Genomic DNA, 576,716 nt, shown 5'->3' on the forward strand with positions numbered 1-576,716 from the left:
GGTCGCAACATGGCGACGCCCAGGATGGGCAGAGCATCGCCCCCTGGTGGGCAGAGCATCGCCCCTGGTGGGCGTGCCGGGTGGATCCCGGTCGGGCGCATGCGGGAGTCTGACTGTCTCTCCCTGTTTCTAGCTTCAGAAAAATGAAAAAAAAAAAAAAAAAAAAAAAAAGAACCAGATGTCTGAAGAGGACAGACATCTCAAAAGTAAAATGACAGACTGGGAATCATGTGCCAATCACACTAGAAATCCTAACTGTTAAACAAGGATTTTAAATAAACACGGAAGGACTTCTCCTTCTATTTAATAAATAGAAAGTTGGAAGACTGCCCTACTCACCCTCCCAGGTGATTCTGAAGTAACTGCCCATTGAAAACTATTTCAATAATCAGCGGTATAGCAGCAAATGTGTGGGTGTATGTCCACAGGCTAAGTGTGACAAGAATCATGACCTGTGGTGATACTGTTTACATGCTTCTGCTTACTTAATTTTTTTTTTTTACTTATTGATTTTAGAGAGAGAGGAAGGGAGAGAGACAGACAGAAACATAGATCTGCTCCTGTATGAGTCCTGACCGCCAGTGTGTGGCTATCAGGACGATGCTCTAACCAACTGAGCTATCTAGTCAGGGCCTTATGCTTACATTTTATTCAGTGCCATGTAATTTCATTTTGAAAAACTGTTTGGTTAATTAGGGGTTAGTTGGGGGAGACATAAAGGTGAATACACCATTGACAGAATGATTTATTACTGTGTGGTTCATTGGAAGACCAAAGATTGTTCAAACAAACAGTTGTGAAATTTTCCCCAATTAGAAACAGTGTGCCAGTGTTGTGGTACTACAACCAGCTTTTAAGAAGAGCTAGCTAAATTTTAATTTCTTTAGCACTACTTCATTTGTTGATTTAAAAAATATATATAAATTGCATTTGTCTATTGAGCCCTTTAGTATTGAAATATTACAAATGGGAGCGCATCCTGGCCCTGATGCCCGGAACTACCTTCAGAGGCTCTGTGGAAACCCATGTTAATTAGAAAGAAGAGTTGTCCAGCACCGGATCCTAGATAAAAGCAAGATGAGCTAGGGAAATATGAACAGTGCTATCTAGCCACTGTCCTGGAGAAAGGGTCCCCGTGAATCTCAATAAATACCCCAAATGCCTGATACTTCAAACCCTGAGATTATGTCGGGCTAAGAAAACCTGATTCTCTTTAAACATCTACACCCTCTCTTTCTTTGCTCTAATTTGATGTACCTCAAGCCACCTTTGAGTCACCTTCAGATAATTAGATATTCTATGTAGCTTGATGAAAGAAAAAAAATGTACTGGGTAGGCAGATAAGAATACCAAAGTTTACACAATAGTTGTATTTCTCAAGTGAAATAAATCCTGCAGCATACTGGTGTTTAATATTTACTCTCCTGTAGGTTAGTGGGAATCAGGACCTCTCAGAACAAGCTCATTGATGGTCATAACTGAGGGGCACACTTAGACCAGGATGAGTCAACTAAAGTAAATGCCATTAAGATAGTTTCCATACTGCTAGTCCTTCTTGGCTGGGCACTGTCCTTCCCATATCTCCAGTGCTGTGGGAATATTCTAGTTCCCACTGATAGAGAACCTAAAACCAAGAGAAGCAGGACGAGGAAGTTTGTGTTGGCAGTGTGGTTTGGTACCCCAGCACTCTACTGAATATCTGCCCACAAAAGTCAGTAGCAACCTACTTAGGTGGCCCGACGCAATGTCTTCTCAGTCTCCATCCTACTCTCTCTTTGTGACTTGAAACTATTGGCCATCATCTCAGTTCAAGGGAATCCTACCCGAGGCAGTCCAGACCACAAAGAGAGAGAAGGCTGAATCTGAGCCAAAGTTAAAAAAAATTAAGCACATAAAACCAGATAGTTATTATGCATCTACTAATAATTGGTGCTAAATATTTTCTTTTGGGTCCCTGAAATATAATCAGTGAATAAAACAAAGATTCCTGTCCACAGGAATGAATAGAAATGTCTCCAGGGACATTAATAAAGACCATATTCTCCTTTATGTTCCTGTAGGGTTTACTTTCACTTTTATTAGAGCACTTCCAACATATTATTGCAATTATCTGTTTACATATCTGTCTTTCTTTCCGGGACTATGGGTTTTGGGATGGCAGGGATGTCATATCTTCTTATTTTGACACATGCCAAGCATTTAAGATTTTTTTTTAGATTTTTTACTTATTCATTTTAGAGAGAGGAGAGACAGATGGAGAGAGAGAGAGAAGGGGGAAAGAGCAAGAAGCATCAACTCTCATATATGCCTTGACTAGGCAAGCTCAGGGTTTCAAACCAGTGACCTCAGCATTCCAGGTCGATGCTTTTACCCACTGCACCACCGCAGGTCAGGCAAAACATGGCAAGCATTTCAATAATGGCAGTAGACTGAACAGGTGAGGCTGGACTGCTAAACAGGCTGTTGATTTCTGATTTCTTAGAGAGATTGTGCTTATCTTGGTCTTAGAGGAAAATATGTAGGTTTTATATTTAAAAAAAACCAAACAAACAAAACCCCCCACAAAATAAGAATACTGTTCTGAAGTACTAAACAGAATTAGTGCTTCTTTCTGTCCCCTACTGCTGACATCTGAGGCAAGGCCACCGTTATTTCTCTCTAGGTTAACAAAGCCATCTCCCAACTGGTCTCTACACCTCTTCCATCTGGTCTCTCCCGCAGTCTGTTTTCCACGACGGAGCCAGGGAGCATTCTAAAGTACAACTCCGACTGTGTCACTCCACTCTGGACAAGTCTGCCATGGGTCTGCATTTTAGCCAGTTGTTGCTGTAAACAGCCCCCAAATCTCAGTGGTTTATTGAAATAAGTCTTTGTTTTCCTGCTGTCAGGTGTGTGGTAGCTGAGCTGGGGCAGGGCCTCGGGTTTCGGGTTGGGTTTAGGTCTAGTTCATGGACTAGACTTAGGGACTGCACTGAAGGGGCAGCCACTACCCTTTCACAGATGATCGCAGTTGCAAGGGGGCAAGGAGGCAGAGCTTCTGGCCTTTTCTGCTAGCATTCCATTGGCCCCAGCAAGTCACATCGCTAAACCCAAAGTCAAGGGACAGAGATGTACACTCTGCCCACCAAGAAGCCAGACCAGCTCTGTAACATGGAGGGAGTGAAGAACTGGGAACAAGGGAGTCAACCCCACTTTTCTCTGACTTTAGGGTCAAGTCCAAAACCCTTCACAATATGTTATTTTCTCTTACTTTCTCCACATCCTTGCAACTTCTTTGCCTCACTCACTGCATTCTCCTCACTCTACTCTCCTGCTCACCTTTCAGGTCCAACGATAAGGCATGCCATCTCTCAATTTCAAGGCTTCACCCTTGCTGTTACCTTCACCTGACACAGCCTTCCTTCTCCCTTCTCCACCTCTATCTTCCAGCTTCTACTGAGACTGCATTAATGTAGTTGCTCTTTCTCTGCATTACCAAAGCTCCAGTACTTGATTTTATCAGAATCTTTAGCACAAGGTATTTTCTCTTATTAAATTGACTATCTCCCTTCATGAGGTTGGAAACTGTGACTCTATTTCATCATCCTGTCCCCAGTACCTAACAAAGTTAATGCTTTGCCTTTAGGAAATACTCATTTTTTGGGGGGGTGAGAGGAGGGGACATAGTGAGGCAGACTCCCTCATGTACCCCAGCTGGGGTCTACTGGCAACCCATGTCTTGGGTTCATGCTTGAATCAACTGAACTATTTTTAGTACCTGAGGCTGACGCTCAGACCTACTGAGCTATCTTCAGCACCAAGGGCTGATGCTTGAACCAATCGAGCCACTGGCTGCAGGAGGGGAAGAGGGAGAGAAGGTGGAGAAGGAGAGGGGGTAGAGAAGCAGATGGTCACTTCTCCTATGTGCCTTGACTGGGAATCGAACCTGGGATATCCATACCATTTTGTTTTTATTTAAGGAATGTATGCATGAGTGAGAACAAACAAGTAAGAATACAATTTGGTTTAAGGATATGGTCACAGTACTTTATTTTGAAAAGTCTGTTATATAGACATGTCCAAAAGATACATAGCAATGAAACACATGTGTTTAGCCTTTGCATTTCTCAAAATTGTCTCTGTTCTCTGCTGTTTTTGTTATACAACCTCCCTTTGTTAGACTTTTGTCATGCACATAGTACATTACATGACAGCCAACAGGTGACCCTAGTAGTTCGAACACAGACCCTGTGGCTATAGTTAGAAAGACAGAACTGGGCTGATAATGCTTGCAACAATTCAAAGGATGCACCAGAATAAAGATCAACTCTTATGTGTGTCCCCCCTGCAAAGGAGTGGTAGAATCTGCCTGTTAAGCCAGTAGGCACAGCCACCATCACAGCGGCCTGGCCCATGCAGGTTCGCATTGGATTCGGACAGATGGTAATGAAACAACGGAGCCAATAACTGGTGAACCATTACGTTTAATCCTAGCTTGCACCTGGCGGGCAAGTAAAAACACACACTGGGCTTCAAAACCCACTCATTCAGTGCTCACAAAGCTACTGACTTATCCAAGTTTCCTAGAATCAAAGGTTTTTAGCTCCCCAGCCTTATTCACCTCTGTTCCCCATCTCCTTCTTTCTGCACAAACTCTGCACAAACTGGCTTTTCCTTCAGCACTCCGCCATCTTGGCTGCTTCTCCTCTCCTCCACGTGGCCTCTCTCTGCTCTCCTCTCTGCTCTCTCCTCTAATGCTAATCTCAGGAACCGAGAGAGCAAGCTCCAGGTCTGCCCCCATTTTATAGTGTAGAAATCAAAACCTTTAATCCAATATACAAAATAGGGAAGTCTGTAATACAAAGTCACTTATCTGAGGCATGATGGGATTGCACCACCCCACATCAAAAAGGGTGGGAAAGGCTTAGTCCTAAAACCAAGCCCCAGGCTACAAGGATCCAGCCTGCCCACAGTCCACCCCCAACCCACATTAATATCACCTGGGCAATGGACTTCTACGTGGGCAGTGCCATCTTTAACAAAGTAAGCATAATATATTTTATCTGCCCAATACTGCCTTTGTAAGATACACTGCCCCAAGTTAATCTGTTTATAGCCAGAAGACTAATTCTTTTTTTAATTGTATAAATTGATTGGAGAGAGAGAAATTCTGTTTTGTTGTTCCACTTATTTATGCATCCTTGGTTGATTTTTGTCTGTGCCCTGACCAGGGATCGAACCCACAATCTTGACACATTGGGACAATGCTCTAACCAACTGAGCTACCTCGGCAGGGCCCTCAGAAGACTAATTCTTAGTGGATACATTTCTGAGTGAAGAGACCCAGATGTTCCATGCTAATTTTCTTTTTTAAAAAAGAAATGTATGCAGTTCTGGCTTGAGCACTGGGAGAGATCAGTCACACCTGACTATCAGCTCTGCAGAAAAATGCAAGCCATAATGTTTTGTCTCTGGAATTTGAGGAAGAAAATTCCATTAAGTGCTGGAGTCATTCCCAGTCCCCAGTAAAGGGCAGACAAGAAGGGGGATTAAGAATTTAAAAGTGATAGGCTGGTGGGTGTTGTGAGGTGGGAGGCGGGGAGGGTGTGGGATGGGAGGTTGGGATGGGAAAAGTCAGAGAAGAACTCCAAATCTTCCAGGTTCCAGCATATGGATTTGTTGAGTCTGAGAGGTCACTGCCAGCTGAGGCCCAGGTTCCTGCAGCTCACTTTGAATTCTAGTGATAGAGAAATGATTCCTTTTTCTGATGATCAGAAATCTGATCCAAGTTGCATCGGGTTAGAGATGTTGTTGGTAAAATAAGTTTGTAAATATGATATATATGTTTGCTCGCTTGTGACTTATATTGGGTGTGGGGGACAGGCTATAAGCAGGCCAGGTTGTTGTAGCCTAAGGTTTGGTTTTAGGACTAAGCTTTTCCCCACACCCTTGACTGATTGTATGATCTGGGTGGTGCACTCTCATGAGGAATCCAATTATGCCTTGGATAAGTGACTTTGTATCAGAGACTTCCTTGTTTGTATATTGGATTAAAGGATTTTGGTTTTCTACACTATAAAGTGGGACAGACCAGGAGCTGGCTCACTCAGTTCCTGCTATCACGATTGCAGGGGCTTCCCTGATCCCTTGCCCTTCATGGGAAAAGCTGGTTTTCTGCTTTTCCCTTGTCTTCTTTTGTGGTTTGCCTGTCTTGGTGAGACACCAATAAATAGGATGGCCCACCATCCTCCGACTCCGCCGTTTCTTTACCATCTGCCCGAATCCAATGGGAACCTGCATGGGCCAGGCGGCTGCTTTGATAGTGACAGCCATGGCTCCTGGCCTTACAGATATCTATGTTCATAATCTGCTAGATTTTAGTATATAGGCTTTCATAATTAGATTCTTTTTTTTTTCTTTTATGGGCGCTTTATTCAGATGACCAGAGATCTGAGGAGATGGAGGTTATGTTTTTCATAATTAGATTCTCATTTAAGAAAAGCCATCTTGGTTATTTAGAGACATAGTCTTTTATTAGTCAAAATGGATTTGCTTCTGAGGCTTAAACTACTTGGACTCATTTCAGGCAATGTTTCTTAAAATGAAAGAGAAACATAAGCCAACATAATAACACATTTAATGAACTGCACGAATGCCTTGGAGAATTCCATCCTGGCCAAAGAGGCGAACAAAAATCACTATGAAAGGTGCCAAACAGCTTCCATTTCCCCAAAGGCCCAAATCATCGTGCATTTATTGTTTTTTTACCCCCGGAATTCAACTTGTGCATTTATTGTTTTTTTACCCCCGGAATTCTTATATAAAGCCTGATCCTTTTAAAATGTGGCTTATTTCTCAGATGAGATCCTGATCCTTTGGGATGAGGGCGCGCATTCATCTATGTGTGTTGGGAAACAGTCGGAGATAGTTATGAAGAGATTTTGAAAATAATACTTTACATGCCCAAGCAGAGATGTGGAGAACTCGAGGTTGTATAATTAGCCTCTTTTAAACGTATAAAAGCTCCCATCCTTTTTCCTGTGACCTTTCATCCCACAATTATTTCAAAAGGTGCCATTGTGGTAAGGTGCCAAAGAACTGTAAAACTTAGAATTGGCAATGCCATTTTAAAGAGGAAAAGTCAGGCTTTCTGTCCCATCTTTTCTTTGGAAAATGGAGGGAAAGGGATATAAAAATCTCCTGACTAAAATAAATAAATAAATAAATAAATAAATAAATAAATAAATAAAATCTCCTGACTTACAAGGACAACTGGGTCATTTGGTTTTAGTTCTCTGAAAGCATTAAGGTTATCTGAAGAATTTCCTTTCTCTTTCAATAAGAGACAAAATTTACATACCACCCTATGCTGATTTTAGCTCTTCCTCCCTTCCTGGAATCCTGAAATTAATGTGTACCTCTAGGCAAAGGAGGGAAGATAGACACTAAAAGATTTATGAATGTATTTTGATATGTAAAATGACATCACCATTGTGTTACCTTGAAAGTTTTAACTTTTTTAAAAATATTTTTATTATTTTTTATTTATTTATTCATTTTTTAGAGAGGAAAGGGAGAGACAGAGAGAAAAAGAGAGGAGAGACAGAGAGAGAGAAGGGAAGGAGGAGCTGGAAGCATCAACTCCCATATGTGCCTTGACCAGGCAAGCCCAGGGTTTCGAACTGGCGAACTCAGCATTTCCAGGTCGACGCTTTATCCACTGCGCCACCACTGGTCAGGCTTAACGTTTTTTGTTTGTTTGTTTGTTTGTTTACAGAGAGAGAAAGTCAGAGAGAGGGATAGATAGGGACAGACAGACAGGAATGGAGAGAGATGAGAAGCATCAATTATCAGTTTTTTGTTTCAACACCTTAGTTGCTCATTGATTGCTTTCTCATATGTGCCTTGACCGTGGACCTTCAACAGGCTGAGTAACCCCTTGCTCAAGTCAGCGACCTTGGGTCCAAGCTTTTGCTCAAACCAGATGAGCCCGTGTTCAAGCTGGAAAACTTGAGGTCTCAAACCTGGGTCCTCCGTATCCAGTCTGACGTTCTATCCACTGCGCCACCGCCTGGTCAGGCAGTTTTAACGTTTTTTATAAATCCCCTAGACAAATGTTATAAGCTTGTTAATAATTGTGTCATGCTGTCATGCCCCCCCCCCAACCTGTATGTGGTCAAAGGGTATATAACTAGCCTCTGAGATACATTTGGTGCTGGATGATTTGGGTCAGATATGCCCCGTGTTAGTCATATGCAGCCAGCATATTAATAAATCTCCTTTTTAATAAAACCCTTCAAAATTCATCTGGACTTGGTGTCTCTACGTAAACCTGCGGAAGTGAGGTATGGTACTTTACAACATTTGGGGGCTCATCTGGGATCTGGTGTTCTCTGTCACCGGGTAGAGACACCCCAAATCTGCTGGTCTCTCTGGGGGACTGCCCAACCCCGCTGTAATCTTAAGGAGAGGCGCCACCTGAGACATTTTCAGGACTCCCCATTTTCCTGTATGAAGGTCGGTGGATAATGGGGGAAGGTCATGTGGGTAACTCAGGTCCGGGAACTTTGGCTGGAACCACCCACAACCAAGAGCGCCAAAAGAAACTTCACAGGAACCCTTTGGAAAAGAGTGACACCTCTGTCAGCCAGTGAGATTTTACGTCGTATTGGCTCGACCACCATAGGGACCATTTAAATATCTCTCACGCGGGTCACCCCTGGTGACTTCCCTGGCCTCCATCTTTCCTTGGGGCCAGGGAACCTCATTGGGCGGGAAGCGCTCTGTGACTCAATAAAGCCTTTTACTATTCCACACTTTGTGGCTCTGGCCCCTTCCTTCCTTCTCGGTGGGGAACAATACCTTGCACTGTAGGGTTCAGACAGTTCTTCAGTAGATACCTCCTGATTCCCAAATTCGACAATTTGGAGAATTCAGCAGAGAAATCAAGGAGGTAGGCAAAGCAACTCTTTTGCTTTACTGAATTCTAGCTTTCCTCTGAATTCTTGCTTTTCTGTTTGGGACTAGTCAATTCAGACTACCGAATGAGGATTGGGTGCAATCTTACTCATGCAGTAGGATCTCCAAGACCGAGACATCAGTGGGGAGTTTTTAGGTCCTGCCTTGGGCTTTGCTGGGAGATGTCTGGTTGTACTCTAGAAGGATGATTAATGGGGATTAGGTCATGTCTTGGACTCCCAGGGACATCTGTTCATACCCTAAGAGGACATTAGTGGGGACTGAGTTAACCAGGTTGGTCAGTCCTGCCTCAGACCTCTAGGAAAGTCTGTTTGTGCTCTAGGAAGACATTAGTGAGGACCAGGTCCTGCCTCGGACTTCCAGAGGCATCTAGTTGTGCTCTCAGTAAAAGACATTAGTGAGGACTTTGTGCTCTAGGAAGGCATAGTGGGGACTGAATTAACCAGAATAATTAATTAGGTTGATCGATCTCACCTCAGACTTCCAGAGACATCTCTGTGTTTGTCAAGTGTTTGTCAGATCTCATTCTTTGCTTTTAATGTTTCTGTTTAAACCCCCTGAGTGATTGATGTATGAGTGGGAATCTCTGGTGCCTGAGCCTAAGTTCCAGAAACATGGCTAGGAGGGCATCTGATGAGTGATTGGTGTGTGAATGGGAATCCTTAGTGCCTGAGCCTAAGTTCCAGGAACATGGCTAGGAAAGCACCTAATGAGTGGTTAGTGTGTGAGTGGGAATCTCTGGTGCCTGAACCTTTGCCCAACCCTGGGGTGCAGCTGAGCAGGTACCTGAGAGGCCCCTAATGGGGGAACCCCTTCCTTTGTCTATTGAGCTGTGTGTGTAAATAGTAAGTGATCTGTTTTCTCTCTTTGTCAGGAAAATCTCTAGTATAATTTTAATTGGAATAAGAGAAGCACACTCATTTAAATTTCTTAATTTTTGTTTTGTGTATGTGAAGTCCTTGTTAAATGTCTAAATGTGTCTGTTTTTAAGGCCTGACTTAAGTTCTTGCATGCAAAAAATCGGAAATTTCTGGCTTAAAACCAGAGGGCAAAAGTGAAAGGAAATTCGTAAACTTCATATTGGGTTAGTGGCTGTCCACTGGAACCCAAAAAATTATAAAACAGAGGTCCCCAAACTTTTTACACAGGGGGCTAGTTCACTGTCCCTCAGACTGTTGGAGGGCTGGACTATAAAAAAAAACTATGAACAAATCCCTATGCACACTGCACATATCTTATTTTAAAGTAAAAAAAAAAACGGGAACAAATACAATATTTAAAATAAAGAACAAGTAAATTTAAATCAACAAACTGACCAGTATTTCAATGGGAACTATGCTCCTCTCACTGACCACCAATGAAAGAAGTGCTCCTTCTGGAAGTGCGGCGGGGGCTGGATAAATGGCCTCAGGGGGCCGAATGCAGCCCGCGGGCCGTAGTTTGGGGACTCCTGTATAAAACTAGAAAATTCACAGAAGTATTAAAATTCTTAAATGGTGAATTGTACTGTAGATTCTCTTTGTTTGTCTGAGAAATCTCTTGTGACATTTCATGGTTTGGGCCTCTTCTCAGAGCCACTACATCTCTTTTCTTGGATCCAAGACCTCTGGCTTCAGGGCACTGTATTTGACTTCTCCCCTGAAGAAATTATTCTCTTCCATTGGCTCCTACCTCTTTTCTTGTGTGATGATTGACACCTCTATAGTCAAACATCCTTTATTCTGAGTGCTAGTTATCTTTCTTGCCTATTATTGGTGTGCTAAAAGGCCGGGACGTGCTGTGAGCAGAATGGTGGGGGAAGGGTGCTAGAGTAAGGTGGCAGGGACAACTAAGTTTGGGGTGACTGGAGGAAGTATAAAATAGAAACTAGTTTCAGATATTCAGATATCCACCTACTGACCAGAAGAGGTTTTGCCCATTTGGAAAATACAGGATAGGAATACTATTAAAATTAAAACTTTGCTTTAGAAAAAAATCTTAGAAAAAGAAAAGAAAACAGGGCCAGGTAAAAATGTTTAGGAATTAACAAACCATGAGGGTGGACCTTGCTGGTTATCAGTTCCTTGAAATGAATTGTAGCTCCAGAATGAGTAATGGAATCATGAGTAACAGGATTCTAGGGGATGGGATTATCAGACAGGACCCCGGCTGCCTCTCCCCTTCCCCTCCCTAGGACATGGGGGTCACGTGGGCCCTCCATGTGTTGGGGCAGAGGTCGGGAACTTATGGCTTGTGAGCCAGATGTGGCTCTTTTGATGGCTGCACCTGGCTCTCAGACAAATCTTTAATAAAAAAAATAATGTTAAAAATATAAAACATTTTCATGTATTACAATCCATTCATTTCCTACCGCTCATGTTCATGGTTGTGGGTGGCTGGAGGCAATCACAGCTGTCCTCCGGGACAGCACCAAATTTTTATTGGATAATGTGTAATGTACACAGGTCGTTGTATGGCTCTCATGGAATTACATTTTAAAATATGTGGCGTTCATGGCTGTCTCAGCCAAAAAGGTTCCCGACCCCTGGGTTGGCGGTTGGGGCTTGTTGTCCTCCACTGGTGTGTAGGAAGTTATGGAATGGAAAATAAGTGTAAAGTGAACAAGACTAGCACTGGGAGAAGAGATCCAACTATCTCCTGTGGGGCCGAGGCAGGTGTTGGGTCCCCTCCAAGTTTCCCCTACCCTTCCCCAGTTCCTTCATGTAGTATGGTTGTTGTCTGATGTGGGAGGCATGGAATTCACGGGCGAGACCCACTGCTCTAGCTATAATAGTGAAAAATTGTAAAAGAGGGTTCTCAGGGAATTGCTGGGAAATTGAAAACCTCATATGGGCTAAAGCAGCCCACTGTTGGGAAGATGAATTTATGAAATTTGTATTTTTTTGATTTGCTTCTTTTGTTATGGGAAATAGCACTGGGAAGCTGCTCAGAGCAAGGTAGTTGATTGCAGGTGGCTAATTGCATTAAGTTCCTTCTTGGGATGGGCCATTGTTTTGCTAATGACTGCATGAAAAAACGGTAGGATCCGGCCCTGGCCGGTTGGCTCAGCGGTAGAGCGTCGGCCTAGCGTGCGGAGGACCCGGGTTCGATTCCTGGCCAGGGCACACAGGAGAAGCGCCCATTTGCTTCTCCACCCCTCCGCCACGCTTTCCTCTCTGTCTCTCTCTTCCCCTCCCGCAGCCAAGGCTCCATTGGAGCAAAGATGGGCCGGGCGCTGGGGATGGCTCTGTGGCCTCTGCCCCAGGCGCTAGAGTGGCTCTGGTCACAACATGGCGACGCCCAGGATGGGCAGATTATCGCCCCCTGGTGGGCAGAGCGTCGCCCCTGGTGGGCGTGCCGGGTGGATCCCGGTCGGGCGCATGCGGGAGTCTGTCTGACTGTCTCTCCCCGTTTCCAGCTTAAAAAAAAGAAAAAAAAAACAACAAAAAAAAACGGTAGGATCCACCTGACCAGGCAGTGGTGCAGTGGATAGAGCGTCTGACTGGGATGCGGAAGGACCAAGGTTCAAGACCCTGAGGTCGCCAGCTTGAGCACGGGCTCATCTGGTTTGAGCAAAACTCACCAGCTTGGACCCAAAGTTGCTGGCTTGAGCAAGGGGTTACTTGGTCTGCTGAAGGCCCACGGTCAAGGCACATATAAGAAAGCAATCAATGAACAACTAAGGTGTCGCAACGAAAAACTAATGATTGATGCTTCTCATCTCTCTGTTCCTGTCTGTCTGTCCCTGTCTATCCCTCTCTCTTTCTCTGTCTCTGTAAAAACAAACAAACAAAACGGCAGGCTCCTCTCACAGCTCCTAGAGCCTGCTCCCCCTCTGGCACCTAAAATCCCAGGCACCCTGACCGATTCCTTTATATTGACTTGATGGTATAAAACACTGTAGGTCATAAAGAGGGTCAGTATCTCTTTGCCAGCTGGGTAGTTATGAAATAGTGAGTTCATTTTTATCATTCCTTATTTTTCTCAGTAAATCAATAGCTCATTGGGATAGTCATTTACAATCCTCTTATTGTAAACTGTACTAAAATTGTACTAATAATAAGGCATATAGAAATGTATAGCTTGACAAATCCAGACTTCCTTTTTGTACCAAGGATTTCTTGTTGTGTGAAAAGTATTTTCCATGTTAGAAATGTAAATGTTATTTCAAAACCTTTTTGTTAATTCTCCTTTTTTGTAAGGTTGGTGGATAATGAAGGATGGTCATGTGAGGAAATCAGACCCGGAAACTTTAGCTAGGATCGCCCACAACCAAGCACGCCAAAAGAAACTTCCCAAGAGCCCTTTGGAAAAGAGTGATACCTCCATCAGCCAGTGAGATTTCACCACGTCATATTAACTTGACCAACCTAGGGACCCTTTAAATATCTCTCACATGGGTCAGCCCTTGTGACTTGCCTAGCCTCTGTCCCCAGGGCTAGGGAACCTCGTCGGCGGGAAGTGCTCTGTACTCAATAAAGACTTTTATTATTCCACATTTCATGGCTCCAATCCCCTTTCTTCTTTCTTGGTGGGGAAAAATACCTTACATTTTGGTGCCGAAAACCTGGGAGGAGTTGAAGTTTGCAAGGACTACTCCTCTCCCCCTCCCCTCCGAGAAAGAACCAGGATCTCCCACCTTCCATCCACTTTGGTGCACAGTGCGGTAAGTCCCCTGCCTCCAGCCACCCTTGGGTTCTTTCTGCCGAGACTCCCTGTCTGAAACCGTAGTGACATCAGGGAGCTCTTTCCATTCTGAGTGCATGTGTGCCTGTGGAAATGTACTCTGCCCATCTGGGGCGTTGCTCTGTTGCAACCAGAGCCATTCTAGCACCTGAGGCAGAGGCCACAGAGCCATCCTCAGTGCCCGGGCCAACTATGCTGCAATGGAGCCTTGGCTGCGGGAGGGAAAGAGACAGACAGAGAGGAAGGAGAGGGGGAGGGGTGGAGGAGCAGATGGGCACTTCTCCTGTGTGCCCTGGCCGGGAATCGAACCCGAGACTCCTGCACGCGAGGCCGACGCTCTACCACTGAGCCAAGCAGCCAGGGTCAGGACACCCCTTCTTTTCCTCTTTGCACACCACTCCTGACATGCAGTTTCCCCCCCTTCATACGCCACTCCTGGCATACAGTTTTTCCTCAAGCTTGCTTCATACAGGACTACTGGCAATTGGAACCACTGGACTCTACCCATCTCCATCTCACCAAAAGACTGGACTCTACAAATCTCCCTATTACTCTTCTTCTTTTATTTTTTTAAAATCCTTACAGGACCACATCTGCAAAGTTTCTCAACTCACGGCCAAACAGATGTTCCTTCTGACACCCCTCAAAGCCACCACCTTCCAATCTCCCCCTTCCCACAATGCCCCTAATCAGCAGGAAGTAGCCAGATGAATAAACGGTGCTCCTATTCTATTTAACACAACAGGTCAGAATGTAAGGTCGTTGGATAATGGGGGATGGTCAAGTGAAGAACTCAGACCCGGAAACTTTGGCTAGGATCGCCCACAACCAAGCACACCAAAAGAAACTTCCCAAGAACCCTTTGGAAAAGAGCGACACCTCCATCAGCCAGTGAGATTTCACCACGTCATATTAACTTGACCACCCTAGGGACCCTTTAAATATCTCTCACATGGGTCACCCCTTGAGACTTGCCTAGCCTCTGTCCCCGGGACTAGGGAACCTTGTCGGGCGGGAAGCACTCTGTACTCAATGAAGCCTTTTATTATTCCACACTTCATGGCTCCAGTCCCCTTCCTTCTTCTCGATGGGGAAAAATACCTTACATTTTTATTTACTGTTTCATAGCCCTGTGATGTTGAAATCTTGGTTGGGTATTAGGGAATATGTATTGGTTATTAATAATATCTTTTTTAATGTAATATTTAGTTTATTATCATTTTTGGAGCAGTATGTTAGGTCACCAAACCTAGAGTAAAAAATACTACTATTGATTAGCCTAGACAGTAAAATTATAGCATAAATAAGGTATGTTTTCTTAAAATGTAAAATGAATTTGTGATTAAGTAAAATATAAAATTTATTGGTCATTCCAATTGGTGCTTGTAACTAAATTGTTAGAATGTAAGACGTAAATGTAATAGAAAATAAGTTAAAATTCTTTTTTCCAGGTGACCTCTAAAATTAGAAAACTCAGAATTCCCTTTACCAGGGAAGCCTCAAGCCCTAGCAGGACTGTTAGAATCTGTAAAACAATCAAGACCACCTCAAGAAAATGTTTCTAATTGCCTAGCTTAAGTAAGATTTTAACTCCCAAGCAAGTGAGGAAGATTTAGACATTTTCCCTCAGTTTCTGTTAGCCAGCATCAGAAAAAATACTGAGGCAGTCAACTTAGCCTTTTACATAGCAATTGGCTCTAAAAATTAAAAAAATGTATTATAAAAAAAATTATTATAAGTTTTAAAAAGTGACATCATCAGCTGCTAAAAATAAATAAGTGAATAAAACTAAGCATTTCGGAAGGGACATTGCTCTTCTCTCAATCACATAACTCTACCTGGCTCCTAAGATGACTGGTCAGTCAATGACAGGTAAGATTCCTGAAAGAAGGAACGACCTAAGACAGGCACAGTCGAAAAAGGGGTCATAAAGAGAATACTTAAAAACTAGCAAAGGTGAGGCTCAAACCCTCACCCCAACAATGCAGGAGCCTGCTCCCCTGAGATAGTGGCTTTCATCCACCTACCAGAACACCAAAAGAAGGGAGACTCCCTAAAAACTTAAGGAAAACCAAACAGCTGAAGATTCTACCTAAAACCAGTGGGGCTTCTAGAAAGTTTTAGTAACTTTACTAAAACCCTTATTGCTAAAGGTTTATTTGCAACCAATTAGAAAAAGATTTTGCCAGCAGGAAATAAATAATTAAAAAAGGCCAGACTTAGAATCTATACAGAAGGCATAATATCTGAGTGTTTAGTTTATATCCAAGTAAATACTAAGCAAAGTAAGGAAATTGTGAGAAAAAAAAAAAAAACAGGGAAAGAGGAACTTTCCCAAGTAAACATTTAAAAATAGCCTGACCTCTGGTGGTGCAGTGGATAAAGCATCAACCTGGAATGCTGAGGTTGCCGGTTCTAAACCCTGGGCTTGCCTGGTCAAGGCACATATGGGAGTTGATACTTCCTGCTCCTCTCCCCTTCCTGTCTCTCTCTCTCTCTCTCTCTCTCTCTCTCTCTCCTCTCTCGCTAAAAATGAAATAATAAAAAAATTAAAAAAATAAAGATATACTTTTTTTTTTTAAATAATTTTATTTTTTTAATGGGGTGACATCAATAAATCAGGATACATATATTCAAAGATAACAAGACCAGGGTATCTTGTCGTTCAATTATGATGCATACCCGTCACCCAAAGTCAGATTGTCCTCTGTCACCTTCTATCTTGTTTTCTTTGTGCCCCTCCCCCTCCCCCTTTCCCTCTCCCATTCCCCCCTCCCCCCCGTAACCACCACACTCTTATCAATGTCTCTTAGTTTCACTTTTATGTCCCACCTACGTATGGAATAATGCAGTTCCTGGTTTTTTCTGATTTACTTATTTCGCTTCGTATCATGTTATCTAGATCCCACCATTTTGCTGTAAATGTTCCGATGTCATCATTTCTTATGGCTGAGTAGTATTCCATAGTGTATATGTGCCACATCTTCTTTATCCAGTCATCTATTGACGGGCTTTTTGGTTGTTTCCATGTCCTGGCCACTGTGAACAATGCTGCAATAAACATGGGGCTGCATGTGTCTTTACGTATCAATGTTTCTGAGTTTTTGGGGTATATACCCAGTAGAGGGATTGTTGGGTCATAAGGTAGTTCTATTTTCAGTTTTTTGAGGAACCACCATACTTTCTTCCATAATGGTTGTACTACTTTACATTCCCACCAACAGTGTATGAGGGTTCCTTTTTCTCCACAGCCTCTCCAACATTTGCTATTACCTGTCTTGCTAATAATAGCTAATCGAACAGGTGTGAGGTGGTATCTCATTGCTGTTTTGATTTGCATTTCTCTAATAGCTAACGAAGATGAGCATCTTTTCATATATCTGTTGGCCATTTGTATTTCTTCCTGGGAGAAGTGTCTGTTCATATCCTCTTCCCATTTTTTTATGGGATTGTTTGTTTGTTTGTTGTTGAGTTTTATGAGTTCTTTGTATATTTTGGATATTAGGCCCTTATCTGAGCTGTTGTTTGAAAATATCATTTCCCATTTAGTTGGCTTTCTGTTTATTTTGTTATCAGTTTCTCTTGCTGAGCAAAAACTTCTTAGTCTGATGTAGTCCCATTCATTAATTTTTGCCTTCACTTCTCTTGCCATTGGAGTCAAATTCATAAAATGCTCTTTAAAACCCAGGTCCATGAGTTGAGTACCTATGTCTTCTTCTATGTACTTAATTGTTTCAGGTCTTATGTTTAGATCTTTGATCCATTTTGAGTTAATTTTAGTACAGGGGGACAAACTGTAGTCCAGTTTCATTCTTTTGCATGTGGCTTTCCAGTTTTCCCAGCACCATTTATTGAAGAGGCTTTCTTTTCTCCATTGTGTGTTGTTGGCCCCTTTATCAAAAATTATTTGACTATATATATGTGGTTTTATTTCTGGACTTTCTATTCTGTTCCATTGGTCTGAGTGTCTATTTTTCTGCCAATACCATGCTGTTTTGATTGTCGTGGCCCTATAATAGAGTTTGAAGTCAGGTATTGTAATGCCCCCAGCTTCATTCTTTTTCTTTAGGATTGCTTTGGCTATTCGGGGTTTTTTATAGTTCCATATAAATCTGATGATAATTTGCTCTATTTCTTTAAAAAACGTCATTGGAAGTTTGATGGGAATTGCATTGAATTTGTATATTGCTTTGGGTAATATAGCCATCTTGATTATATTTATTCTTCCTAGCCAAGAACAAGGTATATTCTTCCATCTCATTATATCTTTTTCAATTTCCCTTAACAATGGTTTATAGTTTTCATTATATAAGTCCTTTACATTCTTTGTTATGTTTATTCCTAAGTATTTTATTTTTTTTGTTGCAATCATGAAGGGGATTATTCTTTTGAGTTCCTTCTCAGTTGTTTCATTGTTGGCATATAGAAAGGCTATTGACTTCTGAATGTTAATTTTGTATCCTGCGACCTTACTGTATTGGCTTATTGTTTCTAGTAGTCTTTTTGTGGATTCTTTGGGGTTTTCGATGTATAGGATCATATCATCTGCAAAAAGTGATACCTTTACTTCTTCTTTTCCGATATGGATGCCTTTTATTTCTTTGTCTTGTCTGATTGCTGTGGCGAGAACCTCTAGTACCACATTAAATAAGAGTGGAGAGAGTGGACAACCCTGTCTTGTTCCTGATTTAAGGGGGAAAGCCTTCAGTTTACTGCCATTTAATATGATGTTAGCTGATGGTTTATCATATATGGCCTTTATCATGTTGAGATATTTTCCTTCTATACCCATTTTGTTGAGAGTCTTAAACATAAAATTGTGTTGTATTTTATCGAAAGCCTTTTCTGCATCTATTGATAAGATCATGTGGTTTTTGTTCTTTGTTTTGTTGATATGGTGTATTACGTTAACCGTTTTACGTATGTTGAACCATCCTTGAGATTCTGGGATGAATCCCACTTGATCATGATGTATTATTTTTTTAATATGTTGTTGTATTCGATTTGCTAGTATTTTGTTTAGTATTTTAGCATCTGTATTCATTAGAGATATTGGTCTGTAGTTTTCTTTTTTTGTGCCATCCTTGCCTGGTTTTGGTATGAGGGTTATGTTGGCCTCATAAAATGTGTTTGGAAGTATTGCTTCTTCTTCAATTTTTTGGAAGACTTTGAGTAGAATAGGAACCAAGTCTTCTTTGAATGTTTGATAAAATTCGCTGGTATAGCTGTCAGGGCCTGGACTTTTATTTTTGGGGAGGTTTTTAATGGTTTTTTCTATTTCTTCTCTACTGATAGGTCTGTTTAGGCTTTCTGCTTCTTCTTGACTCAGTCTAGGAAGGTTGTATTGTTCTAGGAATTAATAAAGATATACTTTAATGAAATAATTGACAAATGAATAGAAGCTTTTCCTACTGGAAGTGGGGCCACAGTGACAATTATTAGAAAGTTGCTGTGTGAAACTCTTTCCAAATTTAGCTTGCCCATTCTAATGTTTGGCCTGCATTTGTGTCCAAAATCTCACAGTTAGTAGGATGGGAACCCACTATTAATTAGAAACTAATTTGAAGTTACATTATGCCCACAGGCCCCAAAGGTTCAGGGCAAATAGAACACATAAATCAAATCATAAAGGAAGCTTTTACCGGTGAGAAGTGGCTCTTGTTTTTGAGAAATTTGTTTTTGATACCGGTGAGAAGTGGCTCTCCTTAAGGCAAAGTGTATCCCCTATGGAGAAGAATTTACGCCTTTAGAAATAATGTTTGGAAAACCCCCTCCCTTACTACCAAAACTCAGAGAAGTGATAAAAGCTGAGTTAGGTAACCACTCCTTCCTCAAGTACTTGCAGGGTCTACAGATTACTCAGCAGGTTTTTCAAAAGACTGTCCAAGGTGCTTCCAGCACTGCCAAGAGATCCAGTACATCCTCTTCAGCCTGGAGACCCAGTCCGAGTAAAGAAGTACATCATCCAAGGACTGACTCACACGTGGACAGGTGCACACACAGTGATCCTGACCATTCCCACTGCTGCCAAGGTAGAAGGCATGCCTTCCTGGGTCCACCATAGCCAGTTGAAACCTGCAGTCCCAGCAGAGACACCCTCGTGGATAGTGGAGACTGACCCCGCCAATCCTTGTAAGTTAACCCTGAGAGGGATGGCATGCCCTGCTCCAGCCACAAACTGGAAGCTGGTTGGTCTACGCATGGTTAATGCATGAAGAAACTCACTGAGGACTTCTTTTAATTAGACTTCGAGGAAAAAGGAAAACTAGGGTAAAAGAAAAGCCAGTTAGATTGTCAATAAAAGTTAAGTTCTTTTTTAAGAGTTCTTTTTTTTTCTTCTGCATTTTGCCGAAGCTGGAAATGGGGAGAGACAGTCAGACAGATTCCCGCATGTGCCCGACCGGGATCCACCCGGCACGCCCACCAGGGGGCGATGCTCTGCCCCTCTGGGGCGTCACTCTGTTGCAACCAGAGCCACTCCAGCGCCTGGGGCAGAGGCCAAGGAACCATCCCCAGCATCCGGGCCATCCTTGCTCCAATGAAGCCTCGGCTGCGGGAGGGGAAGAGAGAGACAGAGGGAAGGAGAGGGGGAGGGGCGGAGAAGCAGATGGGCGCCTCTCCTGTGTGCCCTGGCCGGGAATCAAACCCGGGACTTCTGCACGCCAGGCCAACACTCCACCACTGAGCCAACCGGCCAGGGCCTTTTAAAAGAGTTCTTACTAAAAGGAATTGTATAGTAACAAAAGGTATAGGGTATAGCAATACTTTTTTTTTTTAAAGGAAGAAACTATTTTTTTAAGATTTTATTTATTCATTATAGAGAGGAGAGAGGAGAGAGAGAGAGAGAGAGAGAGAGAGAGAGAGAGAAGGGGGGAGGAGCAGGAAGCATCAACTCCCATATGTGCCTTGACCAGGCAGGCCCAGGGTTTTGAACCGGCAACCTCAGCGTTTCCAGGTTGACGCTTTATCCACTGCGCCACCACAGGTCAGGTATAGCAATACTTTTTGAAAGAGAAAGGAAGAAAGTAAATTGTTATAAAAGCCAGTTATTTCTGAATAATTAAGAAAATTTATAAAAATTAAGGATTGCCTCATTGTAAAGCCAGAAGGCAGGGCCAGGGCCACCATCACAGCAGCCTCCTGGCCCATGCAGGTTCGCATTGGATTCGGACAGTTGGTAAAGAAACAGCGGAGCCAAAAACTGGTGGGCCTTCATCTTTAATCCTAGCTTGCACCCAGCGGGCAAGTAAAAATACACACTGGGCTCCAAAACCCAATCACATTCAGTGCTCACAAAGCTACTGACTTATCCGAGTTTCCTAGAATCAAAGGTTTCTAGCTCACCAGCCTTATTCTCCTGCGTTCCCCATCTCCTTCCTTATCCCAGATACAAACTCTACACAAACTGGCATCTCACTCAGCACTCCGCCATCTTGGCTGCTTCTCCTGGCCTCCTCCACGTGGCCTTTCTCTGCTCTCCTCTGCTCTCTCCTCTAATGATGATCTCAGGAACCAAGAGAACAAACTCCCGCTTCGTCCCCATTTTATAGTGTAGAAATCCAAACCCTTAATCCAATATACAAAATAGGGAAGTCTCTAATACAAAGTCACTTTCTGAGGCATGATTGGATTGTACCACCCCACATCAAAAAGGGTAGGAAAGGCTTAATCCCAAAACCAAGCCCCAGGCTACAAGGATTTTGCCTGCCTTTAGCCCACCCCAACACACATTAATATCACCTGGGTGCCAGCCTCCTCGTGTTATCTTTAACAAAGTGAGCATAATACATTTTATCTGCCCAACACTCATACACCTCGTTAAAATGAGTCAAGGATTTGACTCAGGATATAAAACCAGTGGGGAATGTGGTAAGGTGCCAGAGAACTGTAAAACTTAGTATTGGCAATGCCATTTTAAAGAGAAAAAGTAATACTTTCTGTCCCGTCTTGGAAAATGGAGGGAAAAGAATATAGAAGTCCCCTGACTTACAAGGACAACTGGGTCATTTAGTTTTAGTTCTCTGAAAGGATTAAGGTTATCTGAAGAACTTCTTTCCCTTTCAATAAGAGACAAAATTTACATACCACCCTACACTGATTTTGGCTCTCCCTTCCTGGAATCCTGAGATTAATGTGTACCTCTAGGCAAAGGAGGAGAGATAGACACTAAAACAGGGGTCAGGAAACTTTTTGGCTGAGAGAGCCATCAATGCCACATATTTTAAAATGTAATTCTGTGAGAGCCATACAATGACCCGTGTACTTTACGCATTATCCAATAAAAATTTGGTGTTGTCCCGGAGGACAGCTGTGATTGGCTCCAGCCACCCACAACCATGAACATTAGCGGTAGGAAATGAATGGATTGTAATACATGAGAATATTTTATATTTTTAACATTATTTTTTTTTATTAAAGATTTGTCTGCGTGGCCTGACCTGTGGTGGCGCAGTGGATAAAGCGTCGACCTGGAAATGCTGAAGTTGCCGGTTCGAAACCCTGGGCTTGCCTGGTCAAGGCACATATGGGAGTTGATGCTTCCAGCTCCTCCTCACCTTCTCTCTCTGTCTCTCTCCTCTCTCTCTCCCTCTCTCTGTCTCTCCCCCTTTCTCTCTCCTCTCTAAAATGAAAAAAAAAAGATTTGTCTGCAAGCCAGATGTAGCCATCAAAAGAGCCACATCTAGCTTGCGAGCCATAGGTTCCCAACCTCTGCACTAAAAGGTTTATGAATGTATTTTGAGATGTAAAATGACATCACCATTCTGTTACCTTGAAAGTTTTAATGTTTTTTATAAATCCCCTAGACAAATGTTACAAGCTTGTTAATAATTGTGTCATGCTGTCATGCCCCCCCCAAACCTGTATGTGGTCAAAGGGTATATAACCAGCCTCTGAGATACATTTGGTGCTGCAAAGAGGCCACGTGGAGGAGGCCAGGGGAAGCAGCCAAGATGGTGGAGTGTTGAGTGAGAAGCCAGTTTGTGCAGTGTTTGTGCAAGGAGAAGGAAGGAGATGGCGAACAGAGGTGAATAAAGTCTGGTGAGCTAGAAACCTTTGATTCTAGGAAACTTGGATAAGTCAGTAGCTTTGTGAGCACTGAATGTGAGTGGGTTTTGGAGCCCAGTGTGTATTTTTATTTGCCCGCTGGGTGCAAGCTAGGATTAAATATGATGGCCCACCAGCTTTTGGCTCCATTGTTTCTTTACCGACTGTCCGAATCCAATGGGAACCTGCATGGGCCAGGCTGCTGTGATGGCGGCCCTGGCTACTGGCTTTACAGTCAGATATGCCCCGTGTTATACATATGCAGCCAGCATATTAATAAGTTTCCTCCTTTTAATAAAACCCTTCAAAATTCATTTGGACTTGGTGTCTCTACGTAAACCCGCAAAAGTGAGGTACAGTACTTTACAACACCATGAAATTCTCAGCATAGCTGCTTGAATTTACCAACAGCTTTAAGGACTTCCTTTCTGCCCAGTGCAGGTGCGGACTGCCCCAATGGCCAAAGAGAGTGGCCCAGCAGGCAGCGCTGGGTGAGGGGTGGTGGTGAGGAAGACAGGGTTGAGGGCTGGAGGGTGTGCGCTGTTCCGGTAGCTGGGATACCGGAAGATTGTGAACTGTGGGGTGAGGAAACGGCTTCTCAACACAAGTTTCCAAAGTTCCAGAAGGAGGATTTTCATGGATGGGTGATATGCTGACATGTTCTTCTAACTAAATATGACCTTGGGCCGTGGGGTTCGCTCTTGGGTGCCGCTGCCACCAGCAGCAGCACTTAGAGCTCTTGTAAATGAAGTCAGTGTGCCTGCTCAGTCATCACCAGGTTCTTTGGTTAATACAGGGAAAATCTTAACGATCAGAGACAGATGAGACTTGTGGACTCCTTCCCCATAACCAGGTGTGACAGCACTGCAAAAGCAGGTCGCAGACCAAACTCTGCCCAATGCACAGTGCTCAGGGAGAGCAGTCACCAAACAGGCAATCTGTTCCTTGTTCAGTGACCTTGCTGTCAGCTTCTTAAGCATTCCAACGAGCACCTGGCCCCAAAGGTTCAGTCCACAGGGAGCCTGCACTACTCCGACCACAGCGCGAACAGGCCTTTTAGTCAGACCTGGCCCCATTGTCCTTTACCAAGGGCGTGGGACACCACATCAAACGGAGCGCTGTGCCTACCTGGTAGGCTGCTGGGTGTGAGGGATTCTTCTGTTCTCACTGAGGGAAGAGCAGACAGACTTGCGCAGTCTCTCTGGCCCATCACATACCTCAAACGCCACTCACTTCACCAATGAGGATTCATTTCTAAGGCCCCTTAAATTAATATAAAAGCCCCAGGGCAGATGGAAATGGCTGTTTGCATAATCCGCCGGCTGGGGATTACTGATTAGAGCCCTTCGGTGCTCACAACTGTCCGGGGGAGGGGGGACATTCTCACAGAGTTAGCATTCCTGTGCTCCTCTACCCCATTAATCCCCGTGAATGATACTATAAGCATCATTCATGGAAATAAAACAACTCAATAAAATCCCTGCCACTCCGAGTACAGCAGTGGCAGGTTATTAAGCCGTGGTTCTCAGTTCCAAACTCTGCTGCTGGGCGGGGACTCTGCAAACGTCTGCTTTGCCAGCTGTTCCCGTTAGGCTCCACCTGGAGGGGCACTGGGGACAGACCACTCCTTCCCGGGTCAGCATCGATTGCTCACCTCATTTTATCGGCAGCAAAGGGTTTCATCACCAACTGGTTTCACTTTCTAGATTGTTTTTAGCACTCCCGGAAACAGCCTCATCATGTTCTCAAAAGTGTGGGTCCCACTGCTACGTGGCCATAACCTCACGCTTCTAAGGCACCAACACCAGCCAAGCAACTCCCCACTCAGAGGTCTGGGTCCCAGCGCTAGCAGCTCTGACTTCTTTCTTTTGTTTCCTGAGCTCCAGGGTTGGTAGCTGCTTCTTACAGTTACTGCTTTTGGGTTACCCCTGTGTTCCTCTTTTTTTTTCCTGATCCTCTAACACTTGATTTATTAAATCCCTATATTAAAATTTCTCTGTTAAAATAACTGGTCTGGGTTCTATTTTCCGGATTGGATGCTGAATGATATAGTGATGGTCTAAGAATAAGAACAAAAACAGAAAAAAAAATCTTAGGAGCTATACAAAGAAAATTTCAAACCAGAAGTTTCATTTATAAAGAAAGGACTAGTAGACTGTGATTATACTTGGATAGCCCAAGATCTAAACTATCAGTATGGCAGGGCTGTATCAGATAATTAGAAGATTTTCCAAAATCTAGCTACCACAGTGATCTGACAGCAGGTATTGCAGAAACAGGCACTGAGTGCCTAGGAGTTTATACGTGTGCTAGCAAGTCTCCAGAGATAGCCTCAGTAGTGCTTTCCTTCTCTCTATGCATACGCTGCTCTTCACATCAGCGGTAGAATTTGTCTCCTCCCTGTGAATCTGGGCTGGCCTTCTGGCTGGCTTTAGGCTGACATTCTGGGAATTCTGAGTCCAGTCATTAAGAGGATGGCAGCTTATGCTTCTTGTCCTTGGGTTGCTCCTCCTTTTCTTTTTTATTATTTAGAAAATTAATTTTAACAGGGTGACATTGATCAATAAGTGTACATAGATTTCAGGCAAACATCATTCCATCATTTGATTAGTCAATTATGCTGTATATCCATCACCTAAAGCCAAATAATTTTCTGTCATCTTATATTTGTCTCTCTTTACACCTTTCCCCCAGCTTCCCTCCCCTTCCCCGACATCTCCCTTCCCCTGGTAACAACTACACTCTTATCTATGTCCATGGGGTTGCTCATTCTTGAAACGTTCTCATAACGCAATCACCATGCTGTGAGAAGCCCTAGCCACATGGAGATGTCATATAAAAGGTAATTGCGGTATGCTGGTCAACAGCCCCATTGAGATTCCTGTGGATAGCCAGTATTTATTGTCAGCCCCCTGAGCGAGCCATCTTGAGTGTTCCAGACCAGTCGAGCCCCCAGTTGACCACAGTCCCAGTTGATATCATGTGGAACAGGAGAACCACCCAGCTGAGCTTAGTCAACCAAGGGACTGGTGAAAGAGAGTGAAATGGTTGTTTAAGCCCCTCAGTTTTAGAGTGTATTGTGTGTAACAAGGAAGAACCAAAACAGATAGGAAGCCCAGTTCCCAGATACAGGGAGGCTAAGATCACTGGTAGGAAAGAAACATGGTGACTAAGGTTGCTAAGGTTGGTCAAACCTCTACCAAATGATTCCTTTTAATCTAGCACAGTAAGGTGAAACTTTGATTACATCAGCTGCTAGCACAGTGTAGGGGCAGGTCTAAAATCCTTTGGTAGGTTGCTTGGGAGATGGAAGATGAAGCACTTGGACATAGAATGGAAGGAGACAATAGAGACAGAGGCCAAACTGCCTACATAGAAATGGCTAGGAATTGCTGGAGCAAGTGAAGGCGGAGGAAAGAGGAGAAGGAGAAGTAGACGCTGAGAAAGCAAGTGAGCAAGTGAGCAAAGCCTAGAGAGAGAGGGAGGCTGAGAATGAGAGCAGGAAGGAACAGGCCACAGGGCAGCAGGCCAGGTTCCGGAAAAGTTCTCAGTAGCGGGAAGGTGGAGGAAGTCTAGAACAAGAGCATCCAGTACTTAGTATTGACAATAATCTATGCCTTTTTGGAAGGTTTTCTGTTGAAATTGATGTGGAAATGAGACCACAGACTTAAGAGTTTTTCAAAGGAGAGACATTTGACATTTATTAAAAAATATTCATGTGAGAAGAAAGGAGGAGAGCAGCATAAGATCAAGCCAACTGTCAACTGGCCTCAGTTCTCAGCACGTCACTTTCACTGTTTCTCTTCTGCAGGAGTGCAATCCAAGACGTCCCGCCCTGCTCCTTATACTCTCTTTCAGAAGTTGTGTCAGGATCCATGTGGAGTGGAGACTTGTATTCATGAACACATTCATAGCTTTAAAAAGCAATTCAAGTACCCGTTTTGAAAAGAAAGAGAGTCCAAGTAAACAGAATGAATGCTCACCAGAAAAAATATCCATGTGACTATTTAAATAGAATGAGTATGACACTGTTCACGCAGAAGAACAGAGGGATTAAATGTTGGGGGAATAAAGCATTCAGGATCTATTTTGGTTGTTGGATACATATTTTTTTACAGAGACAGAGAGAGAGTCAGAGAGAGGGATAGACAGACAGGAACGGAGAGAGATGAGAAGCATCAATCATTAGTTTTTTGTTGTGACACCTTAGTTGTTCATTGATTGCTTTATCATATGTGCCTTGACCATGGGGCTACAGCAGACTGAGTAACTCCTTGCTCAAGCCAGTGATCTTGGGTCCAAGCTGGTGAGCTTTGCTCAAGCCAGATGAACCTGTGCTCATTCGGGGTCTCGAACCTGGGTCCTCCGCATCCCAGTCCGACACTCTATCCACTGCGCCACTGCCTGGTCAGGCGGTTGTTGGATTTTTAATTTCTGGGATGCATGAGTTCTGGGACATACAGTTCTTTTGCTTTTGGGAATAGCTGCTCTCCCTCAACCTGATGCAGGATGAGGGGATGCATTGCCCACCTGGACAGAGAAAGGGTAACAGAATAGGAAGAAATGTGTCAGTGAGATTCAGCAAGATCCGGAAATCTTCTCAAGAAAAGGTCAGGTGGCTCTGGCCAGTTGGCTCAGTGGTAGAGCATCAGCCCGGCGTGTGGAAGTCCCAGGTTTGATTCCTGGCCAGGGCACCCAGGAGAGGTGCCCATCTGCTTCTTTAGTCCTCCCCCTCTCACTTCTCTCTCTCTCTCTCTTCTCCTGCCCTCCTGCAGCCTTGGCTCAATGGAATGAGTTAGCCCCAGGCACTAAGGATGGCTCTGCAGTCTCTGCCTCAGGCACTAAAAAAAAAAAAATGGCTCCAGTTGCAAAGCAGCAAGGGCCCCAAATGGGCAGAGCATTGTCCCCTAGGGGGCTTGCTGGGTGGACCCCCGGTCGGGCACATGCCCGAATCTGTCTCTGCTTTTCCTCCTCTCACTGAGAAAAAAAAAAAAAAAAGAGGTCAGGAAATCATGAGCTGCTAGGAATTCTCAGACATTTGGGGACAGCACTGAATTTCCCAGAAGGTTTGGGGAGGTTTGAGCTGAGTTCCTCCAAATCCAAAGGACAGATGCAGGTGACAATTACTAAGGTGACCAATTGTCCTCCTTTAGGAAGGACAGTCCTTCTTTTTTAAGTTCCATCCTCCCTCAAAAAGTGTCCTACACGTCCTCCTTTTTTATATTGGAAGACTAATCTGTAAATGTCCATATTCGATCAATGCAGAGTCGATCCATGCATGTGATGTGACATATCTGTATCTAAATGAGTGCTTTTTTTCTTATAATTATTATTAAAAATTAATAGGCATGTAAGCATAATTACAATATAAAATATTACAAATATTTTATTATGCATTTATCATATCATAGTGTATTATTGTTGCAATGAATAAAATGTTTATTTTATTTACGATATTGTTTTCTTCCATTTATTTTTGTCCTTTTTATTGTAAAAAAGTTGGTCACCTTACAATTACGAGAGTTCCAAGAGAGAATTAGATCCTTGTGTGCTATGAGCATCCACTGTATGTAACAAATTAACTTCTTTCCTGTGCATCCAGAGTGTTACTTGTCATTAACTCTCCTTGTGAGAACTGAAAACAGTCACTTGAATTACCTTCTGTGTTCTGGGGTTCAGACATAGAACCCCAGTTGAGACATCAGTCTTTTTATAGCCCAAATAAAATACTTTCTGATAAAGTCAGAAGAGTTCTAGCCTGACCAGGCGGTCAGTCAGTGGATAAGAGTGTCGTACTGGGACGCTGAGGACCCAGGTTCGAAACCTCGAGGTCGCCAGTTTGAGCGTAGGCTCACCTGGTTTTAGCAAGGCTCACCAGCCAAGGTCGCTGATGTGAGCAAGGGGTCACTCACTCTGCTGTAGTCCCCTAGTCAAGGCACATATGAGAAAGCAATCAATGAACAGCTAAGGTGCCACAACGAAGAATTGATGCTTCTCATCTTTCTCCCTTCCTGTCTCTCTCTCTGTCTTTCTCTGTCTGTCACACACACACACACACACACACACACACACACAGAGAATTCTAGAGTTTTTAGAGAAAAAACTTTGATGGTGTACTCCAGGCCCTGGCTGGTAAGAGTCCCTAGTTTGGCCCTGAGGACCCTTTGGTCTCCAAGGTGGAAGGTACCTTGAGAGTCCTGGAATCCAGTTCCCTTATGTTCTTAATTTTATTTATTTATTTATTTTTACAGTGACAGAGAGAGAGACTGATAGGGACAGACAGGAACGGAGAGAGATGAGAAGCATCAATCATCAGTTTTTCGTTGTGACACCTTAGTTGTTCACTGATTGCTCTCTCATATGTGCCTTGACTATGGGCCTTCAAACCAGATGAGCCCGCGCTCAAGCTGGCAACCTCGGGTCTTGAATCTGGGTCCACCGCATCCCAGTCCATCGCTCTATCCACTGCGGCACCTCCTGGTCAGGCCAGTTCCCTTATGTTCTTGATTGTGAAAGTGAAGCTCATGGAGGTGAAGTGACTTGTTCAAGGTCAAGTGACTTGTTCAAGGTCAAGTGTTGGTTAGGCAGCAGAGTGGGAAGGGCAAGCCTTCTTTTTCACTCTAAGCCTAGAGCTCTTTTTTTTTTTTCTTTTCCTGAAGTTGGAAACCGGGAGGCAGTCAGACAGACTGCCGCATGTGCCCCACCGGGATCCACCCAGCACGCCCACCAGGGGGTGATGCTCTGCCCATCTTGGGGCATCGCTCTGCCGCAATCAGAGCCATTCTAGCGCCTGAGGCAGAGGCCACAGAGCCATCCTCAGTGCCCGGGCAAACTTTGCTCCAATGGAGCCTTGGCTGCAGGAGGGGAAGAAAGAGAGGGAGAGGGGGAGGGGTGGAGAAGCAGATGGGCGCTTCTCCTGTGTGCCCTGGCCAGGAATCGAACTCGGGATTCCCGCACGCCAGGCTGACATTCTACCACTGAGCCAACCGGCCAGGGCCTAGAGCTCTTCTGAGAAATAATTCTGTGAATGAATATGACATGGAGCAGAGCTGTGCTAGACATGCAGTGTGAGTGAGAAATACTCTTTGCTGTTGTAAACCACTGAAGATTTGGAGTTGTTTTGTTACCACAGTTTAACTTTGCCTGTCCTGACTATCACAGTTTTCTTCTGCCTCATAGGCAGACTGTCTCACAAGTGGGGGGATTTATTATCCATTGGTCTACCCGGAAGCTACATTTCTTTTCTAAGTTATTAAATTGGAATGCTGCTCCAATACATCTCCTACAAGTCTGGTCACCTGAGCAGTGCCTGAATGGACCGTAGCTACCTAGAAAACTGGGACATCAGAGCCAGGAGTTTAAAAAGAGACACTGACCTTGAGACCCTCCTGGCCACCCCTTTCTCCACTAAAAGGTAACTAAGGGAACGAGGTTGGGGAGTGAGGGGAAGTGATCCAGTCAAGAACAGGATATTTGGGAATACAGGGAGGCAAAATTTTCTGACTGCATATTTTTGTGTAGGGCCAATCCCACGAATCAGCTCTGTACCCGAGCCTTAGAAGGCTCTCCCTTACTTGTTACCATTCCATGTGGCCCACTCTCTCACAGGAGGCCATTCCTTATTGTTAATCAGAAGCAGAAAAAACTTTTAAGATGGTGGCTTTTGGACCAGATCCTAAATACTGAATTTCAGTTTCCATCTCTGCACTAGAAAATAAAGTCTTCATTCTATGCCTTTTTTTCTTTATGATCAAATTTTCAACGTTCAAAGGGTTTTAATTACAGTAATCATTGGCGGTTATTTATCACATTATGTCATTAATGTCACCCATTGTGTGTCATTGAAGTGAATTAGCTTAAAATGAGGTAATGGAGGCCCCAGAATTGGATTATGTCATTAGAGAGTCATCTTTTGGATGAAATTATTGTATACCTGCCCTGTGATTCACATGTCACCTAGAAGCAAATCCCAAATACCCAACTTAGGTACTTAGGTGAAATATTATTTTAAACTTTTAGAATTTTGGCATTCTCCTTGAAAGAGGCCAAGTTACCTCAAGGTGTTTGCTAAAGTCAGAGGGTAATTTATTACAACTTCAAAACACCAGGTCATTTAACATCCCCTATATTTTAATCTCAATTTTATGCATGTTGTGAATAACCTTTAAAGGGAGCCCTAAAGGAAACCTATGTGCATAATATCCTTCTTAAAATGAATTTTATATTTGTTACTTCACAGACAAAAAAAGGCACAAAGCAAGTAAAACAGAGAGGAGAAAGCTTTGAGTTTCAGGTATTGGTACTTCATGACTGCGTCAGTTAAGGCAAACGTGACTTTCTGTCAGCATTGGGGAGGTAGCTGTAAAGTGTCTCTGAAGTAACTGCATGAGAAACAAGATGTTGTGTTTATATACTTATTGTAAAAAGTTCACAAAGGCTCCACTAAGTAGGAACGTAAAGTATAGCCCGTGACAACTCCATCCTAACATACGACTATCTCATCTTGCCTGTCCGAGAGCAGTCCAGCTATGGGAACTGCTTTTTGCACAAATATTTGGATGACACAGTCTTCATTTAGGCTTCATATCAACACAGTGTGCCACTATCCAGATGGAGTGGTCTGCACTGCCTGATGGGGACCTCTAAGACCTACTGTCACAGTACTGGGTGAAGGCACCAGACCCTGGGGGCCAACAAATGAAGGAATGACAGTGCCCTGCATGCCTTCTTCAGCTGGCATATCTTGATGTTCAAAGCCCTGCAAAGTTTACTTGGATAAGAGGCAGTGTAGTGGTTAAGAACATGGATTCTGGGGCAGGCTGCCCACCTTCCTGGCTCTGCCATTTACTTCTGTGTGACCTTGAGCAAGTTCCTTAACCTCTCCAAGCCTCAGTTTCCTCACCTATAAAATGGGTTGTTGCCTGACCAGGCGGTGGTGCAGTGTATAGAGCATCAGACCGGGACACGGAGGACCCAGGTTTGAAACCTCGAGGTTGCTGGCTTGAGTGCTGGCTCATCCTGCTTGAGCGTGGGGTCACTGGCTTGAGCGTGGGATCACAGACATGACCCCATGGTCTCTGGCTTGAGCTCAAAGGTCGCTGGCTTGAAGCCCAAGGTCGTTGATTTGGACCCAAGGTCTCTGGCTTGAGCAAAAGGTCATTGGCTTGGCTGTAGCCCCCTGATCAAGGCACATATGAGAAAGCAATTAATGAAAAACTAAGGTGCTTCAACAAAGAATTGATGCTTCTCATCTCTCTCCTTCCTGTCTGGCCCTATCTGTCCCTCTCTCTGTCTTTATTTGAAAAAAAGGGTGTTGTGAGGGTTAAATGAGTACAGACATATAAAAGGTATAAAACATGTTCTTGGTGCATAGTAAGTGCTACATAAGTGTTAGCTGTCACTACTGCCTCTGGGAACAGTTGCTGTGATTTAGAATTGCATGTGTCAGGAGAGGGTCCAGTTTATTGGGACACTCAGTTGCTAAGACACCTAGAAAGCTTATCATAGGAACTAACTTGAGGCCCTGGATTCCTAGGAGCACCTGAGGAGGTCAGGGTTCTTAGGGGGTAGTTTCACTAAACTTTGTCTCTGGGTGGGACTCAGGCAGCCCCAGAATGGTAATGACTCATCTCACCTGAGCAGGGTCAGGGAAGGCCTGCCAGTTTCTGACGTGCATGCAAAGGTGGACACTGAACTGGTGGAAGCCACCAAGCTCCTGGGAAGGCATAATAATGGACTTCACCATTACTGTTCCTGTGAAGAAAGGACTTCATGCATGCAGTTTTAGGTTAAGAAGATTGTTCCAAGAACATGTCTGTGCTAAAGGCCTTGAACGGAAGGTTTAGTCTCATACAGGTCCTGAGCCATCTGAATAAGAGTATCAGAAGTCCATCCTCACCAGGAAATGGGGGTCTCGACTTGGTCTGGCTGCCCAAGCCTGGTGTCTGAAATGCTTGGTGGGGGGGCTTCCTGGGGCCCAGAATATCCCATTAAGCTGCTGTGTCAGATGCTGTTGGCTGGTTATCCTATAACCACTCCTCTTTTTCCTTTGCTGTCTCTACCTGTAGATATTCAAAGTCAAATACTACATGTTCTTGTGGGCAGTCATGTGACACAGCTCTGTCCAATGAGACACAAGTAAAACTTATCTGAGAAATGTTTTCCCCTACTTCTGACTTGGGGGGTAGTTATGTGAGGAAACAACGCTGATAGCTGTGGCAACCATTTTGTGACTGCTAGATAGCAAGTCCAAGAGCAAAGAAGCCAATATGCTGAAAAATGGTAGAAGGGAAGAATGGGGACAAAACACCTCAGTGTCCTTGTTGAGCTGCTGAACAAATCCTGGGACTGCTTATCTCTGGGCTCTTTATTAAGTAAGCAACAAATGCTCGGGAGGGTTAAGACACTGTTAGCTGTTTTCCTGTTACAGCTGGAAGTATTCCCAAATGATGCCCTAATTCTCACCAGTGGGTCTAGCATGTGTGCCTGAACTGCTGTCTTTCTCCCTCTCTGCACGCCCTTTGACTGGGAGTCAGGCCCTTGTTTGACCAGGCTTTGAGAGCCTTTCCAGCACCTGCATTTCTCTCTACCCAAGGTGGTGGATTTGACTATGTTCAGCCACTGGCCAAGACCCAAGGACTGCCCAAGTGCAGTCACCTGTACTCAGATGCGGAACCTGGCCAGCCATTCTTACCATGGTGTCCCACTCTCTGAAGTGCACCCCTTCTGTGTTGAAGTCTTTCCAGACTCAAGGCTTCCCTATTATTTGGAACACTGTGATTTAAACTATAGGCCACCCAGGCAAGGTCAGCAATAGGCAGTCTAGTCCCAGGCCTGCCCAGTTCTGCCTTATGCACGCTTCTATGATAGGTCTTCTGCTGAGGCAATTTCCCAGCATGGCTGCCTGCTGGGCCCATGCTGGCTGGGACCCATAACAGCCCGGAAGTTTAAGGCCCAGAAACAAATCCTCTTGGTTCTGGAGATTTTGAGTTTGAGGTGCTTTATCCCTCACTCCTCAGGTGTTCTTGTGTTTGTCATTCTGAACTTGGACATGAAAACTGATCTTAAGGCCAGCATTGCACCTCGTCAGAACGGTATTTCGGAAAAGAGGCCTGGTGTTAAGAGTTGGGAGGTTTTGGTTCTAGTCCCTTCTCTCCCGCAAACAAACCAAAGAAGGCTGCTATGGCTCCTTTCGGGCTTCTGTCTTCCATGCACAAAAGCAACAAGCCTTTGCCTGACACTAACATTTACATACTTTACTAAGTAAATTTTAAACTTAGAGACGCAAGAAAAATAATAGAGTATACCTCACAGAAATTATTTACACTGAGAGATATTTCATCTGATGTCTTTTTAATTTTGAGGTTTGGGGAGTATAACGGAAATTGCATTGGAGCCAGTCTTAATTTTTTTTAAAAATCACATTAATTTTCCCCTAGGGTTGTCTAACACGCCAGAAATAAATTACAGAAAGGAGAAAATAAAGCACTAAATGGTAATTCTGCCCAGCTATAAACCTTGCTTTTCGTATGAATTAAGTCTTTGATCCCTAAAAATCCATTTTGCCCTTGGATGAATTCCAGAGACACATTCTCTTGGGGAAGCAATGATGCCAAGGATAGAATGGCTGTTCAGAGAAGTTTCTCCCAATTTTGCTGATCCAAGAAAGAAGTTTAAAGAACAGGGGTCAGCTGGGGGTGTGGGCTCAGTGATCCCATTTCTTCTTTTTTCTGTGATAGAGACAGAGAGAGACTGACAGAGAAAGGGACAGATAGGGACAGAGAGACAGGAAGGGAGAGAGATGAGAAGCATCAATTCTTTGTTGTGGCATCTTAGTTGTTCATTGATTGCTTTCTCATATGTGCCTTGATTGGGGGGCTACAGCAGAGGGAGTGACCCCTTGCTCAAGCCATTGACCTTGGTCCCAAGCCAGAGACCTTGGGCTACAAGTCAGTGACCTTTGGGCTCAAGTCAGCGACTATAGGTTCATGTCTATGATCCCATACTCAAACCAGCAACCCACAATCAAGCTGGTGAGCCTGCGCTCAAGCCGATGACCTTGGAGTTTCAAACTTGGGTCCTCTGCATCCCAGTTTGAAGCTCTATCCATTGTGCTACCACCTGGTCAGGCCCATTTCTTAGAGCATTTACGGTGTCTGCCCCCTCTACAATCTAGTACTCTGCTGCTTCTCTCTGACACCTCAACAAACAGTCCCTGCTTTCCCTCAGGAGTCTATCTGTCATTGTAACCTTTCAAGGCTGGGGTAGTCCTGATGATTAAACTCTGCTGGAAATGGTGAGGCCTTTTGTATATAGTCAATTCTGTCCTTATGTAAGTGCATCTGCTTTTCACATCTGAGCACTTCTGTGTGCTAACGACTGCTCACAGGTGCCCTGAGAGTCAAAGTGGGTGCAAGGCACCAGAAGAAGAAAGCCCATTTGGGGTAACTCTTACTGCGCTGGTAATAGAAACATTTTTTAAACTTTAAAAAATTGTAGCAAAACATACATAACAAAATATTTGTCATATTAAGCATTTGGAAGTGTACATACAATTCAGTGACATTCATTGTATCTGCAACGCTGTGTATCCCCTCACTGCTCTCTCTACCCAAACGCTTTTCTTTTTTTTTGTATTTTTCTGAAGCTGGAAACAGGGAGGCAGTCAGACAGACTCCTGCATGCGCCTGACCGGGATCCACCCGGCATGCCCACCAGGGGGCGATGCTCTGCCCATTTGGGGCATTGCTCTGCCGCAATCAAGAGCCATTCTAGTGCTTGAGGCAGAGGCCATAGAGCCATCCTCAGTGCCCGGGCAAACCTTGCTCCAATGGAGCCTTGGCTGCGGGAGGGGAAGAGAGAGACAGAGAGGAAGGAGAGGGGGAGGGGTGGAGAAGCAGATGGGTGCTTCTCCTGTGTGCCCTGGCTGGGAATCGAACCCAGGACTCCTGCACGCCAGGCCGATGCTCTACCACTGAGCCAACCAGCCAGGGCCTCTACCCAAACCCTTTTCATCTTCCCCATTAAGCAACAGCTCCTTGTGCTTCCCTCTCTCCACCTCAGCCCCTGGCAACCTCTGTTCTGCTTTGTATCTCTGTGAATTTATTCTGGATATTTCATATAGGTGAAATCATCTAATATTTTTCATTTTGTGTCTGCCATTTTTCACTTAGCATGTTTTCAAGGTTTATCCCTGCTGTAGCGTCTGTCAGTCTTTCATTCCCTTTTATGGCTGAATAGTATTCCAACATATGGATAGAGCACATTTTGTTTATTCATTCATCTGTCGATGGGCACCTGGGTTTTTCTCACCTTTTGGCTATTGCAAACAGTGCTGCTGTGAAGATTCGTGTATGGAAATCAGTTCATGGCCCTGTTTTCAGTTCTTCTGGATATATACCTAGGGGTGGGACTGCTGAGTCCTTTGGTTTTCACTGTGTTCATGATGACAGTTGTACCAACACAGGAAATGAGTTTGCAAAGTGGGGACATGCCCAGAGGGCTGAGGCAAGGCTCAGAGCAAAGAGCAAGGAGAAGAATGGGCTGGAAGAGATGGATCATGCAGTTGATCTCCTATAAGATGATGCAATTGGGCAGAACCGGGGTCAGGGGCCAGGAGCCAGGGAACTGTCTCCTTGTAGAAGGGCTGCAGGTGTTCTAAGGGAGGAGCTGTGCCTGACCAGGCCGTGATGCAGTGGATAGAGCCTTTGGGATGCAGAGGACCAAGGTTTGAAAACCTGAGGTCACCACCTTGAGCATAGGCTCACCAGCTTGAGCGTGGGATCATAGACATGACCCCATGGTCGCTGGCTTGAAGCCCAAGGTTGCTGGCATGAGCCCAAGGTCACTGGCTTGACCAAGGGGTCACTTGCTTTGCTGTGGCCTCCCGGTTAAGGCACATATGAGAAAGCAATCAGTGAACAACTAAGGTGCCGCAATGAAGAATTGATGTTTCACATTTCTCTCCCTTCCTGTCTGTCTGTCCCTGTCTGTCCCTCTCTCTGTCTCTCTCTTGCTAAAAAAGGGAGGAGCTGTGCAGACGGACAGGGATACTGAGCAGCCAGGAAGGGAAGAGGCAGAGGGTCAAGTGGGAGCCACGCAGTAAAGAAGTTGAGTCCACAGGAACTGAGTAGCAGGGAGAGGAGAGGAGAGGGGCCAAACTAGCCATCCAGGAAGCAATAGGGCCCTGGCAACTAACAAGCCTTGATCCTTTGGGCATTCCTCCCAAGCTAGAAAGCCTCTTTTATCCTTCCTGCTGATACAGGGAGAAAACCCAATGGCTCTTGGTTTGTGAGGGAGAGCATATAGATAAGGGCTGATCCTGACCCAAGTCTCCCTGTGGAAAAGGATCCCTGAAGCAATTTCCTTTGGAAGACCAAAATTAGCAGCTAGAGAACCAAAGTGATCTGTCACCGTGGACTACGATAGGAGCATTCATTACAAAACAGCACAGTTTTATTGTATGTGGCACACATGAGTAAGTACATTGCATGTGTACCGAGAAAAGTGTTCTATTAGGAGGCCAAGAAACACACATATTCAATTCAAGGCGATGACTGATTTACAACTACTTGGCTTAAAAATGACAGCAGAGGCCAGTCCAGGCCAGTGCAGTCAGTAATTCCATGAAGGCACAAAGCAGGTGCCGTCCTTATCCCCCCATGCTACAGCATGCTGGGAAGTGGAGTTTGGACCTCCTCTCCAGGTTTATCCCTCCATCAGGGGAGACAATAGAAAAGGTCATCTAGCAGAGCCAGCAAGGAGAACAGCCGCCTGGGCAAAGCCAGAGTAGGTGAGCTCAGCCAGAACTGTAAGCTAGCCACGTCTGGGCTCACCAAACAAAGCTGTGCAGATCTTGGATGGTGCAAAATCTGCTTGGTTAGAAGGTTCTCCCCCTCTGCCAGCCACAAAGGACTGCACCTGCACCAGGGCTAGCAAAAAGCACACAGATGCTGCTGTGATTTTGCACAATGCATAGACAAAGAGGGGAGAATCCATATTATGAGACAATCAAGTTCATGTCCCTTTCCTCAAACATTTTAAAACAGGCCTCTATAATCACAGGCCCAACTGTAGCCATTCTGAAAGCTGTGTGCTTTCTGGGTTCTGATGTGCTGACGTGTGCCAGCCCCTTTTTCTGGGGGGAGGGTCAGGTGCCCTTTCTGTTTTTGCCGTTCTGAGCTCCCGTAGGCTCAGAGGTGCCATTCATTAAACCTTGGGGGGGGGGGCGCTTCCTTCTCCCAAGGGCCTCTTTCTCCTCTGCAAACCTCAAGTCACTTTCCTTATTCTGTTTTGTGTATCTTAAAATCCCCTCTACTAAATGGTAAGCTTCCTAAGATCACAGGCTTTTTCCTCATTTTTTCCATTTCTCCAAGGTCTTGCACCAAAGAGGCATGAAATAGATATTTACAGAGATAATTAATGAGTAACTTAATGAATATAGAAGTGAACGATTTTAGCACCACTTTTGGGAATCTCAAGTCCATACAGTGGTGCCAGTATATTAGAGGGACGTGTTCCTAAGGGTCTGACTTAAGTTCCCAGCATGTCAGTGTATCTATTCTTTCCTGTCTGTTCTTAGTAGAAAAAGCACTATCTGCTACATAGCATTACTTAACTAATGAAGTGATTAATTAGGTCCTAAGTGCCTCTGCAGCTCTGTCTTTTTCAGGCTGGCTAACTCCATTCCTTTTGTCCTCCATTTTCTACAGCCTGTGCCTTAGTTTTCTCAGTGGTAAAATAGGCCAGTATGCTAGTAACAGGATTATTGGTGTGAGGACGAACTCATACAGTGACGTGGAAATGCTAGGAAAAGCGATTGGTGTCAGACAAAGTAATACTAGACTAGAAACTTTTTAAACCACTGTGGAGGATGGCACACGTGACCATATGGGAGAAGAGGGCACTGCAGAACAAATTATTAGTCATAACAAGCTCTGGGGACACCGTGTACCATACTTCTACAGAGGAACAGGCAAAGAACAGGACTAAGGACATATCCTTCATTAATCTTGGTGCCCAGAACAGAGCTCTCCTGTGTACCCAGGAGAGCTGGGTACCTTTATCAAAACTGTGCACCTTCCCTCCGAAGCAGCCAGCACCTAAAACATACAGCATGTTATTTCAAAGTCACACGAGTTACCTTCCAGAGCAAGATAGTCTATTAAAAAATGAATAATATGCATTTCTTCCTGGAAAGAACAAACCAATAGCCATCAGGGGGGCCAGAGCCACATACCAGCCTCCCATGATGGCTTGCTGCTTGTCTTTATCCAAAGGAGGAGATGGAAAAGACAGCTTTTCCTTTCCCTCCCTCTGGCTTACTCCACTGTGCCCCAGTGGAAGCAACTCACATCTTTTCTCCCCTAGAGTCTGAGTCTGAAGGAAAAGGTGTTTACTTCGTCAAACAGTAAACATTTCAGGTATGATGGGTCCTCTGGGGGCAAATATTTTCTTCTAAATCCCGTGCAGACTCTGGGTTCAGATTACTCAGAGAAGGACATTGTCCATTTTCTAGATTCACCTAAACCCCTTGACAGTTCAATTCACTTGACGGTTCAATTCAGTTAAACAGATATTTATTTTTAGGTTAATATTTTTTAGCTTTTCTACTATGCATTAGATACTGTGATAAGCACTTTCTGTGAATTATGTCATCTAAACCTTTCAATAAAAATTTTTAAAATTTGCCTGAACAGGCAGTGGTGCAGTAGATAGAGCATTGGACTGGGATGCAGAGGATCCAAGTTTGAAACTCCAAGGTCGCCAGCTTGAGTGCGGGCTCATCTGGTTTGAGCAAGGCTCACCAGCTTGAGCCCAAAGTCAGTGGCTTGAGCAAGGGGTCAAGACACATATGAGAAAGCAATCAATGAACAACTAAGGTGTTGCAATGAAAAACTGATGATTGATGCTTCTTATCTCTCTCTGTTCCTATCTGTCTGTCCCTATCTATCCTTCTCTATGACTCTGTAAAATGTAAATAAATAAATAAATAAATCTTAAAAAAAAAGAAAAAAGAGGCCCTGGCTGGTTGGCTCAGCGGTAGAGCGTCGGCCTAGCGTGCGGAGGACCCGGGTTCGATTCCCGGCCAGGGCACACAGGAGAAGCGCCCATTTGCTTCTCCACCCCTCCGCCGCGCCTTCCTCTCTGTCTCTCTCTTCCCCTCCCGCAGCCAAGGCTCCATTGGAGCAAAGATGGCCCGGGCGCTGGGGATGGCTCCTTGGCCTCTGCCCCAGGTGCTAAAGTGGCTCTGGTCGCAACATGGCGACGCCCAGGATGGGCAGAGCATCGCCCCCTGGTGGGCAGAGCATCGCCCCTGGTGGGCGTGCTGGGTGGATCCCGGTCGGGCGCATGTGGGAGTCTGTCTGACTGTCTCTCCCTGTTTCCAGCTTCAGAAAATGCAAAAAAAAAAAAAAAAAAAAGAAAAAAGAAATATTCAAAGTAATGCATAACAAGAGCCTACAACCAAGACTACTTTATCCAGCAAGGCTATCATTTAAAATTGAAGGAGAAATAAAAAGATTTCCAGACAAAAAAACCCTCAGGGAATTCACTACAATCAAACCAAGGCTGCAAGAAATGCAAAGAAGCCTGTTGTAAACAGATCAAAGGAGAAAAAGAATATAGCAAAAGAGGAATACAGTTTTAAAGAATAAAATGGCAATAAACAACTACATATCAATAATAACCTTAAATGTAAATGGATTAAATGATCCGATCAAAAGACATAGGGTAGCTGCGTGGATAAGAAAACAGGACCCATACATATGCTGTCTACAAGAGACACACCTTAAAACAAAAGATGCACATACACTAAAGATAAAAGGATGGAAAAAAAATTTTACACAAATGGAAATGAAAATAAACTGGGGTAGCAATACTTATATCAGACAAAATGGACTTTAAAACAAAGGCTATAGTAAGAGATAAAGAAGGTCACTACATAATGATAAAGGGAGTAATGCAACAGGAAGATATAACTGTTATAAATATCTATGCACCTAATATAGGAGCACTTAAATATATAAAACAGACTTTGATGGGTTTAAAGGGCGAAATCAACAGCAATACAATAATAGTATGGGATTTCAATACCCCTCTAACATCACTAGATAGATCCTCAAGAAAGAAAATTAACAAAGAAACAGCAGACTTAAGGACATACTAGATCAACTCGATTTAATAGATATCTTTAGAACCTTTCACACTAAAGCAGCAGAATATACATTCTTTTCAAGTGCTCATGGTACATTCTCTAGGGTAGACCACATGTTAGGACACAAAAACGGTCTCAACAAATTTAAGAAGATTGAAATCATCTCGAGCACTTTCTCTGACCACAATGGCATGAAACTAGAAATCAACCACAACAGAAAAACTGAAAAATACTCAAACACTTGGAAACTAAATAGCATGTTATTAAATAACAAATGGGTTAACAATGAGATCAAAGAAGAAATAAAAAAATTCTTAGAAATGAACGATAATGAGCATACATCAAATCAAAATTTATGGGGCACAGCAAAAGCAGTCCTGAGAGGGAAGTTCATAGCACTACAGGCATACCTTAAGAAGCTAGAAAAAGCTCAAATAAACAACTTGACCCTGCATCTAAAAGAACTAGAAAAAGAACAGCAAGTAAAGCCCAGAGGTAGTAGAAGGATGGAAATAATAAAGATCAGAGCAGAAATAAATGATATAGAGGCTTAAGAAAAAATACAGAGGATCAATGAAACCAAGAGCTGGTTCTTTTAAAGGGTAAACAAGATCAATGAACCTTTAACCAGACTCACCAAGAAAAAAAGAGAGAGGACTCAAATAAATAAAATTAGAAATGAGAGTGGAGAAATAACAACTGACACAACAGAAATACAAAATATTGCAAGAAAATACTATGAAGAACTGTATGCCAAAACACTAGACAACCTAGATGAAATGGACAAATTCCTTGAAACATATAATCTTCCCAAAATTAATCTGGAAGAATCAGAAAACCTAAATAGACCAATTGCAACAAATGAGACCGAAACAGTTATAAAAAAACTCCCAACAAACAAAAGCCCTGGGCCTGATGGCTTCACAAGTGAATTCTACCAAATATTCAAAGAAGAACTAACTCTTATCTTTCTCAAGCTATTTCAAAAAATTCAAGAGGAAGGAAGACTTCCAAGCTCCTTTTATGAGGTGAGCATAATTCTGATTCCAAAACCAGGCAAAGAAAACACAAAGAAAATTATAGGCCAATATCACTGATGAATTTAGATGCTAAAATCCTCAACAAAATATTAGCAAACCGGATCCAGCAATATATGAAAAAAATCATACACCACGATCAAGTGGGATTTATTCTGGGGAGGCAAGGCTGGAACAATATTCACAAATCAATCAATGTGATTCATCACATAAACAAAAGGAAGGAGAAAAACCACATGATAATTCCAATAGATGCAGAAAAAGCATTTGATAAAATCCAGCACCCATTCATGATCAAAACTCTCAGCAAAGTTGGGAATACAGGGAACATACTTCAACATGATAAAGGCCATCTATGACAAACCCACAGCCAACATCATATTCAATGGGCAAAAATTAAAAGCAATTGCCTTAAGATCAGGAACAAGGCAGGGGTACCCCCTTTCACCACTCTTATTCAACATAGTCCTGGAAGTCCTAGCCACAGCAATGAGACAAGAAAAAGAAATAAAAGGCATCCAAATTGGAAAAGAAGAAGTAAAACTATCATTATTTGCAGATGATATGAAGTGTACATAGATTACTCTAAAGTCTCAGTCAAAAAACTACTGGACCTGATAATAAATGAATTCAGCAAGGTGGCAGGATATTAAATTAATACTCAGAAATCAGAGGCATTTTTATACACTAACAATGAACTGTCAGAAAGAGAAATTAAGGAAGCAATCCCCTTCAGCATTGCAACCAAAAAAATAAAGTTCCTAGGGATAAATTTAACCTGGGAAATGAAATACTTGTACTCAGAAAATTATAAAACATTGATAATAGAAATCACGGAAGATACAAACAAGTGGAAGCATATACCATGGTCATAGTTAGGAAGAATAAACATCATTAAAATGTTTATATTACCCAAAGCAATTTATAAATTCAATGCAATACCGATTAAGATACCAATGACTTACTTCAAAGATATAAAACACATATTCCAAAAATTTATATGGAACCAAAAGAGAACACGAATAGCCTCAGCAATCTTGAAAAGGAAGAATAAAGTGGGAGGTATCACACTTCCGGATATCAAGTTATACTGCAAGGCCACTGTACTCGAAACAGCCTTGTACTGGCATAAGAACAGGCATATAGATCAGTGGAACAGAATAGAGAACCCAGAAATAAACCCACACCTTTATGGACAACTGATATTTGACAAAGGAGGTAAGAGCGTACATTGGAGTAAAGACAGCCTCTTCAACAAATAGTGTTGGGAAAATTGGACAGCTACCTGCAAAAAAATGAAACTAGACCACCAACTTACACCATTCACAAAAATAAACTCAAAATGGATAAAAGACTTAAATGTAAGCCGTAAAACCATAAGCATCTTAGAAGAAAACATAGGCAGTTAGCTCTCTGACATCTCTCGCAGCAGTGTATTTGCCAATTTATCTCCACGGGCAAGTGAAATAAAAGGCAGGATAAACAAATGGGACTATATCAAACTAAAAAGCTTTTGTGCAGTTAAAGACAATAAGAACAGAATAAAGAGACAAACTGCACAATGGGACAACATATTTGACAGTACGTCTGATAAGGGGTTAATAACCAAAATTTATAAAAAAAACTTGTAAAACTCAATACCAGGAATACAAACAACCCAATCAAAAAATGGGCAGAAGATATGAATAGACACTTCTGCAAAGAGGAAATACAGATGGCCAATAGGCATATGAAAAGATGCTCAACATCACTAATTATTAGAGAAATGCAAATTAAAACCACAGTGAGATATCACCTCACAGCAGTCAGAATGGCGCTTATCAACAAAACAACACAGAATAAGTGCAGGCGAGGATGTGGAGAAAAGGGAACCCTCCTGCACTGCTGGCGGGAATGCAGACTGGTGCAGCCACTGTGGAAAACAGTACGGAGATTCCTCAACAAATTAAAAATCGAACTGCCTTTTGACCCAGCTATCCCACTTTTAGGAATATACCCCAAGAACATACCCCATAGCACTGTTTCAAAAGGAGAAATACACCCATATGTATATGGCAGCATTGTTCACAACAGCAAAGATCTGGAAACAGCCCAAGTGTCCGTCAGTGGATGAGTGGATTAAAAAGCTTTGGTACATATATACTATGGAATACTACTCAGCCATAAGAAATGATGACATCGGATCATTTACAACAATTGATCTTGATAACATTATACTGAGCGCAATAAGTAAATCAGAAAAAACTAAAAACTGTATGATTCCATACATAGGTCAGACATAAAAATGAGACTCAAGAGACATGGACAAGAGTGTGGGGGTTACGGGGTTGGGGGGAGGAGAGAGAGGCCGTTGGGTGAGGGGAGGGGCACAAAGAAAACCAGTTAGAAGGTGATGGAAGACAACTGGACTTTGGGTGATGGGAATGCAGCATAATCAAATGTCAAAATAACTTAGAGGTGTTTTCTCTGAACATATGTACCCTGATTTATCATTAAAATTAAAATTAATTAAAAAACGAATTGATGCTTCTCATCTCTCTCCCTTCCTGTCTCTCTGTTCCTCTCTCTGTCTCTGTTACAATTTTTTAAAAAATTTATTTATAGATTTTAGAGATAGAGGGAAAGAGATACAGAAACATTAATCTGTTCCTGTGTGTGCCCTGACCAGTGATTGAACCTACAACCTTTGTGCATTGTGGTGGCACTCTAAGCAACCGAGCAGTCTGGCCAGGGCTAATTTTCTCATTTTATTAACAATGAGATTGCTATCAGCAGGGTTAAACCATATGCCCAAAGCCATATAGCTGGTAAATGGTGGAGCTGGGTTTTGAACCCAAGTCCGTGTGGCTCCAAAGTCCATTGTAATATTGGTCATTTGTTGTATGGTAAGCATGGTGTTAAGTGCTAGGAACACAGGAATGCATCAGATTTGCTTCTTGCTCCCAAGTATGAGAACTGGTGTATTATCATGCCTATCTTACTCAACTTTAATTTTAGGTTTATTGGATATTATAACACACTGTGAGGTGGAAATTGTAGAGCTACAGAGTTTAAGGTCTTGCCCAAAGTTGGATTAGCAGGTGACAGAGCAGGGCTTCACCCCAAGCAATCTGACTTCACAGCCCATACACTTAAGCACTGTGTCACATTTCCCCTGAAAGTATTTGTAAGCAGATATTCCCCCAAGGTATAACATTTTTAACAGAAGTGAGTAAAGGTATAGTGTAGCACAGGGGTCCCCAAACTACGGCCCGCGGGCCACATGCGGCCCCCTGAGGCCATTTATCTGTCCCCGCCGCACTTCCGGAAGGGGCACCTCTTTCATTGGTGGTCAGTGAGTGGAGCACATTGACCATCTCATTAGCCAAAAGCAGGCCCATAGTTCCCATTGAAATACTGGTCAGATGCAAATCAAAACTGCAATGAGATACCACCTCACACCTGTTAGATTAGCTATTATTAACAAGACAGGTAATAGCAAATGTTGGAGAGGCTGTGGAAAAAAAGGAACCCTCATACACTGTTGGTGGGAATGTAAAGTAGTACAACCATTATGGAAGAAAGTATGGTGGTTCCTCAAAAAACTGAAAATAGAACTACCTTATGACCCAGCAATCCCTCTACTGAGTATATACCCCCAAAACTCAGAAACATTGATACGTAAAGACACATGCAGCCCCATGTTCATTGCAGCATTGTTCACAGTGGCCAGGACATGGAAACAACCAAAAAGCCCGTCAATAGATGACTGGATAAAGAAGATGTGGCACATATACACTATGGAATACTACTCAGCCATAAGAAATGATGACATCGGATCATTTACAGCAAAATGGTGGGATCTTGATAACATTATATGAAGTGAAATAAGTAAATCAGAAAAAAACCAGGAACTGCATTATTCCATACATAGGTGGGACATAAAAGTGAGACTAAGAGACATTGATAAGAGTGTGGTGGTTATGGGGGAGGGGGGAGAGGGAGAGGGAGAGGGAAAGGGGGAGGCGGAGGGGCACAAAGAAAACTAGATAGAAGGTGACAGAGGACAATCTGACTTTGGGTGATGGGTATGCAACATGGGTGAACGACAAGATAACCTGGACTTGTCTTTGAATATATGTATCCTGATTTATTGATGTCGCCCCATTAAAAAAATAAAATTAAAAAAAAAGAAATACTGGTCAGTTTGTTGATTTAAATTTACTTGTTCTTTATTTTAAATATTGTATTTGTTCCCGTTTTGTTTTTTTACTTTAAAATAAGATACGTGCAGTGTGCATAGGGATTTGTTCATAGTTTTTTTTAAAGTCCGGCCCTCCAATGGTCTGAGGGACAGTGAACTGGCCCCCTGTGTAAAAAGTTGGGGACCCCTGTTGTAGCATGACCACTGCTTGGGGCGAGGAGTCAGGGACACCAGATTTGGGGATGCCACCAAGGGAGGTGGCAACAGTGGGATGTGCATTCCATGCAGGAGGCCCCTAAGAGCACAAAGGTGCATCTGTGTCCATCACAGACAGACCTCACTTCTGTGTCCCATTCAAAGTGGTTCAACAGCCCAGACACTGCAGAGCAGTTCCTCAAGACTGGTGGTTTAGTTTATCATTTGTTTTCTTTTTGTTTTTTGTTGTTGTTTCTTACTTTTTATTGAGGTTTTACTTATGTACAGTAAAGTGCTCTAATCTTAAGTGCTACAGCCTGATGGATTTTTACATAGGTATTCACCCATGTAGACACAGGCCAGAGTAAGATACAGATCATTTCCATAGCCCCAGAAGGTTTTTCATGCTTTTCACCAGCAATAACTGTGTCTCTTGCCTGAGATAATTAGCATTCTGACCTGTATCACCTCTATCAGTTGGTTCTGCCAGTTCTTGAATTTCACATAAATAGAATCACATAATATGTGTTCTTTTGCATCCAGGTTTTTGGCTCAACAAAATGCCTCTAACGTTCCCATGTGTGGCTGTGTGTAGCAGTAGTCAGTCACTGTCACAGCTGTCTCATTTCCACTGAATGAACATACTTAGATTTACTTGTCCATTTTAATGTGCATAGATATCTGAGTTGTTCCTAGTTTTGGGATTTTATAAATAGAAGTATTATGAACATTCTTATACACATCTTTCACAGACATATGCTCTCATTTCTCTTGAGTATATACCAAGGAATGGAGTTGTCCAACCAAGAGGTACACATGTGCACACACACATATTTAGCTTGGTAGGGATGGCCAAACTATTTTCCAAAGTGATTGCACCAATCTACCCTCCTACCAGTAATGTATGAAAGTTCCAGTTACTCCACATTCTAACTGATACTCGATATGGTTCAATCTGACCATTTTATTTAACTTTTTAATTTTAAAATAATGGTAGATTGAACGAACCACAATCAGGATATGGAACAGTTCTGTTATCACAAAGATTTCTCTCATGCTGCCCCTTTATAGTTCTACCCACCACTCTCCCCACATCATCCATACCCTTGGCAATTACTAATTTGTTCTCTATCTCTATACTTTTGTCAATTTGAGAATTTTACATAAATCTTTTGAGATTGCCTTATTTTTCTCAGCATAGTGCTCTTGAGATCCATCCAAGTTGTTATGTGTATCAGTACTGTAGTTTCTTCCTTTTTATTGCTAACATTCCATAATATGGGTGTGCCACAGTTTAACCATTCACCTATTAGAGAACATTTTGGTCATTTCCAGTTTTCGGCTATTACAAATACAGCTGTTATAAACATATCATGTATAGGTTTTTGTGTGGTCATACATCATTCTCAGTTCTCTGTGAGAAATGCCCAGAAGTGAGACTGTTGGGACTATAAGTATATGTCTAGTTTATAAAGAAACTGGAGACCTATTTTCTATTGGGGATGTACCATTTTATATCCCCAATGGCAGTGTATGGGATGTGCGGTTACTCCAAATACTTGAGAGAAGTTGGCGCTGTCACTATATTTTGTTTCCTGTTTTTTCTCTGTTGTTTTTCCCCCTGGCCTTCCTGTGAGTTGAAGTTTCCTTAGTATTCCACATTGATTTATTTGTTTTTGTGATTTATTTGTGTTTATTTATTATGTTTCTGAATGGATCTTTGCATAACTTTTTCAATGATTTCTCTAGTTACTATATTATATATAAAGAGCTTCTCACAGTCTACTATTATCAACATTTTATCAGTCTGAGTGAAGCGTAGAAATCTTACCTCTCATTACATCCCTTAATCCTCTCCCATTTAGAGTATAATCATCTTAAATATTTCCTTTACATACATTGATAACATCAAGTCAGTATTAAACATTTTGCTTCAATTATCAGGCATAATTTAGAAAACTCAACAAAAGAAGGAAGGTCTATTGTAGTTACCTATATTTTGATAATTTCCATTCTTCTTCTTTCCAGATGTTCCAAGATTTCCTTCTTTTATCATTTCCTTTGTTTATAGAATTTCCTTTAGTCATTATCTTAGTCATAGGTCTGCTAGTGGCAGATTCCCTTATTTTTTCTTCATCTGAGAATGTCTTCATTTCTTCCTTTATTCTTAAAGGTTATTTTCACTGGGGTTTGCTCAGCTTCCTGAATCTATTTTGTGTCTCTTGCCAAATTTGAAAATGTTTTAGCCATTACTTCTTCAAATAGTTTTTGAATCTGACCCTCCTCCTCTCATGTTGGGACTCTGATGACACAGATATTAGATATGTTTTTCAGTCCCACAGGTCCCCGAGGCTCTGTTCATTCATTTATTTATTTATTTTAGTCTACTTTCTCTCTGGTGTTCAGATTGCATAATTCTTACTGTTCTATCTTCCAGTTCACTAGTTCTCTCGTCCATTCTTTACATTTGGCTGCTGAACTCATCTGCTGAATTTTTTATTTTGTTTATTATATTTTCATTTCATATGTATATCACTTCATACGAAGCGATAACATATCCCCTAATTTTTGTGAGCCGTATATTATGTCCAGGGTTTTCAGCTATATTTAGTGGGTAAAATAGGGAAAAGTACATGTTCTCCATCTTTCTGAAAGCAGAATTTCTTTCTGTACAGGGGTCCTTAAATGCTGTTTCATGGGGTTGTAGGTTTCTGGGGTGTTACTCCAGGGCTGCTATGGTAAGGGCGGGAGGAGGCAGAGGGGTGTGCAGTGGACATTAAGTGTTCAGAGTCCTCACTCTGATGTGATAAGACAGCTTCACTTTTGTTGATTTCATATATTGGGGTTATTTCTAAGATCTCAGGAACAAAAAGTTTTTGCTGCTTAAAAAAATTGGAAGCCACTGCCATACACTATTAAAATTTCCTCAAACTTCAACATTTTGGTTTCCAAATAATGTCTCATTGTCTTTCACACCTGAAGAAGTGCAAAAATCTTTTGTCAAAACCATGTGTCTATGTTTTTAATTTGGGCAACATGGTAGCCATAACCATATGCCATGAAAGCACAGTGTCTAGGAAAGTCCCAGCTGTTCCATTTTGTTTTTTGTTTTTTTTCAGCTAGTGGGACAGGAGAAAGGATTCATCTTCTGGAGTTTAAATGTCTGGACTGAGCCTTAACTAATTCCTAGCTGTGTGATCTTATATATGTGATAACTTCTAGGGCTGCCATGTCCTCATATGAAATTAGGAATAATGAGGCCTAATTTATGTGATAACTTGTTAAATGAGAATGGGCCACACCAAAGATACTCAGTATAAGGGCTGGCTGCTGCAACACTGTCCAATACAGCAGTCACTAGCCACATGCGGCTATTGAACATCTGAAGTATGAATACTGTAGTGTAACCCAGGAATTGAATTTTATTTTATTTGAGTTCAAATTTAAGAAGTGATACTTGACTCAGGTATTGGAAAACTCTGTAGTATATTTGGAACTAGTATGAGTATTTGGAACATTTTGAGTATGGAACAACTATAAATGTTATGAATGCTAAACACAGGTCAAGAATTTCTGATGAAAATTTAATATTTGACTTGCAATATGTTCTAAGTGTAAAATGCACTGAGTTTTAAAGACAGTATGAAAAAAAAGAATCTAACCTATTAAGTTTTTATATTTTACTACATGTTGAAGTGATAATATTTTAGATATATTAAATAAAATATATTTCACTCAGTTCTTTTTATTTTTTATTGTGGCTACATAATTTAAAATTATATGAGTGGCTCACATCATATTTTTATTGGACAGTGCTGCTCTAGAGTAACACATACAAAGTAGGTAAATTAACATCACATGCTTTTAACTTTGGTGAGACTGAGTGACTCCTTTAGTGTCCTCTACTTAAGCTATTAAAATATATTTTCTTAAACAATTGTGCACTGGAAGAATATGTAGAAATATTGCCTAAAAGTTAGCCGACTAAGGTTATGAGATATATCAGTAAGCTCCTCTCACTATTGGTGGGAATGCAAATTGATGTGATCCCTACTAGCTGACTTTTACTTAATTAATTCAAGAAGTAGTTTTTGAGCTTCTGTTATATGCTAGATGCTACGTTGTGTTTTCAGACACAAAGGTAAGCAGATATGAGATGGTTGCCCTTGTAGAAGTTACTAGTTATAAGAAACATCTGGGCCCTGGCGAGTGGCTCAGTGGATAAAGCATCAGCCCAGCATATGGACATCCCAGGATTGATTCCCAGTCTGGGCACACAGAAGAAGTGGCCATTTGCTCCCCCCACCCACTTTCTCCCCCTTCTCTTGACTGGTTCAAGTGTGGGCCTCGGCACTGAGGATAGCTCAGTTGGTCTGAGCGCATCAGCCTCAGGCACTAAAAATAGCTCAGTACTGGAGCATTGGCCCCAGACAGGGGCTGCCATGTATTGATAGATCTGGGTTGGGGCGCATGCAGTAATTTGTCTTTCTATCTTCTCTCCTCTCTTAAAAAAAAAGAGAAAAAGAAATGTCTGTATTAGGTGTGCCATATATTGGACTTTACTGAACATTTTGCTTTCATGGCATATGGTATGTATACTGTGTTTCCTAAACTAAAAACATAGATACATGTTCTTGACTAAAGATTTTTACACTTCTTTAAGACATGAAAGTCAGTGAGAGAGATATAGACTGGAAGCCAAAATGTTGCTACTTACTGACTACTTGAAAATCAGTGATTTAAAAAAATAATTATAAGAAAAGTCATTAAGCTCTACTTGTGGCAGGTTCTACAAAATAAAAAATCCTTTATGAAGCCCTTTTAAAACAAACATGCAATTTGCACAGAAACTTCCCTCCTAGGAATTTATCCTGGAGAAATAATCATAGATGTGCCCAAATGTATGTACAGGAATATTCCTTGAAGTGCTAAAATAGCAAAAATACCAAGAAACAATCCAAATTGTCAATAATTTGAGTTTGGCTATCTAAATTAACCATTTGATAGACTACTATGCAGCAGAAGAATCACGTTGAGAAAGACACTGAATGACTTTGAAATGTGATCACAAAAGCAGTATGTGTACTATGACCCTGATGAAATAAAACATACAAATACACTGAAAAGTACAGGAGCAATCTTCACCAACATGTTAATAGTTTTTATTTCTCTGGTGGGGCTATGAGTGATTTTTCTTTCCTTCTTGGCCTTTGTGAATTTTTTACATTTCTTTTACAATAAACATCTATTAATTTACTATCCAGAAGAAAAGATAATTTTTTTTTGTATTTTTCTGAAGCTGGAAACGGGGATAGACAGTCAGACAGACTCCTGCATGCGCCCAACCGGGATCCACCCGGCACGCCCACCAGGGGGCGACGCTCTGCCCACCAGGGGGCAATGCTCTGCCCCTCCGGGGCGTCGCTCTGTTGCGACCAGAGCCACTCCAGTGCCTGGGGCAGAGGCCAAGGAGCCATCCCCAGCGCCCGGGCCATCTTTGCTCCAATGGAGCCTCGGCTGTGGGAGGGGAAGAGAGAAACAGAGAGGAAGGAGAAGGGGAGGGGTGGAGAAGCAGATGGGCGTTTCTCCTGTGTGCCCTGGCCGAGAATCGAAACCGGGACCTCTGCACGCCAGGCCGACGCTCTACCACTGAGCCAACCGGCCAGGGCGAAAAGATAATTTTTTAAAAAGTGAGCTGAGCCCTGAATGTTTGGCTCAGTGGCAGAGCGTCTGCCCAGCATGTGGATGTTCTGGGTTAGATTTCTGGTCAGGGCACACAGGATAAGTGACCATCTATTTCTCCACACCTCCCCCTTCTTTTTCCCTCCCTCAGCCTTGGCTAGATTGGTTCGAGTGCATCACCCCAGGCACTGAGGATGGCTCCCTGGAGCCTCCCCCTCAGGTCCTAAAAATAGCTAGGTTGCTAGCACGGCCACAAAGGGATAGAGTATCAGCCCCAGACGGGGGTTGCTGGGTGGATCCCAGTTGGGGTGCATGCAGGAGTCTGTCTCTCTATCTACCTTCCTCTCTCTTGGAAAAGAAGAAAAAAAAAAGAATAAATAAATAAAAAATGAGCTGACTGATTTAAACTATGTATTATTTCATAATTGTGTCTAGTTGGGATAACACACAAGAAATGGAAAATGGGAGTCCTATAGGATTTAATAGTTAATTAAAAAAGTTAGGCCATATTTATTTTATATTCATTGCTAGTTTGGATTAATTAACATTAAAGCAAGAAGAAATTTAAGATAAATTTTAAAACATAGCAACGTCAGCAACCTGAGTGGAACAGGAAATGATTATTGCTTCTGTGCTTGGGGCTGTTGTTATGAGTTAGATTTCTCTATGCAACTTGCTTTCTCAGGAGCCACATCTTGTAAAGTCAGGTGTGTCACAAAAAGTGTTTAATCAAAGCTGAGATTTGTTTTGTTTCAAAGAGTAAAGGTCCCCACCAACAAAACGAAGACTGTTTCAGGTTTATTAATAGATTACAACACAAGAAGCAGTCTTCATCTTTTACCACTCCCCTGATACCATTTAGGTCATCCTGTGGAACCAGGATTTTGATTGTTCTCCATTTTACCTGGTCCTTGGACTGCTCCTTCCATTGTCCAAGCAGATGACTGCACAGTCCTGTCTAGAAGAGAGATTATACCATACCACAATCTCTGAATGCAACTACCTGAGGACTTTGTCTTAAGCAATAATCCTGCTTGTTTCCCTTAAATAAAAATACTTGCATTTAAGCAGTGACTTAAAGGAGGTTGGAAACAGTTAAAGAGTGGCAATAAATTCAATTAAAAAAAAAAAAGAGTGTCAGTGGCGGGAAAGAGTGCCAAAGGGATCAGGGAAAGAACTCAGAATGAGCACCAAACCAAACCAGCTGTTATAACTGCTGTTTCATGAGCATGATATACATATTTTAGTAGCAAGTAAGAGACAGAGATGGAGACAAAGACAGGAAGGGTGAGAGATGAGAAGCATCAACTCGTAGTTATGGTGCCTTAGTTGTTCACTGATTGCTTTCTCATATGTGCTTTGACCAAGGGGCTCCAGCAGAGTAAGTGACCCCTTACTCAAGCCAGTGACCTTGGGCTCAGGCCAGTGACCCTTGGCTTCAAGCCAGGGACTTTTGGGCTCAAGCCAGTGACCTTGGGAACATATTGATGATTCCACACTTAAGCTGATGACCTCAGGGTTTTGAACCTAGGACCTCAGCATCCAGGTCAGGCCACCACCGGTCAGGCCATGATATACATTTCTAATTGTAGGTCACATGCCCTGGGGTAAAGCATTAACTATGGTCCAGAGAACCAAGCCAAGTAGTCAACCTCCAGAAATTTTGAGGCCATGTCCAGTGAATGGGGATGGGATCAGTGAGGGAAGACCATGATGTCCTAGGCAAACAAAAGCACACCAATAACAATAATTTCTACATTAATTGAATGCAATGAATTGGATCCACCCAGCAACCTCCGTCTGGGGCTAATACTGTACCTCTCTGTGGCCATGCTAGAAACCTAGCTATTTTTAGCACCTGAGGGGGAGGCTCCAGGGAGCCATCCTCAGTGCCCGGGGTGATGCACTCGAACCAATCTAGCCATGGCTGAGGGAAGGAAAAAGAGGGGGGAGGTGTGGAGAAATAGATGGTCACTTCTCCTGTGTGCCCTGACCAGAAATCTAAGCCGGAACATACACACGCTGGGCAGATACTTTGCCACTGAGCCACCATTGGCTTAGGTATTTTAAATAAGTTATTTCATTTGTAAATTTATTCTCAAAACCCTGACAAAGTGGGTCTTATTTTTCTCATTTACAGATGAAAAAAGCGAGACTCAGAAAGGTTAGTAATTAATATTAATACTATTCCTACTATAGTGACTATTAGTTAATTTTATTGAGCAATTTCTATGCACCAGGCGCATGCTATGTATTTCTTTATCACATTTAATTTTGACAATAACTCAATGAAGTAGGCACCAGAGCACACACCTAGTAACCTGAGATTCATATCCAGGTGTGTTTGACTCGAAAGTCCAATTCTTTCCATTGTACCATACAGTGTCATTCAACACCAATTATCTCTGAAATGGTAACTTAATGATGCAAATAACGAATAACTGAAGAATGAAAGTTAACTTGATTTCCCTTCCAGTTCTAAATCTGATGTGTATTTCTTTTAGGGGTACTAACATGTTATACTAATTTTTGTCCTCCTCTGTGAAGAGGATAATTTTTCAGCACTTGCATTTGTTTCAATGTTTATTTCCATTCCACTCATTAAAGAAAGAATCATTTGCTTCTCACTCAATGATGATCCTTGGAGCTGATCCTCAATCTATTCCCATCCTGAGTCTCCCTGCCAAACCAGTCCTCAACAACCACTGACCAATGTTATTATTTTCCTTAAAAGCTTGTCCAAAATCGAACTGGAAATTATTTTCCACACTAAACCAGGACAATAGAAATCATGATGAATAATTGTCATCTAGTCTACTGGATTTGTCCTCAGTGAGGTACAAGGAACTCTCCAACCCAGCCATGTGTTCTCTTAGGCACGTTACTTTATTAATTTCTCTTGCAGATCTTGTAGATCAAATTCTTATAAAAATTATTCTTTTGAATCTGGAAAATACTAAATCATGCTGAGGTCATACTTGAAAGAAAAACCTAGTCTGACTCTAAAGACTTCAAGAGTAATGCAGAACTTTAATACTCAGCTAGCTTTCTTTTTGTTTCTCCCTCCTTTCCCATTCATTTTCAGCTACTTGCTCTTACAAGTATGCATTTCTACCTAATCCCCAGTCACGATACCAAAGATCAAAGCAGCACAAAGCAGGGCTCGGAGGGGCAGAAGAGTCAAGAGACAGACTCTGTATGTTTATACTGTTCTGTCCTGCCACCTCTTGAACAGTGTCTTTGTTCCTTCTGGGCAATGGTTCTCAACCCAGTTGTATGTTTGAATCACAAGGGGAATTATTATAAAATACAAGGTGCTCCCAAACTGCATTCAGATCAGAATTAAATTAAATCAGAATTGCTATGTGGGACCTAGGGGCTGGTTTGTTTTTAATCTCAGGTGATTTGAACGTGCAGGCAAATTTAAAAACCTCTGCTTTAAGGGATCTATGTTTAGATTCCTCTGTTTCACCTCTTCCAGGACTTGGTGAGTTTCCTCTTCATCTTTCCTGCCTCTTGTTTTAGTTTTCATACTCATTTTGCAACCTTTTACTTCTTTTTTTTCCTATTCAGTGAGAGAAGAGGCAGAGACAGACTCTCACATGGGTCACAATTGGGATCCACCTGGCAAGCCCACTAGGGGGCGATTCTCTGCCCATGTGGGGCCCTTGCCCCATTGCAACGGGAGAAATTTTTTAGCCCCTGAGGTGGAGGCCATGGAGCCATCATCAATGCATGGGGCCAACTCATTACAGTCGAGCCACGGCTGTAGGAGGGGAGGAGGAGGAGGAGGAGGAGGAGGAGGAGGAGGAGGAGGAGGAGAAGGAGGAGAGAGAGAGAGAGAGAGAGAGAGAGAGAGAGAGAGAGAGAGAGAAATGAGAGGAGGAGAGGTGGAAAAGCAGATGGGCACTTCTCCTGTGTGCCCTGACTGGGAATCGAACCCGGTACATACAAATGCCAGGCCAACACTCTACCACTGAGCCAACAAGCCAGGGCCACAACCTTTCACTTTTTCATTCTCATTTGTTCCCTCACACCTACTTTCTTTCTAATCAACATATGGGATGAGGTTTCAAGTACAAGTAATTTATTTGGGAAGTGATCCTTTGAAATTCCGGTTGCAGAGTGGGAAAGTAAGACAGAGAAGGGAAGGTAGCCATTAAAGGATGCATTATCTAGGGTGCCCGCTCTGGGTAACTAGAGCTTAATTTGTTTGGGGATGTAAAACACATATCTCAAAGTTATCCCATTCTAGTGGAAAGGGAGTTGGAGTATTGATCTACCAATTCCTGCTCATCATTAGTTGAGGGCTGCTTCTGGGGGCTTTTTTTTTTTTTTACAGTGACAAAAAGAGAGTCAGAGAGAGAGGGATAGATAGGAACAGACAGCAACGGAGAGAGATGAGAAACATCAATCATTAGTTTTTCGTTTCGACACCTTGGTTGTTCATGGATTGCTTTCTCATATGTGCCTTGGGCGTGGGGCTACAGCAGACCGAGTAACCCCTTGCTCGAGCCAGCGACCTTGGTTCCAAGCTCGTGAGCTTTTGCTCAAACCAGATGAGCCCGTGCTCAAGCTGGCGACCTCGGGGTCTTGAACCTGGGTCCTCCACATCCCAGTCCGACGCTCTATCCACTGCGCCACCGCCCAGTCAGGCCTGGGGGCTTTTAATTCTCTGCCACATCTAGCCTGCAGGCAGAGTGGGCTATTGCTTCCAAAGAAAGCCTTCATGCAAAAGGCTACAGGTGCTGGCCATTGGAAGTCTGGCCGGTACACAGCAGAGCTAAACTACACCATACTCTTAACTACTGGTTGTCTGCATCTACTCTGTTCTCCTGAAGCTTTTTCTGTTTCTCATCATGTGATTTCATGCCACGATGCCTCACACATACTGTTTCCTCTTTGGCACTCTCCTTTGGTATTTAAGACTAGATCTTCCTCCTCCTGGGAAAGTGTATGTGCACCCTGGTGGTTAGTGTTACTGTAAAGAATGAGAGAATGGGCATGACTCACACTGCTACCAGAGCTAAACACTGATGAGTTTCCAAAACACATATTCGTTATGTCACTTTCCCTACTCTTTGTCCTCAAGATCTAGCCTTTTTGCCCTTCATGCTCTTACCACATTTTGCATGTGACTAACTCATCCTTCAATAACCAGCTCAAATATCACCTCCTCGGTAAAACCACCCTGCAAGGTCATATTAATCCCTTTTTCCTCAGTGTTGTCATAACACTGAGTGCAAGCCTTGGTTACAGTACTAGCTCATCACAAAACATATTAAGTATTCATTTATATGCTGTTTTCCTCAAACAGAAGATAAATTTAAGGAAGATAGAAGTTATTTCTCTTCGTATTCCTTCCCCAAGTGAAGTGTTCTATAAAAGTGTGTGTTCTGAAAATATCTGTAGGGTTACATGAAATTCATATTGAGTTGAAGCTGGTTTTGAAATATGAAAATTGTTTTACAGGTGTGCTAACAAACATTATGGAAGACACATCATGTCAGATAAGTTTTCATCAGAAATGAGTTTTGGGGATTGTCCTTGACACCCAAGGAGTGACAATAAAAGTTAGGAAGCGAGCCCTGGCCGGTTAGCTCTGCGGTAGAGCGTCGGCCTGGCGCGCGGGGGACCCGGGTTCGATTCCTGGCCAGGGCACATAGGAGAAGCGCCCATTTGCTTCTCCACCCCCCCTCCTTCCTCTCTGTCTCTCTCTTCCCCTCCTGCAGCCAAGGCTCCATTGGAGCAAAGATGGCCCGGGCACTGGGTATGGCTCCTTGGCCTCTGCCCCAGGCGCTAGAGTGGCTCTGGTTGCAACAGAGCGACGCCCCGGAGGGGCAGAGCATCGCCCCCTGGTGGGCAGAGCGTGGCCCCTGGTGGGCGTGCCGGGTGGATCTCGGTCGGGCGCATGCGGGAGTCTGTCTGACTGTCTCTCCCCGTTTCCAGCTTCAGAAAAATACAAAAAAAAAAAAAAGTTAGGAAGTGACTGAAATTTGAGGAACAATTATATGCAGCCAAACTACACCTTGGACAGCAAATAATGAGAACATTCTGCATCTACTAATAATGAGAACATTCATTATGTTAGAATCACTGTCACAGTGAACAACTTGTTTATTATATGTATGATAAAAATAGACTATAAATAAAAAGAACATAAGGTACGTGAGTCATAATAGCTTTCCACACAACAAGGTGAAGGCCATATAGAGAGAGAGAGGTACTGGAGGGTCTTTGACTGAAGGAATGATGTAAAAGGACAACACTAGAAAATAATTTGAGTCAGATTCTCCATTGAAATGAAGTTATTTTCATTTCAGTCTTGTCCTATATTTTCCTGTAGAATTTGACCTCCTTGACTTACTCATCAACTCATTAGTAATTTAATATGAGACTTTTCCTCCCTGAGATGTCATTTTACTTAAGTTGGTCTCCATTTTTTTTTCTTTTGTATTTTTCCAAAGCTGGAAACGGGGAAGCAGACTCCCGCATGTGCCCGACTGGGATCGACCCGGCACGCCCACCAGGAGGCGATGCTCTGCCCATCTTGGGGCATCACTCTGCCACAATCAGAGCCATTCTAGTGCCCGAGGCAGAGGCCACAGAGCCATCCTCAGAGCCCGGGCAAACTTTGCTCCAGTGGAGCCTTGGCTGCGGGAGGGGAAGAGAGAGACAGAGAGGAAGGAGATGGGGAGGGGTGGAGAAACAGATGGGCGCTTTTCCTGTGTGCCCTGGCCGGGAATCGAACCCGGGACTCCTGCATGCCAGGCCAACGCTCTACCATTGAGCCAACTGGCCAGGGCCAGCCTCCTTTATTTTATACATTTTATTTCTAACATTCTTGATTCAGGAGGTGGGGGTGGGGGTTCATAGAGGGAAGGCATTATGTTGGCAAATGGTTGGGAGGTAAACCAAGTAAAATTTCAAGATGTCCTGGTAGACTTACAATTTGTGAGTTGGGGAACTCTTTCATATAAAAAATAAAGGATAATCTCTGTCTTTTAATTGAATTTATTAGCTAACTTAACTTTCTCCACTTTAGATTACTATAACATAAATTGTCTTATTATTTTGGTGTTATTTATTTATGTTTTTTTAATCTTGAAAAAAATAGAAAAATACAGAGACTAATCTAATAAATACCTTTGTACCCATAAGCCATAATTGCAAATCATTAACATAACATTTTTTAATATATAGAAGTAATCATTATAGATAAACTTGAAATTTCTTTTCCCATTTTTTCCTCCCCTTCCTACAGGCAGTGAGGTTCATGTATTTTATATGTATTATCCTTATTCAATTTTTTGACTAAAACATTTAGGTTTACATTTCAAATGTTTAATTAATTCTGTTTTCTATCATCTCAAAGCTGGAGTTTCTTCTGCCAGGCTTCTCCACTTGGAAATCTCCTACTCATTCTTCAGGACCCAATTCAAAAATTATTATTTCTTTGAAGTCTTTGCTTCATCCCTTAAACATATTAATGGTATGCTCCTCAGTGCTCCCGCAGTATTCCATTCCTGCCGCTATCACGCCACCCATCTGGTGAAGTTTGTCTGACCTTCTCAGTGTGAGACCCTTAGATATCAGACACTATTTATCATTGCATCTCCAGGTCTAGTTCATTGCTCATTATAAAGGAGGGTATCAGTAAATCTTCATTGAAAAAAAACACATGGGCCTGACCTGTGGGGTCACAGTGGGTAAAGCGTTGACCTGGAATGCTGAGGTTACCGGTTCAAACTCCCGGGCTTGCCTGGTCAAGGTACATATCGGAGTTGATGCTTCCTGTTCTTCCTCCCCCCCCCCTCTCTCTGTTTTCTCTCCCTAAAATAAATAAAATCTAAAAAAAAAGAAAAAATACATGGAAATTTAGAACATTTGAACAGTTAAGGACTGAATAAATAATGCTTTTACTAGAGGGAGAGAGACCTTACGGAGTGGGAAGAAAGAACTGCTGTGTTAGGAAGTCTTCAAGGATCGGGACTCATTTGGCTTAAATTTTATTCGAGAATCAAATATGTTTACACAGAAATCAATGAAGAAAATTAATCCAAGTTTGGTAAAGATTTACATTACCTGTTTGAAATTTACTATACCTATTTCTCCCATGACAAAATGGAAAATTAAGAATAAAACTAGACTCTAGTTTGTCCCTATCTACAAAAATTAATTCAAAATGAATCAAAGACCTAAATATAAGATTTTAAACAATAATAGAGAAGAAAACATACCGTACCTCCCCATGTATAAGACAACCCCATGTATAAGATGCGCCTTAATTTTGGGACCTGAAATTTGAAAAAAAAAGTATTACATAAAATTATTGAACTCAAGTTTTATTCATAAAATTCATACAACTTCTCAACAAGCGCAAATAAGTGGGAAATGCAAATAAAAAAAATCTACCACCACTATATAAGATGCACCCACTTTTTAGACCCCAAAGTTTTTGAAAAAAGGTTCATATTATACATGGGGAAATATGGTAGGTACTAAACTTATGGACCTTGGCCATAGAGAACATTTTATGAATTTGATCCCAAAGGCTAGGGAAATAAAGGTAAAAATAAATGAATGTGATTATATTAAACTAAAAAGCTTCTCCACAGCAAAAGAAACTGACAACAAAACAAAAAAACAACCAACCAAATGGGAGATGATATTTGCAAATAAGAGCTTTTTCTTTTTAGTGAGAGGAGGAGAGATTGTGAGACAGACTCCTGCATGCACCCCAACCAGGATCCACCTGGCAACCCCCATCTGGGGCCAATGCTCAAATCAACCCAGCAATCATCAGCGCCTGGGGCCAACAGTTGAACCAATTGAGCCACTGGCTGTAAGAGGGGAAAAGGGAGAGAAGAAGGAGAGGGAGGGGAAGAGAAGCAGATGGTCACTTCTTTTGTGTGCCCTGACCAGGGATTGAACCGAGGACATCCATATGGCAGACAAATGCTCTATCCACTGAGCCAAGCATCCAGGGCAACAGTTCTGATAAGGGGTTAATATGCTAAATATATAAAGAACTCATAAAAAACTCAACACCAGACAATCCAATTAAAAATTGGGCAGAGGATCTGTGTAAATACTTTTCCCATGAAGACATATGGATGGCCAACAGATATAAGAAAGATGCTCAACTTCACTAGCTATTACAGAATCAGAAGTCAAAACTACAATGAGATACAACCTCACACCTGTTTGAATGGCTATTACCAACAACAGAGGTAACAACAAGTGTTGAAGAGGTTGTGGAGAAAAAGGAACCCTCATTCACTGCTGGTGGAAATAAAAATTGGTACAGCTACTGTGGAAAACAGTCTGGCAGTTATTCAAAAAATTAAGAATACAGTTACCATATGATCCAGCATTCCCTCTACTGGGCATCTAACTGAAAAACTTAAAAGCATTTGTTCACAAAGACATGCACACCCCATGTTCACTGTGGTATCATTCATGGTGGCCAAGACATGAAAACAACCAAAGTGTCCCTCGATGGAGGATTGGATAAAGAAGCTATGGTAAATACAGTGTGTCCGTAAAGTCATGGTGCACTTTTGACTGGTCACAGGAAAGCAACAAAAGACGACAGAAATGTGAAATCTGCACCAAATAAAAGGAAAACTCTCCCAGTTTCATACCTATTCAGTGCAGTTCGATGTGGGCTCATGCACAGATTGATGTGGGCTCACGCACAGATTTTTTAGGGCTCCTTAGGTAGCTATCCCATATAGCCTCTACAGACTCGTCACTGACTGATGGCCTACGGGGTTTCTCCACCAAACTGCCGGTTTCCTTCAACTGCTTATCCCACCGAGTAGTGTTATTCCTATATGGTGGTGCTTCGTTATAAATGCGCCAATATTCACATTGCACTTTGGTCACAGATTCGAATTTAGCGAGCCACAGAACACACTGAACTTTCTTCTGTACCATCCACATCTCGACTGGCATGGCCGTAGGCTGCTCCGCTGTATACACGGTGTTACGTTATCATCTGCACATGCGCACATGCTGCCACATCATCCTACAGAAACTGGGAGGTTTTTTGTTTTATTTGGTGCAGATTTCACATTTCTATCATGTTTTGTTGCTTTCCTGTGACCGGTCAAAAGTGCACCATGACTTTACGGACACACTGTATTTACAATGGAATACTACTCAGCCATAAGAAAAGATGACATACTGCCATTTGTGACAACACGGATGGGCCTTGAGAATATTGTGCTAAACAAAATAAGTCAGTCAGAAAAAGCTAAGAACTATATGATTACACACATATATGTGGGATATAAAACTGAGACTCATAGACATAGATAATAGAATGGTGGTTACCAAGGGGAAGGGTGTGGGGAGTTGGTGGGTAGTAAAGGGGTTAAACATGGTGACAGAAGATGATCTGACTTTGGGCACATAAGGTAATATGCAGGTCATATATCAGAGAAGTACACCTGAAACCTAAAAGGTTCTATTAACCCATGTCATCCCATTAAATTGAATAAAAAGTGGAAATTTTAAGATGTTTCCATCTAAGGGAGATGTGTAAAAACAGCAAGAATGAAGAGATTAGGGATACTCAAGAGGGATTATTACTATATTAATAGAAAAATGAGTCAGGTCCAAATTTTGTTCAGTCTAGGTCAAAATAGCTCACTGATATAGTGTGAGCTCTAAAGAAAACTGCTCTTAAAATTTTCACGAAAGCACATTATTCTTCAAAACATTTTAATTAAAACTACTTAGGTAAATACTTAGAACAAATTCAAAGTTTTTTTCTTTTTCTCTGCTGGGGTGGTCAGGAAAAAAGCAGGTCAGCAACAGCTAGGAGATGCAGGGCAGCACATCTCACACCAGCCTCAGAAGTGCCAATTGCAATTACATCTTGCAAACCACATGGCTCTCACTGCGCTGGCAAATGATTTTCTACAGCTAAAACGCTCGTACTCCAAATTGTTCCCTAAAATGCTTTATTATTGCTTTTCAGTGAGATTCTTCCTTTCTTCTTTCTATTTTTAATTCTTAAGGGTGGTTTTATTAAAGATAGGAGCACAAAAAAATAGGCATCAAGACACAGAATCTGAGTTTGGCTGGCTTCACATGTCAGCCTTGGATTTGGGACAGGGATTAATTTATTTTGTGCAATCAGTGCCTTTTCCTACAAGTTTGTCAGCTGTCTTGAAAAGCAGTGAGTCTCTCCTGCTTATGTCACTGATTTCCTTTGTATGTGATTTTATTAAAATTAAGTACATACAGAATCTTTCTTTATGGAGTCCTTGTCTTTAAAAAGCAAGTTATGCCTACCTCTCAGAATTATAGCAAGAATTTCAAAATTGCTAAATTATTTGTACCTACAAATAATTGAGTTCTTCTAAGCATTAAAATAAATTTTTTTGTTTTTTCTTTAGCAAGAGAGAGAGAGAGATAGACAGACATTAAGGGAGAGAGATGAGAAGCATCAAGTCGTAGTTGCATAATTTTAGTTGTTCATTGATTGCTTTCTCGTATGTGCCTTGACTGGGAGCTCCAGCTGAGCCAGTGATCCCTTGCTCAAGCCAGCTACCTTGGGCTGAAGCCAGTGACCATGAGGTCATGTCCATTATCCCACATGCAAGCTGGCAATCCCGCATTGAAGCTAGATGAGCCCGCGCTCAAACCGGAGACCTTGTGGTTTCAATCCTGGGTCCTCAGCTTGACGCTCTATCCACTGTGCCACTGCCTGGTCCGACTTCTTAACTCTTGACCCTCAATGTTTTGACCCTCCTACCTTCCACACACAGAAGGAGAGAAATAAAATATCAACATGTATGAAGGGGACAGTGTGTGGACTGTGGAGGCAGGTTGCTTGAGCATTGCTCCTGCTCCATCAGGACTAGCTTTTGACCTTGGGCAATTAATTTATTGGTGTCTCAGTTTCTACATTTATATAATGGGTAAAATAATACAACTACCTAGCTTATGAGATTGTCCGGTTGAATAATTGATATCACTAAATCACTTACCACACTTAATATAGAAAATATTACATATGTTTTAGCCTTATTATGTATACATTCTTTCCATTTTATTCACATATTTTGAATTGGGTAATAGCCAAAGTCTCCAAACTCTTTTCTCTCACAAAGTTGACTATTAAACTTTTGTTAGGACTCTTATTGTCTTAAGTTTACTTTTTTTAAATTTTTTTATTTTTTATTTTATTTTATTTTTTTTAAGTTTACTTTTTGACAGAGAATTTAAATAACTCATATTTGAGACCTCTTTGGCTCGGTGAAATAAAGTTCTGTAAATTTAGAAATTTGGTGGGTTCTTGTATATTTACTGTTCATCAGGAGAAAAATAATGAAATAAAAATAAAAATAATAAACTAGAGGCAATTATACAAATCCTGATTTAGAAAAGTATTATGAGTATTCTGGTAATTTGTATTTTGAAACTAGTGTCTCTTTCCCCCCAGATATTATATTCATTCTAATCCAACGAGGGAATGAATGAATGCATTATTTCTTATTTACCAAACGACTTTAGTATGGAAGCCAGAAGCGAAAAATTAATAAGCTGAGAAATAACCACTTTAGGAGAGGAATAGAGAAGTGAACTCCCCATTGCTCTGTACAGAAACCCTAACTTAATGCAGTTGATCTGCGCTTTTGCAGAGAGGTCTGCAGAAGGAATGAACCAAGCAGGATGTCCTGTGACCTAGAGAGGTGCTGTTACAGACATGCAGATGCTGACTGAGAATCTGGTGGGGACTCTGTGAATTTGCTAGGGTTGCCGTAAATTGTGAGGCGTACACAAACACAATTTCTTATCTCACAGTCCTGGAAGCTAGAAGTTTAATTTTAAGGTTTCAGCAGGGTTGGTTCTTTCTGAGGGCGGTAAGGGTGAGTGTTTCATGCCTCTCCTCTACCCTTGGGTGGTTTGCTGGCAGCTGTTGGCTTTGCTTGGCTTATAGATATATTACTCGGGTCTCTGCCTTTACCTTCACATGACATTCTCCCTGTGCATGTGTCTGTGTCCACATTTCCCCTTTAAATGAGGACACCAGCCTGACCAGGCAGTGGCGCAGTGGATAGAGCGTCGGACTGGGATGCAGAGGACCAGGGTTCGAGACCCTGAGGTCGCCAGCTTGAGCGCGGGCTCATCTGGTTTGAGGAAAAGCCCACCAGCTTGAACCCAAGGTCGCTGACTCCAGCAAGGGGTTACTAGGTCTACTGAAGGCCCGCGGTCAAGGCACGTATGAGAGAGCAATCAATGAACAACTAAGGTGTTGCAATGAGCAATGAAAAACTAATGATTGATGCTTCTCATCTCTCTCCATTCCTGTCTGTCTGTCCCTGTCTGTCCCTCTCTCTGACTCTCTCTCTGTCTCTGAAATAAATAAATAAATAAATAAATAAATAAATAAATAAAAAATCATAAATGAGGACACCAGCCATATTGTATTAGAGACCCACCAGACTCCAGGATGACCACATCTTAACTGATTACATTTGCAATGATCCTATTCCCAAATAAGTTTCACTGTTTAGGGTTTCAACATATGAATTTTGGGGGACAGAATTCAGTTCATAATATCTACTACGAGGAAAAGTACCAAGTATGGTTTTAAGTCTTGGCTGCGCCCTAGGAGTAGATTGCTGATGGGGAAACCCTTCAGATAAAGTGTGGACATAAAATATATTCACAATTAGCAAGAATATTTTTAGCACCTTCTCTAAACAGGACTCTTCCTTCTTTGGCCTGCAAATATTCTCTCATCTACTTTCCAAATTCTTCTCCTGTTAATGCATATGTCTCTCAAAGGCCTTTCTTAGCCCAGGCTGCTTCTTTGCTTCTTTTTTGGGACAATATCAGGTGACCTAATACTCCCCAAAACACTCAATGGATAGTGACTAGAAGAAAGTATCAGAAGAAAAGTCAGGGACTTGGGGAGTGATGTGTCCAAATGGCAAGAATGAGAACTTTGAATATTCAAGTATGACAACCATTGGGATTTTCAAAACTGACATTCACCTAGTCATTATTTCTGTAGGCCTTTGAAATGGTATCCTAAGGTCTAGTTTAAAAATAAGCCAAAAGCTCCCCCCCCCAAAAAAAAAACCTAATTCAAATGTCAAAGGAGAGCAACCCTGTTGGTTCTAGGTGAAGGGGTGATTTTTAGAGTACATCTGAAGTACGACTTGGCTGGGAAGGAGAAAGTCCATATGGTCATTGCGATTAAGCCACATGCCTGCAGCCACAGGTTTCTGATGATCATAAAGGTGTATGCGGCATCAATCCAATACCAACTAATATTTTAGTTTCTCAAAGGGGTTTTCACTGCTGGGTATTTGTGATATTCAAAGACTAAATGGTAACTAAAACCAACCTTGGGCCAATGCAGCTGTCCCAGGGTTATATTTCAGTGTTTGTGTGGGCTACATTCATAATACACTTTGTAAGAGCTTAATATAAATTCCTGGAACTCAGATAATATCTCTATGTCTATTAAAAGAAGTTAGAACTTTGGGGTTTAAGATGAGGTTGCTTGGCAATAATAAAACAGAATAAAGCAAGTCACTTTAACACAAAGCAATCATTTCTTCCACAAGCCAGATTGTCAGAATTTAAGAAAAAAAAGCTTCATCCAGAAAAAAGCAAGTTACTACATGTAGAATACATTTCTTCATTTATAAAAGGAAAAAAACCCCATCTCCAATAATTCAGTAAAATATCAAGTAATAAAAATAGCTATATTCTGTGTTAATTATATTAATATATAACCATAATTACATACATTGTTCGAATAGTTAAGGACATGCCATCCCATATTTTTGATGATTATAGAGAATTTGTCTGAATGAGGGTGGTCGTTTTCATACATGAAAACAGTTTTTCCCCACAGGAAAAAGAAAGGAGATTCAGAATTGAGTGACCCAGGAAACATCTGAATGACACTATAAATCAGAAGTTGCCAACCTTCTGCTATAAAAGGCAGGTAGTAAATATTTTAGGCTTTGCAGGCTGTGCCATTTCTATTACTACTACACTCTGCCTTTGTAGGGGGAAAGCAGCCATAGACAGTATGTGAATGAATGGGCCTGGCTGTGTCCCAATAAAACTTTATTTACAAACATAGGCAACAGGCCATAGTTTGCCAATCTGTGCCGTAGATCATTAGGAAGACCATTATGATCAAGTAAGAGTGAAAATAATATTATAGAATTTGGTGCTTTATAACCTTTCAAATAATTCCATATAATTTTTCTCAAGGACTCGCTCCATTTTTCAACTCTTCCCACCACTGGGGGAGAGCTATATTGAATGCTGTATGAGAGCCCCTATCAGCTCTGAGTTCCTTGAAGACACATTTCATGTCTTATTTTTTCCATCGCCTGGTGGTGTGTATTGAATCGACTTATTTCCTATGAATTCAATGCACACATTTTATTTCCCTGCCTACTTCACATTCCTTCCCTCAGTGATGCATTTTACCCTTCTAAGCACCTGTTCCAGTAACCCCAGTACACATTTGGATCTTCCATATGTATGCCGAGAATTTATACATGTCCCTAAAGATATTTCAGTTGCCGTACAGAATTCGGGTGGAGTCAAAGGCTTTTCCTTCTCGTATCTGACCTGCCTGTGTGTAACTGAGCATCCATCACCAGACACTTCAAAAGGAAACAAGGACTATTCGAGTGGGCACAGTGGACAAAGAAGAAAAAGACAGTCAGTCTCCAGTTCTGCTGTTCCCTTGACCTTGGAAGCAAGGCAGGATGCTTGCTTGTTCCGGCCCCATCCTTGAGATGCCAGAGGCTTGACAGGATGAGATGTTAGTGATCATTTTGGGATGAAGTTGTGACTGCTGCTGACCTCCCTTTGAGTCAGTTATTCCTGAAAGTAATTGAACTTGCTAAATTGAATCTAAAAAGCTTCATCGAAATGAGAAGGTACACACCGTGGCAGTTTCCTAGTTACCTCACCAAGCATCCCTATTTTCCACCTTTGTAGTCGATTGAAAAGCATGGCCTCACTGTTTTGCAGCTTTTTCCATCAAGAGGTGGAAACTTAGGGCTATTAATTTCCTTTTGAGTGTGCACTGTTTTCACTATGGTCAATTTATAAAGGGTTGGAATTGGAATTTTATTTTTTTATCTTTGATCCCCAAGTTAGAAGAGCATTTTAGCATCTTCTTAATAGTTCTGGTTTTAAAAAAGATTTTATTTATTCATTTTAGAGAGAAGAGATAGAAAGAGAAACAGAAGGGGTGAGGAACAGGAAGCATCAACTCTCACATGTGCCTTGACCAGGCAAGTCCAGAGTTTTGAACCGGGGACCTCTGTGTTCCAAGTTGATGCTCTATCTACTGTGCTACCACAGTTCAGGCTAATAGTTCTCTTTGTTCTTAATTTCTCTTTGTTCTTAATTTCTAGTTTGTTAGCATCCTGGTCAGAGATTGTGGAATGTGAAATTTCTGAAGAATATGAAATTTCTGAAGTTGGGGAGTTTAAGTTTTCTTGGTCTCATACCACCTTAAAACACTTCTGTAAATATTTTGTGGCAATAAGAAATGAATATTAAACCAAAAATTTGTGTATGATTATGTGTGCATATATATATATGTATATAGATCTATATTATATATAATGTATTATGTATTACACATACATATATAATCATGTATGTGTATACATCTATATTCAATTATGTTAATAACTAATATTATGGTCTTTTATATCAGTTTTTAACTACATGGTTTTCCAAATTCTGAAGAGCTGTTTGTCAAAAAAAGTTTTTGTATTTAGTCCCTTCTTTCTATATATTAACAAAATGTTTTCAGTATTTAGAGATTCGTGACCAATATATTTTAGGAGTATGTATTAAAAAATACTCTTAACTTACAAATATTAAAAAAAAACCCTCTTGTATATAATAAATGAATGAAAGAGGAAGTAAAAACTAAAATGACATACTATAAGGAAATATTAACAATAAAAATAAGATATATTCAGATGAAAATTGTTCTTAGTCTCACTTGAAATGTATGACCACAAACCTTAATTAGGCCTTAAGAGCTGCGTCACGGTCTTACTATATTTTGGGAGCAATTCCCTCTCTCTCTGAGAAAGCAGTTTGAAACCTTCTCAAGACTCCCCAACTTCTTCCTCACATCTCACTCTCAACTGCCAACCCTGCTTCTCGTTTCACTGAAAAACTAGTCTCGATCAGAAGAGCACGTCCTTCCCCTCTCCTGGCAAGCAGACCAACGTGCTGGCCCCCACATCCACACTCCTCCCCTCCCGCCTCACCCGGCTGAGGTCAGCCCGCTGTCTCTGTAAATCCCCACCGCTGGCGGCCGCTCCAAATTACAATCATGGTGGCGTAGTTTGAAATATGGCCAGAAACTCTGTGACACTGCTCCCACAGAAGGAGAGGTCTATGTCCCCTTCCCTTGTATCTGTGAAAGTCCGTGACTGCTTTGGCAAACAGAACACAGCAGGAGCGATGCTATGTGCCTCCCAAGGCTAGGCATTAAAGACCATGCAGTTTCTGTTCTTTTCCCTGGATCACTTGCTCTTGTAAGTGATCTCCATGTAAAAAGCCAAGTGATTTACATGGATCTGAATCTCAATGCAAAAAGCCAACTACCCTGAGGCCATGGTTCTGGACAGGTCTCACACAGGCATCCTGGTGGACAGTCCCAGCAGAGCCAGCCTTCTAGCCAGCCCTGACGAAGGCCACCAGGCATGGGAGTGAAGCAGCCACCACAGAGGTGGGTCCTCCAGCCCCAGCGGGCCCAATTTCAAAAATGAGAGCTATAATACCTGTATAAGTCAAACAAGCCTAGGCAAGGCCACATTTCTGTAGCTTTACAGAGTAAATCTTTATTTCTCACCTCAGAGTCTGATGTGGGTCTGGTGATCCTGTTCCATTTTGCAGCTGTGCCATCTAGGACCAATGTCTTCGAAGGCTGCTACAGCAAGAGAGAAAAATCTGGGTAGCACAAGAAGTTTTTAGTCTGACCAGGCAGTGGTGCAGTGGATAGAGTGTTGGCCTGGAATGCAGAGGATCCAGGTTTGAAACACTGATGTTGTTGGCTTGAGTGCAGGCTCACCAGCTTGAACATGGCATCATAGACGTAACCCCATGGTCGCTGGCTTGAACAGGGGTGTCACTGGCTCAAGCAAGGGGTCACTGGCTCTGCTGTAGCCCCCCATCAAGGTACACATGAGAAAGCAATCAATGAACAACTCAGGTGCCACAACAACGAGTTGATGCTTCTCATCTCTTTCCCTTCCTGTCTGTCCCTGTCCCTAAAAAACAAAACAAAACAAAAAAATGGTGTTTTTAAAGGCCAACCCTGGAATGGCTTACAGTAGTGCTTCTCAAACTTTCTGTATTAACTCATTGCAAATTGGCAACAGAGTTTGCAAATGGGTGCTGGTGTATGGACCACACTTTGTATATCACTGACCTACAGTAACAGGATCCACATCCCATAGGCCAGAACTCAGTCACATGACCCCTGTCTAACTGGGAGGGAGCCTGGAGAAGACAGTGTCAGGAAGTGGAGACGGGGTACTGAACTCACAGCACGATCTCTGTAACATGCTTTAGCTTAGGGTTTTATTTCTTCTTTCTTCTAGGTGGACCCAGTTGTTTACAAGTTTATTGTCTCAGTTATATTCACAGATCTAGTTCAGTTAAAAACAAACAAACAAACTAAAAAACACCAGTCCTGGCCAGTTGGCTCAGCGGTAGAGTGTTGGGCCAGTGTGTGGAAGTCTCAGGTTTGATTCCTGGTCAGGGCACACAGGAGAAGCACCCATCTGCTTTTCCACCCCTCCTCCTCTCCTTCCTCTCTGTCTCTTTCTTCCCCTCCTGAAGCCAAGGCTCCACTGGAGCAAGGTTGGCCCAGGTGCTGAGGATGGCTCTGTGGCCTCTGCCTCAGGTGCTAGAATGGCTCTGGTTGCAATAGAGTGATGCCCCAGATGGGCAGAGCATTGCCCCTTGGTGGGCGTGCCGGGTGGATCCTGGTCGGGCACATGCAGGAGTCTGTCTCTCTGCCTCCCCGTTTCTCACTTCAGAAAAATACAAAAACAAACAAACAAAAAACCCAAAACACTTTATAGGGCAGGAGAGAAAGAAAACTGGGGAAATCATATTTCCCTGTATGCATATTGTGTGGTGCAATTACAATTTTCCCTGGTTTTACAGATCTTGACCTTGGGTAAAATTCTAGTTGGGGAAAATTTTGTTCAAAGGCACACAGGCCAAAGTCATATTTCCATCAGTTCCAGCCCTCCTGTGCACATGTCAGGTGCTCACTGTTGCTGTTTCAGACCCTCCCCCACCTACCATGCGTCACCAAAGGGTTACCTCAGTTTTGAAAAAGATCTACGTGACAATGCAGGAACATGTAATTTTAAATACACTATAGGCCATCAAAACCCTGCAAAAATAGTTCATTTTAACACTCATTAGAAAATGATTAATAAGATGGGTGGTTAAGATAGCGGTGTAGGTAAATATGGTACTTGGAAGGTCACACAACCACATCAAAATTACAGTGAAACTAAGAACAACCATCATTCAGAACCACCTGAAACCTAGCTGAATGGAAATCTTATAATATGGATATAAAGAAAAACCTTGCTGAGACTGGTAGGAGGGGTGGAGACATGTACTGCATTGGTCCCACACTCATGTGTGGCAGTTTAAAATAGGAAGGATATCTATTAGCTGCAGAGGTCCCACCTGAGAAGTGAGGGGTCCCAGCCCCACATCAGGCTCCCCCCAGCCTAGAACTCTAGTGCCAGAAGAGAAGTTCCCATATCTTGTAGCTGTGGAAACCATCAGGGACTGTGGCAGAGTGAGACAGGGGGCTTATGGAATCCCAGCATTCCTCTTAAAGGGCCCACACATGGACTCACTCAGACTCACCCTTCTGAGCTCCAGCAATGGCGGAGTAGTTTGAAAGGCACCAGGGACTTATGGGGAAGAAATGAGTAGTTTAGCATCTGGAGAAGAGCCAGAGGGGAGGGCAGCTTTCTCCAAGATAGAGGTGTGGGCAGAGGCCACTGTTCCTTTTGCTAAGCTCTCCCCCCACAGAGCTGACAGGCAGGCACCATATCTGAGACTCTATCAACCTGGCTCACACTGTTTGCCCTGCCCAGATGATTCCCTGAGAGCCCACCCTATCCAACCTGTGGGCTCATCCAAGCTGTTTCCAGTGGTTTTCCCATACAAAGGGCCTCCCTTGGCTCATGCTTTGGACTTTCCTAAATTATCTCAAACAAGTAGCATTTGGCCTCTGTGTGCCCCGATCCTCCTGCTAGGTGGCCGCAGGCCTGGCACTTGTGGCAGCCGGCCTTGGTTTGCAGCTTGGCTCCCCTGGGCACCTCCTAGCCCAGCATAAGCAGCAGCCATCTGCAGACTGCTGTGTAGCTCATGCCAGGTGACCCTGGGCAGAACACAGGCAGTGGTTGACTTTGGACTGCACCTCCCAGGAGGCTCCATAGCCAGCACAGCTGGAGAACAGCTTCAGACCATGTCGAAGCACCACCCAACTCCTCCACAAGGGACACACTCAAAGGGCAGACTCAGTGGGTACCAAAGCCCCACTGAAGCAAATCCTACTCTGTGCGGTGGGCTCCTGCATAGCCGCTCCTCCACTGTAGTCACAGCTGGTTCTCGGGAGCTTATGGGCCTGGAGGGGAGAGGTCAATGCCTCCCAGTGGCGCCAACAGCAATTAAGACTCAACTACAACAGGACTGTGCACAAAGCCCACACAGGGGGGATACCTGAAGCACCCAGCTTGGGTGATGGGGAGGCAGTCCCACTGGGCCCTACAGGGCACCTACTACACAAGGCTACTCTACCAAGTCTGGGGGACACAGCAGCTCTACCTAATACTTAGAAACAAACATAAGGAATCAGCCAAAATGAGGAGGCAAAGAAACATGTCCCAAATGAAAGAACAAGAGAAATCTCCACAAAAAGAACTAAATGAAATGGAAGCAAGCAAACTTCCAGATACAGAATTCAAAGCAATGGTTATAAAGATGCTTGAGAAACTTAGAACTTCAATAGAATAAAAAAGGGCATGAAAAGCAAGAAAAAGTACCAGTCAGAAATGAACTCACTGAATATACAAACTGAAATGAGGGATAAATTACAGGGAATCAACAGTAGAACAGATGAAGCTGAGAATCAAACCAGCAATTTGGAAGACAAGGTAGCAGAAAACACCCAATCAGAATAGCAAAAAGAAAAAGAATTCAAAAGATGAGGATAGTGGATAGTTTTAGGAGCCTATGGGATAACTTCAAGGGTACCAACATGTGCATCATGGGGGGGGGGTGGAAGAGGAAGACAAGATAGTAAGAAATTGAAAAAATAATGACAGAAAATTTCCCTAACCTTGTGAAGGAAATAGACATACAAGTTCAGGATACAAAGCAAGTCCCAAGCAAGATGAACCCAGAGAGGTCTATACCAAGGAACATCATAATGAATATGTCCAAGGTTAAAGACAGAAAATATTACAAGTAGCCAGAGAAAAGCTATTAGTTACCTACAAGGGTGCTCAAAAAAGACCGCCAGGTGATTTCTCAACAGCAACTTTGCATACCAGAAGGGAGTGGCAAAAAATATTCAAAGTGATGAAAAGCAAAGATCTGAAACCAAGATTACTCTACCCAGCAAAGCTATCATTTAGAATCGAAGGGCAGATAAAGAGCTTCCCAGATAAGAAAAGGCTATTAGACTTGATCATCATCAAACTACTATAACAAGAAATGTTAAAGGGTCTTCTTTAAGAAGAAGAAGAAGAAAAAAGGTAAAAAATATGAATAATAAAATGGCAATAAATATACATCTATCAACAATTACCTTAGATGTAAATGAATTAAATGTTCCTATCAAAAGATATATGGTGGCCTGACCTGTGGTGGCGCAGTGGGATAAAGCGTCGACCTGGAACACTGAGGTCGCCGGTTCGAAACCTTGGGCTTGCCTGGTCAAGGCACATATGGGAGTTGATGCTTCCTGCTCCTCCCCCTTCTCTCTCTCTCTGTCTCTCTCTCTCACTCCTCTCTCTCTAAAAAAAAATCAATAAATAAAATATTAAAAAAAAAAGATTTAAAAAAAATTAAATTAAAAAAAAAAAGATATATGGTGACTGAATAGATAACAAAACAAAACCCTAAAATATGCTGTCTACAAGAGACTCACTTCAGATAAAAAACCCCACACAGATTGAAAGTAAAGGGATGGATAAAGATATCTCATGAAAATAGAAACAAAACAGAACAAGAAAAGCTAGGGTAGCTATAATACTTCTACCAGACAAAGTAGAATTCAAAACAAAGGCTGTAACAAGAGACAACAAAGGACCAAACAACTCTACTTCTGGGTATTTATTCAAAGAAACCCAAAATACTTAATCAAAAAGACATGTACATCCATATGTTTATTGCAGCATTATTTACAATAGCCAAGATAGGGAAGCAAATTAAGTGTCCATAAATAGATGAGTGGAAGAAGAAGAAGTGGTGTGTGTGTGTGTGTGTGTGTGTGTGTGTGTGTATATATATTCTATTATATATATATATATATAATGGAATAGACTCAATCATAAAAAAGAATGAAATCTTGCCATCTGCAATGACATAGATAGACTAAAGGGCACTGTGCTGAGTGAAATAAGTCAGACAGAGAAAGACAAATGCCTATATAATTTTACTTTTTTGAGGAATTAAAAACAAACAAAGAAGCAGAACAGAATCAGAATCATTGCCAGATGGGTTGCCATCTCTGGCTGCCAGATAGGAGGATGTTGGGGGACTGGGTGAAAAGGTGAAGGGATTAAGAACTACAAATTGGTAGTTATAGATTAGTCACGGAGATGTAGAGTACAGCATAGGGAATATAGTCAATAATATTATAGCTGACCAGGCAGTGGCACAGTGGATAGAGCATTGGACTGGGACGCAGAGGACCCAGGTTCAAAATCCCAAAGTCGCCAGCTTGAGTATGGGCTCACCAGCTTGAGCGCGTAGTCTCTGACTTGAGCGTGGGATCATAGACATGACCCCATGGTTGCTGGCTTGAAGCCCAAGGTCGTTGGCATAAGCCCAAGATCACTGGCTTGAGCAAGGGGTCACTTGCTGTGCTGTAGCCCCCTGGTTAAGGTACATACAAGAAAGCAATCAGTGAACAACTAAGGTGCCGCAACTATGAGTTGATGCTTCTCATCTCTCTCCCTTCCTGTCTTTCTTGATCACTAAAAAAAAAAAAAAAAAAGAAAAAAAAGAGGGTATTAACTATTATATGGTGACACATGGGTACTAGATTTATCAGGGTGATCACTCTGTAAGTTATATAAATGTCTAATCACAGTGTTATATACCTGAAACTAATATAATGTTGTACATTAAGTATAATTTTAAAATAAAAAATTGTCTAATTAGAAACAGACATGCTCAACATTGCAGTAATATAACTTTGTAAGATATTTCAAATAAATTAGCCTTTTTAGAAACAAGATGCCAAATGTAGTTCAGCACAACTTTTCTGAGGCCTATGTGCCATACTGGATAGCTGTGTTGGGCAGATAATGACCGTGTTCAGCCCAGAACCGCTCCTATCACCTTCCTGGTTGCTGTCTGCTCCTGGCTTCAGTAGGCCTTGACTTCTAACACCTTTGCTCTCTTTTGGAGGCCTGCCCTAGCACTTTGGGAGCACACCTTTCCAGCTGGCAAGGAGAGCCAGAAGCCCTGGGATTTGTTCCCCTGGGCAGCCCTTAACCAATGACAGATGGGTACTGGAGTATGACAGCCTACTCCTCTGCCTGGATTGGGATGACTCTGTGGTGTCATTTATACTCCAGAGCTACCTTGTGGGATCAGACAGAAGATACCTTCTGTGGGACTTGACATTGCACTTTATTCCCCAGGTTTTCCTGGAAAAAACCTTCTTTTTTTCTTTTTCCCTTCTTTTCCAAATGAGAGGAGGGGAGATAGAGAGAAAGACTCCTGCATGTGCCCTAACCAGGAACAACCTGGCAACCTCATCTGGGGCCATGCTTACAACTGGCTATTTCTAGCACCTGAGGTGGAGGCTTCATAGAGTCATCTCCAGTGTCCAGGGCTGATGCACTCGAACCAACTGAGCCATGGCTGTGTGTGGGGAAGAGAGAGGGAAAGAGAGAGGGGGGAGAGTGGAGGGGTGGAGAAGCAGATGGTCACTTCTCCTGTGTGCCCTGACTGGGAATCAAACCCAGGACATCCACATGGCAGGCTGATGTTCTCACTGAGCCAACTGGCCAGTGCTGTAAACACTTTCTTAATAAATAAATTACTTGTACACAAATTCTCATTTCAAGATCTGCTTCTAGGGGAACCCAACTGATGACATGTGTTCTTTAGAACCAACACCCTACCATCTCTGAGGCAGGCGATTCCAGCCTCAGGTGGATCCTCAAAATGGTTGGGTGGGCAGCACTTTCTGCTCTTTCCTGTTCCCTATACCTGATATTCCCCTCAAGACCCTCGGAAAGTGAGGCAAGCCGTCAGGTGACCCCTGTTCTCCCCGTTCCTCCTCCCTCAGCCCTATAGACCTTCTTATAAACTCAGTTCTTCTTGGGCAGGTGCTTTTCTTGCCCCCCCCCCGTTATTCTCTTCCTCAGCCTTCTATTTGTGTGTGCTCATATTGCTTAATAGGATTTATATAATTATCTTGTTTATTTGTTCACTTTGCTTTGTCTGTTACCTGCAACTAAATGCATCCTAACTGATACCATACATACAGTGCTCGTGTAGGGATGTTCATGTGGATGTGCTTCCTTGAGGTCACTGTGCTATAATAGGAGAGAGCACTAAATATGAGAGTTAAATCTTCAGAACCTTTCACCCTAAAGAAGCAGAATATACAGTGTGTCCGTAATGTCATGGTGCACTTTTGACCGGTCAGAGGAAAGCAACAAAAGACTATAGAAATGTGAAATCTGCACCAAATAAAAGGAAAACTCCCTCCCAGTTTCTGTAGGATGATGTGGCAGCATGTGCGCATGTGCAGATGATGACCTAACACGGTGTATACAGTGGAACAGCCCACAGCCATGCCAGTCGAGATGTGGATGGTACAGAGGAAAGTTCAGTGTGTTCTGTGGCTCGCTAAATTCGAATCTGTGACCAAAGTGCAACGTGAATATCAGTGTGTTTATAATGAAGTGACACCACATAGGAATAACATTAATCGGTGGGATAAGCAGTTGAAGGAAACCGGCAGTTTGGTGGAGAAACCCCATTCTGGTAGGCCATCAGTCAGTAACGAGTCTGTAGACGCTATATGGGATAGCTACCTAAGGAGCCCTAAAAAAATCTGTGCGTGAGCCCACATCGAATTGCACTGAATAGGTATGAAACTGGGAGAGTTTTCTTTTTATTTGGTGCAGATTTCACATTTCTATCGTCTTTTGTTGCTTTCCTGTGACCAGTCAAAAGTGCACCATGACATTATGGACACACTATACATTCTTTTCAAGTGCTCATGGTACATTCTCTAGGATAGACTACATGTTAGGGCACAAAAGCGGTCTCAACAAATTTAAGAAGATTGAAATCATATCAAGCATTTTCTCTGATCACAATGGCATGAAACTAGAAATCAACCACAACAGAAAAACTGAAAAATACTCAAACACATGGAAACTAAATAGCATGTTATTAAATAACAAATGGGTTAACAATGAGATCAAAGAAAAAATAAAAAAATTCCTAGAAATGAATGATAGCGAGCATACAACATCTCAAAATTTATGGGACACAGCAAAAACAGTACTGAGAGGGAAGTTCATAGCACTACAGGCATACCTTTAAAAGCTAGAAAAAGCTCAAATAAACAACCTAACCCTGCATCTAAAAAAACTAGGAAAAGAACAGCAAGTAAAGCCAAGAGGTAGTAGAAGGAAGGAAATAATAAAGATCAGAGTGGAAATAAATGACATAGAGGCTCAAGAAACAATACAGAGGATCAATGAAACCAGGAGCTGGTTCTTTGAAAGGATAAACAAGATCAATGAACCTTTAACTAGACTCACCAAGAAAAAAAGGAGGACTCAAATAAATAAAATTAGAAAGGAGAGTGGAGAAATAACAACAGAAATACAAAATATTGTAAGAAAATACTATGAAGAACTGTATGCCAAAAAATTAAACAACCTAGGTGAAATGGACAAATTCCTTCAAACATATAATCTTTCAAAAATCAATCTGGAAGAATCAGAAAACCAAAACAGACCGATTACAACAAATGAGATAGAAACAGTTATCAAAAAACTCCCAACAAACAAAAGCCCTGGGCCAGATGGTTTCACTGGTGAATTCTACCAAAGATTCAAAGAACTAACTCCTATCCTTCTCAAACTATTTCAAAAAATTCAAGAGGAAGGAAGACTTCCAAGCCTTTTATGAGGTGAGCATAATTCTGATTCCAAAACCAGGCAAAGACAACACAAAGAAAGAAAATTATAGGCTAATTTCCCTGATGAATTTAGATGCTAAAATCCTCAACAAAATATTAGCAAACCGGATCTAGCAATACATGAAAAAAATCATACATCACGATCAAGTGTGATTTATTCTGGGGAGGCAAGGATGATACAATATTTGTAAATCAATCAATGTGATTTACCACATAAACAAAAGGAAGGAGAAAAACCACATGATAATTTCAATAGATGCAGAAAAAGCATTTGATAAAATCCAGCACCCATTTATGATCAAAACTCTCAGCATAGTGGGAATACAGAGAACATATCTCAACATGATAAAGGCCATCTATGAAAAACCCACAGCCAACATCATAATTAGTGGGCAAAAATTAAAAGCAATCCCCCTAAGATCAGGAACAAGACAGGGGTGCTCCCTTTCACCACTCTTATTCAACATAATGCTGGAAGTCCTAACCACAGCAATCAGACAAGAAGAAGAAATAAATAAAAGGCATCCAAATTGGAAAAGAAGTAAAACTATCATTATTTGCATATGATATGATACTGTATATAGAAAACCCTAAAGCAGGTGTCCCCAAACTGTGGCCTCCTGAGGCCATTTATCTGGCCCCCCATCGCACTTCCGGAAGGGGCACCTCTTTCATTGGTGGTCAGTGAGAGGAGCACTGTATGTGGCGCCCCTCCAACGGTCTGAGAAACAGTGAACTGGCCCCCTGTGTAAAAAGTTTGGGGACCCCTGCTAATGTCTCAGTCAAAAAACTACTGGACCTGATAAATGAATTCAGCAAGGTGGCAGGGTATAAAATTAATACACAGAAATCAGAGGCATTTTTATACACCAACAATGAACTGTCAGAAAGAGAAATTAAGGAAAGAATTCCCTTCACTATTGCAACAACAACAAAAAAATAAAGTACCTATGAGTAAATTTAATCAAAGAGATGCAAGATTTGTACTCGGAAAATTACAAAACATTGGTAAAAGAAATCAAGTATGATACAAACAAGTGGAAGCATATACTGTTCTCATGGTTAGGAAGAATAAACATCATCAAAATGTCTATACTACCCAAAGCAACTTATAAATTCAATTCAATAACAATTAAAATACCAATGACATACTTCAAAGATATAAAACACATATTCCAAAAATTTATATGGAACCAAAAAGAACACAAATAGCCTCAGCAATCTTGAAAAATAAGAATAAAGTGGGAGGTATCACGCTTCCTGATATCAAGTTATACTACAAGGCCATTATACTAAAAACAGCTTGTTACTGGCATAAGAACAGGCATATAGATCAATGGAACAGAACAGAGAACCCAGAAATAAACCCACACCTTTATGGACAACTGATATTTGACAAAGAAGGTAAGAGCATACAATGGAGTAAAGAGAGTCTCTTTAACAAATGATGTTGGGAAAATTGGACAGCTACCTGCAAAAAATTGAAACTAGACCACCATCTTACACCAGTCATAAAAATAAACTCAAAATGGATAAAAGACTTAAATGTAAGTCGTGAAACCATAAGCATCTTAGAAGAAAACTTAGGCAGTAAGCTCTCTAATATCTCTCACAGCAATATATTTGCTGATTTATCTCCACAGGCAAGTGAAATAAGACAAAATAAACAAATGGGACTATATCAAACTAAAAAGCTTTTGTACAGCTAAAGACAATATGAACAGAATAAAAAGACAAACTACACAATGGGAGAACATATTTGACAATACATCTGATAAGGGGTTAATAACCAAAATTAATAAAGAACTTGTAAAACTCAACACCAGGAAGATAAACAATCCAATCAAAAAATGGGCCAAAGAAATGAATAGACACTTCTCCAAAGAGGACATACAGATGGCCAATAGACAGATGAAAAAAATGTTCAACATCACTATTCATTAGAGAAATGCAAATTAAAACCACAGTGAGATACCACCTCACACCAGTCAGAATGGTGCTCATCAACAAAACAACACAGAATAAGTGCTGGCGAGGATGTGGAGAAAAGGGATCCCTCCTGCACTGCTGGTGGGAATGCAGACTGGTGCAATCACTGTGGAAAACAGCATGGAGATTCCTCAAAAAATTAAAAATGGAAATGCTTTTTGACTCAGCCATCCCACTTTTAAAAATACATCCCAAGAACACCATATCACTGATTCAAAAAAGAGAAATGCACCCCCATGTTTATGGCAGCATTGTTCACAATAGCGGAGATCTGGAAACAGACCAAGTGTCCGTCAGTGGGTGAGTGGATTAAAAAGCAGTGGTACATATATACAATGGAATACTATGGGGCCATGAAAAAGAAGGAAACATGGATGAACCTGGAACATGGATGGACCTTTTGCAACAACATGGATGGACCTTGGAAACTATTATGTTAAGTAAAATAAGCCAGGCAGAGAAAGAAAAATATCATATGACCTCACTCATTTGAGGAATACAAGGAACAATGTGAACTGAAGAACAAAATTAAACCTGAAGAGAAGGGGGAAGGGAGCTGTTAGGAGGGGGGCAAGGGATATGTTGAGTGGAACACAGGGGAGGGAGTATGCAATCAGGGCAACACTAGAATCTTTGTAAACACTATAAATTAAATAAAAATAAATAAATATGAGAGTCAAAAGCCAGGGATAATTGGCTCTGAATGAACACTCTGAGCCTTGACTTACTGATCTCTACAATGGGAATAATGCCACTTAATCTTCAGAATTGTTGGGAGGACTAAATAAAATAATATGAACAAACATGCTTTGCAACTCAACAAAGACTATATAGAGAGACATAAGGTGTTACTATATATCCTTCTGCTGTTTGACTATAGTGGCAGAGGGAAAAGGCACGCAGGTAGAAATGACTTCAGTGAATTTTATTTTTGCCAGCAACCCCCTACCCTGTCCCTCTTTTGTGATCTCCCCTGAAATATTCCCAAAGCTCTCAAGCTGCCCCCTCAGTGCCCGAACCATCTAGCTCTCCATTTCTCATAGTTAAAGATTTTGTTTCTTTTTCTTTCTCCTCCCATTTCGAATCTCCCAATAAGAAATGGACTGATGTTGAACCCATCCCTTTAAGCCCAGCTGTTACCCACCAATCTGGCTATGTGTTGGTTTGTACCTGGGCCTTCCTCTGTTATATGAGGGCCTTACACTGATGGAGTGACCACAGCAGTGGAAATTTCAGGGGGCTATGGCTGGGGTCAAAGAAAAGCACTTGACTTGTTGCTGCTTCTGGGAGACCCCAGTTGGGAGGGCTGCTCAGCTCACAATTATTCCTGTCGCTGGGAAGGACCTCATGCACAGGTGTGTACCCCAGTGGCCTCCTCTCTGCTATATGACCTTGTCCCTGCCCAGGAGCTGGGTGACTAAATGAGGCTGGGGCAAGGACAACCTCATTTTTAATTTTTTTTTAGAACTTTGGGATTTTTAGAGTTGGGGAAATCAATTTGCCATTCTCTAGTGAGGTCGGAGTTCTTGGTTCTAGTTCTTTCTGAGGCCTGCCTGCACCCCTGCCTTTCTTTCCACAATATGAAACTTTCCCAATGAATCCATCTGTCTTGGTTTGCACAGCCTCAAACCCAGACACCGAGACAAGGACTTGGTTGCAGGTGGTCTATCTGGGTGCTAATACCAGAGAACACAGTGAGAGAGTGAGGAAGTGACACAGGGAAAGGAGAAAGCCAAGAAGGTATAACAACATACAGGTTCCCGCTGCAGGTGACCTGGCTCCGTGCCGAGAGGGACCTCTGGGATGCTGTAGGCTACATTACGAATCATTGCCCCAGAGAACTGTCATAACTTACTTTCGTCCCCACAGACTGAGGTTTGTCCCTAGGGGTGTCTGTTCCCTGGCACATAAGGGTCATGCCTGCAACACAACCAGGCCTTGGAGATGGAGGGGACACCAGTGCAGAGAAGCAGAGATATACAGGCTTTTGAATTGTGAAGCTGGCTGTGTTATGGGAACTGCCTACTGTTGCAGGGAAACTCAGGTGGGCAGAGGGGATTTTTTTTTCTTCTTTTACAAGTGAGTGGAGGGGAGATAGAGAGACAGACTCCCACATGCGTCCTGACTGGGATCTACCCAACAACCCCCATCTTGGGCTGATGCTCTGCCCATCTGGGGCCATGCTCGCAATTGAGCTACTTTTAGAACCTAAGGTAAAGGCTCCATGTAGCCATCCTAAGCACACAGGGACAATGTTCTTGAAGCCATCAAGCCATGGCTGTGGGAGGAAAAGGAAGACAGAGAGAGAAGGGGAAGAGGGAGGGGTGGAGAAGCAGATGGTTGCTTCTCCTGTGAGCCCTGACTGGGAATTGAACCTGGGACATCCATGTGCCAGGCTGATCAATGTTCTACTGCTGAGCCAACTGGCCAGGGTTGATGGGATTTTGATAAAGGAATGAACAGTCTGCCACACTGCCCCTTGACTGAAACTGATTTCTGTCACTTCGGCCCAAAGAAGTCCCAGTGATTGCAGCTCACCTTAGTTCTTCCCACAGAGGCAGCCATGCCCACGCTATGCCACCACTGCATATACGGTGTGGTTGCCAGGAGCACTTTCCTTGACAATGTACAACACCAGTAGCTATTGAGGGATGGTCGGGGACAAAAGGAATGTGGTAAAATTAATCAACTGACTGTAGGGCAAGGGATCAGAAATGGCTCATTATTATTCTTCATCCACAGAGTAATGTCACTTATTGTTTGAGGAAGAGCTCTGAACATATAGGAGTAGCCAACCATCTGGGGACATATTACAGTGCCCACTACATTTTCTTCCTTAGTGTGTAAATAACTTACTTTTGCTCCAATATGATCTCGACACATGCTGTCTAAACTAAATTTTAAAGACACAATTCTTTTAAATAGCACATGCATAGAACTTAATGGTGAACCCCAAACTGAAATGAACTACAATTATCCGCTGACCCCCCTAAGCTACCGCGAAGCTGGTATACTTTTACCCACCTGAACACAAGCCAATTGCTTCCACTTAAAATGCATTCAGGTTTGGGGAACAGGAACCTGATTTCCAGGGGCTCATTCAAATCAGAGCTTCTTTTCTTCCCATAACGAGAGGACTGGTGGGAGGTGGCTGCCAGGGAGAGTCCGGGGCTGACCACGCAGCCGGGGGCTCAGACATGGAGCCCCTTTCATCCAGTGGATGAATTATAATTATGTCCATTCTGTTTCATCCTTCTACTGAAGGGAAGTTCTATGTAACAGAAAATTCAGAGACTGCAGAATAAAACAAACAAACCAAAAAGTAGCGTTAAAAATAATGAGCACGAGAACTCCTACAAAACAAAAAAACCAAAACACAAATAATGAGCATGTCCTTAGGATTTGGCAGTGTTCTGTTTAAAAAGTGTTTGGCCTCAGACCTGGAACTGGCTGGCCTTTGTTGTACTTAAAATCGATATTTCCTCTTTGTTTTTGTTTTGCCTGTTATCTCCTGTGCTCTGAGGTCAAAGTCATTATCACCAGTAGAGGCGGTAGAGCAGAGAGAACAAGGACTCTGGCCCCTAAGACCACGTTAGTCACTTGATCTGTGACCATCTTTGACCTACAAAAAGGGTGAGGTCTTATAGTTCACCATAATATTATAATTATCATGATTTGGTGATCATTTATTGAGTGCTGATTATGAAATAATTTTAACAGGTCCTAAATGACCACGCTAGGACTCCAATACTCTTTGATGTCTGCGCCCCTGCTGAGAAGCTTGGGGGGCCAGCCTGCCTCTCCCCTATTTTTATTGAACATTCTTCATCTTCTGACCTCCAGGTAATAAAGCTAAAGATAGGAACTTTTCCTACTTTTCAACCTTCACTCTGCTCCCTCAGAATACGTGAGAAAATGCAGCCAGCATCTTCTGGAAGATTAGGAGGGCAGTAAGATTCCGTAGGCACCTTCCGGCTGACATCTGAGCCTGGCTTTCAGCACGGTCAAGCCTTTCGGAGACAGCCAGCGTATGGCTTGTATCAAACTCTATATTTAGGAAGAACAACTGGGAGCTATGACAGGAATTCTCTTTAACACTTAGCCCTAAACCAAGTTCCCCTCCAGCCCAAGCCGGGAGCAGTTCTCGAGCCCGGCTGAGGCACGGAGCACTTGAGCTATTTCAGCCGCATGCAAAGCATTGGAACTGAGACTGCAGCTCAGAGCACACCGGGCATCCCTTTCGCCTGCCTTCTAAGGAGACTTGTTCTCTTGCGCCTGGCTGCCTGGGACTTTCCTCAGGCAGGACACAATACACAAAGCAGGTAAGCAGAAGGGCCCAGCTCGGGCAACTGGGCTTTCTGAAGGAAATTTCCTTGATACCTAACTTGCAGTGACTACTTATAACTTTGTAGGCTTATAACCAAGTGGGTGTAGTTTCTTGCTAATTCACTGTTTCATGGGTGATGTTTCTGCTTTGGTTTCATGAACTGTATGTGTGTGGTTGAAAGAATATTGAATTTAAAGTACTTTGTATTTTTTTAAAAGTAGTTTGTATTGATAGAAACAGTAAGAAAATTTCCACAATCCAGGTATGATGACTGTGACCCAGAATGTTATGTCATTTTGATTCTTATGGCCCAGGGTTATAGTCGTCCAGGCGCATACTAATTTGAATTGTAAGCCTAGAAATTATCAGGAGAATATGGGACAGAGAAGAGCTATAATGCAAATGATTGCCAGAGCTGTTACACAGTTCAACTTTAAAATGCTTTTCTCCTGTCCCTAAGTATCAGGCTTGGCCTCAATGACAAAGATCTACCAACATATAAATATGGATTAATACTCTAGATCTATCTTTTGGAAAGCCCCACTTCAGTCCCAGGGTTCCCTGTACCCAGCCGGCAGGAGGGCACCAGGTTCTGAAACGTGGGAATGCTAAGTGTCTCTTCCCTCTCGGCATATTTCAGGCGAAGTGAACAAGGAGTTACTCCAGTCAGCTGACCATATTTCTACACCCTTCCCAGAATTATTTTTAGCTGCAGGACAGAAGATAATCCCCTTTGCGATTTCACTTTAGCCTCTTAATTGGCCTTTTAAAAGAACAAATAAAGCCCCATTCTCTGCAAATATCGATTTACTTTCCTCTGAATCCACTCTTATTAAATTAGTGATATTAATGTTGACAGAATTTTAGCAAGTGAAAGAGTCTTGTTCAGAAGTCAGATATTAGGTGCTGCCCAATGACAAACCCAGCAGAGGTATTGCACATGACTCAGCATACAGACCATCACCCCCACCCCCGCCAGTGACTTGCAGAACTGCCAGGAAAAGTCAACTGTGCTAAACTGGCAAGTATTTCCATTATAGTATAGGCTTTGTAAAAGTCAATACACCCCTCATCAAACTTTCCGTGGTTCCAAATTTTAGCCAGAACGAGGAGACACAGTAACAGAGTGCGGTAAAGAGTACCTCTTTGTATGAAAAGCAGTGTCTCCAGAGTGAGAGGACTTTGCATCTAAGTCATAGCTTTCGGTTTTGGTCCGGGATGAGGCACGCAGATGAAGAAGGAAGGCGCCTTCTCTACTCTGCATCCCTCATGGAGGTGAGCGCAGGGCCAGGGAAACAGCCAGGGAACACTGTCTATTTTTATTCATCAGTGTGCTTTGCCCTGATTTCTCTGCGAATAATGAGGACAGCAGGAGCGGCTACAGAACTGATTCACACAAATGTTATCTAGCCTGTTTGCAAGGAATGAGAGCTGGGATCTGACCAACTTTCCAGAGCTGTCTCTATCACAGATTGACATATATGTTAAGAAGAAATTTACATGCAAATGAGGTTATGCCGAAGCTATACAGGAGACAAGGCCCAAGGAATACACATCTGTTAAGCTTAAAGGTCCACAAAATACCAAGCAATGCAGTTTAGTGGGGGAAAAAAATCAGCCTAACTTAAAAAAAAATCAATGTAGTATAAATAGCACAATCCTTCATTAACTAATTTTAAAATTTATTAAAACCTGTGATTGTAATAATACATATAAAGAAACTCCCAATTCCCATGTTTCAAACTGATGTACAAGAAATGTTTTAAAGATCCCAATTGACAACAGTTAAAGTTTAGTTGCACATGTATAAAGTATACTGTATGCTGAGATATTTAAAGTACTGTGCAGATTATTGTTTTGTATGACTTCTAATAGCTTTTGAGGAACAGAAACATTAAAAATTAAACTACCAAGCTTTTCCATTTGAAATTGAGTTGTGTGTCCTAGATCCAAAAATTAAAAATCCTTCTTTGATTCTTTGACACTGCAGAAAAGACAGCAACCTGTTTGAAATAAATCAGAGAAAAATGCATTCCTGGTTGTTCAATTTTTTAAAAAAAATTTAACCATACTGAAAATTATTCTATGCAGACCTTATAAATGGAAGCTATATCTCTATATATCAAAACATTCCGGTGACACTTTTTCAAAGACCTCATTGTTTTTATGCATGTGACCCCAAAGACTATATAGTTGGCCCGACTAGTTATAGAGATTGGAAACATTTTATAATTATCTAATTGCATATAATAGACCCTAAGGCTTTGAAGAGCTCAAAGAAAGCGCTAATTTTCACAGAATTCTTAAGATCTTTTATCTTTAAAATATTGAAGGGCATTACTATATCAATTCTTACTCTGTGTTGCTGTAGATCAGTATAAATAGTCCTAAAAAGTCACAAGCTATGGACAATGGCAACAAAAAAATAAATATTAGTATCATGCTTCATAGTTCACAAGGCATTTCCAGGAACATTATGCCATTCTAATTGTTACCACAACCTGTGAAGCAGGTAAAATTTAAGGAAGTGAAAAAGGGCCCAGAGATTCTGAGTGACGTCGTCCAGGTCATACAGGACTTGTGGCCAATGGCAACACTACTCCTCGTGTTTATTTCCTCACCAGTTAGCATACACACTTACACCAATCCATAGAGGAAAGTCAGTCAACCCATTTTATAGTCGGGTTTAAAAAGCAGCATGTTTTCAATTCACTGAATTTGAAACTTCTTTACTTGGTTCCGTTGACATTTAATAGACCAAGCTATAATACTGGAACAAGCTGGTCTGTTCCCAGCCCCCTGGCCCCAGTAAACCCCAGTGGCCGTGCTCCAAGTCACGTCTCATGAGCCGAACCAAAGCAAAAATCCTCTGGTAAGAAAGCACTACTACGTCTTGGGGATGTGACATGGTCATGTAAGTCCCATTTGCCTTCTGGGACGGTTTTGTTACAAGAAAGGGAGGTGCGGCTTGCCAGCTGCCTGTTACAGAGCCTGGGCTCCGGACACGCAGGGGCAGCTGCGGCCTACTTCCCCACAGCGCGCTCAGGACAGTGGGCAGAACAGACACGTGCACAGCAAGCAGAGAGCGTCACAGTAGTAAGGACGACGGACAGGCCATTTCTTTTTGGATGTTCAACGGAGGGGAGGGGCTCTCAATTGACTGACGGTGCAGCCCTGGCAACAGCTAATTCAGATCAAAAGTTCAGTTTCAAGCGGAAAGCTTCCGAGGCCCCAAACAAAGGTGTTTTATTCCCACAGCCTCTTTGCTTTGCTGCTCTTGGCAGGGGGGCAGGAGGGCAGGGAAGGAGATGATAGCGCCTTTCAAGTTTCTGATGGCCTATCATTAGCATCAGGGGCGAGGCGTCTCAGCATTTCTGCTCCTGAATGATTTATCCGGGGCTCTCGTGTTCCCTCTCCCTGAGGCTTTAGGAAGGAGAGTCACTAAGTAACTTCGGAAACTGAGACTGAAAGAATATATGGCCAGTGAAAGGGGTGACTGCCCAGTTGAATCATGAGTTAAGTTCTAATTTATCAAGACCGAGAATCTGAGCGCTGCCACCTCTAACAGTTTCTTTCTTGTATTTTTAGGGATAAGACTGCGTGAACATGTCAAAACAGCCAGTTTCCAATGTCAGAGCCATCCAGGTAAGTAGGCATATTTGTGGTTTAACATCCGCTCTGTAACTTCCAGCCTGTTTGCTTAATAAATCACTTTTTGCAGTTGTTCGACTCTAACTGATGATTACCTTCAAGAAGAAAACAAAGACTCATTTAAGGTACAACTGAGAAAGGATATAAGGCTGGTAAGATATCACGGAGAAGGGAGAAGCTATTTTTGTTTACTTGTGCTGACTTGTAAGACAATCAAAGCTTATGAATGCGAATTAAATGATCTACAAAAATGTAGTGTGTATGTCTTTTGGTGTGTAACTTTTTGACATGCTTATTGATAGGAATGAAGAAACTCAATTTCTACTGTTATATCCAATTGAGTTTGTTGAGCCATCTATTTAAAATGCATCTTTTTGTAAATAACATCCCTTTTTTTGTCGAGGGTTCTTTCCCAGGGCTTGGGTATTTATCTTTTAAAGTCCGTCTGCTAGTATGTCTTACCAAGCCCTCCCGGCAAACAAAATCCTTGGTTGTTCCAACTGACTTACGTATCACTCACACAAAGGGGAGAGGGAAGTAGGCATTTGGGGACACAAATACAATGTATCTTTCAATATTTGTTTTGAGCAATTCGTTATTTCTCTTAAGGGCTCTGTTTAACTCTCAAATGCCTCCCACACTGGGAAGCTGGCCACACACTTTATTATAAAGTACCATCTCTCCTTTCCGTAAGCACAGAGCCATCTGTGCTTCCTCTAAAGGAACTTTCAGACATTTTCCCTGGGAGATTTCTGAATACTGCAGAACATGTGGCAGTTGCTGAATATTTTGGGTCTGATGTGCCATCATAGCATAAACATGCTCGTAAGCGAGTGACACTATTTTGGATGGGTGCCCATGTGGCCAGGTTGTGGGGTTTGGTTCGAAATTCTAGTGCGCACCCCGGTGGTAGAGGCGTATGAAGGGACAGTCTTTTCCTGTGATGACTAATGCATAGCCTTAAACAGATGGGCTTCTTAAGTGGCAAAGTCTACACACCCTCTGGAAACGTGTCTTAGAACAAACCACCGAGGAAGGGCCTGTTGGCAAGAATTCAACTTCACACTGCCACCTTTGGCTCTCTGGTGTCCATGTAGCGAGTCTGTGACATCCCCTGACCTTGATAGTGGCATTTATTTTGCTTCCCAGGCCTCTGGGCTTCCTTGAGCCATTGAAGCTTCTTTTTACCCAGAGTGCATAGCTGTTAATGTCATGGGCTCTGAAACCATATTACTGGAATTTGGATCCCTAACCCATTTTGTACTGCTGTAGGACCATGGGAAAACGACTTTACCTAGTATTTTACGTCTCTGCTCCACTTCCACATCTGTAAAATGGGATGCTAATAGTACTTACCTTCTAGGGATACTCGTACAAGATGCTTCATACAGCATAGCCAGCCCTCATTAAGGGTCCATCATGATTATTTATAATGCTTATCATTCAGGAATGTTCTATGTCAAAGTGATGAGAAGTAATACAATTTAATCACTGCACTTGAAGCCCCCAGGGTGCTGTACATGAACTTCCTTTTCATTTTGCAGGACACCGCAACCTAGTCCTCTCAGGCTGCCATTGTTCCTCTTTTAAAGCTGAAAGTGTGTTGATTTTTCCTCCTTAGTGCTTCCCTCGAATCTACACTGAAACTTCACCAGTGTTTTATTTCTTAATTTTGACCTTGATATATTTTTAGACCTGTAATATTTAAAACGTTGCTATTGATTGTTCTCAATAGCTGTTATTAGACTGCCTTTTTAAAAAATCCATCCACTCTATTGACAAAGGCAATGCGGTGGTTCTGTATGGATGTGGTTTCGCCTCTTTCAATATATTTAACACCACACAAAAGACACAATTTAATGTGCCTTCAAATGAAATATTATTTCTTGTGGTTAAATAGAATCTCTACACTAGCTGATATTTTCCTATTACCTCTGCATTAACCTAAAGTAGGGTCCATTAAATAAAATGTGAAAATGGTTACACTTTACAAATGGCTTATAGTAGAAACTTTATCTAGGGTATAGTCTTGTCTGGAACCAATAGAAACCCCAGTGGGTGAGGGAGGGCCCTGGTTGTGTAAATACTGCTAAAGATCTTGAATGTTCTCTTCAATGCACTCTAGTTGCTTCTCCTTTTTATTAGGACCTTATTTCCAGTTGAGTACAACTGTCTTTTCTTGGTGCATTTGTGCCAGGCACTGTGCTAAGGGGAGACCATGCAAGGATGGATTGATAGCTGAACCCTGTGCTTGAAGAGCTCATAGGCTCCAGGACTTAACAGCTCTGTGATTTTGAGCAAGTTGTTTATCCTCTTTGTGTGTCAGTTTCCTCATCTGTCAAGTAGGGAATTAATAACAGGACTGATCTCATAGGTTTGCTGTGAGGGTTAAATGAATTAATATATATAAATGCTTAGGCCAGTGTCTGGCTCATTGTAATTCCTTAATAATAATTAGCTGTTATTATCCATCATCATCATCACGTAGTTCAACAAAGTGTGTCTCTTGGAATACTAGTTTTATGAGATGTTGTTACTTAAAGAGTTCCAGGATAAAATGTTTGGGAAACATCATGCTGAGCAAAGTTGAACTGGATCTTTACTGCGAAATTTCTCAGAGGGCACAGTTTGCTAATGGCTTCATAGATTCCCAAGAAGGTAGTAATGTGCACAATGTTTTCTAAATATATTGGACCTTTTTCATGAGAACTTGCAGGTTAGTATTTTGCAGTGCAAACTTCTGGAGTGACTTCAATCTCTATTTTTTCTGGATTGAATGAACCGTAGCCACTGTCAACCATACGTCTAACAGTTAGGCATTTAGGTAGCTGAATTACTTCACCTATGTGCATCAGACAACATGGAGCCAAACTGTGACAAATCTCTGCTGGGCCACTCACTCACTCTGTGATCTTAGTTCACCCTTAGTTTACCCTTCTGTAAAATGGGGATAATCATACTACTTAATGAGGTTGTTAGAATGAATAAACAAAATAATGTGGGGCAAGTGCCTGGTTTAAAACACACAGAGTCCTTAAGAGATAGCTTTTGTAACTATCCAGGCAATGCATGGAATTGCCTTGCTTTCTAACTTCAACCAGTTTCATCTCCATGCCCCAGAATTAGAGAGAGGCCAGAACTAGACCCATCCTTAGAGGAGATGGACAGCTGTCTTTTAGATCCACATGAAGAAGAGATGGCCTTTGAATTATAAGGGGAGCCTATGTAAGTCTGCATTTCTTTTCAGCTATACTAATGAAATCTCATTTGTGCCAGGGACATAAATATACCCCTAAGAAGTCAGTTGATCGTTTCATAGCCTGGAGAGGCCTTGGTCTCCAAAGCAGCTGATAAGGGTTTATACCAGATGTGAGTAAATCTTTTCTGTAAAGGACAAGGAAGTAAATATTTTGGGAATTTCAGATTATTGGGTCTCCGTTTCAATTACTCAAGTCTGCCATTGTAGCACAAAAGCAGCCATAGGCAACACATAAATGTATGAGTATGGCTGTGCGCCAATGGAATTTTATTTATAAAACAGGTGGCAGGTTGGATATGGCCCATGGGCTGTAGTTTGCTGACCCTGGTTTTATGCTCTCTGGGCTGACTGTTAAACTCTATTGATGGGAATGGAGTTGCAACCAAGGCAACGTCAGCACACTAGGCATAGTGGGTGTGATCCATTCAGATGAAAGAATTTGACATGACAGGTGGTGGGGAAAGCTTGAGCTGCTGAGAAATCTAATGCCATCAGCGATCTGCTCTGTGAGTCTCTCTAATGAGAACAAGTGACACTGGCCACTGGCAGCACCTGCCTGTCTTTCCCTTTCCTCCTGAACATACTCTATTTGAAAAACCACCATGGGCCTCCCCAGGGCCTCAGTCTACCCAGATCCAATGTTTTCTTAGTCATCACTGGTCCTTTCTCTCCACTACTGATCAAAGTGAGCTGAATATTATTTGCCCTCTCCCATGAGGTCTGAGAGCTTTGTGGTTAAATAGGAGAGTCCTATGCCCTAGTCATAGCTCTGCTCTTCACTCCCCTAGTCCTCGTGATCTGCAAAGGGAGGGTGTTTCATTAAATGATCTGTAAGCTTCTGTCCAGCTTCTAATAATCTATGAACTTCTTGAGAAGAACTTCTACTATATTATTAAAATGATAACAGTAACAGCTTTTTCAGGGTTTACTATGTACTTGGCACAGTGCAAATGGGATTTCTGTGAGTAATAATAAAAGGTTTAGAGAGGTCAAAGAACTCTCCCAGGATCACACAACTTGAAAGTAGAAGAGTCAGGACCCAAATTCAAGTTGTGTGCTCCGAAGCCCAAATTCGGATCCACCATGCAACACTGTTTAGCCTCATTACTTACCATCCTTGCCTTGTTACAGAGTGAGGCCAGAGGAGCTGGTGCAGACCATCCGAAGGATAATCATAAGTACTAAGGCTATCTGAGGGATAATTACCATTTTATAAATGCCGGGCCCTTCATTTTAAAGAGCTCAACTGATGTTCAGAAAGTATCAGCATTTCAGTGAAGAAGCAAACAGCCTATACTGATTAAAGCCATCTTAAATGTAAATTACTTAGGAGTGACACATACAAAGTAAAGCGACTCAGCGACAGTCTCGAAATACAAACAACCATGGCCACGGAATTCCCATCTCTTTGCTTAACTGAATCAGTCTGCTTATAAAACTAAACCTAGCTCCTTTATCATACATTTTAAAAGAATGATTACATGAGTCTTGCATCATTACACGTGTGTGGTTTCCTTACCACTGGACATTTTCCATTGTTACTCAATCCACAAATAGAATAGAATATCTTGACATCCTGACCTTTAGTACTTCTTTCCCTTCCCCACCTGTTATCATTGCTTTCTAATCTCCGTTGCCCAGGGCATAAAGGCTCCCTGGCAGAATGAAATAGCCTGACAAAAAATTTACAGACAGGTGTTAGGGATTCTAAGTGTTTCCAGTCTAGGATTTCTAGTTTAAAAAAAGTCTAGGGGTATGACAACCCTTAGTACAAAGGAACAGGCGTTTACTACCCATAGTTGGTCAGTTAATCCAATACACTGATTAAACTAGAAGGATAACGATGGTACATACCTCTTCTTTACTATTTTATTTACATTTAAACATAAAAATAAACCTCCCTTTGCCACGTGTTTTAATATAGAGCTAAGGCTTTTTCTTTTTGATAGAAAACAGTATCTACTGTTTCTTTCTTAGGTAAATTACCATAATGCATTATGGTTTCTTTCCTTTTTTATCTTCCCATTAATGAGTGTGTGTGTGTGTGTGTGTGTGTGTGTGTGAGAGAGAGAGAGAGAGAGAGAGAGAAGCATCAACTTGTTCACTTTAGTTCCATTAGTTGTGCACTCATAGACTGCTTCTCATATGTGCCCTGACCAGGGATCAAATGTGTGACCTTGGTGCTCCAGGACAATGCTCTATCCGCTAAGCAAGCACCTGACCAGGGCTGTTTATGATTTCTGATGCTGTACTCTTTAAAGTGCAGCCAGAACTTGAATGTAGCAATCTGATTCTAGGGGTTCATTGCTACTTCCAGTTGGTAATCTTTGCTTCTCTAACCAGGGTTCCATATTGGTAGTATGAGGTCAACAGTCATATACTGGCTAAAAGATGTCATTTTTTGAGGCTGACATTCACATGTACTTTAGAAATATAACCTGTCCCCAAACAATTATACACGTTATCTTAATAGCTGTATAAAGCATTTTTTTTACAGAGACAGAGAGAGAGAGTCAGAGAGAGGGATAGATAGGGACAGACAGACAGGAACGGAGAGAGATGAGAAGCATCAATCATCAGTTTTTCGTTGTGGCACCTTAGTTGTTCAGTAATTGCTTTCTCATATTTGCCTTGACTGTGGGGCTACAGCAGACTGAGTAACCCCTTGCTCAAGCCAGCGACCTTGGGTCCAAGCTGGTGAGCTTTTTGCTCAAACCAGATGAGCCCACGCTCAAGCTGGTGACCTCAGGGTCTCGAACCTGGGTCCTCTGCATCCCAGTCTAATGCTCTATCCACTGCGCCACTGCCTGGTCAGGCTAAAACATTCTTGAAGTCTGCTTTTTCTTGGATGATGAGACTACAGTTGAGTCATTCAGAAAATTATTGAGGAAAACAAAAACAGTTGAGAATGGGGGAGGGGGGAGAAAGAAAACCTTCCAGTGTGAAACATCATGGGTGAAGAACAGTGTCTAAGTGGGAGCTTCCCAAGATGAGTCAGAAAGTTTTGCATATTCTGGATCTGTTCTATCCTTCAAAAATCCCTAAAGAGGCCCTGGCCGGTTGGCTCAGTGGTAGAGCGTCGGCCTGGCGTGCAGAAGTTCCAGGTTCGATTCCCGGCCAGGGCACAGAGGAGAAGCGCCCATCTGCTTCTCCACCCTTCCCCCTTTCCTTCCTCTATGTCTCTCTCTTCCCCTCCCGCAGCCCAGCCGAGGCTCCATTGGAGCAAAGATGGCCCGGGCGCTGGGGATGGCTCCTCGGCCTCTGCCCCAGGCGCTAGAGTGGCTCTGGTCGCAACAGAGCGATGCCCCGAAGGGGCAGAGCATCGCCCCCTGGTGGGCAGAGCATCACCCCCTGGTGGGCGTGCCGGGTGGATCCTGGTCGGGCACATGCGGGAGTCTGTTTGATTGTCTCTCCCCGTTTCCAGCTTCAGAAAGATACAAAAAAAAAAATCACTAAAGACAAAGAAGCTATGCATTCTACTAATATAGAATGTTATTTTAAAATATGTTGGACTATATTTTAGCTGGTACGTGTGTTTATTTCTCTTCATTTAGGCTAAAATATCAAATAATAATCTCATTTTCTAGTTCATTATTGAGGAAACACACTTCTTTCTGCAAGTCTTCTGTGAAAGACTCTAGACATCTCAAAAGGCTATACCCTGCTCCATTCAGAGAATGACCAGGACTGTAAGACTAGGAAAGCCCAGAAAGAAATACTGCAAAATGCGGCTTTATATGGTTCCTCTGCCCACCCATGGGAGAACAGCAAGTGGGAGGCTATAGATTTTAGCAGGAGCTTTTGGGAAGCTTTGAAAACTAAAGATAGAATCAGTTGGGGGGGTCATCTGAAACAAATGTGCAAATGGAGGAAACTCCAAAAGCCTCAGCACTAAAAGGAGAGACGGAGTGGGACCAAAAGGAGGGGAGATCAGAGAACAATGGCAGTGGAAAGAAAAGTGGGCTGGGATTGTCAGTACCTAGTGGCTGGCAGCTATCAGAATCCAACCCACTAGGGAAAGAAGATGTCATTCCATTGTAAGTCACACAGGAGTGGCTGTGGAGGGAATATTGTTTCCAGAATCCTTGGGCTCGAAGCCTGGAGCCAAGCAGGAGAACAATACAAATAATTAAGGGAGTAGTGGAATTAACTTACAGGGAATTCTTTCTGCTTTTCTTCCCCTGGTGAGATCAAGTGTAGTATTCATTTCACATCAGATAGGTCTATTATCAGGGAACTGTATCCTGTTCTGGCAAAAGATGATCTAGTAGATTTTTTTTCCATTCCCAACTTCGAGGATGTATAAAATTATGTATAGCTTGGGAAAGTGATGCATTGGTCTGCTGCGTCAGGGGCAGATTTAAAAATATCTAAGACAAATAAACCTCAAGGAGGGAAACGAAATGTAAGGAGATGTGCCACAAAAGCAAATAAGCAAACAAACAAAAAAAACAAAAAGCAAAAACAAAAAACAAAACAAAACAAAAACCAAACCCCAAAACAAACAAAACCTACTTCCTTTACATTTTTACAGATTCTATATAAGTCCAACCTTAAATCCACCCCAGGTCATTGATGTTAGACTTTTTCTGTGTTTGTTAATTTTTTCCTAAAAACGTAGCTCATATACAAAACTCATTTTGAGTAGCAAATACCATACCCAATTTGCAGATGGAAAAATTGAATCATTGAGAAGGTATTTTATTTGCATTCAAACAGAACGAGTCAGTGAAAGAGACCAGAACATGATGCAATTGTCTGGGCGATGGAATAAAAACAGAGCTGCAAGCCTATGTATGTCTATCAAATTTAAGTTATGAGGAACTTTCCTTATGGATATAATTTAGTCTCTAATTTGTCCCTCAAATGTCACCGCCCTGCAAGTCTATTCATGAATCATCCCTACCTATTCACAAGCACGACTTTGACACTCCCTTCAGTTGTACATCAACTATTGGGCACGTGACATGTTCTTAGGCTGCTTTGGATCCTGTCAATATTTGCTGTCAAAAACGCCACTTAGGTTCTTGGTATGTTTAGTGATGCCTTAAAGATGAAAAAACACCAAATTGGTGAGTTCATGGCTTTTCCCAATGTTTTTAAAATTTCTTTGACACCTCTTCTGGAATTATCCATGTGGATGCCCCTCTCCGAGGCCATTCTCAAAGTGTAAGCCTGCAATTTTAGAGCAAATTTAGGGAATTTTAGAGTGGCCAGAGCTTTGGGCTAGTGCAAAGTGCTCTTCGGAGAAGGGTTTGATAGAGTGAAAGTTCTGTCCCTAGGGGTCAGGCAGTGTCACTTTGGAATCCTGGCTTTTCCTCGAACCATTCATGTGACCTTGAGAAAATCATCTCTTCTCTTGGAGGCTCCGTTTCTGCTTCATCAGCAAAATGAAGGTGACTGTCCAAACCTCAGAAATTTGTTGTGAGGATGTAGGTGTTGTGATGGCTAGGTTAAATTTTGGGGTTTGGGGGTGAATAAGGTAGTTTGTGGGAGATGGCTGTGGGGGGAGTAGTTACTGTCCCACAACCTCGTCATCTGGTTAAACCCAGCTGTGCCACAACACTGCCATTTTTTAAATACACATTCATTAGCAAGCAAGCAAGCAAGCATAAAACCATTTATACAATCTGTCTGTGAACTCAGTGAACCCTTAGCTGTTGTCCCTTTAAATGTTCTGAATGACTGCCACCTTGCATAAAGGTTCACATAAGGCAGGCGGGAACTCTGTTGCCCTTAGTGGGCAGCAGCTGGCTAGAAATCCTCATTATCGAGGGCTGGGGACAGGACTGTTTGGGAATCGGTCCTCAAGCTCTGTCTCTGAAGACGCAAGCTACAGGCATCAGATTCTTACACTCTGTTCAGCAGAGTGGGGACTGTCTCCAAAAGATTTTAACCAATCTCCATATCTTAAGCTCCTCTCATTTTTAAAAAAATAAAAGCAATTTCTAATACACATTCCATCATTTCACCTGTTTTTTTTTTTTTACATTTCTTCAAGCTTCGAGGTCTCAGGTGTTGGTGGAGATATTGCTAACAGAAGTACTTGAAATAGCAAGCCTGGGAATGTGACCTTAGTGATATTTTATCACCAAACCACCCCAGGAGGATGAATTCCCAATGAGAGCAATAGATATCCCCAGAGTTGCAGTTTAAATCAAACTGTGCAGATATGAAATATCACATTGTCTATGCTAGAGTAGTTGAAAATAAATTACAGACATCTTATCAATAGGCAGAGCAAATATTTTAAGTATATTTCAATAGTCATCCACTCAGGGATGACCACTTTCAATGGTTGTCAGATTGGCTCCCCAAATTCCAAGGAGTTGCTCATGGCCAAGGGCTTGGGGGGAGCAGGTAGGGTTCTGGGCCCCCTGGTACCTCGGCCAGAGCAGCTCTGCCTCCAGCTAGTTTGTATTTTAGATGTTCTCACAGTTGTTTACTTGAAGGAAGTGTGCCATGGCTAAAGGACTGAAAACCACTGATAAAGCCTAACATTCACATTACAAATGGGAAGAATGAGACTCGGAGCCGTTGTCACTGTTTTTTTTTTGTTTTTTTTTTTTGGTATTTTTCTGAAGCTGGAAACGGGGAGAGACAGTCAGACAGACTCCTGCATGCGCCCGACCGGGATCCACCCGGCATGCCCACCAGGGGCGACACTCTGCCCACCAGGGGGCGATGCTCTGCCCCTCCAGGGCATCACTCTGCCGCGACCAGAGCCACTCTAGCGCCTGGGGCAGAGGCCAAGGAGCCATCCCCAGCGTCCGGGCCATCTTTGCTCCAATGGAGCCTCGGCTGCGGGAGGGGAAGAGAGAGACAGAGAGGAAGGAGGGGGGGTAGAGAAGCAAATGGGCGCTTCTCCTATGTGCCCTGGCCAGGAATCGAACCCGGGTCCCCCGCACGTCAGGCCCACGCTCTACCGCTGAGCCAACCGGCCAGGGCCTCGTTGTCACTGTTTTAAAGCACAGATTATTGGTAGCAACTCCTAGCATTGGGCTCTTTTCAGTACCATAAGCCACCCATGTGGAGAGGCTACATGCATGAGTAAATCAATCTCTGGCAAGAAAAGGTGGAGTTCTCATAGCATGTCTGTTACTTATACATTATCCAGGATGACTTTCACATGTTCCTTTATTGAAAACTACAACCTCCTATAGAGCATACACACTTGATTAAATGGGTTAGGTTAGCAATCAAATCTTTCAGAAACAATGTTAACTTGAACTCATCATTGGGAAGATACCCTCTGTAGAAACTTAATCAATGGATCAGGGTAATGGTGATCTAGCCAGTCAACTTTTTCCCAAATGGTCCCTATTTTGACTTTTCCTCTTTCATCCGAACCATCTATAGCAGTGGTGGGCAAACTCATTAGTCAACAGAGCCAAATATCAACAGTACAATGATTGAAATTTCTTTTGAGAGCCAAATTTTTTAAACTTAAACTATACAGGTAGGTACATTCCTTATCGAGGCAGTGCCCGTACATGATATTTTGTGGAAGAGCCACACTCAGGGGCCCAAAGAGCCACATGTGGCTTGCGAGCCACAGTTTGCTGACCAGGGGTCTATAGTAATGAAAAGTTATTGGTTCAATAAAAATCATCTTCTGTGGGTCTTATTTACATAGTTTTGATCTTATTTCAGGACTCTAATGCCATTTCATCTCATCTGAGAGACTCAATTATAAAATACTATTATTTCATGTCCTGCTAAGGAATAAAACACACATGCCAATTAAAGAAATTTTAATTAGCCTGACCAGGTGGTGGCACAGTGGATAGAACATTGGACTGGGATGCAGAGGATTCAGGTTCGAAACCCCGAAGTTGTCGGCTTGAGCGTGGGCTCATCTGGTTTGAGCAAGCCTCACCAGCTTGAGCCCAAGGTCGCTGGCTTAAGCAAGGGGTTACTCGGTTTGCTGTAGCCCCCTGGTCAAGGCACATATAAGAAGGCAATCAATGAACAACTAAGGAGCCACATCAAAGAATTGATGCTTCTCATTTCTCTCCCTTCCTGTTTGTCTGTCCCTCTCTGTCCTCTCTTTCTTTCTCTCTCTCTGTCACACACACACAAATTTAATTAAGTGAGAGGCGGGGAGGCAGAGACAGACTCCTGTTAGTGCCCTGAACCAGGACCCACCCAGCAAGCCCCTTACAGGGAGATGCTCTGCCCATCTGGGCACTGCTCTGTTGCTCAGGAACTGAGCTTTTCTTAGCACCTGAGGCAGAGGCCATGGAGCTATCCTCAGCGCCTATGGCTAATTCACTCCAATCAAGCCATGGCTTCAGGAGGGGGAGGGAGAGAGAGAGAAGTGAAATGGGGAGGGGTAGACAAGCAGACGGGCACTTCTCCTGTGTGCCCTGACTGGGAATTGAACTCAGGACACCCACATGCTAGGCTGGCACTCTACCACTGAGCCAACTGCCCAGGGCCTAAAATTTTAAGGCACCATTGTTGTAAAGACATATTGTGACTTTAGAGTTATTAAAAGAGGTACATCTTGAAATTCATGAAGTGTGTTACCATATTTGCCACAATATAAGATATAGTTTCTCTCTCATCTTGTATTTTCTCCTCTTCCTACTCTAGGCCACCTGGTATTTCCATTAAGCAGTGGAAATGCACAGAAGGATCAGCCTTCGGTTTTCCAAAATTATGCTGTCCTTGTATTTTAGCATATATGGTACATACTGATCAAATATACTTTTTGGCTTCTTGGCCCTAGGAATGGTGAGGTCTCTCTCTTTATACCCATCACAAACACTTTGGATTTGTTTCCTTTCTGTAGGATCAGCATTATTCTGTCAGGGAGAGGAGCTTGAAAGCCCCTAGGTGGAAAAAGTCACTTCCTGCTCTCAGGAGTAGAATGGATCCACCATGTTGCCTGAACATAGACACCGGATAATGTCTGTTTCTTGAGTTAAAAACATTTCCCTAGCAACAATGTTCATATCAGGCAGTTCCAAATGGACCTTACCACACCTTCTAATAATTCTGTTTGGGGTGGTACCAAAATCATCCAAATGGTATCATAAAATAAAATATTTCACTCTTTGCTCAGGCATCATTTTGATGCCTAACATCAGAGTCCAATTTCAAAGTTTTAAGCCCACATATCCAATTACTCATAAGGCCATGAACGCTTTATCTTAACTGGAAAAAAATATGTTCTACCTTAAAAAATGTTTCAATGCTTGTTTTATGTGAGTGGTACTCCTGGTGGAAGATGTTTTTGGCTTGTATTAAACATTCTTGCCTTTTTAAAATTTTATTTATTTATTTATTTATTTATTTATTTTTGTATTTTTCTGAAGCTAGAAACGGGGAGAGACAGTCAGACAGACTCCCGCATGCGCCCGACCGGGATCCACCCGGCACGCCCACCAGGGATGATGCTCTGCCCCTCCGGGGCGTCGCTCTGTTGCAACCAGAGCCACTCTAGCACCTGGGGCAGAGGTCAAGGAGCCATCCCCAGTGCCCAGGCCATCTTTGCTCCAATGGAGCCTTGACTGCGGGAGGGGAAGAGAGGGACAAAAGAGGAAGGAGAGGGGAAGGGTGGAGAAGCAGATGGGCGCTTCTCCTGTGTGCCCTGGCCGGGAATCGAACCCGGGACTTCTGCACGCCAGGCCGATGCTCTACCGCTGAGCCAACCGGCCAGGGCTAACATTCTTGCCTTTTAATATCAGATAAAACAGGGACAAAATTAAAATGTACATATTCTCTTCCCCAAGTTCAAATTACGTCAGTATATTTCTTGCATAATTTAGTATGTAGCATATTTCATGTTTACTAGCAGATAGTTTTCATTAACTGCAGATAGAAATCAGTATGTTGTTTTAATGGACTGTGATACCAATAAAACTGGCTTTCTAGCCCTCTTTTTACACAATGGTGTGTTGGGAAGAAGGTGGAAAAGTGACATCATAGAAACTTAAGGAGTGCCGGCACAGCCCTAGGACAGTATGGAAAGGGGGAGGCACTTCAGTGGTTGTGACTGCCTCCTTTCACGGTGAATCTGAAGGGACCCGAAGGAGGGCTAAGATGGGGACAGCTTCTGTGGATGCTGCTTCCTCCTCTCCTATCATTACATGTTCCTTCCTTATCCCAGGAAGAGGAAAATATTAAGTACCGCAGGAGGGCAACACCCAACCAAATTGTCTTCAAATTCTTCCATTGAACAGAGAATTATGAAATTACTGCACACAGACCTAAGGATGAGTACCAGAAATTTGTAATAAATGGAAGTCAAATTTTCCTTTGCATAACTTTTACTGTCATTATAGCAATTTTCTTTAGGTAAAATGCTTTAAAGACGTACTTTTCAGATGCGTTTTTCCTCACAACGATTATCACCGCAGTGTCATTATAGCTTCTTACTTTTCTTGTGCTAAATCTTCCCTATTTTTTCTTTTAGGCAAATATCAATATCCCCATGGGAGCCTTTCGGCCAGGAGCTGGGCAACCCCCCAGAAGAAAAGAATGTACTCCAGAAACAGAGGAGGTGAGGAAAACTCAGCTGGCAGAGCTTAGTATTGCCTTTTTTCTCCAAAATCCCCACTAGCATGGCAGAGGCACGTTGGAGGCCCGCTCGCCAGAGTAAGGGAGAGCATGGGTGGATGCGAGTCAAGGAGTCATCACGAAGTATATACATTACTTAGAGGTCTTGCTCAGTCAGCCATGGAATACACTGTACCTTGTTTCCTTTCAGCCAAATTATGTGTCTGGCGCAGTTACTTGAAGATGATGAGATTAACATGCAGTTTGCTGATTGATTGATTGTGTGTGTGTGTATGTGTGTGTGTGTGTGTTTGTGTGTAGCACAGCCTCTCAGATGGTCTTGATCCACAACAGTCACTAGTTTGGTTAGTTTTCACTCCGGAGCTCTTTCTGAACCAAGCAGGATGCATTTAGCACAGTTTCTGATGAGTGATGAGCCCTGGTGGGAGCACAGGTAATAAGTATGTTCACTTACTTGTGGATTCAAACAAAAAGCTCCAATCTCTGGGTATTTACTTTGGAGGACCTTGCAAGGGAGTCTGTCAATTGTATTTTTTCCTCCCTCTAAACCTTTGCCTCTCCTCCAAATGCAAATATCTGGTCTTCTAAAATGGAGGCTAAAATTAATAATGAGCACAGTGAATGCAGAAAAGTCCCTTACCCAAATGTTTCTATTTCATCCCTACTTGTGACTTTTCTGATAAAATCTGGAAGGTCTGACTCTGAAAATAAAAGTAATAAGGTTTCGAAGCCTGTCATTAGCACAGAACAAGAAAAATGGAATTAAATAAAGCCAGAGGGCATAGCAAACTGTATTTTATCTTTTTTAAAAGGTGAAAAGGCTGTTTAAAATTTTGTAGGAAACATTTTTGGGAATTGCCCCAAAAGAACACCTGTCATCATTTCAAAGTTTCCGAATGAAACTTTAGTTGTCCCTCACCTAACTTTTTTCTCCATAAATAATCCTGACATGGTCCTAAGTTAGTGATTCCAGCCTCCTACAAATAGCAAGAGATTTTTGAAAAGAGGAGATAGTGTATTTGAGTGATATCACCAAGTTATGGAATTTCAGCTACTAAGTCACCTTTCGTGAGTAAAAATTTTGAATATACAAGATGAAAGGATCGACTCTACTCCTTTTATTATGGTGCAAAATCTCCACCTCTGATGCTGATCACTGGACCATGCATGCAGTTAATGGTCCAGTAAGCTCTCCCTCTGAGATTTTGGCATATATATAATAATAATATATATATTATTTAGTGAGAAGAGGGGAGGCAAAGAGACAGAGTCCCACATGCACCTTGATTGGGATCCACCTGGCAAGCCCACTAGAGGGCAATGCTCTGCCCATCTGGGGCGTTGCTCACTTGCTCAGCAACCAAGCTCTTCTTAGCGCCTGAGGCAGAGGCCATGGAGCCATCCTCAGTGCCTGGGCCAACTTGCTTCAAATGAGTCATGGCTGTGGGAGGGGCAGGGAGGGAGAGGGGGGAGAGAGACAGACAGACAGACAGACAGACAAGAAGGGGAGTGGTAGAGAAGCAGATGAGCACTTTTCCTGTGTGTCCTGACCAGAATCTGGGACATCCACATGCTGGGCTGATGCTCTACCACTGACCCAACCAGTCAGGGCCAATTTTGGTCAATATTTGAGTCTATGTCTGAAAAATATGATCCCCTTCATTCCTCAGAGGGTCACTGTGTGAGGGAGTTGACAATATAACAGACATGGCATAGCCTAGCAGGTATTCAATAAATAATTGTTCGATTGATATGTTTGTGCAATTTTTATGAAGGACTCCTGGGCCTATTATTTTGCATGCTGTAATAAAAAGGCATGAGGTGGTAGAAGGGTGGGCAGTGGAAGTCTACCTGTAATTAGATGTTCTTCCTGTGCTTCCTCTTAAGCTGTGTCTGTCACTGCCATGGCAATCAGTTGGAAGGTAGCTTGACCCCCTTTTCTCATTAAATTGACTGATATAACAGTTGTTTTGGAGGCCTGCATTTTAGCTTCACCCTGTGGTATGTGCCCCTCCACGTGTCCCAGTTAGGGATTGGGGAAGCACTGTGCTCTCACTCTTTCCATGTCCCCAATCTGATGGTTCTAGCACATTCTAAAAGAACCGAGAGCTGATACCACCTGGATTGTGAACTTCTTTATGACCAGCCACATATACAAGTGGCCAATGAATGTTCTTTGTGGAACGGAGAGGAGTGAGGTACCCACAGAGACCCCAGGAGCATTTCTTGAATGAACTGAGCATCACCTTTCTCCTAGGACTTATGGGTTGGGAGGGTGGAGTTAGGGATTGTATTTCCTTATTGTATGAGCAGAAGTGATCTCTTGAGACTTGTGGGGTCTTAGGGAAGGGTGGGATCTAAAGTCTCAAGTTCTTGGCTGGATCTTAGAGTAAGTGTATCATGGAAACAACGCTGTAAGGGGAGCAGTAAGGAAGCTTGGCTTGGCTACAAGGTGGGTTAAGTAGGATTTTGTGAGCTTGCTTTAGGCCCCAGCCACCTTTTGTGACATAGTTTGAATGGGAAAATGGAATTTGAATTCCTAAAAACATACAGCCACATTTTTATTATTATCTAGTTTGCAAATTTGGAATCTCCTACCCTCTTAGATTTGGGATTCCTTGCTTAGCCTTGCATTATGATAATACCTGGTTAAAGTGGAGATCATAACACACCATCCCTGAGTGAACAGGCGACCTCTGTCACAGCCAGTAGTTTCCCCATCTCAATCCTGACACCATCTCAGATGTAAAGAAGGGAATGTACCCCAGCAGGAAGCTACACCCAGCCTTGGGCTGTCTGACAAGACCTGTGAGCACTTGCTGGGTCTCCATCCCCTGGAAGGGTCTCTGTGAGCCCTCTGCTCTGCTCACAGAACTAGAGTGCACCCTCCATTTGCTTGGCCCTGCCAGAGTTGGGCATGTGCCCAACTCAAAGACCTAACAGCCAAATCCCAATAAGCACAATCAGATCGGTCTTTTGCATAAAACAAAGTGGCTGCTCGTTTGAAATGATTTGAAAAGTATTGACAAACCCCTATTCTGCCTCCCACATCTCTCTTTTTCTGAAATTCCATCATTTTTAAGCCACAAGATAGCATGCTGGGATTTTCTGTTAACTATTTCTCTCTTTATCTGGTCCCTACAGGATACAAACACACTACCCGACTCTCACCACATCCTAGTGGTGTGGCCATTGTGCCTCAGTTTCCTCAACTGTAAAATAAGGATAACAATGGTACCACATTTATAGGTTGATGTGAGGATTAAATGAGTTAGTACGTGTAACTTAGAACATATACTGTTGCTGTAATCATTAGGTCTTCATTGAGCACAAAGGAGCTCACCAGACTGCACTGCCCCACACAGGAGAGTTTAGGGGGAAGCCCACGAGGGCATCTGGTCGAGGAGGCGAGACAGCTGGAAAATGGTTCACCATTGTGTCAAATCTTACAAATACATCATCAGTCCACATGGGAATATCTCCCTTGACAGCAGACATTCCTGAAACTGGAAATGGTCAGGGGCTGATGAGTCTTTCTCTCCAGCTCTTTTTCTCTAAAGCAAACAGTGTCTTCCATGTCCCTCTCCTCAATTCAAATACCTCTTACAGAGAGAGAGAGAGAGAGAGAGAGAGAGAGAGAGAGAGAGAGAGAGAGAGAATGTATTTATTAATCAAATGGAATCAACTGACTCAAATGGAGTCAACTGAGACCCTGTCTGTTCATGCCTTACTATAATTCCTATAATAACAAATTCATAGGTTGCCATTTGAAAGATGAAAGAAGATTCAGTTAAGAATGTACACCATCACTGACCACCTTCCTGAGTAAATGCCCTAATATGTACTTATTAAATATATCCACTCAGAATTTTCCATTACATGTGACCTTGCCAAATCAAGTCCTAAGAGTCTGACCTTGACCAAGGAAAAGCACGGCACGCTGAGGTTTTAATAAATTGAGAGGAAAGTGACTAGTATTAAATATTATCATCCTGTGCCTGTGCATATTCATACCCTCTGCACACAAACACATAAGTACACACACTGGCTTTAGGTACTAAATGTGTCAACACAGCACGTTTTGGTCTTACAAAGACAGTGAATGTGACTTACCTGGGAACTTAATGGAGGAATTGGAAACATTTTTCTTCTTCATGCTTCTTTATTAAGATCTATCCACCTAACAACCAAGGGAACATTTATAAATAAGAAAACATTTTTCATTCCACTGCCACAGATATTTAAAAAAAAAACCCAAACACTTTATAGCTTTGTTTAATATTTCTTCCCAAAAGCCTAGCAAAGAACATTTTGGAATATCTTATCCTCCAAGTAGAGGTCTAGCAGTTTTAATTATTGCTTCTAAACCTGCATTTATAAATGATGAATGTGTGTGCATGCAAGGAAGCCGAGCCTACGGCTCTGTACATGGACCTGGGGAAACAATATTTTCCAGATATTTATAAGAGCTACAGTCTACACCGGATCACTTTATCATTTCATGTGGCTGACATATTATCTAGTTCTTCAGCACTGTGCCAAAGTCAAAGAAAATGACTGTAGGAAAAAAACCATTAGCCCTTAGTAGAAGAACAGCACCTCAATATTTTACATTTCTACTCAACCGCTCAAATAAGCAATTTAAAAACATTTCTATAAAGGACATGTATAGCAAGTAATTGGTTAGAGTTCGGGGAGGTTGAATGCTTTTTTCTATTTCCTGTTAGGGTCTAGACAATTTGAGCACTAGGTGTAGGAGCCAGATGGAGGCACAGCATTATTAGATTTAATACCCAAGTTCAGGAATGCCTAGTTATGCTGGCAACAAATGTGTGCTTTCCCCAGAATGGGACTGGTTCATTCCGTTGTTGGCCAAGCAGATGGAGCTCTGCCAGTCTCACACTGGGACCGTGTTAGTTTGGGCCCTGCAAGAAGCAGACCCAAAGACGTGATTAGATATGCAAAATATTTGTTGGGGAAAACACACAAGGAAAATGGGAGGGGCGTCAGACAGTGAAGCGGGTGAAGGAGAGTGAGTGGATCAGAGGGTTGGGGGGAAGCATCTTAGACCTAGTGCTGTTCAAAGGAAAATTCTTCAGCTGAAGAACCTCCCAGGGAAGTCTGAAGTCTCCCAGGAATGAGCCCGCCTTAGGATCCTGTGGCACTCAGTCATTGGCCAAGAGCAGCCGTGGGAAGCCTGACCTCAGCCTGGTGATGGGCAGGTCTCAGGGCAAAGCAGCTGGGGCCATCATTCAATTACCCTCCCAGCAGGAAACTGATCCGAGAGGCGAGAGGCGTGTTCTCAGGGCTGCCACAGTGATCAAATGTCCCTCCAAAGGCTCCCTTCCAGGGCCGCAGAGAATATGCCCCTGACCTCCAGCAAATTGGAGAAATAAGCTCAGAGGCAAGTTTCTTCTGTAGTAATGAGCTGGAGTTTTAGGAGCCACACAGAGCAACTAATTTTATTGTTTATAGCCACTGTTAATATGTGTGTTTGGAGTATGTACATACAGGCGTAGATTTGTCACTATGGTATATTTTCAGGGTCAGGCAGCTAAAAAACAACCAACAAGGATGCGCGTGCACTTCTGTACCAAGTGTTGGAGGAGTCGCTAAAAGAGTATAGAAGGTGGTCCTGCCTTAAAGCTGCAACAAAATAAAAAAAACAATATAATAGGAAAGTCCAAGCGGGGCGTAGAGCTGGGCCTCCTCTGTCGCTCCATCTTAGCCCACCCATATTCAAAGAGGTTTTGCTTGTGTCAGTTTCAGTTTATGTTTCCCAGAGATGTCATTGGAACGAAGACTGGCAGGCACTGCACCCCAAAACAAAAAAGTGGAAAACTCCTAGACCAAGTCATTGTTAGAGCCAGCTGCGCACGAACGTTCTGCAGATCTCTGCTGCTCAGAAATGTTATGATCCTATGATACCAAATTAAATTTGATCTTATAAGATGCTTGTCTTGCAAACACGAATCCTTCCAAATAGTGGTCATTTTTATTAGTAATCAGATGTAGAACAGTACACTAGTGTTTGGAAAGCCACGTGGAAATGACTTGTTTTCTTCTTCCAACATGATTCCACATTCCTCTACAAACTTCAGGAGATGCTCTTGACACTCTGTTGTTGTGTCTCAACAGCACAAGAAAAAGACACTCTGCTAGAATTACACTCTGACATTATTCTTGCTTTAATTTTTTTTTTCATGCCCATGACCCAAAGAGACAAAATGTCGTTTTTAGTGAACTTCTCTTCTCTTCTCTCTTTTCTTTCTCTTCAGGGTGCTCCTCCCACCTCGGATGAGGAGAAGAAGCCAATTCCAGGAGCGAAGAAACTTCCAGGGCCTGCGGTCAACCTATCGGAGATCCAGAATATTAAAAGTGAACTGAAATATGTCCCCAAAGCTGAACAGTAGTTAGAAGGGAAAAGGTGAGTGGAAAAACTAGTTCCTTTGTCTCAAAAACATCACTATAAAATGGTTTAAGGAAACCTTCCACAGAAGAAGTCTGGAATTCTTAGAAGTTTTTAAGAATCAGAGCCTTCAATTTAGATCAGTATTTCTGGAGCAAAGGTTTTCTGGTGTGGAAAACTGAGCTCTTGGGCCTGTCTTACTCTGTAACCAGTCAGAGAACCATTGAGGATGTCTGCCTGCCAGTCCTTTTCTGGTCCCCTTCTTAGCTAGTGAAAGATAGGGTTGGGAGAGGAAAAATGCTTGGGATGGGGGGGGTTGTGACGAGCTTCCAATCTTGGGGTCCAGGGAGCCCTCCCTCACTTCATAGCTCAGTTTCCTCACCTAGATGCCATCAAGAGCAATGAGTCGTTTCTGGGTGGAGGATTAGAGGAGCAAGGAGCTGAAGAGGTTTAGAAGTGTAAAGAGGGTACAGACCAGGAGTTCAGGCTTTGGAACCAGTAACCCTGTGTGTGTAAGGCAGACACGAGGACCCGGTAATGACTCTGGATGTGGCTGAGGGAAGGGTAGGCTCAAAATTGTATCTTCTGCCCAGTGAGGCATTATAAACAGGGTCTGTGACCTTGTTTTAATTTTAATTGGATCTGGTCAATAATGACCCCTTAGTGAGGGTTCAGCCTCATCCTCCATCTGCAGACTGACACCTGCCAACTGGTTTGGGAATTCTGCCAGCAGGGGGCATGTGGAACCAGCCTGTCATTGCTCTTTCTCCTGTGAGACAGTGACAGCAAATCCACTTTATCTAACATTACTTGATCCCACCAGACACAGTCTATTTTTATGCAGGAGTGTAAGTTTAGAGGAGAGGAATAAATACCGGGAATATAAAACAGGTATATATCTGGTAGATTGTCCATTTGTTCACTTGTTTTTTCACCCACTCACGCATTTATTCAAACAATATTAATTGATCATCCGCTATGTGCTGAACACTGAAACATTTATTAATCATACACTATATGCCAGATAATATGGGAATAGTATTATAACCAGTTTCCATTAAGCCTCACGATACCCAATTACTGTTCCCGTTCTTGAGATGAGTCTTACAGAGAGACTTTTTGTCATCTATCATCCATCCTAAAAAGGGAGTCTGCCTTCAAAGTTAGTGCTGCCACCTACTTGTTATCCTCCTTCACTCCCCCTCCACTGCACCTTACAGAAGGACTGCACACTTCCTGTGGACGTATGGTGGGATCTTCTGTCCACGTGGGTGGTGGAGGCACGCATAGCAATGGGCCCTGCTGTGTCTTCTGCGTGGACATAATGAAAAGCAGAATATTCGGTGGGACAGCCCTGCGAATAAGGGCAGTATTTCTTGTGCTGCGCTTATGGAGACTTCCTAGGATATCTGGAATTTATTTTACATATAGTGTAGAGCAGTGGTCCCCAACCCCCGGGCCGTGGACCGGTACCAGTCTGTGGGCCATTTGGTACTGGTCCGCAGAGAAAGAATAAATAACTTACATTATTTCCGTTTTATTTATATTTAAGTCTGAACGATGTTTTATTTTTAAAAAATGACCAGATTCCCTCTGTTAGATCCGTCTAAGACTCACTCTTGACGCTTGTCTCGGTCACATGGTACATTTATCTGTCCCACCTTAAAGGCCGGTCCGTGAAAATATTTTCTGATATTAAACCAGTCCGTGGCCCAAAAAAGGTTGGGGACCACTGGTGTAGAGAAAGACAGGAGCCATTTTGAGTTAAAATAATAAAACAGTATCTAGTATTTTCAAAAAAGTTGCATAAAAGAACAAAGGGGTGAGACTAAAACAAGAGTGGATTTTATGACCATAGAACGAATCCCAGGAACCTGGACAAGGACAGAGTGACATCAGCAGGGACCAACCTGAAGTGTGGCTATACACATTTGTTGTTATTTATGACAGAATGCAACCAACTGATGACTGAGCATAGTCCTGCTCATATAGCCAAGCTGAGCTGAAATATTCCAATATACTTGGGATGAAGCTGTAGAACTTCCTCACGAGAAAGACCGAGGAAGGGAAATAAACTTTTTTGTAATATCTATAGTATTATCATCACCCAACAAAGGCTGTGCGTTTAGACACATGAATTTTAATGCAGAATTTAAAGGGTTTTGCTTTTGTGAAATCTATGTTGACCTAAATTTAACTACACTCTCAGTGTCAGAAGAACTTGGTTTTGAAGATTCAAAGGAATGCCATTTTAAAATGAGCTCCGAGATGATCTTGCAGGGTAACCAGCAGCAAGGCTCATCTTGTAGCCTTGGATCTGTGGTTATAGTAACAGAGAGCAGTATCAACTCAGTAAAACATCGAAAATGTACCACAGTCACCAGAACAATTTTTTTTTTTTGTTATTTGATTTTCTCAGAGAGGAATTTAATGATTCTTCTTTCCTAAACTGATTCTAATAATGTAAAACCACTTAGAGAGGCTGATTTGTTCTTATCCTACAGGAATGTGAAAACCTAAGTTGTCAGATAACTGATCTGAATGCCAAGTGAGTACAGCATTGTTTTAAGCCAAGGAATGGTTTTTATTTCTTGTAGAGGTATTAAGCTGGTTTGCCTTTGGCTCATCAATTCTCCTACAAATAAGTCAGATTTTGATACTTCCATGGTCATGGTTTGTGGTCAGAGATGGGAGAGCATTTCTTAATGTTGACTGGTTTCAGTGGACTCATAAGCAAATACATACCTTGGACCAGACATCATTTAGTCCTTTACTGGTTGGGTTGATTTTCCTATTCTTGGGCTACCACTTTGTCACCTATCCTTTCCATGTAGTGCTCAATAATTTGATCAAACAGACCACTCATTGTTTGAAGATTGAGTAAATAAGTCCAAAGTGCCAAACACTGTGACAACCACAAGACCCAAGTCTCGAAGTCCAGATTTGCTAATTACAGTACTTTAGACATCTAAGATGGAGCAACACCTCCTTCCAACCAAGATCAGTGCCTTTTTTAAGTGAGATTTTCGATTATTTCCATGCTCTGTGTCATGGCTAGAATTGTTTGTGGAACTCAGTTAAAAACATTATGGGTCAAGAACTGAGAAACATCAATGACTAGCTAGTTAGGGATCATGGTTTGTGGTTTGTAGCAAAATCTTAGCACCTGGACCCAATCAGGAACCAAAGCCAGGCAACATGGAGACAGCACATACTGAGCCAAGATCAAGGGACACCAGAGTATCCCAAACGGGGTCCCAATTCAGACTGGAACAGGCACAGGGCAGTAAAGGGAGGGTGTTCAGCCACGTATCTCTCAGGATTCTCTTGGCTGTGATTTAAGGTGGCCAGATGATTTAAGCACGTGCAGGAGCCAAATGGAGAGACAGGACCAGCAGCGATGTTGGAAAACCATGAGCCCTCCAACACTCCCATGCTTGCTGTTTGCTGCATGATCACAAATCCCTCACATCTACCGTCAGAAGCCACTGTCAGCTTGTTTGCTTGTAGCTGCAGTAGATGCTACTCCCAACTTCATAGACAAGGGTCTGGGGAACATGGAGAACTCCTAAGGGCTGGTGTTCAATAGACTCTGTGTCCATTTCTGCTCCTTCCCAACCTTCAGATCAGACCACAGGTGGCCAGTAAAAAACCTTTATAACTAGCTGCTGTACCATGGGCCCTTTCTTCATTCTGTGCTACGATTTATAGATGTCAAACTTGGTCCCTGCTCTTAGGATACTTAAGTATTGGTGGAAAGATAAAATACAGTATTTCAAAATGTAGATAACAAGTCAAGAATTAAATAGCAGCTCAGCAATTCAAGATATCCTACAGCTGTTTATGACCCACTAATACTCAGGCAGTTGAGACAAACAATGTAATGACTTGATAGAGGCAGAACTCATGATTTGGGGTCAGGGATAATTTCCAGGAGGTGGTGAGAATTGAGTGGTTTAAATACAGGCTCAGCGAGAGCCTGTGGGTACACAGAATGTTCAGGGCAGCAGTAATGCATCAGCCAGGTGAGACCGAATAGTATCTAGGGCAGCACTTAACCTTTTGGGGAAGAGCAAAACAAGATGCCTCAGCCCGCCCTCACTATCTCCTCTCTATTTCCAGTGGTACAAGAACCCAGTGATAATAAATTGGATGGGAACAAAATAAATATCAAAGTGGCAGCACTGCTGTAATTACAGGCAAAATTATTAGCAAAGATAAACTCTAAGAACGCTTCTACAACTACGCTAATGAACAACACAAAGATAGCTCTTGAAAGCCGTGGGCGGGGCTGATGAAGCACTAGAAAGAAACTGGCATTCTGAAGTTGTGGTACTCCCTCCCTCCTTTTCATGTTGGGCAGCACAGCACGGCCAAATGTGTGGTGGCCACACTTCATGATTAAGTACCAAACTAGGGTTTCAGAAAAATGCAAAATTTTAGTGATTCTTAATAAATCACTTTGTAGCTTTCAGCCATGTATAAAAGTAAAAATCTATGGAACTAATTCCCATTTGCCTTTAAGAACTAAGGAAAACTTGCATTTTTGTATTAGGAAGTCTTTTGAGGCTACCCAGTGGGTATTAGACTATACTTTGAGAAATATGCTGTAGGTCAATAAATGAGAGTAAGTGGGAATGATCTGCAACTTGTGTGTACCCACACACACCCTATGAACCCAAGTTAATCTCTATCCCTTACCTAACATTGGCCAACCAGCCTTGAATCTGGATTCTGTAGATCTGCAAAGAACCATTATAATGTCTTATTGGGGAAGGTGTGCTTTCTCCTTCAAGCACTCTGCTGTTTCCCTGGAATCTCCTGTTATGTTCTCACAATACTTATCAAAGTGATGTATTGTTGTTTTTGTTCATGATGCCAAAATATAGCTCCTGAATGGTTGGGACACATCTTGGGCATACAAGGCATGCTTGTAGAATGTTACTAGTACTATACTATGACCATAGCAAGTCTGATGTCCCTTAGGAATATATTCTTGTAGACTTCCCAAGTCTTTGTATTCTCAGGGAGATTACTTCTTAAAAGCCAGACTAGCTTTTCTTTCAAGGGCTGAAGTTCAATTTGTTGACCATGACAAGCAAAGGGCTCAAAAATCTGACTTTAATTCATTGATGATAATTTTATTCTTTTGGGAAACTGAAAAATTAGGGAAAATGTCCAATTTGGCATATATCCTCAAAAGGGGAGAAAACCATGTAAAAGCATTTAATCATTTAATCTTCAAAAATTCTTTGACTGTATTTCTCAAAGAACATTTATTTCCAGATAAGACATATTTACCAACCAGTCATCGACAGAGATGCCATCTCTGATCGAGGAGAACTTACTCTTAAATGTTAAGCTTTAAACATCACCATCATTCCTGAGTAAGGGCCTAATTTGGAAAGTGTTGGCAGGAGGGCAAATTGACATAGCCCTTGATGCACCCTGATGAAAGGTACATTTATTACCTGACAATAGGCTCCCCAAATACATTAAGCAAACTAAGAGAACTGAAGGGAAAAACAAGACAGTTTAAAGATAATAATAGCAGGAGACTTCAGTACCCCACTTTCAACAATGGATAGAACAACTAGACAGAAGATCAACAAGGAAGTTTTCTTAGTCTGTTTGGGTTTCTGTAAGAGAAAACAATGAACTAGGTAACTTATAAAGAACAGAAATTCATTTCTTACAATTCCAGAGTTTGGAAAGTCTGAGATCAAGGCTCTGGCCTATTCGGTGTCTGATGAGAACTTGCTTCCTGGTTCCTAGATGGCCACCTTCTCATTGTGTCCTCACATGGTATAAGGGGCAAGGGAGCTTTCTGGGATCTCTTTTATAAAGATACCTCATGATGCATACAATTAATTTCCAAAGGCCCCATATCCAAGTATCATCCCATTGGGGGTTAGGTTTCAAGATATAAACATTGAGTCTAGCAGAAATAGAAGAATTGAACAGCCACCCAACAACAGTGGAGTACACATTTTTCTCAAGTGCACATGGCACACTGTCCAGGACAGACCATATGTTAGGCCATAAGGCAAGTCTCAATAAATTTAAAAGGACTAAAGTCATGCAAAGTATGTTCTTGGACTACAATAGAATGGATTTAGAAGTCAATAACAGAAGGAAGTTTAGGAAATTCCCAAGTTCTGGAACTTAACACACTTCTGGATAACCAGTGATGAAAGAAGAAATCACAGGGTGATTAGAAAATCCTATACTTTGCGATAAATGTAAATGAAACCACAACATACCAAAATTTGTGGGATGAGGCAAAAGCAGTTCTTAGATGCAAATTTATAAGTGTAAATGTCTCCATTAAAAAAGAAGAGTCTGACCAGGTGGTGATGCAGTAGAGTGTCAACCTGGGATGCTGAGGGCCCAGTTTCGAAACCCTGAGGTCACCGGCTTGAGCGTGGGATCATAGATATGACCCCATGGTCACTGGTTTGAGCCCAAATGTTGCTGGCTTGAACCCAGGGTTACTGTCTCAGCTGATGCTCTCCCCCTCCCCCTGGTCAAGGCACATATGAGACAGCAATCAATGCACAACTATGGTACTGGAACTATGAGTTGATGTTTTTCATATTTTTCCCTTCCTGTCTGTCCCTGTCTGGTAAGTTTAAAAATCTACTCATATAAACACTATAACAATGTAATAGATGCTGGGAAATTAAGTAATTGCCCATAAGATCAGCATTTTAGCATCCTACTCACTTAAAAAGCTTCCCTCCAGTCTTTTCCTCTGGGTTTACATGTGGGAAGCAATACAACAAAGCTGCTGGATGTGGGGTCATGATGACTCAGTCTCATTACCTTCTATCTTTGCAGCTTCCAGCTCAACATCTCCATTTCCTTGTTTCACTAAGAGCAGAAAATAGCATTTCCCTCATTTCCCTCCTAGGGTACTTGTGAAGGGTTAGGGAGATGTATTTTAACATTATAGCTAGGCACAGCTCCTGGGATGGGGACATTTAAATACTCAGTAAATGCGAACTGGTTCCCCCTTTACTTTTTTCTTACTTAGCATCATTCATAGCACTTATACGGTTTCCTATCTTTTCCACTTTATATTTGCTATAAAGGTATTTTTTGTTTTGCAGCCTTTGATATTAAGATGATTTATTTCTCAGTCTTTGACTTATGATTTCATAACCCTTTCCTGCTGCCAGAAGACGGAGGACATATTTATTGTTTTCCATAGAACTAAAAAAATAACACACCAACCCCCCCCCAACAACTTCTCCAAATATCTTCTCTGTGGCTTGCTGAATTTTTTGTCTTCAAGTTTGAAATGTTCCTTGCTTTGACCCAATTACAGTACGATTCACTTTCTTCAAAAAAAAAAAATGTTTTTATGCTGAGATTTTCCACTCTCTAATGAAGCCACATTTCTTTCATTTGTGATGATCTTTCCCCTTGCTCCCCTCTTGGTTAGGATAAAGATGGGTTCTGCAGTGGTTCTGAACTGCCTCAAGGCTTTATTCATTGTTTTTCTGCCTGGCAAAGTTGGTCTAGGCCTTGGTTACAGACTGTGTGGGCATAAAGTACTCTTGAGGGTGACCGTGAGAAGCTTTTAAGCTGATTGTGGTCGTTGCTTTAAGAGCTTCTCCACAGCAAATGCACAGAAGCTACATGGACTTGGAATTGGTGAGAGAGCTCACAGGGCGTGTGCTCCCAAGATCAGAGAAGCACATCTGTTGCAACTCACTTTTTTTTTTTTTTGAGTGAGAGGAGGGGAAATGGAGAGATAGACTCCCGCATGCACAGCAACCAGGATCCACCCAGCAACCCCTGTCTGGACTGATGCTCAAATCACCTGATCTATCTCAGCACCTGAGGTGATGCTTAGACCAATCAAGCTATCCTCAGTGCCTGGGGCAACACTTGAACCAATTGAGTCACTGGCTGTAGGAGGGCAAGAAGGAGAGAAGGGGGACAGGGAGGGGGAGTGAAGCAGATGGTCACTTTTCATGTGTGCCCTTACTGGGGATTGATCCTGAGATGTCCACATGCTGGGCCAATGCTCTATCAACTGAGCCAACTGGCCAGGGCCGTGTTCTAGCTCACTTTGTAGACAGCTCAGGTGATTTAGGAGCTAATTCTGTAGAATCTTGTACACATAGATTTCCATGGGCTAAAGGACACTTACGGCTGGCACTTGTCCTGATCCCAATGCAATGGAACTCATTACCCTATCTCAGTGGTTGGCAGGAGTAGGGGAGGCAATGTCTGGAGACAGTTTGAGGTGTGAGTTGTCACAAGTGGGGGGAGGTATGAAATGTTACTGTCGTCTAGTGGGGAGACACCGAGAATGCTAGTAAATGACCCACAATTCCTAGGATAGCCCCTCCCATAACAGAATTATCTAGTCCCAAATGTTAGTAGTGCTGAGTAGGTAACCCTGATTTACCCACTTGAAAGGTTTAAGTCAGGACCAACTTGTTATAAACTTTCCTTTCCAACTAATCAATGCATTGCATTTCAGAGAAACTAAAACATTAATAAAAAATAGTAATTCATTGCCCAATATTTATAATTTCTTCACAATAATCAGAGACTTAGGAATAAAGCACTCTTATACATGATTCTTTTGTCAACTGGTAAACTAAATATATTTATTGTATAGGTATATATGGAATATTTCTGAGTTACAGTATGATGCCTTAAATGCAACTATTTTTTGTAGGTAATTTTTTTTTCATCTCAAATGTTGTAGAAAGTAGGTTATCTCAGCAGCTCATCTTAAAATATTAATGGTAAGCATTAGTAATCTCAGCACCAACATCAGTGACATATTTACTGTCATCATTAGCATTACCATTTCGTACTTGCTCACAGTATGCCCGACACCTTGTCTGTGTTTCACATACGTTATTTCATTTGCTGCTCATGCTGACTGCATGGGGTATATGCTATGATGTCCATTTCATTTATGGGGCAAAGAAGGCTAAGAGAGTTCACATAGCTTGACCAAGGTCTATCTGCTTGTGAGTCAGAGATGGGATGCAGGCAATCACCTGTCACACTCCACAGCCAGCTCTTTCAATCACTATCACCCACTGTAGTGTTAAAAATGTCCTTTTCGTTGTAGTCATCCAGGCTTCGCAAATATTTTACTGTGGGAGGTCAGAGTAAAACAAGCAAAGGCTAAAGAGACTACAGAACTGTCACCTTCACAAAGAGGTGACACCACGACTGACATGTTGGTTTATTCGTTGTTTGTTCATTCATGCATCATGCATGCAGATGTGCATTCATTCATTCAATGAACATTTATTACGCATAAAGCATGCACCAGGTGTTGAGGATGCCAATTTTGGGGATGCATATATGAATCAGACAGAGTTCCTACAGGGTTCAGATAAATGGGCAGCAACAGCATGGGAACACAAATAATTTGCTCTTTTAAGAATCCTTATAGCCTGACTAGGCAGTGGTACAGTGGATAGAGTGCCAGCCTGGGACGTGGAGGACCCAGGTTCGAAAACTGAGGTTGCCAGCTTGAGCACAGGCTCACCAGCTTGAGCGTGGGGTCGATAACTTGAGTGTGGGATCATAGACATGACCCCATGGTCACTGGTTTGAGCCCAAGGTCGCTGGCTTGAGCAAGGGGTCACTTAGTCTGCTGTAGTCCGTCCCCCCATCAAGGCACATATGAGAAAGCAGTCAATGAACAACTAAGGTGCCGCGATGAAGAATTGATGCTTCTCATCTCTCTCCCTTCCTGTCTGTCTGTCCCCATCTCTGTCTTTTTCGCAAAAAAAAAAGAGAAAAAAAAAGAAGAATCTTGATTAAAAAAAAGGAAGGGTTAATGTCCATAAAAGCCAGAGAAAGCATGAAAGGGGAAGACTGAGAAAGGTAAAACAGAGAAGGAAGAAAAGAGAGGAGAAGAGGGGAGAAGAGGGGAGCAGACAGAACAGCAGTGCCTGTGGCAGTGCTGGGGGTGACAGGAACCTGGCCCAGAGCTGACAACACTGAAGCAGAGGAGCACCAGGCCTCTGTGGAGCCCACCTTCACTCTCAGGAGGAGCAGGAGGAGCCAGGGCTTGGCAGGTGGCTCTGTGTCATCATGAGACAGCCGTCTCCTACCCATGAAGCCTTCTCTCTCATTCCTGCTCATGCTGTGTGCAGCCCACGCAGCTCACCAAAGGAGTGAATTCCAGGCTGTCTAATCAGGCTTGACGGCATCATGACAACACTGCTTGTTGAACCCCATCCACACGTTGTGGCATTTGAGAAGGAGGAGGAATCAGGAGGAGCAAATCGAGACTTGCACATTTCACTTGTAGTCCCCTGCCGCATTTCCCCGCCTGTGAGCTGATCATCCCACACCCTCTGGTGCAGGGCTTTATGCAGATGGCGAGGTGGTGGCTGCTTTAATCCCAGGCAGGCTTGGTCAATTGGCTTCTCACAGAAGGAAATTTCTATTAAGCAGTCGACAGATTGAAGTTGCTTTCATCCAGGCAGGAGGCACAAAGCCTGCTCAGAACCACGCATCTTGACTGCAGAAAAAGCAGCAGAAAGCACACATGTCCTACTGCCCAAAAGTCACTGGATGCCTTTTGTAGAGAGGATGTTGGCACTCTTTTCCACCCCAGAAGACCTGCCCTGACATAGAGCAGGCACAACCAAATCCCTAACTGGTAATACACATTTTACTGCCTTCTGTTGCCTGATTCCCAATTTTAAGTACAAATGACAGCAATCATTGCTGCCCTTTAGTTCCAGATGCAACAATTAATTTCTGAAAACCTACCAAGCTTGTTTATTAAACTGTGAGCGTTCAAACATATATTTAGCCAGCCTGAATTGATTTTCATTTCCTAGTCATTTTTGTACATGAGCTACCTGGAATTTACACCTTGGTTGAATTAACCTTTTTCTTCATAAGGCAAGTTCACAGCATGAACTACATTTGAATGGGAAAGATTAAAGTACTGGAATGAATTCACTCATCTAGTAAGTGAACATCTGTGCTCTCACTACATGCCAGGCACTGTGACGTTAGGTGATACCAGACAACCCCCTGAAGGGCCTCGCAGTCTAGCTGAGTGAGGATATGGGAGGGGCATTAGCACGAAATGGCTGTAGCAGGAATGAAGAACAAGACACAGCTTTGGACATAGGGGATGAAGATTCCAGACAGGGTGTTGGAAACCAGATGTTCAACTAAAAGAAGGTTCAAGAGCATACACTTCAGAGGTGATTCAGGTTCATGTCCTTGCTTTGCTATTCCCTTCGTCTGTGACATCGCATAATCACTCTGTTTCTTCTTAAAAATGATAAAAATACCCACCTTATGGGGATGATTTTTTTCCTCATCCTAAGTGACATTTAGCAATGTTTGGAGACATTTTTGGTTGCCACATCTTAGAGTGGGTACTATTGGCATTTAGTGAGTACAAAGCAGAGATACCACTAAAGATCCCATAATGCACAGGACAGTGCCCACAACAGGTGCTCACATTTCTGAGGTAGAGAAACACCAAATTACACAATGTGTATTAAGTTCTCAGCACAGTGGTAGCTGTGATTATTACTAGCGATAGCATGTTACCATCGGAAGGAGCTTCATTTACAATGATGGGCACTGGATGTGCTGGATAGTGCAGGACATGCCTGTGATTCGCTTCCAGCTATGTCTGTGACCTTGGACAAGTTCCCGATCACGCTGAGCCACATCTATAAATATGAATGATAATACTAATCGTGACAGGGAGCCAGAAAGAGAGTTGACTCAGATGGGGCACCTGGCATGAACTGGCATCCAGAAAGTGTTCATTTCCTTTGTTGTCACCACAACTTACTGATGCCCTCTGCCCCTTCTTCCAAGGGCAAGGGTGGGTTGGTTGGTTTTTGAAGGAAATACTCTCTGAAGAGTAGCTCTGCGTTGCCCAGGGAATATGAAAACGCTCACTGAAAATGAAAACCCACTAAATGTAACTAATATGAGCTCACTGAAGCATTTGTAAGCCTCCGGAAGAATATCTTTCTCAGTCGCCACCTACCATGAATCCTTTGAGCTTAAGCCAGTTCGTGAGATCATTTCTAACCTGCACGTATCCTTTTTGTCCTGGAGGAGGCACTGCACTCCCATTTTTCAAAACCTGAAGCAGATAACTGTTTCCAAAGAAAACCAGTTTAAGAAATATTTGGAGAGTCAAACTGCCATTCTCTCCCAATCAAGGAAAAGTGAAGTGAGGCATTTCAGTCACCATTTTACTGAGCACTTTGAAAGCGCTTGATGGTTGAAAAGAGGCATGTTTTTAGCAATCTTTTTTTAATGTTTATTGTACTGATTTTAGAGAGGGAGGGAGGGAGGGAGAGAGAGAGAGAGAGAGAGAGAGAGAGAGAGAGAGAGGAATATGGATCTGCTCCTGTATGTGCCCTGACCAGGGATCGAACCAGAAATCTCTAACCAATGCTCTAACCAATTAAGCTATCTGGCCAAGGCTTCAGCAATCTTTTGTACACAGACTATGTACTCTTAAAGTCTGGTCCATGTCAATTGAAACATTCAGAAGTGCCCTAGATGTCTTCTCTATGTCATCCTGTCTTGACCCGTGTCCCCTTCACTTCCAATTTTCACCTACTATTACTCTCCAGAAGCGTCTTCTCTCTCCTTCTGATGTCACTTAATTGGAAAATTAAGTAATGCGTACTTTGCAGTAAGAGTGAAATAAGTAGGTAGTCAGTAATAAATGCAGGTGCCAAAGAAGACGGTGGCTCGGAGATTTAGAGAAATGGCCACTTACGGGGGCATCATGAGTCAGGCACTGAGGGAACAGAGGCTTATTTGGAGTTTGGTGGCAAAACGAAATCACACGTTCTAATAGAGGATTATCATAGCAAGAATATTAATAGGCACTTGTGGTTGATTTTAAGAATTCCAAAGTATCGCTGTGTCCATTCTCTTTCCAGGCTCACAACAGTTGCCTGAGACAGGTAGGGCAGGAATTGAATTTGTAGTTTATTCTTATATGACTTCCAACTTCACAGAGGGTAGGAGATGGTGGGATGTATCCTTATCTCCCACTAGAGAAGTTCATTTTAAGACTAATTATTAATTAAACTTAGTTACATACATCTGTAGAAAATGGGTGTGTTTCCTTTTAATCAGAAAAGTGACATCACTGAGCAGTCTACAGCGGCACCGAGGTGGGGTTAGTTATACCTGTGTCAGGGGTCATAGCCGAACAGCTAATGGCTCTGCTTCTACCCAGAAACTCTCCTCACTGACACAGAAAGATAGCTAGGATTAATCTATCCACTTCTATCCTTAGATATATATATTTCAAAGGAAGTGTGCTATCTCGATTTTCATCTCTATTTACTATTTTGTTGCCACTGAATTAAAAAAATCATAGTGTGTCCTTTATACACATATAAACATAAAACCAACCAATACACACACACACACACACACACACACACACACACACACACACTGATTTGATTTTCATTTGAAAATCAGGTTGAAATATCTTAATTTCAGAAAGACCAGGGGCCTGGGTCAAACTTCACTTAAAGATATCCACAAATTATCACCCTAAAGGTCAGCTCTTCTGGAAAGCTCTCCAGTATCACCAACAGCTAAAAAATGGAGTCCCAGACTCCCTGCAGAATCACATATGAAGGTGACTGCTGGTTATATGTCAGGAGAGAAGGAGCTTGAGAGTAATTCTGAGCCAAATCCCATCCAACTATGGGCCAATTACAGACCTGCTTCCACTGCCAGGAACAGGTCACACCACCAACTGAGCTGGTCCCAGAGCCCCTGGCTAGCAGGGACTCTCAGTGCACGGGAAGACAAGCCTGTGGCCCACATAAGACAAAAACAGCCGATAATGCTGGAGACCAGCACAGTTGGAGAATGCAACTGCAGTAGAATGAGCCCCGAACCTCTTCACCATCTCACTGCCACCCCTCCATAACTGACTCCAGATTCAGCCTTCCTCTGGGGTGGCATTCTTTCTCACTGGGTGACATTATAAAATTGCTCCTGGAATTGAAGTCAATATGCTGCAATCTTGTAGTCTTGGCCACAGTGCTACCAACGAACACAGTGCCTGGATTCCCACATCACCACTGACAACTGCACTAAACATGAAGGAGTCCAAATGCCAAGAAACTTGAACTAGAAACTTGTATTCAGTAAAAATAAAGTTATCGCTATTAAAAATCAAAACAACTTTGTGAATATTGGCAGGTACTTCTAACTGACAGATCATCATTTCAGGCCCGCATTCTAGCATCCAAGAGTGTAGGTAGTTATTCTTCCAGGCTGGCTTTGCAAGTCTGATCTGCCAATTTGAGAAGCAAGCTTCTCTCTATCTTTAACTGAGATTTTGATGGGAGTGGGGACAAAGCAGCACCAAGGACAGCATCCCATGGGTGCAGAGCAGTGGAAACTCTTTAGTTTGCTCAATGGTTCTTGAACTTTCTTGTGCATCAGCATCATCGAAGGGGCTTCCTAAAACAGATTGCTGGGCCCCACTTCCAGAATCAGAGTTTCTGATTCAGTAGTCTGGACGGGGCTTGAGAATTTGCATTTTTGACAAGTTCCCGGGGGCTGCTGCTGCTGGTTTGGGGACCACACTTTGAGGCCTACTGACCTAGAGCCATCAATATAGATTGTTTAGGTCTGGACATGCAAAATCCCCTAACTACCCTATCACCTGGTCCACAGTTTTCTAGCTAGTATCCAAAGGTATAGTGATCAACTTGGTCAAATTACCTTGCTGAAATTCTGATATAGAATGCATCAATGAAACGACAATCATTAATGCTTATTATAATAGTGCTTCCAAGGGTCAGGCACTGTCCTAAACACTTTACTTTATGATACTTAATTGAGTTAGTATACAGAAGAGTTCCATTTTATAGGTGAGATAACTGAGGCATAGAGAGGTTATCTGATTTCCCCCAAGGTGTCACAACTAGACAGTGGGCTAGCTAAGATTCTAATTCAGGCTGTCCACCTCTTAACCCCTTTCCCAAGCTGAGTCTTCATGTAGCAGGTAGGAAAGGCTCCATGGGGTGACATGTGCTGTGTAAATTATGGGGACCATCCTCATAATGGCTGAGGAATTCTGCCAGTGATATAAACTTCCCCACCAATGAGTATGCTGTGCCTTGTCAGTGTTATGATATATATCTAGCCACTGATAATGTAGAGTCATATTCTCATAGGTCAGAGTTCATCAATGTCACTTAGTCCAACCAAGATACAGGCTAGTAGCTCCTCCTGTACCCTTTGCTTTCCAGCTTTGTCCCTTCCCCTGGGGGGGGGCAACTTTTAAGCCATATTCCAATTTATCTCACTCTAAAAGCTGCCAGGGCTGTTGTTCCCTCCAAATAATCCCAGTTTCACCCTTTGGAGTGACCCATTAAGTGGAGAGTCAAAGGAAGTCCCCATTCCATTGGAGTTTCTTTTAGCAAGTTCAGTCTCTGGGTATAAACACAATATAAGCAGACAATGATTTTAGTGTGACGTGCTAAAGAATAACTGATAGGCCAGCCAGCAATTCTGATCTGCTTCCAAAATGTTGAATACATGTGTTCTTGGGATGCCAGGTCATGAGAGTCTGGCTACTTATCATTTCAGAATGCCCAAAGCACCATGGTGCTACTCTGCAGCTAGGATCTGGTTTTGGACATAAAGGAAATGCCAATTTTTTATGATTCTGACCAGAACACCTATTTATTAACATAAATTATAAGAGCTGGACTTGGCCTATGGGAACTGTATTAGTTATATACTGCTGTGTAACAAATTACCCCAAATATAGCTGCTTAAAAAATAATAAAAGATATATCAGTTTCTGTGGGCCAGAAACTCAGAAGCAGCTGAGCTGGGTGGTTCTGGCTTGTGGCCCCTTATGAGGTTGCAGTCAAGATATTGGCTGTGACTACAGTCATGTGAGGCCTTGACTAAGACTGGAAGGTCCATTTTTCAAGATGGTGTATTCATGCCGTCAGCTAGTTGGTGATGACTGTTGTCAGGAGGCCTTGGTGCCTTCCCATGTGGACCCCTTCATTGGGCTACTTGAGCGCCCTCACAACATGGCAGCTGGCTTTTCCCAGAGCCAGTGATCCAAGAGACAGCAAGGCAGAAGTCAGATGGTTTTTATGACTTAACTTTGGAAGTCACACTCCATCATTTCTGTGATATGCTATTGATTACACAAACCAGCCCCTCGGTGTTGGAGGAACTACACAAAGGTGTGAACAGCAGGAGGGAAGACTCACTGGGGGCCATCTGGGAGGATGCCTACAACTGCAGCCTAACCTCCTTTTTTTTAAACAGATGAATAAACTGAAATCCAGACAAGTGAGATTATCCTGAAGTCAGAACTTTACTATTTTAGTATTTGCTTTTCTTTCAACACCACTGGTCTTCACCACCCACAATTTCTTGTATGTACACTGCTCACAAAAACTAGGGGATATTTTATCGTTTAATATTCATTTTGAAATATCCCCTAGTTTTTGTGAGCAGTATATTCAAAACAACAAATAGTGTTTATCTTCGGGGAGATTACAAAGAGTATTTCCAAATGTGAAGCCAGTTTCCCTAGATCCCTAGTTGGAAAACCAAGGCTCGCAAGCCACATGAGGCTCTTTGGGCCCTTGAGTGTGAGTCTTCCACAAAATACCATGTGCGGGTGCTACCTCGATAAGGAATGTACTTACCTATATAGTTTAAGTTTAAAGCATTTGGCTCTCAAAAGAAATTTCAATTGTTGTACTGTTGATATTTGGCTCTGTTGACTAATGAGTTTGCCCACCACTGCCCTGATTTTTAACATAGGAAAGCCATTAGAAATTAGACAACCTATCAGCAAAGTGCATACTCCCAACACCTGGGAAAGGTTTCTCTTCACTTCCTTCAGTTATGAGGGCTGAGGTGCTCCAAATGGAGAGAAGAGAAGGCAGAGCCTCTTATGGAAGGCAAATCCACTGTCTGAGGCATAAATTTTAGCTTTGGCACACTGTTCCCTCTCCTTGGCTGGTTCTGTGGGTGAAAACAAGAACAACCGCAAGAGAAAAGAAAGAACAAAACAAGCAGAGTATCACCAGAAACCAAACCAATGCAAAGGTCAGCCTCCTCAGGATTTGCTGATTCATTGAGCCCAAATAAAAGACAGCGAGCGAGACACAGGCGCTCCATATGAGAAGCACAGAGGTTTTTTTTTTTTCCTTTCTGAAAACACACACATGAACAACCACTCACATACCCAACACACAAATGTTTAAGCATAAAACTAAAAAAAACTCTGATAAATATTACCAATCCTTTTCAGGACCCTCTCTGAAATAGTCATCTTCTAAGAAAGACAACAAGAAAGGAACCTCCTGTACATGCCCTTTCCTTTCTTCAATTGGTTAAAAAAACAACAAGGCCTGTCATCTCTGATCAACGTGCCCAGGCAGGAGATATGATGACTTTCTCCCTGCCTGACCTATTTTGTTTAATAGGGCCACTCCTTTGCCCTCTGACAAGCTATCTTCTCTCCTGAGTTCCATTTATAGCAGGGCTTTTTTCATGGTTAAATCATTAGGAACAGATCTGTCTCCCTCCCAAGGTTTACTTTCCCTGTTCAATCAACTAAGTCACGGGATCGGACAGACTGTCCATTCCTACTTTATTCAAACTCAACTTCCTACTAGCCCACCAACTACTCCCAACTGACAGGTGAGAACTATCTGAGTCCCCACTGCCCACCCAGAGGTCATGTGCACTTGCGATTTGTCTCGTATTTAGTTCTCCAAGCAATGTCTGTGTGGTCTGTGGGGATTTTCCTTCTTGGATGGCAGTTTGAGATCTGGAGCTAAAATGCTTCAGCGAGGAGCCCCTGGGCCTTTGCTAATGGCGAAGGGCCTCCTCTCTCCATCCTCAGGCAAGAGCCCTTGGTCAAGTGCTATGAGTTTCTGATGTCTGACCCCTCTCTTCATCTTGAAAGAAAGTTTGCAAACCCCTTTTATCCACTATTCTTGTTGCTGTTACACAGGTGACCTCACTGAATAACTGGGGCATTAATGGCCCAGAGCTGTCAAAGGAACTTCTGTGCTATACTCCCCGAAGCCTTTTCTCTGTTGGTTTTTTAGTTGCCAGAGCCCTGCAGTCAAGGATCTTTAAAAAAAAAAAAAGGAAAACACACACACACACACAAAAGTGATAATGTCAGTGCTCTGCTTTCCTATTTTAACATAGGAAAGCCATTAGAAATTAGACAACCTATCAGCAAAGTGCATAGTTCAGTGGCTCCCTATTACCCTCAGTGCTGGCATTCACTGGCTCAGACTCACCATTTTTTCCCATCTTGCATTTCTTCCCACCCAGGGCATTCTTTGTCCCAACCCTAGCAAACTTCTCCCAGTTCATGGAGGTGCCATGTTGACCGTACGCTTTTATTTACACATGGTCAGAATATTCTTTCTCAATCTCTCCTCCCCTGCTCACTAGCTGGCTAACTCCTACCCATCACTCAGGTCTCAGCTTTAATACTGTTTCCAAAAAGCCTTTCCATAGCCGCTTAACGTGAACGAAGCATCCCCAGCTTCCTGTGTTTGTCCCCTCCCAGCAGCACCCATCATCAGGGAGGAGTGGATGGCTGTCACTTACTTTATTGCTGCATTTCCTTCTAGATGTCCAGTCCCATGAAGGGGGTTAACTTATCCACTAGGATATCCACAGGGCCTAAAATGTTTTCTGGCATGTAATAAGCCAAAATCATACCAGACATCTGGTTTCCACCTTTAAAACCATTTAAGCACAAAGCCTCACCTAAAAGGAACAAATTGATAGCCAAAATTGTCTCAGAAAGGAATTTAAACTTCACCTAAGAGACATTTACATGTAAAACATGCAGTAAAACTTCCTAAACGCTCTCTTGATTCATTATTAGACCCAAATTACTTCGTCCTAAAGACTTCTTAGCCCAACTCTCTTCATTCTTTCCCCCAAATCCAGTTAACCAATGACTGTCCCAGCCCATCTTTTCTGTAATTTTGACTCCATTCACTCCATTCAATTCTCCTCTCCACTCATTTAGAGCTCTGCCAACCATGAGCTTGAGGCCAAAATGACAAAGACTGAATCTTGCTTAGAAGGCAGAGAGAGGGGGAGGAAGGGATGTGTTGACTTACAAACTTTTTGTGGGACGTTTCCTCTTAATAATAGTAATAATAAATGCACATTTATTAAGTATTTACTTTGTAGGAGGCATCTTGCTAAATGCTTTAATATGTTATCCTCACAATAATCCTGTGAGCTTGATATTGTTACTTTCTTATACTTGTGGGAACATTTGCCCCAGTGACACAGGTAGGAAGTGGGAGAGCTGGAACTTGAATGCAGTTTGCACTAAAATGTCCCCATGGCAGCACTCAGTAAATATCAGTTGATTGTATGGATGGGGCCTCGCCGAGGAAGCAGCTTGGAGACTGGTGAGGCAAAGGGCATTCCAGCAATTTTTCTGATGAACTGATAAATGCCAAAGCTTTATTTCAAAGTCGCTTCAAAAAGCCAGTTCCAAGACAGCATAGGAAAAAAATGTGGTTAGATAACACTGTGAGGCCAGGTACAAGTGGCCATTAAACTCTGACAAGGCTTATTTAGGGAGGCAGGTAAATTTAATGTCCCAGAGGCAGCACTTCGTCCCATTCAAGTTGATCAGAAAATCGGTCATGTTTTATCAGAAATGCTGCCCAGAAGGGACCACTCATCACCCCAGTGCACACAGCTGCCCTAGCTTGAGGGTGGGATCATTTACCATCGCAGAAGCATTTTTCAACCTCAGTACTATAGACATTTGGGTCGGATAACTCTTTGAGGTGGGCCTGTCCTAGGTACTACTCTAGGATGCTTAGAGCAACCCTGGCCCCTAAGCACAGGATGCTAGCGGCACCCACTTCTCCTAGTTGTAATAACCAAAAACATCTCTGCATGTTGCCAAATGTCCACCAGGGGACAAAATACTGCCTACTGCCCCCCACTCCTCTAGACCCTTAATACTCAAGTGTGGTCCATGGACCAACAACAACAGCATCCTTTGGGAGGTCAGGTCCACCGCAGACCTCCTTAGCCAGAATCTGCAGTTTGACAAGACAACTGTCAAGCTTGCTTCTAAGCCAGTGTTTCTCAACTTTGGCTGCACATCAAAGACCTGGGGAGCTTTAAAAAATATTGAGCTCAGCCCCAGAGACTCTGATGTCATTGGTTTTGGGCAGCCTGTGCTTCGGGAGTTTTAAAAACTCCCAAGGTGGGTCTAATGTGCAGGCAATTGAACTCCTCTTCTGTTTTTTTTTTTTTTAATAAATTTTTATTAATGTTAATGGGATGACATTAATATTTCAGGGTACATATATTCAAAGAAAACATGTCTAGGTTATCTTGTCATTAAATTATGTTGCATACCCCTCACCCAGAGTCAGATTGTCCTCCGTCACCCTCTGTCTAGTTTTCTCTGTGCCCCTCCCCCTCCCCCTAACTCTCTCCCTCCCTCCCTCCTGCGTCCTCCCTCCCCCCACCCCTAGTAACCACCACTCTCTTGTCCATGTCTCTTAGTCTCGTTTTTATATTCCACCAATGTATGGAATCATGTAGTTCTTGTTTTTTTCTGATTTACTTATTTCACTCCGTATGATGTTATCAAGATCCCACCATTTTGCTGTAAATGATCTGATGTCATCATTTCTTATGGCTGGAACTCCTCTTCTGTGGTTAAAAAATAATACCCCACCACTTTGGGAGTGACTCGCAATAGCCTATAAACAAGACCCCCCCCCCCACCTGACCAGGCAGTGGCGCAGTGGATAGAGCGTTGGACTGGGATGCGGAAGGATCCAGGTTCGAGACCCTAAGGTCGCCAGCTTGAGCGCGAGCTCATCTGGTTTGAGCAAAAAGCTCACCAACTTGGACCCAGGGTCACTGGCTCCAGCAAGAGGTTGCTCGGTCTGCTGAGCGCCCACGGTCAAGGCACATATGGGAAAGCAATTAATGAACAACTAAGAAGTCGCAACGCGCAACAAGAAATTAATGATTGATGCTTCTCATCTCTCTCTGTTCCTGTCTGTCTGTCCCTGTCTATCTCTGCCTCTGTAAAACAAAAACAAAAACAAAAACAAAAACAAGACCCCCCATTTCCAAAGTGACGCTGCTTCCCTTTCTATGAACATCTTTCTTTTTACTTCCTGTTACTTTTAAGGTGATAAAACTAAAGTCCTTTGTTGAGGGCTTCAAAAGTTAGGATTTGGCTACAACAAACTTTTAAAATACTGGAATGATTTGGGGGAGGGGAAATGAAGTCATTGATTAAGCTTTCCCAGATAGCATTTCAAAGAAGTAAGAGGTATCAAAATTATCCCACAAAACCTTGCCAATTAAAAAAAAAATCTGTACTTGAAAAAAGCATTAAATAGAAAACTCTATCAAGAAAATTGTTTTGCATGAAATGTACAATTATGTAAAGAGCCCATGCAAACTGGGAAGCAAAAGCACTAACACCTCAACAGATGAACAGATAAAGGAAATGAGCTCACAGTTCTCAAAAGTGGATGTGCAATTAGCAGAGAAGCATGAGGAAATGCAGTTTCGCCAGCAATCAAGGGGACGCTCAATGAAACGGTTATCAGTTTTCCTCTTACAAAATTCACAGAGAGGAGTGGGTAAATGACCATGAAACAGACACCTGCTCATTCTCTCAATGGATATCAAGTGTCCACTGTACAGCAGGTGCCATGCTGGCCTGGATGTGAGGGCATGGGGCTTTGTAAATGAAGAAAGGCCCCACCCAGTCAGGCCTGGAGGGAAGCCATCCTAAAGAAAATGTTCACGTGGAAAAGCTTTTGTCCACGTATGATAGCAAAACTGACCAAGAACCTAAGAGTCCGATAAAATGACTTTGATTAAGTCAGCTCAGGTGTATCCACCTGATAAAACATGGACACTATTTGGGATACAAAGAATGATAAATAAAAAAAAGGCATATAAACCGTAGAAAGCTGGTTCAGTGAATTGACTAAAATTTGAAAATTCTACATGGTATTGTCCCCACATCCAACGCACAATCTGCATTTGGATACTTAAAGCTCTGAAGAGTCCTAAAACTAAGAGAAACAGTTTATCTTTGCTTAATCAGTATTTCTCAATTTATCTGACCATGAATGTTTCTTTTCCCCCATCCTCACCCCCACCTTTCTTTCAAAAGTAAAATTTGTTTTATCATCTCTTGGAACTGATTTTTCTCAAACAAATGAACAAAACTGTGAGAATATGCTGGCATATACAGTAGTATTTAGAAACTATGTAAAAATAAAAGCTGTATATAGCTGCCTGACCTGTGATGGCGCAGTGGATAAAGCATTGACCTGGAATGCTGAGGTTGCTGTTTGAATCCCTTGGCTTGCCTGGTCACACACGTGGGAGTTGATGCTTCCTGCTTCTTTTTCCCTTCTCTCTCTCTCTCTAAAAATTAATAGGTAAAAAAATTTTTAAAAAGCTGTGCATGGGGTATACACATAGGAAAAAAATCATCAAGCTGTTCCCTTAAGATTTGTGCATTTTGCTCTATAAAAATATTAAAAAGAAACCCTGTTAAATTTGGCAAAGGCATGCCATTTTTAAAAATTCAATTTTGGTATTTATTAGCACACGTGCAAGAATGTTAAGTCAAATTATTGATACACTACAGATATCACTTGTTCGTGCCAAGTGACTCTAATGTCCCATCAATACGTACAGATTACTCACGCCCTTGTTCTAAGAGTTTTAAAAGAGTTTAGCATGGGGGAAAGAGCTCCAGACAGGCCTTTAATGCTGACCAGCCACAACTAGCTGTGTGACCCTGAACAACTGACTAAACCTTCTGGATTTTAAGTTCCAAATTTCTAAAATAAGCAGCAATACTAAAACTCTAGTTCTTTTCATCTTTGAAAAGAGTTTTACAGTTTTAGAAGATGATAAAACTTTATGGTTATGTGTTTGCCTGATGGTACATCAAAGGCCAAGTTTTTATTGCATACTGAGTTTTTGGGCCACTCACTACCATCATTGTTACTATAAAAACACACAAATGAGCAAAGTCAATCAGGTGTTAGGTGATCACTGTGACAATGTGCTTTCCAGGATGCCTTACTGGAGAGAAACAGGGAGGCCTACAATTGTTTCATAGATTCTGTTAACTTTATAGCAAGGAATTTGTTTTCCATTTGGATGTTCCAGAACTCTTGGCTGCCACAGACTGTTGCTAGACAGTTCTAAGAGGATGCTGGGTATTTCTGATGTAAGCACCATTGTCTTTAGGCCTCAAAAGCTCAGACCTAAACAACATAGAGGGGTCTCACTATCTTCAGAAACTCTGAGAATCTCCTGGTTAAGACAGCAATGTACTTGACTTGTTTATCACTTTGTCTGCCTCTCGGCGTTACTGAGCTCTGCTCTGCTAGGGAGGTCTTGGGTCAGTGCTTCCTCAGTGAGGTCAGTGACCCCTTGATAGAGGGAGAGAACTTGACCACAAAACCAGGACCTTCCAGTGGTCATGATTATGCCCCTTTACCCACCACGATCTCCCCAAATTCAATGTTGTTTCAGCTGTCAGCCCCCAACTCTGACTTGATATCCGATACAACAAATTCTTAAAAAAATAGGACTAGAACACCCCTTTTGAACTTACTTTAATGAAATTTGACCTGAACATGCAGCTTGCCTTTGTGTTAAGGTGACTTAAATTCTCTATGTCCAGCCTGACCAAGTGGTGGCACAGTGGATAGAGCATCAGAATGGGACATAGAGGACCCAGGTTCAAAATCCCAAGGTTGCTAGCTTGAGTGCGGGCTTGCCAGCTTTAGCGTGGGGTCGCTGGCTTGAGTCTGGGATCACAGCCATGACCCCATGGTTGCTAGCATGAGCCCAAAGGTCACTGGCTTGAAGCCCAAGGTTGCTGGGCTTGAGCAAGGGGTCACTCACTCAGCTGTAGCCCCCAGTTCAAGGCACATATGAGAAAGCAATCAATGAACAACTAAGGTGCCACAACAAAGAATTGATGCTTCTCATCTCTCTCCCTTCCTGTCTATCACTAACTGTCCCTCCCTCTGTCTCTATCTCTCTCGCTAAAAACAAACGTGTGTGTATGTACATATACATGTATGATACATATACATATGCATATATGTCTACGTCCAATACATAACACCTGAATCTTGATTTCAAGTAAAAAATTCCCTTCCCCATCCTCCCCAAAATTCCTGCTCTTTGTGCCTATCACTCCTTTCCTGCTTTTAGTAGGTACTGATTGAATCATTTCTGTTTTTATGTTAGCCACTGAAGGGTTCATGATGCACAAAAGCCAATTTTGGTGGCTGTTTCATAGTTTAAGAAAAGCTTTTAAAGTTTTTATTGAAGAGTTTTTCTTTTACTTTCTGAGAGGCTCTTTGGGATGCCAGAAAAAGTTCTAAGTTGGACCCCCCTGGGTGCAACTCCATGCTTTGCATTTCTTGTCATCTGACCCTGATGCACAGGCGCCCAAGAAACCTTAGCCTAGCTTGCACCGCCTTCCTCTTCAAGTAGTCATGACTAGTGCACAGGACAACCTGTGTGAGTGTGCATTACAAACTAGAGGGCTCCCAAATGCCCTCTAACAAATTCCAAAGCTTCAACCAGTTTGGTCTGGGTGCATGGCCGGCCATTGCATATGGAACCAGACAGAACACGACACGCCTTTCTCTCAACTACTTTTGAGTGTCACCGTGTTTATGGCTCTATGATTTAGCACCACATAGGAGGAAGTAATCATTGCGCCGCCCCCGAGTGTCTGGGGAAAGGACAAATGCAAACAAGTGTTGAGTGGAGTCTATTCCCTAAGTGATATATGTGGAGCCATGGCAACTATGAGTAACACGCTATAAATGGGTCATGGCAAGGCACAAACATCACATGCTTCTCAAGCTGGACTGAGGGTGACACAGGGGGATACTGGGTATACCAGCAACCCTGCACTGGCCAAGGTGAGCCTTTCCCGAAGTAGAAGTGGCGCTTCTGTGTCTCTTAGTTTTGAGTACAGAAGGTGTCTGGGGCGCCTGGAGAGTGGCTTCCCAGCAGGGTGCCTCACCTTCTTCTTTGTTCTCACAAACATCCCCTATGGGAGAACAGGACACAGGAGACTAGCTGACAGCTGGCGTCTGGGCAGCACAGCGGTGTGGCCCCGGATACCGCCCAACGCACTTGCATTCCAACAACCTGGCAAACAAGTGAGCCTTCCAGCCTGAGCAGTTTTAGCTCTGGATCCCTTCCCATTGTTCCTGTTTCTAAATTTGAGCCCTGACCCAGGTCTCAGGATTCCTGGATTCTTGTATTTCAGTAACATACAGCCAATCTCAGTACACACTGAGTCCCACAAGGCCAAGGACAGAAATGCTAGTCCTCTGGGGGCTTTGCACGTCTGGAAGGACCCTGTGTGACCTTATCCTTCAGCACTGTCCTATGTCCAAGGTTGCTGGGCACTCTGGGATTCTTCTGGAACCTGGGAGGGACAGGGGAGCTGGGTGGCTGGGTGCAGGGTGGGGTTACCAAAAGTCAGATGCAATGACTTCTCTATTCCCTCTGCCACCTCCTGCCTAGTTCCTTCTGCAAAGAAGAGTTGGGTTCGCTTTGTAGATTAAATGAGGTGACAGTGTCAAGTCAGTGGCAGCTTGCCTGGCACTTCAAAATCAGCTACATTTTGATCAATTCCAGCTAGCTGTTCCTCTCCCCACATGTAGAGCACAGGCTGATGGCACTGCCCCAGGGTCCCCCTCTGCAGCCAGGTGCCCAGGCTCCCCCTGGCTCACAGGCACAGTGAGCACGGAGAAGAACCCTGTTCCCTTGACCCATTGAACATAAAGAATCCCACGCCTTTGCTTTTCTGAATAATATGGTCACCCTGGTGGTTCGGGAAAACTGGACAAAGGTTTTTCTATGCTTTTAAAACTGTCTCAAAGTCAGAGAGGTCCACAAACTAAACCAGTTGTGAGGGGCTTCTTAGGGTTTTTAAATAGTCACCGAAGAGTCATCGCAAATGACTCATCCTCAATTTATCAGCATAGCCATAAACTCACTCCCTGGGGTAGATTTGTAGTGGTCAAAGTCCATAGCAAGCCTGTTATAGAAATGGCTCCCACTTCTGGGTTGCAGACTGTGCTTCACAGTCTGATCACTTCTCAGAGAGAAATCACACCTCCTAGAACATGCTTCAGTGACAATTTGCAATGAATCATCACCCCTTCCACGCTGTTCAGAGAAGTCGAAGGAATGTCTCGGCTTCAAGGGCAGCTTGTCATGGCCTCTCACTTAGCCAGACACTGGCCATATGTCACCAGGACAGTGACCACAGAAGTAAAATGTTTTGAGCACACACAGGGATGATGGGGTCGTGGCTGGGGTCTAGGACAGAAATGACAGCACCGTGGGGACAGAGCACATCAAATCAACACTCCTGATTTACTGCACCTGTGGACCTTGTTCATTCCTGCTGTCTCACATTGGAGAATGTGGGTTTGGCTGCAACTCCAACTCCAGTTTTTGTGCTAGTCTCACTTCTCCAGTGGTCCAACTTGTCAGCTCTCCGGCCCCTGCTATGTGTCAGCTGCTATGACAGGTGAAGGGATGGAAAAATGAATAGGACATGTTCACACCCTTCAGAAGGTCACAGCTCAGTGGCAGGACAGTCATGGCAGCAAAGCTGTGAGAGGGAAGAGATTATGCATAGTGGCAAATAATCACAGTGCAGCATGTTCCACAAAGAGTCATGGAGGAGATTTATTCTAAAGTTATAAGCAAAGAAGAGGCCTGCAGGCTCTCTTCATGCTACAGAAGGCGCAGGGGGCCAGCGAACTCAGTGCAGGCTGTATGAGAAAAAGGAGTCAGAGACAGGCCTGTATGCTAGGCTGGGACGAGGCTGTGGGGTTGCCGGCCAACAAGACACATTTTGCTTGGAAACCCTGCAGTGGGAAGGAAGTGCTATCTTGCTTCTTCTTGGTGACCAGCATGCCCTGCAAATTGAGTTTCTAAAAGAAAGAATAATGCTAGAGAAATAGAAGAACCTGTGCTGACTGCTGGTGATAATGTTTTTCAGTTTGGCAATCATTAATACCTTCCTAGCTGTCCCTCTGTTTCGAGAATGATCCACAGCTTCCTTGTTAGTGGAGTGGAAGAAGCTTGAGTTAGAGCACCTGAGTTCAAATCCTAGCTTTCCTATTTGCCAGCATTGAGACCTGGATCTTCTCACTTTATTTTTTGGACCTTTGTGTATTTCATGTCAACAATGCGGGTAATGGAAACTACATCACAGCGATGCTATAAATGCTAAATGTCACAGTGGACCTTGTAATTTCTAAACAAACACACAGGACAGCAAAGCTTTCTAAAAGGCCTCTACCATAGAATTCTGCTCAGGGCTCAATGGCCAAACCTGGGTCCCGTGCTGCCCTAGCTGTGAGACAGCCAGGAAGGGTAGTATTTGGGGGCCAGTCTTTGGAGTCAAGAATCAGAGAGAAGGTGGCTGGGGTGGATATGCAGAGAGCCAGGCTACAGTGTCTGTCACAGTGGGGAGGGGGCTTGTCTGTGGAGTTTTCTTTCTTCAGCCATTTGTAATAAAGAAAATGTGAGCCTGATCAATGGTGGCACAATGGATAAGGTGTCAACCTGGAACCCTTATGGTTTCTGGTTCAAAACCCTGAAGTCATTGGCTCTGAGTGCGGGCTCATTAGCACAGGGTTGGCTTGAGCAGGGGATCATCCACATGATCCCAAAGTTTGCCATCTTGAGCCCAGAGGTCACTGGCATGAAAAGCCCAAGGTCACTGGCATGAGCAAAGGAACACTGGCATGGCCCCAGTCAAGGCATGTATAGGAAGCTCAATGTACAAAATAACTAAATTTAAAGCAGCTATGAGTTGATGCTTCTCACTCTCTCTCCCTTCCTGTTTCTCTATCTCTCTCTATTAAAAAATTAATAAAAACAATAACATAAATGGCACCATATCAATTAGCTATTGCTGCATAGCCAACCATCTATACATCCAATGGCTTAGAACAAAATCATTTCTTATTCTGGCTCATGTATTTGGGACTCAGCTGGTCTGGTCTGGGCTCATGCATCAGTGGCAGCTGGGGGCTCTTGGCTGGTTGGGGTTTGGTTAGGGCACGTTAGCTGGGGTGGCTCTGCTCCACATACTTCTTGTGCTTCTCCTGGGACAAGCAGGTGAGCTTGGGCACACCAGCTCAAGGCAATGGTGGAGGTACAAGACGGTAGTAAACAAAACATGCACTACCTCTTAAGGCTTAGGCTCAGACGGGCACGCCATCACTCTAGTCTCATTCTCTTGGCTGAAGCAAGTTATTTGGCCAAACTCAGATATGAGGAATTATATCCCACCCACAATTGCAGGACACTAAAACATGCCATGGCCGTGGGGATGGATATAGGGAAGGTTGGAGAACAGGAGCCATGATTGCAAATTGACCACAGGCACCAAAGGTCTTGAAAGTCATAAACAAGGTTAGCATCAGACCCTAATCCTTCAGAAGGAAGCTGTCTTCATTTAGTTTGGAATTAGTTAAATCAATAGAGCCAAAGTTGATGGTCACACTTTCTACTCTTAGTTCACTTTACGTTTGTGGAATTGAGAGATGAAACGTCCAAGTTCGAGTCTGACTTGGACCTATCATACTGATCTACAGGCTGCCCCTGAAAACAGCTCATGGGAACGAAACTAATTTTTCCTTTGGTTTCTCTTTTTCAGGCCTGACGTGAAGAATTGAAGAGAAAGAGAATGGATTAAAATAAAAATAGCTCACTAAAATTTTTATATATTTGTATGAAGATTATGAACCTCCTGAATGCCTGAGACTAGCAGAAATGTCCTGTTTGTACATTTATATCTTTTCCTTCTAGGTGGATGCACTTCTTACTTTATCTTCATGCAAACAGTTCAAGAATTCACTTCTTGGGAGGTGTGGTTTTGAGGAGGGATATGATTTCACAGAGAGGGATGTGGCAATATGCATAACAGTGATTTTGATAGGAAACTCTCTAAGCTACTTCGTATATTATTTTGGTCATTATTTGGAATGTATTTTAGTTCTTCACCTTCTAAATATGTCAATAAACTTTTTATGAGTTCAAATAAATACACAAGTAAATATAAAAAATGATTTAAGACTACATTAATTTTCACAGATTTTTCGAGAGCTACATATTCCCCCACATGGAGAAAAATGAGATGTAAGAGTCAGCCAAACCCCATGTTGCCTGAGTGGGGCTGCTCATTCTGAATTACTGGGTGCCATGGGTAAAACTATAGCTGGCTCATCAGTGCAAATGAAGTTAAATATTGCCTGAGGAGCTGGGCATCGTTGATATTCCTCCTCCAAGGATAACTTTGTCGTGAGTGTATTTTACTTCCAGAAAGGGTCAGAAATTCCCATTGCCCAGATATGATAGAGTTCATTACAAGGCACAGGACAATCAACCTGAGGGATTAGATAAAAAGGGGGACAGATCCGTACCTTAGTTTTCCTAAGAAGGATGAACAGTTTCTCCTGCTGCTAAGATTGACAGTCTCTGTGAAACTTAGTCAATGACCAACGTGATCATAAACCAAAGGAACCACGCTTACAGTCTTCTGATCTCCCCAGACCATCAGGCAACTTCACATTAGGAATGTCTGAGGAACCAGGTTCTCAGGACCACACTGTTTTAAAGGCAAGTGAGTCCCCTAACTGGTATACAGAGACACAACAACACCATGACCTTTATGCTTTCCTCAGTGCCTGCCATTGGAAAAAAAATCAGATGTACATCTAAACATTCAAAGCAAAAACGAACCTTTAGCTTCTCTGTTTCACAGAGATCAATCAGTTTTGCAGAGCGGGACTATTGCTGTACACACACGTGACTGGCTGCAAGTTCAGTGGGGCCTGCGGGGTTCAGGCTTCTCTGAACAGGTGCCCATCTGGTCACGGATTCTAGATATCCGCTGGGATATGGCTCAGCCTGGTGATCTAAATCGAATCTAGACGTACACAGTGGGAAGTATCAACCAGAACAGGATATGTGACGCTCACCCAATCATCTGTGAGCAGAGCAGGTTCTAAATATTAGAGCGCCATGCTACCTTGGGCCATTCTGCGCTTGCTGAGGGGAGTTGGGCAGGGTTAGAACTCTGAATGAGTTTTAGATCTCAAAATTTGTTGGACAGTACATCTAATGATATATAAAAAGACAGAGTTTATTTTCAATAAAGTCATAATTCTAAAAATTCACATGCCACCCTAAATGGCCCTTTAAAAATCCATGCATCATGTTGAGACAGCCTTATCTTACAGGTTTGTAAATAATCAGTTATTATGCAACTTCTCCATGAAGAATAACAAGATACAAGCAGTTGAAGGTTAAGAGAGTGAGAGAAAACTACAAACAACACTGGTCTGAGTATTTAAAGTAAAACCTAAGGTACAACAACCAGTTTATAGTACGCGTGCTGTTACCGGTACCCATTCTAAGACACTCCGCTGACAGGTGAGGATCCCGAGTACAATGCAACAGTCCTTCCGCCAACATTGCCTGCTTACCTGGCCACCTGGCTACCACAGGCTCTGTGCTAAGTGCTGGAAGGAATGCCCTGCATTCAGCCAGTCACCTGGCTTCACACATCCCACCTCCCCTCTCCAGAATGGGATTTCTGTACGTTGTACGTGAGGCACCAATGAGAGGAGGTTCAAACTGCGTGAGACTCTTGAAAAGCTTCTCCCTTTGGAGCAGGGGCCATGTGGAACAAGTGAGGCTGTTCAGAATCTCCTCACTTGCTCATATTTTATGATCCTAACATTTCAAGAGCACAGATTGGAAGGTTTAGCTTCTCTGCCTGAGTAGGTGAATGACAAAGGAGAACTTAAATAGTCCCAGGGCCTGGCCTGTGGTGGTGCAGTGGGTAGAGCATTGACATGGAGTGCTGAGATCGACTGTTTGAAACCCTGGCTTACCTGGTCAAGGTACATATGGGAAGTAGCAACTACTATGAGTTGATGCTTCCTGCTCCTCCCCTTTTCTCTCTATCTTCTCTCTAAAATCAAGAAATAAAATCTTTAAATAAAAGTTAGGCCCAGGGCATAGGATATGATAATTACTCAAATGCATCCCTCATTTTTCATTAGAGCAGTCAGAGAATTTACAAAAGGTCCGAATAATTAGGTCTATGTAAGGATCACTACTAGTTGGAATGTACCATCATGTGAAACGTTCTCTCCTACATTGTTGGGCTGATGTAGAATTGGTGTCTTCCCTCCAAGATACACCAAGGAAAAGTTTGTGGGGAAGAAAACAGGACTCACTGGACTCAAGGACTACAGGTTGATCGATTAAAACAAGTTCCCTTAGAAGGAGTGTGGCATTATCACACTGTTCTGCATCACAGCTTGAAATACTATAGAAATCACATTTAACTTATTATTGGTAATTAATGCTTTCTTGGGAATTTTAACTTGATGCTGAAAATCTGCAGCAGTGTGGCCCACAGATAGTTCTTTTTCCTCAAAGACCAGTGAAAAGTCTGTTTCTCCAAAGGAGAGAATTCATTGTCATAACATTCAGACACAATCATGTATTCAGTCACAAGTCAGGCTCAGAGCAACCACTAAAGATAACGCAAGCCACCAGGATGTGGCCCGGCAAAGCAAACCCTTAGAGCCCATACAATGACTTCCTTTTTTCTCCAAGCAAATGGCCACACCTGCTTAGATCCTGCAGTAAAGGCAAATCACACTGTCAAAAAAAAATGATGATTATAAAATAGGGGATTCAGCTATAAAATAAGATTACAGCCTTCACAACACAATCACCTAAAGGTATTGTTCAGAAAAGGAAAAACAACCTCAATTAAGCAATCATTTTTCAGACTCTTGGCCTCATACCCTTCAACCTATGCTTGTTTATTATAGTAGAAAAATAACTCCCATAACATTTGACTTCTCTACAAAACACTTCAGTGCTACCCCTGACTAGAAGAGATGGCGCAATCAGAAAACAAGGCTCTTTTTAAATGATCAGCTCTTCCCGGGTTCAGTAAGGATACGTTCATGATGCAGATTCCAGAAGGAAAGGGGATTTTCTCCTTGGGTTTCTTTTTCTTTTTTTTATTTAGAAAATTAATTTTAACAGGATGACATTGATCCATAAGTGTACATAGATTTCAGGCAAACATCACTCCATCATTTGAATAGTCAATTATGTTGCATATCCATCACCTAAAGCCAAATTATTTTCTGTCACCTTGTATTTGTCCCTCTTTACACCCTTCTTCCTATCCCCTCGCCCATTCCTCTTCCCTACATCTCCCTCCCCCTGGTAACCACTGCACTCTTATCTAGGTCCATGAGTCTCAGCTTTGTATCCCACCTATGTGGGAGATCATACACTTCTTATCTTTTTCTGACTTATTTATTTCACTCAGTATAATGTTCTCCGTGTTGTCCATCCGTGTTGTCGTAAATGGCAGTATCTCATCATTTCTTATGGCTGAGTAGTATTCCATTATATATATATATATTCACATAACAAGTGTTGGAGAGGCTGTGGAAAAAAAGGAATCCTCATTCACTGCTGGTGGGAATGCAAATTAGTACAACCATTATGAAAGAAAGTATGGTGGTTCCTCAAAAAATTAAGAATAGAATTACCATATGACCCAGCAATCCCTCTACTGGGTATATACCCCCCAAACTTGAAAACACTGGTACGTAAAGACACATGAAGCCCCATGTTCATCGTAGCATTATTCACAGTGGCCAAGACCTGGAAACAACCAAAGTGCCCCTTGATAGAGGAGTGGATAAAGAAGATGTGGTACATATATACTATGGAATACTACTCAGCCTGCAGAGGAGTGTAGAGTAAAAGCAGGTCTGCAATGCAAAGTCTAATTTTCATATTTGATCACCAGCCAGGCAGAGTGATGGGGAGGAGGTGCAGGGCAGGCATTCACCCTGCTGTGTGGGTGGCTGCCAATCTCTAACATACAGAACAGGGCTCTGAGTTTCTCTGCAAACTATGCCTGCTTCTTAATATGACTCACACACCTATGGTACACTGGAAAAGACAGGATCTTGGAGGAATTTCTGTTCAGAAGCATTTGGAAATGGACCAACATTCAATCCAGTTACCCACACAAGCCTCACGGCCTTACAGTTAATGATGGGCTTCAGGCCAAACAACAAACAGAATAAAACAAAATAAAAAAAAAAATCAATCAATCAAACAAACAAACACAAAACCCAGAGAAGGTTTTGTGCTTCATTTCTAGGGTTTTTTGTTGTTGTTGTTGTTGTTTTCTTTGTTTTATTCTTTGTCTTTTGGCTCTGGCCACACAGAGAAAGATTCTTGGGCTCAGGCCATCCTCACCCCCCCTTACCCAGCCAGAGCTGAGTTTTCTGCATTCAGTGGGAGCTGGATATCTGAAGAAGCCAGAGCACACATCTCAATGTCTAGGGGGCTGGACACCCAGGAGGGCATGGACGTTTCTACATAGTACTGGAAATCAGGTTCTAATTAGTGTCCTAAAATAATCCAGGTGAAACTAACTTTACCATAATTTCTTTAAAATGGAATGTTGTGTTTATTTAATTTTGCAGGCAAAGAAATAGGCATAGTTCTTCCTAGTGATTAAATAATAAGTTTGCATAGACCAAGATGCCTTAAACAAACAAACAAACAAAAACACCCCAAGTTTACTTTTTTCCCCCAAATCTTGAAGTTATTTCCCAGAGCTCAATTTGGAGCCCAGGCAAATCATATAAAGGGTGGGGAATCTGGAAGGAGGAAATAGCCAGGAGACATGTCCTTTAATGAAAGACCCATCTGGCTCCAAACTCTGTAGTTAGATCCCAGTTGACTGCTGAGATCTCAACCCAGAGATCTCAAAATTTATCGTTTGCTTATTTCCCTAGACTTTCCCCAGCATGTTTTCTTCACCATCTTGGGAAAGGAACCCCTTGCCCCTGTTGCTCTGGAATCTTCCCGTAGGGATAATTGGACTCTGGCTGCAGATATACCGAATTGACTGTGCCATTAATTTCTTTGGAGAGCATGCTTCCACCACATCTTCTACCCCGGAGTCATGCATAACACTTGGCCCTGGATGTAAATGAGAATGCCTATTTCTGGCTGGAAAATAAACCGTGGGAATTGGCATGTTTTTCAATGAGAGGTCACAGAGAACAGTTCTGGCAATGGCCCACTGTATCCCCCAGAACTTTCATTTAAAGGCCAAACTGAGGCAATGATCTCTAGCAGATGCACCATTAGGCAAGACCTACATCTGAAAGCTTTGTTGATTCAGACACTCAGTAATTAAGCTGTGGGCCAGTGAGCACATTATCTGCAATCAAACATGTCCCTGATCCCTGGTCAGTGATTAGACAGGCAAACATGTGACCTCATTGTCTCCACGGGAGGATGGTTATGTAACAATCTCTCGGCTTTGGACATCGTGGTTATTTGCCAACTTTTGATCCCAGTAAATATTTAAGCTGAAATCACTTGCTGTGCTTCTGGGAATCAGATTTTTAGGACAAATGATTCTTCCTTAGGAGGCATAATACATTGGATCTGATTATTGATGTATTGGAAACTGGACAGAGATCCAGATACAAAGTGGGTGGGTCCCAGAGAGGCAGGAGCTGCAAAAAAAAATATCTGGGGGCAACTCTGTGTCACATGACTTCACTCAGACAGAGACAGGGCCAAACAGTGTTTTATAAAAAAATTCAGAGCTTTCTTGCTGCATAAAAGGTAATAAAGAGAAAAATATGTAGGAGGGAGGGAGGGAGGGAAGGAAGGAGGGAGGGAGAATGAGAAAGAGAAAATAAGAGAGGGAGAGGGGGAAGGGAGAGAAGAAGAGAAAGTCCATTTGCTCCAGGAGCCCGTGAAGTCACGAAGAAAATGCAGTTCTGGTTGAGCAGGGCGAGCCTGTCTGTTTCATGCATAATCGAACACTCATCATCTATTTTCTTCTGAAGGGTAAGGAGGATGCATGAGAGCTTTCAAGTGCATGTGGCCAGGCCAAGCAGGGACTAAAAGATAATCTGACTTGGGGTGATCTGAGACATCTAAATGTCACATAGTCTTGATGCACATGTGACCTGAAACTGCCCTGGGTGACTCAGGCACCAGCCCTTTCTTAATCCCTCATTTGCTTTCCTTACTCCAGTGAGATTAACACAGCCACAGTACACAGAGCAGCTCGGGCCCCCGCCTGCCAGCACCACAGTTCTGTGTGCAGTTAAGAGCTTGCTCTCTTGAACCCACATTGAGCTGCATTTAAATCCTGGCTGCTCTATTAGAAAGAGTGACAATCACAGCAAATGCCACATATGCTTTCAAAACTAAACCTACAGCCAAATCTATAGGCAATGAGCCTCGATCGAGCATAGGGCAAGACGCTATTGGAGGAGAGAATACTGCACTGGGGAGTCCCTCCACCCAGACACTTTCAAAGCTGTTTTGATGAGTACGTTTGACAGCTATATTAAGGATCATATTTGACGAGTATATGAAGAGCTAGGCAAAATTACCAACAATGACTTAAAATCAATCTATATATCTCGTGATTTAAACCATGATTTAAAATTATTTCGACTTAAATCCCACATAATCCATATTCTTCTGTCTAAATCAAAAGCGATGATTTAGGCAAATGTCCAGGGTAGTAAGCACATCAATAAACATTTTTTTTTCTTCCATTCTTTTCCTAGCAGCATACTCTGAGGAAAGAATTCAAATAAAGGTAGCTTGTTTGGGCAGAGAAGGAAACACCTGCACAGGCCTGGGGAGGAGAGATAAAGGCAGGAAGGCAGCTGAAGAGGGACGTTGTGAAGCAGTTACCACTCTGGGTAAGTGGAGCTCGATCCACGGGGGAAACTCCGCGAGTGAGGCTGAAGAGAACACATGCCCCAGAGTGACTCCAGCTCCAGTGAGGGAAAAACGGTATTTATTTACCCTCCATCACTGATTGAAGGTTGCTTGCTGCACCAGCAGGCAAAATGAACTTTGCAGGAAAGGTCCCCCCCTGCCCCCCCCCAACAAAAGAATGCAGTGATTGGCAGGGTGGAAGCTGGGTCACGTGTGCGCTGAAATGTAGGAGCCAAGGGAATAAAGGTGAAGCACAGGGCCTTCACAGCTTCGGTGTACAAATGGCCCAAAATAATAGTTTTCTTTTTTATTTAAGTGATAAGGGAGATAGAAAGACAGACTCCCACATGTGCCCTGACCAGGATCCACCCAGCAACCTCCATCTGGGACCAACGTTCTCATTAACCAAGCAATCTTCAGGACCTGAGACAGACACTCAAACCAGTTGAGCCTCTGGCTGCAGGAGGGGAAGAGAGAGAGAAGCAGGAGAAGGAGGGGGAAGAGAAGCAGATGGTCGCTTGTCCAGTGTGCCCTGACCCAGGATCAAACCTGGGATATGTACATGCTGGGCCAACGCTCTATCATAGCCAATTGGCCAGGGCCATTACCAAGTTCTTATTGTAGTAGATCAGGCACATTTTCCACTGAAGATGTGACTGGCTAAATATACATTTTACAATTCAGGAAGTGGATCATTCCTGGTATTTTCCTGCTAAAAATAAGTGAAAGGCTAAACATTTGGATAGGGAAGTGGTATACTTTTTTTCCCCCTACAAGCATTTTGAAATAGGGTTGTTGATGAAATGAAATTCTATAGGATATCCTATGTCAATTAATTTCACAAATATCCCCTTCCTGCACATTTTACAAACTACATTTTCATCATAATGACATAGAAATAAAGCCAGGGAGGCATCTATTTATCTATAGTGTGTGTATGTAAATCTATCTATATAAATATAGATAATACTATATAATTAATATTATTTGCTCTCCATATATAACTAATGGACAAAATTATTATCACTATGAAGGCTTCTTTTTATTTTTAAAATAAGTGTGTCCCTAAAAATGTTAATCAGATGCAAATACCTCTTTTCTATAAAAGCAGCATATTTTTATGTAATAGATTTTTTAAAGCTGCAATGAAACATCTTCCTGGTTAAACCCCATAGTCCTGAAGCACCCCGGACTTTGTCACTCTTGGTTTTGTAAATCACTGCAAAACCGTACATGACTTGGGGCTCAAGTATCAGTTCAATAAGAAAGTACCCTTGAGTAAATTGATAAAAACAGTAAAAGAGAAAGAGAACTTAAAGATAATGTGTAATCAATATCAATGATTTGGTAGCTTGCTAGGCTCCGCAGTGAAAATGGCAAATGAGGTAATAGAATTGAAAAAGAATGGGAAATAGAAGCATCAGCAATGGAAATGTGGCTGAGTAGATCGTTATATGATGTCCTGAGCAGCCCAGAGATTGAAGTAAAGCAAACAAGTCTTTTCTGTTGAGTGGCTTGCATACCACAGGGACTTGGGGGTGATGAGGGCACAGGAAAGGTAGAAAGAAGGCAGTTTCTCCACTGGGAAATGTAAAAGTGTCTTGAAAGTGGCAGAGAGACCTAAATACCCCCCAGTATTTAATCTCCTCTGTTTCCTGAGTAGTAAAACCTCTAAATTTTAACTGGCTTTACAGCCATTCCTTTTGCAGCTCACCGTGGCCTGGTGGCTAATTTTGGCTAAGGGTCATTAAGCAAGAGCAGTGTTTATAATTTCTAATATGTATTCCTGAAGGGAAAGATCTGCTACTCCTTTCTTCCCTTTTTCCTTCTAGCTGTAATGCAGATGTAATGGCTGGAGCTGGAGTTGCCATGTTGGGCCATGAGGTGAAAGCTGTGTGTTAATAGGAGCCTATGTCCATACAGGCACCACACTAGACTTGGACTACCTACAATTCTGAGCGAGGAAAACAAAATTGCCTTCACTTTCTTGTACTTTGGGGGTTTTATTACAGCCAAACCTAATATAAAGGCTATTCTTCCATGAAAATGAATAGCGATCCTGTGATTATTTGCTGAAAATGATGTTCTTTTTTATTTTTATTTTTGTCTGAAGTGAGAAGCAGAAGAGTGGGGGCCAGTGGCAGAGAGATTTCCACATGTGCCCAACCGGGATCCACCCAGCATGCCCACCAGGGGGCGATGCTTTGCCCATCTGGGGTATTGCTCCATTGTAACTGTAGCCCTTCTAGAGCCTGAGGAGGAGGCCATGGAACCATCCTCAGTGCTCGGGCCAACTTTGCTCCAATGGAACCTTGGCTGCGGGAGGGGAAGAGAGAGACAGAGAGAAAGGAGAGGGGGAGGGGTGGAGAAGCAGATGGGTGCCTCTCCTGTGTGCCCTGGCCAGGAATTGAACCCAGGATTTCCATATGCTGGGATGACGCTGTACCGCTGAGCCAACTGGCCAGGGCCTGATGTTCATATTTGACCAGCAACTGTACTCATTTCTCACGTTGAAAGGTTCAGTCATTTGGGCCTTGCCTTACAGAAAGGACAGATACCTGCCTCCATGGAGAGACGAGCTTAGGCACAGGAATGAAGTCAGGCCATTTGAGTATGGGAAAAGGAGCAGTGGACAGTTAAAATTTACTTAGAATTCATTCCAGTTTGACAGTAGTGGCCTGCCCACTTAAATGGCAGTGGTGCCCAAGGCAAGACTCATTCACTGTTGGGCAGTGGTACACTGGTGTCCTAACCAAATTTTTCTATGGCATGATCTGGTGATAGTTCTGTCATACCCCTTTCTTTCCTACTTTCTTTCCAAGCCTGTTTCTCCAGCACTCCCACTGAATATGTGAACTGTCCAAAACCTGCTGCTTGCAATCATAAACCTTGACTTATATAGGAATTGCTATTTGGGCATGAGTTGCAACAAACAGCCTACGGACAATAGCTATCTCGAATGAGTTATTTGTACTAGTTGGGGCTGAAGGCAGTATGAAGGGGAGGACTCTGGCAGCCGCTGGTAAAGCAGCAAATTCATAATCATCTATAATCACGTAGAAATTAATATCCTCTTTAAAGACTCATTCTTGCCCTGGCCGGTTGGCTCAGCGGTAGAGCGTCGGCCTAGCGTGCGGAGGACCCGGGTTCGATTCCCGGCCAGGGCACACAGGAGAAGCGCCCATTTGCTTCTCCACCCCTCCGCCGCGCTTTCCTCTCTGTCTCTCTCGTCCCCTCCTGCAGCCAAGGCTCCATTGGAGCAAAGATGGCCCGGGTGCTGGGGATGGCTCCTTGGCCTCTGCCCCAGGTGCTAGAGTGGCTCTGGTCGCAACATGGCGACGCCCAGGATGGGCAGAGCATCGCCCCATGGTGGGCGTGCCGGGTGGATCCCGGTCGGGCGCATGAGGGAGTCTGTCTGACTGTCTCTCCCCGTTTCCAGCTTCAGAAAAAAGAAAAAGAAAAAAAAAAAAGACTCATTCTTCCTTGGACTGCTACATATCTGTTGGGAGTATCAAGAAGGAAATGCTCACTCACGAGGTAGGATTCTTCATCTCCCGGCAAAAAAGAAGAGGCAAGCAGTTGTAGGTCCCTAACCACCCCCCCAACACACACCCCATCACCATTATCTGCCTTAAGATTCTAGGACTAATCTCATGATGTTCTAAGCTCCCTTCATTCATCACAAGAAGCCGAGCCCACCATGTTGCCCACATGTGAGCTTCACTGTCACATGAGTCTGCATAGCCCGTACCCAATTCCCACTTTCAAGCCCTTCCTGAATCCTTTGAAGTGCTCTCTGCAACCCCTAGTCAGTAATGGGCTTCCTGCTGTCAATATATTAGGATTATCTCAGAGTGACAGAGGCCAGGGGCCACTACTTCACCACAAGAAGCAAGATGTTCATGCTTACCACAGTGGGAATCAGAAGGGTCCGAGCCACAGATCTTTGCCAGTAATGGACTCATCATGAGATTGCCAGGCCCGAAGATCCTGGGTAGTCTACTAAAGCCCTATTTGAGTTGTATAAAAACACTCCATACATGTTGGCCTGATATGTACCCAAAGAGAAAAACACTGAGTCGAGGCTTCTCACTCAATTCTAAAACCTGAGTCACCCAACTCCCAGACCAAAGCTCCTTGAATGAAGGGGATGCTGTGTGATCCAAGGAAGGACCCTGCAAAGACTTCCCTCAATACATGCGGGGGCTCCCTTCTAGCCCCTATCAGAGAGATTCCATCATTTACCATGGTAAATGCACCCTGGGAAAAGGGAAACAGGTACATCTCTGGGGGATTGTTGGACACTGGCTCTGCAGTAAGTCCTGAGGACCTGAAAGTTACTGTGGCCCATTAGTGAGACTGACCAGATGATTAATGGAGGTCAGACGGGAGTCTGTCCATGGGAAGGCCTGTGAGAAAAGAACCCATCCCCAGGTTGTTTCCTCAGTTCCTGAGTATTGATCAAATATGTTCTTAGAAACTGGCTATGGCAGTCTGTACCTTTCAAAGATGGCTGCAATGATATCATGATCCCAGTGGTGTTCTAAAATGCAGCCTTGTGACTTCCCCCATGAGAGGCGGAGTCCTATTTCTCCAGCCCTTGAATCTGACAGGCTCCATGACTGTTTTGATCAATAAAATAGGGTGAAGTGATACTGTGTCAGTACGTGTAATCCTCAACAGTCTGGGCACTTCCTACCTCTTGGAAGGTAGCTGCCTGATAAGAGCAACCATCTTGAGGTCACCATGCTGTGAGAAGCCCAGGCCAATATGAGACGCCACGTAGAGAAAGACAGGTAAATCTGATTTGACCAATTGATTTGACAATGAAGATGGGCTTTCCCATAGAGATGATACATTCTATATCAATTAGATGAGCTAAAGCTGCAATCCAAGCTTTTGTTGAAAATATAGTTATGATATAAAAGTACTTTATAAATAATATTGTAGTGACAATTACTTAAAAGTACTTGCTAAACTTTTTTAAGTATAAAGGCTAAATGAAGTGCCTCTTAGAGAAAGAACAAGTAAAATTACTAGTTGTGTTGTAAGTCACGGTAATAGCTTTGCAGTATACTTTCAAAATGGAGAACGTAAATGACGCTAAGAGTAGATGACCATCCAGTGTCTCAAATCATATAGTTATAAATCTTAGCTTTCAACAAAACTGAAAAACCCATGAGCTGGGAGCTGAAACATCATTAAAATAGATTTTGTCAATAGATCACTATGTAACATTTAGCACATACTTATAAAGATTTCAGCAAATTGAGTGACACAGTATATATAGCAACATTCTTCCATTTCTACATAATTATTTATGTGAGTGACATTTCTCAGTACTTACATTTATAACAATGAAAAATTAGAAATAAATTGTTGAACAATTGCCAATTCCTGCCTCATTCTAGCAATGTCATTCATCCATGGATACATGAACTAATTTTTAAAAATCAGCACCATTCATATTGCTAAGAAATGCAATTTCAACTAAATTTTTATGTTTAATGATTGTTTATCAATATTTATATTTATGTAGTTTGTCAATTGTATAAAAAGAATAGCTATAATTCAACCCATAATTATATATTAAACACTGAGAGATGAAATTTAAAATCCGTGTGTGTGTGTGTGTGTGTGTGTGTGTGTGTGTGTGTATCTACTGAGAGGAATGACAGAATATAAAATAAACTTATAAAAATTACATACTTAATACTAGCACAAAACCCTATGGGTCAGGATATAGAAATTAAGTTCAACCAGAAAAAAGAAAATATGTAAAGTTTATTATTGTTAAGTAGGAGCTTGTTTATGTATTCTTTAAATGGATCAGGTCAGTTTTGTATTTTGCTGATTGTCTAGACTTAAGAAAGTGATGGAGGAAATGTTAAGGATACAGATTAAACTTAAAACCGGGTTGTATCTGTTGCTATTACATTGTGAGTAGCACAAATATTTGAGGCAATATTCTTCTAATATTTGAAAACTTATCTGATTTAGTAAAGCAGTTCCTCATGCCATCAATGAATAAATGTAGTTCTGCCATATATTTTCAATTCTTTTACTTTCATCTTACTTGTTAATGCAAACAAAATTATCAACTGGTAACCATATTGGAACTACACGCATTAGTCACTGGCTCAAGCAACTTCTTGGTGGAATTGAATAGTAATCAAGCATTCATTTGTAGTCCAGTTTTGTCAAATCATGGTTGAACTCCAACCACAGGTTGCTCAAGGAAAATGAAAAGTGCCAACTTTTGACAATTGATTGGCTCTATGAAATTTACAATAAAGGACATTGTATATTTTATTATTAGTTATAAATTATATGCTAAACAGCCTTTATGTCAGTACAATTATAATGAATACTTTCTTTTTCAGAGTGCTGTTTGTTAAACATTTGCCAGCATGCCTCCGCAGCCAGCCAGGGTGGGGCTGAAGGCAATGGGAACATGGAATGAGTAACACAAGGAGGGACATTTTGAATACCTCATTGCCAGTTGCACAAACAAGAACCATAGACTCTACCCAGACTCCCTTCAGCACTGCACCATGTATGTATTTACACATTTTAAGGTATTGCCCTTTCTTTGCTCTTCCTTTACCCCACTCTTGCACAGAATATGTTGGTTAAGAAGGGACTATGACAGAAATAGTTATCCCTCAACTAGAAGAAATAATTGATGAAATATTGGGTTGTTTACTTTTTACTTTCTTATTTTTCATTATTATTTTTTTTAGGTGAGAGCAGGGGAGATAGTGAGGCAGTTTCTCACATGTGCCCCAACCAGGATCCACCTGGAAATCTCATTGAGGGCCGATTTTGAGTACTGAGCTATTTTTAGCACCTGAGGCTGTTGTGCTCTGAGGGAATTATTCTCAGTGCCCGAGGCCACGCTCGAATCAATTGAGCCACTGGCTGCAGGAGAGGAAGAGGAAGAGAAGGGGAGAGAGAGAGAGTAAGGGAGAAGCAAATGGTTGACTCTCCTGTGTGCCCTGACTGGGAATCGAACCTGGAACATCCATACACTGGGCCGATGCTCTATCCACTGAGCCACTGGCCTGGGCAATATTGAGTTGTTTTCTTTGGAAATAGGGTTGGTTGCATTATTTAAGTATACATGACCAGACTTGTTGTAAAAATATGATACAGAGCTATGACTATTTAAAAAAAAAGTCAAAATGAAATGCATGGTTTGGGACAGAAGTTTAACTATCATCAAGACAATTTTCTCCTGCAATAGACCCGTGAGAACAGTTGGGACTTTTTATTTATTTATTCATTTTAGAGAGGAGAGGAAGAGAGAGAGAGAGAGAGAGAGAGAGAGAGAGAGAGAGAGAGAGAGAGGAGAGACACAGAGAGAGAAGGTGGGGAGGAGCTGGAAGCATCAATTCCCTATGTGCCTTGACCAGGCAAGCCCAGGGTTTCGAACCAGCGACCTCAGCATTTCCAGGTCGACGCTTTATCCACTGAGCCACCACAGGTCAGGCCCAGTTGGGACTTTTGAGCAATTTATCTTGGTTCTTTCCCATGGATGTTATGTGAAGCAGCCAGGCACATAGGCAGCCTTGACGGTCTTCTCAATCTCCCAGCAACAGATTCTAGCTGCTAGATTTTCCCTTTTGCGGCATCTTCTCTGCCTCCAGGCTGCAATGGTTCTCTGCTTTTAAGGACTCATATGATAAAACTGAACCATCCCAGATAATCCAGGATAATCTCCCTGTGCATGCATATATTTTAATATTTGCATATATCTTTATATATATATTTAAACATATAAGAACATGAGTTTTCAGGGATGTTTCAGAGCCAAAGGAATGGAGGTTAAAGGAATGGAGAGTCCCGCCCTGCACCCTCTTCTATGTCTGGAGAATGGCCCGCAGTGTAAATGTTGGAGGGAAGAACAATCCTGCCTCCTACTAAGGAAACTAAAATATGTGCTTTTCTTGACCCTTAGTGACTGCAATGCTTTCTTTTCATATTATCTTAACTGAGGAAAATCAAATCTTTCCTCTTGGGATTTTAGATCTGGAAATAAATATCAGAACCAGTTTAAGATTCTTTGCAGCTACAGCTACAGTAGCCAGCCTCCAGGGGTGACAGTCGTGGGCAGCATCGCGGCTCAGAGGTTGCTTCTTTAATACACTCTTCTTGTGATGTAATTTTAGCAGCAGATTCAACTGTTTGACTTCTTTTGTTTCCTGCCTATTTTCGGAGCTGATTCTCCTACGTTTCTGTTAATTATGTGAGCTATTCTATGAATAATTGCAATAAATTCATTTTCTACTTAAGGTAAGTAGAGTTGGTTTCTGTTGTCGGAGTTAATAAAATATGCCTAGAAGGAAGTGTTTTAAAGGATCGCACTGTGATTCGAGAATGCAGACATTTCCTAATGAAACCCCTGCCTAGGAGCTAGATTCTGTTGCTGGGAGATTGAGAAGACCGTCAAGGCTGCCTACGTGCCTGGCTGCTTCACATAACATCCATGGGAAAGAACCAAGATAAATTGCTCAAAAGTCCCAATTGTTCTCACGGGTCTCTTGCAGGAGAAAATTGTCTTGATGATAGTTAAACTTCTGTCCCAAACCATGCGTTTCATTTTGACTTTTTTTTTAAATAGTCATAGCTCTGTATCATATTTTTACAAGAAGTACGGTCAGGAATCATAATTTCTCACAGCCATCAGCAATTCCCTTTGAGGACTTTGTAGAAAGGAGCATAATTCAAGATGTCACCATCACAGCTCATCTTTGGAAAGTCAACAGTCAGGCTAAATGTTCTAGGATTACATTGACCACCCAAATTGGACAGGTTTTTCATCTCTCAACTTGCAGTTTGTGTTCAACAATCAAAGTTAATGGCACAAAAATCAACGTTAATGGCACTAAAATAGTTTATCAGTGGGATAATAGCTCCAAAACATGCCTTGGCAGTTATATTAGTGTTATATTGCTGCCTTTAAAAATTACCACAATTTTAGCAGTTCAAAACAACATGAATTTATCCTCTCCTAGTTCTGTATTTTAGAAATCTGGGTGAGCTCCGCTGGCCCCTCTGTTCCAGGTCTCACTAGGCTGAAATCAAGCTTTCTGCTGGCCTGCGTTCATTTTCAGAGGTTCTGGAGAAGAACCTCTTTCCGAGCTCATTCAGGCTGTTGGCAGAATCCAGCTCTTTGCAGCTAGAGAGTCGAGGTCCCCAGGCCCTCGCTGGCTGTGTGTATCCCTCGAGCCACCTTCTCTGTCTTCATCCCCGTGATGGTTCAGAGTCCTTCTCATGCCTTCAGTCTCTACAACTTTCCCTTTTTGCGGCATCTTCTCTGCCTCCAGGCAGCAAAGGTCCTCTGCCTTTTTTTTTTAAAGATTTTATTTATTCATTATAGAGGGGAGAGGGGGAGAGAGAGAGAGAGAGAGAGAGGGAGAGAGAGAGAGAGAGAGAGGGGCGGAGGAGAAGAAAGCATCAACTCCCATATGTGCCTTGACCAGGCAAGCCCAGGGTTTTGAACCAGCAACCTCAGCATTTCCAGGTTGATGCTTTATCCACTGCGCCACCACAGGTCAGGCAGCTTCTCTGCTTTTAAGGATACATATGATAAGACTGAACCATCCCAGATAATCCAGGATAATCTCCCTATAGCCTTTACTACATTAGCAAAGCCCTTTTGCCATGTAATATATTCACAGGTTCCGGGGATTAGGGCGTGGGCATCTTTGGGAGGACATTCTGTCTGTCACAGCAGTCCTGTCAGTCTCAGCCAAGGACTCCAAAAACCAGATTTCCTATCACTTCTACTAAGCTCTGGCTAGCTGTGTTTCCAGGGGGACCTGGAAGACACATTAAAACTGGGGTCCCCAAAGTACGGCCCACGGGCCGCATGCGGCCCCCTGAGGCCATTTATCCGGCCCCCACCGCACTTCTGGAAGGGGCACCTCTTTCATTGGTGGTCAGTGAGAGGAGCATAGTCCCCATTGAAATACTGGTCAGTTTGTTGATTTAAATTTACTTGTTCTTTATTTTAAATATTGTATTTGTTCCCGTTTTTTTTCTTTTTTTTACTTTAAAATAAGATATGTGCAGTGTGCATAGGGATTTGTTCATAGCTTTTTTTATAGTCCGGCCCTCCAACGGTCTGAGTGACAGTGAACTGGCCCCCTGTGTAAAAAGTTTGGGGACCCCTGCATTAAAAGTTACAGATTCGCAGGAAATTGTATAGTGCTATCGACTGAATGTTTGTGTCCCCCCAAATTTCATAGGTTGAAGACCCAAGTCTCCAATGTGATAGTGCTAACAGGTGAAGCTTCTGGGAGCTAATCAGGTTTAGATGAAGTCATGAGGGGAAGCCCCCGTGATAGGATTAGTGCCCACATAGTAAGAAGAAGCCCCAGAGTTTCCTTTCTTAGCCACGTGAGGACACAGCCAGAAGGTGGCCATCTGTAAGCTCTGAAGAGAGTTCTCACCAGGAATGGAATCACCCGGCACCTTGGTCCTGGATCCCTACTTCCAGCACTGTGAGAAATACATGCTTGTTGTTAAGCCACCCCACCTACAGTATCTTATTACAGCAGCCCGGGCTGACTAAGACAGATAGATAGCATTTTGTCTGCCGTGTTGTAAAAGTAGAATCAATGAAGTTTTCTTGTTTAGCTAAAAAATGAATATCCTGAATGAAGCTTATGAAATAGTGAAATATCTTTGCCTTTTTACCTTTTCCTGCCCCCGATGACCCAGAACACAGCCACACCAGTGAAGGTAACGGCAGCTGAGACCTCCACTCCTACTCGGAGGGCTGTCTCTGAATGTCTCTTCCCACACTCTCTATGGAAGTGCCTTGTACTGTGGACCCCTCTGTCCACTAGCTCTGCAGGGTTCAGGTTTTAACAGGCACCTGGGCACCATGGGTTCCTCTCCCGCTCTCAGCAATGAAAGGGAACATGCCTGAAGGCAGTGCTTCTCCAACATCACTTTGCCAATACCCAGAGAGCTTTAAAAAAGTATCCATGCCCAGGTCCCATGTCCAGAGGTTCTGGTTCAACTGATCTAGAGTAGGACCTGAGTATCTGAATTAAAAAACAAAATAAAACAAAAAGCTAGTGCCCAAACTTCTCAGCTACATTTAATGTACATCTAGGGTTGAGAAGCATTGCTCTAAAACAATGAGGTACAGGTTGTCTCCGGGTGGCTCTGCTCAACAGAGGAGTAAATCCCAGCTGTCAGGAACTATGACATTACCCACACTGAAAGAACAGAAGGGAAAGAATAATTGTCACAGCCTGACATTTAGGCAGGGAGCACAAAATAACCTCAACATTTCTGCTATGTTGTAAGCAACTCTCCTGGTGGACCGAGGATGCCCGGGCAGGACTGAGGTGGGGAACAGCAGCACACCCTGCTCGGCATGAAGAGGGCACCCCTGTGCCCAGCGGGGGGCTGGACGTTAATTAAGGTAGGCTGACCTAATGGAAGACTCATTATTGCCTCTGATGTTGTCTGGTGTAAGTAGTTTAGTTAACCTTGTAAGGACTCACCTAGGCCAGAAATGAGAGAAGTAGTTCTCTTGTTACCATACTCACTGGAAAGAGAATCAGGAAGACAGTCTCAAAACAGATGATAATGATAGCTAATATTTTTTTTTGAGCATTAACTGCCATAACAATTTACTACAAATTTAGAGGCTTAAAAGAACAAACTATTACCTTACAGTTCTGTAGGTCAGGAATCTGGCAGTTCCCACTGTGCTAAAATCAAGGTGTTGTCAGAGCTGGGTTCCCTTCCAGAAGATTGGGGAAGAATCTGCTTGGAGCTTATCAAGGTTGGAGGCAGAAAGGTGGTTGTAGGGCTCAGGGCCCATTTCCTCAATGGCTGTCAGCAGAGGGAGTTCACAGTTTCTCGAGGCTTCCTGCACTCCTTGGCTCACAGTCCCCTTCTTCTGTCTCCAAAGCCAGCAATGGTGGATCAAGTCCCTCCGCACTGTGACTCTCTCCTGCTTCTCCCATCATCTTGTCTCTCTGACCACCTCTGACTGCCTCCCTCTTCCACTTTTAAGGACTCAGGTAATTACTTTGGTTCCACCTGGGAACCCAGGATGCTCTCCCTGTGTAAGGTCCCTAACCTTTAATTCCAGCGGAAAAGTTCCTTCTGCCACTTACAGTCATACTTTTAAAAGTTGTGAACTCACCCATGAATCTTTTCAGGTCGCTGTTCTGCCTACCACAGAACCTACCAGGCTTTCCTCCTCCTCCTGTGGTTAGTCATTTTCGTTCTTTTGGCCCAGTTGCTCTTCCTCTAATCCATTTTCATGTTGGCTTTTCTTGGAGCTCAGTCCTGCCCCCATTTCTCCTCTCTAAACATTCTCTCTGGGTGATCTCTCCCATTCTCCAGGCCTTAAATAGTGTCAGCATGCAGCATCTCAGATGGAAACTTTCTCTGCTGTGCCACAGAATCTTTTCTCCAATGGTTTAGGTGTGCCATGGGCATCTTCAAAATTAAGAACTCTTGGTCTCCTATACCCACCGCCAACCTATTTCAAAGCCCCTCTTCCCACCTCCTCATGACAGCATCTTCACCCATTTGATTATGCCAACACTTGGGATTCATCCTATTTGGTTCCCTCTCCCTCATCCACTCAGTCGTCACCATGCCCTGTTGTATTCCAAACCCTTTTCACTTTCCCTGTACTGCACAGCTACAGTAACTAGGCTGAACCAGGCCACCCCGAGTTCTCCAACAAACCCACTGCTCCTCACAGCAGCGCAATGGATCTTTACAAGCTCTAACGGGAAGGAACGATGCCACAATGCTAAGAGGTTATTTCTGGATGGTGAAAATGTGGATGGCTATCATTTTATTCTTGGCACTTTTTAGCACCTCCCATAGAAAACTCCAAACAAAATGTTCCATAAAAAAACCAAAAAACAAAAAAGAAAATGTTACCTTCTCAGAAGGGCTCTCCGACCTTCATCACTATGGTATTCTCTTTAATAGCATCAATTTTCTTCTCTCTGTCTTTACCACACTTTGCAACGGTATATATTTTATTCATTTGCTGATTTATTGTTTCTCTTATCAGCCATAAGACCATGAGAACACTGCCATATTTACTGTGTTGATTATTATATACCCAGTCCCCAACCTATGCCGGCTACACAATAAAGGTTTTTTGTTTTTTTTTTCTTTTTCTGAAGCTGGAAACGGGGAGAGATAGTCAGACAGACTCCCGCATGCGCCCGACCGGGATCCACCCGGCACGCCCACCAGGGGGCGACGCTCTGCCCCTCCGGGGTGTTGCTCTGTTGCGACCAGAGCCACTCTAGCGCCTGGGGCAGAGGCCAAGGAGCCATCCCCAACGCCCGGGCCATCTTTGCTCCAATGGAGCCTCGCTGCGGGAGGGGAAGAGAGAGACAAAGAGGAAGGAGAGGGGGAGGGGCGGAGAAGCAAATGGGTGCTTCTCCTGTGTGCCCTGGCCGGGAATCGAACCCGGGACTTCCACATGCCAGGCCGACACTCTACCACTGAGCCAACCGGCCAGGGCTACACAATAAAGGTTTAATGCAACCAAGTATCCCTTATCTGAACTATTATGATCCAACTACTCATTCAAATGACTCGCAAAAATGTTTATTCCAGATTTACTGTCTGAATCAAAAACCTGCAATGGCAAATCAGCAAGCAAACACCAGAAAGCTTAAGTTGGGAGTCCAGGTAAGAGTATGTATACTGTCCTGCAGTCCTATTTCAGCTCCTCAAAAACAGGATACATGTCGTTCAGATGTGTGCCGTCCACATCTAGACGGTCAGTGTTCCCAATTGGTAACTTAGAACGTCTTCTTGGAAAGTAGTACTCACTGAGCTGCATGTTTGTTCATCATCACTTGGAGGAAAGGGAAGAAGAGGATCCATGTGCTGAATCTTCAAGAGAAATTGTAGATTACATCTTCAAAGCCATTGCTGCAGCGAGTGTGATTATGACACTGAGGGATGAAGGCACCCCGGAAATGCAATAACAAGCCCTGTCTTATGCTATTTGTAGCTGTATAACCTTAAGAAACTATGAACAGATGCCAACTTTGAGAGCTTTTGTTCCCTTCACATTGTTCTTTTTTTTTTTTTTTTTTTTTTTTTGGCGACAGAGACAGAGAGACCGACAGACAGAGGGACAGATAGGAAGGGAGAGAGATGAGAAGCATCAATTCTTTGTTGCAGCACCTTAGTTGTTCATTGATTACTTTCTTATATGTACCTTGACCAGGGGGCTAAAGCAGAGTAAGTGATCCTTTTCTCAAGCCAGCGACCTTGGGCTCAAGCCAGCGACTTTGGGCTTCAAGCCAGTGACCTTTGGCTCAAGCCAGTGAACTTGGGGTCATGTCTATAATCCCACGTGCAAGCCAGCAACTCTGCACTCAAGCTGGTGAGCCCACACTCAAGCTGGCAACCATAGGATTTCAAACCTGGGTCCTCTGCATCCCAGTCTGATGCTTTATCCACTGCGCCACCGCCTGGTCAGGCCCTTTCATATTGTTTTATCCACAGCCTCAGATGACGGTTCAGAGTCACACTCATTTTCAGTCTCATGCCAATCAGAGAAAGCTGCCCCCTAGTTCCTTGTATTTGGACTTGTAGGATGTGTGAGGCACCCACCTTTCCACTCAATATTCTCCTCGCTCCCAAACCCCAAACCCCAACCATGACCGAAGCTTCCATCTCCTTCCCCTCACCACCAGACTTTGCTCAGGCAAATCTTCCATTAGTCAATAACCATTATTTAAAAATTGCCATATTTTTTCATTTCATTAGTCTAAGTGTAATTGTCACTCATTAGTTAAAGCATCTTGAACATACTATTTGCACTATGGTCATTATATGTCAGTAATGCTCAGCAAGTGTGCAAGAAAGATGAAACGCGAATCCTGGGCAGCAGCCCTCCTCTCCCTGTCATCCTAGACCTGCTGCAGCAGCATCACCAGGGAGCTCGTCAGAGATGTTCAGTCAGGGCTGACCCAGACCCACTGCCTCGGAAGCGCTGTGGCAGGATTTTGTGCTTCAACCAATTCCCCACGTGACTCTGACCCAGGCCAACGTTTCAAAGTGCTGCTCCACCATACAACGGAGTATTGTACACAAAAAATTACGTAGTGCAGGTTGGAAATGTTTTTTACATTATGTACAAACCCTTGGTGGATGGTTATAGAGGGCTTTGACAATATTTTATTTATATTTGAGAAAACTTCTTGTGGCTTTTGGAAGGACTGGGAAAACATTATTTTTGCCTTTTAAAAGAACTAGTGCAGTGGATAAAGCGTCAACCTGGAATGCTGAGGTCGCCAGTTGGAAACCACAGGCTTGCATGGTCAAGGCACATATGGGAGTTGATGCTTCCTGCTCCTCCCCCTGTTCTCTCTTTTCCTCTCTCTCTCTCTCTCTCTCTCTCTCTCTCTCTCTCTCTTTCTCTCTCTCCCCTCTCTCTAATAAAAATGAATAAAAAATCTTTAAAAAAATAAAAGAATTGAATGTAAGCTTCCTTTATCACGTTTTTAGGAATGAATTAGATTCAGATAGCAAGGGAGTTCTGCATTCATATAATGAATTGTGACAGTTTGAGAGGCATTGGCCAAGAGTTCCATCTAAGCAGCAAAATTCTGTCTGGTTGAATGGCTGCCCCTTTTCTTGCCTCGCTTGTTAACTGCCTCGTGACAGACACGCACAAGGGCCAAAGGGGGAATATCCTGGGGTGTGGGTAAAACACGTGGGGAAATAAGTGGAGATTTTTCTGAGTGTTAGGAAAAAAACAGTTCAGGAAAACACCGAGGGAAAAGTCAAGGCTGTTCAGAATGTCAGTTTGAATTCTTACTCCAAAAAGTAACGATGGAGACAGAATGGCAGTTTGCAACCATAAGTGATATGAACCAATTCATCAAAAAACCTATTTCTGCGGGTCACCATCAACCACAGCCAGGCACTCTAAAGAAAATGCTGGTCCTAGTGGATTAACACTTGGCAACTTTCCAAGTGTAGCTGCCATTAACCGAAGCTATACGCAAGCCTTGCCATTTCTCATGATAATCTCTGATTATGTGAAGTTCAAAAGGAGTCAAATGGCATAGAATGATCCAAGAAGAGAATTTCTCGTGGATACAGGTGATCCAGAAAACCAGCTCCACCCTTCTGTTTCAAATATACATTGTTCAAAACCCACGTGTTTTCCTTAACTCTGAGAAAAGCTCTGTAAGGATAACTTACAACTGCCTATTCAGCACATATAAATAACATCTGGACTACAAACACGCAGCACCATATACAGAGAATTTCAGGCAGAACAATGCTTTTAAGTAGGCATTTATAGAGCTTGGTCAGGGCATTTATTCCAAGACCATATCTGTAGCCCTGAATGATTTCAGAATTCATGTAGCATATACTATGATTACTGGAAGGAACCAATAGTAACTTTAAAGTTGAGAGTATACTGTTCAGCAACTCCATCAATATCTGTAGGGAACCAGGTAATGTGATACAATACTCTGTTGATCTCTGCCTAAAACATCTATCTGTTCTAAGAATTCTGGAAGTGAGTGGAGGTTAGTCCTGCCATAACAATTGAGGCCACATGTCTTGCTATGGACAGCTTATTATTTTTTTACTGGATGTATACAATGGAGGAAGATGATTCCACCAAATTAATATTTGAAACTATGTATTCTATAAAGCAACCCAATGAGTATTATAGTATGTTATCACCATTTTATTCTATTAAAAATAAAAATAAAATAAACCTAACTCTATTCATAAGCAAAGAATTTTTCTATCTGCACAGTTACCCCTCAAATCATTTCCTTTACTTGGAATATCTTCCATTTTCTTTCTAAAAACAAGCAGATGTTCCTTCTCTTTCAAGTTCTTTTAAAATTTTTTCTTGCCCTGGCCTGGTAGCTCAGTTGGTTAGAATGTCATCCTGATAGCTGTTCAATCTCCAGTCAGGGTACATACAAAAATCAACCAATGAATGCATAAATAAGTGGAACAACAAATTGATGTTTCTCCCCCTCCCTCTCCAAAAATCAATAAAACCCCCACTTTTTCTTAAAACCTTCCCACATTAAGGTAGTTGGCCTGGTCTTATTTAAAAAAATACTTATTGAGCACTCACCATGTGGTGGGCACTGAGCTGGACTCCAGGATGGACCAGAAAGCCCCAAGATTGGCTAGATCAGGAGAGACAGATCATTTAACAAGCAAGAGCCACCCAATGTAATGGGACTCAGATGCAAACTGCACAGGGGCTCTGGGAGCCCTTGCAAAGGGCACTTAACTCCACGAGGTCCAGGAATTCTCCTGACATCCCAGAGTGTTGTCAGTATCTATTCTGAAGACAAGACATCAAGTACCCCCATTCCAAGGTCAAGGAGTTTTCACAGGCTAGGGACTGCCAACTCAGGGCTTGCTGAGGGAAATAATTTCAGACTCACTCTGTCCTCTGAGATGACCAAGAATGAGGAATGTTGGAGGCCTTTTGGGTTAGCACAATGTTCAGAAAGAGAGGCTAGTCTCTCTGCTCTGTGTGTGCTGAAGCCAAGAGAATGACTTGTACACAAATGTTGGCAGGAAAGTTAGACTGACATTTCATCTCTGGTTGGATACCAGCTTAGCCATTGGACTTGTCAATCAGCCCCTGGCTTCCCTGAGCAAGAGCAAAGAGAACCGACAAAAGGTGATAGGGCTAAAATAGGAGATGGTAGTAGACCTGCTTGATTATCCACGATCTGGGGTAGGAAGGAACTTAGAAGTTCCTGTAGGCTGAGAGGCCACCTGGGAAGGTAGCTGGCTTTGAGCTGTGGTACTGGTCTCCTCCAAAAGAGTGCCCTGAAGAAAGGGGCTTAAGGGGCACACTGTCTTTGGGGAGGACTGGGGTGGGAGTGAAAGTGGTCCAGGTGAAGACTGGTCCCCCAGGGTAGGAAAAAAAGCAATGGGGAAGACCCACAATGGTCCTCTGAAGGACCCACATATACAATCTGTGAGGCTCAGCTTGAGAGGAGCCTGCTAAAGTGCACATCTGCCGTTGGCCTGCCAGTGTTGGCCAGAGATGCTGGGAAAACCAAAGAACAGGAGTCACCTTAATCAGTAAAAAGGAGGAACACCTGCTGTTTTCCTTTGCCTTTCCTCTGCCCAGCAACATGGAAAAGTTAGTCTCTACAATAGGGAGGAAGGAAATGTGTGGAGACTATGCACCATCCTTTGCTCCAAGCCTGACCTGGGCGTAGAGGCATCAGATGAGTTTTAAACTGACCTTGAGATGGAAACTTGAGAGTAAAGAGGACTAAATAGTTAAGCTGGATGGAGATTGTTCTGATAATCAAAAGTGACTGGTCAAGGTGTTTTTAAGAAGAAAGGGGAGGAAGCCATTGGGCAAAAACCAAATAGAGACATTGAGACTCCTCAATAAACCAGCTCCATCTGTTTAGAGGGCCAGGGAGGGCTTCTCATGGGAAGTGGTACCTTGCGATAAATGTGATGCTTCCTATTGATAATTCTGGGTTTTGTCACTCTTGACACCTGGAAAGATTGTATGTTTCTGTCTCCTTGATGTTAGGCAGGGTCTTGGCCTGGCGACTATTCTGCCAATGGGTTGTAAGTGCAGTTGACATGTGTCCGTTCCAGGCCAGAGTGAACCACGACTGGTGTGAGAACCAGCTCTCCTTTTCCCCGCTGCAGTGACTGTGGAAGCCCAGGCCGACACAGAGGTGCAGTCGTGAGCAGCCCAAGGGGAGGTCTGTGCTGCAGGGTGGGCCAGGCCTGCAAAGGACTTCATGTGAAATAGAAACAAACCCTTGTCTTAAGCTGCTGAGATGACAGGTCTGTCCCTGCGGCCTATCCTGGCTGATCCACAAGCTAACTGAGACCCAAAGTTAGCTGTTGGAAGGAGGGAGTGAGGAAAGGGCTGGAAGCAGTGGGAGCAGTATGTCAGAAGTCCAGGAGGTGAGGAAGAGACTGGTACATTTTGTTGCCCGAAGGAAGTATACAAAGCTAACTGGGTGGTTTAGGGAGACGAGGCACCAGGAACCAGACCACAAACAACACGGTCAGCCATATTTAAGAGTTTGGGAAACTTTTAGATCATGATTTCTGTAAGGGCCAGGCTATAGTTTATCCTCCCCCACAAACCACTATGGAGCTAAGTGTGGGCCAAGCAGGCAGCAAGTGCTGTAGATGGCTTTGCTTCCAAGTTGAGTCCTAACATTGCTTTATCATGTATAATATTTTAATCTCTTAACTAACTTTTTTAGGGTTCAAGGAAGGGTATCAGAAATGTTTGAAAATTGGACATTAATAAAAATAAAGTGGCTGGTCCACTAATAGAGACTTCATGAACATTTATCAAATGAATGACAGCATGAATAGAAGGCTGTTTTAACACAGCCACCTGGCTGAATATACATCTCTTGGTTTCACAGATACACGTGGAGAAATCTCCATTATTTTGATTTTGATTAATACCTCCAACACTGTGCTTATTAAAGCGTGGCCCACCTGCTATATACATGCTCCAACAATGCATGGTTAATAAGAGATTAATAAACTATGACATATCAACATCACCATAATTTTGCATAATTCTATGCATTGCCTCTTCTCACTAGAGTTGATATTCATAATTTCATTAGACTCCTCACCCTGCTGACCTTCATACCCTGGTTTGTGAAATTACCTCATCCTCCAAACAAATATTAATGAGTAATCTTTATCCTTTGAACCTGGAAGTATTGCTCAAACCCACAAAAGCTAAAAATAGAAAACTGGCCTTTTAAGTATCACGAGCACCAGATGCAGGAAGAAAAAAAAGACATTAGACCCACGGCTGAGAAATTTTATATACATTTAAAAATACAAACTGGAAAGAAGAAAATGTCAAAAGAGTAATTATTACTCAAAGTTCCATGATTCAAGTTATTTATGATGCTGTCTCTAAACTCCTGACCCTGGAATATTTATTTATTTATTTATTTATTTATTTATTTATTTATTTTCTTCTTTTCCAAGTGAAAGGAGGGGGGAAAGACTCCACATACGTCCCAACTGGGATCCACGCGGCAACCCCTGTCTGCGGCCAATACTCTGCCCATCTGGGGCCAATGCTCTGCCCATCTTGGGCCATGTTGCAATTGAGCTATTTTTAGCATCTGAGGTGGAGGCTCCATGGAGCTGTCCTCAGTGCATGGAGGTGATGTACTGAAACCAATTGAGCCATGGCTGTGGGAGGGGAAGAGACAGAGAGAGAGAGATATGGCAGGGGGATAGAGAGGGTGGAGAAGCAGATGGGCGCTTCTCCTGTGTGCCCTGACCAGGAATCAAACCTGGGACTTCCACACACCAAACTGACACTCTACCACTGAGCCAGCCAGCCAGGGCCAAACAGAAAAATTTAAAACATGTACCAGATAGAATATTGTAACAAACCCTCACGTACCTAATCCTCAGCTTTACCATCACCAACTCACGGCTGATCTACTGCATTTAAATCCCCATTCAGAGCTCCTCTCCCATAAAATTTTGAAGTAAATTCCACTTAATTTGTAAAGATTCCAGAATGCAGAAGGTTCTTATTTTTGGATAAGAAATTCACCACTCCTCCTCCCAGTTCTCTCAGATGGGGACAACATCAATGTACCTGGCGGTGCTATTTAGAGTCTGCTCTTTGCAGGCTGCTCTGTGACACATACCTTGTCACACTGCGCCTGTGTCCCATCTCAGAAACTCTACTCCTACTTGGCAGCTGGGATAAATGATGATCCACATAGGTCAACCGGTCTCAGCACCCTTCAATGGCAGAATCATCAGGGACCCAAATGCTTTCCATCAAATGTAAGTTTTTGCTTATCCCCCTCCTCAGGTATATTTCTGTAATAAATTGCTTTGTTTAATCCACTGTAGTCTGAGACCTTATTCTGTATGATTTCATCTCTTCATTTATTGTGGCTCATTTATGCTCTGGAGTATTAGTCTGTTTTGGTTAATGCCCATGCAATTTCCACAGGTGTTCTACCAATGTTGATTAGGTTGTGTTCATTAATAATGTGACTTTCCCCACTCTCCGAAAGTAGAACATTCCTGTGAAATCTTTCCTAAGCCAAATGGTGCAAAGAAACAATTACCATTAATTGATATGGAAAAATTGTGAGTGTTCCCAGACTCAAAAATTAATCTACCAAATCATACCAAATAACACATAAAGCCTAAAATAACGTTAATATACAGTTAAAGCAGGAACTATATGATAAATACATACCCTGTATAAAGTAGAAACAATGTATGCATAGCAATTTCACTTACCAGAATTTGGAAGACAGCGAGCAAGCTATAAGGTTAAGAGGAGGTGATGATATGTGTTTGCCTGAGTCGCTGGAGGCTGGGGTATAGGAGAGAGAGGAAGAGGGTCATCTTTTTTTTTTTTTTTTTTTTTTTTTTTTTTTTGCGGGGGTGGGAACAGACAGGTATAGACAGACAGAAAGGGAGAGAGATAAGCATCAACTCATAGTTGTGCTGCCTTAGTTTTTCATTGATTGCTTTCTCATATGTGGCTTAACTGGGGGGCTACAGCAGAGTGAGTGACCCTTTGCTCAAGCCAGTGACCTTGGGCTCAAGCCAGTGACCATGACGTCATGTCTAGGATCCCATGCTCAAGCCAGTGACCTCACGCTCCAGGCTAATGACCCTGAGCTCAAGCCCGCGACCTCAGGATTTCTAACCTGGGTCATAAGCATCACAGGCTGATGCTTATCCACTGCACCACCACCTGGTCAGGCAAGAGGGTCATCTATTAATTTCTCATCTAAATCCATCAGGGCAGGGAGGTCACTAACCTCCCATGTTTTTCTGCTTCAAGACCCTAGATTGAGTTTCGCTATGGCCAATGTGAAAGGCTTGAAATACAAGCGTATGCCTGACTACTTAGCCTCCAGCATTTTTCTTTCAGATATTTCTTTGCAGGCACTCATAGCATTTTGCAAACCTGCCTATATAAAGGAGAATGTGCCCTTTCAAAATTAAAGTTGTAGTTTTTCTTCACTGCAGCACTGGCAATTGTAACAAAAATCTCACAAAAATGGTTCATGTTCAGTTCCTGGATGACTTCACTCACTGATTCACTCAAGCAATAGACTTTCCATTTTATCCATTACTGGATGATAAGAGACCACTTTGCTACTAACAGAACCAATAGCAACTTTGGCAGCTTTCAAGATTTTTTTTTTGTCTGCTTGTATACAGTATAAATAGTGGTCCCAGGCAAATTCATCACACACACAACGCTTTCATTTTATTCACCAAGGTCAAACGACTTAATTAGATCTAGTTTTATAGTAAGCCCATCACCCTTACAAGCTCTCTTAGGCTTTTCTGATATCTTAGGAAAGTGGTTTTCAATCTTTTTTCCACTTGGGGACTGCTGACCGGGCTGTCCAGAAACAGAAGTACACAATGAATAAAGTTTTATCTTACTGCACATAACAGTGCAACACAGTACACACTGAAGCTTGATTTCCGAACTCCACTTGACAGATGCATTGAATACTACATAAGTTTGTCTGAGTGTTTTTTGTCTATTGCACATGACTTGTAAATGCTCTCTATGGTGCAAAATGTTGTTCAAATGAGCCTACAAGTTCCAAAGATATCTAAGACAACCTTAATAGTATTTTCATTAATGATACAGGCTGACAAGTGGCAATCACTCGGAGCATAAGCCAATTCCACGAAGATCACTGGGTTTATATATAATTTTCATACAATGTCAGGGTGGCTAACTCCCTCGCAGACCCTCACTCAATTTCTGGCATACCAGCACTGCTTCGAGGATCAGCGGTTAAAAAACACTGCCTTAGGACGCATCTTGCTAAGAGAGGCACAAAATAGAGATGAAGCAGATACTCAGATACAGTTCAAAGTGATGGTACTTGAGTGTTGAGATGCTAAATATATGGTTCAGGGAAGAAGCTCGGTGGTGGGCCAGCCTTGCTGCTGTGGTCAGTGCTGCTTCTATAATGGCTGGTTCGCTGCAAAACAAATGCTGAATATCTTTTTCGCTTTTCATCCTTTTTCGTAAAAGCAAAATCCTCTTCTGACTTCTTTCAGTTAGCACAAACAGGTACTGATGTAGGTCTTTTGTAAAAGTAAAGTGGCACAAAGTGAACTTTTGAAAAGTGAGGAATACCTGTATTGTTTTTTTATCTCTGATTTTTTTCTACTTGTTCTAGCAATTAATGAGTGAAGTTTAAACTTGTGCAACTAAAATTATTAATCTATCTCTACTTTGAGTTGTCAAGTTTTCCTTTATGTATTAGCTATGTTACTAGAGGTGCATTCTCATTTAGGATCATTATGTTTTCCTGTTGAGATGTGTTTTTTTTTTATTATGGATAATCCTCTTTATGTCTAGTAATAATTCTTTCCTTAAAGTCTACTTTGTCTGGCATTCATATGCCAAGAAGTTTCTTTTCAGTATATTTTCCCCATTCTTTTATTTTAATTATTAATTAATAAGTAACCAACAGTTCAAATGCTATGGAGATGTTCACCTGAAACCTATGTACACTGATAAATGTTACTCTGTTAAAGTTAATTGTCTAAATAAAATTTAAAAATAAATTAATAAGTAATCTGTAAGGTGATACTTCAATATATAAATATCTTGTTACCCAACAATCTCTTACTCATTGGTTTTATTGTTCATTGGTAACTTTGGCCTGAATCAATTATTACATTATTGGTTGTGAAATGGCGATTTTCAAATTATATCCTTCATTCTATATGTCTAAGCTGCCATTCATTTATAAAGAAGAGCTTTCCTTCCTCCACCTTCACATACAGCAGAACTGTAGAGTCACTGACATCCTTTTGTTATACTCCATTACCATCATCACTCACTGTGAGCCTCAAATTATCCCAAATTCAGCCAGTGGGGATCCCTTTCAGACAGCCTGTGTCCTTCTGATGCATCCCCATTTCCCCATTGTTCAAGTACTTCCTTGCTTTCTGCATCCCAGGGTGCTCCAGACTCACCTCATACCTTACCTGTCCTATGCCTGAAATCAGCCATTTCTCCAAAAAGGGTGATGATCTTTATGGTGGTCTCCAGCAGTCAGTAGTGCACAGGGCATCCAAGGCCCAAGGGTAGCAAGATTTGGGGCATCTTTCCTGGCTGCAGAGCCTCCTAATCCTTATTTTCTGGTCCTACTAAGGATTTTATTGGCCACTTGATACCATTTAATCATTCCTTGTGCATTTGAATGAACCAGAATGACTATTGCTTGCAGCCAAGAAGCTTGATTGGCACAAGTACCAAATGACTACCATATTAAGCTTGAACTATCTGTTCTCTGGGTGGTTGGGGACAGTCTAGAGCCTGTGTATGAATGTGATATGAGAATGACTCACAAGATCAGACTCAATAAAAATGAATTTAATAGCACTTTTAAGTTCCATGGTACTTTAAGCATCATCTTTAATACCCTGACATGTTTGAGAGAGATATTATTTTCCTCATTTGAAGGACAGGAATTTGAAATAAATGTTATAAGAGCATGTATTAGAACTGAACTGTTTAAACGTAAAGGGTATGCTGAAAACTCAGGTAAAAAAAGAAAAATATATGCAATAATATTTTTGGGAAGTCACATGAAGAAACCAAATCAACAAGAGCATCCCACTGTTATCGATCAAATGCTAGAACTGTCTTAGCTGTCCCTGGTTGGCCATTTCTCTGCAGAGAGTTATGCATTGAATTAATGAAGCTGTTCCAGCAATAATTCTTAAAAAATACTGAGACTATAGTAAGAAGAGTGTGTAGTAGAAAGAAACAGGTGTAAATTGCTGAGATAGAATGTTAATTTTAAATAATGATTTGTCATAGGCACTTGATTTAAAAATCTGATCCACATTTAACTTCATTCTCTCTTTGTAAACTCCCTGTAACTTCTTTTTACATTTTCACATGCTTTGTCTTAGCTCAGCGATTCTCTGTGAAGGTGAACTGCCTGGAGGTGGTATGTATTTGTATATGCTAATCCAAGTGTATTAGTTATTGCTTGCTGTATAACATATTACCCCATGTCTTAGTGGCTTCAAACAACACACATTTATGATCTTATAGTTCCTGTGGGTCAGGAGTCTCGGCATGGCTTCATGGTCCTTTATGAAGTTGCAGTAAAGGTGTTGGCGGCCCAGGCTTTGCAGTCCCATCTGGGTGTGGAGGAACCTGTTTACAAGCTCACTCTGTATGGGTGGCATTCTGTTCTCCGCTGGCTATTGGCTGAGGCTGCTCTCAGCTTTTCCCACATGGCCACGGCCATGGCCACTTGCTCCATTGAAACCTGCAAACTAAGGCTCTGGCTGGTGGGCTCAGTGGTAGAGCGTCGGCCTGGCGTGCAGGAGTCCCGGGTTCGATTCCTGGCCAGGGAACACAGGAGAAGCACCCATCTGCTTTTCCACCCCCCCTCCTTCCTCTCTGTCTCTCTCTCTTCCCCTCCCGCAGCCAAGGCTCCATTGGAGCAAAGTTGGCCCGGGCGCTGGGGATGGCTCTATGGCCTCTGCCTCAGGCACTAGAATGGCTCTTGTTGCAACAGAGCAATGCCCCGGATGGGCAGAGCATTGCCCCCTGGTGGGCGTGCCGGGTGGATCCCGGTCGGGCGCATGCGGGAGTCTGACTGCCTCCCCGTTTCCAACTACAGAAAAATACAAAAAAAACCACAAAACCTGCAAACTAGCCTGACCAGGTGGTTTACAGTGGATAGAGCATCAGACTGGGATCACGGGACCTAGGTGCAAAACCCCAAGTTCACTGGCTTGAGCACAGACTCATCTGGCTTGTGTTCAGGTGCACCAGCTTGAGTGCGGGGTCACTGTCTTGAGCATGGCATAATAGACATGATCCCATGGTCGCTGGCTTGAGTCCAAAGGTTGCTGACTTGAAGCCCAAAGTCGCTGGCATGAGCACAAGGTTGCTGGCTTCAGCAAGGGGTCACTCACTCTGCTGTAGCCCTCAGGTCAAGGCACATATGAGAAAGCAATCAATGAACAACTAAGGTGCCTGAATAAAGAATTAATGCCTCTCATCTCTCTCCCTTCTTGTCTGTCTGTCCTTATCTGTCCCTCTCTCTGACTCTCTCTGTCTCTGTCACACATACACACACAAAAAGAAAAAGAACCTTTATAATGAAAGGCTGGGGATGAGTCCATGGCACAGCCTCCTTAAAACTACTCATGCAAAATCCTGAGGGGGTCTATGGGTAAGTTTTATGGGACAGGTGTGTACATAATTTACTGCTCAAGCATTGCTTCTTATGGGTGAATCACATACTAGGTATGTGCCACACTTAATATGCTTCCCCTGGCAAGCAGGTGGCCACCTGGGGGGGTTAACCCAGCGAGGTTCCAAGGATTTGGGCATCTTGATTCAGAACTAGTCATCTGGACATGCTTCTATTTACCTGTAAAAATGCAGTGGCCTTGAATTTTATTTTTTAGAGTTACCCTTTGAGGTTCACACCTACACAACTTGAAGATGTTCAGATGTAAGCCTTGTGTAAATTTTAAATATTCCTCTTGTAAAAACTAAGTAAATGTCAACTTAGAAGTTTCTGGTATTGTAACATTTTCTTTGGAGAAATGTCAAGCTTATCATAAAAGTAATTCTTGGGAGAAGAAAACCCAACTCTGTACTTTTTTGAAAGGGCACCAAGGGCTGTGAGGGGGCTCTTGGTATCAACAGATGTTAGGACAGAGCAACTGAGAAAGAACTCCTTATTCATATTTCCTGTTTAACACATTGTCTCACTATGGAAGAATAAATCAGTTAATAAATAAAATGCATCAAACAAATAGAAAATTATTTCGTAAGATCCCAAGACTCAACACAAAGAAACAGCAGATTCATGACAGTTGATCAAGGGTTGACTAAATGACCCAAATGGTTTGGAAATTTAAAATATTACCAGGAGAGGCTGCCAAGGAGCTAGAGTGAGTTTTGGAAGCCATCACTAGTGTCATCCAATCAGAATCCTGGAGCTTGAAAGAGCCTCCATCTGGATAAGAGGATGAGAAGTTGTTTCCAGCTGCCAATGAAGGGAAGACTTTGGACAGGCTGTCCTTTAGGCCAGGTCCTGTGGGAAATCTTGGGTTTCCATATAATAGGCGATGAGTTTCCAAAGTAGAATAGCTCTTATTTCCTATTCATTGGAGGAAACTAGTGTGGGAATCCAGATATCTAGCAATTTTGAGAAACTCAGTTTCAGCTCTAAATGCATCAAATACCAGTGAAGCAAGACTCATCTGGATGGTTCTGGGGGCCAATTTCCTCCTTTCTTGCAGGAGCTTGGGGACAATTTGGCTCAGTTGGTCTAGTTAGCTCATTGAAAGGATAGGCTGATATGATACCAGTTACTGGGTCTGAAGGCTTCCTTTTTATAACAAGTCCACTCATCCATCTGGGAAGCTTCCATTATGTTACACAGTTCCATTGATATCCCTTTGCCTCCTTACCCTAGGATACAGTATGTGGGGCATCCTGGGAGGGAAGGGCCCTCTCTAGTGGAACACTGGCCATGGTAAGCACTGGCATAATACAAGTGCAGGGGGTTGCACATGTTATATTTACTGCCCCTCTTTGATACCTTTTCCCTCAATAAACACTATTTATTAAAATGTACATTATGTGTTACTAGTGGTGTATATTCTGACAATGGTCAAACACTTGATTTTTAATTTTAGAGGTCCATCTCAAAGACATATTTATTCGTACCATGAAGCAAATGGTGCTTATCCAAGTGTACAGCAATGTTCCATGTTCCCTTTTAACAGAGATTTCTTAAATTTACAGCTAGACAGATGTTACATCTCATGTGTAATCCAAGTCAAGCTGGTCAACGATGACCATGAGCTTGAACCTTCAAAGCTTTCTTTTATCAGCATATTCTCAGGCTACTCACAAAAATAGGATTAGCCCAGTTTCCAAAGGTCTAGTCCAAGAAACTGTCCCTATAGCTTAAAATTACATGTTAGATTTTTTCGATTTGCTACAGTCATGTAAAGGCAAGATGCTTTCTTATTAGTGGTTATATATACCAAATTTTTTGCTCCGTAAGACGCACCTGACCATAAGACACACCTAGGGTTTTAAGAAGGAAAATAAGAAAAAAAATATTTTGAACAAAATGGTATGTTAAAATATTTAATAAAATACCATATTTTTCACTCCATAAGATGCACTCCCCCCCCAAAAAAAAAGTGGAGGGGAAAATGCCCATGCATCTTATGGAGCAAAAAATATAGTACAGTGTGTCCATAAAGTCATGGTGCACTTTTGACCAGTCACAGGAAAGCAACAAAAGACGATAGAAATGTGAAATATGCACCAAATAAAAGGAAAACCCTCCCAGTTTCTGTAGGATGATGTGGCAGCATGTGCGCATGTGCAGATGATGACGTAACACCGTGTATACAGTGGAGCAGCCCACAGCCATGCCAGTCGAGATGTGGACGGTACAGAGGAAAGTTCAGTGTGTTCTGTGGCTTGCTAAATTCGAATCTGTGACCAAAGTGCAACGTGAATATTGGCACGTTTATAACGAAGCAGCACCACATAGGAATAACATGACTCGGTGGGATAAGCAGTTGAAGGAAACAGGCAGTTTGGTGGAGAAACCCCGTTCTGGTAGGCCATCAGTCAGTGACGAGTCTGTAGAGGCTATATGGGATAGCTACCTAAGGAGCCCTAAAAAATCTGTGTGTGAGTCCACATTGAACTGCATTGAATAGGTATGAAACTGGGAGAGTTTTCCTTTTATTTGGTGCAGATTTCACATTTCTATCATCTTTTTTTGCTTTCCTATGACCGGTCAAAAGTGCACCATGAGTTTACGGACACACTGTATATACTTTTAGCAAGAGACAGAGAGATGGACAGACAGCGAGAGAGATGAGAAGCATCAATTCTTTGTTGTGACACCTTAGTTGTTCATTGATTGCTACTCATATGTGTCTAAAATTGCTGGGTAAAGCAGTCTTCATTGTAGGCATGTGCTTTTCATCACTTTGAATATTTCATGCCAATTCCTCTGGCCTAAACTGTTTTTGTTGAGAAATCAGCTGACAGTCTTATGGGAGATTCCTTGCAGTTAACTGTTTTTCTCTTGCTGCTTTTAAGACTCTTTGTCTTGCCTTATCAGGTGGTGGTGCAGTGGACAGTGTTAGACTGGGACATGGACCAGGTTTGAGACCCCGAGGTCACCTGTTTGAACGCGGGTTCATCTGGTTTGAGCAAAGCTCACCAGCTTGGGCCCAAGGTCGCTGGCTTGAGCAAGGGGTCACTCATTCTGCTGTAGCCCCCCAGTCAAAGCACATATGAGAAAGCAATCAATGAACAACTAAAGTGCCGCGACAAGTAACTGATGCTTCTCATTTCTCTCCCTGTCTGTCCCTATCTATCCCTCTCTCTGTCCAAAAATAAAAACTCTTTGTTTTTAGCCTTTGCCATTTTAATTATGATGTGTTTTGGTGTGGGCTTTGTTGGGCCCATCTTGTTTGGGACTCTCTGAGGTTCCTGTACTTGTGTGTCTTTTTCCTTCACCATGTTAGGGAAATTTTCAGTTATTATTTTGTTAATTAGGTTCTCAATTCTTTGCTCTCTTTTTCTCTGGTACCTCTATGATATGGATATAGTTACACTTCATGTTATCCCAAGGTCCCTTCAACTATTGGCATTTTTTTAAGTGGGATGAGGGGAGCTTGGGAGATAGACTCCTACAAGTACCCTGACCTGATCCACCCAACAACTCCCATTTGGGGCTGATGCTCAAATCAACTGAGGTATCCTCAGCATCCAGGGCTGATTCTCAAACCAATTAAGCCACTGGCTTTAAGAGGGAAAGAGGGAGAGAAGAGGAAGAGGGAGAGAAGAGGAAGAGGGAGAGAAGGGGAAGAGGGAGGGAAAGAGAAGCAGATGGTCACTGCTCCTGTGTGCCCTGATTGGGGATTGAACCCATGACATCGCACACTGGGTTGATGCTCTATCCGCTGAGCAAACAAGCCAGGGACCCCCCCTTTTTTTGCTAGAAAAAGATATACCTTGCCTTCCAAATTACTGGTTTGATTCTCTGCTTCATCCAACCTACCATTTATTCCTTCCAGTGTATTCTTGATGTCAGATATTGTATTCTTCATTTCTGAATGATTGCTTTCTATGGTTTATATATCATTTTTTTATGCTTGCTATTTTTTGTTGAAGTTCTCACTTTGTTCCTTGAGCATCCGTATAACTATTGCTTTGAACTTCACACCTGATAAATTCCTTATCTCCATTTAAGTCAGTTTTTCTAGAGATTTCTTCTGTTCTGTCTGTCATTTGAGGCCTGTTTCTTTTTCTCCCCATCTTGGCTGCCTTTTTGTGTTTGTTTCTATGTAGTAGATAGATCTGCTATGATTCCTAGTCTTCATGGGGTAGCCTTATGTAGTAGGTATTCTGTTGGGTTCAGTGGTGCAGTCTCCTTGATCACCTGGACTGGGTGTTCCAGAAATATCCCTTGTGTGGGTTACATGGGCCCATTCTGTTGTAATTGAGACTTGATTGCTATTGGTCCATTTTGAATGGGATTTACCCTCAGGATGGCTGGCTGTGAGGCTCTAACTCGACCAATTTGTGAGCTCTTGTCAGGTGCTGATCACAGGAAGTAGAATTTGCCTCAGCTGGTTTGGTGTCTAATGAGTTCTCTTTTTGGATATGCTGCTTTGGAAGCTAATTAGATCTTGCTCTGCTGTCTAATGCTGGCCACTGGATGTGTTGGTTCTGGGCCTCTTGGGAAAGAACCTGGTGCAGGCCAATTTAAATGCTGCCTGCAACCAGCCCTCAGCAACATTTTTGGAGCTACAAGTGTTTCACAGTTTGTGCCTTCCCCTGCTGGGCTTAGGTGCACACAGGAAGGACCAAGATGCAAATCAAGGATGACTTTTCCTAGCACTAGGCCCAGGGGCAAGTCAAGAAAGTCCCAAGATATCTGAGATCCACCTCTGGCTCCTTCCCCCTTCTGGCTGCCTAGTAGCCTCGGTTACTGAAAGAGCCTCTGGTGGAGTCAGGAGGATGGGACTAGTGGATCTTCTCTGAGCAGGAGGTGCCACTCAGGCATCAGGGAAGGTGGTAGGTGTGGTCCCTACCTAAAGTCACAGGTCTCAGTCTGTCCTGGATTTTGCTCCAGTCTCAGCAGTGTAGAGCTACTCAGGGTTGGGTGGGTTGGGCCTTGGAGCCTGGAGTATGGGTCTGCTGCAAGCCAGGATTGTTCTATTGAATCTTCCATGAGGGGGAAGCACCAGTCAGATTCCTAGTAAAGTGGGGGGGGGACCTCCATCTCAAAGCCAGACAAATAAGTCACTGTCACCCCGAGTCTGTCCATAATGCTATTGCCTGGCAAAGGTCACTAACTCCTCATTAGGGCTTAATCTCCACTTGGTGGGGTAAGAAAATTCACAAGGATGGGCAACTGCTTTGCCCCAGACTGATGCCACACCGAGGAAAGTGATCCACCCAAGAATGATGTCAACTGCAGTGTGGGAGAATGACTCAGCACAGGGATGTTGGTAGCTTTCTCCCTTGTCTGTTCCCAGAGCCAAAACCCCCAGACTTTCCTTATGTAACTCTAGTCTGTATAGTACTCCCTTCACCAGAGCCCAGGGTAAGTGGCTGTGAATGAGATTTTGTGCATGGGCCCTTTAAGGGGGTGCCCACATTTCTGTGACCTCCCATCGTTTTCTGGAAGACAGAAATATTGCTACTTTTCACAGTAAAATGCCATGCAGGCACCTTCTCCCAGCTCTGATGCTCTGGGCTGGGGAGCCTGACTTGCAGTTTAGGTTCTATAAGTCCTAGGAGGAATTCCCCCCACAGTTGAGATATCCCTCTGGAACCTCAGTCACTGCTCATGGGATCAAGGTCAGCTCTTTTAGCATCTGCACCCTTCCTACCAGTCTCAATGTGTATTCTTCTGTGACTCCTTGGTTGTAAAACTCCTCTTTCATTTAGTCCAGGGGTAGTCAACATTTTTATACTTACCGCCCACTTTTGTATCTCTGTTAGTAGTAAAATTTTCTAACCACCCACCAGTTCCACAGTAATGGTGATTTATAAAGTCGGGAAGTAACTTTACTTTATAAAATTTATTAAAGAGTTACAACAAGTTAAAGCATATAATAATAATTAGTTACCAAGTACTTTATGTTGGATTTTCACTAAGTTTGGCAGAATAAATCTTTATACAACTTATTATAGTTAAATCTACCTTTTTATTTTTACTTTGGTTGCTCTGCTACCACCCACCATGAAAGCTGGAACACCCACTAGTGGGCGGTAGGGACCAGGTTGACTACCACTGGTTTAGTCCTTAGTTGGTTATTCAGGATGCTTGTTCTTAAATTTGGTTGAAACTCCCTTTTGGTTCTGGGAAAAGGCAAGTGTAACATTCAACTACCCTACTGCCATCTTGGATCTTCCCCTAGCTTTTCTAGTGTGCGCAGATTTAATTAGAATAATACTATAATTACTTGTTTGTAGTCTGATTCTTTCATATGACAATATATTATAGGCACTTTCCATGTCATTAACTATGCTTCTAAATTAATTTCAAAGGTTGCCTAGTATTCTACCATTTGGATCTTTCTAGAATTTTACATATTTGAATAAAATATTTATAAATAATATAATAAACATCTTTGTATGTAAATCTTGTATATACATCTGATTACTTACTTCAATTAAATTCTTAGGTATAGAATTGTTGATAAACATGTATGAATAAGTCTGTGGAAGCCTGATTATTTCCCATTTGGAGATGATTTTGTTGTCTTTCTGGGTACTTGCATGAATTTTTTCCTTTATTTCAAAGTTCAAAAGCTTAAAAAGATAATATGTTTCCACATTGAATGTTCTGTATCATATTTCCCAGAATGAAATGTAAATTTTCAATCAGCAAATTCACTTATTTCAGGGATACTTTCTTGTATAATATTGATGGACATACCTTCTTTCATTACTGAGCTTCTTCTCTATTTCAGGAACATCAATTAACCTCATATTAGATAGTCATTATCTGTCTTCCACATATAGTCACTTCTTTTTATTTGTCTTCATGTCTTACCCTTCATCTATATTCCTGTGATTATCCTGAGTGTATCTTTATAGTCATAATTAGGTTTTAGCTGATAGCTCTATGAATATTAAAATTATAAGAGAAAATACTCAGAGTCCTATACAGATTAAAAATACAGATGAAAACAAAATTACCTGGTTCGATGAGTTATGATTACTGATAATATCCTGGTTCATGCCCTTCAGACTTACTTTTGCTATTCAAGTTCTTATATATATGCTTACCTTTAAAAATGCATTCTTCCTAATTTAGTAATTCCATTCATGGACTTTATCCTACAGAACAATAATACAGCAATGCCAAGAGGTTTGTACAAGATGTTCCATTCAGCTTAGTTTATAAGAGTGAGAACCTGGAAGGAATCTGAATCTATCAGAAGAGGATTTGTTAAAGCTTGCTATATTCAGATAACACCACATAAACATTAGAAAGGGTATGTATATCTATATACATTTATTTGTGGGAATATCCTCATAACATATCATTAAGTGAAAATTTTGGCTTCAAAATAGCCCAAGTGGTGTGATCTCACCCATGCAAAATTTCTTATCCTAAATCCACATGTGTATATGCTCGATTAAGTAACAGTGTTAAGTGAAATAAGGCAACACAAAAGGACATATAGTATATGATTTCACGTATACGAGGTGCCTGGAATAGTCAAATTTATAGAGACAGAAAGTAGAGCAGTAGTGAGCAGGAGCTGGGGGTCTGAGGGGAGTGGAGAGTTAGTGTCTAATGGGTAGAGTTTCTGTTTGAGATGACCAAGTTCTGGAGATGAAGGGTCGTGATGGCTGCACAACAATGTTAACGTATTTAATGCCACCGAATGGTAAACTAAAATGGTTAAAAGGATAAAATTTAAGTTATGTATACTTTGAGACACACAACATGGTTAGGTCTGGCCAGGCAAAACTGCCCAGGGAAAGAGAAATCTGAAGTGTTCGGAACAATGAAATGGCATATATTTGAGGTCCCTGGGAGCATTTTTGGAGAGAGGGGTTAGTGTGAGTGACGCAGAAGAAAAGGTAAGAAGGTAGGGCCAGCAACATGGCATAGTGGCCCCTGGGAGAAAGAGCTGACAGGTGGGCAACTTTAAAAACAGAAATAGCTGTGGGTTTTATCAGGTACTTCACACCTTGCTTTTCTGTGTCTGTCCTCCCCAAGTCTTCAGTAAAGTTTTTGTAGTCCCTCACAGGTTGCATGAGAAATCGAGGGGGAGTATAAAGGCTTAGGGACTGCGTTCCTGGTGGGTGGGTGCAGGGTAGAGAGCAGAGAACAACCCCAAGGGACAAAGCATGAGTGAGATGAAGGCGTCAGCAGAAGGAGGAATTGGAAAAAGGAGTTACTAGGAGAGTTTAAGTCCCTCACGTTTCCTAAGAGTTACTGGGGCAATACTGGGGTTTCCTGCCATCTTTGAGAAGGGGACTGGTGCCATTTTTACTGAACAATTAAAGGAAGCTTGAAGGTTCAGGGCCGCCGAGGGGCCTGAGGTTGGTGTTATGCTTCTTGTCCCTGGGAATGGTGGTGCACAGCCCTCCTACAGTGGCCAGGCCCTGGGAACGCTGCTGTTGCCCGTGTCCTCCTATTCTGGTAGCAATGTGTTCTTTGGAGGGTGACAGGGCAGAGCAGAGCTGACTGCTTTAGTGGGAAATGTCTCCTGCTTGGAATTCAAACTGAGACTTCTTGAGTGACGACATGTAACATTGCTGAAAACAGTCATTTGTTTAATGAGTATTTCTTGCCCATGAATGCACAGATAATTCTTACTAGACACTTTTGTAGAATCTTTCTTAACAAACGGACAGATGCCACAGATTTTGAGGCAGTTAACATTATGACTCTTTAAGGAGATTATAAGCAGCTGAGAGCAAATTATCCTGTAAGCTACTCCGGTTGGCAAGATCTTGCATAGAATTTTTCACTATTAATCACTTAACCAGCATCATTAGAAAGGGGCTCTGAAAATAGCAGAATATAACTGGCACAGTTGACATGTTGGGCATGTATCAGACACAGGGTACATTTAGAAAAGAATGTAGTATCTCTATAGAAGAGTGGTGCTGTTTTGAAGCATCTGAAGTCCCAGGCTCTACAACTCCTTAAGCAGGTATGGGTGACTGGAGAAATTTACTAATATCCCAAAGGAGTTTCAAGATTTTCTCTCTGATTGTGCTCAGAAGAAATGCCTGAGCCACTTCCCAGTGTATGACTTGGTTTATACTGAACAGCCATTTTGAAAGATGCATAAGGAATTCTGATGTTGATGTCAGAGTGCTGTTACCATCAAGTGTCTAACCATCAAGTCGTAGGTTTTGTTGTCTGTACGCCTCTGTAAGTAGATGACAGCTGGCCCTTTGGGGTCAGATTGGAAGAGTCGACCCACTTCATCATGGTCTGCCTGTGGACTTGGGCAGGGAAAGCTTACTGACATGGTCTGATCCAGCCTCCTCTGGGAAACCCGTCAGAGAGCCCCTGACTGGACCTCAGGGACAGTCATGTGGGCAGTTTCTCGTCTAATGAGGTTGGAGAGGCAAGGACCTCATGAAAGGGATTGAGAAGGCTGAGTTTTCTTGAAAATCTAGAAGACATACTGAAGCACCAACATGATATGGAATTCATTATTGCTTGAGCTCTTCCAGGGCAGGACCTCTCACTGATTTGCTCATCACTGCACCCTCCACACTTAGCACACGCCTAAAACACATCCATTTCTGAATGAATGAACTGAAATTCTATTGCTGGTTCCTGAACTTCAGAGTGGTGGTTCACAAACCTTAGCGTGCATCAGAAACCCTGGGAGGGTTTGATAAAACATGCAAGGTTGAGGCCCAGAATTTCTGATCCAGCAGCAGGTCAGGGGCTGGGCCTGAAACATACATCTCTAACAGGTTCCAAGGCAAGGCTGCTGCTGCTGCTGGTTACCTGACCACACTGTAGGCAGCAGCGCTTTAGAGTGAGTGAGAAATACCTGGGAAGCTTGTTAAAAAGGTTGACCCCCTGCACCCAAGCCCAGAGATTCTGTTCCAGTTGGTCTGGGGCATGGCCCAGGAACCTGCATTTTAACCAGCTCTGCAGATTCTGGTGCTTTGTCTCTAAGCACATGGTAAGAAACACGAATGGTTCACATCTCTCTGATTGAGAATGTTATCAGAGTCCCCAACCGCCCTTTTGGAAACCAAGTAAGGTTCAAAGTTCAGTGGTAGCCAAACCCTAGCAAGCCATATGCATGAACAGAGATACAAGGAGGATGCTGAGTGTGAACTGTTGCAGAGTAAAGAAGTGAACACGAGGCCACCCCATGTAGGAAGGAGAAATACTGAGAAAAAGCAGCTGGGCACAGATTCAAGCCCTGTGAGGCACGGATGGAGGGAGGGGGCTTGAGCCAGAGTAGTGGGCAGCCACTGGCGGAGGTGGGGGCACAATGCCAATGAACCAAATGGATCCCAAGGACAAAGACTTCAGGGACAGCTCACATTTAGATGGCACCTGAAGGTGGGACTTCAGGCTGGCCAAGGGCTTTGAGTTGCAGCATGCTGGATTGGAAAGGACCCTGGAGTTCACGATGGTCTCAAGAGCCCTGAAAGCCCAAAGGGGTGGAGGGGAAATGTCCAGCCTCAGCATCAGGCTCTCCAGTTTTCCGGGTCACTCTCTGCCACTGGGCACATACAGCTACCCATCTGTTGTGTTCTGCACATATCTGCTAGTGGCTGATGGATGGCCTTTTGGAAATGTAACATGTGCCACCCCTTCCTGAGAAACCTGCCAGCTGTGTGTCTTGGGCTGGGTTCTCCAGAGGCAGGCAGGTATTCCTTCCGAGGTGAGGATTCCTATGCAAGTCATTTTATTAGGAAGTGTTCCAAGAAAGACAGGTGTGTGTGTGTGTGTGTGTGGGGGGTGATCAGGAAGGGTAGGGGGTCAAGTGTGTGACACCAAGCAGAGTCCCACAGTAAGTAACTATGGCTCAATTCCATAGGGGAGCACCTGAAAAGCGAGCTGCCACCCTGCTCATCAGTTGTTGGTCCAGGGTAGCTGCTGCTAGACGTAAATGTGTGGGTGTTTTTGCTTTTGTTCACATGCACAGGCAGGGTGGGCTGCAGGGGCCCAGGGTGTCTGCCCACAAGGAGACACAAGTGCCGTCTGCTGCGGGTGGAAGTAACTGGAACCAGTGTGCACAGCTGGGGCTCTGACAGTGTGCTAAACTGTTTCGCTTTGGCCAGGCGGCTGATCTTCTCCAAGCCTCATAACTTCTTAAGGCCTGGCACATTCTATTTCTACTTGTATGGTTTCTTTCAAGACTCTAAATTGCTAGAAGATCCTTATTTATGTTGTGGCCAATTTTTTCTTTGTTACGTCTACCAGCTAATCCAGGGTCTGCCCTCTGTGGCCACAAGATCATTTCTGTCCACTTTTGAAAGTTAAAAATAGTGATCATTTAACCCTAGAGGGTCCTTTTCTCTTAGCCTAGTCTCCAGCCCCTTCACCTGCTCCCTGTAGGAGAAAGAATGTTTCCAGCCCCCACCTCCTTCTGGCTGGCCCCTCTGGGCATTTCCGGATTTATCTGAGAGCCTCTTAAAATGAGGTATCCAGACAGGAAGTTGGGGCTACACGTATCTTCTGATGTTTGTATTCAATCGTGTTCTTTGGGAAAATGTGTTGGTTACCTCTTATGGGGTACAGAGGTCACACAAGCTCACAATGTATTTTTGCTAATATGACCAGTCATGTGACATGAGGCAGCGGCCACTAATTTTTCCCATCTGAGCCTCTGAACTCTGACCTTCCGGAGCTAGTGGGCTTTCTCTGTCTCTTTTCTTTTCTTTTTTTTTTTTTTTAAATGTTGACATCACATTTGTAACAACCTGTTAATGAGAATAATGAATTCAGGATGTAACAAACTACTAAGAATCCTCTGTCACACTTTTTAATGCACCAGAACCACCGGGATGGCTTGGTAAAGCACACTGCTGGGCTCCACTCTGAGTTTCTGATGTGGTAGGTTTGAAGTGGGGCCAAGAATTTACACTTCTTAAGAAATTCCCAGATGATGCTGCAAGGTACCACTGAGAATGACAGCTCTATTCCATTTCCCGGCTCCTTGGGCTCTGGTGTTATTAATGTTCAGAAGGCTTTAGCCAAAGGAGGGAGAAGGAAAAACACATCTGTTGTATATACCAGTGCTAGGAGCAGTCATATATACGTACATAAAATCTAATTTTAACAGTGCTATGTGTGTAGAGTCAGTATCCACCTTTTAAAATATAATAAAATGACACCCATAGGATTTCAGTCACTTACTAAAATCACATGAGGCAGGTCTGAAATTGGAGCCCAGGTCTGTCTGACCCCAAAGCCCAGTCCTTCCTCACTCACTACAGTGCTTCTTATGCTGTTAGCTGAACTAGAATGTCAAAATCACTCATGATTAAAACACACACACACACACACTCCCCTTGAAACTCTTTTGCTTCAACTGCCATGTCACAAAGATAAAAAACACTTCACATATACACAAAAAAGGTCTTGGAAGAGGGAGAAGAAAACATGGGACTTGTTCTCTACCCCATGTCTGTTATTTTGTGTAAACATATTTTCACAATTAGCTTAGTAATGTGTCAATTTCTAATAATAGGCTCTCCAGGGAGGTTGCCAGAAGCCATGTGTTGGAAGGAAGCATAAAGGAGCCAATAATGATATAAAGTGTTAACCTGCCAAAACTGTATCCTAAATATCAAACAGGCACATTTTTGTTTTATGGTTTTAAGAAAAGATTCTCAATGCTATTATTATATATAGTGTTTTTCTTCCTCAGAAGTATATTACAACATGGATGAACCTTGAAAACATTATGCTAAGTCAAAGAAACCAATCAGAAAAGACCATGTATTATTCCATTTAGAGGAAATACCCAGAGTCTATACAGATAAAAAGTAGATCCATGGTTGCTTAGGGGTTGGGGGCTGCTAATGATAGTTAAAGGGTCTCTTTTGGGGATAATGAAAATGTTCCAAAATCAGGCTCTGGTGATGGCTGTACAGCTCTGTAAATACGCTAAGAATCACTGAACTGTACACTTTAAATGGGTGAACTGTATGGTATGTGGATTATATCTCAATAAAGCTGTTACCAAAAACAGTACAAGTGCAAAAATATTTTAAGTGCCCCTTATACATGGACATTCATAGTTTTGGATTTTTTTAAATGCATACCATTATTTTAGAGGTGAGAAATATGGAATATATGTTTGCTAGGTAGGGACAATTCAGGGAAAAGTAGAGTCCCATGGCTAACTAGCAGTGTCACCTGGATGGGGCACGTGAGGTGGGTGCTTGGAGGACTTTAGTTCTAGGTTCTGTTACAGGAGGTGCAGAGATATGGAAGGGATCATTGGCAGTGGGTCATGGTCCTGACAAAGGGTGGAGGTGGGGTTCAGGGCAAACTGCGCGGTGGGGTGTGTAGCTGGGCCTTCAGCAGAAGCACAGCCATACAGACTGGGGCATGGTGAGGCTGCGGGGGGACCTGGGGCCACATCTTCCTGGCTGCAGCCAGCCACGTGGGGCTAATCTAGGGAAAGGCCTCCAGCTGCAGGGCAGCACCAGGGTGCAGTGGTCTGGCCTTTTCAGAAGACTTCAGTCCATCTAGACTCCCCAGTTCAGGGCCACTCACAGTCACCCACTTTATCCCCAGGGATTTTAGGTCATGGCCTTACCAGGATGTGTCTTCAACCCCAACTATGTGAAGGTAAAAAAGAGAACTGGAGAGAAGGAAGTAACTGTCCCAGTCAAGTTCCTCTTAATAATCCTTGACTCTTCCCAACGATATTGTCATTCCCTGTATCTGTTCAACTCAACCTTACTGATGCCAAAGACTGTGAGAGGGGCTGGAGACAAAAAGACCAAGAAACAGTCTTTGCCCTCAAGGGGCTGATAGTCTAAAAAGGGAGGTCAACTCGTAAAGATCATTTTCAACATAATGATCAGATTCTGTCACATCTGCACATCATAATGCATTCAGGTTGGATTGCAAGGCCAGCTTCTAGGTGACCCAACTGAAGATACATCCCTACCACAACTAAAAAATTACATGCTGAAATGTGATTTAACACACAATATCACACAGAAATTAAAGCACCGATACTTTCCATGAACATTACTCAAAAGACAAAAATGTTCTTGTATGAACTGACAGTTACATTTTCTAAACAAGACCTTGTAAACACATCAAATATGAAAATTTCATCAGGTAACACAGTTCATCATATCCTCAATGGCAAAACATTAAGGTGGCACGCTGAGCCATTGATGAACACATACTTGCTATGTAAAATTAGACTGTTGACGTCAAGAGTTTCAAGTTTTCCCTAGCATCTTTATTCTCAAATGGGACGTTTTGAATTCAACCTGAATGTGTGGTGATGGAAAGAGCTGATTCGATTTTGGGGTTAAAAATATGCTGTTTGTTTGTTTATTTATTTATTTATTTATTATTTTTTTTTTTCTGAAGCTCGAAACGGGGAGAGACAGTCAGACAGACTCCCGCATGCGCCCGACTGGGATCCACTCGGCACGCCCACCAGGGGCGACGCTCTGCCCACCAGGGGGCGATGCTCTGCCCCTCCGGGGCTTCGCTCTGCCATGACCAGAGCCACTCTAGCGCCTGGGGCAGAGGCCAAGGAGCCATCCCCAGTGCCCGGGCCATCTTTGCTCCAATGGAGCCTTGGCTGCGGAGGGGAAGAGAGAGACAGAGAGGAAGGGGGGTGGTGGAGAAGCAGATGGGCGCTTCTCCTGTGTGCCCTGGCCAGGAATCGAACCTGGGTCCCCCCACGCCAGGCCAACACTCTACCGCTGAGCCAACCGGCCAGGGCCAAAAATATGCTGTTTAAATAGCTGTATTTAAACTTTATCACTAGGGAATTTGTTTTAAGTAAGTTGTGTTACACTGTTTTATTTTTATCATACATGAGGTCACATAATGTAGTGGGGAGGGAGCCCTGGATTCTAGTCCAGACTCTGTAACTCAATATCCAAGTCACCCAAGCAAACTGTATTCTCTCTGGGGCTCATCTGCCACATTTGTTTAAAAAGAAAACCAGGAAACTGCAGAGTCAAGGGAGGTTTGGCTAAATGAACTCAACTACCCCTTCTAGCAAAATTCTATTAGGTCGAGTAAAAGCCACTTAATTTCACCACATAGATCTATGCACAGTGAACCAGACTGGTATTTTACTTCTGAACTAAGAATTTTAGTGCTTAAAACAGGAAAATCAACCATGAACCCATCTGGAGTTCTAACAGATGCAAATCGGGGTATTTTTAGACTCTGAAGTTTTAAGCAAGCCCTTAACCTGAGCCTCTGCCTACATTTTATAATTTGGCTAATTTAAATCATAAAGTAGTTCCATCTTTGACAAGAAAGCAAAACCGTTTTACCAGTATTTTTATGCACTTCCAGAATTACTGATAATTGGAGACCTTGTAAGTATTGATGGCATATCAGGCAGAAAATAATAGAATTTTATTCTTCCTCGGGTTTTTTTCCCCCCTCCATGAAATGTAACCCAACCTGTTAGAAATGCAAGTTATTTCAGATACGCTCAAAAGAGTCACTTAAAACAGATTGCCAGAGGGATTGCATTACGAAATAGAAAAAGCCATTCTAGATGAAAGAAAAATACAGAGTAGCCTTCAAATTGGCAAGAAAAGTTGCAGCCATTATTTAGTTATTTAAGGGCAGAATGGAGAGATGTTCTCCTAATGACTCAAGATTGGGGTGATTTTAGTCATTTCTGTGCGGCGTGCATCTCATAAACACCGTGAGGAGGGGCCCTTGGAAACTCCAGCCTCTACAGAGCTCTGCATACTCACTGCCCATTATCTCGTTATGGCATTGAAGATGCAGCAAGCAGTAATTAGACCAGAGCCTGGAAAATCAGGCTGAGGAACTGGAACGAATGATTTTCTTAAAGCAAGTGGTCAAAGGCAGAAAACTTAAGTCACCCACAATTTCCTTGTCCACTCTGCCAAGAGATGGGCCAGGCAAGGTCCAAGAACAGGAAGGGAGAACTCAGCTGTGGTCAGGGAGCAGGAATGGAAGCAAATTCCCGAACGCGGAATGCGAGACAGGCGGGAAAAGAGCTGAGTAGGTCAGCATCTCGCAAGGTGAGTCCAGGTGAGGGGCGAGTTCCCCAGCGCCGCTGGCTGAGGGCGCAGGTTTGCCTGGGCGTGGTTCCTGCAAGTGCTACTCTGCGTGGAGCCGCCTCCCGGGTGTCACCGCGCAAAGTCGCCGCTTAATCCCTGCTCCCGCGGGATTAATTAGGACCTCTTTAAAGCAGGGAGCCGGGAGCCAGAGGTTTCTTTCCTGGGGCACCGGGGGGGGGGGGGGGGTCGACAATCCTCCAGCCCAGCCAAGCGCCCCTCCCCAAACATCGCTAGACACAGTGGCCCGGGAAACTCGAGCCTGTCCAGTGAACGCCTCTCACCAAACCCCAACTGGGTTCCCGGAGTCAGTTTCCAGGCCGGGCCGCTTCCTCCAGTGTCCGGGCCCTCAGTTCTCGGCCAGCGGCCGGGACGCGGGGCGGGGCGGGGCGCTCAGGGGAGGCCGCGGCCGCGCGCTATTCCTGTCCCTGTGAGCTACCCGCCTGTTATGTGCGGCGCCCAATCACACCCCCGACAGGCTACGCTGACCCGCACTCCCCGCCCTAATCCCCCAGGCTTTGATTCGATCCTCCGCGCGGAACAAACTCACCCCCACTTCCTCGCCCCGTAGCCAGTTGTCCCCGGCCCTCGCGGGTACCCACCGAGCCCGTGTTCCTCGTCCACCCCCGGGAGGTCAGAGCCCTTGCCTGGTACTCCCAAGACAGCCTGAGCCGGGCCACATCTACGCGTCGGGGCCGTCGGAGACCCAGCACCCTCGGGAGCCGGTCCCCCCCGCTGCTCAGCCCTTCCAGGTGATGGTGCGCGGCCACTGCGGGCCCTGGTGCGCAGGTGTGGGCTCCCCAAACTGGGCCGGGGAGAGGGCTTTGGGCAACGCGCTGGCAGCCTCGGTAGCCGCGGAAACCAAATTCTGCATCCCCCAGAAGACTCCAAACCCTGTGCCCTCCACCACTAGGAGCTGGTGCAAGCTGTTCCCCGACCCAATTGGCTCTGAGAGGGATACGGGGAAATTTGCGAACCTGGATGAAGGAGCCCCCAGCTTTAAGCTGAGCAGGAAAAAATGGGCCCCTGCTAGGTCCCCTGAGGCTTGCGCTTGGGGCCCTAGGATGCCTCCGGCCGCGCCCGGCTGGCCTCAACCCCCGCCTGGCCGCTTCCCGCCCTGGGCATCATGAGTTACTTCCTATCTTACTGCAAAGCTCACGGCGGCGCACTGCTCACCGGCTACCAGGCCCTGCGCGCCGAGGGCTTCCTGTGCGACGTGACGTTGGAGGCCGAGGGCAGCGAGTTCCCAGCGCACAGGTCCCTCCTCGCGTGTTCCAGCGATTACTTCAGGGCCCTATTCAAGAATCACACCCGAGAGTCCCGGGCACGCGTGATCCACCTGCACGTGCCGTCGGCGGCTGGCCTGCAGCGCCTGCTGGACTTCATCTACACCGCCTGGCTGCCTCTCTCCATGGACACTGTGGAGGACACGCTGGAGGCCGCCAGCTACCTGCAGGTTACCGAGGCCCTGGAGCTGTGCGGCCGCTACCTGGAGCGCCTGCTGGCTCCAGAGAACTGCTGCTTCGCGGCCAACGTGGCGGCGCGCTTCGGCCTGGCGCACACGTTGGACGCAGCCGAGCGCTATATCGTCCGCCACTTGCGGGAGCTGCTGGCGCGCGGCGCGGGCCCCGTGGGGCTGCTGGAGCTCAACCCTACGTCCCTGAGGGCCGTGCTGGGTGCCCCCGACATGGCGAGGGTGCCGGAGGCCCGGCTGCTGGGCCTGGCGCTGGCCTGGCTGCGCCAGGAGCCCGAGGCCGAACGCCTGGCCCACTGCGCCGCGCTGCTGGAGCGCATCCGCTTCGGCCTGGTGCCGGCCGCCGTGCTGCGGCGCGTGTACTCGGGCTCCGGCCTCGTGCTGCCCGCCCGTGTCAAAAGCCTAATCATCCAGGCCCTCAACTACCACACGGCGCCCTCCCGACAGCCGCTCCTGCAGGGCGAGCAGACCAGCATCCGAAGCCCGCAAACCCGCATCTTACTGGTCGGGGGGCGCAGGGCGCGGGAGGCGGTGACAGAGGAGGTCGCGGTTCCCCAGGGGGCTGCCAGGGGCAGGGCCGCCGCGCCGCAGCCAGAGGAGGAGGAAGAGGAGCAGTTGGAGGAGGAAGAGGAGGACGACGAGGAGTGGGAGCTCACGCAGGACGTGGTGGCCTTCGACGTGTACAGCCACCGCTGGCGCAGCCTCACGCAGCTACCCGCCCCGCTGCTGGGGCACAGCGTGTGCGTTGCGGGCAACTTCCTGTTCGTGCTGGGCGGGGAGGGCCCTCCCGGGGGCGCTTCCTCTCCCCAGGACCAGAGCCTGTGGGCGGTCACGGCCCAAGCGCACCGTTACGACCCGCGCTTCCACGCTTGGACGGCGGTGCCCGCGATGCGGGAAGCGCGGGCCCACTTCTGGTGCGGCGCGGTGGGCGAGGGGCTGCTGGCCGTCGGGGGCCTGGGCGCAGGCGGCGAGGCGCTGGCCTCGGCCGAGATGTATGACTTGCGCCGGGACCGCTGGACGGCGGCCGGGGCGCTGCCGCGGGCGCTGCACGGTCACGCGGGGGTCGTCGGGGACGGCGGGGTCGTGTACATCTCTGGGGGCAAGGCAGGGAGAGGCGAGGGCGGCGCCAGTAGCCTCAGGGACATGTACTCCCTGGGGCTCGGGGAGCGGGCCTGGAGGAAGAGGGCGCCGATGGGCACAGCCCGCTTCGGGCACCACATGGCAGCGCTTCGCGGGGCGGTGTTTGCCTTTTTAGGGCGTTATGAGCCCTTCTCGGAGATCGAACGCTACGACCCCGCCACCGACCAGTGGACTAGGCTGCGGCCGCTGCCCTACGACCGCTTCTGCTATGGGCTGGCGGTGGTGGAGGAGACAGCGCTGCTGCTGGGCGGCGTCAAGTGGCGCGAGTCGCGCCAGGTGCCTACCCGCAACGTGGTGGGCTATGACCTCGACCTGGACCGCTGGGAAGACATCGGCTGTGCGCTGCCCTGGGCCTGGAGCGGCCTGCAGTGCGCAGTGCTGCAGCTGGTAGAGGGTGGGGACGAGGAGAGGGAGGGGGAGACTAGGGAAGCCCCAGATTTAGTGTTGGGTTTAATGGGTTAGGGCAGTTCCAGGTGGACAGAGGAGAGGTCGTGCTTGAGCCGGTTTACAGAGCAACAGGAGGCCTTCTTATAAGAATGGGACTCTCTGGGAGCTGAGTGGCTTCTGAAGGTTAAGGAGGCACATAAGGGTTTAGCTAAAGAGGAACATTTCGAAGGTGAGACAGGAGTCAAATAGGAGGATACATGAGTCAACTTCAGTGAGCTGGGGACTTCTGAAAGTCTCATGCTGGGCTAGAGATGGACTTTTGAACATAAAATATGACCCTATTTTTCTTTTTATAGTTAAAAGTGTATCCCTAGGTGCTAAAGAGTGATTATGTTTGTGCCAAACAAAGAAACAAACAAAAAACGCCAAAATGGCCAAAAAATGTACAACTTATATATAAGATCCAGGAAATCTTTAGCTATAAAGGCTGTGATAAATATTCTAGAGGATGGCGTTACCTGAATAAATAGAGAAGGGAAAGTGTCTTGGTTAAACAGCATGAAATCATTTGAAGGAGAAATATGATTTTATGGTCCAGAACCGTGGTTCTGCGTGGGTTTAATATAAATATAAAACCGAGAAGGAAAAAGGTGTCTAAGAAAGCGCCTTTTATTTTTGTATAAAAGTCACCTGGATTAAGTTGTTCTGTCCCTCATCCTTACTTACCCCTTGTCTGCTCTTGCCCTGACTTGAGGCAGCTTTCTGCTTTTCCGTTTTATTTTGGCAACCCTTAGCCATAATAATCAGGCTCCTCGGTTAAGTGGAACATCTAACAAAAAAAAAAAACAACCAAAAAACATCTCTTTCTTTCATCTGCTTTAAATGTTCATTCGGCAGACAGGCTGTAGGTTAGGTTTCAAAAAAATTACAAACATTTTTGGTGGCTCCCCCTCCTCCAATTTTCCCAAAGACTCCAAAAGAAAGGACAGAGGCGCAGGTGAAATGTTCATTTCAGGGAAACAGGACACCAGCTTGATTTTGCAGGGACTCAGAGAAGGTGCTTGTATACTGAACAGGTGCTTCTGACTTGGACCACCACTGGAGTGGCCAAGTTAGAACCCCTAACTGGGGAGGGGCACAGGGAGGGGTGGTGGCTGTGTGATTGCTTCACAAAGAAATATGGTGAGAACTCTGTAGGAAGAAAGTACGTGCTCTATAAGGATTCATTAAGAGTTGAATTTATTTGACTTCAGTTTACAGTGCTGACTCTCTCCTAGGTTTGAACTAATGCAATAGAATGTACAGATATATAGTGTTAAAGGTCTCTTTCATGCTAGGTTAGCCACAAGTCTTTACAAATTCATTAGTTTAATTTTTACCATTTAAAACAACAAAGCCAACTTTACAAAAGGGAAAGCTGCTTAGTAGCAACACAGCTAGTCTTCCCATCAACTGCTTGCTGTTTACAGGGCACTTCTGGCCACTGTATTCATGACACATCCATCCAGGTAGAGACAGATATTTTTAAGAGAATGTACACATTTGGTCTAGTAAACATCAACACGTCTAAATACCTGTAACAAGCACACTTCATTTTAGGACAAGAGGGTTTCTGTTTGTTTGTTGGTTGGTTTACAGATACAAAATCCCACAAATTTAATGTGTCAATATTCATGCAGTAAATAAATGTTTTTACAAATAGGTTTTTTTTTTAAATGATAAAAATATTACACTGGACCCAAAATTCCATACAAACATTAATACGTGATTTCTCATCTATTTTGACTAAATACAGGATTACTGAAAATGTGCTGTAGAAAGGCCACTTTCCTGTACAGTTGTGCAAAGTCTGCAAAACGATAGTGATTCAACGGTGGTTTCAAAAGCAAAGAAAAATAGCCCCGCTGGGGAGTTTTACTTTCTCCTCTACAGCAAAAAATGTTCACTGGCAAATATCTGAACTCTTAGAGATGAAAGTACATTCACTGAGCTGTACAGGCAACAGTATAAAGCTGATTAGAAGAAGAGTTTAGGATATAGAATAGTAAAGGAGGATCCCTTCCTCCTGAAAAATAACAAAAACCCAAAACAGCAAATTGTGACTTGTACGTTATGCAGCCAGACACTAAAAAGCAGCACAGTCATTATCATGCTGTGATCACTTTCAAAAACGAGATGCTCAGAAGTGGAAATACATGAAGAGGACTTTTTCATAGACTTCATCCACTCCAAAGAACACTTCACGAAGCCAGGAAAAGCCTCTCTAGTTTCTCTCATGTAATTTAATGTAACAGATCTCTGAATGGCCGTCATCCTCTTGCTCTTCAGGAGAGAGGTATGTTTTCTTTTCCAACATTGTTTTCTATAATGACTTATTTGATTTCCCTGCTTGAAGTATAATTCCATAAGTTTAATTCATGGACTAGCGGGGAAATTGGAAACTAATTGGAAAATTGATTCATTTCCATTTATACCTTGTAGTTTTTTTTTTAAGAGTTGGAGTTTTAAAACATGAGTTTGGGCTGAAATTATATATATATCTATATATATATATATATATCTCTATATATATATATATCTCTATATATATAGAGATATATATATATATATCTGTTAGCTGCCTTTCTGGGTGAGTTAAGGGTGTTTTAAAAAAATCTACTCTCAAATTCCTCTGTACACAATCAGCATATCATCACTACAAAAATAAAGTAAGATTTAAACCAAGAAAATAAAGCAGCTCTATCTTCAATTTTGGTCTTAGTTACAAAAACATCTTACAAAGCTTTGCCCTGATACACCGTTAAGTGTCCCCATGGATTTGGAATAGTATTCCCATTAACCAGCTTTCACAAGTTAATAGACTTTTAAGACGAACATCATATACCTGAACTTTTCTTATGTTGATGCTTTTCTATTTTGCTTAACTCTTGTAGGCGTGTCTACATTTCACAAAAATAAAACTACAGCATTAAACTTTGTGCAATGTTTAAGAAAATCCTTAGAACATTTTAATAAATATAAAAAAGGTTTAAATTCTTTCCCACCCATAAGGATGTCTGCACCTGAAAAAATGTGATTTACTTTTCTTGAAGTCTTATTTATATAAAATTAACTTAGAGGGAGAAAAGATGACCTTAGATAGAAAACTGCCATTTTGTGTGTTTGTTTGTTTTTCTCTACTTGAAGACCACCTGTCTTCAGAATAGTCTGCAAAAGTTAATTTTAAGTCAGTGAAGACAGTTGATTTTGCACATGGTAAACACAAGCTGAGCACTAATTGCATATAAAATATACAAATGCTCATTAAAGACAATGGCATTATGACCATATATGGTTTATATCATATAGTTTGGTAACACTGAAGTATAGCTTGTCATGTGTCCCACACATTGCTATAAAACTACCGTATATACTTGTTCAAAGGACCAGAAGGTACCAGATGGCCTGAAGGCAAAATACACCTACACGTGTGTTTCAATGTATGAATGAGTGTGTGCTAGAGAGGAAGTGATTACATCTACTTCAGAAGAAATACTTAATGGGTCATTTGAGGTGGTGCTTTGACAGATATCCAGGAAAAGATCGAGGTACATCTGTTTCCACTGTTGGAATTCTTTAGATGTCAAGTCTGGATTGTCTAGGACTTTGTCGATAATGGCGACCTCCCCTTCTCTGGCCTGAAAAGGAAAAGGATGTAATAGTTAAGATGCAGACAAACTTGTTCAAGTTTAAAATAAAAAGTTAATAGGCAAAAGAAAAAAAATCACCCAAGAAGCCCCTAAGAAATGGCTCAGGTATATCCAAACTCAGTATTCAGACTCAAATCCTAGTGTATTTTTTTCTATTTTCCAAGGTAGGCCTTGTATTGCCCACTCTCTGGTTTATTTTTTCTCATTCAGCATCTCTGCCTATGGAAATCTTCCTTATTTTTTTTTTATTTTTTTTTTACAGGGACAGAGAGGGAATCAGAGAGAGGGATAGATAGGGACAGACAGACAGGAATGGAGAGAGATGAGAAGCATCAATCATCAGTTTTTCATTGCGAGACCTTAGTTGTTCATTGATTGCTTTCTCATATGTGCCTTGACCACGGGCCTTCAGCAGACTGAGTAACCCCTTGCTTGAGCCAGCGACCTTGGGTCCAAGCTGGTGAGCTTTTGCTCAAACCAGATGAGCCCGCACTCAAGCTGGCAACCTCAGGATCTCGAACCTGGGTCCTCTGCATCCCAGTCTGATGCTCTATCCACTGTGCCACCGCCTGGTCAGGCGGAACCTTCCTCATTTTTTAAGATCCAGTCCAAATGCCTCTTATTTCTTGAAGACTTCCTTCAACTTGGAAAAAAGGTTCTCTCTTTCATCGATGCCCCTGTAACACTTTATCTTTGCCATTGAGCAGACTTCTCACATTCTACTGTGAGTTACTTTTACACCTTCCTTTATCTTCTACTGTGTGGTTAGTATCTGTTTTTAATGGGTGAAAGGAAGGGGCAGGGAAATCTAGGGAATGTTCTGCAAGAAGTGGGAAAAGGGACACGTCTGGGCTAGCCAGACTCGAGAGGGAAAGAGAGCCATGTGCCTACGCAGTTGCTCCAGTCCTTGGGGACAGATAGCAAGGCTGGGACCAAGGATGTGTTGAATGACCCTGTGCTTGGTGAGGGGCCTGTTAAAATTCCAGAAGCCACACAGACAAACAGATACACACGGGGCTGCGGGGCTGCTTGGACTGTTGTCCTTCCCTAATGGGAGAATTCCATTTCCTATTAATTTCCAACAGTAAAAAGTATTGGTAAAAAAAAAATGTGTTTTTACCAATGAGGGGCATTTCTTTTCTTTTTTATTAAATTTATTGGAGTAACATTGGTTAATAAGATCATATAGGTTTCAAGTATACATTTCTATGATAAATGATCTGTATATTGCATTGTGTGCCCACCACCCAAAGTCAACCCATCTTCCAAGGGATATTTCTTTACAGTGACTTGTCATCTTTCTTTGCCCCAGAGTGTAGACAGAGCACAGCATCACATACATGGTGATTCAACGATACTCACTGAATGAATCATACTCTTTGCTACTGGATGAAAATGTTTCAGGGAGTCCACAGAGTATAAAAGAGAGTGGTGAGGGGCTGCGAGAGACAGGGACAGGAGTAGGTCTTTAAAATATGTGAACCTGACCTGCTGTCCCAACCAGGCAGTTTGCACCTGAATTGGGGGTGCAGGGTGAGGGTCTGTTAGGTGAAAGGGTACAGATACCTTTGAAGTAGGATTGGTCACCAGAATTATTCTTACAAATAGTACAGCTTTTTTAAAAAAATTTGGTCTTAGTTGGCAAAAGGCCTTTAGGTTATCCCATGGATTTGATAGGGGAGCCCAAAAGTTAGAAATTTGAGTTCAGTAATAGTAGCTTTTCAGTTGTAATGAATAGGAGCTATGTAAAGGTTAGGAAATAGTTAATCTGCTTGTTGTTCTCTCTTAATGGCTCCCTGACCTTTACTTTGAAATGCAGTTTATGTTGAGGTACCTGACAATCGGGGGAGTTTAAATCACAATAGTTGTTTGTAAAAGCCTAGTCACAGGATTTACTATGAAAAGTTAAGGCCTATATATTAATTTAAAACTTAGTTCACCAATCTTAAATCTTTACTATGTATCCTAAGAAAACAGGGAGTCTTTTCACAGATTATTCCCAGAGGGAAGTGGTCCCAGAGGCGCCAGATCTCTCCTGTTCCTGCGAGAGGCTTGACCCTGGCTGTCTTGAAGATTTACCAAGGACACCAGAAAGGACTGTGTTCATTAGGCCTGTGCTATATTAGAGGAACTTGCAGAGATGTTTTTGCAGCTGAATGCCCACCTCCTGAACATTGTTATGTAACTAACTGCACGGACTTTTTACTTTTTCCCTCCTGAACCCTATAAAACCTAGCAGCATTAGGAGAGGGTTAAGGCAGCTTTGCGGGAAGGACTCCACTGCCTTCTAGGGTACTGATATTTCTAAATTTAAGACATTCTTATACACTCAATGTGGTTTGTCTCTTTTGATTGGCTGTCATGAGCTGCCCCGAACCCAGCTGGTTTAGGTAACATATTTGCAATAGAATTTGCATGAATACTAGTTGAGTGTTAACTTAATCTGAAAACTTGACTGCCTGCTACAGGAGGTTTTTTCAAATAATGCATTTCCTATTTTACCTTTTTGGTATTCATCTGTGTTTCAAAATCACAAAACCTCAGCAATATACCATGAATCTGAAATATTTCCCAAAGGAGACTTTGGACCTTTTGCTCTGTACGATTGTTCTTTTCTGGTTTTGTTTTTTCAAGAATGCAGGGCCTGCTTGCAGTGGAGTGTGTGTGGCAGGCCCCCTAGACACACACAGCAAAGGTGCTCACTTTACTGCCTCCTTGGACTTCCTGCCTCTGCTTCCCTATCCTCCCCACCTCCTCCCCGATCTGGGATTGGCATAATAAGAAGACCAGAGACAATGTAAGCACTTCTGGAAATGTATAAAGGAAAGTAACATGTGAATTGGGAACTGATAGTATAAACAGAACAATTATAAAGTTTCTACATGGGACATGAATCACTGTGGCTTCATTCCAAATGTGCTTCAGGAAATAGTCCCGAAATATCGCAAAGCCTTTTAGCACCCACCACTGCATTCTGCATGCATGCTGTGTTCTTCTAATAACTATATTACTTACACTACATGGCACATTTATCTTAGGAAAATGAAAGACTGAATTATAACACCAGCCTTGCATTTTTGGGAAAAAAATTAACGACATCCTGTTTTCTCCTAGAACTAAGTCACATAACATTTAGTCAGTGCTCTGAGGTGTTAATGAAAAGTCAGGATTATTTCCTCTTTACCAATACACTTATTATGCTACGAGAACAGCTAGGCTTCAGATTCTTCCTGTTTATCTATCCTCCCTTGCTCCCCACCCCCACCGCCCACCCCATTTTGTATTTCTTCACCTTAGAGTATCTGGTAATTGCCTTTGAGTTCAGGAATAAATCTCTTTAAAGGAATTTCTCTTTCCATTTCCTATCTTACCTTTAAAGTGCTTTTGAGAATTCTCAGCCTGTGCAGTTTTTCATTCATCACAGGATCATTGCATCTCTTTATAAATGATAGCTTGTATTCCATCTTGGTGGAAATGCGATGTTCTCCCAGTGGTGACAGATTGGCTTGCTCCAATGCTCTGTATAAATCTTGCAGTGAGTCTCCTAACTTTTCTTCCCAAGTTTCACCTGTAATGTCCAAAAAAGAGAGATATGAATCCAGTGTAATAAACAGCTATTTGACACTCCAAAAATCTATTCAAAAAAATTAAAGAAAAAACAGTATAATGAATGATTGGAAAACACTCTATTACATTAAAAAAAAATCCCAACAAACCCACAGCTGCTAGTTTTACTGTGTATGGTTAGGCACAGGCAGCCAATTGTTTTAGAATGGTCAAATAATAGGATGCTTTGATTAACAAAATATTCTCTTAATAGCAAATCACTGTAAATCTCTTTAGCCCATTAAGTTAAGAATTAGAGTACAAAAAGTACACAACACGAAAAACAATCCTGCACATAATTTAATATTATAAAACATTAAAAATATCCTTTATCATTATATTGGTAAGCATAGAAATACTAATTAATAGCTCTCTCCTGATTTAGCAATAAACTGAATTTTACATTTTTCCAGACTTAATAAAATGGAATGGCATCCACTGGAATCTATTTGATTATAAAAATCTTCCAATACTGTGCCACGAAGGATTACTAGGTTTCATGTGACTGCCATTATAATGCCTGCCACATTGGAAATATAGTAAGTGATCATTATCAATAATAATGATTTAATTAAATGAAATCTGGGAATGTTTATATGCAAATTAAGGAGAAATGTGGTTTATACTAAGAGAAGATACTTAGCATTTGTAAGACCTGGGAAGAAAATACTCCAATGAAATATTTTTGAGAAAAAAAAAATCTTAGACTGGTTTAGGAAAGGACCTTAGATCTATTTGAACAAGTCAAACTCCCATCTTGTTCTTTAATTGCCTGAATATTGGTGTCATATCTTTCTCAACAATGACAAACAAAGATGAACTTGGATTTTACTGTCGGTGGTAGATAGGATTAGGGCTATATCACGTTTCCTTTAATAGAGAGCCAGAGTCCTATTTGAGGAGTACTAATTGTATTGGCCCAAGGGTAAATATGGAATGCTATCCATTCTACCAAAGTCCATGTGAGTATTTTAGGCTTTCTGACATAGTTCAAAAATACTCTCTAATTGCTAATAATAATAGTTAATATTTATATGTGCCAGCCAATAGGGTTAATACTTAATTTTCATAATCTCATTTAATCATTACAACAAAAGTAAGAGTAGATCTGTTTGATTTCCATTTTATAGCAGGGAAGCACCTTGCTGAAGGTCATGGAAACTGGTGGCGCTAGGATTCCAACTAGGCAGTCTAGCTCCAGAATTCATGATTTTAATAAGAATTCAATACTGCCAATTTTGTCAATAATCATTTGAACTGTGTATTTAGCAGTAAGTGTTAATGAATTTACAAGACTCCCTTACAATGCAGCATTCTTAAAATTTGCTTTAGAGTGTACCTGAAACCACCCCAAAGCTCACAAACATAGTAGTGAACTTAAAGGGATCACTTTTAGAATTAAAAAGTAGCTTCCTTTAAGTTTCATATTCAATTTTTGGCTTTCCTGCTGAAGGTAGCAACTATTGGTTGATATGGTAATTGAGTCTTCTAATTGGAAAGTTGCTTGTTATCATCAACACATGCTATTACTAATTCTATGAATTTTAACTTTCTAATCACCTATCTACATTAGAACTATAATCTAAAAGTACAAAAATCCCTTTACATAACAGCCTTTAAATTCTCTGTTGGCTCATCCTTGAATGTTTGCAACGCCTAGATGGTTCTGAGGGATGAGTGAATGGATGGAGGACTGTCAAAAGGAGGAATTGCTTCGTGGGTTAAGAGCAAGATTGAAATGGGATAGGGAGTGTTAACTGAGAACGGTTTGGAGCCAGATAGGCGCAAAATCATGAGGTCATTTAGAGTACCTAAATGGAGTTGTAAAAACAAGGATACATTTGAACAGCATAATTCCTTTTCATAAAACCACAGGACAGGAAAGGACCCCGAGGAATTATTTAGCAGTTATCAGTCTTTTAGTCTCACGGCTAGACTGCATCTACAGCTCGATGTAATTTCATAGAGCAGAGAGTACGAGAGAAATGGGAAGCCTAACAGATGTGAATTATAGTAATTTAGGTATCAGGTGGCCTAATGTATTATTAGTTTTTCAGTTCTTGAAAGAAGGTGAAGATAAAAAGGGATTCAGATTATAGTGTTACGATTTAAGGGAGGCAGAGTATTTTTACATAGTAAAATTTATTTTACAAATAACCTTCTTCCATAGTACCTAGAACTATAGGAAGTATATATTTTGTTTTTTTAAAAAAAATCTTACCCAGTTTTCTTTCTCCCCAGTTCTTAAAAAGTCTGTGGAATACTGGGCCAGATGATTGATTTTTAAAAGTAAAGTTTCAAAACAGCTTTACATTAAGAAGGATAAGTAAAGATTAATTATAAAAGTGACAAACATAGCTATTAAATAAATAAAAACTGAAAGGTTTTTTTTTGTTGTTGTTGTTCTTGCCTTTAAGGGGGTAAAAAGCATTCAACCAAAGGACTACGTAATTTTAGAAAGAATCTGTTTTGACAGCTCTAAGAATAATTGAGTATAGATTTATCTCTGGGCAGCACATTTGCACAAGAAATCACAATGAGACGAAACACAGAAACATTTCCTAGTATAGTAATGGAAGAGCATGGCTCCTATTGGAGATAAGTAAAGCCCCCTCCCCCCTACACATCATACACATATGCAACATCACAAGACACAGCAGTGGGATGAGGAAGGATGAGGGACTGAGATGCCAGGCTACCACAAAATGCCACCAATCACTGAACATTTTAACACTAGACAAAGAGTCCTTTTATTTTCAAAGGAAGGAGGAGGGGCAGAGCCACATTATAAATCTGATTCACTGTACTCAACAGTCAAAACAACACAGAACTCAACATTCAAGACAAAAACAGACCTTTATTTTCTTTTATAATTTTCAATTGGTTTCCTTGATTTTTTTTTCTCTCAGATGAATGCCAATTAAGTCAATTGGGGCTACTGTTGCAACTGAAAATATGAAAGCACCTTTATTTTCTTCTCTCTTTGCCCTCTTCTTCTTTGTCTCCTTCTCACTTCTCTTCTGGTTTCTGTTTTAAGCCCTGCTTTTCTTCTTCTAGAAGAGGTTGCTTTGGATGAGCAGGCAAGCACTTGGTGAGGTCTGCTTCCTGTTTGACTCTTTCAACGTGCCGGTTCAGCCATTGCAACACTGGCGGAACACCAGCTCTTTTGCAATTTGAATGAATGTTTCTGAAAGTTGGCAAAGTGTAGAAGGCCACATGCAAACCACAGGACACGTATGGGAACCTTCAGTAATTCCTAATGAGGAAGTATATCGCTGCTACAAATACAATTTTAATTGGGATGTAATTTATTCAGGAATTCTGAGCCTTTGCAGGAATAAATTCCCCTCCCACATTCTATTCATATTTATAACATGTAAATTACTTCTGTGTCAGAGGACAATCTTTTCTCTGCCAATTATATTAAAGCAAAGAGGACATATAAAGTTTTCTTTCCTATATAAAATTTCATTGATTGACCGATAGATTTGAGCATCACAAAAAAGTTATTGATGAATTAGCTTGTATCTATGCAAAAGAGGGTCACTTGTAGCTGGGTCATACATGGCAGGGGCAAAATTAGATTCTCTATTGTCTCACTGATACTCTAGCTACACTCTGATATACTGTGGCCCTATTCCTATGTGGTGGGCATCATAGCAGTTCATTGTTTGGTACTTTCAGGCTGCATATGACCTCCAGGCAGTGATAAAGAAAAAGTCAAAGAAAAGATTAGCTAATGCAAAATAATAGTTTGTTGGAACTTTCTTGCAAATGGATTATTAGCAGATGATAACGCATTTCTCAAATACTAAATACTAAAAAAAGGTCTTCAGTTGATGTATTTCCTTACATGCATGCTCAGTAGTTTCCCAACTTTTTGATTGTACACACTTATCAGTTAAAAACACTTCTGCTGTTGATAACTCCTATACCTGTATTACTCTGTATTAATAGATAGGCATGTTATAAAACAGACACAGAAAAGAAATTTGAAAAAATGAGCTACAAAACTGGAAGAGAAATTGCAACGTTTTTTTTCTTCCTGTGCCTCAATGGCCCCATGTGCCCTCCTTCGAGACCTAGACTGTAACTCTCCCTGAGCGGACAACCCTCACCTGCCTTTGCATTTCACGTTCTTCTATCCAGCATGGTGCTCGTGCACCCAAAGCTTCAACTTAGTGATGGTTTCCTTTATACACACAGGATTCCAAAGCGGGCTCCCTGTCAGGTGACTGTGCAATTTTTATGACAGTCTATTATGCAATTGCATTCATGTTCCTTTGGTGAAAATTAAGGAGAGCAGAACACAGTTGGCGACCTGCAATTTCATTCTTGTGTCCTCATTTCCCCAGGACTGTGATGACAATGTTGAAAGTAAAAAAATGAAAAGAGAACAAAATGAGTATAACAACTGGGGTCTTGAAGAACCAAGCCAATAATGGATAACCAGTGGTGGTACATGTTTTAGAAGGGAGCTGTGCTCTTTTATAATTGGACAATGATGTCTTCCTGGAAACAGTTGTTCCTTACACAACACAGCCGGGTAATGAGCACAGAAAACTGGGAAAGGTTAAGTCACAAGGGAGAGAAAAGGCTGGACATAGTAGCATTAGTCACCAGTCAAATGTGAGAAGCACTCGTTCTTGTCCAGCCATAGAGTGCCCAAAGGCTTCCAGGCTAATGGTGTCATGTATGTGGAACACTATTCTTGTCATGAAGGTCAACTAAACATTTGCATCGAGACAACAGGAATATTTTCTGTGAATGCTAATTTGCTAGTGCACCGTGATGAACAATTTATTTATATGTAAGGTGACAAACTTTTTAATGGGTTTTATGTAGATGGGTTTAATGTTTATGGGTTTTATGCTGAAGATGATTATGTATTCAGGAGTTTAGACTGTAATTTGAATTGTCTTATAATTAAATATTAGCTCTCTTAAGTCATGCTTTTGTATAAGTAGTTATGGCTAGCATTTTAAAGCTGGGGGCAGGGCAGTTGGTTATATCAGGAAAAAAAGCATACAATTTTAAAAGCTGCCTTTTCCTCATTACTCAGTAATCAACTACCATTTTCATAATTAAGAGTAATTTGTTTTCTCTTTTATTCAAAAGAACAATAATTTTTCTGATAAAAATAATTTTAGTGAGGAAAAAACCCTTTTAAAAGGACAGCTCGCATGGATTCACTGGTTTTGCTAATTGTATGTTTGGAGAACATTTGAAGCCCATCCCTGTGTAAGAAGGACCTTGAGCTTGACCAAAACCGAGAACAGCTCACGCTATTCCTGTTGGTCCCTTCCGTACAACAGTGAAGCTGAATTCTGTGAAGATGTGACAAAAGAGACAGAGCTGGAGTTTATTCTGTATTTCATTTTCTAAGCATGTCGTTTCTGCTAAATTATGTGGTTTAATGCCACAAATATATAGCACTGGTTAAATTTCCAGGGTACTGCAGTAGTTTTTATGATGAATAGTTCAGATGGCAAAATCTTGGTGTCCTTGATATTGATTTATTGACTCAAACAAAAGGTTCTTTGAAAGACAACCACAGACATAAATGACCAATTCTAGATTTACCCACACAATTTAGAAAATTTAACTAAGAGAGATATGGAGGTCAAGATATCTGGTTCTTAGGCAGAAATTCATAAAGGAGACAGTTTAAAGTCACAGCTAAGAGATGATTATGTTTAAAAATCAATGTGCAGTCACCATAGTCCTTAATGAGAAAAAACTAAAATTCTTCACATCATAAAATTTTACTATTTTACTATAACTTAAACAAGGGGGAACAAGCCAAGACAATCCCACTAATATTAAATACCAACAAAATGCTTTTTGATGGATTTCTACAGACCAGAACCATCATTTTTATATAGACTTAGAGAAACACATTAAAACGTTTAGAGCACAGAGGCAACTGTAAGGCAGGTCAATGTGATTTTATTCACAACACAAATTCCACTTGTGAGAAAGAAGCATAGATTACTTCTCTTTAGAAAGAGATTTACTATCAAGCATACTTAGCAAATTATTTAGCTATCTAGAAATATTTAGCTATCTGATACCAACTGGTCATATTTTTATTTTTAAGTAATGTATATTTTTACAGGTATTCACATTATGCAATACCACACACTGCGGCAACAGGAAGAAAGAAAACATTTCCAAATACAATGTTAAATGATCTGTTCATTGCACAGTATGAAATATCCATTAATTAGCATTGAAATTATTACAGAGTATCTTATCCAACTAAAATAAAGGAAATTTCACATCCACTACAGAAGAAAAATAAGCAATATAGAGCCATAAGGGACCTAGTTACATAGGTATTAAATAATATCTGAAGCTACTTTGAAAGACATCCAGACAAAATACTTTTTCAAAAGTGAAAACCACAGCCTATAATTAGGAAACTTTTACAGAAAAGAATAGCTCATGCCTGTCCTATAAGGCAACACCATTTGTATACAAGTGCCAAGAGATAAGGGGAAAGTTAGGATTGTAGCTGAGGAATCTACGAAAGCCTGGCATGAGGAATTTTCTTCATTAGTGTCACCAAAAAGCAATCTGTGTTGCATCTGAATACACTTTATAATAGAATAAACATAGTAAGTTTCAGAGCAGGTTGTGTATACCTTGCCTTAATAGATAGATTACACTTAATTTAGTACAATACAGCACGTCAAATTTTGAAAATGCAAAATACACAATACACAGAATTTGCTTCCTCTGCTTTGCCTTAAAGAGGCCACCAAAGAGTCCATTCAACAGCCAGGCCTTTCTAGGAATCGGAGCTGCTCCCTCTCCCTTCCTGGTGTCGGGAGAATACAACTGAGATGTCACCACACAGAGCCCTTCCCCAGTCAATGCCCTTCCCCTTCTGTTCTCCCACAGAAATGGCAGTTTTCTGTCACTGTGCTCCATCTTGATTGGCTTTGATCTTATGCTAGTCCCAGTGGAGAAAGCTCGCATTCTTCTTAAGAGTGGCCTGCCCCTCTTAATATCCCTTTAGGGAGGCCCCCAATCCAAACACACTTGATGATCTAAACTTTTAAAAAGTCTGTTTTCTGTTAGAAACAGCAAGGACGAGGCCATTTTAGTTGCTTGCAAGAGGTTGATGTTGAGTCTGTGCCGAGCCGACTCTCTCCGATCTAAATTCTCTAAACATTAGCTTATCAATCTGTGAGTCCAATGGGTTGAGTGCCAACAGAAGTGGATCCGATTTGGCATGGAGAGGTTCTATCAACTCTCGCAGTGTATTAGCCTAATATAATAAAGCAGTGATACAATATGATGAAAGACCTGCGAGTGCCATTATTTCTAAAGCACATTAGTATCTGTATTAGAAACACCATCATGCAATACCCATGAAGAGAAAAAGAGAAAAAAATATGGCTAGAATTGCATATGGTTTCAATACCGTCATGTCGTTCTGTTGGCATGCAAGTCTATTTGGCCATAAATGGGACACTGTTTGTTTTAAGCTTGGTTATTTGGAAACGCCAATCTTATGTATACAAAATAATACATAGTGCAGATCCATCTTTTCCCAACTCTATACTTGTATATGCACATCTATAATTCTAATGAGAAAAGTTTGTTAGACGTATTCTCCATACACATGTAAAATGATCAGTCTTTCAAGAAAATTAAACTTTATTTTTATACAAGATCTTTCCTCAAATTTATCCAATGAAGAATTAATGAGGAAAAGTTTTTTGGTCTACCTTCTACCTAACCACCTTGAGGCATATTTGTCACCATGTGCTAATCTGTGAGATATAAGAGCCCAGTGAGTGTGTGACTCTAATGAGGAGGCCAGTGCTGACCAACACAAAGTGAAGAGGAAAGAAAAGCTCTAACAGGTTAAGTAGGATGGAAGTGGGACTTTACAACTCAACATAAACCACACACCAAGGGATTAAGAAATTAGAGGAGACTAAAGTTTCTGAATGACCTGGGAGACTAAGAACAATTTGGGATAAAATAAACTGTAGTCTCTTTTAGCTCATTTTATTTTGGATTTTAAGGAATTCAAATAGTGTCACCAGGCACAAGTTTTCTTTCTGGCCTAGGGCAGATTTTTATCTGCAACATCTTACAATAGCTTTTGTGTTATATTAAGAAGAAAGAAGAAGAAAAAGAAAAATCATGCCATTCATGACTGCCTTCCTTAGAAAATGGGAAGGGGTAAGTAGCCCATGGCACTGTATCTAGAAAACAGGATGCAGCATAGTTCAGAAATCAACAGAACTACTTTTTGTTTACCACATCAAACCGTACTTTTATAGAAAAGGAGCTGGGAACTACATAATATTCATATGTAAGTCAAATGAAACAAAAGGCAATATTTAATTTGAAAGGAAATTATAATACTGGAATACTAGCTCTGGCTTCTACCACTTTGTTTCATAAGGTCATGGAATTTCAAACAGCAAAACAGTGGCAATCTTACCTTGGGCATAAGGTCATTTCTAAGTTTGGACTGTTCCTAATTTATCTATGCAATTCAAACATTTTGTAAATTGTGGTTTGAGCACACCCCTCAGTTCCCCCCAGAAAAAAATATTACACGCGTAGTTTAATTTCTAGTGCACTTAACCCATACTAAACCTGAACTAGAGCCCTGGTAATCAAGTCATGTTTAGTTACATTTAGGACGTTGTTTCTATAGGATTGCTGAATTCGACTCCAAGAGATTGGATTCACCTCCTCAGTTGAGGGCCTCACCAGAGTGCAGGCTGGTGGAGGAATACTGCTATTTCAAAATGACTATAGCTAGCTTCCAAACTGTAAATACAGGGTAGGGCAAAAGCAGGTTTACAGTTGTTTGTACAGAAAACAATACAATAATTAACAAATAATACAAGAATAATTTCCTGCAAGAATAATTTCCTGTGTTTCCTGCACTCACAATTGTAAACCTACTCCCCCCCCCCATATTAGCGTAAGAGAAGGTAAGTCCCTAGGACAAGGTGTCTATTCAATTAGTGGTTAGGACCACTGGGGTGACGTCTGCTTGTTAAACACAGATTTCTGGGCCCTCATCCTAATCTACTGAATTAGAATTTTTGGTTATGGAACTCAGGAATCTGCATTGTAAGCACGAGATCTGGGTGATTCTTGTGACCACTTACTTGACACCTTCTACAGGCCAGTCACACTGGGACAGGTTACACCTTGGGTGGAGCTGGTTGGAGTGATGACAATTATTGTACTACATATACAGTACAAGTAGTTTGTAGATGAGAAGCAGGTAGTTGGGCTTATCACATAGCATTTCATTTTTAGTTTCATCACCAATATAACATCATATTACATCGCTTAAATAATTTCAAGGTTTTTGCCAAGGAATCTGATGGAAATATCTTGGTCTACTGAGAATATAGCAAAATGAAAGAGGCCTTGGTAAACTGCTTAAATAAATTCTTTAAAGCTATACTTTACTGTAGTATTAAATAGTTCCTCTTTATTCTTGAGGCAAACAAAACAACTATGAAGATAATTCCAGACTCATGTTCATTGAATCAACTGTATGTGTTGGCGTCAGCATTCTGATTCTCAACTATGAGCAGCAATGGCAGGCCAGGGGAGTCAGATATGATGGACATGGTTAATCTACATGAAATCTCTAAAACAGCCCGTCACACCCACACACCCACCCTGCCTCATGACCCTGCTCCAAGAAAGCCTACTTTGTCTTCTCTTGTGAATCTCACATTTCTGTCTTTGACTTTTTGCAAGTCCCTTTCTGGTTCTCTACACTCTCCTTTTCCCTACCTGTGTGTTTTTGTTGGGCTTTCTTGCTCTTGACAACTGCATTTTATCCCCACTCAAGTCAAAATAGTCAAGCCGGTTTAAAGTATTTATTATAATGACAAACTAATTTTATTCCTTTTTTTTAAATAAAAAAGTGGAAATTGTATGTCCCTTTAAAAAATAAACTTAAATTACATGGCTCTGGATTGTTTTCTTTTGGCCAGTATCCTAATTAGAAAAATATTCCCCACTTTCTGCTATTAAAATAAGCTTCACTATTTACCAAGCTCTCAATCAACTGCATTTTGGAACAACAGCAACATATCTATGCTAACCCCAGGAAATCAGTAATGTTTCTATTTGGCATTTTACTTAACAAATATTTATTAAGTTTCCACCTATCGCTGAAATCTCCAACCGGGAGGCCACCAACCCAGCTGGATAAAAAGAAACAGACCCTCTTCTCTGTTACTAAACCCTCTAAGATGTGAATGGTGAACCCAGATGGAACACCTGCTGAGGGATGAATAGGATGACTTATTCCCATGCGGAAGGGCTTCCCATGCAAGCCCTTCACAGACTGAATCTAGGTAGGATATGTTGAGGAGCATGAACTTTCCCTTCTTGTTTTAGGAATTTAAAACCCTACCCACTAAGGACCACTCTAATAAGCCAAAAAAGAAATTCTAGAAATATAAGTTGTAGAAATGTAATTAGACTTCTAATAATGTCCCTGCTGGGAACAGCTGATGATCCTTAAACAAATACCTGGGGGTTACATTATAGGCTAAGGATGGAGACACAGATATTGGCAAGAGAATGATTAAGTTTGAATACAAAGTAGGTGAGAAAAAACTTTGCCTTAATGAATGAAAAAGAAGAAAATATGTATAAATGAAAATGAGAAGTCTCTGAGCCCGAATAGCACATTTTTTTTGCACTTTTTTTTTTCCTTTGGGGTGTGTGTGTGTGTGTGTGTGTGTATTTTTCCGAAGTGAGAAGCCGGGAGGCAGACAGATTCCCCCATGTGCCCGATCGGGATCCACCCGGCATGCCCACCAGGGGGCGATGCTCTGCCCACCAGGGAGCGATGCTCTGTTTCTGCAGTAGCCATTCTAGTGCCTGAGGCAGAGGCCATGGAGCTGTCCTCAGCACCCGGGCCAACTTTGCTCTGGAACCTTGGCTGCAGGAAGGGAAAAGAGAGATAGAGAGGAAGGAGAAGGGGGAGGGGTGGAGAAGCAGATGGGCGCTTCTCCTGTGTGCCCTGGCCAGGAATCGAACCCAGGACTTCCACACTCCGGGCCAATGCTCTACCGCTGAGCCAACCAGCCAGGGCCCTGAATAGCATTTTTAAAGATTTTTATTTCTGAGTTCTAAAAGGAAACTTGGTTCCATTTATTCATTTCCATTATCAGTAAGTTTGAGGGCAAATTTAAGGGCAAAGCCACTGACTACTGTTTTTAACTGCTTGCAGATAACAAAGGTCACCAATATGGACATCCACGCCTATCAAAAGTAACACTTGAAGAGCTCCTGGGAAAACAGAACTGTGTGCTTGAACAACAACGAGATATTTGTGTAACATCATTACTCCTCTTCTGCTAATGTATGTGTTCATATTTAAGTTTTCCTTTCTGAAAAACAGGAATATCTAACACCACGGATAATCGCCAGTGATAATTACTGTTCTCAGTGTAAGGACTAAAACGAGTGTACTGATCCCTTAGTTCAGAACGTCAGGACCTAGAGACTTGTGAGTTGTGGCTTGAGCAGGATCTGTCTGAATTAAGAAGCCCTATTTTCTTGTAAAGGTTATGAGATTTTACAAATTTGTTCACTTATTTTTAAATGTATTACCATAGAGGAAAGGAATTGATGTCTTTTATTTTATGATTGAGGAGTAACATTCTCATGATAAAGTACTCTTTTTCAAAATAAAGTGGAAAATAGTCAAAAGTAATACAATTTGTGCCTATACTCATAGCACATATGGAAATCTTTAAGTAGCAATCCTAGGTAAAATAAAATATTTGATGAACCTAGCCTCAGGCAAAACAGATAAGGAGATACTGTTTCCAGATAATTAGTATGTTCCTCTAAATTGCCAAATCCCAATTTCACTCTCTGTGTATAATTCACAGGAGAGACAGTGTTTCCTTATGAAAATAGTATCTCATCCTAATGGACCTACTGCTACACTGTGACCCGACAGTGCCTCTAGGACTTCATTAGTTATGACTATATCACACACTCTGGCTCTATCTGCATTACAAACCACTATCTGAAATAAAGGCACACATAAGGTATACTTTTAAAGTAGCTTATATATTAGCAACAATTGAAAAGGTCTTTTATATTTAATAGTTGCAGAAGTACTTGCTATGTTAATTCAATTTACCATCTGTTTATTTTCAATTCAGTGCCTATAGATATTTCAGAAAACTGTACTATGGAATTTTGCCACATTATATTGTCATCTCAACTCTTACCATTCAGAATTTAAAAAAGAAAACTCCTTTTTTATAGACATGAATCACTCAATAAGGATTTGATAGGCACCTATGAGTTCATATATAATAACAAATGTTAGGAATAAATATACAAAAATGATTATCTGACCTCAAAGAGTTCCTGGTATAGTTGTACAATCCTTTCCCTAATTTCTGTCTTGAAATTTTATAGTTAAGAATTATCATTAAAATAAAGCTCTATTTTATTAAGTACTATATATATATGTATATATATGCACACACATATAGATTCAAAGTAAAAATATTTGAAATTTACAGAAAGTTTAAAGACAAAAAATGAATATATATGCATGTATATATGAAATATAAAACAGGTGAGTTCTGATGCTTACAACAGACTTTAAAACTGAAAGGGATCATGATATGCCAGCCAAAAATTGTATCGCTTTTTGTTAAAATGGTTTTTAAGTCTCCACATCTAACTGCTTCTTTGGGTCTTTGCTTCTTTTGTATGAAGGCTTCTGTGTACATAAAAGTTAAAATATTAACATAGAATAAAATGTATATGCCTTTTCTCCAGTTAATCATTTGTCAATTTAATTTGCAGGCCCCAGCCAAAGAACCAGACAGGCTATAGGAAATGCTTTCTTTCCTTTCCTCTAAAACATTTAAAACAACTCTTAAGCCATTCCATCCTAATTCATCCCTACTTTTAAACACTTTATAAAGTTATTAATAAAAGAATCATATTAAACTCCAATGAAACAGCCTTAGTAAAAAATATAACTATTCATGGTAATCTTTTCTTTCAGCAACATGGGTGAATAGCCATTTATTGGCAGAATGTGTTGCTGTTGTATAATTAATAATTAGTTATTTCAAAATAATCTCTTTAAAATTCTCATTTCCAAATGAAATAGCTACAGAGTTAACACAGCTGAAGTCTGAGACATGAACACACTATAGGAAGTAGACTTTTTACCCCCTAATAGTTTAGACATGAATAATTCATATTTTTATTTATGAGAATTTCTAAGCTCTACCACTACCCTACATGGTTATACTTAAAGGATATGATCGAATAGCTCTCATTCTATCTGCATACCAATTGGTGTAAAGAACTCAGTGATGAGAACTGCCAATGGGGTGAACAGATAAATCCTATGTGACAAAACACTTCATCTGTAACTATTTCTAGTTTGTCAAAACGAAAAGGCAAATTGGGACCAACTGCATCTCACTATTTTTCTTGCCTATTTCTTACAATAGGTTCTTTGATGCTTCCAACCTTACTAGGACATTCTTCTTCCCACCTGTTCAGTGTTCTAAAAAGCAGTTCCAATCTTATCTGAACCTTAAACCACTTATGTGAATTCATGGTAAAAATGATTTTACTTCCATGACTCGAGCTGTTTAATTTTTCCATCGCATTTGACTTGAATTCTCCAAACTGGATATTTTGGTGGAATAACAGGGCATCTGTACCTGGAGAACTGCGGTTATAGAGATACATTTAGTATTTCTACTCCATCAGAACCTACTCAGATCAAACAAAAGGATTTTGCTCTATGTCCTGTGTCAAGCTGCTGATCAGCAAATGCGACCTGTGATCAATAAATTTTGATGATATGCAAATTATGCTTTTACTGCACAGTTTCTTTAGGAAGTAGATAGTGAATGGCACAACTTTTTATTTCTTGAAAATTTGATCTAAAATAAAGACATATAATTTCAAATGAACAGTAACCTAGATCTGTTTGAACTTTTGCTCTATAGAGTCAACCCTATTCTTATTCTAAATTCATATACTATCCTCAAAGTATTGCCATCTTGATTTTGGTGGAATTGTGTGTTTTTTTTAATATCATTCATTATATCAGCTTCAGTAACATGATATCCCTCCAGATGAAATGAGAGAAAAACAGAGATACTGATCTGCAAAAGTGAATAAAATACTACGTACTTTTCAACAAGGGTAGCATGTGGGTGAGTGTATGTAGGTTGGGAGTATAGAACAAAGAGGAGTGATTTTTGTGTTAAAAATGTAAAAACATCATTTCCTCTCATGCTGTAACATTGTTTATGATTGTGGAAGCTTGAAATAGACTTCTGCTTACTTCTTCTGACTAAGCTGACAATATCACAAAAAAGTACAAGACTGATTTCCCCCCCTTCAATAACTTCTAAATGTTAATGTCTTATTACTAACCTCCTTGACATACCAACCTGACATTTGGTACCATTTGCTCATGAACAACTCTGACAAGGAGGAGCTGCTTTGGAGGCACAGCCAACTGAATTTCTTAGCAATAAGGACAACAAAAATACCTTCCCTGGCAAAGCAAATGCCAAAAAAAAAAGAAAAGAAAAATGTAAGAGATGTTTATAAGAACTTAAAATTGTATCTTAAGTGTTGCTTATTAAAATTACTTTTAAAAAATGTGAATGTTTATTTTATTGATTTTAGAGAGTGAGAAAGGGTGGGGGAGAGAGAGAGAGACAGGAACATCTGTTCTTGTATGTGCCCTGACCGGGGATCGAACTGGCAACTTTCGGTGCTTTGGGATGATGCTCCAACCAACTGAGCCATCCAGCCAGGACAGAATTAATATTTTTATTTACCTCAAAATTTTTTATAAACCAAATCTCTCAACTTAGTAACATTTTCATATTCTCTCTTAGTTTTCAATCTATAATTACATTATATACTATTTTCATAATTCCCATTGTTAGTCATCATCATATTATTACATTTTAGGTATTTAAATTGTATTATGTATGTGATAAGAAGAAAAAGAATTGAAAACTCATTATAAAATTATGTTAGAAATATGGCATGGATGCACACAAACATCCTTCTTTGCAAAAACTCAGAAGTTAGAATAATAAGTATTCACAGTGAATCTGAGTTGTTTTGAAATGATTGTCATTACATTTTAGATCAGCAAACTCATCTTATATCTGGGATGGAAAACTATGGAATCTAAGAACGTATAAAGAATATGTTTTCTTAAAAATGGCCTATTATTTGAGTTTCATTTTCCCCTTTCTGACAAAATTATATAGCACTGTCCTTTTAAAGAAAGTTCTACTAAAGAGTTAGAGATATGTTGACTGAATGTTCTTACGGAAAAATATATACAAATGACTTTAGAGATACTGTAAAAGATTTCTAGCTGTATCTGAGCTTTACATTTAGCATCATGTGTTGAATTTTACACTCACCAGTGTAATTACAGAAAACCAGAATCATTGAGGAACTTCATTAGCACGAGAGTTCCTTTTGCAAAATTCAGATGTTTGAAATGTCAGAAGGTTCTCCATATGGTAAACTTAATTTGTACTCAAATATAACAATGAATTGCTAACTTCCTGCCAGTGAACAAAACAAAAAGTTTCAATTATATTAATAAATTTGTTTTCCATTTTAAGTCAATTAAATTACAGAAACTTTATGGTGCTACCTTATTCATAATATCCTTTGAGAATTAAGGACAATTCCATATATCATTAAAATTAGGCTAAACAAGGACCATGCTGCCTTCTCTAGGGTAAAAAAGAAACACAACCAACAAACTAGAGATAGAAATTTGTAAGGATGTGCAAATCAAGGAGTGAATTTGGGATACTCAAGATCCACTTAAGAGTGCCTTATCATCTCTTTTGACTGGTATCATTCCTGTGTATGTGTGTGTCGGGGGTCAGGGGCAAACAATGAGAGCAGCTATAGTATAATTAGTATCTTCATAACAAATGTGAACATGAAAACTCTGTGGAACTTTAGCCCTTTCTGTGATACTGGTATAAATATATATTAACGTATTACTACCACAGTAAAATAAAATTTAAAAAGAACACATTAGCATACAGTTGTACTGGTGTATATGGTCTTACACAGATGATTCATTAGCTCTATTTGGAGGTGCTATAACTAGATTGATAGTTATGGTGAAAGTTCTAGAATAACTTTTGTCACACTGATTTTATTTTGAGCAAACGCAGAACTAATAAAAAAGACACCAACACTGGATTTAGAAACAAATTTAGACAATCCCAAACTAGAATTCTAAGGAGCATTTTAAGACCTCTGTGAAGGGTACATTAAATGTGTTTACTACTATTTAGGAAGAGTGTCACACATTTTGGAATGAAACATTACCCATAGTGATTGACTATGTAGAGTATATACTAATTTTATGCACAAAACCAGAATCTGACCAAGGAAAATGTCATGATGACATTTTCTTTCTTCTTTCTTGTAAATCTTCAGCATAGAACTAGAAGGGCTGTTTTCTCTTTGTGGAAAATCAATAAGTACTTTAAAAGCAGAAGCAAGAACTCTTCTTTAATGAAATATTACACTTTAACTATAGAATTGGCCTTGGGAACCAAGGCCTTCGTTATAGCCATACTAGGAATGGTTTTAGATCTTAGTAGTGTGGGCAGGTCTGGTCTCCATGGCAATTAAAAAGTGAGCCTGGGAAGTGGGAAGAACTGTGGTAGATTGTTCCCTCTAGAAACAGACAAACTGAAATCAAACGCAGCTTCTGCACTTCGCATCAACAAAGCAGGAAGCTCCAATGAACTGGGACCATCCCTCAGGAGTTGCCATGACAATCTCCTAAGAAAGGTGGGCTTACAGATACCCACATCGATTACTCCTAAGTGTCAATCCAAAGCCAGAATATGAGTAAAAAGTAATAATTTATTCATTAGTTCTGATTTTGCTTTCTTAATAGGATCTAGGAGTTGAATATACAGAAAATGAGAATTTCACTAGAGTTCACTTTGGTTATAAAGTTTCACTTAATACTACCAACTGCATAATACAAGAGAGAAATGGGAAGTGGGAAACAGATGAAAGTGTGACTGTTGCATTTTTAAATAGTTCCTTTCAGGGCCCAGGAATGACTTCAGATTTGTAAGAAGTGTTAGGGGGTGATGCGTTATCAGGAGTGAAAACATGGTACGTCAGATGGAGCATCTGTGAGTGGGGAATGGGAAGATCAGTGGCATCTCCCAATTTCACTCCTCAATCTGTTGCTTTTCTAGAGATTTTAATCCTAAAATATTAAAAAAGAAATGAAAAGATCCTTTAGCTGATATAAAAAAGGCAGGAAGATTAGGATTGTTTCAAAGAAGATGGAGAAAGTGGAACTTGGAAGAAAAAAGTAAAATAATAATTTTGGCCACCATATGAAATACTTTTCAAATTGGTCTTAAGACATTCTTGGGATACAAATTTTTTTAATACTCCAATATTTACTTGGTACAAATTAGTTATAAAAGGAATAATTTCAAAGTATAAAATACTAAGAAAGACTCAAGTGGTGAAATTGTTTCACTGTTTATACATACCACAGTGTACAGTTTTTGGAGGCTGGTTAATTAAAATTGAAAAATACACTAATTACAATTTTTAGTAATGGAACATAAAGTGGTATGCAGGTTTTTGCTTTACTTGATGGAGTAGGTCAAATTAGTGCTGATCTTGACCTAAAAATTTTAGTTTCCTTTATATAGGTTTAATGTATAAAGAGAAAAAGGAAACATTTTTGCTAAATTTTAACCTGAATTAAAATTATAGATCTGAGGGTGCAATATGTGATCATCCACTCTGCTGGTGGAATGTCTTCATCTGAAACTCCTACCTTCTATTTACCAGCTGGGAGTGCCAGATCATTTGTTTAACCTACATTTCCTCATCTACAAGATTAGGATAATAGTACTTATCTCTTAGTGTTGTAAAAACTAAATGAGTTATACTAAGCAAGGACCTTAGAATAGTGCCTTGGAAAAGTTGGCACTCATTTAAAAAGTTAGCTGTTATTTGTGATAAACTAATATGTTCAATAAACCTTCAAGATTTAAATAAAATGCACCATGCTATAGATGTGCTCGCTTTTCCTCAGGGAAGGCAATTTAAAAAATATCTTCTCTCTCTACATAAGAAAAAAAATGTCAGATTCAGATTTATGGGCTTTGCAGATTGCATTTGAAGTCCAGACTATGTAGCATATCTTTATCCAAAATATAAATCACCCACGTCTTTCATTCATTGGACAGGGGTCCATGGGAATGATAAGAGTTTTCCTGAGACACTAGTGAAAGAAAAAGGGCAAATACATATAATTCAATCATTCCATTCATAATGTCCTTGAAATCATATTTAAAATTATTTTTATAAGATTTTATTTATTTATTTTAGAGAGGAGAGGGAGAGGGAGAGGGAGAGGGAGAGAGAGAGGGAGAGGGAGAGGGAGAGGGAGAGGGAGAGGGAGAGGGAGAGGGGGAGGGAGAGGGGGAGGGAGAGGGGGAGGGGGAGGGGGAGGGGGAGGGGGAGGGGAGGGAGAGGGAGAGGGAGAGGGAGAGGGATAGGGAGATGGAGGGAAGGAGGGAGGGAGGGAGGGAGAGAGAGAGAAAGAGAGAGAGAGAGAGAGAGAGAGAGAGGAGAGGGTAGGGGAGGAGCGGGAGGCATCAACTCATAGTAGCTGCTTCTCATATGTGCCCTGACCGGGCAAGTCCGGGGTTTTGAACCAGTGACCTCAGCATTCCAGGTCGATACTTTTGCCACTGCACCACCACAGGTCAGGCTTTAAAATTATTTTATTCAAAGCCTGACCAGTTAATGATGCTGTAAACCTGACTGAAGTAATTGAGATTTGCTTTCAGAATGGAGGGAGCAAGTTAAAATATCTTTAATTTTCACTTCCTTATAATTTATGTTCACTGGGTATATATTTCACTAAACAAGTGGAATATATAATAAATCATTAATATAAATGGGCTTTATTTTCCATATCAATGGGTGTTTCCCTCTTGCCATTAGATAGCTTATTTTATACACTAATGTGGCAAAGTATTCTAAAGTTTTTTTTTAAAGATTCAAACATAAAAAAGGGATAATGAAGAGTTGTTTTGAAATATAAGTGCCTTCTGTGTTGGAATCTTAGTCAAACCCAAAAGCATCACACATTTCAGCTTGGTGAACCATGTCACTGCTGAAGTATTAACAACTCTCCCCAATTACAGCTTTCTCTCCTTCCATCTCTTCCACTATGTCTAATCTTTGATGTCCTCAAGAATGCAGGGTCCTCCTGAATTCACTTCTTTTCCGATCTACACCACTGACTAGACCCCTCAGTGTCCTCACCTTCTTTTGTATGCACAACATGTACACTTCCCAATATTCAACCATCTGCTTTCTTACTCCTGTCTGGCCACTCAGCATTACTAGAGAAAGTATATACTCATGCTCTAAATTTGTGTTTTTTGACTTTTGGTCATTCAAGTCTACTTGGCAGACTTCTTATTAGTGTGTGGTTAGGTCAATTTCCAATTCCCCACTGAGGGTGCTCCAAGCTTCCATTAGATTCATTGAGACTTTCTCTGCCTGTGGATCTTCCTTTCAGTAGATAACTTTTTTCCCTTCACATTTACAGAGGGGATAGAACACCTCTCATTTGAACTGCTGACATTTTCCTAACCGGTCTCCTTATCTTACTTGTATTCTTCCACACCAATATATCTTCTCCACTGCCATCAGGGTGACCTTTCTGAAACTTTCATTTGAATATGTCGTCTTCCTACTGAGATATTCCAAAGACTCTCCATCGTTTATATTTAGGATACATTCCAAACTTCTGAATTTGAAATACCAGGACCTTCATATTTTAGTACTAGCATAATTTTGTCTTATCTGTACCTATCTATTACTATATGCTATATTTCCATAAATTATTGTGGTTTTTTTTTCATTTTTGCCCTTGCTGATGCTATTTATTCTATTTTACTTTTACCACATAGAGTGCAACACCTTTTCTTTTGCTCCTGGTGAAATTTTACTTGTCCAGCTTAAATGTCACATCCTCTGGTAGGCCCTGTCTGATTTCACAAGGTAGAAATAATGAAGAACTTTTAAATGCTTTCATGGAACTTAACATGTTCATCTTTTAAGACATTTAATACGCTGCACATTTGTTGAAAATAAATTACATTTGAATGTTTTTCTGTCCCATTAGATGACAAACATCGATTCTGAGATTCTTTAAAAAAATTTTTTTAAGCACTAGCAGAATGGGTACTCAAGAACTTAAATTAAATTAAATCTTTAAAATACATTTTAACTTAATATCTAAGTATAAGAGGTCCAAGATTCCCTGGTCAGTTGGCTCAGTGGTAGAGCATCAGCCTGGCCTGTGGATGTCCTGGGTTTGGTTCCCGGTCAGGGCACACAGGAGAAGTGAACATCTGATCTTCCACCCCTCACCCCTTTCTGTCTCTTTCTCTCTTTCTTCCCCTCCTGTAGCCAAGGCTTGATTGGTTTGAGCTTATCGGCGCCAGGCACTGAGGATGGTTCTATGGAACCTCTGCCTCAGGCACTAAAAATAGCTCTGTTGTGAGCATAGCCCCAGATGGGCAGAGCATCGGCTTCAGATGGGGGTTGCTGGGTGGATCCTGGTTGGGGTATGTGCAGGAGTCTGTCTCTCTACTTCCCCTCCTCTCACATGGAAAAGAAGAAGAAGAAAAAAAAGAGGCCCAAGTTGAACAGTGAATAAATAATTCTATTAAACAACTGGGTAAAATGCTTTATTTCACTATTTTTTTTTCAATTTTAATAAGATTTACTCTAAGTCTTTGATATGAAATATGTGGCAAAAGGTAGAATCTTAGGAAGATAAGTCACTGAAGTCAAAGAATGATATTTTTGACACTGTTAAGTCAGGGCAGAATGATCTAGACCTTATACGAACTGATAGTCTATCTACCATGAAAGGGCATTTTCTTTGAATGCCTTAGATTGCCACATTAATAAAGATAGCCTGTAAGTACACTGTCTAAAGGTCTTTTGCTGACAGAGGCTGATAAGAAGGAATTACTGCAGAAAAATGTTATCACCTTGATACCTTGGGAGGAGGTTGGAAAGGCTGCAGCCAAATTGCTTGATAAAATTTTATTGTTATGTCTAAAATTTAGTCCTTTAAGAAGATTTTGAATGGCTGGGTTTCTGTAACACATAGTTTAGGCAAAATAGATACCATTAGAACACAACCACTAGTTATTGTTTAAACATTTTAGTGCCATATTGCATGTCTATTCATCTCTATACTTTAATAAAATATTGAAAAATAAGAGAAAAGTAGGCAAAATTTACCCAAAGATATGGTTTACCCATTTGTTCATTCCTTTTTAAACTTTTATAATGTAACATACTGTTATATTTTAATAATCCGTTTTGAGAACTGAGTTAAGATCGTGTTCACTAAATAAGCATTCATTAAGCACTAAAAATATCTGATTTCTTATAATATCAGTGGATCAATTAAATGGCTTTTCCAGAGATTCAGTCATCTTATTAGAGACAATGATAACATGAGAATTAGTATTGTCTCCCTTTCTCAAATTTAATGGCTTATATCACGCTTTCATTTAATCGGGCAATAACCACCTGAATTGTGAACTACCGGGGGTAATATACAAGCATGTCAGATATCTGCAATCTATGACAAACTCTGATTTTCAAAATTGAGCAATGAACAGAATAAAAGCCTATTCAGGTAGGTAAATTGGTACATCATAGTTATACTTAACCTGGAAACAAACCAATGGAACAAGTCATGATAGAAAACTTAAGGGTAGTCTATTCCTTTCGTATCAGAAAAAGAATTTACATTGCTCCTCATTCTTTAGCCATAGGAATGAAATGTTATTGGCACAATTGTCATTTTAACTCCACTAATCTCAATTGCAAATATAATAAAATGTTCTTGAGTTTTTAGTCATTGGTCAGATGTATGACCTATTAAAAAAATCTGGTTTATGGTTGCTTTTAGCATTTTACCTTTAAGATGATAATCAAGCCCTGCTTAGCAAGCTTTTGATGATTGTCAAGAAAAACAAACTGTAATGTCTTTTTTCCCTTTTTTTATTCCTTTTTTTAAACTTAAGACATGATGAAATAAAATAGTTCTGTATTTTGTGAAAAAAGCTTATTAACTGACTTAAAGCTCCTAGTTGATGTCAATCATCTCAATATACTAAAAAGGTATTTTTTTCTAAGAGAGAGAGACAAGGACAGAAAGATAGGAAGGGAGAGAGATATGAGAAGCATCAGCTCTTAGTTGTGGTACTTTAGTTGTTCATTGATTACTTTTCCATATGTACCTTGAAGGGGGGAGGGGGCTCCAGCCAAGCCAGTGACTTCTTGTTCAAGCCAGAGACCTTGGGCACAAACCAGTGACCTTGGGATTCAAGCCAGCAACCTTGGGCTTAAGCCAGCGACCAGGGGGCCATGTCTATGATCCCACACTCAAGCTGGTGAATTCTTTACTTTAATATAAAGAATTTTATCAACAAGACAGGTAATAACAAGTGTTGGAGAGGCTGTGGAGAAAAAGGAACCCTCATTCACTGTTGGTAGGAATGTAAAGTAGTAAAACCACTATGGAAGAAAGTATGGTGGTTCCTCAAAAAATTAAAAATAGAACTACCATATGACCCAGCAATCCCTCTACTGGGTATATACCCCCAAAACTCAAAAATATTGGTATGTAAAGACACATGCAGCCCTATATTCATTGCAGCATTGTTCACAGTGGCCAAGACATGGAAGCAACAAAAAAGCCCTTCGATAAATGATTGGATAAAGCAGATGTGGTACATATATACTATGGAATACTACACAGCCATAAGAAATGATGACATTGGATCATTTACAACAACATGAATGGATCTTGATAACATTATACTGAGTGAAATAAGTAAATCAGAAAAAACTATGAACTATATGATTCTATACATAGGTGGGGCATAAAAATGAGACTCAGGGACATGGACAAGAGTGTGGTGGTTCGGGGGGGGGAGGGGAAGGAAAGAGAGAGAGGGGGTGGGGGGAGAGGAGGGGCACAAAGAAAACCAGATAGAAGGTGATGGAAGACTATATGACTTTGGGTGATGGGTATGTAACATAATCAAATGTCAAAATAACCTGGAGATGTTTTCTCTGAACCTATGTACCCTGATTGATTAATGTCACCCCATTAAAATTAATTAAAAATAATTTTAAATGGCTTCTATAACATTTATCAGAGGGAAACCACTTACAGTAAGTAACACATACAAAAAAAAGGTGTTACACATTTAAAGAAGCATTCAAAGTTAAGGCTAACTTTTTGATTATTTATAAAAGCTATTATTCAGCATTATAGCAGAATTATTTTTGTAATGGTAAACATCTTTCCTATCTCTAGTGCTGAGGCACAATCCTTCTAAATAGGACAATAAAGATCATCATGAGACCTAGAACCCAAGATGCGAAATCAAAAACTGGCTGCCCAGGAACAGTACTGCTCACAAAAATTAGGGGATATTTCAAAATGAATATGAACATGTAGATACTGCCGTACTTTCAGCCTTTTGTATAGTGCATTTTCACCAATGAAATAAAAGTTTGTTTTGTATCTCATTTGCATAACTGAACAACTTTCTTTGACTTGTTTGCTTTTCTGATGTTCTTGTTTAATAAAAAAATTAAATGCTTCTTTTTTTTTTTAACCACTTCATTTTCACTTTTAAATATGCCCTAATTTTTGTACATAAGATGTAAAAAGACAATAGAGTACCCAGGGAGAGGTGGGGCTTATTACTGTCAGGATTGGCAGAAGGTTTGTATTAAAGCCTCACTGATTTCAAGCTGTTCTTCCTCCCTGCAATTTTTTAGAAAATGCTTGAAAACCCTTGTGTGTTGGCTTTGTTAAAGAACAAGGAGAAAACAGCTGAGATGCTTGGAGGAAAAGGTATGAAATTTAAGTTTACTGATACTGAAGCTATGAGCTGCTTTTCTTACCCAGAATTCTAAAGTGAATGGTTGCTTTAAAATATACATTTCATAAGTTACAGAATAGATTCTAAATTAAGCAAACAATGACAACTGAAGGAGAAAATGATAGCTAAAGGAGCCAATAAAATAATGGATGAAAATATTGGGGGGGTCTTAAATAAATAGATCTTAGGTATCACGTCAATATATTCTATGAGTGACTTATCGAAAGAGAAGTGGTAAAATAAAATATCAGATTCAAAATCATGGAAGAGTAGGGATTATAAATGTGAAAAAAGTGTTAGACTCTTCAAAATGTTAAGGTTTAAATTTGCCTAAAATAGATATTCAAAATACATATACAGTATAATTTTCTGTATTTGACAATTTGCTAATATTAACAGTTGTTTCTGATAATCAAATTTATTATTAGTTGTACTATAAAATTAGGAAGCATCTTTTTGATCATCAAGAAATATTAATCTATGGTGAGTATATGGTATCAATATATTATAACCAATATAATTTTATACTGCACATAGACTAATATTTCCTTGACAATTGAGAAGATGCTTTCTAATTTGTAGTAGAAATCAATTAAAAATGTTAGACATCTGATTTGTGTTAATCAGTATAGTTGAGTAACCGGAATGCATTTTCCCCAACCATAATGTTTAAGGAATGAGCCAAATCAGAAATAGCCCTAAACGTGATCTCATCTGAGTCTAATCAGTTTTATACATTTTGCAGAAGTGACTGTGCCCTACAATGAACATAATTTCTTGGGCCATCTCTCATAGAAAAATTTTTATAATAGAATAAATTGGTTGCCAGAGAAAATCATTGGCACAAAGTAGCAAAGATGCTGTATTCTTCGAATCATTTGCTGTTTCATGTTATCAGAAAGAAAGATTTTTTTTTGTATTTCTCAAAGATAATTTACAAATTTTTGTTCTAAGTAGATTATGAAAGAACTTGATATACTCTTAACATTTAGTAAATTAATAATGTCTGTTGAATAAATGAATATGAGTGAATGAATACATGCTTAGAACTAACTGGATTATATATTGATACAGCAAACCAAAAGTACAACATGAAAGTTCAGTTTACATTTTACTAGACTAAATGTAGACATTGAAATGTAAGGGAATCCATGACTAAGAATGTTAAAAAATTTATAGCTCTGAAATAAATCAATGAGTTTAAAAACTGTCAATCTTACTTTGAAATATTCTACAATTTATGTGAAATAACCCAGGGAATTGATTTTATTGGCATACTTTGTGTTTGTAATAGAAACAAATATATAAAATTGTCACATTGCATTCTTGAAAGAATATTCTAGAAGTCCTCAAGTATGAGGTTTAAATATTAAAATATTTTTATGACCAACTGTCACTTTTGTACTTGAAATATATAGTAATGGGCACCTTTTTCTTATATGATGGCATATTAGTGAGAGTTTTTCCATTAAAGAAAAAAAATTCAGAGTATAATAGATTGACTGTTTAAGACCAAATATTAGGGCTAAGATGTGCCCATGGCTAAACATAGGGAAGTCTGAGGGGCCAGGAGAATCAAAATTGTGAGAATATTGCAAAAATAAGTAAGGGAGATAGTTTAGTAGAAAGTTTAGTGTTTTCTAACTTGAGGTCAAAGGCCACAGGTAAACTCTGACCACCAGATGCAGTGGTCTTCAAGACCATTCCTGAATTCTCCATTATTGTGTTTGTATGCTCTGTTTTGTTTTTTTAGCTAGCTGGCTCTGGTTTAGGTGTTTTCATCACAGAGCTTTGGAATAAGCCGACATTATAGGAAGACCTCCATAAATAAGGCTGGCCAAAAGCCATATAGCACCCAGGCATGAGGCAAGTAGGCAAAGAGCTTCTCATGAGTATGGGTGGTGTATGTGTGTGTGGGGGGGATAAGTGTGCATGTATATATATCCTTTGTCATTTCTTTTCATGTTTCTCCTTCCACCACTTTTCAAAACATCAACAGGTCACTGCTGCATTTTCTAGGGTGATATATGCTGGGATTGGGGCTGAGTGTTGAGGTGATCTGTAAGTTATCTCACAAGACTGATGCTACTATTATAAACTAGGGTCACACAAAAAAATACTGCAGAGCAATAACTTTAACTGAAAAGAAAGTTAACCATATCATACCTCTCTACTTGCACTGAGCTACAGGACAAAGCTATATGAGGAAAACAAGTTTATACAAGAATTAAAATTTAAAACTTTAACTTTTAACACATTACCTCTGGAGAGTAAGAAGGAGAGAAGGTTGCTTTTAATGTTCATTATTGTTTTATTCACGTGTTTATTTGTTTGTTTAGCAATAAGCAAGTTAATACTTTTCAATTAAATAAAAAATGTATAGGGAAATATAAAATCTTCAAGATATGGTTTATGGTGCAATACTATTATATCATAATCTACCATTTTCTGGTAGTTGGCAACCATAGGAGGTGGATTTAATATGTAGAGTGTAAAAAAGGAGGCATTTGTGACCTTCACCTTTCTCTGGCAAGGGTGACCAAGGTAAAAGGAAACTGAACTTAGGACAGGTCCTCAAAAAATAAGCTAGGAAGGGCTCCACTGAGAAACTGATAGTATGCTTTTATTGATCTGAAGAAAATTGGTTTGCTTGTATGACATGTGCAAACAGTAACAAGTAATACTGTAGCTGAATCCAATTGTCTTTCTTAGTAAAACAAATTGTAAATCATAACTTGTCTTTCTATACTGGTGAGTGGCTGTCATCCTTTTATATGAGCTTTAGTTCCTATCTGGCCACATCTTCTGCTATGCAACTCTATAGCATCTAGAATTCATTCTGTTGCCTTTAAATCTGGCTTCATTACTTATTAACATTGCTGAGATTATTTTACTGGCTGATGCAGGGCTATTTGTTATTCACTAAAACAAGTTGCAATTTCAACACGTTTTATGACCGAATCTGGATGAAAGCTAGGTGATAGGCGACTTCCAATGAGAGCCAGCCTTCCTTCCACAGGCTGCAGATTTTGCTAGGAAAAACAACTGCCTATGTATGCTTGGAGTTATGGTTTCTAACAGTGAATTGATTATGTCACATGTCATATTCTTGTGGCCTCCATATTCTAGTGGCAGTGAAACAGGCAGGAAGAAAAGGCTTTCAACAATAGAGAAGGTGAATAAATGAGCCATAATACAAAGAGCAGTAATTATGGTTATTAGCATCCCAGCTTTGTGGTACCCAGCAGGAAGAGGGTATGCTGAGCACATGCAGTCTGTCCTTCCCTTCACAAAGTACCCCAAATGAAGAATTTTGCAATGGTTTGATTCTTATTTTATGTCACACAATGGATAAAACAATAACCATAGTTTCAACTATTATATAATTAATAAAATGGAAAATAATTGGTGGCAAAAGGGATTAGCCACTATTTATTTATGAACTTGCTCACTCATTCACCCACTCATTCATTTATCCAATAGTGCCTGACCTACTATGGGCCTATACATTATCTTAGGCACTGGGTATAAAGATCAGAATAAAATCCTTGCTTTTAAGAAACTTATAACTTCTTACCCAGAAGGTGGGTAGCAATGAAAAGTAAATCAGTAGACAATATATGATATTCTGGTCATATTGACAAAGCTGTGAAGTATATAAAACAGGATCACATATCAGAGGATGATGGTGGTGGTAATGAGGGATGAAGGGACATCTGGGTCAGATCGGTTTGTCAGGGCAGGACTCTCTGAAGGAAAATATCTGAATTGAGACCTGAGTGGCAAGACCTATGAATACACATCTCACTAAGTATATATAAACATATGATAAGGTGAGTGCTATTTGGAACACTAGGTTTCTTTTGAGTTCTCAAATGTCCAATGTCAAAAGGGAAAGGAGTAGTAAGTGCTAAGAATGTGAAATGAGGGACATTTTTATTTTAGCTCCTAGACCATGGCTAATATATTTTGTTGAAATATACAAAGTTGCTGATATTTCATCATTTTGACCTATAAAAACAGCATTTCACCTGGTTCAACTCAATAGCTGGAACTGAAGAAAGTTAGGTCATGTAGTCATGCTATTTAGTAAGGTTTTCCAGGACTAAATTATTATGTAAGTATTATAATTGCCCTCTTTGCCTAAGTTCCAATCTGCATAAAATCTACACAAGTTACACAATTATAAAACATTTACTGGATAGACTTACAGTGTGTCTGATATGGAAATGCAGTGTCTTCCGGCATAACCTCATTTAATCCTCATACAACCTCCTAAGAACTGGGACCACACGATTTAAAAAATGAAGATACTGAGGTCTAGAGGTGTTATATAGCTTGATCAGTCATATCACTTGCAAGTGGTAGAATATCAAAGCAAGGATTTGAACTGAGGAGCGTCTCCACAGACTATATTCTAAGTTCTGATCACTTAGTGTTTATAGGAAGACATGCTTAATCATTTCAAAAGTCAACAGTAATTATAGCTAACTAGCTATATGTTCCATTATGTAATATTCATCCCCCTTTAGATATCTAGCATTTCATTCGTTCCAAGACTTCAGTGATGTGGTGTGATCTGGGATATGTGGTTGCATATATATTTTTTCAAAGAGTGCAACACTGTTTGAACCAATGATTTGAGGATATAACGTATATACCAGGAGAAAGGCTCATGTAGATAAGCAGTTTGGTACATTTCTTTTATTTATGATCTTAAAAAAACATCAAGCTTAGTGTAAAATATGTATAATCATTCCATTTCCCTAGCCATTTAGGCATGTGCATGTGGTACAACCTTGGCCAAAGAAATCTGGGGCTAAGTCTGGAAGAATCCAGGAAGTTTTCCTTGATTTCACAATTAGGACTAAGGATGGGGCCTGGTCTTTGACTCTGTGGATGCTATCTTATAAGAAGTGATGCTTGGAGTTGTTGGCATTACAGAAAAATTAACTGAGGGGAGTCCTGACACTGCAGAGCCACTCAATCATCTCAGAACCTCACCTCTGAATTCACTATAAATTAATAACCTTTCCTTATTATTTAAGCCGAAAAACAAAGGAGATGTGTTTAAAAATCCAACCTATAACCAATAACAGAATTGTGGCCAAACTCTATATCTAATCTTTAGTGCTTTATGTTTGTCTAATAAGTCTTTCTTCAAAATCAGACAATATGGAATTAAGAGAGTATTTGTTTACTACTTCCTAGATTTCTCTGTGCTCTTTCTTTATCTATATATATTTGTCATATAACCAGCCAAGAACAGTGTCCTTAAACTTCACAAAAGTGGCATATTTAAGATTCTTTGCTCTTCTTTCTCTGACTTTAATGAATGTCATTTTATTCATAATGCTTATATATCTTTCCCATCTATTCCCTTTAGACCCAAACTATAATTTATTATTGATGATTATAGTCTTCTAAATTCTTTGTGTTTGTACAAAATTTATCTTGACAATAAATAAGACCATATAAAGTACTGCAACGGTTTTCTTTATTTTTCAACTTGGTGCTTTTTCCCCTTTAGCACAATTTCATATTCTAGAAATATCTTCTTGCCCGCACACTTCCTACCTAAATGTTCTTAAAAATAAAATTCGGCCCTGGCCGGTTGGCTCAGTGGTAGAGCGTTGGCCTGGCGTGCAGAAGTCCCGGGTTCGATTCCCAGCCAGGGCACACAGGAGAAGCGCCCATCTGCTTCTCCACCCCTCCCCTCTCCTTCCTCTCTGTCTCTCTCTTCCCCTCCTGCAGCCGAGGCTCCATTGGAGCAAAGATGGCCTGGTCGCTGGGGATGGCTCCTTGGCCACTGCCCCAGGCGCTGGAGTGGCTCTGGTCGCAATAGAGTGACGCCCCGTAGGGGGTAGAGCATCGCCCCCTGGTGGGCAGAGCGTCGCCCCCTGGTGGGTGTGCCGGGTGGATCCCGGTCGGGCGCATGCGGGAGTCTGTCTGACTGTCTCTCCCCGTTTCCAGCTTCAGAAAAATACCAAAAAAAAAAAATAATAATTCATGGCTTTTAGAAACTGTTCAGGAATTATCCTCGGACCCTTTAAAATGATTGAAGAAGATTAATCTACCTTTTTCTGCACTGAATTGGGAGTCATTATCTAGCCTCTCTACCTCGATAATTTAAGCTATTAGGCCACTGAGCTGCACAGGTTGTGCAGCTCTTACATTACCAACAGTGTGCAAAGGATGCTAGATTAAAAAAAAACACTTTAAAATACATTTCTCAGATCTCATTTTGAAAGCATCAATAACTATCTTGACCTGATAACCTGAGGTATATAGCTACAAAGTAACAGATTTTATCCACCCTTTTCCTCCCCTCAAACACCCCTAGGGTTTGCTTTGGATTTCTAAGACCAAGCTAATAAATGTGAAAATTAAGTGAGAGTACTGGAAAGTTATCTCCAAGAAAATAAAAAAGAGCACATTATAAATTCATTGAGTATACGGAGGCCAGTAAATAATAGTCTTATTATGGCCAGGAGAGAGATCAGCAGAATCAAGGGAGAAAGTCTTTGAAAATCTCATCTAAATTGCCTAGCCCGGCAAAATAAAGAAAACTATTCCAAATAGACTTCAAGCTGCATTAACCAAAACAGTATTTTAGTGTTTGGCAGATGATTTTTGAATGAAATATATCTTTATATTTTGTCTTACCCTTTTATGATTTACACTCCTTGAAACATGCATTCGCTGACATCATTTATAATTTAACTTAACAGAAGTATTATAAGTCCCGTATCTCCATAAGCTTCAAAATTGCTAACCGGGATAATAGGAAATTACTTGTCTTCTCCCAAATGCCAGTGAAGTAGGTCAGGATAATTAATATGCAAGCTGACTTTTCAGTCAAAGGCAAACAAGATAGGTCTCATCTGTGGACTTTTACTACCATCCATTTTCAACTAAAATAAGTTCAGCCTGAGAAAAATCAATACCACTCAGTCAAATAACTGAATTTCAAAATAAGAGAAAAGGTAGTTCAATCATGAGAACAGAGATTAAAGTCTGTTCTACAGAAGGCTAAATTTATAGTTCATAAGCAGGGCCAAATTGAACATCTACAGGGAAAGTGAAAATCACATCTAGATCACAGACTTAGGCACATTGTGATTCTTAGATTGCTTTGGAAACTCATAAACACTGTATAATATATGTTCTGTTATATAAAGTTAAGGTAAATATAAATGATAAGAAAGGGTTTGGTTGATGACATAATTCTTTACCCTTTAAGCAGAAGATAGAATATATTTCCATGTTTTTCTCCATTACTCTCTCTGCCCACTCTCCTGACACTTCCTATTTTTAATTTCTTGGCAAACTGAGAAAAACGTTTGGAACTGGAAACACGAAACTTATTTCCTCTGCAGGTCTGTACTTGCTTGGTGCGAATTCACTTCAGTAGGTCAAAGCAAATGCTGGCCTCGAGCAGGCCAGTAGCACATAGCTATGGGACTTTAACCCTAACAAGCACGGCTGCTTGCAGATCCGTGCAGGAGCATAGTGAGTACTCCAGTTTGATGGTTGTGCCATATATCTGAGCCTGATGCAATGGCCATGGTTTCTTTCCCTGGTATAATTTTTACTCAGTTGACACAACACCAGGCAGGCTTGATTTGAATAAGCAGCCAGGAATATTTACTCCTAATGGCCAGCCCATGGCAGTCATGAGCACAGTGCTGCTTAACTAGACCTCAGTGATCCTTTAGAAAACGCTGATTTTAGAGTTGATGTTTACCAAATGAAGTGCTCATCAAATTGCACACTCCTACATATTTGAAACAGTAATGCTGAATAAAGGTCATTAGGAAGGCGGATATATGTTCCATTAAGTCAGAAGCATCTTCCATGCAAGGATGAACAGCGCTGCTCTGTTGAGAACAGTCTGAGGGGCACTGCGACATCGAGTGGCAAGATTTATGGAAAAAGACCCAGAAAGGAATGGGGCCCTGATAGGTAGTACACGGCCACCTTTAGTGAAGCACGGCTGACTGACACTGCACGAGCTGCCCCCCACACTGAACTGTAAACTCCAAATGTGCAATACCAAACTGCCACACCTCCTCGGGCTTTGGGCCTCATCACAATTATTCCACAGGGAGAGAGCCCCTGAAAAAGGTGAAAAGTATACCAAAAAACTGCCCACTTGACTTATTTTGGGAGCCTGAAGGAAAAACCCCCTGACTAAGGAGTGCATCTATGTGGCTAACATAAATCAAATCAACAAAATAGCAAAAGAAAAAGACACTACACTAGGAGAAAAAAAAAGGAAAGCCATGTCCCTAGACATGCTCTGTGGGCTACTGGACCCTGAAGGGGGGGGGCACAGAGCCTGGGTTTTCCTTTCGGGTCTAGCACGTGCTTTCTGCTCTGTAGTACTTAATAAACCTAACGTGGTCATTGCAGCTGTGCACTGTCTGGATGACAGCTGAAAGGAAGTTTCTAAGTCACCTTTAATTCATCTTTAGAAAATGATTTAATCATTTTGATAATAATCATATTACAAATATATTATCCTCTTTTCTATAAGTCCTATAGAGGCCCAACATAGTTCCTAGATATTTCTTCCATAAGACTCTTTGAAAAATGTGAATGTTGAGAGGGCTTGGCAGGTAAGAGATAGTAATTACCTTCCTTGCACCATTGGTCTATCTTTTATAATGTTCCTCATGGAGATTATGGCTAAAATCTACTTGACATGGAAACTGGTTTAACATATGAATTTCAGAAGTAATTCCTATTTTGATGCTATAAGTCATAATTTATTTCCCGTTAGATAATGCAGTGAAGAGCCATACCATAAAAGGAAGTTCACTGTATTTTCTTGTTACTAATCGCCAAAGAATCCTCACTTGAAATGAGCCAAACTTGACATTAACCTGTGAGCTTTGAGTTGTTTCCAATTGTGATGAAGTGCTTACACAAATATATCCTGTAATCAAAGTCTCATACACTCACAAAATGGACTGAAGGATACAAGTCTGTTTCCATCCTTTAAAAAAAGGAGTCTAATAATGCCCTAGGGGGATCAAACCAGTGTGGTCTCATCACCATTGGCTCAGGTCATCTTCACTAACTGGCTCAGACTTCATTTTGAATAAAGTGATGTAAACAGTTTTATACTATTCTTCCCCATTTAAAAAAATTAACATTTGAGATTCATAGCCAGACCTAGGTTTTATTTTTAAATAAAATAAATGAGTTATAGCTGTTCCTTAAACACGCCTGGGTTTCTGAACTGGTGTCCTCACATAGTTATAACCAGATGCTCAGTATGGCATGGAGAATAAAGAATTTGATAACTGGTGAACATATTCTTAATTCCAACGAGACAGAGGGTTACTTAATCGACTTATCTTTCTTAAGAGTTGATTCACATAAATTGAATTTTGTAATCAACATACATATTAAAAAAGTAAATGGATGCTTTTGGCAAACTAGTTTCTAGCCATAAATTTGGCTATTTGAGGTTTGTAGAAATACTGTGTGAAATCTTTTTCCTGGAAAAACTCTTGGATTTTTGAGTTCTATATGTATGTGTCTGTGTGTATTCACTTACTCTTCTAACCAAGGTTCTGCTAACACCCTCCTTGAAGCATTTATAATTTCTTAATCCAAATTCAGGGGGAAATAATTGTGGATGGACAATTGGAAGGGATGATGTGTACAAGTGAAAAAAAAGTAGCTAAGAGGGGGAAGGAAAAGAAATAAGTACCGTTAACCTTATACTGCAAGTGGATAAGTGGAGAAAAATGTGCTTTGCTCTAGTTATGGGTATCTTGGGGTACAGTTTCATTACTCATCTTTTTTCCCCAAGTTTCTAAATTTCTGGCAATAGGACACCAAGGGATACCTAACTTCCTATGCAGCACGACCATTATTTTAAGAAAAAAGGGAAACAAAATTCTATTTTCTTAAAATAAGAAGTTTGAAAAGTGAAGACTCTGTGTACACAGGCTAAGAATCTCCATTATCATACTTACTTTTGTCTCCTATGTTTTCCCCTGCTGCCTCCCCTTCCTCCTCCTCCTCTTCCTCCACCTCTGTGGGCTGCACGTCATCCTGCGGGTCACAGGCACTAACTGGCGCATTCAGACAGCAGTGGTTGAACCCGCTATCTCGAGGCAGAGTGAAACTTCGAGGCTTGGCCCCGCTTCCATTTAACACTTGCATCCTCTCGCTCTCAGCTAAGGGGTATGGCCCATAGTGATCCTGTAGGTGGCATTTCTGGGTTGGCAGGGTGGACTGCCGCCTGTGCTCCGGGGACAGGGCCGCGGAGTCAGAGAAGACAGAATCCTCCAAGGGCAGAGTCTGAAGGTAGTGTAATCCCGAGCTTGTCAGGGGCGTCTCAATTAAATCCTGCCAGGAGCGGCGCTGGCTGGCTGTCTTGCGGATGGGGGACATTGCACTGGTCCCCACCACTTCCTGGCGGAACTCCTCATGAGAGGACTGAGACTGCGAGGTCTCTGTGGAAGACAGCCGGCTGTGCTTTGCTTCCACATAAGGACTGGCACAACTCATCTGTGGAGAGGAACCTCCGATCAGTTGCTACAGAAACAACAGACCCCTCTTCACCAAGGAACACGTTCTAATCCCACCAGGTAACATGGGCTAGTTGACAGTTAGTGACTAATCAAGTCTTCACACGTCTCAAAGTTAGGCCCAGATGACATATTACTAAACTGAGACATAGATGTATTGAAATGCAGCCATATCAAGCTCTCATAAAAAAATCTAACACATCAATGCAACATTTTACAACAACGCATGCACAAAAAAACCTGCGAGTACTTATATAAGAACTCTCTAGCAACTAAACAAATAATCTAAGGTTTTAAAATCTGTACACATTGGAAATCCTGAAGAATGGTTGCCAAATTCTCATTTCCAGGTCTGATGGAGCTTGGGGATGAGAGTAAGGAGAGAGGCTTTGGGAAGGGAAAGCAAAGTGCCTATGGGTCGGACAGAGCCCCTTCTTCACAGGTGGACATCTGCTCCTACAAGCCACAGAAAAGCCTTCTTAGGGTCCTGACAATTCTGGGGCATTTTCTAGACAGTGCAAAATGTTTTAGTATGTGAATATTTAATTTTTTTTTTGAAAAATGGAATATTTTTATCCCCAGAATTTAAAGTTTGGGAATATGTGTTACAGTGAAAAACAAAACCAAGAAAAAGGACTGGCATGAAGTGAACGCTATGAAAGAGCTGCAGGTGCCACAGCGGGGACAAGCCTCGCTCACTCTGGGGGCTGACAGGCCAGCCGGGCCCTGTCCTGGCGGAGAAGCCAGATTCCTTCCAGAGGCCACCTCACAGGGGGCTGAGGACAGGCCTGCTGGAAGGAAAGTACATGCTGCCCTCAGGGTAAAGAAGGAGTTACCCGGCATTTTCTGTGGGCCATCGACCTTCTAACGTGTTACTGACAATGTGAATTGTTTCTTTCCTTATATTTTTTTTTGACAGACAGAGAGTCAGAGAGAGGAACAGATACGGACAGACAGACAGGAAGGGAGAGAGATGAGAAGCATCAATTCTTTGTTGCAGCACCTTAGTTGTTCAGTGCTTGCATTCTCATATGTGCCTTGACCTGCGGCTCCAGCTGAGCCAGTGACCCCTTGCTCAAGCCAGTGACCTTGGGTTTAAGCCAGCGACCTTTGGGCTTAAGGCAGTGACCATGGGGTCATGCTTATGATCCCATGCTCAAGCCAGTGACTCCATGCTCAAGCCGGATGAGCCTATGCTCAAGTTAGTGACTGTGGGTTTTGAACCTGGGTCATCTGCATCACAGGCCAATGCTCTATTCACTGCGCCACTGCCTGGTCAGGCTATATATTCTTTTTCTAAGAAACTATGTTTTCTTAATAAAACTGGTCAGATATTTATTATAGTTGGAATCTGCAGTTACTGTTTGTTCTGATTAACTATTCTTTGTATACTTCAAATTATCCCCTTATTGCTTTTAGACTCCCATTTTCTTCCCCCTAAGAAACTGAGGTCTGACATACAATTCACTACATATATTTTACCTATTTATTTTTAAACATGCTAAGGGATGTTTTAGGTCAAAGGTTAAGTCCATTCCTGCTGGCAACTTACAGAAGGAGGCCGCGGGTATGTATCATAGGGCGGTGGAGGGCTGTCCTGCTTGGGCGTTGATGGAGTATCCGCTTCTTCCTTGTCACTCTCACTCCAGTAATCTGAAAATTCACATGCATGGATGCATTAACATTCTATTCAATGTTTCTAGACATATTTTCAGGAACACACGATTCTAGCTAACAAAAGGAAGTTTAAATTCCACTCCTACGCCCTGCGCCCCAGCAGCTGCTACCTCAGCTCAGCCCCACCAACTCTGACTTTCAGCTGGGTTTTGAGGATGAGAGAAGTATACAATTACCTAATTCTAACCTCCTTTGAATGCAAGTAATTATACATAGCCATAATTATCAGGAGTTCAGAAAAAGATATTGCATAAGCTATAGCAGGTTTAAGGTACATGAGATTACAGATCAAATTATTCTGAAGCTTCAAGTAATGAATGACATCACATGGTGCCTCCTCAAGGTGTATCATCTTTATCCTAAAGATGATACACTCAAAGAAAAGCAATACATATATTCCTGTAGATCTCTACAGATACAAACACCTCCACAAATAATGTTCTCAATTCTCTTTGGCTTCAATTCACTGGTTATCTAACAATCACTGTTGTTGCCAGAGTCATGCTGACATAAATCTCTATAACACCATACTCCCACCTCCACTTGGAAACACAAGGCAAACCCTGATCCTTGCCAAATGCAAAAGGGCAAATCTGCTGATGTGGGCTGCAAGTTCCAAACTTTTAGAACTAGTTAAAAGGGTAGAAAATGTAAGCCGCTAGGCAAAGTGACTCAGCTGACCTCAGGCAAGAGCGCAGGGGGCAATCTGTGAGCAATACATGAGTAGAGTACATAAAATACAGTACAAAGACCAATGATCACAATCTGCTCCACTGTTAACTCTCTCAACCTCCCTGTCACCGCTGGGTTAATTCTTTATGTGATTTACAAGGAAAGACTCAGAAGTAATATCCATATGAATTTCAGATGATAAAAGAAAAAAGGTATTAAGACATAAATTTCCTTATTCTTACAAAACTCTAAATCACTAAAGAATTATCAGAAGGCTTGACTAATATTCAGATTTTGGTGGAAAAATCATGGCACATGTTTTTACGGGACCCCTCTCTACCCAAGAATTCCCATATTGTAGTATTTTTATAAAGTTTCTTTGTGTTGCTGGTTAATATTAGTAAGTACAGCTAACATTTATTGAGTACGTACTATATGTTGAATAGAAAGTAGCAGAAGTAGAATTTGAACTAGTAGAATTTGCTCTAAACCTCAGAGGACTTAGTCACTGGGACTCTTCTTTTATGATGCAGGGGGAATATTTAATGTGACATCTATCCATAATCCTTTAAGCCCCTTCCTCCTGCTGTTCTATAACTCTGGCTATTGTGAATGGAAATTCTTTAGCAATGGAGATTATCATAATTAGGCCCCAAAATACAAGGACCCTGAGAATTCTGGTCCTACTATAATTAGTCCCTTTGAGTAATAGATAAGCAAAGACCAGTTCATCCAAATTTCATGTCTGGTTTTTCCATTGGATCATGCCAGTAACGGCCAATGTACTAAGCCTTCTGCAAATATGAACTGATGTAGTTGCCCAGAAATGGACCCAGCAAACACTGGTGAGAAAAGCATGAGCTATACACTCGAACAGATGTAGGTTCAATTCTTGGCTGTAACGCTTACCCTCTCTGTGCTCTTGTGATGGTTACTTAACCTCTCTGAGTCTGTTTTGTCATCTGTAAAAGGGGGCTAACAATGACAGCCTTTCAGAGTTGTGTGTGTGTGGAGGTATTTAATAAGGCAATGTATGTCAAGAGCCTATGTACCTTGTAAACACTCAATAAATATTAGTTAGGACCCTTGGTCCTCTTTGTAGGTAACATGCCAGGACAGTCTGCCCCAGATCCCATAGGAGACAAATGCTTGGTGTTCATATTCTCAGACATTATTTTTTCTTATAGTGAGTTCTAGCCATGGGAAGTGAAACCTCAAGCTCTGGGGCCTGGGTTGGGTAGTTTCGTGGGAGCTGGAAATACAAGATACTACTGAGAAGTCACTGCTGGAAGTGAATGGACTGAGCACCCGTGTCCCCACCTCCCACCCCCAAGCAGTGGGTTTGCCAAGAGCACTCTGCCTTTACCCTTCCCGTTATTCCCTGAAACTGGCACCTGTGCCGAGTTGCTCTTTGACCTTTGCTCTGATACCTTGGGGGTCTCAAGGAGTCAGCACCCTCAGTGGTCTGTATTAGTACAATGAGAAAGAAAGATCACTTCTTTAAAAAAAATCAAGATCTGTATAGCTATCAATACAAGTGACACATTTGGAAGAGTCTCTTTCTCCTTCTTCCCATTCCAGCTAAATTAGGAAGAATGTAGTCCAATATTTGATATAATTCTTGGTTTATTAAAAAGCACCAGTAAAATTTTCTTGGATTGCCTAAGACTGAAATACCACTTTGCAAATTAACTTCATTTCTCATACTAAGCTGTAAGTCTTTGAGAGAGCAATGCCAGAGAACAGGCTACGCAGAAAATGTAGTCAGGTTTTTTTTAGGGGGGGGGGTTGTGTGGAAAATTACAAGCACACTGTTGCTCAGAGGCTGAAACTAGTCTGATTTTCATTCTAAGAGCAAATTAATTTATTTTTCTTAGCTCACTCCCTATTTAGCAGAAAATAAATGGATACTTTCAGTGTCTCTTGCAGCAAATTCAATTTTGTAAGTAACTAATCATGAATAAACAGTGCCATCACTAGAACAAGAAATTTTCCACTTTACTTCTCATGTTCAAACAAAAGGATAATTTGGAAAAAATTGAATTTTTCATCTAGACTTATCAAAGAAACACAATATATTTCATTTGTTTTTATGTAATTAAAGTTCTACAAAGACCTAATATACGATAGAAAATAATGTGTTATGGATATCTGACTTGAAGCTGCAAAAATATAAAAAAATCATTAGGAGATAATTAGCCTAATTGTGATCTTGGGAGAATTTAGCATAACTCCGTTTTCTCTAAGTACGAATAATGAAAGAGAACCTCACATCTTTTACACTTCTGTAGTTAAAGACGGTAATTCACTAAACCTTTATTTAAGTCAATGAAGGAGTCACTTGTAAGCTATGCGGGGTATTTAAATGGAAACTGTGTTTGGCAGTTATTCCTTTGCATCATTGTGAAATATTCCCAATCTTCAAACAGCTGTATTTTGTAAGAAGCTTAACTTTGGTACTGAGAATGGTAGTCAGGAGGTGTGGAGCAGACACAGGCATTCAGTAGTTTTCTATATGGAATACCATGAAACCTACTCACACAGAGGTAGGAGGTCTCTGTTTGACCTATGTTAAAAGTGCCTGAGAAACATATACTCTAGGTGGAAACCCAAATTATTTTAGATTCCAGTTGCATTCGTTGCATTACCAAGAGAGAATTGAATTGTAACTATTAGCTTCTGCCTATGACTACCATATTCTAATAGGCACTAAAATATATACTCACATGAGAAACCAGGGGAGCATGAATCCATGAAATGAGTACTTTTTAGAGCCTGCATGTGTCAAAGAGCTTACCAATTCTTTCACCCATATGAAATTTGGCCATATAATAAATACCAAGTACAAAGGCAATTCACTGAAACCAAGACCCTAAAAAGTAATGCCCAGTGATAAAATACAGAAGTTAAGACTGAAAATCCAAGCTTCCATAGTCACACAAATTGATATTTTTCAAAGATTCATTTTCCTATCAGTTCATCGCCTACACTTCTAATCTTTGCATCTTAAAAAGAACAGAAATAAATCTATGTTCACCTTTAAAAAAAAGTTTTATGCCTTTTGAGGTTTTTGAAAATGAAGGCTTGTATGTTTTAGCCCTTTCATCAGAATTTTAGGCCTATTTAAGTTGAAGCATGAAGGTAGGGAATAAACTTAAAATTTTTAATTTTATATTTATTGGGGTAACATTGGTTAATAAAATTATATAGGTTTCAGGTGTATACAAATTTGTATTCTATTCTCTCTATCTTTTATTGCATGTTCACCACCCTAAGTCAAGTCTCTTTTCATCACCATTTATCTCTTTTTACCCTCTTCTACCTCCCCCATCCCCTTTCTCTGTGTAATCACTGTACTGTCGTCTATGCGGAATCAACTTTTAACAATCAAGAAATGTGGCTAAACACTGGCCTGACATTCCCAGTCCTGGCTGGGGTCTGCCTGTGCACACTGAGTAGATGATGGCTTCCCTGCTATTTGCAGAAGTATCCATGCTGGGGCCACTGCAGGAATGTTTTATTTTGTTACTTCCTTGACTGCACATCTTTCTCATTCTGTGAGAACCAGTTCAGAGAATAGAGCCAACATAAAGCCTTTCCCCATTCCCCATCTGGAAGGGGTCTCTCCAGTCTCACATACCCCTGAAATTTGACTTGTACTTCCTTACATTTCACCTTCTGTATTGTATTAAGAATATCTTTCCTACTAGAATTCAATGTTATTTCAGGCCAGATGGGAGTGCTAGTTGAAGGCCTTACACAGAAATACTTAATATTGAATAAAATATCTTCTCTCCCTCTCAACCCCAGACTTTACATCAGGCTCATTGGTCAGTTTCTCCAGAAAGTATTTTTTCATTAATCCTGTCGCCTTCTCAGGCTTAAAAAATTTTTTTGCACCTATTTAGCAAAAAATTTTAATCAGTTGCATATTATGTAAAAATTAGTACTGATTTATTCTGTTTCTCTTTAATTTTTCTTTAGCAATTTCAAGTATGTATTTTTGAGATTCTCAACAAGATGGTAAATTCCCACTGGCAGGTACCAAGTTTTGCTATTTCTTGGAAATATTCTGGCCCATATCCTCACCCTGCACCCCCCCCCCGCCATCCTCACCCTATGGCTCTGAACCAGAGCTTGACAGACTACAGCCTGCAGGCCAATGAGGCGCTCCTAATGTTTCCACAGGGGCCTGTGAATCAAGAATGGTTTTTACATGTTTACATGGTTTAAAAAGCAAAAGAAAAATTTCTTTTGAAATGTGAAAAGTGATATGTAATTTTTTATTATTTACTTTTATTATTTTTCTAAGATTTTATGAGAAAGGAAAGAGAAAGAGAAAAAGGGAGAGAGGAGCAGGAAGCAGCTCCTAGTTGCTTCTCTCACGACCAGTGACTTCAGCGTCCCAGGATGATCCACTGTACCACCACAGGTCAGGCAAAACTTTAGGCAACTTAATCCTAGTATCTGCAAAGAAAGCCTGACTGGAACACAGCCACAGGCACAGTCACGCCCCTTCATGCATTGACAGTGGCTTTCACACTGCAACAGCAGAGTTGAGTAGTGGCGACAGAAACCTTATGGCCTGCAAAGCCTAAAATATGTACTATTTGGTTCTTTACATAAAGTCTGCTGACCCCTGTCCTAAACATTTCATGACAGATTAGTTTTAGGATCTAGTTATCTCCTTCAGAGCTCTCTAACCTCTAGTGTTCAGATGTTTTAAAAAGTTTTGGCTGGGGTTTTTACTCAGAGGAAACAGAAGGTTTTAGAATCTCCATAACAAACTGGCTGTGCCCACTGGATGCACAATTAGAACTATGTCCATATATGTAGCCATCTGCAAAATTCTTTTGATTTTAGGATATCTCAAAAATTTCAACAAAGCTATTTGTGCTTCCAAGCAATGTATAGCAAATACTCTTTGGGAGCTGTGATGTCACTTCAGAACGGTGACCATTACTACTTCAGTTAAGATTTCAATTCTGCATCATGACACTGTTTCATAAATCGGAGGTCAATACCAAGGCAAGTTCCATCACAGAGTTACACAGTAATAGAACTGAAGAACATGACCAAATGAGATACTTTATGGGAGTCAGGGTCATTCATCTGAGCTCTTAGAGAAAAGTATTCCTTTACCTTGTTCTTGCTTCATCCTCTCCTTTTCCGCGTGTCCTGCAGTCTGTATATTCATCCTGTTAATCCATCTGAAAAAAAACAAACAAGTATTAACATCAGAAACATTGTGACATAATTTATTATACTTCTTAGAAATATTTATTTTAAGATGCCTAAGGATATATGGAATGATCCTACATACAAGATGTGTTTTTTGCTACTCTTGACATAGAGACTTCAATGAGCTACCATTCGCTATAGTACAAATTGCTCCCATACCAAAGAGAAAAGTCTTGGCCAAACCTGTTAATATCTATAGCAATAAAGGGTTTTGAGATGACCCCTATGAACTCTGTTATTTCAATGTGGAAGCATTCTGACTATTTCTGCTGTTTTGTTTTTGCAGAACAAATGTTCCTTTAGAGATATTTAAACAGTATCAGATATAATTTGCCCTGATAAGGGAAAAAGTTGTGGACCTTGCCTGTCAGAATATGTTTTGTTATGAAATACTAGTGTTGATGAAGCTCATTTAAGTTTAATGATGCAAGAGAAAACACATCTGGGGAGTATTTTGGACATTCGTCTCTAAATATAAGGGTATTAGATTTTCCAAAGACAAAGTGAATGTACACAATTTTAACCTCTACTTAGATCCTTAAGCTTTATTTTCATGAACAACAGTAATCGAAACAGAAATCTTAGTTCTTTCCTCTTTCAGGAGTGCTGCTCTTGCCAATGTAGGCAGCAAACCACTGTTTCCATCACCATCTTTCGTTCCACTAGGTCTCTCCCTGTATTTGTTACTCCAACAGTTTACATTGCATAATATTAGCAAATTACAAAACCTTTAAACTTATCTGACAATTTCCCATTTGTCATTATGAGTTATGACTCATACATTTTTCAAAATCAGAAATTAAAAAAGAATGCACGTTCCAAACTAGCTTGAATAAGCTTGGAATCACTAGTATAGCTGACATCATTCAAATGTTGAATAATCTGCTTGAGATAGATTTTTAAGAAAAAAAAATTGTGTTTGAGAAATTTTTCTCCTAAGGGCTTATCTCCTCTGGTAAGTGGAAGATTATATATTCTTTGAAGTGACTCATATATTTCATCATTTATGCCAAGTGGTGTTAACTGTGCATCAGATACTTAGAATGTCTTGAAAAGGGAGGAAAAATATGTCTCTAACAGACAAAATCAAATCCATGGGAAACTTAAGCTTTAATTTTAAGAATAAGTCACTTAAAGCCTAACTCTATTTTGACAAAACCTACAATGTAATGATTATTTCAAGTATGTTTGGGAAGTGAAGAAGGGACTGAAGCAAAATAGAATACAATGAAGACGGATCAAGTGAATTCAGTAGCATTGGTATACACACACACTCCAGATAATTATAAACTATAAGTCAAAAAGTTAACATCATGACAAATAACCTTTTAAAAACTGACATAATCATTAGTAAAAGGTCAAAATTAAAATCTACTCTATAGGTCATTTGTTGTGAGAAAGGGTTTAAATTTGTACTACAAAGCAAAGCTTAGCACTCTTGGAAAAGATTGTTCAGGGTCTTTCTGGGTGAAAATGATAATACCACTAGAGGACTATTTACATATTACTGAACTTTATTTCTATAGTTCATAGTTACTACTTTTTAAAAAATATCACGGAAATTTCATTAAGTCAGAAGTCTAAAGAACAGTGAAGTCTTCATGAAATGAATCTAAAAAAGAGAATTCCTTAATTTTTCAGTTCAGCAGCATTTATTAAGTATCTGCCATATGCTGAATAATGAGTTATATACTGCAGATACAAAAATGAATAAGACATAAGTCTTGCTTTAAATGAGCTCCAGAATTGCTAAATTTCATAAGACAGTTGAAAAAAAGAAACTAATTTTATGAAGAAAAATTCTATTCAGAATAAACACTCTTTAGAAAGTATGTCGATAAATTCAGGCCATAGCACATAACCACAATAAGTTGAACAAAATACAAATGTTGGTGCAATCTTAGGTAAACTTGTCCTTAAGATCTCATCTTGAAGATGCTTTCTTATACTCCTGCTACAGCTATGATTTGGTATTTACAGGCTCTAATGAAGAGGAGATATATGCCTGACCTGTGGTAGCGCAGTGGATAAAGCGTCGACCTGGAAATGCTGAGGTCGCCGGTTCGAAACCCTAGGCTTGCCTGGTCAAGGCACATATGGGAGTTGATGCTTCCAGCTCCTCCCCCCTTCTTTCTCTCTCTCTCTCCCTCTCTCTCCCCCCTCTAAAAATGAATAAATAAAATGAAAAAAAAAAAGAGGAGATATATGTGCATTAACTAAGTCAAGAAATGCTTATTCAGAGCCTATGTGTGCCAGGTACTGTTCTAGGCACTGAGGAAACAGACCAACAAAATGAAGTATCTTCCTTCGTGATGCTTGTATCTTAGGGGGGAGACAGACAATAAGCAGGGATACAAATAAACATAAGTGAAGTAGTATCTAGCATATTAAAAAAACAAGGGAAACAATTAGAACTCAAAGAGGTCAGGGATACGGGGAGGCTGTTTTAAAATAATGTGGTCAGGGGGGTGCAAGTACTGAATTTAGAATATTTTCAAACATATTGATAGGGAAGTTCTTTAATATCAGGTCTAAATTCAGTATGTTACCATATCACCAATTCTTTAAACCAAGAAGATTATGGGTAAGGGGATACTGGGCCTACAGTGAACATCCAATGAGGTTGTCAATAACTGACAAAGAATTATGTATAGAAAGGGAAAAAAGAGTAAGAACCATGGAAAAAATACAGAAATAATAATCACCAAATAGAAGTTAGTAAGTCCTCATGAGTACAAGGACATATGTGCTGACATGATATAAATATATAGGCCAAATGAATTCAGTAAATAAGTCTTAGAATACTTGAGAAACATGATGTTTTGTTTTTTTTCCCCACAGATTTCACACAACGTGAAATTTTAAAAATGTTTCAATACTCATTTCTGAGGAGGGAACAGATGGATGGTGGGGGGGGTACTTAAAAGTGTTTTTGCAAATTATCTCAAAATCAAACTTATACTGCTCAAAAAAATAGAAGGTAAGATTTTAATATTCAATGTGCATATATATATACATACACACATTTGGCTATATACATATGTAAGTATATATGAATATATGTATGTATATATGTATATATACATATGTATATGTATACATACATATGTAGATATACACACAGATTTTATAGAAGAAAATTAAACTTAAGGATTATATTTTCATCCCAGCTACTAGATCCTATCATAGATAGCACTGTATATTTTAAATACATATGATAATGCCTTGGAATTATGAAATAACAAGATAAAGAATATATTTATAATATGATTATAATTAGTATAATTATCTCTTGAAGACTTGGGTATGTTTCTTTTCTAGATTACATAGAGAACAATCCAACAGGTAGGTCATCCTGCTATTCTGTAACAATCAAGTTACTGAACAAAGTTGTTGGAAGGTTTCTCTCCCTGTTACAATCCTCTGTGAGAACTTCCAGTAGTGACTCTCCCATTTCTGTTAACAAGTCATTTTTAAAAACTTGCCTAATAAAACTAGACATTGGGTCTATGTTTATAAAAAAGAAAAAGCAAAGCCAAAAAAAAAGAGCCCGTTATATTTAAAATTTTTTAAAAAGTCAGTATTTCAGAACAATTTAATTCTGAAGGCTGTAGTATATACTATGGCAAGGCTTACATAAAACCACCCTATGAAATGCATGATGGATGAGAAGATAATATATTTGATCAGATTCATTTTTTCTTTGACCCATTGCTTAGAAAAAGTAACAAAATGAAACACATGGGTTTGGTTTAGCTTTTGCAGTAACCTGAACCAGATACATACATAAAAGTATTAGAGAAGAGTAGTGACGTCACCCACTTTTGATGTTATTGCTAAAACAGAATAGGGGATGCAGACCAAGAATGACTTTATTGTTCATAAAAATGTATTTTTGAACAGGCCATTTTCTAAGCCTAAGAAGACCCTGATTAACATAAGCATCACGAATGATTAAATTACATTAATTCTTAGATGTAAGCCACTGTGCTCTAGTGTATTTACCTTGTAAGATAGAATATGCTCAAATACACAACTTATTTTCAGTTTGGTCATAATGTAAACCCATCATATTTATCCCAAGGGCATTGAGCTCAACAAGTCATAAAATGGATAGTGGGTAATTAGAACAGTAGAACAGAAAATTATAAAAACACAAAATAAAATAACATAATTCCCTTCCCATGTCATGTGAATGAACATTTTTCATTTTGAAAATGACAAAAAGCTCTCTAAATTCTGATTGCTTAGTGGGAGATTTCAAGAATGGTAACATGTTAATCAGGAGAATATTATGAATACTACATGAAAGGCTCAGTTCTCTTTTCGATAACAGAAGAATGTATCAGCTATCCTCAACACCTTTCTTTGCCATTTCCTTGTATTCATATCTTTCCTGTAGAAAAACTATGCCTGTACTCCAAAGTGTCAAATAACAAGATTAATGAGACTCTAAATTATACCCCTCAAAGTAAAGGAAAAGGGACAGATGGGGGAAAAAAAGATTAAGTGTTCATTTAGTGTATTCAAGCACATTTATGAAGCAGTACAATTTTGTGGTTAAAAATATTTGGATACTAATGTTTTAGAGATACACAAAGAAAGGTAAATGAGGTAAGAGCCCAAAGTATATAAAAGGAATCTATATTGCTAGCAAAAAATGTTATAGCACTTACAAGTTAGTAGGCCTTTATATGTGCTTATTTGCTTCTCACAAAAGTCTTATGCGAGAAAATGATTATTATTTCCATCTGTAAAAAGGGTGAATACTCAGAATAGAGAGGCCAAGTTCTATGTCCAAGGTCACACAGCTAGTAAGTAGGGGAGCAGGGATTTGGACAGTCTGGTTCCAAAGCCCATGCTCTTGACCACTATACATAATCTCCTTAACTGTCAGCAGGTTTATATAACCATCCTACTGAAGAACTATAAAGGGGAAAATTTTGCATCTTCAATTCAATTTTTACAAATCTAGAAAAGAGAAAGGAGAAAGGAAAGGAATAAAGGATCAGATTCACAAAAGCTAAAGTAGAAACACAAAGCAGGATGTTATAGATGATGAAAAAATATAGAGAAAGATTTTCCCAAAGCCACCAAATAATCATGTAGCCATCTAACCACTTGGCTGTACATTCCTGTCCAGTGACAGAAGCAAGGTGACAGAAAGAAATACCAATTTTGCCTGGGCCTGAATTATTGAGATGGATGGTCTGTCATAAATGCTCAGCCTTAGGAAAAGTCAACTTTTTGTGTGTGGGTAGCTTCCCCCTCCCCCTGGCAACCTGGAAATAAATTTGAAGATATATTCTTGAAAGAGACTTAACAAATCTTTTTATTTGTGGTGTTTTTCTGTTTTGTTTTTTGCCTGTATATGGATTCTGGCACATTTTTAGTAAACTTGACAGTCAATGAGTTTCTTCTACCTTTTTAAATGCTGTTCTTTAAAATTAAGTGTGGCTACATTTTATTTTAAACTGACCGATCTAGAAACTTCAGTGACATTCTGTAAGTATTAATGTGGGAAAGTTTGAATTCTAAGCCTTACTAACTTGGTAAGTACTTTAGCATTTAAGTACACTTTACCTGTTCATATCATCAAGATGCTCAGCAGCAAAATAAAAGCTTTTGATTTTAGGATGACAGGCTTTGAATGCACTGCAAAAGAAAACAAAGTACATTTCTATTATTTCAAATTGAGAAATAGGTTAGAACGAAATCACTTTTATGGGTAGAATTACCTCAACATCTAACTTTAGTTCACGTATATAATGCTTCTACCACGATGACAGACATCAGTAAAAAATCCAATTTTCTGCCCACAAAATGCTTTCTTATTACTTCAATTTGAAAGCATTAGACAAGCCACCCTTAATTTAAAAGTGAGAAAAAAATCTGAAAAGCTTTCCCTTTCCTCCCTCTCCCAAAATAAAATCTGCTTACAATTTCTTGCGGCATTCGCTGGCTCTGTCAATTTCAAATTCAGGCAGACTGATGAATCCTTCTGCTTTTTCATCCTATAGAGGTAACACTCTTGTTTAGGATATTAGACACAAAAATTTGAGGCTGATATTCATAACTACGCTTTAAATGTGTATACTAATAAATTTGTTCATGCAATTCCTTAAATTTGACATTTTAGAGATTAGAATTCCACTATTTTTGTGTGTGACAGAGTCAAAGAGAGAGAATCAGAGAGAGGGACAGATAGGGACAGACAGACAGGAAGGGAGAGAGACGAGAAGCATCAATTCTTTGTTGTGGCACCTTAGTTGTTCATTGATTGCTTTCTCATATGTGCCTTGACTGGGGGGCTACAGCATACTGAGTGACCCCTTGCTCAAGCCAGCAACCTTGGGCTCAAGCCAGCGACCACAGGGTCATATCTAAAATTCCATGCTCAAGACAGTGACCCCTGCACTTAAGCTGTAAGTCTGCACTCAAGCTAGATGAGCCTGTGCTCAAGCCAGTGACCTCAGGGCTTTGAACCTGGGTCCTTTGAGTCCCAGGCCAACATTCTATCCACTGCACCACTGCCTGATTAGGCTAGAATTACACTCTTATTGGTTATACTCCATCAAAAGTATATTTTGAACATTGAGAATACTATAAATTAAAAATTATATAGCATCCTTTTTACATTAAAATAAAGGTAGAAAATTATTTAATTCTCAAAGTAAAACATGTTTTTTAAGAGATTTTTCTAATCCAAATGTATATATACCTCTTTAACATATAAAATAACATTAGCCCACATTTACAATCCACAATTTTCTATTATTTTTAATGCTTGGATGTAAAGTAGAAGGAAGTTTACTAACTCAATTCCTTTTCTGCCTCCAAAAAATCTTATATCAAACTGAAATTAAACAATTATTTTGTGTAGTCAAGATTCGGTAAATAAAATAGGTTAAATTAATCTTCAAATATCTGACTTAGTATATATGCTATATTTGAAGGTTATTTTTCACTTGGAAGATTAAATGAAATCCATAAAACCTTCCTTTCTCTAATGAGGGGTGAAAAAAAACCAAGATAGAATAATTATCCAAAATGTTACATCAGATACAGGTTATCTCAACTATGTTAAGACTGATTTTGGCTAAACCCCTTCATTGTTGTTGTCCCTTTAATGCTCATGGTCAAGTTCCTCAGACTTTTGCTCTCCCAGACATTGATCTGAGCTGTACCCGTTCATGGCTTCTTATATCTCAAGTTCAAGTGAGATTAAAGCCTCATTTGCCATCTCAAAGAAAAAAAAGTCTCAATTCTTTTATTATGCACATATGTATATATGCAAAACTAAACAAAATTTTTATCTTAGTGATGTCTAAAATGTTTGTTATTAAAAAAGCAGTATTATAACATTTTATTTTTTAATAAGTTAAGGTTTTTAAAAAATATTAATTTCTTAGATGGAGGAGAGTGAGGGCGATGGAGAAGCGGGAAGCATCACGCATTGTAGTTGCTTCCCGTATGTGCCTTGACCAGGCAAGCCCAGAACTTTGAACTGGTGACCTCAACATTCCAGGTCAATGCTTTATCCACTGTGCCACCACAGGTCAGGCAGTATTATAACATTTTTAATATTTGAGTTTTTTCCCTTCCAATCTAATGTTAAATACAATTGTCTCAAATCTCTTTCTCAACTTTGATTTCCCTTGTTACCCTGATGTCTTTCACTTAAAATGTTTAAATTTTGAACAATTTTAAATATTCTTGGGATAGTTATTATCTTCTCATAACAATGTGATAAGGGACTTTTACATTTCTCCTATGAAAAGTCATAGTAGGGTATTTATTACAATGTACACTATGGAATTATTCACTTACTTCTCACAATGCTAACACAGTAACAATAATTCTCTGATTGAAACTTAGCTACTGATCAATAAAAAGAAGCTACAGGGTGTTTTTTATCACTTAAATTGATAGAATATAATTTAGCATAAAGAAGACAGATCTACAAGTGACCTTAAGATGAAAAGACACATAGAGAACACTCTATTCTAATAATGCTTGATTGACATATAAAATGTATACATCCTAAATGAAAATATAGGTAAAATTATGGTTTGTTTATCTAAAATAAGAAAAAATATCCAAAGTACAATAAATAACCAAATCCTTCTATATAGGTACTATAGACATTTATAATAAAATAAACAGTAATTCAAGATTTCAAAAACGAAGTAAGAGGTCAATTTGAAAACTATTACTAATAGCTCATGTTTATTGAGTACTTGGTATGTACCAGGCATTGGTGTAGGTGCATTGATTCATTTCTTCCCTATGAAAGCCCAGTGAACTAGGCACCATTTTACTCCCTTTTTTGCAGATGTGGAAACTGAGGAACAGTAACTTAGGCAGTGTCTAGTCTACTCTCATTACATAACATAATATAAAACAACAACATAGCCTGTCTAGGGAACACACAATTTTCTATATACTGGATGTTATTTTCATAGGCATAATAATATTAAATTACATTTCAAAAGTTATTCCTCAAATGCAAATTGAATAATGTCATAACGTAATAGTATTCATATAACACTATTTAGCCTGCATACTGCATTAAGCTAAGTGTATTTTTTAAGAAAACAACAATAGAAATTATTGTTTAAAAACTTAATAAGGTGAATGATAGATAGCTATGACAAAAGAATCAAAGGAAATGTAGTGTAAGGAAATATCAATGAGTAAGCTATACTCTTGTGTATCTGTTGTGATATGTGATAGATTGTGATATAATTACTCTGGATAGAAATCTGTTTACTGAAAATGAAACAGGAAATCATAAGAACAATTTAAATGTATCATATACAACTGAACCCAATTATGCCCAGTGAAATGAATACTTGCAGATTTTTAAAACTAGTCTACTAGTTCATTTTTGAAAGAAAAACTGAAATAAATTATGTTGATGTTAGTTTACCAAAATTACTAAAGGACTTCCTTCTCTCCCCACAAAAACCAGAAAAAACTTCTTAAAAATTTGAGAAAAGCAAGACATTTAAAAATCTATATCAAATTTCCATATATAATCTTTTAAATTAAGCTATTGCTCTAATTGGCTTAATATTTTTAATTAGATAATGCAAAACTTTATCTGTGTTTCAGCTGTTGCTACATTAAAATAAATGACATAACTGTCTTTACAGAACCCCCAAATGCAACCATTTTAAGAAGCTGTAAGTATTTTTCTTATAAAAAGTAACTAGCAGAAGTCTCCTGAATTAGCCTTAAGGTGATTATAGTATATTAAAATACGTTTCAAAACAGTAATTCTTTTGGTTATGTTAGAGAACGGATGGGAAAACAAAATGTGGTTTGTCTTACCTCCTCATTACTATACCAATAAAGAGAGTCATCCTTAAGGACAAACCAATATTTCTTCCATTTCTGTGAAAAATAACTCTTTGCATCTTTCTTTTTCCAAAGCCAGCCCTCACAGTCACCACGGCCCAGATCTTTGCAAGAAATTCGTCTTTTGCTCTTGCCAGCCATAGGACCTAAAGATAATAATGGGTAAAAATGAGTTTAAATTTTATACACATGTGGAGGCAGAAGATTAATTTATAGATCACAAAGTTCAGTATAAGTTCTTAACCATAAAATTACTATTTTCACATTGTACTAGAATAAAAAATATGGAAATCATTAATACCATTTCCTCCACATAAGTGATATATAATTTAATCACAACTGTGTAATCTGATCCAAGATGGAAGTGGAATAGGTGGAAGTTACACTCACCTCTTCCCAGGACCAAATTGGAATTACAACTAAAGTATAGAACAAGCTACCTGAACAACCAACTGTAGACTGGCTGAACAGAAGTCTTATAACTAAGAATTTACAGAAGAAGCCACATCAAGACAGGTAGGAAGGGCAAAAATGTGAAAAGTGTTGGCTCTGCACCCATGTGTGGTGGTTGAGAATCTGGAAGGATATCTCAGCTACAAAGGTTCTCTCCTGAGGAGTGGGTATTCTCAATCCCATGCCAGGCTCTTCCAGTCTGAAGCACCAGTGTGAGGGAAAGGGATCCATATATTACCCGCTATGAAAATCAGCAGGGATTTCATCTGCCAGGGTGAGACTTGACACTACTAGCAATCTGGGCATACTCTCAATGGTTCAGCACACAAAATCTCATTTATGGCCACTCACCATGTGCAGATCTATCTAACACACAGAAACAAATACAGAGAGTCAGCCAAAATGAGGAGACAAAGAAACATGACACAAACAAAAGAATAGAAGAAATAAGAAAAAGAACTAAAAGAAATGGAGACAAGCAATCTGCTAAATAAGGAATCTAAAATAATTGTTATAAGGAAGCTCAAGAAACTTAGGGGAAGAATGGATGAACTCAGTGAGAACTTAAACAAATAGAGAAAGCATAAAAACGAATGTAGAAGCAGTGAAAAAATAAAACAGAAATGAACAATAAATATCTGAAATAAAGAATATAATAGAAGGACTTGATAGCTGGTTAGTAAAGCAGAGGGCCAAGTCAGCAATTTGTAAGATAAGGTAGCAGAAACACCCAGTCAGAACAGGAAAAAGAAAAAATAATTTTAAAAAATTTAGGAACCTTTGTGACAACATGAAGCATAACAACATCCACATTATAGGGATACCAGGAGAAGAGAGAACAAGGGATTAAGAACCTATTTAAAAAGATAATGACTGAAAAGTTCCCAAACCTGGTGAAGAAAAAGGACACACAAATCCAGGACGTGCAGAGTCTCAAACAAAATGAACCTATAGAGGCCCACACCAAGACACATTATAATTAAAATGGCAAAGGTTAAAGACAAAGAAAGACTCTTAAAAGAAATACGAGAAAGACAGTAAATTACCTATGACAGAGCTCCCATAAGAATGTCAGTTGATTTCTCAACTGAAACATTGCAGGCCAAAAGGGACTGGAATGAAATATTCAAAGTGATGAAAAGCAAGGACCTACAACTAAGACTACTTCACCCGCCAAAGCTATCATTTAAAATTGAAGAAGAAATAAAGAATTCCTAGACAAGGAAATGCTAAAAGTGTTCATCACCACCAAACTAATATTATAAGAAATGTTAAAGTAGTCTTCTTTATGAGGAAGAAAAAAAGTGGTGGTACATATATACATGGGAATATTACTTGACCATAAAAATCTTATCCTTGTAACAGCATCAGTGGACCTAGAGGGTATTAAGCTAAGTGAAAAGTCAGACAGAGAAAGACAAATACCATATGATTTTATGTACAGGGTGGGTAAAAGTATGTTTATACCTGCATTGTGACATTCTTTTGAATTAATAAAGCTATTGTAATAATCATAACCTGCATGTATTTTTCCACATGCATAACTGTAAACCTACTTTTGCCCACCCCTGTAGATGTGAAATATAAAGAGTAAAATAAATGAACAAACAAAATAGAAATAGACTTATAGGTACAGAGAATAGACTGATGGTTGCCAGAGGGAAGGGGCTTGGAGACTGGGTGGAAAAGATGAAGAGATTAAAAACTACAAATTTATAGTCACCAAATAGTCCCAGGAATGAGAAGTACAGCATAGGGAATATAGTCAATAATACTGTAATAACTATGTACAGTGCCAGGTGGGTACTTGAAATATAGCGGGGCCTACTTTATAATTATATGATGGTCAAACCACGATGCTGCACACCTGAAACTAATACAAAATAATATTGAATATAAGCTGTAATTGAAAAACAAAATAAAAATAAAGTTAAAAAATAAGTGAAGAAAAAGAAGTATGTGATCCCAGTCCGGAAACGCATCGAGACCACTGTTTTGCACCTTATATCACCACTGACTTGAAGGAGAAGCTGGTCTTGGCAGTGTTTGCTAGGGGTCTGTGCTCTTCTAAACCACAATGGTCTCAGGCAAGAGAAGATCGGTAGAGTATGCTGGTGATCATCACAGTGCACACCAAGTAGGCAGATGTTTCATTTTATTTCTTTTTCTTACCTTTGTTTTTCTTCTTTGACTTATGCTGCAGAGAGGACTGCTGAAATGTCTGAAATCAAAGATAAGGAAGAATGTTATCTGATTGGGTGCCATCTGAAATGCCACGATGGTGTACATAACTCTCAAGAACGAACAACCACTCTGAAACTTGGTCAGAGAACTTTCATTTTCAATAACTTCCAAAAAAATCATATATATCATGCTGCTTGAGCTTTCTAATCTCCTGGGAAGCAGGACAGGATATTTTTGTCCTTATTTTGTAGCAGAGAAATTGAGGCACAAAACAGTGGTTAAATTAAGGGCTATTGTATATGCACAGTCCTACTTCATACCTTTTAAAAGGGTTTATTGTGCTTTCTCAGGCAATATCTCATTTGATTCTCCCTCAAATCTTATTAAGTAGGCAGGCAAATATGACTATTTCTGATTCCTTAGAAGTTCATTCTATTACATACATTGCCATCACTACTGATCTTCTAGGACCTCCTCTGTGGTCACTAAGTATTTCAGCACTTGGATCATTATTTCCTTCTCACACCTATTTCTCTCACTGTTATTGATGACTAGTCTTCATATAGAGAATGTCAGCATCTTAGCTCCTTAGACCCTCATTTCTGATTGATTTTTATTTCTCCACTCCTTAGCTACCCACTGTCATAACCACATTATCTTACGCATACTCCAACCAATGCCTCCATTTTCAATGTTGTACATAGTCTAATAACCTAACTCCACACTTTTTAGAAAATCATCCTCTGTGGAACCCAATTCAATGACCTCACCGCCTTTTGGTGCCTTTATTTCTCTCTTTCCACTTGGTTTCCACAGGACATCACTATAATCATTCCCTTGAATCATTCTTCAGCATCATATTTGCCTCACTAAACAACCATCTCAGTTAAACCTGTTTACTCCATGCTAAGTGCTGGAACAGCTTCATGCCCTAATAGAAAAAAAAACAACCCTCAACTCCATTGGTTGGTCTAGCCTTCAATTATAGACCATAAATCATTGGTTCTAGTCAGATAGTCTACAAAGCTATATTGTTTACTGGTGTAATAAGGTTAATTATGTTCATATAATTAGCTAGTTAACAGGGTACAGAGATAGCATGTGTAATATTAATTCACAGATAATTCTTCAACATGGATTTTAGTAACAAGTTCTTTTTTACAAAGGTCTGTCTATAAGAGGCAATTAGATTTTGTTTACATAAAATTCACTGGTCTTGGTTTTATATTATACATTTGTATTCTGTGACATACTTTCTTATTTATCATCTTTGCTTATCAAGTAACAGAATAATATTCTACTTACATAATAGTTTTGTGTTTGTATATGGTTAACATAATTTTCATGAATATAATATTATGAATGGATACCAATCCTAAAGTAAGGTTCAGATAATTTGTTGCCATACAGTATGATCAAGAAATCATCACCCAAATGTCAAAACAATATGTGTGTGTGTGTGTGTGTGTGTGTGTGTGTGTGTGTGTAAAACTTTGCAGGATCCATGGCTACAAAACTTCATTTGGACACAAAGCATAAAAGATAAAACATATTATGCTGTGCTGATTTTCTGGAGTGCACTTTGCTTCAGAATAATAACTCAATAACTCAGGCTAGTATGCTTAAGTATAGTTAATTTACATATAGTTATTTTCACTAAATTGTTTGGCTGTAAAATTACTGATTGGTTTCTTTTTTCCTTTTGTGTTTCCACAAGTAATCATTATAATTTTACAGCTCATTATTTGAAAAAATGAAAAAAGATGGAGGTGGTTTGTTTTTAGGAAGCTACATGGATAACAGACAGCTTGAAAGAATTGGGTTATATAATGTACCTCCTATGCTTGTTGCATGCTATTCTTTAGAACCTGTAGATCTACTTTAAACTCTACACAAAAACATATTTTATGCTCTCCAGGTTTTCTTTTTAACAAGATTATCTTTCCTTTCCCTATAAATATATTCTCATACTGATGGTGATTGCATGGCATGATAAACGCATGGATTAGTGAAACCTAAGAACACCTAGGCACAAGTTACACATTTAACCATCACTCAAAGAAGCACAGCTTTGGATGTCTCTTGTAAATAAAATAAATATTACAATTCCATTATCTTAAGAGCGATTTCATTAATTTTCCAAGTGATGTAACATTTTCTAAAATGAAAATTATAATTGAATTATATTAATTAAAATCATATAACTGAATTACATGCTTTTGAAATTAACAGGAAAAACAACAAAAAACGCAGTCAAGGAAATAGATCTATGTGCATAAAAGAGTTACTATAGCAGGTCTGAAACTGTTATCTTAGAAGAGCCGGCTTACAAGGTGGACCCTTGGCTGGTATCTGGGAATTTGGCTGGTAAACAGTTCCTTATATTCCTTATACTGTACTGACAGGAAGCTTCTCTAAGAGATAACATGGTTTTGCCCACCTGGAGACTAAACACCCGTTTTACTTTTGGGGGTCTGAAATTTTTATAGTTGCTAGGCAGGGGGGTTCCTATATAATCAATCCAATATAATCCTTGGATGCTGTTTGTTTTTAATGGGCTTCCCTAGGCAGAGACACTTGACATATGTGACTACATTTTTGCTGCTGGGGGGGAGAATGCACTCTGTATGATCTGGAAGGAGAGGGGAAGAGAAGGGTGAAGGGAAGGCATATCAATTTCTCCAGATGCCATTGGTGTCTTTTTCCTTACTGATCCAGCTGTGTATCCTTGCTGTGTCACTGTAATAAATCTTAGCTGTGGGTAGAACTTTATGCTGAGTCTTATGAGTCCTTCTAGCAAACCAAACATGTGGGTGATCATGGGGACCCCTAAAATAACCTCATTACTCAAAAGATTCTTTACAAACATATTAGAGAATGTTCACTATTCATACACATAGATAAGCTCCTGACAGTGAAGATTTCCTCATCAGCAACAGTATGATTAAGTGTGCCCCTGAAGTATAAATTTATAATCCTATGTAGTGGTCAAACTAAAGGAATTATTCGTATTTAATTTTATAATTTTTCCAGTTATGAATGATATATATATTTTTAAGTGAGTGAGAGAGACAGACAAGAAGAGACAGAGATGAGAAGCATCAATTCATAGTTGTGTCATTTAGTTGTTCACTGATTGCTTCTCATACATGCTTTGACTAGGAGGCTCCAGCCAAGCCAGTGACCCCTTGCTCAAGCCAGCGAGCTTGGGCTCAAGCCAGCAACCATGGGATCATGTTGATGATCCCACGCTCAAGCAGGTGTCCCTGCATTCAAGCTGGTGAGCCAGTGCTCAAGCCAGAAACCTTGGGGTTTTAAACCTGGAACCTCAGCATCTCAGGTCAATGCTCTATCCATTGCACTACCACTGGCCAGGCAATATCAGAGAAATTTAATGAGAGCAAGTCATTAAGAACAGATACATGACTATAATGGATAACATATAAGGTGTTATGACTAACTAAAAAAAAAAAGAGGCATGTACTCTTTGCTTTCATGATAATGTTTTTTTTTTCATGGAAGTGAAAATTTATAATGCATTTTATTTCTATATTTTTCTTATTAGCTTCAGATCATCTACTTTTCAGGTTCATACTTAAGTCAGTCTAACCTTTAGAAATTCTTTCATATCAGACTGTGTGTAGTGAACTCTTCTAGGTTTTTATGTTCGAAAATATAAAAATGCTTCACTCTTGAATAATAGCTCAGTTGGGTATAGAATTCATAATTGAAAATAACTTTCTCTTAGCAATCTGAATATATTACTTTGTTTTATTTTGGCATCTATTGTTGCTCTTAAGACATCTATGGGTACTCTGTCATTTGTTCTAATTTGTCTTTAGAGCTTTTGGAATATTTTTCTTTTTATCCCTGATATTCCAAAATTGCACTATGATGTGTCTATGTTATACTTTATTTTAATCAATGCTATTTAGCATTCATTGTGTTATATTTGAGGCATTATTTCTTTAATTCTGAAAATTCTCAGGCATCATCTCTTCAAATAGTCTTTACCAGTCCTTTTTCTCTAGACATATGTTGTCACTTCTCAATTTACCACCCATATATACAAATGATTCATGTAACTTTTACATTTTTTAGCCCTGTATATTTCTGCAATGCTTTTTATGTAAATTCATTCTATCTTACAATTTCAAATTTTTCTCTCTGACTGTATGTACTCTGAATTTTTTCCAACTATAGTGTTTATTTCACTGACTATATTTTTACATATCCAGGATATCTAATTGGTACTAGCTCTTTTGAATATCCACTATTCTTAATAATTCTGTTATCTCAAAATTTATTTTAAGAGTTTTTGTAGATTTCTTGTGATTTTCATTTAGTAATGAAAAAAATCACCTTTATATAAATCATAGCTCTGGTCATTAATATCCTTATTCAACCTCCTTACTGATGGGTGAAGAAGCTCTGTTTGCACTTCCTGTTGGTTTTTCCCAGAGAGTCAATCTTCAGTTTTTCAACATAACAGTGGCCCATTTGTTCTCTGATAACCTCTAATGGTTAGCAGTCATTTCTACCTCTTTCTGGACTCAGAACCTACCAGGTATGTGGCTTTGGTTCCCATTATAACTGGGCAATTTTTTTCTTTCTTCTATCTTCTAGTCTTTAGAGACTATATCTTATTTTTTTTTTACCATGCCAAGTGTTTTATATCTTAGTAAATGGTAATTCCATCTTCTCCACAGGCTTACATCCAGACTCTTGAAGTGAACCTTACTCTCTTCTTTCTCTTATATCCCATAGCTAATCTGCCAGCAAGTTGTATCAGCTCCATCTTCAAAATATGTTTCCAATATGACTTTTCTTTTTACTACCTCTACTACTAGCACCTTGGTCTAAGCCACCATCATCCCTCACCTGCATCGCTGAAATATCTCCTCACTGTTCTTCCTACCACTGCTTTTCCCTCCTCTATTTTTAACAAAGGAGCCTCCAGGGGGATCCGTTTAACATATGATTTGAATAATATTATCCTTCTAAACAAATTCTCCAACAGTTTTTCATCTCACTCTGAACAAATGCCCAAATCCTCCCAATAACCTTAAAGACCCTGTATGACCTGGCCCCTGTTATCTTTGCTTCCTGTCCCTACCTTTACTAAGTTTCCTCTCACTATACTTGCTTTCCCCATGCCATTTACAGTTAGTACCATCTTAGGCCCTTTACCCTTGCTGTTCTCTCTGCCTTAAATGGCCTTCACCCAGATATTGTTATGACTTACTCACCTTCTTCAGGTTATTACTCAAATGCTGCCTTTTTGGTAAATTCTGCCGAGACTTCCCAATCTAAAGTTGTATTCCCATTGCCTCAACACTTCCTCTGTTTTCTTTTCCTGATTAATTTCTTTCCTTAACACCTTGCATTTTCAAAAATACTTGTATTTCTTGTTTATTATCTGGATTTCCTTCAGAATATAACCGCATGAAAGAAGAAGAATTCTATTTTATGCACTGTTATCTTCTGCTTAGAATGGGGCTTAACACAGAAGAAATGCTCAATAAATACTGGTTGAATGAATAAAAGTTAAGCAAGCCATCAGTAAAGAGCAACCGGGTTCAGTCTTTTATTATTAGTTTTTTTTAGAGGAGACAGGCAAGGACGAACAGACCAGAAGGGCATGAGATGCGGAGCATCAACTCATAGTTGTGGCAACTTAGTTGTTCATTGATTTCTTTCTCATATGTGCCTTGACTGAGGGGCTCCACCTGAGCCAATGACCCCTTGCTCAAGCCAGCAACCTTGGGCTTCAAGCCAGCAACCCTTGGGCTCAAGCCAGTAACTTTGGGCTTCAAGCCAGAGGCCTTTGGGCTCAAATCAGAGACCATGGGGTCATGTTTATGATCCCACGTTCAAGCCAATGAACCTGTACTCAGGCCTGATGAACCTGCACTCAAGCCAGCTACCTTGGGGTTTCAAACCTGAGTCCTCAGTGTCCCAGGCTGATGTTCTATCCACTGTGCTCCCGCCTGGTCAGGTAGGATACAGTCTTAATTAGCAAATTGTTTGAACCTTAAGATGCCCTTCAGCAGACAGCAAACAAGCCAGGTGTCATTTTTCTAGTAATCCATGTACAGACTATTACTGAAAATTCTGTTCTCTAGTAGGCCACTTGTTTTCATAGATAATAAAAAGCTCCTTTTTATCCAACCTCCCTTAGCATTACTTGCACTGGAATTGTCTTAGTTAGCTTGATGGTTTAAATTTGAATTCAAGATGTGGCTCACTAAAGTACATGAAATCTGTGTCAAAAGGTATTTATGAAAATAATTATATGATGAATTATGAATGGATGTGTTGAAATCATAATTCTGGCCATAAAAATAGAATGTGCTAAAATAAAAGAGCATTATGAAACTATTGTTGATCCTCTTCTTAACCATGGCGATGCATGCAATGGTATTCTGTTTGGCTATAAAAGATCCCTTTACAAGACATTTGCCTGAAAAGACCATTTGTTTTTCATTTTGTCCACAGATGTTCTGTTCAAACTTCGTTCCCCCCCCCTTTTGAATGAGGAAGTGTGGGGGAAGGGTAATTTGGGTCATTCTTATCCTAAAACTTTCAGAAGTACTTATTTTAATTGTGGAAGAAATGACAGTTTCTGTGTTACGTTTTGAAAGCTCAGCTACTATTAAATTCTTCTCATGTTGCAAATTGCCACTTATGGAAAAATTAGCAATCAAAATACTCTCTTGTTGCAATATAGCAAGTTCCTCTTACTGTAATTTTCTGCAAAGTTCCAAGATTTCTTCAGTGACTAGTGAAACCAATCCCTTATTTCTTATACCTCAGAAAAGAAAGTGCTTTAAGAAGCACTCCTTAAAAATGATAGCTACTTCCACATATTTTTAAAATGAAAACAAAAAGCCTGTGAGATTTAAATATTTCCACAAAGAAAGGTATTTTTCCTTATACTCTAATTATTGTATGTCATCATAAAAAGTTCTAAATATGAATAAACAGGGTAAGTAAGATGTTAATGAAAATAAATATTAAATCAAGAAATCTTCCATTTACAAGAACTAACAGCAGAGATTTGAACAAGTTTGCTGTTGGTGCCGGACTTGCCCATTCTGTTACATGAGAGAGGAACTCTGAGACCAGTGGTGAGGATGAGGTACTGCATTCAAACAGGGACTTTCAGGACAGTGGGGTGAGGGCGCTCTGCACTCTGTAAATAAACTTAACCCAACTTCATGTTGACTGTAAATGGTTCCACACACAATAAAAAATAAATAAACATGCTTTTGAAAACAATAAGCATGCTAATAAATTAGCAGCCAAATAAGAACAGAAAGGCAGTAATTGAGGGGAATTTAGAGAAAGGCAGTCAAACTCATTAGACTGGACAGAGTCAATGTTTCATCAAAAGAATAACATGCAGATCAGATTCTAAAGGAAGGTGGTAATTGAATCTTATACATGATCCCATAAGGTGATTCCTGTTTCTCTATGAATAGTAAAGCAGGAAGAAGAGGAGTGATGACTAGGGAGTGGTGGGGAATGGTCACAAGAATCACCATCCTTGGGAAACAGGAACTGTCATTCTTGTATCATAATAATCAGCATTAGTGAGGGCTTATGTGTCAGGCACAGTATCAGGCACTTTAGAGCAGTTATCAATTTTAATCCTTATAATAAATCCTTAAAGTGCTTATCATTAACCTCATTTTAAAGAAGCAAAAAAACTGAGATGCAGAATGCATAACAAATTGCCCAGGGAGTTGCTGAGTCAAAACTCAAACCCTGGTCTGTCAATCACAAACCTGTTCTTCTACCCACTCTGTGCAATGCTACCTCCCAAAGAAGCCTTTTGCAGTCATAGTAACAATGTGAGGGGAAAGAAAAACTGCTTCTGACATGAAGACATCCATTTATGCAAACCTCTCATGACATATGATGTAACTACACTGCTATGTGGAAGGAAAGGATTCTATATTGTGAAGAGATATTAAGGATAACACTTCTATATTAGTGGAGATAATTCAAACCAGTAACATCTTAAGAACCTCTGATTCTCATGCTTTTTTTCAATTTTATTTTAATTAGCAACTTATGTTAATCTGTGGGTTAAAAATGATGTGTACAGTTTTGAGTAACTATTAATCATAATATCTTCATGAGACAAAAGCTCATGTTAGCATTCTAATTTTGAAAATTCGATAGAAATGAGGGTGCAGAAAGGTAATAAGGCTTAGCCAAGGTAGACAAGGATGGGACTGCAATCACATTTTATTCCAAACCTATTAACAGTGTTAATTGAACTCAGTGCAATTAAAAAACCCTATGTCAATACTGATGAGGAAATCAGTGATCCAAACAAGGCAAGCCTGCCTCTCTGCTAAATCTTTACACAGGAGAAATCTGCTGGCACTGATTCATCATGTTATGCAATTTTTCACCTGATACAATGCTGATTATTATATAATGCCTGAAAATCATTTGATTCAGTTTCTCAAGTGGTTTTTAACCACTGTCTTAGATTCTACAAAGATGGAAACCAGCTGCTCAGCTCACCATTTTATATACTCGGCTTCCAGCTCAGGACCTGACTGACATAATAATCTGGTGAAAGCATGAATGAAACCATTACTGACCACCCACAGGTGCAGGACACTCAGGCTATGAGTGACGGCATCTCATGCGATCTGTCAGTGCATGCTGTTCACTCTCCCTTCAAAACATATCCAGACTCCAACCCCTTCTCAGCACCTCCACTTCAGCACTCAAGACCAGGCCATTATAACCTCTCACTTGAATCGACTGGATCCTATCTTGTGTCCCTGCTTCCCCACCTACCTCTAGCCCCTCCAGTCTATTCTCAACGCTCCAGGTAGAATGACACACTTCAAATGTTGATGTTTCAGCAAGAATGGAATGCACAGTGCCATGGAGCAACACTGTAATAGGTATCAGGAGATCTGGCTTCAATTTCTATAAATGCCAGTCCATATTCTAGCTGTATGATTGTGGTCCAGTCACTGAGCTAGTCTTGACCTCAATTTCATCTTTAAGATTGGGATTTTGGACCAGATAGTCTTAGAGTACCTTATAGAGCACTAACTGTACATAATCCTGACTTAAAAATGAAGGGAAAATGGCTAGTCACCAATGTACATTCAATTATTAATGTTTTAGGAATTCTGTATACCAATAGTGTTACTCTTAACACTTAAGGTTAAATATGTATTGAAAGGCAGTTACTTTATGTTTAGGTTCCATCAGGTATGGAAACAACTTATCATCAGCTGTATTAGATACAGCTATTTTGGGGTGCTTGATTAATGTATACAATTAATATAGATTTGCATTTAAAGGCAGAAATTTAGAATAGGTAAAAAGAAGAACTAGTGCAGTTCCTGTTCCTGACACTTTTGTTTGACAAACTGTCCACATCTGGGAGTCAGAGAAATCAGTATAGGCTCGCCCATCTTTTCTGACAAAGAAACGTTTAGGACCAGAAAAAAATTGAGAACCAGGTTTGCCTTTAGAAGGCTACTCGATGACAAGGAAATAAATTATATATAAAAGAAAACAGAGAAATAAATAATATAAAAAGAATTACCTCTAATGAAGAATGCACAAAACCTTAGGATCGCAAATGGAGTTGCTGTTTATAACATGATCATTTTCTCAGCAAAAATATGACTACACCATAATTATTTTTCTGGCTATTGAACTAATAGCTTTCTTTAAAAGATTCTGAAACTAAACAGCTTTTTTTTTTTGGTTCTTTTTATTTTTAGGTTTTTTATTGTGATATATTGGACATATTTTCTCATCATGGAATTTTGCCATGTCAGTGTAATTTGTTCCAAGAATGCTAGCTTTTAACTAAATACCTTTATGGCTAAGAGTATGTTTATATCAAACTCTTATTCTGAGGTTTTTACTCTTAGAGAAAAGAGAAGCTCTTATAGAATAGATGAATGGTTGTCTCTTCAAGACAAACACTTCAAATATTTCTACATCTGCTAGTTTTACTACAATTTTCTTGATTTGGAGATATTTTGTTCTTAACAGAAAATCTCTCAAAGAGAGTACTGGATAAAAATAAAAGTTAACTTTAGAAACTTTGAAAAGCCATTATATGCAATTCATTTAATAATAAAATAATTGAGAGAGAGAAATCATTCCTCCTTCTCTTCTACACTGAACCATCTAGTAGCACATGCTTTTAAGACTAAAAAAGCAAAATTGGTTTTATCTAACAGAAGGGGAAAAAATAACTTGATGGGAATTTTTTTTTTTTAAATTTTGTGTTTGCAGCAAAAATCAAATCATCATTATGTTGTCAATTTAGATGGCATTTCCCACAGTCTTCTCTGCAAGTATATGCTCATTTTGTAAATGAGAAAACTAAGCAAGAGAAAGAAAGCAGTATCTGCAGGCTAAGATACGAAAAAGTCAGGTTTCTAGGGCCTGATACTTGCTGCCACTTTCCTAGAACTGCTTCCCGTAAATGCACCTAGTTTAGCCTGGCTTGTTCTCAGCCCGCTGCTGAGGACACAGACTGGTAGTTCAGTTGAAGGAAGGATGCTAAGAATATTTGTGTACTATACCATAGTGCCAGACAGTGTACCAGATACTTTACATACATTGCCATCACAGGGAGGCGAAGCACTTACACAGTTATAAAAACATATATGGGGGCACAAAGGAGTAGAAAAGACAGTATTTTCAAAATTAATTTTATAGCGAACAAGTGGGTTTCATAGGGCTGTTTTCTGTAGCGCCTGTCTGATAAAAATTAAGGACATAATGCTAAATGCAATGAAGTAAAGGAGATTTAACAATTAGCTAAGGTAACATTGTCTAGGTATTCAGCCTTCTGGCATTCCTCCTCAAACAGGATATGCAAATAAATTATTAAAAGTTTTTTCTAATGTGTTCTTAAGTAGAAAAGTCTTAGATAAATTATACATTTTATCCTAATTATTACTTTTATTAGTTAATCTCTTGGTTGAAGATAAAAGACAATTTAAAGTTTTATTTCCAATATATGCTTTAGGAAATTAACTAAGTAGGCCGACAGGATGACAGCTTCACAGAGGTGGGCTGCTCCTGGGGTCCACTCCAGATTTAGAATTTAGAATTTTCTCTTTACCACTGATCCTCATACAGACCACCACTAGGGAATTTTTAAAGCACGTTTTACTTGGTAAGACACCCCCCCCACACAAAGGAAACCTCAATGTAGTGCCTTCCTACTGTGTCAATTTAGCAAAGCTGTAATTATGTATCTCAGAATTCCCTCCCCTGTATGGTTCTAGTTAGGATTGGCCACAACATAACTTTGTGTGAATTTTGGACAATACAACTGAAGCAGCTGTCCTTATGCTCTGAAGGTCAGTGTAGGGTGTTAGTCATTGCTATTGCTCACACATGTCGTCACCTTTCTGCTGGCTTGCCTTCTTTGTATGGGTCAACAGCTGGGTCTACGACTCCTTCAGGCCCTCTAAATCCTGGACAGGGAGCCTCTGAACCGCCATGCTGGAGGGCTCCACCTTCCTTGTTGAAATGGGAGGCTGGATCCAGTTTGTGCTCATGAGTTCAGTTTGTCTTGCTCTCTTCGCATCTAGACTTTCTTCAGGACCACTGGCTCCGTGGAGGCATCTTCACTAGCTACTCAACTGAGTAATAACTAGTCCTTTATTCCATGTCACTCAGTGCTTCTGTTTCCCTGATTGAATACTAACTGATATGCTTATTAATTCCCAAGGACGATATGTGTTTTAGTCCTAGAAGGTGTTCTCACCAAGAAGTAAGTTAATTTCCATGTAAATGAATTAATTTCTTTTCTTTATGTGGTTAAGAATAGTTACTATGTACCCAGCACAGTGGAAAAACTTTATACACAACATATGATTTAATTCTAAAATAGCCGGGCAACGTTAAGTATAATTATCCTCTTTTTATTCATGAGAAATGGAGGTTCAGAAACATGTCTAGGTTCATAGATCTGACCTAAAGCTCATGTTCTAAAATGACATTACTCTTGACCATTTTAGAAAAGAATCTTAGAAGACAATTCTCTTCTTTAGTGCTGAGCCCTTTTACCTGGATGTAGTCAAATACAACAGACATTATTTTTTGAGGCCACTCCAAAGTTATGATAGTAAAAGAATACATAAGAAGATAACTTATTCTCCTGTTTCCTATGGCAGGAAAGCTTGCATCTACTTAATCTAAAATCATTTGCATTTAAAGAATATGGACTGAAATATGATCTATTTCTCAACATTCCATATTATTTTGGGTTTAAGACTATTAAGATCCTGTTCTTGGCTTAGGCCACTAGTTGTAGTGATGTTAAGAAACAAATTTAGCAATACTGTTTAGAATTAAGACTCAAGGTTGGCCTGACCAGGTGGTGGTGCAGTGGATATAGTGTCGGACTGGGATGCGGAGGACCCAGGTTTGAGACCCTGAGGTCGCCAGCTTGAGTGCGGGCTCATCTGGTTTGAACAAGGCTCACCAGCTTGGACCCAAGGTCGCTGGCTCAAGCAAGGGGTTACTCAGTCTGCTGAAGGCCCATGGTCAAGGCACATATGAGAAAGCAATCAATGAACAACTAAGGTGTCGCAACGCTCAATGAAAAACTAATGATTGATGCTTCTCATCTCTCTGTTCCTGTCTGTCTGCCCCTGTCTATCCCTCTCTCTGACTCTCTCTCTGTCTCTGAAAAAAAAAAAAAGACTCAAGGTTGAACTCATGCACTTTGGCCGCTGCTACTTGCTGTCTGAGCCAAAAACCAATGATGAGTCCATGAAGGCTGTAAACAATTTAACATTGTTATTGGAAAAGCTATCTTCAAGAAACTAGAATGTAAAGTAGTCAATGATTGTAACTTCAATTTCATTCTCACATAAAATCTGGGTCAAGAGACCCAGGCATGTAGTTTATTAAAAGGAATCTTTCAATGAGATTTGGGTATATACAGCAAATCGTTAGGATTATAGCTTTGTGAAATTAGAGGATGCTGTCAAGGGGGTAATATATTTTGAGAGTTTGAGTGAAGAAGGTAATTTGATATAGGTTATGGTCCTTCAATGAGAAGAGCCTTTAAAGAGTTCTACGAGTAAGATAACTTTACTTGGAATTCTACTAAACTTGAGATAGTTCATTAAATGAGTTATTGTGGTGAGGTAATTGTGGGTAGAGTGATTATAGAACAAAAAAGGCCCATTGCCAACAAAATTTAAGGAAGTTTTCTGAAGCTATTAAACTGGGAGATACAGGTCTACAACAAGATAGAGAAGGGGCAGGGTGCTTCTTTACTCTTTCTGATTAACACAGGTAGGTCTCCAAATACTTCATAATTATTGACCTTAGCACCAAGCCAAGGGCCTGTCATCAAAATTTGTTTCCTTTTCTTTTCTCTAATGCAAGGAGGAATTTATAATAAGATTTAAATTTAATAAATTTAAACTTAATAAATTCTTAATTCAATTCTTCTGTGTCCTGTTTTGTATGATGCCCGCTGATTAAGACAGATTTTGTATTTTGCTTCCTGGCAGCCTTTATTTAACCAGGAATGAGCAGAATGAGACCCATATTTGTTCAAAAAGGGCTGACTCCAGTTTATCAATACTCTATTTTATACAGTGCAAGCAGAAATCTCAAAAAAAGTGAAGGTGTATTAGTGAATCTTTTTTATTTATATAATGCTGAATTTATTAAAGTTTAAAAATTTATAACACCATTTCAAACACTGAAACAATATTTTCACAATTAATTAAATTTACAAATTTAATTAGTATCTTAAGAATTCAATTAAATCACAAGTCCTATACATCAAATTTTTTATAGGCTGCCAACAATTTGAAAACACCACAGAACTAAAGAATAAAAGTCAAATACATTATTCCTGCATTCAGCCAATAGAAGAGTAATGGTGTTATAGGTTTGGTTCTTTGTTCAGTATTTCTATACTTATTTTTTTAGAAGTCACTTAATGATTACATTCTTTTAATTGTTATAGGACTATTTAGATTATCTACCTGATCTTCAGAGAGTTTTGGTAGTTTGTGGGTTTTAAGGAATTGGTCCATTTTATCTAAACTGTTAAACTATGCCTGGCCTGTGGTGGCACAATGAATAAAGCATTCACCTGGATCACTAAGTTCACTGGTTTGAAACCCTGGGCTTGCCCACTCAAGGCACATATGGCAAGCAATCAATGAACAACTAAAGTGAAGCAATTATGACTTGATACTTCTCACTCCCTTATCCCTCTCTCTCCTCTCTCTGTAAAAACCAATAAATAAAATCTTTAAACTGTTAAACTTGTGTGTACAGAGTTGTTCATAGTACTGTATTTACTTATTCTTTTAACACATACACGGTTTGCAGTGATAACCCCTCTTTCATTCCCGATCCTTGTAATTTGAACCTTCTTTTCCCCGTCAGTCTTGCTAAAGGTTTATCAATTTCTTTTTTTGATTTTTCACAAAACCCACAACTTTTCGTTTGATTTTCTCTATTTTCATTTTCAAATTTCATTGATTTCTGCCCTTTATTGTATATCTTCTGCTTACTAATTTTTTGTTGTTCTTTTTCTAATTTCTTTAGGTATGAATTTAGATTATTGCTTTAATACCTTCACCTTTTCTGATATAAGCATTTTGTGGTATAAATTTTCTTCTAAGCATATGCTGTATTTTCATCTTCAGTTCAGTTTTCCTTGAGACTTCCTCTTTTATTTATGGGTTATTTATAAGTGTGTTCTTTAATTTACAGCTGGTTGGAGACTTACTTGTTATTTGTTATTGATTTCTAGTTTGATTATATTATGATTAGAGAACATCTATTCTGCTGTTGTTGGGCATCAGATACTGTCTGTGGGTAGTCAGGTACCTGTTCAGTATTTCTATATCCTTGTTGAGTTTTTGTTTAGTGGCTCCATCAATTACTGAGAGAGGAGTGTTGAAGTCCCCAAGTCTAATTGTAGATCTGTCATTTTCTCCTTTTAGTTCTTTTGGACTTTGTTTCTAGCATTTTGCAGCTCTGTTGTTTGGTGCACATACATTTAAGATTATAATGTCCTCTTAGTGAACAAACCCCTTTTAAAACTGTTGTGGTGGAGGAGAAGCATGATTGTTTTCATGGTTTTCACCTTGAGAACAGACAGGTATTGGTAAAATAATTCTGTCCTGTCAGGCTGTCCTTTCCCTGGTCCTTTAGCTTTTCTTGGGGCTCTATTTTGTTTGTGCCGATTGATATTTTAAGGTTGCAGGCTTTTTAAGCACCTGAGTCAAGAGTATATAACAGGCAAGAAAAAGGCCCAGGAAACTTACTGCTGGGTTGCTCTTCAGGTCTAAAGGTCTCTAGCCTGCCTGCCTTCTTTCTCTACATTTCAGAGTCTTCTGGCAGGTGACATATTTTGTCTAGGTTTTTTTTTGGGGGGGGGTTGCTGTTATTGTGATTAGAAAGAAAAAGAAAATGGAATGTGTGCTCCACCTTATCCAGACCTGAAAGTGTATATTTTTGAATGTTTAATCCACTCCAATGTATTTCTATATTTAACCCTCTAGCCTAACCAGTTCAATTATCAGTACCCCAGTTGGTGGTGAATGTGAAAATGGAGTGGGGCAGTGCTGATAGTTGATTTTTTAAAAAAATCTTCATAAATATAGAAGCAAAAATAACTATTAGAATAAATAGGCAGGAAACACAAGTTAATTTTTCTCTTAGACTTTGTCAGGGTCTAGCATTCTATAAAATGTTTCATATATATAGAGACAAGTAAGGCCACAATTTATTTTCTTCTTTTTTTAAAACCACTTATGTATAACTAAGGAAGTGGGTCTCAACAACGTTTGATTGCTTTCCCCTAAGACAGGTTTACAGACCCCATGTTCCATTTGTACTCGCTTTCTAATGGAGGAATAACTAGGTGGTACCAACAGAGTATGACTGTACAAGTGCAATTGGGAATGGATGATTCATAGTATCATTTTTAGATAACTATGGGTAATGTGAATCACAGCATGCTGTAAGGTAGAGCAGGGAATCTAAAAATAACTAAAATCAACAGTGATGAAATCTAACAATAATTTATAATTTAAAAAACCATCAGCTGAAAACAAAAGGTAACCAAAAAAAAAAAAAATCCAGATGATGTATCACTATAGCATTCCTCCGGAAAACCGTGGGAACCCAAACCGTCTACCCCATGCTGTGTAACAGAAGCACAGCTGCATTGTCAGCTATACACGTACCAGGCTTCATGGAAAAATCCTGAATTCGACTATTCAGTAAATTCCACTAATGCATTATTTTATGGTACGTTTTAAAACCATTTAGTAGGTTACTATTAAGCATTATCTAGTCACAAGTGAGAAAGAACATCTGTGAAATTGTGATATTTGCCCATAAGATTTGAAGGAAGGGCTGCCATTTTTGCATCAAGCCTCAGTCACCAGGAGCTTTTAGCCAAAGACAGCCCCTACTTTAAGAACCACTGCTTTAGTGAGTGGTTCAATGGGAAACACTTTTCACAGTTCAGGCTGTTCCTCTGTAGGTCTTTGCCAGTGCTCCCATGAGTTTGGCATTAATACTCTAGAAATAATCAAGTCATCTATAGAAACCGTACATGAAAATACAAATACAATAGTACTATATTTAGAATGGATGTCTAACATGTCTCCATGCTCGGTGGTGAGGAGAGAGATCATATCAAACTGTTTTATGACTGCTATCTAGGTTAATAAAGTCAAAATGTGGAGGAAGTGGTTCTTATAAACAACTGTTTGCTCAGAGATGGCTTTCTACCTACTAAAATTAAATGCCCTTTTGCTTTACTTTCACTGATGCTGTTGATACTGAAACAATGCCTCTAAGTAAGGCAGCTATTAGACAACGTAAAGTTTATCACTGCAGATAGACTTAATTATATGCTGCCACTATAACATATTTTTCATCTTTTCATGTAATAGTAATAGCTCTGTCTTCTCTAATAGATGGTAAAATCCTTATGAACAGAATGGCTTTATTCATCTAAAAGTATGAATTTCGGAGCCAGACTGCTTGGACTCATATTTCATGCCTGCTACTTTCTAGCTGTGTTTCAGTTGTGCAAAATAGATAGAATAGTAGCAACCTCACAAGGGTCAATTTGAGGATTCGATGAATTAATGTATGTATATAAGTTCTTAGCATAGAAACTTAGCAATTGGTAAATGTTGGCTATTATTAGTAGTAACAGTGGCAATATTATTATTATCTCATATATATTCCATAGCACGTAGATTGCATTTTACATATGGTTGAGACTACTACAATCATTGTTGAGTTTTGGCTAAATTATGTTACTTTTTGAGGGGCAATATAGTGTGCTGACTAGGAGAAAGATGACCAATGTTCAAATCCCAGCTCTACCACTTACTAGTTACTTAGGTCATGTGCCTCAGCTTCCTAATCTATAAAATGGGGATAGTGCCAGCACTTTTCTCATAGGGCTCTTATGAGGATTAAATAACCAAAAAAATTTAAATTACTTAGTATAGTGTCTGTTTCATAAGGTTTATTTACTTGCTAAATTTAAAAAAAATGTCTTTTACCAGCTCTCTACCTCTTTCCTAAAGGAGTTCTACTAAAAGTTTACAAACTGGTGAAAATGGTTAAAAGTACTTATCAGAAATAAAACAATCAAATGTTTGCTGTTATAGCCTAAATATCTAAGAGAAGCCACACAAATGTTGAAATAAAAACAATTATCCAGATTGTTGAACACCTCCTCAAAATCTGTTTTAAATAAGCCAGCTAAAACCACATTCTGCAGTTTATGCAAGTACACTCACATGCTGCCTGAATTCCTGATCAGATTGTACTTGTCCTGGCATCTCAGCATATACAGATAAAATAAATTATTGCGTTGCTTATCAATTTAGTTTAGCAGCTTTAATGTAAAAGCAAGTTGTCATATGTATATTATATTAAAAAGAAAGGTGCTGAATCTAATCATTCTTTACCTAACAGCTTTCACCACAACATTTGAATATCACACACACACACACACACACACACACACACACACACACACACACACACTGTCTGCCTTTTCTTCCTGTACTCTCAGGTCAGACAAGGGCTCCAGCAGCTAACAACTCCCACATTTTCAGACAGAGAACCAGTTAGTATGGAAAATAAAGTTGTACTCTTTTGAAAAATACCATAAACATTCTTGGCTGACAGGCATATTGTGACCTCCATAATGAGAAGGCAGTGGTAGTAGGAACGTAAGAAGTACTAGTTAGAGGGGAGCTCTGAGCAGGATTGGAGGAGGTGGGGCAGGTTCGTGTTGCATGAGGGGGCATCTGTGGAGCAGAGAAGATTCGTATATCACCCCAATCAAAGGTGCAGGCTGGGACCTGCTTTGATTGGGAGCCCAGCATGATGGGTGTAAGTAACTGGGTGCTTCCTATGCTCTTCTAAATAGGTGGGTGGTCCAAGATAGCTTCCACATGGTCTGTTGTCTGTAGCAGTAAACCAGCCAGATGCTTCTTGGAGGAGGGGCCAATGTGGGCAGGATTCCAATTGGAGTGTAATTGAATATTAATTGATAAAACAAAACAGAATTTAGTCATATGATACAGGACAAAACATTCAGAGCCCTGGGGCTCTTCCCAGGCACATGGGGCATGAGCCTATGGTAATGAGTTCCTGGCAATTCCCACCATGAACACACTCCAACTGAAGGCCTGCTTGTGCTGGACAGGGTTGATCTAGGACATGGAGGTGGCTCTGTTTGCAGGCTGAGGACATCAACTGACATATACTGAGAAAGACATTGAAGTTCCTGTCCCATTCACTCACTCGTTCATTCATAATCACATAAATATATAATTACAAAGCATAAGCAAGGTTTTGAATAAAATATACAAGGTGCTAAAACAACAACAGGAGACATTGATTTAGTTGGGAGGGTAGTGGTCAGGGCATGTCTGCAATTTCAGGTTCAGAGAGTAGTCAGCCAAGGGGGAAGTGGGGGGAAAAGCATTTTCAGTAGAGGGAATAGCATGTCCAAAGGAAAGAGGAGGCAAAGGCTGGTGGGTGATCAGGGTAGTGAGAGCACAATGAATGATTTCCTTTTAAGTAAGTTTAAGAAAGAAAATGGCATAACAAATATATGGAATTAATAAAATAAAACTGTATATTTTATAGTATCATAAACTTCCTACTCTTCTTTATTATATAAACATTTCTGCTCTAACTGCTAAGAGGAATGAGTCAAACACTAGAGCCAAGCTGTATTTCTGTTGTTTTCTGTGTTTTATTGGGCTGCTTTCCTAAACAGACCGAATGGGGATTATAATCTAAGCCTGTTTGTAAGGAACACCCTACACACACACACACACACACACACACACACACACACACACACATGCTTTCTATCTCTCTCTCTCCCACACACACATTCACAAACACACATTCACACACCTTTAGTAAATTGTTTAAGCTAACTTAATGCTAATATCATTCTGCTATTAAGTTTAACTAAATTTTCATAAATTTGAACTCATTTTGAATTTGACTCAGAGCACATGGAGCTAGTATCACAGCAAAAATAGCAGCCTGTGAAACTCAGTACTCAATCTTCATAGTTCTCTTCAACTTAAGTTCTATTCTATTAAAAATGGCTGAGGTATCAAAGAAATAATTGAATTGGTAAGAATGAAGATTAGCTGTTCATCATGAAGGTGATTGGATTACATATTGATATTGATCTTGTGCTTCAGGGCATTTAACATAAGAATAAATATTTTTATTTTTAAATAAGCATGCATAAACAATAAAAAATAAAATAAGAATTCCTAGCCTTGGCCAGTGGCTCAGTGGCCAGAGCATGGACCCAGCATATGGATTCAATCCCTGGTCAGTCAGGGCACATAGGAAGAAACAACCATCTGTTTTTCTCCCCCTCCCTTTCCCCCTTCTCTCTCTTCCTCTCCCACAGCCAGTGTCTTGATTGGTTCAAGCGTGGCCTCAGGCACTGAGGATAGCTTAGTTGACCTGAGCATGTCAGCCCCAAGCTCTAAAAATGGCTTGGTACTTGAGCACTGGCCCCAGAAGTGGTTGCAGGGTGGATCCCCATCAGGCCGCACATGGGAGTTTGCCTCACTATTTCCCCTCCTCTCACCTAAAAAAAGGAATTCTTATGAAATATAAGAAGCAATCATTTAAGTGTAGGTTGTTTTGCCTCTGAGGTCCAGGCAATTTTAACTGTAATACTCTAGTCTCAGTAATAGATCATGCTCAATAACTACTTGTGCTTTATAACAGGAGCAGCTCTGTTTTTCCAAACTTCATAAAAAAATAGTAACAGAGCAAAAGAGAAATCTCAGTGGAAATCAATCCAGGTACTGAAGATGTTATTAAAATAAACCTATGAAGGCATGTTTCTTAAAGTAAAACAGTTTTCAAAATTCGCTCATTCAGTCTCTAAAGCACACATTCTTTTGTGTCTAGAATGCCTACCATGCATAAAGTAACAGGGTAGAGTGTGGAAAGATCTCTGGGGTAGGTGAATTGGCTGCTAGTTATTACTCTTAGACTTTTTTTTTTTTTTTTGCAACACAGCTTTAGGTAAATCACTTAACCTTTCTCAGTTTGAATTTTGTCATTTGCAAGTATGGTTGCTGTAAGTTTTGAAAGACACAACGAATATGGAAACTCCCTTGATAACTGGGGAAGTATGAAACAAGTGCAAGGTACAGTCCTCAAGAGAACCGAGAGTCTAGTAAAAAACCTGCCAAAGAATGTTTCCTTTTTGAACACTGGTTATAGGCATCTAACATGCACTTTGAGGCTAACTATTCTTTAGCTTCTTCTAAGTCAGAGAATAGAGTCAGAAAGCATCCAGCCTTGAATTTGACTCAGAGCACATGGAGCTAATATCACAGGAAAAATAGCAGCCTGTGAAACTCAGTACTCAATCTTCATAGTTCTCTTCAACTTAAGTTCTCTTCAACTTAATACTCTGGGATTAGCGGATTAGTATTACATGAGAGGACTTCCCCCATCACTAACAATATTCCTTACTCTGTGCTGTCTCTCTGTAAAAAATCAGTTGGGAAAGACAAGGAAGAGAGAAGAGGAGGGAGGAAGGTAAGGAGAAGGGGAAGAGGGAAAAAGGGAGGGAGGGAGGGAGGGAGGGAGGGAGGGAGGGAGGGAGGGAGGAAGGAAGGAAGGAAGGAAGGAAGGAAGGAAGGAAGGAAGGAAGGAAGGAAGGAAGGAAGGGGGACAAAACAAAAAAGAAAAAATTCAGTTGGGATAAATATCTGGGAATTACCACACTACAGATTCAGGACATATTAATTAAAATAGACTCTCTGATTTCTTTCCTGGAATAAACTTGCAGAAGTGAAGTTACCAGACCAAGTTCTTGATACAAGTAACTAAATAATGCTCTTTAAGAAGTGATAACCATTCATACTTCTAGATAATATTCATGATCTTTCTAATTAGCAATTTGATTCACCTTTCACTATCTTCCATAATTTAGTAACTAAAAATCCATAATATCCATCTCCCTCTTTTCCTTCCTAATACAGCCTACTCCTGTTTGGATGTGCATGACAGGGTGATGCAGGCTGAGTGTTAAAAAGTGCCTTCAATGATTTACCACTCCTCTTAGGATAAGTCCAAACTTTAGCAGTTTCCACACTCTGGGTTAAGTGGCCCTCTCCAGCCCCATCTCTCAGTACCAGCTTCCCTCTTGAACAGGCCAGCTGGCTCTTATCTTTAGAGGTTGTTCAGGCTATAACTTGTGAAAGGAACACAAGATTTTAGAGGGAGTTCAGTGTTCAGACAACATTTCTGAGTAGTGATACCAAAAGTGGTCCCCTTCATACAGCGAAGAGTGTTCATTTCAGACCGACTGCAAATATCCGTGGAAAAATAATAATGTGATTTGCCATTGAATGGAGCAGGTTTCTCCTTGAGAGGAAGAGTCTTGGGGGTATGTAACTGGGGACAGGGCGGAGGGTGGAGAACGAGCACTTAGGAGTGTGAAGTACACTCCTACTTCAACCTAAATAAATGAAAATATTTCTCTACACTCTAGTGTTTTGAGAGAGGTATAGAAGAAGTAGATGATTTAAAACATTTACTCAGAAAAGCAACTCAAGTCGAAGTTATTAAATCTTTCATACTAAAAGTTACACCTTCTACAGCAGTGACAGATTAAATTTTTTTGATACTCTGAGCATTAAGCACAGCTGTTCAAATTAGTTAAAAAGTGTAGTCCATGCTTTTTCATGGGCTCCTAATAAGGAGCTTTTAAGGGGTCCTAACAAGGAGTTCCACTTTCATGACAAACTCTTTTTTAACCAAAATGATATACAATGGGTTGATTTTGTGATTTAATGTTCTGGTTAGCAAAATCCTTAGCCTCCGCACTGCCATTGTCCTAGCTTCTCCTCACTCTCTGGCCTGGCTTCATGGTACTGCCTTCGGCCTCATACCTGTTGATCTCTGCACTGCACCCTGAGAGGTCAACAGGCCACTATCATCATGCAAGTCCCCCCTCCAGCTCAAAATTCTTCAACAGCTATTTATCACTGCAGGAAGAGCCTAAGTACTTTAACATAAATTCCTAATCTAAGCTTGCCTACTTCTCTAGGCCTATCTACTGCCATCTTTCACATGCTGTCCCTCAATATTTAACAACCACTAATTGTTAGCCATGTGAAGTCTCCAGAATATGCCATAGTCTCACACATTTGTGACACAACTCCATGTCTTCTCACAATACTGCCGCTACTCATGCCTGACCAGGTGGTTGCACAGTGGATAGAGCATTGGATTTTGTCATTTGCAAGTATGGTTGCAAGTATGGGACGCGGAGGACTAAGGTTCAAAACCCTAAGGTTGCAGGCTTGGGCCTAAAGGTTGCTGGCTTGAGCCCAAGGTCACTGGCTTGAGCAAAGGGTCACTGACTCTGGTGTAGCCCCCTGGGTCAAGGCACATATGAGAAAGCAATCAGTGAACAACTAAGGTGCTGCAACAAAGAATTGATGCTTCTCATCTCTCTCCCTTCCTGTCTGTCTGTCCTTATCTGTCCCTCTCTCTGTCTCTCTGTCTCTGTCACAGAAAAAAATACTTCTACTCATCTTTCATTCTTAATCCAAACACTCTCCATCATAAAGCCATTTTTTTACTTCCCCAGAAGGCTAAGGCCCTCCTTCTCCCAAGTTCCTCCTATACTCCTTGCACCTACCCATTGAAGCAGTCAAACTATACTGAGGCTCTTGGAATGTCTTTCTCTCCATATAATGGTGTGCTATGTCTCGCCATTTTTACCTTGAGCATTATGCTTCAAGTCTAGCAGGTTATCATTTTTAAATAAAATCAAGAATATATTAAAAATCCTATCTTCAAATGGTAAATTTTACAACTACTTATTTACTGTGTATTGTTACACTACCGACTAATCAGCTAATTATTATTCTCCATCAATTCTGAAATATTAGGTTATTTCCTTAAAAATCTAACTTGCTACCACATATGAACTCATTGAACATATCAACTGAAGAACAAATCAATAAGCCATTGTGTTTTCTTTAAGGGCATAAACTCTAAGCTTAGGAATTTCTGTGAAAAATCTGGAAACAGGATAAAAACAAATAATCTGAAATTTAGCCCAAAGAATCTCTGAATAAAAGTTGTATTATAGGGTCTGAAATTGTACTTACATGGTACATTGTGTTCTCCGGCACAGGTGTGCCCATGATGTCTTGTCTCAGTGTATCCATTTGCATACTAGGTAGCAATGAATAGTGGGTTGGGCTATTACTCTTATCACCCTTCTTTTTAGACTTCTTCCCTGTGTCTTTTTTGCTGTTTCTCTGAAACATGTATTCTTCTTGAGCAATTTTTTCATTGCTCATGTATCGGAGTAGAGAGTTTTCTATATAAAAGAGATAAATACACCAATATAAATATACAAATAGTCCAAATTTACCATGATTTACTAATTGTGGTATTAGATTTCATTTCAGAAATGTAACTTGATTTAATTTATCAAATACTTATGTAGTGGAAATATAGAGGACCTTAATTGTTTGGGATCACAGGGCAATAAGAAGTAGACAGCCTATGTATTGTATCTCCAACTTCTGTCTCTGGAACAACTATAGCAGAATCATCTGCAGAAGCTGAATCAGAAGGTCTGGGTGTATGCCTCATACAAATCTTAACAAGCTCCCCCAGGGGAATTCTGCTGAAAGTTGATGACAAACATCAACTTATGGCAGGCTAGGTGGAATTCTTGGAGACGTTAAAGCTCAAATTATAAACCAATAGTCAGGAAACTTAGTTTATAAAATCTATGCTTAAACAAATAGCCAGCACTTAGTACTTCATAAGGCTTCCCCCCCCCTCTCCTACTACCAGATGTCACTATCATAAAAGTTCCAAAAGAGTGACTCAGAGATGGCATATGATGAGTGTTTCTTTTTAAAAATATTTTTTCCTTGATTATTTCTATAAAACAAATGAAGTTAGAAACTAAAGTTTAGAAAATGGGATGAATGCATAGATGTAAAGGAATCAGGAATCTGTCAATGTTCCTGTATTTAGCAACACTTTCAGAAATGCCTGCTCCATAAAACAAGTGTTAAGAAGACTAATGAAGCAGATATTCATGCTAGCTTATCCCTATGGATAAGAGATCCCTGTGGATCTCTGCAGTCATGAAATGAATTCTGTACATTAGCTAGAAATGCGTTAAACATGTTGTGATGGAAGCTTAGAGAGCTTGGGTTTTATAAATCTTTCTTGCTTTGTTTGGATTTGTTTTAGTTTTCATCTACAACTTTATGGCTCTCAATTTCAGAAAGTGGAAGTAGCAGCATGACCCACACCCACCATATCTGCACCTGATCAAATTCCATTTTGAAGTGACTTTCAGTTGTTCTCTTTACTGCTCACCTCAATAGCAGGATAAGTGAACATAAGAACTTACTTTTGGTAGGTACTTCAAGTGTAGCCCACCCCCAAGTAAGAAGATAACCCTGAACAGCAAACAGAAGAGAAAAAAAAGCAAAGCAGTTTTTTTTCATTTCTATATTGTTTTCATTAGAGTCACTGGCCCAGTTTCCATTAGCTTTCATCAATGTGCTTCATTATTCATTTTAAGGTTGTATTAAAATAAAAGTGGTTAAGGTTGCATTGCGGACCAATGGGGACTGATCACAAACTCTATTTACTAAACTTTTATGCAGTTTCACACTTCTGACCTTATTTTCAAATATTAACTTTCAAAGAACAATCAGATAATCATTTTTACACTGTACCTATCTACCCCGAATCCCTTACAAGACATTCAGAGAAGATATCTACTTAGTAACAGATCAAGATGGTCAAATGTTGGTCTGAGTTGGTTTGGGTATACCATAAAGTCAATGACAGAATTAAGTTTTCTACTGAAGCCATAACATCCTATTTAAAGAACATTTAAAATTGCTTTCTGTTCCAACAACCCAGCCTACACTGAAATTCTAGAACACTTACCTCTTCTACTATCTCTCTTCATCTTATTTGGATCTTCATAGTCCCCCACCCAATTATATTCCACTGGCATAGAAATAGGTCGTAGCTTGCCTAAACACAGAGAACAAAATTCACATCACATTGTTTTTCTTCCCCGTGTCCGCTTAAACTTACACTGATTTTTAGCGACAGTCTGCAAAACACACTCACTCATATGCAACGTTATGGTTGGCATTTGTGTAGATGAAAAATGTGTGTGTTTTGAGCCAGAAGGTGAAACTGCCTGTGGCAATGGGCCAGATAATAATTCAAACATAAGGTACTTTTTGTAAATAATAAAGAACGGTCTAGGTTTGCTCTCCTAGGAGCTGCAGACTTTGAGGGTGGTCCTTTACAAAGACAGTCATTATTTTAATGATTTTTACTTCATTTTCAGTAACTGGATCTCTGTCTTATTCCCCAGAGCCCACATGTCTATATCTTGATAGTCAATCTCCAAGACAGTAGCCTTTGTCTTTAACCTGCCTGCCAAGACATTAACCCATTGTTTCATGTTGGAACACCACAATGCTATCTTCTCAGCTTTAGGCCCTCCGACCTCCGAACTCCTCTGAATACTATACATTTTGGATACCACCAATGCTTCAGCAATATGTCTAGATTCTCTTTGAAGGCTTATACCTGGGTCTTCCCTGAACATCTCTATTGTTATTGTGAATAAGTAATTCTAGTTTACAGAGTCAGGTATTCACTGCTGGGCCTATGTTATTTCCCTCTGGGTCTATATTCTTACTAAACAACATTTTACTTGAGCAAGCACAATCCATGGCATATATTTCAAAGATAACTTTTGGGTGAGGCTATAGTGTATTATTTTTGATCAACTTGAAATCTTGAAGCAAAAACAGCTAAAAAAATTAAACAAAAATTTAAAAAGGATACCGAGCACAATGTATGGCATGCAATAGTTGCTTAATAAGTTTTGACCAATGTCACCTTGTTAAATTTAATTGTCTAAATAAATTAATTAATTAAAAAGTTTTGAACAAATGCAAAGCAAAGACTCACACAGGATTGGATAATAGTAATGATGATGATGATCATGATCATGATAACAATCATAACACATATATCATTTACCACCATGTCACATATTGTCTAAGGGTTTTAAAATTACTAAATTGTTTAATCCTTATAATTGTAAAAAATACCCTATCATTATCTTAATTTATTAGAAGGTATGTAACTTGCCCAAGGACACACAGTTTGTAAGTGTGTAGTACCAGGGTTCAAACTCAAGCAGTCAAATACCACTTCTGCCTTAATTCTTGGTGACTTCAAGATTCAGTTTCTAATATTCTGGCCTCACAGATTCGTGAGGGTTTCTCTTCTATGCATGCCCATAGTCATATGCTTAATCTTGGCATCTGCAAAGGCTGTAATCCTTCCCAGCATTCCATTTGGCAACTACCACCTTCTGTATTTCTAGCATACCCCTTTAGCACTCCAAGTCCAATGATCCTTCCTCCTTTGATCTCAAATTTTCCCACCTTCCAATACCACTTAGTCCCCATATGTCTTCTTTACTTCCTTCCTTGCCCAGTTAAATTTACAATCAATTACTCTGACCAGTCCATGTATTTAAAAAGATTCTGTTAGGAGACTTATAATTCTGTTCTTAAGGAAAAATGTAAACCTTATGACTTTTTATTCCATACATCGATACAGTTTATTTAGTATATTTTGCTAAGCTCTTTGAAAATATGAGAATGAGCTAGACATGATAAAATTATCGAGACAAAAAAAGCAGTGTTTATTTAATGGCTTCCTTTCAAGGTGTGCTAAAAACCTTATAAACAATCACCTAAGATTTCAAAGTTCTCACGGAGTAGATCTTTACACTTTTACAAAGGGAATTTGGGTGAGTTGATGCAGGTCAGTATATTCTGCTCAATGGGGAGAGGGGAGAGGTTTTAGGAAAGGTACCCTTTTATTATGTCTATTCAACTTCTTTGCAGAATCAGTCCTCCAGATTTGCAATGTTCTGCATGCAGTATTGTGAAACTTTTCTTAATAATCTGCTTTTTTAAAAAAATAAAATAAACTCCATTTCACCACTGAAACTGAAGCAGTTAACAGCTCTAATACTGTTTCTACTTGTCGCCAAGAAAACCTTTGAAAAGTGAAATATCCTATAAATAAGCCATTGTTGTTACTTGCTCTATATGTTACACACACACACACACACACACACACACACACACTAATTTGATACTTTTTGAAGAACTGATTGGTTGTTTGGAGTCAAATATGCACACAAAAACAAGAAGAAACATACTTCACATAAAGAATATAAAATACATCACGGCATTCATTGTATTTTGGGCTGTCTTCTTTGATACTGTCATGGAGCTAAGTCACTGGGCCATGTACTTAAGCTTTGATATGTCTGCTTATATCATTAACCATAAAACAAAATTTGCAGAAGATTTAAAAATATACTTTTTATGGGATAATTTTTAATAGAAGTAATACAAAATTGAGGAAGAAGTGTATTGAATTAGATAAAGAATTGAGATAAAAAGTTCTAATTAAAATGTACTTTTGGAGGACATCAAGTTTTTACCTTTACTAGTTAGAAAGTTATGAATTTAGCAATGCACATCAACATATTTTTTAAAAAACTCAAGTACATATGCATTGAGTAATAAATAATGTTGCTTATAAGCATTGCTCTTTTTATAAGTTTTTAATGTGATAAAATACTGAAATAAACAAAACAGTTGAAGTAATAACACAAGTAACATTCAGAGATAAGTAGCAGTCCTTGGCAAACTGGAAAACAGACAATGGCTTAAATTATTTCTCATTCCAAATATACAGATCTTTGTAGCTTAAAATGTCTGCCACTGCATATAAATAGCAGCATTTTAATTTCATAAGATAGCAAAGTTCAAATGGAAAAAAGAACTTTAACATTTGAGGCTGAAGTGCTTTTGGTAAAGAAAAAAGAGGATTATCGTTAGATTTAAATCAAATGTACAGTATTATTAATATATGCAAAGTATTTTTAAAGACTTATGAAGTTAAATGTATCTGACTCATTCCTATGTAAATATACATAAATTAATAGTAGCTCCCTTAGCTCTTTCCTAGTGCCTTGGTATATATGATCCTTACTGTATTGTAGCTGTCTGTTGATAGTTTGTTTTACTTTTTGGCAGAAATCAGGTCTTATATCTTTGCTATGAATGTTCCTGGTGAAGGCTTTGACCCAGAGCAGGTATTCATTAAATTTCTTTTAAGTGCTTGAATGGAAGGGTGCTAGACATTAGAGATATCCCAAATACTGGGTTGTTCACTGGATTGCTCACTGGATCCTAGTCCCTCTCACCTCCTCAAGGGCATATCTTGAGTAATCTCCCCTTCTTTCTCCTGCAGCACCAATTTTTCCCTTTCTACCCAATGATTCCATTAGTATAAAAACAGGCTGTAATTTCCCCTGTGTTTTAAAAAAACAACTCTCTTTATCCAAAAACCACTATTCAACTACCACCTTATTTCTTCGCTCTCCTGTACAAAAAACACCTTAAAAGCCTCATTTATATTCTCAGTCTCCTCCCTCTCCTCCTATTTTTCTAGCTTTACTGAGATATGACTAACAAAAATGTCATATAAAATCATGTACATGATTTTTAAGGTACACAGTGTGATGATTCAATGTGCAATGATCACCACAATCAAATTAATACATCCTTCACCTCATATAGTTATTGTATTTGGTGTATGTATGTGGTAAGAACACAATTTTTAGTTTTTTAGCAAATTTCAAGTATACAAGGAAAAACATTATGGTGGTTCCCTAAAAAATTAAATATAGACCTACCATATGACCCAGCAACCTTACTTCTTGGGTATATGCCCAAAGCATATAAAATTAGTATCTCAAAGAGACATCTGCATTCTTATGTTCATTGTAGCATTATTCACAATAGCTAAGATATGTAGACAACCTAAGTGTCCAACAATGGATGAATGGATAAAGAACATGTGGTATTTGTAAACAATGGGATAATATTCAGCCTAAAAGAAGGAAATCCTGCCATTTGTGACAACACAGAGGGCCCTGAAGGATACTGTGGTAAGTGAAATAAGCCAAACACAGAAAGACAAATTCTGTATGATCTCGCTTATATCTGGAATCTCCTCCTCTGCCGTGAACCTTCTCTAGAGAAATTATTTCCCCCACAACATCATCAAAACTGTTACTGTCAAGGTCATTAGCTCCTCCATGTTGCTAAGTCTACTAGACAATTCTTAGAACCCTTGAATTTGTTGATTTATCTGCAGGGTTTGACACAGAGGATTACTTCCTTCTTCAAACAGTTTTTTAATCTGGTACCCAGGACACTGTCCTTCCCTGATTTTCCTCTCCTCTTAGATTTACATGCATCCTTCAGAGCTAAGCAGAAATGTCATTTCCTCAGGGAACCTCTCCTTGACCTATTATTCTAGGTTGGATTTCTCTGTATTTGTCCCTATTGTAGTTTTTCTCCATAGCATGCCAGTTATAGTAAAAAAGGTATATATTACATTATTTGCTTGATTCGTTCCCCTTCTAGAAATTTCTCTGTTGTTTAGTATGGTGTCTCTAGCACTTAGCATAGTGTTTTAAACATAGTAAATGCTTAATATTTCTTGACTGATTACTCTCTAAGAAAATTATCACAGAACCTTCCTCATACATTGAACCCCAAAATGTCCAAGCTATACTGCCAGTTTCTATTTTCATAGTTTCCTTCTTTTTCCTTCCTGTCAATTTTCTGTTCTCCTTCTACTGACTTTCCCGCCCCCTTCCTTCCCTCCCTCCCTTACTTCTAAGGTAGTGTGTCAACCTGACTAACCCTCTACATTTTTCTAACAAACTGAGCCCGAGAAAGCTGTTTGGTAATGAAGTCAGAAGTAGATGCCTTGCCTCCTAATCTCTTACTTATAAACATTCCAAAATTAACCGTGCTCGCTTCGGCAGCACATATACTAAAAATTAACCTACCCGGGGTGCCTATTGAAATACTACTGATTTGGTGCCTTTTTTGATTGTATCCTTTTAAAAACTCTCTCCCAAAACATGGTAAAATCATTAAGTTTCAGGGTGATAAACAGCACCTGATAAACAATATTCTCTCTTACAGTTGCCAAATGTTGAAAATGGCTGCAGAAAAATTTAAGTCTGACATACCCTTTAATGCTGACAAAAAAGCGTTTTCTACAGTCTAAGAAAAAAAATACATACACACACATATACACATCTGTTCTGAATAATTTAGCCAATATTTTGATGAAAATGACTATAGTAAGGAATGTTAAGCTACAAGTATGCCACATGCACCCATCAAACTTCCCACATTCCAGACAGAAAAATTACTTTCAGATGGTTGACTGCATTTCTAGGAAAACATCCCAAGGTTATTTAAGGTAGAAAACCACACACTGAAAGAGGAATAAAGCTGACTGGAAAGCCAGTACATTTTTAAGGATAAAAGCAACATATCTTGAATTAATAAAATAAGTAAGAATGGGCATTTTTTTTTATCTTTATGGCCATATTTTTAAAACAGCTACCACTTGTTTGTGTATTTTCCTATAAGTGATCCAGACTTTAATGGGGAGTAACAGGAACATTTTGAAAAGCATCAAAAATCATATGGACCTGGAGAGCATTATGCTAAGTGAAATTAAGTCAGTCAAAGACATATACAATATGATTTTACTCATATGTGGAATCTAACGAACAAAATAAACTAACAAAAAGCATTGTTCACAGTGGCCAGGACATGGAAACAACCAAAAAGCCCATCAATAGATGACTGGATAAAGAAGATGTGGCACATATACACTATGGAATACTACTCAGCCATAAGAAATGATGACATCGGATCATTTATAGCAAAATGGTGGGATCTTGATAACATTATACGAAGTGAAATAAGTAAATCAGAAAAAAACAAGAACTACATGATTCCATACATTGGTGGAACATAAAAATGAGACTAAGAGACATGGACAAGAGTGTGGTGGTTACCAGGGGTGGGGGGGGGAGGGAGGACATGGGAGGGAGGGAGGGAGAGAGTTAGGGGGAGGGGGAGGGGCACAGAGAACTAGATAGAGGGTGACGGAGGACAATCTGACTTTGGGCGAGGGGTTTGCAACATAATTTGATGACAAAATAACCTAGACATGTTTTCTTTGAATATATGTACCCTGATTTATTAATGTCATCCCATTACCATTAATAAAAATTTATTAAAAAAAAAAAAAGAAATAAGTAAATCAGAAAAAACCAGGAACTGCATTATTCCATATGTAGGTGGGACATAAAAGTGAGACTAAGAGACATTGATAAGAGTGTGGTGGTTACGGGGGGAGGGGGGAGAGGGAGAGGGAAAGGGGAGGGGGAGAGGCACAAAGAAAACTAGATAGAAGGTGACAGAGGACAATCTGACTTTGGGGGATGGGTATGCAACATAATTGAATGACAAGATAACCTGGACATGTTATCTTTGAATATATGTATACTGATTTATTGATGTTGCCCATTAAAAAAAAAAGAAAGACTCACAGATAAAGAGTAGACTGACAGCTGTCAGAGGGAAGGGGGACTGAGGGACTGGGTGAAAAAGTGAGGGGATTAAGCACACAAGAAAAAGACCTCATAGATACAGACAGCATGGTGATTACCAGAGGGGAAGGAGAGAGGGGGGAGGTGTCAGATAGTATAGGGAGGAATAAGTGGTGACAGAAGACCTGACTTGGGGTGATGAACACACAATACAATATACAAATGATGTATTATAGAATTGTACACCTGAAATCTATATAATTTTATTAATGAATGTCACCCCAATGAATTCAATACAAAAATAAGTTGGAGCGTTATTCCAGTGTGGAGGTTGTTGGTTTGATTCTTGGTCAGGGCACATACTGGAGCAACTTGATGTCTCTCTCTATTTCTCTCTCAAAATAAATAAATAAATAAATAAATAAGTAAACAAACAAATAAATGGAACTTTTAATATTTGATTCCATGGCTAATTATATTTTGAACCAAAATATCTTTTGTCAACATTCTACCAAGAGAACAAATCTGCAATATACATTGTGGTTTGGAAAGGCAGCTTTTTCTTAGTTGAAATGCTGCCAGTATGCATAAAGATAATTCTACAATAGAGGTGTGTGGGAGGACTGGGAAGGATTCAGATGATTTAAATACTGTCTAAGTAGCAAAAGATTTCTAGGTCCTCCTCTAAGTGGGCAACAAAATGAGCAATGTTAATGTACTTTGCCCCTTGCTGTGCTCAGCAATAGATGTGGACAAGAAAGAAGACATAGACACTTAAGTATTACTTGGTTGAAAACATACTGTTTTAAGGTTCAATAACTACAAATTAAAGCAATCTCTTTTTTAAAAAATATCTTAGTAAAGCAGTGTCTTTAAAATCTTAACATACTGAAGACAGTAACCCTTTCTCATGGAAAGTAAGAAAGGAAAGGATTTAAGACCATCAGCTGAAGACTGTCAATTGAAATAAACAAAGTGACATCTTATAATAACTTTATAATTCCTTTTACATATTTTTTCTCATTCAGATCATGTTAATCAGTGAAGCTAGCAAGAAAGGTAGAGATGAAAAACCTTAAGACACACCAAAGTTAATTTCTCAGGATTTCACTGATAATCAGTGTTGGAGTCAGCCCATGTCTTTCTATCCCAGTGCTCTTTGTACTACATTAGTTTCACTCAGTGATGACTTGAAGACCATAGCATTTACAGAAAAATCCAATTAATTTTTATTTAAAAAAATTTGATGCATGTATGATTACTATTTTTTCTTAAGTGTCCTCCTAGTCAGTTTGCAACTCTTGCAAAAAAATTTCTTGAAAGTTTGCTGAAGACTAATGAAGTATTAGAACATAAACTGTGAAGGTAACTGTATTTGTTGTCCATCCCTTCATAAAGATGGAACAAATTGGTTTGACATGCACGTTACTTCTAAAACAATGCTAGATTGTCATTTCCATCCATTTAAATGGCTGTATATTGTTTTAATTAGTTGCTCTAATGTCTTTAGTCATTAAGGTAATCAGTGTGCAATTTTCAGTCATCTCTTCTTTTATAAGATTGGATATAACACTTGACACTCCCTATCCTCCTCAGGGATTTATTTCTTCTGTGATTTCTGGCACATTGTCCCAGTGATACCAGTGATTCTACAGCAACCTGGAGTACAGAACACTGTGCAGGAATCCTTCAGTTAGGATGAATTACTTGAGTTGGGATTTTTATCACGAATAATATTTACTCTAGAAAATGGCTTTTCTGCAAGATAAAAATGAAGATGACATTCAACAAGCCGTCTGTTGGGGCAGGCTTCAATTTAAGATAAACCTTCTGGTTTTCCAAATGCTTATTTGTAAGTCAGTTGTTTGGAACTTGAAATACAAAGAAAATTTATCACTGGTATATGGGTCTTTAAAAGGAGCTGCCAAAGTCTCAGCATTTTCCAAAATATATTCCATCAAACATTAGTTCTGTTGAAAGGTTAATAAATATTTTGTGAGCAAAACCAAAAAAGATTCAATGTATTGTACAAATACGTTTGGGAAACAATAAACTAACCTGAATTCAACAAGACTTGAAAACCCTTTAGTATGCTAATGTTACTTGTTAATTTCCAAGAGGGGAATAAAATACGCACAGTTTCTCAATCTGATTTAACCACAAAATCTCTTCCTTTCATAAAGATTCTCTTTCAGAACTAGTAATATGAAGAACATATTTAGGAAAATGCTGGATTATTTAAACCAGCATTTAAACATTGTGATTTGAGAGCTAACACTAACCACTCCATTTAAATTTTACCTAGCTCCCATTTATTACATTTTTTTTTCCATAGGGAAAAATGCATTCTGATTTCAACTAGGGACCATGGGCCCCCTCATGTTCCAGGGTTTGTCATGATTAGGTTTTCTATTTTAGAGCTCATCCCAGATACACACAAACTTATACTACTTCTGCCCATAGAATATGGTAAGTGTGAATAAATGTTGGTCTATCTTTCCAGGACTTCCTAAATTCTTCAAATAAAAACAAAAGGGCAATTGGTCCTGTGTAATACAATGGCTCTTTGATTTCCTAGTCATATTTATCTGCTTCTATATTCAATTTGCCTGAAGTTTATTCTTCTTAAATTAGCTAGGGTTTCTCAACAGTAGCACTTGCCATTTTGGATGGGATCTTTTTTGTTCATGTGTGTGTTTGTTTGTTTTTAATTGAGCATTGTAGGATATATAAATGACATCCTGGACCTCTCCCCTAGATGCCTGTAGCACTCCACCCTCAGTTATGACAACTATAAATATCCTTTGAAATTGCCAAATGTGTTCTGAGGGGGGCAATCCTGACCCCAGTTGGAAATCACTGAGTAAGACTATTTCCACTTTTGACTTTCCCATCTTTTTTCTAAGTACCGATTTGGTTTGTTAATCTTTCCATTTTTTCTACATATTAATACTCTGAAACTTTATGAAAACGTTTTTTTTTCTTAATCTTACTGTTGACCCATTATCTAGTATCTTCCATTTCTTTCAGGGTGAGCTCTTCTTGCCAGGTTTCACTTCTTTAAAAGAATCCAACTATTTTACTTATAAGTTATTCTCTCTCCATCTATCTTTTAGCAATTAATCTTAAACCTCAACAACATGTAGGATCTGAATTCTTTTCAGAATTCTGATGCTACAAGGTTATAACAAGGCTCTTTTGGAAATGAGCTAGAAATTTCCATAATTGAACTTAAAAAAAAACAACAACAACAGCTTGTTTCAGGGCAGTTTCTAGTGTTATTAGCTATTTGGATGCTCTTTCTATTTTTAAAAACCAAACCAAAGAAAAGGAAAAACTCTATTAATGTTTCTTTTAAATGATATAATTTGAATGGCTAGTTATTGAGTAGGTAGAGGGACCAAATTGAGGAAGAACTTGCAGCTCTTTTTCCGTTTATTAAGCCCCTCCATAGGAAATAAAAAAGTGTTAATTTAATTCATCAGCATTTGCTAATCTTAGGGACATTTCATTTACATGTAAGCATTAATTTGTTATGCCATTTAGGCAGCATTTCTTGAGCACTTTCTACAAGGCAAGAACAGTGCTAAGTATTTGACATACATTATATCTCATCTAATTCTCATAAAAACACTGAATAGTATTGCTATCCCATTTTACAGATAAAGAAACAAAAACATAATGAGGTTAAGGCTTAAGTTCAAGGTCAACCAGTTATTAAAGGCCAACCTGTGACACCAAATTCAAGTCTATATGACCTCAAAACTCATGCTCTGCTATTTCTATCAGTAAAATTACACAAATTAAGAGTCTTCCCTAGGTGATTACTCTAATTTTTACATTAGGAACAGACTATTTTCTATTTCTATGCCAAAATATTGCTGAACTACTTTTCCATCAAATATATGGTTCCTTATCATCAGCTTCACATTCAAAATTATTTTATTACTCTAACCAATATGCAGTCTTTATTAAAAATATTAGATAAATCCAAAGGAATAGAATTTCTGTAAGTAGAGTATATATCTCATATTTCTGCATTTTTGATTCACTGATTTATATTTTTATGGTTCAGTCTTTATTAAATATATTAGATAAATCCAAAGGAATAGAATTTCTGTAAGTAGAGTATATATCTCATATTTCTGCATTTTTGATTTGCTAATTTATATTTTTATGGTTCAGTCTTTATTAAATATATTAGATAAATCCAAAGGAATAGAATTTCTGTAAATAGAGTATATATCTCATATTTCTGCATTTTTGATTAACTAATTTATATTTTTATGGTTCATTCTGCTTTCAAAGTGATATATTTTATATGAACACAGAAATTTTTTTGTGGTTAGAATCCTATTTTCTTTTCTCTCCAGCATAACAGATAAATGACAGCTGAACTTTTACCTGATAAACAGGGTAATTTATATTCAAAATTCATAGGAAAGAAGCAGGCTTGTATTTAAAAATCAGTAAGTGTGAATGTATTATGTATACTTAATACTTTAAGAAATGTTTGAAATAATGCTATTAATTATAATTTAACAGCCAAAAAGATAGAATAAAGTCATAAGACTAAGAGAAAGGAGGTGTTGAAGTATGATAATAGAACCTGCAACCTACAGACATTATTCTCACTTCACATTCATAAAACTCAATTTACACTATCATTGTCCATAAACCCTCCATATGCTGTAAGTCATTTGCTATTCATGTGGAAAGAAGATACACAGTACTTGGTTTTTGAGTAGAAAATGTTCAGGTATGATATTATAGAAATTAATTTTTCTCAATACACAATATGCACAGATAATATTACGAGGAGTATTTTGAAAACACTGGTTTTGTGTGTATTCAAGTGCTTTTTGTGAGGTCTTGGATTTTCAATAAAACAGAAGAGGTCTGAATTCCTTCAAACCAATACTATTCTGTGATATTATTTCTAAAAATATGTTTTCCTTGTATTCTTACAAAACATGACTACTCTTGGCCACAAAGGGACTCTGCCAACTATGTCTATGTATAGCAGGTTCCTGTGCATAGAAATGTGCTTTGATGGTGTACAGCAAGCAAAGGAGTACCTTCCCAGAGAACAGGGAAAGCTGGTGTGAAATATTACCATATTGAGAAGTTGCCAAACAAGAGATGTCATGAAATTTGAACCTTTGCCTTTGAAACATAAGCAGATGAGATCAAATACTATAGTTAAAGTGATTTAATGCTATCATTTCCCTTTTTTATTGTCACATTCAAGTTTCTTTTTTTGTGTGACAGAAACAGAGAGAGAGACAAGGAGAGGGACAGACAGGGACAGAAAAACAGGAAGGGAGAGAGAGGAGAAGCATCCATTCTTCACTGTGGCACCTTAGCTGTTCATTGATCACTTTCTCATCTGTGCCTTGATGGGGGGGGAGAGGCTACAGCAGAGTGAGTGACCCTTTGCTCAAGTCAGTGATCTTGGGCTCAATCCAGTTATCTTGGACTTCAAGCCAACAACCTTTGGGCTCAAGCCAGTGACCATGGAGTCATGTCTATGATCCCATGCTCAAGCCAGTGGCTCCATGCTCAAGCTGGTGAGTCCTAGCTCAAGCCAGCTGAGCCTGCGTTCAAACTGGAGACCTCAGGGCTTCAAATCTGGGTCCTCTGCATCCCAGTCTGACACTCCATCCACTGCGCCACTGTCTGGTCAGGCTAGACTCATAATCTTAACTATAAACCTCTTTGAGTAATATGGAAAGTTACCATATTTCCCCATGTATAAGACGCTCTCATGTATAAGATGCACCTTAATTTTGGGGCCCGAAATTTGAAAAAAAAAAGTATTACATAGTTATTGAACTCAAGTATTAGTCATTATAAAATTCATAGAACTCCTCATCACTGTCAAAACTCCCATCCATTAGCTTGTCTTCATCTGTATCTGATAACGAATCACTGTCTTCAACAATGAGCACAAAACAAGTGCAAAAAAGCAGGAAATGCAACTAAAATCTACAACCATTGTATAAACCACACCCAGTTTTTAGACCCCAAAATTTTTGAAAAAAGGTGTGTCTTATACATGGGGAAATACGGTAAATAGGAGAATACTGATGACTAAGTTCACATACTTCGTGATAAGAGTATTTATGACCAAGACCTAAGTTGAACACTGTAGAAAGAACTAAAGGATTTATATATATACTGCATTTTCAGGTATCACACAAGTGCTGACACATTAAAGTACTGTCATTTCCAAAAAGTATCAATTGTGAACCATTTTTTACTTTAGGTTTTTTTGCAATATATTTCAGCAGGATTATGTATTTTCATTTTTATTATTTTTGAATCCAAGAGAAAATTGTTACACTTGGGGTCCATGTAATGGGACTGCTTTATAGGTTAAAAAGTCATCATCAATTACTGCTTATGAAGGTTTGAAGTAATTTGTATTGGGGGCTTTAGGGTCCAGGCTGAGACATTTGTATGAACCCTTAGATAGCAGACCTAGGTTTGAGAGGGTGCCAGGTATCTGGTGGGAATAATTGCCATTTAGAAACCCTGGATGATGACTATTCGTCATTTAAAACTCAGCATAAATGTCACTGCTATTTATGAGATTTCCCAGCTTTGGCTCTTGGGCTACTGCAGAACCTTGTTCACACATTCCTACTCACCTAAAGTGACTGCAATGTATCTCTATTTTTTTCTTCTCTCTGGGTTATGATAGCCTTCCAGGGAAGACTTATGTTTTATTCACTTTTGCATCCCCAGTGCCTGCCTGGCTGACTTTATGTGCACAACAAATATTAGCTGAATAAGTTAACAAATGAGCTAATCTGGGGGGAAATTATGGCTACTAATTCATGTATGTGACAGGTAAGTTCTATTACTTAAGATCTGATTTTTTAAAAGGCAAATACATTAAACTTCTAGTTACCCAAATGACCTTCAGGCTGTGCCAGGGAATCTCCACTGACATATCTATAAGTATCTTAACTAAAGGACCAGATTATATTTCATGTACAAAAGGTAAAAAACAAACAAAAAACCTTTCAGGATCAAAAGTAAAAGAACTGTTCTTTTGTTCAATTCCTTATCCCTCTTTCATAATATATATACACACATACACACACACATACACACTTCTTTTCTCCTAACTTGTTTACAAAAATATATGAAATGTCTTTACGATATCTTTATTTTTTAAAATTTAAGTAGTATTCTATTTTATTGGGAGAGATATGATTTGTTTAAACTGTGGCCTGAAGGGACTAATATATATTTTAATAAAGCTATCAGTGTTTATTGCTGACTAAAATTTCCTCTTAAATTAAACATTCTTATCTTCTTTAACATAAGTAGAAAATAGCCAGAAAATTCTGGGACATAAAGAAAGGAGAGTTGATATATATTGCTGACTATCTAATAATAGGTATTCAATAAGCACTTGGAGAATGAATGAATAAAAATTAAAAAAAAGTCTTATGTGATGGGGCAGGGTTAGGGATGATGAAGATGGTAGGCTTCTGTACTGAAAAGAAGGGGGAAAAAAGCCAAGCTGCAAATATGTTTAAATTATGACAGTTCAAAACAGTCCCACCAGAGAAGTATAATTGAGGAGCTCCACTAGAAAACATCATTGCTTATTCTTATGATAAAAAGCACTTGTTCACAGAATAACACAAAGGAAGATTAGCATGGTTCCTATTCCTCAGAATCATTTTGAACACAATTTTTCATACATAATTATTACCAATAAGCTGTAAGAGAATAAGGCATGTGCACTAAAGTAAGTAAAGACCAATATATTAGGACCACAGGAGGAAGGCATTTGGTCATGGTGAACAAGTAAAGGGGACAGGTAGAAAGAGAATGTTAAAAATAACTTTCCTTCTGCTCAGTTCCCAATGATCAAGTCTGTACTAATCAGCAAGGATCCTGTTCTTCCCCAAGTGTACGTTCATCACTAAAAATGATTGGTTTGAAAACTGGAACTGGAGTAGCATAGACTTCCAATTAAATCCATTCATTCTTGCAACAAGACGAGAGGCTTTATTCACTACTTTAACTTTAGGCAACTTGCTCTGCCAATATTTCAGCTACACTATATGAATTTTAAGTGTTTGTGACTGAGTTCCTTTCTTGATCATGCATAGAAAAATAGGAGTCAAAGATAATAAAACCCTAGGGACATGATCATTCTAGGCCCATCTTTGCTTTAAATACAGTATGTCCTTCCTATTTAAAACCCACTTCTGGGTTCGATTCCCGGCCAGGGCACACAGGAGAAGCGCCCATTTGCTTCTCCACCCCTCCGCCGCGCCTTCCTCTCTGTCTCTCTCTTCCCCTCCCGCAGCCAAGGCTCCATTGGAGCAAAGATGGCCCGGGCGCTGGGGATGGCTCTGTGGCCTCTGCCTCAGGCGCTAGAATGGCTCTGAATGCAGCAGAGCGACGCCCCAGATGGGCAGAATATTGCCCCCTGGTGGGCAGAGCGTCGCCCCATGGTGGGCGTGCCGGGTGGATCCCCGGTCGGGCGCATGCGGGAGTCTGTCTGACTGTCTCTCCCTGTTTCCAGCTTCAGAAAAATGAAAAAAAATAAAATAAAACCCACTTCTACTCAACTTTTGCAGCTTCCTAAAAAAACACAAATATGGGGATGAGATTTTCCCCAGAAAAGTCCATTTAAAGATTTTTTTTAATTCCTGAGGAACTAGGAGATAATTTTCAAAATAAATAATGCTAACAATTTTCATTTTAGAAAATGGAAACAAAAACCTTGAGTTATTCCAACTAGACAACATGTGACACACAAAGATTAAAAGTACATGTAATGCAGAAAGGTTTCCATACATCATTAATGAGCTAAAAATGCTACCCTACTGTTTTTGCTTACTTTTGGAAAATTAAGAATCATTTTTAATGGCATGCCTCACATTGTTGAGATTTCACTTAGAAGCACGATAGATACAGATCAATTACAAAATACAGAAATTATCAAGTGATTTTCATAAGTCAAAAGCCTATGGGAAAAAAAAACTGAGATTCTCATTCCAAACATGTTCTTATGTCAACTTAAGAACTCTTACCATAAGTCGGGGTACTTTCTCTTCTTCCTTGACTGCTTGATCTCCCTTTTTCGTATTCATAGCAATACAAGACAGTATCTTCCTCGACAATATTAAATCTCTTCCGATATTCCTGATCCAGAAATGAATTTGGTGATTCAGATCCCTTATGCACTGGCTTGCCCACCATATGTCCTCTGAGGTCTTCACAAGGAAGGTTTCCTTTTTCATCCCTAAAAGGAAAAAAAAAGGGTGAAGAAGGATGTAGGAAAGTGTTAGGGTCATAGAATGGCTGAGAGGATCTAAAATGGTAATGATGTCCTTCCCATACAATATATCCTCTCATCTTTCCAAACTGAGGTTTATGGGGCAATTTTTAATGATTTTTATTTTGTAGGAAAAAAAATGTTGAGGCCCAGAGAGGTTAAATGAGTTGCCTAAGGTCACACAGCTAATAAACGATACAACTAGTCATGGGTCATGGATCTTTTAACTCCTGCTCTAGTCCATTTTCTATATCATATAAAGGAAATTACCTTAGCACAGAAATTGCTAGTGTTCCAGACAGTAGGTAAATGTCAACAATCTAACTCTTTTGCCACTTCACCTACCGGTAATTGATTCATGGTAATATTTACACTGCTTAAAAACAAACTTGTGTTTAAGAATACCTCTATAAGAACTCTGTAGCCTTAAGAATCAAATTAGTTCTAAATAAACTGATACTGCAAGGTTGTCAAATAGCTTGTTATTCATTTAAAATAAACCTTAATGAAAATAATAACTCTCATTATTTAAACTCAGTTCTATCATTTAATAGTAAAAATATATACTGGACAGAACTCATGCCAAATGGATATACCAAAATTTCATTACATATCAGCAACATTTCTGTAGGAGAGAGTGTAAAAACTTGATAAAATACAGAGTTTAAGAATGATATTTCAGATGGTGGCAAGTTATTAACCAATGTCAACCCCATAAATTTAATAAAAAGATAGAGAGCAATGTCTGTGGCATGCTCTTTTCTTTTTGCAAGAAAGGTGAAGGGGAATATTAATGTAAATATAGAGTTTTGTTTATATTTTCAAGAAGAAATAATGGAAGGATAAGACAATACTAATAAAAACTGATCCCTATGGGGGAGGAATGGAGAAATGTGTATGGGGCAGGGATGAAAACATTTGCTTTAATGTATCTTTTTATATTGTTTTGAATTTGGGGTCATGTAAATATTTTACATAATTAAAATTCAATCAAAAGAAAAAAATGGTGGCAAGTTGATTTTTTTTTCTTTAATAGGATTCTAAACAGAAAGTTCTCTAATAATTTATGGGGTCCCTCAAGTTTACTCACATATGGCATTACTCACACAGCCTAGGTGCTTGGACCCACAGTGAGTGGTATTTTCGTAGAAATAATTCATTTAGGCCTGGTTATATTGAACCTTGTTTATTTTACGCTTCACTGACTAGCTATGGAATTTTTGTTAGAAAAGCCTATCTATTAGAATAGGACTATGGCCTGACCAGGCGGTGGCACAGTGAATAAAGCGTCAGACTGGGATGTGGAGGATCCAGGTTCGAGACCCTGAGGTTGCCAGCTTGAGAATGGGCTCATCTGGTTTGAGCAAAGCTCACCAGCTTGGACCCAAGGTCGCTGGCTCGAGCAAGGGGTTACTCGGTCTGCTGTAGCCCCATGGTCAAGGCACATATGAGAAAGCAATCGATGAACAACTAAGGTGTCGCAAGGAAAAACTAATGATTGATGCTTCTCATGTCTTTCCGTTCCTGTCTGTCTGTCCCTATCTATCCTTCTCTCTGACTCTCTGTCTCTGTATATATATATAAAAAAGAATAGGACTATGAATGTAAATGCAATGTTTCTTCCCTTTAGGATCATTAATTTTATTTCTTTTTAATTCTTGATTGTTTCCAGTTTTACGCTAAAGAGTGCCATGAATTCTATGAAAGCAGGTAAAATTGAATTTTATGTCGTGTCAAGATTTGAAATCTTAAATCAACAGAATGGAATTATAACAATACAGATAAAAAGAACAATTTTTAATCAACATCTTGCATCTTATAAGATGGTGATGAGTTTATAAATCGAATGTCAATTCTAAACTAGGAATTTCAGTTCAGCAAAATACCATAGTTCTATACGATAGTATAATATAAATGAAGGGAACCATATTCCTAGTATTCCTAGTATTTGAAATATAAATAAATATGTAAGTAATAGTCTCAAGACTGACAGAATTGGAAAGTTTTCTTATGTATTTAACTCATCACAAGGTGAAATCACCACTTACATTGCCCTTTCCTCTTTTATTTTTTAAAATAAAGTATTGCTTATTACTAAATTGCAACTTTCAGCTTAGTTCTTAGGCAATATAAATAACATAAATATAAAATCCTGGCAGAATTTTATTTTCAGCTAGCTAAAAGCTTTTCCTTCACAAATCATTTGATCATTTTGTTACTGTTATTCTTCTATCAAAAAGAAACTAACACTGCAATGAACTTGGAGCTAGCCCTAGCAAACTAATGGCACTGGAAGGTTATACCTATCTATAAATGGACAGACTTTTCTATCCGGCTTGTGAAACAACTGATAATGCAGCTTGAGATCAGAGGGTGAGTGGGCCCTAGTTGATTCATCATGCTTTATTTCTATGGGTAGGTCTTGTGGCAGAAAATCGGAAGGGCTGTTATTATCTACTCTGTAATGATATGAAAGAGGCGTCTTATACCAAAAAGGAAGATTTGTTAAACAAGTCTATATGTAATTCACTCAAAGGAAGTTAAATTAAGAAAAGTACAAATCAAAAATAAACATTGCAATAAATAGATACATGAATTGTGTATATAAGTGTGTGTGCCTGTAGGTGTATTCACACAATGAGCCCCTGAGTAAGTCACTGCATTTAATTCATTTTGCTGTAAAGATTTAAAAAACATTTCTCTTTTTCATTTTCTTTTAATATTTTTTATTTATTCATTTTAGAAAAGAGAGAGAGAGAAGGGTGGAGGAGCAGGAAGCATCAACTCCCATATGTGCCTTGACCAGTCAGACCCAGGGTTTCTAACCAGTGACCTCAGCATTCTAGGTCAACGCTTTATCCACTGCGCCACCACAGGTCAGGCTAAAAAAACTTTTTCCTCAATGTTATATATCTACACATATGTGTAAGAAACCTATATTTTTGCTCTAAAAGGGACTTAATAGAACTGAAAATTTACAGTACTGCTGTAATGGACTTTATATTTAATGGGTCACTATATAATTCATAAGAGAAATTAGTGCTTAAACTTCACAGTTGTTCAAAGACTGATCAATTCTTGATCTTCATCTTGTAAGAAGAAATTTGGTTAAGTATAAAACTGACCTATAGACTATTATAATGAAACTTTATATAGCCACAAGACATAGTAAAAACTGACAAAATTTCACTCACTTCACATGAGTGTTTTGTCTTTTAGATAAAGGCACTTTTGCACCTCTTTTTTGGCATAAATGGGTTCAAAGAATCAACCACATGGAAAAAAATTCTACCTAACTTGATGACAAGGCTTACCATTTTTAAGTTTTCTGTTTTGTTTTGTTTTAAGACAAGAAAGTTTTTATTATTTATAATTCAAATTAACACCAAAATGCCTATCCCACACAAACAAAAATTGTAATGTAGAAAAAAATGCTCTGATTATTTAAATTAGGTAGACCACATTTATAATCAAAATGAGAAAATGGGGGGGAGGAGTACCATGCCTGTATCTATAAAAAGAATGGCAACTGCAAAAACTTTTATGACTATAACTTCAAGTCAAACCATAAAATGCAGATAATTTATACAAGGTAGTGGTACAAAGGAACTTTTATGCATGGGTTATTCTGACTATGCAATATAAAACGATTATGTGACTGTGTAACTAATAATTTAACTCAAAATATATTTAGAAAATTTTGTTAAATTACACACTAAGTTTTGAATCAATTAAAATGAGATAATACATTCTAATTATGAATTTTACCGAAAAGTATGGAGTTTTCAAACAACACTGACGAAACAAGTACCTCTATATTGGTACTTCAACCTCTTACATTTGCCAGTATTTTTCAATAGCATGTTCAAGTTTTTTTGTTAACTTCCATATATTTCTTTAATTATATTTACACCACATTCAGAAGAGAGAACTGAATCATTTTATTCTTTGTTTCCTGAAGTATATTTTACATATTTTATGTGTTTCTTTAAACAAGTTCCTTCCTAGCCAAGAAAAAAGGAAAGAACATTAACAAAACTGTAGAGATTTGATAAAAATCATCTTTTGATGTTTATTTGTACACTGAGCCCTCTGAATAAGGCCTCTTAATCATTTGTAGTAAAATAAAAATATTTCCAATTACACTGAAAATGAAACAAAATGTCACTTCTTATTTGAAACACATATGCTTTTATTGCTACTCATGCAAGAGTATTCAAAAGTCTGACACTGTCTTGGTGGAATTAAAATGCAACTTGTGTTTGGGATATTGAGTCAAGTTTTTTACATCTGATTGTAAATTATATATCAGAAGTTATTTGTGAAATGCCAGCTTAGTAAATTATAACTTTTCATAAATTTCTCCCCCACAACATTTAATTCTCAAGAATAAGAATTAAAATGTTGCCCTGGCCGGTTGGCTCAGCGGTAGAGCGTCAGCCTGGCGTGCGGGGGACCCGGGTTCGATTCCCGGCCAGGGCACATAGGAGAAGCACCCATTTGCTTCTCCACCCCCACCCCTTCCTTCCTCTCTGTTTCTCTCTTCCCCTCCCGCAGCCGAGGCTCCATTGGAGCAAAGATGGCCCGGGCGCTGGGGATGGCTCTGTGGCCTCTGCCCCAGGCGCTAGAGTGGCTCTGGTCGCGGCAGAGCGACCCCCCAGAGGGGCAGAGCATCGCCCCCTGGTGGGCAGAGCATCGCCCTTGGTGGGCGTGCCGGGTGGATCCCGGTCGGGCGCATGCGGGAGTCTGTCTGACTGTCTCTCCCCGTTTCCAGCTTCAGAAAAAATACAAAAAAAAAAAAAAGAATTAAAATGTTTATAAAACTGACTACAGTGTTATTAAATGACAACACAGTAGTTGTGGACATGCTGTGTTGTCACGAAACACTTAGATTGTAATATGTCATTATCACCCTATCTAATAGAATGAAACATTAGGTGTACTAAAAAATAATAAAAATTATTAAAAACAAGGTATTTTAGTTCTTTTATATATCAAAGAAATTTAATATTAAGTATGGCTTGAAAACTGGACTTGCAAATTCTTGTTTTTCAATGACTGCACAACTACTTTAAAAACTGAATAAAATTCTTTGTGACTGGTATTAATTATTCCCACTTAGTATTGATCCTTTTGCATAACTTTTGTATTTCAGAAAGCTGGATATCAGAATGCTTTTGGACAGAGTGCATTACAGCACCAAGTTCTATTCTTCCGTATCTGCCAGGAATTTCAAGTAGGAATTTGGAAATGAAATGGGAACAGAGCCTCCAGAAATCTTTAAGTCATTATCCTGCAAACTCTCTCTACTTTCTTATAGAAACATTAATGGGCTAAATCAAGTGGAAATTGTAGGTACAGAAATATCAGGGGAATAAACACTCTCATCATCATCCGAAACAATATCTCCCTCATTAAATATATTTAAGAAGTTATCAAAGTTACCTATAACTTTCTCTTCTAGAAAAAAATGTATGACATGCTACAAAGTAACTTGAGATTTCCAGGAGGTTCTTCACCAAAGAGCCTCACTTAAGTCTTACTATAATCCTAACTGCTATTTAATAGTATTTTCTTTTTCTTTTCTATTATATGAGCCGTTTATAAGATATTTAATGCACAGTGTTTAATAAATATTCATTAGTTATTAACCAAAGTGCATTCTCTATAAAGCAATGACTTCAAGAACGCACTCAGAAGTTTGAACTAAGGAACTCTTCAAGGTGTTTGTTACCTTGAGAATTTACTTTAGTTTACATGCATTTAGGATAGCCTTTGGCTAGAAGCTGTCTAGAACAACATGGCGATTCGTTTTATACCTGGGAATATATGGTTCCGCAGGAGGTGGGGGAATGTAGAGCTCCTGGAGGGCAGAACTGTCACGTTTGGTGGGTGTACTGATGGTGCTGGAAGGCGTGGCAACACTGCTTGTGGGACTTCTAGGTATAAGAGGCTGGTTAAAATGAAAAAGAAAATACATACGCACACAAACAACACACAAAACAACAACGACAACAACGACACATAGTTATCATTTTAAAATGATCTATTTCTGCAAAGTTTTGCGCTTGGCTGAAATCAAGAAGCATGTTATATAATTTAGCACATGGGTATTCCTTCGAATCTCCAAAAACAGGTAAGTTATTACCTTCGAGGTTTCCACTTAGTTCCCAACTCACCTTATTCTATGGTATAACCACAAAAGAGCTATTTATATAGTACCATGTAGTGTTTCATAATGGGAAGATTTATATCACAGTCAGAAACTTATTTAAATTAAATGTGATTTGTTAGAACCCCACCTTCGAAAGAAAGATAATAAAGACCAACTTTCAAAAGAATTAGCTCATTCATATCCTGATATACAAGAAAGATATTTCAGATCTTTCCCCTAAAAAGATACACCATACTCTTATGTTAGCTGAATGTCAGATTCTCAAAAAAGGTTATGAAAATGGAGCATGAAAGGCCAATATGAGATAGCATTTTCTAGGAAAATCTCTTTTTTTAAAAACATAAACACAACTATCTTCTCCAAGTCATTTTATGTTACATCTTCAAAAAAGTATGGTGATTAGTGTGACACAATCATTTCACCTTTTATAGGCACACACATTTATTGTTTAAAATAATCTTTAGTTGCACATCTGTAGATCTCATTTTAATTCCTGTATTTAAGTATAAAAATTTAAAAATTAAGATGGTATATATACTAAATTGAGCAATATATCAAGATGAATTAACTTAAGAGCACTCCCAAATCTAAGCTTTAGAGCAGGGGTCTCAAACTCACGGCCCGTGGGCTGCATGCGGCCCGCCGAACAATTTTGTGCGGCCCGCAGACTAATCCACAAAGTTCAAAATATTTTGGATAAAATTAAGTAAGCCTAGGGGCCTACTTGTATTTTTCATTTCTCTAGCATCCTAGCTAGATATTAGCTTAGTTAACAGCAGTTGTGATGCGAACTACAGTTTCTGGTCGTTTTGTGACACTGAGTAAACTGCATGTACGATTGTGCTTGTTGTACTGATTTTTTTTTTGTTTTCAACTGCAGTGAGAAAAGTGTTGCGTAACAGTTGCCATTTGTAGACCTAGTGCGGCCCGCCGAATGGCTGTGATCTTGCTCTGCGGCCCACATGCTGAGTTGAGTTTGAGACCCCTGCTTTAGAGCGTTTGAAAATGATCTTGTGATTTGAGAATTTATCCTGAAGAAAAACCAAAATTCACAAATTTTAACGTTTATCTTATAGGTCTTACTGATGAGCTCAGTATACAATAACATTAAAAATAAGCATTTTAATGAAAATGCAAACACAAAAATAATGATCACAAATGATCTGTATCTTCACATGACAAGATGTTGCCATTTTACCCAGTATGAAAACAATTTGAGCAATATCTATATAGACCCACAGTTGTATTACTTTAACATGTATTGCTGGATACTAGAAAATGGCATTTTTCAACTATTTTATATTGCACCAATACTTTGTACAGTTAAAGATAATATGTTTTTAAAAAGCCAAGCATAAATACAATGTATAAGGTAGGTCAGTATGATAGGCTATATAGTTTATGACTCAGCGCACACTGTTTACCTTCCTTGATACACAGTTCCTCGTAATAGCTTGATATCACATGCCCCACCAAATGATGGTTAAACTTTAATCTATGTGAAATAGATTAAACAAATAAGGGAAAAGTAATTGATCATTTATTTTGGGACTCTATAATATTCCAAATCATATGATATAAAAAAGAAGCTTTATATGTTGAGGAATTTTGAGATGTTATAAAAATACACAGTAGAGACTACGTTTAACCATGTTTATTTTGGAATAGTGTCCAGTGCAACTATGTGTACTTTAGAAACAAAAATCTTGGCAATGGGAAATCCTGAGATTATTTAGGTAATAAGGAGTCACCTGTATAAATGAAATCTGAGGAAATAAAGAATTGTATTTCATGGATGTATTATATGCCTCTACACAGATCTTTGAATAATATGTTATTGATATTTAGATAAAATATTTAGACATTATATATGTATAGTCATTGTGATGTGACTATGTTTATAACTTTTCCTCTCTGTCAGGATGTCTGGTATTAAATATGATGACATTAAATAAGTCAGACCAAAATTTCATCATTATAGAAATGTAAAGAAAACATTCATTACACAGTACATTACTTTCCAAAACTTGCCAACAGATGGACTGTGAGAGGAAGATTTATATTCAGGAGGCTTTATAAGCACTCTAACATCTCTCTTATTTTATCATACCCTAATACTACAAGTGAATATAAAAATAAGGTCTAGAAAAAATAATATAACAAAATTTTATTCTCTTTTTTTCTCTTTTAGGGTCACTTTATATTTTGAAGACATTTTGCCTTTTATTTTATCATCTGTAGATAAGTTAGTACCTATCCTTACCTCCCTAGAGAAAGAGGAGAAAGGAAGAACAAAGGAGAGGAGTCAATGGTTACAAGTATTCATATATTAAAATACCCCTGACATGTAAGGTAAGGATCAATACAGTATTTTATTTTGCCTGGACTGTTACCAGGATTGTCTACATAGCATACTTATGCCTTGCCCCTTCTAGGAAATTTAAATATTAGTCTTGTCAACGTCCTTCAAATTGCTGTTTTTTTCTACATTTCTATTTTAGCAAAGAGTTGCTATTAATGTCATTGGTCAATAGGATTAGCTAAATTAACAAATATCTAGAAGAAAAAGACTAAAATATGTCTAAACAGATAACATGTTTGATTGTACCTGCTGGTTCAATTAATTGAACTGGTTGAAAAAAAACAACTTGTTATTTCAGAGAAAAAAAATTAGTCAATCCTGTTGTTTAATTAAACTTGCAAGTTATTTTATTAACTGGTAAATCATACAAAACATTTCAACTGTTTTGTTTATCATACATACATTATCCAATTAATCAGCATATCCTGTACCAAGTAAAATGCATGGTAAATATTAAATATATTCAGTATATTTTTATCTACTAATTGTACTATGTTATGAAGCTAATCCAAGCTAAAAAGTAAACACTATTCTTGAGAATCTCATTTAAAAAAGACATTGAGCAATGGGAAAACAAGTATGGGCAAGTTGAAGCTTCATGGAAAAACGGAAATAGCTATTTATGCCAATAGGAAGTCTGTGATAATCTGAAATTATAATTTCTAGCAATTTTTCTAATTTTGGACAAGAATGGAAAGAGTACAACATTCAATAATGCAAAGAATAATAAAGGCAATTAAAAACATTAGAAAGATAGGCAAAACTTGACTGAATCAAGCACAGAATAAATAAATAAATTTAGCTATTAGCTAAAATTACCAGTGTAAAATCCTTACTTGTAACAAGTGACATTAAAATTACATCTCTCACCAATATTTAAGTGAGTGCAAATATTACTAGTGGCAAATGAACCTTCCCTCAAATTAAAAAAATAAAGATGTTCTTTTGGCACTCAATTCAAATTTTAATAGGCATATTCCCAGTAAGAATAGCAATGCAGAAGGACAGCTTTTCCTATCTTGGCAACATTTACTTTCAATCATTTGTTCATAAAGTAGTATAAGAAAAGCAGTTACCATTGTACCATAAAGAATTTTTAATTTACAAAAAAGAGTAGAAATAAAGGGTAATTCTTTTTAATCTTGCCATTTTGACTCTTTCTTTTACATTGGTAAAATCGGTATGGGAAGAGATTTAAGATCTATCACCACTGTGGTTAAAATACAAAGGTTTTTAAGGCTTTATCTGTCACTGGAGTAAGCATGAAGCTTTAGTATAACTTAATCCACTCTGGTATGTAATCATGTATGTCTGATATGGATCCGATTTTGCATTCTATCCAAAGGGGTTTATCTCCTGGAAGGACGCTGTCATAACATTTAGTTAAATCGTCCCACTGATACAAAGCTCTCCTTCCAGAGGCTCCAGCAGGGTAGATGCACTTGCATGTATGTTGTTACTCTTCTAAAACAAATCTATGATGGATTTCTGTGGGGCACTGGAATACATCTATTAAAATATTCAAATCCTAAATAAAATTATCATATGCATCTATTCAAATGTACATTTATAATATTAGTCAATTAATGGTTAATTTACAACTGTCAAAAGGACTCAGATTACATACATTTTCACATTGTCAATGTGAACTATAAAAATGCTTTCAAATTATATCTAACAATAAGATCTGACACAAATCTTCCTCTCAATCAGGAAGGATGCTTTAGTAATAATATCCTACTCATCCAGATTAAACATCATTGGACGATTGTGATTATTGTAAAATAAAATTTTTGTAAGGGATCATTGAAATCTCACTTAAATCCTCTGATGGCTCAGGTCTTTTCCCTGTGTCCCCAATTCTAACATCGCTAAGATAATTGAGCATATCTGCAAGAGATCACTGTACCTCTGAAACCCATAATGTCTTAAGGACTACAGGAAAGCAACTTCCATATTAAAGAAACTACATTTGACATTGAGGTTTTACTTGAAACACTTTACATTTTAACGACTCTTGGCAAGCACATCATAATTTAGTTGTCCCTCTGTCTAGTGAGTGACCCAGCTTTCACAGAGCTATAGAAAGTCTTGATGAAACCAATGACATAAAGACAGCCCCAAGATTGACAGTGCATTACATGTTATGTAGTTATCTCTAAAATTCATTAATGTAAAAATGACAAAGAGCTTGTTTTGCCTTCCAGGAGGAAAGCACTCCTTGAAATTGGGATGGTTACATCATGTATAACCCCCGGCCATTTATTTTACTCATTCTTAGGAATAATCACAGACTCAAATGCATCACAATACCCCATTATTCTAGCACAGAACATTCACACAAGTCCTTACTCAGTTCAAACACATTTTTATTGCAATTCCCAACACAAGTACCAGGATATTGTTTTATGTTAGCCATTCCCTTCTTAATCATCTAAACAAATGCTTCAGAGAAAATGTATTCTGGATCTTGGAAGGCAAGATGTTGCATATAATCTTGTAAGTTTCTTGACCACATAAACAATGTTGGGCTTAATTTGGAAAATTATTGGACATGCTTTTCCTGGTTAAGTTTTTAAGTAGAAAATCATTTGAAAAGAACCTAAGTGAAACATATATAGTCAAAATTCTCCCACTCTCAGTTTTTTCAGTTTTTCCTAGAATACAAATTTGTAAATACAAAACGAGTCTTCTTTTATAAGCATGTAATCTTCCCTTTACTATAAAACTAACAAGAAAACAAACATTATTTTTCTGACCATGAATTTAATCATGAAACCGTATCTGTATATGTTTAAAAGTACAGACATATGTGCATAATATATATATTTATAGATAGATAGATAGATAGATGGTTACACAATATACAACTAATATAGACCTCAGAGCCACATGACAAGATGGCTTTTTCCACTGATTTTTCACATTTTGCACATTGTACTGAGACTACGACTCGTGTGTTTATTCTTGTGCTCTCTAGTCATACTGGCATAGTTAATACGGCAACATTAAAACTGGACTTCTGATTATTTTGAATTAGTCAACTTCATTTTTAGGACAATAACTAAAGAAAGAATGAGAAACTAAAGAATAAAGAAACTGCAAAGTAATTTTTATAGTCAGCGTTAACATTTTCAAAGCATTTAGCTGGAAAGACAAATGTGATTGAGATCCTTTAATTAATCTGCTTAAACATTGGTGAACGAAAATTTGATGTGACAATTGCTTGCAGCTATATACTAATTTGAACATGTAACACATATAATTGTTTTTGCCTCCCAGTCAGTACAAATACAATTTTAGCTTAAATTAATTTTCTTTTCTAGTGTCCTAATATTAGTTATTTTCAAAGCATACATTTAAAACAAAACTCTCAGAAACATACATTTTGTTAACTAATAATTATTTTAGTCATCCTGACCATAACTTTGATATTAAAATAAATTTTACTATTGCTTATGTTTTTTTATTTTTACTGAATGACTTTCAACCATTCATTATCTATATTTGAAATACAACAAATCAATTAATTTTCTTCAGTGGTTATACCAGTTGATAGATAAAATCAACTGCTATGACTTTGCTCCCCCTTTAATTTTTTGCTCAAAGTTGAATATCCTTTAAAAATGCAAAGCAAAGTTTTAAATTAAAAGCACAAAACTACACAAGAAACTATCACAAGATATAAGATTTATGGACTAGAATGCAGTTTAGAAACATTAGTCTAATGATACAGTTTAATGTTATTTTATATAAAAATGTGTTTAATGAAACTGTATCAGTATATTGAATAGGAGCATTGATTTTAGTGGTCATTTCTGAGATGTATTCTCACCAAAAATTGCTGGGTTCTTAGTGTTTTAAAAAATTGTTGATCCCAAGTCATGATTTCAATCACATTCTTGTCAGTATCCAGCCATATATCTCTTTTAAGAAGAAAATAACACCACCCATGGATATTCCTGACACATTAATTTAAAACCACAAACATCAAAAAATATACCTTAAGGTTTATCCATAGTTGCCTGAATTTTTTTCATTGAACTGGAAGAACTTAACCATAAGCAATCACTCTGCTTACCAAAATCCAGGATATGTAGAGGGTGTTACTAAGGACATGATTTTAAAAACATCTCAGAAAACATAGAATCTTGGGATTGCTTTCTTAGAAAAAAATGTTCTATTTAGGAAGAAACATCTCTACTATTTGTAAGTGGATGCAGATGGCAACCGAATTCAATTCCAGATTAAATCTCCTTGTAGTATTTGACTAAATTATCTTTCAGTTCTATTGTAAAATCTTTGAGAAATTAAGAATTTAACAAAAGAGTTGCCAAATTTCATTGAATGTACTAATGAAATTGCTCTATGAGCATGAAGCTAAATTGTATGCTTTTGTTTATTTGGCTATAATTCCATGAATGATTTCTCAAAGAAATTCCAAATCAAAACTCATCATTGCAGTTGATTGACAATAGAATAAAGATTCTTTCATTAAAACATGTGATATTTCTTAACAGTCTTTTACCTTACGGTAAACAAGGTTATGTTTTATTTGTATAGGTACAAATTATTTCCTTGTTAGTTTTAAAAAATAATTATTCCTTAAGTTAGAACAGGGGTCCCCAAACTACGGCCCGCGGGCCACATGCAGCCCCCTGAGGCCATTTATCCGGCCCCCACCACACTTCTGGAAGGGGCACCTGTTTCATTGGTGGTCAGTGAGAGGAGCATAGTTCCCATTGAAATACTGGTCAGTTTGTTGATTTAAATTTACTTGTTCTTTATTTTAAATATTGTATTTGTTCCCGTTTTGTTTTTTTACTTAAAAATAAAATATGTGCAGTGTGCATAGGGATTTGTTCATAGTTTTTTTATACTCCAGCCCTCCAACGGTCTGAGGGACCGAGAACTGACCCCCTGTGCAAAAAGTTTGAGGACCCCTGAGATAGAATATAGTTTATTGTAAGATGTATATCAATGTCTACCTCCATGCTATACTAACTTGGCCATATTTTATTTAAAAATGCTAGTAGATAAATTAAACCTGATATATGGAAAAAGTGAAATAAACACATTGAGTTAAATAAATGCCACAGATTGTTTCTTTTTGTAACTTCTATTTAAAATAATTCTTACTAGAACAATGGTATACTCCATGAAAAAAAAATGACCTCATGTCTAATTCTTCAGGTTTGACCATTGAATATTTATATTTAGATGAGTTGATGAGCATTTTAGCGCCAATATTTGTACACATACCAGAAGCAAGAATACAATAAGAATGATACTTGTGTCTGCACAGAGGATTAACCACTTGTTCCACATCTGAGGTCATTTTTCAGCCACTAGGAAAAATATGTGGCTTTAGGCAAAGTCACAAAAGAATCCAAAACCACCTGCAAGACCATCCCACTATTTCTTTGACTTTTCTCCTTCTGGAGGCAGTCTACCTTCAATCTCCAGATACTGGAACCCAGAGTTTTGTACATCTATGGGTGTATCAAAATCTACACTTTATAAATATTCTGACCAGATAGTTTCCATTACACTTCCAGTGTCTTTGTATTTTAGCACAGGCCAAAGCCTTAAGACCAAGAAAGACTCTGTGATGATACAATTTCAGGTCTTCAGAATCGATTCCAGGGGGATCTATCTGGTGGTTCTGGTTTATATTAGAGGACTTACTCCTAAGATCTTGTTGAACCATCACTAGAAAGTATTTAGTTAAAATGTCACCCCAATAAACTCAATAAAACAATAAGAAAAATAAATACACTTCTTTTTGCTCTGAAGGAAGACAACCTCTGAAACAATTTCCCAAGAAGTTGAAAGCAGGTTTCTCCCCCCCCCCAACAGTATTGTTTATCTATAAGGCATTGAGCTTAGACAATACATATCAGATGAACTAAATTCAGTTGAAATAACATATTTACAAAAATGTCAATGCATACAAGCACTTGTAGATAAATCCCATTTCAGCCTTCTGAAAAAGCAAAGCTACAAATACACTCAGAGTAAATGAATAGGCAATGACGAGTAAATATAATTATAGTGATCTTATGAGGCACATTTCTTGGCATTTGGGAATTGACCTAGAAATAGTACCTTAAAAATCTATTATAATTATATTATAATTAAGGAATGATGTGAGATAATTTTAAAAATTGAAGTCTTTATTCTCCAGCTTTGAACACACATACCAATGTATATATTGCAGAAAAGAAACGTTGGTCTTTTAATAATTTTAACATTTTATATAAAAGTGATTAACTGCCATTACCTTAATTTTCCAGATTGAGCTTGTGCAAAGGAGTATAAAAGGGGACCAAATTACCAATTTATTTTCTAGAGAGATTCCCTCCAAGTTCGTGGATCAACAAGAAACTAATGTCTTTTTGGTGTTCAATGTGAAATAGAAGAGACTAGAGAAAAAAATGTAAATTTAACTACACATACATAGAGAAGAAAACCTAAAAGCTGAAAGTGTGGGCCTCTTCTTCAGGGTTCCCACCTTCAGACACTGAAGAAGGCTCTTTAGGGAAGACATGTCAATAGAAAACTACAGAGTAGAACAACAAAGCAACTTATAATGCAGCAAGAAAATAAAATGATGTGATGGTAAAGTTTGAGCTTTAATCTATGGCTTGATGAGTCAAACATTGAACTTTGAACTTTAATGACTATCAAAAATCTTTAATGATAAATATACTGCAAGTCAAATGTATTTGGAAATACTAATACAGTTTTACATATATTAATTTGAAAGTTAGAAAGTTTCACATTAAAAATTTAATGATTTAATGTTAGAAAATGTTATGTTTTTGTTACTCAAGTATAATGAAAATTTGAGGTTATTAAGTAGTAAAGTTTTAAATAATTAGAAATCATTATGATCTATAAGGGCATTCATGTATATGGGAGAATTTAGGATTTTAGGGAAAAAATTTAAGAATGGTATAAGGTACTAATATAGAACTTAATACAAATTTATATAGCAGTGATAACAATGATATTTTCATATACTGCTTTTCTTGTTAATATGAATGGGCAGTGTTTTATTCAATTGGCAATTTAAATTATTTAAAATTATACTTCTAAGAAAGGTAATAGTCTCCTATTTTTAAAATGCAGGTTTTATGAAGGACAAAATTTCTTCTATGATTGTTTCAAGATTATATCCTGACTGAAATGGCAGAAAATGTATTGCTTTCCTGTCTTTCATCAACCAGAATTATATATTTGTAACTTCCAAGATAACTCAGCTTCCTAATGAATATAACTTATCAACATCCAGAGTAATATTTAGGGTGAAGTTTCATGCTGAAGAAAAATGCAGAAATTCTAATGCAACGATTTCTCTATTTTTACCACCCTAGAGGGTGGAAAAGAGACAAATGATCAGTCAGGATCGGTTGGTGCATTTTAATTTCTATCTAAAATTTCCTTTACCTACTATTAATAAATAACTATTACTGTCTTATGACCTGATTTTTAAAAATTATATAAACTATTATCTAGTTTTTTCAAGAAGTGACTATGGGGATAACTTTTAAATAGATTATATTGAAACTGAAACCTCTCATTTTTTATTTCTATCCATATTTGGGCTGAAATAACTTAGGGTTTGTTTGAAATTTTGCTTTTAAATGTTTATAGATTAAGACTAAATTCTTTATTATTTGGGTTTTAATTACAGAAACTTTCTTATTTCACTACAATTAAGGTGATTCGAATAAGCTGTGAAGAGATCATTTCACAAACAAATTTTCAAAAGCATACAAGATTAATCCATATGCTGCTGAGATGAGGCACAATAAAGAAGCAGTACTGAGATAATCTATGGCTAAAATGATGGTGTATGACTTATGATTAAGCTTCATTACCTGCAGAGCAAGGGGCTTCCATCTCATATTTTTCAGTAAAGCTGGTGCTGAGGTAAGCATGCTCTGAGGTCGCTTTTTCAAAGTTAAGATAACACCACTCGGGTCCTCTCGTAGTGCATTCACCAAATTTTTCAACTGCCACCCCACCTGGTAACCAGCAAAATCATTACAATAAAATTGAGATACAGTATTCAAAGATTTAATGTTCTCCCCCTTTAATAAGATTAGTAAAAAAAAAAAAAAAGAAAAGAAAATCACATAATTGGTGTACCATCCTACAAATTTTCAGGAGATATATACATAAGAAAGAAATTTTATCTTCGAGTTGATTAACCATGTTATTGCATTAGAGTCCAATATCGCCATCAGATAAGCTAACGGACATTTACCACATCAAAGCAGAGAGAATTAAAGAAATAATGTCATCATTAATACTGCACAAGGTCTAGATCCACACTCTATACACAAGTACAATTTTAAAAGCTGCATGCCTGAAAACAAGGATTTGGCAATGTCCCGAGCTGAGAAACTACACATGCTTTCTCGACACCATCTTTTAGAGACATATGGTATGAGTGTCTAAAGATTAGACTGACATTATACTACCAATAGCCAGTACTGACACGCCAGCGCAACATTCTGATGCATGGGAGATAGCATCAACAAAACAAACCTTTACCATGTTATAAGATAGAATAAAAAATGACAAAGTAATACTACTCCAATGCAGCAGTTATTGAAAATGTGTTCCAAACGACTCTGTAAACTTAAAATATCATGTGCTATGTTTAATGAAGACATACTATTTAAATGTCACCTCAAAAATGGCTCAACTGTTATCCATTAAGTTATTTCACTCATCATCCTTTTAATATTTTGAACATATAATAATTTTTGTTAGTTTCCTTTTAAGATAGATTAGTTATGCAGTTATCAGGTAACTGAAATCCTAAAACTATGCTTTAAAAAAACACATTCAAGCTATTTATTATTTCAAGGATTAAAAATACATTTAACATTTAAAAGAAAGAAACTTTTGTCACAACTCTAATGTATTAGATTTTCCAGGATATGTTATATAAATGTATTAGGTCAAAATTTATTCTAGATTGCAAGGAGGTTGGAGCAAATGGTCTTAACAGTGATCCTAGTCTCTTCTTAGGCACTCAAGTAAAAGGAAATGGGTGCCTTTGTCTGCTACTCATTTTTCTGCCTGGAAGTTAATGCTCTAGCTGGGCAGAATGAGTGCTTCCACCAAAAGCAGCACAGATCCCCAGAGACTATGATAAAGATGTACTCTGAACCGCAGCCACTGTAGAATAATGTGAGATTTTTGTTTATATAATGAATGAGAATTCATTTAAATTATAACCTCTACTATAGCTGAATTGAGTCATGGTGAAGAGAAAGAGTTAGGACAATAAAGAAGTGAGATGATATAATGCTTAAAACCTCAAGGCTTCTCAGATATAAATCAAAACGATTATTAGATACTTGCCTAATATGAATAAAAATCTGCCAATTTTTGAAAAAAAAAGTCACATTAAAGTACATTAACTAAAGTAATAGAATTGGTCAAATGCTCCTATTATATATAAGTGGGATTATTATGTGCCCATAGGTAATTACACGAAGTCTGATTACTCTGATAGCTAAGCAGCGTCCCGACAGCCACTTCTATCAGCCAAGAATCGAAGCAAAGTGTGTTCAAATCCAAGTGTTCATTTTGCTTGCCAAACAATCTGTGAAGCAGATTTTGAGTTCCAGATTTGGACGAGAAAACATACTGTTTATACCAAGAGTTTATGAGCAACTTCTTAATGATAACCACATTTTTATCATTTAATTATTCAAATAATTGCTAACTACATTAAAAATAAGACGACCATTTTTCAGCATATCCATTCTTGATGAATTACACATTGATTTGAATCTACCAACTTCTTTCATTTTATTTTATGATATAATCACTGACTAGTTAAATAAAAGATTTAAGGCTAGATGGTGTTTCCCTGTGTAAAGTTCAGTGCAAACTGTTTATCCTGTTCCTTCACACTCTTCATTGTTCTTTTTGACACACAATTCCAAATAGTAGAATTTTTTTTTATGAAAAAGTAGAATTTTCTGGATGAGGAATTAATTTGATTACATTTCAATTTTATAGCTGAATGCTATTTAATAGCAGAAAATTATATAAATTTACTACCTTTTTTTTTTGTATTTTTCCAAAGTGAGAAGGGGGGGCATAGGCAGACAGACAGACTCCCACATGCGCCCAAACGGGATCCACCTGGCATGCCCACCAGGGGGCGATGCTCCCCATCTAGGGTGTTGCTCCATTGCAATTGGAGCCATTCTAGTGCCTGAGGCAGAGGCCATGGAGCCATCCTCAGTGCCTGGGCCAACTTTGGTCCAATGGAGCCTTGGCTGTGGGAGGGGAAGAGAGAGACAGAGAAGAAGGAGAGGGGGAAGGGTGGAGAAGCAGATGGGCACTTCTACTATATGCCCTGGCCAGGAATTGAACCAGGGACCTCCACATGCTAGGCTGATGCCCTACTGCTGAGCCAACTGGCCAGGGCTACTACTTTTTAATCAGCCTTACTACTCTCACTGAGATAACATTAAAGATATTTTAAACAAAGTAAACAAATATATATCAAGATCCATATGAAGTATATAACTTAGGCTCCCAAATTCTACTTCCATTACTACCATAAGGAAATGATTGGATAAAAGTAAATAAATATGCAACATATGTGTTGGAATACAGTTTAAGCCAATCAAGAATTTTACATTATGTAAATGTCCATTAGTAAGGGATAGAAAAATTGTTGTGTGGAAAAATTAAGTCCCAAAATAGAAAATTTAATTAAATTCTACTTTTGTAAAAAAAGTTATCTATAAAAAACATAGAAAGATATTTATACAACACCTTTAACAATGATTATATTAAAGGGGAGTAAAGAATACAATATATATTTTCTTTATAATGTTATTCCTAAACTTTTGGCAATAAACACATTATTTTAAAAAAAATCAACAATATAAGTGTATCTATTTCATGAATAATAATATTCCAATGAGAAAATCATGAAATTCATGAATTACCTAATTAGGACTGTCTGTTATAGATGGAAAATTTCCATAAAATGTCAAAACCAGAAAGAAAATGTTATTTAAAACAGTAAAAGGTAGTGATGGGGAAATCGTATCTGCTCTGTGCATTATACTTCTAGAGGATTAGCAAAATAAAAACAGTTATTATTCAGTTGTGCTCAGTAAGTCAAGAGCCATTTCATCTATTGATTATTGATTCAATGAATGATTTCAGTAGTTACCTAAGTGTTAAGTCAGTTTCACATAAAAATTATTGAATGATAATAAAGCTGGTTGACTAATTCAGACTTTGTATATCCTTTTTTTTTTCAATAACAAAGGAAGTTTTAGCTGTATCGGTCCCATCCCAATACTTGTATATGCATAAACAACAAGCAAATCTCATGCCTCTTATTCAAATATTCCTTATTTCTTAGTACTTTCTCAAACTCTATAATTTGGATCATTTCATCACTACTGTCTATCTTCTCTACTATATATGATTCTTAACAATTGCACTCATTTATCAGACTGTATTCTGTTCTATTCAAGGTCAAATATGACATGGTCCTAGAGCTTCAGGAATAATGATTCCCAGCCCTGGTTTTGTGATATCCTCTTCACAGAGGATATCTTTAGCCATATAATAAAGTGTAGTGAATTGATGAACTTAATTTGTCTTTAATTACTAGTGAGATTCTTATGATTGACAGATTATGGTGGACATGAATAGATGGTATGATAAAGTGAGGCAAGTATGTTACAACTTAAAAAAAATTGGGAGCCCCTATGGTAGTAGCTCAATGTAATTATATAAAGCATACACATCAAAATAGATAAAATAAATGAATGCATGTTAGTCAGTTTTCAAGATTAGATTTCCATTTTTTTCACTTAAGTTACTGGTTATAGTTTTAAAATATTAGGCATGATAGACCTGAATTAGAAACCATGTGAAGATATAAATAGTCATGAAAAATTATTTAAAAGTGTTCTTTACATTGGCTTCAATGAAAATCTCTCTGAATTTGGAGCTAGAGGCAGCTTTGATAGAATGAAGAAGGGATCCTAGTGCACACTAATATAGGAGTATAATCCACTAAAATGGGAAGGAATTAAATAAGGTAAAAAAAATCTTAAGAGAGAATGATTATGAATACAAATGAAAAAAACTTAATAATCAAAGAGATCCAAAAAGGAATTGGATAATCTGTGAAATATTGAGCTCAACACCAAAAAAGATGTTTTAATATTCTTGCACAGGCTAAATTATTAGATTTCCAAAGTCACAATACATTCTGATAGTAATACACAGAATGGGTAGGAAAATGTAAATAGATGTTATGACAACAGATTAGGTTAAGTAAAGGAATGTGGTCCTGGTCCATCTCTGATTAATGCCCTCTATCTTATCTTCTTCCTCACAATCAATAAATGTAAGGTATTTCCTCTAGGCTCAGTATTAGACCTCTTTCTAATATTTAATGTGGTCTTACAATAATCTCTTCTCTTCCTAGAGCTTCTACTAACAACTTTCTGCATGACACTCAAATCTTTCTAACCATTCCTGCTTCCTATAAAGAACTCTAGTGACATATTTCCAACAGTTCAGTTCATCTATACTAATGGTTACTGTAAAATTAAGTGCCATTAATTCATTATGCTAAATTCTTGATATCTATATTACATTCCTTTTATTTATATGTATTTTCATTCTTACAACAGCCCTATGAGGTAAAGTATTAAACCTATTTTACGTGTGAAGAAACTTGAGCAAAAAGAGATTGTTTTCTTTGTCAAGATTACAAATAAAGTAAGTGGTAAAGCCAGAATTCACATTCAAATCTTTGATTCTAAAGCACAAGGCACTATGAGAGCAAGCATCCTCCTCTAAATAACTCCATGGTAGTTCAAATGAATGTTAACACTTAAAATCAAACTCATTATCCCTACTTTCATTCAACAGCAACAACAACAAAAAGTTCCCCATTACCCTTTCAAGTTTGGAATATGAACTCACCTAGAACCGTCCCTCCCTTTTTATATCCACATGTCCTAAAGAATAGATCCTAGCAACTAATGCCTATTCTCAATGCCTTAGTTCTGGTTTGAATAACCGATTGCTAGACTTACAACACACTTCTAACTAGTCTTTCTGATTCTACTTTTTTTGCAGCTCCAAAATACTGCTACAGTGTGAGTGTTCTTCCCTTCAAGCCAGCTAAAAAATCAATTCCTCAAATAAGCCTTTGGGCAATGTGGCCATAGCTGTCTCCTATTATTTCTCTTTAATGTGGTTCTCAAACTGGCATGTGTTAGATCACCTGGAAGGCTTGTTAAAACACAAGCTGCTGTTTTAACCTTCAGAATTTTTGATCCATCAGGTCTGAGGTGGGGTCCTAAAATTGCATGTTTTTTGTTTGCTTGTGTGTTTGTTTTGCAAGTTAGTAAGTGATGCTGATGCTACTGGTCTGGGAACCACATTTTGAGAACCGCTGCACTATAGAAGGAGCCTCTTGAAGGCAGTGACTCACTCATGTCTAGCCTATTTTAGCTGTTCAATAAGTTAAGATTAGATATTATAATTTATAAAATCATTAAGTCTTATGTGCCTTCCATGCATTATGGGTAATACGGTGCATGCAGCACAGTCTGTGCCTCATTACTGAGCAGGGTGGGATGAGCAGGTAACCAAAGACATAGGGTGCATCTGAATCCCCCAGCAAGGGCATCTCTTGATTCGCGGTAGGTTTCATAATAGTCTAAGGTGAATTTCTTAGGAGTTGGACAGGTGAAGGGGATGTGGAGGATGAGGGAGTAAAGAAAGTCATGAGACAAAGTACCACTAGTTTGAGTCAATTTCAGTGGTTCAGTATGGGTGGAAGAGATGGGGGGCAAATACACGTTCTCCTCAAACACTGTGCATTTAACCTTGCTCATGTCTTTGCAAAAGCACTCTTCTTTCTGCTTGCAATTTTTCTCCCACATGTAAAATCTTACTTATCATAATCTCTCATATTAAATGCAATATCCACAATAAAGCCTCTGACAGCTAGAACAATATTTTCCTCTTGTGAATCTTATAGCACACTATTTGTATCTCTCTAATATAATTTTTTTCACACACCACTTCTTAAAGATATGTACTTTTCCTCCACCCCAATTCCTCTCCACCTACCCTCACAAACTGGATTTTGAGGGTTATTTTAATTTTCTTTTGAGAATAAAAACTGAGTCTTATTTGTCTGGATAAACCTGAAATCAATAAGGTGCCTTAAAATTGTAGACACAATATTTGTTAATAACTTGACTACTGAGATGATATAGAGACATGAGAACATACATGTTTCAGAGACAATAAAGTACCTTGAAATGCAGAGGGAGTTTAGTTTTGTATGTAAAACCAGGATGTAGTATTAAATTTTTCTTTAAATGTAATAAAATTGACACCAAACCTATAATAGACATTCTTTATTTCAAATACCAAGTAACTATCTTATAAGTGAATATTTTTAAAAATAGTATTTGTGTCTTCACTGCCCCAGACCTATAGACATAGTGATATGATTATGACAAAGATATAAAAGTGGATATAGTTTTTATTTGTCAATGAAAGATTCTGCTTTATCATACACATTATGTAAACATTGTTAAAGTGGATTTTCCCCCCCAAAAAAATATTTTGTCATGGCTGGGAATGGTCCAAGTTTCTTTTCCTCAATATTTTAATGAAATATTTCATTCATATTATGTTCATTAGTTAGAATGGACCTTTAAAAACCACCATATGCATCTTACACAAAATATATCTTACTACTAGCTATAGATAATCTGTTTTTCGCATATGCTGAATTACTAATATCTTCCTTACTGGCCAAGGTAGCAAAAGTCAGTTTCTCTAAGAAATTACTAGTTTATCACTTACTAGTTTACACGTAATCCTTAACCTGTACATTGAAATGTATTTTATATACAACACAACAGTATTAAAATTTTTCAAGTCAATCTTAAAGGTAACCCCAAGTGTGAAAAGCCAGAGGGGTCTGCTTTCTTGTGGATGGGGACAGTAATAGTTTTGATCAGGTCAAAACTGACACCAGAGGTTCTTAGGAGAAGGGTAACATAAGTGGACAGGTCCTTGAACAATGGGTTGCCTGGTTTAGGTGCAGAAGAGTTGGTACTGAAGAGAGGAGAGACTTCCTTTCCTCTTGGTACACAGAGGGAAGAAGTTGTCTCTGACCCTTTTGGGACTTGCCCTAGCTGAATTCCAGACAAGAGCTGGTGAATTATTTGACAAGCATATGAAAAGCATCTCTACTCTATAGTCCCAAATATATAAAAGTTATAAATAAGCACAGAGGTAAGAATTTAAGCCTATCAACCCAGACCTTCTTCACCTCTGTCACAGTTGAATTCAGAAATACATAAAAGCATCTCTGTATTTAAAGGCAGGAAGGTAGGACATTTATTAAAATATTTTCAGAGTTACTATCCTTCACAAGACAAAGCATTTTAACATTTCTCCTATGTATTTACATGCTCTTACTCATAGGTCATAATTTACAAATGATACCTCTTCACAAAGGAAATCTCAGAGACTTGAGGTATACCTATATGAATGTCTGATAATGAGACACTATACACAAACGTCTTTCTGCTCTTTTTAAAAGCACTAAAGAGACTTAATTCCATACACAACCCATGACACTGTGACTAATGACATTGTCTTTGCCAAATTTTTTGTTACTAAGATACTTATTAGTGTTCTGTTCCTTCGAATTACTAAAGTTTTTGAAATATCTAATGAATTCAAAGTTGTATGCTGATAACTACCTCTTTCTTTAGCAAAACAAGCTATGTGGAAGAAATGTCATATAGTTTACAAACATTTCAGAAGTAATAAATTTTGATACACAATATTTTTCAAAGATCCTAGAGCTACTAAATCTTCAGTACCAATCTACAGACTTCATCTTCACCTAAATTAACTTTCCCCCACAAAATACGAATGAGAAAGTCTTACAATGTTATCCTCTAAGTTATTTGGACATTTTCTGATTTTGCTATTCTATATCATTTATTTACTGAGTAGAAACAGAGAATTACCCGTGGTTCAAACACAGAGGAATATAAGCTGGAAGGTATGCATTCAGTTAAGTAAATATATGCCAAAAAGTGGCTTTAAATTCCAGCAAAGTAATTTAAATCAATAAATCAGAGTATTCAGAGATGTCCCAAGGTGTCTCTATTTTAAATAAAACTTTAGTATTGACATTTTTACAAATATGATTAAAAGAGATTACCTTGGGAAATGATAACAGAAACATGCATTTGAAAAGAGAAAATTAAAAGTTTTATTTTCATTCTGAAAAATTTCATAATTTCACATCTTTATTCCTTGAGCCACTCTTCATCTCACATCCTCCTTAACTTTAAAAGGCATTTATCCAACTAAACAAGAATACATCAAACCATTTTAAGGCATTTTTCTTAATGTGGCTCAATTTTATAGAAAAATTTGGAGCAGATTGAGCTACTCACAACTGTGATTTACATGTTTTAGTAATTAATATTTCCATGTGAATTTCACACAGTCACATATATAATGCATGTGTGTTATACTGAAAGAGAAAGCACAGAGAACATAATTTCTCATTGCTAAAAATGGATATGGAGTCCAAGAGAGAAAGTGAACTTGAGCACTACAAGAAACTAGCAGTTTTCTTTTCTCATACCACCTTCCAGTCTTTCTCTCTATAACCAAGATGTTCTGAGAGCTAAGTCAAAATTTTTTGAAGGATTCATGAGGAAACTCATGAAAGGAAGAAAATAGTAATCATAATTTTTCCTTTCATTTTTAGAAATCACCCACATAAGTTATCTGCAAGGGTGATGCATTTACATATCCTGTTACATTATGTCCTGTTACCTATCACTTATATATAGTAACTGCCGCCTTAGGATTGCCAATGCCTATTCGTCTGTGTCAAGCTGATTAAAAACTTGTGGGTGCAGGTTAGCATCTTCAACACAAGCTCTCTTTCCCTTCTTCCATCGCAATAAGAGATTTGGTAATATTGGAACCTCTGAAGACCAAAGGTTTCTTTTGGGTGCTTCATGGTTTACATTTGTATATGTTACAGAAGATGAAATGGGACCCAATTTTATTATTTTTTTCATCACCATTCATGGTATCCTTTAACGTCCTCAAAAGATAAAACTGAGTGAGTCTCAGAGCCTCTGCAAGGGAGACGTAGGAGGGAGACAATCACATCAGCGAGAAAGGCTGTGGCAGCCCATCTTTGGTCAGACCACAGAACTTCATCATCTCCCCAAAATCAGTAACATATTTTAAATGAACCATAATAATATAGTCATTTAAACTAAAATTTCTATAAATATATTTACATGGGTTAAATTTTAAAACAATTTTGGGTTTGTATATATTTAGAAATCATTACATTTCAGCCATTCCTTCCTATACTTCATTTCTGTTCTTCTTGCAAAAATATTAGAACTATGTGCATTTTAAAATAAAAAGTAGTGTCCTAGACACCATAGCTAAGGGATGAAACAAATTATTGTCATCTAAAAATCTATAGGTTCTACTAATAGGAATTCTGAGAAAGAATAAACAAAATGTTCATACTTATGAAAAAATTATACTTTAATTTTGGAATCCAAATGAAAAAGCAATTTAAAATTAACCAAAAGCTTAGTATTCAAAAAAGTAACATGCTTAGATATTTACAACTTTTTGCTGTGAATAACCTTTATAATATCACCTACTGGTAGACATTTAACAAAGATATGTTTATTTGAAAATACAAATATTGTAACAGAAGTCTGTATTTATCAAAACCAAACCAAAGCGTGTGCATATATGCATATATATTGCTAAATAAACAACATCCTAAATCTTTATTAAAAATCTTTGGTTTATGAACTTCCACAATGACTATAGATACTTTCACTGTAGAAGTTAATTTTTAAAAATCATTTTACCAGAAATCCAATAACTCAGAGAAAAAGCGTGCCACAACGTCCACCATAAACGGGGCTGTAGTGAACTCTCGTCATTTGTCCCAGTTTTCAAATACGTATCTTTCGTTGACCAGTATTGGGACTCATAAGGTGGAAGAATATGTGCAAGTAATCAGTGGCTCCATGACCTAAAATTCCAGCCACCATGCTGATCAGAATTTTAATTTAGTACATGAAGCCTATATTTGAATCCTAGGGCTAAATAACATAAAAACCATTTAAGATTAAGAATATAAGATTTTGCTTGAATTTTCTAATTTATGGTACTCTAAGGAGTTTTCCTTTCATGTAATAATGGTTTATCTTCATCAGGCAGTTAAATGTTATCTACTAATTGACCCCCTCCCCCCCCCAGACGGAAAGTGGACTAGACGATTAGACTGGCTGTTTTTTGCCTTTCTGGTAGATGTAGGAAAAGGGCTGCAGTTATTGATATTGACTTGCAAATTAGTTCCACATTTAGTAAGCTGAAATAGGTAAAGATATCAGCCAAGAGATACATGTTAAACGTAGGAAATAATCACTTATTAGGAAACCTTTTAAAAATCACATGTAAAATAACTAGATCATATTAAATGTATATTGACACTGATAGATGAAGTCTCATAATAAATATAAATTGGAGTAACCATTTTAAAAAGCAATTACTCTTTTCCTGTGGAAGCTAGTAAAAACTTCATAAATAAGAGAAAGAAATCAGGATGCAGAGATCTGCAGAGAAAATAAATTGGTTAACAGGGAGGTACTGTTATTAAGTCATCATACAACTTAATCTCCTTTATATGAAAATGTAAGCTAATAAGTTTTAGTTTGATAACAGAAAAATAATAAAATATTATATTAGATAATAAATTAATTAATTGATGTCTCTAGGCAAAATAAAATATATAGTTTATATCAATATAGGGCACTTCAGAGCCAGCTTCCACACATTCTCATGAAATCTACAATGTCCAAGTACAATAAAAGAAAATCTATGAACATATTATAAACTATACACACTATATAAGGTAGAAGCTGAAATAAAATATTACTGAGTAACTGAAATGTATGATGCATTGTTTCCTTCAATATTTGGTAACTGTATCTTCATGATTTTTTTCCCTTATAAAATAGAACAATTCACTTGCTGCTTTAGAATACCAATTTCTTAGAATTCAAACAGAGTTAATCTAGGGTATTATCATAAATATTAGTAAGCAACATGTTGAACACCAGGCTAACATCACTAATCTCTGTGCTCCAGCAACGCCTTGTGTTTAGCAGAGTTAGATGCGAGGTGCACCAGAAACACTGCTATTTGAGGTCTCAGTTTTCAATATTTTGGGTATAAAGAATTAAAGATAATTATTTTCTGCTTTGAGAAAGGAGAATAGAAGAAAACAGGCAAGAATAAAGAAAATGAGGAGAAATAGTTAAATGAGAAGAGATGGTAGTAAAGGAAAAGGGAAGAAAATGAAGTTAGAAGATAAAATTAAAATATAAAGACAACAATTTAGTAAATTAAAACTATAGAGAGAAAGCACATCTGGGTTTAGCTGTTCTCATGGTATCAATTCCACTCAAAGAGCCCCTCCTCCCGTTGAAGTCCAGGGCAGGGCTGTAGGGTGAGAAGGAAGGAAAGGGAGAGCTGGGCCAATGGGTCACGCTTTCCATTCATTCTGATTATGTTGGTTTCCCTTTAATCAATACTCTGTTTTTCTGGGCTTGAAGGAACAAGATGGAGAGGATGGAGTGAAAAACGAAAGACTAGAGTGAGAATAAGGGAGACACCTTTGAAAATTATATATATAAATGAAGTTAAAATAAAATTATATAAATAAAGTTAGAATGGCCTTTCCAGATGATACAATAGTTTTTAATTTGTTCCTCCCCACCCCTTCCACCCTATCCCCTCTGCCATCACCAGTTTAACTCTTGCTCAACAGTGTTCACCATTTGGGGGTCATGTGAACCACTACCTTATAGTACTCATCTTCCATCTCTCACTAATTAATGCCCAACACCCTATTTGCTGCAGTCTATCTTTTTTCTTAACTATCCCAACCTGGTTATTTTCCATTCCAGTTGCCTTTATAGCCATAGCTATTAAACCATTTCTTGAAAGACTGTAGGCAACAGGTTCCAGAAGCCCTTTCAAAATAATAGGAATATCTTTTAAATATTTATACAAAATAATTTTTTTTCAAATGCTGGATTCAGCTATTACATTTCCCACTATTTTCAACTGATAACTCCTAAGAAGAAAATATCTGTTTTTAGTATGGATAGAAGCTTTGAACACTTAACGCACCCAAAAGAGAATTAACATAAAATTAAACAAATTCATTAGGAATATGCCCAAATAGATAGCTATAAATATGAAATAATCTCATTAGCTAAAAAATGTGTTCAAGTGCATCAGGAAGGGCAGAGTTGCTGATTCGAACTATGCCGAGGTATATCTCCCAGAGAGAGGGATGTAGTGGCAGATGAAGTGGAAAAAATCTTGGGAGATTCCAGCAGCCTTTGAGGAGTTGGGTCTTCACTGGCAGGGAGGACATGCAATAGGACTCAATCTGCTTGGCTTGGATGTTCATGATTTTTTTCTTCTTCCTACCTGGCAGCCACAGTTTCTCAGCCACAGAAGTATGTTCATTTGAAAAGCTTAAAGGCCACTTACAATAAAAAATATAGCAACATGAAAAAGGACAGAAAACTTCCAGTTTTATTTTAAATAAGAAAATATACTTTTTTTAAAAGAGCAAACTCAAAATATACACTTCTAATTGGACATTTTGGAGATATAACATACTATCAATTTCAAAAAAAATAAGATTTGAATTTATCTGTGATTCATTCAACTTTCTCAGACTCTTAGGGAAAAAATTCAAACTGATTTTCTATATATTTAAAAATAAGAATAGTTATCAGATTTTATATTGTACATTACAATAAGAAATTTTAGAATTACAGAAAAATACCACTATCTGGGCAAATAACATGCAAAATATAAGACTGAACATTACTATTTTCATTATTAAGTCTAAATTATTATAGAATAATATTGACATTATCTCACTATTTTGGCCAATTAATTATTGGATTAAAATATTAAATATGTATTTCAAATGTATTAAATCTTACTTTAATGTAATTATTATATCATAACCAACCTCTAATGTCCCTGGTAATAAATGTAGAGATAGAAGGGATAATTGTAGACTGCAAATAATTTATACTGTTTCAACTAATTTATCTACCTACAAAATCTTTCATAGTAACAAAACCCAGGAAAATTCCATTTTACACCTCTATATATTGTCTAGCAAAACATTAAAAGAACTATACGGAAAACAATGCAGGCTACAGTGAGAAAAAAAAAGACAGAATAGGCTGCATTTTATAAAATGTATCAATCTTGCACAAATATGCCTCTCACTGGAACACAAAGGTCTGGTATTTGATCACATTATTAAGGAAGACTAGCTTCATGGAATTCAACTTCTTTTCCTGTGAGAGAATGTCTTTATTACTATCCTAAATCAATCTGTAGGTTCTAGTTAGCAGTCTGCCAAGAACCTGGACTCCAATTGGCCCAACTGTAGTAGCAGGTAAAAGGAAGAAAGGGAGGTCAAAAGTTAATTTTTATTGAGCCACTAATGTATGCCTGGCATTGTGATAAGTGTTTTACACACTTTATCTATCTGAAGGAAAGGAGTAAGAAAGTTAAATTTCCACACCATTTCTAATTTTAGTCAGGTGAGTCAAACCCAGTAATGTGAATTCTCACTTCCTTTCCTCTTCTCTTATCCTTAGTTCCACTTAATCTGCCGATGAATCCTGAGATTTACTTACATGATTGTTAGAATTCTCCCCCTTTCAATTGATAATTTTATAATTTGAGTTTGGGGAAGGAGTATAATAAAACTAAAGTAAGACCATGGGCCATAGACTCAGAGAGCTTTGAGTTGTAGGTAAGTTAAACAATCATTCCGAGTCTCAATTTCTACATTTATCTTTGTAGTGATAATGTAAGAAATAAATGACATAAAATAATTAAGGTACTAAACATTATGCTTGATACAGTACAAGAAATCAGCAAGATTTGATTATGAATAGTATTATTATAAAAAGGTAAAATGATGCTTCTATAGTTACCATAACTCACTTAAAGCCAAAGTCAATTTCAGAACAAAAACTGGAAGTTCCCCCACCCATTATTCTGTGTAGTTTTTAATATTTTGGAATATTCCTGCCCTTGATGCAAAGATATATTTACACATTCTCGTAGTATTTAAATATCATCAATCCATATAGGTTTTATTAGCTCACTTTTGGCCTATAAATACTTTCATGTTCATTTGATAACTATCAGAATCTTTGCTTCACAAAGAGCATCCTTTAAACAATTTATTTTTCATTAGAGACTAATTTCTATCCTCTTAGAATTGACCAACTGGAAATTGGTCCAACTATCCAACAGATGTCATACATGTTAAGATCACACTGGAGGAACTGAGGCAATATGAACAATAGAAGAGAGTGAAGCTCCCTGTCTAATGAAGCAGCTGCTTTATCCCACTACCCAAATTCTGCTCCTAAGGGACAGGGGACTGTGGTCAGGACAGTCACTTTGTATAGAGCATCCAGTAATGAGAACTTTCTAATCATCAAAACTGTCATCGTGTGGAAAGACTTTTTGATTACCAACATTAATTCCTATTAACCTTACACCCACATGTTTAATTTTTTAAACTTTCATTTACTTTTATTCTCTTAGATAATGAACTCATTGAAGAAACATAATAACTGTAATTAGTGTTCAGTAGCCTCTCCAATATACCACAAAATTTTCAGTTTATTCAAAACCAAAATTAAAATGGCTTCTGCCTTAGGATCAGAAACACTGAGAATGATTAGACTTTTCACACGAGTCTTCTAACCCCCAAAATATAGCCTTTCTTTTTAAAATTTCTTCTATGACTAGAACATGTAAAAGCAAATTTAGTTAAAGGTTCAATAGGAAACAATTACTCACTCTGAAGAGTTAGTGAGCTATAAGAATATTTACCATAGTAAAAACATTTTTTCCCTCAAATGAAGATTATAATATTAATAATCAGATTATTTTACCTTTATCTTTTAGACAATGCATTTTATTTTGCCAGAGATAGGTAAACAAAATGAATCAACTGAGACACAAAATAATCTAAAATGAAAATCATATGGTGGTCATTTTCTAAATGTGATATTAAGAAAAATAGCCCGTGAAAATCTACCATAGACATAGAATGCCACTCGCATTCTTAGCCTAGAAAGGGATTCGTGAGATTCATAAAGCAAGAAAATTTTATGAATTTATTTACTTCAGTGCAATAGTTTTAAAACTAACACTGCAGTCCTCTTTTGGGAAATGAAGAGCTAATTCAGCTATTAAAGTTTATTTAAAAAAATTAAAAATAAATCAACACACCAGACAATTTAATGAACAAATCAATGTCAAAGTAGATGAATGAATGCATGTGGTTACAAACATATCAACTAGGTAATTCAATAATTTTTAAAATAAAACTTGAAAGTTATATCAAGAAAAGGATGAATTTGTATGCATTGTGACTTTTATTTCTATTCTAAAATTATTATACCAGTTCATAGGGTGTATATATTATCCTGCAACTTTCCATATAAAATGCATATCTAATCTCAGCCACCACCAAACTTCCTCATATTCTTTTAAAACTATGCCTTACATTCCATCAAATAATTAAGAGGTATAGTCATTCAGTTATTTTTTAAAAAACTATTTTATAAACAAACAGGCATTTTATTTCATTGATATTCTTTTAAAGCTTTAACAAATCTTTATATTAGTTCCTCCCACTGACTCATAAGGTAATTATACATACCACAGTCTGATGATTAACTTGAATCACTTCATCGCCAGCATGGATTTTTCTGCACTGATCTGCAGGTGACTAAATTTAACATAAAGGAAATGATAAAGAATGTAAATTTTATCAGTCATCTCCTCTCTCTGAAACTCTACAATAAGTCTACCTCTTTAAAACAGATCAATAATTTAATTATAATTTTCAATGAATTATGCTAACAAAAGGTTATAAGTATTTAATATACTGTTTGCATTCCATGTAAAACTAATGATGGAAAATGAAAATGCAAAACAATATACAGATATTTATGTTATGAAAGACCAGTATGCTTCTGAAAGCAATAAGGGAAAGTAATAATTGGTATTACCCAGTGCAAACTATACAGACAACCATACTAAGCTCAACCAGGCAAGTGGCTCAAAAATACAATTCAAAACATTATATTTTTTAAGTTTGATCCTTTCTGTTTAATAAAAATAATTCACGTTAACTTTAGCAAGTAAATATTTTCAAGTACATGCTTATGATCACCATCAAAGCTCTGTCATTTGATGATTAAATTACTAATTTGTGACATTAATACAATTCTGAATAACTTAGAAGAGCAAATTATTAGTTCAAAATAACATTATATAACATTCTCTAAGTGTCAAAATAACATTATATAGTTATTAGTTCAAAATAACGTTATATAACATTCTCTGTCTAAGTGTCTAATTACAATAACATCCCATTTCTTATGTTTCATACAGTGTAATATATTGGTAAAACAAAATCACATTACATAAACTAAAATGCCCACAACCACAAGATGTAACAATTTCATCACTTTTTAAAAATTCTCATGAGAGATTTAAAAAAGAAGCAAAGAAGAAAGCAAAAATCAACTCTGGTAAACTAATTTTGACAAGCTTATGAAGTCTTTAGAAAACTAAAATGGGATTTAAGATAGAAATTTTATAATATTATAAGTAATGAATTTAAAATACTATTCTTTATTTTCCTCTCGTGAATAGTGATGATTGATTATACATATTGTAATGTTTATGAACTTCTGAACATACAGAAAATATGTTTTAATGAAACATATTTGTGCATTTTATGTAAGTGTATTAATCTATCAAATACAACTATAAATACTATAATATTTATTCATTAGTATCTATTGAAAACTAATGAAAAATGATATGGCATTGGAATTGCAAAATTAAAATGCCACTTTTGAGACCCTGGAATAGGATTTACTTTAAAAGTGATTTATACTTCCTTTATTTCTTACTCATTCCTAATACCCAATTATTTCAAAAACAAAGAAGTTGAAAAATTAATCTCAATTCAACAACTTTTAAAATTCACAATATTTGCCATAGGCTAGAATTCAAGATAAGGTGATATCATAGGGAATTCCAGTTTGAAGCAATAACATAAGTATACTATCAAGAGGGTAGTTCAGAAAACAATTTTTCTTTTTTCTAGGATATTAACTGCTTCCTTAATTATTTTCCTAGGATGTTGACCCAGCCCTAAGAATGTCATTGTTTTACAGCATCTTTAGGAGGTATGTATATTACGGATCAGACAAGTACCATGTAACAATAATGAAAAGTTTGCAAATCATTACTTTAATTGAGTTGTAGGTATAGAGTCAGTCAGTCCTTGTGCTATTTCATTCACAATTGATCTTTGTAAAGGAAATTATGAAAAAAAAATCAAGCCAATGGCACTAGTTATGATGTAAAAGAAAATTATATAGTTTATACATAAAATTCAAAGAAACCGAAATGACAGTTTGCACAGATAAGGAAAAGGAAAAAAAGAACTAAGTCCTATAAATTACAGACTTCCAGTTTTGAAAGGGACCCTGAAGATTATTTTGTTTAAACTCCTCATTTTGTATATGAGGAAACTAAGAAACCAGGGCACAGCAAAGCAATATAACTTAGCCACTTTAGTGAGCAGTTTTACTAGGACTCAACTCAACACAGATCTTATGGTAAATGACCGAGGGTACCAAAAATAGTAAAACTTTTTTAAGAAAAAAGAAAAGTTAAGGGGAACTATTAATATTTGGTTCATATCTGAACTACTCACAGAATCAACCTTTCTTTAATAACTTGTTCATTTATCAAATATTACTGAGTAATTAATATGATCAGTAGATAGTGCTCAACTTTGTTTTAGACAACAGACAATATAGGGATGAAGTTCCTACCAATTCTTTAAGATATAGTTCAAAATCACAATTTCTGTGATTCCTTCTCTGATTTCACTTGGCATTAGTCACTATTCTTTCTTTTGTTCATTATGCAAATTTCACAGCCTGTTTACACAGATAAACTCCTACTTGCACTCTTTAGGGGCAATAAGCTGGTTTAATTTTTAAATTATTTCAATGCTTCGCCCCATGCCTGAAACATAGCAGATATGAACTAAGTTTTGTTAAAACGAACAAATGAATAAATGAATGGTCCAAGGAATATAGAATTACATGAGAATGATCAATGAAAAGAGTCTAGTTTACAGTATCTTTGTGCATTTAAAAATTTTAAATAGTTCACAACATCCCTTTAAATGATATTCTTGATCCAATATAACTCTCATACTTAATACCAAACGTGAAGTCAGTACAACAATCCAACTATAACATATTATTATGTGCTTCATCATTTACAGAATCCAAGAGAAATGTGTGTGGCAGGGGAAGTCAATAAATAGTTAAAGTAATAGGAGGATTAGATGAGATGTTGGTAGCTGAAAGAAAATGCTAGTACAATGCTTAGATCATTAATAGTTTGAGGTTAACTAATTATACCTCAGTCTTCTTTGAAGGAATAGAGTACAAACATGCAATTTGTCAGAATTTGTAAAAGAAAGAAAAAAACCAAAGCTCTGCACCTCCCTAAAAAAGTAGGATGGAAATCTGGGATGACCCAATTCAGGAATAATGATTGATTATGCTCTTCAAACCTATCATACTGAATGTGTTAGTGCCCAACAAAATGGCTTCACATTTCTGCAGCTCTTACTGCATAGTCTTTCCCATTTATTAGCCTATTTCATTTTTTACAACAATCTAGTGAGTATGTAGCCAACAATATTATTTCTAATTTATAGCTTAGAAAATTAAATTAACGAGACGGTAAGTGACTTGCCAAGAATTATACTACCATTAAGCTTCAGAACTGCTTATAGGACCTAGGACCGGGGACTCACTCTGATCCACTGCTTGCAGCAGTTCTCATAGGCTGGTCTCTAGAGTTTTTGATTCAGTAGGTCAGGCTGAGAATTTGCATCTCTAGCAAGTTCTCAAGGGAGGCTGATACTGCTAGCCAGGGAGGTCCTCACTGAGAAAACCACTGAATACACCAGTAGGCAGAAAGCATGACTTATCTAATGTTTCTTTCTTATGTAAGCTAAGTTTCTTATATTATGTTATGTTATGTTTATTATATTATATTATATTATATTATATTATATTATATTATATTATATTATATTATATTTTTTAAGTGAGAAGAGGGGAGATAGCATCCCGCATGTGCCCCGACTGGGATTCACCCAGCAACCCCAGTCTGGGGATGACACTAGATCCAATTGAGCCACTGGTTAAAGGAGGAGAAGGGAGAGAGAAGAGGGAGAGGGAGAAGAGAAGCAGATGGTCACTTCTCATGCTTGCCTTGACCTTGGAGCAAACCCAGAATGTATGCATGCAGGGCCAACACTCTACCACTGAGACAAGCAGCTAGGGCTAAGCTAAGTTTCTTAATATAAATAAACTGTTTGACAGATGTCACAATAACTTGTCATGAACCAGAAAATACTAAACAAAGACAAAAGTCTAGTTGCAAACAAAAAACATCTGATTTACTTTAAGTAAACAAGTATTCTATACAAAATAAATTGACTAAAATTCTCTCCAAAACAGCACTTACTAACTCAAGGTCTTTTTAGCTTTATCTTCTAATTAGTTCATGCCCTCAGAAGTCAACTGTAATTATGTGAGATACATAATTTGTTTAACAATAAAAGGAAAACCACAAACCAAAAATTGAAATATTACAATACTTACATTTTCTGTAGTTCCAGTAATTACATGGAGGCCATCATATGTTGATTTAATATACATACCCTAAGAAAAAGACAGCATCAGAAAAAAAAGTGAGGCAATTGCCATATTTCCAAGTATATTATAACTTCATTTACAAAATATTATTCTATCAAATTACTATTTTGTTACAATTTTTTAAAGTTTATTTTTAAATTATAATTTATATTCAATATTATTTTATATTAGTTTCAGGTGTACAGCATAGTAGTCAGAAACTTTTGGAAAGGAGTTTACACAGATAAACTCCTACTTGCACTCTTTAGGGGCAATAAACTGGTTTAATTTTTAAATTCTTTCAATGCCTCGCCCCATGCCTGAAACATAGCAGATATAAACTAAGTTTTGTTAAAACAAACAAATGAATACATGAGTGATCAGAGGAATAAGAACTACATGAGAATGATCAATCAATGAAAAGAGTATAGTTTACAGTATCTCACTGCATTTAAAAATGTCCCCCTAATATTTCCAGTGCCCCCCCAATATTTCCAGTTCCCATATGACACCATACATAGTTATTACAATATTGTTGAACCTTATCAGGTTAAAATAGCGACATGCCCCAGGAATGAATCCATGATTCAACAGTGCCGTCTTTAAACTGTAACAAACTCCTATCTGAATGTGCTGCCTTCTAATGTTTGCCCCCAAAATGGAATAAGCTGTATACAGCTTAATCAAATTTTATCTTGGTAAGTGAATTGTCTATGAAACTTGTAAAATACAGTGTCATAATACAATACTGTACCTTGAAGAAAGAACACACCTCACTTCACCCAAAAATATCTGTACTATATGTTCTATGACAAAATGAAAGTTATAATGAAAAATTCAAACATTAGTATGTTATTAGCTTATTATACTTGATACATATTACACAATAAAAAGTAGGCTCCTACAGAGCCACTTCAGTTACAACTAACTAGAGACAGAAGAGTGGTAAAATACTGTTAACATAAACTTATTTTGTCCTGCTCTTCTGTGGTATCCGGTATTTTCTGCCTTTATTTCTTTTTTTTTCTTTTTTTTTGTATTTTTCTGAAGCTGGAAACGGGGAGAGACAGTCAGACAGACTCCCGCATGCGCCCGACCGGGATCCACCCGGCACGTCCACCAGGGGCGAAGCTCTGCCTACCAGGGGGCGATGGTCTGACCCTCCGGGGCGTCGCTCTGCCGTGACCAGAGCCACTCTAGCGCCTGGGGCAGAGGCCAAGGAGCCATCCCCAGCGCCTGGGTCATCTTTGCTCCAATGGAGCCTTGGCTGTGGGAGGGGAAGAGAGAGACAGAGAGGAAGGAGGGGGGGTGGAGAAGCAGATGGGCGCTTCTCCTATGTGCCCTGGCCGGGAATCGAACCCGGGCTCCCCGCACGCCAGGCCGACGCTCTACCGCTGAGCCAACCGGCCAGGGCCTGCCTTTATTTCTTATTGATGAAATTTTACTAATCACATCCAATCATCTCTACAGCAGTAATTAAAAGGTAATGAGAGGCAACCCCTCCTCCCATTAAAGAGGATATAATTCTATTTTCCATATAAATAAAGCCATTTTAGTAAAAAGCTTCTTTGAAATATAGATATCATCCAGAAATCCTGAAATTGTGCAAATTTTTAGAGCAAAAGAAAACTTTAAATTATGGATAGTTATAGAACTTAAAAGGTATCATAAGAATAAATTCACATTTTAAATATTTAAATATTTTCATTTAATTAAATCAGAGAAAAAAAATAGATGATTCAGTGAATGGCTTTCTTTTCTTTCTAAGGAAAATTATGCCACTTTAAATTCTGATTGGGGAAAATATTACCTGAACTTTACAGTGCTTTGCATTTGAAAATATTGATTTCAAAAATAAAAAAATATTTTTTATAAACTTGAAGCCTGAAATATAAGGGACTTAACATAACCAACAATATCATTTCAGAAAAGCATACATTGAAGCACTTACGTAGACAGTTACTAAAATGTTAATTTTCTATACCTTTATGTTAGTTATATACTAAGATACCTGAATATACAAGTGTTTTCACTGAAAGTAAGAAATAAAAACAAGAAGCAGTAAAGTAGATTGTATGGAAGTATTCAGAAGTCATCATGTAGGTTTTAATTCTGAAAAGTCATTTCAATAAAGTCATTGTGTCCAAAATATGGGTATCAGTTCCAAAAATGGCTGAGCCTGGATCTCTAATGTGAAATAAAATGAATGTAATTTTAAAAAAATGTTTACTTACCTGTGAACTCTAGTTTCTTAAATAAAAGTCCACCACTATATGAAATAAATTATGACACTCAACACAAGTACAAATAGAGATTAATTAAGAAATTGCCTAGTAGTCCTTGGCTATGACCATATGGTCATATTCAAGCTTACACTGGTGACAAGTGCATAGCATACTTTTGATGTTAATATTTATTCTATTATTTATTGGAAGGTAAATATAATGGTGCTATTATAGACCTCAGGAGAGGACAAGATTCTTGCAATAATTCCTCCCCCATGGGAGTTAACAAAATGACATCAAGTTAATAAAGGATCTTAAAGTATATTTGTAAGAGCTAAATACTATATTTTGTTTTAGTTTTTTACATGGAAGAACTGTGAGAAGATAAAGTGGAAAAAGACAGTGAGAGAAAAAATATGTATTGCTTGGACATAAGAAACCATCACTCATTATTTGTCACCATTAGTGCTAACATCTACTCGTTACAATGTGACAAGGACTGTTTCAAGTGTTTTACATTTATTTCATAATAGCCTCTGTGGTAGAAACTACCATTATCTCTGTTTCTGAGATAAGGAAATTGAGGCAAAGAAAGGTGGGTTGTCTTTCCAAGGGGGTGAAGCCAGTTTTCAAGCTCAGCCAGTCCGACTGCAGACCATACTCTCAACACTAGGTTCCTGATTTACTGATTTATTAACAGTTGGGAGAGTTGCACACCTTCACTTTTCTTATCAGAATAAAATGTTTGGTAAGTGTAGATATTAAAGTCAAATGTTCACTGTTTAACATATACTCTAAAATATTAAAAACTCTTTATTACACATGTACTATGTGTAACGTGGTTATAAAGAGTAACTGGATTTGATATCACAAATTTACTTTAATCCCCCACACTCTTCTGACAACTGTAAACCAGTATTTCCCTCTACACTTCTTTCAACTGTTTAGTACTGATTACTGAGCTGTAAATAATCTCATAAATGATTAGATCATAGAGAAAGTCTAATATCCTATGATGTTTAGAAAAAAAATTATAGTTATTGGGATAAAAACTCATGGACATAATCTAGTTTTACTCTGAAACCAAAAATCTGTGTATAATTATGCACATACCAAGAACTTTAAATATGTCCATTGTAAGCTAAGGTAAGAATCTATTAGTTATAGGAAGAGGATCTCATCATTATTTATGCATAATTAAATGTTATATAATTTATATTAAAGCTATTTTTTCAGATGTATAAAGAATGTTTGAATGCCTAAATAAAGAAGGATCTAGCTATGTATACAGAGAAGCTTCATAGTTATGAACAACAGAATAGAAATAAAGCATATTTTTAAAATGCCACAAAGAATGAAGATATTTTGTTGTATGCAATATTTTCATTCTTAACTTCAATAAGCTTTTAATAATCAAAACTAACTTGTTCATTCTTTTGTTCTCCCTCTGCTAGTACTATTGAGGAAAATGGCCAGAAGTCAGGCACCAAAAGAAAGAGAAAAAACAAGTTGCTTGGATGAACTTCGAACTGATCAACTCTGGAATAATGAAGAGTCCACAGAGCTACATCTGATCACTTGTTCACTTCTGAGAAAGGCTCAAACAGCACAAGAACATGTAGTTCAAATGGCTCTTTTTTCTGGAACTGAGATAAACTTGGGCTTCGATTTCCTCAAAAACTTCATTCTCCCTCCCCCCACCCATACCCGCACCCTAGTCTTTCCCCCCCAAAAACCAATTAATTAATTCTAGAGCTGACTTCCACAGCTCCCTCTCTCTGCTCAGCTTGCCAAAATGACATTTGCTTCACTCTGTCTCCACACGTCAGTTAACCAATAGGAGCCAAAAAATCCTCACAGTCAAGTCAGTGAAATGAGGCATATTTGGAGATAGTCCAAGGGCCTAAATATCAAAAGAACTTTCTGAGGCCAAAAGGCTTCCCCAAGGATGCTCACACCCTTAGCCCTTTATTCTCTATTCAGCTCATCTTTTGGCTCTGATCTAGTTTAGATATGCTTAGCTCTCATTTTCCTTCTTTTATTTTCTGCTATTGTTGTTTGAAAGCATTTTAGAAACCAGTTTCATATTTTTAATCATAACTAAGCACATTTCCTACCATTTCTTATAATGCTCAGGACTCTCAAATCTGGGAACTCCTAGGAGATTTGACTAATTAGGTAGAAAGCTGATAAACAATCTCTCCAGTTTATCAGTGGAAGAACAAAGCAGTTACCTTTTGCCTATGAGAGATGCTCTGTTTTGAAACTGGCAGAAGACCTTCTGCAGATGTTTCTATGCTAATTAAACTTCATTAAAGCTTGGTATTCTCCCACCTCTTTCTATTTCTTCCCTTCATTTACCATTTATAGACTTCCTATGGCTAGGAACAAGCCAAATGCTACCCAAATCCTCAAATCTATTCATTCATGTGTGACTGAGTAAACTTAATTAAAAGTGGCTGATTTTAAAAATGATACCTTGAATAAGTCAGGCAAAATTTCTATTTAGTCATTGCCCCTTTAACATAAACCATAAGAAACGGTTTTATACTTGATCTTTTTAGGAATATTCAATATTTTAGTTTTTTCTTTTTCTCCTTCTGAAACACCTTCCCAATGAAGTACTGCTGACTGTCCTTTAAATTTTTTTCTTTAGATAGGTCCAGTTTTAAAGTCATCCTGCTAAATTTCTCACATACCCCCTTTAGCAATTTAGCAATTCCAAGTTTAAGTGTGGGATAACGGAACAAGCGTTTTTCAGATGTACTTTATTTAAAATTTACCTGGACATAACCCAGCCGTAATTGTCTATTACCTATATGTGATACAAGGCAAAGAGATGAAGATCTGGGACTCCATTTTCTCATTTACAAAATGAGAAAAATACCTGGCAAATAGTAAGCACTCATTCTTCTCTTTTCTTTTCTACCTCTTTTCCAGACTATTTAACTGAATCTGCTTCTGGCATTTTATGTTTATGACTATTTCAAAGAGCAGACCCAAATCTAACTCTTTCAAATTAATAATAATAATAATAATAATAATAATAATAAAAGGGCTGTCCAGGCCTATAACTTAATTTTAAAAAATCAAGATTTCACAAAGTTCATTAATTAGCATTGCTTTGACTCCCTTCACATAGCTATTCCCTCCATCACCCCCACCCTCTGGGACTTCCGCAGAAATCAGAGGGAAAAAATCAAGCTCTGTTCTCAGTAACACTATCCTCAGAACTGCAGACTCATAGAACTAGAGAGAACTTTAAAGATCATCTAGCCAACCCTTCCTGCTCTCAAAATTCTACAGACCGAAGAAGTTAAATTTACTCTCCTACTTCTTCCAGGCCATACTCACAGCGATATTTATGCAAGTGATTTGTATACAGATGTCCTGATTCCTAGTCTAGTATAATATAGTAATTAGTTCATAATTTCCCATTCTACAAATCATGCATAGAGATCCATTTCCTTCCTAACAAATGAAAGGGGAGATGTATAAAGGAAAACATTTAACACTTGTTGAAAGCTGCTTTAAATAAAACTGGACTAAAAGGAAAGTAAGAATTTAAAATCTGAACTAATACTTCAAATAAGTGTATAAATGTTACAAATAAGCTCTTAAAACTAATCAAAGTTAGATATAACATTCATAGATTACTGTGATTACATGCTTGCTAGCTAGCTATGTCTGATTTACTGACTTCTGCCTTCTCAGGAAGACAGCAATAAAAGCCACAAAAGCCTGAGGAACTATGGTTACCCTAAAAGTAATTTCCCAAATATCAGAAGAAAAGTCACTCTATAGAAGAGATGGTTTCAACCTGAAAAATCACTGGTGGCCAATGAAGGGTTTGTCCTCTGAAAGGGTTATTTATATGCATACATATTTAATGGAACAGGAAACACTACATAAAAAGTTAAACTTGCTTAGAGATCTTTAATACTATATAATCTGAATTTTTAATGCTAATTTCCAACATTTCTATTTTCTAAAATATCATTAATTATATACTTGGAAATTTTATCTACAGGGAGGAATTAGATACTGTAGCACCAAGCTAACATGTAACAGTTGTGTAGTAGGTAAGATGTTATCCAACTGGCTTCTTGGGGTTTTTTGTCTTTTGTCTTGAAACTGTCAGCAGACCTTTTGTATCTTTTATGTCTACCTCATTAATATTAATTTTATATGCTTTCTCTCTAGAAGCTTAATAAAGAGAAGATCTCTCTTGGGTTACATTTAGAAGCAATATAATTTTTAATCAGGAGAACAAAATATAGAAGACGATTACCTTTATTATTACATAATAAAAACTTACATCGCATGGATGTTAGCCTAGTTTGGCAAGATCCACCTGCTTACTCACTCTTATAGGAAAGCATGGGTGTGAGTTATAAAGAATATTACATTCATTTAGTTTACCCACCCTAAGGGAAGAGAGATCTAGTAAAACCAGAACAAACCAAAGCAAAACAAACAAAACACCCACTAGCATGGGTATAACACTGTGGTTTTAATAAAGTTCTTAACTTAAACTTCCTTTAAACCTAAGTAACCTTGGTAGGAGGTGAAAGAATGCAATAAAAGTTAAATGATTACCAAAGCAAATAGGGTAAAACTAGACATCACCATGTCTAGTTTTCTTCCATTTTCATGTATCTTTATAAAACTTCTTATGACAAGCTTCCACTACTTTAACTCCTCTAGGAAAAAAATACCAAACTATTCAAAATTTGCTAAAAGTCATGGATTTCCATATTTAAAGGCTGTTTTGCCCACATCTTTAGCTATACACTGATGGGTGGCGGCTTTGATAAACATAGCATCTCTTACCAGCCCGTCACTTGGTCTGACGTTGGCCAGCTGAATCACTTCCAGGTGGGCTGCCTGTGAAACCAGAGGATCTGATGACAGGGATATGATGTGGTCACAGACTCCGGAAAGAGTTTTACACTGAAAGCAAAAAAAAGGAGAAAAATTACGATAAATAAATGTTGTAAGTAACACATAAATTGCTTTTTAACTTATTTTACAAGAAAAATAAAACAGTAGAAATACTTGGCATTTTATTCTATAAAATCTATATAAAAAGGTAACCAACACACATATAATCTAGATTTATTGATATAAGAACTATACATCAAAATAGTCAAGTACATTATAGTTATGTTTTAGTGCCATTGTTGATTCATCAGATCTAAAATAAAATTATTATTTCTAAACAATCTAAATTATGTAAGAACTTCTTGATGACAATCATTGGATTGAACTGAATTCAAAAATTTTAAAAATCTTGATATTTTTTACTTCTTGATTAGAATAGTTAAAAAAAAAATTGAGCCATGGTCCAGGGAAGATGAGTTTTCCAAATCTGCTTGATGAATTCCTCCTCCTTATTCAGACGTTCCTGCTCAAGGATACATTTGTATAAAGTTTCCTACCTCTTCCAGGCAAAGTTTGGCACTCACTTACTCCTGTATTCTCAGTATTCTATGAACAGTCTGAAATGGTAGGATAACTACATTCTAAAGCCTTCTTGAAGCAGGGACCATGCCTTACTGGTTTCTACTTCACTTCCTCCTTCTCCCCCCACCTCCACCCACACTAGGTAGACAGACTGTAGAACATCTAATGTATTCAATAAATAAGAGTTGAATAAACTGAAGAGCAAATGAACTATAACAATGAGTGGCTTGGTGAGGAAAGAAAGCTAGTGCTTTATTCAGGGCAAATCCATTCATACTGAGATAGAATAATAAATTTAAAACGGTACATTTATAATGTTATGATTAAGATTTAGATGTCTTAACTCATGAAGAAAGTAGAACATGAGTGAATAAAGCTTGGGATATACAGCCCTACAATACATTGGCCCTTAGATGCTTCACAGGCATTCACTGTACTTAGAGAAGGCTTGTGTCCATCAATGTGAAGGTTGTTTTGGGTTGTTTTGTTGTTGTTGTTGTTATTGTTGTTGTTGTTTTACCTTGCTGTAGGAGGAGTTACTCTTTTGTAGCAATCAAGGTGTTATCTTCTATCCATCTCCAACATGTTATATATTTTTTTGTGATCACCACATTATCCTACTGTAATGAAGACAGTTTCTTCTGCCTGGTCAGGATAATAAGGATTCTCTCTCTCTTTTTAAATTGACTTTATTGGGGTGGCATTGGTTCATAGCATTCCATAGGTTTCAGGAATACCATTACATAATACATAATCTGTATACTATATTGTGCATTCATTACCCCAAGTCAAATCTCATTCCATTACCATTTATCCACTCTTTCCCTCCTCCACCTCCCCCACCCCCTTTCCCTTCTGTAATCACCACTGTTATCTGTGTCTATGAACAATTTCTTTTCTTTGCTTAATCCCTTCACCTTTTTCACCCAACCTTGAACCCTCCTCTCCTCTGACAGCTGTCAGTATGTTCTCTGTATCTATGAGTCTGTTTCTATTTTGTTTGTTAGGTTATTTTGCTCATTAGAGTCCACATGTAAGCAAAATCAAGTGGGACTCTTTTCTTATTTACTGCGTGTGTTCTGTACTTGGTCCACGTTCTGTCTGTGTAGGGCTTGGCCTCGACACATAACAGAAACCTCCAGGCTGAATTTCCCTCCTTGTTCTCACTGTAGCTTTTTGAATCTGCTTTTTAAGGCTGCACTTTTATTGTTGATACCAGTCCATAAAGACATACATTAGTTGGCACAGTAGCAATACTCATGGAAAGAACCTGGGCTTTGTATGAAGACAGATATGGGCAATCCCCACACTGCCAGCTACTTGCTGTGTGACCATGAACAGGTTATTTCATAAGCCTGAGGCTCAGTTTCCTCATGTAGAAAAAGGGGTAATAAAAGTACTTTCTATGGTTTACATGACAAATCAGGATAATGTATATTTAAAAAAGAGCCTGCTACAGCTCCTAACTGGGGACACTAAATAAATGCATATTTTCCCACCACCCCATTGTTTTCTCTACCCTCCAATGGCCCCGTCTTACCCGTGGGATGAATTATGTCATTATTCTCAATCCCATGACCTTGTTGACCATCTTACAATGACCAGTAATTACACTGCCTGGTCATGATGGAGTTCACAGCTCTTTTCTCTCCCTCATGTTCAGGTCTCAGTGCTCACAGATACAAATTATTCTGAAAAGCAGCTAAGCAAAGTGCAACAGGAATATCCCCTTCTCCCACCCAAACAGAGAAGCTTACGGGGTCAGCTTCCTGGGCATGTGGCCTGGCCGTCTCACAAGGTCCTGCACTTAGTACTATGCTGTCCTGTTGCCGTCTTGAAATTCTTGTTTTTGAACAAGGGGCTTGACATTTTCATTTTGCACGGGTCTCATATATTATGTAGCCCATCCTGGGATCACAGGATTGGTACAGGGTATTTTTCTGTTTAACTCCTCTTGAAAATATTCATCAGTGGCCATGGGAAAAAGGACAGAATGGCAGCACTTTACATACAAAAATTGGCTGCAGTTCAAATAGCTGCTCTTTGGCAGGAAGATAAACACTTTTGAACAGATTTAAATCTTTTAACTATTCCTTTCCTCCCATATGTGGTTACATCTTCATTGTTATTTTCTCTTTATCTCAAGGGGGGAGATAACATTGTTAATTCTGAAAAGTTTCTATAGAGGATACTTGGATTTCATAATAATCTGAACATTACTAAATTTGTATGCTATAAAGGACCCTTTGTGGTTTCTACAAATTGAAGAATATTTCAAAAGAGTCCAATGTATCAATAAATAAGAAGATAATGGATGTATATAAATGGCTAATGTGTGCATTACAACATTCAGGGTCCAATATGACACACTGGTGATGAACAATAGTAGCTCTCCTATTCAGGCATCAGAAGCACTTAAAAGTGGGGAGTATATGGAAAAAAGGCAGAAACACTAGACTGTCGACTTTTTTACAAAATAAAAAAATACCATTTACGTTCACTGTACTAAGTTGCAAATCATTTTTTCAGATTCCTCTTCATGAGTAATTTTGTTTGCCAAATACCTGCTGCTGTGTGCTAGGAATGCTGGGGAAACAAAAGATGCATAAAATATTTACTTAACCAGCAAAGCTATCAGGATGTAATAGATTAAAGGTCTTGGAAAATAACAGTAGAAAGACAGAAAAGAAAAGCCACTAGAACCTTGCTGCCTGTTTTAGAGATAATGCACTAGAACCTTTTATACCGAGCATTTGGCACTTGACTAAATAAGCCCATTAGAAGGTGTGTAAAGTGGCCTGGCTTTATATGCTAATTCCAAGCTCATTACTGCTGCATGCATCAAGCCCCTGCAGGAAAGCACATTAGGACTATAATGGCAAAATTCCAGGGAAGTTATTTATCATGTTCTTGTACAAGGTAAATTTGTTCATTAAGTGAAATTGTGTCAAATAATGTTGTTATCATTTTAAAACAAAGTATTATCTATTACTACCTAATAGTGTATTCAAAAAAAAAATAAGTATAATAAGAAAAATACATTCTTTTTATTATCATAAGTTAACATCAAGACTATAGAGCACCTATCATGCATCTGGTACAATGCTGAATAGTTCATAGCCATTATTCCATTTATTCTTATAACAACTTTCTGAAGCAGGTATTTTTATAGCCAGTTTAGCAGATGAGAAAGCAAGGCTAAAAAAAAACAGATCAAGGTCATTGCCGTGATAGAACAAGGAGTTGAATCCTTAACCATTATGCTTATCACCTCTTATTTTGATCCTTAAATATCACCTTATTCTTGATGAATTTCATCTTGTACTGCCAAAAATGTTTGTATTAAATGGAAGCTATATAACACGTTCAAACTATGTAGTATAATGAAATATAAGGTAAGCTTGCAAGTGTTATTTTAATTTAGAAAGCAGTTTGGATAAGGAGTAGTAGAAATGAGACTGAAGGACAGTCTGGAGAAACTTACAGCAATTTTAGCAGCAAAAAGACCACTCTATTCTAGATGGAAGATGACTAGTAACCACTGGGATAATGGAAATTCTTCTGCTATTTTTGCAAATTTATACCAAAATATTTTATATTCTACTGACCATTAGTTATAAAAATACAGGAAAAAAATCTGAACTTAAAATTAAAGCCTAGTTAAAAAAAAAGAAAAAAATAAAAAATTAAAGCCTAGTAAATAATATGCTTTAATAACACTAACGGGAACATAAAATGGCAATGGGTATTATAACTAACCATTGGATTCTGTTATAACCTACCCAAGATGACAGACAATAGTATGCAGATTGTGGCATGGTGGGTGGGTGGGAGGTAGAGAAGGGTATGGGGTGATAAATGGTGATGGACGAAGACTTGACTTGGGGGGAGGCGAACGCATAATATAGTACACACAGATGTGCTATAGAATTGGGCACCTGAAACCTGTACAATTATGTTAACCAGTAACACACCCAAAAAATTCAATTAAAAAATAATCTACCCAAGATGGCGAAATAAAAATTAGTGACTGAATAGAAGTTATAGACAGGGCTAGCTATGACTTAAGAACCTTTTAAAACACAAGTGTGTGTCCTGGGATGATTTTAATGGCATTGTGAGTTTTTTCTCCAGTTGTCCTATATTACTTTAAATATGCATTAATGTAATTAACAGAGCATAGTCTCAGAATGAGATGGAAAGTTTTCATATTGTTCCACATATAAACACTATATTTTATATCTATTTGTATATATGTGTATAGTTGGTTCAACCAAATCTATAAGTTTTAAAGGGCAAAAAGGACTGAGCCATATGTAGTATAAAATAAGTAATAGTTTTGAAACAGTTGTAAAAGCAACATTGAGTCACTGTGGAGATTAAAAAAAACAGCAACCCTACATTAATATATTAACCAATAAGATTGCATTCTTTCCTTATCTCTGAATAACGTTCTTTCATTATCGTTGTATTTATCGGATACTAGTTTATATTTTTAGTATTTTATTGAATGTATTGGTGACATTGGTTAATAAAATTATATAGGCTTCAGGTGTGTAATTCTATAATACATTATCCATATATTGTATTTGTGTGTTCACCATCCAAAATCAAGTCTCCTTCTGTCACCATTTATCTGCCCTTTTACCCTCTGCTACCTGCCCCGCCCCCTTACCTTCGGCTAATCACCATACTGTTGTCTGAGTCTATGAGGTTATTTTCCTTAATTCATTTACCTTTTTCACCAAGCCTCCAATCTCCCTCCCCTCTGACAGCTGTCAGTCTGTTCTCTCTATGAGTCTCTTTCTATTTTGTTAGTTTATTTTTTCATTAAACAAAGCAACCCTACATTAATATATTAACCAATAACAACAGATAGCATTCTTTCATCATTGCTATTTATCAGAGACTCCTTTTAATTTTTAGATTATATGTGAAGCTTCAGCTATTGTATTTTTTTTTTTTGCATTTTTCTGAAGCTGGAAACAGGGAGAGACAGTAAGACAGACTCCCGCATGCACCGGACCGGGATCCACCCGGCACGCCCACCAGGGAGCGACGCTCTGCCCACCAGGGGGCGGATGCTCTGCCCATCCTGGGCATCGCCATGTTGCGACTAGAGCCACTCTAGTGGCTGAGGCATAGGCCACAGAGCCATCCCCAGCACCCGGGCCATCTTTGCTCCAATGGAGCCTTGGCTGCGGGAGGGGAAGAGAGAGACAGAGAGGAAGGCGCGGCGGAGGGGTGGAGAAGCAAATGGGCGCTTCTCCTGTGTGCCCTGGCCGGGAATCGAACCCGGGTCCTCCGCACGCTAGGCCGACGCTCTACCGCTGAGCCAACCAGCCAGGGCCAGCTATTGTATTTTTTAAAAAGATAGTATAATTCAGTATTCTAAATCATACAACTCTGTGCCAATTTAGGATGATATTAGTGTTATTTTTGGTGAAGAGAGACTTTGTTTTTATAAAATATTACACATTTATTCTAATATCAGTGAGAACTCTAAATGATACAAGCCTCACTTGGTATTTTAGTACTTGCCAGATCTCTATGGAGATAGCAGTTTTACAGCACTGATTCTGATGGCTCTCTAAGAAAAAAAGGAGTGAAAACTTGTAGGTAACAAAGGGGTAAAATTATCAAACAAAATTTAAACTGGTATTCCATAGTGTTATTCTATATACATGTTTCCCAACACAAGAATTTCTTGCTCACATAAGTAAAGAGAACTGAGGAAACAATTTTTAAAATTTTAAAATTAAGAATAAAATTTCAATTTTAACTCAATGTAAAAATTATGTCTGTATACAGCAAAGATTAAGAGTTTCAAACAGCCTGACCAGGCAGCGGCACAGTGGATAGAGCGTCGGACTGGGATGCGGAGGACCCAGGTCTGAGACCCTGAGGTCGCCAGCTTGAGCACGGGCTCATCTGGTTTGAGCAAAAAAGCTCACCAGCTTGGACCCAATGACCCAATATCTCTGGCTTGAGCAAGGGGTTACTCAGTCTGCTGAAGGCCCGCGGTCAAGGTACATATGAGAAAGCAATCAATGAACAACTAAGATGTCGCAACGAAAAACTGATGATTGATGCTTCTCATCTCTCTCTGTTCCTGTCTGTATTTCCCTATCTGTCCCTCTCTCTGACTCTCTCTCTGTCCCTGTAAAAAAAAAAAGAGAGTTTCACACAGCTTCAGAAAACAACTGTAGTCACAGATAAAGATCATATGAATTTTGTTCCAACAAGGTCTAGAAAACTGCAATCTCTTTAGGTTTCAAACTTAGATGGTAAGGAAAAAAACACAACAAAACAGTTATCAAAATGAAAAGAAATCACTACCATCATCATCACCATCACCACCATCTCCATCACCACCATCACCATCACCACCACCACCACCACCACCACCACCACCATCACCATCATCACCACCATTACCACCACCACCACCACCGCCATCACCACCACCACCGCCACCACCACCAGCACCACCACCATCACTACCACCACCACCACCACCACCACCACTACCACCACCACCACCACCGCCACCACCACCAGCACCACCACCATCACTACCACCACCACCACTACCACCACCACCACCACCATCACCATCATCCACACCACCATCACCACCACCACCACCACCGCCACCACCACCAGCACCACCACCATCACTACCACCACCACCACTACCACCACCACCACCACCACCACCACCATTACCACCATCACCATCATCCACACCACCATCACCACCACCACCACCACCACCACCACATCACCATCACCACCACCACATCACCATCACCACCACCATTACCACCATCATCACCATAACCACCACCACCACCATCACCACCACCACCACCACCACCACCACTTCACTAAGCCATTCTCATTTAGTAACCACTAAGTATCTGCTGCATGTTGCAAATGCCAACTACTATGTTCAAGTATTTCACAACCTGGGTGAGTATCTCTAGGAACATATTTGGTTTTGACATCCCTGACATTTAAACATGCAGCCCTTATGTACCTGACAATAGAAAAGAGGCAATAACACTTCAAAAAATAATCATCTAGGAATGATGAGGTCAGTACGAACCAGTGAGAGACCATCAGTCCCAAAATGTACTTATATTGAAACATCCTGGTCTGAAATAAAAGTGGGACAAGAGGTTCCACCATTCCTCTGAGTCTCATAGGGAAATAGTCAGCTGGAAACCATAACTAGATCTGGGAAATTTTCCATTCCATTTGCTTGCTCTCTCGGGATCAGGAAACAGAGCCAGGCAGGTTTGCAGTGAGTCCCAGCCAGATGAGAGAGCACTCTTTAGAGGGCATGCTATTTTATGGGCTAAAAACTCACAAGGGTCTGGACATATCATTGGCTCAACTCAAAAGTAGGTTATTAGGAAGACTATTTCACCTAACTTCAGACTCAATAGCAAGAGTGAAGCAGTTCATTATAATTGGATAAAGCTTCTGGAAAATCCAGGCACTATATATAAACTTTATGGACAAATAGGGAACACAAACAGAGAACTGGGAGCAATGTCTTCACTTATAGCTGAGAAATACAAAGTTTCTATTCAGTGACTTTATGTAGAAAGGAGCTAATAGCACTGTGTCAGTTATGAATTTACTGGCTCTCAGCTCCAAATTCACCTTTCAGTGCTTGCTCTGTGATAACAGACAAGACTCAAAGCATTTTTGCTTTACAGTGAACACAATGTTAAATTTTTGTCAATAGAGGGCGCTGGAGGGACATCACAGGGGTAAGAAGTCCTCTTCTCCAGGTTCTCTTGTGCTAAGTCTAGCGTTTCCTTGCTCCTGCTGCTTTGTACATCAGTGATGCATGTGTGTGAGGAATCCAGGGGTTCCCAGACCATGAGGTCCCTCAGTGACCTTGCAGCCTCATCCTGGGCTCAGTGACTGTCGTCCTGTGGTCTTGTTAGCCTCATACTCACAGCTGTATCCTATTTGGTCTGTTAGCCCTCCCACCAGCATCATCTACTTGCATCTTAGAAGGTTGTTTCCTGCTCGCCTGGCAACTGTGGACCAGCTCTCGCTTAGGCAACCCAGTGAAACTGCAACACTACTGCTCCAGTGAGTTCTGGGTCAGCCTGGAGGATACTGTCCTTCCTTCAGTACAGTCCTAGGGCATGCTTAGAGTCTCTTTACATCTGTATAGGTACTCTTCTATCATACTTTAATCATTCTTTAGATTAAAATTCCCTTATTTGTTATTGTGTGATTTCTATCTCCAAATTCAATTACCTTGTTGAAGATACTTTTACATTTACAGTGACTATAACTGTAGTTTAAAAAAATCCACAGTCTTTGATTACACAAAGAATGATCTCAGATGAAGACAGCCCTTATATTTCCATGGACACACTATTTTATACTGATTTTGTGAATTAGTCACCAAAGAACCATGGCATTTACACCTTAGAAACCACAGATGCTGCAACCCTTTGACTTAATTAGAGGATAATTAATTTTGTTCCAAGTAAATGACAGGATGGGGTCAGGACAGTGTATCTTTTTAACTCTCATTTGGTCCACTTTTTATTACATTGTTTTGCCTCTGACTCTCCAACAGAAACAAATACTCTTTGAGAACAAGGACTGTACACTCTGAGTCAATCTAAATATAAAAGCATTTAACAATGCATAATGTGCTCAGCAAATGTAATGTTAGCAAGAACACAAATATAATATAAATATACTGACTTAGATACTGACTAACCAAATCATAGTGAGACATACTATAAACAGATTATTTCAATTCTTTATGTGTGGCCGCATTTCCTTTAGTATAATACACATGCTTTTTTTTTTTTTTTTTTGTCCCAGAAAAGACAAATATTTCTATCCTCCATCATATTCTATCTGGATTTCTTCTTTCTTACATGAAACATTGGTTGTGGAGAAGTTAATTTATAGTTAAAATAATTTATAATTTATAAGGCAGTTAAACCACCAGTGTCAAAACCTGAAGATGATATAACACAACACAAGAAAGCAATGCCTATTTCAGTAATAACGTTAGCACCCTCTTTAGGCTGACCACAAAGACAGTGAAAGGAGCCAAGCTGGGAGGGTGACTATATCTGTAAAAATAAAGAAGCACCTGGGGGCTTTCAATGTTCAAAAGTCAGTATTATAATTGATGGTTTAGTGAGACTGACCATAATTTTTATGCTCAAATGCTACAGTCGCAACCAAAATATCAACCATATAAAAAAATTCAATCTGCAATGGGTCCAGACCTCAGTTTTAAGAGAAGAGTCTAGCTAGAATTGGCTAAGCTGCCTTTCACAGTACCAGGGACCTTCTGAAGACCAATGTCAAATTATTTTTATGAAATCATTAGAGTTCCACTGTTTTCAAGACATCGCTAACAATAAAATATTGATATGATCACTTTTATGACTGGTCATGCTGCTACCCTAGTACTTGTGTCCTCAAGGTTGAGGACGATTAGGAGAGGCAAGTTATGCATACATAAATGATTTAAAATAGACAGTGTGGCAAAGTCTAAAATGAGCTCTTTATTTTTTTCCTTCAGGCTTTTTTTCTTAGACCTAACTGTTGGTTCTCTGCTGTTTTAGTCATTTCTAGTTTATACAGCAGAGAAGGTACAATAATCTCTGCCCAGATGAAGTTTAGGAATAAAAAACTCATACTTTTTTAAAAGAAAAAAATGCACAGAATGTTTATGAAATAAATAGTTAGCATGCCAAAAATAATCTGAATTCATGATCAAACCTAAATTAGAAGAAAAATAGCCTGGAGAGAAAAGAGAACAGAGAACATTTATGAGCCTGCCCTGCAACTAAAAGATAACACTAAAATAATAAAATAGGCTTTTACTGTATTTATCCCTCCAAATATCTTTTATAAAAATGGTGGGGAAAACTGCTAGTACATAGCGAGTGCTATATACAAGACCAAGTTGCTGGTTAATGGAAAAGGTGTGCTGGAGCTCAGTACAATCTGATTTAAACAATGTGACTTTAATGATCATGCCTGGCCTGGGATTTCCCCGAGCTAATTGAAGCAGACAAGTGTTTCGGGCTCAACAACGAGAGCAGCAGAGCTGCAACAAGCAGAGTAAGACTGCTAAAGCACAAGGTCTGAAATGGCTTCTCAGGAGTTTTTCTCCAGATTCAAAGGCTGGGGTGGAAGGTGAGAGTGAGGCGATAGCAGAGTACAGAACTGAAGAGAAGTCCAGGGTCCCTAGAACAGATATGCTATATAAAACACAGCTCTGTGCAGAAAAAAACCAGATGGGCTCCAACATGCCAGAGAATATGGAATCAGGGACAGAGCCTAACTGAGAGGGAAATACCAGACCAACAGAGGTGAAATATATTACTATTTATCATTAGTCAATTATCACTCAGATATAAAATACATTGATGCTGTGCATTTTCTTTTGTCTTTTATGGTTACACTCAGTTGTCTATTCCATTATATTTAATGGCAAATTCCAAGCAAACCCAAGTTGTGCAGATTCCTTTTTTGATTCTCACATTTCATGCTAACAGACATCTCTGTCCACCACTGCAACCAATCGACCTTCTTCTTTACCCAGCTTTTTGGTCCTCAGAGTCTACTACTTCCTAATTTTAAGCATAAACAACCCTCCAATTTTTAAGATGAGGAAGGTGAACAGGAAATCTAGCCTAAGGATTGTTCATATCACTACTGATTATTTCACTATTGTATACTACAAAATTATTTGTTAAAAGCCATCAGGATTACAAGTATAATAGAATAAGTACATACTTTTTACAATTTTTCATTATAAATAGTAAAGCACTGACAGATTTTAGCAGTGTGCTATATTTTTACATTGAAAACAATGTCTTTTTGATTTGTACATAACTCTGAATAGGTGACAGCAGATCACAGCTGACATTTGCAAAATGTTGTTTTTGTAATTTTAGAACTTCTGTATCAAATAAAGTGTTTTGTTTAAAAAATGCAAACTGAAGAAAATGGGGAAGTTATTTGAAACAAACCAAATAATCAGATATTTTCATACCAAGCAAATGCAATAAATATTAATATAGACTATTTCATTTTTCAGTTTTCAACAGTGATGATTTATTTGTGTTTATAATGGTTTTAATCTGGTTTTCACCTAATATTTTAATTAGGAATCTTTTCTTTAACATTTGCTCATGAATATTTTAGGTATATTAATAAATACCATTTATCCATTAATTATATATTCACAAGTTTAAATTCAAATAGTAACTAAGAAGAGTAAATATTTCATCCTGTGAATATACCATAGATTACTGAAGCATTATCCTATATTTTCAATTTTTCATTGCTACATATCATGCTGCTATAAGAATATTCTATAGAAAATGTTACTATGCATTAGAATTTATTTTTAGACAAGATTCTCAAGGGAGTATAGGAATATGAACTCTAGAGCCAAATTGCCTGAGTTAAAAATCTCAACTCAAATGCTTTCCAACCATGGCAGTTCAGGAAAGCTATCTAAACTTTTGAGCTTCAGTTTCCTTATCTGTAAAATGGAGATGGCAGCAATAATACCTATCTCATAAGGTTGTTATGAGGACCAAATGAGTAAGTTTATATAAAGCACTTAAAATAGTGCCTGAGGTATACTGTAAATCCTACATAAATGCTAGAGTTAATGTTTTTGAGCCTTGAAATTGCCTAAAACTTAAAAGGTTTTATGAATGTACATGCCTAACAGCAAGTTATGTATGTCTACTCTAATTTTATCAGATGTTTACCAGCATTTGAATATTTTTAAATTGAATTTATTGGAGTGACGTAGTTAACATAGAGAGCAGGCTGACAGCTCTCAGGGGGATTGGGTAAAGGAGGTGCAGGGAGAGAGCAAAAAGGGACAAAAAAGAGAGAAAGAACTCCTGGACATGACAGCAGTGTGGTGATGTGGGAAGGAGAGGGAAGAGGGTATGGGGGGACCAATGGGAACCGATGTTTTAGTGAGTGCTAATTGTGTGTGCTTGTGTTTATGAACTGACAGGTGAAATTTTGTGTTTCATTATTTTTTATAGAAAATCTTTGTTTTCTGAGAATAATTGCCACTGGAAAGTAATGGTAGTTTTTGTGATTTAATTTAGGGATACAGACCTTGTCTCTTACCAAAATATATAACCCTAATGAAATTTGCTTATCTTTTTGACTTATCATTAACAACCTTCATTTTAAAAATAGTAGCTGGCAGTCATATTTTTTTTATTCCTTACCATCTGTTACAGACTCAATGCCTCCCAACTTATATGTCAAAACCCTACCCCAGATATGATAGTGAAAAAAGGTTGAAAACCACTGGTTTAAGCCATTCAGTCTATGGTATTTTTGTTATAGCAGCGTGAAGAAACTAAGCACCCCACTTCATCTTGTGTTTCACCTCCAGTCTTTTGCTCCCATTATTTTCTTATTCTGAAATTCAACTTTTACTTCATTTATTTGGTAAACTTATTCAAATACATTTTCTAAAAGAGTACCTTAGTGACGTTACCAATCTAAAAATATCCTCCTGTTGAATAACTTAGTTATAAACATTTTTGGTCATTACTTTTCTTCAAAGGCTTATTAATTTTGTTTCGTTATCTTCTGGCAGTTACGGTTTCAGAATAGACACCAAAATACAATCTAGGTTTTGTTTCTTTGAAGGCAAAAGCTCTCGTTTTTTCTTCCCATTTGTTGAATGAATGTAGAGTTGTTTCTTGCCATAGAAACTGTAAAATGTTACTAAAAATATCTTCTCTTTCCAATAAATTTTGACTTTGCTGAGCATTGCAAACTCTAGAATTTCCATTCCTAAATTATTCTATTTTATCTTTGTTTCCTATTGCTTTCTCCTTCAGAAAATAACAATTATCTGAAGGTGCATTAACTAACTGATCCTCTATAACTATTATCACCACTGGTTTTTTGCTTTTTATTAATTTACTAAATATCCGAACAGTAAAGTTTATCTTATTAACTCACTGTTTCTATTTTCTGCAATACCCAGTTTGCTCCTTACTGCTTCCAGTGTGGTTTAATTTCTATTTCCATGTTCTAGTTTTAAAGACTGTTTTCTTCGTTCATTTATGCTTAGTTTATAGTATAGTTTTCTATTTTTATACAATGTTCTTTCGATTTTTATTGAGATCATGAAGTAGATGTTATTAGTAAACTAACTTCATAGGAAAGGATTTTCTTCTAATAGGTGAGAGAATACTTCTTCTGCTCTTTCCCATTCTTTTTCTTTACTCATTCATTTTTAAATAGAGATCTATTTCAGGAAAAGACACACCTCACAACTGTCCTGAGCTATCACAGCTCGCTCAGGTGTAAAAGACTACTTTGATGCTTGGGTTACTGTGGAATTCCTAGGATATAGCAGGTTTTCATAAGTGATAAGTTTTCTTTTCTCTTGACAATTGTCTCTCCTCTCCTTCAGATAAAATAAAGATACAGGAACTGGGTCCAGGATGAGACAGTTGCTGTTCAGATGATTCTCTAGTGCGTATCTCAAGTTACTGTAATCTCTACTTAGTTGTATGAGTGCACATATTAAATTACCATAGAAATAAGGAGAACATTCATATTAACTCACAATTTGATTCTAAATAAGTTAAATCAAAACTTGGGCTTTTTATTTCTTTGTGCATTTAAAGAAGAAAAAGGAAATAAAAATAATCAAATAAATACTGAAACGAATTATAAACAATTGTACTTAGAAGATATTAATAGCCTCATTTGACACATTAAGGACAAAGTCTCCTACAAATATTGAATTGTACACCTGAAACAAATATAATTATAGCTCAACAACAACAAAAAAGTTAATATTTACCTCAATAAAAGGGCAAAAAGGGCCCTGGCCGGTTGGCTCAGTGGTAGAGTGTTGGCCTGGTGTGCAGAAGTCCCGGGTTCGATTCCTGGCCAGGGCACACAGGGAAGTGCCCATCTGCTTCTCCGCCCCTCCCCCTCTCCTTCCTCTCTGTCTCTCTCTTCCCCTCCCACAGCGAGGCTCCATTGGAGCAAAGATGGCCCGGGCGCTGGGGATGGCTCCTTGGCCTCTGTCCCAGGCGCTGGAGTGGCTCTGGTCGCGACAGAGCAATGGCCTGGAGGGGCAGAGCATCGCCCCCTGGTGGGCGTGCCGGGTGGATCCCGATCGGGTGCATGCGGGAGTCTGACTGTCTATCCCCATTTCCAGCTTTGGAAAAATACAAAAAAAAAAAAAAAAAAAAAGGGCAAAAAGCTCAAAAAAGTTTAATTCATTTGACTAAGTTCACCAAGATAGAAAGTAGTAGGCTAGGATTCAGAGTTCTTAAGACTCCAAGTGATTTATTTTACACTACAGGAAATCTGGTAGGATTATTTTTTGAAAATTTTATTTTAAAGTAAGTAGTCCAGCATCATATATCATGTAACATTTTTTACTTTTTTAAAAATAAATCTTATTGTGAGAAGAGTAACACAAAAGTATACAACCTTTCCATGAAGGCTGGGCCATCATTACATAAAAGACCACGTAGGGAAGTGGAAAGAAAATACACAAAACAAATGTTTTGGAGCCGCATCTGTTGGTTGAAGTCACCCACTGTCTTTGTCTAGATCCTCATCAGAGAGGATCTTTAAATTCTCACCAGCTGAAATGTAAAATTGCCAAAGCAAATGTACTGCATTCATTTTTGAACTTGTTCAGTGTTGTTAAATGTGTTTTCACTCATTTCTAATAGAGGTGAAGAAATAATTAGGGGAGGTGAGCATCAACCAAGAAATGGATTTACAAAGAAAAGCAGTCAATTAACAAGAAAGAATATGCCTTTTTACAAAGTATAATGTACCTATACTCCATTTCTAGTGAAATAATATCTGCAAAGTCATTGACTGATGCAAAAGTATTGCCAAATTAAAATTCAGAAGGTTGTTCGGTAAGTATAGAATCGGAGAAAAGGCAGTTTGATTATTTTTTGAGTTATTTCATCCAAATGATGAGAGGCGAATTACTCCTGTTATACAAATACTTTTCTTTTATCTCTTGTCACAAATCAAATATGAGAAATTATTTCAAATTCTCTTTTCACTATATTTTTTATTTTACTATATTCCAACCCTGCTGCATTCTACAATATTAAAATACTGTATCTCATTTTTCTATTAAGATACAATAGAATTATTATAACTACTATAACCTGTTATGTTCTGATTCTTTGTACGTTTCCTATGAAAGATGCATGGCTCAGTTTTTTAAGGGCTGTAGCTTTTTATTAATGACTAGTTAAGCAAACAAATATTTTCTAATAAAAATAAAAATAAATCCAAGTAAACTTACCACATGAAGAATTTTATTTTCTGTTTCATATACAGTACAATCCTAAAAAAACAAACAAACACAAACATTAGTTTTGAGAAAAATCTTTAGAAATACTTTCTTAAGAAATGTACTACAATTTGAAAAAGTCTTGACAATTCAAGGAAAAGCAGTAATAATGGGGAAAAATCTGGAATACACCAACATATTCACCGTGGTTAGCTCCAATGGTCTATTATAGAGATAGTCTCATTTTTCCTTAAATGTCTTTTTCTAATTTAACTAATTTTAAATACATAAAATAAATGACAATTTACATTAAATAGATGTAAAAACAAACATAAAAATATCGTAATCATTTTCTTTCTAAAATTTTATATGTGATAAATGAATTTTGGTTGAAATATTTCTAACATTTTAAATAATAAATTATTAAAGATTGGAACATTAAGAAAAACATTAATATTTATTTCAATAGTCATATCAAAATCTCAAAAATAATTTTACATTTGCAACTATTGCAAGCTATTAAATATACTTTATATTATGCATCGATACTTTATGTACATCTTATAATAAATATCAACTTTATAGTTCTTGCCTAAATTTAAACCTTGAAATTATTTAAAAAAATTTTTTTTAAAAATCACCACTGTCTTTTTACCTTTAATTGCTATTCTTACAATAAGTGATAACATAACAGTTATCACTACTACTTAAAAGCTTTGTATCATCTCTACTTAAAAGCTTTGAATTTCTATGGCTCAGTTATCTCAAGAAATTTATGAAATGGGCATGATATTATTAGAACCCTAATCAGGGTGTTGTGAGGACTAATGAGAAAGCGTAAAAAGGACAAAAGAAGAATAAAAGAGAAAATTTATGGACACAATAGTGTGGTAATTGCCAGGACGGGGGTAGGTGAAGGAGGGTTTGAGGGGGATAAATGGTGATAGGCAAAGAGCTGATGTGGGGGGGGGGTGAACACACAATATCGTGTACAGAGACGTGTTGCAGGATTGGGCACCTGAATTCTCTATAATTATGCTGACCAGTGTCATCCCCAATAAAATTCAACTGAAAAAAGAAAATGAGATAAATGGCTTAGCACAGTATCTGGCATACAGTAAATGATAAATGGATTTTAATGATGAATTATTGTTGTTCTGCATCTTTATTTACACATTTTAAACTAATTATATTACTTCAAAATATAAAGTTAATTAATTTTTATTTGGCTATCTAATCTTGAAAAAAAATCCATATTCTGCAGGATTATATATTTTAAGGAATAATAGTCCTTTTCATTATTTGCCCTGAACTTAATGTTAACAAAAAGGCATCTTGCTCAGCATAGTTTTTCATAATGCCATTTTACCACAATAACTTGTCAAAAGAAATATATCTTATCAGGGGAAGAATTTTTAAAGTTAAATTTAGATCTGATTCATTTCACAAACTAATAGAAATACTTAAAGATTGATCCTTGCCATTCTGAAGGGCTCCTATGCCAAAGTAGCAGTCTGTTACAAATATAGTCATATTTGTGTCTATATGCTTACATCAAGTCAATTCTTAATAATTAAGTATGAATTATTTACAGAGGAGCCAAGGTGTAGATAAAACATTTATATTTGGAAAGTTCATTTGTACTCTCATCTGAATGTGAGGGGCCCAATTTTATAAAAATAACTTTAAACACAATTACATTGGGAAGAGATAATTTGGAAAAAGCTGGGCAGTTGCCCAGTTTCTCCATTGTCTCTACAGCCTGCTTCAGCTGTAATGAATTTAAGTTTCATTATTTACCCACCATCCTAGAATCAGAGGACATGATTTAATGTTCAAATTTCAAAGGGATTCTCCTTAAGGAAAAAAAATAAATATGATCTGAATATATATCTTGCTAGTGATACAATAATCACACAGAATATTTCAAGTCTGTTTAAAATATACTATTTTACGTGCACATCCCTAGTGTAATATAACAAAAAGAACTCTGTGTCAAAAATCTTATTCTATTTTCAGCAACCATACTGTTTGTTGGTGGTAGTGTTGTAATTCTATTATTGTTTTGTTAAAACTGTTATGTTTATAGGATGAAGCAATTATTACCTTGGATGAGCCAATGGTTTCTTATATTAGTGACCAAAAACACATTACCAAAAAAAATACATAATTTGGACTTCTGGGTATCTACCCAAAACACTTGAAAACACTGGTATGCAAAGACAGATGAACCCCATGTTCAATGCAGCATTATTCACGGTAGCCAAGACATGGAAACAACTGAAGTGCCCCTTTACAGAAGATTGGATAAAGAAGATATGGTACATATATACAATGGAACACTACTCAGCCATAAGAAATGATGACATAGCGACATTTATGACAACATGGATGGACCTTGAGAGCATTATATTAAGAGAAATAAGCAAATCAGAAAAAACTAAGAACTATATGATTTCACACATAGGTGGGATATAAAACTGAGACTCGTGGACATAGATAAAAGTGATGTGGTTACCTGGGGAGAGGGTGGGGATGAGGGAGTCAAGGGGGACAGATATGTGGTTATGGAAAATGATTTGACTTTGGGTGATGGGCATACAACACAATCAGCAGTACAAAAGCTACAGAAATGTTTACCTGAAACCTATGTACTCTTATTGATCAACGTCACCCTATGATTTATTAATGTCATCCCATTACCATTAATAAAAATTTATTTAAAAAAAAATTTAATTTCTAAAAAAACTCTTAAATCTCCACTAAGACTTTTGGGATACCCACAATTACCATAATAAAGGCAGGATCGTAGGGCTAGGGTAACAGAGGAGGAAGCAACTAACCCTTTCAAAAAACCAGGAAAATTGGCTTTTAATTGGGTCTTGGGAAAATTAGGTCTTTAGGCAAAAAACATTTTTTTAAAGGAAGGAACTACACTCAAACACAGCTACTGTGGTAATTTTCAGATTTTAGTTCTATATATATGGAAGAATCAACTGGGGAACAGGTTAAAGTAGAAATTCCCAGGTTCATATCCAGTAATACAGATTCAATAGATTTACAATAGGGACCCTCAAGATGATTTTAATAATGTTATTTTGAGAAATACTTAAGCTATTTTAAAGGATATCATGTTATAGAAGAATGCCAAACCAAACCAAAATAAAAATGTTCAAATATATAGGATCCATAAAATAGTAAATGGATCCAGCAATAGTATCTGCTGGTTTACCCTAAACAGTTTTCAGCGCCTTCTTCCTCTATGTGTTCTGGTTACACATTCCCCCAACTTATTTTTTTTTCTTTTAGTAAACTTATTTCTTTCTTTAATAGCTTACTGCTTTGAATAACTGCTTCCACTTAATTATAGCTCTACTTTTGTCAGTCAGATTGTCCTGTTCGTTATTGAAAGCTTTCACAAAGGGCAAGACAAGCATAATAAAAACAGAACAACAAAACGTGCGTGTTAACCTGCTACTTTATATTAGGAAGACGAATAGAAACTAAGTGACTATGTTCTATTTAGTAAAGCTATAATTTTATGGACTTAATTTTATCGTGCTAAATATTTAAATAGCCCTAGGTACTTTGGGGGATTCATCTTATTAGGAAGTTATTTTATTTCCATCAATGTGCTACTTTAAAATATTTGCTTCTCAAGTGTGGGCTTTATTAATATTTACAACCAAATCTTTCCCTAAAAGATCATACCTGAGTTTTAAAAAGAAAATAGTACTGCATAGCATATAAGAAATCTACATTTTATGAACCTATTCATGCTATGGAAAGGTACACCTCTGACGTTCTAGTTATTTTTAGGTTAGGATCAAATTTAGGTTTTTAAAATTGAATTTAGAGCTATACCACTCTATACTCCCAGGAATTCTCTTCAGTAGCTCACGCTGTCTTTTGTTGCACATGCAAAATAACACTTGCATTTCTTCTTTCTCCTTTTCCATATATACTTCTGCAAACCATGTGATGCACATTTAAATGCACCAAATTCCTAATAAGACAATTTTCATAAAAATTAGGAATGTTTCTTCAATTTTGATCAATTTCAATAAGAAAGTAGGTATGCATAGAAACTCTCCCACAGATGAGCTATATGCCCACACAGAATCAAAATACAGTATGTTCTCTGTGAAACAATGATGCAATTGCTATACAGAGGAGAATATATGGAAAAATTTCTATCCTAAATGTTACTATTGATGCTCTATAGTACGTTGGCAACAAGTTTTAAGCATCTTGGGGTCATACTACACAGTACAAGTAATATTTCTTATCAACTGTATTTATAAAAATAATCATAAGAAGAGTATATAGGTTATTAACATTGAATGCACAGGCCCTAGCCAGCTGGCTCAGCGGTAGAGCGTCAGCCCAGCATGTGGAAGTACCGGGTTTGATTCCCAGCCAGGGCACACAGGAGAAGTGCCCATCTGCTTCTCCACCCTTCTCCCTCTCCTTTCTCTCTACCTCTCTCTCCCCTCCCACAGCCAAGGCTCCATTGGAGCAAAGCTGGCCCTGGGTGCTGAGGATGGCTCCATGGCGTCCACCTCAGGTGCTAGGATGGCTCTGATTGCAACAGAGCAACGCCCGCTGGTGGACATGCCAGGTGGATCCCGGTCGGGCGCATGCAGGAGTCTGTCTGCCTGCCTCTGCACTCCACCGCCCTCCCGCTTCTCACTTTGGAAAAATACAAAAAAACCCAGAAAACACATTGAATGCACAGAGTAAAGAAAAAAGTATATGTCTCTAATGCAATATACTATTATATTTCATGGAACTTTATAATTATAAATGCTATATATTTTCCATCTGTCTCTTTTTAGTATATATTACTGTACAGCTGTACAAATAGTATAAAAATATTTTTTTGCTTACAAGTAATATTTAAATGATTGACCTATGCAAACTTTTGATAATGGTATCTTCATACTGAACACTGCACATGTTCTATTATTAAACTATCAAAATATCTTTATATGATTATGTACTTAATTCCCATAATGTTAAGTGTTACATTCTCATTCATTTATTCATTCATTCCCTCACTCAAGTCACAATTCCATTCACCAAAGCTCGTTTTGGCGGGCATTTTCTAAATGCAATTCACTGTCAGGCACTATTGTGTGATCAAAGATAAGTTAAACTTGGTCCTTGGCCATCACTATTTCATTATTTAGTGGAGGAGAAAACATTCAACTAATAATACAAGGTAGACCAGATAAATGGTAACAGAATGTTCCATAAAAAGGAAATAAATTCTGACTTGTTAACTCTGGAATGATCTTATGGAAGAGATGATATTTTGGTTGGCATTAAACAGCTTTTAAATTTGGAAGTTGGGGTTCTACAGAGAAAGACCATTTTATATTGTGTAAAGACATGGGCAAAGGAATAATTAGAACAACGTAGACCATTTGGCCGAGCATAAGATAAGTGGGGTGAATGTAGTAAAGAAAGCCTAGAAAATAATGTGTGGTCATATTGTGGAGAGCTACTAATGCTAGGCTGGATAATTTTTGTTGGTTGTAAAGTAAGTAAGATTTTTACTTTTCTGTTACAATCTAACATGAATCCCCTTTCCACCAGGGTAGCAAAAAGTTATCTCAGTTAATTGACAATTTCTTGTGACTTTCCTTCATGAGAGGTTAAAGTCAGTGCAGCTTACCTAGTGCATGGTTGGTAGGTAACAGCAGTGTGAATGCTGAGCATGTGTGTTGCAGGGTTGGGAGGCGGGAGTGTAGTTCACAATTTCTGGTCTAACAAACAACTCCCATAGCCATCTCTTGCTCCTTTTCTCATAGTTCCTTTCCTCTTTTTCTTTTCCTTAAGTTACAAGAGTAAATTCGATACCATGTCTCAGATAGGGAATTTCTGCAAAGCTGTGTTACCTTCCAAAATATGCCATGTAGACATTGCATCTCAAAGGAAGATGGAGCAGTATACACTTTTCTCTGGTACAAGGGAGTGCTCACAGATATTTGAATATCAGAGGTATGGAAGGGAAAGTATTTTAATAAAAATGATGGGGAAGAAACTATGGATTTGGAAGGGAGAAAAACTAGAGGCAGGGAGATCAGTTAGAATCCTCTTTGAGAAGAAAATATGTACATAATCAGGGCTTAAAATGAGATTATGGAGAGATGAGAAGAGGTAGATGACATACATGTAGCCAGGAATGAGAGAACTGGGCAACTGCTTCATTAGAAACAGGGAATCATGGGGAGGGAAAAGTTAAACATTACTTCAGGGATTCAAGGCTCAGCAAATGGATGAATGGCATAGTGGAGATGGTAGAAGGAGAGAATTTGGAAAGGACAAAATAATTTTGGGTCTGTGAAATGAGAAGTGGCTGAGAAACAGTATGTATTATACAAAGCTGTCCAGCAAGCAGCTGAAAAAACTGAATTTTGTCTAAAATAGAGCCAGATCTGGGAGATATTTACATTGAAGTGACCATTAGAGGTACAAGAAAAATAACACCACATTCATCCAAAAAAAAAAAAGTATCATGAGAAGATAGCTGAACACTAAGCTCAGACAATGCTTGTGTTTAGGAGCCAAATGGAGGAAGAGTTAGTTGCATGGCCAGGAGCAAGTGGGGACAGTGGTGTTTCAGAGACATGTTTAACAAGACTTTTAGCAATAACAGAGTTACAATAATATGCTCTATGTCTGTGCTGCCCAATTGGATAGTCATTAGACACATATGGCTATTGAGCACTTAAAATGTGGCTAGTGCAAATGAGACAGAATTCATCATTTTACTTAATTTAAATTTACATTTCAATTGCCACATGCAGCTAGTAGTTACCATGTTAGACAGCAGCACAGGTCTAGAGAAATATACTATAGTCCAATGGTCCCCAACCTTTATTGGGCCATGGACAGGTTTAATGTCAGAAAATATTTTCACTGACCGGCCTTTAGGGTGGGACGGATAAATGTATCACGTGACTGAGACAAGCGTCAAGAATGAGTCTTAGAAGGATGTAACAGAGGGAATCTGGTCATTTTTAAAAAATAAAACATCATTCAGACTTAAATATAAATAAAACGGAAATAATGTGAGTTATTTATTCTTTCTCTGCAGACCGGTACCGGTCCACGGCCCAAGGGTTGAGGATCACTGCTATAGTCTATCCTACAGTTATAAAATGGAAAGACATTTAGCAAGTATTTCAAACAAATAACATTCAAATCAATATTTGGGAAGAAAATGAAGGAATTTAGTTCCAAGTTATTAATTAGATGCTTCATTTTTCTCCTTCTACAAAGAACAGATCGCAGCATATTATGACTGCTACAGTAGCAGCACAGTACAGAGAAACCAATTCCCTCTGGAAGGATAATAGAATGGAAAAGAGCCATGGAAGGATACTCAAAGTAGCTATCACATAGTTTTGTGGGCATAGCGAAAGCAGTGCCAGGGATAAAACATTTGCAATGGATGGAAGATAACAGTCCAAACTAAATTCATATTCCAAGACCAAAAGCTGTCTGAGTATCCTGAGTGCAAAGAAGAACATCCATGGTTAATAGACAGGTGTTTGCATTCTTGAATATGAAATTGAAATGTCATTGTTTAATTCAAAATTCATATATATATATATATATATATATATATATATATATATGAATACGCATACATATATATAATTTATGTCTTTGGAAACAAGTTAAGAGTTAGAATCACCCTACAAATACTTCCTTGGCGATTTCTTCACCATTTTGACTTGCTCAATGGCCACAAACTAGTGGCCCTGCTGTTGTTTGGGGTATAAGAAGAGGAAGGTTCATGGTGTCTACTGAAATTTAAAAATGACCAATCTTCAAATAATAGGTTTAGATTTTCATTAGGTTAAGTAGGTTGTGAATTGTTACATGAAATGAGCAATAGACAAAGAATGGGATAAGAATGTGGGTGGGCATGACTTTTAATGGCCTAGAGTCTTTGCGTCAGTGAACAGTCATGTTCTTCTGCACACTGTGTCATTTTCCTGTTCAGAACTCTACTCCAGCTCTCCCTCAGAAAGTTATCTAAACTGAAATATCCATTTGGCTCTAATCACTCCAGTCTTCACTTGAAAATGAAAGATATATGTCCCAGTAGTTGAATGGGTGTGAAAAATAATCTTTTAGCATGTAGAGACTTGGGGGTGCAGGCAGAAGTGAGGCTGATTGTTTTTTTCAGCACCCAAATTGCTCTCTAACATACCCAAAACCACTGAGGTTCTTCAAGATTGAACTATCAAAAGGATAAAAAATAAAAACATCAAGTCAAGGTACAAATTACCGGAAAACTCATTAGAGTGAGAGTGTAATCACTGTAACTTTAATAGCTTTGTTTTGACGACCTAATGAAGCAATGAGCTAATACCCATTATGAACTAAATTTGTTTATTCTGCATGTCTTGAGTGAAGACCTAAATAGTTTTGAATGACCCATCTGATAACTGTATATATTTATGCTTCTATCAGTTATCTACTAGTCTTAGTCTCTTCAATTAGATTGTCAATGTTTTGAAAGAAGAAACTATATTCAGCTGCACTGTCTCTTTAATTTCTCAAGGTGCCCTGTACACTCAATAAATATAATCTGAACTTATCAATTCTGATTTTTTTATTCCATTGATTCTCTATTTTCACATTTCATAATAAACATTTCATATTGTTTTTACAGATGAGGTTAAATAAAACTTTTACAGCCATATTTTTTTAAAAAGTTTAATTTCTAATTGGCTGAATAAACTAGTACAGTACATTTAGTTTCTTCACACGTATTTTGAACAAAAATAAACTGATGTTCACAGTTTTAAAATCATTTCAACTGTGAGTTTGCTTTTAAACTTAATCTACATGATCTCAGCAGATATTTTCAACAAATATAAATGGAACTTTTTCTGCATGAAGATTCATATTATATAAAAGATATTGAGGAATATATATTCATATAATGAAGCTAACAGTTCTTTGAAATAAAAAGTCTCTCTAGCTTCCTGATGTTCAAGTTACTTATTATAATGACCGCCTAATAAATATATCACAAGGGAAAGAAAATCTGTAAAGTATATGATTGTCTAACCACTATGCAGTAAACCTGAAACTAATACAAAATAACATTGAATGTAAACTGTAACTGAAAAAAAAAATTTTAAGAAAACTTATAGGGTCTCAGTGATGGGTGACAATTTTTTCTCTTGTGGCAAATTAAACTAAATAGTTTAAGCAAAGATAAATACCATGTCCTATTGTAAATAAAAATGTAAATTAAACATTAATTCTTTAATTCAAAATCAACCACTTGCTTATCAGAAAGTAAGTGGAAGTTATGGTATATTTGAAACAAATTCTAAGTAGTTAAAATTTTCTCACCCCATATATCTTTGTCTTTTTGTATCCATTTAGATTGAACTTTCTTGGACAAAAATGGAAATATTTCTTCTCAGTAACTGTGTGCAACATTTGAAAAGTGCCATTGATACTCAGACACTCAATAAGTATTTTTAGATCACTGATAATAAAAAGATACTTAAATCTTAATATATACTAAATTGTCCAAATAATAGTACTAGCTTAAATCTAGGTTTAACTTGGCATACCTTCAAAAGAAATATTACACAGAATCCGTACCAGTTATGTTTTCCTTGTAGTAATACTGAGTGACAATAAGGCAGAATTTTAGGCTTTGAAAAACCTCAAGAGGTCTTCTCCATTTCACCAAACTTACCACCCATATATTCCAGTAAATTATTCTTAAAATACCAAGAGAGGTGACATGCATACAAATACATCATTAAGGGGAGAAAAGATATTCTTCAAACTTAATCTTTACCAAGCTGTTTTTTTCATATTTAAAATTATTCCACTTAATTTTATTTTATAGTCTCTTTCCTTATATTCAGATAAACATTGCTGTCCTTAAAATTTTAGTATAATGCTATACTAGAATTCTTAACAATTCATGGTTAAGGCAGATTTTTATTATGATTTCTAAATATATACTTCCTTTATAAAGATAAAAGTAAACTTCCTTGAGCCATTAAAGTCAGCCATGGATATGTGACTTTGTCCAATGAAATGTGAACAGAATGCTGTTTTATTTCCATGCAGAAACTTCAGGAAGCAGAGCATAGTTCACCATGCTCTCTCTCCCCTCTGTCATGATGACCAGTATGGTTCATTAAGAGGCTGTTCTGGGCTTTGAAGTGAAGAGGATGTGGAGTAGAGCTATAGTAACCCAGGATGGATATGAAGCATGAGCACTGAACATTAGTGTTATTGCAAGCCACTAATGTCTTCAGCTTGTTTGTTCCTGCAGCATAATCTAACTCATTGTAATTCACAATCAACCTCAGATTGCATTCTGCTCCTTTGATGCAAATCTAGTCTTTTCCCATCTTGTATTTATAGATAATTTTTTGCCTCATTTTGTAGTTGTAATTTATGCTCACTTGTCCTAATTACTTAATTCTTAGTGGTTCTTCAACCTGCCTCTGTTAATTATAATTGCAATCTATTATTTCACTTGCATTAGGGCTCATCTGAATTACTTACCTGATGTCGGTCATCCCAACTTAAGGAGTTTGGATTATTAAAATTTTACTTTGTCAGAGGAGGAAAAATGCCTTAGAAAAATCATTGCCTATAGCTAATAACTCTATATTTTCTTTGGTTTGTCATTTTATATAGGTTTAAAAACCTATGTCATAGATTTTTGTAATGATTTAATGATATAATATATGCAAAGCATAATGTGATTCACAATAAGTGCTAAAACAGTATAAATCATTATTCCTTCTTATTTTACTAAGTCTAGTTCCTGCCTCTGCCCGTTAACACCACATTAGTTTCTACCACTACCTTCCCCTTATTGCAAATATATAATGACTATTTTTATTAATAAGAAAAAGTCTAATCCTTTTGGATATGCACTTATGGCACAGATGGACTATTAATAACTAACAACTACAGTGTAAATTCTAAACTGTAGCTAGTCTCCTTTATAGATGGGAGGGCTCTGGACTAATATCACTTACAAGTAATTGAGCCTCATGATGCACAGTTCTCGGTCCTTTAGCCTAAGGTGAAATATGGAGAACATGCATTTTTTGTGTGTGACAGAGTTAGAGAGAGAGAGACAGACAGAGAAAGGAACAGATAGAACCAGACAGACAGGAAGGGAGAGAGATAAGAAGCATCAATTCTTCTTCGTTGTGGCTCCTTAGTTGTTCATTGATTGCTTTATCATATGTGGCTTGATGGGGGGGATGCAGCAGAGCGAGTGACCCCTTGCTCAAGCCAGCAAACCTAGGGCTTCAAGCCAGTAACCTTTGGGCTCAAGCCAGTGACCATGGGGTCATGTCTTTGATCCCATGCTCAAGCCAGCAACTCCGCGCTCAAGCTGGTGAGCCTGAGCTCAAGCCAATGACCTCGGGGTTTTGAACCTGGGTCATCTGTGTCCCAGTCCGATGCTCTATCCACTGCAACCACCTGGTCAAGTGGAAGATGTATTTTTTAACAAGCTTCCCCAGATGAATAATGGGCCATGGACTAACCTTTAGGAAACATTGTTCTTGATCACTTACAGTTTCTTCCCATCTCATACTCTCATACTAAACCAGTAAAGCATGAGTACAGCACAGTGGTCATCAACTTTGGCTCCATACTAGAACCAGCTGAGGCATCACTTAAAATATGTTCCCCACCAATATGTTGGTGAAGAAAAAGTGGTTTAAGATATTTTTAGATAATTATAGATACTTTTCTTTATGCCAAAACTTAAGAAGTGGAAGTTTATTTAATGTTAGTTACAGTGCAGAATAGGTAACCAAATAATGACTCTTTCACAGTTACATTAAAATCCATTAAACTAAAAATAAATAAATCTGGTAACATTTTGGAGGGTGAAGCTTTAAGTGGAAAATTAATCATTTCATTCTTTCAACATACTTTTTTTTAAGTGAGTGAAGGGGAAATGGAGAGACAGACTTCTGCATGCACCCCAACCGGGATCCACTTGGAAATGCCTCATCTGGGGCTGATGCTTTAATCAACCAAGCTATCCTCCATGCCCAGGGCCAACACTTGGACCAATTGAGCTATCCTCAGTACCTGGGGCCAATACTCAAACCAATTGAGCCACTGGCTAAGAGAGGGGAAGAGAAAGAAAAGGGGGAGAGGGAGCGAGAAAGAGATGGTTGTTTTTCTTGTGTACCCTGACCAGGGATTGAACCTGGGGCATCCATACACCGGCAAGTCGCTCTATCCATGGAGCCAACCAGCCAGGGTCTCAAGAAACTTTTATTTGCCAGACACTGGAGACCAGAGGTACATGAAGCAGATACCTGCCTTCACCAAGTCTCCCGCTGCATATATTTTCTTAAATGGATTGGTATTACTTTTGACTTCATTCTTTTTTTCATTCTTTTTTATTTTTAATTGTACTTATTACAGTGACATTGGTCAATAAAACTATACAGGTTTTAAGTGTAAAGTTCTAGAATATATCTTCTGTATACTGTATTGTGTGTGTTGACTACCCCAAGTCTAGTCTCCTTCTGTCATCATCGATCCCCCTTTATCCTCTTCTATCTCCCCTCCAATCCCCTGGTAGCATATCAGGGACTCTCGTCTGAAGTTAATTTTTTCACAATAAGGTTAAGAATCACTTAACCCATCTTTCTACACCTGTTTCTTTATGCATACTATAGCAATAATGGTAAAAATTCTTTTTAGGGTCTTTGTGAGAAAAAAAATTTTTTTTGTATTTTTCTGAAGCTGGAAACGGGGAGAGACAGTCAGACAGACTCCCGCATGCGCCCAACCGGGATCCACCCGGCATGCCCACCTGGGGCGACGCTCTGCCCACCAGGGGGCGATGCTCTGCCCGTCCGGGGGGTCACTCTGCCATGACCAGAGCCACTCTAGCACCTGGGGCACAGGCCAAGGAGCCATCCCCAGCGCCCGGGCCATCTTTGCTCCAATGGAGCCTTGGCTGCGGGAGGGGACGAGAGAGACAGAGAGGAAGGAGGGGGTGGGAGTGGAGAAGCAAATGGGTGCTTCTTCTATGTGCCCTGGCCGGGAATCGAACCCGGGTCCCCCGCATGCCAGGCCGATGCTCTACCGCTGAGCCAACCGGCCAGGGCATGTGAGAAAATTTTTAAAGCCTCTAGAAAGGTGAACTGCACAGTAAGACAGTAAGACAAAAACACAGAGAGTAAGAAGACAATGAAAGCATATTACATAAACAAACAATACAGCTTTGAGAACGGGATGTGGTACAATGGTAAAGATGAGCATGTTCATACCATATAATCCAGTAATTACCCTCCTCTGTATATATTTAAATGCAAGTATATATCCAAATGTTCATGGTCAGGGGAGTGGATAAACATTCCGGAGTATATGTACACAATGAAGTACTATATGCAGCAAAAGTGAAGGAAATATACTGACTGAACAATTCTGAATAAATTCAGAAACACAATATCAAGTGAAAAAAAGTAATATGCACAATGATACTATTTATACAATGGCCAAGGACATATAAAATTGAATGAGATGTTTACAAAAGTATATAAAATTATTTTAAAAAGTGAAATAATAAACCCCCTGCAAATAAGCAGGCTGGTGAGAAGACGAAGAGCTCCAACTGTAACTAAAACAATATTGGTAATATTCTAGTTATTAAATTAGATGGCAGATCCATGAGCATTATCATGCTTTATAACACGCATTCTTTTGTATATGTAAAATATTACATAAATTTAAAAATGTAATATACTGAAGAAAACATGTCTGAGAAATAGCATCTTGTCATTTATTAGATAAAGATTTGATTAGTATTATATAGTGTGCCATAATATAGTTTTTCTGTTACTACTAATGATGATACTATCTATATTGTTAAAAGTGTTCTGGCAGGAGGCTCAGGCAACATACAATATAGTCTAGATTTGTAAAAGAACAAACCTATGAAAACAATCTATTTCAGCATTTTCATATAATATACAGTAGATTTTTAAGTTTTTGTTCATAAGTCAGGCCAGGGACAGAAAGCTGGAAAAATAACAAATTATCATGTCTCAATGTTCTAAATAGTGCTCTCTTAAAGTCTCAATTAGCATGTAATAATTTCATTATTCTTATTTTCCTTTTCATGTTGAGCCTTCATAAAATTTTCAGCTAAAAATAAGCATTTTATTTTTTACACCAAGAATGAGAATTTCTGTGTGTGTATGTGATTATATCTATTCTGACTATAATGCTACATACTAGGCCTTTGGAGTAATATAGGCATATACAGATAACATAATCTTAGCATTGCATATTCTATATATTTTTAGTTTTATATTTGACTTGACTTCAGAAAAACAAAGACGTGTTCATGCCATCGGGGTACTATGCATAACAGTTCATACTCTAACATCTGATTTACCATATTAGGATTGTATAGAAAAGCTTAGAAAGATAGTCATTTTCCTTCTTCATCATCAATTAAAACAGCTGAAGAAAACAAAGGATTAAGTAGCTGAACTACATATATATTGTTTGTTTAAATATCAGATAAAAAACAGAATAATCTTTCATATTGCCTTCAACAGGAATGCTAAGTAATATAATTCATGTTGTTTAAAAATTACATATAAAGCTTGTCCTCATTTTTGCTCTAAAATGCCCCAGTTTCAATCCCAAGAGCCCAGTCCAATTTTCAGGTCACCTAGAATGTCTGATACAGGAAGGCTCATACTAACTCTCAGAATATAGAAAAATATAGTATTTAAAGTTGTGTTTCAGATGAATGAGAGACTCTCCTGGCTGGGCTTTTATATGTTTTAAAACTAAACAAACCATAGAATATATGTTCTGCTTATCCTAATATAATTTATATCCACACTTTGAACCTTACATGTACTTAATGACCACTTGAGTCTTTTTTCTTTTTCTTTTTAGCAAGAAAGAGAGAGAGAGAATGAGGGACAGACAGGAAGGGAGAGAGACGAGAAGCATCAATTCTTTGTCGTGGCACCTTAGTTGTTCATTGATTGTTCCTCATATGTGCCTTCACAGGAGGTGGGGAGCTCCAGCCGAGCCAGTGACCCCTTGCTCAAGCCTGTGACTTTGAGTTTCAAGCCAGTGACCTTTGGGCTCAAGCCAGCAACCATGGGGTCACATCTATGATCCCAGGCTCAAGCTGACAACCCTGTGCTCAAGCTGGGGAGCTGTGCTCGAGCCAGATGAGCTTGCACTCAAGCCGGTGACCTTGGGGTTTTGAAACTGGATCCTCAGCATTCCAGGCTAGCACTCTATCCACTGCGCCACCACCTGGTCAGGCTAAATATCCCTTTTATAATTCATATTCTGTATGATTATTATGCCTTTTACAGGCCTTTACCTTTATATGTTTTGAGTTCTCCATTTTCAACTCTAGGTTATATGAATATGTGAATAAGGACGGCAAATTCAAAGATAATCAAATTAACTTCTGTATTACATGTTAACATGGATGTTTCAAAATATCTTCCTGAATTTACACAGAGTAATCAATTTGCATTAAAATCTAAAGAACATCCTAAATTCAACTGAAATCCTTTTTTTTGAAAAAAACATCAGTCATTCTAGAAATAGGTTGTTTTTCATTGCCACTAACTAGAAAAAGTAAGGAGAGCATCATTCTTTTTAACTTTTTGTGGAGTAAAAAATTAGCCCAGTTTAATTTCCAAAGGCATTCTCACTATATAAGATAACTAAAATTGCAATTTAATAAGCACCTGCTAAATGTCACGTTATCAGCTAGATCAGTTACAATATTCACAGCAACCCTACAATAGTCAAGCAAGGTGGTGATCCACTTTCCCAGATAAAGGGAAAGAATATCAAAGACAAAGTAAATTGTCTACTTCTATAGATTGTCAAGAGGCAGAACCAGTATGATAAACTTGCATTTACATTATGAAAAAACCTACTACACTACTTTGTATTAAAATTTAAGAGTAAAAGATATAAAATGTCAACTAAGAAGGTACTATTTATATAGAAGAAGCATAACAGTAAAATATAACAGCTATTGTCAATGAACTTATAGGCTAAATTTCCTTGCTAAATCCTTAATGAAACTTTAAAAATCACCTCTAGGCTACTCATTTCAACAAAATTCTGCTTTTTTAAATTTTATTTTTTTTATAATATTTACAAATATGTACTATAAGAATGTATACCACAAATACCAATTCAATAAATCCTAGAAAAGCTCTTATTTTTCTCTCTGGTATTTACCTTGAGTAAATAACCATCTGATTAGGATAAAACAAGTTAGATTATATTCAAGCAGAAATACATTTTTATAAAAGGCCTATACACTCAATATGCTCATTTATATTTTTATTTTAAAAGGTGTATTTAAAATATAGCTCAAAAATCATTTATGTGTACTGATTTATAATTGAAATGGTATAAAGATAATAAAGTGATTAGAAAGCATACATGCATAATTTAGAGAAAGCTGTCTATCGAAATGAAACATTTTCAGTATTGATCTTTGAGGAATATTTTTTCCATTTTCTAGAATAAAGATTTTAAAAAGAAACAAAATATATATCTAACAGGTGAATATGGAACAAAATCAAACAAGTGACCTGTTAGAATGTCCGAGTAACAATTTAAAGACATTATTGTAGGAAAGAGCAAAGCAGTAGTAGTTTCTGGTGCTTAGGTTTGGATGACTGTAATTCTTCTTTATAGTTTACTATGTTTTTTAAAATTAAAAAGTATCATTATTTTATGAACTTTTTAAAAGGACAAAGACACAATTTGAACTATACAGTAAATATTTTAGATATTAATGTGTGATACTAAATGAAAAAGACCATATTCAAAATACGTATGTGTATGTACAGAAAAATGAGCTGAAATAAAATAGGCCAAATGATATCAGGGATTTTCTCTAGGTAGAAGGATTATAAGCAGAGTTCTCTTTTCATTACTCCAAAAATTTTCTATAAAACAGATTTTATTACTTTTATAATTTAACAATAGAAAATAACTGGAGGAGTATAGAATAAGCAACATACAAGTCTTTATACTGCTGCACACAATAAACCAGGGCCATAAAAACTCCCTTTCAACACCTCACTGAACTTTCAGTTCCTGGTGATGATTTTCTCAGTTAAGATTTTTTTGAACAGTAAATGCTAGTTCTTCAAATTTTAGATCATGGGGAAACAAAGCGTTGACTATGCTATAGGCAAAAATTACCTACTTAGAATAGATTAATGTTTTAGGAAAGGTTTCTAAAATTTATTTTTTCTTTGCATTTCTTCTGAAATGTTATTTTACAAAAATCTTATGTGAAAAGACTACCGATCTTTTCTTCTTTTCCAACTTTCAGCTGGGAATGATCAGGGAAAGTAATATGTTTTGAACACTATTCAGAAAACCAGTGATATGCAAGGTCGTGGAAAAATGGATCTAAAATGGTTGAAAAGCCTTGGCCACTTGGCTCGGCAGTAGAGCATTGGCCCAACGTGTGTAAGTCCCAGGTTCGATTCCTGGTCAGGGCCTACAGGAGAAGTGACCATCTGCTTCTCCACTCTGCTCTCTCTCTCTCTCCCTCTTCTGCAGCCATGGCTCAATTGGTTCAAGCAAGTTGGACGTGGGTGCTGAGGATGGCTCCATAGCCTCGCCCCCAGGCACTAAAATAACTTGGTTGCCAAGCAATGGAGCAGCAGCCCCAGATGGGCAGAGTATCACTTTGGGTTTGTTGGATAGATCCTGATGGGGCGCATGCAAGAGTCTGTCTCTCTGCCTCCCCGCCTCTCACCCTCTCATTTAATTAAAAAAAGAAAGAAATAAAAAATAAAAATAAAAAGGTTGAAAAATGAGCAAGCCCATAACAAAACAGAAAGACATTTTACAATTCAGAGAGGACCATTTTAGGTAAAAAGTATATCACCAGAACTTGAATTTTAAAAGAAAGTCTTCACTCTGTATTTATGTTTTTAAAATCTGATTTTAAATGTTTCACATACTGAAAATTTTCTCAGCATATAATTCAGATTTCACTCTATATGCTGCTAAAGAAAACAAACACCAAAAGGATGGGGAACATATGTGTTCTAAATTTATCATTTAGAACAATGTCATTATTTCTTTTATCTAGTCTCTATTCCTCACCCATTTTTTTAAAATAAATTTTACTTTCTTTCTGTTTTTCACTTCACATTTGTGAACTGGTATAACACATCTAATTCTATTCTCCAATAATATAGCTATTTGTTTATAGATGACACAAGCAATTACATGGTTTGTTCAAGGTGAAATAATCATGAAGCAGGAGGGCTAGGCCTCAAGTCTGTCAGTACTGTCCCCACCCTCCTTCCCATGCCCCAAGTGTTCTAAGTTCCACCAAAGCTTTACCTTGCAATCCCACACTTTTGTGCACATTTCTTTACTGGTGACAATCTAATTAATCACTTTTGTGTTTGAATTGAACAATATAAAACTGGTACAGTAGGAATAATTTCAGGTTAAGCAGATACCCATTAGGGCAGGCATCATGGCAATTATTTCAAAGCTGACAAGTAACGCGTGGGTACCTGTCTCATTTTTCTGATTCAGTTGCTGATGGCGCTCTAAATGAAGATTCAGCTCTTTGTGAGAATTCTTTCCATTTAAGATTTTAAAATCAGTTTCCATTTATTTTCTTGAATGCATTATTATACCCAATATTATGTGAGGAGGAAAGTGTTGAGGGGAGAGTTCTTTAAAAGACTTCAAATATAACTATCTAAACCCATTACAATGAATATAAGCGAAATAGAGTCGATTAAATAAATTTCTCCAAACAGAGCTTGTTAAAAGGAATTTACATTATCTTTCCTCTCTAACATTAGCATTACTTTAAATATAAGTAGCCAATATCAGGAAGCACTTTCCACTTACTTTATAGTACCACCCCTTTGAGTTAAGATTTTAAAAAGGGCTATTTGTGACAGTTTATTTTTAGATATTGATCATCTCACTTTGCTGCAAAGGGAATAAAAATAATTAAAGTTGAGTGAATCATAATTTGAAGTATAGCATATTTCAAAGCATAACTATCACCCTGTTCAGATGAGATTTCTTGAAAGCCTGGTAATAAATGCATGCCCTAGATATATTTTTTAAAATCTACACTTTGCTAATTCAAATTGGCCTCTTTTATTGGCAGCTTAAGTTTCATTCCCATCTTCAGATACCGCATACAATTCCAAGTGAATATAGTGATTAGTGTGTGTATAGGGCTGAACAGGACCATTAGATGGACACTGACTACTTGTAAACTACATAATTTATTTTAAAATTAATAAGTATTTGACTGTGTTGTGCTCTTTTATCAAAGTAGTCTTTCTCCAAAATACATAGCATTCATGTTTTTGCTATTCTGATGACTCAGATTCATTTTAGAAAATTTGGAAAATAGAGAAAAGTAGAGTCTAAATAAAAGAAAATCACCCATAGTCTCATTATCAAGAACCAAATACAACTACTTTATTTCATTATTTTATCTATCCTCTTTATTCCTACATATATATTTTTTTCTTTTTAAAAATGTAACAGGCTTATTTTTTAGAGAACTTTTAGGTTCACAGCAAAATTGAGAAGGTAACAAGATTTCCCATATACTTCCTGTCCCCACACAAGTATGTCCTCTTTCTTCCCTAGTAATAGGGAGCAACAGACCACAGAGTCCTGAAAACTTGGTACCAAAGACAGGATACCATATAAAAGTAGAAAAATGACATATTATTTAAGAGATAATTTACAAACATTAATATGTCATGCCTATAGTTAAGTTTCTGCTAAAAGATGTTTTGTTAGCATTATGTATAGTGTTTCAGTTTTGTTAACTTCATTCTAGCACTGGCAAGCAGTTATGAAGATCACAACTCTCATTTTTAATAATAAACAAACTGAGATGTAAATTTTTTAATTTTGAAATTAAATTTAATGGTGTAACATAGATCAATAAGAGTACATAGGTTTCACATGAACAGCACTAGAGCATTTGAAATGTTGATTGCGTTGCAGGGATAGAAGATGATTTGACTTTGGGTAATGGGCACGCAATGTAACTGACATGTAAATTAATGGGTATCTCTTGATATTTTTGTGGTTCTTACATGAATAGCAGAGACAGAACTGTAGCTTTTACACAGGAGATGAAATAAAAATGAGTAACAATTCAAGCATTTAATTCCAATTTTTTCTTGAAGAGTATAAACAACATGTGCTAACCACAGGGGAAAATTGGGGCTCAGGTCAATTTAGTTTAACAAGGATGTAATGAGAACCTGCTATATATGAAAATGAGAAAGACATTTTTATTGCCTTCAAGGAGTTCATGATCCAGGAGAAGTCAGATTATTATTATTCACTGTAGAATATAACTGTCATAGACGAGATATGAAATTCTATGCAAAGTAAGTTTAAGGAATTCCTATCTCTGACCACACAACAAAGAACCATAGCTAGTAAGTCAACAAAAGGGACAAAAAAGAATCATGAAAAATAATGGAAAAGTATAGAGAAAAAGAGAAAGAACAAATAACAGGTGGGAAACAGAAGATAAAGAGAAAAGTGGTATATTTAATTTAATCCCAACCATATCAATCAATACATTAAATACAAATGGTCAACATAGGGGGAAGGTACAGATAGTTGTGTAAAAGTTTCATAAAAGGGTAGCATTTCCTAGAGGCCTTAAAGGATGGAACACACTTTTAACAGGCAGAGATAAAAATATATATGGGGCATGTTCAGAGGAGGGTTCACAACATAAAAGCATGAAAATCTAAAGTCTATTTTATGAGCAATAAGTCACTGACATGAACCAGAGTACACTTGAGACACACGAGAGTGCTGAAAATTAAAGCTGAAATTATGTTAGAACCATACTTGCAACCCGTTGAATTTCAAAAAAGAGAAGTTTGCAATCAAATTGGAAATTAGTGGAAAATTGCTGAAAGTGACAAAATGGAAGCTGGGCTTTGAAATGATTGGGCTGAAAGTGATTGAATCTAGACTAATAAGTAGATAAATTTAGGAAGTTATGAAGATATAGTTTTAATAAGAGAAACTTAATCTAATCCCCTTTAAGGTACAATAGAAAAGTCTTAGTTAAAGTTAGAGGTATTAAGATATCAAGTGGAGTAGAACTTTGGTTGCAGTGAGGAAGGCAAGAACCAAGAATAACCATGTACAGTATAGGTTTTTGCTCTTGAAGCATCTTAATGGCAACACATGAAACATGATGGAAAAATGAGTGTGAAGTAGAAGTAACTGTAATGTTATGAGCTACTTAACTCTAAAAAAACCCCAAAATAACAAAAACAAAAACAGAAAGAGGTAATATTAGAGCAAAATGTTCGAAGAAGAGCAAGACATCCTCTTCAAAACAGAGCATACAGTGGGTGGAGAGTACAGGAGTCCTTCTACATTCTGGAATATTTCAATTATGTGGAATAATTTCACCTTTTGCTCCAGACAGAAGGTACTTAAAAGTTCAACCTATAAAAGCATCTCTTTCTCCTCTATCTAATGTTTCCTGACCCGTAATTGGCAAAACTTAAACCCATTATACCTTGAAGTAAGATGCCTAAAGAAAATGTTGAGCCTAAGACTGTAGCTATTAAAAAGTTCTGTTGAGAGAACACACAAACTTCTGGGGCAATATCAGAACTGCATTTGTTTTCTCTGATGTAATTGTCAATTAAGTGTTCATACATTCTGGAAACCAACAAAAACTGAATCACTTTTTGCTTAGATGGTAGGTTTTTCAAATAGCAGAATCGTGGGTTAGTCATATCTAACACAAACCACTTCCACCACTGTGCAATTCTCTACCGGAAATTTTAATTCACTGAAAATCATTTCAGCGATTCTTTTCAATGTAACATCTGAAGGTGGGAATGACAAAGGTTTGTTCTGGAACCCAGGAGTTCTAAACACAGAAAATTCCATTTCTTTCTTTCTTTTTTTAATTTGTATTGAATTTATTGGGATGACATTGGTTAAGTCCATTTCTGACCTCACTCTATATACATAAAAGTTAAAATAAAGAAAGCTGTTCCCCAAGATCACTTTATTTAACCCCTCTTCATATGGGAAAACATTAGATATGCATGAATTAAGTGAAAATTAATATACTTGAGTATTTTCCTTCAAGATATTCAGGAAATAGTATCATAGTTGCCGTTTAGAATTACAATCTTGGTTTATAAGTTAACAAAGAGTTGGCCAATTACTCAAAAGTAAACCTTAAATTGGCCATCTAGATCCAGATGTTTGGAAGAGACACAAGAAAAACATCTAGTGTCTGTCATAATTATGCTTGGAAATAAAGTTATTTTGGAAGTTTGACAGGAGATGGGTTGCATGCTCATAGAACTGACGATAAGTATGAGTTTCTCAGGTATGAAAAAATAAACTTTTAATTTTCCCATTTAATTCTTTAGTATTTCAATTGGCTTGGGTCTCATACATAAATGAAAAGCTTAAATCATACACATAATGCAGTTATCACAGATCTTGTCATGTAGCATATGTGTTAATAATATTGCATTATTATGGGTATTTGTATGTAGATTGCTTCTGAGCACATATTTGGTATTAAGACTATGAATAATTATCATACAAACACTGTGTAACAGGTACCTTTAATTCAGAGGGAATGTCTTTCTCTCATAGTAATAGGGAAGAAACTAATAATCTATTATTCACATCTCAAATCTCTGATCAAGTATAATGCCTTTAAAAGAAACAGCTTTAGGCCCTGGCCAGTTGGCTCAGTGGTAGAGTGTCAGCCTGGCGTGCAGGAGTCCTGGGTTCGATTCCCAGCCAGGGCACACAGGAGAAGCGCCCATCTGCTTCTCCACCCTTCCCCACCCCTCCTCCTCTCCTTCCTCTCTGTCTCTCTCTTCCCCTCCCGCAGCCAAGGCTCCACTGGAGCAAAGTTGGCCCAGGCACTGAGGATAGCTCCATGGCCTCTGCCTCAGGAGCTAGAATGGCTCTGGTTGCAACAGAGCAATGCTCCAGATGGGCAGAGCATTGCCCCCTGGTGGGCATGCCAAGTGGATCCCGGCCAGGCACATGCGGGAGTCTCTCTGACTGCCTCCCGGTTTCCAACTTCAGAAAAATACAAAAAAAAAAAAAAAAAGAAAGAAAGAAAAAAAAAAGAAACAGCTTTAGAAAACAGATTTTTGAAGAAATGTCACTGGTAATACAGAAATAGAAGGAAATTATGCACAGGTTTCTATTATTGCTCTTTTACCCTTGTGCCTTAGAACAATGTATGAAAATCAGAATGACCTTGAACACTACTGTGCATGCAGACTCCTGGGCCCTCCTCAAAAGAACTCTGGGTTGCTCCCCAAGAATCTGAATTTCTAACAAGCTCCCTGTGATGAGAATGCTATTGGTGACAGACCACAATGGACTAGCATTGCCCTAGAACTGAGGTCAGCAAATAAGCATCATAGGCCAAAGTCTCTTTGTCTATTTTTGTGAAATAAGTTTCACCAGCACACAGCCACACCCATTCATTATGCACACATACAGCTGCTCTTGCATTACAGCAGAGTTGAATATTCACATCATACACCAAATAGCCTCCACCATATAGCTTACAAAGCCATTAATATTTACTCTGGCCTTTTACAGAAAAGGTTTGCTGAACTTGTCCTAAAAGCCACTCTTTTTCCTATTACCCAGTTGAGATATTTAAAATCAGAAAGAAAATTTAATGATACCAAGTATGAAGACATGCAGGGAGACTGTTAGGTTATTTCAAAGCTCATAAAATGTTCACCATCTTCACACGTGTCACAGCAATGAGCTGCCGACCTTCTCACTGCCATGATGTAATCATGATCAATGTCTGATGTATTCCAGAATTAAGTAATTAAGTCACAAAGTTACTATCCTTTTTGTAATGAGAAACATCTTAGAACCTGCTGTTTCAGAGGAGTGGTCCAAATAAAATTTGTACAGTAAAATGTGAAGCATTTAAATCTATACCAAAAAATTTCTTGTTTGAGAAAATATAGACAATATAAGAAACTCTTAATTATCCCTGGTAATAAAGGATAGAAAATAGAAGCATAAATTATATCACCAATTTTCCCAATAATCTCTGTCTCATCACATTTCACCCTCTGCTTTCCCTGTTTCTGCACCATTGGATTAGGTTAACAAATAACAGCCCTCGACAGCAGTAGCAGCAGCAGCAACAGCAGCAGCAGAAAGAGGCTGACGTCAGTCTTACAGAGTGGTGGCTGCAGGCTTCAGACCTCTCAAATGGGTTTTTGTTATTAGATTTAAATAAATTTTTGTAGGATATGTTCTAGCCAATCAGCCTCTCTACCACTTCCCCATATCTTATGCCAGGCTTGGTTTGCACATTTTTATATTAGCAGCTGCACTTCTGAAGGCATTTGATTTGAGGATCCCTGACTTAGATAATATTCAAGGTAAAAGAAAAAATCAGGTTATGTTAGTGAATTTTGTAAGAGTTAAAGGCTACTGTATATATTTGTTTGTATATAAATGAAACTAATAATTCTACTAATAAGGAAATAATAGTGTCACAGAGCAAAAGCCTCAGATTGTTATCCAAATGGTGCAGTTCAGTTTGTGAAAGGCAATATAGCCAACCCCACTAAAAGTGTGAAACTAACAGACTTGTGATCTTATTATAATGATGCCTCTGGAGGTTCAGCTTAATTTTAATTTTATATCTTCCGGTAAATAAAATCCTTGTTCATTGGGCTATGACTATGTGAATAATTTTCCAATGAATAATTATATATTTGGTTTCTTTAGAACCATTTGTCTTTGAATAAAAAACTCCCAAACCAATATCTTAAAACTCTTGGAAAATAGGAATACTTTTCTTTGATAGAATATGAAAGAGCTAATAAATTAACAGAAGGAAGTTTGTCTGTTAATACCTGTTGCACAATTGTTGTCAATTCTAAGCAGAGCTGTATGACATTGTTTCTGGTAACTGAATAGTCTGTGACAGCAGCAAATGGTGACCTATAAAGGAAAAATAAAAACTGTGATTAATAGGAACAATTTTTGAAAGGTTCCAAAAAATACAATAGCCTAAAATAAGATTTTGAATAATACAAAATAAATTGTTCACTGATAAAAATATTTAGGACATAGTTAAGAAAAAATTGAGGAAAATGGTTGGAAGAAAATTATATTCAAGAAACATTATGTTTGTTTTCTATCCAATTTCTTTCTTTTTTTAGTCCTTAATATTTAGAAGTCCTTTGGAACTTCTTACAAGGTCTGATTTGTTCCTACATCTAAAACAAATCATCATCAACAACAACAAAATAAATACTTTAGCTAAAGACAGCGTTTTAGTTTACTTTCAAATGAAGCAAAGATTTTGAGTACATAGAATATCTTTTTGAAATATTCACAATTAAGAGCCTAGAAATGATAGCTAACACTGAGGACTTAACTATGTGCCCATTATTGCACTAAATGCTTTACGTGCACTAAATAATTGTCACAAGACTTATAAGATAGGCATTATTATTATTCCCATTTTACAGATGAGAAGTCTGAGGCAGAGAAAGGTTAAGTGACAACTAGTATGTGTTGGAGCTGGTATTCAAACCCAGGAAGTCTGACTCCAAAGCCCACCCCACATGTAATTAAACATCAATCTACTGCCTCAGTAAACTTACCTAGATTTTATCTTTTACTAAACCAATTATCTATGTCACTTCACATGTATTAAGAACAAGTTGGTATGTAAATAATAAATGTATACTGGCATAAGGTCAACACTTTCAAGATTGTTATAGACAGCAGCAGCCTTTTCCAGCAAGTGTTTTGCCACCAAATGAATTCACAGTGGATTTCCATCACTCCTTGTCCTCTCTCTTGTCTGCAAATGCTAATCAGGCTTTTGTGGGGCCAAAGCTCTGATGATTTGAGAAGCCCAGTTTATGGAAAACAACAAAATCACAAATATCAAAGAAGGCATGGGGGTGAAACTTAGTCAAATTACTAGAATCTTAATGTTTTGCACCTCTATTAACCTCTCTTTAGGCAATTTACTAGAAATGCTTATATGAAACTGTTTTGTGGTTATGAACTGCATTTGTCTTTCTTCTAGAAAATTCTGCAACTCAAATGTCTCCCACTGTTACAGGGGTCCATATATGAGAGGTCCTTTATTGGTTATATAATTTTAAAAGATATTTCATTTACATTTTTTATTTTGGTCATTCAAATATCTACGTAGTGGCATATCATCATAGATTTAATTTGAATTTCTCCTACTTATATGCATTTTCCATATTTATGTTAAATATTATCTATATCTAATAGCTGTCAGTATGTCTCTACTAATTTTCAAATGGGTAATGATGCTGAACATCTTTATGTGCATATCTGATATTCATATACACTCTTTAGTGAAACAAACCCTTTGCCCATTTTCTATCTGGATTCTTGGTTTCCTTACTATTGAGTTTAGGGAGCTGTAAATATACGTTGTATGCAAGTCCTTCATAAAGTAAGTTATCTGTAATATTTCTTCTCAGTCTATGGCTTGGCTTTTCATCCTCTTAAGTAGGATCATTAGCAGATCAGAAGTCTTTAATGAGGTTAAATTTATTGATAATTTCTTCTCTGGTTTTTAACTAGGAAAACTTCACCCAAACAAAAGTAATTTTTTCTTCTAAAAATTTCATAATTTTATTTTTTACATTTGGATTTATGATTCATTTTTGAGTCAATTTTTGTGTAAGATGTGATGTTTGTGTTGAGGCTTACTTTTTTTCTAAGCTTACTCAAGCGTTCCACCACTGTTTGTTGAAAAGGCCATGTCCACTGAATTACCTTTACTTCCTATGAAAAATCATACTTATAAAGGAATAGTTAGTTCTAGACTCTATGTGTCTCTCCTGCCACCAATACCGCAATTTTGATTACTGAAATTATATAATATTTAAAATAAGATAAATTTATTTTCTTTTCAAAATTGATTAACTATCCCAGGTCCTTTGCTTTTTAGTTTTAATTTTAATTTTTTTTTTGACAGAGACAGAGAGAGAGTCAGAGAGAGGGACAGATAGGAACAGACAGGAAGGGAGAGAGATGAGAAGCATCAATTCTTCATTGTGGCAACTTAGTTGTTCATTCACTGCTTTCTCATATGTGCCTTGACTGGAGGGCTCCAGCAGAGCAAGTGACCCCTTGCTCAAGCCAGCGACCTCTGGGCTCAAGCCAGTAACCATGGTGTCATATCTATGATCTCAGGCTCAAACCAGTGACCCTGTGCTCGAGCCTGGTGAGCCTGCACTCAAGGCAGCGACCTTGGGGATTTGAACCTGGGTCTTCCGTGTCCCAATCCAAAGCTCTATCCACTGTGCCACCGCCTAGTCAGGCTCCTTTGCTTTTTAATATAAATTTTAGAATCATATTGTATATAACTATTAAAAACTCCTCTGGGCTTTTATGTTAATTTCATTAAACACATAGGGAGATTTGAGCAGAATTGACATCTTTACCAAGTTGAGTCTTCCAAACATGAATACAGTGTGTCTCTCCAATTATTTAGGTCTTGTTTGATTTCATACATAATTGTTTTACAGTTTTCATAGACATATCCTATAGAAATTTTGCTAAATTTATAGTATTATTATTTTTGGAGCAACTATAAATTGCACCATGTTTGTTTGTTTTTTTCATTTTTCCAAAGCTGGAAACGGGGAGGCAGTAAGACAGACTCCCGCATGCGCCCGACCGGGATCCACCCGGCATGCCCACCAGGGGGTGATGCTCTGCCCATCTTGGGGCGTCACTGTGCTGCAGTCAGAGCCATTCTAGCGCCTGAGGCAGAGGCCACAGAGTCATCCTCAGCGCCCAGGCCAACTTTGCTCCAATGGAGCCTCGGCTGCGGGAAGGGAAGAGAGAGACAGAGAGGAAGGAGAGGGGGAGGGTGGAGAAGCAGATGGGTGCTTCTCCTGTGTGCCCTGGCCAGGAATCGAACCCGGGACTCCTGCACTCCAGGCCGATGCTCTACCGCTGAGCCAACCGGCCAGGGCCTAAATTGTACCATGTTTTAAATTTTGGTTCCCAATTGTTCATTGTTAAAATATAGGAATATCATTAATTTTTGTGTATGGACTTTGTATCCTATAATCATGCCAAATTTACTTACTAGTTCTAGAAGACATGTTGGACGTATCTTGGAATTTTCTCCACACAGACACACATTAATTATAAACAGGAGAAATTTATTTTCCTCTCCAATCTCTGTTTTTTATTTCCTTTTCGTGCACACAGCACTGAATATTACTTCCAATATATTTGTACATAGTAGGGGTGAAAGTAGAATACCTTTCCTTATTCCTAGCCTTAGTAGGAAATCATTCAGTCTTCAAAAATAAAGTATAAGGTTAGCTCTTACTTTTTATAAATGCTTTATCAAATTCTGGTATTACCGCTCTATTCTGATATTGCTGAGAATTTCTCTGCTTGGGTACAGCATTCTGCCAATTTTTTTTTTACATTAACTGAAACAATCATATAATATTTGTTCATTACCCATTGATGTGGTAGAATACCCTGATTTATTTCCAAGTATAAAAGCAGTCTTGCATACCTGGAGAAATCCCACTTAATCACAGTATAAAATTCTATTTATATATGGTTGAATATGATTTGCCAATATATTGTGGAAGACGTTAACATGTAAGTTCAAGGGAGATATGGGTCTGTAGTTTTCTTTTTTCTTTTGTACTATCTTCGTCAGGTACTAAGATCAAGATAACAACTGTCTCATTTCTAGAATAGATTGTGTAGCATTGGTGTAATTTCTTCTTTAAACATTTAGTAGAAAGCATCTGGACCTGCAACCTTTTTATCAGAAATCCTGAAGGGATTCTAATTATAATTAAATTTCTTTAATAGTTATAAGATTACTCAGAGTATCTATTTCATCTTGGGTAAGTTTTGGTAGTTTGTACTTTTCAAAGAATTGGTCCATTTCATCTAAGTTGTTCATAATATATAAAGTGTTATTTGTAGTATTCCTCTATTATTTTTTAATTTGGTTGACCTCTCTACTGTGTTTGTTTTCAGTTTCATTGATTTCTGCTCCTTTATCATTATTATTTAATCCCTTCTGTTTGTTTTGGGCTTAATTTGCTATTATTTTCTTATTTCTTTTCATTGTAAGGCTATTTAACATGAGATCTGCTCTCCTAACAAAATTTTAAGTGTACAAGAAAGTACTGTTAATTGTAGGCAGACTGTTCTACAACAGACCTCTAGAATGTCTTTATCTCACTTAACTGAAACTTATGCTAGTGGATTGGCAATATATATTTTCTTTTTTTTTCTCTCTCCCTTTTTTTTCAGAGACAGAGAGGGAGTCAGAGAGAGGGATAGATAGGGACAGACAGACAGGAATGGAGAGAAATGAGAAGCATCAATCATTAGTTTTCCGCTGCGACACCTTAGCTGTTTATTGATTGCTTTCTCATATGTGCCTTGACTGTGGGGCTAGGGCAGACTGAGTAACCCCTTGCTCAAGCCAGAGACCTTGGGTCCAAGCTGGTGAGCTTTTTGCTCAAACCAGATGAGCCCGCGCTCAAGCTGGTGACCTCGGGGTCTCAAACCTGGGTCATTCGCATCCCAGTCTGACGCTCTATCCACTGCGCCACCGAGTGGTCAGGCTTTCGATTTTCTTGAGATGGGAGCTTAGATAATTGATTTGAGATATTTTTTCTGATATAGCATTTGGTGCTATAAATTTCCCTTTCATCATTGTGTTAGCTGTGCCACAAAAATTATTTGTTCTATTTTCTTTCTGTTCAATGCATTTCTCTTTATTTCCTTTGAAATTTCCCCTTTTATCCATGGATTATTAAGAAGTATATTTTTTTGCTTTTTAGTTTGATTCCATTATGGTTAAAGAATACATTCTGATTTCAGTTCTTTTAAATGTATTGAAGTTTGTTTTATGATGCAGGTCTACCTTGGTGAATGTTCCATAGGTACTTGAATTAGTATGCTGGATAAAGAATTTTAAAAATGTCAATTATATCATGTTGCTTGATGGTGTTGTACAGCAGTTCAAAATATTACTGACTTTCTGTCTACTAGTTTTATCATTTTTTCAGAGAGTAGAGATGAAGCAGCCAACTATAATTTGTCTATTCTACTTCTGTCAGTTTTTGTTTCAAGTGCTTGGATGTTCTGTTATTTGGTACATACATCTAATCAGCAATTTCTGTTTCTTCTTGTTTTAATTGTCTATTTAAATGATCATCTATTATATTTTGGCTTTTTTGTTTTTAATTTGAATGTAATATTCACATAATACATATTAACCATCAGCTTCTCATATTTTTCCCAGTTTGTCATCTGTCAATATACTTGGTCATGTTTTTCAATTTTGGGTAGTCAGAGTTAAACAGTATATTTCTTTTCATTTTAATCCACATTTTAAGTACTTAGTAAGTCTTTCTACATCTAGAAATAATTTTGTCTACATTTTCTGTAGTTTTTTACAGATTTATGTTTTCTACTTAAATAAATGATATACCTAAAATGATTTTAGTGTTCTATCTTAATTTATTTTCCAAAAGCTTAACTAAATGACATACTACCATTTATTAAATTACCCTTTCTTTTTCTAGTGGTTTTAACATATTGTTTTCTGAATGATTCTATATCCTACAGTCTGTTATGGGCTGTCTTTGACTAATTTGTTCCTATTTCAAAACTGAGTGTATTTTTATATGTATATATTCATATTATTCACATATATATTACTAAAACAGAGGGAGACATTATGAATTCAAATGAAGTTAATTATAAAAATATATGTAATTAATCTATGATCTTAGTTTAAAAAATTAACCTATTTAATTTTAAGTAGAAGCAGCTGAAAAAAAAACTATCTTGATGGATGTTTTCTAAACCTGAGTTGTAGAGATGGTTGCATAACTGTATCTAAATTTATTAAAACTCATTAATAACAAGTGAGTGAATTTTTATAGAATGCAAATTAGGCCCAATAAAACTATTTTTAAAAATGATATAAAATATAAGCACTTCTAAGAAGAATAATTACTAAAAAGTACTATCTAAAGAGCAGTTTATGATGCATTTTTTGCTGCATAAAACTTATTTTAATTAAGAATTCAAAAATGATTCTGGCATTTTTAGAGTTTCAATTGTGAGATTTGAAAAGATCAAAGACTGTTAATAAAATCAAAAAATTTCAAGAGTGATGAGATGAAATACAGCATGAATTTTGCCATAAATACTTAAAAGATTCACATTTATTCTTCACAATATACCAAAAGAAATATTCATTGATGACTGAATGATTGTAGCAAACTGAATTCCAAAGTATCTTTTTCCACTTTCTTGACCACTCATATTTCAAATTGAACAAGCTTCTCACTCAAGATTAAATGTCAAGAAAACTGGAAAAAAATATAAACATATACCAAGAGAAACACCAATTTTATCTTGTAGTGAAATCCACTTACGTTTTTAATTTTAAAGACAAATCATATACAACATATCAAGAACCATTCTTAGCCAGCAGATATTAATGTTTGGTATGGTTATTCTAGTTGTCTTTGTACATTAAAAAAAAAAAGATGATACACAGGGTTCCAATCTCTGTGATTACCAAAGATAATCACTCAATAATAACTTCATTATCATCTACAAATGGATCTGAGCATAATAAGCTTAAAGAAAAACAAATTAAAGAGAGGAATTAGTTCTTAACTTTAAAGAAAACCCAAGTTATAACTTAGGTCACCTACAAAAAGAACACAGTAGCTTTAAAATAAAAGAAATTAAATTCCTGGCAGTAAAGGTTTTTGATGCCAGAAAGTTTTTTTTTTTTAACCCTTGGCTCATCAAAACATGTCTGTTACAGAAACTACTGAATTTAGTTCTTAAAAGTTAAGCAATTTTTTAAATCCTATGGATAATATAATACTTATTCTTCTTTCTATTCCAAAGGTTTATTGTCCTATGTGAAATTATTTTTTGTCTGTTTTCTAACAAAAGCATCACTTTAACAAAAAGGCTACTAATGGTTAAGAAATCCTAACAAATTAGAAGTTAATAAGGAAAGCTAAAACGTAAAGGAAGTTACTAAGAAAATCTGGAAGGCCTTACTATTCTTGGCACAGCTGAACCGGAAGGGCAGTCCATGGACAGTGGCAGCACTACACCACTGCTCATCTTTGGAACAAAAGGTGCCCAATAACAGCAGTGAGCACATGAAAGAAAATAAGACCCAACAACAATGAAGATACTATTTCCCAACTTTCTTAGATATGGCAAAAGATTTCAAAGAAATCTTATTTTCTTTAGCACCTGTTAAAAATGAAACAACAGACCCAAAATGGAGTCACTTGTGCTAAAGCCCATGTCAACAAACCAATACTTAATGGCAGTTTCAGCTTTTCCCAGGAGTGGATTTTAAACCAATCAGCCTGATAAAAACTAGTACGGTAGTCTGCTAGATAAGACCCCTGAAGTCCCTGGTCACTATGGGAAGGTGCCTTTGCCTGAAACAACTCTTTGGTTTGTAATTTGTTCCCTCCTTTCTACCTATAAAATTCTTCCATTTTGTATAGCTCCTCTGAGCTCCCTTCTGCTTACTATATGGGATGCTGCCTAATTTATAAACTGTACAATAAAGCCAACTATATTTTCAAATTTATTTAATTGAATTTTGTGTTTTAACATACCCTAACTCTTATGCCTCAACACTTTAAATGTTTTCAGTGATATAAAAAATATCACATTAATCCCTTCAAAATAGAATGGTCTTGAAAGGTATTTAGGAAACAATAAGAATTAGGAATTTATGCTAAAAATAAAAGAATAAATTTTCACTATAAATAGCAAACTAAACTTCTAAAACAATACTTTTGAACATTTTTAATGATTTTATTATACAACATGATACATGCATTGATCTGTAAACCCCCAAGTATAGATTGATTTGGCAAAGTCATATAAAACTTCAAGAAAGATAAGGTGTGAAAAACAGCAGAATGTAGGTTAAAAATAGACAAGTAATCCATGCATTGAAAATAAACAGTAAAGCTACCAACTGTGATTCATCTCTGAGGCTTTTCCTCTGGGAAAGTCTGCTGTTTCATTCAAATCAATATTTAAAATGGGAGGAAAAAGGAATATTGTTAGACTTAATTTCTGTTAATAAATGTAAAGAGCCATTTTTTCTTTTAAATAAATCTTATTTGAATGGAAGCGCCACTGAAATTGCTGTTTTTATGAATGGAAACATTTTTCTCTATTACCTGACCTCTTAAGCCTTAAACATTCAAATTTTTCAATGATACTAAAAGATATCTAATTGATGCCTTCAAAGTACCAGGAGAAATAAACTTTCAATAAATAAAATTCTATATAGCTATTTATATTATGAAGGACAAAAACAGAAAAGTAGTTCCCGACAATTTGAAGAGAAATACCAGCTTGCAAGTAAATGCTTACAGCATTCAAAAGATGTAGCATGACTAAGGAGCATGATCAAGAAGAAATAAGAAGGGCTTTGGTGTCAGACAAAAATAGATTCAGATTATAATTTTCATACTAGATGAATAACTTCAGGCAAGTTACTTAATGTCTCGTATATAAAATGGGGATAATGATACATGTTTTAGGAGATTTCAGTCAGTTGATATATGTAAAGTACCTAGTTCAGTATCCAAAGTTAAACATTTTTGCTTATTTTTCTTTTCCTTTCTCCCCCATCAAGTGACATAAAATAAAATTGTAATAAAAATCTATCATATTGCTGTGCAGGCAAGTTTTCCCCAAAATGTAATAAGAAATTTAATGCCAAAAATATATTGCTTTTAAAAAATTAAGCCAGCTGCTTGACATAAAAATAACTATATTTAACTGGCAGAATTATACCATACTATACACCAAAGAAATAAACTAAGGTTTAAGACCCAATGCTTGTCAATATTTAATTGCAGTGGCCATTTTAAACCCTCCAAATTAAAGCAAATTATACTGACAAATCAAGCTACCAAAATTTTTTGGTCAATATCATTTTTATGGAACATTTATAATTAAATACTTAAGTTTTGAGTTCTTCAAAATCAAACAAAAATAAAAAGGCAAGACATATTCTTAACTTTAAATAAATAAAGCATAAAGATAGATTAGTTCTCTTCTAGAACTTAAAACGAAATGAACAGACATAGTAACTAAATTTAGTTAGAGAGGATTTAGTGACTTAAACCATGATTCTACAAGTCACAAATTTTTTTAGTGTTTATCTTTTGTGATTACATAAAGACAAACACATTGTACATATTCCTTCTGTGGCTTTGTGAACAAGGTTAATGAATTGTAGAATATTAGTGCTTAGAAGAGAACTTTAAATTCTGTAGATCTTATATTCTTATTCTAAAAAGAAAATAAAAGCAGAGGTTAAGTCCAAGGTTACCCAGGGCTTGAGGCAGAACTGAAACTCAACTCTTAATCAGTTCCCTGCTCTTTATGCTACTGCAGGATAAATTTCAGCAGGGATTCACAATAATGGTCAGAGAGAACGCTGCTGTTTTTGGCTTTTCTAACATTGATCAATGTGTTTTGTTGTCTGTGGTTTGTAGGATCCAATGAAACAAGACGCCATGTGGAGTGTTGTCTTGCTCATTTGCTGCTACCTAAAAATATTTTTTTCTTTGAAAAGAATAAAATATAAGTTAAATACAAACCCATTAACAATTACTAATAAAATTTTGGGCTACCTTTGTTTGTTGGAAAACAAACAGACTAAACATTTCACCTGGCACAGTTACAGATAAAATCCTATTTCATTTAAATTGATGATTTCGAGATCTTCTGAAATGTATGTGGATAAGCATACACATGTAGGAGCAGTTAAGATTCTCCTACAACCCATGGCAAGAGGAGGAAGCAAAGTCTAGCTCCCAAACAGAGTACCAGCACTCATCATTTGCCTTTCTCTTTCCCATCACCACTAAAACATTAAGAATCTATGGAAAAAAGGGTAGTTAATAGGATACAAAACTATTCTGAATAACAAAGCATTTCACACAAAAAAAAATGTCTTCGAAGAGGAGTTTTCACTTTATCTCACAACCAATTCATGCATTCCAGTTTCCATGAGTGTTAAGTATACACACTAAATTGATGCTGGTAAGGTCACATATCCTGATTCCCTAACCTACCACATGCTTCCAGTCCTTATCTTACTTAACCTCACATCAGTCCTTGGACCCTTCTGACACAGCAGTCCTTGGACCCTTCCTTTTCCCCTAAAACTTTTTACTCCCGTCTTAAACGTTCTTCCCCTCCACACACAACAGAGGTAATTTTGTGAGGTGATGGATGTTTTAACTAACCTTATTGTAGTAATCACTTTGCAATACAAATGTGTATCAAACCATCGTGTTGTACATCTTAAACTTACATAATGTTATATGTCAGTTTTATCCAAATAAATTTGAAAAAAGAAAACACTAAAATCTCACTTAAAAGACAAAAAAAAAAAACCTCTTTACTGCCTTTGCTTCCATGAAACCACTTTCAACTAATTCTCTCCCACCTCTCTAGTTATGTCCTGCTATCTTTTTTCATTGTTAAACTTCTAATCATTCAGTTTTGGGGGTCCACAGAGCTCAGCCGTCATCCCAGTTCTTATCCTTCACTCAAGGATATTTATCATTTATCCACTATAGGTTAGGAACTCTTCTAGAGAATTGAGATTTCACTGAACAAAGAGATGAAAATCCCTACTGTCGTCAAGCATGTCATACAAAGAACAGTCGCACAAAAACATTAAGAATAATACATTAGTAAATTACGTAGTATGTTAGAACTACTTTAAGTGTTATGGAAAATAAACAGAGCATAGTAAGAAGAATCTACTCTCTAATTCTCCTTAGACCAGCATATTAATATATTTATGACTTTAATTATTACCTATATTTTAACTCTTCCCAAATTTCTAGCAACCAGGTATCTTTATGAGCAGCAATCTTCTAATGACTTACATATTCTCCAGTCATCACAATTTATAATGCCTAGCACTCAACTCAGTACTGCCCATAACCTGTTCCTCCTATTTTGAAAATGGCATACCCTCTGCTGGTTTAAGCCAAGTCAGATACCTTTTACTTAATATTTCTCTTTTCCTCAGTCTCTCGATCTTACTTGTCACCAAGTCTTATTTATCTGCATAAATATCTCCAACATTCTTTCATCCTCACTGTTGCTTCTGTAATTAATGAAAATTCTCAATAAACAGCAGTGGAGAGGATCACTTCTGTAGTCAGATACCTGCACTGAATCCTGGCTCCACCACTTACTTGCCATTTTTAAAATTGAATTTATTGGGGCGACACGGGTTAATTTGTTTGGTTTTTTTTTTTATTAATTTGGTTTTGAACCTAAGCTCTGTAAGTGCTACTTTTCCTATCCATAAAATAATGATAACCCTCTCATGGTTACTTTATTAATTGAGAGCAGCTGGAAGTATTAACATCAGAATCTCCAACAGTACATGATCAGTTTCTAAAATAGCCTCTTAACTGGTTTCATTTCTTCTAGCCTTACTTTTCTTTATTTTTTCCAAACACTATAGCTCGTAATCTTCAAAATTCACAGATATAAACACAATGACCCTAAATAGTTCCCAACTGCCTTCAGCATTAAGTCCAAATGCCTTAGCATGGCAAAGATTTCTTTTTCTTATTTTCTTCTTTGTCTTTCCTTTTAAAAACTTAATCTGTTAAAAAGCATCATCATAACTGGCAAATCAGCCTGGAACTGATCTTTTCCTTAAAAGATAATCAAAATAAAACTTCAGTTGTCTTTTTTTCCACCTTTAAGTATATACTTCATTTTTATGGTCAAAATGTTAAATGGTGTTTTATTTGATTGATCACCATGGTATGATATAACATATACTTCAGGCTTTTGTCACATTTCCTCTTCCTATGATACAAACATAAACCCCACTGATTGACTTTCTGGATTGCTATGTGTGTATTTGCATGTAGATATTTTTGTATGTGTGGATGTCTCTACCTCTCCCATCCTTTCACAAGAAAACATGCAACAATGTTATATTCGTACTAGTATCCAAGGAGAATTATTGATGAAACATTTGGAAGATTTTACCTGTCTAACCAGGCGAGCAGGCTCTTCGCTGCTCCAATCAGATCCACAACTGAAGTCAGAAAGTCATTTGGCAATTTTCGGCTGGTTCTCCCATCATAATGGCCACTCCTTCTCCTCCCTGTTATAAAATTCTGTAGATTTTTGGCAGATGCATTCAACTTGTGAGAAAGGGTTTTCAGATTTTCTGTTTCCAAGCCATAATTCTGAATTATAAAAGAGAGAAAAAATATATACTTAAAGTCAGTATTTTATTCATTCATTAAAATATTTACTGAGAACTTTAACTATGTATAGGAAATGGAACTAGTCTTAAAAGCTAAAAATAAGTAAGATAGAATTTTCCTGGTCTAGCAAAACCCACAGTCAAGTAAGGATTTGGGGAAATGGCAGATAAATTACAATGAAATATATTAAGCAAGAATATGAACATGGAAAAATTATAAGGATTCATAAGTGCTTTTGTTTTTTTAACCCAAAACTATTCATTTACTTGTGAAATTCATTATTGTCAACAATTATTTTTGAGTATATGTTATTAAATTAGCATAGACATAGGACCGTAGGCACTAGGAAAAATACTGCTTTCTCAAAGCGAGCAAAGTAAGCCCAACTCAACAATAAAAAGGAAGAAATAGATTGTAACACACCTTTTTTCCATGTCCTCTCTATAATTCATATCAGAAATTTCTTTTATAATACGGTACCAGGAAAAACTGTTTCCTCAAGGGAACCAATACACTTTTTCCATTTTAAAATAAAAATTATAGAATTAAATTTGTTTTTATTTTTGTCATGGTTGCATTAGCTCACAGTCAAATTTGAAACACAGCTAATGCAATCATAGTGAGTTCTTAGGAAGTGTATTTGTTTTCTTCTTTTCTTTGGTCTCACTTTTATATTTCAGTAATGTTCATTATTTTACATTAAATGTCTTTAGGGTTTACAAATTCTTGCAGAAAGTAATTATAAGAATAAATGCAAATAAGCTTTCTACCACATTCATTAGGAAAGTATCATAAGATCTCCTCACATAAACTTTAGGTTTTCATAAATTACAATTATCCTGACCATGCAGTGGCGCAGTACATAGAGTGTCAACCTGGGATGCTGAGGACCCAGGTTTGAAACCCCAAGGTCACTGGCTTAAGCACAGGTTCACCAGCTTGATTGTGGGGCCGCCGGCCTGAACTTGGGATCATAGACATGACCCCACGCTTGCTGGCTTGAGCCCAAGGTCTCTGGCTTGAGCAAGGGGGCACTGGCTCAGCTGGAGCCCCTGGGTCAAGGCATATATGAGAAAGCAATCAATGAGGAAATAAGGTGCTGTAACTGCGACTTCACACTTCTCATTTCTCTCCCTATCTCTCTCTCTTTCTCTCTTGCTAAAAACAACAAACAAACAAAAAACATTACAATTAAATTTTAAAACAGCTAGTTGTGAGTTGTAAAACAGCTCTAAGAAAGGCTGGTTAACATAATCAGAGGATGGCCTTGATCGAACTATTTAGTAACATATATGTTACTGTCCTGTGTAAAGTTAAAAGTATTACCACTTTATAGAAAATGATAAAACCTAAATTATGTTAAATAGCCAATCAGGCCCAAACAAATTCTCCGTTTGACTGACTCCTTTCACAGTTGATGACAGTGAGGCCTGAGGACAGGAAGCTTTTTTTGTCTGTTTCAAGTGCTCAGAGCTTAGAGCAGACAGAGTTCAGAACAGGGACAAGTAACCAGGCCACCTGGTGACAACAAATGAAGCAAAATGGCATGTGAATTTAGCTATATTATTAAGTCAACAACCACTGGGTATCTACTTCATAGGAAATTTAGGCTTTTTCCGTATGAATTTAAGAAAGGACAGAACTCAGAGATTAAAGGATAGACTAGAGAGGGTTCGGATGCCTAACATTAAATATCCTGTTATATTATGTATGTTACCCTAAAGATTTAATAGTGATAAAAGCCTGACAGTTCTTTGCTGAGAAATTACATTTTTATTAAAAGAACATTCTGTTTTGGAGTCATATGCTTCTTTTTTTTAAAAAAATCATAGTATATTAAATTTTCACTGCTTAATTTAAATCGCAATATTTTTCTCTCAGGTTAAAAGGTTTGGCTTGCCTGACCAGGCACTGCCACAGTGGATAGAGCGTCGGACTGGGATGCCAAGGACCCAGGTTCGAGACCCCGAGGTTGCCAGCTTGAGCACAGGCTCACCTGGTTTGAGCAAAAAGCTCACCAGCTTGGACCCAAGGTCGTTGGCTCGAGCAAGGGGTTACTCAGTCTGCTGAAGGCCCGCAGTCAAGGCACATATGAGAAAGCAATCGATGAACAACTAAGGTGTCGCAACGAAAAACTGATAATTGATGCTTCTCATGTCTTTCCGTTCCTGTCTGTCTGTCCCTGTCTATCCCTCTCTCTCTGACTCTATCTCTGTCTCTGTAAATAAATAAATAAATAAATAAATAAATAAATAAATAAAGGAAACATTTAAAAAAAAAGGTTTGGCTTGCACAAGTAAAATATTCTATTCACATTCTATTGTATCTGAGCATGGATTATCAGTGAAACCTTTGAGACATGTTATACAGTTTGTCACTATATTTAGAAGGAAATCCATTCATAAGTTTATAAAAGATACTTTCTAAAGACTAGATAAAACAATTTTATTTATATCAACTAAATGTAAATATTTCTGAAGTCCTTAAAACTATTTTCAGAAGTCTTTTGTGTTAAAGCATTTTCCCTGAAGTATAATTGTGTTTGTATTTTCCACTTTTGTCTATTAATGATTTTAATGAGAAAATATTTAACAAACAAATTAGAATAATTTCTTAGAGAAGTTCAAACTTAACAGTTTATTAGAGAGAAATTGAACCAACCAACCTGGTAACAGTTTCACTCTGAAACCATTAGCCTCCACAAAAGATTAAATTATACTTATCTATATAAGCACTCAAATAGTTTCTTTTTTTTAAATTTTTATTAATTTTAATGGGGTGACATCAATTTATCAGGGTACATATGTTCAAAGAAAACATGTCCAGGTTATCTTGTCAATCAATTATGTTGCATACCCATCCCCCAGAGTCAGATTGTCCTCCGTCACCTTCTATCTAGTCTTCTTTGTGCCCCTCCCCCTCCCTTTTCCCCTCTCTGCCTCCCCCCCTCACCCATAACCACCACACTCTTTTCCATGACTCTCTTAGTCTCCTTTTAATGTCTCATCTACGTATGGAATAATGCAGTTCTTGTTTTTTTTTCTGATTTACTTATTTTACTGAATATAATGTTATCAAGGTTCATCCATGTTGTTGTAAATGATCTGATGTCATTATTTCTTATGGCTGAGGAGTGCTCCATAGTGTATATGTGCAACATCTTCTTTATCCAGTCATCTGTTAAAGGGCTGTTTTTTTTCCATGTCTTGGCCACTGTGAACAATGCTGCAATGAACATGGGGCTGCATGTGTCTTTACGTATTTATGTTTCTGAGTTTGTGGGGTATATACCCAGTAGAGGGATTGCTGGGTCATAAGGTAGTTCTATTTTCAGTTTTTTGAGGAACCACCATACTTTCCTCCATAATGGTTGTACTACTTTACATTCCCACCAACAGCGAATGAGGGTTTCTTTTTCTCCACAGCCTCTCCAACATTTGCTATTACCTGTCTTGTTGATAATAGCTAATCTAACAGGTGTGAGGTGGTATCTCATTGCAGTTTTGATTTGCATTTCTCTAATATCAAATAGTTTCTTATAAAAGGTAAAAATAATTTAAAAATAATAATACAAATCTTCTTATAAATAAAAATCTGAAGGAAAAGTAAAACTACTTTGAATTCTTCAAAATTGAAGATAACACTAAAATTATTTTTAATACAATTTAAGAATTAGGGAATAAAAAATCTTTTGGACAAAACTCAGAAGGCTAACCTGAGAAGGCCTCCAAACTTAGGAACCTACTGATAACAATATCCTGTTTGTAGTAGAAGTGATAAATGAGGAGGACAGAGGAATATAGAGGCAAGAAGAGACAAAAGTTATGTTGTAGAAAATAGAGGGGAATTCTTAAAACTTATTCTAGTTAACAAATATAACTAGCTAAACTGATACATCAAAAGCATTTCTTAAATTCTAGATGAGTTACAAAAATAGGTTAGAGCAGGATACCTACCACCCACTTTTGTATCGCTGTTAGTAGTAAAATTTTCTAACCGCCCATCGGTTCCACAGTAATGGTGATTTATAAAGTAGGGAAATAACTTTACTTTATAAAATTTATAAAGCAGAGTTACAGCAAGTTAAAGCATATAATAATAATTACTTACCAAGTACTTTATGTCAAACTTTCGATAAGTTTGGCAGAATAAATCTTTATAAAACAACTTACTATAGTTAAATCTATCTTTTTATTTATAATTTGGTTGCTCCGCTACCACCAACCATGAAAGCTGGAACGCCCACTAGTGGGTGGTAGGAATCAGGTTGACTACCACTGGGTTAGAGGCTTATCTGTGTATAAAAAGCATCTATATGGTACTGTTATAAGAAAAGGGATGTTTTTAGGTCATTACGTAAAAACACATGCAGTCCCATGTTCATTGCAGCATTGTTCACAGTGGCCAAGACATGGAAACAACCAAAAAGCCCTTCAATAAATGATTGTATAAAGAAGATGTGGTACATGTATACTATGGAATACTACTCAGCCAGAAGAAATGATGACATCGGATCATTTACAACAACATGGATGGACCTTGATAACATTATACTGAGAGAAATAAGTAAATCAGAAAAAACTAAGAACTATATGATTCCATACATAGGTGGGACATAAAAATGAGACTCAGGGACATGGACAAGAGTGGTGATGGTTATGGGGGGGCGAAGAAAAAGAGGAAAGGGGTGGGGGGGAGGGGAGGGGCACAAAGAAAACTAGATAGAAGGTGATGGAAGACAATTTGACTTTGGGTGATGGGTATGCAACATAATCAAATGTCAAAATAACCTGGAGATGTTTTCTCTGAACCTATGTACCCTGATTGATCAATGTCAACCTATTAAAATTAATAAAAAATTATATTAAAAAGAAGGGATGGATTAATTGATCTCTCAAATAAATTTTTATCATCACAATTCTCAATTTTAAGTAGTTCAAAATCAATTACCGTCAACACAAATGTCTTCTTGCTATTTCTTTCATGCAAAGGGCTTGTTTGTTGTGACTCACTAAGTCACTGGTAAATCACACTCCCTTGCCTACATGTAAAGAAGCAGCAAGTAAATGAAGAGACCCTTTGCTTTTGGCCAGAGGGATGTATTACCTCAGCTTTGTAAAATGCAGGTTATTCATTACAGACTGGCTTTTCACTGCATATGCATGGGAAAACAAGGCATTATTATTGGTATAGAAAGAACTACATCAAGAAAACAAAAGCTTGGATATACAATGTATTCAGCTACTTCCTTTGTACTGTTACCTATTTGTTCATATATTTGACTAATAACATGTCTACCAGGAATCAGTTGTGACTGTAGACTGATTCAACACAGCCTGTCTAGTCTTAAGAACTGGTGCTAAGTTGCTACTGTTCTTTTCTTTCAATTATATGCATTCAAAAGCACATAAAAGAAAGAAAGAAACATGATTAACATTTTAGAAAATTGAGGTGGCTATATCTTCACTAGTGGCAAATTCTCACTAAACATTCAACTAAAAATATTCAACATTAGCACCACATATTTTACAATGTCAATGCTATAATTCAGAGCTCTTCATTTGAATATAGCATGTAGCAGGTGTTTAGATTTTTTAATACTTTGCTTTACAAATGAGTGCGTCCTAAAAGGATTGCTTTAATGAACTTTTTAAGCAATAAATTGAGATGAATTATGTTGCAAAGAAACAAACCCTAGTAATTGCAGACATCAAAATTTTTTGCAAAATGTCTATTATATAAAAAGTACATGCACAATGAAATGAAAACTGTTTTTATCTTGTCATAAATGATTCACTATACTTCCCAATAAAAGGTGTATTGTCAGAACATAAATTAAGGGATATATATTAAACTACATATATATATTATTTCTGCTTTATTATTTCTGTTAATATTTAATGTAATACTATTTCAGTTCTATTAAGCATATTAAATGATAGCATAATAGCTTGAAAGAGCTCATATACCTCCAAATCATGAACAGCTTAATTCTATCTAGAATAACATGGTACAAACAATATAGTTGGTGCTTAATAAATACATATTGCATGAATGAACAAGTTACAAAATAGACATTGGTTTTCATCAGCTGCCATACATTTATTCCCCATCAGGTACAACTTTAAGACAAGGAAGATGAAAATATTTCAAAGCTTAAAAGAAATAAAGGAATTTGGTAATTACTCTGTATCTTCTTTATACTAGGAACAAAAACTTGTCACCTGTGTAAGCAAGAGAAAAAAAATAAAGTTCTCTAGAGTAAGGCAGAGAACTTCATTCAGTTAGATGCCATTAATTTAATATCTTCTATTTGCTAAGCACTGGACAGGAAGCACATTGGAATACCAAAAAATCTGAGCAAAGATTATAATGTGGTACAAAGTGTTTGTTGCCTTTCTCTCCATCACTTCCCACTCTGCACCAGCCAAATCAAAATTCTCATTTCTCTCTGAACACCCATACTCTTTCATAATTGTTTTTAGATGTGATATTTGTTCTTTCTAGATAAAATTTCGCCAACTTTTTTGTCTGGTGAACAGCTACTCATTCTCAAAATCCCAATGCAACGTCTACCTACACTTCTTGGCCCCCTCAGTAGTGTTCATCATTTCCTTCAGCACTCCCTCAGGTACTGTCTTTAAATCTACATTATTGGTAGTGACTATTGTCTTTTTTTACTAGACTGCATACATCTTATGAGCACAGACCTATACCTATTTCATCCTTGTATTCCCCATGGTAGCACTGTTTGGACGTGAATATATAAACGTTGAAATAAATAAATACCATAGCCCTGGCCAGTTGGCCCAGTGGTAGAGTGTCAGCCTGGCGTGCAGGAGTCCTGGGTTCGATTCCCAGCCAGGGCACACAGGAGAAGTGCCCATCTGCTTCTCCACCCCTCCCCCTGTCCTTCCTCTCTGTCCCTCTCTTCCCCTCCTGTAGCCAAGGCTCCATTAGAGCAAAGTTGGCCCAGGCACTGAAGATGGCTCTGTGGCCTCTGCCTAAGGCACTAGAATGGCTCTGGTTGCAACAGAGCAACGCCCCAGATGGGCAGAGCATTGCCCCCTGGTGGGCGTGCCAGGTAGATCCCGGTTGGGCGCATGCGGGAGTCTGTCTGACTGTCTCCTTATTTCCAGCTTCAGAAAAATACAAAATAATAAAAATAATAATAAAAATAAAAAATAAAAGCAATAAATACCATAGATGTAAGGGAAAAGTAAAATGGCAAGTTGAGGCCATTACAGTTTCAAAGAAGCAAGACATAGTTTCCTGTTTCCAATATCAGAACTTCTGGTCTAGTCACCTCAGCTTGTAGATGTGGGATCTCATGTCCTCTGATTTTATAATGGCATGCTTAAGTAAGTCAGAATTCATGGCTCAGTAATTTGCTTTATATTCACTGGAAAACATCTGTTGCATCAACAGGAAGAAATTTGTACTTCTAATTTGCCAATGTATAACCATTAGGAAGCAGTGAAAAGGCAGTTTAATATTTGACCTCTCTGAGGAATGTTAGCAATTTATTGCTGAATAAACACAGAAGAATAAATTTAGTGTTTTCATTAATTAATTTATTTTTCTGTGTTAACTTCTAGAACAGCTCAACCACACAATGAAGTTTTCCCAGGAAAATGATATAACACTAAGGTGCTGAAACCCACAACTGTAAGGGATTAAAACTCAGTACATGAAGGGATGTACCATAGTTCCATGGCTCAAACATCAAATGGTCTAGACATATGTTTCTGATGCCATCCTTTTAAGTAAGTTTAGGTCAGCAGAGGTTGTTTATGGCCCAAACTCCAAAACCTACAGGTCTAGACTCTTTGTAGGTAACACTGCAATCATCAAACTTTCCTTTCTTCAAACTGGCAGTGTAGGAGCCTAGCATTGGCATGGTTCATCCATGCAGAGCCCTGCTTATGAGACATGCACTGTGGACTTCAAGTTCTGACACACCCACCCATTGTTGTTATAAAAGATGTAGCAAATAGATTACTCACTTCTAAGCCTATTCTATTGCACCTTCATGGCCATTCTGACTCAGATTTGGAGACCAGTATGCAAAATCCCTGTGGACCCTTACCTAACCCCAAGTATTCATTTATTTCAGGCATGATTTCTATGATCTGGTTCATATAAGGGATAGAGTGTACATATGTGCTCTGGTCTGAATTGATTTCTCTTATTTCAGGAACAGGGAAATAAGAAGATCCTCAAACTATCATGTGAGAAATATCAAATCTCCCTCATTGCCATTTTCAATAAAATAGTTCTTCAGCATCCACTCTTGCCAGACATTTGTGCTACATGCTAAGTGTTCAATAAACACATTCCCTTTTCCCACATAGCTTATAGTCTAGTGAAAGAAACAGACATTAGACCGATAAACATACATATGAATATAGAATTACAGATGACACAAGTATTAAGAAAGAGAGTAACAGTGGGGGGTTCATTTCAGACGGGCCAGGGAGTGATCGGGAAATGTGTCTTTGAGGAAATAACAATTAAGGTAAGACTGAAATATTTAAGTGGGAGGTGCTATTCAACTATTATGGTTCCAGATTCTACTCTTCCTTAGAAACTGCTTTCAGTCAGGCCTTTTTTTTTCTTGCTTATCTTAATAGCTTTTTGTGACATATGATGACATTATGATGTTCCTAAATGGAAATAACAATCCTTGTTGCTTTTGTCACAACTTCTTTTCAGTTATCTTCATGCTTCTTTGACTACTCTATAACCCTCCTCTGCAGCCTCCCCTTCTTCCTACTCAGCCTGAGTGTCAAGCTGTGTCCTTTGTTCATTTTATATTCTACAGGCCCTCCTTGGATGATCTCTCTATCTATGGAGTCAATCCCTATACCCTTTAGACTCCAAAATCTCTATCTTCAGCTGCTTCTCAACTCCAAATTCCTATCTTCAACTCTCTGATGAGCATCTATTTCTGGATAACCCAGAGATGTCTCAAATTCAACAAAATCAAAACTCAATTTGTATTTCTACCTAAACTATTCTTGCTTCTATGCCCTATGTCTATTATTACATAATCATATGCTCTATCTCTGAAGCTAGAAAAGTTGAAATTTTTCTCAAATCCTTACTTTATCCTACTCCTTGTACTCACCAGATTTTCTCTATTTCTGTTGCATCCTTAGTTCAAGCCCTACTCACAGCCTGAGTAAATTATTTTAAACATTTCCAAATTATTCCCCCTGTCTTCAGATTATGCCCACTCCATTCCATCCTTTTCATTACCACCAGTTACCTTTTAAATACAATTATTTGGTTATTTTTGTATGGTTCTCCAATGCTCACACTAGGAAATACAAATCTCCAATTATGATGTTAAGGTACTTTTACAGCCTGGCTCTACAGTTGTATCTTTTAATTCCTAATTTTCTGCCACTGTTTCCCACCTACTTCTTCTGTCACATCAAATAGTTTACCATTTTCCATGCACACCAGTCATGCTTTTCATTCTGTGTGCATGTGTCCATGTTATTTTATCTACTTGAAATACGCTTCCCTCTGTTCCTCCATCTACCAAACACATGCTCATTCATCTTCTACTTCTTAAATATTACTTCTTTTACAATATAAACCATTTGATAATAGTCAAAGCTAACTATTTTTTTGCCCCCATAATATTTATCACATACTTTATTTTAGTAGTTATACTACAGTCTTGTGATTCTTTGTATGTCACTCTTTCCCTTGGCTTTTCAAGAGGACAGAAACTAGATCTTATATCTGACACACACATTGCTGAGTGTATTAATTGGTTTTGGGATTATGTTTAATTATCTGCTCATTTCTTATTAATCATTATCACCTTGATAATAGTTACTGTTTACTGAATGCCTACTGTGTCAGGTGCTGAATTAGGCATTATACAAACACTGTCTCATTTGCTTTTCACAACACCATCAAAAGGTAGCTGTTATTATCTCTATTTTAAATAAAAAAACTAAGGCTATGGTGAAATTACTTGCTCACAAGTGTCAATAATTTACTGAGCCAAATTTCAATCTCAGGTTATTATATTACAAGACTTGTGTCCTTTCTCACTGTAGTTCTATCCCCCTCACAAATATCTGGGATAATTCAAGATCAATCAGGTTATTGTCATTTTATCTAACATGGCAAAAATAATCTATGCTCCTCTCAGAATATCTAATGTGCTAAAAGAATATTGCAGGGCTATTTTGACACTCTCTTCTCTAATTAGGCATTGCTCATTTCATTGGATGTATACATAGAGAACATATAAATAATTTGATTATTTTAAGAATGATTTTTCTAAAATAGGATTAATATTTGTGATCATAAATCAAACCTTTAGAAGAGAATGGATTTTATAGTTGACTATATACAATTTTGTATCCTAAATGCTGCTATGAAAACTCCTTTGGTGAGCTCTAACTTAATTTTTTTAAGTATCTAAACATAATGTCATCAGCTAAGTTATAACCTCTCTAGCATGACCAGGCAGTGGTGCAGTGGACAGAGGGTTGGACTGGGACACAGAGGACCCAGGTTTGAAACCCCGAGGTCTCTTGCTTGAGCACAGGCTCATCGGCTTGAGCGCGGGGTCACTGAGTTGAGTGTGGGATCATAGACCTGACCCTGTGGTTGCTGGCTTGAGCCCAAAGGTCACTGGCTTGAAGTCCAAGGTCACTGGCTTGAGTCCAAGGTCACTGGCTTAAGCAAGGGGTCACTTGTTCTGCTGTAGCCCCCAGGTCAAGGCACATATGAGAAAGCAATCAATGAACTACTAAGGAGCTGCAACGAAGAACTGATGCTTCTCATCTGTCTCCCTTCCTCCTTGTCTGTCACTATCTATCCCTTTCTCTGTCTCTCTCTCTGTCTTTGTCTCACACACACACACACACACACACAAAATAACCTCTCCAATTTGTAATCTGGCACTGTATAATATACCAAATTCAATGGAGGAGGAAAATACCAGACCCAGTTGTTTGAGAGTTAGGGGAATTTTTCTACTTGTATAAAAACTCCTGGACACATGGGGATTGTTGAGGTTGGGAGTAGAGAAGGGTATGGGCGGATAAATGATGGATGAAGACTTGAGTTGAGGGAATGAATACACAATATGGTGTACAGAGATGTGTTGTGGAATTGGGCACCTGAAACCTGCATATTTATGTTAACTAGTGTCAATCTAAAAAAATCAATGAAAAAATTTAAAAATAGTTTTAAAAACAGAAGGAAAGGATGAAGGAAACAGAAAATAAAAAAGGAGAAATAATTTTGAAAGGAAAGAAAACAAGAGAAAAGGTTTCCCTTCCCTCCAGTTTTATGACCTTACCAGTGCACATAGAAGGTCAACTGCTTCCAAGATCAGTTCCTGATGGCCGATGCGGCTGACACCCAGGTCTTCTAGCTCCTGATGTGTAATGCGCAGCAGCTGGTCCCCACTTATCTTCTCCCTCTCAAAGTTCTTAATATACTGCTGCAAACAGTCATCAAGACCTGCAAAAGAAAAAATGTGGAACACCAGAATTAAAAAACAACAACAACGACTGTTGAACCAAACAAATAGAAAATATAAAACAACATTAAGTTCAACCAAGCTACAAGTCCAGTCTATTTCAACTCTGAACTAGTTTAATCATCTACCTTTTCTAGATATACATATGTGCTGTGAGGGAAGGGGGTAGGGAATCACTTCATCATATTCCTAATTGTTACATCCCTATTTGGATTTTCCTGAGTAATTATTGAAAATCTTGAGTCTTGTTTGGAGGTTCTAGCAGGGGAGCGCAGCTACTCGTATACCCTTGACCGAAGAACGGTCCTCTCCTCTAGCGGGGAAGGTCACCCTCCTCGACCGAGCACGCAGCTTTGGGAGGGACGCACATGGAGCGGTGAGGGAGGAAGGGGACACCTGCCTAGCCAGCCAGATCAGCCAAATCAACCCTGGTGATCAATGGGGTGACAGATGTCGCAGCCAGATCGCCCTCACATCCGAAAATCTTTACCTCTCTTTTCAGCAGTTCTATTTGTTGCCAGGTTCATAAAGTGAGTTAATGGTCAGGTACCCCTAGATCCAAACTTATCTGCAACCCACTCCTCCTTCCTTCTTTAACCCCATCACAGAGGAAGAGGTATCTTTATTCTTATATAAGAATAATCGACTTCCCTGTGTTCTGAAATCCCATCTTTTGTCACCTTAACACTACTCTAACAATTAAAAAATTAAAAGCTTTCTTTAGTTCAATCATTTCCTATTCACTGACTTTTTGTTCAAACTGTTAGCATCTTAAAAAAAATGAAACAAAAACAACACTTTTCCTTAATTTCCTTGATCCACAGATCCCCAATAGTCTATTTTCCCTTCAGAATCAAGCCCCTTATCTTTATTTTCTCACCTGAAATGCACTTCTGAATCCACTATCTTTTGGATTTGGCCTAAATCCAAGAGTGGAAATCCAGATTGAATACATTTTTCAAGATTATTTGGGGCACTTCAGAAGTAATTGGCTAGGCTATAGGATAGGTTAGTTTCAATAACCTATAAAATGTCCTCATACAAATGAATGAACTAAACTAGCCAGATTACTTCTCTCCAGATTCTATAGTAAGGAATACCAAGAAAATGAAGTAATTTACAAAAACAAAAAGATGAGAGGCCATAATGGGCTACAACCCAGCTTGAATTATGACAAAGAAGTAATCCTAAGTAAGTAGAGAAAGCAGAGATGAGGTTAGAAGAAGTGTGCGCAGTGAAGTAAAGTCCCATAACATTATGTAGCAGTTAAGAGAGGAAAAAAGTTAATCTTAAAAGCCAGCCTGACCAGGTGGTGGCGAAGTGGACAGAGCATCAGACTGGGATGCAGAGAACCGAGGTTCAAAACCCCGAGGTCACCAGCTTGAGCGCGGACTCATCTGGTTTGAGCAAAAGCTTACTGGCTTGGACCCAAGGTTGCTGGCTCCAGCAAGGGGTTACTCGGTCTACTGTAGTCCCACGGTCAAGCACATATGAGAGGGCAATCAATGAACAACTAAGATGTCGCAACCAAAAACTAATGATTGATGCTTCTCATCTCTCTCCGTTCCTGTCTGTCTGTCCCTATCTATCCCTCTCTCTGACTCTCTCTGTCTCTGTAAAAAAAAAAAAAAAAAAAAAAAAAAAGCTACCTGGTTATGACAGGGTCTAGTATCAAGGCTTATCCTAGATCTCAATAACTGGTGCCTAATTTAATTACTGAGGTATGTTACTGCATAATATAGAAAGTATCTTGGCTCCTATATTTAAAATGTAAATTATATGATAAACACACAGCTAGGGAAGTATAATGAAATTACAATAATGTCACTGTATATCAATATATGTAGTTGTGAACTATAAGGTGCTTTCATATATTTTTTCTCATCTGAATTATAAACAATAACTTTATAATATTTTAGAGTTGTTTTGACTACAAGGTCAAAACAAACATCTCAAATTTGTGTATAGAAAAAAATATAGTACAAGAAGAGTCATCTGCAAAAAATTAAAAATATAAATACATTATAAAATAGGGCTAAAAACCTAAATCTCATGACTCTAGGATCTATGCAGTAGATCAACACTGTAACATTTATTAAACAGATAAAATGAGAAGAAATATATACCAGACTGAAAACATGTTATTACCTACCCTATTTCCTTAAGCTTTTTAAGCTTTAAATGTTACACGAATTATTTCCTTAGGTTCCATGAAATTTTATTCTTTTTCATTGATACATTCTAAATAATTCTAAGTAAAATTTATAACCTCCACTTATAAATTCCACCTATGGCTCTTAAGAAGACATATAGAAAATAAATTTTGATCTGTAAACCTCACAAATTTACATGAAAAAAAATTGTGCACTTGTCAATTGAAAGATTAAATAAACTATACACTATTTTATCTAAAACATCTTAAAATAGTTAAAAAGAAGGCTTGAAATTATTACTAAAACGTTTCTGACTTTTTCAGTAAATTATACTGGTTTACATCATCTGCAAAAAAGAGGAATGAACATAAAATCATAGATCTATTATAGAAAGAAATTCTAAAAATAATGAAACATTTACAAAATGGTAACATTTGAGAGATATACTAAAAATGTACAAATTTTCAGTAAATCAATACTATATTGCATAAGAATTATGAAACAAAATAAATAAATCCACTATATTGTATAAGTAGAAATGGAATATGCAAATAATATTTAATGTTCAAAATCCTAAAAGCTCACTTAAAATGGGTGCCAGAAGATGTCTACTGAACTCTAAGAAATTTTACTTTATACATCATTTTATACATAACACATGTACTCTTATCTAAAAATAGAACACTGTTTTTTACAACAAAAAATAAAAATGTAAATTCATCCATTAGAGTTTTGTTGCCACAAAGTATTTACCGGGAAAAACAAGGATCAGCATATGAAGATTTGTAAGGACCTGTTTCCTTTTTGCAATATAAGTTCAAGAAACAGAACAAACATGTAAATCCAGTATCCATTTGCTTTCCTATGTACATGAATAATTCAAGGCAAAAGATCTTATTTTAAAGATAGTTTTCAGTCCCCTCTTTTCACTGACACTGCTTTTTTGTCCAGATCATCAATGATCAATACCATTATATTTGACTGCCTCATTTTCAATCTCATTCTCCCTAATCAACTTATTTCTATATTTTTACCATTTTTTCCAGTCTCAGAACCATCATGGCTTACTATCCAATTTAATCTCTTGTCAGTGAGAACATAATTTCTTCATTCAAAGTAGCTCTTGCTTTGTACTTCCATTTCTGATCTCACTGTCACCAGCTTACTCATACTATACAGTCTACTCGGAAGCCTAACTGCTCTCCCCGCCATCAATCTGCCCAGTCTACCACTGTCACATCTCTAAAAATGCTCTTTGATTAGGCCACTTTCTAATTCAAATACTACAATAACTCTACCTGCCAAAAGGTTAAAATTCAAAGAACTTAAAATAATTTTAGGCACTGGATGGTTGGCTTAGTGGTAGAGTGTTGGCCCAGCGTGTGGATGTCCCAGGTTCAATTCGAGGCCAGGGCACACAGGAGAAGCGCCCATCTGATTTTCCACCCCACCCTCTCTTGCTTCTCTCTATCTCTCTCTTCCCCTCCTGCAGCAGAGGCATGATTGGAGTGAGCTGGCCCTAGGTGCTGAGGATGGCTCCATCACCACCACCTCAGGTGTTAAGAAGAATTCAGTTGCTGAGCAACAGAGCAATGCCCTAGATGGGCAAAGCATCACCCCAGAGTGGGCTTTCTGGGTGGATCCTGGTCGGAGTGCATGCGGAAGTCTGTCTCTGCCTCCCCTCCTTTCACTGAAGAAAAAAAAATTAAACTTTTAGGCTTTTTTTGGGGGGGTGTTCCTAGGTGTCAATGTTAGGTAGCATTCAATTTTCTATACTATAAACAGCTAGAAAGTCCATACTTTTCTTCTATACATAGGATAGTATATAATGATAATCTAGCAAAGACAACTCTATTTAAGATCTTATGGTATTTCCTAAACCTTCTGAAAAGGACAGTTATATTCAGTAGCATATCAACAATAAGTTAGCTTTACTGTATTCTAATTATTGGAAAACTGATCAACCTATGTAAATGCACAGGCTACTTAACGTACCCAGAATATTTAATAAATTGAATTTCTGGAGTGTTCTAGAAAAATGATATTTTTCTCTAGAACCGATGTAGTTAAAATTTTTGTAAACAATTCCTTTATAGTTATGGGATGAAATGGCCATATAAATTCTTGATTTAATTCAGAGAAGAGTTGGCCATCACTCTTACTTTGTAAGTAGTATACTCAGATTTACATTTTGTTCAACAACAACAACAACAAAAAATAGGAAAACCTTTCTTTAAAACAGTCTATGTCAGTAAACAATTCTAAATTGCAATAAAAATAGGCAATACCTGCTTTAACAAGTGAGAAATCATGTGAGAAAGAATAGCAAATTTTGGGGCATCCATACCACAGAATATTATTTCATTTACGTTACATACTGAAAAAGGCAAAATGATAGGAGCAAAAAGATCAGCAGTTGCCAGGGACTGGGAATATGAAGAGATTGTGACTATAAAGCAGCAGGAAGGAGTTGTAGGGGTGAAGAAACTGTTTTGTATTCTGATTGTAGTGTTGGTTACATAAATCTATACATGTATTGAAACTCACATAATTGTTAACACCTAAAAAGTCAACTTTATTCTGTTAACTTGAAGGATGAAATTGTAAAAAGTTACAAGTAAATTCAGGTATTAATTGCAATATCTACTACAGACAATAAAAGTATTTTATATAACATTAACAGTTAGAAAGTCCATGCTTTCTTCCTGTACACAGGGCTGTATATAATGATAAATAACATTTGGAAATAACTATTAAACTAAAGATTTAGTGAGAAAATTTCCTTCTGACATCATTTTATCATAGTTTTTGACATAAAAGAAGACTTTTCCCAGCATTCCATTCAGCAACTATTTATTAAACACCTCCTGAGTTGGGGGCACTGTGTCCTGGTGCATTTAATTCCCTTTGAAAAGATTCTTTCACCCTGCTGATTGGAAGAGTTCAGAGGCTATAAACAGAATGCTATTGGAGAAAGTGTATGTAATGTAGAGTGTATCGATGGTGCATGCAGTAGGAAACCAATCGCTGTCTTATGGTCCCCAGAAGATTCCTTGAAAGGCCAACCCCCATACTACCTATCATTATCATTTATACTCTTCTCCTCAGATCTAACTTTTTCCCTTTAACAACACTGTCTTTAAGACAGAGGCTAAAAACAAAGCAAAACAAAAACAACTAAACAAATAAAAAAATCCTTGATTCAATGATAGTATGTCAATTGTTGCAGTTTGTACAATAATTCAGCCTCCCTACAAAGTTGAGTAGTCAGAAATTAAGGTCTGCTCTGGAGATATAAGTTAAAAGTCATTGCCATATAGGTAGAAAATTGAAGCCAGAAGTGTTACTGAGACTGACTAGGGAAAATAGAGTAGTGAGAGGATTTAGAACCTAACCTTGAGAAACTCCAAAAGGTAAAGACTTTGGTAGAAGCAAACCTGCAAAGAAAACTGAGGAAGTGCAGCCAGAGAGAAATGAAATAAAAAGAGAAAAGGTTGGTGTCATGGAAGCCAATGGAAGAGATGTTTTAACACTGGCAGTACAGGACTCTTGGTTAGGTTGCCACAATTTGAAGCCTACTTTGAATTTGACTATTAGAAGATTTACCAGTGACTTTAATGGAAGAATAACATACTGATAAAAATAGAAGCCAGACAGAGCATGGAGCTGAGGGGTGAGAAAGTAGTGACCTTGCATGTAGAATATGCTTTAGGAAAGTATATGGCATTGGTAAAGAGGGAGAGTGAACAGGGGAGTGTCACATCAGGTAAAAAGGACTATTGTTAGACCAGTTTTAGACATGAAGGGAACTAAAGCTTTGGGAGATTAGGTATCTCCCTAAGTGTACACAGTAAGTGACTGACTAGCAAAGCAAGGAATAAAACCTAGTCTCAGAGGATCTGAAACCCAATCTGTTTTGATGGCATCAGACCATTTCAAGACTGCAAAAACTAGGTCTCAACAATAAATTGGATTTCAACCACTGCAAAAAGAAAGGGGTAAATGGAGCTGATAGAAACATAGTTATTGGCCCTGGCCGGTTGGCTCAGCGGTAGAGCGTCGGCCTAGCGTGCGGAGGACCTGGGTTCGATTCCCAGCCAGGGCACACAGGAGAAGCGCCCATTTGCTTCTCCACCCCTCCGCCGCGCCTTCCTCTCTGTCTCTCTCTTCCCCTCCCGCAGCCCAGGCTCCATTGGAGCAAAGATGGCCCGGGTGCTGGGGATGGCTCTGTGGCCTCTGCCTTGGGCGCTAGAGTGGCTCTGGTCGCAACATGGCGACGCCCAGGATGGGCAGAGCATCGCCCCCTGGTGGGCAGAGCATCGCCCCATGATGGGTGTGCCGGGTGGATCCCGGTCAGGCACATGCGGGAGTCTGTCTGACTGTTTCTCCTTGTTTCCAGCTTCAGAAAAATGCCAAAAAAAAAAAAAAATAATAATAATAATTTAAAAAAAAGAAACATAGTTATTAAAAAGAAGATACAGTATAGGACAGTGGTTAACAAAAATCACACTCTTTCCTATCGACGTGAAAAAAATTATTTAAAACTACCAAGGACTGAATTCCATGCTAGATAGTCTGATGAACTGAATACAATATAGGGCAGTAGTCCCCAACCTTTTTTGGGCCACGGACCGGTTTAATGTCAGAAAATATTTTCATGGACCAGCCTTTAGGATGGGACAGATAAATGCACAAAATAAAATTATGTGACCGGCATAAAAACTGTGGTATTTTAAAATATAATTGTCAAACTTACCAGACAAGCATCAAGAGTGAGTCTTAGACGGATGTAACAGAGGGAATCTGGTCATTTTTTTTTAAATAAAACATCATTCAGACTTAAATATAAATAAAACAGAAATAATGTAAGTTATTTATTCTTTCTCTGCGGACCAGTACCAAATGGCCCACGGACTGGTACCCGTCCGTGGCCCAGGGGTTGGGGACCACTGGTATAGGGTATACCTGGTTGGCATTCTATGTGAAGATGCATTTAAATGAATTAAAGGAGCAACTCTGTAGACATTTTTAGATATCGCTGAAACTAATACAATACACGTTGACTTGGGAACTCCTCTTCCTTATGGTCTTCAGTGCCATCCTTCAGTTATTTCCTTTTATAAGCAAGCAGTTGTCCTGTAACAAATAGTATATGATTTCTTTTCATGAGGATTCCCAAGCAAACCAAATAACACAGAAAAGGAAGAAAAGTTTTCCTCTGGGCCTATTCTCATTTACTCTGTCTTAATTTCTTTTAGAAAATGCTAAGCTGGCCATAGTGTTCCATTATTTTCAAATCAAAGAGTTGATGCTAATTAGTAGTAATCTCTCCCATTTATTTTCTGTGCTCACTGCATGCCAACTACTGTTGAAAGTACTTCACAAATGCTTTCTTATTTAATCCTTAGAATAATCTGAGGAATTCCATATCATTATCTTGATTTTACAGATAAGTAAATTGAGATTTAGAGACCATGCCCAGGACCCCACCGCTTAATAAATATAAGACAAAGTCTAAATCCAAGTCCCTCTAACTCCACATCCCTGCCCTTTAAGCTTACACTAAATTTGAAGGAGTAGAGAAAGGGTGGAAAACACTGTTTGCAAACTGATCATCTGTACCATACAAGTAGTCATGACAAAAATATTTTTTTCCATTTTCCATTTAAAACTCTAAGGATATTGTTTTAAGAGACATTTACCATATTGAAATTGAACTTTGTATCAAAGGGATTTAAGTACATTATTTACCGCATATACAAACACACAAGAGGGAAAACAGAAGACAGAAAGTAGAATGGTAGTGGCCAAGGACAAAGGGGTGGGGGAAATGGAGAGTTAGTGTTTAACAGGTAGAGTGTTTCAGTTTTGTAAGACAAAAAGAGTTCTGTGGATGGATGGTGGTGATGGTAGCATAATGTGAATATTCTTAATATCATTGAAGTTTATACTTAAAAATGATACAGATAGGAAATTTTATGTCATGTACATCTTATAATTGAAAAAATCTAATGGTGAAAATGATGAATCTTATTGATGCACATTTTACAATAAAAAAGCACAATAGATTAATTTTATTTTTTTATGTGACATAGTGAAAGTTCTTGAATATCTTTAATTAGAACTCCAGGAGAGGAAAGGATAAAAAACAAAGCAGAAAGCAATATATTAAGAGAAACTGGTCAATAAACTGTCAAAACTACTGAAATATTTTAAATCACTATATCAGGAAGTAATATGAACCTTGAGCAGGATAAATATAAAGTAGATATAAAGTAGATTAATTTTAAATAACCTAAAGTTGCTATTTTCAAATATTAATTAGACTTAAGCATTTGGCAAGGGAAATGAGTATATGAAAGGTACAGCTATAAGTTACTATTTTCTATCTGATTATTATATATCAATATGTAACCTAATTTTTCTGACAGAAACACAATTTCTTTTTATTGACCACAAAGAAACCACCAAAAGCAATAGTTTACCATTTTTAGTAAATCTTACATGGAACTCAGCAATATATCTCATTCAAGCTAATTAACTTATCATGAAAAAGTAATCTGTCTAATCACAATGGGATTTAATAAAGCTACCATCCTTTTTACTGTTTTCATTTAATGTCTAAACAATATTATGGGGTGTGAGACATGCCAAAATTGTTTCAGCAATGTGTAAATTTTATTAAAAAATTGCCTTTATAACAAAGTTGAAATGTATTCATAAGGAATTATTTTTCAGGATAAAAAGAATCCTACACATTTATCCTACACACATTTCTGGGTTACGAAAAACCTAAATGGTAATATTCAATTTTGTATTTGTTCTCTTTCATGTATCAGAATCAAGACATAATACCATACAATTATATTAATAGCCAGATAATTTTTTATTAGCCTATAATGTAAATTTTACTTGACCTAGGAAAATGAGGTATTTGGAAGGGATAATTGTATTCTTCCTAGTATTTATAAGACCTCCTCAAAATAATTCTTGATTTTACAGATAAGTAAATTGAGATTTAGAGACCATGGGATTTAAAAAAATATGTATTTTATTATACTACAAAAATAATTTTTTAGGCAATTTATAGGAAAAGTGCACCCTTATCTTCACTGCAGCACTATTTACAAAAGATACGAAATCAAAATAATTCTAATAATTATAACTCAAAACAATGTCAGTTTTCCATTGCTTCTCAAACTTTCTATGCATATAAAACATCTGAGTATCTGATTAAACTGGAGATCCCAATTCAATTAGTCTGGTGTGGGGCCTGAGATTTTGTATTTCCAACAAGCTCCCAAGTACCAATAACATTACCAGAGCAATGCTTGTCTGAGGCAAAAAGAGACTTCATTTTTTTCCCACAAGTCAGGATGTCATTATAAAATAGGAAAATAATGATGACTAGAAATACACATAAATAAATGCAAGTAGGCTTAGTTGCTAAATATCTAGTCATGTCCTTTATGGCCTTAGCAGTCTCAATTAAAAAATACATTTATCATGAAACCAAAGAATCAATAATCTTCATCATAAATTTGTAAATCACAAAGGATCAAATTTCTCATACTATCAGATAGAAAAATTATGTTAACTAAGTGGGAAGAAGAAAAGCTATGCCAAACTAATTATAATTATGCTTATTTAAATGAATCCCTAATTGCATGTTTTAAGGATAGGTACATAGAAAAGTTCCAAATTTTCCTAAAGAAATTCACCAGCCTAAATGAACACTATTAGTTTCATCCTTCACAATACTCTTATCAATTATAAGAGAGTGCAATGGAATTTCTTCAAAAAAAGGAAATGAAGCCACAACGAATATAAATTTATGTTCTTTATCATTAAGCATTTCTCAAAGAGTTCCAAAAATATGTGAATCTTCTAATATGTATCATAATTCCTCTCTGCAGTAAAATTCTCCCTCATTATGATAGCATTCTATGGCAATCACTGTCTGTCAGAGAAGTGAGCTTTCAATTCTTGCCAATCAAAATGAAAATGTGTGTCAGTAAGCACTGCTTTCCCTTTTTTCCCATCAGCTGCCAAATTCCTACACTTGAGTCAGAATCAGAAATATTGGAAAATTATAAAAAAAAAGGAGGAAAAAGTTCTACAGAGATGTATATAAATCAGAGGAATCAGGGGAGAAGAAGGGGGAGGAAGAGAGGGAAGGGGGAGGGCATTAAGAGTCTTGGCTAATACTGGGTCAAAGAAACAATTTTATTTTTTATTTTTTTTTATTTTATTTTATTTTTTTCATTTTTCTGAAGCTGGAAACAGGGAGAGACAGTCAGACAGACTCCCGCATGCGCCCGACCGGGATCCACCCGGCACGCCCACCAGGGGCGGTGCTCTGCCCCCAGGGGGCGATGCTCTGCCCATCCTGGGCGTCGCCATATTGCGACCAGAGCCACTCTAGCGCCTGAGGCAGAGGCCACAGAGCCATGCCCAGCGCCCGGGCCATCCTTGCTCCAATGGAGCCTTGGCTGCGGGAGGGGAAGAGAGAGACAGAGAGGAAAGCGCGGCGGAGGGGTGGAGAAGCAAATGGGCGCTTCTCCTATGTGCCCTGACCAGGAATCGAACCCGGGTCCTCCGCACGCTAGGCCGACGCTCTACCGCTGAGCCAACCAGCCAGGGAGAAACAATTTGATTAAACTCATTTTTTAAAAAAAATACCTTGCAATCATTCCTTACTGAAGAGACAACATCACTTCTCTATTCACAGATTAATCTCCATAACATCTGTTTCTTAGCTGATTGCAAGTGCTTGCCAGGAATTTAAGAATGAACATTCAGATGACATTTGCAAAGTTCCAAGTCATAATTTAATCCTAGATTCATATTGTTGTTGACCCAACAGTTAATGGAGCTTAATAGTCTCATAATTTTCCTGATTAAATTACTGCTCAAAAGCCCAGTTTCACAGACAGTGGTTTATAAGGGAAAGATACATGAACATCATCTTTACTCAGTTTTCAGAATTTAAAAACTGTGTTACACAAAATGTAATTTAAGATCACTAGATACTGATGTTAAAAGAGAGGACAATTTTTTTAGTTACCTCCAAAAGGGACAAAGAATAAACACAAACTCTTCTAGGGAAAGTAGAACAAGCAAAAAGAAAAAGAAAAAAAAAACCCAGAATGTAGGGCTTGGGGAGATTAGGGCAAGGGCAAAGACCCAACACACGTAATGAGTTTATATTATGCAAAGTGTTACCCAAAAACTTCTGAGCATGGCCCAACAAGAGCCTATTCACTAACCTTCCAGTGAGACTTTGCTCACTGCCTGAAAGCAGCCGTGCAAACAAGCTTTTAGCAAGCTTTTGTTTCAATTCAATCCCGATCTTTGCACTGGTGAATTTTCAGTGAAAAGACCCTGAGAGAAGCCATATTTGCATACATATAAATATACTACCATTGACTGCAACACAGACCTATACTCAAGACAGTTATAAATCAACCTGTAAAAGGGGCTAAGCATTTAACCAAGAGTATCTTGAATAGGCACAAAATAAGAGCTATTTCCTGCACTGTTTTTGCAAATATTATAAATATAAAAAGCAAAACTGTGATAAGTATCCCAAATAATTCTGGTAAAAATATAGAAATATTGGTAGACATTTCTAAGTGTACGTGAGAAAGATTCATATTGCCTTTCAATTTTCTAGTAGTCAAAATTGTTCCTTTCCCAAAGGCAATAGTTTACTATTCATAACTTTTAACAGCAGACTACTGAATTCAAGGTATTTTTCCAGAAATGGAAACAATTGTGAAGAAAACTAGAGTGAATATTTTTTTCTTTTCAAGAAAGAAAGCATGAAATATATTAAAATATGTAATAATCCATGAAAAAACTACAATTGCTTTTGTCAGCAGCCTCCTAGAAAACATGTTCTCTTTGGTTATAGCATCACAGATTAAAAGTCACTTAGGAAGAGTGTGATTCATTCAGTGAGGATAAAGGCAGCTTTAAATACTTAATAAAGTTTTGGACACCTATAGTTATGATCAAAGCACTCTGACCCTGACTTCCAAGTGCTATAATAATAAAAAAGATAAATAATTCAAAATGGAACCTTGCATTTCTATTCAAAACTCAGTTATGTCATCCCAGAAAAGTTTTATAGATAAAAAGAGCTGAATTCATTGCTTTTCATGGCAATCTCAAATCTTGTCAAAAAGGAGGAGAAAAACAAGCAAAATTATTTCTGCTTTAGTAGAAGGGGAATGCAGTTGGTGATAGTCTTGTAAGAACACAATAACAGGAAAAAAAGAAAAAAATTAAAAACTGATAAAAGCCAAGCATAGGAAACAGGATACAACTAATCGGGGGAGACTGCCCCTTTCTGGAAGGAAATATGGCCCATGTGCGTCTATGATAACTACCCCAATGCTTTACTATGGTGTCTCTTCTCCAACGCATACAATACACTCCAGACTCAAGGTTAACTATGTAGTTCAGGCTTGGGGAGTTAATGAATATATAAATTAGGAGTATATCTTCTGGGGGCATTTCTTATGGAATAAGATTTATTTCTGGATCCTGCATTGCAATCTTCTAAAAATTTTTAAGAGTACAGTGTTAATTATAGTTATACATTTGCTTTAAAATACCTTAAAGTTCTTAGATTTATTTTAGAAATAGTTTTTTTAATTAATTTTAATGGGGTGACATTAATAAATCAGGGTACATATGTTCAGAGAAAACATCTCCAGATTATTTTGACATATAATTATTTTGCATACCCATCACCCAAAGTCAAATTGTCTTCTGTCACCTTCTATCTGGTTTTCTTTGTGCCCCTCCCCTCCCCTTCCCCCACCCCTCCCTCTCCTCCCTTCCATGCCTCGTAACCACCACACTCTTGTCCATGTCTCTTAGTTTCATTTTTATGTCCCACCTATGTACAGAATCATATAGTTCTTAGTTTTTTCTGATTTACTTATTTCACTCAGTATAATGTTATCAAGGTCCATCCATGTTGTTGTAAATGATCCAATGTCATCATTTGTTATGGCTGATAGAAATAGAGTTCTAATCCATGTCTCACAACTAAATACCTCTGTAGAGTCCATCAGGTGGGAAAAAAATGGAGTTACTCCAGAAGTATTACACAGTAAAGCCATAAAATCAAAAAGTGTTACAGTGAGAAGTAGAATCAAGGACTTTTCAATTTATGGCTCTTATGCAGTTTGATCATTAAGAAAGAAGAGGATGATGTAGAGAAAAGGGAACCCTAGTGCACTGTTGGTGGGAATGCAAATTGGTGCAGCCACTGTGGAAAACAGTATGAAGATTCTTCAAAAACTTAAAAATAGAATTGCTTTATGCCCCAGCAATTCCACTTCTGGGTATGTATCTGAAGAAACATAAGACATTAATTTGAAAGAATATATGCACCCCCATGTTCACTGCAGTATTATTTACAATAGCAAAAATATAGAAGCAACCCAAATGTTCATCAATAGATGAATGGATAAAAATATTGTGGTACATATACACAATGGAATATTATTTGGCCATAAAAAAGAATTATTCGGCCATAAAACAACATGGATAGACCTAGAGGGTATTATGCGAATTGAAATAAGTCAGACAGAGAGGGACAAGTATCATATGATTTTACTCATATGTGAAATCTAAAGAGTAAGATAAATGAACAAACAAAATAGAAACAGACTCATGTATACAAAGAACAGACTGAAAGTTGCCAGAATGGAGGGTTGTTGAAAGGCTGGGTGTAAACGTTGAAGGGATTACAAAATACAGATTGGTAGTCACATAACTGTCCTGGGGATGTAGAGTACAGCATGGGGAATATAGTCAATAATATTGTAATAACTATGTATGGTGCCAGGTAGGTACTTGATACATCACAGGACCATTTTATGAGGTATATGATTGTCTGACTTTTATGCTATATACCTGAAACTAATACAAAATAATATTGAATGTTAACTGTAATTTAAAAGAAAAATAAAAAAGAAATCAACTGTGATGGGACAATAAACAAAAAAGGAAAACTAAAACACCACAGATAACACTTAACTTTTGCTTTTAAAAAACAGGCCTGGCCCTGGCCGGTTGGCTCAGCGGTAGAGTGTTGGCCTGGCGTGCGGGGGACCCGGGTTTGATTCCCGGCCAGGGCACATAGGAGAAGCGCCCATTTGCTTCTCCACCCCCCCCTCCTTCCTCTCTGTCTCTCTTCCCCTCCCGCAGCCAAGGCTCCATTGGAGCAAAGATGGCCCGGGCGCTGGGGATGGCTCCTTGGCCTCTGCCCCAGGCGCTAGAGTGGCTCTGGTCTCGGCAGAGCGACCTCCCGGAGGGGCAGAGCATCGCCCCCTGGTGGGCAGAGCGTCGCCCCTGGTGGGCGTGCCGGGTGGATCCCGGTCGGGCGCATGCGGGAGTCTGTCTCTCCCCGTTTCCAGCTTCAGAAAAAAAAAAAAAAAAAAAAAAAAAAAACAGGCCTAAAATTAGCAACAGAATTAATATTCCTTTCATGTTTGGAAGCCTTCAAGAAAATTGCAAACTTTTATTTCAAATCACTATTTCTATCAACCGAAAACATGACACTGACTATCCTACTATCATAACCTCTCTTCTTGAAATGAAGAAATAAAGGGGGAGATTAGAGACAGGGAATACTCTGGTTCACCTGGGAGTGATCAAATGGTCTCACCTCTCTACTTCAGCACTTTCAGGGGCCTACTTTATGAATTTCCAGAAGTATATAGAAAACAATTTTCAGTTAATTTCTTTTTATTTTATTTTATTTGATTATTATTATATTTTTTTAACAAGTGAGAGAGAACGAGGGACAGACTGGGACAGACACACAGAAAGGGTCAGAGATGAGAAGCATCAACTCATAGCTGTGGCACCTTAGTTGTTTACTGATTGCATATGTGCCTTGACCAAAGGGCTAGTGACCCCCTGCTCAAGCCAGTGACCTTGAGCTCAAGTCAGCAACCTTGGGCTTCAACCCAGTGACCTTGGGCTCAAACCAGCGACCTTGGGCTTCAAGCCAGTGACCTTGGGCTCAAATCAGCAACCATAGGATCATGTCTATGATCCCACGCTCAAGCTGACAATCCCATGCTCAAGCTGGTGAGTTCACGCTCAAGCCAGATGAGCCTGTATTCAAGCCAGCGACCTCAGGGTTTTGAACCTGGGTCCTCAGCATCCCAGGTCAATGCTCTATCCATTGTGCCACCACCTGATCAGCAATTTTCAGGAAATTTCTAAATAAATTGGGGGGACATAGCAAAGAGCTCTAATGGCTCAATAATTAAAATGTTACTGATATCATTACTACATATAAATAAACTGATATCAACTCAAAATAGACTTAAATATTTTATGCCTTAAATTATATTTTTATTATAAAATCTGAAAGCAAGTTACTTGATAAACTTAGTTACTTAGTGAGAATATGTAAAAGTCATCCTCAATATAAATCTGCTTCCTAGAGGACAGGAAGCTCAATTCTTAAGCCTGAGAGACCACTAACGACCATTTCCTTAAACTTACTTTTCTAAACCAATTATTAGGATTTATATAAATATGGGATTTTTTTTTTGTATTTTTCTGAAGCTGGAAACGGGGAGAGACAGTCAGACAGACTCCTGCATGCGCCCGACCGGGACCCACCCGGCATGCCCACCAGGGGGCGATGCTCTGCCCACCAGGGGGCGATGCTCTGCCCCTCCGGGGCGCCGCTCTGTTGCGATCAGAGCCACTCCAGCGCCTGGCGCAGAGGCCAAGGAGCCATCCCCAGCGCCCGGGCCATCTTTGCTCCAATGGAGCCTCGCTGCGGGAGGGGAAGAGAGAGACAGAGAGGAAGGAGAACGGGAGGGGTGGAGAAGCAGATGGGCGCTTCTCCTGTGTGCCCTGGCCGGGAATCCAACCCAGGACTTCTGCATGCCAGGCCGATGCTCTACCACTGAGCCAACCAGCCAGGGCCAAGGGATATTTATTTTTTAATTACAAAATTTAATTACAAATATAGAAGTTAATATATTAACCAAATCTTGCTAAATTCAGAAACACATTTAAAACATTCAGAATCATATGATCAACATAAAATGAAACTCAAGAAGCATTCTAAGGTCAAGACTATTCAACATTGGGCAGTGGCCCTACTCCACACACACACACACACAACAAGCAAAAAAAGTAAGAGTTATAGATATTAAGGGAAAAATTATCAACATATGCATAATATCACTATTACTTAAAATTCAAGAAAATCAACTGAAACACTATTAAACTAAATAAGCAAGTTAATTAAAGTGGCCAAATACAAGAGCAGCATACATGAACTTACCTCTACACAGCAAGCTAATTAGAATATATAATGAAAAAATTCCATTCACAATGAGACAGTATAGGGACTTAGGCCCGGGAATGGAAAAATACTGGGTAGCCAGGAAGCCAAGATAAGACCAGGTGGCCAGAAGGAATGTGGGATAAGCTGACCACAAGAATGTCACCATCTCTCCACTCCCTACTCAAAAACGCAGTGATGGTTGATTTCATTTCCCTGCTAACTGCCTGCTTCCTTGCAGATGTTGAAACTACTGACTGGCAAGTACAGTTGATCAAGGTTTGACCACTATTCAGCCTTCCTGGGGTGGCAGTAGTGAACTACACTACCATCTTGCCCCACAGCCAGAAAGGAAATCACTGGACCCTGAAATGAAATGTTCCATAAGCTGGCCTTTTTCAAAAAGTCCATCTTTTCTTTCAAGTCCAATTTTTCCCCAGCTTATAAAAGCAACCAAGCGGCCCTGGTCAGTTGGCTCAGTGATAGAGCGTCGGCCTGGCGTGCAGGAGTCCCGGGTTCGATTCCCGGCCAGGGCAAACAGGAGAAGCGCCCATCTGCTTCTCCACCCCTCCCCCTCTCCTTCCTCTCTGTCTCTCTCTTCCCCTCCTGCAGCCAAGGCTCCATTGGAGCAAACTTGGTCTGGGCGCTGAGGATGGCTCTGTGGCCTCTGCCTCAGGCACTAGAATGGCTCTGGATGCAGCAGAGCAACACCCCAGATGGGGAGAGCATCGCCCCCTGGTGGGCATGCTGGGTGGATCCCGGTCGGGCACATGCGGGAGTCTGTCTGCCTCACCGTTTCCAACCTCAGAAAAATACATACACACACACACACACACACACAGACACACACAAAAGGCAGCCAAGCAGGGCCAGCCCCCAGACAGTTCAGAATACCTTCCCTTCCTTTGTGTTGTCTCCTTTGTGCTTGGGCATAAGCTTAATAAAATCTGTCCAGAAATTTCTCTAGCCTGACCTGTGGTGGCACAGTGGGTAAAGCATCAACCTGAAATATTGAGGTCACCAGTTCAAAACCCCGAGCTCGCCTGGCTAAGGGCACATATACGAACCACTGCTTCTCACTCTTCTCCTCTCCCTTCTCTTTCTTTCTCCTCTCTTAAAAATCAATAAATAAAAATATTAAAAAAATTTTTTTCTAGGGTTTCCTCTTGATTTCCATCTTGGAGAACCCAAGAACCCCAATGTCAGCGATAGGAATAAAAACAAACTACCTAGGAATAATGTTAACAAGAAATGTACAGACATTATTTTTAAAACAGGTATCAAATTTCACTGAAGAATAAAAAATAAGATCCAAGTGAATAAAGAAGGAGTATATATATTCCTGAATGAGAATTCTTTTATCCATCCACATGGTGGATGGATATAAAATTCCCCCAAAGTAACCTATAAATCCAAGGAAATCCCAGGCAAAATCATATTGGGATTGTGTGTGTGTGAGAGAAAGAGAGACTTGACAAACCGAGTTTAAATTTCATATGAAAGGAAAAATGAGCAATAACCAAGACATATTTGAAAAAGCATAGCATGTTGGGGGAGAGAACTTGCTGTCTAGATAGCAAACACTCTATAAAGAAACTAATTCAGCCTGACCAGGTGGTGACGCAGTGGATAGAGCCTCAGATTGGGATGCAGAGAACCTAGGTTCGAGACCCCGAGGTCGCCAGCTTGAGCACGGGCTCATCTGGTTTGAGCAAGGTTCACCAGCTTGGACCCAAGGTTGCTGGCTTGAGCAAGGGGTCACTCTCTCTGCTGTATCCCCACCTCCCTGGTCAAGGCACATATGAGAAAGCAATCAATGAACAACTAAGGTGCCACAACGAAGAATTGATGCTTCTCATCTCTCTCCCTTCCTGTTTGTCTGTCTCTATCTCTCTCTCTCTCTCTCTCTCTCTCTCTCTCTGACTCTGTCTCCATCACAGAAAAAAAAGAAACTAATTCAGAATTTCACAAAAATATAAAATAAGTAAATGAACCCAAAAAGAAGAATCCAGAAACAGAAATGTCCATGTAAACTTTAGTTGACCTGATTGAGGTTTATTGTCTTATTTTTTCATAAAGTTGGCTATGGCTGATGAGTATAATGGGGGGGGACAGGCTATCCAATAAATTGTATTAGAACTGTTGGCTATTCCACGTGGAAAATGATCAAGTCAGACCCCCTACTTAATATACTGTACTTTAAAACATTGCTTAACTTGAAAAGCCAAATTAAGATTTATTAAAATGAATGTAGTGGAACAAAATATAGGAAAAGATTTAAGAAGAGTAGAATGGGAAAATTCTTCCTAAGCAAAATACAATACTGAGTAGCCAGAGAAGGGGGGAAAATGACCCACATTTAAATTTAAATATTTTTCTGAAAAGACAGGGACTTTTTCAAACTACATACAAGCCTTAGCTTCTGATAAAATCACATTTTCCCTCTTGCTCCCTTTATTCCTATAAGAAGTTAAGCTTTAGTGAGCCACTGTTTCTTATAGAATTGTTACATCTCTTGCATATGTGCCCCCACATTGATCATTTTTTTTCTTTTAAATTCTGTGAAAGATCAGTAAGTGCGTGCTCTGATTCTTTCAACTAAGTAAGGTATTTTAGCCCTCTGGTTTACTTTATGTAAATATTGTTGCATGTTTCTCTTTATGAATAGAGAATCCACAATGCAGAACCCTATGTAGAATAGTATGATATGTTACAAAAACTATATTCTGGAAAGTTACTTAAAATGTACCACAGTTTACCCTTTGTTCTGACAAGTAGCATGTGATATAAGTGAAATATAATATAGTAGCTATATAAAGAATGGAAACATATATTGAGGTCAATATAATGACCCTTAGGGTAAGATTTTCTTTTTCTAAAACCTGTATATAATGGACAATCACCAGTTAACTCCTTTCGATAGCAACATTATACTCAGCCATAGCCATTATAGAATTTAACATAATTTCCCTATCTCCCATTATGGAATCTGAGTTGCCTTGGATATTTTATGCAGTTAGTTAATGCTAATTTCATGTAAAAAAAACTGAGGGGAGAATTGCTATGCATCACATTGCTGTTGAATATGATTCTATTTTTAAATAATACCAGTATGAATTCATAGTTTAGGCCATGATGTTTTTAAAAAGAGAACACAGGTTCTGGGTGATGAGACTGTGAACAATGAAGAGCTGATTTCCTCTATATCTATTACCTGTGAATAATCACATCTGCAAAATGAGGGCAGAAATGTGCCATTTTAAAACAGAATTTTCTTATTGTATGAAAGAAAATTTTCTTTAAAAATCCAAATTGAGAATAAAAGCTTGGGTTTTTCTTGTACTTCTGTTGTTTTACTTCTTATACTTAGATTCCTAATTCATTTGGGGGTTATTTTTGTGTATGATAGGAGGTATGGATCTAATTTTACCCTTGTCATACCATAAATTTCTGTATGTGATGAGATGTAGTTTTGGGCTTTCTGCTATAATCCACTGGTATATTTGGTACTCATGGGTCAGCACCATGCTGTTTTTATTACAGAGGCTTTATGTTTTAATGCCTGGTAAAGCTTATCCTACCTTGTAGTTGTTTTTTTCATTTTTCAGTGTTTTGCTGGTTCTTCTTTTATTTTTGTAGGTTTGACAGATTTATAGATTTGATGATTAATACATTCAATCATGAGCTTAAGGATTCAATAAGTCAATTTAAAAATTATGTCCTAAACATTAATTATGATTGGTAAACCAAGCACAAAAAATTAAATTATGTCAAATAAATATTAAAATTTCACTGTCTACTATTTTAGCATGATCTATTGCAGCATAAATATTTAAGAGCTATTTTTAATTATATAGTCAGCTATTTTCATGTTCTAGATACTAAAATGTTCTTTTATTTGTAAGATGTTGTATTATAATCTTTGTACTTAGTTACCATTAAAATTTCAGATTAGTTGCTAGATTAAAAATGAAGTCATATAAACATAAATTTTCTTTAAAAATATTAAAATCTGTTAAGTATCATCATAAATTCAAATATTGCCTGTCATAAGCATTTACATTGCCTAATCTGAATATGAACAGAAATTAAATCATTCTAAAGTATTAATGATTTGCTCATTTTCTTGATTTTACTGGATAAATAAAATGAGAAATTTTATGACGTTTCTTTTCACTTGCTCTATGCTCCAACTCCATCCTTACATATCCGAGGACACCACAGAGTTGTACACTGATAAAAGCTACACAAACGAATGCAGCAGGCCTGTTTTTTCATTTTTGTTATCAGAGGAGAAAAGCACATCTTCAAACTCAGCAGGACGTCAAATAATTCAATTCAACTCAATTTTGACATTATCTACTTGGCAACAGCATCAGACTCCACAATGTAAAAGGGTTCAGCCCCTCTATTTCTAAGGATAATCTCAATCCCAGGTAGTTTTACTGGTGTTTCTGACCAACCAGTCACAAACTGGACATTGCAATGACCCCCAACTCAGGATGCCAACCAGAAATCCCGGTTATTAACTCTACTTCTGATCAACTGGCTATAAATCAAAGATTCCCACAACCCTCTCCCGCTTGGGTTCGATTAATTTACTAAAGCCACTCACAAAACTCAGGAAATATTTACTAGAATATCAGTTTATTATAAAAGAATGTAACTCAGGAACAAACAGATGGAAGACACGCATAGGGGCAGGGTATGGGGAAAGGGCATGGAGCTTCCAGCATCAGTGTTCTCTCTGAGTACGCCTCTCTCCCCCAAATTTCTATGTGCTCACTAAACCAGTTCTCAGAAGATTGCACTTTAGATTTTTATGGAGGCTTCATTATATAGGCATGATTTATTAAATCCATTACCACTGGTGACTGAACTCAATCTCAAACCATTCTCCCATCCCCCAAAGTTGCAACCCTCTAATGACCTGGATTTCCAATGGCAACCAGCTCCTATACTAAGGTATGGTCCAAAAATCACCTTCTTTGCAAGACACTATTGCTTTTATCACTTAGGAAATTCCAAGGTTTTTAGGAGCTCAGAGTCAAAAACTGGAGAAAGACCAAATATGTATTTCTCATTATATATCACACTTCTCAAATCCACAAGTGATATCTGTCTGTCTTGAAAAAGGCCAAAATAAATTATCGCTGAGCCAGATCTTAGTATTTCATATCATCACCATTTTGGTTAAATGTTTGTGGAGTTAAATATCAAGAATATGACTATATGGCCCTGGCCAGTTGGCTCAGTGGTAGAGCATCGGCCCAGCGTGTGGAAGTCCCGGGTTCAATTCTCTGCCAGGGCACACAGGAGAAGGACCCATCTGCTTCTCCACCCTTCCCCCTCTCCTTCCTCTCTATCTCTCTCTTCCCCTCCCACAGCCAAGGCTCCATTGGAGCAAAGCTGGCCCGGGTGATGGGGTTGGCTCCAAGGCCTCTGCCTCAGGCACTAAAATAGCTCTGGTTGCAATGGAGCAATGCCCTAGGTGGGCAGAGCATCCCCCCTGGTGGGCATGCTGGGTGGATCCCAGTTGGGCACATGTGGGAGCCTGTCTCTCTGCTTCCCTGCTTCTCACTTCAGGAAGAAAACAACAAAACAAAAAAACAAACAAAAAAGAATATGAATATATATTATTTTCAATTTTAAAACCTTTTCAACTACCAAGAATTAAAATTAAAAGGCTGCTGTCTACTCTTACCAATTTCAGGTATCCCAACACCATCCTTTTAGTGGAATATCCAACCTTCTTACTTTTTCCTGATCATTTCTTAACCCAGTTTTCTAAGCTCATTCATTCTAATACTATTAGTATCACTAACATCCCAGCTTATACTAGGGCTCCTAATTTAACAAATCACTGCACAGAAAAGATATAAGTTGGCCAAAAGGAACAAGCTTGAACAAGGTATAGTTATATACTTGAATTCCAGGGTGTTCTTAAAAAAAAGGACTAAAAGATTTTAAAACTGTATTTGCATATTTCTACAACTGCAAAAAAGCTTGTAAAGAACTGAGGAAGTAAGTAAAATATAGGACAATTTTAAAATATTTATTTCATTTACCTTTTCTTCTGATTCATAATGAATCCTCCAAATTTGAGTTTGCCCAAGAAATTATTTAATGTATTCATGTAAAAGTAATATTTTCTTTATGTATTTTGATCTGGCATTTCAATCTGGCAAACAAACTGAACTTCTAGCTCATAGAAAAAAAGCTTTCAATAAGATATGTATATTTAATTTATACTAAGAGATAAAAGGAAAATCTCTGCTTTTGAAACTAAATTAAACATAACTTAGGTCTTAAAAGGGAGGAAAAGAAAAAATATTTCTGGCCCACTGCCTATATTTACATGAGACAGAAGTTAAGAGTAGCAGTCATCTTCGATCAGATTTTATTAGCTGAGGTGATTTCATTCATTTGTTCATTCGACAAATTTTATTGCACTGATGTTCCAGATAATATTCTTATAAACTCTTCTGAAACTCAGACATTGCTAAGTCAGAATAAAATACTGCATATAACCAAATGAAATAGGTTTTTTCATGGTAAGAACAGGGTTATCCAAGTATGTTAAAGCATGAGCTATATAATCAGAAATTTCCATAGAGTAAGCCATGTTGAGACCAGTAGTCCATTTTCAGCCTTCTTGATTCTGACTGAAATGTAAAGCAAGCTCTTATGGAATCTTTATGTCTATTTTCATCTTTTCAATAATCTTTTATTTTTCTCCAGTTTCATTATGTAATTTCAGTGAAGTTAAATTGTAGCGGCTAAAAAAACCTAATTATTTGCATTCAGTGTAAAATTATAGTAATTGTTTGTAGGCTAACAGCATAATACCTGGTACTAACAATAACAACCAGTATTTTTCTAGTTCCTACTATGATCTTTGCCTACAGTATCAATCGCAAACATACACATTACAATCATCTTTACTAGGTAGTGTTGGTGGTGGTAGTAGTAATAATATTAATAATAGTAACAGCCAAAGTTTATTTAAAACCTACTAAACATCAAAGTTTGAGTTATGTCTTTTGCATAGATTACTTCATTTACACCATAATACTCTTAAAAGTCGATGTTGTTTCCTCGTTTTTTAAAAAGGAGAAAACTGAAACTCATATATTATGTGTCCAAATCCGTTCAGCCAATAACCAGCAAAGATGGGTTTTAAATCTATCTATATTTGGCTTCAAATCCAGGTGTATTTGACCCCAAAGCCCATGTTTTTCCTCACTGTAATATAGAGATTACTGGAGTAGTCTGGGCAATATGGGGATCACTGGAGCAGATTACTGGAGGTGGTCAGTCATACAATGGTGATGGAGGGCAGGGCTGAGCAGAGTTCAAATCACTGTGATTAAATAATATAAAAAATTCTGACAAAACTAAGAATTAGAATGGGTGTTTTCCAATCACCTGAAGAAAACAACTGCACTATCTGAAAGGTTTTTATGGTAGACTCCAATGCTAGAGCAACTTTCCAAAATACCTATTTCTGTAGCAACATGCTGTATTTTCCTATAAAAAAACTAAACAACCCACATACAAATAAAAATATTACACAGACATACAGAATTAGTTGTTATAATTAGCAAATTATGTGTTTCGAGTAATACTACAAAGAGATGTCTCTAAAACAAATTTCCTCTCATTTGGGGAATAGACAATTAACTTTCATCTAAAAAAATATAAGGGGTTACTTGAGCATGTACATTCAAAAAGAAGCCATCCAATTAAAGGTTTTGCTTGTTTTTATAAGGTATTTATTTTAACCATACCGACATTGACAATAACATTAGTAAAACATTCTAAAAGAGCATTTATGTTTTAAGGTTCTTTTTAGAGCAAGTAGAGATGGACAGTTGCTGTCGTTCCACAGTTTGTTGGCATTTATCAGGACAATCAACCAAGTTTTCTAATATTGTATTATTGTTATGCATAATCGCATATACATTAGATACACATATAAATTAGAAGTACATCAAATATCGAGGCTAAATTTAACAGCTATATAACTGATGGTTAGTAAAAACATTGAGGGTCATATTCCAGTGTGGTCTGGGTTGTTGAGACTGGGCTACTCATTTTTAAATTACAGAAACACGCCTCAATTTCTTAGTTCTTTTTTGCGCAAGATACTTTAGTTTTACCACGTCATTATAATATTAATTTAGTTAAGCTAAAACCACTACGAGTTTGTGAAATAAACATAACTAAATTAAGAATTCAAAACTACTGATCAAAAATAAGCCATAGATTGGTTTAATTTTTCCTGGGACTTAGACATGTGAGAAACATTCCAGTAACAGCACGTGCCAGTTTGCTATTTGTCACGGAACATGAAGAGCCCAGGTGGCTGCCAATGATGTGAACTTTTCCAAATGGCCCCAGGAGTATGACTCAGTGTTTGTCCTGGGGTGACCACACTTCTTCCAGTGGCAGGAAAAGTGTTATTATTCCATCATTGACAGCAGCTATATATATAAAAAAAAGTGCATAACACCACAGTTCATTCTCAATTAACTTATATAGTATCACGTTTCTTAAAGGATGACAAATCTTGAAAAATACAATACCTAAAAACTTGACATGTAGGAAAAAGTATTCCCAAAAGACAGTACATGCTATTAGAAAGTTTAGATTAGAAAACAGATACAATGGCATTTCAGTGGTGAAAGAAAAAGTACATTTTCATTTCGTTATTGAATATTTCATAGCACGCATAATACAAGAGACCTACACATATTAAAAGTGAAAAAATACATAAAATGTTCATTTCCATTTTGTTGTTTTATTTAGACACTTCTCCCTATTTGGCATCTGTATATTTTTAAAAACAATTATCAGAAGTTTCACTGTGGTTGTGTAATTTACTTACCTTATCAAACCACTAATAAATGCAGATGTCACTTTCCTGTAGTTACACTAAATTAAAAAAAATAATTGTTTCAAGTCAGAGATTCCAACCATTGAGGCTTTACCTAACATGGAGACACAGGAATGTTGGAAAGAGACAGGAATGAGAATAATACAAATAGTGCAATAACTCCTTAAAATATTATTTTTACTTATTTTTAATTGAATTTGTTGGGGAGACACTGGTTAATATAATTATACAGGTTTCAGGTGCCCAATTCTACAAATATAAAGGACACCACAGTAAATAAGCTCTATGAAAAAAACTGAAAATATTCCGCTGGCCTTGATCTTTGAAACACACTTTCTTAAAGTATCAAAGACAGCTATTTGTATTTGGTATAGACAAATTTATACTAATATACAGGAGTGGGCAAAAGTAGGTTTACAGTTGTGAGTATGCCAAACAGTTTGTTCTTGTATTAGTATTTATTTTATAGGTGTGAGTACACAGAACACAGGTTATTCTTGTGTTATTATTTATTATTGTATTATATATTTGTATTATATCCATACAAACTGTAAACTTACTTTTGCTCACCCTGTATTAATTAATTCTAGTGTGAATGAGGTTAAATACAGTCATACAGAGAAATACAGACAGTTCAGGAATATAGGGTCAAAAATTATTCCACATTTAGAGTTTTAGATACATGTATATTGTTCATAATTAAAATGTTAAGTTATTAACATAAATGAATTGCAATAAATTATTCAGCATAGCAAACCACTTATTCAGCTCTAAACGGACCACAAAATCTACCGTGTGTTTGGATTGAGGTTTAACCCTGTTGTACTGGACTACACTAACAGTCTGCAAAGATTTAGAAAAGGAGATTTAAAATCATTGAGTCAGAGCACATAGAGATTAGGAGACCATCAGGAGAAGTTTTTCCTGGCAGTTAATAGCACTTTAACTCCCTATAAATGGAGTTTGGCACTCTCAGAATCTTACATTCAATTATGATAAAATAAAATCTAAACCAAACATTCTTAATGAGAATATTATTCTACAAAGTAGGCTTATTGCATGTATTAATCAAGACCTGCTCTAGCTTTGATACCAATGATCAAAACAATATATTCTATTGTTCCTAACAGATGTCCTTATAACAATGCAAAGATCTATGATATACACTATTTCTGAGCTTTCATATACTGGGGTCTCTGTCATACTAATGTGGCTGCTAGAAAGATATGTGAATTTAGTCCTTTAACCTCTCTGAGCTCAGCTGCTTACAGGTAATATGATGACATAGGACCAAGCGATTTCTAAACATTCCTTCTGATTTAAACTATCTATTCATCTCACAGAAAACAACTGTCAGTGCATAGAGAAACTAAGTATGTTCTTTTTATAAAAGAAATGTTGCAAATTTTTAAATGAGCTTCAGTAAAGCACACAAGACCTGTGTTTATGTTTCAAATTTGCCTATCAAGTATAATTAAAACCATAAATGTTAAAGGTCTGAAAAAAAAGCTGTAAATTTTGCTAAGAATTTAAGGGATGTACTTGTACTACATCCATGATACAAACTTGTTTGATACATTTGCCCATCTCCATAAGTAATTTATAGAAGTATTACACTACACAGATTGATTTTAAGTTATAAAACAAATATATTTTTCCTTGAAATATTTTATTGAATTTATTGGGGTTACATTGGTTAATATTTTATAGGTTTCAGGTGTACAATTCTATAATACAGCCTCTGTATATTGTATTATGTGTTCACCACCAAAAGCAAAGTCTCCTTCCGTCAAAATTTATCCACCCTTTACCCTCTTCTACCTCCCCCACTCCCTTTCCTCTGGTAATCACTACACTGTTGTATCCATGTTTTTCTTTTTGCTTAATCACTTCACCTCTTTCATCCAGCCCCCCAACCCCCTCCCCCGACAGCTGTCAGTCTGTTCTCTATCTATAAGTCTATTCTCTATTGGGTTAGTTTACTTTTTTTCATTAGATTCCACATATGAGTGAAATCATATGGTATTTATCTTTCTCCGACTGGCTTATTTCACTTAGCATAATACTCTCCAGGTCCATCCATGCTGTCACAGAAGGTAATATTTCCTTCTGTTTTATGGCCAAGTAGTATTCCACTGTGTAAATGTGCCACAGCAATTTTATCCACTCATCTACTGATGGGCACTTGGGCTGCTTCCAAATCTTGGCTATTGTAAATAGCACTGCAATGAACACAGGAGTGCATTTACTTTGAATCAGTGTTTTGGGTTTCTTTAGATACATTCCCCGAAGTGAAACTGCTGGGTCTTAAGGCAGTTTTATTTTTGATTTTTTTGAAAAAACTACATACTGTTTTCCACAGTGGCTGTACCAGTCTGCATTCCCACCAACAGTGCACAAGAGTTCCCTTTTATCCCCATGCTTTCCAACACTTTTTTTGTTGATTTATTGATGACAGCCATGCTGACAGATGTGAGGTGATATCTCATTGTGGTCTTAATTTGCATTTCTCTGATGACTAGTGATGTTGAACATCTTTTCTTATGTCTATTGGTCATCTGTATGTCCTCTCTGGAGAAGTGTCTGCTCAGTTCCTTTGCCCATTTTTTAATTGGATTCTTTGTTTTCTTGGTGTTGAGTTGTATAACTTCTTTATGAATTTTGGATATTAATCCCTTATCAGATTATCATTGATGAATACGTTCTGACATTCAGTGGGCTGTCTTTTCATTTTGTTAATGGTATCCTTTGCTGTTCAAAAGCTTTTCAGTTTGATGTAGTCCTATTTTTTTTCTCTTTTGTTTTCCTTGCCCAAGGAGATATATCAGAAAAAAAAAATATTGCTATGAGAAATGTCCAAGATTTTACTGCTTCTGTTTTCTTCTAGGACTTTTATGGTTTCCAGTCTTATATTTGAGTCTTTAATCTATTCTGACTTTACTCTTGTGTATGGTGTAAAAAAGTAGTTTAATTTCATTTTTTTGCATGTATCTGTTCCAACACAACTTATTGAAGAGACTTTATTTACCTCATTGTATGTTCTTGTCTCTTTTGTTAAATATTAACCATATAGGTGTGGGTTTATTTCTGGGTTCTTTATTCTGTTCCAATGGTCTGTATGCCTGTTCTTATGCCAGTATCATGCTGTTTTGACTACTAATGCCTGAAGAACAGTTTGATATCGGGTAGCATAATACCTCCAACTTTGTTCTTCTTTCTCAAGATTGTTGTGGCTACTGAGGGTCTTTTGTTCCATATAAATTTTTGAACTATTTGTTCTACTTCTGTGAAATATGTCATTGATATTTTGATAGGAATTGTATGGAATCTATAGATTGCTTTGGGTAGTATGGACATTTTAAACAATGTTAATTCTTCCTATCCATGAGCATGGTATATGCTTGCATTTATTTGTATCTCCTTCAATTTCTCTCTTCACTGTCTTATCATTTTCTTAGTACAGTTCTTTTACCTCCTTGGTTAAATTTATTCCTAGGTATTCTATTTATTATGTAATTATAAATGGGATTTTCTTTGTTTCCTTTTCTGATAGTTCATTATTGGTGGATAAAAATGCCACCAATTTCTGGAAATTTATTTTGTGTGCTACTACTTTACTGATTTTTTTCAATTCCAATTGATTTTTTGGTAGAATTTTTAGGGCTCTCTCTCTCTATAGTATCATGACACAGACCGTGATTTTAAAAGTATGATGTAAAAATGAATACCAAGAACAATAGAATTGTCTTTTCAGATATTCTGTATCAACTTTCACGTACTACATATTCTAATTTGTTTTTCTTGGTCTTGTGAAGGGATCCATAATTCATATTTTTATTTTTATGTAGCATGATTTATCTGCTGCCCAGTAATGTGTGTGTATACACACATCAAGGAGAAGGCAGAGAAAATGTTTGAGAAATCAGGCTAGCCAAGGGGCTAGATGTATTGTTTAATGGTTGGCTTGTAACTTGTATTATGGTTTTCAGTTGTGAAAGTTATAGAAAAGGGTGGAGCAATGAAAAATGAGAGAGTTTTATAACTTAATATCTTAGGAACTTGCCAATCAAAATCTGTAAAGGTAATGTGGCACTGGTGGCCTAAACTTGGGAGATTCAATTCTACCTAAAACATAAAAAATACACCTAATGCTATTGTTATATTGCAAGTCTTTATGTAAAACGTGAAGTTTTGTGCCTGCCATTTTATTTATAGGGTAGAAAAAAATTAAATCTTCTAAATATTCAGAAGGTCCAACAGTCACTAGGGGTCACTAAAGTAGATATAAAGAAAAACAAGAATGGCCATCATTCATTGCTTCTAAACCAAATATGAGAATGAATGAAAAAAAAATTAGAATAAAAGATTATTAGCGTTTTAAAAGAGAGCATATCACCTAACTTTCTTTTATAGTAAAGGAATCCAAATTATTTATACTTACCATAGGTAACTGTGATGAAGTAAAGCTGTCTCAGCCACCTGATCTCAAATTATAAAGGAATTTAGTTTTAAATTTGCATGGTTGTGTGGCCCATGGTGGTGCAGTGTATAGAGCATCGACCTGGAATGCTGAGGTCGCCAGTTTAAAACCCGGGGCTTGTGGGTCAGGGCACATACAACAAGCAATCAATGGGCAACTAAAGTAAAGCAACTAGGAATTGATATGTCTCATCCCCACCACTTTCCTCTTTCTGTAAAATCAACCAATAAACTAAATCTTTAAGAAAATATATATGGTTTTTAAAGTCAATATTAAAAAATAAAATAAAATTTACATGGTTTAAAAAATGAATCATACATGTCTCAGGGCAGACTTCACTCCCCTCCCCAAAATCCCAAAGTTTGAATGAAAAAATAAAATCTCGCATCTTGAAAAAAAAATCTTGCATGTTGTTTGTTGTTCCCTGTCATTTAGAAACATGCCAATATCATTAAAAAATGGAGGAAGTAGCAATAACAGCAAAATCATGGTGAAAGATAGCACTCAAAAGCTTTAAAATAAACAGTTACATTGTTAAAATTAAAATGAGGCTCTTAATCAATTTTTATATCTTAAAATTCTTCTACCAAATTTTATATGAGAGTTGACATCATTTACAGAAGTGCACCAATGTTGGATAGGTAGAGCATTTTTCAAGAAAAAAACATAAATGTAGGTCAAAATTTGAAACCTAATGAGAAAAACAAAACTGCTGATAATTTTTTAAAAAGCCAGCATGCAGCTTTAGGAAAGTTCACTTTCCAACAACCATTCTATACAACATTCTATACTGCAAGGGAACTAATTCGTAGGTTTAATCCTTCTCAACTGTCTTCAACCCAAATACCACTTGTGACACATGAATGAGAAAAGGCATTGTTTTGCCAGTGATTCTCTCTTGTTTTCAGTGATCCAAGCTCAAATGAATTGGTTCATCTGTTTCTTACAATTGACTGTTCTCCTATGAAAAGTCAATACATTCTTAAAACTGAAATGGAGCTCTAGTGCTTATAAGTGTCTGTCATTTTCACTGCAGAGATTCAGTGTTTAATAATTTTGATCACCATGTACATGACTTTTATGACAAAGCTCTTACATTCTAATCTGACAAATCCTGAGAAGTGAAATTTCAGTGATCATGAACCTTTTGGTAAAATAATGCTGAGAAGTACAAGGAATCGTGGTACGCAGGGTCTACTACTGAGATGTGGATTTTATCTGCTTCCACCTTAGTTGGGGATGGCAGAGCCATCAACAGCAATGCCTTCTGACCTTTGTATTGAGTTCCATGGCAGGAGGAGAGAGATAGCATTCTTATAATTAGGCAGAATTACTAAAGTAATCCTTTGACTCAAGAAATAATTGTCTGTTAGAGGCTCTGGCCGGTTGGCTCAGTGGTAGAGCGTCGGCCTGGCGTGCAGAAGTCCCGGGTTCGATTCCCAGCCAGGGCACACAGGAGAAGCGCCCATCTGCTTCTCCACCCCTCCCCCTCTCCTTCCTCTCTGTCTCTCTCTTCCCCTCCCGCAGCGAGGCTCCATTGGAGCAAAGATGGCCCGGGCGCTGGGGATGGCTCCTTGGCCTCTGCCCCAGGCGCTAGAGTGGCTCTGGTCGCGGCAGAGCGACGCCCCGGAGGGGCAGATCATCCACCCTGGTGGGCAGAGCGTCGCCCCCTGGTGGGCGTGCCGGGTGATCCCGGATGGGCGCATGCGGGAGTCTGACTGTCTATCCCCATTTCCAGCTTCAGAAAAATACAAAAAAAAAAAAAAAAAGAAATAATTGTCTGTTAGAGAGAGAAGTGCATACATAGAAGACAGAAGCTAGGAAAGAGGGAAGTTCTCAGGAGAGAGCTAGCCACTTGAAATTTATACTCCAGATACATTTTTAAATCAGCATAATCTTCTTCGTACACCATGTCTTAAGGCAAACATGTGTGATATATCCAGTATTTATTTCTAAATCAGAATTCTTAAAAATACTTTTCCATAAAAATAATTGTTGAATCCTGTTCAGTAATTAATAAGCAATTATTTTGCCAGTATCAAAATATTACTCCATTTCTATCCGGACTACATCTTGTCAAATTATTCTTCAGAATCCCTTATAAAGCACACGTTCTTAATACCCATCTTTAGATAAAGAAACTAAGGGTTTGAGAAGTGAAGAGATGAACTAAACACACATAGCAAATATAGGACAGAGCCGAGGTGGGAACACAACTAGAACCTTCTAATTCCAACTCAATACTACAGATAATTTGCAGTATTGTCTATATACAGTGCTTCCTACTAGGTATTTATCCCTTTAATCTTTTTTTTTATTCTTCTGTATGAGATGTAGAGATGGAAGAAGAGAGTGGTAGGGCAGGGAAGTGAGCCTTTTGGCATAGCTACAGGAGATAAAGATGTTCTCAGCAGCTCTGAAAAGCATCATCTGGCATTTTAACTTGGGAAAGTAAAATGTTAAATTCATGGCAGCTTACAAAACAGTGGTTACTATACAATGATTACCATTAATTAACTTCACTGAAGAACTTGTGTCCATCTGCATCCTGAAGGAGCTTCCAAGTCTACTTCTTACCATCTGTATTCCATAAGTACTGCAAATCACATAATTCGCTCCTGACATTCTGTTTTTGATTATTAGAAGCCTTTCTGTGTCATTGCAATAGCTAGTCATACTAAACTTGTATGATTTTGTTAAGAAAGTATCATTGGAAAGTTGTGAAAAGAACTTCAACCCAAATATTGCCCACCTAATCCTGGGACCGATGCTAGTCTAGAACAGGTATTGCAGAATCCTGGAAAGTCAAACCTTTTGTAGGCACATATTCAAAGATAGCTTCAAATCCTTGCTATGTAATAAACAATCTCCACAAGGTTGGATTTTGAAGATTTCTTTAAACGTAAAGCATTCTTACCTTGCTAAAACAAAAGAAAGCAGACAAATGAATGAAACAACCTCTATTTCATTCCTGTGAGCATAGCTTAAGAAATACTGTGTACACAAAGCAGAAGCATTTCACAGGGAATGCATTAATGCATAACTGCATTGGTACTCACAGAGCATTAAGTCAGGAAAAGAAAGACATTTAGCAGTAAGCCAGGGAGACAAGTCTAAGACATTCATATCAACAACAACAGAACGTCACGTTTACAGAGATGGATTAATAACAAAGAATCCAGTTGAAATTATGATAATTATAACATTTCAATTTATTTTGGCAAGAAAAAAAGTATTGGGTTAATGTATTAAATTCCTAAGTCATAGTTTTTATCTTCTTATTACTAGATAATGTTCCTTTTAGAATTTTCACACCAGTAAACTATAAAACAAGGAAGATCTTAAACAAAAAGATATAGGAATAAAGTGCAAGTATTAAAATAGTTCGGTTTTGAAATCTAATATAATTTCTTGGAGATGTGACCAAGGAGGTCTTTAGTTATAGCCATCCTCATATCCAAACTCAGCTCAACACACTGTATGATCCCATAATACAATGAAAATGTGTTACATTTAATGACAAAAAGAAGTATGTTGACTTTCTTGCAGAAAAGCAAAGAGAAAAGATCATTTAGTTATATTCAATTTCAGCATATCTACCTTAGGCAAATATCTGCCTTAAGTAAATGTGTGTACATATTTATGTATACACATACATACTCAGGGGAATATCAATTGTTACAAAGCCCAACATTTATTTGCTCAAAAAAAATCATGCCTTGTTTAACATTCTGACACAGTGTCTGCAGGAAACTGAAACTAAAATTAGGAGTGTTGGGAATCAGGTTTGGTTAACAATGTTTAGAACAGCACACTCTTCTGTCCAAGAGTTTAACTGCAAATCTGTTAACAGGTAAAATAAGGAGATGGAACTAACTTTTGGTGGTTTTCCACCTATCCCATGAATACTGTTTCCTCTTCTTAAACATTTCCCAATTAGTAAAAAAAAAAGTACTCAAATGATTAATCTCAGTAGAAGAAAAGAAAAACCAGGTATACCATTCACTCAAAAAAAAATTTTTTTTTTGTTTTCACTTGTGGAAAGCGTGAGGTTTACACAGGAGACGTAAGGCAGAGGGGTTCTTGATGCTGCAACAGGGTCAGCATTGCTCCTGGGAGCTTTTTGATTGCCAGATCAATGGATGCAACTGTTCCACATTGAAAAATGCCTGTATTTCACATGACTTTTTTGTTTGTACTTGAAAATACTTTATTATTGCCCTGGCCGGTTGGCTCAGCGGTAGAGCGTCGGCCTGGCGTGCGGGGGACCCGGGTTCGATTCCTGGCCAGGGCACATAGGATAAGCGCCCATTTGCTTCTCCACCCCCACCACCTCCTTCCTCTCTGTCTCTCTCTTCCCCTCCCGCAGCCAAGGCTCCATTGGAGCAAAGATGGCCCGGGCGCTGGGGATGGCTCCTTGGCCTCTGCCCCAGGCGCTAGAGTGGCTCTGGTCGCGGCAGAGCAACGCCCCGGAGGGGCAGAGCATCGCCCCCTGGTGGGCATGCCGGGTGGATCCCAGTTGGGCGCATGCGGGAGTCTGTCTGACTGCCACTCCCCGTTTCCAGCTTCAGAAAAATACAAAAAAAAATACTTTATTATTAACACAGAGAGGCAAACCAAAGTTATTTTACATTTGAGATCTTGCTTATATTTTAGTATTAAATTTTAAATTAACTGCAAATTTTAAATTTAAATATTTTTTATTCCAGAATAGTTTTAGATCTACAAAAAAGTTGCAAAAACAGTACACATAGTTCCTGTATACCTCTATCCATATTCTATTATTAACAGCTTGCACTACTACGATACATTTGTCACAACTAAGGAACCAACACTGGTATACTGCAATTACCTAAACTTTACACTTTATTTAGAGTTCACTAGTTTTTCCCTAATGTGATTTTTCTGTCCCGGGATTCTATCCAGGACATCATCATATCTCTTTTGCCTCCTCTGGGTTGTGATTTTCACATATTTTCCTTGTTCTTGCTAACCTTAACAGCTTGGAGGAGTACTGATATTTTGTAAAATGTCCTTACATTTGTGTTTCTCTAATGTTTTTCTCATGCTCAGAGTGGAGTTCTGGGTTAGGGGAAGATCACCCAGGTGAAGTGCTATTCTCATCACTTTATATTACGGGTACGTTATCAATATGCCTTTTCACTGATGAGGCAAACCCTGATCACCTGGCCAATATGGTGTTTGCTAGGTTTCCGCACTGTAAAAGTTGTTTCCCCTTTCCACACACTATTCTTTGGAAATAAGTCACTAAGTGCAGCCCACAATCAAAAGAACGGAAGTTCAGTGTCAACTCCTTGTGAAGAGGGTACCATTACAAATTATTTGAAATTCTCCTTATGGGAGATTTTTCTCTTACCATCATTTATTTATTCATTTAGAGATTTACTTACATCAGAATGGACTTATGGGTATTTATTTTATACGCTGAGTTGTATCCCAATATCACTTCTGTTGCTCAAATTGTTCCAACTTTAGCCTCTTCCATAATGACTCCCAAGTCTTTAACATGTCCTCTTTGAGCACTACCTTACTTTCTGGCACTATAAGATGCTCCAGGCTTATCTTAAATAATCCCTTCCCAGTCCTAGAATCTTCCATTTCTTCAAAGAGCGGTGGTTCTTCCCACTAACTCATCAACTGGAATCACCAGGATGACATACCAAATGAGTCTAACCTGTACTACTCTGAATACTCATTCCACTGTCTATCAGTTCATCTACTCTTCCATTTTCTTGTACTTATATGGAGTGTCTCCTGAACTTACTATTTTCCCTAAATCCAGATATGTCCACTATAAATAGGCAAAAATATCAATTTGTGTCTTCTCATTTAGTCATATTGAGACTATATAGAAACCTATTTTATTTTATGAAATTTTCCCCTTTTTGATAAAATAAGGACATTACAGGGAATTTTAAAAAATATGTGAATAGGTAGGTTATATTATCTATTTTATTTCAGGAAACATTACATAATACTTGTTATATAAAGGGTTTTGGGGGCCCCAAAAGATTGATGTAGGGAAAAAAGAATAAGGTAGACTACAATGTGTGGACTTGATTTGGATCCCAATTTAAGGGGGAAAACTGTAAAAATGTTTATGACATTTATGAAACTATAAATTTGAACAATTACATATTTAAGGATATTAAGGAATGAACTTTGGTATGACAATAGTGTTGTAGGAATGAGTGTGTGATATATACCTTGTGAAGTCTTTATTTTTTAGAGATATATACCTGCCTTAACATTTTGTGATTTCATTACTGGTGTTTTGGTGGAGAGAAAAATGTTACCTGATACCAAGGTTTTATTCTACTGTATAATTTTCTGTGTATGTTGGTCACACGTATAAGAGTAAGCTGGCAAAGCAGCCTCATTTGAAAAAGCATCTCAGAATTAGAAAACATTTCCTTTAAATATTAAATTACACATATCTTAAAATAAACGTTGATGGAGATTCATGATATTACCATATTTAAAATTCTATCTCTTACCAGATCACTTATTAACATAGGATGTCAACAATTATTTCAAGGAAAAAAAAATAAAGTTCTCAACAACATCCCAAAATAAAATAAAATTAATTTATATGGATTTTAAAAGAGAGTGAATTCTTTAGAAGAGATAAAGTGCTTTATATAATCAAATGGACAATGCTAAGGCAACTTGAAAATAGTTGATAATTACTAAAGTTCACAGTTATTTTTTAATGACTATTGTCCTGGGTATTTTGGTAGCTTTCATGCAAAGTAAGACTTCAAATCATTCTCTCCACAAACAAGGAATAATTTAAGCTGTCTTTAAATATTTTAAAACTTCCAGTCAAAAGCAAATTCACCCCAGTTCTATTAAAGGAAAACATGGAGACATAATAAATATAATTTTTGTGTTTTTACTCTGACTGAATCCAAGTTTAAATTCCTAAATATATACTAGAATATATTTTAGTTACAAATGTGTATCATTTTAAATATGTACAAATCATGTGTGTCATTTTAAATATGTACAAATATAGATAGAATTATACCTATCACTACCATTTGACAAGTACTCAACTGATCAAACATCTCTAGCTCAACTTGATCACTCCATATTTTGCATTGATTTCACGAGCTTTTGACTAATCACGGTTAAATTTCTTCTAGCACTTAGGGTACTTTTGTGATTCACTATGCTATCGGTCTATGATGAAAGTGTTTCCAAAAAAAACAAAAGAAAACAATCTGAAGGGAACAATTACCATTTCGTAGGTAGGTAAGGGTTTCAGAGCTATAGGACTGTAATGAATAAAGCCCGCTATTGAAAGAAACTCTAATGAAATGCAGATGGCAGTACTAAGCACTGCTAAGTAAATCTGAACAATAGAATATAACAGAATCCATTATTTCTACTAAAGTGTATGCTACTCATGGTCATCTATTATCAGGCACTATGTACTTTTACTGACAATCTTTTTAGAACCAAACATCTCAGCTCTGGGTTTGCAGTGGCAGTGGTCAGAAGTAGATCTTTTGTCTTAAGTCTAGACTAAGCAGAGGAGAGCATTAAACTCCTGGGGTTCAAATCAAAATAAGAAAAATATCACTAAGACTACAGCACTATGTGGCATCTTTGTCACTTGCTATAGTCCTATTCTGAGAAGAAAAACCTCATATATATACATACATACATACACACACTCACAAACATACATATTGGTTTCTATATATATATGACATATAGGAACCGGTTAGAAATCTTTCAAATTCTGCTTCTTCCAGAATGCTTACTCTTTATTTATTCTTCAAAATATGTATTGAATATCTCCTCAATAAATATTTGGATAAACAGGAGAAGTCCTTCAATGTCTAAGCAAAAGCTTCTTCATCTGTAATATAGGAATAATTCCAACCTTTCAGGGTTAAGGTAGGCATAAAGTAATGCAGGGAAAACATCATGCACAGTACAAGGTACATAGTAAGCACTTAATAAATATTATCTATTATTAGTTCTGCCTCTGAAAATTGCTAAAAAAAAATGCAACCTCTTTCTAAATTAAAACAAAAAGCTGACATTTATCATGCACTTATTATGTACCAGGCATCATTTTAAGCATACCATAACCCTATGAGGTAGGTAATATTATCATCCCTATTGTACATAAAGGAGAAAACCTGGCAAGTTACTTGAACTCTCCCTCACTAAGTTCACAGCTCTAGGAAGTAATGGGGTCTGGATATAACTAACTCGGGCATCTGATTCCAAACTCTTATCATATGCTACGTGGTGCCAATTTTTAAAGGGTAGAAAATTCAGGAATTTTTTGAAAAGTCAAGTTTAAAGATAATTATGTACAAACCTGATCTGTGTCCTTCATCCGTGAAAGTATACATCTAATCCAGTAGGGGAAAACAAAAGAGTTGATGTCAACCTAATTCCATCACTGAACAGCTGTACAATCTTTGTTGAGCTGCTTAACTTCTCTTTACCTTACCTGTGAAAAGCTGTTAATAACTGTTCGTTATCTCACTTGTAAGGATTACCAATAATAGATGTAAAGTGAATTATACCTTTCCAACTTCGGTGAATGAGGGGAAGAGACAAGCTATAACACAGAATGTTTGCAAAAATATTCCAAAAATCATGACTCTAAGTGTGCAGAAATTCTAACTAAAAATGCAACTCATCTCTAGCTAGCGTATTTACGGTATGAAAATGGCTCCTGGCAAAGTATAATACTTCTGGGTCAAACAATTTTTTTCCCCATCTTGTTTGCATTATTAGATTTATCAGCAAACCCTTCCTTCACATATTTAAAAAGTAAACTTCCACTGAAGCCTACTGAAAATATCACAAATCCCAAATAAACAGGATCTAAATTAACTTATTTTTACCATAAATATACTTAAAATATGATGTCTAGGGATACACTAGAAAGAAAGCTTATCTAGCTTTAAATATTCCATAGAACAAGCTTTTCTCTGTGTGTGACAATTCAACAGGAAATGGAAAATTAGAAGGTAAGGGAAGAAACAGCCTTCTAGATGAGAAATCTGCCACTGATTCAATGCAACAATGATGCCAACACAGACTGCCACAAAACTCACATCGCGCCACCATAAGAGAAAAAGCACCTAGCCCTGGCATACACATTGAACTTGGTTTGCAATAGGCTCCAGCAAGCAGGGAGGAAAACTAGCAACTGGACTATATGTCTGTGTTAAGCATCATTAGTTAAAACTCTACAACCCTTTTTATGTTTTTAATAGCCTAGTGGCTTGTTTTGAAAGTGGAATGTAAATAAATTGCACAAAATTAAAATATGGATTTTCTGCTCAGCCAGGAAAAAAACTCCCATATACACATAGAAAACATATCAAAACTATAGCAAGAATTCAGCTAATGTTATTGAAATTAATCCTTCAGCATAATTACTTAAGGCAAGTATTTTTGCAGGTTTTCATTAATAAATTACATTATATGTTGCACAACTTGCTAGAAAATATATTTTCATAAGCTTTGGTAACCAAGTTGAAACAAAGCAAAATGCAGGATCCAAGCCAGGCTTCCATTGACTTTTCTGTAGATATTACTTGAGAAAACATGTTGTAAGCCCATTTTTAAAATAGCAGATGTAGCTGAAACAAAACAAAAAGTTCAAACAAAAATATAATATTGGGAAATACTAAACATCAACTGACAATATGGTTTCTCCTTATCTATCATGTTATCAGAGGACTAGCCAAACCTATCTAATAAGTCTAATTTCCAAGAACATTAATGTCAACTAAATATCAAACAGGTAAGTGTGCTATATTTGATATAAGTTATGCAATGTTTTATGGTGGCAAATTATAATACATTAACGCCATTGTGAATTTTGGTTTATTGAATAAATTTTGATTCTTAAAATAATTTTGTTTTGACAAAGTGTTCATCAGATGAATACAGAAAACTAAAACAGCCATTATTTTACTTTAGTGAGATTTAAAATTCATGATTTTATGCAAATACCTGCAACCCTTTCTTTCCTGAAATGTCAATAGTATCATAAAGATAATAAAAACCTCCATGAGAATTAATAATTATAAAGTAAATTGATCAAGAAATTAAATATATCTTTAAAGCCCCAAAATTTCTATCATGTTGAATAGTTATTTGTAATTCAAATCAGGGCAAAATTGCAATCCACTATTTTGCAGGACTAGCTAGAATATTTAAGCCCGGCGTTACTGTTTTATTAAGAGTTAACAGACTGGCATACTTATGTTAAGGTCTTAAAATTTTCACTTATTGCAGTTTATATTTGAAGCATTTTGAATTTTGGGGGAAGAACATGCTTTATTAGAAACATATCTCTGACTCCCCTATTACTGTTACTACTATCTATCTAGAAGCGTGTAATTCACTAAATGCACAAGACACCTGTATTCAACAAGTTAATGCTTTAAATAACTCTCTACATAGGTTCTTAACAAGTGTCCTTTAAAACGTAGTCCAACTAAATTTATATTTAGTTTAAAGATTAAAATGAATTTTTCAAGAATCAGGAGAGATGGAAAATTATATAGGAATGTTGATTTAAGATGCATCATTAAATATCTTATGCTTATTCCTATTAATACAAATGTAAAGTCAACATAAAATATAGGATAGTGGTTCTAATTAAGCTAAAGGGCTATTTTATTAAGTTAACCAATAAAGGTCATTTTCTTCTCACAAGAGAAAAATACATTTTAATTTCTTATATGAGCTTTTTTAAAGTTTTATAAAAAGATAGGCATTTTATCAATTTCAATCTACCATGTGTTCCAAAATGTATAGAGTTTTCTTTAATTTATATTTTGAGTTCTTTTAAAAACACCAAAATGAATAAACAATTGGCAAGTTTGCCTGCAAAATAATAAATGCGGCCCTGACTGGGTAGCTCAGTTGGTTAGAACACTGTCCCCATACGCCAAGGTTGCAGGTTCAGTCTCTGTTCAGGTCAGCCATGTGTGTCTTTAATCTGTTTGTCAGTTTTATTTTTACATTAATATGTATTGTTATTTGATGAGGGCAGGGACACACAAGAATCAACCGATGAATGCATAAATAAGTGGAATAACAAATCTCTTTCTCTTGTACTCTCTCTTTCTCCAGTTCCTGTCTTTTTAAAATCAATAAATTAAAAAAAAAGAAAGGGGATATGTTTTAATTTTAAACTAATATTTGCCTATTGTGTTGGCTTATTAAATGATATCAGCAAATAATATTTATAGCACATTTGTAATATTTATAGCATAAACACAGAAGTATTATGAATTCATTGAAATGATTAATATTCCTGAACCAAATGAATCTAAACCATGACTTAGATCAGTCTTTTTCAACTGCCTGTTTGCAAAAGAAATTTTGTGCCAGTCCACAAGAGTTAACCACCCTGATGTTGTATGAAGGCTTCTCGGTTATTGGATTATAGACCCAATGATTATAGACTCTATAATCTTCATAAAATATCAGAGTGGTTAACTCTTTTCCTGGCGGACCGGCACCGGTCTGCAGACTGGCGGTTGAAAAACACTGATTTAGATGGCTGACTTGGCTAGAGTAACACAACTATGAAATATGGATAAAGTAACCCTAATTCCACTGTATTCTGGCACACAATATACAACTTGGCACTGAAGTATCCATTAGAGCAGTATAAGGGACTTTACATGCATTCTCATTTAGGAAAGCAGACTTGCTGACAGACAAGAAATCTGTGGATAAATTTACTTATTCCTTCACTCAACAAATATTTCCTGAGTGCCTACTTTTCACCATATACTTCTGTTGCTCTCTTATGCAGAAAAGAGGTGGTCCTTGTCCTCATCAAATAACAATACATATTAATGTAAAAATAAAACTGACAAACAGGTTAAAGACACACATGGCACCAGGACAGATATAACTGAGGAATTGAGGTGACTCAGGGAATGGAGAAGGCTTTCCTGAGGCTGAGATCTGAAGGATGGGCAGGACTTAACTGGGTAAAGAACAAAGGTAAGAGAGAACATATTAAGTGCAAAAAGCCTAGCGCTGGGCAAACAGAAAGAAGGCCAGTGTAGCTTACCTCAAAGGCAATAGCCAAACTTTCAAGGGTCTTATCAGCCATTTTAAGGACTTTGATCTTTATCCTAAAAAACAGTGAGAATCCATTCAACTTTTTTTCTTTTTAAGCTAATGAGGGTGAGAAGTGAAAGAGTAGGATGGGAATCACTCTTAAGAAGTTCTCCCTGACTACAGGTTTATGGATCAAACAAACGGAAGTAAAATGCTATAATTACCATGACTTTGGCTGAAAGATATTTGTCACTTTCAATGGCAGAAAAAGGGGAAGCAGAGTATATTAATTTTACCTTTTCATGATCATGTTATCTTCCCTGCCAGGTAAGTATTTTTTTTGTGTACCTTTTCTAAACCCAACAACCACTTCTCAAACTTTTCCACTGCTGTATTCATAATCCTGAAGGAACTCATAACCCTGGGAGGTCTGGGAAGTGCAGCTTTAAACAGTGTGCTGCAAGCCTAGAATGCCTGTTAAGCCTCTGGTCTCATCTTTTAAAGCATGCCAGTGTTGCTTTCTGCAATGTGAACATAATATCTATGTTTATTTTAATACAAAAATAATGTTTTAAAATACTTAACAAAAATCAACTCTGACTTCTTTTGATGTTTTGGCTTCCACAACCATAGAAATGTACCATTTTAGGGAGCACAGGGCTATGGTGTGTATGAAGAATGTGAATTCACTTACTGAATGTTCTTCAACACCATGATCCTCTATTGAAGACTACATTTGCTGTACGCTAGCTAAACACTAAACCATGACAAAATCAGAAAAAAGAAAAGCTTTAGGCTACATTTTTTCAAATTATTTACCCTTCCTTTCCCCTCTCCTTTATATATCAGTCCTGATGATCCATCCTTCTGACTCTTTATAGAAGCTAATCCTTCACCTTTCACAATAAGAGATATGTGTGAGGTGCTATAGGGAAGTCACATAGAAAGCTAAAAAAATCATTAAGAACAAATTAAGTCCTAATCTGAGGTCACTCTGCTGTAAGTGAAAATGAGAATTTATCATTGGTTTAAGAAAGCATCAATATTTAAAAACCTATATTCATTGTTCATATGAAAATGTGGATCAGTGAAATTCTAACTATCCAACAACATAATGTTAATGATGTAATTAATCTTCATAGAACTCATTTTAACATTATTTTGAAATTATTCCTGAGAAGCAGATTTGAAACAGCTGTACCAATTCAATACGCATTCTTTGTGGGCTTGTTTTTGGCAGCCAAAGTTTTATAATGTGGTATTTATTTAGAGTCAGGATATGATGAGAGTTTTATTGTCTTTGTGAAATGCAGATTTGTTCTTGTACTTTTTTGCCACCTACTCATGGCTCCTCTCTCACTTTCCCTCTACTGCCCAACTCTCTCCTTCAACCAAACAAACCTAGACACAATCCCTGTGGTGGTTAATCACCCCATCACAATACTAGAGTATCTTGCTGTGCCTCTACATTTAGAATACATCGCTCTTAGAATATGCCTTAAACTGCTTAAAAACCCCACCTTCCCCATGGATTCCTTCCTGACTTATTAAAATCACCATCTTCACTTTCCATTGGTGCTTGTATAAATATGAAACTTTAAAATTTGCCAAATGTATTAGTTGATACTTGTCTCTGTCATGGCATAGGTTTGTTGATGTCACTGCCATCCCTTACAGAGACTAATTTCCCCGAAGCAGGGAAAAATTTATTTAAAATAATCCATTTAGGTACTTCCATTAAGAAGTATTAGGTAAATAATATATAAGGACCTGAATACATAAACATAAATAAACTTTTTTCCTAACCTGTACTAAATCATGAGTGCTACCTTAAAAAGCAAATGTTAATGACACTATAAATAAAACTGTATTTCTTGTGATCTAAACTTTACATATCAAAAAGGTAAATTTCATCCTTCTGTAAAATGACAAGAATTCCCAATTCAAAGATGTCAAATCCAAATGAGGTGATTGTTGGTGACTATCTAGTCACATTGCAATTGAAAAGAAAACTAATTTTTCAAAAAGGAGTGAAAGGATCATTTTGATCATATATTTTTTAAAGCTCTGCAATGTATACGTCGCAGGTTCCTGCCAGGATTATTTCTGATCTCACTCTCTCTCTCTTTCTCTCTCAATAACGTTTAACTCAATTTTATTTTTTTTTACATTTTCCTTCATCTAATTAAAATATGACAACCTCAGCTCTCAGTCCTATGAGGGGAAAATTACTAAAAAGCATTGTACCTGTCAATTCTTTACCTCATCAGATACATTCTCCTTTACAGCATTGAACTTTTTACTAAATAGTCTTTATTTCATAACTGCATCTTCCTCTTTTATAGTGTTGCATGCAAAATGTTGGTTTTATCATTTTTTATACCTGAAAAATGTGTTCATTTCCTTTTTTCTTTTTCCTTTTTGTATTTCATTTTCTATCCTCAAGATGGCTGAGTCATCAGGACAGAAATCAGAAGTCAGTGAATGCTTCTTAAAGAAAATGGCTTATATTACACAGAAAAGAAGAGAACAGTTAGTGGTTTGAAAAGAGGCTGTCTTTAAAATTTAGATTATTTTAGGGATCACAATAATACAAGAATGGACGCAGCAAAGTCACAGAGACCATAAGAGAAGAGAAAAAAAGTGGAGCCTGTTGCATGACTCTGAAGAAAATATTCCATTTTATTTGATCCAGAAAGGGATTAAGATCATTGGTAAAACGTCATGAAAGAAGCTAGTTCCAGAAAACAATTTTATCTTAATGGATATTTTGAAAGAGTTTTAAAGCTGGAAAAGGTATGAGAAAAAAAAAAAAAAAAAACAACCCTGGAATTACTGGGTGTTACACTGACAAGGAAAATTAATAATAGGAATCCTAAAGCATTCAGAGGTTTTCTGCTATATTTCAGAGGGCAAAATAGTAGTCAAATAAGTACAGATAAAGAGTATTTTCAAGACCTGCAAGTGAACATACAGGAACGCAGAAAAAATTTTAGAGTAATAGATTGAGCAAAAATTAGAAAGTTATTGGCCAGTTTTCTACCTCCAGCTTTTTGCAATTACTGCTTTGCTTTTATTTATTGTAAAAATGTTTGTTTTAAAATTTTGTTAAAACTACAAGAGGGCTGAATGCAATCTCCAACTGAAAAAAAAAAAGTTGGTTTTAAATGCTAAATGGTTTTGATTTTCTCAAAGATATTTTTATAAAATTGATTTTTAAAATTCATTTTACTGTCTATAAAATATTTTCAAATAGCCAAAAGTATTATCAGAATAATGGATAATATTACTGCTTATTTAGTGACTCATGAAGAGTTCATATATTTACTGGAACTAACACTGACACTGTGTCACATCAAATTTTCATTGTCAACAGAAAATTCAACGAGTACTGTATTTTACAAATAGTGGGGCTGGGGGTGAGGAAAAACTGCAAGCAAAAAATATCTTTACCAATAATCAATGTAAATTCAATATCTGTCCCTCTCAAATATATTTTAATAAAAAGTAACAGATCAAAAGGCACTGCAATGCATAAATGGTTTTTTGTAAATAATCTTGAATATATGCTACCAAAGTTTAATAATCTGGGCAGCCTGTGTCCCCCCCTCCCATTTCCCTCTCTGCTTAGTCGGTTTCAATACCACTTCTATAAATTGTCTGGCAGTATAAATATACGGCCATGCTATTCTTATGTGCTTAATGATTTCTTTTTTATTTCGTAAAGAGAAAACCACCCTAGAAAGAGTATAAGGCATGTACCTTACTATGCAGAGTTATAACTTATTTATGATTAGGACTATTTGAAAGCATATGCTGCTACATGCTTTAAATATTGAGGGTGAAGAAACTGTCACATTAAGAGCATGCTTTGAAGAACTCCCACAATGTTGCATTGCTTAACAGTCCTATTCAATCTTTGGTACTGTCTTTATAACACTATACATTATACAACACTAAATGAGGTTTAGTCATTCCGAAGCTACAGTCTAAATTACTTGACTTTTAAACATTATTGCATCTGAGTAAAGGGTGAAAAGGAGCTTTTAAATGTGTTTTGTAAAATCTATTTGGGGGGGGAAATGTAGGGAGGGAAAAATTAATTAGGTAACAGTGTAAGTTACAAGTTGAGATGTTTGTTTCACTCAATTATTTTTAGTCCTGTTTTCTAATAGTATCTCAAAAATCAAATTTATATGAAGATTATGGAAATTTCATCAGTAACAGTCTGGATTCTAAATATACAGATAATGACATCAGTTAATCTCTTCAGTCTAATGTGTTCAAGGATACACAAATTCCATCATCACTGATCTTTTCAAAGAGCTCTAAAATGCGTCACCAACAGGTACAGAAATTAGTTATTCAACTTGAATATGAGTCATTTAAAAACGCAGCTCACAATGTTAGCCCAACTTTAAAGAAGCTGCATTTCAGGCTGGAGAGATTTTTAAAGCACTAGAGTACTGGAACAGTAATAATGTGTGTCAGAATATGTGCATCATATGTTCTACTTGTTTCAGTGGACCTAAACTGTAGAGACAGGGGAAACTGCAAGAATACACTGGGAGGGTGGGTGGTGAAGAAGATGGAGTATGCAGCACTCACTACAAGCATCATGGGAATTTGTGAGAGGTAGTCTTGATGGTAACCTGACTCCCATGGAGCCAAGACAGCTTTGCTTTGAGAATTTCAGCAACAGACTCAAACTAAAGCAACCTTTTAGGCAAAATCAAAGAAAGGGTTTTAATTAAGCATTCTGGCTTCTTGCATATACCCTGCTCTTTCTTCCATGACAGAGAAGACAGATGTTTGTCTGTGTCTGACAATGGGGGGGGGGGGGGTTGGTGGGAATCTAGGAAAGCAGAATTTCAATAGCAAATATGAAAAGAGAAGAAGAAACAGAAAGATGAGGCACTGCAGGACTCTGTCTTAGTCATGGCACCGTGGCACGTTAGCACAATGCGCCGCACACAGAAAGGCAGTCCATAATTGATGAATTCGATTTCACTCAATACACTCTCATTTGTACTGTGCTTTTCAGTTACAAAGCACTTTCCCCATATCAGAGAAGAAAAACGAAGTAAACGAGGAATAAATGGCGATATAAGGGAACAGAGAGAAAGCAAATGGATAATAGAAAATCTACAAGAATAAGCAAAAAGCTGTAAAGGTCTGGGAAAAGATAAAAAAATAATTGAGTTTCTCCCCGTCGTTCTCAATCACCTGCCGTCGCCCCGCCCCACCTTTCGTTCTAAAGTACCTGGGTCTTGGAAAGTCTTCCTACTAAGCAAGCCCTAAAACGGGGCTCCCTCATTTCGGAAAACACATTTTCCTAAGATTCTCGTCCCTGCCTAATCTACCTTGAGTTTGTGACTAGGAATAAACCACGAACAAAGCTCTAACATCTCCTAAGTGTGGCCAGGAATCATTTAATTCAGTCCCATTCACCCGTGTCAGCACTCCCCAAATCTTAGGAATGTTAAGGACGGGAGGTGGGGGAAGCAGTGGTCGCGAGGAGGGGATTCTCTATAAGCCCCTTAACTCAGACAACAGAGGGAGATAGTGAGGCAGGAAAGCCCGCGGACTAGCGAAAAACCCACGATTGCGACTGGGAGGGCGAGTGTCCAGAAGTATGGTTGTTAGAAATTGCCAGGGAAAAAAGGCGGAAAGCCTTCAAGATGGAAGAAATGAGGAAGAATGGAATGCGCATCACCTAACACCTGGCGTCGAGCCCCCAAGAGAAAGCCCTGAGGTCCAAAGCTATAAGCGGCCAGAAGAGGAGGCGGCAAAGGACGCGAGGGGATGCGCTGGAAGGAGCCCACAGGCACCAGCGCGGATGCTGTCGCAGGGGAAGCCTGTTTTCTTCTCCCCAAAGTAGAGCATCCCCGGGGCATCCTCACCCCAACCTGGGGGAGAGGGCTCGCTTCCCGATCCAAACTGGGCTGGCTGCGTCCTGACCCCGTTTCCGTGGGCTTAAAAGTTGCCCGGAGAGTTGGCGCTGGAAAAAGCACCTGGCAAGGGCGGCCCCCGAGGGGGCGTCAGGTTTCCAGGAACAAAGGGGCTTGGGAAGGGGCGATCAGCGGAGCAGGTCCCCTGGGGCCTCCTCCCTAAGAGGAGAGACAAGGGTCACCACGTCCTCCCGGCCTGGGGGCGCCAAGGAGAGCGGGCAAGCGGGCAAGATGCGCTGCGATTCCACCGCCCGCTTTCCAGCCTCCCAGCCTCCCGCGCTCTCCGCGCCCCTCTCCGGCTGCGGAGCGACCGGTAGAGACAATAGGAGACCGGGATCCCGGGCCCCGACCAGCCCAGGAGGACCCTCAGTGCCCCCCGTGCACCACGATCGGCCGGGCGGGAGCCCCGATGGCAGGCTCCGCCGTGGCGGGCACTCTGTCCCTCCGGCGCGCGGGGACTCCGCGCCCCAGGGCCCCGCGCCCTCCGCACAACGGGCTTTACCTTTCATCCAGTCCACTACTTGACTCGGAGACCATTTGCTCACCGGTTCCATGATCAGGGCCATGGGCACCGGGTCGGTTCCGCGAGGGGTGCGGAGCTCGGACACAAAACGAACTCCGCAGTCCGGGCCGCCCGCAGGTGGGATCCCTGGCCGGCCGCGGCTCGCCGGGCGCGCAGCACGGAGCAGGCGGCTTTTGTGTGTCGGGTCGCGAGCCGCAGTGCCTCCGAGCGCAGGGCGGGCAGCGGCGGTGCGAGCGGCGGGCGGGAGGGCGGCACGCTGCGGTCGCGCCTCCTCCAGGTCCTGCCGAGGAGGCGGCCGCCCCGCCTCTCCGCTCGGGTCCCTGCCCCTCCGGGGCTTCAGCTCCCGGCTGGCCCCGCCGAGGGTCGCGACACTCAGGGAAGGAGCCGCCGCCGCGCGCCCGCAGCCAACTTGCCCGCTCGCCCCGCGCGCGGGAGTGAAGCCCCAGCACGACGAGCTGCCCGGCGGAAATGACGAGGGGCCTCCTGCCACCCAAAATATCTCTCTGCAGCCCTCGGGTGCGGGGCGCGCGCCAGAGCCCCCCGCCCGCTCGCGGTCGCGCGGTCCCGCCCCCGGGGCCGACGGCTGGCGCGGCCCCGCCTGCGCGTGCGCGCGCCTGCACGAGGCCCGAGCCGGGGCCGCCCGTCAGTCGGGCAGGTGCGGGCCGCCGGCCGCCGCCCCGGGACAGCGGCGCGCGGGGAGCGCGTGCGCGGCGGCGGAGGTGGCGGCGTCGCAAGCCCGAGCCCGGGCCAGTCAGTAAGTCGGGTGCCGGCGGCGGGAGCACGGTCCCGAAGGGCCGGAGAGCCGAGGCGACGGCGGCGGGACAGCTGCCCACTAGTTGCTGGGGCGGCGGGGACGGTACCTGCCGCCCTGCCCCGAGGGGTGGGGGACTCCGCCGAGCGCGGGAGTACGGCCGCAGCCTCGGCTTTCCTGGCTCCCGTCCTTCCCGCGCTCCGTGGGCCCCCGAGGTGCGCCCGGAGCCCGGCACACGCCTTCGGAGACCCAGACGGAGACGGAGACGGAGGCGAGGAGAGCCGCGGACGGCAACCGGGCTCCGCCAGCCAGAAGCGCCGCGATGACGAGGCAGGAGGCCCGGGGCGCGGGCCCGGGACCTGCCAGTGCGGTGGTGCTGGTCCCGAGACAGGACGGCCCACGTGCCTTTTGAAGGGCTCTGTCGGCTGCTCGGCCAACTCCTCCAACGCCGAGGACGCCCAGTCCCTATTTTAGACAATTTCCATTTGTTTTCACATATTCTTTTATAAGAACTGAAGGGGACCCTGAGATTTAAAATGAGTGACAAGTTGTAAACAACGTGATTCTTCAAAAGTTATGTGCTTCACTTACACGGGCTACTATCCAGACCTTAGTAAAAGACAGTTCATGTAATGGGGCTTCACTTTAAACCACAAATAATGAATCCTGTAAAGTATAGCTGTAAACTCGCTACCACCACATAGACATGTTCTCTTGGTCATTCTTAAATATCTGTGTTCAATAAACAGAAACTTATTTATTTCTATAACCATTTCAATAATGTCAATAAGTTTGGCCAGTGCCTGCAGTAATCCCTTTTCTCTAGTTCAATTGCATGAGATGCATACCTGCCACTTTTCTCAACTGACAGTGGTTGTCATTCCCCACCTCCCCTCCCCCCACCCCCCACCCCCGACAGAAAAACCTGAAACCACAGTAGTTAAAATATGTTGATATTTTCAGGCTGATGATACAAACCAAGTAAAACTTAAGGTGGCCTGACTGTAGACTTATTTATCAAATAATCCAAACTTAAAAGTATAAGGGAAATTTTGGAAAGAAACTTAGACTAAACAAGCCTATGCTCAGAGGATACAGGTATAGCACCTTTCATCATCTAGATTATGGTTGTGATATGCAATTTTTTATTGGCTAACCAGTTATCAGAGGTATTTTGAAGTGCTTACATTCCAACTGAGTCTCAGAACTTCGCATCAATATTTCTAGAGAGATCATTTTTAGCATATAGGGTAGTTTTATGTTCAGAAATAAATGTAAAGGGATGGATGCACTATGAATTACTAGAGGTTACAGTGAGGGGGAGATGTTCAAAGTAATTTTATCAAAATAATACTGGTAATAATAATGAACATTTATTGAGCACTGTGCCAAGTACTTTACACACATCCTCAAAACAGCTCTATCATTAGCCACATTTTACAGGTGAGAAAACCTTGGCCATCACCTTCAGTTCCTATCCCCAGAGCCTATTGCACATAGTTCAGTAAATGTTGAATGAATTAATGAATAAGGTTTCAAGAGGTTAAATAATCTGAGGTCCTGACACATGATTGTAATATCAAGGTAAGGTGATTCCAGAATGTGAGCTTTTAAAACTAGTAAGAAGGGTTTGTATCAGTGTCACAAAAAGAACAGTAGTTTTGGAGGGGGAAGGCCCATTGAATGTTATTAGAAAGTTAACTACAAAGGAGTCTGAGAGTCACTTTGAGTGTTCCTGGCCAGTACCTAACCAGCAATGTAGGAAGTGACCACATTTGTCTGAAACACTTCACTGCATACCCTGACTAGGTTTGCATGACAAGCAAGCAGACTATTTATCATATTTCAAAGCAAGTTTAATGACAGGTATTTGCTTAATGAGTGGAATATCAAATGCCAAAGAACAAGATGCAGCAAAAGAAATATGTATTTCTTGAAAAGACCAGTGCCAAAAGAAATGGGAAAAAACAGAGAAAGGCTTTTGAGGAACACCCTACATCAGAATTAAGTTGTACATGTTGTCCTCCTGTTTATGTTTCAGTAAGGAACTTGTTTAGTCTATTCACCTAGATAACTATAATAAAATTCTAAGATATAAGAATGACTAAGGCAAAATGTGCGTGTAGAGTTATACTATCTAATTGAGTTCACCAAGGCCCTAGGTATTTGTCCCATTAAACCCTCCTTCTTGAGGTTTCCTGCACAAAACATACAAAACAACATTTGTCTTTGGTTTTGACAATACAATTGGCATTAATTAGTTTACTTAATCTGTTTAGAACATAACTGGCTTTTCACTCTAATATTCTTGACTTGAGGAGAAGAAATAGGAAAGGATTAAATCATCATTGCTTTCACACTTTTATTCTTAACTCCAAATGACTCAGCTAAAGGTTTCCTGAATTTTTCTCTCCACAACTTTTCAAATAAACTGGCTTTTAGATTCTTTTGATTATTATTTGAAATGTTAATGTCTTGCCTCATCTCTGTAAGTATAATGTAATGTGATTATATACAAACTTTAGGAGCTTAATTTTGCCCCATTTTTGTAAGTGTAGTATAGTGGGATTATATACAAACCTTGACAGTTTAGTTTTGCCTTCTCTTAATGCACAATACAATCTCAAAGATTAGGGAAAAAGGTATGTTGTCATAAAATCCGCCTGACCTGTGGTGGCGCAGTGGATCAAGTGTCAACCTGGAACACTGAGGTTGCTGGTTCAAAACCCTGGGCTGCCTGGTCAAGGCACATATGGGAGTTGATGCTTCCTGCTATTCCCCCCTTCTCTCTTTCTTCTCTCTCTCTCTCTCTCTTTTGGTATTTTTCTGAAGCTGAAAACGGGGGAGGCAGTCAGACAGACTCCCGCATGCGCCCGACCAGGATCCACCCAGCACGCCCACCAGGGGCGATGCTCTGCCCATCTGGGGCATTGCTCTGTTGCGACCAGAGCCATTCTAGCGCCCGAGGCAGAGGCCATAGAGCCATCCTCAGTGCCCGGGCCAACTTTGCTCCAATGGAGCCTTGGCTGCGGGGGGAAGAGAGAGACAAAGAGGAAGGAGAGGAGGAGGGGTGGAGAAGCAGATGGGTGCTTCTCCTGTGTGCCCTGGCCGGGAATCGAACCTGGGACTCCTGCACACCAGGCTGATGCTCTACCACTGAGCCAGCTGGCCAGGGCCATCCCTCTCTAAAATGAATAAATAAAATCTTAAAAAAATAAAATCCATATCAAAACATAACACGCTAAATAACGTGATGTCACACATATTTCAACAATTTAGATATAAAAGCCAAGATGATTCTGTGGAAGCCAACTTGGATTCTTTTTGGAAGGAAGCAGAGGAGAAATATTAAACTAATTAAATTAATTGGAGACATAAAACTCATAAGGTATTTGCAAACATATCAAAATAAATCATTTTAAATCATCTTTTAATTCAATTGTTATAGTTTTGTCTTTTTTATTCTCTCTCTAGATTTCAATAAAACATTAAAGTCTCTTGACCAAAATATTTCCAGTTAAGATTTTATAGTATACGTAATGAGTCTAAATACTTCAGATATGGAATTCACAAAGGTCTTCTGACTGGAATCTAGGTGCTCAATGGATCTGACTCTTAGGAATTGGATCAGATAAGGAGAAGTCTTCTCCTGGAAGAAGGACCTTCAAGCCTATTGTCTCTTTGGGGCCAAAAAAAAAAGGAGTACATAGTATGAATGTTTCTTCGGGAGCTGTAAGCTGAGTATCTCTAACTTCCACAATTTCCAACATAGGTTATTTTATAGAGGCCTTAATCTTTATTTCCCATTTATATTGCTAAGAAGCTTGCTCTGCATCAGAATTCAGATATGCCATGAAAGATATATTTAAATGTTTTTCAATTATTTAACATTTAGACAAAATGTCTTGCAGTATGGTGATTTTCCCAGTTTGCGTAGATGGTGTATGTGGTTTTTTTTTTTTAATTCTAGCTGTCTAATTTTAGTTTTTCCTTTTTTAATGAGTAATGGTTTATCATGAATGATTTTCTCTTTTATCTTTCATGTTTGAATAATTAGTGAGAAATGAAAACACAGAACAGCTATGAGGTTAGTCGATGTCCTAGAACAGAGGAAAGCATAGAAGCCCTCTTCTTTCCACTTAGTTTCGCCCAGATCTTTCCTATAGTTTTAAAACCAGGTGTTCTATGATGGACAAGTTGTATACCTTGCTCAGAAACATTATCTAGGCAATTTTAATAAGACTAGTGGTTATAAAACACAAGTTATTCTCAACAACAATATGTAAAACTTGCTTCAGAGAAAATTTAGCAAAATTTCTGGAACAATGTTTTCATTTCCTTGCAGTGTAATTCAGCTAACAGCTATGAATAAAGAACCAAAATCTCTGATGTAACCAATGACCAGATAGCAATCTGTCTATGCCTCCAATAGTCAGAGAAGCAAGTAGAAAGAGACCTTAACAATAAATGGGTCTTTGGTGTGCTGCTCTGGGCCAAAGCTCGCTTTAGATTATCAGGGAAAAGCACCCAGAGAGTATAATTAAATTAATAGAATCCTTTCTTTGCTGTTCTGCCTCTAGGGTAAACTATTAAATCAAGTCATGTCCTTTACAGACCAAGATTTGCAGCAGTCATTTCTGGGTGAAGAGAAATTGGCTCTAGTTGAGGTTATCCCAGTAGGGATTTTAAGGGCTCTTTCCAGGTCTTCCCTGCTGTATTAATAATAGTCTAATAAAAATCCTAGAGCCCACCTAGATTAGGAAAACTAGTTTTCTAATCCATCAGGGAATTAAGCCCTAGCCCATCAGGGAATTTTCTGCTGCACTTAGCAGCCATTAATGAAGAACATATAAATGTATTATTCAACAAACATGTTTTAAATGCCACCAATGTGCTGGCCCAAGTTGTATCCTTTGATCAGAAAAAATTAGCTTGATATTGTAGCTGCAGAGATGAGTAGGATACTCAGGCTGGTAGAGGAAAAGGAAACATTTACAGTTAATTTAATAGAACAGGGTGTTAAATGCAGTGATAGATGTGTTAAGTACTATGTGCCAAGGAGTACCTAACAGCTGGGGAAAGACTCTATAGAGGGAATAATGTCTGTTATAGGTATTAAAGGAGGACAGCCAAGCAATAATACAGAAAAGAACTTAAAAGTAAAAGGATAGTATGAGCTTGCTTAGGCAGAGGCGCAGTGGATAGAGCGTTGGACTGGGATGTGGAGGACTCAGGTTTGAAACCCCGAGGTCGCCAGCTTGAGCGGGGGCTCATCTGGTTTGAGCAATGCTCACCAGCTTGAGCACAAGATCGCTGGCTTGAGCAAGGTGTTACTCGGTCTGCTGTGCCCCCGCGGTCAAGGCACATATGAGAAAGCAATCAATGAACAACTAAGGTGCCACAACGAAGAGGTGCTTCTCGTCTCTCTCCCTTCCTGTCTGTCTGTCCCTATCTGTCTCTCTCTCTGTCTCTGTCACACACACAAAAAAGACAGTATTAGCAAAGTTACAGAGAAGTACCTGGAATGCTGGAGTTGAAAAGCAAAGCAAGAGGTGACTAGAGATGAAGTAGGAGGGGTTGGCAACATCTAGGTCAGGGGTAAAGATCAAACTAAAGGATAACAAAAAAGATAGAAGTTATTGAAGAATTTTAAGCAATGAAATGACTTGGTCATAGTTATATATTTCTGTTTCATATTGTCTGGAAGCCGTGGAGATCATAAATTGTAAGGGCCAGAATGGGAGAGGGTGTCAATTTGGTACAGTAATGAAGTAAAGAAATGACTTGATTCAGAAATAGAGTAGCACGTGGAGATGGAGGAAAGGGAATAGATTAAATAAATACAAAGGTGTGCAAAAGTGGTTAATAATATGAATACAATTATACAATAATTAATAAATACTACAATGATAAACTTTTGTGTATCACAACTGTAAACCTACTTTTGCCCACCTCAATATTCAGGAGAACTTGGTGTTTGATTAGATATGAAAGATTAGGGAAAGAGCAATATCAGGAATAATTCTCAAGATTCTAGCTGGGGTGAATGGGTAAATTATTTCTTGTCCATCTAAAATAAAATATAGAAGGAGCAGGTTTGGGAGAGGTAAGGAATCTGAGATACTAGTTCTGTTTTAGGCATTCTAAACGTGAGATTCTTGTGGAATAACTGAGAGGGGTTTCCAGTAGACAGTTTCTGCATTCCCATATAGGAATGTGAAGCTCAGAATGAGCTAAATATACGGATTTGAGTCACTACTAAAACAAGAATATGAATGAGACAGGGAGAGTGTGAGAAGCCCATGAAGAAAGCACAGAGAAGAGAAAGAGAAAATTAGTAAACTAGAAGAAGAACCAACAGAATGTGTATCATAGTAATCTAGTGAAAAAAAAATTTTTTCAGGTAGAAAGGAATGGAAAATTGTGTGAAGTGCAAAAATGATGTTGCAGTAAGATGTGAGAAGAAAAATCTGGTGGTTTTGTCAGTTTGAACTGGACTCAGACTGCATAGGCTTGATATATAGGGCATTAACTTTTTCACAAGCTAATTTTCCTTCTACACAGCCCACCTATGTGTGTATCTTATTCAGATGGCTCCACAATGAATGATAATGATTCTTCAATTTACCACTACTACTTGCATAATCTTATGATGCAATCCCAGACAATAATGATGACCCCTACTCTTATTACACTTTTGCCACTTATAGAATGATGGCATCTTTTTTTTAACTTTTATTAACTTTAATGGGGTGACATCAATAAATCAGGGAACATATGTTCAAAGAAAACATGTCCAGGTTATCTTGTCAATCAATTATGTTGCATACCCATCCCCCAGAGTCAGATTGCCCTCTGTCACCTTCTATCTAGTCTTCTTTGTGCCCTCCTCCTCCCCTTCTCCCTCCTCTCCCCACCCCCGTAACCACCACACTCTTGTCCATGTATCTTAGTCTCGTTTTTATGTCCCACCTACATATGGAATAATGCAGTTCTTGTTTTTTTCTGATTTACTTATTTCACTCTGTATAATGTTATCAAGATCCCACTATTTTGCTGTAAATGATCCGATGTCATAATTTCTTATGGCTGAGTAGTATTCCATAGTGTATATGTGCCATATCTTCTTTATCCAGTCATCTATTGAAAGGCTTTCTGGTTGTTTCCATGTCTTGGCCACTGTGAATAATGCTGCAATGAACATGGGGCTGCATGTGTCTTTATGTATCAATGTTTCTGAGTTTTTGGGGTATATACCCAGTAGAGGGATTGCTGGGTCATAAGGTAGTTCTATTTTCAGTTTTTTGAGGAACCACCATACTTTCTTCCATAATGGTTGTACTACTTTACATTCCCACCAACAGTGAATGAGGGTTCCTTTTTTCCCACAGCCTCTCCAACATTTGCTATTACCTGTCTTGTTGATAATAGCTAATCTAACAGGTGTGAGGTGGTATCTCATTGCAGTTTTGATTTGCATTTCTCTAATAACTAATGAAGATGAGCATCTTTTCATATATCTGTTGGCCATTTGAATTTCTTCCTGGGAGAAGTGTCTGTTCATGTCCTCTTCCCATTTTTTTATTGGATTGTTCGTTTGTTTGTTGTTCAGTTTTATGAGTTCTTTGTATATTTTAGATATTAGACCCCTATCTGAGTTGTTGTTGGAAAATATCATTTCCCATTTAGTAGGCTGTCTGTTTATTTTGTTGTCAGTTTCTCTTGCTGAGCAAAAACTTCTTAGTCTGATGTAGTCCCATTCATTTATCTTTGTCTTTACTTCTCTTGCCTTTGGAGTCAAATACATAAAACGCTCTTTAAAACCAAGGTCCATATGTTTAGAACCTATGTCTTCTTCTATGTACTTTATTGTTTCAGGTCTTATATTTAGGTCTTTGATCCATTTTGAATTCATTTTAGTACAAGGGGACAAACTGTAGTCGAGTTTAATTTTTTGTCATGTAGCTTTCCAGTTTTCCCCGCACCATTTGTTGAAGAGGCTTTCTTTTTTTCATTGTGTGTTGTTGGCCCCTTTATCAAAAATTATTTGACCATATATATGTGGTTTTATTTCTGGACTTTCTATTCTGTTCCATTGGTCTGAGTGTCTATTTTTCTGCCAATACCATGCAGTTTTAATTGTCGTGGCTCTATAATATATTTTGAAGTCAGGTATTGTAATGCCCCCAGCTTCATTCTTTTTCTTTAGGATTGCTTTGGCTATTCGGGGTTTTTTATAATTCCATATAAATCTGATGATTTTTTGTTCCATTTCTTTAAAAAATGTCATTGGAATTTTGATGGGAATTGCATTAAATGTGCATGTTGCTTTAGGTAATATGGCCATATTGATTATATTTATTCTTCCTATCCAAGAACAAGGAATATTTTTCCATCTCATTGTATCCTTTTCGATTTTCCTTAACAATGCTTTGTAGTTTTCATTATATAGGTTCTTTACATTCTTTGTTATGTTTATTCCTAGGTACTTTATTTTTTTTTTTGTTGCAATCGTGTAGGGGATTATTTTTTTGAGTTTGTTCTCTAATGTTTCATTGTTTCCCATATAGAAAGGCTATGGACTTTTTTATATTAATTTTGTATCCTGCAACCTTACTGTATTGGCTTATTGTTTCTAGTAGTCTTTTTGTATTGATAGATTCTTTGGGGTTTTCAATGTATACCATCATATCTTCTGCAAAAAGTGATACCTTTACTTCTTCTTTTGTGATATGGATGCCTTTTATTTCTTTATCTTGTCTGATTGCTCTGGCTAGAACTTCTAGCACCACGTTAAATAAGAGTGGAGAGAGTGGACAACCCTCTCTTGTTCCTGATTTAAGGGGGAAAGCCTTCAGTTTTGTGCCATTTAATATGATGTTAGCTGATGGTTTATCATATATGGCCTTTATCATGTTGAGATATTTTCCTTCTATACCCATTTTGTTGAGTGTCTTAAACATAAAATTGTGTTGTATTTTATTGAATGCCTTTTCTGCATCTATTGATAAGATCATGTGGTTTTTGTTCTTTGTTTTGTTGACACGGTGTATTACGTTAACCATTTTACGTATGTTGAACCATCCTTGAGATTCCGGGATGAATCCCACTTGATCATGATGTATTATTTTTTTAATATGTTGTTGTATTCAATTTGCTAGTATTTTGTTTAGTATTTTAGCATCTGTATTCATTAGAGATATTGGTCTGTAGTTTTCTTTTTTTGTGCTGTCCTTCCCAGGTTTTGGTATGAGGGTTATGTTGGCCTCATAAAATGTGTTTGGAAGTATTGCTTCTTCTTCAATTTTTTGGAAGACTTTGAGTAGAATAGGAACCAAGTCTTCATTGAATGTTTGATAGAGGCCCTGGCCGGTTGGCTCAGTGGTAGAGCGTCGGCTTGGCGAGCGGAGGATCCGGGTTCGATTCCCGGCCAGGGCACATAGGAGAAGCACCCATTTGCTTCTCCACCCCCACCCCCTCCTTCCTCTCTGTCTCTCTCTTCCCCTCCCGCAGCCAAGGCTCCATTGTAGCAAAGATGGCCCGGGCGCTGGGGATGGCTCCTTGGCCTCTGCCCCAGGCGCTAGAGTGGCTCTCGTCGCGGCAGAGCGATGCCCCGGAGGGGCAGAGCATCGCCCCCTGGTGGGCAGAGCGTCGCCCCTGGTGGGCATGCCGGGTGGATCCCGGTCGGGTGCATGTGGGAGTCTGTCTGACTGTCTCTCCCCGTTTCCAGCTTCAGAAAAAATACAAAAAAAAAGAAAGAAGAATGTTTGATAGAATTCACTAGTAAAACCATCTGGGCCTGGACTTTTATTTTTGGGGAGGTTTTTAATAGTTTTTTTCTATTTCTTCCCTGCTGATTGGTCTGTTTAGGCTTTCTGCTTCTTCTTGACTCAGTCTAGGAAGGTTGTATTGTTCTAAGAATTTATCCATTTCTTCTAGATTGTTGAATTTAGTGGCATATAGTTTTTCATAGTATTCTCCAATAATTCTTTGTGTATCTATGATAACCGTGGTGATTTCTCCTCTTTCATTTTGAATTTTGTTTATATGAGTCCTTTCTCTTTTTTCCTTAGTGAGTCTTGCCAAGAGTTTGTCAATTTTGTTGATCTTTTCAAAGAACCAGCTCCTTGTTCTACTAATTTTTTCTGTTCTCAATTTCATTTATTTCTACTCTGACTTTTATTATCTCCTTTCTTCGGCTGGTTTTGGGTTGTCTTTGTTCTTCTTTTTCTATTTCCTTAAGGTGTGAAGTTAAGTGGTTCACTTGGGCTCTCTCTTGTTTGTTCATATAGGCCTGAAGTGATATGAACTTCCTTCTTATCACTGCTTTTGCTACATCCCATATATTCTGATATGTCGTATTGTCATTTTCATTAGTCTGTATATATCTTTTGATCTCTGCGCTTGTTTCTTCTTTGACCCATTCATTTGTTAAAAGTATGTTGTTTAGTTTCCACATTTTTGTGGGGTTTTTCCCCTCTTTTTTATAGTTGAATTCTAGTTTCAAGGCTTTATGATCAGAAAATATGCTTGGTACATTTTCGATTTTTCTGAATTTGCTGATGTTATTTTTGTGGCCCAACATATGGTCAATTCTTTAGAATGATCCATGTACAGTGGAGAAAAATGTATACTCTGTCACTTTGGGGTGAAATGTCCTGTAGATGTCTATCATATCCAGATGCTCTAGTGTTTTGTTTAAGGCCAATATATCTTTATTGATTCTCTGTTTGGATGAACGATCTAGAGTTGTTAGCAGTGTATTGACGTCTCCAAGTATGATTGTATTTTTGTCAGTTTTTGTTTTAAGGTCAATAAGTAGTTCTCTTATATATTTTGGTGCTCCTTGGTTTGGTGCATATATATTAAGGATTGTTATGTCTTCTTGATTCAGTGTCCCCTTAAGCATTATGAAATGACCATTTTTGTCTCTGAGTACTTTTGCTGTCTTGTAGTCAGCATTATTAGATATGAGTATTGCTACGCCTGCTTTTTTTTTGGATGTTATTTGCTTGGAGTATTGTTTTCCAGCCTTTCACTTTGAATTTGTTTTATCCTTGTTGCTTAGATGTGTTTCTTGTAGGCAGCATACAGTTGGATTTTCTTTTTTAATCCATTCTGCTACTCTGTGTCTTTTTATTGGTCAGTTTAATCCGTTTACATTTAGTGTAATTATTGACACTTGTGGGTTCCCTATTGCCATTTTATAAATTGCTTTCTGTTAGTTTTGTATCTTGTTTGATTCTTTTCTTTTGTTTTTCTATCCTTTGTTTTTGTTTGGTTGTATTCCATACTTCTTTCTTCTGTTGCTATCTTTTTTAAGTCATGTGCTTCTGTGGTGGTTTTTTCAAGGGTGGTTACCATTAAGTAATGAAAAGGGTTCCTACCCTGTTCATTGTAATACACTATCTTGTTAGTACATCTGCACTCCATTGTCCTTTGCTACTGTTAATCTTTGTCCTCTCCCCCCCCCTTTTTTTGTTTTTGTTGTCACAGTTTAAATTTGGTTTTATTGTGTTCTTGGTGGAGCTTTTACTTGTGGTTTTGGTTTGTTTTGTTCTTTGTATCTGGTTGGAAAACCCCCTTTAGTAATTCCTGGAGTGGGGGTTTTCTGATGATAAATTCTCTCATCTTTTCTGTATCTGTGAATGTTTCTAGTTCTCCTTCGTATTTGAAGGATAGCTTTGATGGGCATAGTATTAGTGACTGAAAGTTCCTCTCTCTCAGTACTTTAAATATTGGGGTCCACTCTCTTCTAGTTTGTAGAGTTTCTGTTGAGAAATCCAATGATAATCTAATAGGCCTTCCTTTTTATGTTGTATTCTTCTTTTCCCTGGCTGCCTTGAGAATTCTTTCTTTGTCATTGGTTTCTACCAATTTCATTATGATGTGCCTTGGAGTAGGTTTTTTGGGGTAAAGAAAACTCAGTGTTCTGTTTGCTTCTTGAATTTGAGGCTTTAGTTCTTTCCACAGGCTTGGGAATTTCTCATCTATTATTTGTTTGAATATGTTCTCCATTCCATTTTCTCTGTCTTCTCCCTCTGATATACCTATTATTCTTATGTTAATCTTTTTGATGGAGTCAGACAATTCCTGTAGGGCTTTCTCATTTTTTCAAATTTTTGAGTCTCTTTCTTCTTCTCTCTGTTGTGCCTCAAGTTGCCTGTCTTCTATTTCACTAGTCCTACCTTCTATCTGGCCTGTTCTATTAGCTAAGCTTGTTACCTTGTTTTTCAGTTCGTGAATTGAGTTTTTCATCTCTGTTTGATTTGTTTTTATAGTTTTAATTTCGTTGGTAATATATTCTTTGTGTTCATTAAGTTGTTTTTCTGAGCTCCCTAAATTGCCTTTCTGTGTTTTCTTGTATATCTCTGAGTATTTTTAGGATTTCTAATTTAAATTCTCTGTCATTTAGCTCCAAGGTTTCCAATATATTAAATTTTTTTCTCCATAGATTTTTCCTCATGTATCTGCGCTACCTCTCTGTCTTTTGTATCCATGATATTTGATTTCCTTTTCCTTAATGGCATGTGAGGGTGGTTTTGTTGATAGTACTAATGAGAATTAATAAAGACTAAAAAGTAAAAAAAAAATATTATTTCCCTTCTTTTTTTCCTCTCCTTTCCTCTCCCCTCCTTCTTGAGAAAAAATTGTGATGAACTGAATTATATTGTGCTAAATAGAACAAAAACTACCTATAATGGAGGGCCTGAGTTGGGGAGAAGTGATAAAGGAGCAAAAGAAGGGGGTATGGACCCACAAAATGCAAAAAAGGAAAAAATTGGGTCAAGAATAAAATGATTTGCTTTTAAGTGATGGTTGACTAAGAGATATAATTAGAGGGATAAGAGGGAAAAAGGAAAAAGGGTGAAATATTAAAAAATTACTATTGTATTTCGTGGAGCGAAAACTAGATAAAATGGAGAGCCAGGGTTGGGAGCACTGCTAGTGAGTTAAAAAGCAAAGTAAAATAACCCCAAAGTGCTACAAAGAAAAATTTGAGTCCCAAATAAAATAATGTGTTCGTGATTGAGGATTGAATGAGTGGAAAAGTAAAGGAGGAAAGAAGAAACTAAGATAGAGGGAGAAAAAAAGAAAGAGGAAAAAACAAAAAGAAGAAAAAAGGAAAAAGAACAAAAAGAGAGAGAGAGAGTTAAGGGTTTTGGAGTGTAATCTTCATAGAGAGAAAGGAAGAAGAAAGGAAAGATAATGGGAGATATAACACTTATGGGTAGTGTAGTTCAAGAAGAGGAAAGAGTAAGACCAGCAGAGAATTGAACGACCAAAGTGGAAGAAGAAGAAAATAATCAAGACAAGAAGATGAAAGGAACAAATGAACAAATAAAATAAAATGGAAAAAGTCATAATGTCTGTGGATTTTACTTGATTTTGAGAGGTTATCTTCTTGCTTTTTGTTTTCTCTCCCTCTTCCTGGTTGGTGACTCTGTACCCTGGGTTCTGCCCCTGTGGCATGCTTAGGTAGAGGTTTGCAGTTGATAAGTCTCTATGGCGATGTCATATATTAGGCTTCAGTCTCATTGGCAGTCGAGGCTCATTAGCATTTGCAGGCTTTGACAATGAGAGAGTCCATTTTCCCGGAGCCTCTCTCCTAGTCTTCCCTTCCTGAATTAGCAGCCTGATGATCAAGCTATGAGGTTGCTGATGCCTCTGCCTGGAGAGTAAGAGGCTCAAAGAGCTGGCAAATCCCCACTCTATCCCCACTCAGCGCAGGGCTCAGGGTAGGGCTCTATCAGTCAGAGCCGTTAGCATAATCAGGCGGGCTGGGAGCCAATTGTTTTCAAGGTGCCTTTCTATGTGCCTCTAGGTGTGTCCAGAATGCCTCAGCACTCTGTGGGACCACTCTCCCCAGGCTTTTGGCACTTTGTAACCTGTTTTGCCTGGGTAAAAGATGCTCTCATCACTGTTTGCAAAGCAGGAGGACTTACAAGCTGCCAAATCCCTGTTTTTAACATCTAGCCCTGAGTATGAAAGCTCTGCCAATCAGAAGTTGCCCCCACCCCTACGTGCATAGCATAGCAGGAGGCACTAAAAAATATTACACCTCTTGTCTTAGATCGCTGAACTGAGAGAGATGTTGTCAGGTAGGGTCGCATAGGTCAGTTGGGAGGCGAGCATACTGTGGGTTAAGCTAATCCTTCCTGGGTCTGTTAGCTTGTATGGCTGGGTGAGGCACCCCACCCGCCCGGAGAAGTTCGAGCATAGGGAATTTCATGTTCATACACTCCCCTAGCGCCACTCTTCAGGGCGCAGGGGCGACACCGAGACTCTGGTCACTGACCATTGCAAAGGCCTCTGACTCTGCCCCTCTGTCTGGGAACACGGTTGCCCACTCCCGGGGCACTAGGAGGGACCTCTTGCCCACTATCCAAACTCGCCGTCCAGGATATTGGGGCGGCTGCCTCTTGCTCTGGGTGAGGCACCCCGCCCGCCCAGAGAAGTTGAAGCATAGGGAATTTTGCTTTCACACACTCCCCACGCATCACTCTTCAAGGTGCAGGGTCAGCACCGAGACTCTGATTACATCCCATGCAAAGGCCTCTGACTCCGCCCCTCTGTCTGGTAACACAGGTGCCCACTCCCGGGACACTAGGAAGAACCTCTCTCACTCTATTTGGGCTCACCGACCAGGATATTGGGTCTAATGGCTGCTGCACTTGCCTTTCTTTGTCTGGGTTTGGTGTGAGCATTAGCTTGTGTTGACTGGGTCGCCACAAGCACAGTTTTTCCTTAACTTGGACGTCTGTGCCACAGCCTGGCTTGGATGTTTGTGCCACAGCCTGACTCTATTCACCGACCTTAGTTCCTATACTCTCAGTTGTGCAATATTTGCCCGCCTTAGTTCCTATACTCTCAGTTCCCAGTGAAAGCAGCCCTTGTTTAGGTTAGTGAGGAAGGCAAAGTGTTCCTTTCTCCATCCTATTTCCTTTGGGGTTGATTATATATTTAGTCAATTTTTCGCTTGATCATACCTTCGTGTTCAGTGTGGGACTTCTAGATGCTCCAAGGATAGATTTTTCTGTTTTTGATTGAAGAACTTGTTGAAATTTTGGGGAGATTTATCTGTATCACTCCCTATGGCACCATTTCTCTGACGTCATTCAGCATCTTTTAAAGTAGGTTGGCTTTGAAATCCTTCTCTCCTCATCAGATTGTGGAACATTTTTTCCATGGCACCCTGGTAATCTTGCACATCTCTACATAGGCCATGCAGGCAAGGCTGAACTGCAGTCTGACACCTCTTAGCAAAATGCCCCGTGATCATTTCTGGAACATGGCAAGGCAGTCTTGTGCAGAGCTATCCCAAGTCCATTCTGAACTGCCACCCTGATTCTAGTGAGGCATGGGACTTTCCACCCATCTCCAGTTTGAAGTACAGCTTCAGACTATAGAACTGTTCAGCTGTAGTTTAGGATTGACTCCTCAATGAGAGTGACCCACCATTTGTATCATCTATCATCTGGCCCCTCCAGGTTGATATCATCCTATGGGACTAAGAATGTGAGAGTTGACATCATGCTAATGTGGCCAATATTGTTGTCTTTGTAAATAATAAACTTTCTAAATCCATTTGGGGTTGTTTTTACCTTTTTGGTTGAATCTATGGAAGTGTGATGAGCCATGCTATCAGGTGTCACCATGCTGCCGCTTAAGTACTACTTGAACATTTGGCAAAGATCTGGTCTAAGAAGTCCATAAACACTCTCAAACAGGAGTAAGCTCTGCTGAAACTCTGCCTGGATAGACTGAGCCAGTCCAGCCCTGGTCAGCAAAGCAGCAGCAGCAGCAGCAGTATAAACTTGATTTAAAACTTGAAAAGACTGGCCCTGGCCAGTTGGCTCAGTAGTAGAGCATCAGCCTGGCGTGCAGGAGTCCCAGGTTCGATTCCTGGCCAGGGCACACAGGGAAGCGCCCATCTGCTTCTCCACCCCTCCCCCTCTCCTTCTTCTTTGTCTCCCTCTTCCCCTCCTGCAGCCAGGGCTCCATTGGAGCAAAGTTGGCCCGGGTGCTGAGGATGGCTCTGTGGCCTCTGCCCCAGGTGCTAGAATGGCTCTGGTTGCAACAGAGCAACGCCCCAGATGGGCAGAGCATCACCCCTCTGGTGGGTGTGCCGGGTGGATCCCGGTCAGGCGCATGCGGGAGTCTGTCTAACTGCCTCCCTGTTTCCAACTTCAGAAAAATATTTTAAAAAAACTTGAAAAGACTGTATACCCTAACTATTGGGGCTCCCTAAATAACCCCATAATTTAATTTTTAAATCCCTGTGTTAATGTTGGAGAATTAAAAAAAAACCCTGAGTTAAACTCATTCTTCTAAATTTTAATATGTTTATTTATAAAACAACTAGATTTTGGGAAATTCCATATATTAAAGCTATTAGGTTCATTTTTATCTGAACACATAGCTATTTTACTTGGTAGGGGCAATTATGAACTGGCAAAATTGGTGCTAGATAAGTTCAGAGATTCTGTTAATACGTTAGCTGATATGTGTCTATAGTATAAAAATTATAAATGTGAGAGCACTTAAGGTAAGACAAATTGTATAATCCTTGGCTAATAATTGACTACAGAGGAATAAAGACGGGGAATAAGAAGGGAAGATTGCTTTCTTTCTCCATAAAGTTTGTCATTTTTCTCTAATAGGTCTTGTTTACTTCTAGGAAGATTGGCAAATTAAAGATGCTCCTATCAAATGGAACAAATCAGTTAATCCCACTGACCAGGAACTGTATCCAGAAAGAGAGAGAGACATGTAAGTTTGTCAGTGTTTTTTGACATTTTCATGATTTTGAAAAGCAACGTAGTTATTTTGGTGATCTAAGTAAAACATTATAGTTTGTTTATTTTCTCTTAGGGACTATTTCAAATAGTTTGTAGCACAAAGCAAGCTATCATTTATTGATTTTTCAACATGAGTATCTGCTTTGTATAGGTCCTCTTCTAAGCACTCTAAATACAAAAATGGGTAAAACATGGTTGCTATCCTTAACTCCTATACACACAAAAAAGCATACAAATAAGTATTTTTGACATAATGTAGCAAGCAAAGTGACAGGGACATACACAATTATTTTGGGTGGATTTCACAATATGAAAATATGAATCCATACCAAATGAAGAAATAAATAAGCATCTTTCTAGATTATAAGGTAACAATGTAACTTCTGCATTATATAATGTTTTGTCTCATTCATTAAGTAGACATTTATTTAATGGTTACTGTGTACTGGGGAGCATGGATAAACTAGTATATATAAAGGGTATAGCCCCTGACCTCATAGAGCCTACAATCAGTTGGGAAACATTTAATATAATGTGAGTGTGTGTGTGTGTGTATATATATATATATATATACACACACACACACACACACATATATATATGGTATATGGTATATATAATATATATAATTATATATATGCATATGAGTGTGTGTATGTGTGGATAGATAGATAGATAGATAGTAAGTGACAACATATAGTTAAATCGTGAAAAGTACTGGTGTAAAATGTATAAAGCATAGTGATAAAGAAAAATTGGGATGACAGAGAGAGGAAACTTCTTAATATGATCAGAGGTAATTTCTTTGAATATGTGACTCTTAGGCAGTCTTGAGATATAAGAAGACTACAAGTACATAAATATCAGAAATAGCCCATTCAAGAGAGAAGTAAAAGCATGTTTGAAGTCTCTGGGTTCGCAGAAAGGAAATCAGCATGGCTGAAACATAGTGACTGGGCAAGAGCATGAAAGAGGCTAGAGAAATAGGTTGGAGTTGGAGAAAATGGGTCTTGGAAGTCCATGTACTATTTAGCTTGGAGTGCAGTAAAAAGCCATTAAGACTTGTAAGCAGGTGGGAACATGATTGGATTTATACTTATAAATTAAAGAGAGGGGCTTCCACTCTAGAGAGATCACATAGAGATACCTTTCCCTATTCCTCTCACTAAATACTACTAAAACCTCTGAAAATTATATATAAAACAAACATAAGATTTTGAAAGGCAAAGAGAAGAAAGCGGACCAGTAGGTGAACTCAGACCCAAGGAGTGACACGGTCATGAGTTCTCCAGCCTTTTTATTTTTTGCCTCATATATCACAGACTTAGAGTTGAAAAAGCCAAAAATTTGGAAACACCAAGGGCTTAGACAAAAATGTCCCAAGAAAAAAGTCTGCTCTTTCTAGGTAAATGACCAGGAAAGGGCCAACCTAGCAAAGCAGAAAATATTTAGGTAATAATCACTCTACTTCTGCCAAACACTACAGGGAAAACTATGGCCCTAACCTCACCTATGGCTGAAAAGGGAATGTAGGAAACCTAGACTTCTGCCTTTGCCTGGCTATAGCAAGGCACACTAACACCTCTGCCATGGTGGTATCAGAGAAGGCCAAATGGGAACTTGGATTTCCATCCTTGCTAGGCAGTAATGTCCTCCCCTTTTCTAGAGTCAGTGGAGCCTGGACTGCTATCTCTGTCTAGTAGTAATATTTCCACTGGAGTGCTTTCAGAGAAATCCTGTGGAGAGTGAAGAATTTGATCATTGCCCAGCAGTAATGAGACCCCCCCCATGATGTCAGCAGAGACCAAATGATGGGCTTAATTAATGAAACCCTCCTACCCTTCCCAACCTGGGAGGTATTAATGGAAGCCTATAGGAAAATCAGAACTCTGACCATGGCCCAGCAGTAATGAGAAGCCCCACCTTCAGGTGTCAATGAAAGCTGAATAGGAAACCTGAACTTTTACCACATCTCGCCAACAAAGGCAGCACTTCCATAACTATGCTGGAGTGGTGTCACAACTAAAAGAGCAGGTTTACAAAAGATCCAGAAGCTAATAACATAATACTCAAAATGTCTTGAGTCACTATCCCACATTTCCCTCAGGAGCCATTGTTCCAGAGTTGGACACTCTTATACTTACAACACCAGCTTGGGAAGTACACTAACCTTGTCCTCCAAATACTGGTGACATCACCCTGTCAAGTTTAAGTCTAGCAGAAAGGACTGTGGGCTACACCCAACAGGGAACTTTGGTATACTCTTTCTCTGGAGAAAGTATATGTAAACCCTCAGACAGACAGTGAAGTGTGAGGCTTTAGAATGGGGCCCAGTCTTCCACTCCACCTGCAAGCTCAGCCGGTATCCTCAATAGGAGACTGTTTTGTTCTAAGTTCCCTGGTCCTGGTAGCCTCATCCTATGGAGCTCAGAGCCATGGGGTAAAGAAATCTCATTCAGAACTGAGACTTTTGAAACACATTTCCCTCAGGCTCCAGTTCAGGGCTTGAGTGGGAGCAGCTACACATCTAAGGAGAGGCATAGAGCTTGCTCCCTTCCTGTGAGCTCAGAGAGTACCATCCCCAATAGAGGACTGTCTTGATCTGTTTTCCCAAGTCCTGGTGGACCTGCCCTGCTGAGTTCAGCTCACCAAAAGGGAGGGATTGCTGTTCAAAACTTGGACCTTTGTGATTCTCACAGGCTCTGGTCTGGAGCTTGAGTGGGCATGGCTACACAGCTAAGGAAAAACATAAAAAGAACCAATCAAAAGTGAAAAATACAGTCTGGTGGCTCAGTGGATCGAGTGTCAGCCTAGCATATGGACATTCCTGGTTTGACCCCTGGTCAGGGCACAGAGGGGAAGTAACCATCTGCTTCTCCCCCATTTCCTCTCCCCATTCTCTCCCTCTTCCCTCTTCCCCTCCCACAGCCAATGGCTTGATTGGTTCAAGCATGGCCCCGGGAACTGGGGATGGCTTGGGTGGTCCAAGCGTGTCAACCTCAGGTGCTAAAAATAGCTCAGTACTTAAGCATCAGCCCCAGGTGGGGTTGCTGGTGGGCCCCAGGCAGGTTGCCAGGTAGATCCAGTCAGGGGGTTGCCAGGTAGATTTTGTTCAGGGTGCATGTGGGAGTCTGCCTTACTATCTCCCTTCCTGTCATCTAAAATAAAGAAAGAGAGAGAGGAGAGAGAGAGAGAGAAACAATACCTGCAATGAAGAATACGCTAGAAGGAATCAACAGTAGTTAGATGAAACAAAGGGTTTAATCAGCAACTAAGAGTACAAGATAAAAGTAAGCACCCAAGCAGGGCAACAAAATGAAAAGAGAATTTTAAAAAATGAGGAAAATCTAAGGGACTTCTGACACAACATTAAGCATAACAATATCTGCATCATAGGGGCACCGGAAGAAGAGAGTGAGCAAGGGATCAAGGAACCTATTTGAAGAAATAATGGCTGAAAACTTCCCTAGCCTGATAAAGGAAAATGTCAAACAAATTCAGGAAGCACAAAGAGTCCCTACAGAGATAAAGCCAAAGAGGCCCATACCAAGAAACATAATTAAAATGGCAAAGGTTAAAGACAAAGAAAGAGTTTATTTTATTTTATTTTAATTTTTTTGTGACAGAGACAGAGAGAAGGACAGATAGGGACAGACAGACAAACAGGAAGAGAAAGAGATGAAAAGCATCAATTCTTCGTTGCAGCTCCTTAGTCTCCTTAGTTGTTCATTGATTGCATTCTCATATGTGCCTTGATTGGGGGGTTGCAGCAGAGTGTGTGACCTTTTGCTCAAGCCAATGACCTTGGGCTCAAGCCAGCAATCTTAGAATTCAAGCCAGCGACCTTTAGGTTCAAACCAGTAACCATGGGGTCATGTCTATGATCCCACGCTCAAGTCAGCGACCCTGTGCTCAAGCTGGTGAGCCCGTGCTCAAGCCACAACCTCAGGGTTTTGAACCCGGGTCCTCCGCATGCCAGTCCGACACTCTATCCTCTGCACCACCACCTGGTCAGGCAGAATTTATTTTATTTATTGATTTGAGATAGAGACAGAGTGTGTGTGTGTGTGTGTGTGTGTGTGAGAGAGAGAGAGAGAGAGAGAGAGAGAGAGAGAGAGAGAGAGAGAGAGACATTGACCTATTGTTCCACTCAATGGGAATTGAACTTACAACATTGGCATATCAGGACAATGCTCTAACTAACTGCCTGGCCAGGGCAAGAGAATCTTAAAAGCAGCAGGAGAAAGACAGTTATCTACAAGGGAGTGCCCATAAGGCTGTCAGTTAATTTCTCAACAGAAACACTTTAGAGTGGAAGGGATTGGCATAAAATTTTCAAAGTGATTAAAAACAAGGACCTACAATCAAGGCTACTCTATCTAGCAAGACTGTCATTTAAAATTGATGGTGAAAATTTTTATTGGATAATGTGTGACATACACAGGTTGTTGTATGGCTTTCATGGAATTACATTTTAAAATATGTGGCATTCATGGCTCTCTCAGCCAAAAAGGTTCCCGACCCCTGGTCTAGGTGTTACTTTTTTTTTTTTTTTTTTTTTTTCCATTTTTTTTTCTGAAGCTGGAAACAGGGAGAGACAGTCAGACAGACTCCCGCATGCGCCCGACCGGGATCCACCCGGCACGCCCACCAGGGGCGACGCTCTGCCCACCAGGGGGCAATGCTCTGCCCATCCTGGGCGTCGCCATATTGCGACCAGAGCCACTCTAGCGCCTGAGGCAGAGGCCACAGAGCCATCCCCAGCGCCCGGGCCATCTTTGCTCCAATGGAGCCTTGGCTGCGGGAGGGGAAGAGAGAGACAGAGAGGAAAGCGCGGCGGAGGGGTGGAGAAGCAAATGGGCGCTTCTCCTGTGTGCCCTGGCCGGGAATCGAACCCGGGTCCTCCGCACGCTAGGCCGACGCTCTACCGCTGAGCCAACCGGCCAGGGCTACTAGGTGTTACTTTTAAAATAACTATATATTCATGACTTACAATGTGTTTGAGTACAGGAGATAAAATCAAAGAGACCTAAAAGGCCCAATAAAGTGTATAATGACTGTCACACACACAAAAATAAAATAAAATAAAATTGAAGGTGATATGAAGAGCTCCCCAGACAAAAATAAATAAATAAATTAATTAATTAATTAAAAAATGAAAATAAAAGGAATTTATTACCTCCAAATCAGTATTGCAAGAAAGTAAAGGGGGGCCTCTTTAAGAAGAAGAATAAAAAAAAGAAATGGAGAAAGAGAGGAACATAGATATAAAGAATAAAATGGTAATAAGTAAGTACCTATTAATAACTTTAAGACCTGGCCTGTTGGCTCAGCAGTAGAGCGTCAGTCCAGCATGTTGAAGTCTGGCATTTGATTCCTGGTCAGGGCATACAGGAGAAGTGCCCATCTGCATCTCCACCCTTCCCCTTCTCCTTTCTCTGTGTTTCTCTCTTCCCCTCCCACAGCCAAGGCTCCATTGGAGCTAAGTTGCCCGGGGCACTGAGGATGGCTTTACGGCCTCCACCTCAGGTGCTAGAATGGCTCTGGTTGCAACAGAGCAATGCCCTAGATGGGCTGAGCATCACCTCCTGGTGGGCATGCCGGGTGGATCCTGGTTGGGTGCATGTGGGAATTTGTCTGTCTGCCTCCCGCCTCCCCCACCCCTGCTTCTCACTTCATAAAAATATCAAAAATAATAATAATAACTTTTATGTAGTCAGGTTAAATGCTTCAACCAAAAATATCTGGTAACTGATTGGGTAAGATAACACGATCCACATATATGCTGTTTACAAGAGACCCACCTCAAAATAAAAGATATACACACACTGGAATTAAAGAGATGGAAAATATACCATGCAAGTGTAAACAAACAAAGAAAGTTGGGGTAGCAGTACTTATATCAGACAAAATGGACTTCAAAACAAAAGCCATAACAAGAGAAAAAGAAGGACATTCCATAATGCTAAAGGGTTTGATCTAACAAGAGGATATAACTCTTGTAAACATACATGCACTTGACTTAGGAGCACCTAAGTGTATAAAGAAAATCTTGGTGGACATTAAGGGAGAGATCGATAACAATACAGTCATTGTTGGGGATTTAAACACCCCATTGAGATCAATGAATAGATCTTCCAGACAAAATAATTAACAAGGCAACAACAGCCATCAACAACACACTGGATTGGATAGATTTAATTGATATTTACAGAACATTTTATCTCAAAGTAGCAGAACACACATTCTTTTCAAGTGCATATGGAACATTGTTTAAGACCACATGCTAGAACACAAGATCAGTCTTAATAAATTCAAGAAGATTGAAATCATTTCAAACATTTTCTCTGACTTCAATGATATGAAACTAGAAATCAATTACAATAAAAACTCAAAAACACTCAAACATATTGAGACTAATAAAATATTATTAAACAATGAGTGGGTTAACAATAAGATCAAGAAAGAAATCAAAAAGTACCTGGAGACAAATGAAAAGGAACACAGAATAACCCAAAACCTATGGGACACACAAAAAAATCATAAAATTACCTACCTGCCTCAAGAAGCAAGAAAAATCTTAAACAATCTAACCCTACACCTAAAAGAGCTAGAAAAGAACAACAAACAAAGCCCAGAGAAAATAGAAGGAAGAAAATAATAAAGATTAGAGTGGAAATAAATGACATAGAGACTAAAACAACAACAACAACAACAACAACAACAAAAAACCCAAAAAGAAACAAACAAACAAAACATACAGAAGATCAATGAAACCAAGAGCTGATCCTTTGAAAAAATACACAATATTGACAATACTTTAACTGGACTCGTCAAGAAAAAAAGAGGACCCAAATAATTAAAATCAGGAATGAAAGAGGCAAAATACCAACTGACACCACAGAAATGCAGAGGTTTGTAAGAAAATATTTTGAACAACTACATGCAAACAAATTGGACAACCTAGGAGAAATGGATAAATTTCCCAAAACATACAATCTTCCAAAACTGAATCAGGAAGAATAAAAAATCTGAATTGACCAATTACAATAATGATTTCAGAGCAGTATTAAAATAAATAAATAGAAACTGCCAGCAAACAAAAGACCTCAAATGAATGATTTCACAGGTGAACTTTATGAAGCATTCAAAGAAGAACTAATACCTATTTTTTTTCTCAAACTATTCCAGAAAATTCAAGAGGAGGGAAGACTTCCAAGCTCATTCTAAGAGGCCAGCATTATCCTAATTCCAAAACCAGATAAAGACACCACAAAGAAAGAAAATGATAGGCCTATATCCCTGATATTGACCAACATAGATGCTAAAATCCACAACAAAATATTAACAAACTGGATCCAGCAATACATTAAAAAGATCATACACCATGATCAAGTGAAATTTATTATGGAGATGAAAGGTTGGTACAATATTAGCAAATCAATAAACATGATACAACCAAAAAACAAAAATGAAGAATGAAAATTATGTGATCATATCAACAGATGCAGAAAAAAGCATTGGATAAAATCCAGCACCTATTTATGACAAAAGCTCTTATCAAAGTGGGAATAGAGGGATCATACCTCAATGTAATAAAGACCATATATGACATCCACAGCCAACATTATATGCAATAGGCAAAAACTGAAAGTGTTTTCCTTAATAACAGGAACATGACAGGGATATCCACTTTCATTACTCTTATTCAACATGGTACTGGAAGTCCTAGCCACAGCAATCAGACAAGAAGAAATAAAAGGCATCCAAATTGGAAAGAAGGAGCTGAAACTGTCATTATTTACAGATGATATGATATTGTATATAGAAAACCCTAAAGACTCCACCAAAAAACTACTAAAAGTAGTTCACTAAAGTAGCAAGATACAAAATTAATATTCAGAAATTGTTGGTATTTTTGTACACCAATAATTAACCATCAGAAAAATAAATTAAGAAAATATCCCATTTGCCATTACAACAACAACAAAAATAAGGTACCTTAGGAATAAATTTAACAAGGAGGTAGAAGACTTGTACTTTGAAAATTATAGGATATTGAAGAATGAAATTGAGGAAGATACAAATAAGTGGAAACATATACTATATTCATGGATGGGAAGAATTAACATTAAAACATCCATACTACCTAAAGCAACCTTTAGATTCAACTTATTTCTTATTTAAAATGGCATAACTAATGAATCTAAAACAAATAATCCAAAAATGTATATGGAACCTCCAGGGACCTAAAATAGCTTCAGCAATCTTAACAAAGAAAAACAAAGTTGGAGATATGCTACCTGATGTCAAACTATATTACAAGGCCATAGTAATCAAAGCATGGTGCTAGCATAAGAACAGGTATGTAGATGGACGGAACAGAATAGAGAGCTCAGAAACAAACCCAGGCCTGTATGGTCAGTTAGTATTTGATAAAGGAGGCAAGAACAATGATGGGGTAAAGAAACTCTCTTCAATAAAAGGTGTTGTGAAAATTGGATGTATACTGTAATAAAAAATGAGACTACACTACCTTCTTTTACTATTCACATGAATAAACTAAAAATGGATTAAAGACTTTTACGTAAGTCACAAACTATAAAAATGCTAAAAGAAAATATAGGCAGTAAAATCTCAGACATTCTCACAGCAATATTTTTTTCTCATATATCTCCACAGGCAAGAGAAACAAAGGGATAAATAAACAAATGGAATTACATCAAGCTAAAAAGCTTTTGCACAGAAAAAGAAACCAACAAATTGAAAAGGCAACTCCCTGAATGGAGAATATATTCACCAATGATACATCTGATAAGGGATTAATATCCAAAATTTATAAAGAACTTATACGACTGAACACCATGAAAACAAACAATCCAATTAAAAATGAGCAAAAGATGTAACATTTATGAAGTCCTATAGTATAAGACAAAGAAGGCAGGGCTGAAAAGGAGTTCAAAGAAATAATGGCTAAAACTTCCAAAATGTGGCAAAAGACACAAACCTACACATTTAAGAAGCTAATGAACTTCAAATAGTATAAGTAAACAAATCCATACCAAGATATGTCATGGCCGCCTGAACAGGGGGTGGCGCAGTGGATAGAGCGTAGGACTGGAATGCAGAGGACCCAGGTTCGAGACCCCGAGGTTGCCAGCTTGAGCACGGGCTCATCTGGTTTGAGCAAAAGTTTGCCAGCTTGGACCCAAGGTCGCTGGCTCGAGCAAGGGGTCATTAGGTCTGCTGAAGGCCCACGGTCAAGGCACATATGAGAAAGCAATCAATGAACAACTAAGGTGTCGCAACGAAAAACTGATGATTGATGCTTCTCATCTCTCTCCGTTCCTGTCTGTCTGTCCCTGTCTATCCCTCTCTCTGACTCTCTGTCTCTGAAGAAAAAAAAAGAAGATATGTCATGGTCAAATTTCTGAAAACTAAAGGCAAAGAAAAAAAGAAAACAACAAAGACAGCTGACAGAAACAACACCTTACCTTTAGGGGAAAATAATTTAAATGATAGCCAATTTCTCATCAGAAACCATAGAGTCCAGAAGGATGTCAACAAAATGGTGAACTAGAAAGCTGAAAGTTCTTGTTCTCTAACAGAAACATTAAACAACAACAACAGAAATTTACATGCTAGAAAATGAATTTGGACCCTTAACTTCCACAAAAACTAACTCAAAATGGATCAAAGACATAGATGTAAGAGCTAAAACTATAGAACTTTAAGAAGAAAACACTGGAGACAATATCCATGACATTGAATTTGGCAATGATTTTCTATATAGAGTGGGGTAAAAGTCGGTTTACAGTTGTGAGTATGTGAAACAGTTTATTCTTTTATTATTTATTTATTGTATTATTTTCCATATGAACAACTTTAAATCTATATTTGCTCCACCCTGTATGCGATAGCAAAAGCAAAGGCAACGAATTAAAAAAGTGGATAAATTGAACTTAATAAAAATTCAAAACTTTTGTGCATTAAAGAACATTATTCAAAGGAGTAAAAAGACAACCCATAAAATGGGAGAAAACATTTACAAATCATATATTTGATCAGTAAGTAATATCCAGAATATATAAAGAACTACAATTTAAGAACAAAAAAATACACACTTCATCTAAAAGATGGCCAAAGGACGTGACTAGACATTTCTCCCAAGAATATGTATATACAAATGGCCAAAAAGATAAAAAAAAAATGTTCACCCTCACTAATTATTAAGGAAATAAAAATTAAGCCACAATGCGATACCACTTCATACTCATTAGCTTGACCCCAACCTAGATTTACCTATTTCTAGCTATTCCTTAGAACATTTTGTTTTAGCTACATCAGAAAACAAAACCATGTTTAGCCAGGTTTCTCTTGTCATCTCTTCAAGTACCCTTCTCACCCATTAACACCCTACTGAAATGTAATTTTCTCCTTGAAGCCTTTCCCAAATTAGTCACCCTCCACCCTCAGAAGTAGAATTATCTCTTTTCCAGAATGTTTTATCTTTGTTTCATTTTTATATGCAGTGGGTATACAATATACTTTTGAGTTCTGTTAAGTAAATAGAAACAAATTATGGGAATTGAGAAAGAGAAACAGTTCACATATTCTCAGGGGAAAAAAGTAAAAGGGTTGTGTCTATAATGAGAAAATATAGGGACAACCACATTTTAAAAGGGACATTTTTAAGTAGGAAATTACAGTCTGTCCCTCTAGCAATTCTAATGGAGCACATTACATGACAACTCCTCCTCTCTCCCTGACTTCATGAAGACTCACCATATGTCTTTTAAGTCAGAAATCTTATTTTTAGAACAATATATTATTTCTAAACTTTACTGAAGTAGCACATGTCCTATAGTTAAAGGAGACATACACTTCCCAATTTTTATGGGATTTGGAATGCGATAGAAGAAACAGGAATCAGGTGATAATGAGACTCCATCAGCATGTTCTTGCTTCCTAAGCAAATAACTTTTTGCAAAAGTCCTATATGAAGACATAATTACCAAGCTTCTTTTCCACTGGCATGTGGCCACCTTTAATAGTCTACAAAACATTCTTATTTTTTGGTTTATTTCATGGCAGATTATGACCATTAAGAGAAATGTATATTTTCAAATTTATCCTTTTATTAAAAAAACAAATTCACCTGAGTAAATTTTAAAGATCTTACTGGTTTTGTTCAATGATTCTTGAAATCAGGCAGCACACAGCTAGTAGATAGGAAGGAATTCCGAAGATCTGTACAAAATGAAAAACTTATAGGCAGAAGAGGGTGTGACAAGGAAGGTATACCAGCAAAAAGCTGATTGTTTATGGCAAAGCCACCTTTCTTTAGGAGATAGCAGGGGCCTACCAGGTAGATTACCTCATTAATGCTGACTAGGTAATTCCAAATAGACTGGTTTAAAATTCTATTCCTGGGGGAGGCTGAAACTGTAATTAAGTTGGGTATTAAACCTTGGTTTGGTGACTTGGGGCTTAGCACAAGTGACTCCATTTTGGGACTTTTGTATCCTTTTTAACAAATTGAATGTGTCCAGATTTTTAAATTGATACTAAGGATTGGTTGTTCTGATACAATGATTCTTTTGGTACCAAATGTCCAGAAATTTGGAAATAATAATTTGAAGCTTTCCAGCTTTAGATATTTATTTAAATGTGTATATTCAAAGGGCAAAGTTGGCCCTGGGTGGTTGGGTCAGTGGATAATACATCGACCCAGTGCACCAGAGTTTGTAGGTTTGACCCCCCAGTCAGGGCACATAGGAGAAGCAACCAATGAGTGTACAACTAAAAGAAACAACTGAGTGAAACGAATTAATGCTTCTCTGTCTCCCACTTTCCCCCTTGCCACCAAACCAATAGAAACAATTTTTTTTAAAAAGCAAAGTTAAGGATGTTTTCAGTAGCAAACCTTAATTTTTATTGAAGTAAATGTCCTCATCAAAATTATCTCTGAAACTAAGAGACATTGATAAGACTGTGGTGGTTATGGGGGAGGGGGGAAAGGGAGAGGGAAAGGGGGAGGGGGAGGGGCACAAAGAAAACTAGATAGAAGGTGACAGAGGATAATCGGACTTTGGGTGATGGGTATGCAACATAATTGAATGACAAGATAACCTGGACTTGTTATCTTTGAATATATGTATCCTGATTTATTGTTGTCGCCCTATTAAAAAAATAAAATTATTTAATAAAAAATTATCTCATAGAGCAGCTGCATAATTATATTATTATGACTTGTGTGAAACTAAATTTCATATGAAACTCTAAGAAAAAAATCAGAAGATGGTCAGAACATGTAAAAATGCAAAGCAATAAGACGTACTTAGAAAGAGCTGAATTAGAAGTGAGAAGCTAGGCCTTCTGTCTAACCTTCAAGTTCAATGTTCTGTAATTTTGAGCTAATTATACAACCTCACTAACCCTCAGTACTGTCATATGCAATATGGTGATTCCCATCTCTTACAATTGTTGGGAGGTTCAAATTAGAAAATGTATTCAAAATCACTGTAAAGTATACAAATGTAAGCTAATGTTATTCAAATTGCATAAAATTTATAGCTCAGTCCTCTAAATATCCTCAAAATTGGTAACCCTTTTTTTCTTTCAGGAAAACTTTGATAGTCAAAATTTATTTGAAGCCATGTTTGTCCAGTAAGGGTGAAACTCCAATTAGCTAACACTGTTTTTAGTTAAGAAAAAAACTAGTTATAAAATAGACATTTTTAAAAGCACGCCACATAAAATTACTGAAGGCAAGGTTTTAAAAGTTCCTAAAATGTTTGAATTACATCAGCATCTCAAAAATGACTATTTTGAAGGCTTAACAGTAATTGATTATATTGTTTTGGCTGTGTTTTGTAAAATAATGTTTATCTGCATTACAGTAATGCAGATAATGCTCCTAGGTTATTCTATCTTGAGTCTATATGTTTAAGATACTACTCCACAAAAGTTCAAAGTGGAGAAAAAATAATCAAGTAAATTTATGTTTGTAAAATGGGACATATAAAATATTCAGTTATATCGTGCATATTTCCCATGTGCGTATGGAAAGGTAAATAAAAGTTCAGCTTTTGTGAACTATTCCTTTTAGACTGGAAAGGGGAAAGAGCAGAGTGGGAAGGAAAATGTTTGAATTACTAAAGTAGGACTCCACTCTCAACATATTTAAATGAGTGCCTACATAAAAAATGGCTTAAGAAGTTAAAATTTGTCTTCCTTCTCTACAGGGGCAAATATACTTTCTGGGGACTGGATGAAAGTAAACTGTGGTTCAAAGTTCACTGTCACAATCTAGGCACCTACAGTTCCTACATGGAATTATCAGAATCTTCATATGGCAGCATGGGGCAGAGGTCATGAATTTATTGCATGTATTTTTCTCAGAAAAATATTGTGTCATGCTTACAAAATATACCACTTTACTTCCTTAACAGCATAACTACTGGTGTGCATAAACTCATGGAAAAAGAAAGACTGACCACATGCAAAATTTATTCCTAAACAGAAAGAGGAAGTTATAGCCAAAGAAAGATAAGAAAGATATGGAATTAACTAAATCCAACATTTAGTTTAAAAATACTATTCAGAAATATATTAGGTACCTATTGTGATCCTGGTTTAGGGGAAAGAATATTGTTTTCCTATATGTATTATGTTTCTCTTTTATCATGGTTTTAAAATATTGTATAGATAACCCATTTTTTTCTTGGCCTATTAGAACATAAATATGTGAAAATAGCAAGCCATTCAGTCTCTTTCAAAAACTGTTAGTAAAAGAAATGTTCTGTTAGCATGCAATGGACTTAATTTTTGTTATGGAAAATATAGTTGGAATCTGATGGGATCTTATGGAGGTTTGATTCAACAGCCATGTAAAAATAGAAAATCTGTTAATACTAATTTATCTGTTTTCATGACTCATAAAATAAGCAACCTGAAACAAGCATTCATGCAAAGATTTCCTGTATTCATTTGATAAAGATAACTCCAACTGATATCTGCCATTTATATAATTATGTTTTGCATTTACTTTGAATACCTCAAATAATTAAATTACTTGCTAACACTTTAGTTGTGCTTCTGAGAAATTGGTTTCTCTAGACTTAATATAGTTGCCATTATCACTGTAGGGGAGGAAAAAATAAATTTTTCTTTACCCCTCTGACTGCTTAGTTGGGACACTTGTAATCAAAGATAGATTAGCAAGAGAGGTGGCTTTAGCATTCAGAACTAAATATTATTTTAATAGGGACAGGGGAGGAGGTTGTTGGCCTCATAGAGGAGAGTAAATGTGTTTTTTTTTTAGGAAAGATGAATGGGCTCTTAAAAGAATAGATGGGAGGTATGATAGTTTGTGACAAAGTTTATCTGGGTGTGATGTGGACTTCTAGTCTTGTCTCCTGTGATGAGTCAGTTTTCTTTGGTTAATGAAACTCCTAGGCAGGAGATTTATGATTTATGACAATTGAGTTCCTTTTGGAGTATTTAACTTTAGGCAGATGAGGGGAGATCAGAGAAAACCCCTCCCTGCATTTGCTGTTTAAAAACACATTCAGCTCAAAAAATAATCAGTATACCTAGCAACAAATTTTGGGGTGACAATTTTTCTTCCCTTCCTCACTTTGCATATTATTCTACAGTCAAGGCCTGGAAAAAAAACTGTCAAGGTTGGTAGAATCAAAAGCTCAGGGTAAGTAGAACTTGTGTCAAACTTTTTTTCCATAAACTTGTTTGAAAAATATTCTCTAACAAGGAAACTTATGACAGTTTGATGCTCTGCTTTAATGATCTTCCTTTTTCTAAATGAGTATAATCAAAACCTATGTTTTTTAATTCACCAATACCTAATGACTTCCTCAGACATAGACATCATCAGCTAAGCTCTACCTTCAAGTTGTTTGGAAGTAGGACCAATATTATCAGTGGTAATTTGAATTGTGCTGGGTTGATTTATCAGGTGGAAGCACTTTTGGTCACATAGATTTATGATCCAATGCAATGGGTGAATTCCTATGCCCCATACGCAAGCAACATGTGTGGCCAAAACATTTCACTGTTTAAGAGAACTAAGAGTTAGTGTAGTGTCACATCAGCATCATGGGCAAAAGAAGTTTTGATTATTTCAGAAGAAAACTTGTGCCAATGCATCAGCTTTTAAGAAAAAATTATACCTACCTATAGATGCACATAGAAAATTTTTCAGGAAAAATAAGCAAAACATTAAAGTAGAAGGCCAGCCTCCTAGAAAGTTGTTTGCCACAATGAAACCAAGTGCAAGGGACCATTGGAACTGCAGAAATCACTCTGCAATATGCTCCTTCCTCAGTATTTATCATATAAAGACTTACAAGGAGGTGTTTGTACACATATAATCATTAAAGGAAGTATGCATGAGAGTTGACCCAAATTTTCAATTCAATGTACACGTGTTGGAGAAATGAAGAATGTACTTTTCTAACGAGTATATATCTCTCAGGCTGCAAAAACGCAGTTGTGATGACAATTTGGGGTGCTCTAATAAAAACAAAAAAAACCCCCAAACAAACAAAAAAAAACAACAAAACAAAACCAAAACAAAAAAAGACAGTGTAAAAAATGGTTAATTTTGAAAGAAGTTTATAGTTTAGTTAATAATAGTGTACCAATGTTAATTTCTTATTCTTAATCATCAAACTGTAGTTATGGAAAATGTTAACTAGGGGAAGCAGAGTTAGGATAAGGAATACAAGGGAACACTCAGTACTACATTTGCAACTTTTCTTTAAATTAACACATGCTCATCCAGAAAGAGAAGCTTTATTTTTTGTATAACTAAATGTATTTCTAATTCAAGTGTGCAGAAAATTTTATCTTCTGTCATATAAACTATATCTCAGAAAGTTTTATTTGGTCACAACCAGGTAAAGTTGGTCACTTTTGTGATTTTTTTGTAAGGAAATTCATGGATTTATCCTTCTCCCCCTCCCTGAGGTAGATAAAAGGTAGATATTTAAAATTTGTGAGCACATCTACTTGTTATGTTTGATTTGGTTGTGGCCTAAACAGACATCCTTGTAATGTAATTTTTATCTAATCCTTGGGCCTATCCTCTGCATGCTGACATCTGATAAAGTCAATATATACCATACTAGATCCCTGGATGTATGTTCCCCTAGTTCATTGGTGTTTAGTATCACCTGTGGATCTCTTTGTGTATGTGTGTACATGTGTGACAGAGAGAGGGAAAGGGACAAATAGGGACAGACAGACAGGAAAGAGAGATGAGAAGCATCAATTCTTTGTTGAGGCACCTTAGTTGTTCATTGATTGGTTTCTCATATGTTCCTTGACCGGGGGCTACAGCACACCGAGTAACCCCTTGCTCAAACCAGCGACCTTGGGCTCAAGCTGGTGAACTCTGCTCAAACCAGATGAGCCTGCACTCAAGCTGGTGACCTTGGGGTTTTGAACCTGGATCCTTCGCATCCCAGTCCAACGCTCTATCCACTGCGCCACCACCCAGTAAGGCTCACCTGTGGATCTCTTGCAGGCTCATTAACTGTTTCCCTTCTTACTTACTGCCTATCTCTCCAGGAACTTTCCATGCTGTCCCACTGTAAATTCAGAGGGTTTCTCTGGCCTTCTCCAATATGGGCAAACAATAGCTATTTCATTTTTAATAGTTTAGAGCACTTTGCTTAGAGATTTGCTTTCTCCTTGATCTTCGCCCAGGATTCTTGATACTCTCTCAAATGCTCACTTTTAAAGTAGGATTCTATCTAGCACCTAGAGCAGTGGATCTCAAACTTTTTGAAGTCAAGGCACATTTAAAATCCTACAAATAATTGTAGGCACACTATATACAAATTTCTGAAAAGTATGTTATAATAATTAAGTCAAATATTAAAGAAAAAAATATATAAAATCCAAGCATACTTTTATGGTAATTAAACAAAATAAATATGACAAAATTAAATATATTCTGACATTAAAAAACATTTTTATGTTACATTTTTGAATTATGCTTTTTATAATTCATAAAAAAGGAGGGTTAAAAAATAAAAAAGACAAAAAAAAAATATATATATATATATATATAAATACATTCTTGGTAAGATTTAGTAAATTCGGCAGGTCCCAGCATGAACGTGTTGAGTTTCTTAATTCTTGTGTTTATGAGAAACATGAGCCTGATGTATCCTCATGATTTCTTTAATGTTTGGGCATGTATTTGAAAAGCAAACTCTCATTTCCTCATCAATATATTGAAGAATTCTTCTCTTTTTAGTCTTAATTGTGTTGAGTGCAGAAAACCCCCACCATACATGTCATCTTAACTTTACACCAAACAAAGCATAGAAGAAACTTGCCTCCAGTCTTTCCAGGGAACATGGGGGGCAGTGTAAACAATCCAGCACCACAGCTTAACAGCCTTTTGCTACCTAATCAGGCAAGTGAGGTGGGGTTTGGGCAGACTGTCAGCTTACAACCAATTCCCCATACCTCTGTCCCCCAAAAATCTAAACTCCAAAAACCCTGTTGGTTTTTTGGTCCCCAACAGGCACATATTTCTCTGGAATACCATAGGGTACACCTGGAAATCTTCTAGGTGCACCAGTTTGCCCTGGTGCACACTTTGAGAACTGCTGTTGTAGAGGAAAGGATACAACCCTCCCCCCCATTACATCTTGTTTTCTCTCTTCAAATTTTTCTTCCAGCCTTGCCCTAATGTTTCAAGACTTCCATTTATTCTAGGGAAGGAGAAAACTTATTTAGCCACTACACTTTCTAAGTTGTTTAGGCTTATATATAAATATTGATGTTTTTTATTCAATTACAGTTTTAAATATAGCTAAATACTCTGTATGTACTGCTCAGTTTTGAAAAATGCAAAATCTTGTATAACCCATACCATATCAAAACCCCAAACATTTGCATCACCGCAGAAAGTTGTCTGATGCCCCATCTCAGTAAATGTCCTCAACAATGAACATGATGTAATTTCAAACATCATAGGTTACTAGTTTTGTCCATTCTAAAATTTTATATAAATGAAATTACATAGTATGTATTTTTGTGTCTTGCTTCTTTCATTCAGTATGTTTTTGAAGTTTGTGCACATTGAAGCATGGATCTGTAGTTTATTGAGTTTTGTTTCTGAAAAAAATCCTGAAAAAGTTATATTAGGAATAAAGTTTTCATACATTGTATTTAATTTTAGTTACTTAGTTCATTAGTTTAAAGGCACATATTTGTGTTTTGTTTTAGTTTTACTCTATGTCCTTAGCTGATCAGTTTGGTCTGTTTGTAGTATCTAATTTATATCCAAGAATGACATTTTTTTTTGTAATTTTACACATACAGGAAATTTAGATGGACTTTTTTGATAGCTCAACATGTGACTATTGTCTAGGAACCAATTAAAGATTGAGTGGTGACTCTATCATAATTTTTATGTATTTCTGAAACATTGAGAAATATAGAAGGCTTTAAGGAGTTGTCAGATAAGATATAGGAATTTCCCTGGCCCAATAGCTCAGTTGGTTAGAGCGTCATTCTAACATGCCAAGGTTTCCAGTTCAACTCTCAATCAGGGCACATAGAAGAGACAACCAGTGAATGCATAAATAAATGGGGCAGCAAATTGATGATTCTCTCTCTCTCCCTTTTCCTCTCTGTCTCTAAAAATTAATAAGTAAAAATAATAAAGTAAAAAGACAAACAAAAAGAGAAACAGTATATTGATATCAGCTGAAACAAAATATTACATACTGGTAACCATTTTAAAGCCTGGCGTGCGGGGGACCCGGGTTCGATTCCCGGCCAGGGCACACTAGATTCTTCAGCACCTTCAAGGTATCAATTATATACACACATGCGCGCGCGCGCGCACACACACACACACACACTAACAACATCAAATATTAAAACCTTTAGTCCTCATTTCAGATTCTTTACAAAACTGGTGAATTTTCAACTACATTTTTAAATTTAAAAAATTGGTGATCAATAGACTGTTTTGCTTCCTTCATAGAAAAATAGTTCAGCCCATCGTGAGCAGTTTTTCTATATGTCTATCCTAACCTTATCAGTAGACCAAACGTCAAAACACATATTAACCTCCAAGCACATTTTTATCCTCAGTTGACTTAGAAGTATTCCAAAGTTACCTCATTAAATGTAATGAAAAACACCTTCATCGCATAGGAAATTCCAAGCATTTTAAGAACTCTGTGACAGAATGGGGGGGGCAGATGCAGACCAAATATGTATCTATTTCTTATTATAAACCATGACATCACACCTAAATAAATGGAGATATACACCATGTTCATGGTTTGCAAGGCTTGATAGTGTTAAGATGCCAATTCTCTACCAATTGATCTACAGATTCAACAAAATCTCAATTGAAATACCAGCAGTTATTTTGTAGACAACAAGCTGATTCTAAAATTTATATTGAAAATTAAAGTAACTGGAATAGCCAAAATAATTTTGACAAACAAAAATAATAATATTGGTGAGCTCACCAGTACTTATTTTCAAGACAGTACAAAAGGTAATCAAGAAAGTATGGTGTCGGTGAAACGATAGATACATAAATCAATGGAGTGGAATGGAGTTCAGCAATAGAAGCTCACAAATACAACCAACTGATTTTTCACAAAGGTGCAAAAGCATTCAGTTGAAGATGGAGAGTTATTTCACTGAATAGTGTTGGAACAATAGAACATCCATGTGCTAAAAAAATAAACCTTGACCTAAACCTCACACCGTATGGAAAAATTAACTCTAAGCTAAAGCAAAACATATAGCTAAGCAATTTCTAGGAGAAAACAATCTTTGTCGCTTTGGATTAGGCAGAGTTCTTAGATATAGCACCAAAGCAATGATTCATGAAAGGACATATGAAACTACCATGTTCTCTTTCTCTTCTTATAAACTTCTAAAATGTCTAGCTCATTTCTACTTCTTTACCTATCATTTATCAGTGAAGCTAATGTAATCAGCTTCTGCTTTTATTCCCTACTGAACATTTTGTTCCTATGTTCTGTAAACCTGAGAATTATCAAACATGGCAGGGAAGTTTCAGTTCTTATCCAACTTTGCCGCCTGTGACAGGTTGGTAATTCCCTTCTTGAAATTCCTTTCTTGTTGTCTTCCATGATACTGTTCCTCTTAACACTTTCTCTGAACTCTCATGGTTTAAATAGCCAAAACATCATAGAGGGATACTTACATACTGAATGCTCTGGTGTACAGTTCCAATCAGATGTCTCAGCATTATCTCAAATTCCACCTTTCTATTTATTTTTCCTATCCCCACAGCTCCCCCTCTTTTCATTCTGTAACTCATTTATAAGCAGTATAATCTCTGATTTGCCCCAGTTAGAAAGCTGGTAGTCTCTCCCTCACAGCTTACATTTCTGAACCCTGCTGATTATTTCCAGAACTCATCTACCTTTTACCAAGTTCAAGCCCTCAATATTTCACCTAGACTACTGTAATACGGTACTGCTTCTTCTGTCTTCAATAGTATACTCCTCACATCCATCCTCACTCCAATTCAAATGGTTTATCGAAAATGCAAATCTCACCCTCTCATTACTTTGCTTACAACACTTCAAGTGCTCCCTTACCTTGTAAATTCCACAATATGGAAAATTTGGCCCCGTGTCATCTAGCTACTGCTTGCCTTTTCTGCCATCTTCTTCCACTCCTTTCTTCACTAGCTTCAGAGATACATAAGTGTTTACATTTCCTCCTACACACCATGTCTTTTCCATTCTTTATGTGTTTGCTCAGGCCATTCTTTCTTCTTGACTTCTACTCATTCTTTAAGACTCAAAGTAGGAAACCTTCCCTGAGCTCCCTGGGCTGAAATACATGCATGCTCTCTGTTGTCCTATCATACCTTCTGGTATAACTCTTATATTTTATGGTAGGATCAACTAGATTGTATAATATTTTAAGACTTTGATTTATCTCTAATTTATCCTTGTATCCATAACATTTAGCACACAACCTGCTATTCAGTGAATGTTTACTAAATGAATTGAATGAGTGGTTGTTGATTTTACTTCAGTGAAGCTGTTCTCATCGAAGTGACCAGCAACCTTTTTTCTATGATAGGTCTCATTTATTAGATTTTAAAGAGTATAAAGCATGATGCACTGGTTTTGAAATTAAGCTTATAAAAAAGAAACTGCCATTCCAAACTACAGTAAGGGCAAGAACTCAATTCAGAAAGTATTTTTACCTTTTATATTTTTCTGTGAACTTGGTTTTGCAGCCTAGTCAAAGAACTGATAATGTTTCAGGGGTAATAGAACTGTTCTGAAGTTTAGGTGATCCACTGTACAAACCAACATTTATTGATTACATTATTTAGGAACTGAGAATGCAAAGATAAACAAGAGTAATTCTCAAAGGAGTTCACACTTTCCAGGGAACTAAAGAGAAATGAGCAAATACTTTGAAGGAGTGTCTTATTTTGTCTATGGGTTAAGAATGTAGAGTTGATGGATTTTTTTTCCTTTCTGTATGTCAGTTTAGCAACAGTCTGTTTCTAGCTACAGACTCAGCACAACAATTCAGTGCATTGGTCAGGAAGAAGATAGCCAGGGATTGTGCATGGGTAAGGAAATTTTTTAAACTGCTACTGGGAAAACAAAGACAAACAAACAAACAGAAAAAACAGAAACCAAAATCACAAACCAAAAATAAAAACAGATAACCTCAAAACAAAAACAACCTAAGTGAACATACCTTACAGATAGTGAATCAGTAATCATCACTTTTCTAGATGAAGGTCAGTTCCTGATTCACCAGCAATAATTGTGGTAAAGAAATGTTTGTTTTAGTAGTAAAGGCTCTGAATTAAACTGCTGATAATAGAGTCTCTGGTTTGAACTTTTTGGGAGTATGAGTTATTTCTCAGGGTTGAAACAGTCATCATAACTCTATGTGGAAGATATACGGTAGATAGATAATTCTTCCACTCTCTTTTTCTACAAAACAATTATTCAGCTCTGTCACAAGGCATTGCGTTTTTCTTTCAATTAGGTCAAATTGTCTCTGCAGAGCAACCAAAACACATGTTCATTCATTTTGCCAATAAACTTACAGAACAGTTTCATAATCTTTTCATTTTTTATTCCTGTTTTAAATTGAAGAAAATATTATTATATACCAGACAGTTGTTTCCTATTAAAAGGTATTTCTTTGAACAATATCATTTATGCAAAGTCAAACAATCTGTCTTTATGAAGCAGGCAATTTGATTTGTGATGTGATTTTTTTCTTATTAGATCAAGTAACCTACTTGGACTTTTTTATTAGTTAGTTCCATATAAAACTACCAGGATTCTTCTAAAACCTACCTCTCTTCTATATAAGATGTGCATAACAAAATTTTAATAAAGTATCTTTATAGGAAAAGAAAGGTATAGTTTTATTAACCACCAGCTTCCCTACTTCCTATGTGTAAAGGTTAGCATTAGATGTCTGTTTGATGCCCAATTCCAAACACCTATGCCAGAATATCAGTGTAATATATTTTCCCCTCACCTACCCTTCAAATCAGCTGTCTCCTTACCACATGTCTTAATACTACTCATCCAAGTGCTCCTGATTTCCTATAAAAAGAATTTAGAGAATCAGAATCATATATTTTAATACATAATTTGAATGGTACTAGACAGTATGGTGTAAAGCAAGTGTCTCTCCAATCTTTCTTCAGACACCTAATTTTCTTACTCAGAGATAATTGTCATTATTAGTTATTTGTTTCTCTGTAGAGAAATGTATGTATGAGCATACAGGTGTAAAAATGCAACATGAAATTTTATTTTACCTTTAATGTTTATTAGTATTTTAAATTGAAGTATAATTGACATGTAATTTCCTATTGGTTTCAGGTGTACATCATAGTGACATGATATAATATTTATATACATTATGAAATGATTACCACAGTAAGACTAGTTACTATATGTAACCATGCAAAGTTATACAGTATTATTGACTATATTCCTTATGATGTACACCAGCATGGAATTTTAAAGATACACCTTAGAAATAATAAATAGTATGCCACAATATCTTTTCTCATCTATTTTTCATTAGACTACCAGTTTCTCAGGAGCAGATAGATTAGTCTTATTCATCTATCTATCTTTAATATTACATAACATTTTTCCATTATAGGAAATATTTATTCAATTAACATTGGAAGAGTTTAAACAAAAAACTTACCACCCAGTGATATTTGAGGAAGTCAAGTCATGTACAATAGTGGCTAGATAATTTGCGTAACCTGTGGTAGATGTAGTGTTGCTATAAGACTGCATTTATAATTGACATCTGTTTCTTTGTCCCTGTTGCCACTGCTGCTATCCTATTCTAGGTCCCTATTGTACCTCACTTTAGTTATGGTATTCTAACATGCCCCCCTCTCCCCACCCCACCTCCATTCTTCTCTCCCTCTCCTCCCTCTTCCATTAATTCCCTATATAGTGCTGTAAAGGTATTTTTCTAAATCCATAGCTTTAATCGTCTTATTGTATAAACCTACTACTAAATTCCAATGGCTCTCACTGTCTACCAATGCAAAGTTCAAACTCATTTGTACAGCAAGCCAATTGCAATATGACTTCACATTACTTCTTTAGTGTTATCTCCAGAATTTATGTGCCTACTTCCATCAAACTGGACTACTGCATTTCCACCAAACAAAACTTTTAAGGTTCAGTATTATATGAGAAGACATAATGAATTTTTTCAAGAATATTAATCTCTCTCATGAACAAATATTTTTAAATAGTTTATAGTTTATTTTAAGAATCCAATGTTTCTTTTTTTATTTATATTTTTTTCAATTACAGTTTACATTCAGTATTATTTTGTATTATTTCCAGGTGTACAGCATAGTGGTTAAACAATCATATACTTTACAAAGTAATACCTGGATATTTTGAGTACCTACCTGGCTATATGTCCATACATAGTAGATATTATTTATTATATTCCCTATGCTGTGCTTTATATCCGCAGAACTATTCTGTAACTACCAATTTGTACTTCTTAATCCCTTCATCTTTTTCACCCATACTCCTCTCCCATTTCCTCTGGCAACCATCCTTATGTTCCCTATATCTATGAGTGTGTTTCCATTTTGTTTATTTGCTTATTTTGTTCTTTAGATTCCACATATAAGTGGAATTATATGCTACTTGTCTTTCTCTGTCTGACTTATTTCACTGAGCATAATACCCTCCAAGTCTATCCATGCTGTTGCAAATGGTTAAGATTTTATTTTTTATGGCTGAGAATGTTCCATTGTATATAAAATTACCACAACTTTCAACTTTTTTATCCACTCATTATTGATGGACACTTGGCTTCCATATGTTGGTTACTGTAAATAACACTGCAACAAACATAGGGGTGCATATATTCTTTCAAATTAGTGTTTTGGGTTTCTTCGGATAAGTACTCAGAAGTGGGATCTCTGGGTCTTAAGGCAATTCCATTTTTAATTTTTTGAGGAACTTCCCTACTGTTTTCCATAATGGCTGTACCAACAGTGCATGTGAATTCCCTTTTCTCCACATCCTTATAAATACTTGCTGCTGTTGATTTATTGATGATAGACATTCTGACATCGTGGTTTTAATTTGCATTTCTCTGATGATTAGTGACATTGAGCATCTTTTTATATGTCCATCAGCCATCTGTATGTTTTCTTTGTAGATGTGTCTATTCAGGCCCTTTGTCCATTTTTAAATTAGATTGTTTGTTTGTTTATTTGTTTTTTTGGTGTTGAGTTTTATAAGTTCTTTTAAATTTGGGCTATTAACCCCTTATCAGATGTATCATTAGCGAATATGTTGTCCCATTCGATGGGTTGTCTTTTCACTTTGTTGATGGTTTCCTTTGCTGTGTGGAAACTTTTGAGTTCAATGTTGTCCCATTTTTTTATTTTTCCTTTTGTTTCTCTTGCCAAAGGAGATATGTCAGAAAAAATATCGCAAAGAAAGATTTCAGAAATTTTACTATAGAACTTTTTTTTTTTTTGTATTTTTCTGAAGCTGGAAACTGGGAGAGACAGACAGACTCCCGCATGCGCCCGATTGGGATCCACCTGGCACGCCCACCAGGGGCGATGCTCTGCCCACCAGGGGGCGATGATCTGCCCCTCCGGGGCGTCACTCTGCCACGACCAGAGCCACTCTAGCGCCTGGGGCAGAGGCCAAGGAGCCATCCCCAGCGCCCAGGCCATCCTTGCTCCAATGGAGCCTTGGCTGCGGGAGGGGAAGAGAGAGACAGAGAGGAAGGAGGGGGGGTAGAGAAGCAAATGGGCGCTTCTCCTGTGTGCCCTGGCCGGGAATCGAACCCGGGTCCCCCGCACGCCAGGCTGACGCTCTAACACTGAGCCAACCGGCCAGGGCCTGTAGAATTATTTTTATCTTCCTCAGGTCCGGCTTTGATATCAAAATCATTGATATTAAGACAGGAAATCTCAATATTGAGACAGGAAATCTCAATATTATTTTTTGAATTCTTAGAATTAGGAAGACAGCCCAAGCCTTTAGTCTAAAATTGTCTGTCTGGTTTTCATAACTGATTTAAAATTTGGATTCAGTGCACATTTTATGAGCCAGAAGATATGCTCAGTACTATCACAATTTTCATTTATATTGACTATTGCTTATTTAAACTTATTTAGTAAATGGTTTACAGTAAGTCAGATTATATACTGCTTATCACAAAATTGACATATCTCATAATGTACCTAAAGTCATTCATGTTAAGAAAAATTATCACTTATTTGGCCAGATAGAATATCAAACTGTGCAGCCACTAATTAAGATGGTGAGGCAGCATAGCTGTGAAATACAAGACATCAACAGAGGACAAATCAGGGTTTGTAGTGATTAGACATGTAGAAACGGTTTTGTTTATAGCCTTACTTGTTTGTCTAGGTATAGAATTTTAGGCTGGATTATTATAAATATGAGTAAGAAACAATGGGCTGTATCTATCTCCAGTGAAAAACCTAATTGCTCAGGAGTGATTTCAAATAATGTATTCCTGAAAGGTGGATACAGCCCTGGCCAGTTGGCTCAGTGGTAGAACATCAGCCTTGCGTGTGGATGTCCTGGGTTCAATTCCTGGACAGGGCACGCAGGAGAAGCAACCATCTGCTTCTCTACCCCTCTCCTCCTCCCCTTTCTCTCTTCCCTTCTCCTCCCTCAGCATGGCTCATTTGGGTCAATTGGGTCGAGTGAGATGACCTGGGGCGCTGAAGCTGGCTCTGTGGCCTAGGCTTCAGGCTCTAAAAAAAAAAAAAAAAAAAAAAAAAAAGGAACGGCCCCAGATGGGCAGAGCATCGCTCCCTAGTGTGCTTGCTGAGTGTATCCCAATTCAGGCACACGTGGGAGTCTGTCTCTGCCTCCCCTCCTCTTACTAAAAAAAGAAGGGTCAATATAATTGCTTTGGAGCATATTGATGGTGAAGCTAGGCAGTAGAAAATAGAGAAAATTTGTAGCCCTGTTTGCTGACTAAAGACATGCTTTCTGCATAAGAACTGGGTAGGTTGGTTAAGGAGACAGAGCCGTGCATGGCAGTACGTTCTACCTTTGTGGCTAGATTAGGTTAAGATGTCTACGGCCATACCACCCTGAACGCGCCCGATCTCGTCTAGATTAGGTTAAGTCCTTTTGTTATGTGCTCTTCTTTTTTTTTATACTCATCAAGCTTATAATAATGTATTATTATTTTAGACTATAAAATCTATAAAGGGAGAACAATTACCTATTGTTTCTATTTGAAGTTCATTGCCTGTCACATTGCTGTGTTTTAAGTATATACACACACATTTATTTATATTTTAAAATTCAGTTGTTATAGCTGAGAACTGCAGGATAGTTTTTTTTATAGGCACTGGGTGAAGAAAGAAATGGTTATCAGGTGTCCCTCATCCCTTCTCAAATACTGCTCCCACTATACACTCTTGAAAACATAAAACAATGAACATGATTATCATTCAGTTCAAAGGACAAGACAAAATACCCAGTTCTGAATTTTCAATGCTGGGAACAATTAACAGTACCACAGGAAGATCCTTAGCTCTGACAGTGGAGGTATCAGTGTTTCCAATCAGCAAAGGAGAAGGTAACTAAGCACAAACTACTTTTCAATCCCTAGATTGAAATTATCTCACCATAGGATAAAACATTTGAAGAATACATATTTGGCAGCAAGGTAATTGCCATTTATTTGATAGGGTAATTAATTCTCTTTTCAGACAAAATTTTAAAGTCATTTTTGGTATAAAGTAAAAATTAACAGATCTGTTAATGTCATTTGTTTAAACAACTGATAATTATCAGCTTCATTTTTCCCCCTTGGAGATCTCCCTCCTGGAACCTAGTTTCCCCTTTTCTTTACTGGTAACTTTCTGGAGTTGCTGCCATCTCCTCTCTTGAAACTTCTCTTTGCCATCATCTAGGAACTTCCTTCATACCTCTTCTGTGTAGAGTCATGTCTTTCTTGGAACTCATGACTTCCTTTTTCTTGATTTACTCCCCTTTTGGTAGTGCACATTCTCCATTAGCTTTTGGAAAGCCAGGCCATGAGAGGTACAGTTTTTGAGTTCTTAGCACTCTGAAAATGTCTTTATACAACTGTCACATTATTTTCCTTCAGAATTTTGAAGGCAATGTCTTCTAGCGTTCATTGTTGTTTTAAGTACAATCACACTCTAATTTCCACTTTTATAAGTGCACTATATTTTTTCTTTGGAAGTTTTTGCAATTATCCTCCTCTGTGTTCTGAAGTTTCACTATAACATTGTTTTGATATGGGTTCTTATTCATTGTATTGAGCAATTGTTGGATCCTTCCAGAAATTGTTGCTTTTCAGTTGTGGGAAATTTTCTTGGATTATTTTTTTGATCATTTTTATCTTCTGTTTCTTCCCCTCTCTCTGTATCTCCTAATTCTCCAATAGTAGACCTCTACCATGGAGTATAATTTTCTTGTCTTTTCTATTGTCTGTTTATCTTTTTATACTTTCCTCCCTAGATTTCCTGAACTATTAAGTAAATAGAATTTTTATCCATGCATCCCAAAGTTAACCTTCAATGGGTACAATCTTATATTTTATTAAGATATAGTAACTCTTGAGTGACGTCACGGAAATGGCGCTGTGAGCAGCGCGTCCGACAGCTCTCCCCTAAATCACAACAAATTTATCAACTAGAAACAGAAAAATTTATCCTCGGAGCATTCCGGAGTTCCACACAAACTGATAGCGAAAGGACTGTTATCACTTGAATCTGAGAGACGAGGGTGTGGAGGAATCTACCACAGGGACGTTCTTTCAAACCGCAAGGAAGTGTGCCTGTGGTGAGTCAGCCCATATACTTGGGAACCGCGAGCTGCTGCGAGCAGCCGACGCGAGCCACCACCGCGAGCCGCCGCGAGCCACCGCGAGCAGCCGCGCGCGCACCCGGTCCGGTTGAGCACCGCTGACGTTCCCAGCGGCCCGCACACTGTGAGTGGGGGTCGCCGGCCACCGGTGCCCGGAGCGCCCCATTTGCGCGCGTGCCTTGGGCATTCCACGCGCCCAGGGCGCCCTGCTGGCCCGCACACCCAGGGGGCTCCATTATCCTGCGCCTGGTGCGATCCAGCCGCCAGCGGCGGGGCGAGCAGGAGAGGCTTGGGAGATTCTCTCCATGGGCGGGGCACCTCACCCAGCCATTCAAGCTAACAATCAAGCGTTGGGGGAGGGGCGCGCGCAGGCAGCCTAAAATACCTTCGGAAACACAGCTGCGACCCAATCACTGAAATTAGCTTAACCCATGAAATCTGCGCACCCTCGGTTCTAATTGATAAGATCTCTCTCAGTTCAGCGATCCAAGACAAGAGGCGTGATATTTTTTAGTGCCTCTCGCTAAAGGGGCGGGGGCAACTTCTGATTGATAGAGCCTCCATATTCAGGGATAAACGCTAACAAGAAGGACTTGGCAGATAATAAGGTCTATACTACACTAGTCGTAAGCAGAGACTAGTGCCTCTTCTTCCCTGCAAAAACAGGCTACAAAGTGTGGAAAGCCTGGGTTGAGAGGTCCAACTAAATGATAGGCGCTGAACAGTCACCTTGACAACAATTGACTCCCACCCCCGCCTGATTACACTGGAGGCCCTGACTGTCAGAGCCTTTCCCAAAGCCTTGCACTGAGTGGGGATAGAGTGGGGATTTCCCAGCTCTTTGAGCCTCTTACTCCCCAGGCAGAAGCAGTTGCAGCCTTATAGCTGGATCACCAGGCTGCTAATTCAGAAAGGGGGGACTAGGAGAGAGAATCCAGGAAAGCAAACTCTCTCATCGTTGAACCTTGCAAACGCCAACAAGCCTTTACTTCCAGCAATGACATTGCCATAGAATCCCATCAACTGCAAATCCCTACCTAAGAGTAACACAGGGGCAGAGCCTGGGGTACAGAGTCACTGACCAGGAAGAGGGAGAGAAAAGAAAAAGGAAGAAGTTAACCTCTCAAAATCAAGAAAAACCCACAGACTTTACAACTTGATCCACTAATTTTTTTTTTGTTGTTGTTGTTATTTGTTTCTTCTATCTTTTTGCCTTTATTTCCTCCACCTCGGTCCTTCTATTCTCTCCCCATCTTATGCTTCCCCTTTCTTGAACTACACTACTCATGAGTGTTGCATTTTATTTTTCTTCTTCATCCTCACCCTCCTTTAAGGTTATACTCCAAAACACTTAACTCTCACTCTCTCCTCTTTTGTTTTTTTTTTTTGTCTTGCTTTATTTTGTATTTTTCTCTTCCTATTTTATTTCTTCCTTCGTTTTTCTCTTTTTCTTATTTTTTCCTTTCTATTCGTTTTTTCTTTTCTCATTTTACTTTCCTCCCATATAATCCTCAATCACGAACAAATTAGTTAATTTGAGACTCAAGGCTTTTTTTTGGCTTTATTTCTCTTTTTTGCTTTTGTTTTTATTTTTTTTTCTTGTTTGTTTATTTTTGTGGCATTTTGGGTCCTCCCAACCCAAGGTCTCCATTGTATTTAGTCTTTGCTCCACTTAATACAACAGATTTTTACTTATTATTTTTATTTTTTCTTCTTTATTATTCTTTTTTGTTCCTTTTTTTCTGGTTCCCTCTTATCCCTCTCATTATATCTCTTAGTTGACCATCACTTACAAGCAAATCATCTTATGCTTGTCTAAGATTTTCTTCCTTTTTTTTTTTTTTTGCATTTAGTAGGTCCCTACTCCCTTTTTTTTGCCCTTCTAACTCTTCACCCCAAATCAGGCCCTCCATTATAGGCATGATATTTCCCTGAGGAGGGGAGAGGAGGGAAAGAGAAGAGAGAAAAAAAGGGGGAAATAATAAATTATTACTGTTTTTTTTGTGGGGTGTTTTACCCTTTTTTTTTTTTTTTTTTTACTTTTTACTCTTTATTAATTCTAATTAGTACTATCAATAAGACCACCCTCAGATGCCGATAAGAAAGAGGAAATCGAATATTATGGATACAAAAGAAAGAGAGGTAACACAAATAGATGTGGAAAAATCTATGGAGAAAAGACTTAACATATTGGAAGCCTTGGAGCTAAATGACAGAGAATTTAAAATAGAAATCTTAAAAATACTCAGAGATATATAAGAAAACACAGAAAGGCAATATAGGGAGATCAGAAAACAACTCAATGAACACAAAGAATATATTACCAAGGAAATTGAAACTATAAAAACAAATCAAACAGAAATGAAAAACTCAATTCACGAGCTGAAAAATGAGGTAACAAGCTTAGCTAACAGAACAGCCCAGATTGAAGATAGGATCAGTGAAATAGAAGACAAACAACTTGAGGCACAACAGAAAGAAGAAGAAAGAGACTCAAAAATAATAAAAAACGAGAAAGCCCTACAGGAATTGTCTGACTCCATCAGAAAGAATAACATAAGAATAATAGGTATATCAGAGGGAGAAGAGAAAGAAAATGGAATGGAGAATATACTCAAACAAATAATAGACGAGAACTTCCCAAGCCTGTGGAAGGAACTAAAGCCTCAAATTCAAGAAGCAAACAGAACACCAAGTTTTATTAACCCCAACAAACCCACTCCAAGGCACATCATAATAAAGATGACACAAACCAATGACAAAGAAAAAATTCTCAAGGCAGCCAGGGAAAAGAAGAGTACAACATATAAAGGAAGGCCTATTAGATTATCATCAGATTTCTCAGCAGAAACTCTACAAGCTAGAAGAGAGTGGACCCCAATATTTAAAGCCCTGAAAGAGAGGAACTTTCAGCCAAGAATACTATACCCATCAAAGCTATCCTTCAAGTATGAAGGAGATATAAAAACATTCACAAATACAGAAAAGATGAGAGAATTTATCAACAGAAAGCCCCCACTCCAGGAAATACTAAAGGGGGTTTTCCAACCAGATTCAAAGAACAAAAGAAAACAACACCACAAGTAACAGCTCCACCAAGAACACAATAAAACCAAACTTAAACTGTGACAACAAAGGAAAAAAAAGGGGGGAGAGGATGGAGATTAACAGTAGCAAAGGATGATGAAGTGCAGAAATACTTATAAGACAGGGTACTACAATGAATATGGTAGGTACCCTTTTCATTACTTAATGGTAACCATCCTTGAAAAAACCACCACAAAAACACTTGACTTAAAAAAGGTAGCAACAGAGGAAAGAAGTATGGAACACAAACAAACAAAAACAAATGATAGAAAAACAAAAGAGAAGAATCAAACTAGATACAAAACTAACAGAAAGCAATTAATAAAATGGCAGTAGGGAACCCACAAGTGTCAATAATTACACTAAATGTAAATGGATTAAACTTACCAATAAAAAGACACAGAGTAGCAGAATGGATTAAAAAAGAAAATCCAACTATATGCTGCCTACAAGAAACACATCTAAGCAACAAGGATAAAAACAAATTCAAAGTGAAAGGCTGGAAAACAATACTCCAAGCAAACAACACCCCAAAAAAAGCAGGCGTAGCAATACTCATATCTAATAATGCTGACTACAAGACAGAAAAAGTACTCAGAGACAAAAATGGTCATTTCATAATGATTAAGGGGAAGTTGAATCAAGAAGACATAACAATCCTTAATATATATGCACCAAACCAAGGAGCACCAAAATATATAAGACAGCTACTTATTGACCTTAAAACAAAAACTAACAAAAATACAATCATACTTGGAGACCTCAATGAGGCTGACGGCTCTAGATCGGTCATCCAAACAGAGAATCAATAAAGATATAGTGGCCTTAAACGAAATACTAGAACACCTGGATATGATAGACATCTACAGGACACTTCATCCCAAAGCGACAGAGTATACATTTTTCTCTAGTGTACATGGAACATTCTCAAGAATTGACCATATGTTGGGCCACAAAGGCAATATCAGCAAATTTAGAAAAATTGAAATTGTACCAAGCATATTTTCTGATCATAAAGCCTTGAAACTAGAATTCAACTGCAAAAAAGAGAGGGAAAAACCCACAAAAATGTGGAAACTAAACAACATACTTCTAAAAAATGAATGGGTCAAAGAAGAAATAAGCGCAGAAATCAAAAGATATATACAGACAAATGAAAATGAAAATACGACATATCAGAATCTCTGGGATGCAGCAAAAGCAGTAATAAGAGGAAAGTTCATATCACTTCAGGCCTATATGAACAAACAAGAGAGAGCCGAAGTAAACCACTTAACTTCACACCTTAAGGAACTAGAAAAAGAAGAACAAAGACAACCCAAAACCAGCCGAAGAAAGGAGATAATAAAAATCAGAGCAGAAATAAATGAAATAGAGAACAGAAAAACTATAGAAAAAAATCAATAAAACAAGGAGCTGGTTCTTTGAAAAGATCAACAAAATTGACAAACCCTTGGCAAGACTCACCAAGGAAAAAAGACACAGGACTCAAATAAATAAAATCCAAAATGAAAGAGGAGAGATCACCACAGACATCATAGATATACAAAGAATTATTGTAGAATACTATGAAAAATTATATGCCACCAAATACAACAATCTAGAAGAAATGGATAAATTCCTAGAACAATACAACCTTCCTAGACTGAGTCATGAAGAAGCAGAAAGCCTAAACAGACCAATCAGCAGGGAGGAAATAGAAAAAACTATTAAAAACCTCCCCAAAAATAAAAGTCCAGGCCCAGACGGTTATACTAGTGAATTCTATCAAACATTCAAAGAAGACTTGGTTCCTATTCTACTCAAAGTCTTCCAAAAAATTGAAGAAGAAGCAATACTTCCAAACACATTTTATGAGGCCAACATAACCCTCATACCAAAACCTGGCAAGGATGGCACAAAGAAAGAAAACTACAGACCAATATCTCTAATGAATACAGATGCTAAAATACTAAACAAAATACTGGCAAACCGAATACAACAACATATTAAAAAAATAATACATCATGATCAAGTGGGATTCATCCCAGAATCTCAAGGATGGTTCAACATACGCAAAACGGTTAACGTAATACACCATATCAACAAAACAAAGAACAAAAACCACATGATCTTATCAATAGATGCAGAAAAGGCTTTTGATAAAATACAACACAATTTTATGTTTAAGACTCTCAACAAAATGGGTATAGAAGGAAAATATCTCAACATGATAAAGGCCATATATGATAAACCATCAGCCAACATCCTATTAAACGGCATAAAACTGAGGACTTTCTACCTTAAATCAGGAACAAGACAGGGTTGTCCACTCTCTCCACTCTTATTCAACGTGGTGCTAGAAGTTCTGGCCAGAGCAATCAGACAAGACAAAGAAATAAAAGGCATCCATATCGGAAAAGAAGAAGTAAAGCTGTCACTTTTTGCTGATGATATGATCCTATACATCGAAAATCCGAAGGACTCCACAAAAAGATTATTAGAAACAATAAACCAATACAGTAAGGTTGCAGGATACAAAATTAACATACAAAAGTCCATAGCCTTTCTATATGCCAACAATGAAATAGTAGAAAATGAACTCAAAAAAATAATCCCCTTCACGATTGCAACAAAAAAAATAAAATACCTAGGAATAAACATAACAAAGAACGTAAAGGACCTATATAATGAAAATTACAAAGCATTGTTAAGGGAAATCGAAAAAGATACAATGAGATGGAAAAATATTCCTTGTTCTTGGATAGGAAGAATAAATATAATCAAAATGGCCATATTACCCAAAACAATATACAAATGTAATGCAATTCCCATCAAAATCCCTATGAGATTTTTTAAAGAAATGGAACAAAAAATCATCAGATTTATATGGAAGTATAAAAAACCCCGAATAGCCAAAACAATCCTAAGGAAAAAGAATGAAGCTGGGGGCATTACAATACCTGACTTTAAACTATATTATAGGGCCACGATAATCAAAACAGCATGGTATTGGCAGAAAAATAGACACTCAGACCAATGGAACAGAATAGAAAGCCCAGAAATAAAACCACATATATATGGTCAAATAATCTTTGATAAAGGGGCCAACAACACACAATGGAGAAAAGAAAGCCTCTTCAACAAATGGTGTTGGGAAAACAGGAAAGCCACATGCAAAAGAATGAAACTCGACTACAGCCTGTCCCCGTGTACTAAAATTAATCCAAAATGGATCAAAGACCTAAATATAAGACCTGAAACAATAAAGTACATAGAAGAAGACATAGGTACTAAAATCATGGACCTGGGTTTTAAAGAACATTTTATGAACTTGACTCCAATGGCAAGAGAAGTGAAGGCAAAGATAAATGAATGGGACTACATCAGAATGAAAAGTTTTTGCTCAGCAAGAGAAACTGATATCAAAATAAACAGACAGCCAACTATATGGGAACTGATATTTTCAAACGACAGCTCAGATAAGGGCCTAATATCCAAAATTTACAAAGAACTCATAAAACTCAACAACAAACAAACAAACAATCCAATAAAAAAATGGGAAGAGGACATGAACAGACACTTCTCCCAGGAAGAAATACAAATGGCCAACAGATATATGAAAAGATGCTCAGCTTCATTAGTTATTAGAGAAATGCAAATCAAAACTACAATGAGATACCACCTCACTCCTGTTAGATTAGCTATTATCAACAAGACGGGTAATAGCAAATGTTGGAGAGGCTGTGGAGAAAAAGGAACCCTCATTCACTGTTGGTGGGACTGTAAAGTAGTACAACCATTATGGAGGAAAGTATGGTGGTTCCTCAAAAAACTGCAAATAGAACTACCTTATGACCCAGCAATCCCTCTACTGGGTATATACCCCAAAACCTCAGAAACATTGATACGTGAAGACACATGTAGCCCCATGTTCATTGCAGCACTGTTCACAGTGGCCAAGACATGGAAACAACCAAAAAGCCCTTCAATAGAAGACTGGATAAAGAAGATGTGGCACATATACACTATGGAATACTACTCAGCCATAAGAAATGATGACATCAGATCATTTACAGCAAAATGGTGGGATCTTGATAACATTATAAGGAGTGAAATAAGTAAATCAGAAAAAAACAAGAACTACATGATTCCATACATTGGTGGAACATAAAAATGAGACTAAGAGACATGGACAAGAGTGTGGTGGTTACCAAGGGTGGGGGGGGAGGGAGGACATGGGAGGGAGGGAGGGAGAGAGTTAGGGGGAGGAGGAGGGGCACAGAGAACTAGATGGAGGGTGACGGAGGACAATCTGACTTTGGGCGAGGGATTTGCAACATAATTTGATGACAAAATGACCTAGACATGTTTTCTTTGAATATATGTACCCTGATTTATTAATGTCATCCCATTACCATTAATAAAAATTTATTAAAAAAAAGATATAGTAACTCATATTTAGATACTTTGTATTTTAATCTTTACTTCTGATTGTAAAAGCAATACATGCTAGATTAATAAAACAAAAAACAAAACCTCAGAGAAAACCAGCAATATAAATAATAGAAACTGAGACTCTACCATAATGCCATTACTTAGTAAGAAACCTTTAAATATTTTTCTATGACATTTTAAATTTATGTTTTTTGTGTGTGTGTAGGTATACCCAGGATACTATCTTTTGACTCAAACAGTAAGTCTTGGATATTTTCAAAGTCTCAATTTTTTTAATGACTGTACAAAATTCCATTTTGTGGATGTACCGTTATTTAACTATTTTGCTATTGAAGGTTATTTGAGATTTTTATAGTTTTTTGTTTATACAAAAATTCTTCAGTGAAAATCCATGTACTTATATGTTCATACACTTGTATGATTATATCTGTGCAATAATTTCCTAGATTCACCATATTGGGGTCAGTGTTTAAAATACTTGTTTTTAAATCCTGATTTCTTACTAAACAACAAGCAGTTGCAATAATTACCATCTTAATTGCAAAGCCTACAGAATAAGATAAAGGTAAAGACAGACCAAATAAGTCTTGGCGTGATGGTTTAAACTTTATTATCAAACATATGAAGTGTACATCTACCCTTTTAGATGCTTCCTCAGCCTAGAAATGAAACACAATGAATTGTCAAGAGAATGGGAGTAGGAATTGCCTATTTCCAAGACTACTCTCATGGAAAGGATGTGTCAGAACTTGTGGATCATTTCTGCGCAAATTTCTAGAAAACTTGCTTTTTTCCAGGGTCTTAAGGTAGCACTTATGAACCAAAAATCCAGTTTATCTCAGGGATTTTTATATATTTCCTCATTCTAGGAACTGAAGTCCCTGTAAATCAATTTTTCCATTTCTAAAATATTTGTGAAGTGCCAAAGTAATTATAAGTTTTATTTGAAAAATAACTAATGAAAAAGGTTTCCCAACATGCTGAAAGCATAAAAAACTATAGAAATCTAAATAAACAAATTTCTGCTAAATTCAGCTTTGTTCTCTTTAGAATGTGTGATATAATAAAATATTTAAAAATACATTTTTTCTTTAGCACTCAGCAGTCTTCAAAAAATATTAAGAACTAATGGTCATTGTTACACCATTATTATGATATTTAGAAACATGTTTGAGAATAATTAGGCTTAAGAAATTTAAACTAAAGAGAAGTTTCAGGATCCTATTTACTATCAATTGACTTTATATGTAGTAGATGGCAAGTGTTGGAAGTGGAATCAGAAGAAGCAGTAATGGCTGAAAATGTATATAGATAGCACAATGCTTATTAGTTACAATCATAGTGTATTGTAGAGAAAACAGATAATTAGGGAGCATATTTCTTAAATTTTGAGAATGATGACCTAAAAATACCCAAATGTCCCATCTTGCCTCTGCCAGAGAAAAGGTGCTGTAGTTTTTTGGTTCTTGGGACTGAGCCCTTTGGCTATTTCTTTGCCTGACCATTTTCTTCATTTAGAAGAAATGACCTAAATCATAGTCATCCTATGGCTATTTGTTACTCTTATATAATGATCTAAAAAATATCTCCTCATGGTTGGTTGATTCAAGCATGGGCCCCAGATGGGGTTGCCGGGTGGATCCCAGTCAGGGCACATGCAGGAGTCGCTCTTTTTATTTCCCCCTCTTTTCACTTAAGAAAAAATCTTTATTCCCCTGACATTTACCTTTATTGCCTCTCTCTAGAGCTCAGAGACCCAACTTTAGGCACTGCTCTGGCATTGACTTCTATTAGGCACTTACACTCTCTAGGCTTTACTGTCCTTATCTCTATAATACAATATTTAAACAAAATAATCACTACAGATTCTTCTAATGTTATATTTTGAGATTATACAAAGATCAGTTCCTCCATAACAATAGCTTTCTACTGCTCTATAAATAAAATCAAAGTCTCTTTCCTATAAGCCCACAAGGCCTGACACGATCAGCCCTGCCTCTATCTCCTACTGCCATCTCATGCTACTATCCTGTGCTCACCACAAGCCAGCTACTTTGACATCCTATCTTTTCAAGGATCAGCTCAAATATTACCTTCTCAGAAAGATTTCCCTTGACCCCTTTATTTAACTTAAGCCACCTGATGGAAGTCACTCAGGCACTATCATATTACTTATTAAATCTCCCTCAAATTCTTTATCACAACCAGTTATTAGCTTTGTTTGTTTCTTCTCATGCCAAATTAGGATGTTAGCTCCATGGAGATGGTACCTGGTTTATCTTATTTATCCCTGTATCTTCAGTGCCAGCACAGTTCCTGTCACACAAAAGATGTTAAGAAATACTTGCTAAGAGTTTATTATTGGAAAGAGACTGATAAGGGTAGAAATAATATATGAACCAAAAAGCAGGGGTCAAAAGAGGCCCAATGGTATATTGTGGTGTTTACAATTGTCAATGAAACCCTGTAGTCTACTTATAAGAACCACACAGCCAAATAGTCAATCTAAATTGATGTCCTGGGTAGCTCTAGTATAAACAATAGGAAAAAAATTGCAATATTTGATGGCTCTTTCTCAAGAAGATAGTCCTGTTGAGAGGACTAAGAGTACCTTAGTGCACTTAGAGGTCTCCATTGTTCTCTAACCAGGGCTTTCTTCTTTTACTTCTTCTCAGATTAGGCTCCGGAGATAGTAATATTAGGAAATCTAAACTGAAGTGGACCCTAGGGCAATTTCAGGGAAGAAAGAATGAGGGTGAGGTTTGGATGCTATCAAATATTTTATTACTGAGCTTTTTGTTGTTGTTGTTGTTGTTGTTGTTAAAATAGTGCTAGTGTATAAGGCAGAGAAAAACACTGGGAAAAACCCCACAATTTAGGATTTAATCAAATGTGTATCTGGTTTAACCAAAGTCCTAGAAACTGTTTAATAGCTTTTTTATTTCCAAAAGTGCAGGCAGTCCCCAGGTTATGAACAAGATAGGTCCAGTAGGTTTGTTCTTAAGTTGAATTTGTATGTGAGTCAGAATAGGTATATTTGCCTATTAAATGTACCTATTATATAAATGTTTATCTTAACATAGTGTGTGTTTTTTACCTTTCTGTGCCTGTGAATACTTAAACATTTTCCAATACACCCGTAAGCAATCTTGGGTGATGCAGAAGATGACAGACTTGTTGGAGAGGATGGACTGATGTTAGAGTCGGGGTTTGATTCTGCTGCTGGAGTCAGTTTCTTGAAGTGGGCATCTAGGGAGATTTGGACAGAGATTTTCTTTTTCTCATCATCAATGGCCTGTAGCATCTGAGGCCTTCGGTAAGTGCATGGCAAACTTTGGTGAACCTCTCTGTGTCAGGATCTTGTTCCTCTAACTTTGACATTCCTGCTTCCATGAGACAGAAACCATCAACTAACTCTTTTGTAGGAAAAGTTTTGGTTCTGGAGCTTCTAGGTTCCCTGTTTTCTTCCCTAAATGCTGTCTTCTGCTGCTCTAGTTTCATAGGTCTTCATTGGTTAGTTCGTTGCCATGGGAGTTGAGTAACTCTATGACATCATTTTCATTGATGTCCAATTGCAGTTGATTACCAATAGCCCTTATTTATGGTACTTTGTTCATAGGCATGACTTATATGTAACTCAGATGTTTGTAACTTGGGGACTTACTATAATAAAAACAACTTAATTTATATAAAAAGGGCATATATGTTAGGATCTCAGAGGCCCAAGTTTAGGCTGTGTTCTTTTATTGATAGTTATTTCAATTTATTAGACTCATTTCAAATTATTAGGCCTTAGTATCCTTATATATATTAATAAAATAAATAAAATGATCACTGTGGTATCTTATAGTTTAAGATTTTGTGATTTTATGATATAGATTTAGTACTATTATGTGAGCCATGATCTTTGATTTTTTTAAAAAATGTCCCTTGAAGCTGTATTTTGGAATGAGAAAGCATAATATCAGAACTCAGAATGGAACTGAAAAAAAGAGAAAAAAAGAGGAAGCTCAGACATAGACAGTGTGGTGATTGCTGGGAGCGTGGGGAAGGGGGTGGAAGAGGATATAGGAGGGATAAGTGGTGGTGGATGGAGACTGGACTTGGGGTGGGGAACACACAGTACAGTGTACAGATGAGATATTGTAGACTTGGGTACCTGAAGCCTATATACTTTTGTTAATCAGTGTCAATAAATTCAACATAAAGGAATAAAATTAAATTTAAAAATATGGAAATAAGACCAATGAAGAAAAATGGAGCAGGGCATTTAGAAAAAAATCGGAGACTATATTGTGTACATATTCTTTATAATGCTTAACAAGTAGCAGGCTCCATTTCTTTGGGTGCTATAATTGAATCAGGCTCAAGTTATGGCTTATTTAGGCCTGCCCAACTGTCATGATGGAATACCATTGGAGAAGTATATTTTTCCCATAGAAGCATACCTACTACATTTATAATGTATATATATAATTAAAATAAGATAATAATATCCCACTTATTGGAATGAACTAAATGGCCACTGGAGATAGCTGAATTGATCCTCACCGAGATCTTTTTCTTTTTTCCCTAGATACCCAACAAGAAATGTTTCATTTTAGTACTGTGTTTGTCACTATCTACAGTTATATGGCTAAATATGATTGACTGTTTTGAAAATCACATCACAGCTATTTTTTCTACTTTTAACAAAGTGACCTTTCTCATTCACATTCACCTGCTGTCCTCCATGTGTCACAGAGGAATCAACCACCAAGTGAGAAATGAGTCATCTATTCAAAGAAATTGCAGTCTGCTAAGACCCATTCTTCTTTTACTTATCTCATATTAGCTTGCAAGTCAACTGTAGTGACTAAGTGGAATTGTTTACTCAGGCAACATATGCAGATGAATCTTATTTCTATCGGGTTTTATGTAAATAGGTTATGTTAATCAAGGAACAGCACAAAATTTAAATTGTTTTGTGTTATACTTGAGATGGACAGCATACCCACCGCTTGCTTATCTGCAGGGTGAGGAACCATGCTATGGTAGCAGTTGGAAGACAAACAGCATAGTTGAAAAAATAATCCCTAAACTACAAGAAGGAAGCAATTGCTTGAGAACAGACCAGATGAACTGCAGAGCTGAGGATGCCTGAGGATATAAGATATATACAAATATAATATAACTACACAGTGATTTGTAGATTTAAATTTTTTTCATGGTCTCTCATTTGAATCTCATTAACTTGTGAGTTAGCAGGATAGGCATTATAATTATTTTTTGGAGATAAACAGTATCTTGCTCTTAATAGACAATCAGTGGTTAATAAAAGTAGGAGTATACTCAGGCATTTACTAATATATTTATATTATAGCATACTTTAAAATATATCCACTAATTTATTTTGTTTATATCTGGGTACAAGGATGCTGGCCAAAAGCAAATACATTTTGACACTCACTGAATTGTCAGGTAGCATGTCATTATAAAAGTAGAAATTTTGTGTTGGCTATATGAATGCTTTATTACAAGAATCAAAGTTAGGCTCTGGCCGGTTACCCCAGTCAGTTACAACATCATTCCGAAACACCAAGGTTACATATTTGATCCCTAGTCATGGCACATGCCAGAAGAAACCAATGACTGCACAACTAGGTAACAGCAAATGAATGCTGCCCCCTCTCTTCCCCTCCTCTCCCCCTCCTCAGCTTCTCCTCCTGCCCCTCTCTCCTCCCTCTCTCCCCCTATTTCTTCCCTTTACTCCCCTCCTCCTCTTTCCCATTCTCCCTCTTTCCCCCTCTCTTCCCTTTCCCTTTCCCCCTCTTCCTCCCCTCTCTCTTCCTCCCCTCTCTCTTCCTCTCTCTCCCTTCCTTTGTCTCTCTGAAAATCAATTAATAAAAATAATAAAAATAGCTTTATGAAAGTTGTGTAATACTATATTTTATCTTTTTCAAGTATTGACTTGACACCTGTTCACCTTAATTTAAAAGTTTACATTTTATTTTGTATTCCACTCATGCCCAATTAAGTTTACAGTGAATGCAAGCACAGAATGGAGCATAAGCTATTTAAAAGTAAACCATTCTTTATTGGAGTGAAATTATGTCATGGGATTTATAGCAGCCATCAGTTCAATGAAATGGTACCTCTTATTGTATCTTTGAGTCATTCCACGTTTTAAAATTCATACTTCCATTATCCATGGCTACTCCCATGTACAAGCTGCTATTCTATTCCACATAAAGGGGCATAGTTTTCAAATTCCTCTGCTTTTAAAGGCACAATTTCTTGCATGTCAGTTTATAAACAAAAATGACCAATATTTATTGTAGTGAAATCAATACTATGATTTATTTTTCAAAGTTAATTAGGGCCAATTCTTTGTGTTCTGATAACAAAACTCACCTTTTAAATTCAAGAGAAACATTAGCACTTTTCTTTTATCATCCTTAAGTAGCCCTCTGGCATAATAATATTTTAAATTGGATGAAAATCTCATAACATAATAAGACACTTAAATTTGTTAGTATTTTTATATTATAATAAAATAGTGACAATGACAGCCCTCTGCATTCTTTTATTAGGTCACTTAGGCCTTGTATTGTGTGAAGAAATAATTATCATCAAAACATCATCTTTTACTCAATACAAAAAACATTCTAATTCAAATTCAACCAAAAAGTATTGTGAATGCTAAGGGAATGAGATGAAGCTCTTTTGTAAATACAGTAAAAACTTCCTCTCTGCTGTGGCCAGGAATGCTTCATCCAGAGATGGTTCAAGAGACTCAAGAGAAGACTCAAGGAAACATATGGTTTTAGCAGCTTAATGAAAGAGCAGAGCCTTTACTTAGGGAACTATAATTATGAAAACCTATAATCATCCTGCTAAATCAGGATAGGGAATTCTCAGCCCCTCACAGTAATTATCTAGGGGTATGAAGGAACTAAGAACACCTGGGGGCTCCAAGAAAGGTACATGACCTGACACAGGGTCACCTTCATGGGTGTGGAATCTGTGCATTTACTTGCACAGGGCCCAGGTCTCAGAAGTGCCCTGCACTTAGTTTAATGCTCTGCTTTTTCTTTCCTGGAATGCTTAATAATTTCTGAACAAGGGACCCCTTATTTTTCTTTTGCTTTGGGCCCCACAAATATGTAGCCAGTCCTGAACTGATGCCACCTGAGAGAGCAACTTTTGGATGATGTAGCTGTTTAGCTCTTTAGGCGGTGTCTGAGATACCCATGCTAGTGGTTTCGCCAGTAGGACATTGAGTGAATTAGAGTAGGGAGCAGTGCAGACTGGGTCTTTCTAGGAGGGGAGTATTTATTTGGAAAATAATGAACATTTTTGAGGACATGTGAAGAGAGAAGGTAAAGGAGAGAAATGGATCCTTCTTTTCTTTTGGTACCTGGTGTCCTACATTATTTAAAATGGATTTTCCAACTGGCTTTCTAGATCAGCATTTTCCAAACATTTCTAATTGCCTACTCCTATCATTATAAAACCATCTAAACATGAATCTTTCTAATACAGGTGTATTCATTTAAAACTTATACATTGTATTACTATAAAACTGTTATATGTCAGCGTTGTCAAATAGAAATATAGTGTGAGTCACAGATGACAGCCACATATATAATATTAAATTTTCTAATAGCCAAATTAAAAAAATAATAAGAAACAAGTGGAATTAATTTTAACAATGCTTTAATTAAACCAATATATCAAAAATATTATCATTTCAATATGACATCAATATAAAATTATGAGGTATTTTATATTTTTAAATACTAAGTCTTTGAAATTTGGTGTCTATTTTAAACTTTCAGCACCTCAATTCAGATTAGCCATATTTTAAGTGTTTGATAACCACATGTGGCTAATGGCTATAGTAATCGATAGTATAGTTTAATATATTTTAAAACATATAAAATATAAATTAAAGATGTTTGAGAATAAAAAAGATAATATAAAAAGAAGTTTCAGGTTCTAATATTTTTCCCATATTTAAGTGGATGGCCTTACAAATCCTCTCACACATTTGAAGCTAGTGATCTAGATTACATGGTTGGATTTACCATTTTCTAGGTAAGACAGTTCTGAAAGATAAAGTTTTTTTTATGTCACGGTTGACATTGAAGCAAGTATTTATACAAACACACATGCACGTTCACTTATTTCAAAAGAAAGGAACATAGAGCTTATCTTTTGATGGGAAGATTGACATGTTTCACATTTAAGAAGAGTGTATAGGATGAGCTATACAGTATTCTGGCAGCCATCTTTGCAAAATACAGTCTGCCCCAATTATTTAACTATTGTGTAAAGTTGAAGCTCTAGGAAACTGTACTACTCTACTGATACCTCTGACATTCTGTTCTTACCTCTGGAGATGTACATATTCCTCTATGGGAATCTCAGGAAGAAATATGAGAAACTGGAGCAATAGCTAGGATATATCAGACATTTATGTACCATGCCATGGAGCTTGAAAAATCACTAATCATCTCATTGGTGATTTTTTCAGCAGGGGAATAGCATAGTTAGTGTTGTGTTTTTAAATAGGTTCCTCTGACTGCAGTGGGAAGATGGATTTAAGAGGCCAAAACAGGGCCTAGGGCAAGTAGAATGCAAACTAGTGTATCAGGGCAATAGTCTCAGCTTGCTCACCAAATCGCATCAGATAAACATGTGTACTTGTTAAGATGTTCTAGTTGGAGCACTTGTCAAGTAAAGTTCTAAAAATAGCAACAGTTAGAAGCAGTTGAAAAAGCATGTTAATGAAAATGTTAAGCGTTTGATTTTTAATGACTTTGAGCCTATGCTTAAGAGTGTCCACTCCTATTTCCTTCTCCACATTGCCTTTCTGCTTCCTAACAAATCTAAACATATTTATCTTAAATTAAAACTCTCTTTGGAAGCTTTTTAAGTAAAGACACCTTCATCTGTCCCTGTGGCATTCATAAACCCCAAAGGAGTCAAAGATGTAGAGAGTTGGGGTAGAGATGGTTGATATCAGTTGAGGAATATTCCACAGAACAGTTGATCTACATTTTTTTTTAAATGTCAATATCAGAAAAATTTTTTTTTAAAAGACCAAGGGATTGTTTTAGATTAAAGAGCTCTGACAACTAAATGCAATCCTGGATTGAAAATATTTGCTGTAGCCTGACCTGTGGTGGTGCAGTGGATAGGGTATTGACCTGGAAAGCTGAGGTCACTGGTTCAAAACCCCAGGCCTGCCTGGTAAAGGCACAAACGAGGAGGAACTATGAGTTGATGATTCCTGCTCATTCCCCTTTCTCTCTCTTCTCTCTAAAATCAATAAATAAAATATATTTTTTTAATTTATTCATTTTTATTAGAGAGAGAGAGAAAGAGAGAAGAAAGAGAGAGAGAACAGGTGGAGGAGGAGGAAACATCAACTCCCATATGTGCCTTGACCAGGCAAGCCTGGGGTTTCAAACCAGTGACCTCAGCATTCCAGGTTGATGCTTTATGCACTGTGCCACCACAGGTAAGGCCTAGAATCTTTTTTTTTTTTAAAGAAAAATTTTACTATAAAGGGCATTATTGAGATCACTGGAGAAATTTTTGGACTATGTATTAAATAATACTATTGTATCGATATTACACTTTCTGAATTTGATAATTGTAAAATGGTTATGTAAGAGAGTATCCATATTCTTAAAAGACACATGCTGAAAAATTTTAGGGTGAAGGATCATAATATCTGCAACTTACTCTTACATGACTCAGTAAAAATATAATTTGAATATGCTTACCCATGTATTTATATACTACATAGAAAAAGATAAAGCATATGTTGCAAAAAATATTAGCATTTGATAATCTTAGTAAAGAAGAGGTATTCCTTATACTATTTTTATACTTTTTCTAAAGATTTTAAACTTTCCAAAAAAATCTCTTTTAGTGATGCAGTTTAAATACTTATACATATAATGATATAATGTCTGAGACTTACTGCAGAATAATGGCAGGTGAGAGTTGGTGGAAGTATAGATGAAATTATTATAAAGAGATACAGATTATTAAACCTGGGTGATAGGTATATGGGCATTCATTACTCTTCTCCCTACTTTTGTATCTGTTTGAAAATATCCATAATAAAATATTTAAAAATAAATCAATTGGAGGCCCACACTCATTAATAAATAAAAAGAAACACTGCTACACCATCTGTATACTGCACCATGCATTCACCTCCCATGTCAAGTTTCCTTCCATCATTATTTATACCCCCTTTATCTTCTTCTACCTCCCCACCTCCTTTCCCTCTTGGTAATCATCACATTGTTGTCTGTGTCTATGAGCTTTTATTTTCTTTGCTTAATTCTTTCACCTTTTTCTCCCAACCCCCAACCTTCTTCTCCCCTGACAGCTGTCAGTCTACTCTCTACCTATGAGTCTGTTCTCTGTATCTATGAGTCAGTTTTTATTTTGTTTCATAGTTTATTTTGTTCATTAGATTCCTCATATAAGTGAAATCATGTGATACTTGTCTTTCTTTGACTGGCTTACTTCACTTAGTATAATACTCTCTAGTTCTATCCATGCTGTCACAGAAGGTAGGATTTCTTTCTTTTTTATATCTGAGTAGTAAGTACTCATTGTGTAAATGTACCACAACTTTTTTATCCACTCATCTCCCGATGGGTACTTGGGCTGCTTCCAGATCTTTTTTTTTTTTTTTTTTTTTTATAATTTTATTTTTTTAATGGGGTGACATCAATAAATCAGGATACATATATTCAAAGATAACAAGTCCAGGTTATCTTGTCGTTCAACTATGTTGCATACCCACCACCCAAAGTCAGATTGTCCTCTATCACCTTCTATCTTGTTCTCTTTGTGCCCCTCCCACCCCCTATCCCTCTCCCATTCCCCCCTCCCCCCCGTAACCACCACACTCTTATCAATGTCTCTTAGTTTCACTATTATGTCCCACCTACGTATGGAATAATACAGTTCCTGTTTTTTTCTGATTTACTTATTTCGCTTCGTATCATAGCTGTTATAAATAACACTGTAGTGAACATACAGATGCACCTGTTATATTGGTGTCCTGGCATATACATAATTTGTTTATTGGATAATGCAGGATTGGTTAATTTAGGGAGAGGAATGAAAAAGGAAATTAGGGAACTGAATAATTGATTTATTTCAGTTAAAAAAATTGCGTCATAGAAAGGGAAACTTCCAGGAGGTTCTCCATTTTTTCAGACCCTAGATTGTACAAGTATTAATCTATATGAAGCTATGAACTTTGTTGCTAAAAGTCTAAATACTTCTGTGTTTTTCTAGTGGTTTAGAGACTAAGAGGTTTCTAGCTCAGCTGTTTTCATTTCATAACCCCTCCTAACTGTCACATATACATGTTGGTCTGTCAAATATTTGTCAAAAACAATTCATAGAAAATCCCAAATTCTTGATGAGATACAAACTCATTTCACACTCGAACTCTTTTTCAAAATTTCCTAGGTAACACTTCTCCAGATTTACAGAAAAATAAAAATAATTCTGCCAGAATTATGAATTCTATTATGAGTTCAGTTATGAGGACCTTTAAACAGCACACAAAAATATAGACTACTTTGTGTTACATGGACTATGAAGGGCTTCAAATTGATAAAATATTTTAATATGGTCAAAAAGTTGTGAGACATCACAGTGAATAGACAAGTTTATTGTTCATTCCATTGCTTAAGAGAAGATTTACAGTTGTCTTGTACAGTGAAGTACCTACATACTAGTATACATTCTCTCTTTACATTAGAGAATTTTATGCAATATTAACAAACCCTGAACACCATCAGAGACTGTTAGTATTCAAATAAAATAATTTTTGTTTGTGCTACTCAGGCCTTACCTAAGTCCACTAAGTTTCTAGGTGATTTGGAAAAGAATCAATTAAGATCAGCAATAAGTAGGGGAGTTACAAAATATATAGAGAGCATATAAAATCTGCTTGGCTAGTTTTAAAAATATTATTTTATAGATTTTTGTTCAATAATTAAAATATAGTAGTTTACATCATTAGAGAAAATCAAAATCTCAGAAATATAGAATATGTTTTTTGAACCTTAATATACACATAAACACAAATTCCAAACTACCAAATAATATGTTAAATTCATACCATATAAAATGTGTTACATATTTTCAAAAATTTTTAAATTATTTAAATATGTTACATATTTTTAAATTATGCAAATATAAAAATAAAATTAAAGTACCTTAAATTTTCCCTTAAGTTATTGTTAATTATGAATATAAAATTATTTGACAACAATGTGGGGAAAATATATCAACTATTTTATGTTTCTTTAAAAAGGGGAAATTTCATAAACACATTAATAAAAGAACTTTACCATCTATATAGAGCTGAATTAATAAATTAGAAGCATTATAGTTTTATTCTAACTTATAAAATTATAATAAATACCTATTTAGTGTGGTAAGTACTAAAGTAAGTTAAGACAAACTTGTAACATTGGATTGAAATAATTAAATAGTGATGTGGGATATATATGTGAAAAGAATGAAGTTGTAAACAACCTAGAGTAAACAATTCCAAATACTTTCACATTAGTGATGGTAAAGCTTCTTTCAAATTATTCTGTTTTTTCTAAATCACTCTAGAACTCTTGTTTTCAATATAGCAGTCTCTGTTTCCCCTCTTTTCTTTTGATTCCATATAGTTATTATGACTAAATCAATTTATAGCTAAAATGTGATGAAATATTTATTGGCAAAATGAAAATATCCAAATATTCTCACCTGAAGAAATGGCTATAATTTCAGTCAGTTGGGCTTATTTCTCCACACCGTCTGGGCAGAGCAGATTATTTATAATAAAATAAAATAAAAAACCCAAAACATGATAAGTTAAAGTTTTCTTTCTTTCCCCTATTGCATTTCTCATTGTGCATTTTTATATGCAACAATATTCTAGGAGTTTGGAATATATTTCAAAATACATTAATAAAATCACTCATGCTTACAGTATGAAATTTGGTGTATTATTTTTGGTCAGTTAAAGCAATATTTGTGTTTATGCATAGATACAAATTTTAGTGCTATATGTGATTTTAGAATTCATAAAAAGGATAGAATTTCATTTTGCAGTTGAAGGAAGTGAAGCCTTAAGAAGGCCTTCGGGATGCAAATCTGAGGTGCATCTTACGTGTTTCCTGTGTGGATTCCCAGTGGATTTGAGCCCCAGTTATCTACAGTATTACCTGGCTCAATAAGACATCTTTGACTCGCTTTCCTTCCTTTGCTATTTCAGCTTTTTCATATCTCCCAAATAAACCACTTGCAGGTAAGCTCTTGTGTCAGACTATATTATTTTGGGGAACCCAAGCTAGGACATAAAGATTTCTAAATGTTGCTAATATAAACAAAGTTTGATGTATGATATTAAGCAAAATGAATTTGAAAGGAAAAACATCTCCTAAAGTTTTTATTCCTTTCAATAAATAATACAAGAAATTTTTACTTGTATTTTAAACTTTATTTATTTATTTTATTTTTTCTGTATTTTTCTAAAGCCGGAAATGGGGATAGACAGTCAGACAGACTCCCGCATGCACCTGACCAGGATACACCCGGCACGCCTACCAGGGGGCGACGCTCTGCCCACCAGGGGGCGATGCTCTGCCCCTCCGGGGCGTTGCTCTGTTGCGACCAGAGCCACTCTAGCACCTGGGGCAGAGGCCGAGGAGCCATCCCCAGCGCCTGGGCCATCTTTGCTCTAGTGGAGCCTCAGCTGCGGGAGGGGAAGAGAGAGACAGAGAGGAAGGAGAGGGGGAGGGGTGGAGAAGCAGATGGGTGCTTCTCCTGTGTGCCCTGGCCGGGAATCAAACCCGGGACTTCTGCACACCAGGCAGATGCTCTACCACTGAGCCAACCGGCCAGGGCCTACTTGTATTTTAGAAGTAATAGCTCTTCATGTTTTAAAATTTGTATTTACAATAAGAATTAGGTTACCTTATATCTAAACTTAAGAGATTTGTCTTAATTTAATCTTCTCCCATGAAAGCAAAAATGAAGAATGCAAGTAGATTTCATTCTTCATTCTGTCTCCTGGAGTTCCTTTTTCTGGAAAGCTTATGAGGCTATGTGTATGTAAAACCAAAATATCTCATAAATTAACTTTAAATCATCATGTCACTAGGTTACAGTTGTGTTGACAACTAAACTGTGACAGGAATTTTCTGCTAAGTAACTTAAGACCAAACTGGAACTGATTTTATTGTTTATTATTCCACATAGACATAAGTCTGAAGGTAAGATTTTTTTTGGATGTTAAGAACATTTAACATAAGATCTACTCCCTTTGCAAATTCTAAGTATCCATTATAGTAGTAGTATTAGCTATAGGCACTATGCATTACAATAGATCTCCAAAACTTAAGTCAGCCATCTGGAAATGTGGATTCCCAACTGTGGATTGAAAATGCAATTGACCCTTGAGAACCAAGGCCTTTGGAAGGCCTTGAAAATGGCCTTGCAAAGGCACCCAGCACACACAGGCTACAAAGGGGAAGCTCCTACATGAGGCCATTTTTTTCCCCAAAACTGGGAGAAGTTGCTGTTTCACCTATTTCATAAAAAACAAACACAGAAAGAAAGACAAAATGAGGAGACATATAAATATGTCCAAAATGAAAGAACAGGAAAAAAACAACCGAAAAAAGAACAAAATGAATGGGAGACAAGACATCTACCAGATAAAGAGTTCATAACAATAGTTACAAAGAAGCTTAATGATCTCAGGAGAAGAATAGATAAATTCAGTGAGAACTTCAATAAAGAGATAGAAAATACAAAAAACCAATCAGAATTTAAGAATACAATAACTGAAATGAAAAATACACTGAAGGGAATCAACAGCAGGTTAGATGATGCAGAAGAATGAGTCTGTGAGCTAGCAGACATAACAACTCAGAAAAGTGAAAAGAAAAGAAGAATTTTATAAAATGAGGATAGGTTAAGGGCCCTCTGGGACTATATCAAGCATACCAACATTTGAATCACAGGGGTTTTTGAAGGGGGAAGGGAGAGAAAAAGGGACAGATAACCTATTTAAAAAAATAATTGATGAAAACTCCCCTAATCTGGTGAAGGAAGCCAAGTCCAAAAAACACAGAGTTTCAAACAAGATAAAACCAAAGAGATCCACACCAAGACACATCATAATTAAAATGCCAAAAGTTAAACATAAAGAAAGAATCTTAAGAGCTATTTAAGTACAAGAGATCTCCCATAAGTCTTCAGCAGATTTTTCAGCATAAACTTTGAAGGCCAGAAGGAATGGTATAATATAGTCAAAGTGGTAAAAGGAAAAAAAAATACAATAAGAATACCCAGGAAGATTATCATTCAAAATTGAAGGAGAGACAGTTTCCCAGGCAAGCAAAAGCTGAAGAAGTTCATCACTACTATAATAGCATTACAAGATATGTTAAAGGAATTTCTTTAAGTAGAAAGAAAACCCCAAATTAAAATAAGATATAAAAAACCCCACACTTTGATAAAGGCAAATATTTAGTAAATGTAATAGATCAACCAATTATGAAGTTAGTAAGAAGGTTAAAAGACAAGTAGTGTAGTAAGAGCATGTGTAAATATAGTAATAAAGGATACTCACATATACACATACAAAAATGTAAAATATCAAAAACACAGATGTGTGGGAGTGAGTAAAAATGCAGTGTTTTTGAAATCTGTGAACTTAAGTGACCATTAACTAAAATAGACTGGTATAAACATAGCTTGTAATATATGTACCTCATGTTAACCACAAACCAAAAACCTATAATGGATGCACAAAAAAATAAAAATAAAAGAGGAACCCAAATAAATTAATAAACAATGTCATCAATGTACAAAAAGAACAAAAGAAAGGAACAGAGAAGAACTACAAAAACAATAAAAAAAAGTAAGAATGGTGATAATTATGGATAGGTACATACCTATCCATAATTACTTTATGTTTAGCAAATGGACTAAATGTTCCAAAGGACTTAAGATGGCTGAATGTATTGGAGAAAATTTAAAAAAACAACAAGACCCGTGCTTATGCTGCCTACAAGGACTCATTTCAGGTTTAAAGACACACAGAGACTGAAAATGAAGGGACAAAAAAATATATTTTATGCAAATGGAAATGAAATGAAAGCTGAGGTAGTAATACTTAGACAAAATAGACTTTGAAAAAAAGACTAAGAAGACTTAGAAGGGCATTACATAATAATAAAGGTATCTATCCAATAAGAGTATATAACAATTTTAAACATCTATGCACCTAACATAAGAGCACCTAAATACATAAAGCAAATACTAATAGACTAAAAGGGAGAGATTAACTCTATTACATCAACAGTAGGGGACTTTAACACCTTATTGACATTAATGGATAGGTCATCTAGATAGAAAATCAACAAGAAAACAATGGCTTTAAAGGACATATTAGATCAGATGAACTACAGAACATTCCATCCTCAAGCAGTAGAATACACATACTTTTCAAGTGTACATGAAATGCTTTTCAGGACACACCACATGTTAGACCACAAAACACAACTCAGTAAATTTAAGAGGATTGGAATCACATTAAGCTTGTCTGATCACAACATTATGAAACTAGAAATCAATTAAAAGAAGAAAACTAGAAAAAACACAATCATGTGGAGGCTAAAATCATGCTACTAAACAACCAATGTGTTAAAAAAGAAATCAAGGAGAAAATAAAAATATCTTGATACAAATGGTACCTTTAATTTAAAGGGAAATAAATATTGTGAGTCTTGAGAAAGAAACTCAGTACAGTTTTTATTTAATTTTTTATTTCATAAAGCATACTAGTAATTAAATTAACTATAAGTCATTAAATTACACATGGATCTTGTCTCATTAAAAATATGGAGAAACACTAAAATCTCTAAATTACTGTCACCCCAATAAATTTAATAAAAAATAAAATCTCTAAATTACAACACTACTTTTAATGAAATACCACAGAGTTTCCATCTACAGGTAAAATGCTAAACTAATGATGAAATCTTCCTACAGTAGAAAAATGAATTTCTAGAAAGCTTATGAATAATATAAAAGAGAATGTGTTCAACCATTCATTTAATAAATTGGTTACAAATAATGTTTTTGGGCAATGACAAAAACAAATAGATTAGCAATCAGGGAGATTGCTATAAACAGTGAATTTGTGGAATTTTAATTATACTCTGTGTGCATCTTTGATTTTTGTCTTCTTTTTCTCGGCATGAAATTCTTCTCTGGGATAAATGCAAGGACCAAGGGGAGTTAATTCATGTCACAACATTGCCAAACATAACCTAAAAGTTGAAAGACCATGATTTAGAAATAATCAGGTGGCTAAGAAGACATGTTTTAAATAGAATTGGGAGTGTTAGCCTTGGAAAAGCATAGCACTTGAATAGAATGGCAATATTCTGTGATAGGATAAGGAAAATTCTTGTAAATGTCCTGGATAACTTGTAGCACACCCATTTAAAAAAACAAACAACTTGATGAAGTATTCTGCAGTGGGTGATGTTTCTCTGGTTTGGCCCTCTAAAAGCTTCATATTCATAAAGAAGATTCAAATAGGGTTGCCTAATCGAGATATTGATCTATAATTTTGGAAGTGTTTGTAATTAAAGACTTTTTGGATATAACAAAAGGGCTGTTGAAAATTAGTGAACCCTCAGAATTACATAAGATCTATATATATTCATATAATAAATTTCAACATACATATAAACAATAAACTAACAGATATGTGGGGCTAAAAGGGGAGGTGTTGGTATAAAAATGTAGATCATCTTTGGTAACTGGTGAAAATTATTTGCCAGGGTCACCAGGGAGGTTTGTGTTTTCTGGTCTGGCGTAGATTCCTGGAACATAGTGTTCTGTCTTTTTATTTTGAACCTTAGCTCATGCTTTCAACTCTTTCTGGAATGCTCTCAACTCCTCCACCCTAACCAACACACATTTATTTGAATAATTATCATTCAGTAGACTTACTCTTCAGTATTATATAAGTACTTGTGCTTACCTGTGCATACTTTAAAAAGTAGCTATCTGTTTAAATATCTTATTCATCATTGTAATTCCAGTGGCTAGACATAATAGTGTTCGACAGAATGCATCCACTAGAAAATTTCCAACATGGTGCTAGAATGCCTGCCTATTTAATCTTTTCATTTTATGGCAGAACATTTTGTCAGAAATAATTAATTGTAACTGTTGAAGATGAAAAATTTCAAGGCAAGATCAATGATGACTACAAACAGAAGATTCTTGACAAGTGCAATCAAATCATCAACTAGCTTGATAAGAACCAGACTGCAGAAAAGGAACAATTTGAACATCAGTAAAAATATTTGGAAAAAGTCTCCAACCCCATCATTACCAAGCTGTCCCAGAGTGCTGGAGGCATGTGAAGAGGAATGCTTGGGGGCTTCACTGGTGGTGGAGCTCTTCCATCTTGTGCCTCCTCTGGGCCCACCATTGAAGAGGTTGATTAAGCCTCCCTTGATAATAGATTTATCATCGATCCACACAAAATTGAGGGACCCAAATCTGTAGCAAATTCCATGGCAATCTTAAATGTTGACTACTGTATACTAAATAACTAGGCATCTTTTTTTTGTATTTTTCCAAAGTTAGAAGCGGGGAGGCAGTCAGACTCCTGCATGCACCCTACTGGGATCCACCCCACATGCCCACCAGGGGGCGTTGCTCTGCCCATCTGGGGCATTGCTTTGTTCAGGCCAGAGCCATTCTAGCACCTGAGGTGGAGACCATGGAGCCGTCCTCAGCACCTGGGCCAACTTTTCTCCAATGGAGCCTTGGCTGCAGGAGGGGAAGAGAGAGATAGAAAGGAAGGAGAAGGGGAAGGGTGGAGAAGCAGATGGGTGCTTCTCCTTTGTGCCCTGACCGGATATCGAACTCAGGACTTCCACACACTGGACTGATGCTCTACCACTAAGCCAACTGGCCAGGGCCATAACTGGGCATCCTTAATACTTAAATATGGACTATGAACACAGTGAAAGGAAATAATGTACGTTATAAGCACTGTATTCAAAATGTAAAATGCAATTTCTTAAATAAAAGTATTTAAAATTGGCACAAAAAAGAAATAATTATAAAGTTATCATACATAATTATTTCTTACCATTTGAAAGCTACTAAAAAAGGTATATGCGTTTTAAAAACAGTGAAGATAGCAACAAAGCAACCAGGATAAGATAGACTATGTATGAGCACTTTCAATTCTGGAATTCTTTCCCTGAAGAATAGGCTTTTTTTAGAGAGGGAGGGAGGAAGGGAGAGAGAGAGAGACAGAGAGAGAGAGAGAGAGAGAGAGAGAGAGAGAGAGAGAGAAACAGATAGACATGAAGGGAGAGAGATGAGAAGTATCAACTCATAGTTGCAGAACCTTAGTTGTTCATTTGTTTGCTTTATCATATGTGCCTTGTCTGGGGGCCTCCATCTGAGCCAGTGACCTCTTTTTTTGTTCTTTTTTGTATTTTTATGAAGTGAAAAGCTAGGAGGCAGAGAGACAGACTCCCGCATGTGCCTAACTAGGATTTGCCTAGTATGCCCACTAGAGGGCAATGCTCTGCCCATCTGGGGCATTGCTCCATTGCAACTGGAGCCATTCTAGCACCTGAGACAGAGGCCATGGAGCCATCCTCAGCACCCAGGCCAACCTTGCTTCAATGGAGACTTGGCTGAAGGAGGGTAAAAGAGAGAGATAAAGGAGAGGGGGAAGGGTGGAGAAGCAGATGGGCACTTCTCCTGTGTGCCCTGGCCAAAAATTGAACTCAGGACATCTACACGCTGGGTCGATGCTCTACCACTGAGCCAACCAGCCAGGGCTGTTGAGCCAGTGACCTCTTGCTCAAACCAGTTACCTTGGGCTTCAGGCTAGCATTCTTTGGACTCAAGTCAGCAACCATGGGGTCATGTGTATGATCCCACACTCTAGCCTATGACCCTGAACTCAAGCTGGTGAGCCTGCACTCAAGTCAATGACCTCGGGGTTTCAAACCTGGGTCCTCAGTGTCCCAGGCTGATGCTCTACACACTCCACCACCATGTGATCAGGCAGCATTTTTTTTTTGTTTTGATTTTGACTGTGTAGAGAGGGGAATAAGTAATCTAGTATCCAGGTCTGAGTTCTATTGCTAGAGGCTATTGTTGACTACATCTACATCAGACTGTTGAGTGATTAAAACTAGGATTAGAGAAATTCCAAAGTAATTTTAAAAGCCTGTTCTCATTATTGCTAAAGAACAAGCTAATTTTCATGGATTTAAAGTTCCTTAAAAAGAATTTTTAAGATATTACAAGAATTCCTGCCTTTTTACCACAGGGTGATAGACAACATAAAGATAGTTGATATGTAAGATTTGCAAATCTTCTACTTACTACACTTCTTTTTAGCCTATTAGATTTATTTTTGTTTCTTTTCTTTTTCATCAATATAATTTTTGCCATTGTGAAAATGAATAATTAGTGCTTCCTCAGGATTTCTTTGAGATAAAAATAAATGTATCATTATTGATACTCAAAAATTATGATAATACAAATAAAAGCCACTGAAATTTAAGATGGCATAAAAGAACACTGCTTTTTATCTATATTTTAAGCAAAAGAGCTCACAATTCATGTTTTGGGAATTTTCTGTACCAGATTTAGGTTCACTCTTTATACATTTATGTAAAATTTCTGTACTCCCTATGAAAATAGTGATGGGAATTTAAATATAGATATTTAATTACTGTCAACATTTATGTCACCACCTGCCAAAAATACTTGTGAAGCACCTATCATCTTCTTTTAAAAATAGAAGAAGGGATTTGGGATAAATTTACAACAAAAAAAATATTATTGAAGCCTGTGTGTTATCTATTGCTCCACAACAAATTACTCCCAAAATTGATGCCTTAAAACAATAACATTTATTATCTCACTGGTTCTGTGGGTCAGGAATCTAGACATGGCTTTCTGGCTCATGGCCTCTCATAAGGTTGCAATCAAAGTATTAGCAGAGGTTGCAATCATCACAAGTCTTGGCTAGGGCTTGTACCTGTTATCAAAGCTCACTCAAGTGGTTGTTGGTAGGATTCAGTTTCTCATTGGTCATTGGACTAAAGGCTTAGTTCCTCACTGGCTGTTTGCCAGGAGACTTTCTCAGTTCCTTGCCACATGACTGTCTCAGCAGAGTAGTTCACAACATGGCAGCAGCCTTTTCTCAAAGCAAGTGAGAGAATGAGAAAGGAAGAGCAAGATGGAAGCCAGAATCTTGATAAATCCTGATCTCAGAAGTGACATTTCATTGCTTTTGCTCTGTTTTATTTGTTAGCAGTGAGTGACTAGGTCTTGCCACTCTAGAGGGAGAGAGGATTAACAATGGTGTGGATAAGAAGATGCAGGAATGATTTGGTAATCATCCCAGAAGTTGTCTACACAGTGGTCCCCAACCCCCGGGCCACTGACCGATAGCAGTCCACAGAGAAAGAATAAATAACTTACATTATTTCCGTTTTATTTATATTTAAGTCTGAACAATGTTTTATTTTTTTAAAATGACCGGATTCCCTCTGTTACATCCATCTAAGACTCACTCTTGACGCTTGTCTCAGTCATGTGATACATTTATCCGTCCCACCCTAAAGGCCGGTCCATGAAAATATTTTCTGACATTAAACCGGTCCACGGCCCAAAAAAGGTTGGGGACCACTGGTCTACCACACTGCTTTTATGAAAAGAACTCTCCCTAGACTAGCTGGTTGGCAGAGGGACAACTTAAGACCAAAATGTACTGTTTATGTATTTTTTTCAATTAAAATATATTAAAGATTAAGTTAAACATGGCAACAAGTGTCTGAAACTATTAGAAATTGAGAAGGGACCAAATAAATAAATGCAGATACTCTTCCTTGTGCCTTCCTCATAGTCATGGAACTTTTTCTTTTTTAAATTTCACATGGAAAATAAGAAAAAGCAAAGGCAGAGTAGGTTAATGACAGCTGCCCATTGGGAAGGATGAAGGGAAATAGATTTCTCATTGAAAGAACCAGAATTGGGAGTATGGGGGCTAACGGGGAGAAATCATCACAATTATAGTTTTAACATTTTGTTAAAATACTTTTAAGAAACAATACAAACCAGAGATAGTAAGTACATGACCCCATTCCAAAAATAAAAATCTGTTAGGAAAAAATAAACAAAAAACCTTTTGCTCTTACAAGTTGGTATAAAAGCATGATCTCATATCCTTATTGAGCTTTCCTTTAATAGGGTTTATAGATAGTAGTTGAAAACTATGTTATAATTTTAAAGATTATACCTGTGGGATTGCAATTGGGAACCTCTTCTATAGCATGAGCTGCTAAAGTATGATTAATTGGAAAATGCCATATTATATTATAGCTTTTACAATGTGGTCAGAATTTTTTTTTTATTTAAGGACTCAAATAAGAGTCCTGGAAATTAAGTTACAGCACTATTAACAAATGTCACCCCAATAAGTTTAATTTAAAAAAAGAGTCCTAGGATTAAGTTACAACACTAGTCCAAAAGGATTTCTGTGATGAAGCTGTCTTTACGACTTTAAACCCTAAGTCCCATCTAGCTATCTGGTTTTAGAGTTAAAGGAGCTATAGTAGATGCCCCCTCACTCAGATCCTCTTTACTGAACTGATGCACACATTTGTCAGCTGCTGTGAATGTCACCTGCCAAAGACTCACAGCTGTACCCTTCTCTGTAAGAAATTGACCTTGACAGAGGGGAACTGCCTTACCTGGAAAACCAGCACACCTCCCTATGGATTGAGGGAAGCCTGCATCCTCCCTCTATCCATCCATCTTCCCTTCCCTTCCCTTCCTACCTTCCTTCCTCTCTCCCTCCCTTCCTTCCTTCTTTCCTCTCTCCCTTTTCCTTTCCTTCCTTCCTTTCTTTCCCTTCCTTTCTTCTTTCTTTCTTTCTTTCTTTCTTTCTTTCTTTCTTTCTTTCTTTCTTTCTTTCTTTCTTTCTTTCTTTCTTTCCTTCCTTCCTTCCTTCCTTCCTTCCTTCCTTCCTTCCTTCCTTCCTTCCTTCCTTCCTTCTTTCCTTTCCTTTCCTTTCTTTTCCTTTCCTTTTCTCTCTCTCCCTCTCTCTCTTTCTTTCTCTCTCTTTCTTTCCTTCCTTCCTTCCTTCCTTCCTTCCTTCCTTCCTTCCTTCCTTCCTTCCTTCCTTCCTTCCTTCTTTCCTTTCCTTTCCTTTCTTTTCCTTTCCTTTTCTCTCTCTCCCTCTCTCTCTCTCTTTCTTTCTCTTTCTTTCTTTCTTTCTTTCTTTCTTTCTTTCTTTCTTTCTTTCTTTCTTTCTCTTTCTCTCTTTCTTTCTTTCCTTGGCTTACTCCAGAAAATATGGTGTCTAAATTAAAACATGGATTAAAATGGCATATGGTTACAATTATACCCAGAATACCATTTTCATATAACTCTCTAGGCCAGTATCCTCCATGTCAAATACTGAATTCTTAGTCTATACAGAAGAAATAAATGACCAAACTCCTTTACTGACAATCTTAGATCAAGAAGATTGAACAACAACAAAAAAAAACTACAGAAAAAATATAAAGCTGTTAATTCCTATGTTTCACAGATTCTCTACCCTTAGTTCATATAAACCAGATAAAATCCACATTTTTGGAAAGAAAAGTGAAGGAAAAGTAGTCACTGTGGAAAATTTTCTGTTTTAGAGGCCAGAAGCTCTATGCTACTGACTGTTGAGTTACTGGGTCTTCACTCACTTTTAGTATGTGCCTTTTAAGTTAATACTTTAACAGTTGTTGACTTGCTCCCAGATACAGGAGATATTTTGTAAAAGTTATATTTCTGTGATCTGTGGATTTTTTGTTTTGTTTTGTTTTCAAAAAGATAGTCACTTTTAATCTTGGTACATTTCTTACTGCCCCTTTGCTTGTCACATTTCATAGTTCTTCCCCATCATACATACTTTTTCCCATCACAACTTCTGTGTTTCACCAGAGTGGCCTGGTAAAAGCAATCATGGTTAAAACAGGTTACTGTATGTTTCACTTGCAGTAGAAAACCACTCAAAATCAAGAACACAAAATAAAGCTTTATGTAAGACTCAAACAAGCCCTTTTAGGTAGGTTTAAAATAGCTGTAATCATCTGACAAATACTCCTTGATTATCTTTAATGACATATCAAAATTTCCCTGTGAGAAGAACTTTTAAGGTCAAGAACTGAATCTGACGTCCTTTTCACAGTTTCTGTTGATTTCTGGAAACTGCTTACAGATAGCCCAAAGCTTTCTCAAGAGCAGCAGACATTCACATTTGTGACTTTGAACCACAGGAGAAAATAAACTTCTACTGCCAATGGGTATTCTCATCTCTTCTTCCATCTTTCTTCTGGATCAGCTATGCCATCTCTCTTCTGAATCGGTAGCTCTCCTAGGTATGTTTATAAACATATGGTAATATAGGGATGGGTTATTTATTCTATATCTCATCCTGAAAAATTAGAAAGGCCAGAGTTTTAAATGAAGTTTAATTTTTAAAAATATGCAAATCAGAGTATAGTGATATGGATGCATCCAAACAGAATCGCCAGTGCTTCCTTAAAGCAAAATTGAGATACAGGCACAGTTCATGTCTCTATCTTCCTCCTTTCTCTCTTTTCATGCCTCACTTTCAACTTCGGGAACATAGGTCCTCATACTTTTCCTTGCCATGCAGATTCTCTCAGTTCAATTATACTGTTCTGGCTTGCAGCCCATGGACTCAGTCTCATACCCTATTTTTCCTTCTTTTGTCAAAATTTACTTGGCCTATGTTATATATCTTACTGGAACAATTTGACACATTAATTTATTTGAGGTTATGAACTAAAGGCTGTTGTGATTTACTATGTTAACTTCTTGAAGTTATGTTAACAATCAGTCCATTGAAGATAAAATTTTTTTAACTCAGTGGGAGGATTGATGCAATTTCAAGACCTTCACTAGGCTGTTGGGAGCAAAATTTTGGAGAGGGAGACCAATGTCTTTAATGGAGAAGTTGCCTGTGTTGCTTAGCTATTAAGCTAGCCCTGTAAATATGGCCATTGTTTTGGTAAACCCAAGACAGACATGTTCAAGTTCTGCAAGTACAATGTATAGGACATTTTCTGTCAAAAAGAAATATGTTTTTGTAAAAAGAAACATTTCTACATTATGTTGTTTTTTTCATAAGTTATTTTTTTCAATGGGAAAAAAAGAAAAATCTCTTCCAGCTGCCTTCAGTTTTACAACCAGAGTATCTATTTTTGTTATACTTCATCAGCTCTAATCATAACTTTGGAAACCTTAAATTTGTTAACTTTGGTTCACAGCGTATCCTGCTGACTGCATGAGTGGCAAATCTATCAGTTCTATCATGTACCGTATTTAATGCTTTGTTGGTTTCTGCATGCAACTATTTTTTTTTTTTACTTTTTGGCAGGAAGTGGCTGATTGCTACTTCATCAAGGGAATGTGGTGGCAGCTTCAAGTTTAAACTATTTTGACATAATACAAGAGTGACTCCCTTCACTTGACTCCAAGGCTGTCCCTTAGAAATGAATTTACTCGGGGCTATAGTTGTGAGGGTTCTGCTCAATAGGGATTAAGTCAATTATTTATAATTTTTACAGATCACTGGCAAAATACATCTATTAAATGCATGAAAATTTATAGCTGAATCAGAAGAGAATTGTCAATGGAGCTAAAGCATTGCTAAATAGACATATCATTTGTCATCATACTATAGCCAATATTTCTGCCTTGACAACAAAACCTGCTCTATATTTTGAGACTGTAATATTTTTTATCTTCTATATTCATTACCTTTTTCAAATTCCTGTGCTGAATCAATATCTATAAAATATTAAAAAGCAATTGATGTATAAGCCATTAAAATGACATGATGAACATGAATCATCTTTCCCCAAAGAAACTTTGACTAAATGGTAGTTATTAATGTCATTATTATTACTATTATTATTCTGAGCATAAATCTAAAGTTTTTAGTACCACAGGATTAATAAGCAACCCAGCTTCATATAAGTAATTCTTTATGTACTTGATACCTACAGACTAAGTCAGAATAGATTCCCTCTATGTTGCCGTTTTCCTAAACATTTAAAAAATATTATTTGAAGGCAATGGTATCTCTGTAGAAACAGTGTTGAAAAATACATGTGTATACAACATGGATGGACCTTGAGAACATTATACTGAGTGAAATAAGTAAATCAGAAAAAGCTAAAAACTGTATGATTTCACACATAGGTGGGATATAAAACTGAGACTCATGGACATAGATATAAGTTAAGTGGTTACCAGGGGGAGGAGGATGAGGGGTATGTAGATGGGGGAGGTGGTAAGAAGAAGGGAGTAAAGAGGGACAAATATAAGGTGATGGAAAATGATTTGACTTTGAGTGATGGGTACACAACATAATCAATAGTTCCACTGCTATAGAGATGTTTACCTAAAACCTGTACTCTTATTGATCAATGTCATCCTGCTAAAGTTAATTTTCTAAATAAAATTATAAAAATAAAATAAAAAATAAAAGAAGTTAAGATTAGAATAAAAAATAATAAAACACAATTGTTAAATGAGTTTTTAAATAAATGATGAAAGAATGAATTAGTAAATCAATTATTAAATGAATGAGCAAGACATGTATATGGAACTGTGTTCTGTATACTGGGTCACATAACATAACATTCTTTAGAAGTAAAAGAAGACTTTAAAGAAGATCTCAGAATCTATCCACTATTTTTTTTAGTTTGAATTTATTTTTGTTTTTAATGTTTTGTGTTGACATGGTTTCAAGTGTCCCACTCAATATAAAACCATCTGCACACCCCATTTTGCCCCCTTATGCTCTATGCAAAATCTCATTCCACTATCATTTCTTCCCCTTCCCCTCCTCCGCCCACCTCCAACCCCACTTTCTCTCTGGCTATTGCCACCCTGTTGTCTGTATCTCTATTATGTCTATATGGGTTTTTTTTTTGCCTAATCTCTTCACCTTCTTTGATCCCATACCCTTGTCCCCTTGTCAGAACAGCTGTCTATCTGTTCCCTGTGACCCTGCCTCTGTTTCTATTTTGTTCATCAGTTTATTGTGTCCATTAGATTCCATGTATAAATATCCATGTATAATGATCTCCAGCTCCATCCATGCTGTCACAAAAGATAAGATTTTCTTCTTTTTTGTGGCCACATAGCATTGCATGGTGTAAATGTACCACAGCTTTTTTATCCATTCATCCACCAATGGACGCTTGGGCTGTTTTCAGATCTTGGCTATTGTAAACAATGCTCAATAAACATAAGAGTGCATATCTTCTTTTGAATTAGTGTTTTGCACTTCTTAGGATATATTCCCAGAAGTGAGATAGCTGGGTCATAAGCAATTCCATTTTTTTTTCTTTGAGACTTCCCAGATTTGGCTACTTTCTGTGGCAGAATTTTTCTTGGTTCTTCCTGGATGGTCTAATAAAGTTTTTATAAAGTTTTCAAGCTACTTCATTCATTTTTTAAATTTATTCAGTAAAGAAATACAGATAGGACACTCACTGTAAGCTAGTCTCTGTCACTTTTGTGATTCTCCAATTCTTGACAAATAAGAATGCTTAAGTATTGAAATAGTTAAGGGAATATAAGGTCTTACTTTAATTTTCAGAAGTGCAGCTAAGTAAATAATATAATAAAGGAACACTTGACTCCTGGGTATTACTCAATTATGTTTTAGATTCCTATTGTACAGATTCAATCTAAGTATCAATTTGTCTCTTAGTGGGTATTAGTAGAGAAAACCCTCATCTTTCAAGAATAGATAGTCTTTTTTAATTCCTGCTAGGTTTGATTTGTTGTTTTACCATGCATTTGGTACTATGGTGATTGGAAAAATGGCCCCAATCTTCCACTTGTCGCTGTATTCACAACTTTCACATTTTTACTTTGCTGTTCCTTCCATCAAGAGGAGGAGTCTATATAATTACCCCTTAAATCTGGATTCACTTTATAACTTGCCTTGGAAAATGGATAGGATGCAGTGGACTTACAGTGGGCCAGTTTTGAGATTTGGGCTCAGGAGCCCTTATGCACGTTTTGTTCTTTTGCTACTTTGAGAACTATCCATGAATGTCAAGAGAAATTTGGGCTAGGCTGCTGGAGGATGAGTGAGAACAGAGAGCAGAAATAAGTGTTTACCAGGAAGACTTTCATAGACCATAATCAGCTGGTATGCAAGTTGACTACATGTTTCTCATCCACTAAACCAGTGGTTGGCAAACTCATTAGGCAACAGAGCCAAATATCAACAGTACAATGATTGAAATTTCTGTTGAGAGCCAAATTTTTTAAACTTAAACTATATAGGTAGGTACATTGTTATTCTCTTAATTAGGGTACTCCTAATCTGGCCTTTGCTAATCATTAGGTATTTTGTGGAACAGCCACACTCAAGGGGCCAAAGAGCCACATGTGGCTCGCGAGCCACGGTTTGCCAACCACTGCACTAGACATAAGCTTTTGGACAGTTGGGACTATTTATTTTATTATCCTTTGAGTCTGTGGGAGTGTCAAGTGCATAAAAGGTAATTAGCAACATGCTAATAGAAAGCAAATATAAGCAAACGATCAACATTAATGAGATGAAAATCAACAGGGGGCAAAGAAATTTGTTGTATAATGATAATTTATTGCCATAAGTTTAGCCAGAAAAAAGTAATGTTAAAATATGTGATTAAATGTTGAGACTAAAATAAATAATTTTTTTCAACTAGATTGCATTGGCATATGGTTCTTCTTTGGAAAGATTTAATTAGAATTAAAGAAAAATTGTATCTTATTTCTTCAAAGAATATGTAGTCTTCCTTAAATAATACCTGTAAAATAGAGGAACAGAAAGAAAAAGTATTATTTAGCCTTGATTTAATAAAAAAATCTTTGATTTGAAAATTATTTTCAACTTTGATATTAGGCTTTTGGCTTACTTATTTTTAAATGTATAATAATTAGCTAATCTTGGCAATATCCTTGTGAATGGCAGGAATTATTAACCACATTGCACAGCTAAGCAAGGTATTTAAACACAAATAAGAACTTTAGTAACACAAAGACTACTTTAAAAAAGAAGGCCTTGATGTTTTGCCATGATATGAGAAAAGACATAAGGTGTTGTCAGTTTTCTTAGAAAATTGTCAGTGGATCCTTTCATTCCTCTGCGTTTTTGTTATGACAGGACTTAATTTCTTACTAATGTTTTTTTTTTTTTTTTCAGGAACAGTTCTGGATCATTTTAGCAGTATAGGATTATAATTTTATGGGTGTATACAGAGATCTTTTTATTTCAGTGAAAGAAAAAGGGTAATAAGTCATAACATACTAATAAATGGTTTAGGAATAACCAAGAGATAGAAAAGCTGGAGAGAAATTTTTTTCATCCTATCTCTTTTCCATGCATTCCATCACTTCCATATTAATTTTGTTCTCTGAAATGTATGCTACATGTGTAATTAAGAATGGGTTCTATGTATGCTTTCTACTTGCAAACATGTGGACGCTACCATGGCAACAGTAAAGGAACCAACAGAAGATGCACTCTCTGATTAATGTAATTACATAGTAAGCTGTGTAATACCCTTAAACACTATTTATTTCTACATGAAGTAGACATTAAAATTGGTATTATGTTCAGAAAGTTAACATCTCAAATTCTTTAGGATCATGTGATTTTTATGTCATGGTTAAGAGATAATGTTTATCTTGTACATTTAAGATCATAGCCTCGGAATAGCTATGTTCTATTTTAGTTCAAGTGTATTTTTCATAATAATTGTTGAGTGCCAACTATGGGGCAGGAGCTATTTAGGCCTGCAAATGTTACAACCGTGTGTATGGTATGATCTCTGCTCTTGAATACCTTACAGTCCATAACAGACTTAGATTATCACCCAGAAAATATGATTTTTTAAAGCCTGGAATGTTGCAATAGACTGGAAAAATACTTAATTCTTTGTAAGTTGTCAGGACATATTGTATCAGTCAGAGTCTCTGCTGGAAACAGATGGCACACTCAAATTGGGTAATCTGAGAAAGCTTTAATAAAGGTACTATTTACAAGATGTAGGCAGGATACAAGGAAAACACAAGATTAGTGGAATGCCTCAGCAAGGTGTCATAACCACTGAAGGGACAAAGGAAGAGAACAATAGCTGGAACCTGGACAGAAATGTGGATTGCATGATAGAAGCTCTGAGTTTCAGTTGAGGTGGCCAGCCATAGTCAGTGATTCTGCAAGGAGAATCAGAGCAATAAATATCCGGACCTTTCTCTTTTACTACCCTCTGATCTTCTGCCAATGATCCTCCCATGGTCTGAACCTAACAAGTAGCCAGAGGGTGAGGAAATCCACTGATGTAATTTATACAGTTCAGTCTCCTAGGATACAAAGCAAGTAGAGAAGAGTGGAGAGTGAAATTGGGGAGGGATCTGAAGAAGGTAAATTGAGGATATTCAGTACATATATACATATATTGCATACTCATTAAAGGCATACACATACATATATCTATATAGCTAAAATTTTATATCTGCATGTAGTATTTATATCCTCTTTTCTTTTTGCTGAGCATATCTTCAGACATTTTTATATTTGTAGAAGAGTCATGAGATCTAAGACCATTTCTGTCTATAGCAGCCGATATTAGAGGCTGAACTAATTTTAGATGAAGATGAAATGTCAATAAATGTGACCCCATAAATCATTTTTCTAAGTGGCATGTGGACTGAATTATTAACAGGTTAGCTAGTTATCACTAGATGTTTCTGGACCACATCCCCATGAGAGCATGATACTATGGGAAGAAATTTGACATGGACATTAGGAAATAATCATTCAACAAAGAATTTTGAACATGTACTGAGTTCCTGAGTTTGTTTCATTGACTCAGCTAAAGGGAGGCACCAGCAAAAATCACAGGATGTGAAGATACAGACAGGTTGAAATATCTCTACTATGTGCCAACGTGATTCATGCCTTGGATCTGGCTGTAGTTGAGTCTCTCCATGAATACAGCTTCTGCTGGCTGTCTCCTCCTCCATAGTTTCAGCTCTCACTGGTACCTGTAACACTATTTCTTTCCCTTTCCCCTTCAATTCAGGATTGTTAATGACTTTCAACTATAACTTATCTCTGCATGCCTCAGCCTTCCTTGATGTTACCCTTAAACCTACTTTTAATAAATAGTCTTTTATTAAAATCTTCTCATTGAATAATTTGAATAGAATTATATATCTTTTCTAGGACCCTGAATGATATATTTCTCCATTAGAAATTGCTACAAATTACTATGCAGTTGAAAAGTAGACATAAGTGGCTATATTTCTGATACAGAAATGAAAATAGGGTGTCAGGAAATGAGGCTTCTATTCTGTCCATAGTTCTGTATCTTAGTATCAAGAAAAGAATTTTTCCTCCTCCATAAAATGCATAATAGCAACACAAACACAGCTGACTTTCTCTGGTTCCTGGGATATCAAGGATGCCAGAAGCTATTCCTGCATACTCATCCAACTCAGAATGTGAGCAATATGTGACCAATTAATTTTGCTTGTTATGTACTATTTAGTAACACTCCTTATTTAGTAACTAATAAAAAGAAAATATATGTAGTATTTAGTTCCAGATAATATACTGATTTTTCATAGAAACCAAGGATAAAGCTACTCTTGGAGGATGAGTAATTACTCTGAAAGATAAATTGATTCTCCTTGAGCATCAAGCATTGCTACCATGCAGTCTCTCCCTTTTATTAAACCTAATTTTTGTTGTTGATATTTTAACTCCATAGTGGTGATATATACATTATACTTTCACTCTTGTGAAAGAAGAAATGCTCTAAAATGTGTTTGTCTATATAGATTCCCAGTGTTAGTAAATTAGGTTGACCTCAATGAAACAGTTTTGCTGTTAGAAGGTTGACATCAGTGCCAAACTAACTTGACAAGGGATTGTTGTCTCTATCAAGACAGTGCCATCAGTATCAACTTCTCATACTTGTGCCTCATTAGAAGAAAAGAAATTAAGTCCTCAAATGGTAATTCAGTTAGTTAGTAGGTGAGCAAGAGCAATGATTCAGGTCTCTTAACTAAGAGCTCAGCATCCTCTCCCATACCTAGAACCTGCCCAGAACCCAAATACTTGTAATCCTGAAAAATTAATCATTTTACCCCCACCCCACTCCCATTTCCATTCCATTGCTTGACTGATCTCCTTTAGAATGTTTCTTCTTTATATATTTATTTATTTATTTATTTATTGACAGAGACAAAGAGAGGGACCGATAGGGACAGAAGATAGGAGGGAAGAGAGATGAGAAGCATCAATTCTTTGTTGCAGCACCTTAGTTATTCATTGATTGCTTTCTCATATGTGCCTTCACCAGGGGGTTCAAGCAGAGCAAGTGATCCCTTTCTCAAGCCAGTGACCTTGGGCTTCAAGCCAGAGACCTTTCGGCTCAAACCACTGACCATGAGGTCATGTCTATGATCCCACACTCAAGCAAGTAACCCTGCGCTCAAGCTGGTGAGCCAGCACTCAATCCAGCAACCCCACACTCAAGCTGGTGAGCCCATGCTCAAGCCACTGACCTCAGGGTTTCAAACCTGGGTCCTCCGCATCCTGGTCCAATGCTCTATCCACTGCACCACTGCCTAGTCAGGCTAGAATGCTTCTTAAAGTATGCAGTCCACATTCCTGTGAGGTTATTATATTTCTGCTTGGCTTTCCCTTACACTGATTCAGATCTGTCTTCCTGAAGCTTTTACCTAGTGCCAAGTTCTGTCCCTTGGGGTAATAAAGGATTTAAATCCAGCTTCCATGTGATACCTCTTTAGATAATTAAATGTAGTTATCAAATGTATCTTCCTTGCCCCACATTCTTCTCCAGAGCTTAACACCCAGATTCTTTAAAATGTTTCCCATGTGGTATAGTTCTGACTATACTGACTTTCAGTATGTTTGTAGAATCTGTCTTCAAGCTCAAAGTGTGTCTCCAGGTACTTATTTATTTTTTATTAAATTTACTAGGGTGACATTGGTTAATAAAATTATATAAGTTTCAAGTATGCAATTCAATAATACATTATCTGAAAATTGCATTGAGTGTTCAATATCAAAGTCAGATTTGCTTCATCATATATTTTACCCCCTTGGCCTTTTTCTACCTTTCCCTCTGTAACCACCATACTGTTATATGTCTGTGAGTTTTTGTTTGTTTGTCTTGTTTATTCATTTTTTGCTTTCATTTTTATGTCCCACATATTAGTGAAATCATGTGGTTCTTGACTTTTGCAAACAACACCACCGACAAGGTGTTGAATTCCAAAATATATAAAGAACACATATACAACTTAGCAACAAAAGAACAAACAATGCAATTTAAAAATAAAAAGAGGACTTGAACAGACCCGTCTTCAAAGAAGACATATAAATGGCCAACAGATATATGAAAAGGTGTTCAATTTCCCTAGCTTTTAGGGAAATGCCAATTGTTTTGTGGGCTATTCCTTAATTTTGAACTTACCAACTATTTCCTCATGATTAAAGTTAGATCCTTTTTTTAATTGAATTTATTGGGGTGACTGTGGCTAATAAATCTTTTTAAATTCTTGTTTTCCAAATTTTAAATTTTTATGTGAAATATTTCTAACAAAAAGTCCTCTTAATGCCTTCTATATCTAAGTTATATAAAACTCAATATCTGCTGTAGATTTCTAATTAAATGAGAGTGAATATTTAGGTTAATGTCATTCTTGTTGACATGTTAGTTCTGGAGAATAAAAGGAGTGAAAATTTTTTTAATTTAGATTTTAGATTTTTACATATGCTAAATGATTTAATTTTCTGGAGAACTCTGATTAAGAATATGTTCCTGGCCTGACCAGGCAGTGGCGCAGTGGATAGAGCATCGAACTGGGATGCAGAGGACCCAGGTTTGAGACCCCAAGGTCGCCAACTTAAGCGTGGGCTCATCAGGTTTGAGCAAGGCTCACCAGCTTGAGCCCAAGGTTGCTGGCTTGAGCAAGGGGTCACTCAGTCTACTGTAGCCCCCTGGTCAAGGCACGTATGAGAAAGCAATCAATGAATAAGTAAGATGCTGCAATGAAGAATCGATGCTTCTCATCTCTCTTCCTTCCTGTCTGTCTGTCTGTCCCTATCTGTCCCTCTCTCTGACTCTCTTGGTCTCTGTCACACACACACACACACACACACACAAAGAATATGTTCCTGCCCTGGCTGGTTGGCTCAGTGGTAGAGTGTCGGCCCAATGTGCGGACGTCTTGGGTTCAATTCCTGGTCAGGACACACAGGAGAAGCGACCATCTGCTTCTCCACCCCTGTCCCCTTCTCTCCCTCTTTCTTTCTTTCTCTCTCTTCCCCTCCTGTAGCCATGGCTCGATTGGTTTGAGGGAGTTGGCCCCAGGCACTGAGGATGGCTCTGTGGCCTCTGCCTCAGGTGCTAAAAATAGCTCCATTACTCAACAGCCCAGATGGGCTGAGCATTGCCTCATGGTGGGGGGGCTTGTGGAGAGGGATGCTGGTTGGGGCCATGTGGGAGTTTGTCTCTCTGCCTCCCCTGTTCTCACTTAAAAAAATATGTTCACCCTAGCCAATTGGCTCAGTAGTAGAGCATCAGCCAGGCATGTGGATGTCCTGGGTTCAATTCCCGGTTATACCACACCAGGAAAAGCAACCATCTGCTTCTCTACCCCTTCCCTCCCTCCTCCCTCTCCCCCTCTCCTGTAGCCATGGCTTGATTGGTTCTAGTGAATTGGCCTCTAGCACTGAGGATGGCTCTGTGGCCTCTGCCTCAGGCACTGAAAAATGGCTCAGATGCTGAGCAACGGAGCAATAGCTCCAGATGGACAAAGGATCGCCCCTTAGTGGGCTTGCCAGGTGAATCCCAGTTGGGGCACATGTGGGAGTCTCTCTGCCTCCCCTCCTCTCACTACAATAAGAAATAAAAAGAATATGTTCCTATAGTATAAAACACTATAATGATACTCGCATAGTAGCCACCTCCTAGTAAATGGACTAGAAATGAAAGTATGTACATATAACAGTTTCCTAATGCAGCAGCCTACTTGATCTTTTATCAAGCCCAAGATAATTTTCTTTCCAGCAATAACATTATCCTGAGAGTTTGAATTTACTCACATTTCCTAATTTGAACTGGCATCCTATTTCAGTGAATTTTGTTTTTAATTTGCTATTTATTAGTATTCAAATTATTCACTGCATTTTGTTTAAACAGATACTTACTTAGTATCATCTATGTGGAAGGCATTGTGTTAAGCACTAAGGGAAAATAGTGAAAGTACAGTGTCTTTCCCCTTCAGACGTTCCTGGTTCAATAAGGTTGTTATATAGCTATATAAATGATAGTAAGCCTGACTAGGCGGTGGCGCAGTGGATAGAGTGTCAGACTGGGATGCGGAAGACCCAGGTTCGAGACCCTGAGGTCGCCAGCTTGAGCGTGGGCTCATCTGGTTTGAGCAAAAATTCACCAGCTTGGACCCAAGGTCGCTGGCTCCAGCAAGGGGTTACTCGGTTTGCTGAAGGCCCATGGTCAAGGCATATATGAGAAAGCAATCAATGAACAACTAAGGTGTTGCAATGTGCAACGAAAAAACTAATGATTGATGCTTCTCATCTCTCCGTTCCTGTCTGTCTGTCCCTGTCTATCCCTCACTCTGACTCTCTCTCTGTCTCTGTAAAAAAATAAAAAAAAAAAAAAAAATAATTAATTAAAAAAATGATAGTAAAGTGAGATAGGTGCCTTAACAGCATTATGAAAGAAGCATGGTAGAAGCACAGACTTGGTAACAACTAGAGGAGCATCAGGGTTGAGTTTTGAGCTAAATCTTTAAAGATGAGTAGGAGATTTCTACACAGAAGAGACATTCTATGTGGTAGACACAATTGTAGATACTTTGGGGTAAGTCTTATTTGAATTAAAAAGAAGACATAGATATAAACTTTAATAAGAGGCAATCTGCCTACTAGTTCTACTGTTCTATAAGTACAAAGTACAATGAAAGGCTGAGATGTTGAGATTAATTTTGATATGGTGTAGTGAATGGGGGGGCATTTCAGCTTTCCTGACTACACTCAAAATCCCTTTACAAAAATCTCTTTGTGTGATCCAAAATATAATATAGGTTAATGTATTCCCTCAAAGAAAGCTTTCCAAAAGCAAAACTCTACTTGGATTGCAGGATATTAAAAAATCCATCAGTTCTACATTTTGGTGTGTGGGTAATACTCAGTGAATGTCTCCCTCCATTAACTTAGCATAGATAGATAAATCCTAAGAATTCAATGAAGTGTCTAGTAAGGCAGTATTTTTTATAGTCCACTAAAATCACAACATATTATTGTATTCTTGTCAGGTTTAATAGAGACAACTATAGTTGTTGATTACTTTGAAAACCATTCAGGCCCAATAATTATTATTTCTTAAATAAGATTGGTTTCTTTGGGCTCAACTTTCTCATTTTTTTCTCTTATAAGTGCCTAATCATAATCTATGAATATTTTTAAGCTCTAAAAATCTATTTTGACATGACTTTAAGTTTCTGTCCTAAAAGGAACCCTCTTGCTGGTTAATAATGCCTGTTTTCATTAGAGTTTGGTAGTCTAGTTAAAATGTATTTACACAGAATTGACTAACTTTTATCTTTCTTTTTATATATTCATCTAGCCAGCCAGCCACTTATCAACCCATCTATTTATGTCATCATTAATTTTTGGCTTTGTGCATGTTCATGGGGAGCTATCCTTAGGTTGTAGCAAATACAGGACAACCTGACCCTATTTGTGGGAATCACACATTATTCAACATAGCTTAAGGAGCGGCCTTCTTGGTCAGTGCTAAAAACCACCCCTGTGCTCATTTTAAAAAAATCCTCAGTCAGCTGGCCTTTCCATCATCACAGCAAAGTGGGCTAAACCAGCATCTTCCCTTTTATACACATCCTTAAAACCACATGCTATGATTTTTGACATTGTGTCAGCTTAATGATTTCCCTTAATGTTCATTGTAAACTCATTTGACCTGAATAAAAATACATTGAGTGGGGACACAACACAGTGTTTACCTTCCCACTACCAAGTCCCTGAGTCAACTGTACACCTTGACCTACTTTTTCATAAGCATTTACAGAGGACCTAGCCTAGGGACATTAAGAAGAGCAAGCTAGTCTCTGCTATTAAGGACTTCAAATTCTAATAGGTGTAACCCAACTTTGATAGACTTACTTTCAGAGGATATTACGAAAGGAGAGAGAAAAAGGGTTATGACTGAGGAAACTAAGTTTGCAGAGAAAGTCATTGACCTGGCAGAAAAGGAAAATATACAAAAGTTAATAGCCCCACATAAAATTCATGGTAGTGCAAGAGAGCACAAGAGTTAAACCTAGTAGATATGCATGACAAGATTATGTTCTGAAATATTACCCTATGTTTCTTTCCTTACTATTTCCTACTGCTTATAACAACCCCCCCATTCAAATATGGTAAGGGTATTACTAACAGATTCTGTCAGAACAGAATTTACAGAAGTGACTAGGATTTTATGTCACAATTCCCCCACCCTCTCCTTTTTCCTTCCTTTTCCAGTGGACAGCTCTTACCCAATGACTGATGGAATGAGAGGATAAATATTCCAACTTCCTTGCCCCCAGAAGCAGAAAACTCTGAGGAGTGATCTCCATTGCCACCATCAATAGACCTTGGGATAGAGCAGGAGTTACCTTCTACAGGACTTAGCTTAAGTTACATCCTATTTTGGCCTTTTTTCTTTTCCTATTGTACTTCCAAATTGCCCTACTGGCCTTTTAGAGGAATGTGTCATAATAAATTACTTTTAAAGAAATCATTATCTCAAGGTCTGCTTCTGGAAATCCAACATGGGAGAATATTCTATACTTTCTGTTTTCAGGGTATAATTACTGATGCTCAGCTTTTCAGGCTCAAAACAGTCATTTAAAATTCCCAAAAGAGTCAGTAATGTTGAGAATGAAAAATTTTGAGTTGTAAGAATAGTATCAAGAGTCACAGCCTTGAAAGTTCAGGACACAAAAGGCATGGAAAAATACAAAATCAGGTCAGTTTTTCCCACCTGCTTGCATTAGATGGTGTTCTCACAAGCTGGTGTGAAGAAAAGGAGGATCATGAGATGCGTCCTCAAGCCCTCATGGCAGGCTACTCCCTGAGAATAATACAGAAGGAGCTGAGTTGAGAGAGGGTAAAAGATTTGGGGGACTGTAGAGTCATGGGAAGGAGGGTACAGATTGTCTGGCATGTATCTGACAATTAGAAACTAGCGGGAAATGTGGATGCCACAGAATCTACTAGCAGAGCTAGAAGAAAAATATGTAGATAAATGGAGCCTTAATTGTCTCAGTGGATGTCATCTTGAATAGATTATGACACCTGATTATCATCCACAGACTAGTACAAAATAACTTTCTACTGGAGTGTAGTAGTAAAATTTTTTGTCCCATACCACATCCATACATATAGAAAAGACAACATTTGGACATACACCTTTGAAGAAGATTTTTTGTGAGGAAGAACCTTTAATTCTAGAAAGGGAAGTAAAAACTGACCTGAAAGTATTAGAATACTAATAGAATTATTTCGAGCCACAGAGAGTAAATCTACGAAATCCTAACAAGAATAGGTTAACAAATATGGAAAACAGAACAATGGTGATAGGCTAGAAACATTCAATATATATCCCAATTTTCAATATAGGAGATGTCAAGGAGTGCAGCAACTATAGGACCATTACTCTAATTTTTGTGTAACTAAAGGGATACTCAGATACAACAAATACCATACATTAGCTGGATTTTGAAACAGAAGAGGCATTTGAGATCAAATTATGAGCATCTATTAGATACTGGAATGTTCCAAAGAATTTCAGAAAAAGGTTAGTGTATGTTTTATATACTACAGTAAAGCCTGTGACTGCATCAACTATGAAAAGGCATAGGTTGCCCTGAAAGAAATGGACATGTCTCAGCACTTGATTGTCCTAATAAATAACTTATATTGTGAACAGGAAGCTGCTGACCAGACAGAATATATAGAGACAGAATGGTTTCCTAAAAGTAAAGGTGTTAGAAAAGGGTGCATTTTATATCCCTGTTTGTTTAATTGGTACACAGAACATATCATCCATGAAGCTGGGCTAGATTCAGAGGAAGGTTGAGTGAAAATTGATAGAAGAGATTTCAATAACTTAAGATATGCAGATGACAGCATCTTACTGGAAGAAAGTAGGAATGATCTGAAACAACTAATGATGAAATTGAAAGAAGAAAATGCCAAAGTAGGACTGCATTTGAACAACAAGAACACAAAAATCATTACTACAGAAAAAACGCACAATTTTAACATAGACAATTAAGACATTGAAATTGGTAAGGATTTTTGTTACCTTAGTTCAACCAAGTTAAATGGAGATGGCAGCTAAGAAATCAGGAGAATGCTAAAACTCAGAAAGGCACCAATGGAAGAATTAGGAAAGATCACCACAAGGTTGTTATTTAATTGTTCATATTTGGCATCATGGACTGACCGACAGCTCTGCAGAGGATCAAATGGGGATAATACATGGGGAACACTTTGAAAAGGCATAAAAGCAGCTCTGAAAATGTTCTTATAACTGAATCAGGAAAGGAAACATATCAAAGGTAAGAAAGGCAAAGTGGAATAAAGCTCTGAATTAATAAAGTTTTAGAAAAGAATAGTTCTCCTCTACAGCATTCTATAAGTTAAATAAGCACTCACTGAATTTTCTGTCAGTTGTGACTATATATTTTATCTTGTTGACCCTCTATTAACCATCAAAATTCCAAAATTCTCAATATTTAAACACTCAAACTGTCTTGCAACTGCTTTTTTTGTAATTGAAAGCAGCCCAAACACTAATGGATCTAACAGTGGGATTAAAAAGTAAGATTTCCATATGGGTATGAAATAGCCCAATGTTGACTATGCTTCTATCTTCCTTAGATTATAAGTCCTATTTAATGTTAAAAAGTTTGGAACTGCATATAGTTTAAAATTTTCTACAATAAATATATTTTGTATAATTTTTAAAAATTACATTGTCAGATTGTATTTTTCAATGATGGTCATAACAATATTTCCATTCTACATTCTCTTCTTATAATGTATAAATACTTTGCCGCTCCCTCATTGACAGTGAGTTTGTTCTCTTCTCCTGAAGTTGGGTGGACCTCTATGACTGTATTGACCAACAGAATATGGCAGAAGTGATACCATTGTTACTTTCAAGGCTAGATCATAAAAGGTGATAGAATTTTCATCTGGCTTTATCTTTCTGGGATGTTAGCTCTTAGAACCTAACTGCCATACTATGAGGGAGGCTGGATACATAGAGAGATCATATGTTCATATTATGGCCAATGATTCCAGTAGAGATCCCAGTCAACAGCATCAACTACCAGACATGTGAGTGAGAAAAACTTTTGAGATGAGTCCAACTACCTACATGCAGCCAAATAAGAAACTTTGAACAAGAAGTGTCTAGCTGAGCCCAGTCAACCCTAGAAATGTGAGATATAATAATAGTAATAATAAAAAAATGAACATTGCTGGTTTATGCCACTAAGTGTTGGGTGCTTTGTTATGTAGTAATAGACAACCAGAACTTATAACTTTAAAAGAGGGCCATAAAACGTAGTCAGTCTACCTGCATTAATGAAATGTTTTTGCTAACCCAGTGCAGTTATATAGTGGTAGGCAACAGATAATCAAATCCTTACTGAATGGAGAACTGCAGTAACCACAAACTGAGAAGGAAAGAGAGCTTTGAAAAAACTCTCTGAATCACAGCTGCGGGAGGGCTACATTGTTGGGCAAAGCTGGAAAAAACTAGCAGCTGTTGTACAGGGCTGGCAAAATCTTAGGGGTACAGGAGAGCCCAGTTTGAACAATAACTTGAGGACAACAGTGTCTCTGAAAGGCAGAGTAGAGAACCAAATGACTCTGCAAACAGTGATCAGAACTGCAAATCAAAGAGCCATTTTCACATTTGAATCTTGGCCATATAATGGCCTTTTTTTTCCCCCCAACACTCATGCAAATGAGCATGAGGAGATAGATATCCCTGCTTGAACCAATACTTTGAATGCAAACATTCATCATGCATTTTTCATTAGTAGAGTGGTGTTCCATGTAACCTTATCCATACTTTTTTTCTTTTTAACTGATTACAAAACAGCACAGCCTAAAAAAAAATGAGTCCAAACTGTTTTTGAGGGATCAGACACGTATGAGGGAGATTCTAGGACAGGGGTCGGGAAACTTTTTGGCTGAGAGAGCCATGAACGCCACATATTTTAAAATGTAATTCCGTGAGAGCCATACAATGACCTGTGTACGTTACACATTATCCAATAAAAATTTGGTGTTGTCCTGGAGGACAGCTGTGATTGGCTCCACCCACATGTAACCATGAACATGAGCAGTAGGAAATGAATGGATTGTAATACATGAGAATGTTTTATATTTTTAACATTATTATTTTTTTAATTAAAGATTTGTCTGTGAGCCAGATGCAGCCCATCAAAAGAGCCACATCTGGCTCGTGAGCCATAGGTTCCCGACCCCTGTTCTAGGAACTGGCTCAAAAAGGGTCTGTTACAGGAATACCAGTACTCAGTGATGTTATGCTATAAGGGGAACCTCAGTGACATTAGGTGACCTTGTGACATTAGGCTATAAGGGGAAACCTCAATGACGTTTGGTGACCTTCAATGACATTAGGCTATTTGTCCATCTCTTCATTCCTCTTAAATTTGGCACTAAGTCTTCTGTAGGGCTAGGGATTAATTTTTAAAAGACACATGTTAAGTCCCCTTGCTATAAAAATCAGGCTAGGCTTTCTTTTAGCTCCTCTAATGGTAGATTTCACACACTTATTAGTGGTTTTGAGGTAGAATGGGGAATCAGGTTGATTCTTGTGTCGACACATTTCCATCTCATGCTTTGCCAATATGGGCAACTGTCTTGGAAAATTCAACATTTGCTTATCCTACTTACAGGACATTGTAGAGGACTACATCTTTCTAAAAATGTACTTAATTCAGACCTTTATGCTGCTTTGCCTTTCTTCTTTTTGATAGGTTTGCTTTCCTGATTCACTTGTAATAAAATTTCAAGTTTCTTTTATGCCTGGCAAAGTATTCTGAATACATTATATCCTGCATTTAATATTATTAGACACTTTTTAAATTGCTGGAGACCAAGTGAGAGGTAGGCTTTTATGAGGCCTGGCAACATAGTGGATGTTGAAATACAAAGTGTATGTATGCACATGGTGGTGATAAGCTGGACATGGTGAACAATCAGTGTGACTGTCTAGGTGACTCAGAGTTGCAAGTTGGGCTCACTGGAAAGCACACTCTCAGAGAGAGATTACCACACAGAGGTTTATATGGAGCATCTGCAGATCAATACATGTAGGGTAAGAAGAGAAAGAAGCATACTAGTCAGAGATATAAGTTAGCTGTTAATACTGTCCCAAAAGAGGCTTCTGCCAACTCCACAGGGAACGGAAACTTGGGCTATCCTTCAGGGTCACTGGGCATGACAACAAAGGGGCTATCTATATCTTTATACTTCTTCATTATGCTCATTGGATGCAGGTTGCTCCTGGGAAAGACACATGACCTTAAGTGAAGCAGCATTTTCCAACCAATGGCAATTTCTGAAGGAGGCTGACAGCTAAGGACTGTCTCTTGGCTCCATTACTAGAAGCTGAAGGATCTAGATGGCACAGCACAGTATCTGCTTTACTGAGACTGAATATAAGGGCCTGTCTTCAAGTCTGGGCCAGATCTGGTCGACACATTTGTCATGAGAACAAGTGCTTGGGAAGAAAGGCTAAACAAGGAACGCAGTTGCTGCCCATGACCACATGCTTTAATTATTTGTCAAAATATGGTTATAATTTGAAAAAATAATTAAAGAAAATTTTAAATAACTGGAATACCAGTGTTCAGATCATGAGCCGAGTGTTGCTGGCAGTCAAAGGGTGATGGCTCATATGTAAAGGATCTGCAAAGGTGATCCATTAGAAAACGAGAGCTGAGAGGACAGGCACAAAGAATGATGTTATAGAAGACAAGGTAAGAGATAGTTTAAAGAAGGAAAGGAATAACAGTGTCAAATTTCAAATAAGGAAAGAACCAGGAAAGTCAAAGGGCTTAGAAGTAGGCAGGCAGTTGTCACATTGGACAAAATTATTTCAGATGAATGGTTGGGGCAGAAATCAGATTGCAAGAGATTAAACAGAAGGTATAGCCTGACCAGGTGATGGCACAGTGGATAGAGCATAGGCCTGGGATGCAGAGGACCCAGGTTCAAAACACTGAAATCACTGGCTTGAGCGCAAGCTCACACAGCTTGAGCGTGGAATCACCAGCCTGAGTGTGGGATCATACACATGACCCTATGGTTACTGGCTTGAGCCCAAAGATTGTTGGCTTGAAGTCCAAAGTCTCTGGCTTGAGTCCAAGGTCACTGGCTTGAGCAAGGGGTCACTTTCTTTACTGTAAGCCTCTGATCAAGCTACATATGAGAAAGCAATCAATGAACAACTAAGGTGCGGGAATGAAGAATTGATGCTTCTCATCTCTCTCCCTTCCTGCCTGTCTGTCCCTGTCTGTACCTCTTCTGTCTCTCTGTTTCTCTCTCTCTCTGTCTGTCTTTCTCTCTTGCTAAAATAAATAAATAAACAAATAAATAAATAAATAGCAGGTGTAAAGTCAGGATGGAGTATCATGAGAACAAACCACTTTTTTTTCACCAGAATTCACGAGGGAAGAAAACTGTGGCCTTATCATTCTATTGAGATTTTGGTTTGAGGAAGGTTTTTTTTTTTTTTTTAGAAAATCTGAATAAAGTGAACATGGGTATAGACTGAGAAGAAGGAGATAAAGGAAAAGATAAGTTGAAGGTAAATATAGTTAATGATAATTGATGAATTTAGTCCTGAAACGAATGGGAGACAGTGGAATCTCTGGCACACACATAGGAGTTTGGTCTGGATGGTGAAGATATACCCCAATTGAGAGGCAAAAGAAAAAGGCAACTGTAATTGTTTTTAAATATCCATGAATGATACCACAATAACTTCTTATTTATTAAAGATTAAATAAAAAAGGCTGCAACACAAGGATGGCTTTTAGCTTGTAAGAAACCAGTATTGCTATCTCATGGTTCCTTAAGCTCATTTAATGAGTAGATGATTTATTTAGGATTATAACTAAGCTGTGTAAACTTGTCATCATCCATATGCTTGGCTGGGATAGTATTTATTAATAAAATTATAGAATTTAAAGAAGAAACAGACCATTTTAGGTAATGCCTCAGATCAGCAACTATACCCATAAACATAAAATTTATTGAAGAAAATTGCTCAAGGCAGTTCCAAATACCGAGATGACCTTGTTCTGTACTATACGATACTATATCTCTGATCTCAGTTGACTGGCCTGGGGAGAGCATCCAACTCTAAAGCAGCCAAACAAACTACAGACTTTCTAATAGTTTAGTGGCTTAGAGGTTCTAGTGGTCCCAGTTGCCTTTATGAACATTGTCCATCAGGGATGATAGTGATAGATTGAACCAATTTAATCTTCTTCAGGTACTTGGAGGAAGAAACAAAAGAAAGAGCAAGGAAATTGTTAGTGGCAGTACTAGCTGAAAGATATAGAAGGTTGGTAGGAGAGGCCCTGAGGCAACTTGGGCTGTGAGAGACTCCTGGATGAGAGGAATCTAGGAATAAGGATGAGCTGGAAAATATAAAGGGAAGAGGGGAAAGTCAGTGAAATTCTACTTTTTGGCCTGAGGTCACAAACTTAGTGACTAGCAAAATCTGAATCAGAGCACTACTTAGCATTTTTTCTTTTCTGTTTCTGTAACAAATGACTATCCCCACAGTGCCTTCCAAATCTGGATGTGAATCGGAATCACTTGAAAAGCTTTTGAAATATACAGAGCTGTTCCCTGGGCATCACTTTTGGAAATTCTTTTTCACTAAGTCTGGCTGTAGCCCTTTGGGTCCACTTTTGATGAGCTCCACAAGCGATTCTGATGTGGGAGGTAAACTGACCTGTGTCTAGGAATCACTTTCCCAGAACATAGCCTTGTGCCCAAATGCTGTTAGTTACTCATTTTAAATTCAGGTCCGGGAAGACTTCATTGTTACTATGGTGACAGAGCAGGCGTTAATAGGAATATTTATATTACTAAGATTGAAAATGAAGGGAATTGCATTACCGGTGTAGCAATTACTCTTTCCTGGATTGGCACCAAACCTCGAAGCTCCTGTTTAGAAAGCAGATCATGCAATCCTTCCATTGAATCTTTAACAAAATAACTAACCTTGATCTTCCATTGTATTTCTGTGATTTTTTCACATCTTTGTAAACATACCTGTATGTAGAAAACTATTTAACTATTTTTTCAGAAGTGACCTCCAAAGACTGAAGTCTTAATATAATTATGTTTGAAATTTATGGCAAACATATAGGGCACATCAGAAGATGGCCTGTGCATATGGAATAGATATTTAAAGAATAGACAGTTATTTTAAACATTGTACCCTGTAACTTTTATATCTGTATACCTACACAGCACAAATAGAATTCAGTAAACCTGTTAATTGATTGATAGGCCCTCAGGGAAAAGTCATGGTATTCTTTTATTTTCATCTCATTTCCACCAATATACTTCAGTCCTCTTCCTTCACCTCCAGAGAAAGTAGAAATTTAGCAAATTGATATCTTGTAATTTGGAGACCTCAAGTAGTCCTTCAAGACCTCCAAGTCTTCCAAGTAAGGCATACTTTCTCAGTGGAAGTGATATTACCTCCAAGGGGACAAAAATGGTTCTTGGTAGAGCAAAAAATTCTTAGATATTATAATGATTTGTGGCCAACCAAAGGGCCATGCAGTAAGTAAGCAGTTAATCTGTACTATTAAAAGTTCATGGTGTGGGAAAGTTGTTTGGAAAATTATGTGTAAAAAGTCTCCTTAGGTGGGGAGTTATAATAATAAAAAAAAGTTGAGAAACACTATTTTAAGGACTGTACAAAATCCTGGCCACCAAACATCTGGGCTTTGTCTCAGTGGACAGATTGCTATGAAGACTTTCAGTGGTGGATTGGCAGAGTGAGCCAGTCAGAAGGGTTGGCTCCCTGGCTGGCCATTAAAGCTTCCCTGGGTAATATCACATTAGCAGCCAAGTGTTCTGTTTGAAGAGTACTTGAAGAGCTAGCACTTTTCAGAGGAGCCTGAAGTATTTACTACTGTAATGAACAAGATTTCAAGGAATGGCTAGGCTTGTATAGATGGAGGCTTCTCATTCAGTTCTGTGAGAAGATATGGGAATCAACTGATACTGATGGAGGCATTACAGTAGTGGAAGAGCCAACATGTGGATGAATTATTTGAAATGTTATTTACCCAGAGATGCCTCCAGAACTGGGAGAGGAAAATGCCTAGAAGTAAATTAACCCAAACATTATGACTTAGTTGAATATGTTGAATGTAGAAGTCATTAATGCAGCAGAAGTAGTGTATCTAGATAGTGTTTGAAATCATTTCTACCCAAAAAAGTTTCCAATGTAGTATTTATTTGATTATTAGGTAACTACATGATCTAGAGTTAAGTGAACATTTTTGTCACATATTGACTTTTTTCCTGGTAGCACAGTGGATTGAGCATCAGTCCAAGACACTGAGGGCCTGGGTTTGAAACCCCAAGATCTCTGGCTAGAGTGTGGGCTCCTTGGCTTGAGCACAGGGTCAAAAGCTTGAGTATGGGATCATTAATATGATCCCAAGGTTACTCACTAAAGCAGAAAGGTTGCTGACTAGAAGCCCAAGGTCACTGGATTGAGCAAGGGGTTACTGGCTCTGCTGGAGCCCTCCACATCTCCCATCAAGGCACATATGAGAATCAATCAATGAACAACTAAAAAGTGCTGCAATTACTAGTTGATGCTTCTCATCTCTCCCCCCCCCACATCCTCTCTCTCACTCTTAAAAAAAATTATTGACTTTTTGTATTCAGAATTAATCTACTTGTGTTGATATGAATTAAACTCATATTGAAGTTATAAGTACTACATAAACAGTAAAATTTGGAGAAATAAAAATAAAGATTAAGTTATACATATATTTAAGTTTTTCAAATGTGTTAATGTAGATTCAGAATTGCACATTAATTTCCTACAACAGATTTTTTGCTTCATGCACTTTCCATATATGATTGGTAAATAACTATGGTCTGTTGAACCAGTATGTGCTCTGGATGCATCACAACTATAAACTACTGCATTTACAATACAGTATAGTACTAATTATATACAGGCAGATCTCAGAGATATTGTAGGTTCCATTCCAGACTACCACAATGAAGTGAGTATCACAATAAAATGAGTTGTAATCTTTTTGCTGGTGGAGGGTCTTGGCTTCAACTTGTAAAAAAATGTAATATTTATGAAGTTTAATGAAGCAAAATACAATAAAGTGAGCTATGTCTGTAGACTACTTAAATTATTTTATTCATAGTAAATACATGTTGTGTTAAATCTTGCCTTTCACATTGTGACATAACAATTTCTTGTCATTTTAATTAGAGCAGTGTCCCAAAACATCCAGTGATGAAGCAGGGCTTCTAGGCTGAAATACTTAAATGTGCCCCCTTTTTGTCCCATATCCTTGTATCATTCTGCCCGCTATTCTGTGCTGGGGAGGCTGATTCTCTAGCCTGCCTCAGTAGGCTCCCTTGCTCTTTGGCTTCCACTCTGACCAATGGGAGGAACCTGCAAGAAATAGAAATATGGGAGGAGTAAGAAGAGGGTGTTTTCCCCATGGCTCCCTTTCTACCTAATCACCAGTAGTTCGCAGCTTCCCTCCAACTGAAGGCCAGGGTTGTTTCCATATAGATACTGTCCCAGCTTCTAGTAATGCCCTCCTCTCCTTATTTTTTCAGGCCTCGGACTAACTGATGTTAGCCCTGGGACACTGCAGTAGCCCATGTTACTTTTTCTACACTCTGCCCACATCTTGAGTTCTCCTTTAATATTCTGTCTGAGTGTGCCATCTCTTTCTGCAGAAAGTGTGTTGACATCACACCATAGTGGACTATAAGATTATGTCAGATCATTGACCTTTTATTATGCTATCTACAAGCTAATTTCCCAGAAAAGGACATTTGACTTTCTAAGTACCAAGTATCAGTAAGTGAATTAGCTATAGCCCAGCTATGAAGGCTGGAATATTATGCAAAGGTGGGCACTGCTCTAGTTCAGAATACTATCATATGCCATTTAAGACAAATTGAGGCACCTGTACACTGTGAAGAAGGGTTGTTGATAATGCAAAATTTTACTTTCAATTTGAGACAAGCAGAATAAGCAGTGGACATTTGTAAAGTACTATCAAACACTAGATCCCAGAGAGTTTTTGCTTCTATTACTGAGAATGATAACAAAATTAGTTTCCTGTGGAGACTGAATAATTTTTATTACTTCCCTTAAGCCAGAATTAATAATTTAGAATGGTTCAGAATAGCCTTAAAAATGCCTCAAATTTGGTATAGACTTATATAAAAATATTCATGTCTGTCTATCAATGTGCAAGTTTTCAAATATAGAAAATGCAGTAATAGTTTATTTGCATATATAGATAGCTCTAAAACTAGCAGACTAGTGCTAATTCGTGTTTGCTGTTTTATCCTGAAAAGTGTACATGGGATTACCACTGGCTGTATCTGCCACTAATATTAAGTAATAAATTTTGGAACAAAGGAAACATAAAAATTGTCATCAATTCATATTTGGAAATATTTTAACTCAGCTTTGGTCCACAGAGAACTAAGAGGACATTGGGTTATCACTGTATGTCTTTCTTTTTGTAATCAAACTTATCTGAAACTAGCCGCCAGATATATTCTAACTATAAACATTATTACTTTTTTTTTTTTTTGCAAAGGAAAATTAAATGTGCATATTTTTTCTGTGGTTAAGATTGTGATTTGTTGACATCCTCTAAATATCTTATTACAGAGAACTCTATAAAAAGGTCTTTGGCACAGTCAAAGGCAGATCAATCAGACAGATGTACCTCTTCCCCACACTAGAATTCCTCTAGGGTCATATATGTCTAAATAAGGCAGATGGCTTAATAATTACTTCTGAAGAGTTCATGAAGACCAGTCATTCAAGGTCAGTGGGGGTGCTGGAAATTTCCATATCGATGAATACATTCCACACTAGAAATATGGACAGAGGGAATGATTGTCCTTATTTGCTCCCACACCCCCCAGCTGGGCCTTGCTCACTGTGGACACTTGATGAATATTAATTGAGGTGGAAATTAATTGAAACAATGAACTCCCAATAAGGGAGAAGGACAAGGACTGAGGGCATGTTATCAACTGTCATATAATGGGTTATCCTTTTTCCCTGGAATCCTAGAAGAAATATAGATTCAAGACCTAGTCATTTCCCCCTACTGGCAGCTCCATCTGGCATCCACATAAAGAGGTATGTAGTGCAACCTTGTGTTTTGTAGTGATACAGAATTTGGCACTAGGTTTCCTTGGGGGTTAGTCAGTGGAGAAACCCTCCAAATGGACTCCCACAGATAGAGTGGCAAAGAGCCTTTGCTAATCTTTTCTCGTCTCTATGGGTTTAGCCCTTAGAATTATGGGACCAAGCCACAACTCAGCATGCAAAAGCCATAATAATGATGATTTCATCTCAGGCTATTTGTAGAACTCTGACTCCCCTGTGGAGTTTGAGAGTTAGGGGAAAGACAGGTTACATAATTCGGAGAAGTAAACACAGATTGGCTGGCTGTGTAGTATCTGTGGCTTCCACTGGTATGAGTAGAAAAATGTTTGTTTCGTGAAGAAAATTAAGAGGGCCTTTTTCATTTATATCATGTTGGCAGTGTGTGCCAAAGTTTTCTAAATTCAAACTATTATATATATTGTCAGTTTTTTTTTCTTCCAAGGGCAAAAAGCATTGTATACTCTTCCTTCCTTCCTTCCTTCCTTCCTTCCTTCCTTCCTTCCTTCCTTCCTTCCTTCCTTCCTTCCTTCCTTTTCCATTCTTTTTTATTTTTCTTTCTTCTTCCTTTATTTCTTTTTTCTCCCTCTCTTCCATCCTCTCTCTCTTGAACTGCTTCTTGGGTATATTTGGTGATACATAGGTTTCCATAGTGTTTTTATTTTATACAGCTAGCACTTGACTCGTGACCACAATTGGTTCTGACAGACTGGTCGTAACACAATTTGGTTGTAAGTTGAGTAGGCTATATGTACAGTACTGTGAAATGATGTTATAAAAATCTTTAAGTCATATTTATCATAATTTTTATTAATTATTGTTATATATCATAATTTTCTTTGTTCATTTTATGTCATTTGTATCATCTCTATACCATTTTGTTTCTTATTTTTACATTCATCAGGTTTAAGTAAAACACTGCATTACCAGTACAACTGGTTTAATATTTGCAAAACATACAAAATTACAAAATACAGGTGCATACAAAAATATAAAATACAGGTGTAAAAAATACCATAGGAAACATTTTCCCATTGCAAAACATATCAAAATATAAAAACATGTTCAAAACATTTTATTGGCTGATGGTGCTTGGCTGTGGATCGTTGATGCCATCATCTGAGGCAGCAGTTGGGGTTACCGGAGTTAGTTTTCTCATAAACATGGTGAGCTTTATCTGAATTGTATGTTTCCAAGACACAAAACACAAATTGCTGTACTGAGTCTGGGATAACAGTTGAAATGGTGCACCTGGAGATGGTAGTGCTGCCGGAAGCTGATCCGCACTGCTGTACGCCCAGCTGGGCAACGCTTGCGCTGCCAGACATGGAGCAGTTGTGGCTAGCGATTGTGGTCATAAAATCGAATGGTCGTAAGTTGCATAGGCCATAGTCGATCAATACCTGTAGTCACATTTTTGTTTTATTGTCCTATATTTTACACAATAACATGTTTGACAATTCTTAAGCATGTTTTACAACCATTTATTAATAAATTATATTATTCCAGCTGAGTGTGACTGAATGTATTGAAGCATGTAGACTCCTTTAACTACCAGTTTTGTAATGATTCCAGTGAGGCATTTATGTTCCCACCCACTTCAATCCAGTGATGTTATCACATAATTAATAATAAAAACAAAGTTTGATACATTCAGCACTTAGGTACAGAAAATCTCAATTTAAATATTATTATCCAGGTTTATGAACAATAAATATATATATGTTATCACTTTTAAAGTAAGAAATGGAAATATTTAAATTCATCCAGTAACCTGGATCATTCAAATGAAAAACCTCTGTCTTACTGGTGACAAGGCATTTTCTGATTACAAGATAATCATCAAGGACAATAAAATCTTGGTGATTTACTGAGCTGCATTAATAAAACTCAGATTTGTTTTAATGGTTGGTTTTACAGACAAGGGAGAATATGGCTATGTGAGAACCTGAGAGTTGATTTCACACTGAGCCATTTATTCTGAGGTAATCAGAACCGAAGTGAGTCTGCTTTTAGGCATCAGATACTTTCACAGCTCCTTTTCACCTCCCTAAAGTACATGAGGCATTTTTTTTCCAAAGGAAATCTCTGAAAAGCAAATTAATAAATAAAAAAAGAATCCCACCTCGGCCAGCTCCCCATGATTTGAAATCAAGCACAGGCATACCAGGACAGTGTCCCCAATCTCTTTTTTTTTACATGTGGATGGCTGTGCACAGTGTAATAATTCAGTTCTGAATAGAACATATCATTTATCTTTCATGGGAGATCAATTTGCTCCCTGATTTGGAGTAATATTAACTTGTGTTTTTCCCATCTGTGCCTGTGAGTACAGACCAATGAGGGATTCAGTGGAAAAATTTTCAGAGATTTAATTAAAATAAATCTTCTATATGTTGAGTACACATCTAAAGCTCATATAAGACAGTAAATTGGCATAATGACCAATATTATATGTCTATTATATGTCTGTAATCCTTAAGGATAAGCATAGACAGATATAGTGGATATCTCCACACATGATTTTTGTAGACATGTTCTAAACTGAACTCATTACTTTACCTCCCTCCAAGAAAATCTGTATTCCCTAATGCTACCACCATTTGCCCAGTTAACTAATCTGAACATTAGGAATTATTCCAAGATTCTTTCTTTGCTTCGCTGATTGTGCTGAGACTTTCAAATGTTTTACAAAATCCATTTCTTTTTTTTCCTGAGCGTGGGATCCCCAGCCTCCATTGCAGTAAGTTGTGGCCATGATACTAAGTACTAGTGAATGGAATATGTGTAGAAGTATTATGAGCCATTTCCTGCACAAAGCCTTTAAAATGAGCATATGCCACTTTTTACACTGTCTCTCCCCTTCTGCTGGCTATCACAATGTTCTAAAGGAACCATAAGGTGGAAGGAGCCCGGATTCCCTAATCACCGAGTGAAGAGGAGCCTCCAGCTGACAAGGAGACTCTTCCTTGGACAGTGATGTGATCAAGAAATAAACTTTTTATTGTTTGAAACATATATATTTGGGTCTGTATTTTACTGCAGCTTAGCCTACCTAACTAATACATTGATAACTAATACACTACCTCAATAATACAAAGTTAATTATGTCTGTCTTGTAGATAGCTATTGAATTCTTTGCATCTCCTCTAGCCCAGCTGCTCTTTCTTTGATCTAGGTTCTCATTCTTCTTAGGCTCAGGCTCTACAATAGTCCCAAATGAGTTTCCTGGCCTGCCTTCAGACTTACTTCCATTCAGAGCACTGTCCCAAACTGTGTCAATGATTATCTTTCCACAGTAGTAAATGGGAGTACATCTGGGCTTGAACACTGCTCAGTGATCCCCGTCATCTATATTAGAAGTTCTGCACCCTTGGTATAGCACTGAAGGTATTCATAGTCGGTTCTATACCTTCTCTTCTGGTTCCCCCTACTGCCTCACCACCACCCTGTACTCTGGAACCTACCTACACTGATCTGTCGTCAGTTCCAGGAATATACTCATGCTGCTCCTTCTTCCCAGGATGCCCTTCTCCCCTCTGCTCTATCCTTTAGTGTTCAGGGGCAGGTTATACAATATCTTACTGCTTCCACTGATGAGGAGAAAGGATATTGCTGTTGTCATTCAGGTAGATAAATGCCCCTCAGTAGTTCTTTCTGAACTCCTCCAAACTGAAACCTTATATAAAATGATTGTGAATAATAAGCGTTGTATCAAAGATTTCAAAGGGGGTTTATAGGAGAGTGTTTTCAGTTCAAGGTAGATGTTTAAATGTTTCCATTTGGTGCTTTGATTCTTACCAAAATATTTTTTTCAGGCACTCCAATAGTCAGAAGCTTCATCTCTTTGACCCTCCCCCCAGGAAACTCTCACACTTGTTCTTATTTAATATACAGTGACCCACTCTCATTTCTAATGAAACCTGAGCAATCTGAGAATTATTTCTACCCCACAGAGGGCTTATCAAAGCCTCTTTTAATAAAACAGTTCTTTATCTACAAAGATGTTCTCATATCACCTGCTATTATGATTAAATATTTTCCCTCATAATTCATATGTATTGTTCAAGTTCAGGATGCAAACTGAGACATATTGTGCACAGAACAGTACTTAGAATGCTGTTGGGATGAACACTCTTGTTCTTCCTCTCAGGAGCATGGAGAGCAGTCCTATTAATTTTTCTCTCTGTCTTTTTCTTCCAATAGTACTTCCACTTCTGTGGCTTCTTTACTAGTATCACAGTATTAGCAATTGCTAATATTTAATGAGCTCTTACAGTGTTACTTTTTTATAATAGCCAGCAGGTGTGAGGTGATAGCTTATTGTGGTTTTGATTTGCATTTCCCTGATTATTAGTGGTGTTGAGCATCTTTTCATATGCTTGTTGGCCATTTATGTATCTACCTTGGAGAAGCACCTGTTTAAGTCTTTTCTTCCTTTTTGAATTAGGTCATTTTGTTATTGTTGAGTTGTAGGAGCTCCTTATGTATTCTGATAAATGTAACCATTTATCAGATATATGATTTGAAAATATTTACTCCTATTCTGTAAGTTGCCTTTTCACTTTGCTGATTGTGTCCTTAGATGCACAGAAAATTTTAATTTTGATGTATCCTAGAAAATAATTTTGAACCTAGAATTTGTATACATCTAAATTATCAATCATTTATGAAGACAAAATAAAGATATTTTCAGGTTTGCAAGGATTTGGATAATTTTCTGTTCTGGAAATACTTATTTGAGTTTGCTTTCAAGTAACAGGAAATTGAGAAGAAGGAGCTATATAATAGGATTATACAAAAAGAACTCCCCAGGATGTAGTAGGATACAGCCAACACAGAAAGTAGTATAGTGGTATGGTTAAGAAATATAATCTTAGTGATATGGTAATACAGGTATGTATCTTTCCAGTCGTAAATAAACAAAAGAAATTCTCCAGAAAAAGTATGTTTAAGAAAGTTATAATCCTATATGAAGCAAACAAATTCGTGATTTGATTTTGAACAATTGATACAGTATAAGAGAACCAATGCAATTGGAGCAGTGGCACAGGTAAGTGCCAAATTTTCTGTAATATATATATTTACTTTTCTGTCATTATTGTGCAGGCATGCACCTTGATTCACAAGGAAATAAGATTTATGTTAATTGTGAAAGTAAAGATCTTTTTACTGGCTCTTGGTTACCAGAATCATGTCAGAGTGAACGTGATTTTAGTAACAGTAGAGTTGACAGATGGCTGGGAGGCGGAGGAGAGGTGAGAGGTGGGGACAAGTGTAATAGAGGCTATGTCGCAAAAGTCAATATATACCATGTAAAGTACCTGAATCAATAAGTGGAAGTTCAGATACATTACAGATTACAATGACAATCAATAGAGATATTAAAACTAAAAATATAACTATTTAAAACTGGAAAGGCAAAAGTATTGTGTACTAAAATTCCCCATCTTCAATATTAGACTGCTAATAAGTTCACTTGTAAAATATACAGATATAAGGTGTAATTTATTACAGAATTTTTCATTATTATTCCATAAATTACCTGAGTTAAATTTGTCCACAGCAGTTTTTTTTAAATGGATTCCTTGGCTGCACCCCAGATCTTTTTAGAGTGAGGCCCAGTAATCTCCTTTTTAAGCAAGCAGCAAGCTGTTCAGGTAATTGTCGCACATATCGAAATTGGGCAACCATTGATTTAGAATAATGAAAGTAACCACCAGGAAAGTTAAGCATAAAAACTGCCCATTAAACTAGATATTAGGATTTGGGGGGTGGCACAAAGGTAGGAAGGAGAAACATTTTAAGCTTTCCTTTTATTTTCTTTTGTATGGTTTGAATTTTATTGCTGTATGTTGGCGATTTTCAACTGGTGTGCCAAGGCACACTAGTGTGCTGCAAGAATTTTTTAAATATGTCATACCTGACCATTTAGTCAGGGATATTGAGTTCTTGGTCCTTAGGTTGTCAAAAAAAAAGACAACAGTCAATACAACAACAGACATCAGTGTGAATAAATCAAAATTGTACCTATTTTTTGGGTCAGAGTGGCAAAAAATTATTTTAGGTGTGCTGCAGAATTTTAGTAATTAGTTTATGTGTGCCATGAGATGAAAAAGGTTGAAAATTGTTGCCATGTGCAAATGTTATAAAAATGAATCAAGGATGGGGGTTGCTGGTATCTTTACTGAACCTGTTCATCTCATCACTAAATTATTAGGAGATATGGAAACCATTTGAGGAGAGCCCAATATTTGTTCTTCAGTCCTGACTCTGAAGAACATATATTGCAATCTGGCTGCTCCCTACTATTTTTGATAATATTTGTACCTCCTTAGTTATCTCTTAGTTATTCCTGTAATATCTGGGATGGTATGCACGCACACAGTTCATTTCCAAAAATAAAAATAATAATAATAAAGAGACATAGAGGAAGAAAGATATACCATTATTTTCAATATACACTGAATGTAGAGGCTAGGATAAAATAATTTTGTTCTCTTCCTATACACTTCTAAGAGTCCATATAAACTTACCCTTATTTCTATAGCCTCTGCCCCTTTTCTCCTCCCTCAGGGCCCCTCTGTTTCTCCACCTGCCTGCCCTCTCACCATGTTTTTGGTTCTATTCTTAATGGTAACTTCATATTCTTCCAGTCTTGTGTATCTCTGGAGAAGGACTTTAATTTCTTTCTTTTCTTTAGAACAAAGCACAAGACCTAGACTTTTATTTTCTAATACTGACCTTATCTCATTTTCCAATTTCTGTGTTTTATCTAACTAATATAGTTTTTATTTTTAGTTTTGTTTTTCTTAAGTGAGAGTCGGGAAGCAGAGAGACAGACTCCTGCATGCACCCTGACCAGGATCCACTTGGCAAGCCCCCTACAGGACAATGCTCCACCCCTTTGGGGCCGTTGCTCTGCTGCTTGGAAACTAAGCTATTTTAGCACCTGAAGCGAGGACATAGAGCCATCCTCAGTACCCAGGGCCAACTTTATCTAACTGAACCATGGCTGTGGGAGGAGAAGAAAGAGTTAGAGAGAGAGAAGGGAGAGGAGAGGGGTGGAGAAGCAGATGGTTGCTTCTCCTGTGTGCCCTGACCTGGAATCAAACCTGGCACATCCACATGCCAGGCTGATGCTCTACAGCTGAGCCAATCAGCCAGGGCCCTAACTAATATAGTTTATGTCTCTTTACTCCATTTTACTAAAGCTCCCATGCCATCCTTCATTGTAACTATAAGAAGTGTTGTGTGTTGAGTGTTGATTCTATGCCAGGGTCTGGTTCCAATGCTTTTCAGGCATTATTGCATATCAGATTTAGGAAGTAGAAGTATTAGCTTTATCTTATAGATGAGGTAACTGGGTCTTAGAGTGGTTTCGTGACTTGCACAAAACTACACAGCCAAAAAGTTTCAGATGCATGCTAGAAATTCAAGTTTGTCAATGAAACCCAAGTTCTTTGATAACATTCTGCCTCTATTAGTCCCTATTAAACCACCACACATATGGGCATCCCCATATTTCCATACCAAATCAGATTTTATCTCACAGAGATGTGTGTGACTCAAGACAAGCATGACTCTGGAACTTGAAATGCCCACTTTACTTCACTAGACTTCCATTATTAGAATGAAAAGTGGGACTCCTTTTTTTTCCTCCCTGAAGTCGAGGTATAGGAACATATGTAACTGCTCAAATTTCAAGGGATATTGGTCCAGTGAGCTGGAACTTTTAATTCAGACAGACTTCAGTTTAAATCCCAGCTTCATCACTTACTAGTTCAGCGACCCTGAGCAAGTTGCATGAGCTACCTAAGCTTCCTGTACCTCATGTGAAAAGTGAGACAATACTGTTTAACTTAAGGAACTATTGTGAGGTGAAACCAACTAAAGCTCTTAGTGTGATAGTTTCCAAATGGTAGTTGTTGCTCTTGTTAGAATTATCATAATCATTGTCATAACCATTACCATTCATTACTTATTTAGCAGCAAATCTTTTTTTCCCTTTTTTAACAGCTTTATTGAGTTATAATTCACAGACCATAAAATTTACCCACTTTGGTATATTTTATTAATATTTTTAAACTGTGTTAAATATATATATATAATAAAAATTTGACATTTTGACTATTTTAAGTACAGTTCAGTAGCATTAATAACATCTACAATATTGTACAACCTTCACCACTGTTTCCAAAATTTGTTTGTCATTGCAAACAGAAATTCTGAAAACATTAAGCAATAACTTCTCATTCTCCCCTTCCCCAGCCCATTAACCATAATCTACTTTCTGCATCTATGAATTTGCTTATTCTAGATACCTTGTATAATTGGAATAATACATATTTATCCTTTTGTGTTTGGCTAATTTCACTTCACATAATGTTTTCAAGGTTCATCCATGCTGTAGCATATATCAGTACTTCTTCCCTTTGTAAGATTGAATAATATTTCATTGTATGGGTATACTGCATTTTGTTTATTCATCTGTTGGACTTTTCTGTTGTTTCTATCTTCTAACTATTGCTGATACTGCTGCAATTAACATTAGCATGTAATTATCTCTTTGAATCCCTGCTTTCAATTCCTCTGGGTACATACCTAGGAGTGGCATTGCCTGATAAGGTAATTCTATGTTTAGCTTTTTGAAGAACTATCAAACTATTTTCCATAGCATCTGTACCATTTTGCACTGCCACCAGCAATGCATGAGTGTTCCAATTTCTCCACTGCCCTCCCACACTTGTTATTTTCTTTTTTCGTTATAGCCATCATCATGGGTGTTAAGTCATTCAGTAGCCACTTTCTAATCTGGGATTCTTTATGAATGTGAAATGTGACTAGGACACTAGACAATGGATATGGAGTATACTTTTGTTTTGTTTTTCTTTTTAAATGAGAGGAGGAGAGAAAGTGAGACAGACTCCCACATGCACCCTAGCCAGAACCCACCCGGCAACCCCAATCTGATGCTTGAATCAATCAAGCTAGCCTCAATTCCCCGGGCCAGTGCTCGAACCAATCAAGCCATTGGCTGTGAGAGTGGAAGAGAAAAGGAGACAGGGAGGGGAAGAGAAGCAGATGGTTGCTTCTCATGTGTGCCCTGACCAGGGATTGAACCTGGGATGTCTACATGCCTGGCTGATGCTCTACCCATTGAGCAAACCAACCAGGGCCAGTAGTATACTTTTAAATTACTGTGCTCAATTCTTAGCTCTAAAGAGACTTAGTAGAATTTCTGTAAAATCTCTGGACCGAAAAAATAAAATAAAATAAGCCCATTTTCCTGTGTCTACAAGATTCTTGGAGAGTAATTTTGTTGCCAAGAAAGTGCCTTAATTTGCAAATTTTCAGTAGTCTACATGTATTTGCAAACATATAATCATACCAGACAAATAAGCTTTACAGATGAGGTTCAGTACAGTAACATAATAAGCAATCACATTTAAAAAAAATGGACTTAAGACACTGGTTAGAGGTTTGTGGAGTTGGCAACTGAAACATATGATCCCTGTAGAGACAAACTTATGATAATAGTGACTGAAAGAGTACCTGAAGCAACATCAAAATGATTCATTATATGTTTAATAAGGTTTCAATATCTAGTAAAATAAAAATCAAGCGTGTTACTCTGATATCAGTTGGAACAGAAGCTTTCTTCTATTTCCTTTCACCTTTTGATATTCTTGGTTTGTAACGCTGAAGGTACATGCCACTCTGGGTCGATATTAAGCTGACTTCATATCAAATCAATGTTTCTCTGTGCCTTGGAACAAAAAAAAAGTGGAAAAGAGTTATTCAGAATGTACTTGAGCCTAAGAAAAAGGATAGTCATTAAAAGTTGTGACATTTTATTGTCTGCAGTGTGGCATGAACTAAGGACACTCTTTCCTAGTGATTTCTAGCAGCATTGGCAAAATACCTATTTTTGTGAAGTTAGACTTTTGTTTTTTCTAAGTATTTGGCTACTGTTAAATGTAACACATACACAAGCTAACACACACACAGCTAATCTATCAAATACTATGTATAGCCTTGTGAATGAATTTATCTGATTTAATAAACAGAACTGTTTACAGGGGGGGGGTTGCATAGCAAATATCTTGATTTGAATGGTGGTACAGACTAGTTTTTTGTTGTTGTTGTTTTTGTTTTTGAGCACCAACTTAGGATCTAGAGAAACCTGGCTCTACCACTTAGCTATAGGACACTGAGCAAGACTATGAATTTATTTGAGTTTTAATTTTCTCATCTGCAATACAGAGATCATGACATCAACCTGATAATATGATTGTGAGGATTTATGAGTCAATATCTATAATGTGCTTAGTATTATGCCTCACAGATCCCTTGTCTCAATAATAGTAAAATAATGTTTATGAACTCTTATTGCAATGGTCCAATAAACAGTACCTATTAACAGAATTTTATACACATAGAAAATATTTGTCAAATATTTTGTTAGTAGAAACAGACTGTGGTAATATTTTATATAAATATAAAGCAGTAATAAATGCAATGATAATAAAATCTAGCTATGGCAATCTTAGAGTAATAATTTATTATAAGAGACTAGATAGGAAGAAATGTTTCACTCCAATAAGATTAGGGCCACCCAAAAATGGAATGAACCAACTCTGGAATCAAAGCATCTTCTGGAATGATTTTAAGTCTAGTCAATGACCTGTTGGTGGAAAGATTGGAGAAAATTTTAAACATAAATGACCACCAAGTTCTCTTCCAATCCAGAGAGTCAGTACTTCATTCCCATTTTCACTAATCCCTTGATATCAACAGTGGCTTTCCTGCCATTCATCAACAGAACAGACGGTTCTGAAAACTTTACCCCCAAAACTTCTTTTAGAATAGTTGCAGAAAGAACGAGACTCACTTTTGTTCTAATTGGTGGAGACTAAAGTCCCTTGGGCTCCTTGAATGTCAGGTATAACTAGATGTTTCCTTTCTATTGAAAAGGTGTTGTGTTTACTTCCCTTTCTAAGCCAAGGTTTCTCAACCTTCAATAGGCAGATGAAATATAGTTCTACTGCTAAGGAAATGAGGTAAAAACACCCACACAAGAATCATTCCTTTCTTTCTATCCTGGCTAAAACAAGCCAAGAGACAAACTGCAAAATAACAAGCTGAAAATCTTTCAAGGGTAAGCAAACTTGGGGGCTGTGTTATCCTTCCTCGTTTTGCCACAGACAGAATGGCTGTTGTAATAATAATTTGCAGTTAGATTAAGAAGTGCAGAGATGCATCAAAATAATAACACAAAGCTAATTAACTTTTAGGGGCTTTATGGTTTCAGAGGAAGGTATAATATTCATTTGCATCATAAGCAAAAAAATCAGTTATTATTTTGGCTAACATTTTAGGCCCATTAGAACAAATTTTTAGAGCATTTTATATCCTGTTTATTTATTATTTTTGTGTTGGCACTGTGTCCAAAAGGATAAGATGTAGCCCTGATCCTCAGGATCTTACAAGTAGTCTGGTACTTAGGAATCAAGGTGTTGTACGCATACAATTTAGCTTTTCATCTTGAAATACCCCTATTCTCTATGTAACCTTGAATAATGTCTTTTCCTTCTTTAAGCTTCAGTTTCCTCATCTTTAACATGGACATAATAACACCTTCCTAATAGAGTTACTTTAAGGATTAAAGGAAATGGTGTATATAAAGATGTGACAGTATATAAAATCTAATGTGTGTTCATATATTGCTTCATCTCTTAGTAAGCAAATTACTTCACCTCTTCTGTCTCAGTTTCCTCATACATAAAATAGTGATAATAATTGTTCCAGCTGTTTTTATCAATGAAGTAATATAAGTATAGTACTTAAAACAATGTCTCAAACATAGTATATTTTCAATAAGGGCTCTCTATTATTATTGCCATTTTTATTATAATTATCATTACCTCTACTACTAGAGTTTCCAAGAATTAAGTTGTCCAGAATGGTCAAGAAGAAGGGCTTGAGGTTGCTCCTTAAAGATGGAGAATTTTTTTTAAAATTTTACTTAGAAAATTACATTTAATGGAGTAACATTGATCAGTAAGAGTACATAGGTTTCAGGTAAACACTAAAGATGGGAAAAATTTTTTTTAGGTGGAAAGGATAAGGTAATGGGAGAAAAATTAGTAAATATCCATAAATATAAATGGACAGAGCTGTTCTTGGGCATATCCTGATTAGAGAAGTCAGGATGTCTTGGTGGGAAGAAATGTCAGATCATTAATTTTGAGTTTCATCCTAGAGGCTTAATTATCAAGATACTGGCTTTAGTTCTGATTTCACATGCCCTTTTTGTTCAAGTGTCTACCATTCCTAATTGAAATCAACACTTAGTCTTAATTCCTATGTTCAGAAGAGAATTTGAATCATTGGCCCAGCCTGGGTTATGTTTCCATCTGTAGTCTAATTATCTGTGGCTAGGTGTGTGAGTCATAGGGCATATTACATTGAGAATTAAGAAGTAAAACAATGGTTATCAAAGGAGACATCATTTTGCTTACATTTCTGGGTTGGGGCTGAGGCAGGCCAGAATGAGCTATGAGCAACTTGGGTTAAGACTCTTATTTATTGTGGCGTTCCAGTGTTTACCCCATAGTAGGCATCCAAAGAAATGTTTACCACATTGAAGAGACACTTAAAAAGGAGGAACATATTCAGAAATTCTCTCTCCTTGCTCTACTTCACAGTATAGGTACACAGCCCAACTCAAAAACCAATGTCATTTAAATTGCTTGAGTGATCAAGAAAGCCTAAGTCAAGTCTACAAGCGCTTTACAATTTCTTTATTTAAGGGAGTGGTCCATACAGTTTGGAAGTAGTTCTTTCAAATTATTTGTGGGTTTTAGTCCTAAAACTAGATCCTCATTTAGAGTTTTTATATAATCATATAAGGCTTAAGAAGAGTCACATTTGCTTAAGCATAAAATAATTTAGTTTGATCATTTCTTAATCCATTCAGATTTTACTCCTCTGACAATTTGTCTATGATAGAAATAGTTTATGAATCAGATGTCAAGACATCTGACATGAAAATTTTAAAAATACAATAAATAAACATTCTTATTTCTAAAAAGCCTTGCCCATTTTTAATAACCCCTTCTTCAAGATAATCCTAAATAAAAAACAAATATCTACAAACTTTTAAATGATTTATTTTCATTTCTTTATTCTCTCAATTTTATATGTCATTTGTTATTCTCCTTTAACTAATTATTTGACTATGATGGTATCACCCTTCCATAATGAAGCATATTTTGAGAGGCCTTTTGAATGATGGAAGTATGAAAATTTCAAAGGTCTTCATTAAATTCAGCGGAAGGCAGGGAAAAAAATATATGAGTCATGATCCTCAAAGCCCAATTGGTTTCATGTATTCATATATTCTAAATTTAATTCGTATCCCATGACTTCATCACTTTTTATTCATTTAAAGTATCCTATTCATAGATTCAATCATCTTATTAATTTCTGGAAAACATTTTTCATACTTGAACTCCACTACTGAAACACACTTTCTATTTGCCTGTAAAAGCTGGCACCATGTCAGTCCAAAAAAGAGAAATTCATCTCTAAAGAAATTTTCAGTGGCAAATTTGAGCATTTTGAGTTTTATGCTATAAATATTTTAAACATTTTTTTAACTTAAATTGCATCCTTAATCATTTAAGGCCTTGACTTGCTAAGTACAACAGTATAGCATTGCTTTTTCCAATATACATTTTGTATTTGTAGGGCCTTGTAATATTATATCTAGATGAAAACCCCCAATTGAATGTTTTTTACTTTAATTGTTGGCCAAGCCGTCATTTTCTGCCCTTGGTCCCGATGGTATTTGGTGAGCAACTTAATTGAAAGTCTGCCGTTATACATGCTCTGCCCTTTGAACATACTGATAGGAGTGTTGTGGAATGAACCAAATGCACTATCTTATGGCAGGTCTGTAACTTCTTCCCTCTCTTCATAGCTCTATGGAGATAAAGCAACTAAGATTTTGAGGGACCTTCTGTGCTCACAGTTCCCATCTGTTTTGGCCTGAAATTACCATCTAAGTTCTTGCCATGTGAGTATCTGCAGGGTGCCCCTTGATCCGTCAACCAAGCATGAGCAGTTATACAAATAGCACACAATTTCAAAGGCAGACAGGCTGTAGAATCAGGCTCCATTTGCCCGTTCTTTTACCATGTTATAAAACTAAGCTCTTCCTGTCTACTGCACTCAGACAGAGGCCTTTTTTAAATTCTAGCAAATTTGATCCCAAGCACTTGCCAGCAAAATCTTAGCCTGTTCATTGTTACTGATAATGAAGTGCATCTGAAACCAAGCTTTTTATGAGCAATACGTATCTCCATTTTCAGATCAAGTTCTTTTCATTTTTTTAAATTATCTTTTTCCTGACTAAAATCATGGCATGTATCTATTATGGACAGTTTAAAAATACATAGAAGAATAAGGAAGGAAGATAGGAAGGAAGGAAGAAAAATTACTCAAAAACCAGTCCCTGAAGATTATCAGTGTTAACCTATTACCATATTTCCTTTCAAGTTTGAGATTTTACTCTGTACATATTTTATACCTTTATCTCATAAACACAGTCATTTATTAAAGCATTATATTAATAAATACATATTAGCACATTATCTGAATGCACTGTAATTATTTTAATGTACGGTAATTCATTTATTCATTCACTCAATATTGAACAACGTAAGATTTCAATTATTCAGAATGATAAATAACTCTGTTGAAATATTCATTGGTCTCTCTATTTCCTTAGGCTAGATATTCATATTTATCTTTTAAGTTTTTAACAGTGTCTCAAATTGCTTTCCAAGAAAGCTATAATATTCCCACCTATATGCTAATTTTATAGGTTAAAAATTATATCTTACTATTCTACTTCCTTTTTATTTAAAATTTAGTTAGCGTAGAGATAATTGTGAATTCAAATCAAAGGAAAAGAGTAGAAGGGATGGTAACATTGACTCTCATAATGTTCCAGACACAGAGGAAGGACAGTGCCGTGGCTTCCATTACCATCTTCTCTGAGGTCTTGTCTGGTGGCCAAGGGGCTAGTTGTAAAGAGAGACCTTGCTGTAAGAAGACTTCTTAGAGTGTAACAAAATCACGATTTACATTTTATTCACACTCTTCTATTGAGTCTCTTCACATCAATTGTCATATTAGATTCTCAAAGCTCCTAAGGATGGTATCTTGTGGAGATACTTGAATCCCTATTCTCCTAGGTCACTAAGCCCTCCATTTCCTCTAGCCTCTCTGATTATGGAAGTAGTCTAGGCTGGCACGTAACAGATTAGGGCCTCAAAACCTAATCCAAATTTAAAACATTTCTGTTTACCACAGTCTCTATGGCAAAGGCAGGTGTACTGAAAAGAACTTAAGCTTCCAAGCTGTTCAGTTGCATCAGTCCTTTCTAAAGCCCTGTGACTAATTTTGTATTTGTAGTTCTGTAACCTTTTTCTTAAAGAGAGTCCCCAAAATATATAAGCTTCATGGCTTCACAAAAATTGGGTTCACCCCTACTCCACAGAGAGGACTTTAAGAGCATAAATACAGTTGCCAAGGTTTGGGGGATAAGAGAAAGAAGTTAGGAACTTCAAGGTTAGAGTGGAGAAGATAAACTAGTGCTAGAGTTTAAGCTGTGAAATTGGTAATGCCAAGTCTATAAGCCTGGTCCCTTACACACACACACACACACACACACACACACACACACACACACACACACATATACTTCTCAGTACCTTCATTCTTTCAGGCAAGAGACTTAATCATTTTCCTCAGAAGAATCTTGGGTCATTAGCTTTCTCAGGGACAAAGCTTAGCTGTTGAATCCAAAGTATCAATTCAGGACTCAGGGATCTTGAGAGACAGGTTGGCAGAGGGGAGGCACTGCCCAAGTTAAAGGACCTGATAAAGAGGACACAATTGAGGCCAGATTGAGCTGATGTAAAAGAAAGTGAATCTTTAGTTCTATAAGTTTTGAGAAGTACAATATACACAATGAGGACCTCTTATCTCAAATTATAAATAAGTTAGACATTGTATTTAAGACTGTATGCCCAATGTTATAGGTTACCTGTCTTGCTTTGGCTGAACTGGCTTAGGTCCACCTCTGACTGGACTTCCATCTGTGGTCAAGTCCATCAGTAAGGGTTTCTCAAACCTTTTTTTGTGCCACGAGCCCCTTTGACATAAGAATAAATCTATCAACCCCTTCTTAGAATAATATTTTTTAAATGTGTAAAATGAATTATGTAGGATTGCAAAGTAAACAAGTATGGTGAAATTTAGTTGTCAAAATACTTATAAAACAAGCCTGTGAGGTAGTGGTTTTTTATTAATGCATTAAAAACCCAGATACAATGGTGAGTCTGCAAACTTGTATTTTTAATGTAGGGATGAGCATAAACAATGTTTAAGATATCTGCAACAATTGTAATGTGATATAAAAATAGCTGTGATTTCTATCGATGACAAAGTCACAGGTACAGCTATTGTTAGTGTGGGTTGTTGCCTACATTCATATTTAAAGGAAATACTAAATTTCATTTAGATGTTTGTAAAAATATAGTTTTATGTTCACAAAACTCCTGAATTTTATCTACAGATCTGTACTGGCCAGGAAAGATGTGATCTCAAATTTCTAAGTTGGGGTAGATATAAAACCTTCCTCTATGGGTTAAGTTGTGTATCCCTTAAATGCCTATGTTGACATCCAGTCTCTAGTACCTCAGAATGTGACTATATTTGGAAATATAAACTTTAAAGAGATAATTAAGGTAAAATGAAGTCATATAGATGGGCCCTAATCTAATATGACTGCTTCCCTTATAAGAAGAGGAAATTTGGACACATATATGCAGAGTGAAGCCCATGTGAAGATACTGGAAGAAGATGGCCATTTACAAATAAAGGATAGAGAGAGTAGGATAAACCAACCCTGCTGACATCTTAATCTCAGGATTCTAGCCTCCAACTTTCTGTTGTTCATTCCACTGAGACTGTGGTACCTTGTTATGATAGCCCTAGCAAACTAATACAGCCCCTGAGCTATTCATTCCCTTAAGGGTAGAACTACATCACCCTTTCAGGAGAGGAATGGGGGTCACAGTTTTTCAGAAGGAAGGAGACCTAGAAGCAAGAGAGGACATATAACGTAGCTGAAGCATGGAATGAGAAAGGTAGGAGTAAAAGCTGAAATATGATGAAAATGAGCTGTACGAGGCCAATTTATGGAGCTAGATTTCATCTAAAGATGGGTTGAGGTTTCACAGACCCAGGACTTCTATATATTGTGGAGTGGTCAAAATCTAACCAACTGAAAGATAGCACGCAGATGAATAAAAGTCTGATAGACTGATCTATAACATTAACAGTAGCAGTGATGCTGAAATTGTGACTTTGGAAAGCATTTTGTGGCATTCCAAACTTTTCCACATGCATCAACTTTTGACTCTAACTCAACTATATGGGGAACAAAGTACAAGCAATTTTAGTATTATACAGGTGAGGAAATTGAGGTTCCCTAAAGTTATATCACAAGGTGATTCAAAAAACAGATTTCATAATTATCCAAGGTGAAGGAAAACTGGATCAATATTAATAGTAGTTGTCATGAAGTAAAAACTAGATTTTATGAAGTAAAAACTAAAATAGCTGACCTCAGCTATTTTATAAAATAAGCCATAAGATAGTCATCGAAGTTTAAGCTGCATTAATGGCAGTATAGTGTCTAAATCTACACTGTTCAATATGGTAGCCACTAGCCTCATGTAGCTAATTAAATTAAGTTAAAGTAAGCATTCCACTCATCAGAAACATCAGCCATATTCCAAGTGCACAACAGCCACATAAGGCTAGTGGCTACCATACTCAACAGTGCAGATATAGAAAATTTCTCTAATCATAGAAAATTCTATTGGAATGCACTGGTCTAGATCAAAATAATAGTCCAGTGGGAAGTTAGATAATATTAGCTGTAATGTGTTCAGTTTAATGTGAGATTGTATCTAAGTGGTGTGTATCAAAAAGACAAGAAGCAAGACTGAAATATCTGGAGAGCATGTCAAATATAAAGAGTAATTTAAAGTAATTGGAAGGTGCTTGGAGAAGAGATAACAAAGGGGAAATATGTTATCTTTACATATAATTTTTTAAAACATACACTTTATTGAGCTTGTATTATGAGGAACTGGATCTGTTTCTGATGTTTAGTATATAATATCTATAATTGTCACAGAAATTGGCAAGATGATCTTTTCACTCCATTTTGTGTATGAGAAAAATAAGGTCAACTAGTTAGTAAGAGAGAGAGAGAGATAGGGCTTTAACTCATGGCTATTCCACTAAATGCTGCTTACTATTACATTAGATGTAAAAATAATTTAACTTATTCTGTAATGTTTTGGAGGGTGGAACTGTAATCATTAGCAGAAGTCACAGGAAGTCTGGTTTTAGTTCATCTAAGGAAGAACTTTATAGCAAAAACAGTGATTCAGCAATGAATTTGGGAACCTTTGGTGAGGGTCTCTGGAAATATTCGGCTAGAGAATCATAAGCTGTTGCAGAGAAGACGTTGTAGCTTGATTGAGGGTTGGACTAGATGACTCTAAGATTCCTTCCGACCATAACAGTTTTTATAGTAGTTCAACAATATGTATTACATAATGAAACTTGAAATTATTTAATGCGCCATCTCACCCCCACTCGCAATGAGCAGACTTTTTTGCCTATTAAAAACTATTTTCAAAGCAATATAAAAATAGAAAGGTTGACTTGTATTTTTATCAAAGTATTTTATATCCTTTTATACCAATAGAAAATAGCATGAAATAATTTTTATTATCCTAAACAGAAACTCTGTACTGAGTAACAATAATTCCCCATTCCTCCCTTCTCTCAACCTCTTATAACTTCTACTCTACTTTCTGTTTCTATGATTTTCCTATTCTAGGTATCTCAAATAAGTAGAATCCTATACTATTTATCATTTTGTGACTGTCTTCTTTCAGTCAGCACAACATTTTAAACTTTCATCCATGTGGCAGCATGTGCCAGACTCCATTCCTAAGCATTCTTGTACACATCTTTTGGTGAACACATGTATTTATTTCTGTTGATTTCTACCTAGGAGTTGCTGGATCATATAGTCCAAAATTTTCCCAAGGCTAATACAATCTGCTTCACTTCTCTTGAGACTTGCCCTCTCTCCCTTATTCTTATTTTTTTTACCTTCTGTTCACAGTCATCTCAATGCTCCTCCAAAATGAGAAACTCTTCCTATTATTCTATTTCCTCTTTAGACCATTGGATTGTTGTTATTGTTGCTTTTCTCCTCCTTTTTCTCCCCCTCTTTCTCTTCCTCAGCTTCCTCCTCTTCCTAATTCTTTAAACATATATACAGTTTAACAACAACAAAAAACAAAACAAAATAAAACAAATGAACATCATACACATATTACCCAGCTCAAGAAATAGAACATTAGTAGTATCTTGGAAACCCCTATATGCTACTCCCATATTCATACCCTCCTCTTTCTCTTTCTCACAGAGATAATTAGTATCCTGAATTTTGTGCTAATCATTTCTTTTTTTGATACCTATATGTATATCCCTAAATAACCTATTGTTTGGTTTTGCCTGTTTTTGAACAAAGCAAGGGAGCTGGAGTATTTATAGTTTTGTATCTGTCAGTTGTTACTTTTGGGCTGCCCTTAGGGGAGGTAAACTTCCAGGCCCTGCCTACTCTCTGTAAACAGGCAAAGGGAGGGCTTTGGCAGCTTGAGAGCAGTCCTCAGACCTAGAGATGCAGATGCCAGGTGTTGGAAGGGAAAGCACACTGGGGGCCAGTGTACATGAAAATGATAAAGGAATTAAGTGGGCATAGATGGAGTCTGCTCTATCTGTTGATTATGATAGCTTCCTAAGTAAGCCTTTCTGCCTTGGTTTCTCTCCCATAAAATCCATTTTCCATTCAAAATTACTCATTTACATACTCACCAAATATTTATTGAATACTTATGACATGTCAGACATGGTCCTTACCTGGTAGATCTCATAGTTTAGCAGGATAGACAGACTCTAGACAAATAATTACAACTTGGATGAATGGTACTATATATGAAATAGGATTGGGGTATTATGGGTCAATATGCCCAGAGAAAGCCTACCCAAATACTTCAATAGAGTCCTGAAGGAGTTGTCTAACCAAGAGCCCAAAGGAAAGGGACAGAGAGAGGAGTTGAAAGAGAACTTTTCGAAGAACAAAGTACCAAGTTCATGCCATGGTTGTCTGGAGGAACAGTTTTCAGAAACTGTATCACCAGTAAAACCTGTGAGGTTGTTTGGGCTAGAATGAGGTTTGAGAAATAATTGGGAAGTTTATCAAAACTTCAGAGATCTGAATTAGGAAGAGAGACAGAAGCATTAGCTTGAGCAATGTGTGAGAAACTTCTTTTCCCCGTTGAATTACACAAGGCATAGTCAATGTCAGTAACACTCTGTGTTTATTAAGATGATTTTTATGTATATCTAAGTCTATGTGGTATGGCCAGTGCCTGAAATGTGGCATGTCTGAAACCAGGAAATATGAATTATCAAATTAATTATTTAAGGATCTGGTCACTAGTCTAATCACCTCTAATCATTTCTTGATTTGAAACCACAACTTCATCCTTTATTAGAGTCATCAGTATCTGTCATTGAATGCATTTAGATTTCAACATGAATGAATGCATGGTTTTCACATATTTTTGTGCCAAATCGGTAATGAAGGAGGTTCATGCAAATTTTAATATACTAAATTTCATGTCAAAGTAAATTGCCTTGCTTATATTTCAAATGTATATCTGTATGTGATCTCAATAGCACCCCAGTGTTCCTCCTTCCCTTGCCCTACCATTCAATCAGCTGGGAAGTTCCCATTTCTGGGTAAACTCTTACCTGTTTGCTTACTTTCTCCAACCCCACAGTATTGTTTGAGAAAGTCATGTAAGCCTCATGAATCATTACACTTGAAAATTCGTTTATATGATATCAGGCAAATGTTCTTTAATTCCTTTGTTCTGGCTCCTTTATTCCATTCCTCACCATCAGTTTTCCAATCCCAGGCTCTCACTGCCTTTAACCTCCCTCCAATTACCTCCCTGCCACCTATGGCATCCCTCTCTGACACACACACACACACACACAAACACACACAAACACACACACATCCTTTCCTCCTTCATTAAAGGAGAAGGTTTCCTTTTCCTTTCCAAAAGTTAACCGTTCTCACCTCTAGAATAGCAGATTTCATCTCCTCCAGGACATCAACCCTTTCCCTTTTATCTGCAATTCTCACTTCCCATGGTTCCCTTCCTCTCAGCTTACAGATGGTCTCATTGCTCTTAACTCTTCCAAAGTATGTTCTCAAACTACAAGCCTGCTGAGTGGCTACCTACCTACCAACCTCCCTTCACCTCCATAGCTGTTATTGTAAAAATAGTCTACACTCTCTTTCTCTGTGTCCACCCCCAATTCACTTTTCAACTACCTAAAAACTCATTCTCTCAAATCTCTTTCCCCTCACTGCAGTGTTCCCTATCATTACTTCACTTCAGCACTAGCGGCCTCTGCAGCCTAACTTCCCACTCTCTCTTCGAGCCCTTTCACTTCTCTGCTGAAATAGCACCTACCACAATGGTTCTCAACTTTAGCTGCACATTGGAACCACCTGGGAAAGTTTTCAAAGTCCTGGTCCCCAAGTCGCACCTCAGGCTAATTACATCAAAAACTCTGGGAGCAGGTCCCAGGCATTAGCAGTTTCTATATCTTCCTAGATGTTTCCAATTTATTTATTAAATAAAAAGACTTATGCAGTAAGGACATCCTCAGTGTGTGATGAGTACTCAAGAATGGCAAAGTTAAGAACCCCCATGCTAAGGTCTTATCCTTGGCTTTTGGGTCTAAGTCCTTTATTAAAGCTGCTGGCCTGGGGCAGTATGATGTTGGAGTCAGAAATACCAGAGTTTGAATCCTAATCACACCACTTATTGTTCATTTGACTTTTAGAAAATTATTTAATTCATGTATATACATCTCTTTTCCTTATCTGTAAAGTCAGGATAGCAATACCTAACTAAATTTTTTAAATACTAAATGAATTAGCATATGCAAGATACTTGAGGGGTGGCAAGATGGCAATGGAGTAGGTGGGCGTGCCAACTTCCACCTCCCAGAATCAAAGTGGATTACAACTTAATTTTAAGAACCATCATCTGGAAAAACCAACTTTGGACTAAACTAAGAGGACTCTTTAACCAAGGAACACCAAAGAAGCCACACTGAGACTGGTAGGAAAATGGAAATACGGAGAGGACTGCCCAGCTCCCTGAGGCAAATGGCAGCCTGAAGAGACTCACGTGGCAGGAAGTGAGTTTAGTGGAGAGGGGAGGGTCCTGAATCCCAGGAACAAAGCCCCAGCCTGCAGCCCCAGAGACTAGAAGAAGTGTATGGACAGTATTTAGGTGTGAAACAAGTCAGGATACTGTTTGTGAGAAAGAGACAGATTTCTCAGACCCAGGATTCTTCTTAAAGGGACCATGCAGAAAACCTCTCTCACAACCACTCACCCGGGGCTCCAGGTGACAGGGAGAGAGATGAGGACAGGAGTAGCAGGAAGAGAGTGTAATCTAGGAGGCACAGGCAGAGACACTTTGAGGGACAGCCACCCTAACCCCTGGGCTGAGTCACTCCCAATTCTGAAGTGAATATTTACCCTGGAACCAGCAATACCAGCAAAGGGGAGCAAGACACCAGCCAAACAAGCTCTTCTATGGCAGGAATACAGTATTGAGTGCTAGGGTCTGAGCTGCAGTGCCCCCAACCACACTGCTGAGGGCTCACCTGAGGGTGGGCGGTGGCGGGACGTGGAAGTGTGGTCCTGTGGGCGGTAGCAGAAGCTGGGCCAGCCACAACTGAGGCCCGTGTGATCTCAGTCTTGCCTGGTGGGGGCAGAAGGGTTGCATGAAAGTGGTCTGGCCAGCTGTGGGCACAACTGCAATCTTGCCTGCAGGGGAAAGGCGAAAGCCTGGGAATTGCAGAGACCCGTGGCTGAGCACCAGCATGCAGCCCCACCCTGCCAGCAGAGCCAGAGTGTGCAGCCCAACTAGTGAGCCAGGGGCATGGTAAAAGCCCAGGAACAGGCAGAGACCCGTGGCTGAGTGCAGGCACGCAGCCCCGACTGGCCCGCAGAGCCAGGGCTTGCAGCCCCACATGCAAACGCAGCTCTGCCTGTGGGGGTGGGGCCAAAGGCCAGGAATAGGCGGACACCGGTAGCTGAGCAAAGGTGCTCACCCCTTCCCGTGGTGCCAAGGTTTGCGGCCCTGCAACCGGCGGGCAGCCCCACCCACAGGGGCAGGGTGAAGGCCTGGGCTTGTAGACACAGGCACGTGAACACAGCCCCTTCCATGGAAGAGAGGTGGAAACCACAGCCACAGCCACAGCCACAGCTGGCCGGCGCCAGCAACACCCATACTGGAATGCTTGAGGTAGC

At 38.4% G+C, this 576,716-nt stretch overlaps 3 protein-coding genes and 2 non-coding genes across 9 annotated transcripts; 2 read left to right on the top strand and 3 right to left on the bottom strand.

Annotated features, from left to right (window-relative positions):
- Window positions 1-13,911: 13,911 nt before the first annotated feature.
- Window positions 13,912-13,987, bottom strand: TRNAA-CGC (transfer RNA alanine (anticodon CGC)). Its single transcript has one exon. It is a non-coding gene; the product is annotated as a tRNA-Ala (tRNA).
- A 70,481-nt stretch (window positions 13,988-84,468) lies between these two features.
- On the top strand, window positions 84,469-137,761 carry SMPX (small muscle protein X-linked). The gene is made up of 5 exons (XM_066249185.1): window positions 84,469-84,706; window positions 88,300-88,356; window positions 102,045-102,131; window positions 108,427-108,575; window positions 137,350-137,761. Exons 2-4 carry the CDS (start codon window positions 88,318-88,320, stop codon window positions 108,559-108,561), a joined length of 261 nt encoding a protein of 86 aa, XP_066105282.1. The 5' UTR covers window positions 84,469-84,706; window positions 88,300-88,317; the 3' UTR covers window positions 108,562-108,575; window positions 137,350-137,761.
- Window positions 137,762-186,740: 48,979 nt separating this feature from the next.
- On the top strand, window positions 186,741-191,800 carry KLHL34 (kelch like family member 34). 2 transcript variants are annotated; one of them, XM_066248702.1, is made up of 2 exons: window positions 186,741-186,840; window positions 187,392-191,800. In XM_066248702.1, exon 2 carries the CDS (start codon window positions 188,003-188,005, stop codon window positions 189,950-189,952), a length of 1,950 nt encoding a protein of 649 aa, XP_066104799.1. In that variant the 5' UTR covers window positions 186,741-186,840; window positions 187,392-188,002; the 3' UTR covers window positions 189,953-191,800. The 2 variants fall into 2 exon arrangements, with proteins under 2 accessions (XP_066104799.1, XP_066104800.1); XM_066248703.1 differs by having other exon boundaries at window positions 187,448-191,800.
- Window positions 191,801-192,488: 688 nt separating this feature from the next.
- CNKSR2 (connector enhancer of kinase suppressor of Ras 2) lies at window positions 192,489-449,968 on the bottom strand. 4 transcript variants are annotated; one of them, XM_066248697.1, is made up of 22 exons: window positions 449,812-449,968; window positions 401,219-401,382; window positions 389,660-389,862; window positions 377,407-377,494; window positions 352,418-352,459; window positions 336,424-336,543; window positions 329,333-329,392; window positions 325,279-325,347; window positions 309,251-309,397; window positions 298,647-298,780; window positions 292,583-292,794; window positions 276,920-277,009; window positions 275,101-275,315; window positions 251,366-251,414; window positions 248,714-248,886; window positions 245,318-245,391; window positions 244,961-245,032; window positions 239,279-239,346; window positions 233,340-233,440; window positions 231,230-231,767; window positions 196,938-197,134; window positions 192,489-193,554 (listed from the first exon to the last, which is right to left on the bottom strand). In XM_066248697.1, exons 1-22 carry the CDS (start codon window positions 449,873-449,875, stop codon window positions 193,339-193,341), a joined length of 3,096 nt encoding a protein of 1,031 aa, XP_066104794.1. In that variant the 5' UTR covers window positions 449,876-449,968; the 3' UTR covers window positions 192,489-193,338. The 4 variants fall into 4 exon arrangements, with proteins under 4 accessions (XP_066104794.1, XP_066104795.1, XP_066104797.1 ...); XM_066248698.1 differs by lacking the exon at window positions 449,812-449,968 and adding an exon at window positions 439,631-439,691; XM_066248700.1 differs by lacking the exon at window positions 309,251-309,397.
- Window positions 449,969-517,204: 67,236 nt separating this feature from the next.
- On the bottom strand, window positions 517,205-517,280 carry TRNAT-GGU (transfer RNA threonine (anticodon GGU)). Its single transcript has one exon. It is a non-coding gene; the product is annotated as a tRNA-Thr (tRNA).
- Between the last annotated feature and the right edge of the window lie 59,436 nt (window positions 517,281-576,716).

The sequence above is a fragment of the Saccopteryx bilineata genome, chromosome X, assembly GCF_036850765.1.
Source record: "Saccopteryx bilineata isolate mSacBil1 chromosome X, mSacBil1_pri_phased_curated, whole genome shotgun sequence".
Lineage (NCBI taxonomy): Eukaryota > Metazoa > Chordata > Mammalia > Chiroptera > Emballonuridae > Saccopteryx > Saccopteryx bilineata.

Bases quoted from the DNA above. Each gene is read 5' to 3' on its own strand.
- SMPX (XM_066249185.1), top strand. From the start codon at position 88,318: ATGTCAAAACAGCCAGTTTCCAATGTCAGAGCCATCCAG. The intron at 88,357-102,044 runs GTAAGTAGGCAT...TTTTTCTTTTAG, and splicing joins CCAATGTCAGAGCCATCCAG to GCAAATATCAATATCCCCAT. The intron at 102,132-108,426 runs GTGAGGAAAACT...CTTTCTCTTCAG, and splicing joins GTACTCCAGAAACAGAGGAG to GGTGCTCCTCCCACCTCGGA.
- KLHL34 (XM_066248702.1), top strand. From the start codon at position 188,003: ATGAGTTACTTCCTATCTTACTGCAAAGCTCACGGCGGCGCACTGCTC.
- CNKSR2 (XM_066248697.1), bottom strand. From the start codon at position 449,875: ATGGCCCTGATCATGGAACCGGTGAGCAAATGGTCTCCGAGTCAAGTA. The intron at 401,383-449,811 runs GTAAAGCCCGTT...TTTCTTTTGCAG, and splicing joins AGTAGTGGACTGGATGAAAG to GTCTTGATGACTGTTTGCAG. The intron at 309,398-325,278 runs GTATGTATAATT...GCTGGTTACCAG, and splicing joins AAGTTAATCATCAGACTGTG to GTGGGGTGGCAGTTGAAAAA.